We start from the raw sequence: 459,518 nt of genomic DNA, 5'->3' as shown, positions 1-459,518 counted from the left end.
CTAAAGAACCGCCATTGGTCGGGTGCCTTTAGGATGTGGGGTCGTGATGACGTACAGGCAGTACATGGACGCCTAAAACGCATTTCAACGATCAAAGTCACCGGGACGGTGGAAGCATGTGATGTGTGTTTGGTATCGAATGGAATGAGATTATAACTACAGACTTCGGGAATCAGGAAAATTCTGAAGCAAAATTGAAGCTGCAGTAACCTGACCGTCGTTATCGAAAGTAACATGTCTACCCAGGTAGACCACTTCCTACAGCCCATCTCCTCCCAGATTCTACCTCCACCAAAGTAACTCGCTGTCTATTCAACGCGCCCAATTCCCCCTATACAGCCCATCCAGGGCATCGTTCAAGGCGTTCAAGTCATCCCAGTCACCACTCAGTCTCCCATCCGCACTTATACCTTGAACCTTCCCATTCTTCAGATCCTTCTTAGCTTTGAAAATGATTACAGACAAGACGATAACGACGATCACCAAGGCCAGAACGATAGTGAAGCAGCAGCAGACGTCTTCCTCAGAATTCGGCCTTCGCTTCGGCGTCGTGAGTGCAGTGCTGCGTGTATGGGCTGGGGCCTCAGCCGCTGGTGTGTGGGTTGTGCGTTGGACCTCTGCGGTGTTTGACTGTAGCGAGGAGAGAGCGATGTTCGTAGTGTTGGAAGCGTTTATTAAGTGCGATGCGGCTTCGATGTCGTAGTTTGGGTCGCTGGGTGCGGAATGGTGGTGTGATGAATGGTGGACGTCGTGGAAATGGGCAGGCTGTAGAGGGGAGAGGATGTGATCGTGAGTGGTGTGTGTTGGTGGGTCGGAAGCGGTGTTGCAGAAATTGTCTGATGTAGTATGCGACGTGTGATCATGCGTAGAGTAAGAAGGTGGGCAGTCGAATGACTGATCGTATGACGTGAAGGTGTTGTCGTCCGACATGACTGCTTTGAAGTTGAGATTTTTGTGTGAAGGTTGTCTTGAGTTTTGTGAGAAGGTTTTGTAGTCGAGGAATTATGAGTGAGAAAAGAAGTGTTAAAAGTATTGAGATCCTGCCCATAGTGGGTTCTACCATACATTGTAATAGCGAACCACGGTTCTACGGTCATGAGTCGTCCACTTCAAACATCAGCATTACCGCCAACGGGGATTTGAGCAGATTACACCGACCTCACAAAACTTAGGCAGACGCGCAATGACCGCCATCCACTCTGAGGTCGGCACCAGTCATGAATCGACTCCCTTCTGCTAGCAAGAACACTGCGGGTGCTTTGAAGTCATCTGGTACACCAAGCTTCCCAAGCAGTGCGCCAGCCATCCACGTCTTCTCTACATCTGGGTCTGCTGCGAGAAGTTCGTCGGTCATCGCAGTTCGGATATACTGTGGATGCAGTTAGGAACATGTTCAGATGTTGGGGTGCGAATATACTTACACCTGGCGAGAGCGTGTTCACCCGAATACCATATTGGCCCCATTCTTGCGCTAGCGACCGACACATCTGATGTACAGCTGACTTGCTGGCATTGTATGCTGTGCAAGTAAGACCCTAAAGTTGTCATTAGATCAACTGAACGCTTGTGACTGAGATAGATAGTCGTACCCTATTGGCGACCTGACCCGACATACTAGCGATGAGCACGATAGAGCCACCGGTACCCTTGTCCTTCAATATCCTCGCCGCTCTCTTGACCGATATGAACGCGCCGACAACGTTCACTCGTAGCATGCGCTCAAAGTCTGATGCTTCGTAGTCGAGCGCTGGCACTCTTTGTTGGATACCCGCGCATGCGACCATGCCATTCAATGGCGCGCCTTGCACATCAGCCTCGCGTGATATCTCATCGAGAACTTGGGTGACTTCCGCTTCGCTAGTAACGTCACATCTGCGGTATGTCGCCGTAGTGCCGAGTTGTTTAGCAAGCTTGGTCAAGGCTTGCCATTCTGTGTTGCTTGGCTCTGGAAGGATGTCTAGGCAGGCTGCGTGTCCGCCTGCTTCCACGACAGCGAATGCAAGGGTAATTCCGAGTCCGCGACCACCTCCTGTGATGGCGATTGTCTTCCCAGCGAGAGAGAAGAGTGCCGGTGTTTGCGCGGTTGATGTTTGAGTCGTGGATGAGGCAAGAGCGCTAGTGACCGTATTGATGGCTGATGGACTCATTTTGCTTCGTGGGACGTCAGAATCTCCTAAAGATCAAGGACTGGTGTACGAGAGGGTCTGAATGCAAAGTGTTGAAGAGCGACGACGCAAGCAGCTTCCATGTATACCGAAGCTCATGGAATATATAGACGCGCATTTTCTCCACATTCGACATGAAAGCCGCATACGTGGAACTGATTCGTTGGAATTTCATCGTCGCAGATGCAGCGAGGCGCGTATGTGGATGGACGTTGGTGTTGGTAGCTTTGGTGTGGGACCGGACACTGCAGCTTCCGAGTTGATCGAACGAGCAATCTTAACCGCTGCCAAGAGAAACAGCCTCGTTCAAGGTACTGTTTAGCTGCGCATGTGGCTACCGCATCAGGAAGAACGAGGTCAAGAGATGCCGCCGAAATCTCTTGAATCCTAGTATAGTCTTGCTTGGAATGCTCGAACCCAGCAGGTAAAACATACAGGTACCCGTGCTCTTCCCTGAGGCATTTTGCTACTGTCCCGTCGAATAGACACTTCCTACAAGGAATCCGCTACGTCAATCAGGCAACTTCGAAAGAACCATCGATTGCAGCTGTGCGACGGTGCCCTCCCATGCGCATTGCATGCGGAAGCCACCGCCTTAGGCAACTTCCCAACCACCATCGATAAATCATGGTGGGGTCGCCGTTCCCTGCAAGCTCACCACCCGAAACCACCACCCAACATACCCTCTTGGGCAACTTCTGGCAAAACCATCGATCACGGCTGCCCTTTCGTGCCCTTTCCACGCGACGCCTACTGATCCATCCAATGACCGTCCAACGCCGTCGTGCCCTCTGTGCCCCCTCATGCACGCCACCGGAACCCTCAAACTACTCTGTACAGTAACTTCCAGCCCACCCATCGATTCCCTCGGAGCACGTACATATGTATGGTTCTCTTTCAAGACACCGCCGCAGGAAACACGCGTTGTAGCGTCGTACGTCCAGGCGGTGAGGTGGTTCACGAGACTCGATTGAGGCTGAATGACGTCGTTTGCTCCGCGTGCGCATGTCGGGATCAATCGGTGACAAGTGCTCGATAAGCTATGTCCATGTTTGCAACTCCGCCCACCGCTTACACGATATACACAAACTTCCTCTGCCAGCATGATCCCTTTACCCTAGATCTCCTTTTGCCTGTCTCTCCGTGTGTTCTCTTCCTGCGCGTTCAGTCCCTGCATTTCCAGCGTCCAGCTTTCAGCGAGTCGAGTCATGTCTTTCCTCCAGCAAATCCGCAACACGACGCGGCGCTTCCGCCGCACCCAGCTGCACAACATCGAGACGATAAAATCGCAACCGTTGGCCGAACTATCTGGTTCGCTGGGTGATCTAGGCACATTACTCCCGCTCATGACTACCCTCGTCCTGACAAACTCGATATCGCTCCCGTCCACCCTCCTCTTCACCGGCGCAGCAAATGTACTCACAGGCCTCGCCTTCGGTATCCCGCTACCAGTACAACCGATGAAAGCCATAGCCGCAGTAGCAATCGCACGCCAATTCACGCTGGAACAGAATGCAGCTGCGGGACTAGTGGTCGCGGGCCTGGTCGGGGTATTCAGCATCACAGGATTGATTAACTGGGCAAATCGCGTTACGCCCATTCCAGTCGTCAAGGGAATTCAAGTCGGAGCAGGCCTATCGCTATGCCTAAGCACAGGGACAAAACTTCTTTCCTCACTTACCTGGACGGGACCATGGTGGGGCGACAATCTCTTCGTAGCCATCGCAGCAGTTATGCTACTACTATGTACATTTCCCTACCCCCGCGTTCCCTACGCGATGATAATCTTCCTAATCGGCATCTTCCTCTCCTTCGCATCCCCAACCAACGACAAAGTCTCCGTCCCACACGCCGCAATCCCCATCCTGCATCCCTCGGCCAAAGACTTCCTCGAAGCAACAACAACAGCATCGCTCGGCCAACTCCCGCTCACCTTACTCAACTCCGTCATCGCCGCTTCAGCACTATCGTCTGACCTGCTACCTTCGCCTCCTTACCCCGCCGCCCCCACCGTAACAGAACTAGGCATCTCAGTCGCGGCTATCAATCTACTCGGCTGCTGGTTCGGCGCCATGCCCGCATGCCACGGTTCCGGTGGCCTGGCCGGCCAGTTCCGATTCGGTGCTCGCAGCGGGAGCAGTATAATTTTCCTGGGAGCAGTCAAGTTCATGCTTGGGCTTATTGCGTTTTGGAAAGCGGATGCGATTATCAGTACTTTGCATGATATACCGAAGGCGCTGCTGGGTGTGCTGGTTCTGGCTGCGGGCGTGGAACTAGCGAAGGTGGGGGAGAGTATTAATACCGATGCACGCGATTTGAGGGTGCTGGAGAGGGATATGACGTGGGATGGGAAGAGGGTCAAGGAGTTGGATGAGAGGGAGAGGAAGGAGAGGTGGATGGTAATGCTTGTTACGGTGGCTGCGCTGCTGACGTTCAAGAATGATGCGGTGGGGTTCGTGAGCGGGTTGGCGTGGCATTGGGGGTTTGTGGCGGCACGGAGGATTGAGATGGGCAGGGCTGAGGAGCCGGTTTGGAGGAGCGTGGGGAGTGAGAGGGGGGAGAGGGCGGGGTTGTTGGCGCATAGTGAGAGTGATACTGTTGCATAGATGGGGGTAGTTGTCACATCAGAGTCGTGGCTAGATGCCGCTGGTCTTCATAACATGATATACATGGCATTTCAGAAGTCTCACAATCACAAACACTTCTAGTAGAAACCATCAAGTTCAACATTCTAGTCATATCAACGTAATGGTACGCAAGCTGGCAAGCGGACCATTGTTGGATTAGGTGAGGTTGTATGTACATACATGTAAGAAACAAAACATGCTTGATAAGATATGTGCTCAGCGCTTGAGCGTATGAGAAACAGTAGATCTAAGTCTTGAAAAAAAGGTATAAAAGACATCGCACCCAAACATGTACACAACTAATGTGTCGTCATGCAGCGAAAACGCCCATCAAAAACGAGAGTACGAAAAGCAGCAAAGCAGAGTCATAAAAGACGATTAGGCTTTTTCTGATATCTCGGTTGCGTGCTGCGGCGGTGTGGTCGTTCCGGTGATGGAAGCGTACCGCGCAGTCTCGGTGTTCTTCTCGGCGTGTTGCTCGGTGTTGGAGTTGAGGCTGCTGCCGACGTGCGAGGGCTGGTCGAGATGCTGCTCCTTGACGGCGCCGGCGTGGGCACCGACTTCCTTCTTGTTCTTCTTTTCCTTCTTGGGCTTGGGCATGCGGAGGAGGTAGTAGAAGGCGAGGGCGGCGACGATGTTGAAGATGACGTAGACCCAGAGGATACTGTGAGGTAGAGTTAGTAACAGGTTCGAAATGGAAGATGGAATGAAGTGACTTACCCAAAGTTGCGCCAAGCGTCGCCGTAATCGGAAGAGATGCTGCGGAGGAAAACATTGGTGTCCTCGATAGCGCAGAAGTTGCAGTCGGTCATGGCCTCGGGGTTGGTCATCTTACCACCGGCAGATGCTGTCCAGGCCTCGATGTATTGACCGCAGGTTTCGCCTTCGCGAGGGTCAAAGTGGATCAACTCGTTCTGCGCGCACTGCACATTGGCGTTGGCCAGGCCGACAGACAGCAATCCAGACACCATGTACGTGAACGGCGAGACGCGGTACATGAAGATCCAGAAGCGGGGGAAGGTGGAAGGCTGGGCAAGGACACCACAGAAGATCAAGCAGAGAGAGAACATCAAGTTGGCAATGTTGCCACCAGTCTCAGCGGAGTCGATACCAGCGATAACCATATGTGTGAATGTCGACGTGAAGATCAGGAACATCCAGACGAAGAGGAAGAATTGGAAACCACGGTAGGTGACCTTGTCGGTTTGCGCTGCGTTGTTGTACAGGCCAATGGGGTAGTACCAGCAGAAGTAGATGATCACGGCCATGAGCGAGTTCCATGGGAGCTCGACAGCGATGTTGGAGATCATGAAGGCCTTCCAAGAGTAGGTCTTACTGGGGCGCTCGCGGACCTCGTACAGAGCACGCTGAGTGACGAAGTGAGGCATGATCTGTTGGACCAATTGACCGAAGATTGTCAGCAACATGAAGATACCGAACATTTGGTTCTGAAGACCAGTCTGCGTGTTGGGCATCTGGAAGAGGGAAAAACCGATGAAGAGGGCCGAGAGCGTGCAGAGGAAGGTCTTGGAGTAGATGTACGAGGGTGTGCGCCAGTACTGGGTCCAGACACGGGACATGGTCTCACGAAGTTGAACCATGAAGGGTGCGGCGAACTCGCGGTAAGCAGCCTTGTCCTCTCGCTTCTGAGCAGACATGGTGCGTTGAAGAGCCTCGGCTTGGCCACGTTCGGATTTGAGTTCGGCGAGATGGCGCTTGACCTCACGGTACTCGGCGGAGTCGCGCCAGGTCTGGTGCCAGTCGATGTCTGTGTGCGAACCGGGAGCGGCACCAATGACTTCCAACATCCATTCAGCGGGGTTGGCGGCAGGCGGGCAAGGAGGACCACCGTTGCGAACGAAGTAATCGACTAAGACGTGCGAGTTTTCACCGACATCTCCATAGTAGACAGTGCGTCCACCACGGGCCAAGAAGAGAAGACGATCGAAACGTTGGAACAACATGGCACTAGGCTGGTGGATGGTGCAGAGAATAGCCTGACCGTTCTTCTTCAACTTGTCCAAGAGATCGAGAATAGCCCAAGAGGTTTGCGAGTCGAGTCCAGAGGTGGGTTCGTCCAAGAAGAGAAGAAGAGCAGGCTTAGCAGCCAGTTCCACACCGATAGTAAGACGCTTGCGCTGCTCAACGTTGAGACCTTCACCGGGGACACCGACGATGGCATCAGCGTATTCAGTCATCTCCAGAAGCTTGATGACCTCCTCGACGTATTCGACCTTCTCTTGACGAGAGACGTGTGCGGGTTGACGGAGGACGGCGGAGAAGGTGAGGGCTTCACGGACGGTCGAGGTGGAGAGATGGAGATCTTGCTGCTGAGCGTAACCTGAATGCGAAGTTAGTGTGTGTTCCTAATGTTAGCGATAGTATGGAGACATACCTGTCTTGCGCTGGAAAGAGTCATCGCGAGGCTTGCCATCGACCAGCATCTGACCGGTAATGACACCCATAGTAGTACGCGTAGCCAAGCAATCCAGAAGAGTGGTTTTACCAGCACCAGAGACACCCATAAGCGCAGTCAAAGTACCCGGCTTGACCCATCCATCAACGTGGTCGAGAATACGGCGAGGCTCCTTCTTGATAGTGATATCGTAGCAGACGTCCTCCCACTGGAAGATGGCGGTTTGGCGTTCGATGATGGCGATGTCGTCGGAGGTGTTCTGAACAGAGGCATTGCGTGCAGGTTGAGCGGCTTCCAGATCCTCTTCGGACTTGCTCTTGGGCGCAGGGAGCTTGTGGCTACGCTGGAAAACAAGGACTTCGCCCTTGGACTTCTTGGCGGTGATGAATTCAGTACCAGCGAGGTAGACACCCATGAGACCGAACATGAAGACCCACATGATTCCGAAGTTGCGCCACTTGTTCTTTGCGTAGTAGTTGAAGGCCGAGTTGATGTAAGCATCACCACTGACGAAGGGCTGTCCGGGAACAGAGCCGATGGTCCTGCAAGCTTGTTGAACACCAGAAATGTCTTCGTAGCCAGGGCCGAAAGGAATGAACTCGTTGCACTCAAATTGCCTGTTGTGGAACTCGTTGACCATGAGAGCCTCGAAACCGTAACTGACAGGGTTGATGTAGCGGATCCACTTGGACCAGCCCAGCATGTAGCTGGGAGGGATAGCGAAACCAGTGTACATGACGAGACCCAGGATGAGGATGGCAGCGGGTGCGAGAGCCTGGACAAGAGAGCGGGATAGAGAGGCGATGGAACGGAAGAACATGGACATGACGAGCGTCAATGTGAAGGAGATGAGGACGAAGAAGAAGAAGTTGCCGGGCTCTCGTCGGAGGTTGGTCATGAAATACAGGACCAAGTTGAAGGTAATCGAATTGACAATCTTGTATGGCATGTCGGTCAACATACTGGCAAAGGCTTCAGCGGACGGGTGGTACAGGGCGTAACGGGAGTGCTTTTCGACAATGGGACGTTGAGCGTAAAGCGTCAGGATCTCGAGGGCGGAACCGAAAGCGTTCATCAGGATAGCGAAGAAAAGAAGGGCGGATCGAGAGTAGAAACTTGAAGTGGTAGGCTGGAGGTTGTAGAAGACGGACGAGATGACAAGACCCATGATGGAGTTGGCGATGAGTTGCGTGATGGTGATACTGGGGTCAGCCTTCAAGCGAACGAAGCCTCGCCACAAGCAAAGCTTAACCTGCTGCATGTAAGAGAGAGTGTATGGGGACTTCTCGCGCTGACCCTTGGCCTTCTGCAGCTGGCGCGATTCCTTGAAGCGCTGGCCAGCCTCGCCACCAATGGGGTACTTTTGCTCGTAGGCTTCGATCTCTTGCAGGAGAGCTGCTCGCTCTGCGGACTCGGCCCAGCGCTGCGCGAACTCATCCGGAGTGCGTGGGACACGGTTCTCGAAGCCCTCGCGAACAATACGCTCCAAAGGACTGGTCATGGAAGTCAAGAAATCGGCATCGGTCTGACGGTCAGGGCAGAGGAAACCCATGTTGACGAAGAAGGCCTTCGCGTCGGTGGTCTTTCCGAAGAAGATTTGGCGACCCTCGTAGAGCACGAGTACCTTGTCGAAGAGGTCGTAGGCAGCCTGAGGTGCCTGGTAGATGGCGACACAGGCGGTGGTGCCGTTGATCTCAGTCTCCATGCGGAGGGTCTTGCAGAACTCGATGGCGTTGGCGGAATCAAGACCACGGGTGGAGTTGTCCCACGCTTGCAGTGGCGCTCTGCTGAGGGAGGCTTCGGCGATGGTGACACGCTTTCGCTCTCCACCAGAGACACCACGAAGGAAGTCGTTACCGACGCGAGTGTTGACGGTGTGAGAAATTCCATACAGGGCCATGATGACATCGCGCTGGTGCTCGGCGTACTGCTTTACACTGACGCCGCCTGGAATGTTCCTTGGCCGACGAGCTTGAGCAGCAAAGTAAAGAGTCTCTCCAACAGTCATCATGGGGAAATGAACATCAACTTCGGCAGTGTAGATGGCTTCACCGCGGTAGTTCTTGTTCATGAGCTCTGGGCTGACACCCTGGTAGTTGATGTGCGAGCTTGAGTCGACAACGAAACCGTGTGTCTCTCCAGTGATGGTCTTGAGGAAAGTCGAGCAACCAGATCCAGGAGGTCCAAGAACGACCAGCATCTCGCCAGCCTCGACTAGGCCATCACAGTGCTGCAAAATGTCGATCTTGCGGCCCTTGTCGCCCATGATTTTCTTGACAAGCGCAGGTCCATCTAGCCACACGTTACCAACAGTCTTCTGGTAATCGGTGTCGGTTCCGAAACCGTGGACGTTGAGATCGCGGAAAGATACACCAGCCGTTCGTGTAGGGGGCGCGTTCTCGTCATTTAGCTGTAGATTCAGCATAGCCTTGGTCCATGCTCGTGCGTTGAAGTGTTCGCCATGGGGGTCCAGAGCGGAGTTGGGTGCCGCGTTGAAGGGATTTTGGTTTGCTGCAGATTGTTGACTCTGCGAGGTAAGTCTGCGGGCCAATTGGTGAACGGCCTCTTCTCTCCGAGCAGCCTCGGCGATTTCGTCGGCGTCATGTGTGTTGTAAGATCCATCCTTGCGGTCGGTGTGGTTGTTGTGACTTTGTGGCGAGCCCTCGACAGCTGCTATTGTGGATGCATCTGACTCTGCTTGCTCGTTGTCGTTGTAGTGGGAAGGCTGTCTGCCGCCCATCTCTGGTGGTGGAACGCCGCCGGATACAGCCTCGCGGTCCATGTTGGTTGTGAAATTGCCGACTAGACTCATGGTGGGCGAGAGATCGCCACTTGGGGGCAGAGATTAGTCAGGCGAAGGAGAAATGCAAAGAGGGACAGGTATTAAAAAGGTAGTAGAGTTTGTATGGCAAGGACAACAAGGCCAGGCCGGGGGGATGAGGTAGATGATAATAAAGGTAGCAGCAGCTACTGCTAATGAGGACCCAGGCGCCGCCCCAGTAAAGGATTTGGTCCAGCGGGCGGCGGACTGACGGCTTGGCTGGCGAGCACCAGCGCGCCGGATGGCCTGCCTGCCCGTCTCCGGTTCGCTTGCATCGAGTGCGCTAGTGTCACGCCTCGGATACGGCGTGGATACGGTATCCAGAAGGCCCAACAGCCAATCACCACCTGCCTACTACGGCCACGCGATTTCGACTCATTCTACATCCACCACTGTCGTTTCGCGAAGAACGGTCCGAACAAAGTTACGTCCGTCGTCGTCGATCGCCGTTCGGCCATGCGGCTCTGGGTGCTCTTTGGTAACCACAGCAGTGGAACCTGCATCGCCCACGGAGTACTGTACACTGTCCTCTGTATACAGCACCACATCCGAGCTAGTTCGTCCGACCAATGCCCGCGGCTGCCCCTAAGCCTTGGCCAAGCTCACATGCAGCCCATTTGCTCTCTGCGATAAGCGAAAGAGAAAGCGAATCCCCGCCGACCCCTAGAGAAAAAGAAGGTCTTACAGTCGACTGTCTCAGGCAATCGAGGGCTGCATACGCCATCGCGACACTGCACGCAACCGACAGAAACAAACACATCAACACTGTAACCTCATCTTGACGTCGTGCATCTCCGTTTCCCCCTGCGCATGCTTGCATACCGCGCCAATCAAACGCACCCCGGTACGCCCCTCCCAAACGAAAGAGCCCCAGACCCCTCCCTCGCACAAGCACAGCGGACGAAAATCGCAGATCGCGAGATTCAGGGTGAAGGCAGAGTGGATCCAGCCCCCGGAGTGGTTGCGTGGCCATCTGCTCGGTGTTGGCTCTGCATCCGGTTCGACCTGCCGTTTCGTGGTGTTGTGGTGGCTTTTCAAGGTTGCCCGGGTGTTTGTGCTTGCACCATCTTTCTAGCGCGATTCGGCGGCGGATGTAGCGTCTTCCGTGGGACCGGAAGACGTTCAGCCCTACCCTGACACCTGCCATGTGCGCGGCACGGTGATGGTTCAAAAGCCTTCCGGGTCCCGTTGCTTCTCGATAATGATTCTGGAATCTCCACTTGCTGACTGCCGCTGCTTATCGTCGTGCCGCGAAAGAGGGTCTGTGGGGTCGTTGGTCCCCGGGATACGGCGAGGATAGCGGATCTTGGCCTTTCCGCGCCGGGGGCTGATCTGTCGACATATACCTCAAATGCGCGCGCGGTATGTTGTTGGTATGTACTGCTGACTGTGCGCGCTTTTTCGAGCTCGTTATATGCCGTTTAAACGGTGTGCATCTTACGACTGCTTTGTGCCGGTCAGCGTTGGCATGTTACGCCCCGGGTAATATTATGCCACTCACAGTCATCTAGGCAGTCATCAAGCCAGCGATCGAGCTACTGAACTTGCGATAGGTTCAGTCAGTACTTGGCCTCTTATCTGCAGACGTCGGGTATTCCTCAACCATCTGACGATTTCATTCCAGCACGGCGTCAGGCAGTGATTCAACATTGTCAGTGTGGCCAGCCGTTGCCCAACTTATCGCGAATACAACAAGATGGCCAAGAGTGCGACACTGGAGCCTATATAACAGTAGCAACCTTACTCAGGCGTTCATTAATTCCCACCGGTCTCATGCTGTGCAGCCCGTCGAGACCGCTACCGAAGAATTGATATGGCGATATTCTTACCCGAACCGCTGAGTGCATCGAGACAGGCAGCGAATGCAGGATCAACCCGCCGTACATATGTATCCAAGACTACCGGGACGTGAGAAACCTATATATGTCGTAGCATTCAAAGTCGGGGACATGAAGGGGTCCGGCTTACTATTGCGTCTTCCCTCCGCACAGATCCGTCGGTCCGATTGCCAACCCAGATATATCTCTAACGTTGCGGGACGGCCTGGGGTAGTGCTGATGAGCTTATCGAGACAACCGGCGGCACGTCTGAGCAATGGCCATGTCGTTCTTCCCAAGATTCATTATTTCATGATTACTTGAAGGAAATTGAGTGTAGAACACAAAACGTAAATATACACAGTACATGCATCCATAGATCTAAGAAATTCCAACTTACATGCAATCTCCCCAACTTATTTCTAATCTTACAACTTCCCTTTCTCCTTCCCATCCCCCTTCTTCTTCGCCAGCGGCCTCAAAATACACTGCTGAGTCATACTAGCCACACACCTCCCCCCCTCATCCCAAACCCAACCCTCGCCAAAACTCCTGCCCTCCCCCGCAACCTTACACCTCAACTCCCTCAGCAACCACCCCTCATCCAGTTTCAACTCCTCCGTATCCACAAACAGCCTTAAGGAGAAATCCAAACTAGACACCGCACTCGCATCCCCGAACCACATATGATTGAACGACAGGGGTAAGAACGCGATGCCCAGATCCATGAGGAAGGTCAGGGAAGTCATGTTATCGGTAGTGGTGGGAAGTTTTTCTCTGCTGCGGATCCAGTCCGCGGTGCTGCGCTCCGATGGCGCGAGCGTGTCTTGGGTGTGCGGTGCTGAGGCGGCGATGCCGTAGAGGTTCTGGGTGAAGACGCTGTCGGGGACGAGGCGTTGGTCGTAGAAGTGCGAGATTAGATTGAAGCCCCTTTCGTGGGCTTCCTTCAGCTTTTTGGGGACGGTGCCTTTCTCCACTAGCGCGGTGAAGGCCGCCTCCGGTGTAGGACAGTCGCGCCAGTTGGGGTGGGTGTGGGTGTGGGAGTAGGATAGGAGGGATGTGGGCGAACTGATTATGAAATCGGCGGTTGCGAGGAGACATATTCTGCTCTCTTCTTTCTGGCCTTCCTTGGGAGTGGTCGTTTGGCTTACTTCGACTTGGCGCGTTGCAAAGGTGCGGGTTTGGCGTACTACTCGTACGCTGGCGCGGAGGGGTCGGTCGGTGTATGCGGGGCCTAAATAGTTTCCTTGGAGGGAGTAGAGGTTGTAGCCGTCTGGTACTGTGAGACAGGCTGCTTTGCATGCCACCGCGATGGTGTAGCCACCGTAGGCAATGTCTAGTGGATTGCCCATTTTCTGTGGAAAGTTGATCATTTCGAATTCGTTTTCGCCGGTTTGGCGTAGGGCTAGCTGCTCCATGAAGGGCTTTTGTGGGGGATTGGGTTGGTTGGTCATCTTGGTTGGATCGAAAGGCTTGACGTGTGTAGGGTGTGGCGAAAGTGTCAGATTGGTGTTTAAAGGGTTAGCAGGCAACGCTGATCTAGTGCGTTGATTTTAAGATGGCAAATCTCTAATGATAAAGCTTGTGATCGATGTATATATGTTATTGGGGATGTTGCGGCCGTTGCGGCCGTTACGGATGGAAGTCATGCCGCTAGCGTGCTGCACCAATCATCTAACCTCGGCAGGACTTCCCGCTGGTAAGCAGCCCCTCACCCAGATCAAGGTATCGTTGCAAAGTGCTCTCCAGCAGCAGTGACTTGGCGTAGATAGGGAGAAAGTCTTGAATAATATTTTGATCAGTTGATAATATACAACATGCAATTACCCTACATCACCAAATCCTCTTGGCAACCATAGCATACCGACTAACATGCCCAAAGCTTGTCCCTCTCTCCCTCTCCTCCGCCTCCTTCTTCCTACTTTTCTCATCTCTCTCCCTCAACCTCTTCAGCGTCTCAGGGTCGTCATCGTAAATCACCTTCCTCTTCTCCTCATCGACGTCTACAACGCCCCAGCCCCCAATTCTCTTACCCCCAGTCTCAACATTCATCTTTTCCCGTTCCTGCATACCGTGATACCGCTTGCGGCTTACGGATAAGAGCAGCATGCCGAGGACGAGCTTGAAAGCGAGGAAGATGAGGTAGCCGACGAGAAAGACGATGAGCATGGTGGAGCCGGCGATGAGGTCGTCGAGGGTATAGGATAGGGGGTTGTACCAGGCTTGGGAGGGGATGCCAGCGCCGAAAGAGGAGCGGCCTAGGGCTCGGCGGAAGACGTGGTCGATGTGGGCTAGTGCTGCGGTCGTTGTGGGGGAGGAGGTCGGGTCGGAAGAGAGGGATGTTGATGTGGTGTGGAGCGGTGGCGGCATGTGCATGGCGATGAACATGTGATAGGTCTGGATGGCGGCGCGTATGAAAAGACAGGACAGTGGTATGACTGGCAAACCAAGACGTCGTGTCAAGTCCGCATCAGCAAAAGCCTGTGAAGTGTTAGCTAACAAAGTATACTAGGATTAGACGGCTTACATTAGAATAGTAGTCCTTTGCCAGAACGTCAAAGAACTTGCTATACACCTCTGGCTTGTACTGATTGAACTTGGTAATGTACGCATGCTTCAGCCAGTCGACAAACATCTCACTACCCAAGACCAGCAGGAAAGGATTGAGTACCTGTGCGATGTACTTTGGAAAGATGGTGAAGCTCATAGGTATGATACTCGTAGCCTTGAACGCGGTCGCAGAAGACGCATTGGCAGATCCAGTGAACATGGCCGTCCAAGAAGTGTCACTGCTTTGGATACTCAAGCCACCAACTTCAACGACGTTGCGCATTGCAATGATGAGAAGCATGAGCCAGAGCTGGAAGCGCTCTACGATATCTGCGCAGGTGATCTGGAAAAGGTTCTCCTTCTCAAATTTCTTGAACACCGTGCCCTTGATTTCGACGAATTGGTTGGACATCAAGAGCGTCAGTAGTGCGTTGGAATAGGAGTTGACGGCCACGTTCAGCGTTATCACTTGGTAGAACAGCGCGGTAGCATGGGCGACAGTGTATACCAGTGCAAGTGCGAACATTCCAAAAGGACGGAGGACCTTACTTCTGCCGTCGGGATTTCGGTCCAGCGTCTCGCGAGAAAAGAGGCATTCCAGTACATCCTGACCGACGGCTGAGAGCAGGCGATCACAGACCTCGAGGACGTTGTAGATGACGTACAGCTTGATAGCTGACTGTCCACGAATGCCATGATACATGCGACTCGCGTCGAAGCGCATCAAGACGAAGCAGCTGGCAATGACCAGTAGACCTTTCAGTATGTCTGCTTTGTGGCTTGGTTGTAGCGTAGAAGGCGTGGACTTGGTACGGCGGTGACGGAATCGGGAGTTTCGAGGCCGGCGCGCTCTGAGCTCGTTCATGTCTGGGAACTTGAATGTCGTCGACATCTGAGGATTCTGCCTGGCCGTGATATTGGCTGAGGGAACGGTAGAGGATGATGGCTTCCGCGACATGGACGGAGGCACCTCCTCGGCTGGTGTTGGTAATGGTGTAGGGCCATCGGTCTGCTTTCTGCGCTGCCAAAGGCGAGGAAGGCCATCGTAGACAAAAGCCCAGAGATCGCGAAACTCTTTCACAATGACGGAGCCCCACCATTTGACCAAGATGGCAATGGCGAGTAGGAAGCGGAGGGGCAGAATCGTCAAGACGTGCATCCATGCATCCAGACAAGCCAGCGCTCCAAATCCAAGTATGCCCTCGATCTTCAGCGGTATCCTCAGGAAGTTGAGCAACCGCTCGTACTTGATCTCGGATGTTTCGTAGGGAAAGTCTGTCGTCGCGGGTCGATATATGTACAATGGAGAGGGGCGGCTCGCAGAGAGTTCTAGGGAGAGAAAGGTAGGCATCGACATTGGCGGCAGCGGTAGAGCGATTGGCGTTGGGGAAACCTGCTCACGTATCTCGCGCGTCTCCTTGTGTCGATCGTGGCCCTTGGACGCGCCATCTCTGTGGTCCAGACTCAATGGCGGAGGAACATGCCTGCCATGCCGCCGGTCCTCTGTCTCTTGTGTCTGGTTGTGTGTGCGTGATCGCGACCTTGACGTGGTCCTTCGTGGGAGCGAGGGCGTGGTAACGGATCGTGAGGAAAGCACCGGGCGACCGTTGCGCAATTCGGTTGCAGGTGTCTTGATCAGGACGACTTCCTTCTCTCGCGGCCCGTCCCGCCCTCTTGAGCCCTTTTCTCTCCTCGCCTCGCCATTCAGCTCCACCGGCCGCTCCAGCACAACACCCAAGAGCTTGTTGTTACCCTGGCCATCGCCATCTTCCAGCGGTGTGGCGTCCTCCAGCTCGTCTTCGAGAATCGGCGTGGCTGCTCGAACGGGAATGCTCGCAGGTTCACTCGTGAGTTCCTGAATCTGGCGGGGACTGAGCTTGAGGATCTTCTCGTGCTCCGACACGCTGCTCCTCCGCCGCCCGTCTCCAGGCCGCTTGATAGGCCGTATCTTCTCGCTGGTGTCGGAGAGAATGGCCTCTTCGTGCACGCTGGGCCTCCTGCTCGGCGCACTGGAGCTGATTGCGCTATTTGGCTCGGCTTTGGCGCCATTCGTCATGTTCTGCAGCGGTTCCTCGCTTTTGGCTTCATGGGCGCGGCGGCCACTCGGAGGTGCCACATCGTCCGGTTCCGGCGTTGAGGAAGGCGTGGGGAGCTGGCCCGTCGTATGCAATTCACCGTATATCCGTGTTTCTGCCCCGTTCATGGCGTGAGGGGCTGAAGTTGCTGGTTGAGTGCATCGTGTATTGCTCCTCGTGGTGCTGGGCAGTCGCGACGTGTTCGGGTCGAACCGAGGATCGGGAAGCACCAACACTAAACAGACCCCGGCCACCACCAACCTCGTACCCTCAACAACCCATCTAGGTGAAAGTGCTTCCAACGATTTCATTCTGGATTAAAGTCTACAGGAACGATGCGCCACACCTTCAATGGAGGTCTATGATCTAATACTCCACTTAGGCGGCCTGATTGCCTTGGGCTAGATGTTTTCGCCTGCCTGGCCTGTGAAGGTCGATACCAATGACAGCGAGCCATATCATCGCCAGGACAAGAAGACTCGCTGGTCTCGCAGTCCACTGATAATTGGTAGCGACGGTAATTCACAGGTACTCATCGGGTCTTTGTGAAAGCGAGCGGAACAGCAGAGCTTGTCTTCGCATCTATGACACCTTTGACAGAAACCTGCACCAAATATGGAAGCAAGGCGACCTCGACATTCGGAAAAGGGTTCTTTAATCTTCAGTGCTATTAGGTCCTCGTTCACAATTCTACTCGTCGACTGGAGCGACGTGAGCATGACCACCGCGTTAGTTTTAGTCAAGACAACAGAGGGAAACCGACCCTGGAGGCAGTGACGAAGGTCTTCTTGGTGCTCCCATCGTGTCGACCAAGAAGAGCATCAAGAGGGCGAATAAACCTAATTCTCAAAGCCGGATGAGGAGTGCATCAATTCACCCACCGAGTCTACCACATTGCTCGTTGCCGGCCTCAGGGATTTCCTGCAAGACTGACTTCAAAGGAACCAGACAAGAACGTCTGATGCAAACAACCGCATTACGCTTCGCGCCGTTCTGGCCGACCCGGTCACATCCCTCCCTCCCAGATACTTTGAAAGGGTTCTTCGACAATCCGGACATGTTTCGGTATACGAAGATCTCGTCAAGGCCTGCATCCAGATCATCTCAGACAGACCTTCTTCCGCAGGCCTCGACTGTACGTCGTGCAACATATATGCCTGCTTACGCCATCTGCATGCTCGACCCGACCGCAACCAGATCCTAGTATATCACCACACTGCACATCAATATAAAAGAAAGATGGTACAGTTTGGCTACACTCTATGCGACTTCAACGCCGCGAAGTGCGCTATCTGATCGACTCACCTTCTTTCCAGCTTCGAATGACTGCGCATACAGCCGAATCCATGTCCGCATGCGCCGTACTACCCGAACCTCGTATTCCCCACAAGCACGGAAAGCTACATACAGCATCAAGTTTGGTACGCCTAAACTCACTGTGGATATGATATGGCAAGGGTCAGCATGTGTAGCTTATCGTAAGCAGACTTCTGTAGCTATCCACAGGTTCATCCATGTTACTGACACACCACATGGCATCTCGCACAGCAGCCCGTAGTACAACGCTACACTAGACATCAACGACACCAAAACTCTTATCCCCAGGGTCAAGTGAAAGACATGCTTTTGCGAAGCTATACCAAACTCATAGTATGCTGCCTTAAAAAAGCAAAGGCAACCTCCATGGGTGCCCGTCGATCAGCACCCGATCTACGATATCCTTCATGCACGACACCTTCAGCTTCTTCTAGAATCGCCACTGGGGCGTTCGAGGAAGTAGTCTTCCGTCCAATAGTTTCATGGTTGGGAATCGGCAGATCGCCATGGTCGGCACGTGCCGCATAGTTGGCTGATCTTGGGCTAGCTAGGGCTGAGAGCGTGTGGAATGTTGGGGGTTTACCCGATGATGACCCGGGTGGTTGTGGTTATGTGCCTTTCTTCTTCGCCCTCATTCTACCTCCTTCCTGTTCGATCGCCAGAACGAGTGAGATCTAGTGGGACTAGATGTTGATGATGCCTCGACTGGAGGATGTAGACACCTGCATGGAACATACTTCTCTTTTTGTGACGTGCATGAGTGAGGCTGCATTCTGTTCGGTAGAAGCCACATCAAGATAGCTTCAGTGAGATTAGCGAAAGCCGTGTTGTAGTGAACACAAACCCTGTATACGAGCAAGCCAATAGAACTGGCACTATGCCTTCACACTCCGTTCAAAACACGGTGAGTCGCCACCGCCTTCCTTCGCCCCTCATAGACTCACGCTCTTCGCAGCGGAGATGCTGGTAGTATCTGAGTCTACGCGGGTCCATGCAGATCCGACTGCGCTCGCTACACACCACTATCCCAAGTCTACAGTGCGTCCGTTCTCGCATGGAGAATGTTCGAGACCAGAAGCCAGTCGAGTGACTGGCTCAGTAGCAATAGAGCCCCAAGCTGTGAAAAAAAATACCATCTATTCCTTCCCTCATCTTCTGCACACTTATGCCGTAGAACAACCAACGGCACCGTTAGCCTGTTCGAGGGCAGATAAAACAACCATCTCGCACGCTGCCTGAGTCTCGTGGGCTTCGCGCTCGAACTTGAAGTCTTTTCGCTTGGGACTTTTGGGTGTGTAAATTGGTGGGCTGATGAGTTGATCATGGTGGTTGCTGCCTGAGTGTCGGTCTGGGCCTTCGTTCACATCGCATCACTTGTTCCGTCTTCCTCTGCCTACACCACTGCATCTCGGCTGCAAGACGACAATGCCTGCGCAGAACCGAGACGCCACTCCTGCCCTCGATGCATCAAACGCTATCCTTGAAACCATCGCTAGGTTGCTCTTCCTCGTTGTTGTTATTTCCTTCTTTGTATTCGTTGGGTATTTCTGCAGGCCGATACTTTTCCGCTGAATACCATCGATGCGACATGTAGGTAATGTCAATCTCACTCTTACTCTACGACATGAGTTCTAGGGGGTTGGAATCACTTGTAGACTACTTGTTGTGACACAAGAACCCTTGAGTCGTGGACTATGAGGTAAAGCTGCGTATTGTTGGTTCTTGACCTTTTACTTGTCGAGTATGGGTCAGGAAAGGTGGGGATTTGTTGTGTATTAACTGATCTTTTCTTGCTTAAGTCTTCGTCGGTGATGATTCGTTCATCCTACTCTCTCATCGATACAGACAGGCTTAATGAAGAAGATTGCCTGGAGTTCCTGGTGGACCAACCATCTGTGTTCGTGCTTTTGTCTAGGAAACGATCGGCCCCTATGAGTACGTCGTCCTGATTTTGCCACCTATCGTTGGAGTGCGAGCGTGTTCTAGATGTTAGGTGACTGTTACAAGTCTATCAAAGTGGTTGCCCATAGTTGTTTACAGCAAGTTGTTGAAGACCCTTTTGACCTCGATGTATTGCACAAAGTGCGATGCCGTATGCTGGCGGATCGTAGTCGGGACGAGAATAGATCACTCCCTATTCAAGGGGAAGACTAATCACCTGGTATGATAGACTGTAGAAGCCTACGTTAATTCCTTGATCTACATGCTCCACCCCTGTGCAAGCTGCAGAGATCTGTCCAATCTTTCCCTTGCATGGTGTACTCGTGATCACGTTGGCGGTGTGCTCCACTTATAAGAATATGGACAGGGTATGGGCGATCATTCCTTCAATACCGGCCTCGACTCTTTCCTGGCAGTTTTCCGGGGTACATGCAAGCCACAATCATCGATTCTTTTGCCCGTCAATACAGCGATCAGCACGAGTTTTCCCGTGCTAGACCATGCATACTATCGTGGTACAGGAATTCATCTGCAACCCCTCAGAAATCGTGCGTGCTGGGATATCCATAGCTGACGTGCATGAAGTGGAGGTATTGCACCTAAGCGATGTAGGGATGTAAAGACAGTTTTCGTCAGGCTTTTCAGCCACGTTAATGGCGACATAGTCGACTCCCAACTTGGTTCTGCGGAAGGCTTCCAGCATCTTCTCCGCAGCATGAGTCCAGGCATTGCAGGACCACTCTGCGCGGGACGTTATTCAAACGCCACACACTTTTATATGTAGTCTGTGCAAACAGGCTCTGGTCCCGATGGCGCTAAGAATAGGCAAAAGCACTGCTCGCAGGGCGAGCTCAGCTGGAACGTCGAAGATAAGTGCTTCACATCCTGTGGGTGGTCCTCAGATGCATAATAGCGCTAGTACGAGACTGGAGTTTCCGGATGTGATGCATTCGGTAGTCAGCATTGCGGGATGTAGGTCCAGCCAATGAAGGCAACGGGGGACCACCAAGGGGCTCTTGACGCCCGCCTGTTGCAGATTAATGGATCCTTGTGTTAAGCGAGAGTCGCAGAGGAGGTAGCTCATCGTGATCCTGATGTTCGTGGTATTCGAGTTGGTTGTGCCGCTCGAGCGCATTTCTGTAAGGCTGGATCCCAAGACACTGGATAGCAGCGATCGATAGCCGTAACACCACTGACTGGACAGACATTGGACTGCTTCGCGGGTGCGAAACCAGCAACAAGGCCTTGGGAACGGGGAAGCTGTGGGTAGAATACCGTTGCTCGAAGATTGGCTGCCAACGCATAGGGGGCTGCGTCAGGAGTTTGCTGTGCCGCATGCAAGCAGGATGGGCGTTCGAAGGGTTGCCCTGGCATTAAGGTACCGACACGAGGTGTATGCGTCTAGGGAAATGAGCCACAACTGTAGCCGGATCCAAAGGTGATTTGGAGACAGCACTAGGGTGGGCGCACTGCAGCAATAGGTACTGACGAGGCTGAAGAAACCCACCTGGCTGCATGAAGCACGCAGTAGCCGCGTGGTTGTGTCCACATTGCTGCACGTTCGGAGGAAGCGGAAGTCTTCTAGAACGCGACCTCTTTAGCCTGGTGTGGGTGTAGTCAGCCGAAACTTTGTCCCTACGCGCACGCGAACAGACACGTGCAACTGCAGCGGAGTGCATCCGCGAAAGGGTCTGTTGTCTGTGCCCACGGTTGATGAGGTGTCGTGCAACATTATGTCAGTGGGAGGAACTGTTCGGGCCGGAGCGGTGGTGGACAGGGATTTATGCATGTCGACTCAGAAGGTCCCGAGAACAAGAATGCTATGACAATGAGGCCGTGGTGTTCGTCGCGAGGAGTGAGAAGTGAGAGTTAGTCCCGGAGAAGGCGCGAGGGGCTGCCAAGACTATTACGCCTAGGGCATAGAGGAGAGATTTGAAAGTTTATACAATGCGCCGCCGCTCTTCGTCGAGGTCTGCATGTGAGCACTGGCTCCTGCTCTCCCCGCCTGTATTGCTAGGGTGCACATATCTGATCATCTTGGCGACTGTTTGTTCTCTTGGACTTTTCGTCGAGGCTGCGCGAAGGATGCCAAAGCAATTCCGGTTGACGTGGAGTGGACTCGGCGGCTTGAGTACCCGCAGCTGGCTGGAGGCAGAGGTGGTCGCCCGTGGCACGGTTCTACGTTGTTACCTAGTAGAAGAAAGCGGGTCTAGAAAGAAGAAACTAGGAGACGCCAATCGGCGCCGGCTCCGCGAGGGCTCTCTGGGATCTGTCAACGACGATGAAGGCTGTAGACAGGCTAACATCGGCGAGAGGGCCGTTTGCTGCCAGCGTCGACGAGATGGTTGCAGAAGGAAATTGTCACGAACGCCGGACAAATGCATCGCGTGCTATGACTGCGCAGCGTCCCTGTGGTTGAAGATGTGTTTCAGCACGTGTCCGAGCTTAGCTAGGTAGTGCAGATCAGACGGGAGCAGAGCAAGACGACGACGTCCGTCTCGCTCCACCCCGGAAACCTTGGGCTCAGATAGAGTGCCCGTCCCGTGACAGCTCCGCGTGGGAGACGGGTGGACTGCACATGGCAGACGGGGGGATTGTTGCGTGCTGCAGCTGTACCCCAATAAGGCCAGCCCTAAATCTAGACATGCCATGGCGCTCGATTATCGTGCGGCCAGGCGTTGTGGTGTGGCTGGCACGCCATGACTCTAGGGAGCGTCGACGCTTAGCTCTGGGGGGGTTCGGTCGCCTTTGATAGCCACTCGTGTGAAAGCAAGGATGCGACTCAAACGTGTTACCCATGCTAGTTCCTGCCGACGCTAAGGGCCACGCCTGCGAAACGTGCCTCTTCAATCCTGTCGGGCCCTCCTTTCGACGTGCTGCTCACTGCCATCACGAGCCCTCGACCTGTTGCTTCTGTCTTAATAATCCCCGACTACCCGCCCGCCCAAGCCTGCCATCCTGCCCACCGCCGCCCGCAACCACGGCCCCGTCCCCACCCGATCCCCCCGGCCAGCTTTCCCAGTCGCCTGATGCATTACTAGACACGCATTCCCACTCTCCAGGCAGTCTGCCATAGAAGCATCCAATGGGTCAGAGCAACGGCAAGCCCGTCGTCTTTACCGACCAAGGTGCGTGCCATCATCTGGCTGAAGAGAAGGGCGTCGAAGAGCATCCATGGACCACCAAGACTAACACCATCAGTAAACCTCAACCACTTCCGGCTGCTGCGAGTCGTCGGCAAGGGCGCATTCGGCAAGGTGCGCATTGTCGAGCGCAAAGACACGGGTCTCACCTTTGCGCTCAAGTACATACGCAAAGATGAAGGTTCGTCTCCATGCCCCGTGCATCATCCCAGCCCTACTCGAGCTGACGTCGTGTCACAGTCGTACGCTCGGAGAGCGTCCGCAACATCATTCGCGAGCGGCGCATGCTCGAGCACCTGAACCACCCCTTCCTCTGCAACTTGCGCTACAGCTTCCAGGACATCGAATACCTGTACGTCATACCCCCCAGCGATGAGTTAGCACGCGGCTGACAAGGGCAGATATATCGTGGTCGATCTAATGAATGGCGGTGACCTGCGCTTCCACATCTCGCGAAAGACATTCACAGAGGAGGCTGTGCGCTTCTGGATAGCCCAGTTAGGCTGCGCTGTGCGCTACATCCACCAGCAGGGCATCGTACACAGGGATATCAAGCCAGATAACGTGCTGTTGGATTCTGAAGGCCATGTCCATCTGGCAGACTTCGTAAGCTCGGTCCTCATCATGTCCCCAGCTATCACTAACATCCCCAGAACGTCGCTTCCGACTTTGTCCCTACCAAGCCGCTGACGAGCAAGTCCGGCACGCTCGCCTATCTCGCGCCCGAGGTTTACGAAGGCAAAGGATACTCGTGCGAGGTCGACTGGTGGTCACTGGGCGTGCTCTTCTACGAGTGCATCTACAACAAGCGACCCTTCGAGGCTAGCAGCCACGACTCTCTCGCCGCCAAGATCTCCAAGGGAGAGCCCACATACCCCGTTACCAGTCCGCCCGTATCCATGCCCTGTCTGCATGCCATCAGCTCGCTTTTGGAGAAGAACCGGTCAAAGCGCATAGGCGCCATCGGATTCGAGTCCTTTACAGACAACCCCTTCTTCCGTCCCATCGATTTCATCGCGTTAGAGCGCAAAGAGATCCCGCCCGTCTTTATCCCGTCGAGTGACAAGACCAACTTCGATGCCACCTACGACCTGGAGGAGCTGTTGTTGGAAGAAGCACCGCTTGAGGCAAGAGCGCGGAGACAGAAGCCTAGAGAGGCGCTCAAGGACGATGCGACCGAGCAGGAGATCAGGGCTGAAGAGCTGCACAGGATGATTGAGACCCTCTTCGAGCCCTTCAACTACACCACCGCTGGTGACCAACGAACGCCTGCCGCCGTCGCAGTCGTAGATCCTCAAGATTCCGTCGGCGGCTCAAGGACGAGCAATCAAAGCGCACCGGACCAACCTCCCACTCCATCAGTAGATCCCTGGGGTCGCCCAGTTGCGAACAATCCCCAAGACGCAGAACTCCATCCCACACGCTCCGCCGCCACTGGGCGATCGACGCAATCTCCCAACGGCAGCCCTCCCCTTGCCACCAACATACTGAACCAGACCGCCAACACCGGCTCACCCACCTCGCAACGCGGCGAACACGTCGACTACTTCCCCAACGACGGCTCCGAAGTCCCCACTCCCTCCTTCTCCCGCCCGATGAACAACCGCCAGCGAGGCTCGCAACGCAGCATCAGCACCAGCGGAGGCGTACAGGTAGTTCTCAACGAGACCGGTTCTTGGACTGAGATGGCTAACCAAAGTTCCGCCCTCGTACAGAAAGATGCCCAAGCTGAGAAACCCTCCGGAATGCTCGGCTTCCTCAGTCGCAAAAAGGGCCGGGACAGGAGTCCCAAGGCGAAAGAGAGGGGTGTGCTGGGTAAAGAAGGCGCCAGAGTCATCATCAGCAATACTTGAGATGCCTGCTCTTTTTTCCTCACCCTTTTCCGCCTGCCCTGCCCTCTTTCACGTCACGCCCGCACAAAACGCCCTTTCTTCCAACGAGTTCCCTTGCCGTAGATGATGTCTTCCCAGGAGACCTTCCTTTCCGAGGCCGATTTCTTCTTCCTGCGTGGCGTTTTCTGGCGTGTTGTCGTGGGCTTCATACATGCCAACCCCTCTACATCTCCTTCAACGATGACGCCTGAAACATCATGATCATCGCTTCCTCTCCTTATCCGACCGCATCGAAGTTGCATAGTTCCACCACCCTGAGAAAAAAGAGGTGTGCGCGAAACGGGCGTTGTAGGCATTTGTTATTTTTCCATCAAAGAGACCGCGGGGACACATGGGGCAGATGTTGCCCCGTAAGCACAACGAATGAAGAACGAGATTAGGGTATAGATTGAGGAAGGCAAGAGAAGAGAAGGGACAGATGAGGCGTCTACTTTTTTCTCTTCCCGAAGAGAAAGATCGCGCTGTTGTACATGTGAATGTGTGGGTATAGAGATGTCGGGATGCTGAACGCATGGGCTATGGGCAACGCTATGTGCCGCCGCTGCTGTTGCCGCTATAAGATCTTATGAGTGGAGGTTATGCTGGGGATGCATGTTGTATTCGATAATTGTGCGCGGAACGTTAAATACCCATATTCCTACTCTTCATATGCGCTTTCTCTGGATTATGTTATTCGATCGTTGTGTCGGCTAATGGATAAAAGACTGGAACAGATTCTCGTTCTTCTGTAGTCGTTGTTTTGCGTTACTTCTGACTTCGCATTGCGTTGTGGCTATAGAGGCTCGGTAGTAGCGATCACATCCACGATATCATCCACAATGTCTTACTTCGTGAGAAAATGGTAACCTCCATGTTTAGACATTGAAACTGAACCAAGTTGGAATAGACGCGGCAGTAGGAGTATTGTTGCATTCCTTGCCTCATTCTTCCTTGAATTCAGATTCTGCACGCTCTTGCACCTTTCCCTTTCCAATCCGTCTACGACATCACTTGACGTGCCTGTTGTAGTTGTTTTTCCGTCTGAAGATCTTATTCGGTGTTGAGCAGCCGGGGATGGTACACTGATACGTCTCATTGCTGCCGAGGGATTGTCGATGCCCTTTTTCCAGATAATGTTTTGAGTCTGCGGCTATGCTGGGAGGGAAGACGTTGAATAGATGGCGTATATAGCCGAGGTTATGAGTAGGGCTTTGATGGTTTCTACGGCTGAGCTCGTACAGGTCTGGTGGATTTGAGGCAAAACTACGTACTTCAGCTAGCCTGTAGTGTTTAAAAGCTTGATTGCTGTCTTGGCAGGTCAGGCCTGTTGCATACGTCTTGACGCCAAATGTCCTGTTGAGTCTTGATTCAGAGGCGCCGGAGCTGTGAGGATATTTGGTACGCGCGTGTCCATACACTGGCAGTGTAAGGACGCATCTTTCGTGTTTTGATGGCAAGAACAAGTCACAGCATCTGGGAGCTACAACTTAGCGTTATATCGCGCATGGTGTATATTGCACTCCAAACAAACCCCTTGAAAGACCATTTTCGACAATTCTTTAAGTATCTGATTATATAGAAACGTATTAGTGATCGGTGGTCATTGTTGCGCATCATCCCAGTGCTCGCAACATTCACATCTCCAAAGGTTAGCGCAAAATGCGCAACCTAGATCATTGGCCACGGAGTTGTTGCCCTAGCATGCGCAACAACCCCAGCGCTAGTACACACCCAGTCAAGTTTATACCGTAAGGCAAATGCGACGAAAGCAATGTCTTAGTTCTTTTTCATAAACACACCCCGGTGCCCTCCATAGTGTCCTATCAACCGCTGTGTCCTCTTCGTTGATTTCAACGATTCGCTCGTAGGTCACTTGACAGCTTTGACTACTTCCCATTAGCTGAATGACATCACGTCAATACTGGAAAACTTGCCAAATTGTAGTCTGACCCTTGAAGGTGACGTCAACCCTCCCACAGTGTGGGCAACTCGTCTGCATCCACATGCTCTCACGAAACTTGATGCTCATATATCTCTGCTCACCAGGTTTCATGATAGATGTCCAAGGCCGGCGCAAATCTAGATTGCGCCGAGACTGATCTTGAAGCAGGAACTCACCTTCCCATATTTTGGCATGTCCTTCTTCTTTGAACACGTCTTCTAGCACTTCCCATGCTTTCGTTGCCATAACTTCACGGAAGAGCTATCGGATGTCAGCGAACTAGATACCTTAGTGAATACCTAAGGGGGTGTCTCACGTCCAATGAGGAGATCCAGTCGAGAGTGAAGGCAAAGCATTTGTCGAACCCGTCAAACAAGATTACCGGATTTTCCAGGAGTACTTGGGGAGGGATGTTTTGCTGCAACTGTTGGCAATATCTTTTGCGTTGTTCTATCATGGACTCCTGTCGTTCCCGCTTTCGATAGTTTCCAGGGCTTTGGCTTACTTGCACGACAGATAGCTCGTTTCCTGGAGTCGGCGACGCAAAACACCCTGTACCTATACTATTAGCTGCATAGAACCTATACAGGAAGCACTGTTGTGCTGATGATATGACGCACCAAACAGATCAAGGGGTCTTCCCATTCCCTGACCTCCCAGCCGCCTCGCTATCTCTTCTCTTAACCGTAGAGTCGCATATTCCTCCCCTTCTCCATATATGAGCGGCAAGAATACCCCAAAAATGCCAAGCAAACAGTACACCTTATCTTCCTTCAATGTTGTTGTGCGTGCGGCTGCCCAGCTTATACGCTCCATAATGCTGAACTCAGCTAGACTTCGGCCTCGTAGGGCTTTAGGTGCAATGTTAGTAATCTTATAGATTTCCTGCTCCAACGATATCCTGCTGCCTAACAGCTTTCCGTTCTTGGAAAAGAACTCAACGCACGGCGGCGCCAGCAGCTCTTGTAACGTCCAGCCCCGAGTAAACCATCGGCTGCGTCGAAAAGCTTCCGCCCAGGTTATTGGAAAGGCCTTAGCGTCAGTGACCTCCTCTGGTACCACAACATCTGTTAGGTATACGTAACACTTGGATGCACGCTGGTACCAACGGAACATAGAGTTGATAGCTGTACTGAGCTCAACACCAGCAGACTTGTCAATGCAGCAGGTATCGACCCAGAAGTATTGGAGGCCATCCGCTGCTGCTTGCCTACCGCAGAAACGAATCTTTTCGTAGCCACTCTTGTCCTCGCCAGTGCCCTCGACTAGATCATAATATGAGACCTCTTGACCTTCAGTCCATGTGTGCGATAGGATGGCATACTGGGGAACATCTTCATCGCTGAAAAAGACTAGCCTGAAGTCTCCGTTCAACGTGTGTTCCAAGAGGCGCATCACGGCGCCGACTTTGATCGCGATCTAGGCGTAGTTTCAGAGAGAGCTAGGAAGGATAGAGCAGGAGTGCGTATCGCTCGAGCTGCCAGAGTAGGTGGATCAACGAAGTGTGTCGCGCAGCCGGCAGCCTGGTGGTCGCTTGGCACTCAGGATTGTGGATTGATAACTCGCGGTGAGTAGCGAACGAGTCCAAGGGTGCGTCTCCAGCGGGAGGCAATCAAGGGTGTTCTCATAGCCTAGCATTGAGGGTTCAGCGACCTGTTCTACCTAAGAGATTATAGGCCTGGTGGCGCGGTCTCGCAACGTACCTGGCGGGATATGCAACTCATCAGAGCCGTTGATGGTGTGAGCGCGAATGCGATGGTCGTGCTACCGAAAGTTGCGGTCGATTTCGTAGGATCCAGGGCATCGCCGTTGTCGCGCATGCATCAACGACGGGGTGTGTGTGGTGATGGTGCCTACCGCGCAAGGTCTGTTAGGTCTCAGCCTGGCGGCCTTCGTCCTGCGGCCTGCAGCCTAGCGATGCCAATCAGGTCAATCTACATGCTTGCCCTGCCACTTCCGGGCGCAGTTTTCGTCTAACACGTTATTACACTGCGTTCGACCCTAGTTCTTCGAATTCCTTCAAGGGTATGACTTGCGTCAGAATCAGTAATTAGTTTGCGAACATGTTACGACCTCACGGTGCAGCGTCGCTCAGAACAGATCTCGCCGTTCATGTTTCCGACCTGGATAATAAGTCTGCTATTTCCAGAGATGCTGTGCTATGTACCTACATTGCACTGGAAGAGGGTCAGACAAATCTAACATTTGCCAGTCTTCTTTCATCTCGGTATCAGTATACCGGTCCCACTAATCGCATTCCATGTCCAAAGCTCGTTCCTTTCCTTTCCCACCTCCTCCATTCGCTCCCGCCACTCTTGCCACCCTCGCTTCGCAACTCCTCACATGCCTAGTAAAATTGTCCTTGCGCTTCCACTCTTGAGTTGGTGTCTTACAACCAGGCACAGTACACCAAAATCGCTTGTTGGACCGGAACAAATCCGAATGTACTGTGTGCTCGTGGCGTTCTAGGTCTGCTCGTACGCCGAAAGGTCGCACGCAGATGTCGCACACGTAGCGTAGTTTGTGTTGGCGGTTGTAGTGTTTTCTAAAGGATGTGATTAGTATGGGTTCACTGTTATTGCGGTACTGTGGTGAGGCAGAGGAGGTTGGGAAGGAGAATACGTACTTTTGCTGGCCTGGTGTGTTGAACACTTGCCCACAGTCTCTGCAAACCAACTGACTCTCTGAGGGAGTATACGGGGTAACAGGTGATTCTACAGCAAGAGAGGGTGTCGCGATTGCGGAGGAGCCCGACAGTGTAGCTTGGGTGGCTGTGGACGCGAAACTCAGGTCTGTCCTTGCGGAGTCAGGTGTAGATTTGCTCGAAATTAGGGTTGGTGTAGTCTTCGGGCTTTGCACAGGTGATGTTTTGGGTACCAACGCGCGCTGATGTGGGCGCCTTCCTTGTCTTGAGCGATCGATGAGAATGCGGTCCTCGTTGTTGAAGGGTGCAGCTACTGTGTTGTCGATTTCCAAAGGATGCAAATCACGATCTGCTACTCTCCTACGCGGGGCCGCAATGAGAGCAGATGCAGGATTGACTGTAGGAGTGAAATCTACAGCTTGTGGATGTTTGGAGTCGCCGATGACCACATCCGCCGCATTGCTACCGGGGTGGTGGCGAGAACTCTCTGGGTTATCAATCTGCATGGGCATATCGTCGTATGGCTCAGATTGTTCGAAGTCATTGCCTGGCGGTAATACAGCTCCTCGTTCAATATCGGTAGAAATCTCATTGCTGTCCGCTGCTGGCTCTTGCTGATAAATCGCAACGACATGCTCGGATGCGATTCTAGGAAGCGTCTCTTCTTCTATGATAGCCATATCGAAACTAGAGGACACGTGATTGTTGATCTGTCGCACTCCAGTGTCTTGTACAGATGCGTCCCGGGATGAAGTCGCGTTTGATCTGCTCAGTAGTTGGATAAAAGAGGAGTAGAACACAGGATTTGGACCATGCTCGGCATCAGACGGGCTGATAAAAGTTGGTGTCGCGTCTAACTCTACCAGCGGTACCGTCGTCCTATCGTTGGCAAAATAATCTGGCGAATTTCTACCGTCAGGGGGAGGAGAATACAGTTCGGCAGCTAAACACCGACCTTGCCACGATTGTCAGTAAGTATTTTAGAACAACAATCATCCATACACACCTGTCAACTCCGAGGGAGGTCTTTGATAGTAACTAAACACTTCCTGTGGAGTGTCACGCTCCTTCTCTCTTGTAGAGTGAAATCTAGCCGCGGCTGCCAATTCCGAAGTGACCGCTGTACATGAGATCGATTGTGGTGACTCAGAGTGCTCAGATGATTTAGCTTTCGACCTATATGGCGCGGGTATTCTCTGGTATATGACTCCAGCTCCAGAGAATGTCGTGTCAATCCTCGAAGGCGTTTCTGCATCTAAACGCTTGGCCGCCTTCTTTTTTCTTAAGAGCCAACATACTGTCCCGATAGCTACAACGATACCAATAATTAAAAGAGTGATACCAATCAGTAACGAAGGAAGCAAGGCCGCAGATGAGGCTCGAGTGTCATGAGAAGGCGCAGCATGCAACAATGCGGAGCGGACAGCAATGACAACGGGGGCCATATTGACTGCCAAAGGATTAATAGTAACAGCATGGTTATTTCGGGGAGATCAGAAGCACGCGCTGCTATAATTATGGTGTACTGCGGAAGAGTGCAAGGCTAAGTGAGGCACACTCGAGATTGGATCGGGCCAATCATACTTGCAGCTTGCGCCAACTCGAAGGACTCCATTTTGTGCATATGCGAATGCAGATTGCCCTCATGCAATCAGGATTCAGGTCATGCCTCCCAATTTCTATTGGCACATATTATGATAGATGATATATGCACGCCGCCTCTGTGGAAAGTTGCCCTATAGTATAGTTCCGGAGATGCGCAATGCCCATATCTGGTCACACGGAGGGCGATCTGCAAGATGTATGTGTGTATCAGTATGGCTATGATGAGGCATGAGAATGTGATTGATGCAAATTCGAGTCCTCCAACTACACATGGTATGCCTCACCATGCTGGATGTGGACCTTTCCCTGCTCGGCTCGTAGTCTTTGGCGCATGTCGCTCTTTTGACTCTTCATCTTCAACTTCTCGTTAAATTCCCTGTAGCGGTAGTCTTCTCACAACGCTGTACGTGTCGTTTGAAGTTGTCTTTCCGGGCGTACGTCTTTCCCGGAGTTGTGCAGTCAATGTTTGAGCATGTGAACAGCTTCGTGGGAATAATGTTGGCTTCATATCGGTGAACGTTATTTTCGTGTCGTTTGAGGTCCGCTTGGAGGGCAAATCTTGACTTGCATAGTTTGCAAGGGTATCGGCGGTTATGTTTACGGTTCTGATGAACTCTGCCGCACCTTGTATTAGCATAACTCTGATGATTACTCTGGATGTCAAGATTGCGCACCTTCTTAGACCTGATGTTCTAAAGCTAAGATAACAGACAGGACACGGGTAAGAAGAATCGCTACTTGTTTCAGTTGATGTTGAAGGAGACAGCAGAAAGTTCGCGGGGCTTGAAGCGTTAAGCGGTGACGAAACTGTTGAAGCTCGCGAAGAAGGAGCTATGACACCGCTGGGTGTACATGCGTAAGAATCTGACGACAAGACGATGGGAAGAGTGTTGTCGCAGTTACTTGATGATGATGACATAGTTGCAGCAAAATTGATGATTTCAACCGTCCCAAGATCATCCAAGCATCGTCCCTTCCCCTTGAAGAGTGAAGTGCCTTCTGATGCTGTGATGGGTGAGATATCATCTTCTAGAAACTCCGATATGCTAGACTCCATGGTGGGTATCGTATCGTCCGAAGATTCAGCATCGATAGATTGACGCTTCATCAGGGTGCCGAGACCAATTGTTGTGGAGGGCACATGCAGAGTCGGACGGTCTTCGAACCTATTTAAATTTGGGGGAAATGTCGCAATGTGATTTACAGAGGTGAAAGATCTCGTTAAACTTGGAGCAGCGATCGTGCTGCCTTCCATGTTTCGTTCCGATTGTGCCTTGACTGAGGATGCCAAGTGAGAGAATATAACTGGATTGGGCTGGTACTCCACATCCCACGGATCAACACAGACAGCTGTATCGCTCCCTTTTCTCTGATTGGTGGTCGTCTCCGCAATTTCGCGATCTGCGGCTGTTTTTGCGACTGCGCGGGTCCGTTTTCGTCTACCAACGGTAAAGTAATCAGGGATATCTCGGTCATCGGGTGGTGGACAGTACAACTCCGCTGGCGCATATGCTGATCCTAATTCGCTTATAGGCAGAACGCGACACTTGCGACCATTGTGATAGCTAACCGCAGAGCCTTGAGATGATTGTAGATTTTCAGATGAGCCTTCAGTGCTGGACAACTGTGGTTTAGAGTTGGGCGCTACACACGCGGGAGCTACCGTCATGCAAGATTCTCCGCCTACAGCAATGTCAGTTTCCACATAACCTGGTATGAGCACGTATTGTGAGAGCTTACTGGCATAAGACGGGAGCCCGTCCAAGTACGAAGCATCGTCGATTCCCAGAATGCGCTTCGCATCCACCTCGATTGGCTTTCCATCCACTGACGATGTTGTATATGGCGATCCTGCTAGCTCGGACACCCTGCGCCATGATCTTCCTCTTAAAACGATGTGTGATCCGGGAACAGGATCTGGTTTGATGTGCTGGTCGGAGAGAGCGGGTGGTATAGTAGGCGCTGACGCTTTCTTCGAACCTGATAGCTGAATATCTGTTATTCGAGACGCACGCAAGCTCCCATTGTCCGGTTCTTCTCGAATTGGCGTATCAGCTAAATCGTAGGGAATGAAGAGGGGCGTATCAGCTAAATCGTAGGGAATGAAGAGGGGCGATGCCGGCTCCCTCGATGTTCGACGTCTCTGTCTCCACAGTAGGTAGGTGGTGGCCAGGAAAAGAAGCAGACCGATAATAATTCCTATAACGATACCCGCGATTGCGCCACCATTGTGACTATCGACAGTGGCGACGCGTGACTGGAGATGTTTCGGCGCACGATCGATTTTCGGTAGAACCGCCATGATGTGCAGAGGTTGGTGATTGATCCCCTCAGTCAGGACGAATGTGGAATCTCCTCACAGTTGAGCGCTTATAGCAAAGCCAACGGACGCTGGAGGCATAGTGACAGGGATCGATACAGCCAATGTCTGCTAAAGCATCCTGCGACGTGATTGAGGTGATGCGGAGATAGTCTATATGCGGCATGGCACAAGGCTGAGAAGAGCTGGAGGCATACCGATGTCGGGGCTTGTCATTGGACAATCAGCATATCGCCTACTTCAGCCTCGCAGTGGCTGACCTCGTCTTTGAAGCCCTGTATATGCCTCCGATATGCTTCGAAGAAACGGCCAACATTTGTTGTCATGCATCGTGCCTTCCGGTTTCGCACCTGATGGGAGGGGAAACCGCGACTGAATGGGTGACAACAGCCCATGGACTGGCAACAGCATTTTCGGCCGTGTTGGAAGCAGGTGAGCACTACGACAGATGCCGGGTAAATGTCGCTGGGTCGATTCGTGCTGCAGAGGCACCAGACACAGAACACCACTCTGGCACCCGGAAGGCGGGAGATCGATGACTAACACCACTAACTGCTTTTGGCCGAAACTAACCGCATTGTCTCACCTGGGCAAGTCAACATCGCAGGTCGAAGCTGAGGAAGGAACTAATCGTTGGGTATCGAATATGAACGCCGTATTTTCACGCGGCTCTCCATAATGCGAGCGTAAACTCCTACAACCTAACAAGAAAACCAATAAAGTAGCAAGGCATCAGGCTCCTAGTTTTTCACGGCCTCGGTTTCCAAGGGCTGATCTTCCAAAGCCTGAGTTTCCAAGGCCTCTACCTAATGAGGCTTGATGCTAGACCTTGCGAGCCACAAGGCCACGCTCTCCTTTGCGACTTCACTACCCCATACGCCATCGGCTCCTCCTCGTCGCCATTCCTCGCCAGACACGTCTTCGCCGCCACCTCGTGTAGCCTCGCCGAGTAGCACTTCCAGATCGCGCTTCTGGCTGGACAACCAGCGCTTGAAGAAGGCCACGGGGTCCTTGGACATGCTGGTGAAGAAGGCGTGTTTCGCCTTCGACTGTCCGATTGCACCCATCAACAGCACGAGCTGCTCATCAATCTTCTGTATCTCTTGGAGGGTCTGAATGCTATCTGGTCGGCGGAGGATGTCTTGGAACAGCGGCTGCATCGGGTCTTCGAGCGCTACCTGGACGTCGTATACGGTCGGTTCGGAAGGGGTCTTGCCAGAGTCGGCAGCGGGCGAGATGTAGTCCTTGTCCACACGGATCGTGTATTGTAGTTGGATTGGTGGGAGAGTCGTGAGGTGTTGTTTGATGAGTTGGGGCAGGTTCGGGAAGAAGAAGTGGTCCTGGCCACCGAAGAGGGCCTTCAGCCTCGCGTCGCATGCAAATTTGCGCTCGTCATCTTCTTGTTGCAGGTGTTGTGACCTCGCGTATTCCCAGATGCCCATGAGAACACCAGCGCGATCCTCCTCATCTGTGTCGAGCAGCTCGGCGAGAGGTTTGCTCAGTCGAAAGACTTCGGGGTTTTGGTACCGCTGTAGGTTGATCGTGATGTTGATGTTCTCGTCGCCCTTGCGCTCGAACTCGAGTTCGCTGAAGTTGGCCTCCTTCGCAGTGGGGTTCTCGGGTCGCTTCCATTCGATTTGCGTAAAATTGTCGGGTTGTAAGCTCTTGGCGCGGTCGAAATCGATGTTGATGGACGTGAAGTAGTGTGAGAACTGCTTGGGCTTCGCAGCTGGCTTTTTCTCGGCTCCGTCTTCATCCCTAGATGCTAGTCAGTTTTGCTGTACGTGGTAAAATCCGACCGACAGGCGCTCGAACTGGCGCCGGCGCAAGTAAAAGGTCGACATACATAGCATCGGCGTCCTTCTCCTCGTCCTCATCCTCCTCAAGGCCTTCGTCGCCGTCCTCGTCGAGCAGGCGGCCTTGGATCTTCACGCGGTATGTCGCGTTGTTCTCGCCGTCAAAATCGAAAGCGTCTGCGTCGAGGCCGGTGCTCTGCCAAGGCTGGTTCTCGGCGGTGTTTGATATCCATATGCGCATGGTGCCGTAGCGCGATGCGCGCGAATGGTGTTTTGAGTCCATGACATCCAGCTTCTTGCGCATCATGGTCGCATCCAGCGTGCGCTCGACCTCGCGCAATTCCTTGTAGCGGGCTACGGCGTCGCCGATGCACACGTCTTCTACGCCCTCGGGAATGTTCTTATCGGTCGGGTTCTTCGCGATTCGGCGCATCTTCTCGCGGCGTTCAGCTTCGGCGCGTTGCGAAGCCTGCATGTTGGCGTTGTTGTACTGCGGTTGCGCAGCCGGGTGCGGAGCGTGGACGATAGGGCCTGGGTTGCGAAACAAGTGAGCGAGGTCGTTCCTACTAATCATCGTCTTTTACGGAAGGTATGCGCAGGCGGTCGGTGCGATGGGGCGTGTTGGGGAAGCTGTGGTTGGCAATGGGTACTTACCTGGTCGCCGGGATGGCGTAGCTGCATTGTGCTGTTGCGGATAATTATATCCCCGTGCCTGATAGTTCGGTTGCATGGTGCAAAGTGTGCGAAAATGAACGGCAGCGAAGTTCGCGATGAAAGCGCGTCAGTGGAGATGGAAGGTGGATAGGATGGTAACTTCTTCGAGACGCGTCGAGGTTAGGTACGACTACGTGCATGCACGGATACTCTAGCTCCCCCTATAGGCCATGCGGGGCATCACCCCCACCCAGCCCTCGACTGCACAAGCTTTTCCATCTACTTCCAGCCTCATCGACGTCAGAGACCCGCGTGTGATGTAAAATAGCAGCCTTCAAGAGGTGCTTCTCGCTGCTATTGGGCCCCGTCTCATTCACTGCTTCAGCATCCGTCTTGGCACTCGTTGACGCTCGTTCAGTGAAGCGATCTAGTATCCTCCAAGTTTATCTAAGCGTCATTATCGCTGTCCCCTGTTCTCCTTCTTCCTTTCTTTTTCTCCCATCTGCACCTAACAGGCAAGACCAGTCGACACCCAGCACTCTAGTCTTTGGCGTGAGTGAAGAGAAGGAAGCATGGAGGACCAAAAGTCAAAGAAACCTCTCAGAAGAATTACCAACGTGCGTATACCGGATAAACCGTCGTCGACGCTCTGGGACATCACGATCAACGATGGGAGAATTGCTTCGGTAGACAGCCACGTCAAGGACTCGGACGGGCGCAGTGAAGACACGCTAGATGGAGGCAATCGTCTCATAGCGCCATCGCTTTGTCATGCCCACATCCACCTTGACAAGTGCTTCCTCCTGCAGGATCCCAAATTCAGCGACTTACAAATCGAGAGCGGCGACTTCACCGAAGCCATGTCGATGACGGGTGAGGCCAAGTCAAGGTTTGAGGAAGATGATCTCCTGAGGAGGGGCGCGCGTCTCATCGAAGAGAGTATCCAACATGGTGTGACCGCTATGCGGGCGTTTGTAGAAGTGGATGGGGTGGTGCACATGAAATGTTTGGACGCAGGTCTCAAGCTGAAAGAAATGTTCAAGGATCGCTGTGAGGTGCAAATCTGCGCGTTCGCCCAGCTCCCGCTATTCTCTGGTCAAGACGGGGGTGAGGAAGTAAGGAAGCTGATGACTAGTGCTGCCTCGTTGGAGAAGGTGGCTGTGCTCGGAAGCACACCATATGTCGAGGATGATGAACAAAAGTCCAAGGATAACGTGAAATGGATCACGCAGTTAGCACTCAAATATCAGAAGCATCTAGATCTCCACCTTGACTACTTCCTGGAAGAAGACAAGAAGCCACTGGTCTGGGATACCCTGGACATGTTCAAAGAGCTCAAATGGAACGAAAAGGCGGGAGACAGGCAGATTACGCTAGGACATTGCACCAGATTGACGAGATTCCGGAACGACGAGTGGACGCATCTGCGACAAGAAGTAGGCGACCTGCCAATCTCTTTCGTAGGCCTGCCGACCTCCGACCTGTTCATGATGCGAACACCAGAGAATGTGCGCGGGACTCTGCCGGTCGTTGAACTCATCAACGAGTACGGGTTCAATGCTGCCATTGCCGTTAATAACGTGGGCAACGCGTTCACACCGTACGGGAACTGCGATCCTCTGGTAAGACATCTCGCATACATGCTCGTACAGAAATGTCGCTGAAACCGTGACTAGAGCATTGCATCACTAGGTGTCGGTCTTTACCAAGCTGGTACAAAGAAAGACGCTGAACTCCTATATGTAAGCAGCCGTTCAACACCCCGTTTGCTCATGCTAACCATGCAGGAAACCGTATCTACACGGGCAAAGACCGCTATTGGCTGCGATTCGACGTCTCTCGCCCTAAATCCGGGTCAGCCTGCCGACTTTGTGTTGTTCGACCGAATGGACAGTGGCTGGCACTGCAGAAAGAGCGTGGTAGAGGTGGTGTATGATGCCGGCCAAACTCGCCAAACGGTTTTCAGAGGCCGCTTGATTGCATCGAAAGATACACGAACGTAATGTATGAGGTTTCTTTAGTGATGCTGAACGAGTTGGTGACACTGGAAGGGGGTTATTAGGATGCCACGCAAACCGAGGAAAAAACTGAACAGCCTAGAGCCTACATTGGCGCTGGGTCACCGCCTTTGCATGATTTTGGCTTAATGTAGCCTGCAGACCTGTTTAGTTTTTTTCTTGTGTGAGGTGATGCGGCCTCGAACTGAGTGTCTCAAACGTACGTATGAAAACTTTATCCACTCCGCGCTTTTTGGTCTAAGTATATGCCTGTCGCTTTGTATCAGCTGCCTTAAATCGAATCGTTGAGGAGGAGTGCGATATTCCTCCGCAGTCATCGCGACTTCCTTGAGATGCAACAGTCGTCCCAATGGGGCCTAGAAGACCCTGCTTGTGACACATTATGTGCAAACAACCCACGAAGACTCCTACCCGCGCTATACAAACGAGAGATACTGCGTTTCCACCTCCGCGAGACCGAAAAGCGGTGGGCGACACGCGCTCACGTGTTTCATCTTCACTTCACCGGAAGGTGCAATCGCTGCTAACAGACCAGACTCGGCTATTTGAGGACCGAGCGCCTGTACCACGAGGCTCCAGCACCCATCAATTCTGCAAATATCTCGCATCAACGCCGGTATTGAGATTGAACTGAAGGTAGTGACCGTGCTGCCGCCTGGACGAACGTCATGGAAGCTCTCGACAGCGACAACATGCTCAATAATGCGCAGCAATCGCGACACCCAACCGAAATGATCCACTCCGGAACGATCAACGACAGACACGAGCACGTGAGTCGTGGTCATCAACCGACTATCGGGCAGGTCGTTTACATATTCCTGGACAACATCAAGGTGCGTCGTTGCTTTTGCACTTATCTTAGACCCTACACCCTATATAAGAGAAGAACTAAACACCTAGAAGCCTACGTTACTATTAAGCTACTAACTTTATAAGTTTTTATCTTAATGTAGGCTCTAAGGTATTTAGTTTTTCCTTTAAATAGGGTGCATTCCTATTCCTGTAGCATCTGAGACTGACTATCGAAGCTCCGATTCGGTGAACATTCGACTGAGGTCACCAGCATCTTGAGAATCCTTGGTACATTCCGAGCTGGAGAGATGTCGAAGAAAGACACACTCGTTGCGATCAGGAACACGCTCGGAGATCATGCAGACCTCAAGCAAGATCTTCTGAATATCCTGTTTCACAGAGAGGCCGACTGGGGTAAGTTTTGACTATACGAAATGCATGTGAGACATATACTGACGTCGTGCGTCTACCTCCAGGCGTGGGCGACTTCGACTTTGGGTTCCGCCAGCCTCTCGAACAACCCAGCCCTAGCCCTCAATTCCTACAGCCGGCTCATCAGCCTCAGATGCGCTTACCCCGAATCTCTCCACTATGGCACGAGGATGATCATACCTACTATAGCCAGCCTTGGTCTTCTGTCACCAACGGTCCGATGCTCGACCATGCGCAGTCTCCCACCGGCAATCACTTCAATTCGCCAGCAATCTCTTACCAAACCCAACTGTCTCCAGCTCTCTCGCCAAGGAAGGGAAAGACTGCCACCGCTAGCCCATCTGTGCTTGGAGTACCCGTCGCTGTACCCATCGGCCAGCCCATCGACGAGATGCCCCCTCCATCAAAGAAACGCCGTCGTCGTCAAAGCTCAACAATCCAGGCTAAGACGAAGGAGGAACCAAGAGAAGAATATGCCGAGATCGCTGATCGACTCTCAGACCCAACCCAGCCGGAAAAGAAGATCAGAGAGGCAAACACCATGTCGCAAGGAACAGGAGGGCCATACATTCACAGTCTGTGCGGCAAGGGATTTTCCGGCAGGTCAAAGGTCAAGAAACACCACTGGGGTAAGAAGCTTGATGATCTGGAGACAACTAGCGGTTGTTGGGCGAAGAACAACAAGCCAGACGTGAGCTGGAACGAGCATCCGAGCTGCAGAGAGGGCGTGGCACAACGAAAGCCTTCATCGGCCGTTCTGAAACCGAAAACGTTGACCCAAGAAGCCCCATTGGTGCCTTCGATGGTACCTACCTCTGGAGACCGCAACCATTCTCTTGCCGACACTTCGCGGTCCCGCCAAGAGAGGGAGCAGCCTATCGAACACATGAGCTCTTATCATTCTCATCGGCTGCCTACTCGATCAAGTTTCGACGACCTACTCACTGCTGTCAACGTCGCGTCCGAGATCGACGCGCCACGACCCCAAGGACGCATCGACTCTGTGGTCTCTCATCTCGATGCTCAGGCAGCAGCAGCTGAACAGAACAGGCAGTACATCACCAACTGGCAGAACGCTTCAGATGATCGTCGTGAGGAGTCTCTTGCATACGGTCGCCAGTACCCATACACTACACAGGGACTTGGCCTTCGAGGTGTTCACGTGCCAGTACACATGGCTTTGCCGGTTCTTGATGGATCGTACCAGTACCCTCCTCCCTCACGTTCTTTCGCCGATTCACACTGGGATAACGGCAATGAGTTGGAGTTCGATGGTTCGAGGCGACAATATGCGGCTCTCGAATCCCCGTTCTCACCTGGTGCAGATGCGGAATACCGTTAGACCTAGCCAGGGAGCCAGTTTGCGCGCTCTACTGGGACGAAAATGGAGAAGGTCGTATGGAAATTGACTGCAAGCGTCAGCGAATATAAAGCAGAATCCATCGAGTGCAGTGGTGGTTGGAGCTACAGAAGAAGTGTACGACTATAATCAACGAGAATACCCGACTCATGTATGTAACGGTTGTTCGTAGAACAACAGAACATGGCGCGATCTAATCTAATGTCTTCCAACATCATGTTGTATCTGCATGATCAGGGCGTGATGATGAATGACGAGCTGCTTCGTAGAAGGATGCAGATGGCGGTGTCATTGCTGCATGCAGTATACCATCCCGACCTTGCATACACGACATGTGGCGTGGTTCAAGCTTCCGCCTCAACGGGTAAGCTCATCGGCAGGGATACTTCACCCCAGCCGCTCTCCGCGTAAACAACAAGCCATCTCCACGTTCTTCTGCCTGTGAAGGGGGCGCGTTTAGTTTTTTCCGCTATTTTCCGCGAATGGCGACTTTTGCCGGTGCCTTTTACTAGACTAATCCTTGTCAAGTGAGATTGTGTAGTCGCGCTGCTGGGAGCTATGACGACCGAGGCTTCGAGCTTGCGATGGAGCTGGATGCCTCATGATACAACACGAACGAAGGACAACTGCAATTGAGAGCGACAACCTTGTGCGACAGCTGATCGTCACGCTCCATGGCACAGATGTGACTAGTATGCAGCTTCTGTGAGCTTACGCGGGCCGATTTCGTCATAGCCGCGTTCCTGGGGAAATTGACATGGCCTTCCTGCGGGGAAGAAGCGCACGTTCGCTACCCTCGAGCGGCGACCCGCACTTTCCCCAGTACGAGCCCGTTAGCACCATAAACCCGGAGGCTGGAGAAGTGAGAATATGCGGGATGGATCCTAGTCACAGGATCGTGGAACGGTAATTACGCCGGTAGCCTGTTCGTCTATAGCAGTATATAATAACCCTCCGCCCTTCAACCCCGTACGCTTCTCCACACCACATCACATCACCTCCACTTCCCAACTCGATCGAGCTTGGCAAGTCACGATGCGGTTCTCAAGTGCACTCCCCCTCTTTGCTGCGACTGCCTTCGCGCAGTACAGCACCCCGCCGACCAACTCGAGCTCGTCCGGACCTGACAAGGACGGCAAGTACGAGATCTCGTCTGAGGGCATTCGCGGTCACTTCATTCCATATGGCGCGTCCGTCTCTAACTTGTTCGTCATGGGCAAGGACGGTGTTGAGCGCGACATTGTTCTCGGTTTCGACAACGCGACTGCTTATGAGGGCGAGGTTCACCCCCATTTGGGTGGTGTGCCCGGTCGTTACGCCAATCGCATTCGGAACTCTACCTTTTCCATCGATGGCGAGCAGTTCTTCATCGAGCCCAACGAGAACAACAACAACAACACCCTGCACGGTGGACCAGATGGATGGGATTACCGCAACTTTACTGTTGTGGCGCATACCGACGACTCCATCACCTTCTCTATTGTCGATCCCGACGGCAAGGAGGGCTTCCCCGGTGAGGTCGTGAGCTACGTCACCTACACCATGACCCCGAACACCTGGAACATCAAGATTGTGGCACTTGCTACCACCAAGAAGACGCCCATCATGTTGACTTCTCACGTAAGTAAATTACTATTTCGACGCATATTGCAATGCTAATCAAGATAGACCTACTGGAACTTGGACGGATTCGGTAACCCTGAGGATGAGACCATCTTCAACCACACATTCCACATCCCATACTCTGGCCAGCGCATGGATGTAGATGCTATTCTTATCCCCACCGGTACTATTCTTCCCAACGAGCAATACTCTGTCAACGACTTTTGGTCGGCGCCCAAGCAGATTGGTGCCAACCAGACTGCGCCCGAGCTTCTCGGCAACTGCGGAACTAACTGCACCGGTTACGACAACTGCTACCTCGTCAACCGCGACGAAGCTGAGGCTCTCGACTGGCGCAACTCTGGACCTGTCGCTTCTCTGTGGAGCGAGTGGTCTGGCATCAAGCTCGATGTCTACTCTGATCAAGCCGCATACCAGATGTACAGCTGCCCCGGCCAAGATGGTATGTGAAACACGCAAAAATGTCGTAAAACCGCTAACAAAAGTGTCAGGTACTCTGCCTATCAAGTCTACCCAAGGTGCTGAGGGAAGCAGCGGCTACGTCCCCAAGTACGGCTGCGTCGTCATGGAGGTTCAGGACTGGATTGACGCCATCAACCACCCCGAATGGAGGCGCGAGAAGGAGCAGATCTTCGGTCCTTCCAGCGGAGCTTACACGCTCGAGGCCCAGTACGTGTTCTCTACTACTGAGTAGATTGCGAACTGCCGTGACGAAAGAGCGGAGCCTTGGATAAGGTGACATGATACCACGTGCGATAGTATAATTAGACACCTTTTGAGGATGTCGTAATGGTAATCGAGGTTAATTCCTACTTCATGTCGGGTTTTTACTTTGCTTTGTTTGTTGTGATACGCCTTTGAGTCGGTCGCCATGGATTTGCAGTCACCTTGGATTTGTGGTCACCATGGATTTACAGTCACCTTGGAGTTGCGGTCACCGCGGATTCGTTGCCGTCATTGTTGCCTACCCCCCTGTCCATCTCGCCGACTGCTCCTTCCTTGACACCTTTACCCTCACCAAACAACTCGCCATCTTGATAGCGAGAACTTGCTATCCAAAGACAACCCCAAGGGGTCGTCTATACGACTCTAGCTAGCAAGCTGCTCGATCCCATCCCTTCACCTTCACCATGGCTGGCGGTCACAAAAACCGCAGCAAAAACCGCCGCAAAAACAAGAACAAAGGCAACGCCAAAGATGCCATCGAAGAAGGCCCCAAAGCCAGCGATGAGGGTAAGGCAGAAAGCTCACAGCCGCCCGCACCCACTAACCTCAAGTCCCCCATTGACCTCCCCAAGCTCGACACGCCTAACATTACTTCATCCCTGAACTTCGCATTGCGCAACTTTACACCTCAACTGAGCACGACCGACAAAAAGAAAGCGGGCAATGAAATAGGTCCTCAGACACCAGTTGTGAACCCACCTCCACCTCGATCTGGCTTCGATGATTGGACATCGCCAGAGCCTGATGTGCACAACAAGCCCGAGCCCGGTCCCTCCCAATCACGAAAGAGCAAGACGACTCGCGCTTTAGGTATCGCTCGAGCCACTGATGCAGCGAAGAGGCTGCACCGCGTCTTGGGCATAGCACCGCCAGAGCCGTTCGTTATGCCACCTGACATGCCGGAGGGTCTAAAGGAAGAGTTCGAGGCTGGATTGGAAGAGTATGGACTCGATAAAAAGATGCAGAACCTGGGGTTGAATGTGCTGAGTCAGGCGGCAGATATGCAAAAGCCTCTACCGGATAAGCCGCTGTTCCCTTCTCCTCAAGTTGAGGCAGAGGCTTGGGATGAAGGAAAGGGCAAGGGCAAAGGTAAGGAGCCCATGTCTACTTCAATAGCCAAGGGTAAGCAGCCTATGGCACCTATTCAAGCTACCGTCGCCATCCACGCCCCATCAGGAGAAGAGCCTTCGTCAGCTAAGAAGCGTACGCCTCCAGGCGGCGATGAGGTCTCCGGCCCGGCACCCAAAGGTTCCCGTGTAGACGGTACAACCGGCCTACCAACCCTTCCCGAGTCATGTTCATGGGATATCGATTTCCCTGGCTATACCCCCGCGCTCCTCACCATCCTCCTGAACTGGTCCTTCACAGTACAGTCGTTCTACCGGCGCCTCCCAAACCCCAAGGCATTCCGTGCCCATGCCTCATTTCCCTTCCCCGTCACCGCTCCGATCTACAACCACCTCATCTCCGTCGGCTTTTACGACACCAGCGTCGTCCCACACAAGGAGATCCGGTTCTTGGGTCCAGGCGACGTGGCTGAGATTGCCTACGCAGAAGTCGACGTATTCCGTGGCAAGGAGGAACGCGCTGCTTTCGAGGAGCAAGAGCAAAAGCATACGAAGCTCGAGGAAATGAAGAAGAAGCTGAAGCTTGGACGCGGGTACCGTGGGCCGGGAGGAGAGGCGACTCGATCCCAGGACCAGATGCATCTTGCCATCCATGGAGAGGGACGGTGGGCGTATGTCCTGATCAAGGGTCACCCCACCTCGCCTGAGGACATCGCGCCGCCGCATATGATGCTCGCCTGGCACATCTCCGCCGTCACTAACGTGTCGAGTTGCCTGCACACTGTCTTTCCCGAGAAGGATGCTCCCGCACCTGGCAACCAGCCCACGACCCCCACATCTTCTAAGCAGCCACTGGAGCGCTTTGCTTCCCTACAGAATCTCGTAAGCGGAAGCCGTGGCCAGAAGCATCTTCATCGCGAGATCCGCTCAGCCTCGAGCACTTCGGAGCTGCCTCAGGTGGATGCATCGAGCATTGAGCCGCAAGAGGGTGCGCTCACGTTGAAGAGGACGGTCGCCAAGATGGAGAAGGCTGGTAGTATACCGCTTGTTGAGGGCTTCCGGGTTGACGTTGGGCATTTCAAGGGATGGCTTGATGCTGTGGGTAGGGGAACAGGCAAGCTCATCGTTTGGAGGAAGTAGTCTACGACTCTACCATCCGCGCCGGTTACCTAGTATGTGGTATCAATGGCTTGCAGTACGAGTGGGCGAAGGATTGAAGTTGGGTTGGTCGTTCGGAACAGATGCGTCGAGCGAGGACAGTGTGTGAACTTGCTCTCGATTGATACAGCAATCGCTTGAAGCTAGTCATCGTTCTGTCTTGGCGGCTCCGTTCTAACTACACACTATTAGCTAAGACCACCCCAGGTATCGAATTTACTTCTGCCCCAAAGCTGTCGCAAGAGGCGTCGTAATCGTGATGCTTTTGACGCCACCAGATTCAATGATGCAATTTACTTACATTGAAGTGAGGCGCGTCATTGCGACACATGGTGGTCCCTTATCCAATGATTCACATGTTTCCTGAGCCGATACAACACGGCCTCTTCGTCCATCGTAGGCAGGCCACTTTCATCAAGTCGCCTGTTAACGTCTTCTGCGAGTTCCATTCGGACATCTTCGGGAATATCCATCCAGTAGCGGAGTCCTTTTCTGGGAATCTTTTCCATGTTTGCATTGACCGCCTCGCGAAGTACTTTCTGGAAAGTGGGTTAGAACATGTGACAACGCTCCGTGTCACCGAGCGAATGCATGACATTGTACTTACATAAGGGAATGATCTCTGAGCTACCTTCTCCCAGGCTTCGTACTGATCTGCGACTGTTATCGGTCAGCATGGATACGCGTCGTGTGCGCCGAATATGCATACAGCGCTGATAGTGGCGCAGCTCTGGCAGAACCTTTGATACACGCCACTCAATCCCTTCATCATCTACAGGAGGAAGCCCTTCCTTCACTACAGACTCCCTGATTGTTTGAATCAGATACTCCTTCTCTTTTGCGGTGAGCTCGGTCAATGTGGAGCGTGTGAAGTCTTTGCAGACTGCGAGTGAGACACGCTGCGAGAAAGTTAGCACTATGAGCGCGTCGCGATAACTGATTGAGCGAGATATGTACCAGGAAGATTGGCCATTGTTTCTCAGATAGTCCCAGAGTTTCTCTGACGGTACTTCTGCTCATGCGCCGTGGGATATGGGTCCCGGTTGCCCAGAGAAATGCTGTGATCCTCATTGCGCGGGTTATCCAACGCGCAAGGTTGGCCACATCGCACGGGCTAGATCAACTCGGAAATAAGAAGATTCCGGTACCGTGGTATCCGGTCTGCTCGTACTTGGGTCCAAGGCTGTCGTGTGGCGGTATGGTGTTGGAGATGTGGGGAATGCATGGCGGCGTTCCATGTCGCGTTTGACAGAGTGCAGACATCATGACCCTTGCATTAGCCTATTTTCGGACCACGCTAGCATCCTAGCGGCAAAAAACAATCCGATCCACCACACAGCGTCGTCGACTTCGCGCGCAACACATGATGGCCCCCATGCGGCGTCAACTTATCTACGATCCTACAGCTTGGGAGCCTCACCGAGAGCCTCAGCCGCTTATCGCGATTGTTCTATCGAACTTAACACCGTTTCGAGATGCGGCGGTGCCCGCTGCAAGGTACCATGCCGCATGTGTGTGATTGGGGCCAAAAATGCAGGTGGCAGGCAGCATACTTCATGCTCTGTCCTTAGAATCCTTCTTACCTATGTACCCGTTCCAACTTCCCTTTCTCTGTTTCGTTTTTCCTTACTGTCTTTCAACTTTGGCGACTATACTTCCCTGTACTCTCGAGTGCCATGGCTTATGAACCCGTTGGACCCCGGGCAAAAGGTCCACACGTGTCGGTGGAGTATGATGGCGGCCTGAACACCCAATACGATTCCGGGGCGTACAATACCGCCCCGCAGGTTCCCCAGGATAGTGATACGGAATACAGTGTTGATAATACCAAGGGCGTATCGCAGAAATGGCCTTCGGATTTACGGAAGGTTGGGAGGATTACGCCGTTGAAAGCACTGGTCCTGGTTTTCGATGTGATTTTGGCTTCATCGCCTATCATGTTTCTGGGTGAGTAAGATGCCTCTCAAAATGACCGCTCTCACCTGTCTTGGTTTGGACCTGATTCCATCGACTATGTGCTAACATGCTACAGCTCTCGCCCTTATCGCTGCCAGATTGAACGGAAAAGAAGTGTCGGACTACGGTACCAAACTGGAACAAACACTTCTCCTTTCGCCGACAATCTTCCCCCTAATCTTCGCGGCCTTGATGGGAAGGTTCTTCCGACATGTTGGTCTCTTCCTTGCTCAACGTGGCACAACTCTCGGCCGTCTCGAACAGCTGATTGGTTGCCAATCCGTCTTCTCCGCACTCGAACGTCAATTTTGTCTGAGATCCTGGTCTATGCTTGGACTAGCGTCCGTCTTGATTTGGCTCCTTTCGCCAGTGGGTGGACAGTCTGCACTTCGTCTTATTGACCAAGAGATTGGAAACGTCCAGTTTACCAAACAAGTGCGCTACCTCCATCCGACGACGTTTATGGATTCATTAATGGAGACTGGTAGTACCCTTAGTAAGTTCACATATGCCAAGCTCATTTCAGACGTAAACTGGCTCTATACTTAGACTATTCGTAGGTACAGGCCGTAGCTCCTTCACTCCGATCTTCCTCACATCTATACTCAGCAGCACCAGATACCGTACTACACCCATGGACCTATGGGGAAACGTCAAACTCCCGCTCTACCGCACTATCGAGAACACTACGTCTGACGAGTGGAAGTTTGTGCCTAATGGTACAGCCGACAACGTCACATACGCTTCTTTAATCGGTATCCCCATAGCCGGACCTCCCTCTGTCGGCATTAGCTCTTTCAACATCGAAGCTCGCCAATTTGATGTGACCTGTTCAAGCAACAATGCATCACGAGGAGAACCTATAGATTTTGTGTCAAAATATACGTGGCAACTCCAAGTAGTTAATGATACAGCGCCGCCGCCTTGTAAAAAGAACGAGACGTTCTGTGCGCCCCCGGTTTGTGCTAGTTACCCCTGCCCAATCCGGAGTGAATCTCTCGTCGATTTGGATACAGGCAAGTACTCAGTGGCAAATTGTGGGCTTTCGTTCGAGAAATACGAAGTTGGAGTGCGCTGCAATGGGACGGAGTGTGCCGCTTACAAGATGAGGAAGATGTACTTGTATGACGAGGACTACCCAATAGGCTACGATATCGCTTTAAGGAGGCAGTTCATGGCTACCGCACTCCTCGCCATGACGAGCGCGGATAACTTCAATATGCCTGTTGCATTTGCTCGAGGCGCGACGACTATGGAGAAATGGCTGCAGGACCCACTCGACTTCACTGGCGTATTCTTTGGAAATGTCGAACTCTACAAGCTGTCGCCGCAAGTCTTCGGCGATCGTCTGACTATAATGTACAATACATTCTGGCAATCCACATACGCCAGCAGAGCGATCGGCGGAAATTTACCAGCATCCGTGATGGAAACCGGCGCTATGAACTTCACCCAGGCACAACGTGCAGACGCCAATATTACATTCGTCGCGACCGAAGCCAACGTATCGCAGGATACGACGCCAATGTACAAAACAGATTGGAGATGGTTCGCAGCCTTATTGGTATGCTCATTCATACTGCTTGCCGCCGCGTACACCGGACTCGTACTTAAGTACATAACGATCGCACCGGATATCATCGGCTATGCATCCTCGCTGACGCTTTTGAACCCTTATGTTCCTACGCCTACTGGAGGAACTACCTTGACTGGACTGGCGAGAACAGCGTTGATGCGCGACTACCCTGTGCGCATAGGAGATGTCTGCCCGAATGAGGCCGTGGGCGCGATCGCATTTGCAAGAGCCGACAGGAACGTGGGAAAGCTAGACAGGAAACGATTATACATATGAACCTACAAAGTCGTGGAAAAGCGGCGTTGTTGGCACTGTTTAAACATTATAGAAGAACAATAATTTACACCACGTATCATCAATCGCAGCCATGGCTGATCATGCCTCGGAAGGTCGCGCGTCAGATCTCGCAACACACCGCATGCCACCTCATGTGCATCGATGCAACTCACCACAGAATCCTCGATTCAACCAACGATATTCTCGAACGCTATAACGTATCACATATTGTCGCGCCGCGGCTATAATCACCACATGAAGCACACCGAGACAAACGACGCCATACCCACGCGGCTCGCGAAATCCAGGATCATGGCTGCAAGCAGCTGTCACCAGCTGTCAAACCTGCGCTGTAAACATTTTCACTCTTAACAGTAGCTTGTATGGTGTAGTTGTTTGGTCGCGTGGCCCATTCGAAGGTAATGAGGCATTTGGTGTGTCGACTCCAAGACCTGTGGGGTTTCAGGCGCCTGAGGCAGCACTTTGGAACACCAACACCGGCGGGCACTGGCATTGCGACTCCGCCTAGTAATTTTGCGAGAAGCGCTGGAGATCTTAGTGTAGGCGCCGTGGGGGTAGGAGTGCGAATATATATGTAGGAAAGGATGCCTCTGTGAAAAGCTCATCATCAAGCCAACACTCATTCATCTCACGTTCACTTCATTTCATTCTCTTCACTTCACTTCTTCAGCGCTCGGTCGCCCCATTCATTCAATATACCATTAAGATACCCATCGCTTTAGCGCAATTTCGTTCCAAATACTTCAATTTGTCAACATGAAGTTCACCAGCACCCTCGTTGTCCTTAGCGTCGCTGCTCTCAGCAACGCACGTGCCATCTATGTTCGCCAGAACAACGCGCAGACCTTCACCGGCGCCCTCGGTGGTGTCGCTGCTACACCTATCCTCGATTCCGGCATCGCGAACCGTCCCTTCAGTGTCAAGGGTGACACTTTCGTCAACCTCTCGGGTGCTCTCCAGCGCTCTTGCGACCAGCAGTTCAACGGCTGCGCGAACTTGGCCAATGGTGGACAGGGAGACTTCTCCACTCAGGACTGCCAGGCTCAGAAGCGTGAGTTCGATGATGATAGTCTTTTGGAACGATGCTAATCAGGTGGTAGAACAATGCGATGCTGCAGGCGCTGGCAACTAGAATTACCCTCTGAGGCAGCGAACCGGGGTATGCTGGAGGTCCTTCAGCGGTCAGCGAGGGGCTTGATGCTTTGCGACGAGGGGCCGTGCATATACATACTTTTACGATCAGACGCAACGCAATTTATGAGATTCCAATAGAACCTACACATACGCACCTCTTGTGTCGATGATAGTGACTCAGGGTCATGTCTGCACTAGCCCTTTCTCTTTCTCTGCTTCATCTTTCCCCGTAGAATCTCTCTTTGGTAAGTTCTTGAGGCACGGCGCATTGAACAGACGACCGCTCCATGCACCGCGTGCTGTGCCAACTGCTACTACGCACCATAGCAGAATGACGGCTACGGCGAAGATCGTCCCTAAGACTCTGAAAAACAGACTCGGGAAGATGTTGCCAAGCTCCATTGTACTAAGCGCCATGACCCCAAGGGGAAACGTGAAACCCCACCAGCCCATGTTGAACGGAAACGGCCGAGACTTGTAGATGGATGCCAGTGCGAAACAGAGCCATGTCAGCCCAAACGCCCACATGATGAGCGCCAGAAAGACCCCGAAGACGAAGAAGATGTCGCCTGCCATGGGAATATCTGAGAAGAAATCCGTCTCTGGAAAGACCTGTCTGCTGACCGAGCCAAGATAGGTTATGGAATAGCCGCCCATGCCTAGGGGTCCTAGTGGCAAGAAGGATGACACAACAATCTCTCGTGGTGGTAGCTTGTGCAAAGCCAGGCGTGTGTAGTACATGACTAGAACGGTCATCGCTAGTGGTGTGGACATACCCCACATAATGTACGATGCAAGTATTGTACCGAGAGCATGTTGCGGGTTGGTCAAGTGCTCTGCGACTCTGGCGCCGGTACCAGCTGCGACGATGGATGCAGCAATAGGTAGTAGCTGGGCTGCTGTGATGCGATCCAAAGCCTGGCGGTCAGAAGCGGAGATCAGGAGGATGGTAAGCGATATTGTGACTGACACAGCGACTACGGAATCGATCATCCAGCAGACCCAGGCAAAGGTAACGGCCCAGGGCCCCCAATATGGGATGCATATTGAGCACCAAGCTGAGATGAGGGTAGCGAATCCCATCGGAATGGTTCCAAGGAAGAGCGAGTTGACACTGTCCGCGATCATGACGGTCCATATTTCAGGGTATACCACATATCGGAAGACAGAAACAGAGAAGGCGCAGGCGAACAGGATAGTGTTGAGTCCAAAGAAGATCGCCGCAAGCCAGTATAACCAGTCTGCTTTGAACGGTATAGCGACGAGAAGTAGAGAAACTACGCCCGTGCCCATGGTCACGGAGAACCATGACGGCGAAAAGTTCCTCACAATTCTCCGCCAGCCGACCTACGTTTGTTTAGAAGAAACCTTCAAGCCCTGCGTTTGACACGTACATCGTATTTCGTCAACTCCCCAGATGCGACCGTAGTATTGGAACCGGTAGATTGAGCAGCTGACGTCGATGTCGGGCCCTGAGACTTCAGCCGTCGTATGGGAGCCCGCTGGGCCGCAGGCGCAGTCAGAGCAGGATTATCCGACGCGACGCGATCCAGTTCGTAGTCATCCATCTATGCGATGCGCTGTCCGTGTTTGCATAGCAGTCAGGCCGGCTGGAAATGCCATGTTGGATAAGACACCACTTTAGCGATGACGATGCAGTCGCCGCGCCGCCATTGCCCGCTCGCAAATCCCAGAGCCCAGATCCAATCACGTGGGTAGCACGGACCGATCAGTTTCACAACACTGAACCTCGTCGAAAAGGCTGAACCTCACTTCAATCTTCTCCGCAAACTTCCTTTGATCACGTCAGCTTCCAGTCGTCACCCCCGCATCCCCATTCTCTGGTCCCGCAAGCAGCGAGTGCAGGCCTGAACCATACTCAACGATCCTTCGGTCTCGCTTCCGAACATCCGTGTGCCTGCCGCTGGACCCTGATCTTCGACAGGCGCGTTCGCACTTTTGGTCACCAACACCATGCCCGGCTTTTTGGATCTTCCACTTGAACTCCGAAACCATGTATACGAGGTGTTGCTTAACGAAGAGCTGGGTCGTTCTTTTCGTGGGGTTATGGTTGTGTCAGAGCATTACGTGAGGAACGATTTACCGCTTCGGTGTTATCGCGGGCTGCTCCGCGTGTGTCGCCAGACGCATGGAGAGTTTAAGCAAGCAATCCAACACCTGGTCGCTGCGAAACGCTTAAACTACGAATTCGACATTACCTTCTCACATGGTCGGCCGTACTTCTCGTTGAGCTGGGTTCAATTTGCGGCGCTTTCGCCTACCATCAATCAACTTCTTATCAACGTCGACTTGCGCACAAGAGAGCCCCTCCGAGACGGGCCGCGCGAATCTTTTGTTCCTCATGAGCATGAGCTGGCTCATTTGTTGGAGCACTCGCCGACTTGTTTTGCCAAACAGCTCTTCGATTACATTGCTATCTTCCTGAAGACACTTGCGAATCTATTATTCCAAGGCAACCCTCACTTCAGTGTGTTGTACACCGAACGTATGATACTAAATCTGCGTACGCCAACGAAGGTGGTAGCGCTTGGGGGCAACGGCCACAATCCAATCACCCTGTCGCGGCGGCTTCGTGTCGACCAAGCCGAAGCCCGCAAGTTGCATAACACTATGCGCAACACTCTCCAGATTACGTCGAATAACTTCAAGGCATTTGATGCAAACAACTGTGACCGGCTGTTTCCGTTGATACAGATTGGTTCTTTGCGGTTTGCGACGGAAGGGGTGATATGGGGAGAAGGACACAACCTAGTACTTGCGCATGATGATTTTCAGTGGTTGCGGTATTAGACGACTCGCGAGTCCTGAAAGTTCGACACGCTGATGTGACTACATTGAATTAAGAAACTTCAATCGTTATTAGCATGCTTCACTATAATGTCTACATGGAGTTTAGTAGACGTAATCTTGGCTGTCATTGATCACTGACATGCCTACATTAGCTTTGGGATACTTCATTTCTCGCTGTCTATCAGGTACGTAGGCATCTGGCTAGTCCACCACCTCGCTGATCCTCCTAAGTAAGATCGATGTAGTTCTGAGGGCCACCCAGCTGGTCGGCAAGATCATCGACGTCAGATGGCTCTTTGCCCTTTCCTCCCGTCTTCTGCTTCGCCTTCCAGGCCGTCTTCCGTGCTTTCTCTTTCATCTTGTCTTTCATCGCCTTCTCCTTGGCTAGCGCGATCTTCGCAGCTAGGCTGCCCGCCTTCTCGTACAGTGTGCTGATCACGTGCACGACGTCTTGAGCGCGGAGGAGTGGGTCTTTTGTCTCGTCATCTTCAGCACCAGAGACGCGGGCGTTGACGGTTTCGACGAGATATCCGCGTACCAAGCTCGCGGAACCGTGAGTGAAAGAGGAAAGGACGACGAGGAGACCGAGAACCTTGGAGGACATGTCGCTATCCTTGGCGGGCTTCATCGAAACGGGTAGGAGCTATAGATAAGTCAGTATGAGTCTCAGTTCAGTTCGGACAAGGACTTTACTGACCATCTCCCATTTCCAAGCCCAATTCAAGAAGATCGCAATCCCAAGGTTGCGCTTGCTTTCCATACCGTCCGGAGCGGCACCGGCGACTTCCTTCAGGTCCTTTTGAACGTCGGCGTACGGGCGCGTGATCCGGATGGTGTTGTCCAAGACGAAACCTCCTGGACCTTTGCCGAGGCTCATGACGTGCGAGCACCTCTGATAGTCGTTGAGATCCTATTTATTTGGTTAGAGTTTGGTGATTGCGCTTCAATAGACATCACTTACCTTCCACGGCAAGCCGTAACCGTCGACCCACTCATTGGACACCTCTTCTTCACCGTTGTAGAAGATGCAGACCTTGGGTTTGTAGTACTTCATGATCTCGCCCTTTGACGCGGCGACTTGCACTATCTGTCCCGCTTCGCAGGCGCAGATATCGTCAATCGGTTGAGCGCGGATGTCGTAGACGGCGGCGTATTCGATCTTGAAGAACGTGCGAACTTGCTGGAGGACCTTGTCATGTTTATCGAAAGGTCCGAGGGTGAATTCGCTCTTGGTCTTGTCGATGGAAGGGCAGTGAAGAGTTACTTTGTGCGCCATAGTAGCGTTGATGTTGTTGTATACTCAGGGGAGCGCAAGGTGATGGATAGGTCAGGAGACGCGAGATCGTGAGCAGAGATAAAGAGCGAGTAGATGAGCGACGAGAGACTTGTCGCCCTAGAAGATTCTTCAAGTCAAAAGTGAAGGTGAGCGTTTGCATTGTGCGACAGTACGTCACTGCTGCCTTGCGAGCGCTCTTCCACCGCCTCGCCTTCACTGCGCTCAGGGTCCATGAATGTAGCGACTGATCCACTGTTGCCCCCCACAGAAGATTTGTATTGACTATACAATGCCTCTAATCTTGTAAGTTTCCATAAGAAGATTCCGGGTGGCCAAATGGGGATTACGACGGGTTTGAGATACCCAATACGCAATTCCTATGAGATCGCAGCTTGAGAGATGACGACGGGTTTGATATACCCAATACGCAGTGTTGATAGCACCGAGCAAGGATTTTCTTTTTGCTGCTGGGTTCGATTCTAGGTTCTAACATTGATTATTTTGTTTTTGCTGCGTTCGATTCACGAACTCGTTTTGACTCTTTTTGCGCGACTTTACAGGCTGTGATTATACGTCAAAGCGCGAGATGACTTAAGAATATGTTAAAGCAGATGTAAGGAGCTCTCGTAGATATCTACAAGTGATTAAGGTATGTAGACGCCCGGCAATCAATCGCTAAACCCCTCAAACTCGTCCGCCGCCTCTTGGGCTTCCTTCTCTGCGACCTTCTTCCTAACCTGGTCAATCATACCCTTCACCCTCTCTTCCTCTTTCCGCTCATCTTCCGTCAGCGCCGCAACACGGTCATGTTCGCGCTTCGCTGCCTTCTTTTCCCTCCGTGATTCCTTAAGCGCCTTCGCATCCTTCTGCTGCGTCCACGCCGATGCCTTCTTGTCCTCCGTGACATATCGCTTCTTGCCTTCTTTCTTCCCCTCCGCCTTGTTGGCTTCGTACTCGCTCTGCTCGACCTGTCGTTGTGCCTCGCGCGTCTTGTCTTTGTATGCGTATGTACTGAAATCCATGACCACGCCTAGACTGCGGTCTCCGTCCCACTTCTTGAGTTCAGGCATGCTGGGTAGTTTGAGGAGGCCCCAGGCGTTGCCGTGTTCTGCCCAGTCGAGATCGGGGATGCGGAAGATGGAGCTGGCGGTGTGTTTGCTGTAGGCGCGGACCCAGGAGACGAAGCCTCGTTGTGCTTTGTCGAATAATGCTCTATCAGATTTCACTACTTTTCGTATCCGATTGCTCATGGCTGTGGCTTCTTCCGCGGATACTGTGACTTCGGGTGTTGTTAACGGCGATACTGGGGTCTGTCGGACACGGAGGAACTCGATGTAGTCTTCTTCTCGGCCTGGACTGAGGAATGTAACTGCTAAGCCTTTGCGACCTGCGCGACCTGCACGTCCGCAGCGATGGATGAAGGTTTTTGGATCGCTTGGGGCGTCAAGTTGGAGGACCAGGTCGACTGATGGGATATCGAGACCACGGGCAGCGACGTCTGTGGTGAGGAGGATGGATGGTGTGACGCTCTCTACGAATTTTATAAAGTTGCGGTTCCTGACCTTATCCGGGAGTTTGCCGTGCAGGGGCACTATGGTGTATCCTTTCAGAACTTCAGGTAGAATGTGTTGGAAGTAGTCGACTGAGAAACATGTCGCCAAGTACATGATAGACTTTTGCGGCTGCGGATCCAATGACTTTAAGACTTTCTTGATGGCGGGTAGCTTGTGCGATGCTGGTATGGTCAGATATGTCATCTGCAAGCTTGCTGGCGTTTTCTTGTCTTCGATGGCGCCCATTTCTCCTGTCGCACTATTGGGCGCAGCTCGCGCCTTGACCTTGACAGCGATGCGAACGGGATTCCGGAGACCCACGCGGATCAGCTGGTCGACAGCTTCAGAAACACTAGCACTGAAGAGACCGGTTCGGCGTTGCTTGGGTAGTCGAGAGAGAATTCTTTGCAAGTCATCTTTGAAGCCAAGGTCTAGCAGACGATCAGCTTCATCCAGGACCAGAGCATCGAAGGACGATTGTGAGCAATGGACATGTGGTGAGGAAAGGAGTTCAAGGAGTCGTCCTGGTGTGCCGATGAGTACGTTGGTCGATGACTTGAGAAATCTGCTCAGGTCCTGAGCGGGCGTTACTGATCCTCCGAGAAGGAGCTGGGGTATAACCTTCAACGTTCCGACAGGAAAGGTCGGTTTTGGCGGAGCATCGGCGTCTTCCATGTCGGTATCTTCATCTTCGGGATCCAGTAAGGCTGCAGAGGGCGCATGAAATCTGAGAAGCGACGAAAGTACTGTATGTATCTGTGTCGCAAGTTCTCTGGTGGGTGAGATGATAATGGCACCCACGTGATGCTTTTTTATAGGCGCATCCAGTCGCAACAAGCGCTCGACGATGGGAATGAGATAACTAGGAGCTTGTTAGATGCGCATAAAGATTGGCAATGTACGACCTCACGCTAGAGTTTTTCCACTCCCTGTGACAGCCTCGACGACAACATCAGAGTTCTTCATGAACATGGGGATGGCTGCGTGCTGCACAGGCGTGGTCTTTACGAAGCCCATGGAATCCACAGCTTCGAGAATCCATTCTGACAAGGCAGGCGTTAACGCGCTGAACGAACGATCTATCTTAGTTTGGGGCGCCATGATGCACTATGATATCGTGAAGATGTCTGCTGGAGTCGCGACGGCTGTACAGAAAAGTCGCGCGAACTTTGAAAATAAAGTGGAGCACTGCACGGCCACTTCGCGCCACACTGTCGTTCACAGGCAGGTAACCTTGGAAGCTCGAGAGCACGCGGGGTCGTCGTCAGCTGTCACGGCTTCGAGCGCATCTGACGAAAGCTTGATTACTCAGAACATGATGCATCCAGTTCGCGAGCCTGCAATGACACACTGACGCCGTGTCTCCTTTCTCGAACCTGATGGCATCGCCAAGACTGATCCGCCGCCACGCTGATCATAGGCGCATTCGCGAGACCGGATCATACATGCGTAGCCGTGAGACCAAATTTCCCAGGCTCATGCAGCAAGATTACAGCCGTCACGCCCCGACCCATTCCCTGTTCACCCGCCTATAACAAATAAGACGACCGCTGCTGTCGCCTGCACGCACTGTGGCATCTTCTGCCTCCCCAAACGATGCGCGCCGCCCGGACGAATCCGCGGGCCATGAGCCTCTGATCACGCCTGATGCTGACATCAATGTCGAAGCCACCCTAAGTGCCGCCCTCCCACATGTTAGCTGTGACGCGCCAACCCAGCCTCATTACCTTTATTCCCAACCCTCGGATCGCCAGTCCCTGCTGGTAAACATCGCCCTACTCTGTGCCAGGGCCCGCTCCACTCTCTCCGGCGTCATCCGGGCTCCTACCTTTCCTTACTTTCCCACCTGCTGGCGCGTTGCCATGGAGTCTTCACGCCAATACCAGATCCCCAACACGCCGCGTGTGATCTCGCCGTCACCAACGCCCTCGGAGGCGGGCAGTACGAAAGATGGCTATTTCGGCCCCGTGACGCGCTCTTCGACGCGCAAACAACGGGTTACGTCACCCCCGCCTATCGATGAGGACTCAGGATCCGACCCCGACAGCAGGGCTCGAGCAAGGAGCCGGAATGCCAGAAGTCGGAGTCCTATTCTAGATGGAGGCGTGGGACGGCGGAGGATGAGCGGCTTGACAAGTCGTAGGCAGATGAACGGAGGCATGAAGAAGGACCTCGCACTGCCTGGCAACACTTCAAATGGCCACCTGTCACCCGCGCAAGCGAACAAGAACTATTGGAGGGAGATGAGCAGGAGTCCAAGTCCTCTAGGCCTGATTCCGATCCACCAGAAATGGCGGTCATTCGTGAGTATACACATTGTGACTTCGCCAGTTCATCACTGACATCAACAGATTCACCGGCATGAGATTCCTCGCAAAATCCTCCACGTCTCCATCGGCTTCCTAACCATCTTCCTCTACTGCACCGGCACGCAAACGTCGCAAATACACAATGTCCTCCTTACCATGCTGATACCCATTGCCCTCGCCGACGTCATCCGACACCGCTACTGGCAAGTCAACCGCTTCTACATCCGCTGCCTCGGTGCCTTCATGCGCGAGTCAGAGGTCGATGGATACAACGGTGTCATCTCCTACCTTCTGGGCGCATGGATAGTCATGCGCTTTTGCCCAAAAGACATAGCAGTCATGAGCATCCTACTACTGAGTTGGTGCGATACCGCTGCTTCGACTTTCGGCAGGCTCTGGGGCCACCTCACGCCCAGAGTCAGGAAAGGCAAGAGTCTTGCGGGTTCCATCGCGGCGTGTGTGACGGGTGTCATCACAGCTGCTGTATGGTGGGGCTGGCTCGGTCCTCTCTACTCAGAGTACAATCACGGCGAATACGCTTTTGCATTCCAAGGCGCCCTGACGCTGCCTCCCCAGGCACGGGAAACCTTTGCTCTCACCGTGAAGCAAGCTTCCCTTACCGGATACTGGGCGTTGGGCGCCATGTCTCTGGCGTCTGGCATTATCGCCAGTGCCAGTGAAGCGATCGATGTTTTTGGCTGGGACGACAATCTCACCATCCCCGTGCTTTGCGGAGCCGGGCTATGGGGCTTTCTCCGGATCTTCGGGTAATCATAGCCCCCTACATGTACGATTTTACGTTTCATCTTTTCTAGAGTCTTGCTGTTTCCAATCTATATCCCCTTTGGATCAAATGATACCCTAGATACGGGTCCTCGGGGAGTGGCATCGCATCTATCATGGTTACGACGGCGTTCTGGGACGTAATGGGAACTGGGCAGACGGAGATGGACGGGCATTGGGCGAGTAGAGCTGGACATGGATCGGTATACCTATATAAGCAAATAGTGATCTTCCTTGCAGCCTTAGAAGCTACTTTGGTGTGAAGGCGTCGTAGGGCTTATCGAGTTTCAAGCCGAGGTCCAAATTCTCACGTTGCTCATCTACCAAGCACCGAATCCAGCTCTCCCACACGCCTTTAGGGCTGACTATCGGCAAGCACCCGTCCTCAATGCAGAGCAGACGCAAAAGGGAAGGCCTGAATACCCTGAAGGACCCCTGCAAAGCGGTATTCGACTTGGCGCATACCGCCACATGCGACGCGGCCATTGGAGCATGCCGCAGACTTGCTTCTTCATATATAATCACGCTCACGCACGCTCACTAACAAGACTCACGAAGACACTCTGACTCTTGCACATACTCCCATCCAGCCAGTAATCCCCTACCCACGACTGCCAGCGAGCCCCCTGCCGATCGCCCGCAGCTTGCCCCGCCACACCCGCCGTTAAGAGCCCTCCACGTCCTGCGCCCGAACGCGCCTCTGGAATCTCCACCTACCCTCTTTCCGCAACAGAACCGGCGCACACAAAACTTCCCTCACGCAAGAACAACTGCATCCGGATCGCTGTAGAACGTGTGCAATCTCTGCGTCGCAGCTGTTATAACCGTCTCTTCGGCTGCGTTCCCCCACCCGTTCCCGATCACTCTGCGCATATCGAGGGTTCGACTTCGAGCGCCACTTCACATACACATACGCGAAAAGAAGGGTACTATGGCTTCGTCATCTGCGGCAGCGGGGCTGCTGGCTCGTCAACTCAAGCAAATGCAAAACGACAAGAGTATATCGGGCATAAGCTGTGGATTGGTGGACAACAATGTGTTCGAGTGGGAGGTGATGCTGATGATCGACGACGACACAAAGTTCTACGGAGGTACAGACCCAGACATAGTCTTCCCAAGTAGAAGCTCCAGTACTGACACCAGACAGGAGGTTTCTTTCGCGCGCGCCTCACCTTCCCCAGCGAATACCCCCTCCTTCCACCAAAGATGCGCTTCGAGACACCCATCTTCCACCCTAACAGTACGTCTCGTTCCTTGCAAACCCTTCATATCTTGAATCGCATAGCTAACACCTTCCAGTCTACCAAAACGGCGAAGTATGCATCTCGATCCTCCACCCACCCGAAGAAGACAAGTACGGCTACGAATCCGCCGCAGAACGCTGGTCGCCCGTCCAAACACCCGAAACGATTCTTCTGTCAGTCATTTCCATGCTGTCGAGCCCGAACGATGAGAGCCCGGCGAATGTGGAGGCGGCGAGCTTGTGGAGGGATAATACGCCCGAGTTTAAGAAGAGGGTGAGGAAGTGTGTGAGGGATAGCTTGGATTACGAGTGAGGTGGATGATTAGAGGGAGAGGGGGGGGGGGAGGCAAGTGTCTTTTGTGATAGCATAAGCGCGGACGGGTATTTGGGTAGGCGATTATTTGATTGTGTCATGGCTTGCATGGCGGTGTTTTTGACTGTTCTCAGGGAGGCTTGAATGCATTTGATAAGTTCTTTTGTGAGTTCGTTGATGGTATTGGTGTTATCGGATCGTAGTAAGAGTCGGAATCTGTTCTGGTGCTTCATCATAGGCTTTGCCGACTCTGTGATAAGCAAGTGGTTTTCGACTCGGGAATCACATGGAGAGTCATTACTCAACCCGCAGAAGAATCTCAGTAAGTAAATAGGATCTCAAAGCGAATTCACGAGATGAAGCATACGATGTAGCTTGAAAAACAGATTTCTCATTGTATCATACACCCCTCTCTTCCTGCCAGTCGTCTCCAAGTATATCTACAAATAAACTGTCCCACCTAAAGGAGTGGTAGGTAGTGGCAACAAGAACAGTAAACCCCCTTGCACTATATCTCAGCGATGTCTCGTCCGCCACTCATGTACATCCACATCTCCGAGTGATTCACTGCTTCAGCAGCAGGCCTAGCGTGCCGAAGTAGTCCTCAGTCTTGGACGTATCGAATGTCTCTGAGGTTGAGGACAGCTTAAGCAGCAGCAGTGCAAAGCAGACCATCAGCACCAAGAGGCACAATGCAGCACTGAGCCGTGGTGCCGTCCTCAGCGCAAGCAGCTTGGAAGTCCTCTGTTGTTTCGATACCGGCGCCCGCTGTTATACACATTAGCACTCATTCTTCTCACTTCAATAGACCAAATGTTTCAACATACCATTCGCGCAGTTCAAGTTAGCAACACCAAGGACATCAGTCTGGCAGCACAATGGCGTGGCGAGGCCACCGCAGATCTCGCTCTGGCGAGCCTGGACGGAGGTGGCAGTGTACGGGAAACGCTTGGTGACTGCGGCGGCGGAGGTGAGGCTCAGGAGAGCGGTGAGGGTGAAGATGGTGAACTGCATTTTGGTGGGTTGGTGGGTTGATTGTGGTGGTGTGAAGGTGTGAAGGTGTTATAGATGATGAGATGAGAACTGCTGTGATGATGAGTCTGTTCTGGAGGGAGAAGCCTTGTGCTTATATATCTTTGGTGAACGAGATGGCGGAGATGATTCCTTTGCCTATGATGCCCTTCTCTGTCGTGCCCCTTGTGCTGTTCTGTGCTACGCTGCCTACATCCAGCCTCGATCCTACCGATCCCATCCCATGCTCCCACGTCCAAGACCACGACACGTCGATCAACATCCCCAATACCCTCCTCCCCATCTCTTTTTCGTCATTACATCCCACAAACCACCCAATGCTCGCCGACCATCCTAGCCTTCCTCTCACTATTCACTGTTCAAACTCCACTACCCGCTATCAGCCACCACGCCGATCTCCACGAGGCTTAGATACCCAGTGACGATCCCCATCCGCCAAGTACGCCCAATCTACCTCCCCGTGCGCCACGTAGTCTACAAGCAGATACGTCACGCCGTTTTGGGTCAAGGTTTCCTCTCTGTCTGGTCACCTACCCTGCGTTACCGTGCAGAAAAGGCAACGACATGTGTGGGGACCTGATGAACGGCAGGGTAGTGCTTTGGTGTTTAGTGTTTCGCAGGGAGCTAGGGACGAAGCGACATGTAGATCTGATAAGCTCCTGCTTTGGACGTACGCCGAGCATAAGCAATGCTTGTGGGAGAGTTTGGGCCGTCGGCGAGAACTAGAAGAGTAATCTAGGTTCTTGGAAATGTTTGGTAGTGGTTAGGGGTAGTGTTATCGGAGGGTTGTTTGTTTGGTTCTGTCCCGCATGATCGCTGTAGAGAAAACGTGCGGTGGAATGGTAGGTATTGAACGTCTTGTAGAGGTGAATTGGTGGTTGAGGTCATGGCCAGGTGGTGATCTCCTTCGATGCCTTCACAATTTGAAACGGTACCTGCATACTCAGCCCCAGAAACACCCACAACCTGACAGGCAGATTTGGCATGCCTGTCATCGATGTTAGCCACGTTATCTTCCACATCTACCAATCTCTATGACAAGCGAGCAACGATCAACGATCCAGTCACCTCGGCGATCTTCCCCACCCACCAATACCAGCACTACCTAGGTAACACTTCCAATCAACCCATCGATTCCATCGATGTCAATTCCAGAATTCCGTAAAACAATCCCCATCCTTCCGCCCTATCTCTCCATCCTCCGCGTATCCACCGTATCGCGTCACCAGCCCCCACACGCTACCACGGCTTGGCGCGGCTGCAGCGTCGATCATGACGGCAGATAGCTACAAGCCTTCCGCCCTGAGCCTATCTCGCTCGGATGCCCGGGTGCAGTACGTACCGCATGCTATCTTCTGATATCAGGGACCGAAAGAAGGAATTATGGTAGTGTGTTATTTTGAGCCTGTAGGATGCAGGCGTGGAGTACTGGATATGAGAACCGAAGGACGATCACTACCCACACCCGCATGAAAGGGGATATTGGCTCGGCAGTGTAAGACAACGAACAGGGGATGTCAGGAGGAAAGTGGAGGAATGTGGAAATGTCGATTATCTCATCTCATCTCTTCATCTGCCCCAATGGAAAGATAAAAGAAGAAGAAAGCACACGGCCAGCACATGCCCTCTCCTCTTTTCTTCCTTCTCTTACACACGATAATTACCATCTCTCTTTCTACATACATACACATCTTTCCATCTCTCCCACATCATCAAATCGTCAAGGAAATCGGGGTGGTGGGAATAACAAAAAATCAACAACAACGGCGTATTTACATGTAAACATCCTAGGGTATCAGGCGCCAAAACATCCCGCATCCGTAACAAAACCAAAAAAGCCAAATAGATCAAAAAGCGCCAGATTGCTGCCAATCCATAAACGTCGAAGCGAGTGGGTGTGTGTTGTCAATAAAGTTGCTTCCTACTGCAGTCTTATATGTCGTCCCATGGGAAGTCTTGCGGATCGATTCTTGTGCATGTCAAATAGGGCAGTCCGCCTTCTCGTAGGTCGAGCTCGAGGAAGTTGCGCATCAGCGGCTTGACTGCGTCTTTGGCTTTGACCTTGATCTCTTCGATTCTGCGTTCAAAGCGTTTCAGGTTGTCGCGGTTGTAGTGGTCGGGGTTCAGTCGCAGAAAGCGCTTGCACTCGTCGTGGTTCAGGTAACTTGAGCCGGCCTGGCCAAGCAAGCGGAATATGCGGCCGGTGTTGAAGACTGGTGGAGGTGGCAGCGGCGCACCGTCTCTCGAGTTCTGGGGTCGTGGCGATTTGAGGATTGGGGCCGGGGGTGGCGTGGTGTTCTCGGCGAGCCATTGTCGGAATAGCGAGACTGCTATCCAGTCCAGCCAGTTGCTCGATGGACTCACACGCTCGCCGCGACTAGTTGTGAGGGATAGGCGGAAGAGCTTGACTTCAATCTTGGCCTTGAGCTCGTCCATCTCGTCGACTTTGTCTTCTATCAGCTCGATCACGGGCTCAGCGATCTGGCCGCGTAGCTGATTGATGCCTTGTGGCCATTGTCCGACAACGTGCACCATGGCTTCGGCGAAGATGGCTTTACTCCGTGCCATGTAGCCAAGTTTGAGGTAGCTGGGCGGGTATTTCGCGATCTGCTTCCATAACCGGCCTTGAAAACGCAGCAGATGATGGTCTACGCGTGGTCCGATGACGCCAAGCGCGTCGTACATGTCGGCGAGCTGCAGGAGCGATTTGCACTCTACGTAGGCGTTTGCGATGTTGAGAGAGTCGAGCGTGGGAGGGTAGTTGTAGAAGATGCGGAACAGATTGTCGTAGTCGCGGAAGGTGTCGTCGTCGGGGTCGGTCTCGGGAGTGGCTGTCGCGGGCACGTGGAGGGTGGAGAAGTTGGCCATGCTCCGGAAGAAGCCTGACTGCGGTGCGGCAGGCTTGTTGCGCGCAGTAGGGGGTTGCACGGGTGGACTTGGGTCGCCGCCAAACATGGTAGGCTGGTTCTTCTGTACTCTCGTTAGCATGGTCGCCGTCGCGGACGGTAAACAAACACACCTTCTGCACGAGCATGGGCAGGTCGTCATCGCCGCTGCCCCAATCCATCTCGTACCGCCATTTCCGCTTCTGCTCGGGTCGTGATCCTGATGGTATCCTCGACAGGACGGTGCCGTTGCTGGGCCCGGCGTTGGTCACATCACCAGCAGTCGCCCACTCATCGCTCGTGCCAGCCTCGAAGAAGCCCGAGCACTGCGTCAGAATCAACTTGTGCAGCAGATAACGCATTTCCTTCCGCCCATTGCTGATGACGATCTCGACGTCGCCGGTATGCGTGAACACGGGGAACTCATTTTGGGGTGCTAGCGACGAGCCGCCCACATTGGAGCGGTGCTGGCGATGTCTGCGGACGGTGGATGCGCGCGACGAGTGCGATACAACCGACGAGGGACGCCGTATGGGCAGTGAGCGCTCTGCACTCGCCGAGTCTGGGTAGGAAACCATGCGCCGCGACGTCTGCTATCTCGGTGTCTAGGGTTGGTGTTGTGGTGCTCGGGGTGGCCGAAGGAGTGGTTTGCGACAATGATGCGTTCCAACAATATTGCGACGGCTCGCGGATGGCTGGAGGCGGGTGACACTGCGAGGGCGGGGGCAGGTGGCGACAGCAACAGAGCTGCGTGGTGCGGTGGTTGCACGCAGCGGTGCAGCTCGCGGTGCAGGCAGGCTGGTGGTGGGCGGCCGGGTTGTTGATGCTGGTGAGCCCTGGAGAGGCTGGTGCGTAGGCCGTAGACGAGAATGGCCCGCTAACCACCCCACCTCGAATGCGATGGCGCCAAAGGTGGACCTTGGCCCAGAACCGGTTCAGCGCGACAGGGTAGACTCTGCTGCTTTGCAACGCATGTGCAGTCTTGAGAGAATGTTTCAGGAGCCGTGCAGCACCAGACAGCAGTGGCTGTGGCGGTTGTTCACATGGCCGCTATCCAATATGCACCTGGCCTCATGCACCCTGGGACCCAGCTCGAACAGGTTGGAGGCTGTGCGCCAATCGCCGGCCATAACCGGGCCAAGCGCAGAGTCAGCCTCGATGGCGACCAGCTGGGATGTCGCGGCCAAAACAGGGGAGTGCAAGCATCTGACGGTCCGAAGCTTTGAAAGTTGATGCAGGGGGCGAGCAGCGCGGTTTTGTAGACTGCTGCGGCCATAGGATATCTTGACTGCACGTTTTTTGAGTGGTGTCGCGCATCTAGTTTTGGCACCAGTAACACCCAACCACCTGACATCATAGTCTAGATACATGATACATATCGTACAGTACGTCTTCACATCATTAACGACGCTCCGCCTGTATCTTTTCTTGTTCACCCATGAACGGTCGCAGTACCTCTGGTATTGTTACCGTGCCGTCCTGTTCGTTCCAGTGGTTCTCCAGAATGGCTGCGAGGACTCTGGGCACAGCAAGTGCTGTTCCGTTGAGCGTATACGGAAACTCTAGTTTGCCTCCCTTCACGCGCATGCGAGTCTGTAGTCGTCGGCTCTGGTAGTCTGTGCACATGGAGGACGATGTCACCTCGCCCCATCCTTCGTCCTTCTCACGCGATGGGAAGAAGGCTTCGATGTCGATTTTCCGCGTCGCGCTGGCACCGAGGTCGGTTGTGGGCATTTCCAGGATGCGGCAGTGCAGCCCGAGTGCTTCTAGTATCTCCTTTTGGATCGACAGCATCTCGTCAAAGATTGACTCTGAGCTCGGTGCTGTTGGAGTGGTGAAGTGATCTTCTCCCATGTTGTCGGGCGTTGTCCAGGCGAACATCTCGACTTTGGTGAACTCGTGAACACGGTACAAGCCCTTTGTGTCGGCTCCTCTAGCACCAGCTTCAGCACGGTAGCACCTGCTCACGCCGACCGCCTTGAGTGGTAACCCCGCTTCTTCTAGGGTCTGATTGGCCTTCATGCCAGCAAGCGGTATCTCTGCAGTTCCGGCAAGAGCGAGTTGCGGCTTCGCCTTGTCCTTCTCCGACTGCTCGATAGCGTATATCTGTTGCTCCCCATTCTGATCCCGCGGCTGGAATCCGCATGCAGATGCAATGTGCGAGTACACCAAGGATGGAGGTGCGACTGCCTTCCATCCTTTCCTCCTAGCGACACTTAAGGCATACTGCACGAGTGCCTGTTCCAGCATTGCACCGTCTCCGACCAGAAAGTACCAGCCCCAGCCCGAAGTCTGCGCTGAGCCCGAGAAGTCAAGTATCCCCAATTCCTGCCCAATGTCGACGTGCGACTTGCGATTTTGTGATTTCGACGACTCGTTGATGTAGCCGAGTACATCTGCTTCGGTGCCGACGGGCGTGCATGTGCTGCTTAAGTTGGGTAGATCCTGCGCCAGCCCTTCTATTTCTTCCTGAATCTCTGATTCTTGTGCCTCGATAGAGCTCAACTCTGCCTTCAATGCCTTCGCATCGCTGATCAGACCTTCTCTCAAGGCCACCGGCTTGCCGTCGGCGTCCTTGGCGCGCGATGCTGTCCTAGCTAGAGTGGCTCGTATGCGATTGTTGCGCTCTCGTAGGTTGCGACTGCTCTGCTGGAGTGCGAGCCATTGCTCGTGCAGCTCTATGATCCGCCATGAGGATTTGCTATGTGCGGCATAGTTGCGATCTATGCAGTTCTGCTCATATAGTCCTGGGTTCTGTCGGATGTGTTTGATGTCGATGGTGGGTTTCGGTGCGAACGCGGGTCGTGTGTATGCTCGGCGTGGTAGTGAACTTGTCCGGCATGACGTTAATTTGCTGCAGAAGATTTGCCTCTGACGTGTTGCATTGGCGCGGAAAGATGGTCGGACAGCTTTCATGGTTGTAACATGAGAATTGCAGTCGGATCTCTTGCAGTGTCCCGCTTTCGCGCCTTCCTAACTTTTGAGCATCCTTGATCCCTGCACGCAGCCGTCGCGTAAGTCGCGTCACGAAACCTCCCCGCATTCTCTCACTCCGCCTCACACCAGTGTACTATTCGCAGGATGTGTCTGTTGAGGATCAGCCAGACGAGTAGAATGGTAACTCTGTGCGGTAATTCAACAACTCCTGAGGGCAGAATGTTTATTCGCCTGTCCCCTCACCTTGGCCCGCTCACGACCACGGTACCACGGTGACCCTCTAAAGCCCCAGTGAGACACTCGCAAGTACTCGTAATACATCCTCATGTTGGGTCAGGGCTTCAAATAAGAGTGTAAAAGACTGTCTGACAGACCTGTGTAAATCATGAGTTCTCTTGGCCTCTCTCTCCTACAACTTACTCACCATGACTTCCAATCCTGGCAATCGCCCAATTGACCCGGCATGCGACCCTCTGGCCGACCCGGAAGACTCCAACATCTGCTTCGAAAATGGCTCTATTGCTGAAACTGAGAGAAGGCGCAGAACAAGTACGAGTCGGGGCCAAGGACAGTCCGCGACTGTACCATTGCCGCGGCAAGACTTCATTCCATATCCATTACAGGGATTGAAGGCACATGCCACGCAAACTCCAAACCTTCAGTACATGCCATTCTACTGTTGCCCCATCTGCAGAGGGAAGCGTGAGGCGCATGCCCACGTGCGTAAACTTTTCCTAGTCGCCGAGCGACTTATGTGGGAAGAAGGACTGGTGTCGATGAGTGAGAAGCATCGCAACGCATACTTCAACAAGCAGGTCAACGACGAACTCGGCGTTCCAAATCATACTGTCAGTTACCAAGACTATTTCCCTGGTGGGAGGCATAGCCAGACCAACAGATACTATCCTTTCAACAACGAGCACGAGATGGGGTTCGCGTTTAACGTTGTACCCACACATGACAACTTGACGGAAGCTGTGTGGTCATTGTGGATTGGTTCACAGTTGGACATGGAAAGAGGGCTGGCCGAAAACAGAGCAGCAGGTACTCTTCTGCCTGGAGGGAACACAGGAGGATGGACAGGACCAATCAACATGGCATCACATGATTATGCGTCAGCTCAGCCGGACTATCTTTCTGGGCTACCTACGCCGCCGGTATCTTCCATGGAAGAGGCTAGACGCATGAATGCCCTCTTCAACTCACCTCTACCGGTCGCACACCAGAGCCAGTTCACCGCCCACCCGGCAAATTTACTCGGTCACAGCAATCGGATCATCAGCTATAGGAGTTTGCAGGACTTCTACTTCCTTCTCGATAGAATCGAGAGAACATCGTACGTTGCAGAGATGTTCCTCGTAGCATACGCTGCGAGGTTGAAGGCGGATAAATGCATCAACTGCTGGCACAATCAGAACGTCAGACTTGATGGGCTTTGAGCGCGGCGTCTTCATCCTTATCACATATTTGCTTTAAGATACCCACTACCACCTCTACGAGGAAAACGCCGAGCAGCTGCACTGCAGTCTACTCTATTACAAAACTAAAGTTAGTCAAGTCAATAAAAACCTCTGAGCTATTTACTTCTCATACTGTTCAACTTCTTCCTTGTATGCGGTGATGCGGCTTCCGAAGAGGGTGAGATTTGTCACGGCATGACGCCTCTAGTGGCGGTGCACTGTACCCAAACACACAAAACAGCATCCAAGATGACGTGGTCCCGTGGCAGTGATTTAGCATTCCACAAAAATGACCCGGTGGACATGGAATCTGTCGTGTGCCTCTGGCGCAGGGCGATGGGTCCTCGGCTCGCTAATCGCATCTCGGCCTAGAACAAGGGACTGCACCAAGCTTGGTCGTCATCCGCACCTTTTCCCAGGCATTCTCGAGCGGCATGCATCATTGTGCCGCCGCGGCCTTGGATCTTCGTATCTACCCGAGTATAAAACCGCTCTTGCTCTGCCTTCCTGCCGAACGCCCCTCCGCTGCTTTCCTGCATAAGAAGGGACCATCGCTCCTGCTCGCGTGCAACTCTTACCGCCCTGACATCACGCCTCGCACCTCCACCTCCACCTACCTCCGCGTCTGCTGCACCCCACACTCGACTGCCACGATGCACGACCCGTTCCCTTTCGCGCCGCCGGAGAGTCTGGTCAAATATGTTCAGCCCGTCGCCGACTTCCTCAACATGAAGTCGCTGCCGCTGCACTTCCACGAAGTCGCGATAGCCTTCACATTCTACCAGATTATCTTCAGCTACGGCGCCCCCGCCATCTCACGCTTCTTCTTCCCGCGGATATACGCCAACTTCACCGCGCGAACCAAGCTCAACTGGGATGTGCACATCGTGTCATTTGTGCAGAGCACGCTGGTCTGCGGAATGGCGCTATGGGTCATGTGGACGGATAAGGAGCTGAATCAGATGGACTCGACAGAGCGCGTGCATGGATATACTGGAGCGTCTGGCTTGATCCAAGCTATGGCAGGAGGCTACTTCCTGTGGGACTTGGTCATCACGCTGCAGAATGTCAAGGCATTCGGTACCGGCATGCTGTTCCATGCTATCTGTGCCCTCTGCGTATTCTCGCTGGGTTTCGTAAGTAGACCACGGTGCTTTCCAGAGCATACGGGAGCTATTCAGAGTACTGATCGTGTGACAGCGTCCCTTCGTGAACTACTACGCATGCACCTTTATCCTCTACGAACTTTCCTCGCCCTTCCTGAACATCCACTGGTTCTGCGATAAGCTCAACATGACCGGCACCACCATCCAGCTCGTCAACGGCATAATCCTGCTATGTACCTTCTTCTCCTGCCGTATCGTGTGGGGATCCTACAACTCCGTCCGCGTCTTCACCGACGTTTACCACGCCTACGCCGCCGGTGCATACACGCACTCAGACCCAGACGTCGGAAAGCTATCGCAAAACACCACCCTCCACAACGCCGGCTTCAAACACGACATCCTCCGATTCGCCGAAGGCCAAACCGTCCCCCTCTGGCTTATAACCGCCTACCTCGCCTCCAACATCATCCTCAACGGCCTGAACTGGTTCTGGTTCGGCAAGATGATCGAAACGCTACGGAAGCGCTTCGACCCGCCCTTCGGCACAAAGACACAAGGTCCCGAGATTAAGGAGACTACACTGGAGATACCGGATGATGAGAAGGTTCTCGTTGAGGGTATTCACGTCTCTACTCCCGGTGCGGTGGAGCGGGATGCCAAGGATTATATTGAAGTGACTGATCGGGCGGCGGTGTCGCTGGAGAAGAGCAGGGCGGGCACGCATTTGGAGGTTGGGCAGACTGAGGTTAGGAGCCGGAATGCCGGACAGAGAGGGGGGTTGAGAGCTGCGCAGGCGGCGTAAGGGGATGAGGATCAGGAATGAAATCGGTGGATCTGGGGTGTCAGTAAAATGTAAGGCATCATCTACCAAATCTACATGTCACCAGGTTCTTTTACAGCCTGGAAATCAGCTACTATCAGAGCTGTCACCATGTTCTTCACTTGCCTCCCCAAGATCTGTCCACCCCTCCTCCCGCATAGCCTCTTTAGTCTTCTTCATAGCCTCTTTAGTCTTCTTCATCAGCGTAAGCAAGGCTCCAATCTTCCTACCCTTCTCCGCACCCATAGCAATGGATATATCATGCACACGATGGAAACGTTCATCCGCAAGCTTCAGCAGCTGCTTCGCTTGCGCAACTGATCTCCTTGCTGCCACGACTTCAGCATCGGCGTTCACATTGGCGGCGTGGTGATCAGGGTCGGGCAATCCCAAACGTTCTTCCGCAAGCTCCTGCAGCTCCTTCATTTCCGCAACTAATCTCCTTGCTGCCACGACTTCAGCATCGGCGTTCACATTGGCGGCGTGGTGATCAGGGTCGGGCAATCCCAACTCTTTCATCATGGTTTCGATGTTACGGATGAGAACGCCGTTGTCTGTGTAAGGATTAGGTTGGATTAGTAGCGTGTTTTGGCTGTGTTGAAAGACGTAGGTAGCATGGCGATGGTTACTTACATTCGTGTCTGTCTTCATGCGACAGCTGTGGGAGTTTGGATAGGAACCATGCTGCTGTTGAGGAGGGACTGGTTAGCTGGCTCTTTTTTATGGCTACGGTAGCGGTTCTGTAAGAAGGAGGAGGGAAGGTTGCCTACTAGAGATCTGGATGGTTGCGGGGAGTGGAGCTTCTTCGTCGTCGGACATCTTGGTTTGGGTTTATGAAGAGGGCCTTGGGATGGAGACGTGGAAAGTAGTTTGGTGGGTCAAGGTGCAATGGCGGATTGGTAGAAGAGAGACGGATCTGGGAAACTGCGAATAAGAGAGCGTAGTATCATGAATGTATGGACTGCGTGCGGTTTGCTAGACATCCTGTCGGTTCATAGGACAATCGGTAAGTCGACAAACTACAAACCTAATGGACCTCCCATCCTTCGATGTTGTAGCTATACCTTACGCTTGTGACAGCATCCACTCCTATCCTCATAAGGTGTTCTCAACCTTCCTAAGCAACGCCACCAGGCCTTCGTGCTTAGCATCATGGACTGCCTTCTCAAACATCTCTCGTCGTTTTTCTTCCTCTAGATGCTCCCGCGCGCGCTTCAATTGCTCCTCCAGGTCTTTAACGCGAGTTATTGCATGGGGTACACCACCAGCACTTCTCAGTGATTCTATGGCCACAAGGCTATCGTGGACATGGGAGCGAAGGGTGCGGACGTCTGGATATGTGTCAGAATACATAAGATGGTATCTTGTTATAGTAACGTGTAGATTAGTCTGAGTTGGAGCAGAACACTTAGGTGTGAGGAGGTAAAGGGAGGAGAGCTAGGTACATACATGCCTCCCGGTCTTGGGAAGATATCTGGGGAAGCGGCAGAGTGAACCATGAGCCTGTTTCATTGTAATTCGTTAGACCTGCTACTTGCTCCTTGAAGAAGGACGTTGTAGTTGTACTTACTGGTCACATTCGAACGACTGGGTGGGCTTAAGGGCCTTTGATTTGACATAGCCGTCGGCGGATCTTTGGAAGCCCTTTTTCGGTAGGAAGGTCTGAGATGAGTTTGTGTGTGAGTAAGAGAGGATCGGGAGAAGAATAATAAAGATCGTGAGTGAACGAGCACCGCACCGTTAGGATTTATACCAGGAGTGTGCTTGCTATCGACTACATCAATGCCCTAGGACAAATAGCACGCAAACTACAAACCTAGCCAACCCTCTCCATCTACGATTGATGAGCATCGGCCTCATTCGGCACATGATTCCGTACAATTTCCTCGACCGCAACGGTCAACTTCTGTAAGCCGTCATGCATGGCAGCGTCCACCAACGACTCGAACATTCTCTTCTTCATCTTAAACTCGAGCTTCTCCACCGCGCGCTTTCGTTTTTCTCCTTCTTCCATAGCCTCTAACCCTGACTGAGCGAGTTCTATGACTAATTCGTCGCGTTCACGATGTTCAGCTACACGTCTCACGCTCTTGTCAATGGACTTCTTCAGGACGGTCAGGCCTATACAAGTGTCAAAATGTACACGTAAGTGACGGTTGCAGAGAAGGAGCCCGTCTGGGGTGTGGGGTGTACGTACATTCTTCTTTAGGACGTCGTGATTGGGTTTGGAGGAAATCTAGGTATTCCGTCACCGCTTCATGGTATCGAGTTAGCAAGTCGTTGACTTTTTAAGAAGGGGCTTTGGGGGCTTCGTTACAAGAGAACTTATCCCCTTGGGACATGTAGATTTGCGGGCCTGGTGGCTGTTCTTGTTCGGACATGCTGGTCGATTCCTTTGGAGATACTTGAGCGATGCGTTTGGGATGCTGTCTTTCAGGTGTGTATTAGATCGAGTGAAGATGCTGGTACCTAAGTATATGACGCTGGTGTCTGTGGTCGTATATATACTGGTGACATTTATTTGTTAGTACTTGAGGTGCTCGGGAGACAAATACAAACTCGACTTCGGGATGGATCCAATAGACTCTCTTGCTTGCTCCTCACTACGTCAGTCCACCAAGACAAACTGCACGCAGACCGCATCATCAAACCCCAGCCTGTCCACCTGAATCGCCGTCGATCATCCCCTCAATCCTGCTAACCAACTCCACCAATCCCTCATGCTTAGCATCACTGACAGCCTTCTCAACTAGCAGCTTCCACCTCGTCATTCTCTCATACTCCCTCGCCGCATCGACATCGTGTTCCGGGTGTTCACCTTCAAGTCTCTGAAGTTTCTGTAGTACAAATTCGGATATTGTGGTATTTCGTGCTTGTTGCAATGCATTCTCTGCGGCGCTTTCTTTGACGTGGAAGCGGAGGATACGGAGGTCTATAAACGGGTTAGGATGGGTCTATTGGATGGGCGATTGGGGTATGTCCCGATGCAGAGGTAGGTTGAGGGGAAGATAGGGAGAGCATGGGTGAGATGGGAGGGTTACGTACAATCTTCTTTGTCTTCACGGGACTTCTTCTTGAGCTTGTCTAGAAGCCATTGGCCTGCTCAGTTAGAGAGCTTGTAGTTTCATCATAGGGAATAGTTTTGAGTTGAACTTACTAGAGATGGCGGGCTCTTCTGTAGCCTGCGCACTTGTTGGTTGTGCACTTGGTGGCGGCTGTGCCGACATTTTTCGATTTTATGGGTGAGGAGAAATGTGGACGATGGAAGAGGGGATTTATGGAAAGATATAAGTATACATATCCTGACACATCTGCTTGTTGGTGACGAAGACGGTTGGTAGACAAACACAAACTTGATAGATCCATTGCAATTGTACTCTGTAGCCTGTCTTTCCAGCTACATTGATATCATCCGTAGTTGATGTATACCGTAAAAACCAAGGTAGCCGCCTGGGTAAGACTTCCCATCCCTAATCTCACTTTCAAAACACTCCGGGTATATCCTCGCTCGCTCAAGTAACTCCATGTAAGCATTAGACCCGTCTTGTAGCCGCCTCGTCCATCCATCACTTCACTCAACTCGACATAGCGCCAAGCTTCTTCGGAGTGCCCTTCGAGGGCCGCCTCCTCCCCTTTCCCTTTCCTTTTGCACCCTTGCCCTTCATGAGCTTAGCCTCAATGACTTCAGCCCGCTCATAGATGAGCGTGATAGCGTTCAAGACATCGCCTTTCTGCAAAGCGGGATCCTTGTCCTCACCCTGATCTTCTCCAGTGCGAAGAGCGACCGCTTCTTCGAGGACCTCTAGGGCGAGACGAGATTGGCCCTGAGTGAAGCCTGCGAGGATACTAAGGACAGCCAGTGTGGAAGGATCGCACGACTTCGAACTAGACTTGGCGGCGACAGGCTTCATGGATGTAGGCAAGAAGTGTTCGACAGCGACGTCCCAACACCTCTCGATGTGACCCTCGTCTTCGGCAACACGTGCAGAAGTTGAAGTCGTGGAGTTCAAGGCTTCGATGTCGGCCTCGACAGGCTTGTACTCGCGGGTGATACGAAGCTTGTTGCGAGTTGTGGGCTTCTGCTTGTTCAGACTGGTGATGTGCAGGCACTTGTCGTGGTCGCATAGCTCCTACGCTTCAGTCAGTGACGTTCTTTTGATGTGCGAAAAGAACAACGTATACTTACTATCCACTCCAGGCCGTAGCACTCGACGTTCATGTCAACATCGTCGCCTTCCTCGCCGTCGTATAGAACCCATTCAGATGGTGCATCGGGCAACATAGCCTCTGACGCACTAGCCGCTACCAGGACCCGTTGGTCTTCTTGAAGAGTGCTTGGCTCGGTGATGCGTTTTGCTTCCGTAGTGTATATCGCCGCATATTTGATGTCGAGGGCAAGTCGTACACTTGGTAGAACTTGCTCGAGAGTCTGGAACGGTGTGACGAAGAAGTCCTCGACGGTCTTCTTCGTGGAAGGGCAGTATAATTGGACGTTGACCATGGTCGGGAATCGTAGAGGATATTGAATTAGATAACTAATCTTATCGAAGAGGGAGTGTGGAGCAAGAGATCAGAATCGATGAGGATATATAGCCTAGAGGTCAGTGCTCTCTCTAGGCAGGCGCAGTGAGTTTGTGCTTGCTCAATGAATGAGAGAAACCGTCGCTTACGCTCGGCTGACCCTTCTCCAAAGCCAATGATGGCTCGTGCTACTCTCATGGGAGCAGACTTGGGTGGTTTTTCTGCACACTGCCGTCGTAAGGTGTGGGTCTGATAGCCTAATTGAGCAAGATATATGCGGAGAAGTTTGTATATATGGAGGTATAAGATATCAGATTGAGATATGTACTGGCTATCCACGCGTCACTGCGACTTATACACTCTCCACTGTTTGTCAGTCAGTTACTATCGCAACCGCAGGTGACGATATCACGTACCATCACAAACGCCAAACTCGCACCCTCCCATTACACGTGATTGAGAGTCTCAATCTCCAGACCGTCCTTGAACTCCGCCTCAAGCATCCCATCGCCACCTGCAGTGGTCGGGCGACAAACGTATCCTGCGATACTCACGCTCCATCGCTCGTACTCCTCAGCAAGGACCCAGGTGACCTCTCTCAATGGCTGCCTGCTGACCTCCTTGCCAGCCTCATCCTTGATAATCCAGTAAATCCAAAGACTGTTGCCGAGCGCATCGCTCTCCCTTCTCGCCTCAATGGTGGCGCCGGGCATAGTACCGTTCTTGAACTCAGGCATAGGTGTAAGTGACCAGTCAGCCCAAGCATCACAGCCCACAGTCGCCACATACGGCTTTCCGTAGTAGAACTCGATACCAGTCTTGATCCATTTGGTTTGGTTGTCTGGAACACCTGGCTTGGTGACATGCAGCAAGAGGCCGGCTTGGTCGTATTGGCGGAGTTGGTCGGATGGTGGAAGCTCGAACGACAGTTGCGCTCGCTGAAAGTTCTTCAGGGTGAAGCTTGGGAGCTGCTCTGGGTAGGTCGATGCATTGAAGGCGTTGTGCATGGGAGGCTTGCGCCAGATGTCAGTGTTTGGTGGAGCCGAGAGGCTGAAGGGCTTGATGGTTGTGGTAGTCGTATTGGACATGGTGACTGCGGCTGTGGCTGTAGCTGCGAGGAAAGAGAGAATCGAGGACTTCATCTTGGTGATGCATGTTAATCTATGGAATCCTGATTGTATTTATACCTTGGCGCAGTGATGCAAGACAGCTCTACGGGTGTGACGACGGCGATTACTGCTAAAGTACGGTAACGCATGCGATTGGCTGGAAGTCGGAAGTACGGTAGAACGTCGGTATGATACAGCTGGATGAATGTGATGGCGGTGGAGCAATCCATGCTCAAGAGCCCACTCAGGATACCAAAGGAGATTACCCCGAAGCCTCTTCATCCTGGGATGTCGGCATCTTGTGATGCAGACGGGGAAAGCGGGGTACTGTTCCGGGTGAGAACGTGCAAGATTTGACTTCCGATGGGTAGCTATGGTGGTTCGTCTTACACATCAAGCCATACTACGGCAGATCATGCAAGACGTTGTCTAGCGGGTACCGATGTTTACCCGACAAGTGGGAACTGACGGAGGAAGGTGCAGTGCTAGGCGCTTCCCTAATTGGGCGGGGAAATGCGAGATCTGCTTGGCATGAGCATTGAGACTTCAAATACGAAATACGAGACGCGATCGGGCTGCAGTAGTCGGACCTGTGCCTAGCATGGCTAATTCCATCTGAAAGTCTTGTGAATCTTACTCCGACGTGCAATCTGGATTGTGCAGACTCAAAAGCGCCGACAAGTGAAGCAACTACACCGAGCAGATCATCACAGCAGCGGGTATACGTTGTGGGCCATCGGATGTTGTACGAGCACGTTCATTCGCAGGTATATACAATCCAAAATCTCTAAATCTTCTATTTCTTTTGCTCTCCCTCTTTGGGAGGCTCTGGCTTTGGCGTAGGGAGCTTGAACTGCGTGCATGTTAGAGGCTGCATCGAGAGAGTAGGATGCAGGATAGCTTACGTTCTCCGGCTTAAGATCGTCACCAGGACCGACCTGCTCCCAGGCTGATGAACCACCACGGAAGTTTCTGAAAGCCTGTGTCATCTCCAGGGGTTCTACGACAATCCTCTTCTTCTCCTCGTCGTATCGGATCTCAGTGTATCCAGTCATGGGGAAGTCCTTTCGCAGTGGGTGGCCGTCGAAACCGTAGTCGGTCATGATCCGCCTCAGATCCGGGTGTCCAACGAAGAAGACACCAAACAGATCGTAGACCTCACGTTCGTACCAGTTGGCACCATCGTAGAGATCGCACAGACTGGGTACTGGAGTGGCCTCATCCGCGTACGTCTTGACCCTCAGGCGCGAGTTGTGACGGATGCTGAGCATGTTGTAGACGACCTCAAAGCGCTGGTCCTTGGTGGGGTAGTCGACGGCGGTGATATCTGAGATTTGTGTGTACTCTGCGGCGGTGTGGTACTTGAGGAAGGTGAAGGTGGGGATGATGCCGGCGGGCGGGACGTAGATGGTCAACTCATCCTTCCAGACGGAGAATCTTGGGTATGGTCAGATGGAAGTTACTCCCAGGTGTGAATTGACATACTGTTGGACGTATTTGGGCAGACATGACATGATGTACTGGCCATACTTGTGCAGAGCCTCGCCCTTCTCTTTGTAGTGGTCGGCCGGGTTTACGATGGCGCGCTTGAGCGTGACGGTCTCGTCGCGGGGGGCAAACTGCGTTTACATTAGAAACCACGTCTTCGCCATATCATGTGACATGCGCACCCTCATGTTTGGCGTTTCCGATTCGGGACCCGCGACTTCCTTTGCCCGGAGAGCCGTGGAGGCAAAGGTGCGAACTGCATGGCGGGAGGAGCCCGAGGCGCGGACGGCGGCGCCCAATGGCCGGCCTACAGCTAGCCGCATAGCCATTGTGTGCGGTGAGAGGGTGGTGAGGCTACGCGATGTAGCAGGTGAAGGCGACTGCGGGTGGTGATGTCGTCGACGTCGTCGAGTTCGCAGCTCCCACCCGCAAATGCGCGCTTATGTAAGTCGCTAGCGTTAAGCGGAACCTGGTGTGCCATCGCGCAGGTGCAGCCTCTTAACCCCCATCACCTCCTGTGGATCCCTCTTCCAGCGACAGCGACACTCCGGCCGGCGTTTATTTGTACTTCCGCGGTTTCCTTACTGACCTCTCGTCCCGACCCCCCAGGTCTCGTCTCACCCCACGTATCTCTACTTTGAGCGCCACCCGCTCTCAACAACACATCGCAACCACACACACCATGTCTCGACTGCAGCAGGACCAGTTCGTCGACGATGACGAGGAGGAGTGCTGCCCGCTCTGTGTCGAAGAGTTCGACCTCTCGGACAGGAATTTCCGCCCCTGCCCATGCGGCTACCAAGTACGCCTTTGTGCCAAAACTCGGTGAACCACCTCGAGTCCCATGCTGACCCACGTGCCAGATATGTCAGTTTTGCTACAACAACATCAAGACGACCATGAACGGACTGTGTCCCGCCTGCCGCCGCCCCTACGATGACTCCACGATCGAGTGGAAGACCATCTCCCCCGAAGAGTGGGTCCCCTGCACCTTCCATCTCTAAACACATCTGACACTGCCCAGGATGGCACAACACAAGCAGCTCATCGCGCAAAAGGCCAAGAAGAACGCGCAGATACGGCAGAAGGAAGCACAGAAAGCCGAAGCCGACTCTCTCAGCCGCAAGCACCTGTCGGGCCTGCGTGTCGTCCAGAAGAACCTCGTATACGTGACCGGTCTCACGCCGACGATACGCGAAGATGAGCTGCTCAAGACTCTTCGTGGAGACGACTATTTCGGCCAGTACGGCAAGATCCTCAAGATTGTCGTCAGCAAAGCCAAGGAGAACGCGCAGCATCAACAGTCGGTGGGTGTTTATGTAACATTCGCTCGCAAGGAAGATGCAGAGAAGTGCATCAATGCTGTCGACGGTTCTCAAAATGGCGAGAGGACATTAAGGTATGTGAATCCCTATACATGCACACGTGTCATGTAACAAGCTCACGTCTCTTGCAGAGCTCAATTTGGTACTACGAAGTACTGCTCAGCGTATCTCCGTGGCGAGACCTGCAATAACCGCAATTGCATGTTCTTGCACGAACCCGGCGAAGATAACGACAGCTTCACTCGCCAAGATCTCTCCATGATGAACTCAATCCAGACGCAACAACCGTCGCAATCTTCTACGTCTCGAGCCGCGCCCCCCGCCCACCAGGGTCCCGCTGTCGCTGCCGCGATCCCGATGCATCGACAGGATAGTACCGATACGTCGAGCTCGATACACGAAGCACCCGGTCTGCCTGCAACCGCTAGTTGGGGAAGTAAGGCGTTGCTGGAACGCCGAGCCAGCCGATCCACGGTCGCTTCGAACAACGCCAGTCCCATGGTCACGAATGCTGTTCCCGCGCAACCACCTAAGCCATCGAAAGCAGCTGAGCCACCAAAGAAGAAGGGCAAGGACAAGGAAAAAGAAAAAGAAAAGGAGAAAGAGAAGGAAAAGGAGAAGGCTGCACAAGCATCGAAGGCTGCAACCCCGCCGCCTGCTCCGACACCCGCACCCGCTGCCCGACCGCCGAAGCCCCGCGACAATGGTATTCACGATTTACTGAAGGTCATCTGCTCGCCAGACTTCAAGTTCGTGTTCTCAAGCGCCGTTCTATCTGAGGAAGAACTGAAAGCTGTCACCGAGTTTCCTCAACTCCTGGATCCCAATGGCGGTGCTAAGCGTCGTGCCATCAAAGAAAAGAAGGAGAAGGAACTGGCACTGCAGCGCGAGGCTGAAGCGGAAGCTGTTGCTGTAGCAAAGGCAGCGTCCCAGCAAGCCCCAGCTGCTGAGCGTGAAGACAACGAAGCAACGGCTGGCGGCAGCTTGCAGCTAGGCGGAGAGCCCGAAGACGGTCCCGAGACAAGCACCAACCACCTCAATCAACACGCGATTGCACCACCTGGTCAGCAAGGTTTTGGCGGCAGCCTTTTCGGACAGAACACGCCTTTGGCCGAGGACTTCAGCAGCCTGGGACTGAGCAACAGAGGCCTTACACCACAGCAACAGCAGCAGCTGTTGCTCTCCAACTTCAAGTCTGGCACCCAAGCCACGGGCCTACTGAACAACATGCCAAGTGCTCAGCATCCTCAACAGCAGAATGCCTCTAGCCACACCAGGCACACTTCACGCTTTAGCTTCGCCAACGACAGCGCTTCCGCTTCTGCGAATGTGCAGCCTGTCGCAAACCAGAAGCTGATGAGCCAGCAAAACTCGATGATGCCCAAGAATGCCAATCAATTCAACCCCATGTCTCAGCATCAGCAGTTGAGTGGGCAGTTCTTCACCAATGTGCAGGGACCCCCTCCAGGACTCAAGCCTACTGGAACACCCCCAGTCAGCGGGACTGGCATGTTCGGCCAAGGCCACGGTTTCGCTACTGGTGGTCTACCCTACGGGGCTGGCGCAACGGCGAGAAACAACAATGATGCCATGTATCAGGACCTGCTCCGCAGCCGTAACATGGACGGTGGTGCTAGGCTAGCTGATGCTGGAAAGCGTGAGTCAATGTTTCCTTCTTTCCTTAATCAACATCCTTCAACTCCCACACCTGCCCCTGCCCCTGGCCTCCTCAGCTTCCCTTATGGACCTTCGCCTGGAGCTTACCAGGAGTCTGGTTCGCAGAAATCCAAGAAAAAGGGCAAGAAGCATAGGCATGCCAACACTTCCTCCTCTGGGGGTGGCGGTCTTGCCGATGTCCAAGACCCGAGTATCTTGCAGGCGAGGCTGCACCAAGGCGGAATGGCCGGGCAGGGCATGTATGGTCAAGGCCAAGGTGGTTTCTCTTCGCTCTATTCCAACAACAACTACGGCGGCGCTGGACGATGGTAGTCATTTTCATTCTGCACTCGGGTCGGCCTAGCGGCTTGACATTTTGTCTTAGTACTTTACTTCAATGATGGCTGCATGGCGTTTCGGATTTACGGCGAATGCATCGGCACATATTCAGTGCTTCGACACTGGATCGCCTGGCGTTATGATTGGACTGCACGGATTTTGTCAAAGCATATGGCCCCGGCATGTCTTCACGGCACCTATACCTTGTCATTTCTTTTCATTTTCTGTCATGATTTGGTGGATTGCGCTGTCCTGCCGCTGCAAAGGTTGGCTTCTCTCGTCGTCTTCGTCATGGCCATCGCATGTACGTAACTACCCCTCCTGCCGCATCACGTCGGCATGCTTACTTTCTAATAGAGAGATGGCCTGTTCACTGTTTTCTTGCCCACCAAGTGACGAAGATGTTCGAGAGACGACTTTTGCAACATGATGTACCTCACGCTTTTGTCAACCCAGCCTAATCATCGTCTGGCGGCCGCCGTACTTATAGATTCTGACTCCATTTTTGTCGATTCAAACATTAAGATTCTAGTGCTAACGCAGTATTGCAGATGATGGATCTTTGAGTGTAGAAGAACAGGCCTCTATCAACGTCGATGCACTGGTTAACGACAGCGATAATGAGCCAATACGACCCGCTCCAAGCACTCCACTAAGCGGCCAATTCTTCGAGCATCCTCGCCGATCGACTCCTACTATACCGCCTGGCTTCACAGCACCAGCAATTCCCAAAGCAGTCCTTGAAGAGTCACGTTCGCGTGCTGGATCTCGACCAATGTCCCGTACTACATCCTCGACCATCATACCGGCCGTGCCTGTTGTACCTGCCACGCCGCTTCCCAACTCAACTCCTAACAAGAATACCAAGGGCAAGCAGAAGAGTGAGATCATCCAACCTGCGACTCCTGCAGCAGCACCTAGTGCGACCACAGTCTCCAAGCCTTCGCCTGTACCTACGACGCCCTCGAGGACGACGCCCAAGGAAGCAGTTGTCGTTCCCCAGACACCCAAGGAACCCACACCCAGAGAGGCCTCGAAAGCAGCGAAAGAAGAAGTTATGCAGACACCCAAGTCGACCCCAGATGCTAAGAAGTCAATGGCGGAGACGATAAGCAAGGACACGCCAAAGTCGAAGGGTGCTTCTAAGAAGACTCAAGCTGCAGTTCAGACCACCCCAAAGAGAGAGCCACAGAAAGAGACATCGCGCACTCCTGCGGCGACTGCGACACCTCCAGCTTCGACCAAGCGACAGCCTCCTGGCAAGCTCGATATTCAAGCAGCAACTAAACTGCCAGTTGAAGCTGGCTCTCCAGCTCCAACCTCATCTAAAACAGACTCTCAGGCAAAAAGCAGTCGTTCTGTGCCAACGACATCAGCTGGTTCTGTACCTCCAAGTCCCGCCGCAGCGGTGACTGGATCGCCAATCAAGCGCGCGGGTGCTCCGAGGACTTTGCGTGTCGTCGCAACACCAAAGACAGAAGTGCCACCGCCTGTTTCGGCGGCATCACAACCGTCCTTGCCTCAGATCCCAACGGTCGACAAGCTTCGATCTAGGCAAGCGAGTATCGCTTCCGTCAATATACCAGGCACACCGAGCGAAATGATATCGGACACTGCTTCAGTTACTTCGACATCATTTTCCAGGGCCAGCTCACCGCCTCCGATCGGCGGTAAGGTCGGGACTGCGCCTGTTAGGAAGAAGACAAAGTCACAGGCCAAGAAGGATAGGCAAGAGCGGAAGAAGCAGATAGAAGAAGAAATACTGGAAGACAACAAGTCGGATGTTGAGGTAATGCAAGCTCCAATCGTTGGGCGCAAGAAGAAAGCCAAAAAGCCGACAACAAACGCCAAACCTTTTGCCGCTGCCTTCAAGAGTCAGCCAGCCTCGCCTAAGCCGGCTACTGTCGAAGAGGAACAACCTGAAGTGCCGACAGTGGCCTCACGGAGAGTCTCGTCAGCGAAGATCTCGGCAACAGCAACGCCTGAACCGGAGCCCGAGCCCGAACAGCCCAAGGAAAAGCGGGAACATTCAGCTCAGTCGATCATGGCTGACTTGCAGCGCACGGGAGAGCTCCTTGCATCGACCCTTGAGTTCTTCAAGCCGTTGTCTTCGTCACTCGCTCATGCCACCCGCTCTACTCAGAACGGTAATGTGTCTACACCTCCGGATCTGAAGCTGCACTTTTCCCAAGCCGACCTTGAGGCGCTTGCGAAGAAGAAGCCAGTACGTCTGAACAGCCAGGACGCAAAGCTAGACTCCAGGACTCTGATTACACCCAACGGCAAGTTCTTCTGGGGGTTGACTGAAGAGCTCGAGAACAAGGCACTTGAGCTTGAAAAGCATATCGAGGAGCTCAAAGGCCATGCCCGCTTCCACCCTCGTAAGCAAAATGCACACGGTCACAGTATGACTACTTCAGCGCATTCAAATGACGTCCTCCCAGCTATCGCGACTGCACTCAAGGAGGCAGGTAAGAAGCTGAACACCAACGGAGGACAGCAGATGCCGCGACTTGACAACTCTTCTGGACTTCTCGGTTCGACGAACCTTCCCCTGCCACCCGTACAAGGACAGGACGCCTCTATGCCCCAGGTCCCTCCTCCACAACAGCAGCAAACACCCGCAGATGCCGGCGCCTACCTAAATCAATACGTTCTCCCGAAGACGGACAACCCACCGCCAAACCAGCCACGTCCCGAGATGGCGGCTGTTGGTGGCGCACCTGGCGCCGGAACAGCGAACATCTCTGTCAACTCGAACCGACTAGCCAAAGCGGCCAAAGCAGTGGTTGAGGGAGGAGCGGTAGGAAGCACAGAGATAGACGGCATGGGATTGATGGCGGCTGACAGGCTTGGCGGCGTGTTTGTGCAGGGTCTCGAAGCGCTCGTGGGTGCTGGACTTGGCTACCAGTCTTCACAAGAGTTTGGCCTTGACGGCAACGGCAACATCACCTTTGGCAATGGAGGTGGAAGCGGACTAGATATGCAGGGGCTGATGAACGCGATTGAGTCGACAGCTGGGATGGGTGGATATGGCAACACGAGGCGAGGAAGAGGTAGTGTGCTGACTATGGAAGAGGCGGAGCAGGCCATGCATGCGGCGAGGAGAGAGCATGACGTGTTGGAGAAGAAGCTCAACGCGCTGATCAAGAAGAACAAGAAGCTTGCGACTGGCGTAGGAAAGTAGAGGTTGTATGGAGTTGATGGGAATCCCCAATAGGTATAGCATAGGTGGTAGGAGGTTTCGACAGACGATATGCTTAGGAGCTATCACTAAATCCAGGTTGTTATTTTGGTAGCAGGATCGTTAGCATTGTGACATGGTATATGCGCGACGGATTTAGCTTGCTCGTATTCCCTCACAGCTGGCGTGTGAAAAGGGATGAAGTCGACACGCGCCTGACGATGCGCCGACGCCCCGATTCGCCAGGGCGCCTCACCGCCAACGCCAACGTGGGCTGGATTTCCAGGGTCCACCAACTCGTTCCTGAAGGCCAGATTCGCAATTGCACTCACTGCACCTTTCTTCTGATCTTGAGACATTCCGACAATCTCTTGATTCCAGCTTGCTTTTTCACACCCAAAACTACGCCACTATGAGTCTGCAACCGCCTTCCCTCTCCATGAGGCCCAAGTCTCCGTCTGGAGGCTCGACCAAGGCCGTCATTCTGGTAGATACTGCCCACAACACCGACGCCGCCATGTATACTCACCGCACTAGGTCGGAGGCCCTTCTCGCGGCACACGCTTCAGGCCTCTGTCTATGGAACTGCCCAAGGTGCGCGACAACGCGAAATAGAAAGCCCCAGGACATCCCCGCTAACGCTGCTCCAGCCGCTCTTCCCCATCGCCGGCCACCCGATAATCGAGCACTGCTTCCGCGCCATCACAAACGTCCCCGAGATCAAGGAGGTCTTCATCGTCGGCTACTACGAGGAGTCCGTCTTCCAGCAATTCATCAACGCCGTCTCGACCAGCTGGCCGCACCTGAGCGTTAAGTACCTCCGCGAATACCAGGCATTGGGCACGGCGGGCGGTCTCTACCACTTCCGCGACGTCATACTGAAGGGCAGGCCCGAGAAGCTATTCGTGCTCAACGCCGATGTCTGCTCCTCGTTCCCGCTGGTGGAGATGCTCAAGCTGTTCGAGGACAAGGATGCGGAGGCGGTAATGCTGGGTACGCGCGTCGCCAACGACGCCGCCTCCAACTTTGGATGCATTGTCTCGGACGCGCACACGAAGCGCGTGCTCCACTACGTCGAGAAGCCCGAATCGCACATCTCCAACCTCATCAACTGCGGCGTCTACCTCTTCGCGACCGAGTGCATCTTCCCCGCCATCCGCAGCGCCATCAAGCGACGGACCGAGCGCCCACGGCTGCTGTCATACCCCTCCTCCGAGAACCTCGAATCCTCCTTCTACCAAAACGACGACGACGATGACAACAAGGAGAATGCTGTTATCCGATTGGAGCAGGACGTCCTGTCTGACATCGCCGACAGCAGGCAGTTCTTCGTCCTCGAGACCAAGGACTTCTGGCGCCAGATCAAGACCGCTGGTTCCGCCGTGCCAGCGAATGCTCTGTACCTCCTAAAGGCCTTCCAGGCAGGCTCAGAAGAACTCGCCGCCCCCTCCGCAAACATCCTCCCTCCCGTCTACATCCACCCCTCCGCGCAGATCGACCCAACTGCCAAGATCGGCCCCAACGTCTCCATTGGCCCTCGCGTCGTCATTGGCGCTGGTGTCCGCGTCAAGGAGTCCATTGTCCTCGAAGATTCCGAGATCAAGCACGACGCATGCGTCTTGTACACCATCATCGGCTGGCACAGCAAGGTCGGTGCTTGGGCGCGTGTCGAGGGTACTCCTACTCCCGTTACCAGCCACACCACCAGCGTCATCAAGAACGGCGTCAAGGTCCAGAGCATCACCATCCTTGGAAAGGAGTGTGCTGTTGCTGATGAGGTTCGCGTTCAAAACTGTGTTTGCCTGCCTTACAAGGAGCTTAAGAGGGTGAGTCCATTAATATCTGTGTTCTCAGCGTGTGCTAACGTGTTGTACAGGACGTCTCGAACGAGGTCATCATGTAAATGACCACGACTGGTAACAGTGTGTTGCTAGTTGGCAGTGCGTGATGATGCGATACAGGCGCATCTATAGAAATTAATCATGATGCGATGCATGACTGTGGTCACTGGATAGAGCGATATACCACTATACTTGAAATGAAGCCGCGATGATAGCCAGAATGATCTTGCACCTTGTGTTTACACGTGTACAGATGCTTTTCTTTGGGCGCTGCTTTCTGCTGCCATGCATTGTTTGGCAGCAAGCTGATTGACGTGCACCATGCGTGTGGTGGAAGATCTTGATCATGAAGAAACAGCGTGTGTAGTCATCAACTTGATCAATTCCTGCGTGGTAGCATGATCTGGATGCATGTCTACCACTATTGCGTCCCGACTTGAACATGCTCAGGTGCCCTAGAAAACCCGCGTCTAGTCTCGATCAGGCATCGCCATCCGAACATCCAACATCTCGACCTTTCCAATCCAACACACCTTTGTACCAACTCGCCAACCTCATCGAACTTTACACGTAGTGCTCATACAGAATCATACATAGTTGCTAACTTCATCTCAGGACGATTGATTGCGAATTACTAAGATCGCTATCGGGTCTGAGTCAGAGGCAACTCGATCCATCATCAATCTTTGAGTTGACAGAGTGCCTGCAAACCGAGGAAGAGACGGTCATCTGACGGAAGATATAATGTCAGATATGAATAAAGTCTCCTATTCAGCAGGGGATGGACATCTAAATGGCACCACATCCACATCTCCCACAGACCTCAACCCCACTCCCGCCTCCGGCTCCCGCTATGATAAGCCCATCGCCGCAGCCCAAAAAGATGGACTACCCATAATCGACATATCCCCCTTCATGGACCCCTCCTCCTCGCAAGAAGCCCGTTCAACAACCGCCTCCGCCATAAACGCCGCCTGCATAAACTACGGCTTCTTCTACCTAACCGGCCACGGCATCCCCACGACCAAACTCGACGAAATCATCGATTTAGCACGTGAATTCTTTTCTTTACCCCTAGAAGAAAAGAACAAAATCAAGCGCTTCGACGCCGGTAGCCCGGAAGGAGGCGACGGCGCTCGCGGCTACCAGGGGCTCGGCGAAAACGTGACGGGTGGTCTGCAAGATATGCAAGAAGCCATTGACTGGTACCGGGACTGGCCCGCCGACAAAAGAGAACCAGGTGACGGTGGACCAGGCAGCGTCAAGAGCCTTCAAGGTGTCAATCTATGGCCCGAGAAACCCGCACAGCTAAGACCCGTATACGAAGAATACATCTCGCGCGTCAAGAAAGTCGGCGAAGCCCTCGTGCACGCCATGGGCGTAGCACTAGACCTCGGTCCCCCTCAAGCAGGCGCAACACAATCGACGCAAGACGAAGAGATCTTCCTGCGCAACTGCTCCGATTCCTTCTGGGTGATGCGCATGATCGGTTACCCACCCCTCACAACCCCCATCTCGGGCGACGAAAACATCGACCAATTCTCCTGCGGCGCCCACACAGACTATGGTTGCGTGACCCTCCTTCTCACAGACCCCACTCCCTCTTCTTTACAAGTCCTGCTCAAAGACGGCACGACCTGGCTCAACGCGGACCCGCTGCCCGGTGCCTTCGTCGTCAACATCGGGGATATGATTGAGCGGTGGACGAACGGGTTGTGGAAGAGTACTAAACATCGGGTTATTCATAGGGGGGAGAGGTATAGGGTTAGTGTGCCGTTTTTCTATGAGCCGAATTTTGAGGCGTGGGTTGAGCCGTTGGCGGAGTGTGTGGAGAGGACGGGGGGCAAGGGCGGGTATGGGAGGGGGAGGTATGGGGATCATTTGTTGGGGAAGGTTAGTGGGAACTTTTATTATAGTATGAGGACTGATTGGTGAGGGTGTTAGTGAGGCGTGGAGTGTGTCAGTAGCTCTGAGATGGATAGAAGGGTATGCGGTATAGTATCGATTAACTTTGTTGTCAATGTGATTTTTAGATGATCGTTCTGGATGTATTGACGCGGCAGTGACTTAATCGCAGATATAGTGACATTGACATACAGATTCGGCACCTGGGCGAACATGTCATCCCGCGACATGCGAGTGATGTGGTCCCTTTCACTCAGATAGTCTGCTTATCCGGCCTGTCGCAGTGATGTACCCAGTCTGTGCGGACACTGTTTGCTCATCCCAGTTCTCACAGTCACACCAGCAAACGCACTCTCACCCATCACCTCCAGGCAATTGAAACACTGTATCGTAGTATATATACGCAATAATTTACTAATATCTCAATAGAATCTGATGGGCCCGTAGCGTATGTCCTTCGCATGTCTACCCTGTCGTGCAGGGTGTGATCCGTTCACATACAGGCTTCGGTTGAAGCGATCTATTTTTGCTCCGGGTTCGAAACTGCCCGCGGCCATAAAAATTCGCATATTTCTCTTTTTGTTTCGCTACCTCCCTCCCTTTCACTTGTCACACAGCCGTACCGCCTCCACAAGATCAATTAGACCCCTCCAACCATCCAAACAGCGCGCTGTGATATCTTTCGCTATCCTGAACTTGGGGACTATGGCCTAGATCCTCGAATTCGATTAACGTCGCGTTTGGAATCCTCGCCGCCACTTCTTTACCCAACACCTCGTATTTACCTATCTTGGCCTGTACATCTGGTGGGCTCCAAGCTTTACCGATAGCCGTCGTATCTTTCGTCCCTATCAAGAGAAGAGTCTTAGGCTGTACCAGCTCAAACTCATACGCAATGGGTTGAGTCAAGACCATATCCGTCGTCTGCGCCATATTGTACGCAAAGTCGATGTTCTCCGGAAACGTTTGGTAAAGTGAGACTAGCATATTCACCCAGACGTCGTATTCCGGCTTCCAGGTATTGACGTAGTAAGTGGCTTGTTGGTACTTCCGGATTGATGTGTAGTTGGTGGCCAGCTCGTCTTTGTACAAGGCGTCGAGATTGCGCCAGGGTACTCCAAGTGCTTTCCAGTCTTCCAGGCCGATCGGGTTCGTAAGAATGAGATGGGATGTTTGCTCTGGGTACATGAGGGCGAATCGCGTGGCTAACATACCACCCATCGAGTGTCCTAGTACATATGTTGACTCGACGCCTAGGCTTTGCAGCAAGAGATGTGTGTTTCGTGCCAGCTGCTGCAGCGAGAACTGGTAGGCTGACGGTTTGGACGACTTGCAAAAGCCGATTTGATCCGGGATAATGACGCGGTATCCGTTGGCTGAGAGACGACGCGCTGAGTCCTCCCATGTCACGCCGCAGAAGTTCTTGCCGTGGAGAAGCATGATGGTCTTATTCGAGGCATAGCTGGTGTTATGGGGGGACACGTCCATGTAAGCCATTGAGAGATTTGCGCGTTGCGACGCAAACTCAAAGTACTGTACTGGCCATGGGTAAGTGTAGTTCCAGATACTGGGTGGAACTGTAGTCGCGCCAAATACCGTCGCAACGAGTTGCGTGAGAAGTAAAAGCTTTAGCCGCATTTTGAAAGTGACGATAGAAACCCGAGACGATCAGATGTGGTTTCGAGAGAGTGTGATGTGGTAGAACGTGAGGTTTCTATTCAAACTCTTGGATTTCTGACATGCATATGATGTGCAATGACGCCTGCCAATCTATCCTGCGTATCGCGACCCACTCCAAATCTTGTCTCTGTGCATTGCTTCGTATTGCGATTTACTGCATGGTGCGAACGCACTCAAATACATTGACTTATTAGCAGTAGCAGACATGTTGAGTCTCGTTCGTTTTGGCATCTAAATGAGATCGCACCTTCCCGTCTACGCAGTCATAGCCGTTACTGTGTTGAGGGTGCTTTTCTACTTGCCAAGATGAAGAGCGTCCGATTAATCCTCCAATGAGATGAAGGATGCCCAGCGGTACGCATGAAAGATACTTTTGAGTTGTCGTGTCGCGCGGCAATATAGGATTCTGTCAATGACCATAGACACAGCCGTCAGAATCGTGTAGATACATCCGCCGTTTCCCTGAAGCAAGGAAGTAGTCGATTACCGGGAGGATCAAACCTGCCAGGTTGTGCCCAGGTGTGAGGGGAACATGGCGACTAGCACCCAACATGGCTAGCACCAAGCTGCGCGTCTTAAACCCCGGAACCCCATCAAATTTCCAGCTTCCACTCCTCCGCTCCCCAGTTCAAGCCACACCCCGCGAACGGACAGCGAAGACATCCACCCCGACCCCTGCATCGTCTAGCATCCATGATGCCATCGCCACGAGGCCGGCGGGCTACATGCAGTGCCTAAACGGCTAAATTACATCGGACCTGAACCTCGGATGAAGATGCATAGACCACTATCGCGATGCTGCGCTCGGTGTGATCCAACTGCAGGCCAAGCGATACATCGATCTGGAAGGATTCACATCCATTGCGATATCAAATGACAACCAAGGATGCATATCATGTCCTCATGTTGAGGCGAGTGCATTGGCTTCGAATACGAGGAATGTTAGTACGCGTTCGTCGTTCGGTAGTATCGTTGCGGTACCAGTCTCCTGCTTAAGCATTCTGCCACTGCCCCTGCCTAGTGATCGATCTACACCTCGTTTCCTGGGGTTAGTCCGTTCTCGAATGCTTATTTCCAATAGCCTCATGTGGAGGGGAACTGCTTGTGGCTAGCGCCACGGTTGTTCATCTGCAAGCACGACGCCATCCGGGTTACCGGTGCCGTATAAGAGGATCAAGATGAACGACCATGGCTCTCCAGCTGTCGATCAAGTCTCTGCGCCAAGCTGGACATTCAAGATGACAGTCATCACCACCCTCGTTGCCGCCGCAGCGGCTGGTATTGTTGCTGTCTCTCAGGCTTCACCAGTGGGATCAGCACCTGCGGTCGGCGTTTCGAACGCAAAGTCTTCTTTGACACTCGTTTACCAGAACAACCTCAACGGCTCAGACGACAAGAACCACATCGGTGCCATCATCCTCGACCCGGTCCCTCAAGCCAATGCAGCAGCAGCCTGTGTCTCGCTCAACGAGAAGCTCATTTCCAAGGCTACGCTCCAGAAGTACCAGGCTGATTTCAATGATGCTCTCTCGTACCAAGATTATGCCAAATACACAGACGCTGAACGAGGGTACTACATCGACAGCGGCGTGGTCTCAGTCGGCAACCGAGTGAAGTATATGTCTGCTTCACCACACCACAAGCAACTCCCAGTCTTGTGCACACAGTCGGCAAACAACGGTTCAGCAAGCGCCGGGCCTGTAAACGGAAGTTCCATCTCAGTAGCATCTGGTGGAAATACTTTCGTCGGGTACCGCAACCAAAAGTCGTTCAGGTTCCTAGGCATTCCATATGCCGACACGCCTACTCGTTTCAAGTACTCTTCACTCTACTCCAAGAAGGGCCAAACAATCCAGGCCACCGAGTACGGCTCGAACTGCATCCAAGGCGGTGGTGGAAGCGAAGACTGCCTTTTCCTCAACATCCAAACACCATACATTCCCAAAGCGGGATCGAAGAAGCAGCTCCGACCCGTCTTGTTTTGGATCCACGGTGGTGGATTTACCGGAGGAAGTGGCGCTGATCCACTCTCTGATGGTGGAAACCTTGCCAGCAAGGAGGATCTTGTTGTTGTCAACATCAACTACCGTCTTTCCACCCTCGGCTTCCTAGCCATTCCTGGAACAGACATTAAGGGCAATTTCGGTATCGCCGACCAGATTTTGGCACTTGACTGGACCGTTGCAAACATCGCTGCCTTTGGTGGTGACCCAGAGAGGATAACCATCGCTGGAGGATCTGCTGGAGCTGGCTCTGTCCGAACATTATTGGGCTCTCCTAAAGCCATCGGAAAATTCCAAGGTGCAGTTGCTCTATCCAACCTCGGAGGAGGCGTAACGCTTGGTCTAGACGGTGACTATGGGACAACATACTCAACCTACTACACGGTCAATCAGAGCTACACCGTCGCCGGACCTCAGATCTTTGCGGCCGCTGGCTGCAACAGCACTGATATGTCAGCCCAAATCGCTTGTCTCGACAAGGTTCCTGCTGCAGACCTAGTTGGCTTTAACACTGTAGCCCGATACGTCGTCCAAGACGGTACCTACGTCAACACGCCCGAACTCATCATCTCAACTCGCAATGCCAGTACCGCACACATTCCTGTAATCTTCGGTACCGTTCTCGATGACGGCGCTTCGTTCTCCACATACCCCACAAGCCCCATCTCAAACCATTCTCAAGGCCTTCAGGAAGCGCTTGGTATCAACAGCACATGGGCCGAACGCGTCATTCAGTCCGGTCTTTTTCCCTTTACCAGCACCGGTAACCTAACGCTCGACTCTTTTAATGTCTCGCAGCGTATTGCCACCGACAAGACATTCCGCTGTGCCGACCAATCGACCGTCTACTCTGCATCGCGATCAAAAGCCTTCTCAAAGACATACTACTACCAACTCGACCGTTCTATCGACGGCTACGATCCCAACAACCTGGGTGGCCCTGCCAGCGACAACCCCGAGAACCCGTACTTCCGCTTCCACGGCGCAGACTCGCCTTGGTTCTTCGGCGTTCTGAACCGTATCCGCGAACCAGAGGATCTGTGGAGTGTTCAACTCACTACCAGCTACTTCGCTTCCTTTATCAGAATTGGCGACCCGAACCCTAGCTTGAAGTATCTTGATGTCAGAGGGTATTACAAGGTGCTTGAAGGTGTCACGAAGTATGGTCAGTGGATGCAGGTTGATGCAACTAAGAAGTCAGGAGATGAGATTAGGCTGTTGGATTGGCCTAGCAAGAGCGCTGGATATACGGATGTGGAGCAGTGTGATTGGCTGGGATACCCTCTGGATTACTACCTGAACGGGGGGATCTGAGTAGCTGGTACTGCTATGAGCCGTGCCCGTATGTAGTCATGTGTAGGAGAAGCCTTCTTAATGCATGTGTAGCCGTCATCAAACATTCGACCAAGTCCCTATCAATGCAGTACATCCGTGACACCTGTAACGAAAGCAAATGATGATCGCAAAGCTAAAATTATACCCTGCTGTTTGGTAGTGCATACAAGTCTTGTCTTTTGGTCAAATTTCGTTGTCCTCTTGCGGGGTGTATCAGTGAAGGCGCCCGGGCGCTCGCACTCACTCACCGAAGGGAGAGTGGACCGTTGCTGCCTGATCAGGGCTAGTACCCACCAGGCGCTATCATTCCTGTTTACGAATTGCCTTCCTCCAGATTTTTTCGCGTTCAGACTACTCTCTCCGGTGAGATATCTTCATCCACCTACTCTAAGCCGCCATGAGTTATTTCGACGTTCGTGTTCGGGAGTCGCTCTTCCAAAAGATCGACGACGGCAAGCGCAAGAAAACGCCCACCACACCTAAGGAAGCCCGACAAGTAGCAAAGATCGCGGAAGATTGGGTTCCGCCCGGTGTGTTTCCATTCTTCCGCCTTCCACGAGAACTCCGCGATACGATATACAAGTACGCCCTAGGAACGGAGGCCAGAGTATTCCGCGCCGACAGTCTCTTGTTGCTAGCCACTTGCCAGACGTCTCAAAAGTACGGTCTCCGGGTTGTGAATGAACAGAAGGAAATCGATGCGGTGAACGGTGAGGGATCTGAGGAGGAAGAGGATAAAGAAGACACAGACGAGAGGAATAAAGAATGGGGATGGTATGAGGGTGGCTACCTAGGTGAAATGTGGAAAGAATATGAATGGTATGAGGGTCGCTATGATATGTGGTACATGGGTCTTAACTCAGCCGTACCGGAAGGTCTTCCCAACTGGCTTCGCAGCAACAAGCAACTCTGCTCAGAAGCACTCCTGTGCTTTAGCGCTACCCGAACGTTCGTCATAATCGACTACTACGATTACACCAATTACACAAAAGCCCATAGTAACCCTCCCGACATGGCTGGCTTGACCAACTCGCTGGTCATGAATAGGAACGTCATTCGCCACATCGCAATCAGGAGAGAGGTCGACCAGCTTATGGACGACGACCCGAAATTCCTGGTCCTTCTTCAAGGCCTGCAAGTTGAAAACTTGACGATGGATTTGGAATGGAGTCATCGTCTCGACTATGAATCGGATGATGAGGATTCGCTAGAAGATTGTATTGAAGAGTGGGACACTTTGGATGTTGGCTATTGGGAGGGTAGGCTGCAGAAGCTGAAGATTACGATTCCTACAAGGCGCGAATATGGAGACGAGGCTTTCCATACGAAGACCTTTGATCTGGCTGAAAGATTGGCCACTAGACTGTTCGGACCTGGCGCTAAGGTGGTCTGGGGCCCTTACGTATATGACAAGAGGCAGGGCAGTATCGGCCTGTACAAGAGGTATCTGACTGTAGAGAAAGCGGCCTAGGGTGTTAAGCTTGGGCATTTGGTGGTGAGAAGAAGTATATGCGGTGAACGAGAGGGCGTTCGATCGAGAGCGGCCATATGTATTGTACTACCTCTGTGCTTCAAGGCTATGGGATCAAGCATCTGCTCAGTAGGGGTGTCATTATCATCGTGCGTTCGATCAAGTAGTCAAATTCTCATGGTGTCCAGAGTTTTTTCAGTGACTTATCAATCGATCGGAAGTCCATCATAGTAGACCCAGAACACCTTCTGTGAATTCCCAAGTAGCCACTTGAACATCATGCCAGACCCGGGAGGTTGTTGACGTCTCGGCATGTATCACTCCACTCACTTCAACCTCACTGACACCCTCCAGGCTCAGCCACTAACCTAATTCACGCGGGTAGGACCGTTGTCGTCTCATATGGAATCAATCGCTTCGGCGGCCTCTTACATGGTTTGGACGGCGTCCAACACATCTTAATCCTGGATATCCTTGGGCTCGGAAGGATTGCTAGCCTGGCGGCTCGCCTCGGCGCTAGCGAGGAGGAAGTCTTCACCTGAGAGCTGTTCACCAGGGACGATCTTGCCAAAGAAATCGATCGTAGCGAATAACCCCGGGTCTCGGATAAGGTCTTTGGTCATTTCCAAGGTTCTGTAGTACGGACGCCCCAATCTTTCATCTCAAGCAACGTATTTGACATCCTTCTTGAGGTTAACCGCGGCGAACGAAGCTGAAATTTACAATCATGCCACTGTTGCGACTTCCCCAGGCATCTACGTCCTACTTTCCCGTGACGAATACGAGTAGTTAGCGACGTTTGGGAGTATGTCAAGAGTTTTCGGGATAACATTCTAGTGTCTATAGCACACTTAGAAGTTTATCATATGCTTACGTAGGTAGCCATATACACTTACTTCATACTCGTGTACGCCTGGCCACATTCTTTGAACATGATAATTAATACGATCTGTTGCACGTCTTCGTAAGCTTGTCTCTTTTTGCAAACGACTAGACTTTGCTCAACCTGATCACGTTTATGATTCACTTTCACTAAGGTACGGTCTCGCATCAAAGCGCAAAAAATAGTAAATCTTGCAGAGTTTCGAACACGAGGCCGCAGAAAGAGGCAAAAAGAAACTCTTACTAAGCCACTAGAGACACGGATTAAACTCCCTAGACTATAGGGAAACATGCGTAGAACACTAGCCAGACTGTTCGTTGTTTCTTCGTGGAATATAGACGAATTAGTTGGTATATATAGAAGAGTTCAATATCTGCTTAGTATTGACTGATGGTGGGCGCCCCAGAATTGTGGAGTTGTTTACATTTGTGAAGGTGAGCGAGCGCTCGTTTGTACACAGGCCATCCGTGCGGTGTAGTACCGCTGCGCAAATACTGTCCCTACAGCAACAGAACATGAACGTCTGATGAGGGCTTCCAAGCATCCACTTGTAAAGCCTTGCTCGTGATCCTTCGATCTAGCTAAATACGAGAACTTGCGAAGTGGTTCAGTGAAAGGAAACCCCCGAAATGGCGCACATATCTAGGCAGCACCCCGTCACCTCGACCTCTATTGTTGTCCACGGACAGGTATTCGACACTGCCAGGGAGGCGACGTCACTGCGAAATTGGGCGCAGATTTTGAGTTGCGCTCACCTTCACCTTCATCTTCACCGCGACTAGTATCTCGTTAGTGGGTATATATCTTTCTTCTACAACCGCAATACTCTCTTCTCCAATCTCACACATCCCCTGACTACATATACTACATTCGTATCTACATCTACGTCTACATCATGGCTCCCACTACCCCCCTCCCGCCGAACCGCTCGCGCGCCATCAAGGTGGAGCTCTACTGCCCCGAGACCGGTGACAAAGCGGACAACTTCCTCATTACACCGTCAATGACACATGACGACATCATCTTTAACATTGAGCGCACACTTCGTCTTCGTGATCAAGAGATCTGGGCCTGCGACATCAATGGCGAGCTACTCTACAATAGCGACATGAACTCCTTCCACTTCAACAATGTCGCCGATGGAGAGAAGCTGCTGATCGGTACTTACGACTACCACCGTATCAGTCCGGAGCCTGAGCTGGAGGTCGTTCTGTATCTTGATGATACATCAGGCCTACTAAAGAGGTCACTCAGGGTAAGTTTCGAGATTTGTTGAGGAAGGGAATCGATTGGTACTTTCCCATTCGCCCACCTACCCAGAGAACTCAGCGATTACATCTACGGCTACACATCGGCCCACTGCCTACTATCCTTATGACTAAGGGTCTACTCATCCAGGCCACACGCAAGGTCCGATCTTTGGAGGAAGACGATGACGACGATGACGATTTCTGCATTGAAACATACTAACGTACCTGCAGGCACTCGGAAAAGAAGCTCTTCGCAACCACATGAGCAAGCTTCGTCGTTGCGATGCCCCCCTCCGCAAGAACGTTCTCCGCCTCGTCAAGCCATACAGCCGTATCGCGAGCTTAATCAAGGACTTCGATTCGGCGAACGCGAAGACACTGAAGCAGAAGTACAGTGTGTCCGCTTCGAAGCGCGACATCAAGAGCTTCTGGTGGATCAAGGACACGGCGATGAAGTTTGAGCCGGGGGTCCTCGCTCTGATCGCGATCCTCGCTGAAGCAACAGCGGGTAACGACGAGATCGCTTCAGATGCGCTCATCGATGCAAAGAAGGCTCGTCTCGACAACACCCCTTGGGGTTCAAAGGAACTGCAAGAGGAAGACGTTCGCGAAGCCATCAAGGCACTCTATGAGGCTGCGGATGCCCTCGATTCCGTGTGGCCGGAGACCAAAGACAACAAGAAGATCACGGTCAAGGATGCAAAGAAAGAACGCTATGCGAAGGCTAGCGGCAAGGGCAAAGCGGTCAAGCGTGATGCTGATCTGGGTGAAGAGGCCTTTGAGGCTGCGCATCCTGGCACGATGGCTTCGCGCGAGATGGATGGTCTGGCCGGACTTATAGGCAAGAGCAAGTTGCCGGATACGATGGTGTCTGATGACTCCGATGAGGAGCCAGTAGTGAAGCCAGGTAGACTTCGGCGTACTTGAAACGTGCACAACGTTGGGGTGGAGATCAGTGCTAGATACGATGATTGAGGAGGGAGACTGGGCTCGTACAAGTAGGGTAGCTAGGTCTTTCGAGTGGACAAAATGAGTAGTTGGAGAATATAAATGGAAAGCACGAGACACAGGGAGAGAAGTTGATACAATGTATGACGATGATATGAAGATGGCGACCATCATCGTCGTTGCTTGTGAGGTTGTATGCCGCAGATCTTCATCAGATGTACAGTAAGACTTCAATGACTAGCCTGACCATGACCAGGGTCCAGTGTGAGTCAAGGCGCATGCTCTTCTTCATTGTCGTTGTGCTCGATGTGCATGAATCATGATTCACCTTACACTGGTTCTCAGCGAGTAAGCCACCGGTTAGCAGTGCCTCTGTGTTGTTGAGTAGTCGATGGCGGACAATCGCCACAGAATCCATGAGCCGGAAGGAGACGTGGAGGTGGAGGCTTAGGTTCGGACGAACGAACGATTTGTAAGGCGGAGGTGGCGTACTTTCAACATGGCAGTACGCAGTTGCCGTTGAAGCGATCTCGGGTGGAAGCCGCGGGGCACGACTGCCGAGAGCGTGTCTTTTCGTACCGCGTATACGATTACGCTCAGCGACATCTCCTGCAGGCCGCGTCAACAATACTTTCATCTCCATACATGCATCTAGCTCATAGCTTAGCACTATGCACCGTCGCGATTCGTTGTGTAGCGCGAGGCCATAGCACCGCCGCGACGTTATGTGTCGCCCGTTGATCGTCATGGCGGAGTCCGGAGCCTCGGAACAGAACTATTTGCGAAGCTACTCCTCGCTGCGCATGGCGCATACGCTGTAGTGAAGAAAAACACGCTGTTCAGGTAATGTAGAGCAGTTCGGTCGAACAAAACGACCGTACGCAGGCTGCCTAACGGCGCGGACGCGACGCGCTATGGACGGCAATAGTTGCGATCAGGGCCCAACGAAGATGACGACATTGTTTATCGCATAACAACAGGGCAGCGGTAGTTACTTTGCGCCAAACGCTTGTCTCGACATCTCAAACATGGTGAAAGTAACGATCACACACTCAATGCCAGGATGACAGGGTCGTATCAAGGTTCTTTTTCGTACCCTTCGTACCGGCAGCTTGCCGAGTGCCGAAAGCGTATTGTTTCGAAATGAGCGCCAACCACTCACGGGAGATGACGCGCCACAACGGTGCCCGCTGACCAGAGCCTTACCGCAGAAAGGCGGTGTCAGCTAGCGACTGCTGTAAACGAAGATGATCTGTCAAGACCGATGATGGCTGAGGGCCTGATGATTCAGGCGAGCATGCGACAGCACTTTACAAACCAAACACGGACAAAACCTCGACGAGAAGAGATGGGACTAAAAATAAAGTTTGATCGTCAGGGCCTTCAGCCACGACAAGTGGCACGCCTAGTAGCACGCCTATGAGGTCAGATCCTCCTAGCTCTTCCGGGCGTTTGGTGCGTTGGAGCCAGGAGCATAGCCGCCTGTGCAGTGTGGGTCATTCCGCAGCCTCCCGTCAGCATGGAGCGCATCATTTAACATTGCCATGAATCCGCATTTGTTCGCGATTCATTTCGCGTCTTCTCAGCCTTCTCACCCCTCCTTTCTTTACATCCATTCGTTAGGATGAAGTATTCTTCTGTGCTGTCTGCTTCGGCATTGACTAGTCTAGCGACCTGTAAGTGATGCGCCTCCTTGTGTTCCTGCAGGGACCCAGCTGACGCATGACAGCATCTGCGGTTGTTCCTCGGGAAGCTAGAGTCGTACCTCCCAATGGCTTGGATTTATTGAAGCGTGCCTCGCCCCAGGCTCCCAACGGCTACGCGCCAGCCGAAGTCAACTGCCCGTCTACGCGCCCGAGCATTCGATCCGCCGACAAACTCTCCCAGCAAGAGACAGAATGGCTCCAGAAGAGGAGGCCGAACACAATCGATCCTATGCGCGAGTTCCTCGAACGCGTCAACATTGAGGGCTTCGACGTCGGACAATACATCAGCAACCACCGTGACAACACTACCGCCCTACCGAACATCGCGATCTCGTTCTCTGGTGGAGGATACCGGGCTCTGCTGAATGGTGCAGGTGCTCTAGCAGCGTTTGACAGCCGGACGACGAACTCGACGAGTGCAGGACACCTGGGAGGAATCTTGCAGGCATCCACATATGTTTCCGCACTATCAGGAGGAGGCTGGATGATTGGCAGCATCTACGCCAACAACTTTACCTCAGTTGAAGCAATCATTAACAAGGGTGAGGACTCGGCGATTTGGCAATTCCAGAACTCGCTGTTCAAGGGACCTCCCACGAAGGGAATCCAGCTGCTCTCGACTGCGCAGTACTACGACAACTTGGTCAGCACGGTCAAGGACAAGAGTGATTCGCCAGCTGGTGACTTCAATACGTCGATTACCGATGTTTACGGCCGCGGTCTTTCTTTCCAGCTTATCAACGCCAGCGATGGAGCCCCAGGTATGTTTACCCACAGATTCTTGAAGTCCACAAGCTAACCCCAATAGCCTACACCTTCTCTTCCATCCAGGACGACCAAGACTTCTCGTCTGGAAATGCACCAATGCCTATCCTCGTCGCAGACGAGCGTTCGCCAGGAGACTTGATCATCTCTTTGAACGCCACCAACTTCGAGTTCAACCCGTTCGAAATGGGCTCATTCGACCCTACAACGTACGGCTTTGCTCCTCTGAAGTACATCGGTTCCAACTTCAGCGAGGGTGAACTTGCTCAAGACCAGGGCTGTGTTGAGGGATTCGACAACCTGGGCTTCGTCATGGGAACCAGCAGCTCCTTGTTCAACCAGATCTTCCTCACATTGAACACCATCCAGGACGTACCTCAGATCCTAGTAAACTTTGTATCGAACATCCTCAAGGGTATCGGTGAAGATGGTGACGATATCGCCGACTACTCGCCCAACCCTTTCTTCCGCTACCACAACGAGACGAACCCCAGTGCTGACAGGGAACGTCTTACTCTCGTTGACGGTGGTGAAGACGGCCAGAACATTCCCTTCAACCCGGTCATTCAGCCCGTACGCCAGGTCGACGTCGTCTTTGCTATCGACTCCTCTGGCGACACCGTCGAGGAGGACGACCCGTCGCAAAACTGGCCAAACGGTACTTCTCTGGTTGCAACCTACGAGCGTGCAAGCGGCACTCTCATGAACAGGACTTCATTCCCTTACATCCCCGGCCAGGACACTTTCGTTGCCCTGGGTTTCAACAGCCGCCCCGCTTTCTTTGGTTGCAACAGCAGCAACGTCACCGAAGGCGACAACATCCCTCCTCTCGTCGTCTACCTCCCCAACGCCCCCTACGTCTTCTGGTCCAACACCTCCACCTTCAACAAGCTCGACTACAGCATCTCAGAGCGCAACGGCATGATCGAGAACGGCTACGACGTCGTCACCCAAGCAAACTCCACACGTGAGGGTGCTTCAAACTGGCCTACTTGCGTCGGATGCGCTATCCTCTCTAGGAGTCTGGAGCGCAACGGCGAGGCTATCCCACAAGTGTGCCAGCAGTGCTTCACTGACTACTGCTGGAACGGCACCACAGTCGAGACATCGCAGCCATACACTCCCGAGCTGATCGTTGGACAGCTCGCCACTACAAACAACGGCGATGATGACAGCGGTGTAGGAAAGTTCGTGCCCAACGTCCTCGGTCTTGCTCTGGCAGCAGCCGTGTCAGGATACTTGATGATGTGAGATATTTTCTAGTTTGCTTTTGGCGACATAGGGATTGGATTCAGCGCGGGTTGAAATATGATACCACCTCTCTTTTGTAGATAGTAATTGAGTCATTACACGTACACCGAATGTTCCATTGCCATTCACCTATCACACGTGCGACATTACCATGCCATGCATTGCGGCTCTTCGGCGCCGCCCGTCCCTGCATCACCGAGGCGTGCCCCGCCAGTTGCGCGCCCATCAAAAAAAGTTACAACCCCGCCACGCTTCACGCACCCAACGCAGCACTCCCGCAATCACCACACACAATGGCCGCCGTTCCGTCGCTCGCAGGCGCGCCCGTACTCTCTACGCCCGACACGCACATCTTCGAAGACCCCACACCCGCCGTAGACACGTCGAGTCTCCCCAGACTTTCCGATGAGCAGATCACGCTCACTTACGAGATTGAGCGGACGGTTAAGGAGATTCGCGAAGGGAGATGGAAGAGGATTGCGCTGCAGTTCCCGGATCACATGCTCACTGACGCGCCGAGAGTGTATGAGCAGCTGAGTCGGGGGCTGGGTAAGGCGAGGAAGGCGCGGGATGGGGTGCAAGAGGAGAATGGACACACAAATGGGACAACAGGTGTGGAAGCTGTCAGCGCGGGCTTGGAGAAGGTGGCGATCAGTGAGGAGGAGAGCAGACAGGAAAATCTCTTTATACTGGGCGACACATCATACGGCGCGTGCTGCGTAGACGAAGTTGCAGCAGAGCACGTCGATGCGGACGTTGTCGTACATTATGGCCGCTCATGTCTCTCGCCTCCTTCAAGACTACCAGTCGTATACGTCTTTACAGAACGACCACTAGACCTCAACCCCGTGCTCGCAACATTCCAAGAAACATATCGCGAAAAAGACGCAAAGATCATCCTCATGGCCGACATACCATACTCGCACCACATCCCCACACTCCACGCACGCCTCCAAGACGCCGGTTACACACACATCCACGCTACAGAAATCGTACATAATCCCTCGTCGCCGCTCCCAAACCGAACGATACCACCGAACACAACAGAAACAGACGAAGCCCTCCACGACTACGCCCTCTTCCACATCTCCGACCCGCCAGCCTCCCTCCTCCTCACACTCTCCTCGCGCGTCGCCTCAATACACATCTACCCCACAGACACGCCCTCCACCACCCCACCAACCGCTTCTCTAGCCCGCACCCACCAAACCCTCATGCGCCGCTACGCCCTCCTAACCTCCCTCTCCACAACCCCCATCTTCGGCATCTTGATCAACACGCTCTCCGTAAAGAACTACATGCACATCCTCTCGCACGTCCAACGCCAAATCAGCGCCGCGGGCAAGAAATACTATACTTTTGTCGTGGGCAAAGTGAATGCAGCCAAGGTGGCTAATTTCAGCGAGGTCGGGGGGTGGGTCGTGATAGGGTGTTGGGAGAGTAGTTTGATTGAGAGCAGGGAGTTTTGGCGGCCGATGATTACGCCGTGGGAGCTCAAGGTGGCGTTGATGGGGGATGAGGAGAGGGTTTGGACGGGGAGGTGGGAGGGGGACTTTCAGAAGGTTTTGGATGAGGGGGAGGGGGATGTGAAAGAGAAGAGTGGTAGTAATGCGGAGGAGGGAGAGGGACAGGGAGAGGGAGATGCGAATGGCGATTATGATTCTGAAGAGGAATCAGCGCCTCCCGAGTTTGATCTTAGGACTGGACGCTATGTTTCGCATGCGAGACCTATGCGCTCGAGTGGCGCGACGAAAGCCGTGAATGGCAATGCGGCGGCGGCGTCATCTAGTTCGGCGCTGACGAAACGAGCGAATGGCGATATTGCGGCTGTGGGGGGCGTCGCGTCGCCTGGTGCAGAGTACTTGCGCTCGAATAGGACGTGGCAGGGTCTAGGTACGGATTACCGGGATGCGGAAGATGGAGAAGAGGGGGCTAGTGGGAAAAGGGCGGCTAAGATGGAAGAGGGAAGGAGTGGGATTGCGAGGGGGTATGTTGTTGGTGAGCAAGGGAGCAGGCATTGAGTAGACATAGAATGACCGATTCGATGCTGCTCATCTGTCGGCGGTATTACTATCTTAGAACTACGAAAGAGTTTGAAACAACAGAACGTGTCGATGCTTGTGAGATGCCGTCGCGCCCGTGTCCATACTCTTCACTACGTCCTCTTGAAAAGTCTCGACGAGATTCTCCTGCCTTCACATAGTCATTGCTAGATCCCCTTGACCAGCGGTCCTCTCATTGCATTCACATTGCAACTCTCGCCCAAGTAGCCTCCATGTCTTGGACCAGCGTGAGGAAGTCGTCACTCTCCAGGTGGCGGTATACGAACTCGTTGAGCGCTGCTCTGCGTCCCTCGTCAGACTGCATCGCATATGTCGCCAGCTGATCGTTTTCATTCACACTACCAGTAGCACCTGGATTGGGCATGCTCACACCACGATGACCAGCAACAGACGTAGGTGGGGTGTCGAAACCACTATATGACATGTTATGGTGAAGATTCTGTGCAGCATTACCTCGTTCCCCAAGAGGTTGGGGTGTCGGGATGGCACTGAAACTTGACCGATTGAAAGATAACGGGGAGGAGATTGGAGACGATGTCAACGGTGACTGATTCTCGATGCCGCCATGTGGAGATGTCTTTGCGCGTGTAGGAATGTACTGATCTTGGTTCGGTGTGCGAGGAGGCTGTTGCATTGGTTGCTTTCCACGTGGGGTCTTGCTGATGACAGTGGGTTGGGGCAGAGGTGGGAGTTCGATCTCCTTGCTGGTTGCGCTTCGGCTGGAACCAGGTCGATTACTGGCTACGCGTGCTGGTAGAGGAGGAGGTCCCATCGTACCAGTAGAGGGTCGCACACTATCGCTACCAGAGGAACGCGGTGAAGATAATCGTGGGAAAGGAAGCTCGCGTCTGGGTGGTAGTATCTCAGTGCTACCGGGACGATCTGCAGTATCGGGACGGTTTGCACTGCCAGGCCGATTGAAGAGCATAGCAGTATCCGGTCGCTCCGTAGACATATGATGAGATTCTTGAAGGTCCGGCATGTGCTGATCTGGCGTATACGAAGAATCAACATGCGAGCGTCCTAAGATATCCGAGGTTGCAGAGGTAGGACGAGTGAACAATACTGGAGGAGCAAGAGGACCTGAGAATGGTGCCGGCACACCACCCGCTTCTCTAGTGTAACCTGTGGTGGCAGAAACTGGACGGGTGTATGATGCAGTGGGTGGTTCATGATTCAAGGAAGCAGAGAAGTCATAGCTAGTGGACGGTCGACTAGAGATCTCCGCCAGTCGTGAAGGAGGACATGATGGTCCACCCATGGCAGGGCTCATATTAGGCAGCTGAGGGTATGCAACAGCAGTTAACCTTGGCCGGGAAGACGATCCTCCTCGCGCCGGAGATGGTGGCTGAGCCGTAGACCTTGGCTGAGACGGGACTGCCTTTTGGCCGCCCATATAGAGACCGAGATGAAGGAGGTGGCTGAATGCGGTGTCGAAGTCTTTGTCTGACTTGAACCTCATCTGAATGCGCCTGATCTTGTCGTTGGCCACTTGCCATTTGATAGCGAGCAGAGGGCAGCGCACGATGGCGGATATGCGTAGGTGGTCGGGCTGCACCTGCACTCCGCGCTCTTCACTCAGACGCGTAATGTGATTGCCTTCGTTGATCAGTCTCTCGATTTCGATGGTTTGCTGTCATCCAACGGTTAGCTAGCACATCATTTGAAGCGGGTTGGGTAATCAGTCATGCATGCGTCGTACCCGAACCTGCGAGCCTTGACACAGTTTCATGAGCTGAAGACCCGCACGCGCACCATAGCTGTCGATGATCAATGTGAGGTCATTGGTCTCTTTCTGCCAGTTGAACCTCTGCTCGCTGGCGTCGGTGTCCTGTGCTGTTGACAAAGTCTGGAGCGGAAGGGATAGCATGATTGTTAGCAATGCTGTTTGTTAGTCGAGATCAATAATCGTTCATCTGATAGCATATGTGCGATGAGCCGTGTCGTCTTAGAAACACGTCGAGGTCGCGCACTCAGGTGTTGAGGATGTGAGAGATGGTCGAAGGAAGTCGCGACCGCACCGCAGTCACATGATGTGGTCCGTGCGAATCAACGCGAGGGACCTGGTGCAGTCTGGAGTTCTGGTGTTCGCCCATCCATCATCGCGAACGACGCGCGCCGCGCATTCACGAGCAGGTCCACCATTGCGCCTGGCACACAGCTGAATCCACGCATGCGTCGCGACCCGTGCCCGAGCAGTCCCGAGTAAATGCGACAGCCGCACCATGGCCCCAAACAAACCAGAGGAACAATCTGTCGAGCGCACCCAAGAACATGAAGACTTCCTGAATACCTTGGCCGAATACCACGAAAAGCGCGGGTGGGTTTTGTTCTTTGTCTCGCCGCAATGAGCGCATATTGACCCGACGTGTAGCACTGTCCTGGACCGCGAACCCAAGGTCGGGAGCCGGCACATTGACCTGTTGCGACTCTACAAACGCGTTAATGAAGAGGGAGGGTACGATAGGGTTTCAGATACCAAAAACAACAAGCTTGCGTGGCGCAAAATCGCGACTGAGTTCCTGCCCAAGAGCCCCAGCATCACAACCCAGGCCTTTTTGGTGAAGACGGCCTACTACAAGAACCTTGCGTACGTGAATCGTGAAAGACAACTTTGCGCCTACCACTGCTGACGCCTGCTCTAGCGCCTACGAAATATCCACCGTTCACAAGCGCGAACCCCCGCCGCCCGAAATCCTCGAGAACGTGTCTGCAAAGGGCGGAGACCTGCTCAACCGGACCGTCGACAACTTCTTCCCAACCAGTAATAGAGAGGCTGAACGATTAAGGGGAGAGGAAGACTCCGATTCCGAAGACGACGTCGAGAAGACACCGAAAGACGACAAGATGGACGTGGACGAGCCCGGTAGTCTTGGGCGGTCGACAAGGTCCCTCCGCCATGCGCCGCCGCAGCGAGTGCTCTTCCAGCCCGAGTCTTCAACCCGACAGACGCGCCAATCGACAGGCCATCTGACTTCGTCGCAAGCCAACGGCTACGGTACCAGCGGAGCAGCCATGACGATCGCGAACTACGAGCCACGGACCGCCGTACCAGCCACCATGAAGCCCGTCGTTACCCCGTCCAACTCCCTCGATACCTACATACAGTCGCGCAAGAAGTACATCCTCAACAAGAAGAACAGGCCGGTGCCGCTCAAGGGCATGATGTTGCCCGGAACCGGCTTCTCAGGGCCCAGCATATACATCCGCGCTTTGAACGCGCTGCGGTCAAAGGAGCCTGAGGAGGAGGCATACGCACTGCACCACCTGGTCAAGATCTCGCACGAGCGAGGAGACAAGTACCGTTTCGATCAGTTCCCGGGGCTCGCAGATGCACTCATCGCCAAGGTCATTGACGTGTCCACACTGTTCTTCGATGTGAACTGGGACATCTCATACGTCGAGGAGGACTTTACTCAGCCGCAGACCCTGAACGGACTGACGGGCACCCGCGACCTGTTGCAGCGCATCAAATCTCTCCGCCCACTCGACATGCACGACAACCTCCTACCCGAACAATCTGCAAAGGCCCTCACCATGATCAACGAGGCTGCGCTCATCATCCGGAACATGGTCATGCTGAAAGAGAACGCCATCTTCGCGGCCTCTGTACCATCCATCCAAGACATGATCGTTATCGCACTCAACCTGCCCCGCCACTCCACCATCGTGGAGCTACAGCATTACGCCCTAGAGATTGCCGAGCAGCTGACAAAGTACTGGATACTGGACTCGCAAAGCCCGCTGTATCGCTCTTTGCTCGCCCAAGTGGATTCCGACGACCGTGGCCGCATTATCACATCGCTGAGAGCACTCGCCCGGATAGCAATGAACCTGGAGGCTACAAACAAGCTCTCTGACGTGCCAGTCAAGACCCTCAAGTCAATCTGCGACTGGCTGCTAGTAGAAGACGAGGATCTGCGCATAGCATGCCTGGACTTCCTCTACCTCTTCACTGGTTTCCCCGACAACGTGGAGACACTTGTACACGAAGTTGACATTGAGGGAGTGGCAAAGCAACTGGTACGTTTGCTACAGTACGGTGCAATTGCATACGAAGAACGAAGGAGTGCCGCCAAGACGGCAAAGACCTCTGCACCCCCAGAAAATGCGCCTAAGCTCTCGTCTGCAATCATAGACCATCTCGTGACGCTTGATGAGCCAGAGCGTAGCTCGCAATGGCTCAAGACGTGTTTCGAAGAGGATGCTACTGGCGAGATTACTCAGATCCAGCTCTGGTCGGCCTACAACGCAGCCTTCTCAGAACACATGACGAATAATCCGGCTTCTTTCAAGGCGCTGATGCCAGCTAAGGACTTCATCACGAATGTATCGACGACGTTCGGTGGCGCCTCCGCTCAGGTGTTGACCGTGGGTGGGCAGCCCAAGTATACCATAAGAGGCATACGGCCACGATCCGTACCAGTCGACCCAAGCACCAAGAGGCCATACATGCGCTGCTGCTGGCATCCACCGAGCCTCCTGAATGGCCATGCCGACTCGAAACATTCGACCGCCAATATCGAGTGCGGCGAGTTCGCTTCCGGAGCACGCTCCATGTGGGAACACGTTGTCAGTGTCCATCTCCAAGTTCCTCGCGATCAGGAAACCGGACAGTGGCTGCTTGAGCCAAAGCTGGACATCAAGGACATTGTCAATATCGAGAACGGCGACACCCCAGAAGCGACGAAATACTACTGTCATTGGGGCGGCTGCACTCGATTCTCGCCTGACGGCACGGAATCCGCGTTCGAGGCCGGACAGCATGTCAAGACACATTTGCCTGATACGAGTATCAAGCAGGCCATCCACGCGAAACACAACCGCACGCCTTCAGAGTCACGGCCCTTGACTTCTTCCGCACAAGCACGGCATGAGAACTTCCAGCCCCAATTTGGACAACCGGTCGGGTTGGGTAGCTTGGGTATGGGTGGGCGACATCAGAGTTCATCGACCAGCTCTGCAAGCAGATACGGCGGTCGAGATGATGCAGCAGGGGCGCAATCAGCACCCAACTTCCGCTACTACAACACGGCAACCGACGATACGAACGATGCCGCCGGCCTCCCCCTGTCCTCCGTTCTCGTCCTTCGTAACCTTGCCCGGCAGCTCAACAAGATCCCGCCCCCAACCACTGTCACCGACATTACCTCGCCATCCTCCCCGGCTCACAAGCGGACATTTAGCGCCAGTGAAGGAAGCCCCGAAGCCGCCAGACGAGCCACAGCCGGCGGCAAGAAGCCCCGTCTCAGCGACGCAGCGGCGGAACAAAGACGAGAGAACGAAGAAAAGGAGGAAGAAGAAGCCAAGAACGCTGGATGGGTTCCCCGCATCTTTGCTCCGCTGCGGGACCAGATCGCCTTCACAGCGAGCCATAATCTTACTCTCCGGAACTATGTCGGCGGTCTACTCAAGGCAATCGCTGAAGGTGGTGGTTAGATGTAGTAGTATGTGTTTGTAAAGCCCTTGCTGCGTGGCGTTGGTGAGGTTGCAAAAGGCTGTTTCCGCTTTCTTCTGTATGAGCGATACGGTATTGTTTGGAGTTTACTACATTTGTACGCGAGGGTGTGTACGCTTAGATATCTGGGTAGTTTCATGATACCGCTTCGACTGATGAGTCGAGTGTTGGTATGATTATTACACCGTCGCTTCAACAGGGTCCTCGTTGTCTTCAAATTCTTCGACTATCCACTGTCAGTATGTTGCATTTTATCTTAACACATCCTAGGGTGTAGTGCACTTTACAACTGCAGCAACCGTTTACGTGTCGAAGGGCAAACTTGTTTAAATCGAAGTCTTTTCAATGGAGGTGTATTTTAACGACATGCTCCTTCCAATTCGCCGGAACGCCTTCTCCATCCATCAAGCCATGCATATATGTATCCCCGACGAGTGTATAGTGACCTCTAGTCTCATCTTCAGTTGCCCGGAGGCAGAACGGTACGCGTCCTCCCAACAAAATAGCAACGGAGTCACCAGGCAGCATCTCCGGTGGGCCTACACCCATATAACCATCCGTCGTGATAAAGAACCTCCGATCAAAGCCCGACGTAAACCACGACTCATAGAAAAAGCGATCGTCGCTAAGATCGTCGCCATGTAGGCTTCCCGCGGCATCAGGATTCATCGCTCGAGCTTGACACCACGTCTGCAAGTTCCGTCCCAAGCGCGTGACATTGGCATTGCCGAATCTCTGTGATTTGTTTCCTCGCGAAGAGTCATTGGACGAAGCCGCGTGGTTCGACGGAAGCGGTTCCCAGCAGTCGGTCGTTAAGACACGCCAGAGCGCTTCTTCCAACGACTGATCTCCCAAAGCGCGGAAGACGTTTTCCTTCTCGGCCTCGATCATGCGATAGCATACCTCAAGAGTGTCGATAATGTTTTTCCATGTAAGTCGCTCCGTATGTAATAAGTGTGAGACTTGTGAGATCTTCTGGCGTGGCTCGAATGCGTCTACCGTGAGGATATCCTTCCTTCTCTCGATGTAGGCTGCCGTTCCGCCCGCCGCTGAATACAATGCTGAGCGATGTAGCTTGAGTTGGGCGACTGCGTACTGTGTTGGTGTTTTCGGGCTGATTTCCACGACCCAAGATGGTATGCCTGATACGCCGGCCATGGTTCTACCCATCAATGCATCCAACGACCGGGTACCGCGTATATCCCTGATGGTCGCTTGAATGAAGACTTCTTTGGGGGAGAGACTGTAGTCAGGTATTATGGGCGATGTACCTTGCCAGTCTGTTACGAGGCCTAGTACACCGAACACATTATCTCTGATATTCGTCGCTTCGTGCAGGTGTACTAGACGCATAACCTGACTCAGACACAATCGTTTGCCTCGTTGTCTGAGCCTCTGGAGGGCTACCGCGCCGGTGTGCACGGCGAATGATAATTGACTCCAAGCCAACCTGCCGTTCGTCGGCAACGATAAGCTAAGGCTTCTGCAACAGCCTTTCGAGTGTCTGGTTATTGACTGAACTGCCTCTATGAGCGTAGTCCATGGCATCGTGTTGTTACAATAAACCACCGTGGCCCGTCGAGCAAGCACGGTCTCTTGTACAACCCAGATTCGATACCACCATGGATTGGAAATCCATGTCTTCGTAGCTCGCATTACTGCCGACCAACTCTCCTTGCGAAGCAGCCGCCCATTCTCTACAGTGAAGAAGGGGATTTCGCCTACGTGCTTGTCCATGCCACAGATTCGTATGTAAACAAAGAAGCCAAGTACGTCCTCTGCCTCCTTTTGCTCTTCTCTTCCTCCATGTAGGAACTTGCTCTGCTTGAAGTAGGCATCCACGAATTCGACGTCTCTTTCATCTCCAGTCCAGTCGACCGTGACCGGTCGTTTGAAGGGCGCCCGCGCGCTACATCCGTAGCCGAGCCATATGAACGTTTCTTCCGCCAAACTGTATATTTCGCCCATAAGCTGTACTTGTTCAGAACGCTCGTTGAGGTCCGACTGGTTGATGCAGGCTGCATCTGCGTAGATGATCAAGACCTCATCCGTTCTCCGCAATCGTTGCAGCCCATTACGCAGGTTCTGCGTTATCTCCAGCGGCTCGCCATCGATCCTGATGGGTAACGTTATCGTTGGGTCGCCCCAAACATACGAGATCGCGTAGAATTGTGGGTTGTCGTTCAGCGAGGCAGTCTCGAGGTGGCATTCGATATCATCATTCCAGGCCCCTGGGTGAACATGGAGTAAACGTATTTCTTTCCGGGACGCGTCAAGCTGGGAATACATGCTGGGGCGCTGAATTTGCTAGCAGTTTGCGACGGCTCGCGTTCGGTGCATGGCTCAACATCGTTACCTGGAGAGGCTGCTGAACTTCGCGGGTTACGCGTCGCATTTCTCTCATTTATTTCCCCCTATAATTGACGTCAACGGTGGCACGGACTGTTTGCTCCTTCCTGATGTTGTTGGCTGTGATGGTATCTGGATATCCGATAAGCTGGGAGCAGAGAAGCGAGCCAATCACCCGAGTGACCTCGTGGGGCTGTGCTGGACGTGTATAGGTCGTGAATTTGGGGGCGGAAACTCATTTTAATCATTCGAGCCAACAGAACCGACGCAATAGTGGAACAAGGAATATAATTTCATAACCATCATAAGCATCATCGTTATATAGCCGCGTGGCCAAAATCATCATGTGATCTTCTTTCATACATCTTTCCTCTTTGGCTCAATCATCAGACAAAACAGGCGAGTGCCAAAGGATAACACCAAGGAAAAGGTCATCATCGTAATATATGAGAGCAATTTCGTGAGCGCGAAAATGAAGAAGCCAACCCAGGATCAAGGGAAAGGTAGTTGCCGATCCGAAAAGCAATAAGAGGAATAGGTTTTTCGCTAAAAACGCTTCAATGCCGTCGCTATGCAGCCCCGCTGGGGAGGAAGAGCAAGATCAGGGTAAGGAAAATGGGCGTGGGTATGGTGGTCGTTACATAGCCCAGCTCGTTTCGATGGGGTAGGAACAAGGCGTCCGGGCCTGATAAGATATCACCGCAGTACTGGATAAGGATAAGCTCGTAGCAAGGCCGTAAGGGATGCAGAGTCGTAGGAATCGTGGTATCGCTGAGCTCGAGCTCTTCAAGTCTTTTGGTTCGATGCGGTCGTCGTAAGGTTTTGGTTTCGTTGTTGCTTGGTGTGGGTCCCGTCGAGGGAAGCGAAGTCTATCGATATCTTACACCCTGTATCCCGCCTCTTGGAGACATCCTGAGCATCTCTCGTAAGCACGGACATATCCGCGACCGCAGTAGCATGCCGAGGTAGTTGATGGCGCAACAGAAGCCTTGCTGGGTCGTCGTCCTCCTGCCGCGGCTGCCTGTGCAGCATCGAGACCACAGTCGGAGCTCCTTGGGCTGGTGCCGCCACTGGTGGTACTGGAGCTGTCGTAGTCGTTGGATGAGGAAGTATTGCGTCGACCCGCTCCTATGGGTGTTGGCAGTCCTTGTGCGCCCTGGCCGGGCCGTTGTCCTGGGTACATTCCATCGTTTACCGAGAAGTTGCGGCAGATCATGTAGGCTCGGGTGGCGGCGGCATTCTTGGCTAGCTCTTCGCTTTCGTATTCAACATCCGTGGAGTACTCTCGGTTGTTTACTCTGACTGTTGATCCGTAACCGTAGCGGGTTCGGTAGGTTTGGAAAAGTGGGTCAGGCCAGTGGCGCCTTTGGCAAAGACCTATATCCGAGGGTCAGCAACCAGTACACACACACATTGAATCTGCTATCGTGCTGCAAAGTCTTGGACATGGTCTTCCACCCCGTTGTGTGGATCCCCTACACTAGACAGGGCTATCACCCGTGAGTCTTGCACCAATTGCCATGTCGTCAAGACCTCATCTGGCTCAACTAGATCCGGCTATGTGGTACCAACTGTCTAAAAAGAAAAGGAACAGCTCTAGCACTAACCTGTCAGGTACATAACGTAGAACATGTTGGAGGTGATCGAAAAGGATTATTGACGTGTAATGGAGCGATTGGAACGACTGATGGCGCTTCGATGGTGAGCTGTCAGTCTGAGGGCAAGACTACTGCTGCGGAGTATTGCTGAACTGGCAAGCGTTCGTTGGTGGCGACGATAGTAGGCCGAGAAGGTACCCGTGGCAGTGGTTGTACGACAGTAAATGCTTTTAGGGTGTGGGTGACAGTTGCCAATAAAGCATTGACAGCTGTACAAAAGAGATGAAAAGCGTTGATGTATGAAGAGCAAGGTAGAGGGAGCGGCTTGCAGTCAGTCGGACGGGGATGGGGGAAGCATATGTGCCTACTGTGGGATGGAGGAATATATTGCAGCAGGCGAGTGTAGCATGTATCCAAGCGCGTCTCGCCCACCAGTAAAAACGGAGGGGCAATTGGGCTTGTGGAAATGGATAATCTGCGGGTCTTGTTGCGGCTCTGAATGAGGGAGACCCATAGTATGTGCTGGCGAGAAGGTAGCCAACGGTAGAGGTTCCAGAATTTTAGCTAGTAAGAGACTCAAACCTCAAAAGGTACAGCCTGACCGGTTCGCTCTTGCCACCGTGCTGCACGCAGTAGCGCAGTGAAAAAACGGCTGGCGATCGGACACAATTGCTGTAACCCGTTTTCCCAAGGCTGGACATGTCTCGATCGGCATTGTGCAGGTTTAGACGCCTAGGATGGGCGCATAAACAACGAGGTGGCAGACGTGCATCCTAACAGCACTCTTTGCTCGTATCTCCCGGATGCACTGGGCCCACTAATGCAATATGCAAAGTGAGGGGAGAACGCAAATACGTCAGACTCTGCACCCTTTGTCAAGTGTACCGATACCCTGAAATCTTGGCAACAGAATGCGTGATATCGGCGTATGGTTTGGGAGGCAGGGTCTGAAAGGAATCAGAGACCAGACCAGACGTGCAGCAGAAAAAATGGGACTGCTAATCGGCTAGGGTACCAACCGCCAGAGTCGCGACTGGAGAGGAGTTGGACACGATTGTGTGACTGCAAGACAATGCAAAGCATAGTGGCTCGAAGCGAGAACGCGTCACAACAGGCATAGCATGGAGCTACCCGACAGCCCCAGGGGCGAGCGAGACGAGTTGATTGATGCGTTCGAGGGTTCGAGGAGATACCTGGGGTTGGTGTTACCAGAAAGCATCAAGCGTCACTGCCAACGCATACATGCAGAAAGCACGGTCCTCTGAATATCGCTACTGGGAAACGCGCCTGCAGCTCGAATAGGGAAAGGGTCAACGGCTGTTAGCTGTAAGCCGTGTGCATGCAGGCATAAATTGGCATTGCGGAGACTGTCTGATGGCGCTCAAGCACGTTCGCGAGACGTAGTGGAGTACGGTTTGACAGGCGATGATTGACGAGGAGAGGACAGTTGGAGGGGCCAGGCGTTCTCGCGCACGCGATCCCGGTCAATCGAGAGAGACAGAGATGAAGAGTTCACAGACCCTGGGATCCCCATGTTCAAGGCTGATGGTAGGGCATCAAGCAGTCCCCACTTTGCCGAAGTCAAGACATTGAAGATAGCAGAATGCCAAGCTCAGCACGAACGGGTCTGGAGCTTTGGGAGGAAATTTTCGAATCGACACAAAGGGATCATGCGTCGGGCGGCTGCAGAGCGTACTCGACAATTGACCTGCCGCGAAGTGGATAGCAGCAGTACAAAGGTTGAGGGTGCACAGAGCAAGTCGTCGTGGAGCGGAAGCAAAATTCGGACGATTCGATAGGCCGGCGCGGTTCACGACAGGCAGCGGTGCATGGCTAGGTCCCAGGTCCCAGTAAGGACCGCTTCTGTCTGGCGCCGATCCAAGATGGTGGTTGATACATGGAGCGGGACGATGGCGCTTGTGAATAGCGGCAACGAAGCGCAAGGAACAGCCACTGATATATTGGACAAAGAATAGCGTTTGAAGTCCAGACGAGCGCGTCCAAGGCCAGCAGAATCAGCGCGGAGATGAGTGAACGAGCTTCAGAACTATGTCGCACGCGCGGGAGATCTGTGGATGACGCGAGCGCGCCAGCACGGCCACCCGCCCCAAGCTGCAAAACAGGCGGTGAAGAAGCCAGCGCTGTCAACCATGCGCCCCTCTTTCTGCGCATCAATTCTTGACACTACGCATTAGCAAAGAAGACTGTTCTTTGACCTACTCGACTGCGTGAGAGGGCGGCCATTTGGACCGCAGAGTTGTCGGCCCTGTAGGCGTCCTGTCGTGGACATGTCGTCTTCGAATCGGCCTGATTCCATCAATAGGCTACTGAAGACCCACATGTTCGAGCGCTTTTCCAACCAAGAGCACCCTCACCCTCCTGTTCAGCCTCGCGCGGTGAGAGGTGGTGCTGCAGCCGGGTGTGGTGCAGGGTAATCAATCTAGAGGGGCCGGGTTTCGCGTCCATTACCGATGCTCGATGAGGGACACAACGCACCGTCCCGACCCTCCGATTCTCGACATTGCAGATTGCAGCCCCTCAGGGTCCATTCACCCTTACACAACTCGAGGATGCGGTAAAGGCTCTGGCCAGCTCTTTCCACGCTCCATGTGTGACGTCTAACAGCATACCTTGACTGCCATCCTTCACCGGCATCGGATAGCGGTGTCTGTCGTCTACTGTCAGTAGCATCAGTTACCCCACGATTCAAACCGACATTCCCTCTCTAGTGACACGTTTCAGACTATCGAGACAGGCATGGACTGCGCATCGAGAATGTACGCCTTGCCGTCTCGTAGTAGACAGGCTACGTAATTGCTGTCAGCTCACAAACAGACCACCCGTCGTACAGCCGCCGTACGCGGGGTCAACGGCCAGACTACGGCATCCGCAAAAAGCAAATGTAATTAGACCGTAGATGGAGTATGTACGACGTCTTGAACAATACGCTGTGCAAAGCGTAGGGGAACCGACGTTGACGTTGACGTTTCGAATGGCTCTCCGCCTACTCCGGAGTCCGACAGAATACCTAGATATACCAACTTGACAGCCTCACACATAATATACACACATTCATACAACGAGCTGAATCATACAAACCACTACTACAGCTACTTCCAAATCACCAGAACCGACAACCGTCAAGATGCCTAAGATCGTCCGCCTCACTATGTTCAAGATCCCCGACCAGGACATGGTCAAAGAAGCCATCCAGATGTACAACACCCTCGCCCAAGACGCGAAAAAGGTACGTCGAAGCCCTCTCTTGACTCGCCAACATTCCTTCCAAGTCCTCCCATTCCCGTTCCAGATCTCCATACATACCCGCTTTCTCAGCCGAGTTACGGCCAGCACATAACCATTGAACGTGCAGTCCATACCGCCCGCCCCCTGCACGACGGACCATCTCGTCACGTCGGGACCCCAGATTTATTCTAGTCGCCCTCGGGCTATTTCCATCTTGCTCCCTCGATAAGAAAAGAGCGGATAATGGCGTCAACCCTCCTCTTCGCGCGCGCGGAGCAATGTCCCTGGCGGGTAATCGCTGGAAATATTGCCGCGGCTAGGAGAAATGGGGTGGGGGTGACGAGGCTGCAGCGAGCGGGCGACACGAGCGAGCGCGCGGAATCAACTCCGAGTCGCGACGCACATATCGGCCGCCTTGGATCCATTGAAGCCTCACGATGGACAGACTGACGCTAGAGATATACCGACAGCCTCCGCACCGACTGACTTTTGAGGCTATCGTCGTCCGCCGTTTGTTGTTTGTTGCTGCTTATCGAGAGGATGCATGCTAACGTCATTGTGTTTTTGTGCAGGACGGCAAGACGTACATCCAGCTTGCACAAGCCAATGCCACCTATGACGACCCGCGCAGCCAGGGCTACACGATGCTGGCGCGTTGCATATTCGAGTCTAAGGAGGATATGGACTACTACGACAACCAGGATGAGGCACATGCTAAGATCAAGGCGCACTTTAAGCCGAAGGTCAACTCGCCGCCGCTCGTCCTCTACTCGGATATGGCATAGAGGGGCTGGCATGTGGGGTGTTGAGCGCTGTAGTGGAATACGTGGAATCGAAAGAGTAACACATGGCAAACTTTGTTTGCTGTTGTGATGATGCTAGAAATGACGAAAGATAGCGCATATGCCTACGCAAGTCTCCACGACAATATCAGCCGAGTAGAGAAAAGAAGAGTCTTTCTCGGTCAGACACACATATTGACAGAGCAAAGAACGTGATAACTAGGATGGATGGCATCAGACCTAGCTGCAGTCTCATTACTCGGCCCTTCTTTGTCTGGTTCAACATCTTTGTCTAAGACAACTACGTTGGTTTACGTGCAAACCGAACAGTAAGAATTTGAGCTCTTCTATCGTCTCGCCCGAAACTTCGGGTCAAGATAACTGCCTGACTTCCGGGCAAAGTGCACAGTCTGAAATCTTGACTTCAGATAGTCTTTGATGAAGATCATCTACTGCCACGCACAAAACATGTCAACCACGAGTGAAACACCTGCTGAGGCTGCTCACCAAGCATAGAAACAAAGCCATGACCACAAAGAATATTTTATGTCGACTTACAATGACCAAAGCCAGGATACAATGTCACAATCAAATTGATTCCGCTTCTTTGACCAGAAGAAAGAGACAACATCTTTACTGTCCAACAAAAGATACCTGTGTATGGTGGTTATCTCCGGCTACTCATAAGAGTGGAATTGGACTCAACCCAATCCCTACTTACTTAGGTAGCAAACCTGAACGACCTCATGGGCATGCAATAGTCTTCGACATAAACTCCAATACTAAACTCACGAGCACGTCAACATCAACAAAACCAGAAAACCTTTCCAATTCTCCCTTACCTTCTAAGCAGGTGCCCGCTGAAATTTCAGCACAGGAACCATGTCACCAAAAAAGGGTCAAGCACCATCCTTACCGGGCCTACCAACGTATGACTCCTCCGCCTCCTCCTCCAGTAGCTCAGAGCCAGAACCAGAAGACTATAAACCAAAGGTCAAGCAAGAAGCAGCCGTAACCCAACAAGTAGCCGCAACCCAAGACGCAGAGCCAGTCCAAAAGGCTGAGTCAACCCAAGAAGCAGCCGCAGCGCCAGGAGTCGTGGGATACACCTGGCCACCGCCGGGCTCACCCACAGAGAAAGATGAAGACGAACCCGAACCCGAACTCGATCCACTTTCAGATGATATAGATTGGGATAACGACGAAGAGGCACTCGGAAACGATGGAAACGAGGATGAGAATGAAGGAGAACCGCAGACCAGCGGCGTCGTTGCCCCTGACACCATCATCATCCAGTCAAACCCCGTAGACCGCATTTTCAGAACGCCATCCTCGACGGGCACCGTATATTCGTTTAGATCAGAACGGGCTGGAATAGACGCAGTAGTAGTAGTAGACTCAGCAGCGTCCTCGCCGCTCGGCCCAAAAAGTCCCACTCCGCCTCCTCCGTCCCCAGGTCCACCTGCGAACAAGCCGAAGGAGAAAGGTATGCCAGCGGGTATTGCTCCGAGAGCAGGACACACAAATGCGGAAACGGGCATGGAGGATGACGCGCCGGATGCTGTAGTAGCCCGCGCAGTAGCCGCAGCAAAGAAACGAAAACGCGAGGAGGAAGAGAAGAATAAGCGCAAGGCTCCGCCAAGGAAGAAAGTACGCGTGGTGTCACCGGAGGAGGAGGATGACGACGAGTTATCGGATGCGCCGTCGAATCCCGAACCTCCTTCGCCAGTTGCGGCTGTAGTTGAGAAGGGGAAGAAGGGGAGGAAGACCAACAACAGCAAGAAGGAAAGCACAAAGCCGAAACCGAGCAAAGCGCCTCCCAAAAAACCGACAAAGAACACCTCGAAACCGAAAGGCGCCAAGGCAAAGAAGGGTGAGGGTATAGAGAAAGTGAAGTGTGGTGGAAGAACGACCAAGGGCGAGCCGTGTAAGAATGAGAAGAATGTGAAGGAGGGAGATGAATATAATTGTGGCAAGCATAAGTCTGATAAGTGAGGGAAGGTAGGTGATCGCAACGATAATCAACGTGTAATTGTACGCAATCTTCAAATGGAACGCTTTGTTTTCAGGTTTTGTTTTTCATACCTGCAGTACAGTACGTGCACACATGATCTCCATCTCCATCTCCATCTTCATTTCCATCTTCGAACCTCCTCTTCTCTTGTTCCGCTATGCCGAAGCACATGTATAACCCATCCATATCCCATCGCTAAACCCAAGACCACAGCATCCCATCGATGCCAAGCCAACCCAGACGCTTTTCGTATCGTGAACGCAGCCTCTCGTGCTCGAGTTGAGAGGAGAGAGGAGTAGACACAGACGCCTCCGTGGAAAATGCACTCTATATGCCGGAGTGTATGCAGAAATATACAAGAAAGATACACGTTATTAAAAAAAAAAGTGTGTAGAGAAGATTTGCGTCGACGTGTCGTTCGACCGGGTATCTCGTGGGTGCGTTTACATGATAATCGAAGGAGCTAGAACGTGTTAGTCACTGAAATCTACATCGTAATGTGTGAAGGGAAACTTACTGTCAACGTTCTGCTTGATAGACTTGTGCGGCAGAACCGAACCACCATTAACGTAAACCTCATCACCAATCGTAACATCATCACCAAGCACAGTCACGTTCTCAAGACGCGCCCACTTGCCCACGGTGCTGTTCCAGCCGACAATCGAGCTCTTGACCCAAGCGTGGTCCTTGACGCGGCTGTTCTTGAGCAGCACACAGCGCTGGAGACGCACACCGTCGCCGATGACAACATTGGGGCCGATGGTCACGTTGGGGCCAATACGGCAGTTCTTTCCTATCTTGGCAGACTCGTCAATGAGCACGTTGCCGCCGTAGACATAGGGTTCCGAAGCGGGGGTCAGCAGCTTGGAGTTCTTGCGCGCGAGCGAAGAGAGGTAGAGGCATGTTCCCGAGAGGAAGTCCTTGGGCTGACCGACGTCCATCCAGAAGCCCTCGAGGTCGAAGGAGTGGAGCAGGCCGTCCTTGACAATTGCGGGGAAAGTCTCTTGCTCGATAGATGTAGGGCGCAGCTCGATGCGCTTGAGCACACTCGTGTTCATGATGTAGATACCGGCGTTGATGCGGTTGCCGACGAACTCGACGGGCTTCTCGACGAATCGGTCGATCTTGGAGGCGTGGCCGGGCTTGTGGACTACGACACCGTATTTGGAGGGCTCTTCGACCTTGGTAACGACGATGGTGCCTTCGTCGCCGTGTTGCTTGTGGAACTCGGCGAGCTGCTTGAAGGGGTAGTCGCAGGTGACGTCGGCGTTGAGGACGAAGAAGGGCGAGTCGTCCTTGCCCAGGACGTTCTCGGCGAGCTTGAGGGGGCCGGCGGTGCCGAGGGGCTCGGTCTCGACGGAGAATGTGATGGTCACGTTGTATTGCTTCTCGTACTGCACAGCCGGTTATTTGTGTGCTCCCGTTTGCGGAGGGGTGGGTATACTCACTGTCTTGAGCGCCTCGGCCATGATCTCGGGGCGGTAGTTGACGGCGAGGACAACATCTGTGACGCCAGCAGCGGCGAGGGCCTCGATCTGATGCTGGATCATGGGCTTGTTTGCGAACTCGACGAGCGGCTTGGGGTAGGTGAGGGTCTGCAATTGGCGTTAGCATTGCCGTTGCTTTTGGCATCGCGGGGCTCTCGAGCGAGGGCTGCGCGGGGAGGAGGGCTTACGAGAGGCCTCAGACGGGTACCGAACCCTCCGACGAGAATGATGGCTGCATTGGCTGTTAGCTACGTATAGCAGAGTCGCAATTGGCCAGGCGTACCTTTCATATTGGCGGTGTTGTAGTTGTGTAGAGGCGCAGGTACTAGGAACTTGTCGCAGGGAGGAACGGAAGAAAACAGTCAAGTCTTCAACACAGCACAAGCAGACAGTAATTGCCGGGTATAGAAGAAGAAGAGAGTCGCACGGTCGAGTGAAAGCGCAGGGCAAAGAGCAAGGGAGCTTGTTGGTGATGAGGCCAGCTGTAGGTTATATGCGTCGAAGCACCCGCGTCCACAATTAGCGGAGCTAATGCTTTCCCTGGAAATGTTCTAGCTCACACCGGCGCCGGTTCCCCTTTCTTTCACCCACCACATGCGCAACCCCCGAGTCCCGCTACGCCTCGTTAAACCAACTCCCTAACCGCTATCGTGATCGTGGCCTGGCCAGATGGGCCCTGTTCCTGATCGCTCGCCCTATCCGCTTCTAATTCGGGCTGTAGCTTCGTGTTGTGACTGCTAATAGGCTGAGTTCGTATTCCATCACGAGGGAACAATCAGCTCGTCTCATTTCTGCTCGTTGGGTACGTGACGCTGGTCATCGCTCTGTTCTCCCTTTTCCAAAGCGAATTGCACCACGTGCTCGTGAAGCTGTGAATTGGGCGGCGTGGTCATCTCAGAATCTTCTGATCACGCCTCGGTCCCCACGTCGGGACCCTGAAAGCTATCCGCGCCCCTGGTACCGCCAACATGTGGCTAGCTGTGGCTGACCGAGAACACTACCAAGCCTTTGACAAACGCCAATGTATCTGTCACGTCGCTCATGGTGCACCTGATCATTCATCAATGCACGACGTTTTGGATCTCTGCAGATCCATGGTACCTCCACTCGGCCCCTCACAGCCACATTCACGATGTTCGCTCCCGCTTCAATCAGCGTTTATGCGACGCGCGTCGTGTGTTGGTGGCGAGATTGCCACGATCATGCGTCCAATGCGCTTACGCAGTCTTGAATACGGGTAGATAAAATAGAACTGCGCTTCTGCCATTATTTTGATCTAGTCTCCACGATGCTCTTCGGTTGCCAGCGGGACTCCCCTCGGTCATTGCAAACCATGGACATGGCATGCCGGGACCAGACCATTTCTTCTCCGCAATGCATTGGCTGAACGCTGGTTCTGAATCATGTAATGTACAAACTCCCCGTACAAACGCCCAAAACACGTACTATACACAACTTCGTAACCCATCTCACATCCTACAGACTCGTACATTATCTCAACTCCTCTTCCGAAAGCTCATCGACCTCAACGCATCCCCCACACTACTCCCCCGCTTAAACATGCCCGGTCTCCTCCCGGGCCCATCCGTAGGACTCCGCTCAGGCGACAAACGCTGCCCTTGATTCCGCGGGCTCCCCGTCTTCGACGGCGTCTTAACCAGCCCCTCACCAAACACAAACTCCTTTGCGAAAATCCAATTCCCACGTTCATACCTCCACAGATCCAAACCCACGGCACGACCTTCCTGGTTTCTTTCACTCAGCTCCTGGCGTATCGTCGCGAACGCGCTGTCTACTTTCGTCTCCTCGTCGACTTTATTCATGACGGTCCAATGGGGCCGGAATCCACCTGCGTCTTGCTCGCTGAGGAACTCAGACCATTGGCTTTGTAGATCGGCGTGAACGTTCTTCATCTTTGTGTAGCCTGAGTCGACGTTGATGCCAACGCCTTTGCGCATCCGAAAGGGCTTGCCGGTTGAGACATCGAAGGGTTGGATGCTTCCCGATACCTGTGCCAGCCCTTGTTCTAGCGCTTCCATGTGCGAATGTGGGAGTGCATGGAAGAGCGTGAGATGCGCGCCTGTGCGGTTGAGGTGTTTAGGGAAGTACTGGTTTCGCATATCGTCCATGGGTTTGGCTAGGGAATCTGTGAGTTTGAGCGTGAGGACGTAGACTTGCTCATCTTGACTCGCGGTGTTCGGTCTATGTTCTTCGCGGGTATGATGCCCTGAGGGTCGAGTTTCTTCCACGACGTATGGCTCATTTTGAGCCTGCTTAGGACTGGTCTTGCCTTCCTTCTTGGTTGACCAGCCGCGGAAACTCGTTTTGGCACGGATTCCTGCGCCGGGCCGTTGGGGTTTCTTGGTCTGCTCTTTTTGCTGTGCTTGCGTTGCTTCAAAGGATGCGCGTAGATCTGGGTCTGAACAGGCTCGGGCTTGGATTTGAGGCTGCCGAACCCCGCCGTTGGGTGTGCTCACTGCGGCTGCGTAGGTCACTGCCATTGTGCTGAATCGTGGTGATGCTGCTGATGTGATCCCGTTAGACGGTGATGATGACAAAGATTGACCCAGCTGCCTGAGTACAGCAATCCTCATCGAAAATGGGAACGTGGCTGGTGATGTGAGTACTTTCACGACCTGCCCCTTGAAATGTTGTACGGAACTTCGGAAGATCACATACGTCACTCGACGGCCACTAGCGATGCGCCCGCGCTATGTGGAGATGCCTCGAGCTATCACGTTTAGGTTTATAGGACGGGAGTACCCCAAACCTCGTGATTTGAGGTGGAGATGCATTGAGTCGTAGGCTTCGAAGTATTGAACCGCAATATGATTAAGTATATGTAGCTGGCCAGAGTGTTCAACCGCCGCAATGTATGCTTGCTCGTATTCTGAGACCCACAGTTCTCGCTTCTACAGCGACCAGCTGCCTGCAGCCTATGTGGAACTGTCCACGGGTATCAAAGACTCCCGAACTCCACGGCCTAAAACATGGTATCTGAGCAACATAGGTCCCTAGATCAGCGTCTGCTGGTGGTGCGCCATCTTCCAATCGCCTGACACGCCCTCTGAAGCACCTTCCAGCACCCATGCGCTTGAGCAAATGGCCCTGAACGTCTCGCTGTCCCTTGTCGCCTCTACGCGGTAGTAGATCAGCGCGCTGTCCTTGCCCAGTATAACGACTTCATCGTGGCTGAGTTTGTATGACTTCCAGGGCTTGAAGTCGGGGCCTTGAAGCATGTTGTGGACTGTTGGGGACGATAGGGAGGTCAGGATGAGGTCGCTCGGGAAGATCATGACGGGATTGCTGGAGAGAAGCGGGACGAGTTCGGCGCCGGAACTGCATAGCGCTGCCCAGGCTTTGTGTTCGAGCGAGCATATCGCAGCGGTCAAGGACGGGTTCGTGAGCTTTGGCATCGTCATAGTGATTTCGAATGTCGCGATGACTGAAATTGGTATCGGGTGATGTGTTCGCGGTTCCTAAGTCACTGTGGTGTTGCAATAGTGAGCCGGCCAAGATGATGGCGCCACGTTCAAGGCAGAGCCTACCCCGCGACGCCATTGTGACATCACATTTCTTATTGTCGATGCTTGCCTGGGCGGCGTTTTCGATACTTACCGTCGGTATTGTCGTCGAGATGATGCGACGTTATTCGAAACAGTGTCGTAGCTATGCGTTGTCGCATCTCAAAATTGATTTGGTCTACCAGCCAAAAGCGCGCCTTCACAAAGAGGAAGGTCGCGCGCCACGGGACCTACGCGATGGCCGCGCAACAGCCTTGCCTGGTCGAAATCTTCTCTACGCGATTTCAAGCTTGCTAGACGATGCTCGCCACTTGAAAGCCAGGAAGGTGAATCGCTCGGCGGACCCATGCCGGGTATGCGGGGTGCTGCGAGTAAGCGGGTCCGTAATCGCAACGTCGTATCGCGCATCCATACTTCGGTGTCCCATGCCGGCCTCTGCCCATGCGATAGGTGAAGACTCGGGATGCAGAGTTTGATCAAGATTTGGATGGCGAGTGTCATGGACTGTCTTCGGCCGTGGAGGCGCCGGTTAGGACCGCAGAGGCAAGGGCGCAGCTGCCTTGGTGGCGTCTACGTCACATGTCGGGCGCATGCTGGTCCAGGCTCCAGGCGATAACGGGCGGTGGGCCAGCGGGGAACCTGCGCGGTGTAGCAGTGAAGGGCGGCCGCGACGGTGATGGAGCACAGTGAGGAGGTAATAGACAATGGACTGGGTGCCGTCGTGAAGAGACAAGCCGAGTGATGGCAAACAGCGAGGTCAAGTACTGGCCCGTTGCCTGCGGTGTGTGGAAGCAGCCGGAATGTTCCCGTGCAGCTGCTGATTGGCGCACGGGCTCTCGCCGCATCATTACTCACTCACTGCCTCAGCCTGCCTGCATATAAACCAGCCTCTCCCCTCTCTTCCTCCTTCTCACACCACTCTCACACTCCTGCAGCCCACTCATAAGCTGTTCTACTCCACCAACACCACATCCACACCGAGACACAGCACACCGCAAACATGCAGATCTTCGTAAAGACCCGTAAGTAGTCACCGCCACCGCCATGCCTCTGCGCCTCAGCTGCTAACACTCTCACAGTCACCGGCAAGACTATCACGCTCGAAGTCGAGAGCTCCGACACCATCGACAATGTCAAGAGCAAGATCCAGGACAAGGAGGGCATTCCCCCGGACCAACAGCGCTTGATCTTCGCCGGCAAGCAGCTTGAGGATGGTCGCACCTTGTCCGACTACAACATCCAGAAGGAATCGACCCTGCATCTCGTCCTCCGCCTCCGTGGAGGTATGCAGATCTTCGTCAAGACCCGTAAGTTGCCACGTCGCTGTCCATGACCCAACACCCTTACTAACTCTCTCCAGTCACCGGCAAGACCATCACCCTTGAGGTTGAGTCCTCCGACACCATCGACAACGTCAAGTCGAAGATCCAAGACAAGGAGGGCATCCCTCCGGATCAACAACGCCTCATCTTCGCCGGAAAGCAACTCGAGGATGGCCGCACCCTGTCCGACTACAACATTCAGAAGGAGTCCACCCTGCATCTCGTCCTGCGCCTGCGCGGTGGTATGCAAATCTTCGTCAAGACCCTGACCGGAAAGACCATCACCCTTGAGGTGGAATCCAGCGACACCATTGACAACGTCAAGTCGAAGATTCAGGACAAGGAGGGTATCCCTCCGGATCAGCAGCGTCTTATCTTCGCCGGTAAGCAGCTGGAAGACGGCCGTACTCTCTCCGATTACAACATCCAAAAGGAGTCCACGCTTCACTTGGTGCTTCGTCTCCGTGGTGGTATGCAGATCTTCGTCAAGACTCTTACTGGAAAGACCATCACATTGGAAGTCGAGTCCAGCGATACGATTGACAACGTAAAGTCCAAGATTCAGGACAAGGAGGGTATTCCTCCTGACCAACAGCGTCTCATCTTCGCTGGTAAGCAGTTGGAAGACGGCCGGACGCTCTCAGACTACAACATCCAGAAGGAGTCTACTCTCCACTTGGTGCTTCGTCTGCGTGGCGGACAGTAGGTGGTTGATGATTGACGGTTCACGATGATATCTGGGACAGGGCGTTCATGGGATGATCTGCCTGCGGGAGATCTGGTCTTATTCATAGTTTACACGACGGCTGTTAAAGCCTGAACAATGCATTAAGCATGCCTACGGGCGCTGAGAGTTTCTCAATACTTGTCTTATGTGATTCCCTTGTAGTTTTTCGTTTTTGCGACACACATCCATTTGCCATCAATGTAGCTGTCGCTGTCGTTGTCGCCATCTTGGTACTCAGCAGCACCAACGGCTTCATTGCGACGCCGAGAACATGCGCTGCTGCCACGACGCTCATGTACCGCGGCTTCTTTCCGTTGACCCCACTTCTGACGCCATACACCAACATTATTTCCGCTAACTCCATGAACTGCAGTGGCACGTCGCACCAAATCCACATCCTCAAAGAGGAGAGAGTACCTTAGGACCCATTTTACAGCTCCTAAAGTCTAATCTGACTAAACCTGCGGTCTTTCCAGCTACTTCCGCCACCATCTCCGCGACAACCACCAACATATAGCTATCGCCCCGCCGTGCAGAACAACAGCTTCAGAGCTACACACTACGAACGATACGCTCCTCGAAAACAAAAGCGATTGTTACAATGGCAGACCAGAAGATGCAATACGTCAAGTACGAATACCTCCATTGCTGGGCCAAGGACCAGCCACGGGAATAACAACGCTGACTGGAGTACAGCTTGGGCAAGTCCGGCCTCAAGGTATCAAAAGTCATCCTGGGTGCCATGAGCTTCGGTAGTTCGAAGTGGCAGCCGTGGGTCCTGGACGAGGCTGAGAGCTTGCCGCTTCTCGAGCATGCGTACAAGAGCGGCATCAACACCTGGGATACTGTAAGTCAACACAATCGGTGGCCTCATACCACCAGGACGCCGACAAATCTGTGAAACATGCAGGAGTAACACGCGACAGGCCGATATCTACTCCCACGGCCATTCGGAGAAGATCATCGCAAAGGCGTTGAAGCAATACAACATCCCGCGCAACAAAGTCGTCCTCCTCTCCAAATGCTACTTCGGCGTCGTCGAGGAAGACCCCAGCCTGGGCATCGCCAGCGTATCCACCAACGACGGCGAGATGGTCAACCAAGTCGGCCTCAGCCGCAAGCACATTTTCGACGCGGTCGAGAAGAGCGTCGAACGCCTCGGCACCTACATCGACGTGCTTCAGATTCATCGGTTGGATCGCGGTACGCCCCGGGAAGAGATCATGAAAGCGCTCAACGACGTGATCGAACGCGGATGGGTTCGTTACATAGGTGCCAGTTCCATGGCAGCGTGGGAGTTCCAGACGCTCCAAAACATCGCCGACCGTAACGGTTGGCACAAGTTCATATCCATGCAGAACTACTACAACCTCATCTACCGTGAGGAGGAGCGCGAGATGATTCCATACTGTCAGGACACCGGGGTCGGCCTTATCCCGTGGAGCCCAATTGCTAGAGGCGCGCTCACTCGTCCTTGGAGCGACCGCACCTCCAAGCGCGCTGAGACGGACAAGTTCCTTGAGATGCTTGTGCACGGGCGGGAAGACGCTATCGACAAGAAGATCATCGAGCGGGTAGAAGAGGTTGCGAAGAAGAACAATGTTAGCATGGCGTGTATAGCGACCGCGTGGACGATTAAGAAGGGTGTTTGCCCCATTATTGGGTTGAGCTCCAAGGAGAGGATCGATGAGACTGTACGCAACAGCAACTTCAAGCTCAGTGATGAGGATGCGAAGTATCTGGAGGAGGTTTATGTGCCGAAGGCCAGGCAAGGCTTTTAGATGATGGTGTTAGATATCGCGGTTTGAGAGAAACGCCATCTAGGCACCATCAAAGGGTCTATCTGGTTCATCCCTTCAAGGAAAGAAATAGACACCTAAAAGTCTACAATGCCTTACGAATTCGTCGTCGTTTATTGTTGCATCAAGGTAGCCTGCGGAGCGCCTCCTAAGATTCTCCTTTGCACGCGGTGACTTTGCAGGGCGTGAGAGTCGCGTTTGAGTATGAGCAGCGATGTCTCTGCCAACGTTACTGCTACCCACAGCCTGATCGGCAGCTTTCACTCACTCATACTCTACTCAACAACCTCAGTTACAAACTACGCAGCATCAACAAAAACGAGCATCTCCATCTCCACGTCCATCTCCGACACACCGCCCCTCCAGACCCTCGTTCAACGACGCAAAAAGCAGTTCCAATTCCCCCGTTCAACGACACCAAAAGCAACCCCAATTTCCCCAAAAATTCCCCAACACCTTTTCAACTTCATCCCCATCGGCATTACAAATCCCATACCTCACTGCCCTCACCTGACCTACTCGCCCTACCTACCTACCACACCGCGTTCGCGCCACTAGTTCACCACTGGCCTCCCACTACACACTTACCAATCACCTCCCACCGCCAACTCATCTCGAGACGAGCCCCTCGGAAAACCGTTGAGACCAATGTATGTACATCCGGAGTGCGTACATGATACATTACCTTGCATGCGCCACCACGCCGGTCTGGCGGGCGTCGTTTGTACAACGCATCAGTACCTAGGTACGTTGCTTTTTTTCTCAAGCTGGGCTATAGGGCTAGCCCCACAGGTGGCGAGGTTTCTAGCTGCTTCTAGCGGGAGGATGGTGTCTGGTAGATGGAAGAATGGGAAATTGGGGGTCGGGGGTGTTTGTGGTAGCTGGGTACCTAGGCACGAGGAAGTATGGTATGGGCGGGTAGAAAAGGCGCAGGGAAATCTCCCTTCTAGAATCTTAGATGGTCCAACTATGTGAAGAAAGGAGTAGCGAGGTGATCAAGCTCAAGATAGTGTACCAAGATCCGTGCATGAAACGTTGAGATGTAGCTAACCACATCACATCAGTACAAGTCCTCGTAATCCCAACGTCGAACTTATTCCCGTACGTTCTAACGCATCCAAGACGAATCGGCTACGAAACCCGGACCTCAGACTCTCAAACGTGTGTACTTCGAACCCAGCCAAAAAAATGAGATCACCATGCGTTCCCTTTCCGGTGAATGTGGGAACCCGCCTTTACACACTTACACAACGCCACACACACTCTAACCCCGCAGTAAGATGGTAACTAAGCAGAAATCTAGCCCACGGAGGTCTAAACTCTACTTTACACACATGATGATCGCAAGCATACGCCTGTTTCTATACTACCACACGCTTACACGCTGTACAGCGAGAAGACAGGCTCATCCCGTCCTCTAAACTCTCGCCTAAGCACGCTCATGACCCGTTGTCGCGACGGATCGGCTAGTCAGCGGGCGTGATCGTGATCGACAAGGAAGGGGCCGGGTAGATCATTCCAGTCTCCTACCCATTGCTTAGCTAGAAATTAACAAACCTGTTCGAGCCTGTTGCAAACGTTTTGAAAAGAGAGGGCGATGGCGCGCAGAACGGGTAGTGTCGGAAGCGAGGGGCGGGAAAGGCGGTGTGGTGCAGCAGTCTCTTTTTTCCCGCGAGCGAGACCTAGCCGGAGTTTTGCCGGAGATGTAGTCTGGCGTTTTCATGGGCTGCATTGAACGTGAAACACAAGTTGCAGTAGACAGGAGGGTTCCTGTAGTTCTGACTGTTTTGGGTAAGTGGGGTGGCGAGGGGTTGGCGATGTAATGCAGGCACGGAGATTGGGGGTTGGTTTTGTTAAAGTCTTTTGCCGTTGCGGTGTAGAAGTGGCTGGGGAGTCGGTGCGATTGAGTCACAGCATCCATGCTCAGAAAACTTCACGTACGAGTCACGATGTAGAGCAGTGTAGATGTAAAGGCAATAGTGATAATACCGATATTGATAATTCCCATGTTTTGATTTTGCTATAGCCTAGCAAAATACCCCCGATAAAGACAATGATGGATAGATACATACTCTGTTTTCAGTAGTTAAAAAAGAAATCCGCCTCACTCACAGCTTTCGGCACACAGGTGCCAAAAGGGCCGGAGGAGTATGTTCGAAGCCTCAAGGAAAGAAAGAAAGCCTGCTCGCTCGCTATGCCAGTAACACAATCGTCAAGAAGATGAAAAGGTGACTTTGTTCTGCTTGCTGAGAGGTTGGTAACATGGACGTCAACAACACAGGAGTGTTGGAGTGCGACACCATACCAGGGACCCCTCCAACAATGTTGCAAGGAACAACAAAAAAGGAAACAGGAAAAAATAAACAGTTCAAAGAACACACAGGACCAGCGGTCCGCGGCTCTGCCTCGCTTGCTCGTGTTGTAAAATCAAGTAGTCGTGATCGTTGTCGTAGATCATACGTGCAGCCGTCTCCGTTCAGAAGGTCAATAAAAGTCGTATGAATTCATTTGGTGTGGTGAAAGAATATTGGTTTCCGGTGTCGCCGGGTAGTGAGCGTGATGTAGTTGGGAAGTTTAGGATGAGCCAGAAGCTGCTTGTAATCGTGAGATCGCGGGCTAACTTGGCATCCATAGGACACCGGGGAATCGCAGGAAATGCAGGACAGGTCGTTCATCATTTTAGGTCGGGTCGTCAGCCGTTATGCGTGCAAACATCGGACACATGAGTCGTGGGTCGTTCTATGTATATGGGTTGTGCCGTGAAAGCAGGCTGCTGAGAGGGTTGTCGGTGGATGAGTCGCGCGTAAACAATTGGTCGTGAAGAGTATGTGCAGCCTGGTGATTAGATTATGGTAGGGCTTAGTTGGCCCTGATGACAAGCTTCGAGAGGAACTTGTTCGACAATGAGTCGAAGTCGGTACGGTCGAACTTGCAGTCACTTCTTGAACGGAGGTACGTTTCTGTAGTGTTCGTTAGTGTGTGTAGACAGTAGCAAGGACATCAGACTTACCATATTTAGTGACGTGCGCGCGGACCTCGGTCATGGCATCGCAGACCGCAGGGTTGGAGGCAAGGAGGTGGTGGTGTTTCCTCGAATCCCACTCGGTGAAGGAAGGAAGCTTCTGGGAGATGGCCGAGAAGAGACCAACAATGACACCAACAGGGGTGCCCTCCATCTCACCGCAGAACTTGTTGACGGCACCGACGTCGGGAACGCGGTAGTTGCAGTCGAACTGGATCAACTCCCAGACAGCGAGGAGGATGGCAGCGAGCATGAAGATGGTGGGCCAGTTCTTCAACTTGTCGCCACTGTAGACCGACTGGTAGAGCGAAGAGAGCTCCTCAAGAACATCCTTCTGAAGCTCACGCCACATGTCGGCAAGAGCACACTTGACCTGGAAGTTGATCATGACAGGTGCGATGGTCTTGCCAGAGAACTTGGACTGTTGGTCCTCGACCTTACCAGGTGTGTTGTCCTCATCACCGAGACCCTCGATCATGGTGACGTGGAGAGTCAGGTTGTAGGCAAGGACAAGCTTGAGCGCCTTGCGGATGACGGGAAGCTTCTCGCGAGTGTAGAAGCGGTAGGCAGTCTTCAACAACTCGGTGACGAAGTAGGTACCCTCAAAGTACTCATCAACAAACTGCTCGAAACCACCGTCGATGTGGCGGTCAAGGTAGTCAGAGAGCATAGCGCGGGAGATGCCCTCCATACCGGCGGACAGCTTGGCGGTGTTGATCTCGAAGTGGAGACCGTTGAGGGTCTCGTGCCAGTCAACGCCGAAGCACTTCTCATCACGGACGTAGACGTCGCGGGCCATGATGGGGAGGTAGTGGCCGTAGCCGTGGGTAACGTAGATCAGACGCTCCGATGTCGAGAAGCCCTTGATGTTGCCGATGGAGAAACCAAGGCTGACGTGACGCTCGTAGTCGGCCTTCCAGTCCTTCATGAAGTAGGCAATATCCTTGATGTCGATACGCGTGCACGGGACCTGCCAGAGACGCGCGTGGGATGGCTGGCAACCAGCGCACGGGTCGCCCTTGTCACAAGTCTTCTTGAGGAACTTACACCTCAGGCATGCACGAAGCTTGCGGATCTCGTGAGCCTGCTGTCGCTGATCGGGCCTAAGAGGTCCCCTTCTCCTGCCAACGCGCTTCTCGCCCGTGGCGTCCTTCTTAGTGGTGTGGGCGGGTGTCTTCTTGACGATGGTCTTGGCAGGCTTCGATCCTGTCGCGGTCGCGGTCGCGGGTGATTTCCTGCGACGAGCCGGCGGTGAGCTGACGGCTGACGAGGTTGGCGACGCGGTATTCGACGAGGATTGTTTTATGACAATGGGCTCGACGCGTGCCATGGGCGGGCTGACGGACTGGGTAGGCGAGATGTAGCTGGCGAAGTCGTGATCGCTCATCGGGAGCCCGTGGGTGTGATTACAGCTGTCAGAGTGGGAGTGGCTATGGGAGTGGCTATGGGAGTGCACAAGCTCCAAGTTGTTCTCTGATTGAGGAGAGTGCATGGGGAACTGTATCTCCTCGAAACTGCTGAAGGAATGGGCTGACGGTGGCACGTCGGAGTGGTTGGAGTTTGACGAATTCGAGCCGGTGCGGATGTGGAGTGACTGGGCTGGGTTGAAGATGATGGCAGAGCTATCCGAGTAGTCGTACGAGTTGCGGTGACCGTGGCCGAGGCCGACGTCGACCCAGCCGTTGTCGCTGCTGGAGAGCGAACGGATCTCCATCCAGTTCTCACCAGGTGAGCCAGTGCCAACGCTGGGATTTGAGTGAGCGGTGTATTCGGCGGGCGCGCTGCCGAGGTGAGTGAACTCTTGCTGGAAGTCGTTCATCGTTTGCATTGTAAAAGGCGCAGTAGTCAGGGTGGGTAGCCCGTCCATGCTAGTCGTGGTCATGAAGTTCATCGGCGCCATGGACATGGAGTTCATCATGTGCGGGTTGATGCCGAACTCGACAGGCGACGTCTGCAGAGGCCCTCCGTATGTGCTGAATTCTGTGCCCATTCCCATTGAGCCCTGCCCGTAGCTATCTTGCCCAAAGCCATCCGTGTTGATGTTCATCCAAGTGGCCAACATGGGGTTCATCGGTTGCATGGCCGCGGGAAAGCCGAGACCCATGTGGAGAGGTGCCATGCTCGTCGTGCTCGGGTGCGAGTTGTGCGCGGTAGACGCGGCCGCGTTGTTAATGCGGCGCTGCTGGTGTGGGTGCTGATGCTGGTGATGCGAGTGCTGCTGCTGCTGCTGCTGCTGGCTGGCATCGTGGTGCTGCTGTTGTTGTGTCATACTGCCGGGTGAAATTGGCAGCGGCCACGTCTGGGAGAAGTTGTAGGTTTGTCTGTTCGGGTCGAAGGAAGGGTCAAAGGCACCGTCCACGCCGTAAATGGCCCCGTCAAAGTCGATGTGTTGGTTCTCCATGTTTGCACGGAGAGTGAAAATGGGGTTCGAGTGTTCTCAGCCTCTTCGAGCTGATAGTAAGCGGTGAAGGTAAGCGGGCGGGCGATGGGCCGACCAGAGTGTAGGAGGATGATGCCAAGACGCGTACACCGCTTTTTGTATGCAAGTCCCAGCCCCACACACCAATGGCTCGTCTAGTCCTACACTTGGTTAGGATAGCGCCAGAAGCGCTGCAGCGGACCGCGCGATTCGCAATCGAGGTCAAAGAAAACCCTGACCAGCGCCGACGTGCACGAGGGTTCCTAGACGGGCGCGTTGGGTGGTGTGCGGGTAGCGAGAGGGTGCTCAACTATCGTGGAGAGGCGCCTCTAGTGAGCAGATCGTTGAGCGACGACAGAACCGAATTGTGTTCGCCCGCCGAGACGCTCCACAGGTGTCCTTAGCCAGCTCCGCCTCTCGGTCTGGCTGTCGTCTGGCTAACTGAACCCACGCAAGCTGACGCCTCACCCTGCAGCAGCCAGTGAGACGGCGATGCAGGCCAGTGTGTCGCAATATCGCTCTTCTCTCGGATCAGCTGTCGCCTATCGAGCACAATGACCCCTCCTGCGATAGTGCCGATAAGCGTTAGGCTCGGGGTCCGGTAGGTAGCATCAGGGTGTGGAGGGGAGCGTTGGGGATGCCGCAACAAGCAAAGACAGCCTATACTCGACGCTGTGGGCTATATCCACCCCTCATGCCCGTGCTGGATCGTCCACCTTCACCTCTCGAACGAGCTGTTCAACATGCAACCAGGCGAACCGGCCTGCGCTACTGGCGCCCGTCGGTGGATCTAAGAATATAGACTGCGACAAATGGTGGGCAAAGTCGCGGATACTACCATGGACCAGGGCTGTCCGTATTTGCCTCACTGGCATGGCCCGGCCTGCGACTCTATAACGGCACTTCGCCGTCGACGTCCAGACTCACCGACACGTCCGAGGAGGCCTCGCAACTTGTCCCGCCGTCATCATACATTCCAGCGTCCTCGGCCATCCGCAGCATGAGCGCCATACCTGCCTCCACGCGCGGTGCCCACTCGCCGGCGGTTCCTCGCGTTGGCAAGCGCTCATCGTTACCCTGGCATGCCGAGCGCCTTCTGCGTAACATCGCTTCCGATCGTACTACTGAGCGCCGTGTCTTGCATCCGGATTCTCGTCCATGGCAGCCGTTTCAAGTATTGTGCATCCTGTCATGCTTTGCCCGCATATCGCCGTTTGAGCAGCGACAGCTTGACAGGATAGCGCCCCTGGTCTTACTGGTGGGCGTATTACATTGGTATCACTCTTGCTGTGGCATGCCGAGATTCGTCATAGTGCTCGTGACCATCTCTGCCATCTGTTTCGTTTTACTTTCGTTTGAAGTATACTGTAGTTGAATGCTTCCCAAGTCTTAGAGATGCTTCCACGTTTTCGGCAAGATCTGCGTGGTTCTGCAGTGTCGCACCCACAATTTAACAGGTCAGTAGCCACGCAAGCCACCATCATCCGAAGTCATGGGGAGTGGATAGCGTTGTGCTACTGTACGGCCTTGCTGACGTTTCTTTGTCCAACATTCTCAGGGCGTACCATAGGCGAGGCGGCCGCATGTTGGGTCTCCGTATGACGCGAGCAACGTTGTCTTCCTATTGACTGGGTTTGACTTGCGACTTGTGCAGAGTACGAAAGGGAAAGGCGACAGGTTGGGGAACATCCCCGCACTCGATAGGAGAGTGACCGGTTGATCTCTTTAGCTTTGACAGTTGAGGAGATTGGATGAGGCATTTGGGTACTTTGTGGGATGCATTCTTCCCGTCTGGTGAGTATGAAGTAGCACTAGAGGTGGTGACGGGTGTAAGACCACGCAAGTAGCGCCATGCAGTAGAAACAAGTGGAATGAGAGCAGGGGTTGAGAGAATTGGTGGTGAGCACAAGGAGAAGTGGCGATGTAATAACAGAAAGGCAGCGATTGCGACAAAGTTTTGATCCGTTTGTGATGTGAAGGAAGTCGCGGTGTGCTGGAGCGCTCTTTCCGTACACGCGGCAGCCAGAGTTTGGTCCACCCGATAGAAGAATGTCACGGTCTGTCGGCCATGACAACACCATTCAAGCTTTCATTCGACAAAACTTTGCTGACTAGGTCATGCAAAGTTCTCACCCTGTGTAAGGGGCAGTAATTGCGCATCTGAACTATAGTCCAGAAAATCCAGTGATGTCAGCTCAGCATGAGCCCAGGGCCAAACGACTGGTCTACATCGACACAGCGCGAACGGTCTTATCCAGGCTTAGTTCATCTGTTGTAGATACGTTTGTGCTGCCTGTCACTAAACCATGTCCCACTGGTATCACTGACGGCACTGTGTAGCGACCTTTGCTTGGGTTGCATTGTTACCTTGGCCAAGACGGATATCTACATATAGCCAGATGCATACCAAGAGCTTGCGATCAAGATATGATCCTGAACGCGGACTAGCAAACTAAAGTTCAGGCGTGCACTGCGAGGTGGTCGATGCGACTTGTTTCCCGTTTGAGAAAGTCAAAACCATAGCGGAAGGAGATCTGGTGATACGTTTATATCGATATGATCCATTCCATCCTTCTCAGTTGTTCGTGTTCACTACTTGGCCAGCTTACTGGCTTTGCAGATGCCGAGACTTGTTGCGTATAAACGATGTGGCGGCAATATAGCACACCTTATACATACCGAACCCTGAACCGCAGCGAGACGAAACTCTACAACTCAGGCTATTATTGATGCAATGACGCCTACTCAAGAGCCGTAGATGGCGGAGTACGGGAAGTTGGATATGTGGATCCGCAGCCGGCCTTCGGCTCCACGCGCATCTCCCGTACCTCGTGTAACCCGCAGAGAGAGTGAAGCAGTATATCTGAGACTCTCGTGGGGCATGTCAATTGTCACTTCCATTCTGGCGAGATAGAAGGCGCGACTTAGTCAAGTGTTGTGATTGCCAGATTCGCCTTCAACACCACTCAATCATCACGAACGAGCATACTTCACAACACTCCAAAAGACCTCAACCATGGCACACATCGGCGCGCTGCCCAAGATCCACCGCTACATCACGGCCCATGATGATAAAGGCAAAGCCGTCTTCAGCAAAGCCTTCAACGAGGAAAGCAAGATGAAAGCCAACGACGACGGCATCGCCTTCGCCCTCAGCTTCACCACCAAAGGCTTCCCCGTCGATATGAACGACGACCAAGATCTCGATGTATACGGCAATTATCTCAAGGACGCCCCAGGCCTCGTCGTCTCCGGTGGCACAGTCCTCCGTCATGTCGACATCCCCCCGGACACAGCGTGCACGATGCACCGGACTGTGAGCTTGGACTACGGTTGCGTACTCGAAGGCGAGGTCGAATGTCTACTAGACAGCGGCGAGAAGCGGTTGATGAAGCGGGGTGACGTTGCGATTCAGCGTGGAACGATGCATCAGTGGATCAACCACAGCAAGACCGACTGGACGCGCATGTTGTTTGTTCTGCAGGAGTCGAAGCCGCTGAAGCTTGCGGGCGAGGCGATCGGCGAGGAACTTGCTGGGATGGCTGGGGTGCGTTCTTCGGATTGAGTTGTGTGTCGATGGAGAACAAGATGGGATGTTCTCTATCGATAGCAGATGTCGCCAAGCCAGCTAGCACTCAATCTGATCACTCCCCACGTGCTCCACTCTTTCTTTCCTGTACCTGAGTAGCATTTGCAACAAACGAAGAGCAGTCATTAACTCACGTAATGTTGGCCACACTATGCGAGCGTGTACCGTGATACCCATACCATATCTGGACGCTGCACCTGCACTCGAACAATACTAAGCAACCCTTGCTAAAAGTCATCATACGCGCCAGCCACTCACGGATGCCCAGTCGTGTACCGCTCAATATTGAGACGCCGCGAAGTGCACGTACAAAAGATGGCTCTTCCACTACGTTCCTCAGCTCCTGATTCCCGCTTAGAGGAGATTATTCCCGGATCAGAACGAATTGAAGAGCTTTCAGACGAGGAGCTGGACAGCGACTACGAGGATATGGGAACCGCTACCATGGAAGAGCAAGCGAACATTGCTTACCTGGAGAGTATAAGAATACCAATCAGGGACTCACTCGTGACGGACACATCGGAAGCGGATGAAGAAACGTCCAAGGTCATATTACCTTTCTTGGAAGGCAATCCCAACAATTTCCCACTCAACGCTTCTGGCATGCCGAGCTTGCAGCGCCGAAAGCACGCCTACTTCTTAGAAGGACAACTTGATGACTGGCCGGCACGCGCTGCCGCGTTGGATGCTGCGCGACCATGGATCATATACTGGTCTCTGCAAGGCCTGACCGCACTGGGGTCTGATATATCCGACTACAACAGAACGTAGGTCTTTCCAATTTGAACATCCCTTTGCAGACAATTTCCAATACATGACTTCAGCCGCACATGTTCTGATAGCACATAGAACACCACACACCGCCTCCCTGGCACAACATCCGGATGGAGGATTTGGAGGTGGCTACGGACAGTACGCTCATCTTGCCTGTACATACGCTTCAGTACTGTCGCTGGCCACAGTCGGCGGGAAAGAATCATATGAGACAATCAATCGCAAGACTCTATGGCACTTCTTGGGCCGAATGAAGCAAGCAGACGGAGGCTTCACCATGTGTGCAGGCGGCGAAGAAGACATTCGCGGTGCCTATTGCGCCCTAGTCGTACTATCCCTCCTTAACCTGCCTCTCGAGCTACCACCCGATGCACCCGTACGAAAACAGGGCTTCACCACCTTCACAGACGGCCTGGGTAACTGGATCTCCAAGTGTCAGTCCTGGGATGGCGGCATCTCCGCAGCTCCAGGCAACGAAGCTCACGGAGCCTACGCATTTTGTGGACTAGGCAGTCTCGCCATCCTCGGCCCACCAAAAGAAACGCTTCACAAGTACCTGGACGTCAACATGCTGATCTACTGGCTATCGTCGCGCCAATGCACACCAGAAGGTGGATACAACGGCCGCACAAACAAGCTCGTCGACGGCTGCTATTCCCACTGGATCGGCGGCTGTTGGTCTATTACCGAAGCTGCAACCACGACAGGACTATGGAACCGCGGCGCACTTGGCAGGTACATCCTAGCCGCGTGTCAAGAGAACAAGGGTGGACTGCGAGATAAGCCTGGCAAAGGCGCAGACGCATACCACACTTGCTACAATCTGGCTGGGCTGAGTGCGGTGCAGCACAAATACGCCTATGATGAGAATGTAAACAAGACTCTTGGTACGGGTACCTTTGGCGCACCTTTCCATTGGAAGATGGAGGGTCGTTATGACGGTGAGGACAAGATGTGGGATGAGGGTGATGCAGTGAGGGCGGTACATCCTGTATTTGTCATTCCCTTTATGTCGGTATATGAGACAAGGAAGTACTTTGAGGAGAAGGAGGGGTTTTGAGCATGTCAGTCCAAATACATATGATAACTCCCAAACGCTGTAAAACCGAAACCTCTATCAAAGCAGTCACAACCATGACCGCCGTGATAATCCTGTAACATATAAACGCCTCTGTCAACCCCTCAAACTTGATTCTAGTGCTCATTCATCTTCCTCCCACCCACCTCCTCCAAGATCTTCAACTGTCCCACCCCGATATCATAAATAAGCCCATGAAGCGATAGTCCACGCTCCACAACCGCTCTCTTAATAGCCGGATGCTGTTTCAGCACCTCAATCGACTGTTGAACATTCAGCTCAGCAACACGCGCCGCCCTCGCATCATCGTTGGGAAGGCCTTCCAACTCGACTTTGTGTTTACGGCGGAGTCTGTCGGTGTTGTTAGTACGGTCGGTAGCTTTCCAATTCCAGGATACTGATCCTGCGAACACGCGTTCGCCCCACCAGATCTCCTCCCCACATTTTCTCAGAAGGCGAAGTAATTGACAAAAAGTGGACTCACTCTCGAACAGGCCCCAACCACTTATTCAAAACGCTACCCAAATCGTCGTCTCGCAAAGCCGCATTCGCCCCTCCACATTTGGTGTGCCCGCAGACAACTACTTTGTTGACTTTCAAATGCACAACCGCATATTCCACTACACTCGCCGCTGATAGATCATCCGCATGCACCGTATTCGCTATATTGCGGTGCACAAAGATCTCGCCTGGCTTGCAGTGGCATACAGTGGTTTCGGGTATGCGACTGTCTGCGCAACCGATCCAGAGGATGTCGGGAGCTTGACCTTGGGCGAGGAGTGTGAAGGCGTTGGGGTCGAGGGCTGTTGTGTCGGTGCGATAGGTTGCGTTCCCGGTGAGGAGGTGCGCGAGGGGTTCTGCGTCGGGATGGTTAGTAAAGTGGTGTGAGGTGTGCAGGATGGGATCCTTGTGCGGAGCATCTGGGGTGATGCGACCGGGGTGTGGATCAGTCAGGGGATGTATAAAGTCTGTGGTAGCCCCCTGGATTGCGACATCTTTTAACATTTTTTACGTATTCGTCTTTTGCGCCGGATAGCCCAGGGCTTGCAGCCTGATCGAAGGAAGAGTACGTACCGATGTAAGTCGCCATCTTTGAGTCGGATAAACGGCTGGTAAGTCTATACCTATATCTCTGTATGCCCAGCACCAAGTGTATGACAAGCCTTGGCCGGACAACCCACGGCAAGGTTATATAACAAGTATGTAAGAGAAGGGACTTGAATAAGGGATGTGAACCAAGGTAGGCTTCAATGACCGCAGCCGTCGCATACCCTCTTCTCCGGCTGACTGAAGTCGCACACGAGCGCCGCGTGCGCAAACGCTCTCACAACATGCGCCGCTATTTCTCTACACCCCTCTCTTTCGTCATCTAGCTGACCTATCATTGCGGTAATTGTAACCGTCGATGCCATGCAAACGCGCTGTAATGGGCGCGGAGAACATGTGGAGAAGGAAAGCGGTATCTGGGTAGCGAACCGTACATTGCACCCAGCTTTACCTAGACTCGACCAGAAACCTTCGCGGAACTATGTACGCCAACCAATAGAAGCCAACCTGCCCCAAGACAAAGACTGTACCGATCAGAATTTGTGCAACTGCCGCTACACCACCCAACGTGCCGAGAAAACGCCTCTGTGCTGTGAAGCACTTTGAAGCAAATTCAGCCGGCTTGGTCGTACTCAGCACCATTGATTCTTCACTTGAATCTTATCCGCGTCGCAACTTGGGGCTACTGTCGGTTCCTCGGCGCTTCGCCTAAGCTTGTTGGTCGTGTGTGAGAGCCCCGATTAGTTGGGAGGTGTCTTAGATTTCAGTCTTGAGGGCAGGAAAGCATGACTGTGGGATGGGCAGGCAGCGGCGGCTTTAGCGTCAGCGTGTCACAAGAACTCAAAATCACACCTCCAAAGAACGCGAAATCGCCATGTACTGTAATAACGGATGTTAAGTGTGTCAAAGGAATTAGGATAACGTGAACTCACTTGCTTTGTGTCACCACCGACCCTACAGGTATACCCTGTACTTCAGTCTGTGATATGCCATGGAAAAGCGTGATGTGCACTCCAGGGCACATTCCTAGAAATGAATAGAGGGATGCACATAGGAAGCAGCGCGAACAGGTATGAAGATAAGACAAGAACAATGAATTTCACACTTCCAATTTACCCTACAATTCCAACAGAACTCAAAACGCAGAACAAATGGGATAATCATCGTCTCGAAGAAAGCCAATACGCCACCTTCCCAAGCCCACGCTTCTCACTCATACCCGTGATAGCGTCAACATGTGCCAGGGTCGACGTGGGCATTTCACAGCACCCAGCGCTCGCCGAACTAGCACTCTGGTGACTACGTCGCTGCTCGCGCTTCGGCGCCTCAACCTTCTGATACGTCCTCTCCATCGCTCCGTACGGTTTCCCATAGTTGCGGAAGCGCATCTGGAAGGCGATAAGGACCACCGGTAGGACACTGATGAGCTCACCCAGGCCCGCCCACTGTGGCGTGATCCTCACGTTGGCCTGGAGCTTGACGAATGCGCCGGCAGCAAGGATGATGGCGAAGAAATTGTAGAATGCTGACCAACTGAAGTTCCAGCAGATACGTCGGTATGCCGCATGCGATATGTCAAGTAGGATGAGAACGTCATGTAGTCGAGTCGTTATAAGGACGACATCAGCGGCGGACTTTGCAACGTCGGAACCATCATTGAGGTGCACGCCTACGTCGGCTTGTTTGAGCGCTGCAGAGTCGTTCGTTCCGTCACCCAGGAACATGACGATGGATTTCCTGCGCGAGTCCTGGAGATCACGGATGTACTGCATCTTTCCTTCGGGTGTGCATCGAGCCTTGGTATTCGCTTCGTCGATGTATAGGGTTGTCGCCACGTCGCTGACAGCCCCGTCGTTGTCGCCACTGAGCATGTGTACGTTTATTCCTCGAGCGTGGAGTTCTTTAATTACCATTATTGCTTCAGGCCGGGGTTGATCCAGAAGTTCGAAGCTCATGCGAAGGTCGCCGCCGTATGTGAAGTAGCATGCTGTGTTCTTTCCTTGTCCGATGACGTTGATATGCAGCCATTCTGCGTTACCTGCGCGAATCTCCACCCCAGTTTTCGCACAATTGCCTTGGACGCCTTTACCAGGAATACTGGTGATGTTGTTGACCTGAAGAGGTTCGAAGTTCTTGTGGGCGAGTATGTCTCGTTCCAGATACTGGGTGATCGCGATGGATACAGGGTGCTTGATGTCCTTCACAAGGCCTAGTAACAGCCCCTTCATGAGTGTGTGGTCCGTGTTGCGATGCATAGGGAGACCAATGATCTCAAGTCTTCCTGTGGTAATGGTACCGGTCTTGTCGAAGATGACATCGGTGACGTTGCGTGCGATCTCGAGCTTCTGGGGGTCCCGAAAGATGATGCCATGGCGTGCGGCCACACCACCTGCGATCAAAACGACCATGGGTACGGCAAGACCGATGGCGCATGGACATGAGACGATGAGAGTGGCGATGGCATAGGTAATGGCAGTGAGTACCGCGCTCCTGCTGATACGTCAGTACGCTGACCTGGACCTGCCTCCGCGGAGTAGAGCCTGGCGGATACATACTGGAAAATAGTTAGCTAGAGAATGTTGAATGTACGCGGGGCGGATACCGTACCCTCCAGGATTTTGTGTTGTGATATCGCTCGACAAATAGCCAGATAAGAAAGACCGTGAGCCCGATGGAAGCCATCGCAGGGACGAACCAACCAGCGACCCGATCAGCGAGTGCTTGTGCTCGCGGCTTCGTCAGTTCAGCGTCTTCGACCAGGGCGGCAATTTGCTGGACCGAGTTCTCGTGAGGCAGCTTGGTTAGGCTTACGATGAGCTGACCGTCTCCATTGTTGGTGCCTGCGAAGACTTCCGAGTCGAGTCCCTTCGCGTTCGGCTTGAACTCACCCGTCATCATTGATTCGTCGACGTCGGAGCCTCCGTATACGACTACGCCGTCTGTCACGATTCTGGTGTGCGGTGGTGTGCAGAAGTAGTCACCGTACTGTAGTAGTCTGCTGTCGATTTTTCTCGTGATTGCGTTGGCCCACGACGTCGTTGTCTGCTGCACAAGGATTGCCTGGTCGACTTGGAGCGATCTGAAGGATACGGACTTCGCAGCTGCAAGAAAGAATCAGAATGTGCCCTGGAGACTACATCGGTAGTAAAACACAAAATAAAAATATCTAAAGGCGATGTAGGCTCGTAGGTGACAAGATATCCTTTCACTTACCTCGATAACGGGCGTATTCATTGATGAAGCGGCCCAGCAAGAGAAGCGAGACCAACAGCGTAGACGTCTCGAAGAACGATCCAGTTTCTAGTGGCCTACCATCAAGTTGGTACTTGTAGGATACGATGCTGAAAACGTACGCCATCGTGGTACCTATGGAAGTATGTAGTCAGCAAACGTATTTTGAGGACAAGTTTGAAGCTGGCGTACTGAATGTCACCAAGAAGTCCATCTCTAATACGTGAGAATGATAGAGAGATCTCAAAGCGCTCGGGACAAATTGGTAGAAGGCGATTAGCTGTACGAGGGTTGCCAGAGCCAGTGAGATGTGGGCGAAAGTGGGGTTCTCGTGGTTAAGTGGGGCCCATGCGAAGATGAGGACGGGGACAGTGAGAGCCAGTGTGGGAAGAAACCATTTCAAGGCTCTTCTGGTCTGCTTGGCTCCAAGATCAAGCCCTGGATCTGCCACTAGAGGTGCTAGGGTTAGATCGGGATCGTATTTGAGGTAGTGTTCGTAGATGTCTCGGGCGCCGATGACGTTCGCGTCGTAATATATCTTGGTCGGTGGTATACGTAGCTTCGATGTTTTGCGAGGGCTGTCCTCGGCAGCGGAATCTCCGTTGACATCGGCTGTATTCTTCTGCGTTGCGCCCTTGCGCCCACTCAACAAGCCGAAAGGACGCCATGGTGCTCGTTCGGGGACCTCGACACGTGTGACGCCGCGTGGTTGGACGGCATGCTGCAAACGCCTGGGATCGGTAATGATGAACTCTAAAACCTGACCAGAAACTGCCACCTGCTTCTCGAATTTGTATCCAGTCCTCGTTTCTAGTAGCTTGATAATCCTGTCAACGGACAGCCGATTGGTATCCAACTCGAGCTCGACCCGAGCTAAGACAGTGTTCACTTGAAAGTTCCTAACGGCAGGAATGCGGCCAACCGCCCGCGAAAGCCCTGATTCGCAGCATCCGCACTTGAGACCATCGATTCGGAGAACGACTCGCTCAAAATTTGAAGGGCCGAGCTCAACGTCCTCGTGTTCGCCCAAGATCGCGATATCACCTAGATGCTTTAGCGAAGAGTCCTCACTTGGGCGGGGAGACCCCGAGCAGCAAATACCCATGGCGTGAGATTGGGTATGTGTGCTCTCCAAGGCTGGGACTTCTGTCTCGTCATGCGCATCGCCGTGTGCATGTACCGTTGCCGTCGTAGGGGGTGTGTGAGGTCGACTGGTTGAGCAGCAGCTGGAAATCGCGCCAAATGGACGGTGATGTGGCTCCTTTGGGTGATGGACTGAGTCTGGCGCTGGAAGCTTCGTCTCCTCCACTGCCTCAGAATACTGAGAGCCAGTATATTCCGGTGCTCGCGGCGGGTTTGGAACAGGCTGTGGCTCGACTGTAGGCAGTTTCGGAGAGCTTCGGTCAACCGTAAATGGAAGACCCAGAATATGAGCGCGTGGAATGCCGTTCTCGGTGGGCTTCATAGACATGGCCATGATGAGTTGCTGTAATAGTGATGGATGCTTCTGGTGTTGCTACTGATGTCGGTGAAGCTGATAATGCTGATGATTCTGATGATATTGATGCGTCCGGGAGCTCCACCAGGATGGGAGATAACAAGACATCCGGTCACGTAGATGTAGTAGGCGCAAGTCCTGTTGAGGGTAGCAACGAGCTACGGTCAAGTAGGCAGAACCTTACACTGCGAAGGAGCGTGTCTCCAGGCCCGCCTCATATAAAAGCCACTCTGAAGGTAGGCATTGTCTTGTATCCTGTACAAGTGTAAAGCCGCACTGAATACCTCCAGGGTATGGTTTTGTGGGTACAGCTCGGAAGTACGAGCCTACTCGATCAATGACCATAGATATGGGCTGGTTATCAAGCTGTCCCAGATCCATACTGACAGCTGTAACACGCCTTTCACAAAGCATACAGGTGCGACTGAGGAAGTATGCTGGTCAGGGAAGGGCGACAGTCTCCTGTGTTACGCGCGGTAGTAACGTCCATAGTGTCCGGGTACCAACCTCGACAGCTATGGCGGATGTGAGTCTGTAGTACATGTCCCATATATTAGGTTTAGCATGGGAAGTGCCATTTCATGAAGCCACCTCATGCAAGGAAAGATCTGAACATCCCAGAGCCTACGTTGACGTTAGATCACCTGCTTTGCGTGTTTCTACCTTGAAGTGGGCTGCAGATCTGTTCCTCTTCTTCCTTGTACGAGGTGCAGCGTAGGATTGGCCTTGCGATGCATCTTGAGGTGACTTTGGTCGAGCGTGATGTAGATGCGACCTTCCAGGGTTAGGCTCGAGGCTAGGTCGCCAAACACGTGATAGCGCGCTTTTGGACGATTGCGTCATCACGGTCAGCCTTCACTGAAGCATTCCAAGCAGGCCGCCGCAACGCAGTACACTCGCGAATCGCGGTATCTGCACGCAATCTACTCTCTGCTTATTGCAGCCATGATGGTTGCTGTTGCGCTGTGTAGCTCTCAACCGCAAGCGTCACAATCGAATCCCCACACTTTGCGCCAACTCTACCGGTGACAGCAGACATGGCAGGCGCGCGAGGAAAGTCGCATAAGGCGGCGGAGTCGGCTACTCCAAGACGCTCAACGCGGAGGGCTAAGAAGGAACAGGAGGATGCAGGCGTACCCGCCGTCTTCCAGGAAATGCTGCGCGAAGAGCAGGCCATGAGCACAGACGAACCGCCGCTCAAGAAGAGAAAAACGGCGCCTCTACGACGACAACCAAGCCCGGAACACCATGTTGAACCCGTACGACAACGGCGACCGCTGACCGATGTTCCGAAGTCGCCACTACCCGTACCGTCCCAAGCCGAAGATGCTGCATCACAATCCCAGATGCCGTCGCACACGCGATCGCCGCCCATCGCTCCAGCCCATTCCGTCACTGACGAGGAACCGCGTACGAACGAGCGAGTGCGCCAGACTATCATCGACTCGGACGAGTCAGATGACAGCGATATGGAGTGGGAAGATGCGCTTGCCGACGGCGACGATACCGATGACCCCGACGAAGCCATTGAGGCTGCACCCAAGATTGGCGACATCAACATCACCATGGGAGCCAAAAAGACAGAGGAGACTGGGACAAGGAGGAAGGTGCGTCGGCGGGCCATAACCTCGGTGGACAAGAAGCGACGTTTGGATATCCACAAGATGCACATTCTCTGTCTGCTCTACCACGTCCATCGCAGAAATGCCTGGTGCAACGATAGGAGGGTACAAAGCACGCTACGTAAAATTGTGCCCTCCAAGACCCTATCCAATCTGGTACCCAATCCCGACTTGTCGCAGTACTCGGCCTCGAAGCAATTTATAGATGGGTTGAACGAGCTAAAGGTACTATGGTCAAAGCGGTTCAGAATCACGGCTCAAGGCATGTACAAGCCTAGATGGGCTGAAGCTGAAGCCGCCATCCGACCCTTCTCAGACTTTGACGACCTTGATGACCCTATGGACAAGGATGAATTCCGCACCGCAGCGCATACTCTACAAGGGTCTCAGGACGTCGGAACGCAACTGTTTTGCGCTCTTCTTCGTGGCATCGGTATTGAGGTTAGGCTTGTCTGCTCGCTACAGCCATTACCTTTTGCTTCTGCAGCCGAGCGTGCCACCCCGCAGAAGACCAGCGCTCAGAAAAATACGATAGTTGTCGATCCGTACAACAAGCCGGCAGAGCCGAGTCCAACGAAACCCAAGTCACAGGGCCCGCGTAACAAGAAATTATCGAGACTCGAGCGTGTGATGGGGGAGCGACATGCTGTTCTGAACAAGACAGGTGTAACACCCAAGAAACAGAAAGCCTATCACACGCCGTATCCAGTGTATTGGGTGGAGGTACTCAACCCTTCTTACCAGAAGTGGATACCAATCGATACACACTCTACATTTACCGTCAACTCGCCTGAGAAACTAGAGCCACCACTTAACTTTGCTCAGAACATTCTCTCCTACGCGATAGCGTTCGACGAAGACTATACTGCCAAAGATGTCACCCAAAGATACGCGAAAGCGTACAATGCCAAGACGCGGAAATACCGTGTTGAAATCACCCCTGATGGCGATAGATGGTGGAAACGGGCGATGCAATTCTTCCAGCGTGGAACCACCCTCGACAGAGACCAGATGGAAGACGCTACTTTGGCTCGCAAAGAAGCTGCCGAAGGTATTCCAAAGAACGTGCAAGACTTCAGAGGCCACCCAGTTTACGTTCTTGAGCGCCATCTCAGGCATAACGAAGTGATACATCCCTTGAACCAGGTCGGCAAGGTCAACTGCGGCAGTGCTATGAACCCAAAGATGGAACCCATCTACCGTCGTACAAATGTTCATCTAGTCCGGACAGCCGACAAGTGGTATCGTATGGGACGGGACGTCAAAGTCGGCGAGCAGCCACTCAAACGCGCCAAGCCCAAGAAAGGGAGAAGGTCTTCAATTGGAGCAGACATGGATATTGATGAACAAGTTGACGAGGTTGGTGCGGGGCTCTTTGCAGAGTTCCAGACCGAGCTCTACATCCCTCCTCCCGTTGTCCGTGGGCGCGTTCCACGCAATGCCTATGGTAATCTTGACCTCTATGTCCCGTCCATGTGTCCGCCCGGCGGTACACATATCCGACACAAGCTCGCCTCGAAAGCAGCGCGAATCGTTGGAGTAGACTATGCAGATGCTGTTACTGGCTTTTCTTTCAAGGGCCGCCATGGTACTGCGATCGTTCAGGGTGTCGTGGTCGCACAAGAGTACGCAGATGCTGTCCAGGCAGTCATTGATGGAATGGAGCACCAACAAGAAGAAGCTGAAGCCGAAGCGCGAAGGGTTGAGTCTCTGCGCTTATGGAGGCGCTTCTTCCTTGGTCTTCGCATTGCACAGCGTGTCAACGCTATCGAGATTGATGGTGAAAAGGGCCCAGCCATTGATGTGCAAGATGAGATTAGTAAAGAGGACAGAGAGTTAGCGGCACAGGAGATGGCCGGAGGCTTCTTCCCTGATGAGGGAGACGTTGCCAAACCCTCAATGGGTGGCTATCAACCACACGAGCAAAATCACGGAGATGGCGGGTTCCTGCCCGAGGATGACAACGAAGATGACGGCGATGAAGGTGGCGGCTTTGTCCCAGAAAAACCCGACCGTCCAGCGCCTATCAGTCTAAACCGACATCAAAGTTTTGAAAGCTCCATCCTGGATGCGCAACCACTGCTCCCTCGGCGTAGGAGTAGCTATGGTCAAATCTACTCTTCCGAGGATGAAGAAGAAGGAGGAGGCTTTGTTCGTGACGGCTCCTCAGACGAAGCAGGCCCCTCCACTTCTACCAAAGACGCCAATGATGGGCCTTCGCAGCTTGACGGAACTGCAGAAACCGCCAGAGGGTTCGTACCAGAAGCAGAACCCACCAACGACGCGCAATTGGAAAAGACCGAAGAGCCCCCACCCCCGGAGCAGTCCGATGACCTCGAACCCAAACCCAATACCGACACCGAAATGCCCTCTCCACCCTCATCATCCCCCTCAGAAACCGGCTCCCTTCTGATGGAAGACCCCGAAGACGAAGACGCTGATCCCGACTGGCTGGTCGATGCTACGTAGTCACCATTATGTCAATCGCTTCGGCGAAGGATTAGATTGAAACCGTCTAATATCAATTAATTTCCAGTACAACACTACACTAAATGAATGTGACGTGCCTGTGCATCACCTTGCACAGCTTTTGACACGTCGGACAGGGCAGCTATCCGATGTATACCGCATCGCGTGTTCAGGTACCTTGATGGTCTGGTGGAACGGTGTTGCGGTGTGATGGAATGGATTGGGGAAGCGGATGTCGGAGTTGGTGCTACGGGGATTGACGCCGTGGCCAATTACTTCTCTTACACCGTGAAGAAGATTTCATGGTCACAACAGACAATGTAGAAAGATGGATGACCTTGAATAATGGCACATCAGCGAAACTGACATGATCAGAGCCTCAAGATAGTGGTCATCTTGTCAACTCGTGTATTCATACAGACATAACATAACACTACACCACCCAAATCTCTACCCTCCTAAGCCTTCGGCTTGACTCCCTTGTGAATAGCCGCAATCCCCATAGTCAGATCCTCCCACCCCTTGCCTGGCACTAAAAACCCCGCATCCCTGATCATATTGCTGAACTCCTCCTGACTCGGGAACCTCGCTATACTCTCCACAAGATACTGATAGCTTTCCCTGTCCCCAGCGACCACCTGCCCTATCAGAGGTATGGCACCAAAACTCCAGCGCTGGTACACGGCATCGAAGACGGGGTTGTTCACTTTGCTGAACTCCAGACACGCGAATACGCCGCCGGGCTTCAAAACACGGAAAGCTTCTTTCAGCGCGATTTCTTTGTGTGTGAAGTTGCGGATGCCAAAGGCGACGGTGTAGAGGTCTACGCTTGCATCCGGGATCATATCCAATTTCTCTGCATTCGCTTCCACGAAATCCAGTCGCGGAGACCGCGCATACGGTGTTTGCAACGATCGCTTCCGGCCTTCAGCTAGCATGTCGGGGTTTATGTCTGCGACGACGACGCGGGTGTGGGGATCGTGGTTTATGGTAGAGGCGTGGTCGAGCATGCGGAAGGCGATGTCGCCGGTGCCGCCTGCGATGTCGAGGATGGACATGCCTTGTTGGGCGGTAGAGGGAGAGATGAGGGGATTGAGGCCCGGGTTTAGGTTTCGCACGAAGTGGTCTTTCCAGAGGCGGTGGATGCCGAGGGACATGAAGTCGTTCATGGAGTCGTAGGAGGAGGCTACGGAGGAGAATACTGCGCCGACTGTAGGTATTACCCGTTAGTATTGGGCGTGTATCGGGAGATGGGATGCAATTGACATACCCCTCTGCTCCTTCAACGCTTCAGATATCGTCTCGAACCCAAAATGCGTCGTTTGCTGGCCGCTGCCGCCATTCTGCGGCGACTTCGGTGGCGGCGTGCTCTGCTGCGCTTGTCGGATGGAGCACGAGAAACATCTGTACGGCTCCCTAGCCACCCTGCTCTTCTTGCCGCCCAGCAATTGCCGTCCTATCTTCTGTCGGCTCGCCTGCATGTTTGCGCTGGTCGTGGTTGTTGTTCGACAAGGCTTGGCGGGCGACTTTCTCGAATTCATGCGCCATGACACGCGCATCTAGCCCCAGCCAGCCGTACCAACCGGAAGTTTGCTAGCGCCCGCCCGCCATTGTTTGGCCGCGGTTGAGTCGACTACGCCGACGCTTGCCGCCTACCCCAGGCGCATGCTTCCCCAGAAGTTATTGATATACCGCTGTCCCCCGCCCGCGCTTTAGTTTTGAGGATGTAGAGTTGCCAATCATGTCGTTCCGGTATACTTCGCGGATATTACGGTTACAGAGGCTTTCAGGCCTGCAGGGCGGGCTTCATGGGTCGAGGAAGGTTGTCGGCACGCCGTTGCAGTCATATAGGGGTGTTGCTTCGACGCCTACGGCTGAGAGGTGAGTTTTTGTGTATGGATTTCGTCGGGATGGGAGACTGACATTGTGCTCAGGGTGTTGTTTCCTGGTGCGCTGAACAGCGAGTTCACGAATACTATGGAGTTTATGCAACCAGCTCAGGCCCCGGCTATATCCACGTACCGTGTCATGAACCAGTATGGAGAGATCATAGACAAGGAGATTGGAGTAGAGACCTCAGATGAGGAAGCTCTGTCGTTATACAAGAACATGGTTAAGCGTCAGTGAGGCTGTTACCCAGTGTGAATATCCCATTGACAGGCTACAGTGAGCATAATGGATCTATTGATGTTTGAAGCGCAACGGCAAGGAAGACTATCCTTCTACATGGTACGTCAAACACCAAGCACCTCTCAACTTCATACTAACAGAACCAGGTCTCCGCCGGCGAAGAAGGCATAGCCATCGGCTCCGCGAGCGCCCTCTCCCCCGCCGACGTAATCTTCTGCCAATACCGCGAATCAGGCGTCTACCTCCAACGCGGCTTCACCCTCTCCTCCTTCATGAACCAGCTCTTCGCCAACGCAAAAGACAACGGTCTAGGCCGCAACATGCCCGTCCACTACGGCAGCAAGGAGCTCAACATCCACACCATCAGTTCAACACTCGCAACGCAAATCCCCCACGCAGCAGGCGCCGCCTACGCCCTCAAAATGCAGAATGTGCAGAATCCTGAGACAGAGCCACGCGTAGCGGTGTGTTACTTCGGTGAGGGTGCAGCCAGCGAAGGAGACTTCCATGCCGCCCTTAACATCGCTGCGACCAGACAAGTTCCCTGCATCTTCATCTGCCGCAACAACGGATACGCCATCTCCACGCCAACCTCAGACCAATACAGGGGCGACGGCATCGCCTCCCGCGGCGCAGGCTACGGCATCGCCACCCTCCGCGTAGACGGCAACGACATCTTCGCCGTTCGGCGCGCCACAGCCGAAGCACGGCGTCTCGCTCTCCACGACGGTGGGCGCCCCGTCTTGATAGAAATGATGGCATACCGCGTAGGCCATCACAGCACCTCGGACGACTCCTTCGCGTACCGCCAACGCGTCGAAGTCGAAGACTGGAAGCGCCGCGATAACCCCATCACACGGCTTAGGAAGTGGCTTGAAGGACGCGAACTCTGGGACGATGCCCAAGAGAAGGAGTTGAGGAGTGCGACGAGGAAAGAGGTGTTGAGCGCGTTTGAACAGGCGGAGAAGGAGAAGAAACCTAGTATCCGGAATGCGTTTGAGGGGGTTTGGGAGGAGTTGACGGCTGAGCAGAGGGAGCATGTGCGGGAGTTGAAGGATGTGCTTGTGAGATATCCGAAGGAGTATGATCTTGATGGGTTTGAGGGTGGACTGAAGGGGCTGGATGATTTGTTGGAGGGGAAGAAGGTCAAGTAGAGAGTACCTCTGCTTACATGCATCACTACTGCGTCGCCCAGGAACTTGGAGTCAAGTACAAAATGAGCGGAGTGATAACATATTCATTCATACTGCAGACGATCCAATCAAGACGTCTGCGCTACCCTGATAACCCGTATCCATACCCATACCATCCATGCCTATCCGTTCCCATTCCAGAAACTCCGCGCCCGCCGAGCATCAAACACTGATGACAATCATAGATAAAGATCCACTCCTTACATGAGAGTTAGATGTCCTTCCCGGCCGTTTGCAAAAAAGAAACAAACACCCATTTGTTTAACGCCGGGTCCATCCATTCCGCCATGGTACTCAATCTGATAAGTGAGAAAAGAACGAAAAGCTGGAAATGCGCAACAACGTATGTAAAACGCTAAAGGGATGATAGAAAGATATCCCAGACTCCATGCCCCGGAAACGCCATTGAAAAGGATGGTAATAGAGATCAAGAAGTGCAAAAAGCTTGACGTGTTTGTTTTGAAAGTTAACTGCTCAGCGGAAGTACGATCCACGCTTCCCGCCGCTGCCTGTGCTGGTGCCGCCTCGCGCTTCCTCGAGACTGCGTCGGGAGCCCCCGGCACCAATCTCGCTCATCTGGAAGAGCAGAGGTTCGTCGTCGTCGACATTCGTCGCAGCGCGGCTGTTAAAGTTGTAGCGACTTTGACGCTCAGTCGAGCTCGTACCGCCAGTGCTGAGGCTGGTAGAAGAGCTATGCGAGAAGAATCCGCCTCGACCACGTGCACCGGCCTGGGTGCCGCGTTTGGCCATGTTGGAAGTGGACGACGGCCGGGGCAAGTCGTCGCGAGAATCGTTATCAGCAGTCTGGCTATCGCGATTGCCACTAGCTAGTAGCTCCGTTTGCGCGAATAGTCCACTAGACGTAAGACCTGCGCTGGTCAGACGATGCAGATCGTTAGCGCGATCAACCTCCTCCGATGGTAGACTGGCCGATCGGACGCCGAACACGTCGGGCTCGTCGTCAGGTAGTGTTCTATTTTGCTGCGAGACGGAACTTGATCGGCGGGTGTAGTGCCACGGCCGTGGTGAAGTTGGAATGGCAATGGCGTTCATGTTTTGATCCTCGCTCTCGCTCTGCTCTTCGACGTTGACTACATCGTGCTCGCGCGTCCTTCGACCAGGCCGGCTTCGACTGCGTGTAGGTTGGTCGTATTCAGCGATGCTATTCGCGCTGAGACGAGACGGGATGGCTGGTGTATGCGGAGTATGGGGTGAGATTGGCTTGCCAGGTGAAGACGCTGTCGATACTGACGTGCCGGCAATCATCGCGGGGACACTCGATAGATGGCGGCTGGAGGATGATGGTGTGCGATGAAGCATGGTGGAAGAAGAAACCGATTCAGCAAGGCCTGTATGTGACTCACGCATCCGCTGATACTTGGACAGCTGAGCAGTAGTCTTGTGCATGGTGGCTGCCTTTGCGGATTGGTCGCTCCGAGTGAAGCTCTTCAGATCCTTCTTCGATTCAAGAAGCTTCAGGAAGTCGGAGATGTTCTCATCGTCTGTCTTCACTTCGCCTGAACTGCCGCCTGTTCCCTCATTCATGGTGTCAGACCCGCGTTGCGCTGATGACGAGAGGCTTCCTTTCCCACTACTGAGGTTGTCATCCTCTGTTTTGCTGCCGCCGCCTGTGGAAAACTTGCTCCTCCTATGACCGAAGCTACTGCTGTAGCGACTGATGGGCGCAGGCTTTGGCGAACTTGATGCAGAAGAAGTGATGACATTGTCGTTGGGTAATGAAGGTGTCCGAAGCGCCGTTTGAGGGAGGGCAGTCAGTGACGTTCGGTTACGCGGTTGAGTGAGTGGGTTGGGGGTAGCGGTTCGACCAAGGGAGCTGCCGGGCCTTCCTACTGAGCTGGTAGGAGATGGGGGCACACCGAGGGCTGGCGAGGATGAGAGTGAGCCAGCCTTGAAGGGCTGGAAAGAGACTGAGGTTCGTCGCTGGTATGACGGCGTATCCACAGAGCGTAGGGATGACTTGGAGCCTTGGGCGGTGCGATGGTTGGGTGGCAGCTTCTGTGGTGGTGACTCCATGGGTGATGATGACGGCATATCCCGTGCTGCGCGAAGAGCTGAGATGGGGCTTGTTCCTGTTGGCGGACCAACTTGGTGGAACGTTGAAAGGCTGCCGTATGCTTGTCCAACATCGGGGCTCTCTTGCGCATTCATCTTGTTTACAGGAAGTGATCCAGGTAGTTGGCGTGTCTTTTGCTCGAAATAAGTGTCGTCCAGGCCCTGGAACTGCGAACTCAGAAGAGACTCTGAGTCTTCTACGCTGAACTCGCAGTTGGTGCGGTACTCGACTGTCACACTCAGAGGGCCTACAGGCGAGTTGGTGGGCTCGATGTCGTTTATGTCTGTGATCCTTTCGTTTGGGTCGGTTGGGTAGAGCGGCAGATTCAGGGTGTCGACGTTGGGGCTCTTGAAATCCCCATTCGAAACGCGGTAGTTGAGCTTCAGTGAAGGTGAATTTGCGGGTTGCTTGGCGAGCACCTTGTTGTATCTGAACGCAGGCATGAAGCGCAGGTAAGCGAACAGCGACCGGAAAGTGACGACGGCCTTCTTGTACACGTTGGGAAGCGGTTCGCTCAGCTCTGAAGGCTGCACCAAGCTCTTGTCTCCAACGTGTACCCTCCAACGCTCGAGCACAACCTGTGTAGATTTGCCAGTGCGGCCTGACGATCGGGAGGTCGCATCTGCAGAGCTGAGAGCCGCAGCGACATCCCACTTCTTTCCATCATCATCGTGTATGACAAGCGACTGGTTGTGGCCGAGGCCTTGTATGTCCAGGTAGATGTCGATGCATAGTGAGGGATGCTGGCCGTTTACGGCATCCATGAGTTTCCATTCCGTGAGTTGGCGTTGGAGCACATCGCTATCGGGGAGGACGACATTGAACTATGGCTTGTCAGTGGGAATGTGGAGTTGCGGGATAGGCAGTACATACCCATTTGTTGTGCTTCATCTTGCCATCCTTGTTGTATGCTGGGGGCAGTGTTACGCGAGAAGATACGATGGCGAGGGCTGATTTGGTGAAGAAGTTCTGGTGGGAGTGAGTATGCGTCCAGCCACAGATGGGAGGAGAAGATAAGTACCTGGATGACTTGGTTGACCTTGTGGTATTGCCCCCTCGACTCGGAGGCGGGCTCTCCCCTCGACATCATCTCGCCTTCCGACTCTTCAGCACCGCGGTCGCTGTAGGGCGGCGTAGTCGAGTATGCCGTCATGTCCTGGCTGTTATGCCGCTGGTTGTTGGTTCGTGTGGGGTTGGTCTGGAGGTTGCTGGCAGGCGAGGCTGTCCGCGGCGAGGGGCGCGAGTATGGGTGCATGGCGGCGGCCTCCTGCAGGTACGGGCGGGAAGAGAGCGTGTCGTGACTGGCAGCGAGGGACTCGGGCGAGTGAAGTAGGACGGTTATGGTTGCGGCGGAAACAGGCGAGGGTGAATGCGCGTAGCCATCACGAGTGCAGCCAGGGTCAGGTTCGCGTAGGAGCCGTCAGATATGTCTCTCAGAAGACTTGGGCACGCGGGGGATGGTTCAACAGGCGGGTAGGGCTCAGGCAGCAGCCATGATATGCAGGGTGCTGGCGCTGTGTTGAATGCGTGCCTGGGGCAATGAGCGGAGTTAAGCTGAGCACCCGGCTGGAAGGTAGAAGGGCGCAGTGAGGGTGGCTGCAGCTGTTGGGACGACAACTGCTACGGCGGAGTCCTGGACAGAGGCAGGCAATCAGGCAGGGCAGGCGGATGGCGGATGGCGTATGAAGAGTCAGAGAGGGTTGGGACGCATGCGCCGGGAGTCAGTCACGCGGCCGTGGTGGAATGACGAGGGCGGAAGATAGCTAAGCTCGCGCACGAGATAAACGACGCAGCAGCCGCGCAGTAGTCGGGCGGGCAAGATAAAGCTATCGGGAGCTGCAGGGAGCTAGCAGCAGGTGCTCAATGAGGGAATCTATCTGACTTGGGCCAAATCCGGGGAAGATGGAGGTGTGCAGTGTCCAAGCCGTGACTGGCGTGACTCGTTGTGGAAGCTTCGGCGGGCTCAGGGAGCTGGGACCACTCCTCCGACATCGAGACCGCGGCCACGCCATCATCCACCACCACCATCGTGGCCTGCGCATGCGCATTCACCCTCGCCCTCCAGTCGACGTGGACGGCTATCCTGGCACAGATTGCCTCATTGGTTAGCGAGCCCGGCTATGCACCACCGTTCGACGCCTCGCTTGCCTTTTCACAGCCTCTGGCCTCTGACCGGTCATACAAGATCTGCTTTATCGTCTGTGCTACCGCGTTGCCGGTGAGACGCGCTGTGCCGATTTCATCATGTCATGGCCGGCGAGCCAGGAACAGGCACCTCATCTATCGCACACAAGGTTTAGCTTGCATGTCAATGTCTGCGCAGAACGTCCATCTGCGCAGACTCGTATCTTCGCTGCCTACGACCCATGTCGAACAGACGTGTCGATGCATGCAAGAGCACCTCCTGTGGCTGTTCAGCTGCATATGCACTGCAAAGCATCATCACTTGCTTTTGATATCCACGGCCTGGCCTTGGCGTGTCCTTCGAAGGCACCCATGAACGCGTGGCTATCAAGACGTGCTATCACCTCATGCTCGATGATGTGATTGACGCCGTGTCTTCGGACCTTCTTCGTAGCTCCCTTGTCGTGAACTCATCGCTAGGTCCAAGTAGCTTCCAGAGGCTAGCTCCCGCCCTGCAGCGGTTCACGTTTCTTTTACAATCAAGTCTCGCCCTCGAAGCGCATCCAAAGTCTAAGAGACCCTTCCAGTGACTACAAGCGCCAACTTGAAGTCTGTCATATAGGGCAGGTCGACCGCCAGTCAGTGTGGAGTAACCGTGCATGGTATATAGTATAGTCGTGCTCGCGCCTTCATCGCGCGCAACACTGAACCACTCCACAGCTCTGCGTCCTCGTCGACATGTCATAGCCGAGGTCGGACATCTCATGACTTGGATGCCATAGTCACAAACCACTGTAGTCACTCTAGGAGCTTACGTTGCAAGCAATGTCGACCTCCGAGAACAGCTTGTGGAGAGGAGGGCGCACGCCATTGGCTGGAACCCCATGGCTTCGAGATGGCCATCCCACAACGCGCCCGCAGTGCACCTCCGAAAGGTATTCGCGACTGCCGCTTATAACTCACCCCTCTATCGCGCCTGCCGGAAGCTTGAGGAAGTACAGCAGTCTCATTCTGACTCATCTCACTCTCGCGACTCAGCGACTCCCTTACAATCAATCGCCTCGGTAGTTTCGTCATAGATACCTAGCACCTCAACCCACTCCCATTTCGCGCCCCGCCACTTGCGCCTTCCACAACCAACACAAACGCGCACATTGCCCAGCAAGCTTGTCGCAATCCATCTTCGACTTTTGCCACATCGCACCTCCTGTAGGCTCAATCTAACCACCAGCAATCGCTTTCGGACGACTTGCCACCTTGCCCCTTCCTCGTCCCCCGCGCATTCCCACCCGCATACCGATACACGTACACGTCTCACATCCACCAACGACTACACCTGCCACACACCCCGCCGACCAGTCGCGTTCGGTCCCCCCACCCGGAGTCGTCCTCAGCTTTACAGCCAGCGCCTTTAAACACGCTTTGACCCCCTGAGGTTGAGGCCAGGTGCTACTCGTAAAAGCTTCGGATCACTCCTTCCTCCTACCGGCACATGAGCGGCTATCTCTGGAAATACTACCTCGAAGATGATGTCGACAACTTTCGACATGTCCTCGCAACCCCCACGCATACGCACCGATCCGCAACACAGAAAAGCTTCACTGGCTGGCAGGGCGGAGGGTTTGCCACTGCAGTGAACGGAAGTCCGAGTAGCTACAATGCATCGCCAATAACGAGTGCCAAGGGCCGCAAGATGGGCATGGGCGCGGCTGCGAACCTGAGTCGATTCGACATCAACAGTCGCGATGCTGCAGGAATGACTATCCTGCACCATTCAGCCTCGTCCACCGCCGAAAGCGCCGTGGACTTCGCGCAAGCACTGTTAGAACATCCCTGGACCGATGTATACATACAAGATGCAGAGAACGGCTGGACTGCGCTCCACAGGGCCTTTTACTTTGGCAACATTGCCATTGCGCGTCTCATTTTGAACCGCGATGCGCAGGACATCCTCGGCCAAGGGTCTAGCGGGTTCAATCAGCACGCGCGGGGTCTGGTCAAGATCAAAGACAAGGAAGGATACGGTCCTCTGGATTTATTCTCCATGACTATCAAGGACCGGACTTTGCGACCCGAAGAAGCGCCTGCTTTCGATTCTGATTCAGACGATGAGATGGCTCACGGCGACAGTGGCGATGTGGATGACGAGATGCGCAAGAAGCTGATTGCACCGCCCGTACTTCTCGAGGGAGATGAAGTGTATACCTTTGGCAGCAACAAGAACGTCACACTTGGTTTTGGTGATGAAGATGACCGTCAGTATCCGGAACGCATCACTCTGCGCAGACCAGATCACCTCCTTCAGCGTTTCTATAGGGAGCATCGCGAGCGCCAAAATCAGTATTGGGCTGCGACAGGCGCGCCAATGCAGGATTCTGGGCTCCTCCAAGCGCGCAGTACTGTAGATCTTCCAACTCATATCCGGAATACTCCAATAGTCATCCAAGACGTACGAATGTCGAAACTGCACACCGCCGTCTTGACCACTGACCCAGTTTCCAATCTGTACATGTGTGGCCACGGTCCAGGTGGTCGCTTAGGCACGGGTAATGAAACGACGAGATATCAGTTCACCTGCATTGAAAGCGGTGGACTAGGTCAGAAGAAGGTTGCTGCTGTCGCGTTGGGGCAGAACCACACTTTGGCCATCACCGAAGAAGGCGAGATTTACTCCTGGGGTAACAATGCGTACGGACAGTTAGGGTACGCGCTGCCGAAGCCCGCCGTAAAAGACGACGACCCGATATCGACTATTCCCCGCCAGATCTTTGGACCTTTGAAGCGAGACATTGTTACTGGTATCTCCGCATCCCGGATACACTCAGTAGTTCATACTGCGACCTCGTTGTACACCTTTGGCAAGAACGAGGGCCAACTCGGGATTGTCGATTCAGACGCGCGGTCGCTTGAAATGCAGGTCGTTCCCAGGAAAATTGCGGCAGCATTATTCTCCAGTCCAATCCACTCGGTTTCGGCTATCGACGGGGCCACAGTGTGTTTGTTGGAGAGTCGCGAAGTCTGGGTATTTGCCAATTACGGCTATGCGAAACTCAGCTTTCCCTTGGACGGGTTCACCAGTAACTTCCTCAAGGAGAGCTGGTTGACTACGAAGTATGACACTGCACCAAACAGGATCAGCAAGATCACATCAGGTGGTGACACCATTTGTGCGCTATCTACTTCTGGTGAGGTCTTCACAGTTGCAGTCAGTCGACGTTCAGAGGGTGCCCAGGACGCTGGCACATCGACCACCAATCCGAAACAAATTAGAGGAGCACTTTCTGCACCGTTCCGCATCTGGTCGTCGAAGAAGAGCCATATGGCAGCAAGAGATGTCGACGTCGATCAAGACGGTTCCATCATTCTGACTACTGAAGTCGGTAGTGTCTGGAGACGTACAAAACGCGCGACGATTAAGAATGCAAGCATCACCGCCGCTGTAGAATCCAAGCCAAAGGACTACAAGTTCCAGCGTGTCTCGGGCTTGACCCGGGTCATTGCTGTCCGTGCCTCCGCATTTGGTGCGTATGCCGCGATCCGCAAGGATTGCGACGTCACCAGAAACCAGATAGGTGTGGATGAGGCCGGGCTTTGGGACGACCTTGCACCTTTGCTCTCTTTCCACGAATTGACAAACTATGAGGAGACGTCAGATGATGAAGAGCCGACACCAAGATTCTGGACTCGAGCTTCAGAAGCGCAAGGTCTCCGCAAGCGTGTCTTAAAATCAAAGGACCTGGAAGCGGAGATGACTGACATTTTGCGAGGCTCGTCGATGACACAAGATCGGACATACAACATGGAAGTCGGATCGACCCTTTCCGATGTCCGGATACCTGTTCACGAGTTCATCTTGACTGGGCGCAGCCGTATACTGCGAGATGCTCTGCTCGACTTTCGTGTCAAGGGCGTCGAACACGTGGTGCCTGATTTACTCACTGTCCGCGCAGAGGGCGGCAAAGTCCTGGTACTCTTCCAGGGTCTCGATTTCCTCACCATCTTCAATCTGGTCCTCTACGCTTACACCGACTCCGTGGTAGACTTCTGGAACGTTACTCGGCACTATCCTTCCTTGGCGCACAGGTATCGCTCTGTACGAACAGAACTGATGAGGGTCGCTTCTCGTCTCGAAATGCGACAGCTCGAGCCTGCTGTCCGTCAAATGGTTAAACCACGGAGATCGTTGCATATGGATATGGAGCTCGCCATCAAGGAGCAGTCCTTCTTCGAGAGCGGTGACGTCATCGTTGACCTTGCTGATGGCGAGATGCTACTGCATTCCGATGTAATTTGCCAACGTTGCCCTTTCTTCGAAGGCTTGTTCAGAGGACGTGCCGGTGGTCAGTGGCTCGCGGGAAGGCGGACGGAAGAGTCTTCACTCATCCACATCGATTTGACGCATGTTGAGACGCGTCTCTTTGAGCTCATCGTTCGCCACCTCTACACCGACGCTGGCGAGGAGATTTTTGAGGACGTCACGAGTGAGGATCTGAATGACTTGTTAGCGCTCGACGAGCTGCTCGATCATGTTATGGACGTCATGTCTGTGGCCAATGAATTGATGTTGGACCGTCTGTCACAGATCTGTCAAAGACTGATAGGTCGCTATGGTATGTATTTACGTTTGGTCTTCTTGTACACTCACTAATTGGATGCCAGTCAATGCTCGAAACGTCTGCTCTCTCTTGTCAGCAGTTGCACCAAGCTCAGTTGCCGAGTTCAAGGACGCAGCCCTTGAGTATGTGTGCTTGAGTTTGGAAGCAGTCATGCAGAATGGCTCACTCGACGAATTGGACGAGGACTTGCTGTTGGAGCTTAACCAGGTTGCCCATGAAAACCAGCTCGCTTACCTACCCTTTGCAAGAAGTGGACGAGCTGAGGCTCTTCTCTTTGACCGTTATCCCGAGCTTGCCGAAAGGATAGAGCGAGGCAAGCGCGCCAAGGTCGATGCGATAGTATTGTCGAATAAGTATGCGGATGGTGACAATCTCTCGTCCTCCTTCAGAGCTCAGAGTCTGGAAGAAGTGGCAGCTTCCCCGCTTCGCCAGCGCAACCGAAGAAGAGTATCGAAAGAAGCTAAGAGTCCAGTGCTTTCGCCAGCACTGAAGGGTCAAGCTTTCACTCAGGACCTTATGTTTGAGATGTCAGATGGGGAGGGCGATGAAGATGTGCCGAGGAAGATCAAGCCTCCGCGGTTCACAGAGCAGATTGGGGAGGAGAAGGCGGTGGAGACGCCAGTCGGATCTCCTGAGACACCCTGGGGCACGATTTCACGACCATCACCACATACGTTTGATAAAGGAGGAGACATACCACTGAAGTCTGTCAGTCCTCTTCCTCCGCCAGCTGTCAAGGAGACCAGACTACCTGGCCAGCCATGGGGTACTACACCGCTTGCAGGTCCTAAGCTAGATCTCAAGGACATCATGGCTCAAGACTCCTCGGCTACGCCATCGAACTTGTCGCTCGGTCTTTCACGAGGCGAGAGCGAGCGAGTCGCGAAGGCTGCCAGTGCCAGACTCTCGCAGAAGGAACGTAAAAAGCTTCAACAAGCACAGCAACTCGGCACACCTATCGCAAAGCCAGAGCCGGTCCCACCGTCTGTATCTCCTTGGACAGCAGCCGCACATCGGAAACCGAGTAACAGTCCTGTTGTGGCCCCAGTGGTAGCGCCGTCGCCGCCATCGAAGCCATCGCCTCAGCCTTCTCGCGCATCAAGCACCCCTCAGCTTACCATGCGACAGACCGTTGCAAAGAAGGGCGCTGGATCAAAGCAAAAGGACAAGCGAGCCGCTTCGCAGAGCCAAGATGCAAACGGTGCTGGGTCACCCTCTCAACCCCGTCCCGCTGCTTCTGAAAGAGGAATGTCCGTCTCCACCGACCCCATCCCAACACCTCGATCAGTCCGCCACATCCCCCTCCCACAACACTCCTCAACCTCGCCCAGCCAACATCTCAGCATGATGGAGATTCTCTCCTTGCAAGAAGCAGAAAAGACATCAATCCGCGACGCAGCAGCCAAGCGCAGTTTACAAGAGATCCAACAAGAGCAAGAATTCCAACAATGGTGGGACCAAGAGAGCAGACGTGTTATTGAAGAAGAGGAACAGACTAAGAAACTCGTCGATAAACTCTCAAAAGGTGCGGGGCGTGGACGGGGTAAGGGTCGTGGTGGTCGAGGTGGCAAGGCGAAGGAGAAGGATAAGAAGGACGGCGGTGATGATGCTGGTGGTGTGAAAGGGAAGGGCGATGGTAGTGCTGGGCCAGCTGCGAAGGATAATGCGCCACCAAAGGCGGGTCCGAAACAGGATGCTGGTGGTCGCGCACGTGGTCACGATAATGCGGCTAGAGGCGGCCGTGGTAAAATCGGTCGCGGCGGTCGAGGTGGTGCACGCGGTGGACGTTCACAAGGGCCACCGAGAGATGGCACCGCTCCATCTGCAACGCAAGCACAGGCTTCTGTTCCGCGGACGTGAGGATGAGTGTTGTCATTGTATATAGCATCTAGCATCTCGATAAATCTGTATATTTACATCACACCATTCAAAGCCGTTTTAGCATTTCGGGAGAGCCTGACCCATGGCCATTATGAGATCAAAGTTTCAAACTCAGCTGCGCTGTTCGCGGCCTCAGGTGGCCCCTCCACGCCCAATCTAGGAAAAAAACTGAACACTCTGGAGTCTACGTTGACGTTAGGTCACCTACTTTGCAGGTTCTTGTCTTGACGTAGTCTGCAGACCTGTTCGGGGTTTTTCTTGTATAAGATGCCTCTTTCCTCATGACACTCTGTTCAATCGCGTTTTGGTTATGTGCCATGGTGTAGAGAGTGAGGAGATGGACGAGAAGTTGGCTTTTTTCGGACAGCAAGCAGGCAGGTGATCAGAGCATCGGTCTTGGATCTGCTGGTTTTGTAAAATGTGAAGTTGGCGCGGAAGTCTTTCTCATGAGCGGCTTTGGCAATGGTTTTGAAAGCACAGGAAGGCAGGGGCCATTGCAAGGCTGCGCACAACTTTGGAAAGATGAAATTTGTGAATGTAGTTGAGGAGTGAGGGAGGTAGCGATATTGAAGATGCTTATATAGGCTACCGGACTAGGATCGAATTTGCCTGAGCAGCGCAGACATGTATTCTTGTTATGCTACTTTTTATATTGGAAAAAGACAGCAGACAGCTTCTCGCGTATGCAGATTGCAATCATTCTTTTGGAGAAACCCGACAGCAGACTATCAGTGATACCTGAGGTGTTTTGTCGAGCGAGAAGTGATTGGCTGCCTCACGCCGATCTAGAGTAGAAATTGAGAGAAGAGAGGCAGACGGGCCTCATACGAGCGGTCGAAGTGTATTTTCGTTTTTGGGGTTCGTAAAAAGAGGAAACAAGGAGACAGATATGTATAACACCCGACAAGAGTTTCTCAGACCATCAATGAAGAGTATGTCCTTTTTGGAAGTCGTAGAAGAGATGTCGGGAGGAGAACTCCACAGAGCCATAGGACTGGTGACCGGTGGGTTTGGTGTGCGCGGGAAGCAGAACTCTCTCCATGGAGTGCCAGAGTATCGTTTTTGGAAAAGAACATAGTATACTGGGGAAGTAGGATGCAGGAAGAAGGACAGTGTGAGGGGGCACTTTTGTACTCTCAACATCGCGTTTGCCCGGTCAACGTTCTGGTGTCGGGACACAAATCAGGTCCACATGTGGTCTTCATATTCGGTTTTTGGAAAGGCACCGGAGATTTTGGAAAGAAATATTGTGTGTCGGGAAATAGAAGGCAGGAAGCGATGTGAAAGAGAGGAATTTTATACCCCCAATATCGCAGTTGTCTGGACAGCGTTCTGATATTGCGACACAAACCAGATTTACATGAAGTTGTCGTCTTTGGTTTTTGAAACACACCAGGCACACAAATTCCATCGCTCTGGTTGCCTTTTGGAAATCTCACACTCATGAAAGTTCTACCTTGTCTCCAGAAGATGTCCAGTGATGTGTTCGGACTGCGATTCACGTTACGGCTCCAGAATGCGCATCTCGCATCAGCAAACCCAGGATGATATTGTGGTTTCGAAGCAACATTTCCCTTCCCATGGAATCCTCTTTCTCGCGCTTTTGAGTATGATGACAAGGTCGAGCGTTGCTTCACATACGCCTGTTGGAAGTTTGTTTTGGAAAGTCGGAAGAGCGCACAGCATGAGAAGAGTTCCTCGCGTTTTTGAAATTTGCAGTAGGAAAGATAGGAAGTAAGGAAGGAAGCTTGAGAGTCGTAGCTGAGATCTATGTACTCGGACAAGCTAGCTAGGACGGTCTGCACATGTGCTTACCACATGCATTAGTACCACCAGCTCAGACAAATTCACGATCACCAAGCGTGGAGAGATACGAGTCGTCATATTCTGCCACCTCCATGTTTCGTCCATCACTATCAATTTTCACTTCAACACTCTTATTTCGAAAAGTCCGGAGGCAATTTTCATGTCTCAGAACCAGAGCAACGCATTCCTACAACAAAAGCTCAAGCTCCAAATCCATGTGTTCGATCGCAGGACTTTGATTGGTACCACGAAAATTCAGCATCAATACTGAAACGAACAAACCACAAAATAACATAATCAATGCATTAAACCCATTTTCCAGACTCAAAAACCTATTATACACATGATCGAAGTGAAGACGCTTTTCCTCCCAATTCTAATCAATACCCCAACATGCATGCTTCATTCGCGAAAAGTCGATTCAGTTACCGCTCCAACCTCAATACGCCATGAGGTCTGGATTAATTATACCAGTCAACTGTTCATGCTCGAGCAGATCACGCAAGTTTCCTGATCGGAGTTTTCGTATATATCGGTCCTACCGAGTAGTAACCATGACGTTGCGGTAGTAGCTCGTGCTGAGGTCGATCGAGTGCTTGAGCCATAGGTCCTCGGTGAGAGGAAGCTTCAGGATAGCGTTGCGGTTGGATTGCTGTGTGACTGTTAGTACGACTCCCCCATGGCCAGAAAGAAGAACTTGACTTACCTGAGTCTTTGAAATGAGGTTGGCAACGGTACCCGCAATCTCCATGAGCGCAACACGCTCTTCCAGACCACATGTACCTAGCCTATCGCGTCCGGCAATTTCCAGAGCGCGTTGTAGCTTGGTAAGAAGCTCTTTGACACGATTGTCTAGCTCCTCGTCGACGCGGTAGTTTGAGCGTTGGCCGGTCAGGTCGATCAACTCAATGTAGTCGAAGTAGATCTGACCACCTTGGGCCCAGCCTTGCAGGGCTTCCTTCGGGCGATCAGGTGGCGACGTGGACTCAAAGCCGCCCATGAGCTCACGAAGGGCATCGTAGTCGCGAGAGACGATAGCTTCAGGGCCGACCTTTCGACAGAGCACTTCATGTGCCTCTTCAAGCTCGTCGGCCTTGATGAGATGGGTCGCCTCGCGTAAGGCATCGCCACCTGACTTCGCTTGTAGTGCTGCGGCAGCGTGAAGCCATGTTGCAGGTACCTGGAGATCGATTGTGAGGTACTTGTACGTGGCATCGCCTTCCTCCAAGGTATAGGAGCTTGAGAACTGGTTGACGAGCGAGCGAATGTAGTGCTCCCGCGTCGCTGGAGAAGAAAGATGTGTGTATACCCAGATCGCAGTGGTCCAGTGCTCTGGTGTATGTAGCGAAGCCGCGTATGTGAGAGTGATCTTATCACCCAACTCGACAAGTGGATTCGCTGCCTGCACATCTTCTGCAGCGCCAGGTGCGGACCATGACTGCAGTGAACGGCGGAAATTGTCATCCTCTTCGTCTTGACCGCGAGCGGTAGGCATAGCGACCTTGCGCTCATCAGCCTCAGCATCATCTTCTTGCCTAGACTTGAAGAGCTGGAAGAGCTGGAATGAAAGACGGGCGTTGAAGGGATTGCCGGACACATTCTCGGGAGCGAGAACGTCCTCGACATTTGCAGGAAGACTCATCTTCTCTGCTGCATAGAGCTTGAGGATGCCCCAGAGCAGGTCCTCTCGGTGCTCAGCATCCGGATCTTTCCAGCCCATGTCGGCGTTGTCTTGAATGAACCAGGGAACTGGTTTGACGTCTTCGTTACCGTCTCTAACGGCGTCCGCAAACTGCGCGACAGCCATCTCGATAGGTTCGTCAATCATTGTACCGTACCACAGACGAAGACCAAAGGCGCGTCGCCAGTCAAGGGCAAACCGGCTCGAGACATTAAAGTTAGAAGCACGGTTCTCTTTGCCAGATCCCGCTTTGCCTTCGGACTTGCTGCAATTGCCGGCTAGAAGCTCGTAGAGGGCACGGTGAGCGTCCTCCATCTCAGAGAGCATGTCCAAACGGCGCCACTCTTCGATCTGAGCTACCATGCTCTGGCGCATCGTTTCATCACCACCAATCTGCGAGACCATCGTGGCTAACCGGAGGTCGAGTCCATCCAGCAATGTATGGCAAGCTTCGGCAACGTTGTTGCAGCTGAGGTGGGCGATCGCGCGCTCTTCAGGCGAGGCAGCTTGCTGGGCATGCTTCTGCGCATCTTCCCAGACGAGCAGTTTCCAGAAATCAGACAACTTCTCCTTCCGGTAGATGTTGACATTCTCCTCTGGCACGTCGGCAGGAATATTGTCGGCATCGTCGAACAGAAGCGAGAGTAGCTGCCAAGCCTGTTGTTCATGAACACCAGCTGGCGTGTCGAGCGCGACGGCCTTTGCCATGCTGGAGAACTCGACTGGGGCGGGATCAGTCACGAGTCTTGCTGAAGGTACGCCTTGGTTTCTGGAGATCTTCGTGTACTGTTTCTGAAGCGACAGAGTTTCGGGGGCGCACTGCAATGATCAGTAACAACATCATAGATATATGCATAGACCCAAACTTACATCAGTAAAGGTAGGCATCTTGACGAAGCGCATATCTTTTGTAGCATCGACGAGCGGGTCTTGAGCGGTTGCGAAGACACCACCTTCGAGGTGCGAGGGACCCTTGTTGCCGTAGATCAGGACGTTGGTTTCGCTGAAGTGGGGTTTGCTGCAACCGTGGAATTCTTTGTCGGCATCGGCAAGTTCGTCGAGATCGGAGGCGGTTTTGGGTCGCTTGGAATAGGGTAACTAGAGACAAGAGTTTCAGCAATCTTGCCCCATATCAATTTGTGACTACATACACGGGCGGACGTAAGGTCCTAGCGTCAATCTATGAAGGAGAACCACGTAGGAAACCCGCCACAGATTACGCCCCATGAATACAAACGCCAGTAGGAAGGGGAGTGCAAACCTCAATACCATGTCCACCACGCTTGGGAAGCTGTTGCTTCTCGGTCTCACCGAAGAGAGAATCCATTAAATCCATGGCAGTAGTCATCTGTCGCGCACCAAAAGACTGCGATAGTTTCGTAGGCTGCGCTTCGTGTTCTCGTAGTACGTTGCCCTGGCTTTCGCGGAGAGCAAATCGATCCTGCTTCTTTGGGCTGATGGTGCGCTGGAGTTGGTTTGCCCAATCGTCATCGAATACCGGTTGCGCCTTTGTAGGTGTGCCTGCTCCGGGCTTCATGAGCTGGCTGGGCTTCAAGATCGACTTTGGCTTCAAAGTGCTCTTGAACGGGTCTTCCTTAGCGGTGTCTTGCTCCGTGGTTCGAACTGGTCCTGACACAGAGTCCGCCATGCTCTGGTCGCGTGCCAATTCCGATTCGCTCTCTTCAGAGTAGTCAGCATCGTGCTGCCCATCAAGCGAACCCACGGAGCGCTGCCCTAAAAAAGACTCGCCATGGGTGTCCTCCATATCTTCGTCATCCACATACGCCGTCTCATCGCCGAAGCCACCAGGCACGCTAGTACGGCTGCTGCGCATTCCCTTCTTGAAGTCAAATGTGTCGTCAGGGCTAGACTGCGACTGTGGGCTCATGAAGGAGTCGTCTTGGGGCGTACTGGTCATCTGGCTCGAGCGGTGCTGCTGCTCAGCGGGAGTGTCAGGGACGTCGCTGAGATCGCTTGACGCATCTTCGTCCTCGCCTTCGTCTTCACTGTAGTCGTCGTAGTCTAGACCGTAAGACGAAAAGTGGGGAACAGAGAAGGTCCATTCGCCAGTGGACTGGTTGTACTTGATGAAAGTAGTGCCAGCCACTCGCTTGAGACGCTCAAGATGCTTGACATCCTTCTTGCCAGCCCTGTTACGAGGCCAAGAGTTACCAAGGACGATCTCAGAAGGCTGGTTCAGGGCGCTACCTAGCGGTGGCTTTGGCAGGCAGGTGCAGCTCTCTCCGTACACGGTAGCGTTACGAGCATTGAGCTGTACAATGTCACCGAACAGTCTGTCGAGATCGACTTCGGACAGATCAACAGGCTTGCCGTGATTGAACTTGATCTGACCAATGTTGTGACGACCGACAATGAAGTCGGGTACGCTCTTGAGGTCCTGCTTGCTCATCCTCCTCAGCTGATCCAGCGAGGGGCTTGACCAGTACTCGCCTGGCTTGGGGTCCTGACCCGGTTGAACGTTGATGGATGCAGAGGACTTGGGGGTAAGGACGTGCTCCTCTGAAACGCGGGCGAGTTCCGTTCCATTAACTTGCTGCATTGCTGGGCGAGAAGGTTCGCCGTTGGTGTCCTTGTTGGACCGGGGGGAAGCATCTTCCTCGTCTTGCCTGACGACCAGCGCAGTCTCTCCGTTAGCACCACCGTTCGGGCTCTCACCACCAGCAAAGCTGACGCGCTTCTGTGAAGGCTCGTCAAACAGTGGAGCCCGGTTGGCGATTGAACGGTTGATGTTGAGTCGCTTGAGACTGCCGTTACCGAAGTTGCGTCCCGTGTTGGAGAAGGCACCTGGTGCCAGTATGCTGTTTGTCTCGGGTGTGAAGCTGTTCCGGAGGTTGCTCGTGGAAAGGCTCTTACCCAGTGATCGAGACAAACTGCCGCTCGCAAACAGGCTGCCTCCGAGTTGGCCACCGTTCTGGCTCGCACCACCAACTGGAGTGCCGTACGTGGAGTATGAGAATCCATAACCGCCCCTCTTGTTCTGGGGTGTAAGAAGACGTGTCGAAGCAGCCGGGTTGAGCTTGTGCTGAGGGAGTATGGCGTTCTTCTTGTTCTTCTGACTGCTCGACAAGGGGGTGGCGATTGGGCCAGGGCTCTGTGTTGGGGTAGCAAGGCCAGCGAAGAGGGCGTCGTTGCCGTAGGGGTTGGTGTTCATCGACGTGTTCAAAAGAGAGCTTCCCGAAGCCCCGAACAAGCTGTTGCTGAGGCTCGGCTGCTCCTGTTGCTGATTCTGGTTCGAGAAGAGTGAGCCACCAAGACCCTGTTGTTGGTTGTTCTGCTGTCCCATTCCACCGCCAAAGAGACCACCTCCAGTGTTTTGGTTCGATGTAGAGCCGCCAAATAAGCCGCCAGGCTTTTGTTGGTTGTTGTTCTGACCACCACCAAAGAGACCACCTCCTGTGTTCTGCTGAGTGTTGTTATTATTCCCAAGGCCGCCGAACAAGCCTCCACCAGATGATCCAGTGTTAGCATTGTTGCCGCCGAATAGAGAACTGCCGCCAGTAGCAGGCTTCTGCCCGAACAAACCACCTCCAGTGTTGTTGGTGTTGTTGTTAGCAGCAGCACCGCCGAACAAGCCGCCAGAAGCTGGCTGACTCTGGTTGGCTTGACCGAAGAGGCCGCCGCCGCCCGTGTTACCAGTGCTTGCACCGCCGAAAAGGCCACCGGGCTTTTGCTGGTTGTTGTTGTTTTGACCGAAGCCACCACCGCCACCGCCGAAGAGACCTCCAGAGGTGTTGTTCTGAGCAGGAGCCTGGTTGTTTTGTCCAAAGCCTCCACCCGTGCTGTTGCCGAAGAGCCCTCCGCCGGTGTTTGTGGCGGTGTTGTTGGCTCCGAACGCGGGGGTAGACGAGGCCTGGTTGTTGGATTGGCCAAAGAGACCACCGCCGGTGGTGTTCGATTGACCAAACGCGCCACCAGTGTTCGTGGCACCACCTCCGAAAGGTGTTGAGGTGGTGTTGGTCGCGGCACCGCCTCCGAAGAGACCGCCGCCAGTCGCAGGCTTGTTCTGACCAAACAGACCCCCACCAGTGTTTGTGGATGCACCGAAACCGCCGCCTCCAGAACCAAACCCACCTGTAGTGTTGTTTGTCGCAGGAGCGCCACCTCCGAAGAGGCCACCAGTGGTTCCAGTTGTGGTGTTGTTGTTTGAGCCGAATAGTCCACCAGTGGCAGGCTTGTTCTGACCGAAAAGACCACCGCTTGAAGTGTTGTTGTTTGCTCCGAACGCAGAACCGGTGCTCTGACCGAATGCTGATGTGGTACCGGTGTTGGTGTTGCCGCCGCCGAACAAGCTGCCGCCAGTGTTGGCCGCTGCACCGAAGCCGCCGGTAGAAGCGGTGGTGTTGTTGTTGCTACCAAATCCGCCGAAACCAGTGCTCTGTCCGAACGCTCCAGCTTGGCCATTTTGGTTGCCATAGCGCCTGCCCTGGTTGTAGTCGGCTACTCGTAGCTCCTCGAGGGAGTAGTTGGTGTACGGTTGCTGGAAGGTGATGGTTTGGTACTGCGACTGCGCGTTGCCTGTGCCATCCTTCTCCTGGAATGCCTGGAACGGAGTACTGGCGGTACCGTTGTTTGGAGGTGGGGCGTTGCCTGCACCAAAACCGCCAGTAGTGCTGGAACCAAAACCGCCCGTTGTGGTGTTCGCGTTGGTGGATCCGAAGCCGCTGCTGGTGTTGCCGCCTCCGAACAGACCTCCGCTAGTTGTTGTTGAAGCGCCGAAGCCCGTCGCCGGCTTGGCCTGGCCAAAGAGACCACCTCCAGTGTTTGTGTTGCTGGCGCCGAAAGCTGAGGTGGTGTTGTTCGACGCTCCGAAGCCGCCGCCGCCGCCGCCGAACGCGCTGCCACCTGAAGCACCTCCACCGCCAAAGAGACCGCCACCTGTTGTCGAACTGCCGAAGGGTTGCGAACCGAAAGTGGTTTTGGGTGCTGTGTTAGCGCCGAAGCCTCCTGTAGGGAAAGTTAGTCTTTGGTCCGGGTCGTGAAAAATGGATCCGCGTGAAGGTCGAGGCTATCGCGATGGAGCACCAGAACACGTAGCGTTGTTGGCGACCCTGTAGCACTTCAAATAGCGACCTCGCAAAACGCGGAGTGATCCAAATAGCGACGCGATAGTGAAGCGCAACCGGTCCACGTACCTGAGCCGCCGAAAGGCGAGCTCGAGCTGGCGTTGTTGCCGCCACCGAACATTGTACTGCCCGTGTTGTTTGCGCCGCCGCCGAATATGCTCGTCCCGGTGTTCGCGTTTGAGCCGAAGCCTGAGGCGGAGGGCAAGTTAGACACGGTTCGTCGAGGAGGCCGTGGCGATGTCGCAGGGCGCATCGAAGCGGTCGCGCGTAAAGGGATCCAAGAATTCAAGCAAGACTTTGTACATACCGGTCGATGTGTTGTTGGTTGAGCCAAATCCACCAAAGCCAGTGGACTGCTGGTTGTTGTTGTTGGAGCCAAAGCCCCCGAAACCACCGCCGAAGGACATTTTGAGCGTGTCCGACGGGTTGCGCGTGTGCTGGTGTCTACTTGACTAGCAATGCGCTGTAGGGTCGTGAGGTTGTGGGGTGGTTGATAGAATCGAGGCGCTGCAGCTCTTAGAGAGGCAGGTGTTGATGAGAGCTTCGCGGAAAACGCGCCAAGGAATGGGCGGACGAGAACAAGGCGCGGTGGGGGTTTGTTGCGAGGAGCAAAAGAGTAAAGAGTGGAATTAGTAAGAAGATCAGGCGCGGCACTGATTAAGTAGTGAAATGGCCGTCATGGAAGGGAAAGAGCGACGGGCGCGAGAGTTTGGAGGGACAAGCAAAGGTGAGGTTGCACTTAGGAGGAAGGCACGTCAAAATTGCGCTAACCCGTCACCGGGCGTCACGTGTGCCTCTCCTAAACACGATTGCCAGCAAAAGACTCTTCGATACGATTGCAGCCGCTGCACGCATGACAAAGCGAGGCAGCGATTGACGAATAATACGACACGCTTTCTGGGCGCGACTTGTGCCAAAAGATGCCTGATGGATACCTGTTGCTACCTACGGCTGCCTGGTGACTGAAGACAGCCTTGGCAACAAATCCTCGCGCAACCGGACTCACATCGCAAGGAAGAGACCGGTCTAGCCAGAGATGGATGACTGTGATTCTGGCTGGGACGAAGGTGTGCCAGACAAAGGACTTGTTTTTGCGCCTGGTGAGACGTTATGCTCCCTTACTTCACGCCCTCTTCTCAGCCGCTTTACTGCGTCATTCCAAGTGCAGGGTTGGTCGATAAGGCAGGCGTCTTTCAGATCATGTGAAGATTGAAGGTCCGATAGGCAGTCAAATGTGGGTAGCTTACATGCAATGCATATTGCTTGCGCTCTAACTGCCTCGGTGGTTCGATCAGCTGCATGGAGATTCGTGGCAGTAATCGGGCGGTCTTGTCTGTTCATCGAACAGATCAAAAGGAGGAAGATACTGCGATTGCTTTGGGGACTGAGAATGAATGAACAGGCACTAAATTCGATATTGTACCAGAATATACATCATAATGGCATGCCCGGGGACTCTGTCAGCCCTACACGACCTTGGAACATCAATTCCCCACTGCAGGCCAAATCGCGCTAGAGCTGCAGCTAAGCTCGCACGCCCGACGCGCTTCGCGTCCCAAACAACTGCGCATCTTCGTTCACATCGAGAATCTCCAAACAGAGAGGAGGATTGTCGCAACCCCACGAAATAACTTTACAGCCGTCGTGAACGCTCGCAGTTTTGCTTGGGCCTATATCTCGCCTAACAGACCGCGCGCGCAAGTCCACCACCACATCGCGCACCCCACCAATCCCACAACACACATCCTCAACCACCACCACCGCCTCAAGATACTCCATGGCGACATCCTCCAACCCCCTCGGCCCCGGCCCTCGCTACGGCCTAAACCGCACCGCACCACCCCAACAACCCACGCAACCGCAACCCACCTTCAGCAGCACACCGGCCTTCCCCCCCAACCCCAAAAACGCCCAACGCCTCGAATCCGAGCGCCTAGAACGCGAGCGCGCCGCGCGCGAAACCGCCCAACGCATGGAAGCCTCCGGCGCCGCCTCCCTCGCGGAACTCACAGAAGAGCAACGAGAAGAAATCGGCGAAGCCTTCAACCTCTTCGACCTCGACAAGGACGGCTACATCGATTATCACGAGCTCAAAGTGGCGATGAAAGCACTCGGGTTTGACTTGCCCAAGCAGGAGATTCTGGGTATTTTGCAACAGTATGGAACGCAGGGGGGTCAGCAGGGTGGGAAGCAGAGTTCGAGACAACAGCAACAGCAGCAGTATGCGGCGCCTGGAAGACAGTTGCTGAGCTTTCAGGCGTTCCAGACGCTCATGGCGCAGAGGATTTTGAGTCGTGATCCGAGAGATGAGATTCTTAGGGCTTTTGAGCTATTTGACGAGGGCGGGAAGGGGACGATTACCCTACAGGATCTTACGCGTGTTGCGAGGGAACTGGGAGAGGCGCTCTCGCATGATGAGCTGGTGGCTATGATTGAAGAGTTCGACATGGACAACGATAACGCGATTTCGAGGGAGGAGTTTATCCAGATCTGCATGGGGACCTGAGGGCGAGGGCGAAGGAATTACTGTTACTTTAGTTTGCAAGGCGTTTCCGGCGTTGCTGTCATGACTGCGAGAAAGGATGTCATGCGAGTCAATTTCAATCTTGCTTTATTTGCGCCGAGAAACTATTTACAGCTCAGCTCTTCAAAGTAATTGCACGCCGAAATCAAAATTCAAACACACGGAAAATGCATAGTACAAATCTCCCAGCTCTTCCTCTACTGGCCGGGCGAGACAAGAAGACCCTTCTTGGCGGAATCGTGTGCCCATCCACCTGCCAGCGCCTGTCCACCGTTCTTCAATCCGTAGTCCTGCATCCTGGCCTCAAGCTCTGGCCTGAAATGCCTGATCAGACCCTGCAGCGGCCATGCGAAGGCCTCGCCCAACGCGCAGATGGTGTGACCCTCGACCTGCTTGGTCAACTCCTGGAGCATGTCGATCTCACGCTCACGGCCCTGGCCCTTGGAGAAGCGGTCCATGATCTGATGAGTCCACTTTGATCCCTCACGGCATGGTGTGCACTGACCGCAGGACTCGTGGTGGTAGAACTTGGCAAGACGGGTGATGGCGCGGACGATATCTGTGGACTGGTCCATGACGATGACAGCGGCGGTACCGAAACCAGACTGCGAGTCCTTAAGCGCGTCAAAGTCCATCAGTTGGTCGTCGCAGATGTGCTTGGGCAGAACGGGGGTCGAAGAACCACCAGGAATGATGGCCTTCAGGTTGTCCCAGCCACCACGGACACCACCGCAGTGCTTGTCGATGAGCTCACGGAGAGGGATAGACATCTCCTCCTCTACTGTGCAAGGGTGGTTGACGTGACCGGAGATGGCGAATAGCTTGGTACCCTGGTTGCGCTCACGACCGAAGCCGGCGAACCAGCTGCCTCCTCGTCGGCAGATTGTGGGTGCGACAGCGATAGTCTCGACGTTGGCGACAGTGGAAGGGCATCCAAAAAGACCGACAGCAGCGGGGAACGGAGGCTTCAAGCGAGGCTTTCCGGGCTTGCCCTCTAGCGACTCGATCAGGGAGGTCTCCTCACCACAGACGTAGGCGCCCATTCCTCGGTGGATGTAGACATCAAAGTCGTATCCGGAACCGCAGGCGTTCTTGCCGATAAGACCGGCTTGGTATGCCTCCTGGATGGCGCGCTGGAGTACGGTGGCTTCGTGGTAGAATTCTCCTCGGATGTAGATGTAGGCTGCGGTGGCGTTCATGGCACGGCCAGCGACGAGGCAGCCCTCGATGAGCTTGTGGGGGTCCTTGCGCATAATCTCGCGGTCCTTGCAGGTTCCGGGCTCACCCTCATCGGCATTGACGACCAGGTAGCGGGGCTTGCTGTCCTTGTCCCAGTCCTTGAAGTTCATGAATGACTGCAACCATTAGCAGAGGTCGCGGTAACAGATCGACGTTGCCTACCCATTTCAGACCAGAGGGGAAACCAGCACCACCTCGGCCACGGAGACCAGAAGCCTTGATCTCAGAGATGATCTATACCCGTCAGCCTTGATTCGTATGCCGTGTACGATTGCCTCTACACACCCATTCGTGACCCTTGAGAAGGATCTCCTTCGTCTTGTGCCAATCACCGTACTTCTGCGCGCTCTTCAAGTCCGCGCCGTGGTGTCCGTACAAGTTCTGGAAGATCCTGTCCTGGTCCTTCAAGCCGCCGTATGTCCTTTTTGGTGGCGCATCCTGGACCGTCGCGAGCGTCCTCTTCTGTGTGCGGTTCTGGGGGGCTGCGGCCGAAAGGCGAGTAGCTGCCGAAGCCGCGGGCAGCGTTCGGTGGGCGGCCGCGCTGAGCGCCGATGAGGCAGGTGCGTGTCGTGCGAGCATCGTGACTGCTGTATGTGTGTTGTCTCGCGCAATTGATGCTCGGGGGTCCAGCAAGCGTTGGGTCTGGCGATGCGAGTGGTGGCGGTCGTGAAGTTCGATCCGGATGACCTACCGTTTTCTTGGCGTCTTTGATTGGCCCGAGCCAACATCGTTGACATCAATCCGCCAGGAAGGTCCGACTCGACCGCACCATCATCATCATCGTCACGGACCATCGACGAGATGCCGCAAGAATGCAATTACGCCCTTTTCGTCCAGAATTGCTCGCAACACGACTCTGAGCTTGTAGAATGTCCGCGGTTCTGAGCCATGCCACCACATAACAACGCTCTTCAGATATACCTGTTGTCATCACACATCATTGTCCTCTTATCCTGTTCATGTCGAGCAGTAAAGGATTTGTATCGTCGGAGCTTTCGTCAAGTATTCGACGTTAGTTACAGGTACCCGTCTAAAATGTTGTGAGACATCTTCACGAAGGACGGCACACGCCTTTGGGACGAGCTAATGTTAGTCTCGTTGATCGCAGGTCATTGAACATGTAGATTGTCGTGTGGTATGTCTGATAGCTACGAGCTGTTTTGCTAGAGGCCCAGAGTTTATCGCGTGGCATCTTATCAACACCCATCATTTCTCTTGTCTAACCCTCGTGGTAGTGGATCCATGGTGGATTTCAAGGTACTTATCACCTCCCACGTGGCTACTGGCTTCCGTCTTCGCTGGCAGCAGAGCTCTTGAAGTTCCATATAATCCTCGTCTCTCATTGCACGACTCCTCTTCCCTCCCCTATATCGATCCAACCGACCTTTCCTTTCACCCTTCCTTATCATCATCGTCATCATCCAATCCAGTGATAAGTCCCCCTTTGTTTGCCATTCATGATTCTGGGTCTCAAATAGGCCCTACAATCCCCAGCTCCCCAAACCCCCTGTATTTTCCCCGCGTATGTCAAATTGTTCGGACGGTAAGGTAAGATAGCACCCAGACGGATACATCATGGTCAAACCAGGCTACATCGCTGCGGCAACCCCCGGCCGGGAGAATGCAATGGTCTCCGACGGCAAACGAATGCGAATCCTTTGGCACGATGGCGATGGCAATGGCGACTCCAACAAGGCCTTCGTTATGCGGTCGAAGACTACAGTCCGCGGCCATCCGACCTGGAAGATGTACATGGGGAAGGTACCACGTCCCATCATCTATGGCAGAAAGGAGCCTCCAAGGTACGTATACCTCGACGATAAAGCCTGCTACGCAGTCTACAACTCCCAAACATATACCGCGAAGGAGCTCAGCACATTCTGGCCCTACGATTTTGACAACTTGGGCAACATCAAAGCCAGCAGGCCAAATCGTGGCCGGCCAGCATATCTCGAAAATTCTACCACTGTATTTGCCAGGGGTCCACTTCGTCGCTCCAAACTAGCAGAATATGAGTTCTGTGGTCGCCCAGCTTCATCAGGGCAACAGACCCCTGACTGGCGCGTGAAGAGAGCAGCAGAGGAAGCGCAGGCGAAGAGAATTGAGGCTAGTACCCAGATTTCGCTCAGCGGTACCATGCCGGCTATGCAAAAGCCCAGACCCTACGTTCCTGGTCCTATCGACGGTAACATCAAGCCACTGAGCATCACCGACAGGGCTATCCAGGGCTCACCGTACTCCGACATCCCGGCAGCAGCCATGCGGAAGCGACCCAGACCTGTTCCCGGTGATATGGCTGCAGTGTATGCAAGTTTCACTTCTAATCGGAACGCTGAGGCCACCGCGGCGAGCGCTGTACCAGAGTCGAAGAGGGTCAAGGTCAAACAAGAGGCAGACATTCAGAATGAGTTGTTGGTGATGACAGAGAAGCTGGTCAGTTCTGAATGAGGTGAGTGGTGCAAAAGCGGTCCTAGAAAAAGTTTATGTTTGTTGGCTACTTTGGGTGGGCGTTGACAGGATGGTCTGGCGTTCATTGACGTCTGAGGGACGAGCGGGTCAAGCTACCGTAGAAAAGCACCCGAGATAGTGAGCCAGCTTTCGGCTCAAACCTTTTGGCACCAACAAGAATCCATCTGCCCACCTGGCATGTCTCACTCAAGATGCGCGGCCATGAGCTTTGTAGAAAGCCAGGATGTTTCAGTGGCAGCGAGTCAGGTCTCGCTCGAACAACAACTTCACTGAGACAAGCCCGGAATAGCATATGTCTCTAAGCCACGCTGTTTGTGCTGTGAGTTGTTATGGGAAGACAGCGAGGGCCCAATGTTCGCCGGCATACTTAGATCATTTACTCTCTCAAAGCTGAGTTCTTGTTGCATGATACAGCTCCTGCCTAACATCTCTGACTCAGCACCTCTCCATTTCTACCGACTCGCACAACTCCGACAGGTAAGCGATCTTCACGATTTTTGGGTGCTTTACTGGGAAATGTGACCCTTTCGGGCGCCAAAAGCAACGCGTTCACTATCTGATATCTTGACTGACATCCTTCCAGTCTCGTTACTCGCCACCTACTTTGGCTCCAAATGATGTCTCTCGGTGCGGGTCCTCACATGGCGACCCCCAAACCACCCGAAACATTGGAAAAGCTACTCGAAGCTACTTCCAAAACAGCCCGAGTTCACCATTACACCGAGCCTTTGGGACTCCGACAGCCCTCTGTAGTCGCCAAAGGCGGAACCAAACGAGGTCGGCCCAGATACGAGGGCATAGCTGGCGACCTCAACAAAGCGACTAAAGAGATTGTGGATCAAATCTCTGACACGTACCTCTCTGGGGAAGAACTATGTGAGGCAATACGTTCGCAACCTACCTTTCTCGATGCGAACGTGGAGCCACTCATGGAAAAGTACGGTCCCTTGTTATGGAACCACGATAGTGGCTTCAAGCCACGCGCCAACGACATCGACGAACTGAACCAGGACTATGTTCGACCCGATTACCTCTTGTACGAGGATGATCAAGATCGCAACAAGTCAGTATTACTACAGAGCGTCTGAGAGCTACCTAACTAATTTCTCACAGCATCAAAACGCTCGTGTCTTGCTGGATCATTCAGCGTGCATGCGTGAAAATACGGCAGCGTCCTTCCCAAGAGACTAAACACTCGGATCAAGCGTCTGAGTCTACGGAAGCCCCCAAAGTCTCCACAGAACCCGGTCGCACGTGGACAGCTCTCATACTCTCTCGGTTAACTCTAATATGGTTATGTATCGTATGGTCAGTCCGAAAACCCTTCTTTGTGGCATTCTTTCTTATGACATGCGGTTTGTTGTTGATTTTGGACAAGGCAACGCGAGATCAGTCTCCTGGAACTGGAGAGGTCAGGATGTTAACTTACCAGGCTTTTGGGTTCGATCAGTCCTTTTGCGCCTTTTTCATGTCTATCATCGTGGGTTATATACGGGTCTGGAATTTGTGAATTTGCTTCTTCGCTGGAAAATGGGCAGTAGATGGCATGATAGAAGCAAGCAGATGTTCTCAATCCATTCTTTCTACCCAATCAAAGCAACGCCACACTTTGACAGATGTACGAACTTATTCTCGGGCCGGTCTACACCAAGGATCGGAAGATACGACCCCTGCATCGGAGCCTCAAGTGTCGGAAAGTCGGTTAAGGCGACGCCACAGACGCAGTCCGGCTCCTAGTCTCCTAATCTCTTTCCGGCTCCGGTGGCGTACGCCACCTACATGTAAGATTGAACGGGGCGGTACGTTGCCGAAATAAAGGAGTCGCTGGTTATCGCTGGGCAGGATCAGCAATGCGGCGCGGTTGGCTGTATGGCTGAATGGAGTTAGCGGCGGTGTTTGTGTATCAGCCACCAAGTGATCAGAAGTGCGTGCACACTACCACGTCAGGGACCTAACGCCAAGTAGGATTCCAAAAACTTCACCGGTAGCCGTGCTCATAACTTCCTCATATTTTCCATGACTCGTCAACGTGTGATTCGGACGCCTACCTGCATGCACACATGCCATGCAGTCGGCTCGACTAGCCAAAAGCCCCCAGTCAGCCTATGGGCGTTGTCACAGCCACCCGTTGAATCGAGCTGCAGACTTTCCATTTTCTTCCCCAGGGGGTTCGGCCTTGTGGAGACTGTTGCCTACGCTGCGTAGGGTCATCGACAACGTCGGCCTGGGCATTTCTCTATTCCCGAGAGCAGACGGGCTCATTGAGAGTGAGGTTTCTTGCTGTGACGCAATCTCTGAAACATTAGTGTGGCCAAGCTTTGGTTCCTCGCATTTCCCACGAAAGACGTATGATTTCCTTCAAGGTATGGCTGACTTACAGCCTGTGGGATCCCGAACGCACAGCCCGCGGCAACGGCTTTGCTACACCCGTCTGATAAGGCAGTGGGTGATCAGCAATGATTCGCTGGGGAACGAACACCGCTTCTCCCGTTAGAGAACAACAGGGAATCTGGGGTGGGTAGGAAGTAATCTCCGCTCCGCTCGAAATCCGCAAGGGACGCTCTCAGACCAGATCTTGGCCTGCTGCCTAACGTACTTAGACGTCTTGCAGCTCAACATTATTTCAGCCAATAGGTTAACTTTGTGTAGAGCTATGAAGGTCCTTCGTCGCCGATCGTGGAAGCAATCTGGCACAAGACGACGTTCCCCGAAATTGCATCCTCAGAGTAGGAACTGCGGGTGTCATCCGAGCTTCTCTACTGGTAGAATCACGGTAGCTGCTCTGGCATAGCGTACCTTGATTTATAGAAACGACCAGGGAAATGACTCATAGTATGCGAGAAGTATATTCTTCGCCAGGTATGAATCCTTCCGGCGATTCGGCGAAATAGTCCTGCGCTTGGCTGCCGAAATCATCATCTTTCTGGGTACAAAATACACTCTGGTGGGTAGAAGTTGCTGTCTTGTCATAACTAAAGCATTAGGATGCCCTCTCTGCATACCACCTGGGGATTCTCGCAGCACGGCACTGGAGAATAACCTCGTCCTTGTTCGGTAGCCTCTGCATCGCGCTTACTGTGTTCATCACATCGAAGCAATCACTTTCAGACGCTATCAACGCCCTGTAGTCTCCACGACTTCGATTCTACTTCGAAGGTGCGCACAATATCCCCTATATGCATTCTGAGAAGGAAGACATCGACTAACTAACAGTAACAGAACTCACTGATCCTGGGGTTATGCCAACAGATGATGATTCCCTGAGCTTGATGGAGGAATGCACCAAGGGGGGAATACACGCTGTTGTATATCTGTCACGCCTTGGGCTACTCAATCTAGCAAAGGATCCTAGGAAGTGCGGCAAGCCAGACTTCAAATCAGTACCCGAAGTTCAACGGTTCTGGGATTCAACGAAGCCTATTGTCGAGTCTATTGCGACGCAATACAAGACAAGAAACGCCATACGCGATGCTCTTCGAGATCGACGCATTTGTCTGGAGGAAATCTCAAGAGATTGCGTAGAACAATTCGGCCATCAGGTCTGGAACAATGGTGTTAAAAGACCTTTCGTCACACGTGTCGATACCCCTAGCAGAGTCAGCAAGAAGTTCAAAGTCAACGATACCTTCAGAGTCCGGGAGTCTTCGAAAGTCAAGACTCGTACCAAGATTGCAGAGAGCACGTATCCAAGGCATCTGATCTACGAAAATCGAAGTGATCAACGCAAGTAAGTCAGTCCGCCAACAAAATTGTTTTCAAGCGCGAGGTACTAAGTTCACTCGACATAGAATACGATTGCAAGTCTCTGCGTGGATCGTCCAGCGCGCCTGTCGAAAAGTCGAAGCCGGTGGAAAGAACAAAGCTTACAAAGCACGCGTGAAAGCGTCAACGAGACCTTCAAGCTTCGTGGCAGCAGTCCGCGTGAATCGCGATGAGCTTCTTCGCAGCCCTACGTTATCATCCAGTGATGATATTGATGAATTGAGCCCTGAGTACGAGGCTGGCGCTTCAAGGAAAACCAGACGCGCAGAGAAAGTCAATACTGTTTCCCGACGTCAGCTGCAATCATCGGGAGCATCTCAGAATCCAGTTCGAACTCCAGAACGATCCACTACCCAACGTGTAGCTGTTGTGGCATCTCCAAGGAAGCCCTGGAGTGCCAAAACCACAAGAACGGTCAAGAGGAAGCCGCAGCGAAGCGAGCTGGTAGGGATAAAGAACGCAGCCGCACGGACTGTACGAAGCAACGCGAAGAAGGCGCCAACGATAATACAACCAGCATCGAGCTCACGCCGTACGAAACAACCTCGCACAACCCTCCGTCCTGTAACGCCAGCGATAGTCGACGATCAAGTCAGGAATGAGAATGCTGTTCAAAGTCTAGGCTCGATGGCAAACCAGCCGCTTCTGGATCGCGGAGAGCTGGGAATCCAGCTACTTGTTCTTCTCGAATCACAGAACGCTGGACGTAATGAGATCGCACACATGCAGAACACTATGGAGCGCATCAAAAGTATAGCTGTGCAATATTCCGAGGAGCTAAGAAATGCGCTGAACGATGAGTACGAAAAGTGTAAAGTGGCTCTGGACAGATGGTTAGCATGTATGAGAACACTCGTCGAGTTCCGTAAGAAAACCGGACTTTCGGGCGATGGACCCAGCATATTATCCGGCTTCGAAACCCTTCCACTGGAGAAAAGGAAAGGACAAAGACCGTACTTGGAGATGTGCCGAGATGTTCGTACATGGGTGAGGGATGGTATGACGATCTTCGTGTTCTGCAAAGAGGTGGGTTCCATACTCTTAAAGATGGCTAGCTTTGCTCCTTTGAGTATGAGGTTAGATGATCTTCTTAAAGTTCTGATACCTTTCACGGCAGGTCTGATGAGATGCTTCCTGTCTAGGCCGCCCAACTCTTGATATCCACGAGGTTAGTCAACACACCGTTTCGGTTTGTATTGGTGGTATGTTGCGGCGGCTCGGTTCAGAGGGCTATAGAGGATTGGTAATATGTGTGTCGATACTGTTCTGTAAGATTATTACTACACCACACTTCGTACCTTGAAGCAATGTTTGTAACCGCCCGTGACAACACCTGCAGTATTGACAATCTTTGGATATCGCCAACCGTCCAACGACTGCTTTACTTCGCTTGAACCGATGTTCAGCTGTTCCAGAATCTCCATGACGGCAGCATACAAAACATCGAGGTTGCCGTCTTCGACCTTGACGGCGATTCCTATAGCACCGTGATTCATCCCAGCCAGATCAGCGTCGGGTGAAGCACGAACTGCTACTGCATAACAGGCATCTGCTCCGATCTTGCCAACGACTTGTCCGTTATAAGGCGTCATGAGCGCTGTATCGAAGCGACCTTCGCCAGCAACCAGTCCGGGGTAGCTGGCCATGCACTTGTGGATCCGAGCTAGATGATGTGTTCTCTGATCGAGTGTCTTTTTCGAGGGACCATCGGAAAGGTCAGCGGCATCTGCAAGCCTTGCAAACATGAGCGCGAGGTTCGGAAGAGGCATCGCCGGCGTAGGGAGGTTGCATCCGTCGACAGTCCATAGCACTTCCTTCTTCGTGAGTCCGCTTATATCCTCAACAGCTCGGTACACGCGCTGCTGCATGGGATGCTCATGTAAAAAGTAGTCGTGAGTTGTCACACCCAGACACACCGCACCTGCTACCATACCGACGTGTTTTCCGGAGCAATTGTTGTAGATAGCAGTCGGTGTAAAATCTTCTTGGATCCACGCGCGATTGACAGCAGCGTTCTGAGCGGGGTGTCCACCACATGTGAGAACCTTCTCTTTCTCTCCCGTCTTCTCCAGCATCGCTTGTGCTCGTTCGATATGTCGAGGTTCACTACTATGCGAAGCGCACATGAGCGCTACATCTGCGTCATCGTAATCGAATCTCTCCGCAGCTCCAGTTTCCAAGATCGCAAGGGTCTGGATTGGCTTCGTTGACGATCGCGCAAGGGTCATCCTTTGGTAGTCGCCAATTGTGTAGAGTAGTTTGCCAGAGGCATCAACAATGGCTGCGTGTACGTTGTGTCTGTTCTCGACAATGCCACCTCGGTAGCTGATGACTACGTCATTCTTAGGGAAGCTATCCGATCCATCCTTGATAACAGCGCTCTGCGTCAAGAGTGTCGTTGCATGTTGTGGGTTCGCATTTGTATCCTCCGTGGCATGTACCATGACTTGGCTGAGTCTGCTATATTCTGTGGAAATCGACTGGGACGAGAGCGGCGAAGATCCGAGATACTATGCTGATGGCTTCGTTTGTTCTAGAGTTTGGGAGGAGAACTGAGTTAAGGTTGAAGCCTAATTGTTGAAGACATAAATGGAGCGCGACGAAATATTGTTAGTGTAGAACGCTGTCGCGTCCGGCGTACACCTGCCTTTCAATGTCTAGCGCGAGTGTCTTCATTACCTAACCGATGTCCGATTGAGTATGTCATTGCGTATGTAGGGCTAAGGAGGCAGCGCATTTTCATGGGAATAGACTGCTGAGATGCGCCCTACACGTGGCCGATAAGGCGCGCGATAAGGGTCCGAATGAGCCTGCGAATGGTGAACGGGCTATGGTGGTGTCGCGAAGATTTTGCGCTTGTTGTCGCTGAGCAAACCACGAAGATTTATCGGACAGTACCTGACGCTCTCTACTCAATAGTTGCAGGCGACTGACGATGAGGGTTGGGATGGAACCAAAAGTGGTGAGACTGGGCCTCGGGAAGGCGCGCAACACGCTAAGACACTAGCGTGTTTGACCCTAGGAGGCTACGGGCTTGCTTTTCGAACGCGTGAACGCGTGAACGCGTAGAAAGTAGCCTCCTTGACGCTTCACACGTGTGACCAGGTGGAGTTGTTACGACAATACTGACGATGCCGCCGAACAAACTATGCTTACTTTGATACACCTTCCAGCTGCCGCGACAACGGCAAGCCTGATCGTCAATAGGTTTTTTAGCCTGTGTAGTCGCGATCATGGATTGTGCAGAACTCGAAGGCATGTTCGAAGTAGAAGAAAGTCTTGATAAATTGTTCGCTGAAAGTATATACATCTAGTTGAAGAGAAGGGAATTTTTGAGCTCCTGCGCAGCAAGAACTGGTGACGTCACCGTCTATACGCTGAAGCTTACAGCGGGAGTCTTCCAGTTCACGAACTCTGGGCCGATCTTCTTGAGGTCGGTTACACCAATGTTCGCCGCGTCATTAATGAGCTCGTACTTGAGCATCTCTGTCGCCCTTGCGACACCCTCAGCGCCGTAGATGTTGGCGTACATGAAGGGCCTTCCGAGACCGACAGCCTTTACACCGAGGGAGAGGAGCTTGAGAACATCGGTTCCGTAGCGGATACCTCCGTCAGCGTAGACCTCGATCTGTTGGAAGATCTCAGGGTCCTCGTTGTAGATCTCTAGGGCGACTTCAAGGGAGGAGGGCGAAGTGTCGGTTTGACGGCCGCCGTGGTTGGAGAGGAAGATGGCCTTTACGCCCTGCTTGACGGCTTCGCGAGCGTCTTCAACAGTCTGGATACCCTTGGGAATGATAGGCAGGGAGGTCATGTTGGACAGCTGCTGGTACAGATCCCAAGTCAAGAGACTCAGGTTGACGTCGGCAGAACCGACACCGTAGCGGGCAGCACGGTGCCTGACACCATCACCGGGAGAGTCGACAGTCAGGACAATAGCCTTCGCACCAAGATCCTCGATCCTCTTGAAGAGGACCTGGGTGTCGTTCATGTCACCGTCAAGGTAGACTTGTTGGAACAAGACCTGCTCTGAGCCGTTGGGGCGAGCAGCGTAGATGTCTTCCAAGCTCTTGGACGAGTAGAGCGAGGTCATGTAGAGGATGTCGCCTTCGCCGGCACCCTTGACGAGCCCAAGCTCACCATCCTCGTTGGCATATCCACCGCGTGCACATGGGGAGATGAAGAAGGGCGCTGAAAAGTTGTGGCCGAGAATAGTCGTGGGCATGGAGGCTTGGATGTTGGTGATGTCGCGGAGGACGCGAGGCCTCAATCGGTAGCGGGAGAAGACTTCGAGGTTGTTGCGGTATGACCATTCGCCAGCCGCTCCGTTGCGGTAGTATGTGTAGGCGGAGGTGTTCATGTGCTGGCGGCCGACCCATTGGAAGTCTGGCAGACCGACCAAAGACTTGAGAGGAGGTAGGGTGTCATTAGCGACGAATCCAGCCAACTGGTCGTCGATACCAGTATCGGGTTCGTTGAGGAAAGGACGTGCTGCCAGAGCGCAAGTAGCGAAAGCAAGGAGTGAGTAACGCATCTTGAGCGAGTACTGTTGGGGTATCTAAGAGCAGGAAAGATCGACTTTGGGTGAAAGATGGGATGAGTGGAAGATCCCAAGACTCTTATACCCCCTCAGTCAAGCCTGGGAGACATGGGACAGGCAGTGCTGTGCCTACTCGGCATGCAAGTCACTCTGGGCACAAGATCTTGCATGTCATCTAACCCTTGCCTGCACACCATCTGTGCCAAACTGGACTTGACATGGCGCTACTTGCCAACTTGGGTTTCGAAACCATTTGCGTCATCGGAGAAGGGCCGCGAAGTCCCTTCATCTGATAAACAATCCTGTCAAAACGTCTAAAGTGGAGCACCACTACGTCCCGCTGTGTCGCCAAGCGCTCCAGAGGCGGTCGCGACTGGGTTGTTGTTTAGCATGAATTGGACGCACAGGGCACAGAAAGCTGCATCGGACCGATGTGGTTCATGTCAGGATTGTCAGTCCAGGCACGCGGGTGACCCACAGCGGAATTTCACATCAATCGGTGCCGTCGCGGTAGCTTGATTGGTCAGTAGATTGATAATGGCTGCACAGTTCCTGAAATTGAGGTACCGGAACCAGCTCGAAACGTGGAAGGTGGCTTCGGTCACTGCCGTGGGATTCCCAGGTTGCTCGGCACATTGCCGGACCTGGAACGTCACTTATCCCACGAGCTAGGCTGAAACGCCTTCCAACTTCTCAGCTTGGTGACAAAGCAAGCAGCGCCTTGATTCCGCTGCTTCACTAAGCCTTACATCGGTCACCGATGGCGATATAACGACGGGCTATGCTCTGGTCGATTAATGATGAATACATGATGCAACCAACGTCGTTATCCCCCCATCAGGATTACGACAATACTGAGTTATTACAACTTGTTGCTTCCTGACGAACTTCACATGAAAAATATTGAGATCAAAATGAGATGATCCATCAATACGGCATCGTAACGATGATCAAGATCATGTGTCATGTGTGCTCTGGTCGGGCGTTGTGGCAAGGCGGCTAATTGCTGTCCTTGGCCCGAGGTCGCAACATCGATCGTACACACATGCTGCATCGGGCCATGTGCATACCGGACTTCCTGAAAAAATGCTCGTTATCTCAGGAAATTAGCTCCTCTCTGCGATTGATGTTGTACCTACGGTGCTACCGCATCGGATCGCCGCTCCGAAGCTACGCCTGTACTTCAGTGGGCTGTAATGCAGGTCTTTCAATGTCGGCACAGTCACACGTCCCCTTAACCGCCTACTGCAAGAACTTTTTTCTCGCGCGAACAAACTTATGTGGATTATACATGATACTGAGGAACGATGAAGGAGTGAACAGTGGCCCAGATAATTTACAGTCTGAATACGCTAGTGGGTTAGCGCGTAACGGCCAAGGCTCTCGTCCACCGGGCCACGGGTTCTTGCTCACATCTGGTCTCTATCCACCGACGGCGGACATCCCAGTCAACGCTGTATATCGATTTTACTCCACATATCTAGCTGGAAGAACGGGTGTCAGCACCATCCGCCAGGGAGACGAGCGAGTTCGAACACGCCCAGATTTGATTTCCGCCTCCCTTGGCTCGTTCCCTGCAAAGCATCGCGTTCGATGCCTATCAACAGGACGTCAGCCTTGGCTTGACCGATGAGACTGTCTCTTCTGAGTCTGCGAAATTAGGGGGCTCTGTGAAGGCAGAGCTTTTGTGTAAAACCCGTCTGTGAAACGATGCCTCCTCTTGGCGTAGTGACAGCCGCTTCGGGAACCGAGAGAGGATCAGAGATCATGCGAGACTCCAGTGATGCAGCAGGCTCAGGTGTTTAACACTGTTGAGCCTGGAGAGCTCGCGAGAGCAACATGAACTGGTTGCGTGGTTCCAAGAGGTGCGGGGAAATCGTGCCGCAGGCGCGGGGTTGCAATGCCAAACTGTCAACACTTTCTTCTTTCTTCACTCACAGACACGAGCACCAACAAGGGAAGCCTTCCATCATGGTAAGCAGCTTACGCGTTGCGGCCTGTCACGCGTCACCTGTCTTTCTCAATGCACGCAAAACAACAGATAAAGCTTTATCCTTCATCAGACAAGCGGCATCTAACAAGGCCAACCTCGTGGTCTTTCCGGAAACCTACATCTCTGCTTTTCCTATCTGGAGCTCGCTAAGACCCCCTACTGAAAACCACACCCTGTTCCAGCGTATGGTACAAGAATCTATCTATGCTGATGGCGATGAAATGGAGGCGTTGCGCGAAGCGGCTCGGTCAAACAACATCCTAGTGAGCATCGGCTTCAGCGAAAGGTCACGACACAGCAACGGCTGCCTGTACAATTCGAACATCTTCATTGGAACCGAAGGCGAAGTCCTAGTTCACCATCGAAAGCTGGTCCCGACTTTCTTCGAAAAGCTCACATGGAGTAGCGGTGACGGCTATGGGCTGCGTGTTGCTAACACGCAGTACGGGCGTATCGGCGCGTTAATCTGTGGCGAAAACACTAATGCACTTGCAAGGTACTCTTTGATCGCGCAAGCAGAGCAAATTCATATATCAACTTGGCCGACGATATGGCCGACAAGAACTTCACGTCACACAGCACAAATCGCCGAGCAGACCACCGACGATAGCAATGAACAGTCGAGTCCAAGCGCTGCGCGTGGAACAAACTACGACAATTTAGCCGCAAACAAGACCCGTGCTGCAGCGCATTGCTTTGAAGCAAAATGTTTCGGTGTGGCGTGCTCAGGCCATCTTGGTGAACATGCTATCAAGACGGTCATCGAGGGTGCAAGTCAAGCGGATGTGGTAGCCGAGACTCTACACGCTATGCCTCGAGCTGCAACCTTCTTCCTGGATCCTACCGGCGCGCCGTTGCCTAGCTTCACCTACAAAGGTGCGGAGAAAGAACATGTATCCGCATTGCAAGATCAAGAAGACATACTGTATGCCGACATGAATCTTGACGACTGTATCGAGGGCAAACAATATCACGATGTAGTTGGTGGATATCAGCGACCCGACGTGTTTGACCTCAAGGTCGACCGATCCAGAAAAGAACCGGTGCGCTTTATTTGAATACTACGGATGTCACCTACCAGTCGTATGTTACTTTAGCCTGCTGTCTCGGAATGCGCCGAACCGACTCACAGTGCGCTCCTCGATCGCGTGCACATCTTGTGCACAGGCCGGCGGCACTACTTTGACACGCCACAACACTTTTGCTCATCACCTTGGTAGCCAGCAAGCTCATCATGGCGCAATTGAATTACAGAAACCTTCTGTCTACAGCCGCCGCAGCGGCCCGTCAATTTTGGATTTCTTGACCCAAACGTACGGGCCCGAGCTGACTGTCAGCAAACTCTTGCGGGGTGAGAGTTCTCACCAAATCCTTGGGCGTGGGTTTCGATTCAGATGGCTGCAGATCGAGCAGGGGTCGCGGGTTGTCGCAATCAAAAGCTTAATATTCGGTCGGTCGTAGCTCGGGGACTCTAGAACCACATCACATCGCACTGCAGCACGGCCTAGGATGAATGTTCAGACACACAACTTACTCGCATCTCTTACGAAAAACATACGATTTGCACAGGTCGCTTGACGTCCATATACCAAACATTCTTCCTTGTTGTTGCGAAGTGCTTTCAAGTTGAATGCTTACTACTCGTTCCGGTGTCCTGGCATTAGGGTATTTGAATCAGTTCGATCTATGATCAGCGGCAGGTCTGAGCGCATTGCCGATTTCGCGAAGGAAGCGCGCATCTTCACCCTCAAACTCGAAGCTCAGCAGATCTCCTCACAGCAACCAGCTATGTTGGCCAAGTAAAGCGCCACGTCCGCAGATTCTTGATACGCCATGATTAATCCACAGCTTTACAGTCGCAGTGCTTCAAGACCAGGACGGAAGCATGTATGCAGGTTGCGGCGTTAAGCCATTGGAGTGTCAGCAGGCCGCATTCAACTCATTTTGAACATTACTGATCAAGCCGAACAGCATCTTACGCTGCGCGCCCCAGGGCTAGTCAGATGCACATGAAGCAGGTAGCAGATTTTGCGAGAGAAAGATCCCCTTGTTCGTTGCGCAACTAACGTAGCATCTCAAAACTCTCGCACTCCTCTCGATCCATCCCGAAAGACGGTGTTGACCGCTCCTTTCCCTCTGTATCCTTCTTCCCATCTCCGATGTCTCTCTAGCCGAACAAATCCCCAAATGCAGAGCCGTCATCAGAGTCCGCGTCGATATCGATACCCTCCTCTCCGTCCTTCTTGTCGTCTCCTTCTTCTCCAGTTGTCTTTCCATCGTCCTTGATATCAGAAGCGTCACCGCGACCGGTTGGTGTGGCCGTGGTCGCGGTGAGGATGATGTCCTTGACGTTCTTGTCGTCGAAAGCCTTGCTGAAGAGCGTGGTCCAGATAGGCTCGACGTCCTCGATGCCAGCGGCTTTGAGTAGTGCTTGCAGCTTCTCGGGGGTGATGGGGATGCCTTCGTCGGCGAGGATCAAGGCGGCGTAAGAGACGGCTTGTTCGGCCTTGTTGGTGGTGGTAGACATTGAGATGACGCGGTAGCTTGTGGGTCGATGAGTGGTGTTGAGAGAAAAATTTGACAACCGTAGCAACTTCTTGTGACCTTTGGATCGTCTTGTTGCTCTTGTCGGAGAAGCGAAGTCTTTGTGTTGGTGTTGAACAGGGTCTCTCGTCCAGGTAGTAGATTCGTTATGCAACGTTGGACGGGACGAGTCACTTTATATGTGCGTGCGGAGGAACACCAGCTCCTGTGAGTCTTAGAATGCGCTTGTCATTCTAAGACTATATTGGATTGCGATCCATGTATGCGATCATAACGCGCACTCTGCGATGACGACCTATTATCTGAACAGCCGACCGCTCACGGTACCGCAGCTTCAGACGAGCTCAGATGCGCTCTCGACGGAGGGTTATTATTGGTGCGCGAAGACTACGCCTCGAACATTAAAGGTACTGTTTCGACGTCGGAGTCAGCAAAAGGGCGCAGCGCCACCCAAAACAGCGGTTCGCCTCGTTGCTCTTCTGAGTCACGGCCAACATCACCACACAAAGCCACTCAAGCAAATCCTGAAAACAGAGTAAAGAGACGTACCGTTTCACTAAATAGGATATGATGGTTCCGTAGCTCACAGTCATAAGGCGATTTATGACTACATCCCCAGATGGACCCAGAGGCAGAAGGCTTTTGAAAGCGAGCTTGCCATCAGCGCCAGCACCGGAAAAAACGCATGCGCACAGCTTCTTAAATTCTAAATGTGTAGACCCTTCTGTTATGAGCGGTAATTTGTCAGTTCCAGCTATTGCCTGCCTGGGTACATTCCAGTCAACATTACAACTAAACAGCTAGGTACGGCATCCTGACTTACACGGGCGCCGGTACGCAGGTGCGTTTGCTGCATCATAGAGCCCTGACACGATGTCACTCTCTCCAGGGTCTTCAAGCCTTGGAATAAGAGATCAACCTCCATCATCTGACAATTCGTTGCCCCGAGTGCTGGCCAGTGGAAGTGAAAGAGCCGTGAGGGATACGACGCAGTCACTTCTGGGAGGCGCGAGCATACTAGCGGGGCCAGGAGGATACAATGTGCTATCCCCTTTTGCAAGCATCTTTGAAATGATTGCTAGTGGTATGGTGATGAGTAATGGTGGGTCAACGTGACTGCCGTTTGCATGTCTTGGCATTGTTGTTGTTGTTCACGAAATCTCTTCGCCAGTCTCTCACTTAATCACCCACACGACACAATTCCCGAAAATCTCTCGTCTTTCTCAAACCCGCTTCGAATTCCCACAATGGCCTTCCCACGTCTACAGAAGTTGGTCGACAATGCAGCTGCACAGCTCGACGAAGAGCTGCTAGCTGGACTGCCGTTCACGGTCAAACCTCCATCTCCAAGGCGACTTCTGAAGCTGATCGTGGATCACGCTACCGATCTGAACGTAAGCTTGTGTGATCTACCTGAACTCACGACATGCTAACGACTACAACTAGTTCCACGCCTGGGAATATCAACATTGCGCAGCTGCGGAGATGTTCTTTGGAGATTACACTGAGGCGCTTGTTGCCGGCGGTCACCTCAAGCTCGACCATAGGCCTGCTTCAGCTACTGGAGCTACGCCATCAATGGCTCCTACGCCAATAGCTTCTCCTCATCAAACGATAGCTGTCACTCAGCGAGAAGCTTCTCGCGAAGCTCTAGTACTTCACTTACGGCGAAGAAAGGCTTCACGCAGGAAAATATGGGAAGCTTTTCAAGCCCTTGGACCTTTGGGAAATGCAAAGCTCAAGCTTTGCTATAGCTTCTTCCGAAGCGCACGTGGTTGTGTTCGAGGTAAGTCCTTCTAGATAGTCATTTCCGTATCATGTGTTAACACACGATAGGACATATGTGCGACCTTTCGCACATCCACCCTACCGAGCTTCAATTCGCCGCCATGGGGCGATACAACCCAGCTTTAACTTCCTATCTGAAGCGAGTTTGTGAAATTCGGCCTCCGGAGTACACTAGCTGCTTCCCAAGCTACGTAGAGTGTGCCCGATATATTCCGGGGTACGAGACCCCAATGCGGCGTCCCAGTCAGGCTCGACACCTTTGAGCTGATCGAGCTGATCCGCGACATGAATGAAGAACAGCTTTCCTTCTTCTTGGAAACGGATGAGCGAGCTGCGCCTCTGGTCACGAAGCTCCTCGACATCAAGGACAAGGATCAGGCCGAGTTCGCGAGCTTACAGCGAACACATGCCGCATTTCTCAAGCGGTATCAGGAAGCTCAAGCTGAGTTTTTGTTCGAGCTCCACGAGACAGTTCTTCAGCTTGAGAAGAACCGAGCTCTGCATCCCCAGGTCGAGCAGCTAACTCTTGAGCTGGAGTTGGAGAGGGAGGCAAAGCTTAGATTCAAGGAAGCTGCCGAGGGGCATGTGGAGCTTTCGGCAAGTCGACGTGCTGCGCTTAGTAGCGCGTGTGCGCAAGAGAGGTAAGTCTCTGTCGTATCGTACTTGACACTTGTACTTACTTCGTCTTACAGAATGCGCGGCGAGCTCCAGGCCAAGCTTGGCCTTTCGATCGAGGCTGCCGCCATCTCCCAGGCTGCGCAAGAAGTCGCTGCAGGTCACCGACGACCTTACTTCTGGCAGGGCTTCCTCCGCGGAGCCAAGTGGGATAACAAGCTGCAACCGCTTCGGCGGCTTGTTGGAGAACCAAGCTCAGCTGCTTCTGCCACGACCTCTCGGCTTCCCGCGCCACTCTCCGACAAGCTTACACGTGCCGAAGCTTTCCACGAAGCTGTGGTCCTGCTCTCCTCCCCCCTTCGGAAGACATCAAGCTTAAACTACGGGAGCGAGCTGCTCAGCTTTGGGAGCTTGTGCGCAAGACCGACGGCAAAGCTGCGAACTTGCCAGGTCGCTTCAAGGACAACAACAAGGCGGGAATGCCATATCGGCTAGCTGCACCTGCCGAGCTCAAGACAGAGCATCCTTCCAAGGTGTACTTCGACCACTTCTGGTCTCACGCTGTAAGTTTCTCCCCTACATAACATGATGAATTCCGCTCACACTCTCAGTCCAAACAAGCTACTTCTCTTCACGTCTGCAGCTGTAGCTCTGGTGTCTTCCTCGGCTCGGTCATTGCAGCTAATGACTGTGTTTTCTCTTGCGTCCATAGCTAAATCAGTATCATGATGAGTATCCTACTTTTGTGCTTGTAACGTGATACGTCTTTCAACATGACAGCTCATGCCTACTGCGCAGACACTGTTTCCATATCCCAACGAATTGCTTGCCGCGATAGTATTGAGGCCCATCGCGGCTTTCTTATGACTGGGCGCCCGGATCGATGGACCATCTCCTGCAGCACTCGAGGTTGGTGCCGCCCAGTCCAAATGATCACTGCAATTGCTGCGCCCGGGCGGGTTCTGGTGACCCCGAGCTAGCGTGGACTATCCCAACAGGGCGCGTGCACGTCCTTTACCCCGATTGGGTTTGCGGGCATATCGACCAACGCTGGACCTTCAGCACCTTCACTCTTTCTTCCATCCTTCCGCACCCAGACTCCCAACGATGGTAGAAATATACGAGCGCCCTGGGCCCCCAGCCCCTCCAGCTGAGGACGAAGACTGGCCCCATGGAGACGGCATTCCCGATGACGATGTCAGATCCGCCATAGCCGCCATCACGCACGCCAGACAGTTCTGGGATAGGTATGAAGACCCCACTAGCAGGAAAGCCAAGCAGAGAGAGAAATTCTATACCTTACTAGACGGTCACATCGCGCGACTCGAGGATGTTTGGGAAGCTGTAGCTTCATACGACGCGGGAAATTTCTCTTACACGTCGCGAGGCTCAACAATGGACACCATACTGCGGGATCCCAAAACCCGTAACTTGTGGGAAGGGCTAATTGCCGAGCAAGAGGCAAAAGACGAGAACGATGACACTATGAAACCGCTCCATAAGCTGGAGCAGAAGCTTCGTCGGATTGCACTGACTGGCATCCACGTGGGCAACCTCACCAAGAAGCACACCAAGACTGAGAAGGCAGCTGGAGGACCTGACATTCGAAAGCCCGTGTACGCTTCATGGTCCAAGGATCAGAAGCCGCTATATCGGACGTACACGGGGATGCTAGTTCGCCAGCCAGACATAGTATGGCTGCCGAACGCGACAGTCTTTGCAGCTGAGAAGGAAGCCAAGATTCGATGGCGCGATGTCAGGGTGAGCTCTCCGACTTTCCTCTCTACGTCAATCTTCCAAATTGTGCTAAACGCTTTTTGTAATAGGGCGTATTGACCCTGTACAAGACAAAGTAGCTGAACAAGACGGAGTTTGAATGGTTCTTATTGAACCATGCAGTTAGAGACATCGCTATCGGATACAGGAAGCAGCTTTTGCCGGAACACGACACCGCAGCTACCAACCAGTCCTGGAGTATCTGGCAGGATCGGGTCGACGCCAGTGAGCTTTGGGCAGCTAAGCTGGCGTCTTTACGGAAGCTTACCCCCAAAGCAAACAGCGCTACGGTCGCATACGCAGCGGCATATTTGGAGCACTACCGAGAGCATGAGCCTAATCTGAAGACCATGCGCGACTGCGAAGTTGACAAGTTCATAGTCCAGTTCTTGGATGCAAGAGTACTGCGACCGGAAGCTGGTACGGACGATGATTTGAAGCTCAAGCCATACAAGTCTCCTAGGGATGTCGGTATCTTTGCGTCCAACTAGGATGACGAGGGGAAAGGATGTTGTGCTTTGGATCCCAGGAGCGAATCTACTACAACACCTCGATCCTCCCCATGGCCGGATTTACAGAGGTTGCCGCGCTCGCGAACATGAGGTCCAGGCAGATTACTTTGCGTGCTCAGTCGCGTCGGCCTCGTTCTGCGCAGTTCTGCGCAGCTCTACGCGGATAACCCAGAGGGCTACATCGCCTTAGAACAACCTAGAATTCTTTGCTTTGTGTGAGTGTAGACTCCCGAGCACCTCTTCAGATTCGTTGCTGCATGGCGTGGTGTTCCGGTCGGAGGCCACCTGGGCACGCGCGGCCTATAGAAAGGTGGCGGGGTCAAAGCTCACAGTACGCGTATCGCGTATCCGGCGTATTGAGGTGCGTTACCGCAAGCTTCACTCGGCATCATCTATAAAACAACTGCTGCAAGACCCACCATTATGCTTTCAATCTACCCGAGCCGTTACCATGGCCAAGACTACTGCTTACAGTATGGCATTGCTGCACTTATACACAGGTGCAGCTGCCCTCGGCGCAAGCCTGCCCCCGTCGTATCAAAGCAATCACGACCTTGCAGCCAGGAACAACAACCAACAAGCTGTTCTCAACACCTCGCTACACATTCCGAAGCTTCCAAAGCCAGAAAAAATTGATATCGTCGAACTACCTTTACCTCCAGTTTCTCCAAGCCAAGACCCTGGCGCATGTCCTAATCAAACCGGGTGCATCGCGAGAGAGCTTACCGAGAAGTTTCAAGCGGGAGACTTCACTCCGGACGGCCGGAACGTCATCGTCACAGTGACCTTTGTTGGAGCTCCCGCGGCTCCAGACCCGGCGAGCATCTACGATGGAGTCCAGCTAATCCTGATCAAGACTGATAGCTCAAACTTCAGCAATGGCGATGCGTGGAAGTGCCTAACGTGTGGGGTACTGGCTGAGAACGCAAGAGAACTGGATCCACAACGAGACTATCCTCATGTCTTCAGAAGCGGCGACAAAGCAATCTGGGGCCACAACATCCTTGACTGCAACGGGAAGCAGTTGGCTAGCGATGAATGTACGCCTGACAATGTTCACATCTATCCGATTCACTGGTCGGACGGCAGTCCGCGTGAGCTGCGTATGCACCCCGATGACGTCCATATTGGTTGGAGTTCGTTCACCAACGATGCTGGGCAGTATTCCTACTTCGGGCGTCTGGAGTTCAATGCGAGACCCTCAGGGTCGGGCCCTGGTGCGCCTCGCTATGACCTGGTCGATGTCGACCTCCTCGTGGATCCAGAACGCCGAGCTTTCATAACGGCTGATGGCGAAGAGTTGAAGCTTCACCCCGACTCAATCACAATTGGCGAACTGCGGGGTTTCAGTGGTTCCGGCGACGAGATACTCTACATTGGTGCGCCGACCGAGTCGACAAATATCGATCTGTATGCGGTTCACATCGAGACTGGGATTGTTCGCCGCCTGACCAGTCACCCTGATTACGCTGATCCTATTGCTTTCTCTGCCGATAACCAGTGGTTCGTCACTCAGGATACGCGTGCTAGCAAGCGCCAGATTTGGATGTCGGGTATGCGAGGTATTCCGCCTCTTATCGACATCGTTGCCGTTGCTGTAGCCGCATCTACACGCAACAATGGCCCACGTCGCTTCTTCCAACCAATCTTAATAGATCGTTATGGGGATCGTGAGTCGTACTACGGGCAGCAGGTCAACGGAGAAGGCGATGGTAGCGAAGGAGGCTTTGACGATCCGAACTGGAACGGCCGAGCGGACCCGGCTTTCTCTTTGGACAGCACGCGTATTGTGTACTGGCAGGCCATTGTGACTTCGCCAGCCTGTGGTGGCATCAATCCGCTGCAGTGTCCAGCTTCCACTGCCCCAGGTGGGCGTGAGTATCGTGTCATGCTCGCCCAAATGACCGATCGCAAGCCTACGCGTGCAGCCACAGTTTACAAGGTGCCTGGTCGCATACCGTGGGCGACGCCGTTCCCACCAGGAGCCAAGATTCCTTCGCAACCTACACTGAAGCCAGGCAACTATACACTCCATGGAAGCATCTCTGGCTTTGCGAAAGTGGAGCTCATCGGAGACACGGCACATCCACAAGGAGACTCCATCAAGCGTGTCGCTGCCAACTACACCAACTTCTGCAATGATGGCGAGCACATCATCAACGGCTGGGAGGACGTTGAGCTGACGGTTTCGACTCCGAATGTGTGGGACCAGAAGCTTGATTGGTACTCTGACATCTCGCAGACGGGATCTGCGACTGGAAGCAAGAAGACTAGCCCGGATGGGTTTCATTTGAGGATCGATGTGATGAAGAACATACTCGAAGCAAACGGAACGTTGACCACGACGATCGACGGCGTGGAGTATCACCAGCCGGCCAACGGTACCTAGAAAGGATATAATTAGCTACCTAGATATAGCTGAATTGATGGGCGGTTTCGCGTCAGTTAATCCTCCCGAGTCGCGTGTTGATTGCGTGCGTATTGAAGTCGCATAGTTGCTTGATCACCGCCATTCGGTTACTCCTATGATTGGTGTGGTCTGATCTGTGACAAATGGACGTATGAGTGGCGTGGGGAAGCATGATAGGGTGGCGAAAGTGTGATTGTCCCCGGCGGAGCTGCTTTTTGCCAACACGCGGAAAAAGCATACCAGGGCCACAGGCGTGTCGTACAGCGTTCTTCATCAATCGACTGATATCTGCAGATGGGAGAGTCTGTCACGCATGTCGTGTGTCGCATGTAGCATGTTGAGCTGTTTGGCGTGACGGTGACGTACCTAGCGGCCGGACAATTTGCCCTTGCTTAGGCTCAGGCACGTGGCCCTCTTGGCGGCGGGTACCCGCATCTTTCGCCTGCCACCACCGAGGCTTGAGTATCCGCAAGTCGCACGTTTGTGACTTGCAACCTTTCTCAGCGATCAGTTTTTGGACCCCAACGATGGCGCGATATCTCGTGGATGCTTTGTAAGAGCGCACACCCGTCGATTACCGACGCCACCCAGTATGGCGCAACCCAGTATAACCACATAGCGTCACTCCTATGGCCAGCACGTATGCTCGGTGAAGCCGTCTTGTCCTGGCACCTGCTTCCCCTGGAATGCCCAGATGGAAATCACCGCTTCACGATAGCGTCCGGCCAGCCAGCTTTAAACTTTGCCCCAAAGGGCTTGCTTTTCAGGGCCAGTTAATCTATCTTATCTAGTGCTGCACATCACCCAGGGCAGGTCCTCTCATTGCCCATGCATCTCTGGATCTACTTGATCCTCCCGGGCAGGTGCATCTGGAGTTTCAGCGGAGACAGGACGAAAGCAGAAGGAGATCAAGTTAGCGCCCGGCGTAATTCGCGAAGTCGGCCAATCAGCGGCAGGCGACACCATGGCACCTCCGACACGTTTATGCTAGAGTATCACCTGCCGACCATTAGGAGAAGGTCGATCGTTACACCAAAATGGAAGGAATGTATAAAAACAACGTTGTTTCACGACATACTGTAGAGCATCGGCAACTTCATTCTAACGTTCCCCATATTCTTCACCCCAAGCAGACTCAAGATGAAGTACGCTCTTGCCGCAGCTCTGATACTCCAGAGCACCACCGTACTCGGTAGCCTTCTGCCTGTTCATTTCAACGCACCTTCTCCAGCACACTTTCTCGACATCGTCAACAATGGCACATACGATCTTGGCTGCAGACCCAAGGCGGTGCCATCGAAAGAAGGCCATTTCGAGCTCCACGCCCTGCTGACCGAGGACCAAATCGCGTATCTGTCCAAAGAGTACGAGAACCATGCAGAGATCAGCCTACACCGTCGTGACCTCAGCAAGAGGGCTGCTACCGCACCGATCGGCACTGGCGACCGTTGGTCGGGCGGTTCAGTCACACCGTCTGGTCTTGGCACCAAGGCTACGGGATCGACCATGAGCAGCATCATGAATCCCACCGAGATCAACTCTGCCATCAAGGGACTCGTCAACGGATACGGTATCAGCACCGTCACTCTGCCATACAAGACCTTCAATGGCGCTACGCAAACCGCCGGATACGTTGGCGCCGGCACAGACAAGTCCAAGTACCGCCTCTATCTCTCCGCTGGAATGCACGCACGCGAACGCGGAGGCCCTGATCAGCTCATCTACTGGATCTCAGATCTCCTCGCCGCGAACAAGGCTGGAAGCGGTCTGAAGTACGGTAGCAAAACATACACCAATGCTCAAGTCAAGAGCGTCCTTGCCGCCGGTATCGTCTTCTTCCCACTCGTCAACCCAGACGGTGTCGCATACGACCAGTCTTCAGGATCACTATGGCGCAAGAACCGCAACACGCGGTCCGGCACTAGCGGTGCCTCCGTCGGTGTAGACATCAACCGCAACTTTGACTTCCTCTGGAACTTCAAGAAGTACTTTGACCCCTCCACATCCCCTGCTTCCACCTCGCCAAGCTCAGAGGCATTTTACGGTTCAGCTGCGGCATCGGAGCCCGAGACCAAGAACCACGTCAGTGTCTACGACTCATTCCCGAAGATCAGGTGGTTCATGGACATCCACTCCGCTACTGGCGACATCCTGTACAACTGGGGCGATGATGAGCTCCAGAGCACTAGCACCACCATGAACTTCCTCAACAGCGCGTATGATGGAAAGAGAGGTCGTCTTGGCGACTCCACGTACAAGGAGTACATTCCCTCGGCTGATGCGACAAACATCAAGAACGTTGCTGCTAAGACGGCGGCTGCGATGCGAGCAGTTGGTGGCCGTGACTACACATCCATGCAGTCTGTCGGCCTCTACGCCACCTCTGGTGCTTCGGACGACTACGCTGCTAGCCGTACATACGCCAAGTCTGGCGCGAACAAGATCCACGGCTTCACCATGGAGTTTGGATACAGCACCAACTTCTACCCCACTCTGCCCGAGTTCAACACCAACATCCTTGACACCAACGCCGGTTTCATGGACTGGGCGCTTGCCGCGATCGCCGCCGGCCTTGACTAATTGATTTGCTTGAGTACGCAACGACATATTGGTTGCAATAGGGGTGTCACGGCGTTGAAGAAATGTGTAATGCGGAGTTGTAGTAGCATGGGCGGCTCAGAGGAAGTGTTCCTAGAGCGAACGGCGTTGACGAGGATACGAGGATTGATGACAGATGATGATTCTTTTCGACGGCCGTTGTAGCACGTGTAATATTTCTATATTATTCTAAACCACCTGTCCACTTCCCATGATACAAAACGATAAGGCGAGATGATCGCACTACCCCAACTTGAAACCACCTCTACAACCACGCTGGAATAATCCCTCGGGATCGACGTCTCCACTAACACCTTTCAAGAATCTTAAATTCTCCTCCCCATAGCTCTCGAATGGCTTTTGCCACGCCGCGCAGTAGTTTAGATAGCGATACCGATGACTCGTCCCATGCTCAGTGGCAAAAGCATCAATCTGCTCGATCGCTTCTCTAGTGATAGCCCTCACTACCTCATCATGCTGTTCCAACGCCCAGTTCACTGTGAATTGTACATTCACAAGCGGATCATCAGATCCTTCGTCAAGGCCCAGCGGGTTCGCATCGCCCTTCCGCGCCCAAGAAGGCAGACATGGCTGAAGGACAAGCGTCCAGTTCATGCCCTTGATACCATGCTCCTTGATCTTCGGTATCGCATCACGATATGCTTTATGCGCCGCCTCCAGCGTCAGCCTATCGTTCTTGATCGTCGTAGTAGCGAACTCTTGTCGTCGTCCCGGCGGGTTCAAAACACTGAGTTCATCTGTCGCACCAACTAGACTGCGAATCTTGAACGTACTCCACACACGCCCAATCTTATGGAACCCAGAGCTACGCCAACATACAGGCCAGCCCCTTTCTTTCGTGTCTGGCGCGGTGTGAACGAGGTGCACAGAGATTGCCTGGATGCCAACGGATTGGAGGTATGTGAAGCATGCCAGAGGGCCCGCGGCGTAGGGGTCGAAGCGTTGGTCTAGCTCACCGGCCAGTGTTTTCGAGACGGTGTCATGGAATGCTGTGAGCACAGCAGGGGCTTTCCATGGGAGGAGATAAATGAAGCCGCTCCAGACTTCCTTTGCAGCGAAACTACGGACCGTGAAGCTTGTCACGACGCCGACGTTGTTCCCTCCGCCCTTGAGTGCACGCCAAAGATCAGGTTTATCGTACTCCGAGGCAGTTACGATCTTTCCATCTGCTAAAACGACCTCGTATTCAAGGACGTTGCTGCACACGAACCCGTATTGCGGCGAGAAGAACGAGAGGCCTCCACCGAGCGTGAGCCCAGACACGCCAACAGCAGAATTTCTCCCACCAGCAACTGCGAGACCCTCTTTCTCGAGTTCTGAGTACACATCTATCCACTTGCAGCCAGCGCTAATGACAACACTTCGCCCATCTTCAGCAGGAACGACTTGTTTAAAGAGTGACAAGTCGATGAGAACCCCACCTTTAATGCTCGACGCACCGGCAACAGCAGAATGACCGCCCCCTCGAACAGCAAAGATCGATTCCACCTCTTCTCCGGTTTCTTTTGCTCGCTCAACCCTCAAATCGAACTCGCGTTTCAGAATCTTGACCGCTTGCGCTAGTTCCCACACATTGCGGGGTCGCACAACACATGCGGGCGGCACCTCACACGCTTTCTGGTCCCAATACGCATTCATCGACTCTTTGAATTCCGTTGCCTTGTCGGGCGTGATGACAATGTGGGGAATGGCTGCGACGAGCTTGGCTTTTAGTTGTCGTCCGGATGCTGTCAGGCCATCGTCGAGTCTGAGACGGCCAGGTTTCTCGGCTTCTGCATCGCGTTCTATTTGGGATGTGCGGACACTGAGTCGTTTTCTGATGTACACGGTTGCGAGAAGGATGGCTATGCATGAGTAGGATAGCCATGATAGCGCCATCTTTGAATTGAGTTGGGGAGGCTGGCGCCTAAACTGCGGGCGGATGGGCCAATGCAACTGAGTGTTGTCAAACTGTCGACGGCAAGCCTGGAGACAGCATGAATGATGGCTTCTTGGAAGGACCAGAATATACAATGGTTGAGGTAAGTTATATGGGCGTCACTGGCGTGGAGATACGCGACGTGATCTGGTTTCACACATGGATGACATAATCACTTGGCGTCAGCGGGCCTGATCGGTGATGACGAAATGCGTCGCGCAATCTACTACATACGTACAGTCCTCCTCTCACAATTGCATCATGCTTGGGACGCTGCATGCGTCAACCTTCAAATTACAATCAAGTCATAGCAAGCGTACATGTCGGCGTCTAATGCGACCCGAAAGCTGTCATCGCCTGGTGGCACTTCCAATCAACAGCTATTCTTCGTCTCGCTAGCTTGTGATGACAAAAGGCTGCGTGACACGAAGCTGACCCAGCTTGTGTGTCTATCGATCTTCCTGACCACACGAATGACTTTGGACAAGCGTTTCGGTGTGTGGTATCAAGGCGCTCGACAATGCGCAGACAATACAACGTCTAGACCGTAGCGGCCCTGGAAACTACTGCATCATTCTGCGTGGATTCCTTATGCGAGTGACTTCCGGTGCCGATGTAGCGGTCGGCACAGCTTTGACGTATGGCAGCTCGTAAATGTGCTATGCAGGGATCTTCGAATGATGAGTATGGGAACTCGAAGGTTCTTCCGCGCGCGAGAAGATAGTCAACCATTCATATTTCGATATCGGGATACCACTTCTTTACCCACTGGTCAAGAACCTTGGGTCCCACAGGCTTGGTCAGGAACTCGTCTGCGCCAGCATCGTCTGCGGCCTTGCGATCGTTTGAAGAATCCTGACCAGTGACGATGAACAAAACACTCCGTTCATACCCATGCTGCTTCTCCAATCGCCGTATCTGTCGTGTTGCATCGATACCGTCGCATACCGGCATCTGGAGATCCATGAGGATAAGTCCGACTGGTTGGACAGGCAGATTTTGTCGTAGCAGTGGGTCGTACTTGGGTATAAGAGCTTCGGAAAAGATGTTGACTGCCTGCTGGCCATCCTTCGCACTTCGAAATGGGATGCCGCGACGACTGCAGTACATCTCCAATAGACGAAGATTGACAGCATTGTCATCAACAAGGAGTGTCAGGGGTTTGCTCGATGTTGAGGTCTCCTTCGTGGAAGCCGGAGGCTTAATTTCAATGCGCAAGGTCCGTACCGACTGGACTAATTCATTCTGAAGCTTGTCGGGGAATATTGAACCTCGCTCAGATGGGAGCTGTGGGCGCTCGTTCGAGTCGAGTGTAGAAGCTTGACTGGGTGGCTCGATAACGATGCCACCGGTCGCACGCGACTCCTTCTCCAGAGCAGAGGCGCGGAATTCGGCCGAGATTGCATCCGCGTGCTTCAACGCTTGTTCAAATGTTTCCGACAAAAAGGGACCTTGAACGTATACAACATTACCCTGCCGTCGCACACGTTCAGTATGGAAGTCGAGAAAGCATGCGCATTCTGGAACAAGACATATCGCGACCTGGTCAGCATCGATGTTCGACGTGTGTCGGTAGAGCTCCGCTAGATTGGGTGTGTAGTCGACAACTACAAAAGCACCCTTAGGTGTGTTGGACGCTGTCCAACCGGCGCTTGAAAGATACTGTGTGAAGTAGTCGCCGAGAGACGACGTTGCTGACTTGGACGTGAGATGATGGAAGGTTTGTGGAAGCTCACTGAATCTATCCTTCACTGTACGGGACGCAGGGAATGAGCTTGCGCAGACGGGCTCGTTGAACGTCGCTCTGATGTGCGAGCCTGCACCGTAGGGTGAAGTGACCATCTTAATCTCACCACCCAACAGTGTCGCCGCTTTACTCGCCAGCGTCAAACCAAGAGCAGACTCAGTACCGCTAAGATCGATCTGTTCGTGTACGTCAAACACGCGGTCGTAATTCCCTTTGGGTGTTTTACGCCCACTGTGTTCGACGTCAACGACGAGAGACTGGCAGCCCTCCTCCATTGATATAGTCACTGCTACCATACCGCCAGCAGCATTTTGAGCGGCGTTGACCATAAGCGGCTGGATACAGTCCAAAAACACCCGCTTGTCGATAGCAAGCAGATCGCAACTCGGCGGTAGATGGTGTTGTATTACGATAGATGGCCGCGTAGAAAGATCGTCCGATAGTCCTAGCAGGGTTTCCTTCAGCAACGCATCTTCAATCTCAGAGACGGTATGCATGGTGAGAACGCGTTCTGCCTGTGCAATATCTGCCCACTGATTCAACTTGATGAGATTATTCACCGTTGAGATCAGCTCTCTTGCAGAAGTCTTGATGGTCTTAATGTAGGTGTATGGGTCCAGCTGTTCAATGTCCGGGCTGGCAGTGGGTGATGAGGCGGCTGTTGAAGGGACCACGTTTCGAGCTTTTAGCTCTTCAGTGAGAAGCTCGACAGAACCAAGAATACCATGTATAGGAGTTCGAAGCTGATGCGTAATGCCGCGAAGAAACGTTTCCTTTGCGCTGAGCGCCTCCTGGAGTGCGCGGCCTTGCCAATATCGACATAGTATTGTCTAAAGGCCACGAAGTGTCAGCAAAATCCCCCAAAACCAGCCTAGTATTGCTTACCGCACACATATGCACAAACCAAGAATCTATGTCGTCAAAGACCATCTTGAGGTCGTTACTGGCTACTACAAGAAACATCGCTGCACGCTGACTGGTGCACTGTGCCGCGATAGCCCGTACAGGCCGAGGCGCAGTCATGTCCAAATGATTGAGGTTCTCGATGGCGTAGTCGAAATCTGCGAAAGTCAGCATATGTCACATTCGCATCTATCATAATGACTCACAAGCTGTATCTTCCCAAAGACCTTGCTCCAGCTCTGACGTGCGGAATCTCGTACCACCAGCGAAGGTTATGTGGCTGTCCGTGGTCTGATGAATGCTCACCTGCGTATTAAGATAGACATCCTCGAGCATCCTAGGGATCACTTCCTCCATATTGTGGTGGTTGTCGCATTGCTGCTGAGCTTGAGAGAGCAGTTCCAGCATCCGCCTACGTTCCTTCTGACGGCGAGCTCTTGCACTGTGCACTATATCCGTGACAATCCAGTCAGCAAGCCTGGCAAGAGCCTGCTGTACTGATGGCGAGAGAGGCTCTTGCGGGGAATTAGAAGCGACACAAAGGGAGCCGAAAGCCACGTGCTCCCCGAATTCAGTATCAAATCTCAATGGTACACCGGCATACGCGCGCAAGCCACCCTGCTCAACATGCGGTGACTTCTCGAAGCGCCAATCTTCCGCCATATTCTGCAGCGCAAAGACAGTCTGTAGTTGTCAGTAGTGGTCTGGTGATAAAGAGGAGTGCCGACTTACGCCTGGTGGTTGGTTGATGGTGTGCGCGCAGGTACTCTCGCGACGTGGTAATATCGCGAGAGGAAGGTTCACTGTGACCATCCGAGTATAAGTGCTGTGGTTGAGAAGGCCGGCAATGACAAACTCCCACCCTACTGTCTCATGCGCAAGATGAACCTTTTCCTGTAGGCGAGACATCAACTCTACATCTTCAAGCGCTCCGCGAGTATAGTAGTATAGCAATGTCAGCCTCAGCCTCTCATTCCGGGTCAAGACTGGGAAGAGATAGCGATCCGAAGAGCACTGAGGTGGACATAGTGTTTTGGCAGGTTTTGGTGCTGGTGTCCAGATGTCGCCATCGCTGGGATACACCGACGTGACTTGTTCCGCAGTCCATGGCTCAAGGGGTTTGTCGGCATTCTCAAGATCAAGTATTGGCGCGGTGGTGGTCGGGCGCTCGGACGATGCCGGCGCAGCATGCCTCGATGCGAGGACGGCCGCATCTGCCTTCGGGAAGAAGGCAACGCGCTGGCCGCCCATGAGATGCATCGAGATATCTGTATGTTGGATTACTGCCCAGCATTGAAAGCAGAGGTCGCGCAGAGTGTTTTGCAGAGGTGTGATACACTGCGGGAGCTAAGGCTGTCAGAGGGGCGCGCCGGGTGTAACGTTCCAGACTGGTCCAGATGCTCGATCGTGAGGATTGTGGCGACCGCGAAGGATTAGAACTGCGGCGACGATCGCGACAGCGGATAATATCTCGAAGAAGCACTGGTATCGCGAGGATGGGTTGTTTGCATCTGTTTGTCGTGTTCAGCTCGGAAAACTGCTAGTCGCAATGTATCCCGGCCTGGCGCCTTCCTCCGGGCCGAAGCAATCGGTCGATGAGATGCCTTAGCTGCATTTTCAGAATCCATTGTCATACTGTTTGCTCAGCACACAAGCAGACGCCCTTGGACTGTCGTTGCTTGGAAACGCGCTGCGATCGGTTGAGCATAGTCGAAGTGGCAAAGCTCGTGAAGAAAGAATGGGAGGCGGGGCGACAGCGCTTCCGACGCGTCCCATTGGCTGCGATCTGGCCCACTAATTTCCCAAACCTCACGTCCTCCGGCAGATGTCTACTTCATTTCTTCACAACGCCGCGCCTCGTCTTTTCACCTTCAAACTGCCGTTTTGAGGAGCCAAGATGTCACTTCTCAATCGCCAGGGCCTCTTCATCATGGGGGGCTAGCTGACTGTAGCGTAATGAACATTGCGGCCGAAATGTCGAGCACGGATGTCGGACGCCATCCGCGACAACCCTCTAGAGCCAGATGTCAGCTTCCGGTCATGTCAACCTCCAGTAACGGCCTCCATGTACCCATGAAAGGCTCTATAAGCCTTGGACGGACTCCGTAAGTCAGCCTTCGTCTGCTCTGACATGGCCAGCTATTCATCCTGTACACGGCGCCTCAAGATTGGCAACATGGTAGGGAAAAGGTAGTATGTGCGGCCGTCGCCGCCTGTTCTCTGTATCCTCTATCAACCGCTTCATGACGTTCTCATAGCCGTTGTCCAGGGGCCAATGTCCCCAGTATCGGCGACTACCTGACCTTACACATGGTCGCTATGTTGGGGAGCAGAAGCAGGTCTTTGCTTTCACTTTCACTTCAACTTCATTGCGCACATACCACCACCATGCACTCGTCGGTCGCTATGCCCGCTCTTATTGTTGAGCCTGAAACAATAGGCTCCCACTCAACCACTGCGACCTCTTACAGCTCATCGCAACTTGCAACTCCGCCTAGATTCACGCAAATACCCCGCCCCTCGTTTCTCCTTCCCTCGTCGCCGAATACTACACGCGAAAGGCTCATTACAGGAACAACTTGCAGCTCATCTCAGCGACTTTTCCACAACTCTCCGCCTCCGAAGCGCTACCATGTCGTCTCAACTGAACGACTCGTCTCGCAGTACGGATCCCGCCTCTGCCCAGCCAGATGCAACAAACTGTTCCAAGCCTGGCTTCATTCCGAAACCGCTTCGCGTAAGGAAGAGATTCTACGACCCCAGTCTGACTGCCGGAATGCGCTCACCCGACGCAGACATGACAACAGTCTTTTCTGATGTGGAGGCCACAAAAGGTGGTGTATTGACCGAGGAAGACGAAAACCTCCGCGCGGAAGCCATCAAATTGCTGGCCGCCAAGCTTTCCAGATTCAGGAAGCTCAGCCCTCCTCACGCCGCGATCATGCAACGTCAGCCTGAGGTCTTTGCGGAGCAATGGGAGTCTGCCATTTGGGGCCGATCAATGCAAAGCTCCGACAGGAAGCAGTATGATGACGAAGTCAGATCAACCTTGCGACTCCTCACCAAGTGCGACAAGAAGTGGTCTGAGGCTTGGCCAGTCGATGATGGAAGTTATTGGACAGGTGAAGAATGGTTCGTTTGGGAGATGGACAGATTGAACTACGACATACTGGAGAACGAGAGCATCGCATCTGGATCGCATTCTGAGGACACTCCAGCCAGCCTCCGCTATGTATGTTCTCAATCCGACTCCGCTACCGAAGCCACCGAGACCATACTCAATGCGGACAACCACCAAGAAGGCCTCTCACCAGAGGCGCAGCTGCGCAAAGACAACCGTCGAGGCTTCCGAAGCCATATCCGAGGCATCTGCGAGTTGCTGAGATCCGCGAATCATACAGCTAACCTTGACGTCGTCGCGCTTGCATCATCTTGGGAGTCCGAAATTTGGACCTCGTCGCTCGAGCACGATGACTGCAACACTTCATATAACGAGGATATAGATGGGGCACTGGAAGACTTGGATGACTGGAGAACGTACTGGGATTCGTCTGGAGGCGACCCCGAAGGCAGTCGAACCGGTCGGCAGCTCTTCCTCGACTACGTTCAACAGCTTCAGATGCACGACGTTTTGTCTGATGGACAGACTGAATCGCCGACAGGAATCAAAGCATCGGCGGAGCCCTCCGATCCTCACGAAGATAGTGAAGATGCTTGCTCTTCCATTGAGACCGACGATAGTGATGGTGGCGTCGACGTCGGCTCAGACGACGAGTCTGAGGATGACCAAACTGAAACGCAGTACGTTCCTGACAACACCGCTGAAGACCACGGCCTTGACTCAAATACTGCCGACGAGCTCTGGGATCTTGCTGGGGGTAACGAAGAGCTATCAGATGATTCTGCGGACGACGCTGATGATAACGAACTATGTGATAAGCCTGACGAGAGCGACGATGAGGATGAAAGTGAAAACACCATAGATGGTGTCAGCTTTCACCCTAGCTCCCCTGTCGCAGCATCTCCGGTAGCATCGGCTTTCGCTTTCACCTTCGAGCCTTCTCAAAGCAGCGTCGCTGTACCTATCATCCCATCCGGCTTCGACCCGAGAAATTGGACTGGAGCATTCGATTTCACGGCACCCCTAGGCGGCGACATGGCCGTCAATGGGTCTCTTTCGGCTGGTGATGATGTCGCCAGTCAGACTTCAGAGGTTCAAGACCTCAAAAACCCTGAGCAGATTGAGGAGGTTGCCGCCGACGATAGCTTGGAGCCTGCCACCTCTTCCCCCGTTGACGACGACGTATTCGCCAGGGTCAATCAAGAGCACGCAGTGCAGGAGGCCCCCGTGGCCGCTCCAAAGGAGCATGAGACGAAAAGGCCACAAAAGGCCGTCTCAGTAGACTGCTCTGGTAGGATCAGAGAGCTGACTGCCGCCATCAATGCATGCGAGGCCGAATGGCTGAACGCAAATGCAGGCAATTGCGCTCCTTCCGCTTTCGTCGAGCTCGCCGGTAATCTCGATAGCATTGGTGCCAAGATCACCAACAAGGGTGATTTCTCTTCCCCGTCGGCATTGAGCAAGATTGAGGCGCTGTTCGCCAAATGGCAAGCTTTTGTCAAGACCATGACAGCCTTCATTGGCATCAAAGAGTACTTCAATCCCGACAACGATTTCCGCATCAATCGACTCGTCAACCTATATCGCTCAGATGTCGAAATGATCCCAGCGTACGAAACCTTCAGTCGCTTGCCGGGCGCTCAAGAGTACTGGCTGGGTGAGGCAAACAAGCGACGAGAGAGCAGAGATGATAATCTGAAGAGCATCAACAATGAGATTGCAAAGATGTTTGGTCTTCGCCAAGCCTACCGCCACGAGCTTGAGACACTGAACAGGCAAGTCGACAACGAGGCGTTCAAGGAGTTTGGCAAGATGACTCTTAACATGGTTGACGAACGCATCTTGGAGGTGAACGAGGCTTTGGGCCTGCAAGACTTGTAGATACCTTCCGAAGTCCCCAATTCAACATCTAGATATACCAGCATAGTAATCAAGTCTCAAACCACTCCAACTCATCCTCTTTCCCAAACACCGCTCTATAAACCCTATCTCCATCCTCCTTGACCACCTCCTCTGTATGTATACTATGCAGACTATACTCCCTTTCATCAAGACTACTTCCATCTGTCCCATCTTTTGCAGACCCAAAGATGCGAATGTGAATGTATCCGTTGTCTAAAGCGGGCAGTTTGACTTTGCCGAAGAGATGCAGACCGTATGCTGTTACGGCTACGCGGACGGATTCGAGGTCGTCGGCGGTGAAGGATGCAAGGTCGCTGTCGGAGAGGTGCGAGACGGCGCGGAAGTATTCAGGTTCGTGCTCTAGAGGGTTGTTAGAGGGCTGAGGGGAGTCGATGGGACAGGGTGGGTTTACTGTCATGGTCGCGGCGGAGTTTTATGAGTTCGCTTTTCACAGTGTCGAGGATGGAGGTGAATGCCTCGAGGGACGCTTGCTGGGGCGCGTGCGATGCGCTCAGGTCGACGGTGTCTTCTGTTGCCATTGTGGATGCTGTGAAATTTGGTTATACACAATCAGAGCTATGCGTTAATAGGTGCGAAGTGTCAGCAAGTGATCTGGTGTACGGCAACTCTATATGCTGGCTATAGATTGTGCCATGTGCCATGTGCCATGACGTGGACCGATCAAGGATGAGATGTTGGATGAGGCGTGTCGCGTCTCAGCGAGTGGGCACCGAGCGCGCCTAGCCTGAAAAACCGGGCAGTTGAGGGTGGAAACTTGGTCTCACGGCTTGCAAAGCTTGGGAAGCACCGAAAGCTCGGGCATGGCTGGAGAGCATACTGAGAGACTAGGTTTCGACTGAGCGTGAGACGTGTAGACTTCACAGCGTGTGTTGAGTGCTAAACAGACGATAGCTTGAGGACCCTTGGACCCTGGAGAGCTTCGATGACTAAGCACACACTAGCGCACCTCCGCAACTTCCCCGCTCTGTTCATCTGCAATCTGGGACGTACCACCATCCGACGCAATCATGCATCAATAAAGATCCGTCCACCAGTCCGTCCCTCGACAGCTCAACGATCTTACCACCGGTTCAAGATCGAAAGACGGCAACGTGGAAATAATACGTGGGGTGCGGCAATGGTTCGAGGAATCAGAGTCATATCTACTCTGCACGTGCTTCCACGCGTGCAAGCGAACGATTATCACGGCTTACAACAGAGAAGAACTAATTCTGTACAGCTTGTTACCCTTTCCTTCGGGAAAATGCTAGCTTTCCGCGAACTGAAGTCGAATCGGGTGATGATGTTGTGTGCTTACCTATCTAGGCATACAGCTGCATGAGAACCAATGACTTTGGCGTCTAGGGCGTGTACTTGCGCCCTTCGCAAGACACCCATAAGCCTCTCAGTAGCTGCCTCCGCTCTCAAGTCCAAAGGAACTGGATCAAAATGTCTACGACTACCATCACAGAAGACCGCATTGAACTAACGAGTTACACTGCCACTTTACAACCACCGTCAAGCAAATCGTTACCCGGTCCCTCCAACTCAACATCGTTGAGTCACATCCATGATGACACACCAGACAACGCAGCCTACTCCGTCACCGCAGTACCAGACGGCGGATACGGATGGATAGTAGTCGCAGGCTCCTCAACGACGAGTTTCTGTAACAACGCCATCATCAACTGCTGGGGCGTTTTGCAAGCCGCATTACTCGATTCAACGCTGAAAGACGTCCCTCCATCCACACTCTCCTACGTCGGATCTCTGGGACTCGCAGGCGGTGCTTTGTACGGACTAGGAGCTGTCCGTCTCATGAGATTGATAGGCGGCCGGAAAACAATCCTCCTCGGCGTCTTCCTCATGGGCTTGGGGTTGATCGGAGCAAGCTTCTGCACGTCCAATCTCCCCGGTCTGTTCGGCACGTACAGCGTCATTGGCGGCATTGGTATGTCGCTCAACTGGACGGTCTGCAACACTGTTCCCGTGCAGTACTTTAGCGCTCGTCTCGGTCTGGCAAACGGTCTTATCAAGTTGGGCGGCGGAGTAGGCGGCTGCGTCATGGCCGTTGCATTGAACGCCCTGTACGAAAAAGTCGGGATCGAGTGGACTTTCCGCATACAGGGCCTACTTACCTGGGCTATCGGTCTTCCGGCTGCGTGGATGGTAAAGGATCGTGTGCCGCTTAGGAACATACCTTTTGTCGATCTCTCCATGTTCCGGTCTCTTACCTTCATTGTTACGTTCGTTGCAAGTGCCATTGGTGTCTTTGCGCTGTTCGTCCCGCCGTACTATCTACCACTATTCGCGCAGTCGATTGGTCTCAGTTCTAGTACTGGTGCTGCGCTCGTCGCTGCATTCAACGCCTGTAATGCCATCGGCCGTTTCATTGCAGGTCCTCTATGCGATAAGTTCGGCCCACTCAACACCTTCGTCATCGTCATGGTTATCAATGCCGCAAGCATGCTTGCGATCTGGCCAGTTTCGAATACCCTCGGTCCACTCGTCCTCTTCGCAATCCTAAATGGTGTTGCAAACGGCGCGTACTTTACCACCCAGCCAACAGTCGTCGCTGGTATCTTTGGCCCCGGACGAGCTGCCGTAGCTATGAGTATGTCAGTCACTGGCTGGAGCGTGGGGTATCTGATGGGCGCACCAATCGCTGGTTATTTGTTAGAGGCCGCTGGTGGTAGACGAGACGCCGCATCGGGTCAGAACATTGATGTTTATCGCCCTGCCATCTTCTATGCTGGTGGGACGGCGACTGTGTCTGCATTGTGCGTTCTTATTGCGCGGCTCACGGTGACGGGGAAATTGCGCAAAAAGGTCTGAGTGCCATGTACTGGGTGAACGGAAGAGTAGCGATAACTCGTTGCAGATGTGAATGATCAATCTTGCAGATAGACCTTACCTATAGAATTTGATGGAATCTATGTCGTCCTGCAAGGTACCCTCACATACGCAATGACCGTATGCACATCCCCCACGTCCATCCTCTCTCTCTCCTCTCTACTCACAAAATCCTTCAATTCGATCTCCTCTCGTCCCTTCTCTTCGAACCCCAGTCTCTCATACAACTCCCTCGCCTTATTTTCCTCCCCTGTCTCCAGATAAACAACCACACTCCTCTGATCAGCCATATCAAGTACGTGCCGTATAAGCCGCGCAGCCAAACCCTGTCCGCGATGCCCTGGATGCGTCGCCAAATTTTCAAGGAGGAAATGCGGAGCGCCTTGTACTACACGTTCGCGTAGAACACGAACTCGCATTGTGAATTCCGCGATGAGAGCGGTGTTGCAAGATGCGGGGAGAGAGTTGAGGTATATCTCTTCATCAAACGCTTCTCTTTCTTTTCTCTCTTCCTTTTCGTGCACTGTCTCCCCTAATTTTCCTCTGTTCTTGCTTTCCAACTTTTCTCCTTTGGAAGGGGGAGGAGGAACTGTCCACTGCGCGACACTGACGACATTCTCACTTTCCTCCTCACGCGCAACCATAAACAGCATACGTTTCTCTGCTATCTGCTGCGCGATTCGAGGTGTCATCGCATTGGCCAAGTCGTGTGATTCCACGTTGCCGAATTGGAGGCGCGAGAAGGGGGATTGCCATGATAGTGCGAAGAGGGAGGATATCGCCGAAGCGTCGGAGGGGAGCGCGTTCGAGATTGTGTAGGAAAGAGGCATTGTAACAGAATGTTGTTGGGTGTGGATATTGATGTTGAGATGGGGTTTCGTGGGTGAGGTAATGGATGGATAGATGTTCGGCGTGCCAAGATATTGGTCGGTGCTCGGAGTAGGAGCGGAGTTCGATGTTTGACGAGATGAGTGAGGCACTCCATCTAAGGAAAAAAACCGAACACCTAAGAGCCTACATTAAGTTAAAAGCTTGCGAAGTTAGTAGCCTAACGGCGACGTAGGCTCCTAGGTGTTCAGTTTTTCCCTTTCATGAGGTGGAGGCAGGAACGACCTCGAGAAGACAGGATGTGACGATGAACGGAAGTCAGGAGCCGCATACGTTAGGGTATTTTGCAGAACTTGAATGAATCGTATTTAAACACCTACACCCCCTCAACTCAACAATCTAAACGCACCAACGACCCAGTCCTACACCTCAGACCAAGCCGTCCAAAAAAAGAACGGGACAAAAAAAGTTCAAATTCTCAAGAAACTGAAAGCATTCATTACATCATTCAATCATACCACAACCCAAGCCCACCCACCCTATAGTCTTCAAAGTCGAAGAAAGTAAGAGAGAAAAAAGATGAGCCGGCACCGCCTACGAAGCAGCTAAAGAAAACCGGAAGCTCGTGGTATAGATAAAACATGTCTTTCAGAGTATAACACGCGCAGCAGCACGAGATCACGCTCGTCTGTTGTGGGGAAGAACAAACGCACGTAGAACAGAACCAGCTGATTTCCTCCAACCAGCTCTGAATCCCGCCAAATGTGTGTTAGGGTAGGATGATGCGATAGTGCCGTTCGTTCGGTCGGTAGAAGAGAGAAGAGCAAAAAGAGGTATTTGTGAAACCAGCCTCCCTCCACATACAGACACAAACCCAAATTTCGCCGGGGCAAGAAGGGTATGTTTGCCCCTAGGATATATCATGGAACGGGAAGAGAGAGTAAAAGAGCAAGCGGTGTATGCCGAGCACGCCGTGGAAGAACGCCTGAATCAATGCCCCAAATAGTGTAGTAGCGCCCCGTGATGCCGAAAAGCAGTGTAATAACAGAATTTACCGTTGGCAGAAGAGTTCAATCTCGCCGAGGCCGCCGCCGGGGTTGAGATTGCTTTGCTGCTCTTTCCAGTTCTCAAACGCCTCTTGTACGTCGTCGTCGCATTGAATGCTGACGTACGTGTTGTCGCTGTCCAGGTACTTTAGCTTGACTTGGCCGGAGCCAAGTGAGACGGATGTCGATCGCTGGAGCTTGGCATCGATGCGATCTTTGAGCGACTGGTAGCTGATGTTGGTGCTGACGACCAGAACCATCGAGCTTCCGGCCGATGGGCAGTGCACCTTGACTTTAAGTTGTGTCGGTATGCTTGAGTCTTGGCCAAGCGGTGGCGACATGTTTCGTGAATCCATAGACGCTGGCGTTAAAGTGCCCTGGCTTCGCTCAAACGATGATGCGGGCGTCATTGTACGTATTGGGTAGTTCGGATCGCGGCGCATGGCATTGTTGTGGTACTCGTTGTTCGCGTTGGCCAACTCCGCGGCGGTTCGTTGCTGTATCAAGCGGTCTCTTTGGATCGCTGGTGACTGGGTTGCAGCGCGTGGCGGTGGGTTGTTGGGCGAGTTACTGTTACTTCGGTTGACAATCGCGGCATTGTAGGCGTAGTGGGTGGGGAAAGGTGGCACATCTGGTACTGGCTGTGACGGCGGCGCTCTTCGTGTTTGTCCTTGGAGATGTGAGTTGATGTCAGGGCTACTAGCTGCCCGCAATCTACCTTGCTGTGAAAGAGTGGAATTGGCCGGAAGTGACGGGCGTTGCATCGCACGGCCTTGGGGATGTTGAACATTTTCGCCCCTGGATCCGTGGCGCGACTGAGCAGGAGCAGTGTGCCGGTTGTTCTCATCGTGCGAATATCCGTTTGGCGGAGCTTGACGAGGGAAGGGGAATGTGCCGTTCGACGACGAGCTTGTGCGGGCATTGGAGTGTGTTGACATGGGAGTTTGCATTGGTGTTTCTGCCGTAGGTGAGAAGTAGGATTCATTGTTGGAGGCATTCTGTATCTGCTGGGTGCGCAGGGTTAGTGCTGGCTGACCGTTGTAGCCCATAGGAAAACGTGGAGGCGGTACCCTTGAGTCTCCATCTGGAGGGCCGCTTTCACCAGTCGTTGACCGCGAACGCAACGAGGGCGTGGAACTGTTTTGTCTGTAGGGATAGCCTGTGACGGGGTCAATGTCCTCGTCGCCGTCTTCATCGTCGTCTTCTTGGTAGGGGTTTTCGAGCACTTGGTCGCGCATGTACGCGAACTGGGTATCTGATGGCTTGGAGGCTGTGGTGCTGGCACTGGTGCGCGCCTGGTCCTTCCACACACGGCGCTGGGTATCGACCTGCATGGCCCACTTTTTCATGGTTTCCTCGGAGGTGAATTTGATGATGAAGTTTTCGATTCCAGGGTCTCCCTTCCAGAAGATCTGACATGTGTAGGAGCCTGAATGGTCAGCGGGTATGAAGTAAGTGGAGGATGTCAAGCGTACCTGGCTTCTGTAGGGAGATGGTCTCTGTGACGTTTTGCATGAAGATGCGGCCTTTGAGCTGTAGCTTGGGCTTTCCGTCTTTGGTGACCAGGGTACGGGTTGACATTTTGTTCTTTGGCTTGTTGACGTTGATCTCTTTGCAGCAGAGGAGTATCATTTCGAAGAGGTAAATCTTGTACTGTGGAGAATTAGTGATGCACGGAGGTTTGATCGGTGGGTGTGCCTACCTCGCGCTCTTCGTTCTTGGAAGTCATGCTCTCGCCCTTCAGCACCGTGTACTGGCCGTGTAGAAGCAGGTCTCCAAAGCCTTCAATTCGGTGGCCCTTCCAGTCCTCTACAAGCGTCTTGAGCTCCTCAACCGCCTCGACGCGTTCTTCCCGAGCAATCGCGTCGTTGGTTCCTGCGAGTACGGAGGAGGCTGCTTCGATGCCCTTGGAAATGTCTTCGCGTCGTCCTTCGTCGAGGTCGCCCTTGTCGCGGAGTTGCTGCAGTGTGTTAGAAATGGGATTCTGGGCTAGGTTTTGGAGATCATACCTGAAGTAGGAGGGGGTATTTGGTGAGTCGTTGGAAGGGCTTCAGTAGGAAAGATGCGAGGAGTGTCGGCGATTCCACCATCTGTCGCATCTCTGGCGGCCCTCCCGTCTCCTTCAGCTTGTCAAATTCGCGCATGGCAATTTGCTCGCACTTCTTCTGGTTCGCGATGTACGGCTCGTAGACCTTGAAGGCATCCTTGTACAGCACGAAAAGGTTGCCCCAATTTTGCTCGTCCGGGTGCTGTGCATTGGTCTGCTCGACGCGGATGAGGAAGCGGCGCTGGAAGTCGAGGAGGGCGTTGAGGTTGAGGAAGATGTCGTGGACCTGGTCGCCGCTGATGACGCCCTTCTCTTCGACCAGCTTCTTGAACTCCTGCAGCAGCTCCAGATGCTGGACGTAGGTGCGCTCCGTCTTGACCAGCTCGTCGATAATGTGCTCGCGCTGAGTGCGCTTGGTGACGACGCCGCCGACATTCTCGAGGGTCTCGGCAACGCCAGCGATCTTGCCCTGGGCGACCAGCTCGTCGAGCACTTTGTTGACCACGTTGGTGACCTGGGGATCTGTTAGCGCGGGCCTACCCCACAGTCTCGTCGTGCGGGCTCACCTTCACAAAACCAGTTGTGTCGTCACCGTACAGGTCGCCGAGGATGAAGCAGCTCTCCTGGGGGATGCCCAGCTCGGCGACGCAGCTCTGGATGAACTTGTAGCAGGCCATCTTCTCGTTCTTCTTGAGGCTCTTCTCGTCCTGCTTGGAGCTGGGGATGCTCAGCAGCGTGCGGGGCCCCAGGGCGTTGTACAGCTCCATCAGCGGGTAGCCGCGGCGGAAGGTGCGCCAGAGCAGCGTGACGGGGTCGGCATCGTCGTCGGCCTTGCCCTCCTCCTCGGCGATCCAGCGGTCGAAGCCCGGGATGAAGCGCAGGCGCATCTGCAGCGTCAGGCAGCGCTGGAACAGCGAGGTGTCCTTGTCGGCCCGCTTGTTGAGGACATTGTCGCTGGCTTCGACGGGCCCGCCATTGACGGGCGTGGAGGACGTGGGAAAGGCGGGCGGGGGGTGGAAGAGGGTGCTGCTGCTGGTGGCCTGGGTGCTCTGCGTGTCGCGCGCGCTGCTGTGCGAGTAGCTCGAGTAGGTGCTCTGGAAGCTCTGGTGCGACATGAGGGCAGGCGGCCCGGTCGAGGTCATCCGGGCGTGTGCAGTGTGCTGTGAGGGCGACTTGGGGGGTGGATGGGAGACGGCAAAGGTGGTATGGGCTCTCACCAGACCCGAGTGAAACGATAGTCCGCCCTCCATGCTGCTTTCATCGATCTCCTTGCGCTCGCGCTAGCACCTAGGCGGTCAGGGTCGCTGCTGCTAACTGAACAGGGCGGCGATGTGGAGCGTGCGGCGACAGGAGCAAAATCACCGCCGGCCTGCATTCGGGTCGCGATAATCTCTTCTTGCTGTAGATGGGCGATAATCGTGCAATCTCGCAGGACGTCTCGCATGAGGTGTCGGGCGGCGCACGCCTAAAGGGGTTCACGGCTCGTCGTTTCACCCGCCCTGTAGGCGTTGCAGCCGGCACGTGACTGCGACTACAAAACTCAATACACGCCCGTCACTGGCATCTGCTGGCCGTCCCAGGCTGGCAGCTGGCTGGCCGTTGGGCGCTGCTTGTGCCAGCGACGCTGTTTGCAGCACGGCTCGGTGACACCCCACAGCCATGCGGCGCGTCGCCGTTCCACTCATTTCCTGTGCCAGTCCTTTGATCACGACCGAGTCTGCGATATATGACAGCTGACTCACAGCGGCGCCTCGCTCATGACTTGCGATGACTTGCCAGGTTAGCAATGTGAATGCACGCGCGTGCCTATCACATCATCTCCAGCATCTGCCGCCTGCCGTTCGTCATGTCGGCACAGGCGCTGCCTTGGGCCGCGATCGCCCCTCTGCCTGCCCGTCGCGGACCCATTTCTCCAGCCTTGCTAGCCCCAAGTACACCACGCGGCTCATGCGAGTATTGCTAGAGAGCGGCAGTCGAGCGGTGTGAGAAAGCAATTCCCATTCTTTGGCCATGAGGTTGCCGGGAAGGCCATGGGAGGCCGGATACGCGCCCGTTCTCACATGCCGTCCGACGGGCACACAGTATTGGTCCACCTCAGGCGAACGCGAGAGCAGGTGATGTTCCCGATCGGCGCTTGAACGCCCGCAGCTACCTGGGCGATATAATAAAACCTTCAAGACAGCCGTCGGATATCCACGTGAAGTTGTCACATCTGTCAGGCATCCTCAAACAGTCTTGACTCCCCGCGTCCCAACAGTAAAATTCAAACAGGCGATTGCGCAACCGTTGACTAATCGCTGCTTCACGTAGACGGCACACCTTCACATGAAAGCAACGACATCGGGGAATTGTTGCATTTCTTCTAGCCCGCATCCTTCAACTTCTAGTGCATCAGACCGTTAAGCGGGCATCTAGCGTCCCTCTCCTGGTGTGTCTCAGATGCAGCGACTTGGCCGCACGAGTAGTAGTCCGCATGCCCTAGGCAGCTCGGCTAGCGGCAGATCTGGAGTGAATGGGCGCGGGTGCACGGGCGTGTGTCGCGGGAAGCCATGACATGCTGCACCTGGGCATCTCGAGGCTCTGCGCAAGTGGGAGAGCCATCGCGAAGTTGACATTTCCATCCTTGACTTGACCTCACCCCGCCGTGATAACCCGAACGCGCATCGCACCCCGTACCTCGCCACCCGTCGCTTTCCGCATCGCCAGTACCCTGATTACCAAGAGCGCCAGGCAGCACCAGCCCGACACCCTGCCAGCGCATGTTGAGACAGCATAACACAATCCTCTCGCCGCCGTCCAGCGCGCTGCAAACGGCCGCAGCATCACTTTTCAGCTAGCGACCTTTGTCTCCACTCACCCACATCCTCGCGTGCACCACCATGGCAGGCCCTCTAGGCAACCCCAACGCCCAATTTTCTGGCCCGCCCTACATGCATCCTTTCCGCCCCGCCTCTGCCATGAGCGCAAACCGCTTCGACGAAGGCTACTCCGAGGACACGAGGAGCCAGAATGAGGGCGACATGGCTATGCGCAGCGACGTGCGCTTGACCGACGCCGAGATGGACGCCGACTCGCCGTTTGCCCTGCCCGACTGGGTCATGAACCTGAGCGAGAACGAACGCAGTGGTGAGTAGCCGTTATAACGACCAGCACATATGCGCTGACGTTTCGTATAGAATTCGCATACGCTATCCTGCGCTCGCTGCGGACCTCTTCGATAGCCGGCATCGTCGAGAAGCTCAACCCACTCCTCCATCTCGACCCTGTCATGTACCTCCCGCCCGAGATCACCTTCCAGATCCTCTCATATCTCAACCCCGAGACGCTATTACGCGCGTCAACACTATCCCGCTCGTGGAGAGAACGCGTGCTCGACAGCCCCTTATGGAAATTGCTTTTCAGGCTAGAAGGCTGGAACTCCAACTTCCCACAGGTGCGCGCATACGAGGAGGCGCAAAGACAGAAGCGCGCAGAGTTCAAGGAGAAGGAGCGGAAGACGCGACACAGAGCCGCCGAAGACACCGATTACGGCAAACCATCCCACAAGAAGCGCGTGCGAGAACGGCAGTTGTTTGGTGACGGGGCCGCGTCGGAGAATGGCTCACAAAACATATCAGAGCCAATGGCCGTTAGTGGTTCTGCGGGCAATGCCTGGGGCGAACAACACGGTGCTGTAGAGGTTGATGACAGTCCATCTGTCAGGTCTGAGGATAAGATGGAGGGCATCTCCTTCCACGGTGCATCGCCGACAGCCTCGCCTACCGATGTGGCACGCCGAGAAAGAAGACAAGGCGCGGTCACCGAAGAAGCGTCACAGGCGAGCACCTCCGCGGAGACCAGCGGGCCTCCGATACACCCCTCGCTCTTGCTCCCCGGCCCAGAAGCAAGGATCAACTGGCAATATCTCTACAAGCAAAAGAGAAGGCTAGAAGAGAACTGGAGCACTGGGCGTTATTCCAACTTCCAGCTACCACACCCAAATCATCCCGAGGAAGCTCATACCGAGTGCGTGTATACCATACAGTATTCTGGGAAGTTCCTGGTGAGCGGCAGCAGGGATAAGAGCATCAGGGTCTGGAACCTAGACACTCAGCGCCTTGTACACCCGCCACTCGTCGGCCACGCAGCGTCCGTGCTGTGCTTACAGTTCGACGAGCGCCCCGAACAAGACATTGTAGTCTCTGGTGGTAGCGACTGTAGAGTGATTCTGTGGAAGTTTTCCACTGGACGCATCATCAAGGAAATCGAAAAAGCGCATTCTGAGTCGGTCCTGAATCTCAGGTTCGACGATCGCTACCTGGTTACTTGCTCGAAAGACAAGACGATCAAAGTATGGAATCGCAAAGAGATGCTGCCAACCGACGATACCTACCCTTCATCGACCATGAAGTCGGGCGCTCGCTTCCCCTCTTACATTATCAATATGCAGGAACACGTCGAGAGCCAACACCTCCACTTCAAGCCTCTCCTTCCGTACAGCCTGATCATGACTTTGGAAGGACATGGCGCTGCAGTCAATGCCATACAGATCCTCGATGGTCAGATCGTCTCGGCATCTGGAGATAGGAGTGTCAAGTGCTGGGACGTTCGCACTGGCGCATGCACTAGAACATTCTCAGGGCATACCAAGGGCATCGCATGTGTCCAATTCGACGGACGACGCATCGTTAGTGGCAGCTCGGACGAAAGTGTACGCATCTTCGACCGTGCAACGGGGGCTGAAGTGGCCTGCTTGAACGGCCACAGTAATCTTGTGCGCACTGTGCAAGCTCAATTCGGCGACCTTCCTGGCAACGAAGAAGAGCTCGAAGCCGAAGCGCGGTCGATTGATCAGAACTACTTCGCAGCACAGGCCAGTGGCCAGCTCACTGGTCAGAACCTCAGCAGAGAACAGCGACGCGCTCGTAACGCCGGTTCTCGTGACCCATCGAAGGTTTTCGCCTACGGGGCCAAACTACCACCCGGTGGCGGTGGCAGCAAGTGGGCGCGCATCGTCTCCGGTTCATATGACGAGACAGTCATCATCTGGAAGCGAGGACCCGACGGAGCATGGGAGAAGTCGCAAACCCTCCTCCAAAACGATGCCGTCCGAGCAGCCGGTGGCCGCCCTCGAAGACCCGTCAACCACGCAGCCAACGCAAACCACCCTGCCCAACTCCCGAACCAGCAAGCAAACCCCCAGACCGCCGCACAACAAAACAACTTCCAAGCCCTCGCGCAGCAAGCCCAGGCTCAAGCCCAAGCAGCCCAAACCCTCGCCCAACAAGCCCACGCCCTCCACGCAGCATCCCAAGCAATGCATGGCCCTGCCGCCGCCGCCGCCGCCAACGCACCCGCAAACACAGCAGCCACCGCCAACCCAGCTCCCGCAGCGAACAACCCACCTGCCGCAAACGCTGCACCCGCACAACAAGGTGCTGCAGGCCCTGCGAACGCTGCACCACACCACCACCATCACCATCATCACCACCAGCCTCATCCCCTCGCCGCACCTCTCACCAACAACGGCACCAACTCGCGCGTCTTCAAACTGCAGTTCGATGCCAGGAGGATTATCTGTTGTAGTCAGGATCCGACGATTGTGGGGTGGGATTTTGCGAATGGGGATAGGGATATTATGCTTGCTAGTCAGTTTTTTGGGGACTCTTATTAGATGTGAGAGGGTTTTGGTGGTTTCTGGGTGATGGTTGATGGGGATTATTTGTATGATGATTTATGTATATAGGGGCATGTTTGCATCGCATTGGGTGGTGGATTCGGTTTTTGGTGGGTGTGTTTTGTAGCGCCCCTTGACAGGTTAATGATATATCAGATCAACTATACTTGTTCAATTGCCGAAAGTTCTGACGGTACAGTGAGGGTATCTGATTAATCTAAATTGTGTCATCGACTTCCAATCCAGCGACTTCTTCCATGTCCAGCTAATCTTGTACCCGCACAGGTGACATACATGATGCACGGCTGGCTACGCTGTGCCCGGAGCCAACGATCACTAAAGCCCGTGCATGAGACGAGCGTCTCTGATTGCCGCTGTGTGAGTCGAAACACCATGCGGTAGCTGTACCTTTTGCATGCTTCACCGAAATCAGCCTGGATAGTCGATTGCGTCCACGAGTTCCCAAATCACTGCCCCCGCTCTTTCATCCCCTTTCCTAGAGCGCAAGCCGATTTCTGATATATATCATTGGGTGAGATGAAGTTACTGCGTTAGACAAGGCGAGAATATTGGAGGAACTTGATTGATGTATCGTAACAATGCCCAGACGACCTTGTCGATTCGAACGAGCTAGAAATAGGTGTCCTGCGTAGCTCTGATAATCGCGATTTCTCACATGCAAGAATACCTTTGTTTATGAGATAACATGTATTATGGGAACTGTGAGTACCTCACTGCTCCCTCTGCGTCATTGCAGTACTCACAGAGTACCTACGTACTGGCGGAGAAAATCGCTATCCACTAGACAAGATCGAAATACTGAGCCGCGATGCCGGCGTTTTGAAGCGCCTCTACACTAGTTTGGATCATTGGAACCCTGTTCTCTCCCAGATCACGAACTAAAAAGCCGGGATTGATGAGTAGTTTATCCAGTCTAGGGTCTTCGTATTGTACTTGTTTTGTGAGCTCATTCCAGTAGGCAAACCGATACCCCAACTCGTTCGCATCATATCGATTGACTGCCTGTAGGTGTTCCGGTAGGGGTCCTAACAGGACCTCGCCAGTATTGACCCCTGACATGTATGACTGGCCAACAAATTGATAGGTTTTCGCCTCTGTTTGGCGAAGTACGACGGTAGATTCGCAGCCCAGAAGTACGCAGACTTTATCACCCGGTCTGGCGGATACTGGAGCGATGCCAACAGAACCTTTTGTGGTGAGGAAAAATGACCGGTGGCGACACATCTTTCGGACCCTGTTTTGATATGTGGCCCAATCATCTGCAAAATCCTGAGTCCCGAGTGCGGAGGGTTCTGTCGTTAATCTAGACTTGAATGTTTGCAGGACCGACTTGAAGTCTGGGAAGCCTTTGCGATTCGGGACCATGACATGGCAGAAAATACCACAGCAAAGCGCATCACACGCAGCAGACAACCAAGATGTCTCTGTGATGGCGAAGGTAGCCGAGTTGGATAGGAACAATTCCCAGAGAACCATCAGCATGGTCAGAAAATCAGAGTCCGCGGTGCCGAAATGCATGGATCTTACGTCGTGTATTGTCGCCGCAGCCAAACCAGCAACGCTCAAGATCCCATCTCTTTTGCTACTGGTGATCGATCTGAGATAAGCGTTCGCGTTGCTTTCCAATATTGAAATTGGCGCCGTTATCTGACCAACCGTCCAATCTGGAACCCATGTTGGCATTTGAAGGGACGCATCTTGCAGCTCACACTGCAACAGTATGGACAAACGGTTCCAGTTTTTGATGTAATTCAGGGTGACATCTTGGTAGACAAGACCTACACTCCGAGTATAGTCTGGGATTATGCCGATGCTCTGATGATTCGGGTGGAGTAAGCTGAGTATGCCATAAATTCTGTCACGGGGATCCGTGCATTTGACTTGGTAGATCTCCCTTCGCAAAGAATGGAGAGAATACTTTTGGCGATCGCAGACTCTATACACCAATTGCAAACGTGGATTAAGTGCAATTGCCCATTGATTGCTTCCCCCATGCGTTTCAAAGCGAGTTTTAAGAAAGAAGATGGTATTGCTAAACAAGTACCAAGGCATGACGAGTTTGCCACAAAGGATGATTGCCTGGGTTGCCAGTCCGATCTCTTGTCGAACCCAGAGACGTTCGAACCACTGTCGATTCAAGAGACGATAGAGACCCTCGAATTCCATCCCTCGACCCCAGTCAAGGTGTAGTTGGTCTTCCAAGCTATGAGGTGAATTGGTGACTGCGCTCGTTTCCTTGAACAAATGATTGTGCCAATCCACTTCTATGCTGGAACCAATGGCATGGATCATGTTGAAGGCATGGAGAAAATCGTCTTCTTCAGGCCCAAGCCAGACAATAACTTGATGTGCTGCTCGGTAGATATCGCTCATCAAAGTGACTTGATAACTTCGTTCCTTCACATCGCTCTGATCTATGCAAACTGCATCTACCCACAATGTTCGGGACTCGTTCGCGTCTCTGAGATGCTGTAACGCTGTCGCTAAGTTTTGCGTCACTGAAATGGTGTGTTTTCGGGAAGGACCGACAAGAAGGGAAACCGGGTTAGCCGACGAGCCCCACACGTAAGAGAGCGCCTCGTAGTTGGGAGTGCCATCCAAAAGCACTTGCTTCAGCTCCACATGAAGGTCATCTGAAAAGTCACCAGGACTGAGTCTCAGGAGCCTGACATGTTTGCCTTCTTGAGGAGGCGGAAGAGCTGGATATCGGTATGGAGGCATGGCAGTTCGAAAGCGAAAGGGTTGAGGCTTCGGCAGAATTTGTTCGAGATGGAGGATGCGAGATTATCAAGCCTGTGGCCAAGGAATCGAACGACGCCACGGAGTTCAGTTGATGGAATGTACGATATGACAATTTAGTGGTCTTAACGAGCTTGAGTATTTTCATGTAGCGGAGGCGGCGGTAGTGGTGAAGGACGAAACGGATCAGATGCCGTGGGCACTGTGGGTTTGACGTTATCTTGAAGCGGTTGATGATGAGTGAGATCGGATGAAATCACGGAACATGCTTCGCGCCCCAACTTAAGTCCTGCAGAGGTATGCCAGTGGCTGCATCGATAAGCACCGGCGATCGCTGTGTTCCATGTCAGCACTCTATGCTGTGAGCGAATGATAGGGAGAGCTCATGCATGGAACGTTGGTGTTGTGTTTGATTGGCGCTATGCTTGTGAAAACGCCATGAGGTGGCGCTGTAGCTCTCACCGGAAATCCATGGGTCCAATGACGGTCGCAGTCGTATATCTACGCCCGATCGAGACGAATATGCGATATCTGTAGTCATTCATGAGACCATATGCACGAGGACGAGATGTTGATCGTGAACAAGGCGCCCGGGCACATAGACAGAAGCCTTGCCAGGCCTCGGTTCGACAAAATTCGATCATCCCAGAGGCAGCCTCCGACCGAAGTACCATGCCGCGATACAGCAATCATAGCCCTTCATGGCAAGTTGCGACCTTTTAAATCAGATCACTAAGTACCCAACGTACTCGTAATGGCAAAACTGACGGCGATGCGTGAGCAAATCCTACACCACCGTCAATAATCAATATACCCGGAGACGTGTAGGGCACTGTTGAAACAGCCCCTCTTCTTGGCATAGTTTTCAGGATACTTGAGCGCAACGTCTCACATATATGGCAAGCAATGGAGTGTCGTGGTGCCCAGGTGGTCTTGAGGTTGAGAATGTCCGTGACGCGTCGAGATGCGCGTCATCGGAAATTGGCCTGAATGCCAAGCTCGATCGGCAGCGCTAATCATCCCTGCTCATCGCGCCGGATGCTCGAGCAGCGGAAGCCGCGCCCCATCTTCAGCTGACAGCACTCAAGATGGACCCAGTCTACATGTCTCGTTTGCCCTGCACCGGTTTGACCTTACATTCACTATAACATTACGTACTATCCTTATCGACTCCTTCGAAATGCGCATCTAGCGAACGCCCATCATTCCAGCACATCTACGAGAGCGAAGCCCACCATGGTCGTTAGATCGGCTTCAGGAACTCTGGGCGGGGTGCCCATGAAGCATGTTTCTCTCGTGACAGTAAGCCAATCTTCGTCGCACTCGTTGTATACGCAGAAGCTCATCCATGCACAGCTTATATTTCAAAACTCTGCCCTCATCCTGGTACGATTGCCCTCCACCGCGAACCACTACACCAACGCGATCGAACAGCACACAGAACATGCGGATACTGTGGAGAAGCAAGCGGGGAGTGACAGTGGCTGACGCGACCCCAGGTTATGCATTACTCCAGGATAATGCCTCTGACTGGAGAGCAACGATACCACGCAAGCACAAGCGTCTTCTTGAATGAGGTCATTAAGCTCGCTATCAGCTTGACTATGGTACGGCGCTTACCAAGAGGAATGAACTGCTGTCAAGCTCACGACCGTCCTAGGCATTACACGAGATGTCAGGCAACCTTCCTTCGAACACGACGATCCCCACACTCTTCCGTACCCTGACGACCGCGATCTTTACGAACGAAAGCTGGAAGCTTGCGATACCCGCCGTACTATACACGATACAAAACTCTCTCCAATATATCGCTGTCAGTAACCTGGACGCCGCGACGTTCCAGGTGACGTACCAGCTCAAGATTCTGACGACGGCTATCTTCAGTGTGTTGATGTTGGGCAGAACACTCTCGGCGCGCAAGTGGCTCTCGCTGTTGCTTCTTATCATCGGTGTATCCATCATACAAGTACCGCAAGCGACTGCGCCGTCACCACCACAAGCATCTGGTGCAAAGCCATGGACTAAGACGCTGGAGCAGCTGCACGACCTTGGTGAGAATGTCGCAGGGCGGCTAGGGAAACGGTCTGGGTCATATGAGGGCATACACGCGGATCGCGCAGCCCAGATACCCCACATGAATTACCGAGTCGGGCTTATGGCTGTCCTGATCTCTTGCGCGCTTTCAGGCTTGGCTGGGGTTACCTTCGAGAAGATCTTGAAGGACTCCACGAGCGCTAAGCAAACACCACTCTGGGTTCGCAACTGCCAGCTCTGTTTCTGGTCGCTCTTTCCGTCGTTGTTTCTTGGTGTGATATGGAAGGATGGAGAGCTCATAGCGAAGACTGGGTTCTTTGTCGGCTACAATTGGGTGGTGTGGACGGCTATCGGCCTTCAGGCAGCTGGTGGCATTGTGGTTGCGCTCGTCATCAACTATGCCGATAACATCGCCAAGAATTTCGCGACATCGATTTCGATCTTGGTTAGTTGCATTGCAAGCGTTTACTTCTTTGACTTCAGGGTGACTCGATCAGTAAGTCTCTAATGACATAGCAAGGCTGAGATGCTGACCATCGGCAGTTCTTCCTTGGCACATGCGTCGTGTTGTTCGCGACCTATCTTTACACCAAGCCTGAGCGGGGCTCGCAATCGCTGCCAGTCAAGATTGCCGACTTCGAAAAGACTACTGTGGATCGCGCCCCCGATACCAAGAAGCCACGGAGGTCATCAGTGTATGAAGGCGCTCCCAAAGCAACACCGGATTCACCCTCAGTAGAACGGCATTCTCATAAGCGAGACGCTTGAGTGATAGTAATATAGGGACCATTGATTCAAACGCGGATGAGTTGCACGCATAACTGACAGAGATCTATGCGCTCACTACTTTCCTTGATCGAAGTTTGCCGTCGAGTGACTCCGCCAAATCCGGATGTGGCACGTCAGGCTGCGACTTCCTCCATCGTCACTTCCCTCTCATCTCAACTCTCACTCAACGCCCCACTTTAGATTCTGAACTTGTTCCGCCACGCCTCACTGTCAAAGAACCTCTGATCAAGCTACGTAGCAGTCATGGACGACGACCACTATCCACATGACGGCTATGAGCAGTTCGGCGTTCCACGCCGCACGTCGCAGTACGACATGCTTCGGCCTCAGTTCAAGCAGCCGGGAAGACTAGTCGCACCTCGGGATCGCTATCGCGCCACTCAATATGACGACCCCCAGTATGACGTGGTTGAGGACGATAGTATGTACGACCGAGGCCAGCAACTCGATTCATTCGGTAAGTGGTCCCCTCGCTTCCACAACTTCTTCGCTCACACTTGCAGATGACAGAGTGCTTCGACAACCATATCCTGGCTTTCAGCGGCAAGCGGCACAAGGCAAGAAGAGATTGTCAATTGCACCAGGTCCTTCCACGTTCTTTAGTAATGCGGCGCCTACTCAATCGCAGCCGTCTTACCAGATTCGTGACCAGGATATGTATGATGAAGAAGGTACTTTAGCCTGGACTGCAGAGAGGCCCCTGCTGACTGAGAAGCAGAGTACCATGCGCGTCCTGAGCAGGCCATGCGAGGTCAAATGAGTGAGTCGAAAGCACCTCTGTCTACCATGGGTGGCTGTGGCCATGCTGATCACCGTCCAGGTCGCTTTGCCTACAATGCCGCTCCGCTTCAAGAGTCCAGTTCCGACATGCCGCTCGGCCCGTCTTCAAGTCCAGCACTCAGGGCAAGTCAGCGGCGTGCCGAGCAAGTCACTGATTTCGGACCTCAACACGGCTCACAGGCCCCACCGTTCGAAGGCGACGGCCATGTTGTTGCTGAAGAGTACCGGCAACAACATGAGCGCTCCCATGGAAAGGCTGCACTGCCCGGTTTTCGACCACATGCTAGCCAGCAACCCGCATCCGCCGCACAGCACAGAGGCGACCTCAATCCTCCGCATCATCAAAAAGCTCACCCAGAGCCGCAGACGTACCCAGAAGATGTGTCTAGCGCTGCTCCTATGTGCCAGGGTATCCGCCCGGTCCCTGTCACTACCCTACCAGATCGTCTGCGAACGGTGTTTCCTTACCCGACCTTCAACGCCGTACAGTCCAAGTGTTTCGACCGGGTTTTCAGGACCGATGACAACTTCGTGCTTGCATCCCCTACTGGAAGTGGCAAGACCGTCATTCTCGAGCTCGCTGTCTGTCGAGCTGTTGCCACGAACGCGACCGGCCAGTACAAAGTGGTTTATCAAGCACCGACAAAGGCTTTGTGTGCAGAACGCCAACGTGACTGGGAAGCCAAGTTCAACAGGTTGGGTCTCAAATGCGCCGAGTTGACCGGCGACAGTGACCTTGGGGATCTACGCAACGTACAGAGCGCCAACATCATCATAACAACACCCGAGAAGTGGGACAGCATGACCAGGAAGTGGAAGGACCACGAGAAGCTAATGAGACTCATCAGGGTTTTCCTTATCGATGAGGTGCATATACTCAAGGAAGACCGTGGTGCCACGCTTGAGACGGTCGTGTCGCGGATGAAGTCTATCGGCACGGATGTGCGCTTTGTGGCTTTATCAGCGACAGTGCCCAACTTCCATGACATCGCGGCATGGTTAGGAAAGAACTCGTCGGAACCAGATATCCCAGCCGCCAATGAGAAGTTTGGTGAAGAGTTCCGCCCAGTCAAACTACGCAAGCACGTTCGAGGCTTTGCGTACAACTCCAGCAACGAGTTCGGCTTTGAAAAAGTGCTCGATGCCAAGATTCCTGAGGTCATTGCTTCTCACTCCCAGCGTAAGCCTCTCATGGTCTTTTGTGCAACCCGAAACTCCACAGTCAGTACGGCGAAGCTGATAGCAAACTGGTGGGTCTCGGCATCAGACCGAGATCGCATGTGGAAGCCTCCGTCTAAGCCACCCCTGCTGCTGAACAAGGAGCTTCGAGACGCCGTATCTTCCGGTGTAGCCTTTCATCACGCCGGACTTGATCTCGATGATCGAACCAAGATCGAAAAAGGTTTCATCGCTGGCGAGATCAGTGTCATCTGCTGCACATCCACGCTCGCCGTCGGAGTTAACCTACCCTGCCATCTCGTCATCATCAAGAATACCATGGCCTGGGGTGCGGAAGGAATGCAGGAGTACTCGGACCTGGAGATGATGCAGATGCTGGGTCGCGCGGGACGACCTCAGTACGATGACTCAGCTGTAGCAGTGATTATGACCAGGCAGGCGAAAGTCCGACGGTACGAAATGCTGGTCACAGGCCAGGATCTTATAGAGAGCAAACTCCATCTCAATCTGGTAGATCACATGAACGCCGAGATTGGACTTGGAACTATTAGCGACCTAGAGTCAGCTCGGAAATGGCTAAGAGGTACATTTCTTTACGTTCGACTCCAGCAGAATCCCAGTTACTACAAATTGGACGGCGCTCGAAGTGGTCAAAGCATCGAGGAGCAAGTTGACGACATATGCTTCCGCGACATCACACTCTTGCGCGAGACCAATCTTGTGTCAGGGCAAGGGTACTTCCGATGCACCGAGTTTGGCCATGCTATGGCACGATACTACGTACATTTCGAGACTATGAAAGTCTTCATGGAACTCGGGCTGAAGTCGACTCCCTCGGAGATTGTAAGTCACCCAACCTTGACGCTACTTGGAGGTTCTTGTTGACATTCATACACAGCTCTCTGCCATCGCTCAAGCTGTTGAGTACTCTACAATACGCTTTCGTCAAGGTGAAAAGGCATTCTACAAGCTACTCAATAAGTCCGCTTCAATCCGCTGGGCTATTCCCGTGAACCTTGATCTACCATCGCAGAAGGTATCTCTCATCGTACAATCCGTTCTTGGGTCTGCCGATATCTCCTGGGAAGGCGAGGCCGGCAAGCATCGTTCTCAATATACGACAGAGACACAGATCATCTTCAAGAATATTGGCAGTCTGATTCGATGCATCATCGACTGTCAGATCGCCCTAGGTGACTCCATCAGTATCCACAGTGCTCTCATGCTCGAGAGAAGTTTAGGCGCCAGAATCTGGGACGATAGCCCTCTCCAAATGAAGCAAATTGGAAGCATCGGCAACGTCGCTGTCAGAAAGCTCGTCAATGCTGGGCTAAAGTCCATGGAAGATCTTGAAGGATGCGAGCCTTATCGGATCGAGGCACTCGTTGGTCGGAATCCTCCATTTGGCCTCGACGTGCTAGAGAAAGTCCGATCGTTCCCGAAGCTTCGCGTCTCACTGCAAGCCCAGCCTTCGACAGCAAGTCTGCGATCTTTCTTTGAAGTGCATGTTCTAATGGCTATTCAGGCAATCAAAACCCATGATGGGGTCAAAATCCAGATCAAAGCAGACATTGGCTTCATCAACGAGCAGCCGCCCCAGCGCTTCAACAACAAACTCATATACGTGTGCCTTCTGGTGGACACTTCCGATGGCCGTAAGGTGCATTTTGCTCGCATCAGGTAGGCCATTACGATCTCGGTATGGCGCTGTACTAACTTTTGTCGCAGTGGCCCAAAGCTTGGGTCTGGCCAAAGCCTCACATTCCCAGCGCTCTTGACAAACCCCGACCAGTCAATCAACTGCTACGTCATGTGTGATGGCATAGGCATGTATTTCGGCTCGATTATGAGAGCGAAGACTGACTGTTACAAGCTGGCAGTATGCGTGCCGCCGCCGTGAAGCCCCAGGTCGCTGTCTCTATGTTTCCAACCCCAAAGCGTCTGGAAACGGAGCGGCCGACATCACATCAGTCTAATATGTCAAAACGACGCACGGATATTGCAAGACCAAGCCGAAAGGTGTCCGCCACCAGCGATGACTATGGAGATGGTGATGTGGATGATGATGCTCTTGTCAACGCTTCCTTCCGTGATCTTGACTTTGATCACATCGAGAACTACGCCGACCCTATCGATTCCATCACACGGAAGAATACTGCGAAGAACAAAGTGACCAAGAACAAGAATGATGGAAAGAGCAAACGACCGATTGCTGCTGCTGAACACAACGATCCGGAGCCAGTGCAGCTAGCCAATGGCAAATGGGCCTGTCATCACTCGTGCAAAGATCGAGAGGCATGCAAGCACCAGTGTTGCAAGACTGGTATGGACAAACCATCGAAGAAGAAAGGTGTCGCCAAGCGTGTACCATCGGGCGAAGATCGACCTGAGCCGACGCAGCAACCACCGCCGCCGAAAGGCACAGAGAAGCAAACCAAGCTTCAGCTCACAGCATCTAAGAGAAAGATCTCTGCCCCAATTGACGAGCTCGATCTCACGCAACAAGAAAAGAAGCAGAAAGCCGACTATGGCACCAACGGACCTAGGGACTACCGTGGCCTGCATCAGCTGCACAGAACTATCCAGGGCAAAGAGCTACCTTCCTCTCTCCATTCCGTCATGTACAAGAAGCCAGCTTATTGCTACTCCCAAGGTGGCGAGCATAGCCTTGACTTTATGGGCCCTTCTGCTGCTGGGCCACATTCGGCTTCTAGCGATTACGGTGAATTTCAGTTTGATGAGCCATCAGCCGACTTTGATCATCCTCAGCATCGGTCTGCGCAACGAAACCCACTTGGTGACACAAAAGAGCCGGAAGATGATATGGACTACGAGCTTGCAGCTCCTGTAGCCTCTCACGAATCTGACGCCTTTGACGATGACGACTCTGTCCTTCAAGAGGCTTTCATCGGGCTTGCAGATTCTCAAAATCTTCAAGAGATTCGTGGAAGCGACACTAATCCCATGCAGCCCTTCGAAAACGCCATCAACGATGACTACATGGGTTACGGAGAAGGTGACAAGCAGATGGACTCTAGTTTGATCGGTTCCGAAGATCACGTTCCGCAAAAGCCGGAGTTCAGTCATCCCGGTTATCCTCGCAAAGCACAAATCAAGTCCTCTCGATCGCCTTTCTTTGACAGCGAAGACAGTGCCGAACTTGAGATTGCAAACGTCATACCCGCAAATGTATCCACGTCGTCAAACATGCAACAACGGACGGCTACGCCACGCGAGCTGCATGTAGCCGGCGACCAACAAGACGCGTGTGTGGACGAGGAGGTAGCAGGCATGTTGAACGTGTTCGGCGATGAGCCGGCCGTTTTCTCACTGGTTGAGGAGAAGCCGGTACCTGAAGCTTTCAAGGGCCTGGAACCGTGGCTGTTCCAAGAGTTCGGCGACATCGTGGAACTTGTTGATGACTAGAGGTGCTACATCTGAAGTCACTGCGGTGCGATGAGTAGGCAATGTGGACATGTGTGGGTTGGCGAAAATATGGCGAGATCTAGGCACTAGCAATGGCCTCGTCTCTTCAACTCGCTTTGTTCCTTGTCTGTTGATTCATACTGTGAGGTTGTCTTCCGTTCTACGAAAAGATGTTAAGCCGGAAGTACTCATAACCCTAGCAACGCTCAAGATGTTCAACTTAAACAGTGTACGCAACACGCACTCTAGTCACACCTAGAGTCAACCGGCGAGTTGGCGAGGCTGACCAAGGCAGCAACAGCATCGAGCTCTTTCGCCTCCATCTCCCTAACCTCCTCCTCTTTGACAACAGCCTCCATCTCGACATCTGGCAGATGCGACAGAAACCACCGCCACTCCTCCAGCCCATCCGCATACTCAGACTCAGCCTCAATGCCCCTCTTCACCAAACTCTCCTTCATCACCTTATACCTCTCCATCATCCCAAACGTAATCACCGGCACAAACACATCCCCCGACCTCCCCAAAACACACTCATTCAACCTCGCCCTGAACGCCGGAAACATACGATTGAACTTCGACGCAAACGCATTCCCCTCGCGCTCCACCCTCGGCTCCAAATCCTCTCCACCCCTCCCCTTGATCACCCTCCCCACAAACGTCTTATTAAACGCGTCCCTCACCTGCCTACTCCCCGGAAGCATGATCCCGCGCTTCCGCGCCTCGACGATGGAGAGCTGGAAGTAGAGCTCGAACCACAGTTCCTCGGCTTCGTACCAGAGACTGACGGAGCGGGCTTTCAGGCCGGCGCGCCCGTAGATTTGGTTGCGCCAGGCGTTTATCTGGGAGATGTGGTGGGGGTTATGCCAGTCGATATGGGAGTGCGGGATCTTGCGGAAGTGTAGTTCGGTTGTTTTGCGCGGGGTTGTGTTGCTGTCGCAGAGCATGAGGAGGAGGGATTCGTCTTTGACGCCGATAGTGGCCTTTTTGCGGGGGCCGCGGGGGATGAGCGTGGATTTTGAGCCGGGTGTGTTGCGACTGGTAGTTGTAGGCTTTTCGGTAGTGATTTGGGTGCATTTTACTGATGTTTTGAGCTTCTTGGCTGGTGATGTGAGGGCTGGGTTGGTCTGCTCATCCGCGCATCGTTTGCGCTTCCATGTGGTGATGGAAATGACGGAGGGCTGTGACTGGGGCTCGAGCTCCATTGTCGGGGTTGGGGTATGAATCGAGAGGTGAATTTTGGAAGCGCCTCTGACCCCTTTGCGCAAGGTAGGCATCTTGCTTGCTGTGTGAGCTGACAGGCGAAAGCACCAAATCCAATGTGAAAATCGAATACCCTGCAGTCTACCTTCGCGTCGAAACGTGAGTTAGGGAGTTGTTGACGCGATGTACACTTCTGGGTTGTTTACTTCCTGTGGGTTGTATTGATATGGTCGGAGCGGTGGTGTTTTGTGTGGTTTGGATGGTTGTGTAGAAGAGCCAGGGAAGTCTGAATGAGAGACAAGATGCAACATAGAGCCAAGCTTGCAAGATTGCGCGACGGCGAGTGGTGACTGGAAGAGTTTTCGAGAAAAGTGCGGAGGTGAAACAGAGTGGGAGCGCGCGCAGTGTACGCGTCGTTGTTTACACTCGTCGATGACGCCGCGCGACCACAAACACTGGCTATTGTCGTCTCGATTCGGAAAAGGTGAACGTGAACAATAACAAGATCACGAGACTCCAAAGTCTGGATCAATGATATCTGACTGAGAGATCACAGATCATGGATGATACTCGTGGTGACTGCGCGCTTTTGACTGACGTCACCGCAGCAGTGGAAAGACTCTCACTCTCACTTTCAGGAAACAAACAGGCGGAATGCGATTCTTCTTGACTCGGGCCTCGGGCCGTGTGCGAAGGTTTTGGCTCATAGCCCGATGCACAGGACGGAGGCCACTTGTAAAACACGTTCTTGACAGTAGCCCATTATACGACATGCTGATAGTGATAATCGGGGAAAAGTTTCCAACCTAAAAAGCCAGTCCAGGCGTGCTACGTGGATGCAGTGCTTCTTCACTCCCTTGCTCATTCGTTCGCAGGACTCGCATGTAAGGTTCTGCTCGCATCGTATGGCCGCCATCTGCGGTCTCGATATCAAGACCAACTGACGTTATCTCAACGTTGTGGTGTTCAGAACGACGACGAAGAGCATTGAAGGCTGGAGCGCAGCCAATAATGACTGCCATCGAAGTCTCAATGACGGTCCACATTTGCAACCACTTTGGGTCCGGTATCTTTGGTAGACCGTCTTTGACGCTAACTTGGACTACACGAAGCGTGGCGAAGACCTAGCAATAGTAGTGTCAGTATATTCATTGGAATGCGGGAAATGCTTCGTTGAGTACATACGATGCAAATCCAGCCACTTCCGAACAAGATGAAGATGCCGAGCTTTTGGGCCCTAGGTAGCCGAAGGTTCCACGTCATGCGAAACGGAAGGAACATTACTACATTTGTCAGTACAATTCTTTGATCGATGGGACTGGCATACGAACCTGCAAGGTCACCAGCGACATCTACTGCGTACGCAAACCATAGGCTAAACTGTGCGCGTTTCTGCTCATCCGGTTTCGCGCACATACCGTAGTTGTACTTCGCCTTTTGGTCGTCGCAGACGAAGATGGTTGTCATAGCACTTCCCACATAAGACTGTTCGATTGTTAGTAATGAGCGCTAAAGAATGGTCATGCGTCGCATTTACCAAAACACAAAAGGCCAAAATCGCCCACCACATGATGTTATACTTTGGCGAGGCTTTGTTCAACAAAAGTCGGTATAGGGCTAACAGTGATAGCTTTACTGCTGTCAGGGACGAATAGTACAGCAATTGACCAGCCGTCAGCCATCGATAGACCATTCCTGCATCATGAACTCAAGACAGTCAGCATGCCGCTTTGTCTGCGTGTGGAAAGATGGTTGTACTCACGGAGCCCTGGATACAACGGCGCCTCGCCTCTCTGAACACGCTCGGCTCGATAAAGCGGGTCGTTCTCCTTGAAGAACATGACGAGCATTGCGACATAGAACAGATAAGATAGACAGCAAAAGAAGTCTTGCAGCTCGAATGTTCTCCGCTTGGATAATCGAATGGCAATGCGCGCGACGAAGACCAAAGACGTTAGAGTCAGCATAGCGGTGTTGATGCCTTCCAGTTCGCGTCTGCTCATGGTCGCTGGAGGTGCATTCTTGTCCCAAGTGACATCTGCAAGCTGTTGGGACGTCATGGTATCTGGTCTGGGTATATCGGAAGTGTGTTGTTGAACATCCGACGCGGTGAAGCGTTCCAGTACTGTATGCCGTCAGGTATTTGGGGGCCCAGGTGTGAGGCGATCGATGAAGTAGTGAGAATTCTACATCAATAGCACCAGCATGAACGTACGGATACATCAGATCAAGTATTTGACATCTGACCGCTTGCGAAGCGGAGCCATACGATTAGATTCCCGTAAGCGCCTGGTTACCTTGATAAGATTGATCTGCCGTACAGGGTACTTTGCGACGTGGGTCTGTATTACTGCATATCTCACGAAGACCGGTATTGCACAACACGGTTGCGGAGACACATTGTGCACTGCCATCGTGCGACCAGTCTAACAAAAGCTATAGAGCTCATGGTTGCCTCATCGGTAACATTCGATAGCGCACCACTTTGAAAGTCCCTCATCGAGGCACTTGAGGATGTCGTTCAGCGGGGCCTTGGGGTACCTGCAGTATCGTTCACAGTCTGGTGGGGGCGATGTTAGGTACCGAGAGTGAGGTTCTCATTTCCAGGGTCGTCCCGCCTCTGCCGCTCGGCCGGCACAGCCATCCCCGTTCCGAGCATCCTTCTGCTATTAGAGCGCATCACTGTTCGATTTTGGTTCATCTCCTTCTCGAAATCAATGTTGTTGTGACCTTGAAAGTGCTATAGGCTGCTTGTTCGTGTAAACTTCATAGCGGCGACGGATTGCGCGACGCGACTTCTCCCAAACCACACTAGGCCATATTAGGGATAGCCGATAGCCTGCCCCAGGTGCCCATTCCGTGCAGGATACGGCAAGGCTTCGCTCACAACATCGCCACAATCCCGCAGGATCCAACCGTCTTCTTGCAGGAGGCTTAGCATTACGCCAATCATCGGACACGTACCTCAAATTAGATGCTTACAACCAAGCGAGGTGCAGAAGGATGCGGCGCACTGGTATGCTGTTAAAGAGGCCCCCAAGTGAGAGAGCCCCGGGCCCCCAGACCTCGACGCGCCCTTGGGACCCAAACGCGCAGGCTATTGCTCATGAACGCGCTGCCAAGTGACCCAACTCGCAGAATTGATTGCAGCTATCAGCAGCGATGAAGGTCACATGTCTTGTTTCCATTGCAGCTCTTGCAGCTGGTGTGGGAGCACAAACCAGCGGCGCTGCTTTTGAGCCGCAAGACTTCAACATCACTGCGGCTCTCGAAAACCTCGGCGTTGACGTCTCGGCTCTGCCAGAACCTGCGAATGCACTCAATGCCCGTGTCTCGGATGCGCAATGCTCACATGCTGTAAGTATTGTCACAATATCACGAAGTTGGGGTTGCGCAAGCTGACAGACTCTAGTGTACCGCGTTGGCGATACTCTTCGGCACCGACAAGGTCTTGGCTGAAGGAGCAGCCACGTACAGTAACTTCACCGGAGGATACTGGTCTGCTCAACAAGGCTTAGTACGACCTTCTTGTGTGTTCAAACCCACGAAGACAATCGAGGTCTCAACATTGGTGCTTGCGGCTAGGTTGTACCAATGCCCCTTCGCCGTTAAAGGCGGTGGCCATGCTGCGTGGGCCGGTGCATCTAGTATCGAAGATGGAATCACAGTATCGCTTGAAAACTTCAAGCAGGCTGTTGTTGCCTCCGATAAGCAGACGGTCGACATTGGTCCTGGACTCCGATGGATAGATGTCTACAATGCTGTCGAGAAAGACGGTCTGAGTGTCGCAGGAGGACGTGTAAGTCTACGCATCTGCGCCAACTTCATGGTCTCGTTACTGATCGCAGAACTAGATGGCTCCCGTTGGCGTGCCTGGTCTTATCCTCGGAGGCGGCATATCTCACTTCGCGAGCAAGCGCGGTTGGGCTTGTGATAACGTGGCGAGTTTCGAAATAGTCACGGCTTCGGGTATTGCGATCAACGTCAGCGCGACCTCTTATCCTGACCTATACTGGGCACTGAGAGGAGGCGGCAACAATTTCGGGATTGTTACAAACTTCAAGCTTGATGCCTTCCCTCTTGGCCAGATGTGGGGAGGCCAGAGGGTGTACCTCGAAGATGCATACCCCGCGGTTCTTGATGCGATCCATCAGTTCACAGTCTCTGGTTCCGTCAAGGATGAAGATGCCGCCCAGATTGTGGTAAGTGCGCTGATTTCACTCCCTACGCGCGGATAGCTGATGTGTCTAGACTTTCGCCAGCGCACCTGGAATCGGCAAGGTCGCTTTCGCCAACCTTCATTATGCAAAACCTATCGCGAACGCGCCTGTATTCTCCGGCTGGAGCAATATTACCGCCATCGACGACACGACTGACCTTCGCCCAATGTCCGGCATGGCCGATCTCCTCGATCAGGGCGCTCCCGCTCCCGGTGCTTTCCAGACGTGGTGGGGCATCAGTCTGAAGATGGATAGACAACTGCTCAATTTCATCGTCGATACGTTCTACACGCAAGAAGCCACGGTCGCCGACGTCGAGAAGATCCTACTCATCATGGCCATCCAGCCCATCACGGAAAGCGCGACCAAAGCCATGCAAAAGAACGGTGGAAATGCTCTAGGCATCGACCCAGCAAACGGCCCATACTTCGTACTCAACTTCAACGCCGCCTGGAACAACAAAGATGACGAGCCCAAGTTTCACAGTGTGATTGCCAACGTCATCAAACTTGTGAAAGCGGAAGCGAAGCGGAGGAACCTGGACAACGACTTTGTGTATCTGAACTACGCATCCGAATACCAAGACCCCATCGGCAGCTACGGAGCGAAGAACAAGCAAAGGCTGATGATGATATCCAAGAAGTACGATCCGAAACAGGTCTTCCAATACCTGCAACCGGGTGGCTTCAAGCTTGTCGAAGGCGCGCCGGACCCGAATACTCCGTACGTACCAGTTGCCATTGATCATGAGCTCTAAAACGAGTCGTTATTGACGCGTGGTAGTGGCTCTTAGTTGTCTTGCACTGCGCAGACGATGGACGGGGAAACCAAGCGGTAGCTGCCTCTACGGGTGAAGTGTGGGTGGAAGAACTGTAACAAACAAATATCTGAGCACTTAGAGCTTTGCCTTATCGTTTCTTCGCGTTCAAAACGTATGCGAATCAATCCGTCTTCGAACTGACGATTGGTGTGCAATGCAGTGAAAGTACAATCTGTCACGTGACCATCACATTCACGCTAGATCGCCGGGAAATTCGACTGGTACAGCTGGCTTTCAGATCCGGGCTGAGCATTCGATTCACGAGTGAGTGCTATTAAACGGCCTCTGTTAGCGATATGCAGCTTGTGGAACCTCCAAGTGTTCTACCTTCCTGACAGCCTACCTGCCAAGGCGCGTGACCAGATCAGGACTAGCGTCCATTTCCAGCGGCATCATCAACACCAGCACCTGGGCAGTCTCGATAAGCCGTCATTCTACCGATAGCTGCGTCAACGCTGGAATCGCGAATATGGCCCTTACGTTCCGTAAAATCATCCTCTTCGCACTCTTCATTACTATTTTACTCCACGAGCCCACATTCAAGCTATTCGTCAGCCTGCTCGTCAACGCACACATTTTCTCGCGCATCACTCTCGACACCATATGCACCCTGGTCGATGCGCACTTCCCCACGGTCGCATCTGTCACCACCGCAATGTTTCACGATCTACGAGCGTTCGTGTCGCAGCGGTATGAGTGGGTGATGTCAGGACTTGCGTCACTGGGACATGATGGGCTGGTACATCTGGCGAGCTGGACGGTTATTTGGCTGACGGAGAGCCCGCGATGGCTGTGTGAGATGAATGAGTTTATTGTTGCTACTGGGGAGGGGGCGTTGTGGAGACTACAGGGCAATAATGGGCAGGTGACGGAGGAGTGGTTACTCGCGACGGAGGCAGTAGTGGACTTTTGCGCGGGAGTACGGTCTGAACGCTAAACAGGTTCGGACAAGGTTTTCTTCGCTTCGTCGGCTTTATATATTTGAGAACGAGGAGCGCAAAGTGAGAACTTAGAATTGAACTGATAGGCTATCCATTGACTATGATATTGTAGAACAGGATAAGACATTATGCTATTCTGTGGACGTGAGGTTGAAGGAAAGGTGCTGGGTACGATACGTGCAGAGATTTCATGAGCTTGAACAAGTGCGCAAATGATAACATGGCTCGAGAAAGCTGAAGCGCGGATTGCAACGCTAATCCTGCACAGAAAAGAAACTCAATCGACGTCGCCCCAGAAAGTCGGCGGGATATCTGGAAAAGGTAAAGGGAATCCTGTAGGAGACGAATCAAATGGATTGGCGTCGGCCATTCTTGAGAGCCCCTTCTTCCGAGTCGTCCCTCTTGCGCTTAGCATTCGTGACTATTGTACCAGGCTGATCGGTCTCCGTGTGATGTTGCGCAGGCGTACGAGCGTTGATACCATCTGAAGTAGCCCGGTCTGTTTGGGCCTGGGTAGGCGTAGGTGGAGGGGGCGGGAGTGGATTCGTGAGAGGTTGTTGAGTGGGTCGTGCTGCAGGCCTCGCTTCGCGCTGCTCAGGTTCCAGACTCCAATCAATTGCTGAGTTCAGAGCCGCCAGCCGATCGAATCCTCCAGCCATAGAGCGCGGGCCAGAGGGTGGATTGGACGCCGAGGCAGTGGCTTGAGATTGCGCATGCGGCGCAGCTGGCGATGCTGAATTTGCCACTGTCGAACGAGACCGTGTGCGTTTGTTTTGGCGAGGGAATGGGCCGTATGGCTGAGTCTCTTCGAACGTTCGGGCCAAAGTCGAGACTCCCATGACATCTCGCTCGGTCCTCCGAAGTACACCTTCCTCAACATCGGTGATGTGAGCATTTCCTATTGGTCGGTCGTTCATCGATGGTCGGAAGCTGACGCTATGGCCAATATCCATGGCCGATAACTCATACCAGGATACCCTGGATGTAATGCGCAGAAGTGGAAGACCGGCCGAATTATGTGGTGCTGGCCGACCTTCGAGATGAATCAAGAGATACCGTATGTCTTTTCCCATGTTGTCAATCTTTTCTTGGAGCTTGCCGTTACAGCTGGTAATCCTGAAGCCAGTTCGAAACTCTCCCTCCACGCCAGTGACCACAACTCTGCTGGTCTTCGAGCTATGCAGACCTCCAGGTGTGGGTGCGGTCTTTCCATCTCCCAGGTAAGCGTCTGGATCGCCGGTTGGAGCTGATTCATGGATCTCCCAGATTTCCCCGACCGTAACACGGGCGGCATCGGCGAGTTTCGTCTTTTGGTCTTCTCCCTCGTACACTACTTGCAAGCCTGTCGCCCGCTTCCTAGTCTTAGTGTTTTCGTAGAGAGGAAGATTGCTCTGACGAGCAGCCTTTCTGATCTTGTATAGAGGATGAGAAGGATCGTCTTCGAGAGTTGATGTCTGGCTCTCTCCAGCACGGTCTCGAATCTGCTCGGCAGAGTTGTCCTCGTCGGAATCCCAAATGCCATCGTCCAAGTCAACAGCAGCTGAATTTGCTGGTGTGCTAGCAGTAGTTGCAAGATCGACCCGAGAATTCCTGTTGTGCCGACTCGCAGTTGTAGTATCAAGTTGAGAATTTGACATGCGCGACGCCGACGATCGTTCGTGACGTTCCGAACCGCGAAGACGTACATCATCATGCTCGGTGGACGGCAGGGCCTCTTCAGGGTCTGGATCATAGTAAGAAATGTCTGCCTCTTCTTGGCGCTGGGAGGCGGTCGGTTGACCCCATTGCTCATACGTTGTGCGCGAACGGTCTTGGTCGTTGTTCGGTCCGTTTCGAAGGTTACGTGGGGTAGCTGACCTCGATCGAGTTCTATAAGGCTCCGGGGACCAGTGATCGCTCATCGCCCATCGGTTTTGTCGCTGGGGGCGTTCTCCGCCATTCCCCGATGATTTGTGGCCTGACTCTATTATGTTGTCAGATCTGACGCCATGTAAAACAGAAAAGCCCTTCCCTACCTTTCCCATGACGTTTCTTCGTCATGATTTTGTCGCTTGAATAAAAGCGTTAGGCCCCTTTACTTCCTCAGCTCCGCGTTGTCTTGTGTACCAGTTGAGATGTCAAAGGCTTTGTGTGTGTGTGTGTGTGTGTGTGCGTTTCCGGGGCGCCGGTCGAGAAGCTTGGGTAACGGAAAATAGAATATTGATACGTTTTGCTAGTACATATGTTCCCATCGGCTTATTAATGATGTCAGAGCGCAGGCGGCGAATGACAGCCGTGGCTGCTCACTCATCAGCCATTTCAGAAAACAAGTCACTTGCGCGCGCGGGTGTGAGTTTCACCCTGATGTAGTGAAAGGTCACATCCCTCTAGGTACTACCTCCCTCGAACCGAAGTGAAAGATTGTCTATCTCAAACGTCTCCTCTACCGAGTGCCGAGCGAGATCCACCAGACAGTATATCATTTTGTCGTGATAGCATAGCGAAGATGACAGACTACCAGTAACCCATTCGTTAGTGCTTTACAATGTGGTGGACAAGGATGAGCATTACCTTTATAGATATAGAACAATCAGCTTTGTCTTTGAAACGCTATGGAAGCTTGGACTGAATTGCTTGTAAAGCTTGCCCTCCTCTTGCTTTCCTTTGTCTTCCACAACACGCATGTGAAAAGAATCAACAAGTCTACATTTCACATAGATTCTATGCGCATCATGTATCGATCCACGAGAAGGAAAAGCATCTCTCACTTCCTGAAGACGTCTAGAGCTAGACGACAGCCTCGAGATTATGTTGACAAGGGAATGCGAGAAGATGAACACCAATCTCAGGTCAGACTAAGCTCAACCGCAGTCCGCCGGGACGCTGAGCGGAGGCTCGATGCCATCATCTCAAGCCGCCAACCAGCTAATTCTCACAGCCCTGAGGAGTCTGGGCTTAGCTCACATGCAAAACAAGCGAAGCTTTTCGAAACATCAGCCAAGGAAGCAATACACGCCGCCACTACACTTGATAATGCGCCTCCTTCCAAAGAAGGTAAAGAAACCCCCACCACCACGACCAAAGGTGGTCCTAGTACCTGTCAGTGCCGGCTTGCTGGTTGTTTACGTTGTTTTCCTGGTGATGAGCACGGCATTCATTGTGGCGCATCCTCTTGCGAGGATTGCGCAGATCGTGGTCCAGGATTTGACGAATGGCATGTCTGCCAAACGGGTTCTGACAAAGATCTCTTCACGGACGGCGACGCTATCCTATCGCGAACTTATGACGGCCAGAAAAACGTCTTGTCCCTGGTTCTCTCGCGAAGAGTGTTCGAAGCCATGCGTAATTCTGTGATTGAGGGCCGCCGGTACCGAAAGACGAAGAGAGAAATCGACGCAGACCTGGATAAGATCAATAATGACGCGCAACCAGCTTGGAACGAGTATACCGCTGCCATTAACGACCTCAAGGCGGCGAAATGGAACTCGCGTTTCAGGTCCGCATCTCGAATGCTTGCAGAACGACGTAGTCTAAAAGAGGCAAAAGGAAGAGTTAGACGCGCGCAACTAGCGTATCGAAGTTTTAAGACGCGTGAACTACAGCTGAAGGGCAGGCTGCAGGATGCGGAGCAGAGATGGTTCGCTATCCTGAAAGATATGGACTATTACCAAGCCATGTTTCTGGAGCATGCTGGGTCGTTACCGCAGGATAAGGACAAAGGCTGGCCATTGAAAGCCTACAAGTATCATCACAGGATTCGGTCTCGACACTATGGGGACGGTGATGTCTATGACGGGGAGGATACCGACACTGATAGCTCTATTGAGGAAGCCACGACGCGCGTAGGCGACAACGAAACTCCAGAGCAGGCTCAACGATCGTACAATAAAGAACTAATTGATATCAAAGAAGATTGGGTGCAACACCTTGCAGGTCTAGAGGCGAAACTCCAGTCTGCGAGGCAGCAGCATGACTATGCCCGAGGCACGCACGGACCCTTGTTGGATTTCTACTGCCAAGATAACCCCGATCGCGATCCAGAGGAACTGAAGGATGAGTATGGCCCGAAATTTGTGCAGCTTACGCGAAAATATGTGACGATGATACGAGATGCAGAGGACGCATTAGATAACGGAAACGCGGCGGCGAGAGCAGCTGGAATCGATCCATATGCGGAAAATGCGTACGACTTGCGTGGCGATGAGAAGTACCTAGAGAGATTGGTTGCGGAAGACGCCGAAAAATGTATAGCAAATGTCGACCGCAGAAAGATCTCTCGATGGCTAGATAGCTTCCGAAGATACCAGCCATGGCCAGTGTTGAAGCTGGACTCCGACGGTAGGTTCGGATCAGAGACTAGTTCCATAGCATCTGCATCATCGACTGGAAGCTCAGATTCAGCGGGAAGCCAACTATGTGATAGGGTAGGCTCGAGACCACCTCAACGCAGCCGCAAGAGGAACAAGTTCGTGGTAGGCGACGTAAATCTGGATAGCATCAGCGTGTTCAATGATGATGACTACATACGGCGGCATATCGATAGTTGGGCGACAGAGAAGCGGGTTGGGCATCTGTGATCTAGTCAAGCAGCGATTAGGCCTTTTTTTTCCGGGTCTGGACGGTTGGGTGGACGTCGCATGATGCATCGAAACCCGAAATCACAAAACTTATAGTCAGTCGAGTGGCCTCCTAAGCAACATTGTCGATACTGCCGTGATTGCTCGCGAATGGCTGAACAGGAATTGGACAAATCTCGCTGGAAGCTGAAGGGAGAGCGGCTCTACTTGAAGGTTGGCGAACAAGGAGCAGCGGAAGTGGAAGTCGAGTCCGGCGAGGCGTAGGCTTGGTTCTGGGCCATCCGACATGATACTGAGCGATGCTGTTCATGTCGTCTTTTTGTGATGTTGATAGAATAAAGAGGTTGTGGTGGGAGGACGCGCCCCAAAGGAATGATGACGGCATCGAGCTAAAACCTTCGTCCGTGCTTTCGGCTAGCGCTGGGATCCTGAGTTCGGCACACGTTCCAAGCCTCACACCACATCTCAACACTTCAGCCTTGCACTCAGCCTGACGCTACTTCACAACCCAGATCGGTATCGGAGTCGTAGTTATGCACTCAGGGGATGTGTTTACCGCTCAATCTGCCAGCTGTGTTGCATACCCCGAGCTGACCTCGCATTGTCACAGCGTCAAGTGTCGCGTCAAGGCCCGAGTTGGCCAGCAGTTTGTATCTCCTTATGGTTTACTGGAAAAAGTGTCAGCCTACGTAGTTGTGCATCCCCGGACGTCACAACAGATTTATTGAAAGAGGTTGGTCCTCTCAAGTAACGTACGCGCGATTGGACGGTCGCCCTTATGTCCGGCGCAAGGGAATTTATCGTTATCCAAACACCAGGTGTGGCTTCGCGACGCGATTGGCTGTGCGCGTCGAAATTACGGTGAGATCGCATCCCTGCAAAATCGCAGGACGCTCGCAGCATCGCTCGTAGGGCTGTGTGCTAGGGCTGACATAGAAACCTGACAATTGTTGGTGATACTGTTTCATCCGGGAGCTACGTCTGCCGTTTTTCCCTATTGAGACATCGGCTCGACGAGCGCGCAGCCATTACCGCTACTCCTGTCGACTCATTGTGAGCCTTGCTGAACGTTACAGCACCTATGCAGGCACTGTGCGCGCGTTAGTCAGCGTCGTTTCCAGCACCATGGACGCAATGAGACATGCCCGGCGGCTCGGAACCGAGATACCTGATGCATGTCCCATGCTCGCGGGGGAAAGTTGCCTATCAATGGAGAGTCGGCACACACCTCGGGCGCGCAGAGATACACAAACACCCACTGAAATCATTCTAGCCCGAACCCATCCTCGCGTGGATCCTAGTACGGCATCAATCTGTTCTCGAACCTCGCTGGTGTTGCGCCCGTGTCCATTGCCCTTCCTGTAAACTGGACCGGGATGCAGAATGACCCATAGGTGTAGGTATACAGCTCCAAAATTATCATCCCATGAGCTGAACACGCAGATGGAACGTTTCACATGTCTGGGTGCTACTCCTGTCAGTCTGCAAAGAAACGCTTGATCAGACCATCGCGAACGCCGCACGGTGATGGTACCAAGATGTGAGAGGCGTCATAGCACCACCACCATATGCAGGCAGATTCGGCGAACAAGTTGCTCACCTCCAAACCATCACCAGATGACCGTTTACTGGTAATATGACAAGACAAGAAGTCGGTCAGGCTTCCACCCGTAGTCAGCTAGAATAGGCTAGCCGGCCGCCCCCAGGCTAATCTAGTTGCGCGCATTGGCCGTCTGAGCCGTTTCCAGAGAACGAGAGCCTCCCTACTGCGTCGCGTCCCAACCCAACACTCTAACTCGTCGTCAGTCCCTGTCTGCAGCTGAAGACGCAAGCCAGTGCAGCTGCAGCCGATCGCCGTTGTATCTGCGTCTCCGCTTGATGACGGCCGCGAGCATGGGTTCGGAAGCTCCGCGGCAAGCTGATTCGCAGCGGCATGGCGAGCGGGGGCCCTGCGGCAGCGCCGAGCAACGCCTCGTGTCTGACTGACCCACTTCTTTTCTTACAGGCTCTCGAAATACCACACCATACATGGCAGCTGTATGAAGCTTCGTTGGGGGCTGAGAATTTCATCGTCATCCCAAATCATTTATTAACGACTGAGCCCCCAATGGACGCCGTACGCCCCAAGAAGCATAGCCAGCCCCTGAGCATTTGGGCCGCGGCACAGAATTGACAATGGCATCGAATGGTACTCACAACGACTTCATCAACATCACCACTCCACACTCTAGGGCGCCCAGCATGGTTCAAGAGACGCCTGCTCCTGCCCCACGGCCACGCTTGCCGGTCAGAAAACAAGCTCCTCAGAGGAACATCTACGAGTTCTGGAACAAATTTACGACCAAACACCCCGGTAAGATCTTTACAATCTTACCCGACAATCTGTATGCGAAACGTGCCGCCGCACATGCGCCGAGAGGTTCCATACCTGGGGTCAATGCGCTTGCATCCTACGAGGAGGCCAAGGAAGCCTGCACCAGAAAGGTCGCAAAGATCGTCAAAGAATGCCGACGACTGAACCAAAAGTATCGAGATCCACATTTCGATATAGAGGCCGACTTCAAACGGTCGCAGCTTATTCCAGACACTCCCGCCGACTGCTTGACTGGGCTCAATGAAGAGAACGCCGACTTCCATCCTTTGTCGGTTAAGAGAGTCGAGGTATGTATTACCACCACACTATCGTCGCATGCCTAACTCGTCACAGGACATCTTCGATGAACCACGATTTTTCATCGAAGGCGCCACCGCGAACGATGTACGACAGGGCAACGACGGTGACTGCTGGTTCATGTCGGCACTAGCGACGATCTCGAACAAGGAAGAATTGATACAGCGGGTGTGCGTTGCGCGCGATGAGCAGGTCGGCGTGTACGGATTTGTCTTCCACAGAGGTAAAGACATGACTATATAGTCGGGTAGCTCACAGGCTGACTTATCTCAGATGGCGAATGGATATCCGAGGTCATCGACGACAAGCTATATCTCATCAAGGAGGACTTTGACGAAGCAAAACTTGAGCGCTCCCACTGGTTGGAACTTCAGAACCGGAAAAGCCCCGAAGATGAATACCGGACTGTTATGCAAACCGGTTCTAGGGCCCTGTACTTCGCGCAATGCAGCGATCCCAATGAAACATGGCTGCCACTGCTGGAAAAGGCTTTTGCCAAAGCACACGGCGACTACAGTGCCATTAATGGCGGCTTTGTAGGCGAAGGTATCGAGGACCTGACTGGAGGTGTCACGTCGGAAATCTTTGCAACCGACATCTTGGATAAGGACAAGTTCTGGCGCGAAGAGCTCATGAACGTCAATAAGACGTTTCTCTTCGGATGTGGCCAGATGGGCGGTATCTACGGCGCTCGCAAAGGTATCCAGGAGAAACATGCATACTCCGTCATGGAAGCTCGCGAGATCGATGGCCAGCGTCTGCTGAAGCTTCGGAACCCCTGGGGCCGCACCGAGTGGACCGGTCGCTGGAGCGACGGTTCAGAAGAATGGACTCCAGAATGGATGAAGAAGCTCGACCACAAATTCGGGGACGACGGTGTCTTCTGGATCTCGTACAAGGACCTTCTGCGTACCTACCAGCATTTCGACCGTACACGACTGTTCGGTCCGGAATGGACGGTTTCCCAGCAGTGGACAAGTGTCAACGTTCCGTGGAGCGTCGACTACCTTGACACCAAATTCAAGATTCATCTCGCGAAAGGCGGCCCCGTAGTCATCGTGCTTAGCCAGCTCGATGATCGCTACTACCAGGGTCTGGAAGGTCAGTATGAGTTCAACCTACAGTTCCGGCTCCACAAAGACGACGAAGAAGAGTACATCGTTCGCAGCAACGGTACATACTACATGACGCGCTCTGTCTCTACCGAGCTGGATCTTGAGCCTGGTAATTACACCGTCCTGCTCAAGATCAAAGCAACCAGAATTCCCGACAATCCGACACCTGATGAAGTCATTCGGATGACCTGTACCAAACGGCGCGAGAAACTGCTATCGATCGGGCTGTCTTACGACCTTGCGCATGCCAAAGGACATTTCCGGGAGCAAGAAGAAGACAAGGCCAAACGTCACAAAGAGGAGAGAGTTGAGCGAAAGAAGGCCGAGATGAAGCAAGCTCATCAACGCCGTAAGAGATTACGCCAAAAGGCTCAGCTGCGTGACCTGAAGAAAGTTGCGAAAGAGACGCGCAAACTCAATCGATCTGGCGACATGGCAGAAGTCGAGAGGAAGCTCGAAAGCCTGTCTGGTCTTGGAATAAATGTCGAGGAAGATAACCGCACTTCCGGCGACGAAGACACTAAGCCTGTTCACCAAGCAGTCTCCAGGCACCATCGTGCATCGAGCCTTGACCCACTCCGTGAGCGCTCGGCTAGTCCAGGTGGCGGTTTTGGTGGCCGGAGCGGATACAACAAAGGTCGTGATGGCTACAATGCATCGCTTCCCGGAGCATTGCAGGGTCGTGGCGGCTACAACCGCGACAGCAATGGCTCTGCGATCCCTGAAGCTGCAATCCTTCAAGGACGTGGTGGATACCACCACAGTCCCCAACCTTCTCCTGCGACCCATAGTCAAGGCTTTCAAGGGCGCGGAGGCTACAATCAAAATATGCCTGGAGAGCTCCAGGGTAGAGGAGGGTACAACCAGAATATGCCTGGTGAGTTGCAGGGCAGAGGGGGGTACAACCAGAACATGCCAGGAGAACTCCAGGGACGCGGAGGTTACAATCAAAACATGCCTGGAGAGCTTCAGGGTCGCGGTGGCTACAACACCGACTTTCCTGGCGCATACCAAGGTCGCGACGGATACAACGATGGCCAGATGACGGATTCGCCTATTCCTACGCCATTGCCAACGCCTATGCCCACGCCGCTGACTGATGAGTTTCGCCCTGGAACGCCCGGCCAAAGGACATACAGTCCGCGTCCTGAGCACCGACCATCAACTGGCGTTCGCCGGGCTACACTCACCCCCATCCCGGGTATCCGACCTGGTATCCAAGTCACTCGCGGACGAAGTGCTAGCGAGTACTCCCACCGGGCTCAGCACGGCATGCACTCGCCTGACGATATGTCCGACGACTCCTGGGATTCTGATCTCGATGGCCCCTGCTCGCTCGACTCAGATCTCTCCGACGATGAAGACAACATTCCGCGCATGTTCTCTGAACGCCAGCGCTACATCTGCTACAACAACACGCGCTACCCGTACGTCGAAGAGGAAGATGAATTCGAGCGCGACCCCTGGAACGCTGTGTGCGTCGTCGGTCTCCGCGTCTTCAGCAGAGACAACACCGATGTCACCATCGAAGTGCGAAATAGCGAGGGCGAGACCAAGAAGAAGTCCGATGGCGACGATGCAAGTGTAGCAAGCATGGGTGCGAGCAGACGCAAGGAAAAGGAACTCGATGTTGATGATAGTGCGGCAGATGCGACGAGTCCGATGCGCAAGAGGAATACTGGTCTGGATGATGCGCTTGATTCTAAATTGAATCGGGCCGATGAAGCGGAGCTCGTGAGCCAAATTGGCACGGCGCCGGCAGGCGTGGAGAGGAGTCGCCAGGGGACATTGAGCTGAGCGAAATGAGAGCGTGTTGTCGGGGTTCGATCAAGATGAGAACGTACTATGTGGAGTTCGGCTGCTTTCAGATTGATAACGCTTTGGCTAGACTTTCGTTGTGTTTTTGTCGATGATGGGCATGGTCTTTAGAAGTTACGTGGCGTTAAATGGCGCAGCAATTCAATCCGCAGCGTTTGGCTGCAAATATATATGCTCTTCATGTTTCCCATTTACCTATCATGATACACCCAACTCGCGCGTGCATAACAGATGCCATGCGCGTGATTTCTCGATGGATTCGTGGCACGAGTGAAAGGGGTCGGTGATGTCATAGCGCGAGGCTTAGCAACATCCGCCGCAGCCTCACTGTGGCCTTCGCGCTTTCCTCGTCCGCGACCAATCTTCACACCATCCAACAATGCACCCTCCGTCGACTCTTACCTCTAGATATCTCTTGTTGGCTGGCAACATCTCACTACCGGTTCTCTTTGTGTCGTCATAGACCCAGGATGCCTTCGTCAGCGTTCGCGATACCTTTCCCTTCAGCAGATGAACCACTTTCCGACGTTATTGTCGTTTCGTGGGCTTAGCTTTGAGAGCCGCCTTGGGCGGCTACGCATGCCCTGCCCACCATGTATGGATAGAGTCAGAGCTGCTGTAGGTGTATTGCTGTGCCTCATGCGCGGCATTTGGTGGGGTCGAAATTGCCCCTCATTGCTGTGCAGAGGCATCACCGCCCTTTCTTCTCCGTTTTCCTACTCTACATGTTACCATGAAGTTCTGTAAAAGATGTGCTCAACTCGAGATCACCCCCGAAAGCTTTTTTGCACTCGCAGATGGTGAGAAGCCATGTCACCGACACAAATGCGGCGTTTCGCTGAAGCCGCTGGAATGCGACATATGTCACATCACTGCGGAATTATTGGAAGCGACTGTTCTTCGCGGAACGTCTCGCAACGCTACTGACGATGATCTCAGAATCTGTATTAGCGGATCTTATACGGAGGTGGAGACACATACTGGGTTAAGAATACAGCCCCGGATTGCGCTGGATTTTGATGACCTGGATTTGGTTGGTGGGATCCTACCGGCTGCAGATAACACTACGAAATACCCGTACTTCAGTCGCCTGCTTTCCCAAACCCCTTCGTTCCTGGACTACGATCTAATTCGACATTGGATCGCACGCTGCGAAACCCAACACCCCCATTGTCGACAGCGATCAGCATTGGAGAACGATGTCTCGAACGAGGGGCTTCTCGTCATTGACGTCTTACACAAATGTCTTGTTCCCGCGCCCGAGACCTGCCGCTACATAGCTCTCAGTTATGTGTGGGGAAATGCTACTCAAGTGCAACTCAGGAAAGACAATCTCCTTGAGCTTTCACGAGAAGATAGTCTATCTGATGCACGCATTCCTGCCACGATCCGCGATGCCGTGACATTGGTCGAGAGGTTGGGCGAAAGGTACCTCTGGGTAGATGCTCTTTGTATCGTATCCGATGATGCTGCTACAAGGCAAGCAGCGATCTCCAACATGGACAACATCTATTCCGGGTCCATACTTACCGTCGTTGCGGGTACCTGCAATAGCGCCGACGACGCGCTCAGAGGCGTGAGCACCAAACGCCACTGTAAACAGATTACCCGCGAGATCTCCCCGGAGGTGACGCTTCTAGCGTATTTCGACGTTGAGTACTTCTTTAGAAAGACAACGTATTGTAAGCGAGCGTGGACGTATGTGAGCCTGCAGCGATAGACACCGGAGACCAGCTCACGCAAATAGATTCCAAGAGTTCCAGCTGGCACCTCGTCTACTGATCTTCGCGCCCAATGATCAGGTCTACTTTCTCTGCGACGAGGCTAGTTACACCGAAGACGGTCCGGAAGAATATGAGCCACGATACGCGTCGGATAGGCTGCGCGTATCTAAGGAAAAGACCGAATTTACCTTCTCTCTCAAACGACGTTTACGTGGCCACCTTCCCCATACTAATTACCGATGGGCATTGTCAAAATATTCTCGACTCAAAATCACGAAGAACGAAGACATCTTGGATGCTCTGTCAGGTGTGTTAAAGAGAATTGGCGTTGGAGAATGCTTTCAGGGCCTGCCCATTGATTACTTCGACCATGCCCTTTTTTGGCAGGGCTCTAAGCTAAAGCGACGTCAGGAATTTCCCAGCTGGACCTGGGCTGGTTGGAGTGGTGGTTTGACTTACGTCAGCGAAGAACTTGATTATGTACATCTATATGGGGACGCAAAGTCATATCCGGACGATGAGCATCGAGAATGGTTGCACAAGGCCTCGGAGATGGAGCTTATGCAACTATACCTAAAGCATGCAACCTGGATAGTCTATTACGTCTGGGACAACCAAAACACTGGACATGAACCTCGATGGCTTCGTGGCGGAAGGCCTACTGATGGTGTCAGTTCCGCTACTGAGGCACACGAGGCTAGATTTCCAGGACTGCCATGCAACACCCTTCCCTCCAAGTCATATCGTCATTCCTTCGATCAGACACCGCTCGTGATTCGCACAAAGTTGACATTACTTCATTTCTGGACAGTTTCGGCTTACTACGAGGTTCGCCACAATACACTGGGCACGGGAGGCGAAATGTTGGACTCAGAGAGCAATCCAGTCGGAAGTTGCGATTTCGACCGTAAGCCCGATTTAGAAGACGTGGAGACACCTCGGTCATGTCACGAGTTCATCGTTATTTACGAAGAGGGAGATCTGAGCTACGAACGGTGGAGGAGCAGCTCTTACATTCCTTCCAAGAAGTACAGAGTCATTATGATTGAGTGGAACGGGGACATCGCCGAGAGGATTGGATCTGGCTATCTCCAGCGAGAAGGCGTGTTCAAGTCGTGTCGCAGGCCGATGGAGTGGAAGGAGATTTTACTTGGATGAGCTACTTTCTGTCGCTGTTATGCGAAGTCATGAGGTCAATCAAACGTTACGTGCCCACACCCTCTCACGTCGTCGCCAAGACCCGAAGTACTGTGAACACATCGCCGCCCACAATACTTATGTTGGACATGGTCTTACTACTAGACTAGTTCATGACAAGGTTACAAGATGACACCATCATGTACAGCACGAAACCTCTCACAAAGATTAAAACCGACTTTACTGGGGCTATCAGGAATGCAAATCACAGCAGGCTATTCTTATTTAAAGGAGTGACTGGTATTCTTTCTAAATGAGTGACTAACTAGAGGAACCGTGTAAGGCCAACAGTTGAAGTAGCGCGGAAATCAGAACGCAAGACAGGGGTCGAGACGGACGAAGGAAAACGGGTATGGTATGGGCAGGGAAAGGGGGGTGGGGCGGTAAGAGATCGCAAAGGACAAGACGAACAAAGTGTGGGCAGGAGGGGGCGGGGAGCGAATGAGGTGGTGGATGCGCGAACGTAGGAAAAAGGGATGTGTGAAAGAGCGACTGATCAATTCAGACCAGCTCCCGAAGGAGAGATGGAAGAAAGGAATTAATCTTACCAACAGCGCTGTGATTTGGGCGCCACTTGGTAAATCCACATGGTTAGATGTAGAACATCTTCTCGTCGAGCTGTTCCAGCCAGGGGTTGTCGCGTCCGAACGGTTGACTAACTTCGTTGTTGCCACTTGGGTTGTCACTGAAGAGATACTCGCGCATCACCTTGACCATCTCTTTGCCGTTTTCCTCGACCTCTTTGTCGCCTCTGTGCAGTCGGCGCAACATGCTGGGCACGAGGTCAAGTCGATTAGTAACGGCAAACCGGAAGTAGTTGAAGGTATGGAGTGCGAGCTTTCGGGCGTAGTACAACGGAAGTGCGATTGCGACGCGCTTGTCGAGCTGGAAAGTAGTGTTCAAATTGTACGTCTGTAACTTGTTAGCGAAGATAGTAGAGTCATATCCGAGAACTTACCAGCCGTGCTAGGTCTGCCATGCTTAGATCGAGAGAAGGCAAAGTTCCTGTTGCGGGCTGAACAAAGTACCGGAACTGGCGGCCTTTATTGGAAGCTTTAAGCTCGCTGGTAGTAAAGATTTCCTTCTCGTCGTCGGCCATACTGGGTTCCATTCGGGGATCGTAAGGAGAGTTTCGACATTTGTTGGCCACTACGTAGGTGAAGCTCACTCTTGTACTGAACACGGCAGTCAGGGCTTTGGAGATGGTGTCCTTCTCTTTGTCGATAGTTGTCTTCTCCAGGTGACCGATACTGTCACGGTAGAATATGACGGACGGAACGGCGTCGGCATGGTATTTCTTACAAGCCTGAAGCCTCTCGGTTACCATAACGTCGAGATCAAGGATTTGGGCTTCCATCGTGCGCTTCAGATGTTTACCACGCCATTCAGCTGAGCTATATGTCGGCTGCAAACGCACCGAGCCCGGAAAGTTTGTCAACCGCTCGTCGATGGAAGCTACCACAGCTGCAACCGAAGGACAGTGCTCGGCACATCCGGGGCCGGGGTGCGATATATGTGCTCCGATGATCAATGGATTTGAGACGCCGCTGGTGTCACTCAGAACGTCGGCCGTGAAAAGCGGCTGACCGTGCATGACCGTAAGAGTCTGAAGGACCTTTTGTGGAAAATAGTTGACTTTGCCCTCATTGGCTCGCATCGACTGGTCAAGGTTCTTCTCTGTCATGCAAAACGTAACAGCGCCGATCTTTCGGTTGCCGAACTTCTGTAAGTCTGCGCGGATGTTGCGAAGCTCTGATACAGACCGTCCTGTACTATCGATAATCGCGAGGATGGTATTTGGCCTTGCCTGGTAGAGAGCTTGCAGCTCAGCTGAACCCCCAAAGTCTGGTAAGAGTAGTAATGGCTTCGTGTCCGCAACGGAGGCGGTGGGAAGGTTAAACTCCGGATCGATCGTGATGAGTTCTGAATCGTTGTGCTGCGCTTTAAGATTATTGACTATGTCATTCACAACAATTGAGGGATTCCGTTGGACTCCCTTGGCTTCGACGAAAATAATGCCAAGTCTCAGGCTGATGGTTTGACTGGAGACGGAGGATGTGAGACGCCTTGGAGGAATCGGCTTTGTCTTCGTGCTTTTCCTCGATCCTTTTGGGGTGAGCGCTTCGAACTCTCCAATTGGAATTTGCTAGATGAAGAGTCAGCTGAACTTCTCAATTTCCTCGAACTATCTTCTGTACTCACTCCCATGTCGTCGTACTTGAGCAAGCCGGCGAGAGGCTCAACGATACTGTTAGCCACTTCCTTTGCACGCCGCTCGTGGTCGTCATCCGATTCGTAAGCCTTACGCGCGTGCTTCATAAGAGCTTTCGTCAATGCTCGGTGAGTGATCATTTGATCGCCGCTTGTGAGTAGAGTTTCGAGGGGTACCCAGGTGTTTCTAGCAATCTCGGCAAGTGGAAGCGAGGGGTACTCCAAGCTTCTCTTAAGGATCCCTGGTGTGGAATTAGTTCATCGCGCTTCGTGAAAGATTGGACGAATCGGAGTGACTTACTGGTAGCAAAGTACTTGTGGACGCTAAATCTCTCGTTCTCGATCTGAAAATCCGGAACGGCGCCTGCTAGCTTAACGTTTTGAATGACGAAAGGGTGCTTGTTACCGCTATCGTTCGTATCCATAGACGACTGTGAGACGTTCGCACTTTGAGATGGGACAATAGTGCTATTTCGAGGTGATGGGCGCGACAAATTTCCGCTCGAAAGGTCTTGTCCAGTTGCAGTACCTGTTGCGGTGCTTCCAGTACCCGATGTTGTAATGAGTGGCAGGTCGTGGTTACGGGTAACGTGAAGACCAACCAGCATGGATCGGACAGTCGAAAGGTTGATGTGTTCAGGACCAGTAAGAACGCTAGGTCCCAAAACACCTAGCACCAGGTCGGAAAGGCGGATGCCATCCCCTAAGCCTGGTACGAGATCGAATTCAAGATGTAGAGCCGGCTGTACGGGATCGATCTTAACGTTGGATCGAAATAGAACCTTCATGAAATTGGCCTCTTTGATGACGAGTGCATCTTGCGACTTCAAAGACGAGAATGACGACCAATCTGAAGAAACGGATGCATCTGTCTCAAAATCTGGCCTGAGCGGCGAATTGGGGTCCTCGGCGCAGTTATCAAACAGTATCTGCTTACAGTTACTCAAGAATCCTTTCGGAGGAATTGAGCGAATGGTGACATCTCGGATGAGCAGCTTGAGCATCTTCCAGTACTTGTCGGTCATGGCTTTGGTCGTGGCCTCGGTCTTGACGGAAAACACCTCGCGAGCCTGTACATCGCAATACACAGCCTCAGCAATCTTTTCGTTTCTGACTCGCTTTTCGACCGTGGGGACGAGAATTTCCTTCCGGTCGCTTATCTCTCGAAGCTTCCGCTCGGTTCCCTGTTCCATGTCGATGTCCAAAACGAGGATGTGATCGATCAGTCCTTCTTCCGCCGCATTCTTGAATCCAGTTTCGGCTAGTCTAAGCGAATAATTGTTCTCAAGCTCAACAAGCTCTTTCTTGATGAAGCTTTCGATGGCATGTTTCCTCAGCCTTTTGCTAAAGATAGGGCGATGATCGCTGTCTGTATTGACGTTGGCATCGGCGAGACTGGTCACTTTGATCGGGATGATGTGGATGCTGGGCAGAATTTTGAAGGAGTAGCTTACGCGACATAAGGCGGTGTTGCTGGGCGGTTCCACGGAAGGTTCAACTGTCGATAGCCAACTTTTGATGTTAGTCTCCTGGTCGAGTTCGTCGGAAACTCCATCTAGTTGACTTGAAGCTAGATTAGTCTTTCTCGGGCGTTTCCTCAGGGCGAGGGGAGTTGGATCGGATGAACTAGCCATATTTGTAAGGTACAAAGATGAGAGTGTGCTCTGGTGTGGTCAGTCAAGAATGGCAATGATATTCGAGCTTTTTATGCTGTGAGAGAGTCCAGTGTCATGTTTGCTGCCAACGGTCATCTAGTCATCCGTCCATACTGTGTTAGCTTGTCAGGCCCAATCCGTGTTGCGGTTTTCTACCGCAAATACCTGTAGATGACATGCTATCTATCCATCCTCTGCATCGCGCTTGACGAGCGGTTTGCTGTAGGGCATGATGGCATGTCCAACGTCCAGCGGCCTGATTGGATCGAAGTTGAGGCACATGGACTGGAGGATAACACGGAAAATCATTGAAGGCCTCGAACAAGGGGACAGTAGTAATACGATGACAATGATGCTTAGGTGCTCTTGGCTGAAGAGAAGATGTGTCGTTTGAAGATTACGTGCTTCGGGAATATGCCGAGTGCGATCTTCTTACTGTGTGGCCAGAGCTCTTCTCGGACTGAAGATTGATGGATTTCCAGTGGTGTTGGATTGTTGGTCTTCGTCGTCGGCCACATAGAGGGCGGTAATGCGCAATTTGTGACGGTACGGTCTTCGAGGTACCATCGAATGCATCTGCGTAGTCTGTTCACGGGCAAAGTATCGCAGGATACGTTGGCTGGTTGGCGTGCGACGGTGGAGTGTAGAGGCGTAGAATCAGGGATGATGAAGCACATGATGACGTCATCTTACGTAATCCACGTCGCCCACTGCCTACCGAGCTAGCCCTCTCATTCAACAAGCTGATCCTTTCATGTCGCATTCGCGAAGATCGTCGGGTATTCAATGCCGCAAGAGATGGATGATGCACGAGATCGTGACGATGCAACGGTTCTACTGTAGCCAGGTACCTGTCGATTCATTTTACAACTCGACATTTGGGCCCTACGATATTGCATCATACCAGTCTATCTGCAACACACACGGTACATAAGAAAGACCATATCAGGGGACTAATACGAGTGACAGTATATGAAGAGTCTCGCACTTTCCAAATGACGTTTCATTGTGCGCTCGTACCATGCGCCGCTACTCAGGTACATCATCCCGCGATCTACGACTCAGCTTCTCCCATTTCTGCGACATAGCTACTGAGCGCAGCGTCACCATCTTGACCCCCCGCTTCGCTCTCTTCATCCGTGTGATGTGCGCCTCAATATCCTTCGCAATGTCATTCAGCGCCTTCTTCGTTTTCTTCTCCATTGGGGACGGTGACTTCGCAACGGCGTCTTCCTCCTCTTCTATCAATATCTCCTCACTCTTCCCTAATTTCTGCTTCTTACCCTTCTTCTTAGTACTGATACGTATCCTCTCCGCAGCTACTGCCATTTCGGCATCCTCAACACGGCACAGTCCCAACTTGCCCAACACCTCCGCCTCAACCTCCGCGCCGTACGCCTTGCGAAACTGGTCATCTAGCATGCGCTTCACAGCTACAGGTTCGACCTGCATCATCTTGCAAGTCGGGAACACCGCCAGTTCAAGCTGCTGTGCCATCGAACGGAGAAGTACATCGTCGACCTCATCGCGATCAATGATGGGCAGCTCACCGCGGAGCTTGCCGATGACGGCGTGTTTCTCGTCATCGTTGAGATTGGCAGCTTGATATTGCTCAAATGTGTATTCAGTGATGCTAGGTTCGCGTTTCGCGACTGTAGTGGTATTGGGTGGCAAAAAGGAAGGCGGGTGTGCCGGCGTGCCGATCCTTATGTCATTCACTCCTCTCAGACGCCCCACGACAACTCTGGGTTCGCTTTTCTTGTCGCGTTTAGGCATACCTTGATGAGTATAGTGCAACGTACGGAGTTGAGTTGAATAGGCGTTTCTGCTGACGAATGTGATGTAGTAAAGCAACCAAAAGCTTTTGTAGCCAGAAGGTGCTTTGCACATGACCTACTGGCTCTGTCATTCACTTCCATGTTGATCTTACCGGAGCGAGACTGTGCTTTTCGATGCTCTCGCATCAGTAATTTGTACTACGCGCACTTATGTCGCCCGCCGTATGAGGACACTGATAGCGAATACCTGACGAAAGATGAGAACGATTTGACAAGAGTGAAAACGCGATGCATTTGATGATGGTAAATATTTCATTAATGGTTTTCTTATATCATTCACATCGAATCATGCACCCCGTGCCTCTGGATCGCTCCAAGCTCATAGCATGAACAGTCCCGCAAGGACACCAAAGACACTGACGCCAACGGCGCCTTGACCAAGACGTGCAGCTGCGTTCTCAGTCTGCTGAGGCGGTGCACCAGTCGTGGGTGAAGTGCCGTTGCTGGTACCGTTACCAGCTCCGGGAGTGTCCTCTCTTTGGCCGTCGACCTCCTCGATACGTCCATCGAGCTCGATCTTTACTGGTGTCTGGCTCAAGATGTATGAGGTGAGTACCTCGTCTTGAGTGTCCAGGGTAATGAAATCAGTGGAAGGCTCGAAGAAGTTGTCACCACCTCCAGCGATGAAGTCAAGAGTGACCATCTGGTAGGTAGTGTCGTTGTTGAGAGGCTCGTCGCCGATGGTGACAGAGACAAGCTTGGAATTGTTGGCGTTCTCGGGGTTATATTCGACCTTGATGCCAGTGCTGACCTGGAAGAACGAGGTGACTTCCCTGCCATTGCCGACGTTGACACCAGTGACGATACCCTCCAACGACTCCCAGAGAGTCTTGCCGTCAATCTCGACTTGAACAATGGCGTTGCCGAAGGGGAACGAGGTCAATACTTCGCCGCGGGTGATGTCACCCTGGTCAATGGTGGCACGGATACCACCAGCGTTGATGAGAGCAAAGTCGACGTCATCGGTGTTGTTCTTGCGGTAGGCGAGCATAGCATCAGCCATGAAGTCACCGAGCAGACACTCTTGTTGTTGGCAGGTCGTCTGGTCGAGCTCTACTTCGCTGGTACCAAGCACCTCAGCAGCGAACTCCTCGAAGGGAATGCGCCACTCCTCAATCTGCTCTTGAAGGTCCTCATCCTGTTCAGTAGTGTTGGTGAGGTGAATCGGGGCGCCATGATAAGCGAGAATCTTGCCCTGAGGATCGTATGTGACATCGATGTAGCCGAGGTACTCGCCCCAGCGGTAGGCAGTAACAATGAAGACCTCATCGCCATCTTGGTTCTCAACAATGGTTGGGTATTTGCCCTCGGCATCTTCCATGTCACCGAGGAGGGTGTGGCTGTGGCCGCCCATGATGAGCTGGAGACCAGTGGTAGCCTTGGCCAGCTCCTGGTCTTTGTCGTAGCCAATGTGAGTGAGAGCAGCAATCCTGGTGATGTTGGTAGTGGCCTTGATCTCATCGATGGCACCTTGGACGGCCTCAACGGTGTTAGAGAAGACGGTGGTAACATCGGCGTTGCTGAGACTGCCAGTCTCCTCTGCAGTGACACCGATCAGCGCCAAGCCGTGCTCCTCGAAGATGGTGTATGGCTTGACAGTCTTGTTGACGTTCTCGTCTTCGGAATGCACGTTCGCGCTGACGATGGGGAATGTGAGGTTGACCAGGAATTCTCCGAGCGCCGCATCACCGCCATCAAACTCGTGGTTGCCGAGAGTCATGGCATCAAATCCGAGCTGGTTCAGAGTCTCCGCAATCTTCTCGCCGCCGTAGTAGCCGTAGAACAGAGTGCCCTGGAACTCATCACCGGCGTTTAAGAAAAGACTGTCCTCGTAGTTGGGGCGTTGCTCCTCGATGACGGTCTTCACACGCGCGTAACCACCATAGCAGCCGCGCTCGGGCCTGGTACAGTCGGTTCCTGAGGAGCTGAACTCATCAAGGTGGGCATGCACGTCGTTGATGTGGAAGAATGCTGAATCACGTGAGCAGAAGCAATGTTGGAATCAACACATGCTGACTTACAGATGTTGTAGTTTCCGTCCGCATCAATGCCTCGCTTCACCATACGTTTGCTGTACAGCGCGTCTTCTGCTTGAGCGATCGCCGCCAGCGCCGAGACGGCGATAAGGGACGCGCTAGATCGAGTGGCGAACTTCATCTTCACTCCGACTGGGCTTGGTGGAGTTGGTGAGAAGAGGCACGAGCACGACAGTAAGCCTCCTTTCTGGCAGCCTGTCACTATTTGTACCACGCAAACAAAGCGGACGCCGCCGCCTCAGTAGCTGCAGTCACGGCATTTCAGCCTTGGCAACCTTGGCGGTGGCCGTGCTTAATTCTCGGCAACTGCCTCTTGAGGTTTGGCGCCTTGCTGTGCCTGATAACAATTCACCAATGAGCAACACACGTGCGGCGTGGGCTTACAGGACGCAGGAACGTTGCACGGAGACCTGGAACTCGGCGTTGCCTGCTGCATGATTTCGATGACATTGCCGTCAACACGTGGGCTTGGGATGTGAAATAACTAATGGAGCTGGCGCCTAGAGGAGGAAATACAGTCCTCTGGGAGCCGAGCTATCCATAGTCGAGTTCATACTAACGGGAAAACGGGCGGACCGATGACGGTGATGATGATACCGGTAACGGGCCAGATGTGGCATGCCAACTCCGAAATCCCCAAGACCTGGATCCTGGAAGCCCCGGACTTCAGAACAGGTTCGTTCGTACGTAGAGGAAGATGAACATGTATAGTACATTGCGCTACGACAAAAAGACGAATATGTAGTAAGCAAACAAGAACGGTATACAAAATGTGAAAATCGCCCAAACGCAATCCTCCAACATCAAAGCCAACAAAACCGTTATCACACCTGTGCGAGCCTGCCGCACCTCCTCCAAGACGCTCGCGTCCCACTGCATCGGTTTCCAAGTCGTAAAAGCGTTCGCGATAAATGCGGGGTCCCACCACTCGCCCCGCCCTGTCGAAAAGGACGCCCCGGCTTTATTACATGCTAGTGATCGTCAGCGTAAACCCACTTATCTTACCGGACCTCCATCAATCTTCCCATCATCTCATTCCATCTCTTGCATAGCGCTCCTTTCTCGTCCGTAACCAAAGCCTTGATAGTGGTCGTTAGCAAAGAAGAAGAACCGCTTTAGAAGTCTCTTACCTCCAATAGACCCGTCTCTTAGATCACCAAATCGGCACCCTGAAGACATTTCAGGTGCTCGTTCGCAAACTTCTCTAACCGTGACTCAACCCCCTTGGTCGGCCATCGCAAAGGCTTCTTGTACGCCTTGACACCCTTCGCCGGGATAGCCGCATCTTCGAACGGCTCCTTGAACGACCCGAAAACCAGCACCGGTGTTGCCAAAGCCCGATTACCGCACCACAACTTGCCAGCCTTGCCGATGTTGCTCAGATCCTGCATCATGCCAACGTCATCCGCGGTGATGACATTGGAGGCCTGCAAGGCGATCCTGAAGTCTGCGTTGCCGTAGTCAAGCTGACCCAGCGCTGGTCGCTCGCTGCGAGCCAACGCTTCTTGGCGGCGGCGCGCCTCGTACCGCTGGACGCTGGCGTAGCGGTTGAGGAAGCGTCGCTTGATGGTCAGAGCGCCACTGTCGGAGCCTTCAAAGAGTTGAGTTGCACCTCTGCCTGGCGAGGGTGGCTGAGAGTGGAAAAGGCCCGTCGGTGGCTCCCAGGAAAAGGACGCTGTGGACCCATCAACCGCAGTAGCGGACTGCTTGACGGTCTCTTCTACGTCGTAGAAGCGTGGCGCGATGGGTCCCTCAACGTAGCAAACGTGCTTCTTGACGATCTGGGAGTTGGGCTTGCGCATGGCCGACTTCAGTACGGTCTTGGCCTTGCGTGATGCCTGTGCATCTGGCTTCTTTGCGGACCTCTTCGTGTTTGCACGGCTGACTCTGCGCTTCGACAACGAAACTGGAGCCAAGTTCCGCTTCGGGAGCGACTTGGCAACAGTGGTTGGCTTGTTCGGAGTCTTGCGCAGAGCTGCCACCGGAGCGACCGGCTTGCGTGGCTTTGACGCCGTGGCGTCGCGAGTCGATGATGATGTTGACGTTGTCTTCGAAGTAGTCATCTGTCGTTTCGTAGTCTTCTCAGAGACAACAACAGATTTTGGCTTGACAACAGGCAGCCGTGAAGCTGGAGCCTTCGCCGAATGTGGCCTTTCGACAAAAGCTAAAACTGAAAGCTGTTAGTCGTGAAGACAATTCGAAAATATCAAACTTACCTCCTTCACTGGCGTCCTGTGTCAGATGAGACTCAGTCGTCACCGCAGTCCTTGATCGCACGCGCTCTAGACCAACCGAATCACCGGTGTAGTCAGGGCAGCGAGACAGTCCAACGAACCAGTCCCGGTTGGTGCGTAGCCCCATACCGAGCCGCTTCATACTGACCATCTTCCGTCCGAAGAGGTTCATGGCGGAAGTCTGCTGCTCGGGGCTGACGGAGTCATCGAAGCTGTTGTCGTTGAACATGAGCGAAGTGTTGTCCATGTCGTCGTCCGCGGGCTCATCGATCTCCGACGCCGGCTCTTCAAACTCCATCGTAGGCTTCTCGGCCTCCTCATATATCTCTTCCTCATCATCCTCCGCCTCCGTAGTGGTCTCGGCAGCGAGTACCGTAATCTTACGCTGAATAACCACACTCGTCATCCTCGCCCAAAGCCTCGATTGCCTCCGTACACTAGCCTCTTTCACCGCCGTAATCGTAGGCCTCGGGATACGCGTCTTACCAATCTTGCTATCCGCATTCTGCTTATAGTCAGCTCGAGCTCTAGCAAGTATCTTGGGTACCCTTGGCGCCGAAGCGGTAGTAATTGTCCTTGACGCCAACACACGAGGTGCTGGCTTAATTTGCTTCGCCGCCACCGGAGTAGCAGCTAGCCTTGTCCTTGAAGAAGTTGGTCGATGGAGCCGCTGGTACAGCGGCCTGACCGGGTTGGCAGTGACATTAGTGTTGACTGCGGCGCGGCGCATGTCGGGGACGCGGCGGGCAGGAGAGAGCGCATTCACGACTTTCTGGGTAGTGGCAATTTGCATTGTGACTAGTCTGTGACGATGTGAGTGTCTGGATATGAGCGAAGGTGCATAAGGTAGGAGGCTTACTCGAATGTGTGGATGTGGTGAGGAGGCAGAAGTCGGTTGGGATCAAAATATTATATGTGTGGGTTGCGGGCGCCGACCCGCGAGTTTCCTATGGCAACGAGAAAATTCTCTCTATCTCGACAGAGATGGGATGGAAATTAGTGTTGGAAGTAGAAGCCATTATCTGCATCTCGATTTGCGACGACATAGTCGACATGCACTGCGTTCTGAAGTCGCGTCTACGACTCAGACTCGCTAGAGCATCAGATCGCAACCCCCGATGCGCTGAAAGCTTATCGACACTCAATCTAGACTCAAAGACGTCGTCCCGTGAACAGATTCAAGCCAGCGTAGACTCGTCAGGGCGAGCGATAGTTAATACGTCCCACACTCAAGCTTAAGATACACTGATGACACCAACGAATATCATGTAGATTCATTCAGGTTAACTGCGCTCATTCATCATGAATTACAGCTAATTGGCAGTAAGAACAACCTTCCCACCACTTAAGCCCTCCGCCTTCGCCTCGACTACAATCTCTCCACTAGCGCCGGCCTCACTCCTCACAATAGCCAGCGCCATTCCACCGAACGCCTTCCTCTTCGTCTCCGGGAACGGGCTCATGTCTGTCGGATCACCATTATCAGTAGCAACGACAACACCTGGGCCAGACGAGACTTCAAAGCTAATCTCATCATCCGCCATCGGAACCAAGATACCGTTCTCGTCATGCACGGAGACAGTGATGAAAGAAAGGTCGTAGCCGTCACCAGTGATTGTCGTACGATCAGCAGTCACGTTCAGCGACGCAGCGGAACCTGCTGTGAACTGAGATGCGGTAGCCCATTCGTTGCCGTCCTTGTATGCGACGACGCTGATGTTGCCGGGACGGTACTTCACACCATCCCAGCGGAGTCTGTAGTCGTACTTGCTCCTCGATTGACGGCCAGCTGAGATACCGTTGACGAAGAGTTCTGCCTCGTCACCAGAAGTGTGGACATGTACGGGTGTGACCTCGCCGATGCGATCTTCGGGCCACGTCCAATGGGGGAGGATGTGGGCCATGGGCAAATCTGGTCTCCAGCGTGCTTGATAGAGGTAGAAGCGATCTTTCTTGAAGCCAGCTAGGTCGATGATGCCGAAGTAGGAACTGCGACTTGAGTTGTCGTATGGGGTGGGTTCACCGATGTAGTCAAATCCAGTCCAGACGAATTCACCGGCGACATATGGATGCCTGTCTTGCTGTTCGAAGACTTTATCGGGTGAAGCGGCCCATTCAGGTGCGTAGAGATCGTATGAAGACACAATGCTGTTCTCTGGGTCTCCGCCTTCTCCAGGTCCGCCGCCTACGATAGCACTCTTGTTTGCGGTGATGGGGAAGAGGTATTTTCCGCGAGTGCTGAGTGCCGATGCAGATTCGGTGCTCCAGATCATCTTCTCGGGGAATTCTTGTTTGAAACTGGGGAAGGTGCTCACCCAGGAGTCTCCTTTGCCTTCACCTTGGTAGTTCAAACCGATGATGTCGATAACGGCTGCTATTCCAGTAGTGGCATTAGCGTTGTTCATACCGATGGTCACCTGGCGAGTAGGATCTTCTTCGTGAGCTATATCTTGGAGTGTTCTGCAAGTCTCGGTACCAGTAGAGTTCCTTTGTTCAGGAAGCTCGTTGCCAACACTCCATGAGATAATAGAGGGGTGGTTGCGATCACGGCGAATGAACGATCGGAGGTCGGGCTCGTGCCATTCTTGGAAGATACGATGGAAGTCATTCTCCACTTTGGGAAAGTTCCAGGTATCGAAGATCTCGTCCATGACCATGAGACCGTATCGATCGGCGAGATCAAGGAACTCGGGGGCAGGCGGGTTGTGAGACGTGCGAAGAGCGTTATTGCCCATCTCTTGTAGGATTTCGATCTGACGTTCCGCAGCCCTGGTGTTGAAAGCTGCTCCAAGAGCGCCCAGGTCATGGTGGTTGCAAGATCCCTGAACGTAGATACGCTCACCGTTGATAAGGATACCTTGATTTGGGTCGTACGTGACCGAGCGAACACCAAATACAGTTTCATAGGTGTCCATAGCCTCTCCGCCGACTGATACGGTGGAGATAGCGACGTACTCGTTAGGCTTTTGGCTAGGTGGTGGCCCCCAAAGCTTTGGGTTTGGAACTGTGACCGAGCCATGTACTGCTTGTTTGGAATGGCCTGCAACGTCCGCGTTCGCTGCAGCAAATTTTGCGACAGCTTCACCAGTAGCTTGTTTCGTTGTTGCGTCGCGCTCGAAGACTTCGGTGACAACTTCAACATGTTGACTGCTGTTACCCTTGTTCTCCAGATCAAGGACCATCTCGACAGTAGCTTCCGCCTCCGAGACGCTAGGAGTAGTGACGTAGGTTCCCCAATGTCCGACATGCACTGGGTTGACAGTGACAAGCCAAACATTACGGTAAATACCAGCGCCCGGGTACCAACGCGATGAGTCGAGCTTGTTGTCCAGGCGAATAGCGAGTGTGTTCTCTCCAGCCTTTGCGTAAGGGGTAAGATCCAGACGGAAAGAGTTGTAGCCGTATGGCCATCCACCAACGAGGTGACCGTTCAGCCATACCGCAGCATACGACATAGCTCCATCGACATCCAGAAAGACAGATTTGCCAGATTGGAGGACTTCGGCATCCATGGAGAGCGTGCGGCGGTACCATCCGATTCCATTGATCGGCAAACGACCAAGACCTCCCTCAACGCCCGGAGCGTCGAATGTACCGGAGATAGCCCAGTCATGGGGCAGCGAGACAGCTTCCCACGCGGCATCGTCGAAGCTCGACTGAACATAGCTGACATTGGCGCCGGGAGCGGCACCAGATGGTCTCTCGTACTTTTCTCCAGTGATGAAGTCGTTCGCGCAAGGTAGCATCCACGGCTTCAAGCCCTCATAACTCAGGCCATCTGGATCCGAGGTGAAACGCTCAAATCGCCAGTCTGCGTTTAGCGAAGTGCGTTGACGGCCTGATGTTGTAGATCGTGGCTTAGACACCACATGAGCGGCTGCGGAGTCGAAGCAGATTGAGAATAAGAAGCCGAGGAGTAGGATGCTGTACGAGTTGTACAGCGCTCGCAAGGAACCCGTCATCCTGGTGGGTGGTGATATGTTGGGGAATATACCAACTTCAGAACTAGCTCATCTGATGGTTGATGGCACCGATGCTGTCACTAAGGATGAGCGATAAGTGTGAACGACGCAGACGGTAGATACACAGCTACTTTGTACCCGAGCAGAACCATACGATACGATAGAGCACACTACGGGTCATTTCCCTCCGTCCCATGCACACACTCCGTCATAAACGGAAGAAACATAATGGTCGGCCCGTCTGGGCAGTACATAAACCGCTGCCCGTAGAACGTTTTTCGCAGGACATTAGCCTACAGAGGTACTTCCCCGCCATGCAGCGTGCGGGGTGGCTGTCTCGGCGATACTTGGCCGTCGGCTTAAACTGTCTTTGCACAGAACGGATCCACTTGCCATGGTGAAGCTTCCGGATAAGTTGTGGAGGATGAAGATCACGGAGGTTCCGTGGTGAGCTTCGGTGGTAGTGACGTCGCGAGCTAGACCGGATAAGGTCATCGGTCCGCTTGCTATCTCCGCACGGTTCCGCAAGCGGGGTCAGCGAGCTGCTTCACGCTGGGGGGTCGTGGGAGCGATGATATGAGTTGAAGTCTAAGGTATATAGCCGTGATTTTCAAATCGGTTGGTGACTGTGCAAAAGATAAAGAGACAAGTGAGACGCCGACATAGTACCCGAACTTAACGAGAAAAGGAAGGACTCATCGCATCATTGGACAGTACCGAAAGGAAATTGTGAACAGCACTGCGAGAGAGGAAATCAACGGCGCATCTCCGAAACACCACCGTTAGGAGACTTCGACTCCTCAATCCGGTCCTTATAGTCGTTGTGGCCGGTGTAAGGCTCTGCGACCATAGGTGCCGCAGGTCCGCCCACGGCAGCATACCTCTTGCGCCTGCGGAAGAAGCTGTGTCACGATAAGTCAGTCTTTGAGACGGTGCAAGAGCTTTCGTGAAAGGTCAGACTTACATAACAGCTCCGATGATGGCTATCAGAATAGGCAAAACTAGGCCAACGCAAACACCAATGATGATCTTGTTACTGACACCTCCGGTCGAGCCATTGACGATATCGTGTACATGGTCGCTTCCATCTTTGCCGTCTTCGTCGGGCGGAGCGACGTACGGAGTTGGTTTGCCGGACACAGCTCTAATAGTCTTTGCCTGCGTGCCGAATGCGACGGTCTCTTCTACGGTATCAGATGCTTCGGCTGGCCATGTCGCTTCAACTCCTGGTGCTACTGATGTTGTGATGAAGGACATGAACGTTTTGCTCGTAGTGATTTGCGCTGAGTTGGGGCAGTTGGCAGGCCCTGTGATGTTGCAGCTAACACCGCTTCTGGTGATCTCCGTACTTATTACAGTCTCAGTGAGATCTTCGCGTCTCTCTGGAGCGGGTGTAATGGTGGGTAGTGCCGACGTTGGTTTGCCTGCAATGCCGCATACCTCCGCCAACGTGGTCGTGAAGATGGCGGTAGATGCTTCGGCCACCGGTCCCCATGTCTTGGTCTCGTTGAACCATTCGACAGCGACTGATGCGCCAGCGATCGCGCCTACAGCGAAGTTATATTCTTGAATGACTTTCAACTTGCAGTCCTCGTCGTCTGCAGCGTACGTAACATTGGTGTTGAACTCGGCTATGTTTGCGTAGATGGCGACTTCGATACCAGCTTCGACTTGTGGACTCAACTTATCAACCAGGCTCAAACCTGGTGGTGGCTCTGGCATCACAACCTCGAGCCCACAGTGAGCACCGATACGGAGGGCTGCTTGCATAGTAATGCTTGCGCTTTCGAGGGTGACAGGCAGAAATTCGAACTGTCCCCCGTTGCTGCACATGGTCAGTCATTTGGACACTTGTTGAATATGTAGTCGTAGAGGAGACTTACACTGTCATGTCGGCAACCTCATTTCCAAATAAGGGTAGATCTATCGCGACACCATCGTCCAGCTTGACATGAAAGCCACTGCTAATGTCGATAGCACCTTCCACAGCCAAGATAAGATCAATACTAAGCACCGCACCGAGCATCAGGTTCGGCCCTATCTTCATACCGACAGGAGTTTGTGTAGCAAAAAGAGTGATTTCATATGTCGCTCCAGCATTGAGAACGGTTCCAATCTCTAGGTAAAGCTCCATACCATCGAATTGTAAGTGTAGGTTGGCTGCGTCGATGGTCGGAACATTCAGGTCGAATGCAAGATCGAAGGTTGGCCACTGAAAGTCTGACCTGTCAATGCCGTCGCTGATGGTGAGGTTGTCCAAGACGTGTTCTACCGCATCGCCTAGTTGCTCTTCGAATCTGTTAGTGAAGTTTTGCACAGCGGTGCTGACTGAGTTGATGGTGTTGTTGAGGAGCTCGCCAGCGTCGAACTCGGCGTCGATAGTGAGCTCAGCAGAGGCAACTCCCTTGACGTAGCATTTCCGGCAGGTGACTTCTATACCAGCTTCGACTGTCGTGGTCCCATTCTCGTGCTCCTGTAGCGGATTTGGCTCGAGTGCCCTGTACGAATGATTAACGCCCGCCGACATAACGAGTACTATAGATGTGTACTCACACGGATAGCAAAGTAGCACCACTCCAGCTTCTCGCTATGTTCATGGGTTCAGCCTTGAAGGAATCTCGCTTCTCTAGACTGGCTAGAGCTAGGCCGCGCTTTACGGCATGGTATGTATCCTCGACAGAGTGGCCTGGAGCATTGCGGACCTGTACGGAGGAGTCGAGTGGAGTGACGGCGGCATGAGCCCAAGTGAAGGCAAAGGACAGAAGAAGATTGCGAAGTAGCGCCATTGTGTCCGCAGAAATAGATGCAAAATCGAAGCGAACTTTTGCGTCTGAAATGATCCGAGAAGAATAGCAAAAGCCAGAGACTTGCTACATCTCGAAAGAGACCAAACCTACTCACTTATACACCACCCTCCCTCACCCCACCACAGTACATCCGGGTATGTACCGCCCAACGGCACGAGGCTTTGCGGCGTAGCACAACCGGGGGCCGAATATGCGGGATGCAACCGAAAATGCTTCAGTACACTGCTTCGCCACCAGCACCATACCAGAACCGGCGATACTGTAAGGAAGAGCATCCTTCGGACTTACATCGACTAGGCTCTGGTACATCTGCCACGGTAATCGTGACCTACTTTGTACTTTGTGTGTGTCTCCCGGTAATAAGACATGCAGGCTACGATACATTTCCCGGTAAATTGGGGGAGAACTGTGAGTGGAAGGGATGGTGGACGGGGTATTATTGGAGTACTGAGGGGAGTAAAGAGAAGGCAGATCCAAAGCCAAGGATCGAGTACAAGAAGTGTATGCATCTCGCCGTTGTGGTAAGACTGGGGATGTGCTCAGACTGCTCACTCAACCTCAGCCTTGCGGCCTTGACCTCGCAGATACGATCAAGCAGTGCCGGTATGCGGAAATGTCTCGGCCCCATCACGATGGCCCCCATGGAGAGACCGAACTCGTGGGGAGATAAGCAAGGCTGGCGCAGATAGTATCCGTATACTATTTATGGGCATACACATCCACGGAGTCGAAATATCTAAGCCTTCCAAAAGATATAGGCTGAGCGACTTACCACACCTACCCCGCAGCAAGTAGCTGAATGGCGTTGCTGTGATGGTTGTTGTTCCCCTGGCAAGCGATGCAGCGTTTTGCGGCGCAGTAGATGCATGGCACATATTTTCAGAACACTGCAGCGAGTGAGTGACCCCGCAGTGTTTCGAGTTAAAAGCCATGCAGAATCGCAGCCTTCACTGGGTTGTCGTGTGTGCATCTCTCATGCTTGAAGACTGCAGCGTGCAGGGACGCGCGAATCAGAGGCGGAAGCTGGCTTTAGCCGTATCTTCCAGAATGATGATCTCTAGGTGCTTTGTCGTTGGATGTAGTGCTACATGACAGTACCTAGGTACGCTGTTCTCCGATGGCGAGGGGTAGGTACTGCGCAAGGGGTGTGGAAGTACTTTGCTGTTGCTGCCTTTAGGCACATGCATTGATGCGCTGGATAGTAGGAGGTCATCGGCGTGGCCCATGGGCTTGCAAGGCCATGATGACGGGCAAGACGAAAGAAGATGACAGCAGAGAGTATGCAGACGTTTGGGAGTTGCAGAATGGGCGGAGCGCAGCTTCCCCAGACCCGCGTGGGCACGCGTGAACCCGTCCATTGACGCTAGCCCCATTCCTTCAGGGTCCCTTGGCGCCCGAACGTCACCCATGGCAAGTCGCGTATGAAGGTTGCCAGACGATCGCGCAGCCGCCTCGAAGACACACTCAGCACTCAGCAAGCCCGAGGAGGAAGCATTACACACCCCGTATTGACGCGACCGCACATACTTCGACAAAAGCCTTCTCAACCCCAACAAGACACCTGGAACGAAGACCGGGCGCCCCCGATAACCCGCAACAATGTCGCAAGCCTACGAGCGCGAACAACAAAACAATTCCCGCCTCGATGAACTCGCCTCGAAAGTATCTGCGCTGCGGGGCGTGACAATAGATATCTACGATAATGCACGCGATCAGCATGTTATTGACAGCACTGTACGTTCTCTACTACTCATTTACCTCTAACTCTCCGCCACGACTCCTCTTCCCTTCATGTCCCACCTTCCTCCCACTCCGTAATCAACACATAAGAACACAACTAACATCTCATTCTATAGAGCGACACCTTCTCCTCCTTCGGCACATCACTCAAAGGCTCCGCCACGCGCCTCACACGCATGGCTTCATCGGGGAACAAGGTCGCGATTTTGAAGTTGGCGGGCATAATAATAGGGACGGTGGTGGTGTTGTATTGGATTTGGCATTTGATCTTTTGAGAAAGACGGGTTTCGTGGATATTGGTTACATGGGAACATTTATTTAGGAGAGTCGGGGCGCGACATTGAGGAAAACGGCAGAAGAGGAAATGAGGTCTGGCAGGCGACCACAATTGGGATACTGATATGGGTCCTGGGATAGGGTAACAGGAATGATGTGTTACGGGCGGAAACGGCAGGGGCCATATGCATATCTGGCGTTTTGGGGGCATGTCTATTGTGGTTTCGCTTCAGCGGTCTATGAACATCATACTATGTACATTACACTCCGTCCAAAGCCACAGCTTGTTTCACGCTTTGAAGGATACGAATTAAAGTACGAGTAGCGTGCAAACACCGATCCAACACACCACTTCTATTCCCAAACATTGGAGAAGAGATCATCGCTACCACCACCAAATCCTCCTGCAGGCTTACTTTGAGTGGTCGTGGTGTGAGTTGTGGTAGTCGTCTGCGTGGTCGTAGTGGGTGCGGCACTGCTCCAGCCACCAAAGTCATCGTCCTGCGTTACTTGTGGTGCGCCCCAGCCGGGAGTTGTAGGCTGAGCGTGCGATGCCGTGGATGGAGCTGCGGGTTGGCTCGGGGCAGAAGAACCCCAGACGTCGTTGCTACCCCAGGCGTCCATGTTCGAGAATCCTGAGTAGTTTACAGTCGCAGGGGCAGGGGCAGCCTTGGGAGCGGGTGCTGATGCTGGTGAAGACAGGTTGAATGCTGAGCTCGTTTGTGGCGATGAGAGTGGTGGGGAAGTGACCCTTGGTGCAGGCGCTGGTGCAGAGGGCATAGACAGGTCCAGAAGATCGTTCATGCCGCTTGCTGCAGGAGCTGCAGGCTTGGATGGGCCGGGGGAGGAGAAAGCGCTGAAGTCAGCCATACCACCTGACGGACTCATTGTGCGGCTTTGCGATTGAGTCTGGGGAGCAGGCTTGGAATCAAAGAAGTTGCCGCCACCACCAAACATGTTGGAGGAAGATGTTAAAGGCGGTGACTTTGCGCTGGAGAAGCTGTCGAGGCCGGAGAAAGGTGAGGGTTTAGCTACCGGAGCAGGGTTGAAAGACAGACTGCTAAAGGCATCGTTCATGCCACCAAAGGCCGACTGTTGGGGCGACTGCTGTCCTTGGGGCGACGCCAGTCCACCGAATGAGTCTTGGCGTGCATGCTGCTGGGGCTGGGGTGGTGCGGCAGGCTTGGAAGCGTATAGCGATAAGATGGACTGCTTGAGATCTGGTCTCGACGGCGCCGCTGCAGCAGGACCTGTGCTAGATGGACGAGATGGTGCCGCAGAAGATGATCCGCCGAGAAAGTCCAATCCCAACAATGAATCGCCTGCCTTGTTCTGTTTCGGTGGGGCTGTCTCTGCCTTGGGAGGCCCTCTGGCTGCGATCGGGGGTCCGGTGCTCGGTCGCTGAGGAACGGGGTCGTCGCCGAAAAGGTCGATGGTTGGCGGCGGCTGTGCTTGTCGCGGGGGAGGGGGAGGCTGGCTGGAGCTCTGAGCTAGGCGTTGCGATGCGGAGCGTTCTATTTGGACCTTCTCCTGAACCTTCTTCAATGGCTATACTTTGTTAGTTGCTATCCCGTGCAGCTATCCTGGCCCACTCACAATATCGTCATCGTCCGCCTCCAAAGTCGAGGGATCGGGCATAGGCCCTTCCATGACCCATCGCTTCGACTCGTACTTTGTGCGGATGAAGTTCTCAATCTTCGCCTCGGACGGCACATGGCCAGGCGCCAATTTCGACTCCCAGTACTTGTTTGCTCGCGCATTGCCCCATTTCAGCACGCTCTGGAGTTGCTCGTCGGTCCAGGTGTCGAGGTCGACTGACTTTACTTTGCTGATATGTGTTCCCATGCCACGGTGGATTCCCGAGCACCGGATGCAGATGAAGACGCCCAAGTTCCAGCTGGCCCATCGTGGGTCTGCAGTAGCTGTCAGCAAAGGCGCATTATACTTAAATCCTGCATAACTCACGCTTGTTCCTCTTGCAGTCGGAGCATGTCTTGTTGCCCTCGAGCTTCACCAAGTTCTTGAGCGTGGCGCGATTCTGTTCCGCCCGATCAGCGGCAGGGTTGGGCCGTCGCGACATTGTGGGGTAGATGCCGTATGCGGAGTTCGTGTTGGGGGTGCCGAGTCGTATTTCAACGCGTGTGTCTAAGAGAGAGCAATAGTGATTCGCGAGGGCACGTGTCGGTCGAGGGTGGAAGTGGGTGAGTGGGGTTAGGTTGTCTCATTCGTGCCTGAAGCGTTTGGTTTCTCACCAATGACGCTCGTCTTGGCACTCGATACCGCCATCTCACATGTCAGGGGTTTGGTTTGGGCTGCAAGTCGTTCGAAGTGTTGGAAAAGCAAGATAGATAATTGTCTCTATGTGATGTCGTATATGTATGACAAGGACAACCCTGCTTGGACTGAACGCATCGCTGCTTGGAAACGCCTCCCCGGGTATCACAATGGTGTAATGCTACAATATAGTACATGCGCTGACCACCGAAAAGCCTGTTATATGCAATGCAGTTATAGAAATCAAGCGGGACGGAACCTCCAGTCGTCCCAGTCTTCGTCGTCGGACTCGCTCTCGCCATCTTCTTCGACGGCTTGAGGCGCTGGCGCAACGCTCTCTGCCTCGACTGGTGCTCCAGACTTGGATCGCAATGCTTCCCTCTGTTCCCGTAACCGCTTCACCCTCTCTTCAAGGCCTTCCATCTCCTCGAATTCGTCTTCAAGCGCCCGCGCAGCATCCTCTTTCTCGCCCTCCATCTCCTCGTCCCTCCTTGCGCGTTGTGCACTCTGGTCTTCTCGTGCTTGTGCGGCGATCTGGGCGGCTGTCATGGGCGCGGCCTCGATGACAGCGCCCGAGTAGGCGGATCTCGTGGGCGGTGGTGGCATGGGCTTCTCGGCGTTCATCTCGTTCAAGAAGGCATCGAGCTCTGCTTGGGCTGTGGGATCGAGTTGGGGCTCAGGCGCCTTGGGTGCCTCTGGAGGCTGGGTATCTGGTGTTGACGCGCTTTTCTGGTCTGCTGCGGGCGCGGCTTCCTCTCCATCCTTTGCAGCTCCAGCATCGAAGAAGCCCGCTGGTACACCAGCCTCTTCCTCTGTTCGCGTGCGTTTCCTCTCCTCGACGGTCTCATCTGTAGCCTTGCGCTTTTTCGACGCGGGTGCCGTCGCAGGAGCTGCCGATTGCTTTTGGGGCTTTTGCGCCTGCTGCCGTGCTGCGCGCTGTTGTCGCAAAAGAGCTCGTGCGTCGGCCATGATGATGCAGGTGGTTCTTGCTCTTTTGGAAATATGGGTCGTCGTGTATGTGCCTATAGTCTGCGATGCCACCGGTGTTCTTGTTGAGACTGGCTGGCCCTGCTCCCAGTAGCTCTGACGCCAGCCGCGCAAAGGGTCCACAGCTCGCTAGTGGCCAGGATTACGGCAGCCAAGGCGTCGGCAAAACGCTGTGTCAAAGCTCCACCTCCTCACTGACACCACTCAGTCCGACACCACACGACACATTGCGACTCCCTCTGGCAACCCGCACCCGCCCACTGCTGTCTTCTAGTGCGCTCACGACCCAGCGCATGCATTGAGCTTCCATCCTTCGCGGCTGACATCTCTTTTGCGCCCACACACCGCGCGGCACCGGCTCCGCATTCGGCAGGTACGCGCAAGAGGCAGTTGCGACTCATAACCGGCAGTCGCACAACGCATCGCGCCTTCTGTCTGTGCAGTTGGGCAGGAGCGCTCGCTCGCGCTCGTTTACTAGTTAGAGGCGGCTCCATACTTGGTGTCCGTCTGTCCGCAGTGCGACGCGCGTAAGGCAGGATTGGGGCTTCCGTAGAGACTTTTTGAATCTTGTTCCGCAATAGCATAAGCTGCACTCGTGGTATCGTCTATATTGAGCCCATCACCCGTGTCCGACACCATGGCCGGTAAGCAGACACCATCTACGCGCATCCGTCGCATCAAGCCACTGAGTCGCGCCCCTCATGGCACCCGCACCACCACGCGCACGCCCATCCCCAACCCTCACACTGATGCTGATATTGCCACCGCAGACGAGATCCGCCGCTCCGGGCGCGCCAACAAAGGCCACCACACCAAGAACGCCGATTCCCTCGACGAGCCCTCCCCCGCTCCCAAGGCCAAGGCGCCACCAGTTCCGGAGAAGAAGGGACAGGCGCAAAGCAAGAAGGGACAGGCAAAGGCACAGTCACAGCGCGCGCAGTCGACGCAGTCCTCCCAGCAAGATGAGGAAGAGGAGGACGCCATCATCCGCTGTGTCTGCGGCGACCAGCGCGACATCCGCGGACGCCAGATGATTTGCTGCGACAGCTGCGAAGCCTGGCAACACAACAAGTGCCTGGGCCTCCCCGAGGGCGACTTCTGGGAGGGCAAGAACTACTACTGCGAGCAATGCAAGCCCGAAGACCACACCGAGCTGCTCGCTGCCATGGCGCGTGGAGAGAGACCGTGGGCGCGCAAGAAGGGCTCCAAGCCCAAGCCCCGCCCCAGCGACGTCAAGCAGGAGGCCGTCTCCGAGAAGGCCAGCACGCCTCAGCAGTCGGCCACGCCCTCACAGACCGCTCAGGCCCCGGCTGAGGCTCCTACGCCGACGCCTGCTCCCATCACTGCGCCTACACCAGAGGCCTCCAACGGACATGCAGAGTCAAAGGTATGTCATTGTACACTAAACAAATTGTCGCACGCTCACACCTGTAAACAGGAGACGAGTCAGCCACAATCGCCACTTGGTGAGAAGCGTCGCCATGAGCCTGCCACTGAAAAGGCCAACGCGAGCAAGAAGCGCAGAAAGTCCAGCCACCACGAGAGCAAGCCTACCCCCCAGTCAGCCCCAGTCGGCGACATCGACTCGCTCCCGCAAAACCAAAAGGCTGTGGCAGAGAAGCTTCGGGACACACTCGCACCGTTGATCAGCACCGCCTCGGAGACCAGGGGTTTCCGCATACCGGATGGGCAGACTGCCAAATCCCTCGCCACCAAGTACACTCTCGAAATGAGCCATGCCGCTTTCAACCTCTACGGCGAACCTACTGGATCGTCTTCGCCATATTTCACCAAGATTCGTACCATCATGTTCAACGTCAAGAAGAACACAGTGCTCGTGGATCGCCTCCTTTCTGGAAGCTTGAAAGCTGATGATCTGGTCAGTATGGAGGCTGAAGAGATGGCGAGCGAGGACAAGCAACGTGAATACGCAGCCATGCGCGAAGCGGCCGAGAAGCAGATGATCCTGACCGAGGAGGCCGGACCGCGACTACGCAAGACTCACAAGGGCGAGGAGATTGTCGGCGAAGACAACTTCGAGAACGATCATGACGACTTTAAGCAGCCCACACTCCGCGAACGAGAGAGCATCACCGAGGACACTGCGATGCAGTCACCATCCGGACCACGCCCTCCAGAGAGTCCCGCAGGTGCATCACGAAGACCTACAGAGATTGACACCGCCCAGTCCGAGCACGCACGACGAGCATCGGCCAACTTCGACATCAACTCTGTCTTCGACAAAGTTCGATCGCCACAGCATGATCAGCAGGCCTTCCTACAGCGCCGCCAAAGCTCAATGCACATGCAAGACAAGCCTCCGGCTGCAGTTGATGACGCCGACGTCGACCGTTTGCTCAAAGACGAAGACAATGATGTTGAGATGTCAGGATACTCCTCGGACCCGACTGTTTGCTGGCAGGGCTCCATCAACATGCAGTCAATGGAGCCTTTCGATGCGGTCGCTAGATTCGTCGCTGGTGGTGACTTCGGTCAGATCGTGCCATGGGAGAAGCTGCTGACCAACACTGTGGCGATCCAAGGTCGCATCGAAAGCGCAAAGGGAAACGACTACATCCAGAACATTGGTCACACCGAGAGCCATGAAGTTTCCATCCTGGCCGTCAGCCCTGTTACAACGGATGGACGCACCATCCTGGACCATCTGTATGAGTACTTCCACTCACGCGGCAGATGGGGCGTGGTACCTGTCGAAGATAACGACATCCTGCGCGATCTCTACGTCATCCCTATCGAGGAGGGCGGCAGCAACCTCCCTCCTTTCATCGACATGCTCGAGTACTGCACTATCGAGACCCCTCGCAAGGAACATATGTTGATCCTAGCCATGGTCGCCAAGCTTCCCGAGATCAAGCCTCAGCTTCCACCTACCCAACATTTCGAGCGATACCCAGAACAAGAGATCGCAACTGGTCAAGTGGCTCCGCCTGTTCTCAACAACGGCCCCTCGCCACTGAACAATCCTCACGCACCTCAGTTCTCGCCTGTCAGTGCTGCCTACCCATCAGCCCAATACGGCAACCCGTTCGCCGCACCGCCTGCAAACATGGTCCCAGTCCAACAACCCACGCCACCCGTCAACGGCCCGCCGCATCACCAGATCCCCAAGGCACTTGAGATTCTCGGTCCATATATCGATGCGCCAGTCATTGTTACGATCTTGGGATCTAGTTTGTCCCAAAACTCTGTAGTCTCAGAACTGCAGATGATCAACCTGAGACACATCGTCGAAACGGTACCGGAAGCACGCGACAACATCACAGTGCTTACGAACCACCTCCGCTCAAAGACCGAGTCGAATGGCCAACAGCAGGTACAGCCATCTGGGGCCCCGTAGGTAAGGGTATCAGGAGCGCTGGCCTCTTTGCGCATTCACAAGCGCTAAATTCGAGAGGAGGAGTGGGGTTTTCAGGTTCGGTGTTTTGAGGCGCTTGGATGGATGTACAGGGATTCTTGTAGCAAGGCAGGGCGAGGCCGGGATGCGCAAGTGTGGGCGGCGCTCTCTATCTCTTGTATTTGATACCCACATGTGGTGTACCCTGTTTGTCCCATGCGATGAGGCGGAGACGGTATCTGCCATCCATTTACCTCATTGCTTACGTGTACGCTCATTGCTTCTTTCTGTTCCAAAATACACATACTGTTTCGTTCAAAATGTTGCCTGCTCGCACTGCTTTGTGTAACCTGGCTAGCTGATGGTGGTAGTGCATGCTATGCGGTGTCAGGCCTCCAGCTAAGCCTTTTCTCCCCAGGTGATCTCTTGAGGCCATGCGGTAAGCGAGATTGACAGTTCGCTGTAATCCACGGTTTTCTGGCCTTTTCCACTTTTCTTACTATATGTAGTAATGCAACAACCCCTCCTTCGTCTACCCTTGTCCAACTCATACTCTCATCGGTGACGAACCTTAGTCCTCGCCCCGTTTACCGGCATATCTGCAGGTAGACTCCCACACACACAGGCATCATACCTACCTGGGTACACAGGAATGCGCAAATCACCCCTCTTTGTGACCATGACGCGGCATGCAGAAGGGTGGATAAGGTGCATTTCCGCATCCCCGATGTCTTCTCATGCAACTGCAATCTACACTCTTCTCTCAACCTACTCGATACAGTGCGTTGAGCTTCTTGGCACCGGAATGGCGCATATGCGGGTTGTGTCCATGCCACATCCATAGATCCATACCTTTGCTTCAACTTACTGCTTCCGGCATATTGAGTGTTGGCACGGGGTGTAACGTGTGATGCAACGGAGGTGCGCGCATGTATGCTGTGTGACTGTTGCTTTGACTAGGTAGATTGATGCCTGAATATGCCGGCTGTGCATAGCTCGCAGGAGGACCTACGATCAACACTTTACTTGGAAGTTACTGTATGCAGTTGAATTGGCGGGGTAGGGCGGGAAGGACAGACGCTGTGTGACTGTTGCGTGACAATTGGCGTGGACGAACTGCAGGACCTACGATCAACACTTCACTTGGAATTACTGTGTTGAGTAGAATTGGCGGGGTAATGACGATGGCACATGTTGTGTTGGTGACATCCTGCGGTGTTCCGTGCCCAGGTGGTGTGGAACGCAGGCATCGACACGCGGCTTCAACATTACTCGAAATAGTGTGTTGAATGTGTTGAGGAAGTACAAAAACTGTTGAAAACGTGGTGTCACACTCTGGGAATCAACGGTCAACTGATAACTTACTAGATACAGTAGTTTCTCATCTGCAGCTTCTTGGTCGGGAGCGGGCAAGGTGATACTAGGAGGGCACAGCAGATGAGAGGACTTGTCGTACTCATGCATGCACGCCGACCTGGGCATGCATAGTGTCACGCCGTAATCGATGGCAAGCCCTAAACTTTCCTAACGAAGTATCTTCGCAGCTGCCGCTCGCTGATCTGAGGTGGACCGGGGAGTACAGGGAGGTACGATCGACCATAAACAACGACGTGCGTGAGCTCTATAATCGATGGCCAGCCAGGAACTTGCTAGAAGAGGTAGCTTCACACCTGCAGCTCGTTGGTTCAGAAAACCCTATGGTGAGACCAATGCTTCACAGCAGGAGTACAGAAGAGAGCCAACCTAATCCCGAGGTCTCGGGTCGTCACCTCGTGGCCCTTACTTCACTCGCGGCCACCGTGATCCACAGCTCCCTCGCAAACCTGCCTATCCGAGATCCCCAGCCCTGCCTGGCGGCCGTCATTGGCTCCACAGGGCCAGTGCCCTTCCTGTGGGTGGAATCGACAGTTTTTTGCAAACCTTCCCAACGGGGTCGCCAGCCCTGCCTGACACTTGCGATTGGCCCTGTAGGGCCAGTAGCGGCTCCACATTGCCCTTTCTGCCAAGACTGCCGTGATCTACGACCGCTCGCGCGAATTACCGCATGCGGTGCCTATCCCTGCTGACGCCGTTACGATTGGTTCCACAGGGCTGGGAGCCCCGCAGTGCCCTTCCTGCCGCGATCGATGGTCTTTGAGTTGTTGCCTAACGGGGAAAGCCGTCCTAGGGCCAGGATTGCGATTGGCTCGCAAGCGTCTCGCCGGTGTCCCACGCACGGGAGAGTGACCGGCAGGCGTATGTTGACATGTGCGATGCCAACGCAGCACCATACAGTTTACGCATCGTACTTTGCACTTCGCATGCAGGGAAGCGGATCAAGACGCAAATAGTGGAAGATCAATGTCGCATCTAGACTCTCTCAGCGCCGCTCGACCCTGAAGGGCTCAGCTCGAGTGCCTGCGGATCCATGTATCCACGTATCCACGTATCCATCCTCTTGGAGATGTCTAGGGAAGGCCTCATCATTTGCGCAAGAGTCGGGAGCAACACGACCTCGGGATGAACCGAATCAGACTTCCAGCACATGACAGAAACAGAATGAGAAAGAGAATAAGAACGAGACCGAGACTCATGGCCCTCGCGTCGTCGTCATGAGCCGTTATCCTAACCTACACTACACCGACTAGCACCCCCATACGCACTGCTCGAGCAGAACCCCCCAACGCGAACGCGAGACTATCATCAACAGCTCCTCCAACAACTACCGCATGCAGTCATTTCGCACAAGAAACAACGCAGCTAAAGCAAAACCACCGACCGCGAACAACCGCACACACCGATGTTGCGCGGCACCTTCCCTTAGCGTAGTCCTCATGTAATCAGTAATCGGAGCCAAAGCGAAAGCGAGCCTGGGCACGGTTCTTTGTAAGATACCCGCTCCTACCCACACGAGACTGTGAACAAACCAACGCACTGGTACGCTACTCCTTCCTTTATCTCAACTCTGGATACGAAGATGTGGTTTTTGGTGGAACGGAATGCGAATGCGGTGCTGTGATCGATGGATTACTTGTTTGGGGAGGTTTAGAGGTTAGGCACAGTAGGTTAAGGTGTGGAGAATGAGGCTATGGCGTGGGATTTCGGATGATTACTTATTTTTCTTGGAGGTAACGTGTCGGTGGATACAGGGGTAGCCCACAGCGAAGGATGCGAATCCGATGCTGGAATCGATGGTTGAGCGTGGAATTACTATAGTTGGGCAGTTGGAAAGCCAAGATTAGTGATAGAGAGTTATTGTCCCTGCGGCGATCGAGGGATCATGGATGTAAGGTTGATATCGCCAAGGAAGGTTTGGGTATGAGTACGGTGGAGACGTGGGAAGGATCCGAAAGCGAGAACTCTGATTGGAACCGTGACTCCGAATGAGAATGAGAAACAGAACGAGAGACTGTGATCGATAGGATTCAAGACAACCTTCCCATCGCGGTAAGCAGTGATGCCGTAGAACGCGAGAACGAGAACACTAAGACCGACTCACGAAAGCGAGATACATCTCGTAAACACGAGCATGGGCCAAGACCAAGTAACGCCGTGAATACATGCAACCTCCACTCAGGTCCCACCTGCATCTCATCTCATCTCATCTCACCCGATCTCTGCCGTCCCCACTCACTCCACCCAGCCCGGCACCAAGACCGACACTTCTGATGGATAAATTGACGGTATCGACGTTGCCAGTCCCAAGTAACACGCTCTCATGAAAAAAGCGAAAGTACTGAGTGATAGTGTATCTTGAAACTCAAAAGCGAACATCCAAATAACTTTGTCGGACAATTTTGCAAGTCTTCCATTGAACTACAAACATACTAACGATCAAATAACCATCGTGCCACCACCAGCACCAAAAACAACATCGACATCAACCCGAGGCTCAGAAATGTATATAGAACAACCGTTACCTACTCTGCATCAGTAACTCGTCAGGGTGAACTGTTCATTGTCCTTTTCATCACCGCCTCGCTCACACCCAGACCGAAAAGAATCCGATGAAGAGTGCTTTCGAAGAAAGTATCCTCCATCGAACTCTTTCATATCCCGTCAAGTATTGAAGACGACTAAACCACCAGTAGGGGTTATGTCGCATTCAACGCTTTTTCGGGACTACTCTTGTAGAGGGGACAAGGGGTAGGAAGAGCCAAACATCAATTCATACATCTCTCACGAGGAGGATGTTTGGGTCTGGGGTGATGGGAAGAGTAGATGGAGGAAGGAGAAGGGGAGGTGGAGGGGATTATATACGTGTTGCAGGATGTGCGTGGGCGTGGGTGAGCATGTGGGGATGAGACTTACGCGGACGTATGATGAAGAGGGGGATTGTAAAGCGTACCAGTGGTACAGCGACTACAGAACCAAACTCTGAGAAACCTCAATATGCAAGTCTTATCTTGATAACATCGATGTAAGTTGAAGTTCAGCGTATGTATTACGTGCATGGGTATCTACTCTTTCAGATAACTCTTCAAGCCCTCTTTCCCCACATTCATCGCTCGCTCAATCTCCGCTTCTTCTTCGCGTAACCTGCCTTTCCCGTAGGCCAGATCGCGCTCTTGCTTTCTCTTCTCCTCACGAACGCGTCGCTCACGGTCTGCGAGCGCTTTCTCGCGTCGTTCGCGCTCGGCCCACTTCTTCGCGCGTTCTGCTTCTTCTTCGGCGGAGTAGACGAGGCCCTCGGGTGCAGGTGGTAGGGTGGAGATGTATGTGTTGATGAGGCCTTCGCGTGTTGATGGTGGGAGGGATATGTAGCAGAGATCGCTTAGTACGGCGGAGGGTAGGGTATCGATGGTTGTTGAGCGGTTGAGGAGAGCGAGAGGCTGAGCCCGTAGGAGCGCTGACAGATCGGATTTCAGGTCGGACGATCGCATGGCCAGACGCTTGATGTGGTCGCGGTATAGCTTCTCCTTGTCTTTGTCTGGGAGCTTGGTATCCTTGAGCTCAGGTTCTTTCTTGTATTTCCGGCGAAACTCTGGCCAGTAGAGCTTGGGTGTTGCATGTTTGTCGAGGAAGGCCAAGTACGGTATCCGTGGGTCTCGTTTCGCTTGCCGGGCTTTCTCTTCCTTAAGAAACTGGGCTTTGTCACGCGACCATTCGTTGAAGCATTCTTTGCGCGCTGCCATATTCGGTAGAGCCTTGTAACGGTCGTCGTCAAATAACACACCGTCCTCTATAATCTTGTCCCAGGGTGCGAATGGGCTGACTTTCATGTCTTCGAGGAGCTCCTTGAACAGCGCTTTGCAGTCTTCTTCGGACAAAGCAGGCTCCTCCTCGTCGATTTGATCGTCGTAGCCCTGGTCCATCTCCATCTCCTCCATTTGTGCCAGTTGCCATGCAAGATCGTCATCTTCTTCGGGTTGTGGGTCTCCAGATGGCTCTTCGGTGCGCTGTCGTTTCTGTGCATGCCCTGACGCCTCGCCCTCATCGTCCGTGACTTCGACCTCTTCATACTCCTCATCGTTCTCCATACCCTCCTCGCCGTCCACTTCGACTATTTCCACCTCCTCTTCCGCTTCTGCGAGCTCCGCCTCGATCTCGGCCATAGCATCGTTCTCCTCTTCCACGTCGCTTGGCTCGCCCCGTTCCCTACGTTCCTTCTTTTCGCGCTCCTTCCGATCGAACTCGATAACGGCAGTCATGACATTTGGCGGGAACTTCCAGAAACTTTCATTCGTGTCCTTGTTCCACACAAAACGTCGTCCGAACTTTGTCTTGACCAGAACCCATGGCGCGCAGTTTGGTATGTCCTGGCGATGCTTTGGCCTATCATCGCGGTCTCTTCTTCGGTCGTTGAAGCTGTTCTGCCCTCCGCGCATCCCTCCACGATGCCCACCTCTTGCTTGTTGGTGCGCCCCGCCATGTTTGGGGAATTGCTTCGGCGCGCTCGCGAAGATGAAGTCGTTGATTGAAGGCTGAGGCTGAGAGGCAGTTTGCGCTGTCTGACTATCGTGGCCAAGGCCGTAATTCGAAGGCGCGTTGTAGGGTGCGGGTGCAGGTGGCGGCGTTGGATTGTGGTATTGCGGGATCTCTGCAACAGGTCGCGTATATGTCGATTTATTTAATTCGGCGTTGTAGTAGTATGAGTGACCTGTAATGTTAATGGAAGCATATGACGCAAGTAGGAGCTATAGCTACCTGAGGGCGCCTTGTGCTCTGTCCAGCCTGGGGGAAGCGGTGCAGCTGGTGCAGGCGGTCGCACTGGTATGTCCGACATGGTTGTGTCGTGTTGCATCTAGGAATTGAAGCTATTCAACTCTTGCGAAAAGACTTGGGGATGGGAAAGTTGGTGTTGCAGCGCGCGCTCCAAAAAGTGGTCGGCGCCAAGCAGCCTGAATCGCCGACGCGCTGCGTAGGAGCTTGTGCCTGGAGCTTCCATCAACACCAGCCCACGCCCCGACTTCCCCGCCGCCCTCTCCCTCGCCCACTGCTGTCTACACCCCCAATACCACCCAGACCGCCAGAGTAGACCGCCATCATGTCACGGAGATACGACTCCAGGGTACGATATACCCGCACCCACAGCCAGGACACTGCTAACGGTGCATAGACGACCATCTTCTCCCCCGAAGGTCGCCTCTACCAAGTCGAATATGCCCTCGAAGCCATCTCGCACGCCGGAACAGCGCTAGGCATCTTGGCCCAGGATGGCATCGTGCTCGCCGCAGAGAGGAAGGTCACCAGCAAGTTGTTGGAGCAAGACACATCAGCCGAGAAGCTGTACATCTTGAACGAGTGCGTGGACCGTCAACATCATTCTACCGTGACTAATGCCCTTTCAGTAACATGATCTGCGCTGTAGCAGGAATGACCGCCGACGCCAACATCCTCATCAACTACGCCCGTCAAAACGCCCAACGCTACCTCCTCACCTACAACGAAGACATTCCGTGCGAGCAGCTTGTCCGCCGCTTATGCGATCTCAAGCAGGGTTACACGCAGCACGGAGGTCTCCGACCGTTCGGTGTATCATTCATCTACGCAGGATGGGACCCCCAGCGCCAGTTCCAGCTCTACCAGAGTAACCCCAGTGGCAACTACGGCGGCTGGAAGGCGACCAGTGTCGGCGCGAACAATGCCTCTGCGCAGAGCTTGTTGAAGCAAGACTACAAGGAGGAGTGCGATTTGAAGGAGGCATGCGGTCTCGCAGTCAAGGTGCTCAGCAAGACCATGGACTCGACTAAGCTGAGCAGCGAGAAGAGTACGTTCATCATCTCACTACTATTCCGGGAGAGTACTGACAATGCATAGTTGAATTTGCGACAGTAGGAAGGACAAAGGAGGGCAAGATCTACCACCACCTGTGGGGAGCGGACGAGATCGATGCTCTGCTGAAGGAGCACGGCCTGGCCAAGGCTGAGGACACCGAGATGTCCGAGACATGAGCAACACGACCAATGCACGATATGAACAGGCGCAACGGAACGGCCTCTGCATGATAGACGAGGCTTGTAGTATACCATATCAGGTGAGAGCTATGTGGCATCTCGTAGCGAATCTCACTTCATCATGACCCGTTTGCTGTCTAGACCCGACGTAGTTTCTCTCTCGCTGACACGTGCATCCAATGGAAGCCTCCAGCGCTGTACGGGGCAGTCGCATGTGACGGCATCGTAGCTGCCTCTTCTGTTGTTTCCTTGACACCTTCCCCACGCACGACATGAACTCGAGAACTTCAATTCCTCCGCCATGCGTCTCCCTCACCTCACATCATCCAGTCCCGTCCCAATTTTATTGCGCTACCATTAGCTCCATTACCAGCTGCATCGCCTATCGCACTCTGTGAGCATCAAGATGCCTACACCCATCCTACGGCCCACCTCCAAGTCCCCAAGCGGTGCCGCGCCGTCGACATCCTTCCTACGCCTGCTCCTCGACGAAATCAGGTCACAAGATGGCCCTACAAAGGATACGCCCCGACCGCCCCGACCAACACTCAGGAGCCTACAGATCCCACTTTCGCGCTTCATAGCTCAGCCAGATGCCACTGGGGAGGATATCGACCCCTCCAAGTCGCCACTTCTCTTCTGCGACTCTGATATATCGTCCATGCCTTCACCTGCTGAGCCTCCGACTTCGGCAGTCACTTCAGCTTCAACTGAGACGACGGTTCCGAGCTCAGCGCTGACGGACTCAACTGTGCCTTCAGATCAGAGTTCCTGGGCCGCGTGTCGTACGTACATCCAAATTTTTGACCATACCCAGGCGCTGACATTGCGAAGCACGCAAGCGAGGGAGAAGCCAAGAGACAGCCCGGCGACAACATCAGACCAAAAAGCTGCGGAGCGACTCACCAAAACGAACCCTGGCGCCTACAATACCTCGGTCAAGAACACCTGAACGAAACGACACGCGAAGGTCTACGTCAGGGTCCCCTGAACCCCCTGAGACACCCAGCTACCTAAGACCACTACACTTGATGGATACGAGCGACGACCTCCGGCACGACATCTCCATATACAAGAACCCCCATGGCGACGACTGGAAGAGGAACGCGCTTTGCAGACACTGCTTCCAGCGCCGCGGCACCTTCAACAGAATCATGACGCATGGCTACGAGGCGTGCGGTCGTGAGGAATGTTTAGATAGCCACTACTGGGAACCTACTCCTGGGCCTTATTACTAGGATTTTCGCGCTGGACGCGGCAGGTATAACGAGATTGGATCAAATGAACGGTTTTCCTTGCTATGCCACTTCTTGTGCGTGACTTTACTACATTTCGTATTGCACTCTGCAAGAACATTGTTCAAAAATACATTTTTCAGGTTGAGGTATACATTGTCTAATGCCGTAGCAACTTATCAACTTCCAAGAGCATGTACGCGGCAGCCTGCAACCCAAATCCCACCCGTCCCCAGCTTCGCCGCACCCACCATGAAATCCCACCCGCCCATCACCCTCCCAACTTCCCAACTATCTAGTTTTGAGGCTCAGATATTTTCAGTTTCGGACTTGTGGATTCCCTTCTTGGAGAGATTCCTGTCCATCTGTCGTTATCATCACCGCCTCCGATGAACTGTCGGCCTGTTGAGTTCGAGTCCATCAAGGACACTTATCCAGAACCACGCATTCTAATCAAGTAAGAAAGGGGCTTTGAGTAGTGTGTTTCTTGGTGGCTGTGGCTGCTCAGGCATATGGGGGTTTGACAGAAGGAAGATTTTTTTTTCGGTGTTCTGCCACCGAATGATAGGATATCTCCATTTGACAGGAAGACAGTTTTGCGCATGGAGTAAAGGTGAAGGCGAGGATGCCAGGGCTTTTTATATTCCTGAACGCTGGGTGTGGGGCGGTACGACCATGGTATGAACGCTCAAATGCATCGTATTTGTAATATGGACCGTGGTAATCTATCATGGTTGCAATCCACTCCTTCAATTGGTATTGCGATGGCGCAAGCGACGACCCAGTCAAATGGTCCGCCATATACAGCATTTACATCTACATACTGCGCAGTCCCAATGGGCTATGTCATACTCATTTTGAAGACTGATTACGGGCCGAAATCTTAGCATCCAATCCATATTCATTATGCTCACCTTCTTGTTGCATCCCGAGGTCGCCTTGGCGGCGGCGGCCATACGTACCGCATGCGTCATCGTCGCCTTCAGGAGCGATAAACCAACCAACAGAATCGTCAGTCACGAACACACAACATCTGCAGACCCCGAATTAGCAGCAAAGGCAAAGGCAAAGGCAAAGGCAAAGGCAAAGGCAAAGGCAAAGGCAAGGGCTTGTATTCACGTCACCATATCACAACATCACAAAGAGGAGGAAGAAAGTTGCCATTTCGCGCTCTCGCACTAATCTGAAACATGCAAGAAATGTTGCCCAAGCAGAGTCACACAGTGAAGAGACACCGTCAATGCATCCGAAGACACTCTGGGCTCACGCTGGCAAAGGGCTGTTTGATCTTCCCGACCCAGATGACCACGTATGCTATGGAAGAGCATCGTAGCGGAGATATCCTATTTCAGGCCCCGAAAGCCCGAGTACCCGAAGGTCCAAGGACCCCGAAGGCCAAGGAGCGGGTGGTATCCCTCAGTAGCCCTCAATAACCCTCGGGAGCCCTCATGTTAGCATGTCACCGTGCACTGTGCAAGGAAAGGAAAGGAAAGGGCGAAAACGAATGCAAGTGGGATGAAAGAGAAAAGGTGGTGTTGGGGGCGAGGACGGGGTTTTGTAGGGGGCCATGGGACGCCGGGCTTCTTGCCAGTGTTCAGATGCGCTTGCTATGGCACTGAGGGTGGCTGCTCGTTTAGATGGCATGGGGGCTCTCCAGATGGCAAGTGGCACGCGTTGGGGAAGAAGGGCGTGATGGTTCGTGGCAGGAGTGGTACACGATCAAGGCACGATTTGGGGTATGAGGAAGGGGAGTATGGGAGTATGGCAGGAATAGGGCTGCATCATGGAGTTTGATTGTCACGATCCACGGTTTGGAAAGGCGTGAGTTGCTAGCTATGATACACATTCTAGATTTCACGCATTCTTGTGGAAGACGCCGTTTTGGAGATATTGTCCAGCTAACATTCTGCTTGTATGATTACATGCTGTGGAGTGTCTTAGATTGTGCATCGCTGTGTACATCTCAACAGCGCATCACTCGAACGAGCATCAAGTATTCCATTGAACAAGAGTGATCACAATTACGGCCTGTAAACTCAGTGCACATCATGCATGTTAGTAGGAAATAGGACGAGGAGAATCGTCTAACAAGACTTGCATGGATAGACACTGCTCTATCTGCTTGATGTCATGGATGCACAACCGCCTCATGCCCAGGTGGGCTGCGAGCATTGAACTTCTTAGGTACAGCTAGGAACCGCGAGATCCCCCTCAAAACTCCGACTTGTGATAGTGTATCATTAACGTGACGTATGGATGTAGTTTTAATTCGCATAGTTCCGATTCGAATAACCCGAGCAGATCATCACCGCCGCATCGCTCAACTCGTCATCTCCAGCTTTCCATTCAATGCAGGCATGTTCTGTCCTAGAACCGATCAATGAGAAGAGCCACTGTGAGGCGAATTGAATCACTGACCAAGCTCTGATGGCTTACCTGATATCGATGAGGCGGACTACTACACATGTATCGAATGCGCAACGCCCTTCCACCACATCGGCATCCACGACAAATACAGAGAGACATGCATCAGCCATTCCATCGGCGGCGTACTCGGGTATTATTTGCGCGCTCAAGGCGCTACCTAGAAACGTCTGGAAGAAGGGCTTCATGCTTTCTTTTTCCTTACCAACGCCCGTCATCTCCCCTAGTGCATTTCCCACGTGGTGCCGTTATTGCGGCACCTGGGTAGTCCGAATATGTATGTCAGAAGCTTACATCTGATGTCATCTCTACACTGAAAACACCACACCTAGATAAGCAGATAGATTGTTACAAAGCGCATATGTTGCGTTCTGCTTTCAAAGCCAGAACGAGATGCCTCGTGGTCTCGGGGTTTGGAGTTAGTGGCGATCGTGGTGGGCAGGTGCGCCCTTGCGAGCCAGTTGCACAACAACTCCAACACGATCGATGGCTGCAACGGACTACAACACGGAGATACGATATGTTACCTTCTGCGAATGTTTGGAATGGGCAACGTGAGGTTGAAAGACGTTATCACATAGCAGTTTCCAGGGACCAGGGCAAATGCTTTTCCGAACGGATGGTTTTGCTAATTACGGCCCGCTAGTCTTTGCCATCGGCAGGTCTTGCGCCGATCGCGGCAATTCAAGGGCGAAGACATGAATCGCACCGTCGGAAGCACTGTCGGAAGTACCGTCGGAAGGCCGCTCACGAAAGACGACGGTGTTGTATCTCCAGGTCGATGTGTGCGTCTGCCATGGGACTCATCGTCGGCACTTGCGCGTTAAATCCGCATTACATACCAGCATGCTGATCAACATGTTCATGTCAGAACCCTAGCAGATGTCTTAGCCGGATGACGCACATACGCACCCCAGCAATCTAGACAGACTGGCGCCGTTATGGCAGGAAGACGCCACCCCACTCTGCGCACGAGTGGCTCCAGAGCCTTTGGGCCGATCGCCGCGGCGCGGTTTGAAAGCTTAGTCGAAGCGCGATGTCTGCTTGTAGTATACAGTATCCCTTCTTGCCGCGGTTTTCCCACTTCATTCCTTCGCCTGTTGGACCTGCATCGCGTCGCATAACCAGGGTTTGTCATCAGGGGTTCTTTGAAAACCTTAGCGAGTTATATCCGAGCGGCAACTAGTCGTTTCCAGAGTGGAGCAGTTTCTGAAAGATTGGCGTGCTGTTGGTGATTTTGGTACTCGTCGGACCTTGCGTTCCATTCTAGCACCCAGAGCGACCGCGAGACTCATCAGAATGGAGTCGAAAGAAAGAACGAGCTTTGGCTCGGCACGCGAACAACATGAAGACAGCGCGTCAAGCGAGTACGAGAAGAGAGGAGTATCTGCTGCCGACATCAACGAAGAGAAAGATGTTGCACACGGCGGAGCTACGCAGTCCCAAACGAAGGAGCTGAATGACGCAACAGCTGAAAGAGGCCGTAGCCAAAGCAGACGTTCGCAAGACGGCAGGAGTCTGAAGACCGTCAGATCGCATCACTCGAGAGCTGGAGGAGATGGCTACACATGCCTCGACGCAGAAGCCAACGCCAAAGGCCCAAGCAACTCTCGACCCGGCCCTGTAACAGAGCAACCGTACCTTGTGACTTGGGATGGTGACGCCGACCCAGAGAATCCACGGAGCATGGGCAAACTACGAAGATGGCTCATCGTGTTGATATGCGCCAGTAGTTCACTATGCGTGTACGTCATCAACTCCATATACGAACCGTTGCACGCGCACAAACTAACGATTGCTAAATGTAGGACATGCACCTCATCGCTATATACGTCGACGTATAGTCAGCTGGAGCCTGAGTTTGGGGCCTCGCGCTTAGTGTGCACGCTTGGTCTATCTATGTTTGTTGCGGGACTCGGCGCAGGACCGATGATTCTAAGTCCGCTCTCGGAGGTGCGTACAGCTGCCGGGAATTAACGGCACTTCGCCGTACCCGTGATCGACTAACATGATCCAGTTTTATGGTCGAAGGCCAATCTATATCTGCTCGTTCACATTCTTCCTCATCTGGATGATACCATGCGCCGTGGCACAGAACATCCAGACAATGCTGGTTGCGCGCTTCTTGGACGGCCTAGCTGGCTCAGCCTTCCTCAGTGTTGCTGGAGGGACAGTCGGTGACATGTTCGGGAAACACGTCAGTACATTCGATGCTCGCTAGTCGTCTATATCTGACGTAAGTGTAGGAGCTATCTGCACCTATGATGGTCTACACAGCCAGCCCGTTCGTTGGGCCAGAGGTAGGCCCTCTGATAGGAGGCTTCATCGTGGAAAATACTACATGGAGATGGTAAGTGCTTATTCCAGGCCCACTATCCCCACCTTGCGACACTGCACCTGCGGCTGCGATGGCGTTGGCCGAGCTGGCAGCATCTACCCCTGATGCTCGTATCGAGCGTGCTGTCGATCAGCTCCTGCGGAGAAATCGGTGATTTGTTAACATGCATCCAGGTGTTTCTATGTTCTCATCATCTGGTCTGGAGTTCAGGTAAGGTTGTGCTGCACACCATGTGTACTAGAGACTAATGCTAGTCTCGCAGCTTTGCCTAATCGTTCTTTTCGTGCCTGAGACGTACCACCCCGTTTTGCTCCGTCGAAAGGCGATTCGACTGCGAAAAGAAACCGGCAACCCAGAGTGGATAGCGCCAATTGAGAAGATGGACAGATCTATCGCCAAAACCGTGCTGTGGTCATGCATCCGCCCGTTTCAACTTCTTTTCTTCGAGCCTATGGTGGGTCTCCGCGCTTAGTGAAGCCGTGATTGGTGGACTGACTGTTGTGATCTAGTGCTTGAGTCTTTGCATCTTGTCGGCCATTCTGCTGGGTATCCTGTACCTCTTCTTTGGCGCCTTTCCTCTCGTATTCGGCAACAACCATGGCTTCAGCATCTCGCAGGTTGGACTCGCATTCTTGGGTCTGTTGGTTGGCATGCTCGCGGGTGTCTCCACGGACCCTCTCTGGAGAAGGATATACGGCAGGCTCGTGCAGCAACGCGAGGAGCAAGGAGGCGAGCCCGGAGGTTCGGAACCTGAGTTTCGGCTCCCTTCGACTATTGTTGGGGCCTGGGTCGTCCCTGTCGCACTCTTTGGTAAGCCGCTGCATGGCCTCGCCTCGAACAAGCTTCTAATCACACGTATGCAGGGTTTGGGTGGACGACATACTCCTCAGTAAGTTTAGAATTCTACTGGCATGGAAGATTCCATGGCTAACATCCCGGCTTCCGCAGGTTCACTGGATAGGTACGACATCATCGTGCATATTGTCCAGTCGCAATAACAACTGACCATGACACTGCAGTTCCAATTATCTTTTCAGCAGTATTTGGCCTTGGGTAGGTTTTCTTCTTTTAGACGCTCCAGGTGTCGTCGATGAACAGCTCACTGACCGTGTTCCGTGACGTAGTGTCATCTGGGTCTATTCAGGGGTCTTTACATTCTTGGTGGAAGCTGTAAGTCCCACCACGCACCGAAGTCGGACCAGGCTCTTGGGTACAGAGATAGTGACCTCGCCGAACAGTACCCTGTCTACGCTGCATCGGCTCTCGCGGCCAACAGCTTCGCGCGGTCGTACTTTGCTGCGGCTTTCCCGTAAGCTAGCACCAACGTTGGGGCAGACTTCATTACTAATTAACGACATAGACTATTTGGTGTTCAGATGTACAACAGTAAGTCCCTAGGACGGCACACCATGATGAAAGAGCGGTCACTGATTTGGAAAAGATCTCGGCTACCAGTGGGCAACTACTCTACTTGCGTTCCTTGCGCTGGCCATGGCACCGTAAGAGACCCAAGAGAATGGTCGTGGGAACCACTAACGTATATTGTTGCAGATTTCCAATCTTGTTCTTTCGATATGGCAAGCGGCTCAGGGGAGGCAGTCGATATGCATCAGCATAGTGGGCATGGAAGCGACGCGAGGGCATGTGGCAGACTTGACTGGAAGAGGACTAATAATAGCGAGTGACACGGCAGTTTGATGCGAAAGAATTTTATTGAATCAAGGAATTTGCGCCCACACGTGAGACCACATGAAGCAGGCTGGCCGGGCCCTTGTGCGACGGAACATGAGCGCCACGAGGGCGGCCACGCCAGCTCGAGGGACAACGGATGCACAAGAGACGAAAGCGGCTGCGGATGGTACCGTTGCCGGGGGCGGTGCACCGGCGTGCGAGGAAACGTGGTCGGCAGGCCAGAGACACGGTGAGGGAGACAGTGAGGGCACACAGCGCTCGCGAAGCGTAGCGAGTGATGGTAGTTGGTGATACGAGCGCGCCCATAGGCTGGGGATACGCCAGTGAGAACCAACGCCAAGGCCTCGCATCCCACACTGCATGCATGCCTCATAGCCGAGTTTGAGGCACTTTGGGCATGCCGGCTGCTTGCTTTTTGGGGATGCGCTGTGTGGCATGAGGTGTCGCGGTGGGAATTGCGAGTGACTGGGCAGGGCCGTCTGCAGCAGGGTGCCCAATCTGCAAAGATGGACTGACCGCGATCCACCTATGTATTGACGACGATCATGTGGCAGACAGCAGCCCCAGAGTGGCTGAAGGGCTAGCGACGTCAAATAGTGAAGCAGAAGTGCGTGACTGCGGGCTAGCGGCCGGCCAAGCAAGCGGCTTACCGGTCGACAGGGACCGAGGCAGCTGCGTGGGCTGCACCTTCCAGCAAACCTCGAACAGCCAATTGCGGGGAATCGCATCTGCGCGCATCTTGCAGCGAGCTCCAATATACCGCACACGACCAGCGCCCGACGCCGCGAGCCCACTCTCAACTGCACACAGCGCTGCAAGTGCCCTGGCCGCTCGTCAAGCCCAGCAGCGCCTCCATCGCCTCGACCGCGCGCTCCGTCGCGACTCGTAGCCGGCCTCCCCAGACGATCATCTCCCATCGCCCATCGCCATCGACATCGCTATCGCCCATCGCACCTGCCCCAGCGCTGACCGTGACTGCACGCGCTGTATCACCCCACTGCCCTATCGTGTCGCGCCTTCCGCGCTCGACGCGACGCCGCACCCGTGACTGCCACGCTGCTGCTCTCACCTCCCGCGGGCTCGCTGAACGAACCCCGGCACCGCTCGTAGAACCACACTCGACTCCCAGCAGCATGGGCAGCGCGTCTCGGTAGCATTTCGCTATCAAACATGGTTCTGTGTGCTCCTGGAATGCTCCCTCGATTACATGGACCCCGGCCCCGTACCACAATAGCTCTGTCCCATACCTGTCCGCCGGATTGAGAGCCCTTCACTCTCTGGGTCCCCTGCATAGCTCGTCATTGGACCTGTCAGAGTGCCACGGCAGCGCCCGTTCAAGCAGCCAGCGCACGCGTGATCGCACTCTAAAACACGCAGCTGGAACGCCTCCAGCCGTGCACCCCAGACACATTGGCTGAACCGTTTTGCTGGGAACACCCCAAGATCACCATTGACGGCTACACGCAGCACTAGGCTCTCTCCCCAGCGCCTCCGTCCACCGCAGCGACCGTCCGTGCTTGGCCGAGTGCCTGCGCCAGTAGAGGGGATATCATGACCACCCCAGACGCCCAAGATGCCTCTCCTTCGCCCGAGTACAGGAGCGACCTGGACGACGACATGGCTGCTGAACAGACTACAGACCGCCAGTCTGGCGACGGCGATTCCAGCCAGAAGCCTACCAATGGAAAGCCCAATGCAAAAGACCCTCTAAGACCGCGGAGGAAGAAGGCGCGGAGAGCGTGCTTTGCCTGCCAGCGAGCCCATCTGACATGTGGTGAGTACTGATTGTGAGTCATTGCATCCAATGGCGGGACTGACACCTTCCAGGCGACGAGAGGCCGTGCAATCGCTGTATCAAGCGCGGCCTCCAAGATCACTGCATGGACGGCGTGCGCAAAAAGGCCAAGTATCTCCACGATGCGCCAGATGGAGCGCTCATGCCTGGTGTGGGCGGTCACTACCCGTACATGAACGGTAACCGACCAACACCAATACCGAGTCACGACACACAACCAGTCTCAGTCTCTCCACAAAGCAACATGTACAATCAAGCCCAGCCCGCGGCATTCTACCCGCCCAATTCGATACCAGGGCAAATGCCTGTGGCTCAAGACGGTCACGCCTTCAGCAATCAGCAGTCGCCAATATCACCTCCGTTCAACCAGACACACCACGGCCCAGTACAAAACGCACCAAACCCCATGTCACAAAACCAGCAGGGCCAATTGCAGCAGTTTGGACCTTTGTTCGACCCAAGTGATCCCGCACTGTTCAATTTCGACATCTCGAGCCTCAATTTCGGAAACCATTACGGAGCCCTGGAATTTGGCATGCTTGGCCACATGTCATCAGGCGCAGTGGACACACCTCACGACAACGCGATGATGAACATGAACGGCGCTGTGAACATGTACAACGCACAGATGCCCTCAACTTACGCGGACCAGAACAACGCGGCAACCGCTATGGCATACAATGCGAACGGACTTCCAGCAGGCGAATGGCAAGACGCACATTCGCGGCAAGGGAGCATGCACGTTCACACGCCAAATACCGCTGGCCACGATCACCATAGTCTTCGAAACGACAGCCTCAGTGGTCCTCACGCATTCGTTATTGGCCAAGGGCCTGCGAGCCACACAGCAAGCCCAGCCTCTACGGATGCATCTACTTTCGAGGGTGACAACCCGCTGGCGACTGCAGCGTTCTTCGCCAACACAAATCGACCGCATGCGCAGCGTTCTCCGGCTGTTAGTCGATCACAACACGAAAGCAGACCTTCGACCACAGCGCTTCAGCCGATACACTCGAATGGTGTTCGCAAGCGTCAACGCGATACCAAGAGCATCTACCAAGGGGTTACCAAGCCATACGATTATGTTAAGGGCTACCACAGGCTTTATCAGCTGATCGACAAGAACTACTCGAGGCCTTGGGTCGCCAAGGCACAACAGTATCTGCAAAACTACCGACCTGTATTGCTACAAGTGCGGGAAGAGCTGAACAGAGACGACTTGATTCATCAAGAAATGGGTCTCCAGCGTCAGGTCATGACACTGCAAGATCACTTTGCGGAAGTCGGTACACCGTTCTTGATCTGTCGTCGCTCAGGCGAAATCGTCGGCATCAACAAGGAGTTTACCATTCTCACGGGCTGGAAAGACCAAGTTCTCCTCGGCCACGAGCCGAACCTCAACGTCAACACGGGCACGAACCGCGACACAAGCGAAAGCGAAACGGGCTCAACCCAAAACACCACACCCAACCTCACCGCGCAAGACTCCGAGACCACACCAAGCGTCAACATCATCGAACTCATGGACCCCAAATCCGCCCTTGAGTTCCTCCAGCACTTCTCCGAACTGTGTTACCAGGACCCTCACGGCTACGCTTCTCAGCGCGTCAACATGCTCAGATACCAGACCAAGGCAGACATGGATCGCATCCAGGAAATGAAGAATGCGAATGCTGGTGCTGATGTCAAGGTCGATCCGCTTGTCAAGGTGGAAGGCGAAAGTGCCATGCAACGGCTCGGTGCGAAGAATGGTATGGTTGACTGTATGATCTGGTGGCATATCAAGCGCGATATGTTTGATATGCCGGTGCTTGTTTGTATGAGTGTAAGTTCAACCTTGAAGTTATGTATGGGTCAAGTGCTAATGATTGTGTAGGTCATGCCTGTCCTTGACAAAGGGCTGCAATGAGCGAGATGGATTCGAAGATGAATCCTGGCCTCCGCTCGAACAACTCAATCCAAGCAGCTCTCGCTGCTTGGGTCGGGTTGTAGGGAACGCAGCTCTTGTTGCATTCCTCAACGACGGATTGCCTCAATACGGACGATGGACTTTGGATTGATATACGATCATGTCATGGCGGCAGTAAAAAAGTGCTTTTATGGTTTTGGTTTGCTGGGACAATTGGCGCATATGCATGGATACCAGAGTCGTCTCACGAGACGTGCGCATCATGGAAGGTAGTGCTTGGTATGCTACTTCTTGTTATGTGTTTCAGGTGTTCGAGGGCGTACTTTAAGGCGTAAACGGAGTAGACGAGCTGCCACCAAAGGCGCGATACCAATGCTTTCCACGGCTAGAACAACAGTATGATAATAATGTTTCGTTCCATTCACAACATCCCTCGTTATGCGCATCGTGAGACCTTCTCCCCTCTCCATCCCCCTCCATCACCTCTTAACTTATCATCTGCGCAATCCCCACCCCATCCTTCTGCCCCTCCAGATTCCAATTCACCTTAACATCCTCCCCTCCCCTCAACCACTCATCCCTCTTCCAAACCTCATACCCCTCCCTCGCCAAACTCCTCTGCGCAACCCGAATATCCTCCCTAATATCCTCCACCAACGCCTCCTTACTCACATAATCATATTCCGGCCGTATAAACCCCAATATCATCAGACTAAGCTGCGCGCCATAAAAGTCCTTCTCGAAGCTGTGCAAGATGTGGATTTCGATGCTGCGCTGGCTGTTCTTGTAGTACGGGTTGTAGCCGATGGAGAGGACGGTGGGGTAGATTGTGGAGGGCGTAGGCGTTTCTGAGGAGTATTCGAGGTCGAGGACGGCGTGGGAGGAGGATTGCGAGGGGATGGAGGTGTCGGATGTGGCGCTGGGGACGCTGGTAGAGGAGGTGGAGTGGGCGATTGTGGAGGTGTCGAGCGTGCACCAGCCGTAGTAGATGCCGGATTCGAGGGCGTCGTGGCCGCCTATGCTCAGGCCGGAGAGGGGAATGTTGGCCGTGGGGATGCCTAGCTGGTGACGTTAGCTTAGGATGAAGTTTGGGAGGGTTGAGGGCTTTGTACCTCTTTGCTTCCGCGTCCGAAGCCTTTTACTACGGGGCCTCGGAGCTTTATTGGGAAGGGTGGTTGTGGTGTTTCGGGGCCGGCGATGGGGTCGCGGGGTTTGTCTGGTCGGACCATGGTGTTCGTTGTGTTCGTAGGGTCGATGTAGGTTAGAATTGGAGTACAGAGGTCAGGAAGTGAATATCTGGAGGAGAGGGAGTGTTGAGCGCGGTACTTCGAGCACTTTCTGGTCGGGATGATGGAGGTCCGATCGGAACATTGGTGGGGCTCATGTCAGATAGCAAGCGTCACCGTTGTCGGCTTAGTCAGCGTCGTGGTACCTTGCATCGTCACTTCCGACGTGGACATGTAAACGGCAACTACATTAGCTTGTTTAGTAACACACGATATGACTCGCAGATATCTGTCTCCTATAACCATTCGTAATTTGACTGCTGCCTGCTCCAGATCCCGCTACTTGTTGCCTAACGCGCGCAACATGGCATCTGCTTCGACGGCATCGCGCCTCTACCATGACAAACCTGCGTTTATCTACGGTACTGCTTGGAAGAAAGATCAAACAAAGAGGCTAGTCAAGGAAGCTCTCGCTCAAGGCTTTCGTCGCGTCGATACAGCTGCGCAACCAAGGCATTACCAGGAACCTTTGGTCGGTGAAGCGCTTCGTGAGGCGTTTGCTGAGGGTACACTTGAACGCAAACAGCTATATGTAGGTTCAACGGAGACCGATTGTAGTTGATGCTTATGCGTCACAGTTACAAACAAAGTATACCACGCCTGCTGGCCAAGATCTGACCAACATGCCCTACGATCCTGAGGCGCCGTTGGACACCCAGATACACACATCCGTCGCGTCCTCGCTGAAGAATCTGCGATACAACGACTCAGATAATGTCTCATACGTTGACTGTCTACTTCTGCACTCTCCACTGCCTACCATTGACCAAACAATTCAAGCGTGGAAACTACTAGAGTCTTATGTGCCCGAAAAGATCCGCTCCCTCGGCATCTCCAACGTTACTCTTCCCATTATCCAAGCCATCTTCGAGAACGCCACGATAAAGCCGGCCGTTGTCCAAAACCGTTTCTACCCTCAGACACGCTACGATGGATCGTTACGCGCCTTCTGCCGCGAACACAACATTATGTACCAGTCCTTCTGGACTCTGACCGGAAACCCTTCTCTTATCAGATCCGAGCCGGTCGCTGCGTTGGCTCAAGCTGTTGGTGTCGGACTGCCCGTCGCGCTTTACGCTCTTGTCATGGATCAAGGAGTCGTTGTGTTGAATGGGACTACTTCAAGTGATCATATGCGGGCGGATCTGGAGGGTGTTGAGAAGGTGCTTGACTGGGCGCTGTCGCAACCTGACAAGTTCAAGGCTATTAGCGAGGCCTTCAAGTCACTGCTCGCATCGTAGGAAGTATTGTCACGAATTGGAGCGCACTGTACGTGCAATGTCTGTCATCCAAGAGCAAAGTTATCTCGAGTCGTTACACGTATGTCGCGCAGTACTCGGCCTCGACAAGGCGGTCTGAGCAATTAGATTGACCGCTCTATATGGTGCTCAACAAAAGGCATCCAATCTCCTCCTCCGATTCGCTCTGGAGAGTTGTCGCGGAAGGGTCACGTGCCTCAAGCCTTAGTTGCCTAGACGATGCAAACAGCTGCCAGCTCGGTACGCACTGACCCCCCTTGACGACTTTTGTCAAACAAACGGTCGTTGAGCTTTCGTCCACCTTTGCCGCACACCAGAACCTCTGACTACTGACAATTGCCGTGACGAAGGAGATCGGGCCTACTAAACAAGCAGAACAACTCTACTCGACAAGCATAGAAAGTATGCTCAGCCTATCGATTCCACGGCGCAATGCCGATGATGATCCCAGTCATGCATACATTTTCTCCATTGTGGAGAAATTGAAGCGGCTGGTATCATCATGAATTTGAACCTAACGATGTGAACTAGTACCAAAGCTCTAGAAGCAAAAATGGCAGCCACCGAGCCACGCAACGAGGCGGAACTTCGAATGTACCCGAAAGGAGTCCACTACCAGTCGTAAGACACAAGTCGTCACATCCACAAGGAAGGGAACTAACATACAACAGGTTCTTGAGACTCGTATGTGACGACGCCAGCCCAGGCTGGTGCTCAGAGCTCACCTCGAAAATGGTGCACCAGCTACCTCGGGAACTCCGCGATATCATCTACACGTACATCCTCGAGAGCCGGTGTATCAACCGTCAGCATCAAGTGCTCATGGTCAACAACCCTACGGACTGGAATCTTGCAGAGTTCACCAGTAACCCCAAGCACCTCGGTATCAGGAGATGTACCATCAAAGGCGTTGAGATTCCCCATTTCGCAGTGTACGAACACGTCGACGAGACCTACCGAATCGAGTTAGCAGAGACTTTATACCGCACCAAACTGCTTCGGGTGGCAGTGATGCACGAGCTCAAGTCTACACTGAACTACGACGTCCTCATCACTAGTTGCGACCCGAAGGAGCATATACGCCGCATCCAAATCGAGCTTAAATTCGACTGTGGCACCAAGACTCAAGCTCAATACGCCAAGCAGCTTGAACCCTTGTGGTACCTTCGTCATCTCAAACACCTCAAGGGAATGAAGGTGGGATTCATCGTCCACTTCATATACGATGACGTTCTCCCGCTTCTGGAGGAAGCTACAGCACCATTGGTTCAGCATTTGGCATCAGAAGGTGCGAAAGTGGGTTGGTACAGGAAGGGAAGGGGTAACGATGCGCCAAGCAAAGTTGAACATGGCGCCGCATAATGCAGCAGGGAACCTATGATTCACCTTTCCGCGTCAAAGTAGGAAGGAATTGAACACCGTAGAGCCTACATCAGCTTCAGCTCACCTACTTTGCATGTTTTAAATCTTGATGTAGTCTACAAAACTGTGTAGGGCTTTGCCTATATCAGGTATTTCTTAGCATGAATGCGGCACTTGATCGATAGCTACAAGGCAACCGGTCGTGTATTCAGACCCCTCCGCCCCACCCCAACACAACATACACTATCAGACCCAATACTGCATCCCATCCCAAAGCTTTCACTGCGTATCCGCCGTTTACTAAAGATCCCACGACGCTGCCAGGCGTGAGGTCCTTTCTCATCATCGCCGCATTTGCAACCGCAAATCCACCAGACACGGTAATACATTTAACAACATCTGCGTCCCTCAAGCTCATGGCCGAAAAGTGAGGAAGTAACAAAACGGCGCGAGTTACGAGAAGTAGACCGCTGAAGACTGAATTGGATCGTAGAGCTGGAAGTGCGAGTAGAGCCGCGTTGAGAAGAATGTTCGGGATTTGCAGTGTTGCTATAGGCTTGCGACGTTTGGGCGTAGCATCGGTTTTAGGTGCTCCTTTTGCGACTGCAATATCCGGAGATGAAACATGGAGTTGGATCAGGAATAGCGAAACTGTAAAGGAAATGGGTAGGATCTGGCCTAGCAGGATATATGTGCGCACCATCGACGTGTCGTATCTGCGCGTTCTCGCTATGTATACGTTAGTACCCTCTCACGCGTGTGTATCGAGAATTACCTACCCTTTTGCGCCATATAGATATTCCAAAACCACGTCGCCAGAATCGCTGCCTGCGTCCACACCGCGTTCGGCGCATCTTTGACCAGATCCTGCGCAAAATCTTGGAACAAGGTCGATTCTAACATCCATCTCTTCACCTTCCCCACGCTGACATTACTGAAGCTCCTGCTCTCATTTCCGCTCCATTCCAGGTAGTGCATGATCAGGAACATGAGCATGTGGTAGGACAACGTCGCGAAGCTAATCGAAGCGAGGAACGCGTAGATCTTGATGTGGCGCGCTCGCGCTGCCTTTGCTGCATTGAGCTTCTCATCTTTTGACGGGCTGGAACTGTTGAATATGGCCGAGTACTGAGAGTAGAGCGAGTAGCTGAGCTTGATGGTTGCGTAAAGTGCCGCGACGATGTAGGAGAGGAAGATGGTGGTGCCGATGTAGCTGTTTGGTGGTGTGGCGTAATACATCAGCGCGTCGTGCCCAGGGATCTCCATCTTGCGTGTTTATGCTGGCGAGGTATTATTATTGAAGGAACAACATCTGAGCGCTTAATGAGCGACGTATATATCATCGCGGCCAGACGCGAGGTTTCAAAAGTGTGCGATGATGCCTGACGTCATGACACAATTGGTGTCTGAGAAATCGGGCGACGCGACACTTCGGCGTCTTTCTCCTCCGTCAACCCACACGCGCGACATCACGAATTGCTGTTGCAGGCGTTCATCTTCGCGCGCTGTCCAGGAATCATTGCTTCAGCTATTTCTCGCGTTGCTTGATGGTCGCGCCGGGCCGCCCCCCGAATCTAGGATGCCTGACTACCTAGTTCAGGTAGCCATGGAGGCTACAACGCAGCACAAACTAACAACTCAACGACGTTACGCGGCATGTAGCCATCAGAGTGTGGGATGTGACTCATTCTGCAAGCTTTGAAAATCTCGAATGGTCGAATAAAACAAGTCCTAACTGTAAGGTACTTACCAGAAGAGAAGGGCTCGTCAATGGGAACAGCTTCAAACGTGTTACGGGGCTCTCAACACCATGATCCGGACCCTTTTGATGGTACGACCCCCGCAGTTTGTGACTCATGAGCTCGAAGTTTGGCACGACCATTGGGGGCCTATCATACCTCAGCGGTAGGAACTTCCCCACCCAAGGTTGTAACAGGCAGCAGCCGGCCGGTCAAGTATATCAGGAGTGTGCGCGCTGTTTCTTGAGAGACCACAACAACTTTACCTTTCAACTCATCAAACCTCGAACAAGAACAGCAATGATGCGCCACGTGTGCGGTTGTTACATCTCCCATCCCGGAACGCGGGAGCGAACATACCTCCCCCAGATCAAGGGCGACGCCCACACGACGATTATCTCCACGGCCGCCCGCACAACCTTGATGCAGACCTTCGTGAACCGGACCAACGAGTCATTGGATGAGATCCGATATGCCTTTCCGCTGTTCGATGGCGTCAGCGTTGTCGAGTTCTTCTGCCAGATCGGCGAGCGTACTATCTACGGCCTAGTCAAGGAGAAGAACGAAGCCAAGAAGACCTACGAAAAGGCCAAGGAGAGAGGCGAGGCCGCAGCGCTGCTTGAACAACTAGATGAGGCGGCGGATGTCTTCTCAACTGCTATCAGCAACATTCCAGGAGGCGCATCTGTGTATGTGTCCATCAAATACATCCAAGAGCTCAAGCACGATGCCGAAGTCGATGGAATTCGTCTTACCATACCTGCTTCCATCTCGCCCCGTTATGGATCCTATCCCGGAAAGCTCCAAGAGACATCAGCCGAGATTGATTCGAAGGGCATCTCCATTACCGTGGATGTCAAGATGGCAGACGGTATTCCTATCAAGAAGGTCATCTCGCCATCACATCCCATCGAAGTGACGCTTGGGTCGCTCTCAACAAGTACCATCGATGAGGACGCCTTGCTCTCGCAAGGTTCAGCCACGCTTTCCCTAGGTACCACAGGCCTAGACAAGGACTTCGTGTTACAGGTGGTTGCAAAAGACGTCGGCGTACCTCAGGCGATCCTAGAGACACACCCGACGCTCCCCAACCAGCGAGCATTGATGACCACGCTAGTACCAAAGTTCAATCTCAAGTCGCAAAAGCCCGAGATCATCTTCATCGCGGATCGATCGGGTAGCATGGGTGATCAGATCCCCACGCTGGTGTCGGCACTCAAAGTCTTCCTGAAGTCGATCCCTATCGGCTGCATGTTCAACATCTGCTCATTCGGCAGCAGCCACTCGTTTCTTTGGAAACAGAGTCAGTTGTATGGCCAAGATACACTGGAGGAGGCTATTCGACATGTAGAAGCGTTCGGGGCCGATTTTGGCGGGACTGAGACACTCTATGCGGTCAAGGCCTGTTTCGAAGCTCGTAACAACGAACTTCCTACCGAGCTCATGCTACTTACCGATGGCGACATCTGGGCTCAAGACCAGCTGTTCGATTACATCTCCAAGAACACGAAGAATGGCAACGTCCGTGTCTTCCCCATAGGCATAGGCGGAGGTGTGTCTAGTGCGCTCATTGAAGGCGTCGCGAGGGCCGGAAGAGGCTTCGCTCAGATGGTCGCAAATAACGAAAAGCTCGACAGCAAGATTGTTCGCATGCTGAAGGGTGCACTCACCCCTCATATCCAGGATTACCGTCTCGAAGTCAAATACGAAGATGACAGCGTGGAGTCTGTTGCCGACAGCATTCGTATCAACCTCAAGCTTGATAACGACAGCAGCGATGCAAAGCAAACAAGAGCCCCGGACGCCGACGCGAAGCCCATCTCACTCTACAATCCCGATCTAGAAGAGCAGCATCCCAAGGACGGCGAGTCAAAGGACATCTTCGCTGGTCTACCGGAGTTAAAGCGCCCAACGCTTTTGCAGACACCCCACGAGATACCAGCGCTCTTTCCGTTCAACCGTACCTGTGTCTATCTCCTCATGTCTCCAGAGTCATCACACCTGCAACCAAAGAGTGTTGTTCTCAAGGGCACCTCACCCCAAGGCCCGTTGGAGCTAGAGATTCCAGTAGAAGTACGCAAAGAGGCCGACGAGATGATTCACCAGCTTGCTGCCCGCAAAGCAACACAGGAGCTCGAAGAGGGTCATGGATGGCTATCCGAGGCTACCTTTGGCGATACTGACGTCATGCTAAAAAAACCCGGCTCTCATTATCTGTTGCTTCAGAGACGAGAGGCTGTTCGTCTTGGAGTCGAGTTCCAGGTCAGCGGCAAGTACTGTTCCTTCGTAGCCGTAGAGTCTAACGAGACCGAAATCGCCGAAAAACGCCAAAAAGCTCTGGAATCGATACTCAAACGGAGTGATCTAGCGGATGACGATGACTGGGAGGTCCTGGAGCATGGCCAAGCATGCAGATCACCGGTTACCACTTCGTATGGTGGCGATACACGATTTGCCAGTGGACCTGCATCTGCGTCGGCGAGGTCTGGATCCTTCGCTATGTTCCGTGGAGGCTACGGCGCCGGTCCCTTTGGCCGTACTGGCGGCGGGCGAGGCGGGCGAGGCGGCGGAGGCGGACAAGGCGGGCACTTCCAAGCCAGAAACATGGCTGCTGGCTCTGCACTATTTGGTATGAATAACGCAGTGGACGATTCCGACTCTGACGAAGACATGGGCTTTGGATGTTTCGAGAAAGCCAGTGCAGCACCCATGGCTCATCCTGGCCAACCGTCAGCGCCGCGCACTTTATCTTCCGCGCAAGTGTTAGAATCAAGGGGTCGGTTTGGTTCGTCGAAACGGTCGAGTCGGTCCGCCATGGGTCCCTCCTTCTCTCCGCCACAAAGGCAGAACGTACAGGAAGAGACTGGCACCCTCCTCCAGCGCCTCATCGCACGGCAGTCCTTTGAAGGGTCATGGGAAGCCATCGACAAGCTTCCGTTCGATGAGATGAAGCTCGACTGTGACGCCGCTAGCTCATCTAACGCTCAGCTCAACGAGCCAAACTCCGAGCAGCTTCTGGCTACTGCGATCGTAGTCCTGTTTCTGGAGAAGCAGATGCGGGACGAGGAGGAGACCTGGGAATTGGTCGTTGAAAAGGCGCGCGCTTGGCTTGGAAGCCAAGTGGCGGAGGAGGTGCTCGCCCGGGTATGGCAGCTGGCTGAGGGTGTTGTTGGAAAGGATTGAGTAGACACCCAGGACCCTAGTTTGACGTCAGATCACCTCACATGCATGCTTCTAGCTTGGGATAGGCTGTAAATCTGTTTAGCGTTCCCTTTGTATGGGTTCTGTGCGTGTCTGAGGTCACAAGAGAATGGCTGAATGCCTATCGGTACCGCCTACGTAGAAGTCATATCCTCACACAGCGTATGACATACTCGATAATGAAATATGCATAGTTTTGAGCATTTAATCACATTTTCAGTTATATTGATGCATATGGACTAAGCCCGGATATCAGCTTCGGTAGCAGTCGGCACTAGAGCCAAGCAAAGCTTTTGAAATTTCGTTAGCCAACTCTTTTGGATACAGCATCACGGGGATAAGATTGTTCAGCGTATCCGTTGCTTGAGTAACTCAGAACTAGTCGTACCGATATATTGTATTGTAAGAATGCATCACTGCTACGACTCATCCTTCGAAGCTTCCGTCATCCGCGCCAGAGTTTGCGAAACCTCACCCATTTGCGGCGCTCCAACGCCACTAGCTACCGGGTGTGTTATAACAGAGGTAGCCTGATATCTTCAAACGCTGGAATGTGCCGCGAATTCACGTCCGTGTTCCTGTACTTGTACGGCTCGGGAGCGCTAGCCATAAACGTGCTTGCCTGGAATCTGCTGAGCCTCAGATTCTTTCGCATTTGCAGTACCAGTGCTTGGATTGATTCTGCCGAGACAGGTTCGGAGACGATTGATCATGGTATGTCTAGTACTCTAGATGCTGATGATCGGCTATGCTTTGATTTATGGCGTCGTTTGGCGAGCTTTCAAGTACTTGTACGGTTGGAACAGCGCCGGGTGTCGATCGGTGTTTTAGTGGAAACCCAATATGAGGAGTTCAGAGGCTTCCGGAACTCTGGTGAGACGAAGGTTGTTGATACAAAGGTCGTTGAAACGCTGCTCGTGGGGAAGGCTTGGGAAGCGGAACAGACGCAGGGTCAGGTTCATCTGCGAGTACAGACTCTTTCCATACCGTGCATCGCGCAAGCGATGAGACGACCAGCAAGCTCGCTTCCATCTCTGTGATCGCCAATTGTGAAGCCTTGAACTTGTCCACGATGAGCTCTGGTTCGATCCACGCACTGCTCCCCTCAAAATCAACGTACCAGCTTTTCATTACAGGATCGTACTTTGGTTTCATCTCGTGGCACACCCCATCCATGAAGCCAGCCAATAATTCAGAGACGTGATTGGTCATTGTCCGCTTAGTGACAAGAAGATAACCGTATGAAGAGTTGTTGCCGACAGTAGAAGTTTCCGTGGCAGGCTGCATGTCCTCGATACTCATACCGCCAAAGAAATCACAATCCCGCCAAAGTGGGTTTCTCTCCATATTCCCTTGATGATAATTAAAAATATGGCCTGTAGTCGACAAATAGCTTATATGATAATAGCTTTCGTCAGTTGTGGCATGTTTGAGGTTAGCCACCAGAAACTCTCCCTTCCTTATCCAATCTTCTGTAGATTTCACCCTCGCAACAACACAGTGGGAACGAGGAGGCGAGCCATTTTTATACCTTAAAATCGATAGTAGGGCATGTAAGGTATTCCTGTTTAGCACCTTCTGCTCGCTCTCCCGAAAAGGATCATAGTTGAAGGACATTGTGAGCTTCAACCGGGAGCTTTGCAAACTAGAGTCAGTGAGACCACTGCTCAGCACTATATGCGACCACGTGATTGGCCTGCTCCGACTTTTATTACGTGGTTGAAACGATGTGACGAGTTCATGCATACTTGAGAGAAGTGCCTGTGCCTGTGGAAGAAGATCATCATCTGTCGTCGACAAGGACAGTAACTTCCGCCGCAGCCGAATCCTCGGGTCATCGTTGGAAATCATTCCTGTAACGGGTACAGATCGTGTTTCTGGCACTGAATTGCAAAGTTGGAATACTGGGGCAATTTTTGTTGGCCAGGGCTTCTTTTTGGGAGGCCATCCGTTCCGGCAAGCCGTACCGAGGGAGAGCGCTATCCAATTTGGGTCAGAATCTGGTAGCTGGAAAGTGATGGGCTGGTTTGAAATTCCTCTGCGAACCCAAGCTCTGATACAAGTCATCAGAAGCGTGATACCAAGCTGTATGACTGTAGCGGACCAATGCAGCGCTCTTAACCCAACAAACTGGCAAACGAATCCAACGAAGCAAAGGATCACAGCAACAATGACCATCGACTTCTGAGCTATGGTACTTGACTTTCCTGTCCGATCCGTAGACAATCTCAAGACACTGTCCCGGCGACTCATAGGTGAGTCGTATGAGCTAGACTCAGAGGAGCCGCCTTGTGTGCCGGACTCAGAGGAATCGTCTTGCATACCAGCCGTTCGGTTGTGCTGATCATCATTTTCGATTGTTTCGTCTGGATCATATCTTGAAGTGCGGATCTTCTTGTCTTCAGCATGGTTCAAGATGACGTATGCTTTGAAGGGCTGATCACCGATGTTTTGTTGCACTTGCAATCGGAATATATTTTCCACCACATAACCGACCGTTGGTGTGAACACCTGCTCGACAGTCGTTGCCTCGATAATGTACGAGCATAGTGCTATGCTCACCACGAGTAAGCATGTTCCTAGCAAGAAAGTCGGATATGCGTAGTCTTGAACGGGATTTGAACCCTTCGGTTGTCTCCAGTGATAGGTCATGATTGCCGGTATTGCCATCGCAACGAGTTGCAGAGCCACTCCAATCATTACCAAAGCCCATAGCTCTCCACTCCTTGGAAACGTATTGTGTACGTTAAGTATTAGGTTCGGCGGCTGGTTGGCGAGCTTTCTGACAAGACGCTGTGCAATGTCAACCATAGTGTCCTTTTCGGCGATCATGAGATCGGTTATGCTCCTTCCCATGTAAGTCTTTCCATCCAAATGATGCGGTTTTTGACTCCATGCATCTTTTTCAGCATTTGATCCAGTGCGCTCGGTGAGCAAATCAATCTCAATGCGTTCTGCAAGCTCGTCCAACCGTGCCTCCGCTTCCGCAATTCTCGCATTCTTCATAGCGATGTCCTCGTGCAATCTAGTGAGATCCTTCAGAGTCCCTGTTTGGCTTGGAATCGACGAAGCCGACCGGAAGATACTCTCAAACTTTCCTGCCAAAGCTTTGAACCTCCTTGAACGGCCAGCTTGGGCAGGGCTGAGAACCCCTACATTGTAGGCTTCACTGAGATCGCCCATTCGAGTGTCGCTTAGGGCTTCAAGCTGTGTTCCATCCTGGCTTGAGGCCATCTTGGCCGACTTGCTCTTATAGGCTACCATTTCAAGGATCGTAGCATGACCTGGTTGGCGAACGATTCCTTCCTCGGTCCAGAGTTCGGAAGTGGCATCTGATGTCGAAGACAGTAGCTCTAGCTCTGCTGTCGCTAGCTTTTCTCGTGCGCTTTTGACCTATGTTAGTAAGAGCACTAGCCTAAGATGAATCTCACTTACCGTCCAATTATGGCTTTCAGAACTCTGACGTTTGAAACTCGGACTGCGGAAACTACCGTGGTGATGATTCCCAGTGGGCCGACAGCGAGCAGGATATGATCAGCCCATCCGAGCGACATGCTGAGAAATTGTTTCGTGACCTGTTCTCCGAATAGCGTCAGGAGAGGTGCCAGATCACTGCCGAGATTGTTGATGAACTCTTCACCAGCGAAACCGGAGGAGAGAGTGGGTGTGGTATCGATAGGCATTGCGGTAGGCGTGCCGCTGGCGGTCGAGGTAGTCGCGGTCGGCGCCATGACCTCGACAACAGCGAAGGAGGAAGTGACGAAGGACAGCCGAAGTATGAGAGAGCCACGCTGGTGCCTCTTTCCGCAGCCAGGTAAAAAGCGGCTGGGCTATTATGCAAAGCGGAAATGCCGCAAGGCTGAGCACGAGAATCCCAGCAACGACGCTGGCGAGGCGGTTTGACTGACAGCGACGCGCCTGAGAGTCCTGGGCTACTACACCCTCAGTTGGCGTTGCCTCAATTGTAACCTGGGAGTCTTCCGGTATTGTCTTGGGGATGTTAGGGGAGCATCGATTGAGAGCAGGCAGGACGAAAGAGAGTTGCAGGGCTCAGGCTAAGAGTTCATTAATGTCAGCTATAGCTGAAGCGAAGGTGCATGAGACAGGTTGGCATCTCAACGAATAAGACGTCAAGCCACGTCTGACAGCAGGCGCTTATCGCTGCGCTGCGGTGAGGAAGGGGCGGACGGGGCGGACGTCCAATTTGGACCAACCTCGGGATGTGTCATCTTTCAAAAGCCAATAGAGTATGCAGATACACCAGGGGCCTGTCTTCTTTGGTATACGACGTGAGTGTGATTACTTGGGGTTGTGATTCGGTTAGCAGGGGCCTGTCAGCGGGGTCTCAATCATCGCAGCTTTGCATGTCATCGTCTTGAAGATGATTGATTCAATAGTCTATAGTCTTCTTGATCGCATCGTAGACCCCTGTCAAAGTCAGTAAAATAGAGCAAGCACATGTCGTAACATCGCAACTTACTAGTAACATCGGGAATGACGAACTGCTCAAACATGAGCCCAGTATGTGTCGCCCACCCAGTCACCCTCTTGACGGGCGCCTCTAATCTAAGGAAAGCCTTCTCCTGAATTGTAGCAGCGACCTCAGCGCCAACACCAGCATTCATCATACTCTCGTGTACTACAATCGCCCGTCCAGTCTTCTTCACGCTTTCTAGAACCGTCTCTCGGTCCCAGGGGTATATCGTCCGCAGATCTATCAGCTCCACACTGCATCCAAAGTCCTTCTCTGCTGCTGCTATCGCGGCTGAACATGTGTATAGTGGTGTGCCGTATGAGACGATCGTGACGTCCTTGCCTGTCTTGAGGACTTCAGCCTTGTCGAGCGGGAGGTAGAACGCATCGACGGGTACGTGCTCGACAGCAGCGCGGTATAATATCTTGGGCTCCATGAATATGACGGGGTCTTGACAGCGTATCGCGGAGAGGAGGAGGCCTTTGGCCTGGACGGGTGAGCGGGGTATTACGACACGTAGACCGGGCGTGTGGGTGAAGAGGGCTTCTGGGGACTGTGTGTGGTATCTAGTGACGTGTCAGTCGATTTCAAGAGGGAGCACTGCTGGAGTCATACAGTGCGCCATGTCCAACACTGCCTGATGGCATGCGGATGACTAGTCCTCCACAGTTTACGCCAGTGCTCCCCGACCGGTATCTGTACTTGGCCGCTTCATTGTGTATTTGGTCGAAGGCGGGGAAGACGTAATCGGCGAATTGGACTTCTGCTACTGGCTTCATGCCCTCTGCAGCGGCTCCAATAGCAAATCCCACCAGGCCCTGCTCGCTCAAGGGAGTGTTGAAGACGCGTTCGGTGCCAAAGTCCCCAGCCAAGTTCATGGTACACCGGAAGACACCGCCAAATTGTACGTCTTCTCCAAACACCATGACGCGTTCGTCTGTTTGCAATGCATATCGCAGGGCTTCGTTGACGGCGGTGTAGAGGTTTATGCGCTTCGTCTGACCCTTCTGTATATCTGCAGGGAACTCGGGGTTCGCAAGGGAGGATTTGGCGGTGTGGTGGAGAATGGGCGTTGCATCGTACTCTACTGTGCCATTGAGGCGTGCGCCAGGTGCTGCCGAGGAGTACTGTTTGCGTTGAAGGTGGTGTTGACAGCGGGGCCGGAGTGGTGCTTGCGGGCGAAGCAGATAGCGCGACAATGCGCGGATGGATGGTGTTCTAGCAGCCATGTCTATGGAATTGAGAGCAACGAGTTTCCCCAGAACCCCAGAAAAGGTACATGCAATAAAGTCATGCTGGGCACAAACATGTGAGCCGACGGTTGTGCGGGTGTATGCCGCGGCTACCAGCGGCTCTCCAGGTTTCAAACGTTGCGGAGTTTAGCGGGCAAGCGCCGAGAGAGGAAGGTGCGAGCACGTGATGTAGCTGCGAGTAACGTGACTCGAAGCTTGCCAAGGCTGGAGGCGCTGCATAATGACGATTGACGCCAGAATGGTTCGCACGGCAGGTGGAGACTAGCGCGTCCAAACTTCGATGGTTTGCGACAAATTCCCTAAATCACTGTGCGATTGTGATACAGAGGGCTTGCGATTGTCTATGATTTGGGTATACTGCAGAGTATGGCACAGACGGCTACGATCGCAGGAAGGCGGCACCGTGTTGGACTTGGCGCCTAGTCTTGAGCCTGGGGAAAGCAATACAGGCTAGCGGGAAGAAGCCTCGCCCCGGGGTCAACTTTGTGTCCGGCCCCTTGTACCGAAGACGCGTACACATGCTGTGATCAGAGGCAGATGCTATTGCGTGGTAGAAGGACAGGCTGCTGTTAATTACGCCGGGTGTATACAACGGGCTGAGGTCTGACACAATAAGACTGCACGCGCCTTTGTCGCCTTTGGGAGGCTGCATCATACGTCTAGATCCCGGCCGTGCGCAGACCCACCAAACCGCTGCTTCCGCATCATTATTTGCGCGCCCACCACAAACCTTGGAATCCACCTCTCTCGCCAGTCCATCTCCCCGACTCGGACACTCTTCATCTTCCCGCACTGAGGTGCTTCCCATGGCAATGAGCGCCCCTCGACCTCGCGCAGCTGCCAATGGCTCCATGCGGACTGCTCGCCTCGCCTTCATCGGCCTCTTCCACGCCTTCGCGCCCATGGTGACCGCGTTGCCCATGCCCTTTGGCGACGCGACCTTCAAGACCGCTGGGGAGGAGGTCCCAACGGACAACGATGGAGAGCGCTGGCTTCTCCTGGGTATCGCCGTCGCGCTTGTCTTGGCCGGTGGTGTGTTTGCGGGTCTGACCATTGCGTGAGTACATCGCGGTCCCGCCATCGTGTCACAACGCGCTAACAGCGACTTTCCAGCTTGATGGGCCAAGACGAAATCTATCTCCAAGTCCTTGCTTCATCCGGCGAGAAGCACGAGCGCAAGAACGCGGCCAAGGTGCTGAAGCTGCTCGAGCGAGGCAAGCACTGGGTTCTGGTAACGCTACTCCTGAGTAACGTCATTACCAACGAAACCCTTCCTATAGTCCTGGACAGGTCCCTCGGCGGAGGATGGCCTGCCGTTGTCAGCTCCACGGTCCTCATTGGTATGCGCACCCTCTCTCTCACCTACTCTGTTTACGTCTAACACGCCTCAGTCATCTTCGGTGAAGTCGTCCCTCAGTCAATCTGTGTGCGCTATGGTCTGCCAATCGGCGCCATCATGGCACCCATCGTCCTCGGCCTCATGTATATCATGGGCATCGTCGCCTGGCCGACTGCCAAACTCCTCGATTACCTCCTCGGAGAAGACCACGGTACCGTTTACAAGAAGGGTGGCTTGAAGACACTTGTCAGCCTGCACCAGTCGCTCGGACTCGAGCACGAGCGCCTGAACGAAGATGAAGTCACAATCATCACCGCTGTGCTGGACCTCAAGGCCAAGGCTGTCGGCAACATCATGACGCCCATGAAGGACGTCTTTACCATGTCGTCCGATACCATCTTGGACGAGAAGATGATGGACAACATCCTTTCCGCTGGCTATTCCCGTATTCCCATCCACACCCCCGAGAATGAGAACAACTTCGTCGGTATGCTTCTGGTCAAGATGCTCATTACGTACGACCCCGAGGATGCTCTACGCGTACGCGACTTTGCTTTGGCCACCCTACCCGAGACACGCCCGGAAACGAGCTGTCTTGACATTCTCAACTTCTTCCAGGAGGGCAAGTCGCATATGGTGCTAGTCTCTGAATTCCCTGCTGAGGCACGCGGCGCCGTCGGTGTTGTTACTCTGGAGGACGTCATCGAAGAATTGATCGGAGAGTAAGTCGTGCATCCTCGAAAAATACTCTGGCGCCTACATTGTCGCCGGATCTTCCAACCAAGTTTGTACTAATGAGACCAGGGAAATTATCGACGAGTCCGACGTATTCATCGACGTGCACAAAGCAATCCGACGCATGGCCCCCGCCCCTCGCGCCCGCGTTCCTCGAGGCAAAGTCGTGACCGATATTCCCCGCAAACCTTCCGAGGCACAAGCTGTAGACTCCGAAACAGACGCGGAGCAGAATGGCAAGCCGGCGCCACGCAAGACCTCTCTACCTGAGATGCCTGAAGGCCACCCGAAGCCCTCTTTCCTCCTTCGTCGCCGTAGCAGCGGTAGCAAGGGAGCCGGTTCACCTCTTCGCAGCGACGATCCGACCGTGATGCAGCACCTGAAGCATCTCGGCCCTTCGAATGTCGCCACTAGGCCCAAGCAGACTCGCATCAACACTGTCAAGATCAAGCCTGGCCAGACAGCTTTGACCCCTGACATTCCCAAGACGATACCGGAAGACTCCCAGGCTCCAACCGAGGCAACTCCTACTGAGGGTGTAATAACTCAAGATTCTCATGCGCCTGAGGGTGGCATTGGTGAGGGCTTGCTAGCATCGGCAGGTCGCGAAGCCAGCGACGGCGTACACAGCGTAGCGGTGGGATATGGCACCATGGCTCCTAGTGGCGACCGCATGTCGTGGAGATCTGGCCGATCAGGTATGAGGGAACACGATGACGAACCTACGTCTCCGAAGGGTGGTGCGAACGAAGACGACGAAAACACCCATCTCTTGGTCGACAACCGCAACGAGGACGGCGAGACGAACAGGTCACGGGCACGCTCGGTCAGCACCATTGCCTCTCTGCGCTCGATGCGCTCGCGCTCGCGCAGTCCCTTGAAAAAGCGACACACTGCTCGAAGCGGTAGCATCTCTGAGAACGTTGTCGATGTCAATGGCATCAAGAAGATCGTCTTGGAGACTACCAGTTCCAGCGACTCGGAGGAGAAAGCGAACGGCAGCCAAGTCGATGGTCAGGATGGAGAGAAGCACTCTGAAGCCGAGTCTTCGCATGCCGGCGGCAAAGGCGCAAGCAAAAAGAAGAGGAAGAAGCGAGGTAAGAAGAAGAAGGGTGGTGCTGGCGACAGCCACGAATCACAACCTCTGCTCGGAGACAGGTAACCTCATTACCCGTTTTGAGCATGTTGTTAATCCCGGTTTCTACAGAGGTCATGAGCGAAATCGGTGCGAATGCGAGTGCGAAGTTTCTCAGTCATTTCGAGTCTGGCAAAATTAATTGGCATGCATTGGCGTCTTCTCCTTCTTCTCCTTCGATGTTCAACGGGAAAATGGATGAGAATAATGGGCATTGTTAAGGACTGGTATCTTTCAGAGAAGTGTATTATAAAAAGCTGTGTCGTTTCTTGGACGATAGGTGTCGTCTGTGGGCTTGAAATATATATCTTGTAAGCTCGTGTACCCTGTCGTTTCTTTGATTACGCGACATGACATATCAAAGTTGTCTTGGCATCCTCAACAATGATCGTAACATTACGTCCCAACGCGAGATCTGCCTCTTACCACCAGTCTAGTCCGACCAGGGATCATAATTCCTATCCCCACAATCCCCCGCTACATCCGACCACGTCAACACGTCTTCATCATCCTCAAGGCACCCACACCACCCCGGTCTCGAAGCCGACGGACGGAACCCCCTCGAACTAATCCCCTTCTTGACACTAGTCTTCTTGCTTTTGCCGCCGTAGTACTCCTTCCTCTTCCTCTGCCCCCACATTCTCAACTTATTCGGCTGCTCAATACACCACAACACTACCTCCCTAGCCGCACACGCATGTTCAACAGAATCATGGCCTACTTTGTCACCACCCTGGATTTTGATGTCGAGCAGTTGGCTGGCTAGGTCTTTGAGTCCCCATCGTCTCTTCACACCCTTTCCCACGGCTTCGGCGGCTAGGATTGCTGAATCGACGATGCGGTCGTGTCGGATGCCCAGGGCTAACAGGTCATGCTGCAATGCATGGCCGACAAGAACAGTGTTACTATTGACATACTTGAACAGCTCCTCCCGTGCTTCGGCTGATCCTCTCAGCGCTTTCCCCTTCAACACCGCAGTCGCCATAGCCTGTCTTGTGATCCCGCTGTACTTCGTTCGCCAGTCTGTGACAGATTCGGTTGGCTGAACGAGCGTATCGATGAGTATCTCGTTGGTGAGGTAGTCGATTACTGAGATGCGGGCTAGAGTAGACGCGTTGTTCGGGTTTATGCCAACCATCTCACAGTCGATGGCTATGGCTGCGCGCTTCGGGCTGGTTTGATAAGGGATAGGTAGTGTGGTTCCGAATTTGTATTCGTTGGCTGTCAGAACTGGACGCGCGTGGCAGTGTAGGATGAGCGCGGTAAGTGCTGCGGGTTGTTTGCTGTCTGGGATGACTGTCCAATCAGGGATGGGGTGTGTCCTGGGAGTTTGCGGTTTTGTGGTGGTGGCTTTTGGTTGGGGAGCTTCTGGCTGGGGAACTTTTGGCTGGGAAGCTTTTGGCTGGGAAGCTTTTGGCTGGGGAACTTTTGGGTTCGAAGCTTTTGGATTGGGGACTTGTGGTTTCGGAACTTGTGGTCTGGCAACTTGTGGTTTGGAAGCTTTTGATCGTGGTGTGGTTCTCTGTTGAGTACGCTCCTTGATGAATGTAATCTGTTTGGATGGTCGCGGCGTGGAAGACACATCTTGGGCATTCGACCACGAAGGTATCCTTATATGACATGAAGACTCAGGGTCTGTCGCGAGAGTAGTCCAAGCCATTGTCGTTGCTTTCCCGACACGAGAGACTGCGAACTCGGCGTTCTTCGTAGAAATTGTGCCCGGAGCATCGATCACCTGCAGAGTAGAAGTGCTGTCACTCGCAGTGGTAGGTACCGCATGCTTAGACCTAGAGTGATCTGATAAGGCTATGGCACTGGCGAATGCTTTTGTACAAGAAGTACATGCGAATGCTGATGAAGCAGGTTTGGAGCTCTTCTTTGGTGCCATTGGAGTGATGTTTTCGCATCAACGATAACAACGTGGAAGTTTACCCCGTAGTTTTGCTTTCAAGGAGGAACAAAGGTTATCGTGAGTATAAATGATAGCGGCGGAACGGGCTGCTGGTGATACCTCCCAGGCTTCCATGCTGTGTAACAACGGAGGGCAACGCAGCCTACCCCGCCCACTCAGTGTTCGCCACGTCGGTCCATCGTTCATGCGCCTGGTACTCATTGCAGCGATCAGACGTTTGCATGGTAGTAGATAAGCCGTTTTCTGCTTGTGTGTATGATCCTAGTGAATTCGCTGGGAAGCACAGGAATTCTAGTGAGAGCCTGAGGTAGCATTGCCTCATGGCGCTTTCGCGGGACTAAGTTGACTTGCTTTGAAGCTTCGGTGCGATCACTAACGAAGAGTATGGGTATCAGCATCGAAGCAAAGTTCGATCAGCGTGCATCCTTCGTGCGGGTGGGAAGGCGCGTTGCGACTGTCGGTGGCGCCATTCCAGAAGAGGAAAGGTCTCACAGCGGATACGGGTTACGACCGAACTTGGGAGCAACTTCTCAGTGCAGTGAACAGTCCGAACTTCGAACCACATCGTCAACGTCGTTCTAGAGCCACGGCAGCTCCAATGACAATAATTTCGCTCAGCCAAGTTAGGACAGTAGGTGATGATCGATAAGAGAACGTTGCACGTCGCAGCTCGCGTCGTCATCTCCAAGCCCCGCGTAAGGCGAGCAATTGCGCAAGGCGCCCAGCGGCATGGCCACTCAAGCACCAGCCTTACCATCGCGAGGTACCGCCGGCATTATTCCAACAACTGCTTGGTAATTAGGGAAGATTTTCGTCAATCAACAAGGATCGCGTGGGTGTCCTGAAGCTTGCGTTGATGCTTATCAAGCTCTATATAGTGTCGCAGCCCCCCGCGAATATCGTGCTACACTACGAGCTCGTAGAACGCAAAAATGTTCTCCGCCGCCTCTTCGTTGCTATCCTTGTTATTAGCATACTTTGTCTATATAACAACTTACAGAGTCTTCTTCCACCCGCTACGCAACGTTCCCGGTCCCTTCTTTGCACGATTCAGTAAGCTATGGCTTGCATGGCACGTCCGAAAAGGACAAGCACACGTCCACTTCCCCAAGTTGCACGCGCATTATGGACCGATTGTGCGCATAGCACCCGACCAAGTCCTAGTGTGTGACGAAAACGCCATCAAAACCGTCTATGGAGCAGCGACGTCGTTCACGAAAGGGGATTGGTACCGCATAGCTGGCGCACCTGACAAAAGCCGGAAACCTGCTGAGGAGGTTCTCGATATGTTGACGGAAACCAACATGGAGAAGTATCGCAGACAAAGAAGAGCCATTGGACCAGCTTACAGCATTGCGGGACTAGAAAGACATGAGGAGCTGCTTGATAGCTACGTCAGTCAGTTTGTTGGCAGGCTGAAAGAGTTTGGAGGAAAACAGTTGGATCTCGCGGAGTGGACTCATATCTTCGCCTTGGAGTCCATGAGCCAGTTTACTTTAGGCAAGAGACCAGGATACACAGAGAAGGGCAGTGACGAAGGGAACGCAGATGCCAGTGATGCGTTATGGGAGTGCTTTACCGTTATTGGTATCTTCCCAGGCTTCGTAAAGCTGATGCATGCGATACCGAAAGTCGGCATGTTGCTCGTCCTACCAGCTAGCTTATTCCTGGGTGTTAGACTACCGAAGGTCTGGCCCGTCTTCAGCTTTTCTGCTCCAAACATCATGCAAAGATTGAAAGCATTGGAAAGCACGAGGGATGTCAAGTTTCCAGGGGACCGTCCGGGCCTCTTTCATGATCAAGGCACAGATGTGGAGACATCAGAGCAACAAGGGGACGGCATTGAAGAGACAGACATGCTGGCTACTTTGATGCGCCTTCATCACGACAAAGAGGCGCGTTTCCCTCCTTCATGGGTTCTCTCAATCGCACTTACCAATTTCGGCGCCGGACACGATACACTCATGTTTACACTTTCTTCGGTCATGTACCATATGTTCAAGTCGCCAGCCATCCTCGCCCGCTTACGCAAAGAGATGGAGAGCCAGGGTGTCACAAAGCATACCAAGTACTCCGAAATGATTCAGAAGGTACCGCTGTTCCTGGCCGTCATGAAAGAGAGTATGAGGATTTGGCCAACGCTGGGATGGTACATTCCTCGCCTCGTACCTGCCTCAGGAACTACATTATGCGATACCTATCTTCCACCTGGTACTACAGTCGGGACTAACCTCTGGGCCTCACACTTTGACCCCAAGGTGTTCGCAAATCCCCATGATTTTGACCCAGATAGATGGCTATCCGGTGGCAGCGAGGAAAAGATGAGGGAGATTGGTAGAATGGACAGTATGTGGATGGGTTTCGGGGGCGGAAGTAGGAGCTGTCCTGGACAGCATCTAGCGAGGTTCTTCGTTGTCAAGACATTGGCTCGATTGGCCATGGAATGTGACATTGAGCTGGACGGCGAGCCAGAGATTGGAGGTTGGTTCCAGTGTACGATGAAGGGTGTCGGGATGAGTGTTAAGGCGAGAAAGCTGTAATGATAGGTTTGCTGATCAATCGCGTAGTACATGTGGGTGATTATCAATCTGATGCCGAGACCAGGGCGATTGTTGTCTTCCCTCTCTCACTTTGCGGTGTTTACTCATCCTTATTCCGCTGCGTTCCGGGGCACTACCACCCTATGCGGCAAGACTGGCCAAGTTGGTCCGAAGCTTATATCAAAGTCATGAATGCTTTCTCAAACCCCCCATGTATTCTGCGTAGATTGAATAGCATGCTTGCAACCCCTTGCCTATATATGCGGCTCACAGCGATGCGCGATCTCCCCAGATCTCGCTTCGCTAGCGGCGGGAGTGCCTTGCGCTAGATTCCACCAAGCTGGCTGGATGCAAACGTCATGACTTTGGACGTTGCGAGATCGTCGCGTGGACGTCACAGCTGTCATAGCTCCAGATTTCTTTTCGTAGAGCTTAGGTAAATCGCTCAATCTAGCCCTGGTCCTTTCAATCTTCTGTCTTTGAACATCTACAACCTCAATCCATCCCTCACCCTCACACAGACCTGACTTCATACACAATGGCCAGCAGGACCTTCACACCAATGCTCCGCCAAGCGGTCCGCGTCTCGCAGCGGAATGGCATGGCGGCACCTTGCCGTCGCTTCTTGAACACTGAGTCTGCGCCCAGCCTCTACTCAGCAAAGGCGCACGTAGTCGGCGCACGCACAGGGTATGATAATCGATGCTATTGAACGCACAAGGACGTGTGCTGACAACCCTTCAGACACGTAGATGGCGAGAACCTAAAGGTCGACCTAACAATGGCCAAAGCCCTCGGCGGCCCCGGCGACGCCGGAAAGACCAACCCCGAAGAACTCTTCGCAGCCGGCTACGGTGCATGCTGTACGTCTCCATCCCCTCCCCATCCCATACCAGGACTCCAAAACGCACCCAACTAACCCCACTAGTCCAATCCGCCATGAACGCCGTCGCCCCCTCTCTTGGCGTCAAGATGCCCTCCACCCCCGAAGACTCGATCGTCGAATCCACCGTCGAACTCGTCGGAAGCATGAAAGACCTAGACATGGGCCTGCGCGTCCAGCTGCTCGTCAAGGTACGCGGGCTGGCGAAGGAGGATCTGGAGAAGGTTGTGTACAAGGCGAGGCAGGTTTGCCCGTATAGTCGGGCGACGAAGGATAATGTTTATACGACTGTTAGGTGTGAGACTATGTAGGGAACTCATAGATTCCAGGAGTTCTATACAGGCTATGTCGATGTTGAGAAGATGTAATGAATGAATAAATGCATTACGGAAGTATACTAAAGTCGAGTTTCCTGCGAGCTCTCCACAATAGCAGCCAACACCCCCTCAGCCACATCTTCCCCATCCTCCGCTTCAGTAACCCACGCCACCCGACCACTCCGTGGACTGCGTACTTCTAGTTCCATCTTCATTTGTTGGACAACGCAGATCACGTCTCCTTCTTTCACCACGTCACCCTCATCAACTAACACTTCTACCAGTTTTCCTGGGAAGGGAATGCTTATGTGCGAAGGATCAGATGCATTCCCGCGTCTATGATGCGACGTCGCTGCTGATGCGCTAGCGGAGGTGGAGGAGAGGGTTATGGTGTAGGGTGTTGTTTGGGGCGTGGTAGATGAAGCTGTCGAGGGCGTGGTAAAGAGGAGTTCTGCGCTCAGAGACGTGGGGAAGTCGTTGCGCAAGACGCGGGTTAGTTCGAGATGGTGGGGTGGTGGTTTCTCATCGGTCTTCATGGTGGGGGTAGAGATCGAAATGGACCAAGCGTCGCCTTTTCGGAAGAGGGTATTGGCTGTCGAGACCGAGGCTGTCGAAGAAGATGGCGCAATGTGTGTGAGGGTATTTGGGCTGGCTGAAGAGATATTCTGGCTTGATTGAAGGAGCTCGGTTTGTTTGCTTTCTAGCCATTGGGTGTCGCATTGTCCGTTTAAAAAGTCTGGGTGTGCGACTATGGCTTTCAACATGTCGATGTTTGTCTTTACTCCTGCGATCTGTGTATCAACCAACGCTCGCTGGGCTTTACGAACGGCGTCTTTCCAAGATGAAGCTGCTACAATGACCTTTGCGATCAGACTGTCGAAATCTGCGGATACCACGGCGGGTCGGCCGCTGATGAGATGTGTGTCAACCCTAATACCGTTACCCGAAGGGAACTGGAAAGAGGTGATCTTGCCAATTGACAATGACCAGTCACTCTGAACATTTTCCGCTGTGATACGCAGTTGGATTGAATGCGCTGGAGGAGGCACTTCTGGATCTCGTTCGGCTGTTGGTAGACCGCAGTCATTCAGAGATGCACCTTGGGAGAGTAGTAGCTGTGCCTTGACGATATCAGTCATAGAGATGGACTCCGTGATTGTGTGCTCGACTTGTAAGCGAGGGTTGACCTCCAAAAAGTAGTACTTTTCTGTTGATGGGTTCATGAGGAACTCAAAGGTGCCGAGGGAGAAGTATTGTATCTATGCATATATTAGTAAGACGGAACCGAGATCAGCATTCATGCCTACATGTTTCGCCATTGTCAGAGCGTTTTCGATGACTTTTGCGATCAATCCTCTGTTAGACACGACACTGGGTGCTAGCTCAACGATCTTTTGATATCGTCTCTGGATGCTGCATTCGCGTTCCCAGAGGTGCGTTACGTTTCCGGTACCGTCCCCAATGATCTGTACTTCGATATGCCGGAAGCCATCGACTGCAGCCTTCTCTGCAAAGACTTGCTTGGATGGGCTTTCTTCGACTGCTCTTTTCACTAAAGAAGCAAGCTGGTCTTGGCTGCGAATGAGACGTATTCCGCGGCCACCGCCTCCATCTACTGCTTTTACCATGATTGGAAAGCCGACATCAGATGCGAAGCGCTGGACGTCTTCGACTTTGTTAGTCGGTTTCTGGAGTGCTGGAGATACTGGGACGTCGCCTATTTTATGTGTCAGTAATCTCGCGACTCTAATGCGCCTTTTGTCTTACATTGTTGGGCAAGCTCTCTCGCCTTGAGTTTATCTCCAGTATTACTCAAGATACCCCACCCAGGGCCAACAACTACTGCGTCGGTTTCTTCCCAGATTCTCTTCGAGAATTCTTCTGACTCTGACAGAAAGCCGTATCCTGGATGTACCGCATCGATTTGGTGCTTTTTGACGATGTCGACAAGATCATCAATACTCATGAAGGATGAAGCTGATGATAGTTTAATCGCATGGCTTGCTCGAACGGCATGCGAGTCGTCGCCTGATACGTAGATTGCAAACGTCTCAATGTCAAGTTCTCGAGCTGAAGAGATGATTCGTGTTGCTATCTCTCCCCTACCGACAGTTAATCACGCTTTCCAGAATACTACTTGGCTACTAACCTATTCGCGATGAGAAGTCGCTTGATGGGTCTTTGTGGAGGCCGCGTCATATTGGAGTCCAGCCAGCAGTATGGATCGGTCAAGCAGTACATTCGTGGATATACCTGGGTACCTCACTATACCATCAGTGGAATGACTCGAGTGGACGAGTTGTTGGATCAGGTAGGCGGGATCACGTTATCCGTCGTCAAGGAGGCTTTATGGGAGCTGGAATGCGATTTGGGTCGAATGTTAAAGCGAGATGCTTGTTGAACATCTGATTCAACCACAATGACATGGTCGCGTTCTGGCGGAGTGCGATGGAGGAGGGCAAGCGCGGGGAGCTTTGAGATGCCTCGGTTCCCCAGCTCTACCCCAACCTTCCACCACGACCATCCCATCTTGGTCCGAATCATCGAGATGTGACTATTTCGTTGTCGCTCCATCACTGGAGCTCGAAAACAACCTTAATTACACTTCATCAACAGTCATGGCTGGTGACGAGCCCGGACCAAAGCCCTCGCCCAAAGACGCGTCGACGTCATCCGAAACCGCCAAAGACCGACTCGCGCAGGTCAGCTCCCACATCGCGCCCAACACACCAAAGCGACGACGACGGAAAGTAGCAGACTTAGATCTGCCTGCTGATTACTCAGACATCCTTGGGCAGATCGCGACTCTGCGCAAAAGTGCCGCGACGCCCGACAAGAACAATAGGGGCTACGTGAGGCAGAAGCAGGCAGGAAAGCTATGGGTGCGCGAAAGGGTCGAGCAGCTGCTTGATCCGGGGAGCTTCCAGGAGGTGGGCAGCGTGAGTGGGACAGTGAAGTGGAAGCAATTGGGGCCGGTGAAAGAAGAGCCCGGAGACTACGTGCCTTCGAACAACGTGCAGGGTATGTACTATGGACGGCATTGGGGAGATGTACTGACGGCGGGTAGGCTTCGGACGACTACGAGGTCGAAAGATTGTCTTCACGGCCGATGACTTCTCCATACGCGCTGGACACGCTGATGGCGCGCTTATGGAGAAGACCGTTAGTTCGATTCATTGCATCGATCCGTGCTGGTACTGACGACTGCAGATATATATGGAGAAGCTCGCAATCGCGTTGAAGCTTCCCATCGTCAAACTCGTCGATGGCTCATCCGGCGGCGGCTCCGTCACGACCATTCGCTCCACAGGCTTCTCCTACGTCCCTCCGCTACCCTCCTTCGCACAAGTCGTACAACAGCTCAACATGGGAATACCGAATCTGGGCACGGTTTGTGGACCGGCGATTGGTCTAGGAGCAGCTCGTGTGGTGGCCTGCCACTTCTCGGTCATGGCTGCAGATATCGGATCTTTGTTCAACGCCGGTCCCAGTGTTGTGAAGAGCGCGACATTCGAGGAGGGTCTTTCCTTTACAGATCTTGGTGGGCCCGCAATGCATTGCACCAATGGCACAATCGATAACCTCGCACCGGACGAGGCAGGCTGCTTTGAACAGATACGCATGGTTTTGAGCTACCTGCCCGACTGCGGTACGAAGCTGCCTCCAGCAATCGACTGCTCTGATCCAATCGACCGAATGTCAGAAAACCTCCGATCAATCATACCGCGTTCCAAGAACCGCATGTACAACCCGCGGGCCATCATCACCGAAGTTGTCGACCAAGGCTCGTTCTTCGAGATTGGAGCCCTTTGGGGTACTACGGCCATAGTAGGCCTTGCGCGTTTCGCAGGCAAACCGGTCGGCATAGTCTCTCTCAACTGCGAGCAGAATGCTGGCGCACTTGATGCATTGGGTTCGCAGAAGATTACACGCATGCTAAAGTTCCTTGACGTATTCAACCTCCCGCTCGTCCAATTCGTCGACGTCCCAGGCTACGCGATAGGAACCGTTGCAGAGCGCACTGCAACGATGCGGCACGGTGTCACTCTCGCTACGACCTATTACAGCACAACCATGCCCATCTTCAACGTCATCGTGCGACGCGTCTACGGCGTAGCAGGAGGCATCATGCTGGACTGCCGTGACCCACGCATGCGCGTCGCTTGGCCGTCCGGCGTGTGGGGCTCCTTACCACTCGAGGGTGGCATTGAAGTTGGACATTCGTTTGAACTCAAGGAGATTGAGAGGAAAGAAGGAAGAGAAGCGCGAGACAGGCGTTATACAGAGTTGGAGAACGAGTACAAACGACTGATGAACCCAGTTCGGACTGCTAATGCGTTCGGCATCGAGGAGATTATCGATCCGGCATATACACGGCGAGTCTGTTGTGAGTGGACAGATCACATGTATGAAAGCTTACTGCCAGAGCGCATTTTGGAGAGGATCGCGGGAAAGTTGCAGCCTTCCTTCGCTTAGAGTTGGATATCGCGTTCGTGTCCGAAAGAGCTCTCGTGAATACATACGATCTGAACTTTATCCTCCAACACAGTCATTCATTCACCGGTCACCTACACTGCGTCGGTGCAACGGCCGGTCAGAGGCAGCGCCGAGTTTACGATACGTTCACATCATCTGGAGTAGTCCGTCAGACACCATCGCTTACTTACACCGCATCGCTTACCATAAGACATACCGCGCACGGCCCACTGTTGTCCATCTTCCGCAATCGGCTCAATATGTCCTGCTTGTATATCCAATGCCATGGAGCCGAACGCTCGTCCTCCGGATGCGGTGCCGTGCTGACCATTCTGGAACAGGCTGGCCGTCAGATTGGTATCGCTAATCAAGTTCCTACTGGGTACTTTACCCCTCTTGGCATGCCCTCGGATTGAGGAAACTTACATCGAGTATGAGATGTCATCGTGTATCATGCGCATGTCGTTTGGCTCCGACTTACAGATTTCTTTGTCGCATAACGCCGAACACACATTACGCAGATGCGTGTGTGTTTCATGCCCACAGTCATACGAACAGCGACACAAAAGCGAATCTGCGTGGCGTACTACTCTATCCGCGTACCAAAACTTTAAGGACGATCCTTGATTCGTTACTGGACCTCGTATATGACCACCAACATCGCCCGGGTGCGGGGCAAAGGTCAATGCACCCCTACCCCAGCACAACTCTACCACAGCCCTTCCAGTTTCGCTTTCTCACCTGCATGCAGTTTGATGATACGAGCCATGATGCGCCGCACAAATCTGGGGTATATAGAACTAACGGGCATGTCCGCACGCCCCGGACGCCCATCACTGCTAGCCTCCACCGCTTCGTTTATCTGTCTAGTGATATTCCCTCGACTTCTGCCGAAGCTGCAGTCTGAAGTGTGATACCAAAGATGGCGCCCGTTGGCGCTGCGGCGGCTGCGAGGCAGGCGGAACCGATATTGACACGCATTGTTGAACAGGACCAGATACCATGGTACAGAAAGCGGAATTTGAGGAGGCTGTATGCACTCTTGCTGCCGACGTGTATTGGGATTGAGATGACTTCTGGATTTGATTCGCAGATGATCAACGCAGTGCAAATTGCGCCAACATGGCGGCTCTGTAAGTCGAGGTTTCACCTATAGAATGCCCTTGCTGACAACGTAGACTTCAACAACCCACAAGGAGCGCTTCTCGGTATCATGTCTTCAGCATACAACCTTGGCGCGATATGCGCTCTTCCACTGGTGCCGTACGTGAACGATAGATTTGGCCGACGATGGGCAATCTTCTTAGGCTCTTGGATCATGGTCGTGGGATCTGTAGTACAAGCCTTCTCCATTAGCGGTATGACTGAACGTTCAATCGTCAGATGAAGTTTACACTAACACGTTGTAGCTGGCATGTACGTCGGCGCGCGCTTCATCCTCGGTTTCGGCATACCCTTCTGCATCATCGCAGGTTCATCACTAATGGGCGAGCTTGCATATCCAAAGGAACGACCTATTATGACATCTCTCTTCAACGCACTCTGGTTCGTAGGCTCGCTCATAGCAGCAGGAGTCTCATATGGCACCCAAAGCCTGAAAGACGACTGGGCCTGGCGCATACCTTCGCTACTCCAAGCCGGCCCATCACTACTCCAAATCGTCTTCATCTTGTACTCGCCTCATCCCCACTGCTTCCAAGATCTCACCAAGCTAACCTGCCCAGCATGATCCCCGAATCCCCACGCTTCCTCATCTCCAAAGACCGCCGCGAAGAAGCCTACGCCACACTAATAACCTACCACGCCGAAGGCGCCACAACCTCCCCATTTGCCGCAGCAGAAATGGCCCAAATCGAACACACGATCCGCATCGAACTCGAACATTCAAAACGCTCCTGGCGCGAAATGATCGCCGTCCCCGGTCTACGCAAGCGCGTGATAATCGGTTCTTTCCTCGGCCTCTTCACACAGTGGTCTGGAAACACTTTACTCAGCTACTACCTCAACCAGCTCCTCAACATGATCGGGTACGACGACCCTGGCTTTGTAGGCAAAGTGAATGTTGGGCTCAATAGCTGGAATCTGGTGAATGCGGTGTGTATCTCGCTATTGGTGAGGCGGTTTCCGCGCAGGAAAATGTATCTCATCTGCGCGAGTAGCCTCTTGTGTTGCTATGTCGCATGGACGGTGGCGATGCAGCGGTATACGGCTACGAAGAGGATTGAACCTGCGAGGCTGACGATTGCGATTATCTTTTTGTATCAGATGTGTTATAATATTGGGTATAATGCGTTGACCTACAGTGAGTTGGTGCGAGGGTATTTGATGGGGAAAAGGATGCTAATGGACCCGCAGCTTTTTTGGTCGAGTTGTTTCCATTTGCGCAGCGCACAAAGGGGATTACTATCTTTCAGTTCTTCAGTCGGACGGCGGTTTTTACAACGACGATACTTAATCCTATTGGGTTGAAACATGTTCAGGGGAAGTGGCTGATTATGTATTGCGCTTGGCTGGGGTTTGAGATTGTCTTCATCGTAGGTTCTTAATCTCTCCTACCCAGTCCGTATCTCTTATTCGAGTCCATGCGCTAATGCATTCGCAAAGTACTTCATGTTCCCCGAAACCTACGGCCGTACCCTGGAAGAACTCGCGTTCCTCTTCGAAGACCACGCTCTTGCTGATGAGGCGACGACGCATGTCGAGAAGCAGATGGAGTGGGCTGAGAGGCGATGGAGCCGGATTGATGAGCGCATGAGTTGGGAGATGGATGTTGTAGTGCCGAGGAAGGCGCCTGATCGTCAAGGAGAAGGAGGTGTTGATGCAGGGACGCTGGACACGAGAGAAACAGTTCAACGGCATCAGTATCGGAGGCGGAACAGCAGCTGGGAGGATCTCAGGCAGCGGGAGTAGCTATAATGGTACATCTTGTTTGCACTTCAACGTTATGCACACTTCGCCTGGCGACATATTCCCTAACTTCTTGCGATGCTATGTGATAGTCTAGTAAGTGAACCTGGTTCAAATGAGTCAAACCAAAGCCGGATCGTCTCAACCACTTCTACACCCTGCTTGGATCTGTCATTCGCAGCGTTATTAGGACATACTTGATCAATACTGCTGAAACGCCAGGGTTGGATAGGAAAGTTATCGAAGATACTGATACCACTATCAAACAATGCAAAGGCATGCCAGTCCATATGTATTCGAGTATTACTGTGGTAGTGCATGGTTAATGTTCCCATCCACCCAGGTAAAATTCTTCCACTCAACTTGATTCGGCGGGGTCGGCCAACAAACCTACCCCTCATCAGCCAGCCCCACATCACACTTAAACACCCACACATCAAATTTCTCAACCAACGTTTCTAACCAACAACTGCAGCGTGCAAGGTCAAACGCAGTCATTATATTCGATATAATTTCCAAATTGCCATCGGTTTTGTAGTGTACGTCTTCACAGATTCCCACTTCCAGCTTGCCCCCGCTAATCACCATATAGGTAGCGGTTATCACTCCGGATTCTGATCTCAAAATCAGTGTCTTCCGGCAACCCCGGTTCGATTCCGGGCAAGACCTTCCTTTTGCCAATCTCTGCGTCGTTTGGAGTGTTAGGTGATGCGTAGGAAGAAGCTGGGTGCTATTTGGGGCGTTGGTGATTTTTGTTGCGGACGGGAAGAACGGCGGCGAGGTGGATGCGGCGCTGTTGCTGGATGATGGCGTGATGTTTGCGGAGAACTTTAATGATAGGAAAGAGATGGGTTGGTAAGTGTTATAGTACGTGGGAAAGTGTTTGGGAATAGTTGTCGTTGATGCATGTTTTCGCTGTGGAAGCTTCTCTTTTTACATCACTACAATGTTGTAGGCCGTATCCTAAAAGAAACACCATAGCTCGAGGTCGTTGACCACCGCGAAACAAGAGTACACAGCAGTCTCATCTACAGGCGCAGACTCTTCTTTGTCGAGAGAATACAAGAGATCTGCTTGCACAGGGCTTGGCTTCCCTTTGCACAGCTTGCTTCTACACTCAGCAGTATAGTTCGCATGTAAATTATCGCAACTTATGCTTCACTGCAAAATCTGCGGTCTGGTAAATATGCGAAAGTTTCTTGCCCTGCACTGCTAAGATGAATTCGATTGAAATCCAATGCAACCACCCTACGGCGCCTTAACGCCCTTCCCACTACTCCCACAAATATCCATCCACCTCTCCGTCGCCTCCTGTATAACATCCATCTGCATATCAATCAACTTCGCCAGCGGCGTCGATGGCGCGTTCTTTCTCAAAACCTCGTTGCCCGGTTCCAGCAATAGCTTATTCACATTCAGCTTAACAGCACCAGATCGTATGCACCGTTGCATGACCTCAGGCGGGAAATCATTGGTACCGTGTAACGCGACCAAGACGCGCTTGTTGATTTGCTTGTCGATCGCTTCGAGGCGGTCGTAGTGTAGTTGACCTTCTTTCGGTCCAGCTGGGCCGTAGTCGCCGTGAACGTTGCCGATTGAAGGCGCGAGGATATCAACGCCTGCAGCGATGAAGTTGTCGACGTCTTCGGGGGATGTGAAGAGCGCTGGTAAAGTCAGTATTTACTCTTCAACTCCGAACCATAAGAATTGGGTATGGCATACCTTCAAGATCCCCCGTATCAGCAATACCATCCTCTCCACCGTTTATCCGTCCGCTCTCTGCTTCTACTGCGATACCCTTGTCCTGGCATTCTTTGGTCAATATCCTCGTCTTCTCTAGATTCTCAGCCTCGTCATAATGTGACATATCCACCATGACTGAATCGACAGGGAGTGCCGCGATGATTTCCCGAATGTGCTCGACATCCTGCGCGTGGTCGATGTGTAGGGAGAGAGGTACTGTCGCGGTCTTCACGGCGTGCGCTGCGGCATGCGCGAGGAGGGGTAGTTGTTTGAGGGTCGACGGGAAGAGTTGGATAATGAGGGGCGATTTTCTTGACTCGGCTGCGCGAACGAGAGCTGTGAGTTGCTCCACATTATAGCTGGTCTGAGATTAGCAACGCGGTTGGTATGTGTGAAAGGTTCCGTACGCAATTGCGGCCATGACGCCGTAGTTGCCTGCGGCAGCGGCATTGAGTATGGCGAGCGTACGATTATCTTTGCTGACTGGCATGATGGCTATAGAACGATGTATATTGGCGATGTCTTTGATGTTCTATCGTATCGTTATGTAGTGTTGGGAGAATTCGAGCGCATTCAATTCACCATGTCGGAACCGTCTCGGAACTGAAGCTATTATCATGTCCCCGCGGCTTATTGATTCGGGAAAGCCGCGGAGTTTGAGAACTATCATTGGTGCTCGTCGCGAGCAGTCTGGATGGCCTTGACGGAGTTGCGAGCGAGACGGCGGGCACGATGGAACCGCCCGACGGGCCTTAGCCGATGTGCCTCGTTACGAGGCACAAACGTCCCAGAGAGGCGATCGGCCCTCCAAGATGTACCCCGCTTCTACTCCATCTCTGCAGGGAATTGCACGACGGCGAACATACACCTCCGTGTGGGGTCTGTGGGGAAGGCGAACCTGAATAAGAGCCTGCTCCGCTACAACCTCCGACTTCTGCCTCGCAACGTGACACTCCGATCTTGTCATGCTTTCCTGATCTTGGCCCGGACACGAGTCATGCGACCACCTCATCGGAACCAGGTCTGCATCGCAGTGGAGTCAAGGCAAGTGCGGCTGAACATGCGGCTGAAAGTCTGTTTTCTTGCGGTCCGACATATGCCGCATTGCCGCATTGCCGCGATGACGAAATTGACATCCACTCATGGAGGAAGATCGGACTTGACTTGCATTCGGCACGATAATGGAAGGTTATGATTCGGCTCGCCAATAGCTGGTAAGATCCGTGAGTAATGTCTTAGGTGGAAATTTGGTGATGTCAAGTGTTTGCTCAAGAAGATGCAAGATAGCGGTTTGTTTGACAGGGTTCTGAACGCATAGACCAGCTAGAGACTGTAAGCTTTGTTTTGGATGGTACGTGAGTGAAGGAGCTTACCAGCATAGATAGACTTGAAGTTGACCATGGCGCTCGCGATATCTCTACCTTGATGCGTTATGGCGATGCCGCAGATCATGTCTACACTTTCGTCCAAAGTGCGCTGTCGAATTCTGAACTCGTCCACACCTCCCATCGATGGCTGATTGATGAGAACGATGATTCGCGCAAAGTGAAAGGTCTGCATGGCAGCGGCGTACGAAGGAGGATGGATCCAGATGGGTGTGAACAGAGCGCCAGGGCCAGGTGGAGGGCCGCGATGGATGGGTTGAAAGGACATCGGGAGCGCCGCATGCCAGTCCTCTAGCGCTTGTAAGAGCTTTCCAGCTTGCTCGATGCGCGTGTTCAGGTCGTACTTCTTCTCATTTGCTGCAAAGTCCACACATCTTCCGCATATGTACACGATCCGTAACGCAAGTTCATCCGGGCTGAGATCCATCAAACGCTTGGTAGGCCGCCAGATAGTGAGAACCCTTCGTCCTTCGCGGAACGCAACCCAAGTATCTTGACGTATCCATTGCCACCAGGCGGCTCTCCGGAGCGGATCTGGGGACTCTCCGTTGTTATTCTGGCTCCGTTGTATCCAGAATATGCCACGAAGATGTCTTTCCCAGGCTCCATTGCTGTACTGGCCTTCAGAGTCCCACATCTCATATGTACTGATGAGGATGGAGGTTGATATGATTTCCCTAGATTTATTGTAGGACGGGTAGAAGAGATTCTTCGATAGGTAGTGCAGAGTCTCATAGTAATACTGCGTCGCCACCTGAATCAACGGACTATGAAGTTGTCTGGTCCTGCCATCTTCAGAGCCTGGTTCCGGATCATGTATGTTAAGCCGACGAAGCTGTGGCTCGTTCAGAAGTGCCATGTGCCGCGCCGACACGGCGAGCAAAGACTTCAAAAGGCCAACATTGTGGACGGCTAGAGAAGGAACAGTGTATGTAAACTGCTTGGAAGGGTCGTTCAAGTCCAAAATGGGACCAATGACATTGACGTAGTGTTGGAAGAGCACAAGCTCGTCGTCCGACATGGGTATGACATCGATACAGTTCCACGGCTCGTGTCCCGATGGATCGGCATCTTCCGTTCGTTCATATGAAAGCGGGTGTCGATCAGAGCTTGCTGCGTCGGTTGCTGGACTTTGCTGTCTGGACAAGTTGTTCCTGTCTAGGTCCACATTGAGATTGTACTTGTCGATATTGTTGATGGCATCTTCAGCAAGCAGGTCGTAATAAGCTAGAGGTGCGGAGTTGGGAGAAGGTAACGAGTTGATGACAGTCGATGGCGATTCAAACAGGAGCTCGGGAGAAGCATTCCAAAGCTGAGGATCAATCTCAGGTGGGATCGCTCTTCTGGCAGGCGCCGGTGATGTAGTGGCAATAGAAGAGGCATCCTGAGCCGGCGACGTGTCAGACTGTACAGAGCCGGATGCATTGCTTGCAGCACCTCCAGGTGGGTCATTAGGTGATGGCCATAAGCACTCTCTGTCGGATTTGCTGCATGTTGCGCATCGCGGTCTTAGCTCGTCACATTTCACCCTCCTTCGTCTACAGGTTAGGCTGTCTGTGTTAGCTAGTGATCAACTGTATACTTTGCACGCTGCCGCTGATCGGGCTAGCGAGCTTCACCATGGGGTGAGACAAGATAACAAGTGCTGAGGGAACAGCTTACCATCCAGTTGTCGTACGTAAGCCCTGCAAGAGAAGCGTCGAGTCAGTATAGCTCTCACATGCAGTGGAGATAGGCAAACTTACTCGCGCTCGTGAGGGACGGGGTTTGCGCGGCTTGGGATTGCCTGTTGACGATGCTTGCATCACGAATGATGTTGCGCATGCTGGTGGAACTTCGCTTGGCCTCGAGGATCCGCTTCGGCGGTTAGGCCTGCCGTGGGGAACGAGTCTCTGACCAACGGGACAGGCTTCAGACTAGTCCAGGATGACACAGCGCATGCGGAGCCCAGTTGTTGATATCTCGCGAACCTAGGAAAGGCGATCAGACGGTGGTTGGGAAACTGTGGCAATTTCGCAAAAGGCCCGCGTCGGATACAGTTCTAGGACCCCGCGCCAGTCCAAAGCACTGTCCACCACCGGCAGAAGTTGGGAGGCCTGATGGCCATGATACAGTTCTGAAGTCTGTTTGTGAGAAGTGAAGAAGTTGCGTTTATGCAGAAAGGAGGTATTTCGATGATAGCGACGGGTTGTGTACAATGCCAGGACGTGCTTAGTCAGTCGTGGTTGTGCGCGTTCCGGGTTCTTTCCGTTTGAGGCGGATCGCTACATCCTTCACTGTCAGCACCACCACATCATCAGCATCAACACCAACATCTGCACCAACATCGACACACATCACTTCGCATTTCCTGTGGGGCCGAGAATTGGAAGAAAATGCGTTGAATTGACTCTAGATATATCCCAGCCAGCCGGCAGTTAAGAACTCCACCCAATGCATATGGCGCGACGAAGAAGCAACCAAAACCTCTACCAGGCGCCGACAATGCCCGCAACAGGAATATCAATACCCGTAGTGTAACTGGCACTGTCTGAGAGCAGGTACACATACGCGCCGCCAAGTTCGCGGGGGTCGGCCAACCTAGGCATGCCGCCATAGTACTGCATCTTCAAGTTCCAGTCGGGCGCCCGCTCAACGTAGTAAGTCATCTGCGTGCGCACGAAACCCGGGGATATCGAGTTGACGCGGATGCCGTGCTTCGCCCATTCCATCGCGAGTGTGTGTGCCATATTGCGGACTGCGCCCTTGGTTCCTCCATATGGCGCTGATGGCGCTGCCCTGTTTGGCCGGTAGGACGTCATGGATGCTGTGAAGACGATGGACCCCTTGATACCGAGCTCGATGAACTTCTTCGCGGCTGCCGTTGCGCAGAAGTATGCGCCAAAGACGTTGAGGTTGAAAAGCTGCTCGAGCTGCGGGCGGTCGAAGTTGAGTGCGGGCTGGTGCTTGGTCATTCCGGCGTTGGCGATCATACCGTCAATGCGGCCCGATTGTGCCACGATTTCGTCAATGGCTTTGATGACGCTCTCCTCAGAGGTGACATCGCAGTGCAGGTAGTGTACGCGCTTGGGGTTTGCCTGTTGAAGTGCCTGGAACTCCTCGCCGGGCTCGAAGAGGTCCAAAGAGTAGATCTCGGCGGCTTCGTTTGCGAGGCATACTGTCGCGAGACCAAGTCCAATGCCTAAAACGTCAGCATCCATCCGCAATCTAGATCCGACATGCACCGACCTCTGTTTGCACCGGTAATAGCGACTACTTTGCCCTTCAAGGTTATCTTCCAGTCAAAGTCTTCCTTCGGCTCAGTCGTAAGGTAGACGGGATTTGGGACACTTTGCTCGACTTGACCGCTGGCGGCCTGACCAGCAGGTGCTGTCTGGTCAGATTGCGGTGTGATGGCAGAGGGAGACATTTCCGATTGGTCTACAAGGGTACGCTGCGAAGGTTTGGGGATATTTGGGAGGGCAGGTCTCGCGAGAGAATGGAAAATCGAGTTACCACCATCACTTCGCTGGCACCCCGCATGTTTAAGTACATCGCATTTAGGTACCCCACAAAGGCATGTGGCAACCGAGTGCTGTTGATCGGTACCAGACACACCCCACGGGTGAGAGCGCCGCGAACCAGGTCCACAAGGCCGGGGTGTTGTTGAGACTCGGCTCAAACCATCTTCGGAGGCGCGATGGCCTCGTGGCGAGCATACGCGCCGACGCGACAAACACGTGAGCTTCCGACCTTTTGCCTTCGCTTAGTGGCACAAAGCTCGCCTCGAGCCACATAGCCGGGCGCGCAGCGAGTTCATGCATGGAACATGTTCTGTCGTGTTCCACAACCAATCGTAACCGTCAAGTTATCGGTGCAGGCGGGTCTGTAGCGGGCCTGTAGCGGGCTTTCGGCTCCTAGTATGCGACCTGGGCACCTGGGGTAGGGAAAAGGCCCGAACACAATCTGGGGAGGTCCAAGCTGTTTTGAGCCAACATCATCAAAACCTGTGGAGGTGAGGTATCTTCCTCCTATAAAGCTACACGGGTGTCGCACCCATCTGGAGATATCCGCAACGGTTACCGCAACACTGCAAGTTGGTTCCTTCCACTGCAGCTTCGTTCCTGTCACAACGCTGTCGCACCTGTCAAACCGCAAATCAGGACACCATGTCGTCGACACGCCACTCTCAGGATCCAGTCGACTTCAAAGAGATGGACAGCACTAAACATGTCGAGGTCACCGAAGATTTCACATGGACGAAGGATGAAGAAGCGAAGTTGGTCCGCAAGATCGACCTGTTTCTGCTCCCGACAATCTGGCTGATGTACCTGCTATCGTACATGGATCGCACGAAGTAAGTTGTATTTCAAGTGACGTAGTAGCGACAGCTAACAAGATCTAGCATCGGAAATGCGAAAATCGCCGGTATGGCTGATGACCTTTCGCTCAGCTCTGAGCAATACTCCATTGCATTGGTTGTATTCTTCGTTACCTACGTCGTCTTCGAGCCGCCTTCGAACATGCTCTTGGTTCGCCTCAAGCCATCCGTCTACCTGCCTGCCATCATGATCATCTGGGGAGCCCTGACATGCTGCATGGCCGTCATCCACGATTTCAAGCACCTTGTCGCACTTCGAATTCTCGTTGGTGTCTTCGAAGCCGGTTTCGCCCCGGGTATTCTTCTGATCATCTCATCCTGGTACAAAAAAGACGAGCAGTCGAAGCGCTTCGGTGTATACATGTCTGCGGCTATTCTCAGTGGCGCATTTGGTGGTCTTCTCGCAGGTGCCATCACTGGCGGCATGGAGGGTACTGGTGGTCTTCGCGGGTAAGGAACAAGCCCCGAACATTGAGAAAACCTCATGACTGACTGAGTAATAGATGGCGATGGCTCTTTATCATCGAGGGAGCTGCGACCATTGTCTGGGCGATGTGCGCATACTTCATCCTGCTGGACTTCCCCGCCAACACCAAGCGACTCACCGACCGCGAGCGCGCTATCGCCATCGCCCGCCTCAAGGAGGGTGGTGTCCAAACACATACCGAAGGTGATGAAAGAATGGGCAAGGGAAAATCCTTCCGTCTTGCTATCTGCGACTGGAGGACCATTTCCTTCATCCTTGGCTACATGGTAAGTCAGAACGTGCGAATCATAAAACCTTCGACTAACAGACGTCAGGTCATCGTCGGCTCCTCCACCCTTTCGTACTTCTATCCAACGCTCATGACGGGTCTCGGATACACCGACACAGTCACCGCGCAATACATGACCGTCCCCATCTACGCCGTCGCCTTCGTCTGCACTGCAGTCACAACCTACTACGCCGACGCCATCTCCAACCACCGTGGTCTCGTCATCGCAGGCTGGCTCGGTTTCGCACTCATAACCTCGATCTGCGTACTGTTCGTCTACGAATTCAAGGCACGATATGCGCTGCTTGTTCTCATGGCCGCTGGACTCTGGTCCTCCAACGCTGTATCGCTATCTTTTGCTAGTGCGACCTTCGGATCCATGCAGCCGGAAGTTAGGGCTATTGCGATCGCGCTTGTCAACGCGATGGGCAACCTTGCGCAGATCTACGGCGCATACCTCTTCCCTGCTGACGACAAGCCAAAGTACCTCATGGGCTTCGGCGTCATCTCTGGTATGCTGGGTCTTGGTATCGTGGTATACATCTCCCTTCACATTGCTTTGAGGAGGAAGGAGGGGATCACGGCATTCTTTTGAGATATCTCAGAATAGCTCTTGACAGGTGGCTGGATGTCACCAATCATGCTTGTCAACATGTATATATTATGACAGCGTTCAAATTTCATGACGATGATCACAAAGATGATCACAAGAACAACCGCTTTTGTGCAGGTGATGAGTGACAAAACTGACACGTCTCCACCTCATATCAACAACGTACTGTGACTTTCTAATTCCACAATCCAGAACATCGCGGTCACGGTATACCTGTAATATAAAGACAAGTCTAACCTCCCAGCACCATGACATCTACTGCGATACAATCTCCCATACTGCCTGCTACATACCACAAGACACCTACAAGCAAATTTCGGTGACCCAAAGTCAACTCGACGAACCCACATCTTTCGCAGCACAAACCACACGCTATGGGCCTTTTCAATTTCTTCAAAGGCAGCAAACCCCCACCCCCACTCTATCACCACGGCGAGCCCGGCAAAAACGCATGGTTGTCACCCATACCAGGTCCCAGGGATCCCGGAGGTATGGATCGTAGGAATGTAGACGCACGAGTAGCAGGGGAGGCGCGTGTAAAGGAATTTTATGAGAGGAATTCAAAAGGGCTGCCTCAGTTTAGAAGGCGCAGTGACACTCATGATATACCGTCTGAGGTACGGCCTTCTCGCGGACCTTCTCGCAGACCGCAAGAACAGCTGGATGAGTTGATGCGTATGGGTGTCGGTGGACCTTTGCACCGTAGAGACGACGGGCTCTTTGAAATACCTGATCACCTTCCTCCTTTGGACTTTTCAAAGCGGAAGAGAGATAAGCGTCGCGCGCGATTTGCGGAAATGATGGGGACGGGACGTCGCGACCCAGCTATTCAAGACCATAGTTTTGGGCGATGGGACAATGGTCTAGGAGGGGGACCAAGACCTAACGCTGGGTTTCCGGACCTTAGGGATGTGGGCCGTGGAGGCCCACCTGTTCCTGATCATAGTTTTGGGCGATGGGACAATGGTAGAGGGGGAGGAGGAGGAGGTCAAGAGGGTGGGCGTGGCCCGCGTTGGCCTGCTGGAGGTGGTAAGGCTTCTGCTTGGAACATGCATGATTGAGAGGAGATTGATGGGGTTGTCGTCGGGACATCGAGCAGCAATGGAGATTTTGGAGATATGGGCGGTAGGTGTACTAGAAACTACTGAAATAGTATGACAAACGCATCTTTACGCCCATTTATTCAGTACAGTCAATGTTTTCTATCTGCTCCTCTGACCACTTTCATTTGAACGAGGTCTAAGGCATAGGCTGTATGTTCAAGGTGTGCGGCTCGGTGCGCAACGTCTGTGTAGCATCACTCAATTAACTCGTGATTAATAGATAAGCATTGTCACGGCGATCGAATGTTGATGGCGTCTGTAACATTTAGTCCAGCCGACGAGCGCAGCAGTGTACGTGGCGTCACTTCACGCCTCATCAACAGCACATGAACCTTCTTCACAATCATAAGTCCTAGCTGCTTCGTATAAAACATCTCTCTCTTGTGGTTAGTGCAACTTCCTACAATACTTTCTTCTGCATCGATCTACACCAAAACAGCTACCGAGGTACTTAGCAACAACTCCGGCTTGACACTGACGTCAAAAACCAATACCTACTTCCTCCAAACATGGACCCCTTCTTCATTAGGCGCCGCGGCAAACCTGGGAATTCTTCCGGGAGGTATCCTTTCGGGGGTTATCCTTTCGGAAAGGCACAAGGCAAAAGTCATCTCTTCCCCACCGATGAAGAGAAAGCGGAGACAGCCCAGGCTTGGATGAAAGAGAGAACTAGATTACTCGCAAGGCACAATGAGCACAGGAAAGATCATGGTCTTGAGCCAATGCCAGCCGACCGGGCACAACGTTTCGTCCAGCCGCCGAGCGAGTTAGAAGCGTATATCTTCAGTCGATATCGGTCCAACAATGGGTTCAACAGCCCTCTTAACGGCCGTTTCAGCAAAAGAGACCGATTCTCAGCGCAAGCGGAATACTACGAGTTGCTGACGGAAGCCTATGGTGATGCCGAAGAGTGGGAGAAAGTCTACGCTGATCAGTGGGCCAAGCTCTTCAAACCGCCTCGCCTCCATGGAGTGGGCGAACGCCGCAATATGGGGGGAATGTTTGATGATGTTGATGACGATGACGACGACGATTATTATGGCAATGTAGAACGTGGAATGCCTCAAGGGATAGGCGAGCCAGTGGATGGAGCTGGAGGTTTTGGAGGTGGGGCTGGTATGCGTGTACCTGGTGGTATGGGCCCTGACATTCCCGGTGTGGGCTTTGGCGTTGGCTTCGGCGGTGCCAAGAGGCGTGGGCGTCGATAGGAGGATCTGCAGTATTCACGGCGGAAAAAAGCCATTTTTCCAGTAATAATGGTGTATGGACCTACTTCTAGTCTAGGCAGTAACTTTGTACACTCATTTGTTCCACATCTTCTTCCACATAATATCGCAAGTGCTCTCAAACCGTTGTTAATGTCCGCGTCGCAATTGTATTCCTGCTCATGACCTGACAGGAAAAATACCAGTGGCAGAAGCATATATTGGAACTATTAATAGCCTTCGCTGCTCATTAATTATGCGAATGTTTGTCAAACTTTACTCTCATCTTCTAGCTTCCAGTAATGGAATGCTTGCGCGTCAATCTGGCCATGACATCCATTCATACACAGTTGTATGAACTTGGTGCTCTATCATTGAAGCATGCAATTGGAGCGCCAGCAACCACTTCACATATACTGGTGATAAAAGAAATCGTTCTCCTCTGCTTTTAAACCATTAAACCACCTCTCACAGGCTCTGCGCTCATTGTAAATAGCTTAAAAATCATATACCATATCTTACAGTATTACATTCATCGAATATCATGTTCTCGGGCTCATATGCCGAGAAACGCCAATGGGTCCGTCGAAAAGGTGAAGCCTTCGGATTGAACTCGAAAGGCGAAGCTGCGTACTACACGAAAGAAGTCAAAGGAAAGGAGACAAGATCGACTAGCGGATATTCTGTGAAGGTCGCGAAAGATCGCAGGTCGGGAACCCATAAGTCATCAGGCCGCGTATCGAGTCAACTCGCACCATTACCAGAAGCACCTGAACCGCCATCTGCTGTTCGTCCTCCAAACAAGAGTACGACCAATTCCAGTCGTAGTACCTCTAGAAGAGACTACGATGCGCCACCTGCACAAAGGATGCCAAGTGCAGGTCGCAGCAGTCGCAGCTCTTACGCTACCAGCGAGGTCAATGCTACCCAAGAACATATCCCGGAAGCACAGCCTGCCCTTTATTCACGGACAGCGCCCAGTGTGGCATCAAGCAGGATCTCGATTGCTCAGTCACGGGTTGATGAGGAGTATGCACACAAAGCCGCTGAGCATGATCGTAGCGTAGCCGGTAGCAGCAAGAGTCGTCATAGCCATCGCGAGCGCAACACCCCTTCCCAAACCCGTACTTCCACACGCGAGCGCAGCGGACATTCAACCAGTCGACCAGGTCGTGCACACAGTGCCTCGAGTCGCTTCTACGATGATGTCGAGTACGACACGAGATCCCACAGAGGGCGAGCCCCAAGCGAAGTCAGTAGTCGACACTCCAGCTCTCGTCACCGCTCAGAGCATCGTGACGGAAGCCGCGCTCCATCCGCATATGAAGATGAGCAGCACGACAGGGACGGGGAGTACGATCCTGAGGATGACGGAATTTACAACAGCGAGGGAATTGGACCAGAAGATTCTGCCTCTTCTGTGGGTGCGGCGCGCGTGGAGAGAACACGCCCGTATGCGCAGAGCATGATCGATCGAGAAGTCGAAAAGGACCTAGTGTACATGCCTGGTAAGGCCAGACTATACAAAAAGATAGATAGACATGCTAGTTATAGAACGGAATTTGTCGTTCCAGCGTGGATGAGCGGAGAAAGAGTACCGGGCAGTGCTGGATCAACGATCTAGGCGGTGGATCAATGAAGCGGTGTGGCAAATTTGTATATTAGAGAACTCTAAAACATATTACATCGACTCGGGTGTTACCACACAAACCTTAGAAGTCCAGCGCTTTAACACTCGCGATGGTGAATGCGGAAATTGCGAAAAAGAAACCTGCAACACCGAATGCGCCCTGTATGTCGTGTTTTACCACTGACCACACAAGCCCGAAGACGACGCTTGCCAAAGTACCAAGTAGGGCTAGACCGAAGAGCTTTAGCTCGTCAACACCGGTAACGACGTCAAGACCCCAGCCGATACTGTAAGTGTCAGTGTCTTACTATCCCTGGAGAGAAAGGCGATACTTACCTACTACCGCGCATTGGGCAAGGTTCGAGTTTGTCGTTCTTACGTTTCGGTATGCTTGGAAGTAGAACCGGGAATGAGGGGCTCTCATCCGGATGCAGGAAGAAGTGCATCAACAGATTCGGACCGATTGGAGGGACATTATCCGCTGGCATAGGAGAGTAGTCATACTCGAAGTTTTGAGCGGCGGGCGGTATATCGTTAATCTCGTGAATATCTACTAGCTGATGATGATACAGGCGAAACTTGTGAACAATGTTAGCGAAGGTTATGTGGCGCCTTGAGGAGTACATGAAGAGCTTGCCTTTACAAAGCGCAAAGCTGTTGGTTTCTTGAACGACAACAGCTTCTTGTATGGCTCCTTGGACTGTGCGTAGCCATGCTTCAGAGCTCTAAAGAAGTCGATATCTGTTTTGAACTGACATGACTGCAGCGCAAACATACGTGTAGCGTAGCGACTCCAAGGAATGCACCAGTGAATGAAGTGGTGTTTATGGTTACTCGTTGGGGTTTGTATGTCGCATGGCCTTTCACCGACACCATCACCCTTCCTATTGACCGGTTCATGCCGTGGAAGTTGGCTTTTCGACGTTGGCCATGGAATGAATGAGCGTAGAAGGCCATGAAACGAGAATGTTGTTCCTTTTCGCTGCGATTGCTGTGAGGCTGCTTGTTGATAGATTTGACGAACAGATAGCAGTCTTAGCTGTCGTATCATATCGATGACAGCTCCCTGAGAAAGCTCTGTATAGTCATCGGTGATGATCTTCCCACAAGACTTCCAATTATTAGCCATATGCATGCGACCACGATATGTAGCTGGCAGAACTTACACATCCAAACTTGATTGTCATGGTGCGCGGCGCAGAGAAGAATTTGTCGCTTGTACTTTGGATTTCTTCTACCTTCGAAGATGGAATGTGGCTAGGCTCACATACGTTCTTCAGGGAAGCCGGTGCAAATGATTTTGTGAAATTCCAGAAGGCTCTGCTTGAGCATAGGAATGTCTCGAAAGCCTCGACTTGACCCCGATTTTCTGTCGAATTTGTCCAAGGATTCATGGATGATGAATAGCTACTGTCACCAAAAATGAGTGGGTAGGAATGCCACAGGGGCACTTCTTCTGTCCATGACGCAATAATCTTACATGATAGACGTGATAGTCTATGCCGAGCTCCTTTTATCCCGACGCGTTGGGAAGCCGAGAGCATATGTTGTTCGGCTTCTCTCGCAAGATCATCAAGGAAAACACCCAAGAGCTTGCGTAGTGGTATCACATCCTTTCTAAACGAGAGTCTTTGACTCGCTGTGGGTGGGTGTATGTTTCGTACTAAGATCTCGGCCAACTCTTCCTCATAGTTGTGCGTATGCTGTGCGAAGTTTCTTATGTTTTCCTTCAGTGTCTCGTATGCGGTCCCTTTGAAGACAAATTCCCGGATCTTGGAGAATGCGGGCATGAGGGCTGGATTTGTTTCGCCCAAATCGATTGGTTGGAGTCGCTGCAGCGAGCCAGAAGCGTTATTCTCGTCAGTTAGATACGCACTAGGGACCGCAATAGCATGAGTGTGGAAATGTTTGTAAATCGCAGATGAAAGATACCGCAAGCGCTGTCGTAGAAATGCGCAAGCGTGGTGTTGCAGGGTGGAGTCAGCCTCGGCGCGCAAATCCCTCTCGAACGCCCCTAGGAAGAATTGGACATTCTTTACTTTCATCTCATTCGCGCTCGATGTCGGAGAGCGGACAAGATTTGGCCAACTCAACTCTGGATCTTCAAGTAGCACCTTTAGTACCTCTGCAATAGTATCTTGCCCTTCTGATGCGATGGACGAAGTACGTCCGCTTGGTGCGATTGAGGTAGAAAAGGTGCTCTCGTCATCATCCGAGCTATCATTCAAGCCTGAGATGTTTTCGAAGATGTCGGGGATATCGAAAGTCTTTTTGTATCTCTGATGTTGGGGGCAGACATATCCTACTAAGACCGTTTTGGTTTGGACGCCGTGGCCTCGCTGGCCATGCGCTGCACAGGGGTCTATCGCATGCTTGTAGTATAAGCAGCGACAACGCATGTATCTTTCCAAGATTTGATAGCACATTCGAGGTCGCGCATAAGAAGGCTTTTGACGTGGTGTGGTTATGGAACGCAGCCTGGCTGCGGGGTAAGTTGAAGTGTAAGCAGCAGCCTGCCTGACGAGATTGGTCGCTTCCTGAGGATATCTGGCTTTAACCCGATGCGTCATATCATGCTTTCTCCATCTGTTTCCTCGTGCCATAGCCTCATAGGTAGACCTGTTCATACTATGAATACTTTCGCATTCATTCTGACCAGCCTCTGCACGTTTCGTGATCAAAGAATGTGCAATCACATGTATACACTTACAAAGTCACCACGCCGGTACCTGCGCTCATAGCGGGACTCGCCACAGCGAAGCAGAATTTCGTGTGTGCCCGAATTGAGTTCGTGCTCATTGCCCATGCCAATCATGTACCGTGATTCACATCTCTCTTCCGTCACCCGTGAGCCTTCGTAGAGTCACGGTTATGTCGACGTAGTCAACTTCACTTAGTGACACTGTGAACGCAGTCATACGATTGCATGACCTGATTATCTTCAAGAATGACCATTCACATGAGGCTCATTCAAATATGCGGCCAGATACCCTACCTTATCCATCATTTGCCATCATACTATTTCGCTTGAAAAACTAATCTGGATATATTCCTTGATGCACAAGCTCACACTCAAGTAGACATGGGCCGTCCTGCGATACAGCTACACCCAAAAGCGCAAGCCTGGACCCGTACCAAAGGAAACGGTGCGGAAACTAAGAAATTCGAGGTCGAGAAGCGGAAAGACGTGCACAACGTTCCTGGGAAAGACAGACCGTCAAGTTACAAAGTAACAAGTCGCGGACCGCATCATCCTCTGCCTGAAACGCAGGTCCCGATTGCAAGGGCGCCTCCACCTGTAGTACACTTATCTAGCACAAGTCTAGCAAGCGCGGCACCAATTCATAGTCGAGAGAGGCCCTATGTTCGAGGTCTACCCGAGGTCTCTGTCGTATCTTACAACGCATATCCTCGAAGCAACATCAGTGAGGCCCCAAGCCATGCACCGGCAAGACCAAATCTTGCAACTTCGTCGCATACCCCGAGCGTCGCTCATAGTACTCATAATACCCACGCTGTGAGCGTAGTCAGCGATCTTAGGAGTCATGCGAGCACCAACAGCGTCGCTCAACCTAGCTTACCTGGAGAATCCCATCCACCTTCTCTGAGAGATATCCCAATACCATCCTCAAATACGATTAGCTCTCGTACTCACAGCGCTGTGAGCACTGCCCCGAGGACGGCTTCCGAGGACTATCTGTCTTCGCCCGTGTCAAGAAACAGCTCTCGCGCACCGAGAGCTACATCCGCCGCTCCGAGTCACGTACCCGAGATTTACCCGTCTTTACCCCCCTCACGAGATAGCTCTTGCGTCGCTCAAAGCAGGGTACCCGAAAGCACGACGTCTGTGTCTGAGTCAAGACTTCTAACGTATCGCGCCCCAAGCGTTGTGACCGTCACATCAAGTACGATATCGGACCAGCACCCGCTTTTTCCTGCGTCAACTGCTTCAAGCGTGATACACAATTTGCAGCCGTCGCGTTCTCCGAGTGTCGCTAGTGTTGCCAGAAATACGGTATTGGAGGACCGTTGTGTGTTAGCCGCACCTGTATCTGGGAGTCCTGGTATCGCACCTAGTAGCGTCAGCGTCAAAAAAGAGTCGTCAGAATACCTGCAAGAGAGCCACTCGCGGGATCCCTCGCGAGCACCGTCCTTGCAGCCCCTATCTTCACGAGCGCCATCTTCGCGAGCTCCATCTTCGCGAACGTCTAGCGTAGCACCAAGCATTCGAAGCGAACATGTCAGCAGCACTGTCAGTGCCGCTCTACTCCGCGCCAATGAAGAGTACGCCAAATCTGTAATCAGCTGCGGTTCAAGCGAAGTGGAAAGCAGTGTGCGAAGCCGCAGGCCAAGTGTCGTCTATCGCGATACACGTCACACACGCTCTAAACGCTTTATCTACAATATAAATGTTTATACGTTCTATTATCTAGCGTTTATCTAATATTCTACATCTTTTTTAGTATTATTATTTAAGCCTATATATTTTTCTATATCTTTACCTACACGTTATATAAAGTAAGTATAGTATTTATTTTATTCTAGCGTTTAACGTTACTACTAAAGTAGTTCTAATATATAAGTAGCTACTTTTTATAAGTAAGCTAGTATACTAAATATTCTATTCTTATTAATAGCTTATATACTATTATTTACTTATTTTAAATAAAGGTTTAGGCTATTAGTATAAGGCCTAAAATATTAGTATAACTTATAAAGAATATAGTAGTATTACTTACTTAATAAAGTATTTAAGAAGTAGCTATATATTCTTAAACTATGTAACTCTTTAGTATATATACTTATATAAAGAAGATACTAAAGAGCTTATAAGATTACTAAATACTTAAGAGCTTATTTTTTAGTTAGAAAAGTAATAGTAATAATATTAGAGAGAATAAAAGTAGTAATAGTAATAGTAGAGTTATTTAGGTTCTATATAAAAGTAATAAAAAACTAAAAGAGTATAAAGTATACTATATTATATATAAGAAGAGAAAGAAAAGTTATAAAGATAAAGCTTTTATATTCTTCTTTAACTTACATGTATATAAAAATCTTAAAATCTAGTTATTCTATCTTATAGTACTGCAATAACTTATTAATAATAAGCTACTTATAACTCTTGTAATATATATAAGATACATAATAACTAAATCCGCCTATTAAATATAGAAGGGATAAGAAAGAGGTCGTCCATCGCGACGAAAATCATGCCGACCTAGTCCCCGAACGAGCCCCAAGTAACGCTGCAAGTACTAGGAGTACTCGCAAATCGGGTCGCAGTGAGCGAGATATGAGCATCGCGTCTACAGCCAGAAGTCATGCGCGCGAGCAAGACTACGAGCCGAGAATCCAAAGCCAGTCGATCTCGAAGCGAGCCTCGAGTATCAAACCTAGTCGGAGTGAGCGAGGCGGCAGCACCGCGTCGAAAGCCAGAAGTTATGTCGATGTTAATGAACATGAGTCCAGTAGCGAACGCGAGCCAACTTCGAGACGAGCGTCGAGTAAAGCAAGCAGTTCTAAGAGTAGTCGAAAAGCATCTCGTGATGACCGTGGTCGCAGTACTACATCTCGCACTGGAAGTGCTCAGCATGAACCAGCGGAGGTGACAGTAACTTACGATGAGCACGAAGACGCTAGGTCTGAAAGTCTACCTTACTCCGAACGTAGCAAGTCTGCATCAACGCGTCGCAGCAGCTCGGTATCGAGCGTCGAAACCGTCCGACCACTTGCAGGCAAACACAACGCGCTGGTAGTGTACAATGACAACGCCCTTCATACCGCCAAAGCTTCGAAAGATGCTACGCGTCTCCGGTCATCCAGGCGCAAGAAGAAGCCCGACATCGATGTTCGTTCGTATGTTGGCAGCGATGATGTGACTGTAGTTCTCCCGGACCCTTCGGAGGTTGGCGAGGCGGGGCGCGCATCTGGATCGCAAGATCAGCAGAAACAGCAGCAGTATCTTGAGGAGTACCAAAAGTGTCAGCGGCAAGAGCAACAACATCAGCAGCGGTATCAACAACGGCAACCGAACTCGCAGCCGTACCCCCAGCCGTACTCGCAGTCTGAACCGCATACGTATCCTTTCCAGTACCCACAACAACAGCAGGCGCATTACCCTACTTGGGGCACACCAGGGGGATATCCGCAATATACAAACTATCAATATCCAAATCAGCAATACCCAAACCCGCGATATACACATCCACCGCCCACCGCTCAATCATACTATCCAACTGCGGATGCAAGTTATTCGCCGCCGTACGTGACACCTACGCCTCAATACGAAACGGGGTATGAGAAATTGGGCGAAGAACTTGCGCAAGGTCGGAAAAGCGGTCGTTTGCCCAAGGCCCGGGATAAGCGACGTGAGAAAGTGGAGCGGCCTAAGAGGACAACTCGCATGGAGGAAGAAGATGAAGAGTCAGCGCTTGTATACGAAGAGGGTGACGGTGGCAAGTTCCCTGGGAAATGGTTTGATCGAAAGGCCTGATAGTATCGGGGGTGGGATGGTCGGAGGCTGGAGGTGGCGTATGGCTCGGCGTTGCGCAGTTTCGCAGAGCAGAGATTGGAATTGAGAAACGGGAGCTAGATTGCTCGGGGAGGTAGAAGGTGTAGATGATGCAGATACCGTAGCGGGTAGACTCATCGATGTGTACGTTACACAAGACTGAGGTATGAGTCACTTGCACTGCTTCTCGTTAGATGTAGGATGAATATACTCTTGCCATCACGCAAAGTTGACTTTCGAGTATGGTTCGCCTGGTGATGTCAGTATGTATCGTAGTGCCGTGGAATGTATGCTGGCCTGCTCATCGTCTCGCGTTTGACCAACGTCGATATATATGTGACCTAGCGTTGCAGTGAAAGAGATGGACTCATGGGTGACGTGGAAACTGTCACTCACATAACTGCTGGCCTCAATGTGACATATGCGAAACTGCCGTGGGCGTTCTGACTGTGAACCTTACGAAGAAAGCATGTCGCGTGGGTTATCGATACTGTCAATGACATACAAACCAGATGCCAGCTTTTTCAATGGACGATGTCACATACAGTCCGCGAGGAGAGTAGTACTCGTCCCCCCGTACCTATAAATGCCTCTCCCGCATGCCTCACTCTTTCTTCATAACAACTCACAAAGCCTCGACTTCGATACCCAGCATTCATCGAAACTATTCGCATCATTTGGCACACCTGGATCAACCTGATCATCACACAACTCACAAACCATCCAACCAATACACATCTCCAGGCCACATAAAAAAGATGGTCTTTCCACCGTCGGTGGCAAAGGCAGTGCTTGGCGTAGTCTCAGTCAGAAAAGCCCCGGACGGAAAATCACAAACCGTTCTTCGGAAGACGAAGGTAGCGGAGGGAGGCTCGTCTCCTCAAGCCAAGAAGAAGACCGATGAGAACCAGCAACACAAGAGAGAAGCCGAAAAGAAACAGAGACTCAAAGAAAAGTATGCCAAGGCAAAACTCAAGTACGAACGCAATATGAACAAGGATGGCTTGACGTATCTTGCGTTTAGAACCGGGGGGGAGAAGCCGGATTTTTCCAAGGGCGAGAGGCCGGCTGTAAGGCGCTGACCAGACGGAGACAGGCGTGGAGAAGAGGTTCGAGTGCCGGCACTCTTTCTTCCTTGATGTTTCGATGGACGATCATACGTTTGAATTGTTGTTTGCGGAATATGGTTCAAGTTCGGAGGCGTTTGGCGTACGGTGGATCGCGCTGGTGTTCATTATATCAAGGATATCGTCGGTGGATAGGATGTCACGAAGGACTGTGATTGTGAGTAGTTAATTTGAAGATTACTGCATATTCACCGTTTGGGTCGTGGTCCATATAGTGCCACTGCGCTTCGCCGGGCCAAAGTACTCCTTTTCCACTCGTCGACGATCCTAAACAGCAGCTCTTTCTACCGACGTCAGCTTCGACATCCCACAAGTGCGTCTTCTGTGCATCATCGAATTCCTGTGTCCATAGTGTCAACAGCATGGGCTTCTTCAAACGACTCTTCGGGGGAAGTAGGACGCCGCCTCCCATTCACTTCGGTAAGGTATTCAGAATAGCCTACTAGTTCACCACTAAATAAGCAGGTTCATATTCTGCATACGGTGGATACGGTGGATACCCTGCATATGGAGGGTATCCTACATATGGAGGATATCCTGGATACGAAGAACCAAGACGCAGAAGTAACGCGTACGCTGACGGTTACGATTCTGATGAGAGCCATGGCGGTTATCGATATGGTGGTGCTCGGCGACGATACCGCAATGGATCAGGAAGACGTGGTAAGTGACATTTCCGTGAGCTGTTTCTGCGTCCAGTGTTGAATCAGTACTTCCTCTTCCATTACCCCGACAGTCACATGCCTCAGTATAAGGTCGTTGTGGCTGTTTCTTTCTTCATGTACCCAACGCATTCTCACCAAGCACCATGGTACGAACGAAGAAGTACTGGGTACGCAAGCATATCCCATCAATCTGGGAAGGATGGAGCAACAGTCGGCGAGCTCATCAAATAGACCAAAGAGCGAGACACTCTAGGCCGCCCGAGGAGATGATGGGAACGCCAAATCGTACAATCTGCCATGTAGTAAGCAGAACCGATAGGAAAGAGCTGACCATGAGACAGACAACCCAGCTGGCGGTCCGCCAGGCTTCGTACCCGTTGGCAATAATAAAAATAGGGGCAACAATGGTAATGTTCCTGCGCCGCAGCGTGCTCCTAACGCACCGAACCAAGCACCACCAGCTCGAGGTCCGGGAGTGGAGGGCCAGGGTCAGGGTCAGGGCAATCCTCAACCGCCGCCGCCGCCGCCCCAGCAGCAGCAACAGCCACCCGAGTTCCACCAAATGCCCGCTATGAACAACACCCGTGGCCCACAACCCGCAGAGGCGGATCCTCATCTGCAGCAAGGAGGGCAGTCCGAGTATGGTGAGCGGCCACGAGGGCAGGGCCGAAGCGAGTATGCTGACGCTGAACCCGCTGTTCCTGATGGCGGGCGGGGCGGAGGTGCGCCTGACAATGGACCGCCTCAGCACCCGTGGATGCCAGAGACGCGGTTCTATAACCAGCAGCAGACGCGGAGGAGAAGATAATGATGATGACGCAAGATGGAATGAAGGGGATAGGTGATGAGTGGAAGGCGCGCTGAGCGCTCATGCTGGTATGATTAGCTATCCTTGTAGTATGCATCTCAGTATGCCTCTTCGAAATTATCGTAGTATTCCATGAAGAAGTGCCCAACGCGTGGCGTGAGGACAGTGACAAGTCGAGTGGAGAGTGAGAGTGAAAGAAGGTTGGTGCGGCGGCCACATGGGGAAGGTCTGGCCGCAGGCTTATCGATTAGGCCGCGCCCATCTCCAAAATTTCCACCAGCACTCCGACACCAACAACACCGCCAAACAACGCCCACGATGCCGAAACGAAAGCGCGAGACGACTGCCGCCTCCGGCAACCTTCCTCCTCCCGTCATAATGAACCCCGCGAAACAAGCCAAGTACTGCCAGAAGCGCCTCGAAGATGCGCAAAAACCGCTGCTCCAAGCTCTGCGCCATGCTTCACAGCTCGAGCGCCAGAAGTACAGTCGCAGAAAGAAGTATGCGACCAAGAAGGGACAAAAGGAGGCAGTCTTTCGATTGAACGCCGAGTACAATGTCCTCAAGGCGCTCAACTTGGAGCAGCTGGGCGACCAGCATTTGCGCAAAACTTTGTCACGGGTCAAAAGCTTGAAGGATGCGGAGCCACTACAGGAATACATCTCCGGCATCAGAGAAGGCAGCAAGGATACCAGCACACTGAATGTCACCGCGAGAATGTTCAAAGTCGTACAAGTGAAGAAGGCCGTGGATCAGGTCATCGAGGACCTGAAGGGCATACTTGGGGTCGACAAAGCCAAGGACAACGAAAAGGTGGAGGAGATCGTTAAGGAATACACGACAGAGGAGATGAAGAAGCACAAGGAAGAAAAGATGGCGAGGAAGGCGCAAAGGGTGAAGGCTGCTGACAAGAACGACGTGGAGATGAAGGACGCGAGCGACGAGGCAGACGACCCGTACATGGCCTTCAGCGCGCGGATAGCTGAGCCGTCCTCGGGGGAAGAAGACGACGAGGGCTCGGTGTCCGGCGATGAGCGACCGCCTAGTATCGCAGACAGCGAGAGCGAACACGACCCTGACGCCGATCTGGAAGCTGCCAGCGAGGACGAAGCGGAGGAAGTCGCACAACCAGACGACACTAGCGACGACGAAGAAGAGAACAGCGACACCGTAGCCATCTCGCGATCAGTAGCCCCTGCCTCCGACGAGTCCGCCGATTCAGATTCAGACTCTTCCTCCTCCGAAGCCACCGTTCCCACCAAAAAGACCAAAACCAAAGCCGCCCTCGAAAAGCCCACCTCCTCCGCCTTCCTCCCCGCCCTCAGCCACGCCGCCTACTTCTCCGGCTCCGAATCCGAAGCCTCAGACCTAGACGCAGACAACGCACCGCGCAAGAACCGCCGCGGCCAACGCGCGCGCCAAAAGATCGCCGAAGCGAAATTCGGCGCCAAAGCCAAACATCTCGAGAAGCAACAGCAGAACGTCAAATTCGATCCCAAACGCGGTGCCGTTGCCGGTGACGACAAGCGACAAAGAAGGGGCAAGCCGCTGGGCGGTCGGGGTGTGCAGCAAAGTGGAAGCAATGCGGAGCCGTTGGGCAGGAAGGATGATAAGAAGGATAGGAAGATGGGGCTGGGTGTTAAGAGGGATGATAAGGGTGAGTTGCATCCTAGTTGGCAGGCAGCGAAGTTGGCGAAGGAGAGCAAGAAGTTAAAGATTGATCTTGGGGGTAAGGGGCCTGCCGCAGGGAAGAAGGTGGTTTTTGATTAGATTAGATACCCCAGAAAAGTTTGCGCGGGTGGGTTGTTAATGAGTGGGCTGTTTCGTGCATGATATGTCGTAAGGGTGCTTGAGATCTTGTTCGTGTGCAATGGGTGTCTAGCAGAGGTATCATTCAGCGTCACTATGAAGATGTCAGAATTTTCAATGAAGAGAAGGACGAGAAGCTGAGTCTTTACGCATTGCTCGGCACGAACTAGTTATGCTACGGTATACGTCTGCCTAAGCCATACCATCGTTTTCAACCCTCAATCCTACGACCAATCATCGAACCCTGCATGTCAACTTTTTACTCATCGATGCTCAACCGCAAAGAACGACCGGATACCACGTCTCCACATCACCGACACAACTGTGGGCAGTAGTCCTGACAAGTACCGCGATACCGTCCATGGCGACCGTCCTCAACCAGATACCTCTTCATCCTGTTGAGGCATTCGTGGCGGCAGTAAAGGGTTCTGCAGTGATGGTTCTACGGCAATGTTAGTCAGTGCCAGGAGGAGAGGGCGGTGGGGGAGTAGGTGAGTGGGACCCACTCTGAAGCAATCATCGCGCATCCTCTTACATTTTGTGCAGGGAAGGTCGGTCTTGTTGGCGAGGTCCTGGTATTTGTTAGCATGATGGTATTGGGATGTAAGGGGTGGGTGAGGGGCTAACGGCGTCGATGTTGTCTTCGTTGGTGTCTTGTTCGTCGGTGTCTTCATCGGCGTCCTCGTCGCGAGACGAAACGGTTCGAGCGACACACTGGGGCGCAGCTCCACCGATACAGGTCTCGGTGGCTTCGCAGACCTTTGTGTTAACCCATTTGCGGCCATAGCAGCGTTGGATGATGTGTCGCTTGATCGGATCGAGGTAGGCGCACTGCTGAGTGCCTTCAAGACAGACCTGTTGTCTGGATGAAATCTCGTTGGCGGCGACAGCAGGTGTCTCGTCCTTGTCAGCGATCTCACCGTTTATGGTCGCGATGGTACAGTGAGGTGAAGGGTTTGCAATACAGATGACCCCGGCGTTGCAGATTTCGTGGTCGACCCAGTTGTGGTTGATGCAGCGCTTGATGGAGTGGCGGCCGAGGAGGATGATAGAGAGGATGGAGCACTTCTCGTCGCCGTTGCGACAGTCTCCGCTCACGGCAGATCCGGTGAGATCGTCGGAGAGGCCAGTGATAGCGGCGCCTGAGGCGATCTCGACGAAGCCTATGAGAGCAAGGAGGAAGATGGCGAGGAGCTTCATGATGAGCCGGTGGTGTGTAGGGGTAGGAAAATGATCAAGAAAGTAGTGTAAGGGACGATCAGAATAGATTGTTGAGGAGAATATATTTGAGAAAGTTGGCGATATACCAAGTTACTGGCTATAGGTATAGGAAGAATCTGCACTGAAGTTGGCCCAACAAAATCGAGGTGAAGGCGACGAGACACGTCACAATGTCGCGCGCTTTTCTCTAAACTTGCTCATGGCTGCCGTCTCGTATTTAATCTGTCACCGTGGGAGAGGGTATTGAAAACTGCTCAGCAAGGCCCGCCCTTGGTGGCTGTGGAATGCTGCGTGATGTTCATCCATTCCGCCCTCGCGCTGAGTTTGTACCGTAAATCGATGAAGCATCTCTCAAAGTTGCAATGTCGATTTCCAGACCATTGTTCAGATTCTATATGCGTCCGACCAGCGCGTCGAGTCGTTTTGAGGTGGTTTGATGTCGCTTTGGGACAATGGCGTGGTTGTCGTCGCGTGGTCACGTGGTTGAGATGGCGCGTGTTGATCGGCCATGCCGCAATTGGCCGCGGCCCTCTTTTCCATCTCATGCTGTGTTGGCACCCCGCTCAAGGGATAGACTGAACATCCACTTAAAGCAGTCAACGTACGAATCTACATCGCCAGTGAATTTTTCGAAAGTACATTCAAACACTCACGTCGACTGTGTTAGACGAGATCGATTTCTCACTGTTTGAGGTGCCCGCAACTGCCCGCACCACATCCATCGAAGACATGTCGCAACCTCCGGTATGGGGGCGCGGTTATCCCACGGGAGCTGAAGAGCTCGCAGGGCTTGTGGGGGTTGCTCGAGAGCGAGAGTGGCCATTGGCTAGGATCGACGGATGCCGCAACGGGCATGACTTCGTGAAAGAGCAACGTGGACGAGAAGATGTGCCCTTTCCATTCTCCAAACATCCCATTGGGCATGGCGATCCCTTCGTGAAGGTCGACTCGTTGGAGGTCTTGAGACGGGCGATTTCCAGCAACAATAAGGATGCTGCGACGTTGTACTTCCCGGGCCAGGTCCATGTCACAGAGTCAGTCCTCTAGCCTGTAGCGCTACCAGCGCTGCAAACATTCCAATAAGCTGACGAGGTGCCTGCTACAGCCAAACGATTAAGATTATCACCGATGCTCCATTGGAGTTCCGAGAAAAGGTCTGCAATATCTATTGCGGAGATCCATCGCGCCAAAAGGCGCTAGAAATCACAGACGAAACGGTTGCTGCCATGATCGAAGCGTTGCCGAACTTAGAACACGTGCGCATAGATGGTGCACCACAACTTACCGACCGCACGCTTTCAGCATTGCTGCGTTGCGATAAAATACGGGCGATAACCCTAACCACAACCCGCGATCAGCCAAACACGTTGGAGAAAGAGATGCTGGAGGATGGTCGATGGCCACGAGAGCTGAAGTTCCTCGAGCTTAGCGGCCAGCAGCTGCCTGGGGATATTATCGACTACTTCGAGTATTGGACTAGCGAGAAGAGGAGTGCAACACCTGGAGCGAGCCTAGAGATTGTCTACAACTTCGGACCATACTACATTTTCTGGCGTGACGGGTTCCCACGGTGCATCCGAGACTACGATTTCCAGAAATGGGGGGCATGGGATCCTGATTTCGATTAGATGTAGTGGCTCCGCGCGTATAGGACGGACGTATCCGGCCGTATTTAACATCAACTCGAGAGGATTTTCATTATGCGTAGCTGGCTTTCGTGAGATTGTTTCGTACCATACCGCTCAACGTCATCTCGGCCGGGTGGCGCAGTACAACGCGTCCGCGTCAATAAATGCCCCTGAACTGCGCCTCAAAATTATCGCTCAAGTGGGGCTGTCAGAGCCTAGCTCATCGGGAGGGAACATCCGCGTGCCAAGTAAAGCTTAAAGAAGCTTGACATCCTGCGTAAAGATGGTGAACGCCTCATCCAAATCGCTGCATTTGTTGGAGTTTGACATGCCAGTGGTTGAATGTGGTCGAATGGAAGCGAACGTGATTGCAGTAGCCTCTTGCTGCAGGCTATCGTGGCTGCTTTTTGCCGAATCCGGACAGCGGCACCGCCTCACCGCCTCACCGAGATTGCGCCACGTTTCAAAGGTCCGGCCGTTCGCATTTGTTACGCATCGTGGGCCATCTCGAACAGATCTAGCTGCAGATGTAGTGGACCGATTGATGCGTAAGAGGGGTATAAGCAGATCATTGAATAAATACCTCACCCCACCTGCGTCCACATTACCAGACCTCATTACAACCTTCAGCCACATCTCTCTACCTACCTTACATACGCAATATACTCACCATGGGTTTCCTCAGCGAATTGATCTCCGACTTCACTAGCTCTGGCAAGCAAGACCAACAGCAACAGCAGCAGTCAGGCTATGGCCAATACCCACCCCAACAACAACAGCAGGGCTACTCACAGTACCCTCCCCCACAGCACTCTCAGCAACCACCACCAGTCTCACCACCATGGTATGCCGAGTGGGATCAACGCGAAAACCGGTGGATCTTCGTGAACCAGCAGAACGGCGAGCGAACTTACCAATACCCCGGACCCGGCTACGCGCAACAACAGGGCAACTACGGCGCTCCCCCACCACAAGGTGGATATGGTTACGGCCAGGATGGCTACAGTAACCAGGGCGCATACCAACAAAGCGCGTATGATCCGACTCGCAGCGGTCAGCAGCAAGAAGAGAAGAGCGGCGGTAATGGCTGGAAGTACGCCGCAGCCGGTGTCGCAGGTGTTGCAGGCGGTGCACTACTGATGCACGAGAGCGACAAGATCGGTACGTACCCCTCCACTCACCCAACTTACCCACATCATCTCTAACCCCCCTCACAGAAGACGGCTGGGACAGCGCCAAAGCCAACGTATCCAACGGCGTCGACGAATTCGGCAACGACGTCAGCAACTTCCCCGAAAACGCCGCGGGCTGGACCGGCGAGCAAGTCGGACGCGCCGAGAACTTTGGCGACGACGTGGAGCAGAAGTGGGACAACGGCGTCCAGGACGTGGAAGACTTCCCGGAGAACGCAGCGGAATGGACGGGCGAGAAGGTGCAGGCTGTGGAAGATATACCAGAGGATATCGAGAACAAGTGGGATAACATGACGGAGGGTGTGGAGCAGTTTGGTGATAATATGGAGAATGCGTATGATGAGGGGAGGGACGAGCAGAGGTATGATGATGAATACTGAGATGGATGAAGTATGGAAGGAATGATAGGAAAGGAATGCAAAGCTAATCAATAAGAGGTCCAATGTTGATCGACAAATTGGACCGTGTTCGTTGCAATGCACATTGTTGTAAGGTCAACCCCAAGGCAGAATTCTCCAATCCGACACATAGACTGTACGAAGTAAAAGCGACTGTAGAGCCGAGTACAAGAGCAAGGAAAAGAACAAATCAATCTTTCATTGTCGAAGTAACCGTTCGTGGCGTTGGTAGCGAACTCGGGTCCAGGCACCATTGGCAAAGGCGCAACGTCGCAACTTGTGCCCGGCGTAGTCGCTATGACGACGTCAGGATCTGCATAGACTCCGCTCCAATACACTGCAGCATCAATCGTGTCCGCACGAATGATATTTGCGAATTATTCCTTCATAGCATGCGCTGCACAGGCTTGGCGGTGGGGTTGAGGTCGTAGAAGTCGGACGTGGGATGCCTGACGGAGGCGCAGTCGTGCGATCAAGCATGTCTTACTCGGGTCCCGTTCCGGCGTACAGGTGGAGTAACGCGGTGAAAGCTACCCCGCCCGGCTTTATCGTGGTTGTATATAGTAGTCGTGGGCTGCAAGCCTTGCGCTTCATATCGCAATCATCCTTCCACTCCGACCTCTACCCTTTCCAGGTTATCTATCACATCTCCATCTCAACGCTACTGTATACGATACAGCCATGAGTTCATCGATTCTCTCCAAGGCCTTGCAAGCCACATCCCTCCTGGCATCGACAACCCTGGTCGCTCTCTCGATTACAACGGTTGCTCTCGTCACCCACTACAGCGAGTCGATGGACGCAAGCTATCCAGAAGGCAGTTACACATATTACGGACCCGTCGGCTCACCTGCACGAAGGGAGTACTGGGAGGAGTATGACGCCGGAAACAGAGACTTCAACAAAGTCTACATGCAATATGTGACGAGCAACGACATCTGGGTCTTGGTGAGCGGTTGTGTTGGGTTGGTTGCCGGAGTCGTGGGATGGCTGACGGTGGCGTTCATGATGATGAAGGAGAAGGTATGCCTAACTACCTCCAACCTCTAGAGGCCCTGCTGACAACTGCTCCAGAACCCCAAGACCGCTGGCTCACGCTTCCCATGGGTACTAGCCTGCTCGATCTTCTTCGGTCTCGCCGCATTCGCCATGTCACTCACCTCCACAATCATCACCTTCGAGACCAAGAAACGTCTGGAACGCGAGGCATGCGTACCCAGCGCTGCATACTCATACTACAACCCGTATTTCGACTGCACGCGCGAACTCGCTGCTTGCAGTATATTCGAGATGCTTTCTAGTGGGTATGATGATCACAGTCAACAGATTTGCAGTGAAGCGCAGGCGAGCAGGAGGATGTTGATTCCCACTTTGGTCTGCGCGGTGGTGCTTGTCAGCACGTGGATTGCGCAGGCTATTGTGAGCAAGAAGGGAGCGGATGCTGAGGCCGACAGGAGGGTACAGGACTTGCAGGAGCAGGAGGAGGCGGAGTAGGAGAGCTGGAGACGGCGTATGAACGTATGGGATTTGGGAACAGCAAGAAGACATGGGTTTTCGTGTTGGAACGCGAATGAATGTGAGATCTCGGAGTAAACGATAGATCGCTCGTAGGTAAATAGAATGATATCAATGACACGATACTCTGCCAGCCTTTGGGATGTCGCACGTTGAGGCAGGAATGACTACCTGCCGAAAGATCGGTTTTCGGCAACGCGACGGAAGCTGCTGCCGCTGCTTGGCGCCCCACTCAAAGCCCATTCGTAATTGGCTCAACACCGGGGCAAGCGCCAGAGAGGGGCTCACCGCGAACGCGCATCGGAAGGATGCGCGATCAACACCACTCCGTCGAATCGAGGATAAAACCGAAATGAATAACGCATCGACTCGTTTGAAGTTACAGGACCTTTTGTATGGGATGACCCACTTGCAGCATCCCACCTTCCCCGTGTGGACTCGGGTCGGGGGTATTGAGAGCTCTAACCTTTGACATGGGTAAATGTACAGCTGTGGCACAGGTACCTAAGGACGTGCCGAGCAAAAGGTTCTGGTCTCTTAATGCCGTGAACGAGACACTATCTTCTCACCATGACAGCGTAGATCACGAAACCCACGAGAATGTTGTCAGTCAGGTACACGTTCCTTGTTGGGCTCATCGGCTCCCTTTCTACACCCGCAGCAGCGGCAGTGAGCATTCGACAGACGTCCCCAGTGTCAACTACCTACGATTATATTGTGGTGGGTGGAGGACTCAGCGGATTAGTAGTCGCCAATCGCTTGACTGAAGATGCAGATGGTAAGCACAACGCCTCTCAGCAGTATGGTCTACATCACTGACAGCATCAAGTCTCTGTTCTGGTCATTGAGAATGGCGCCATCGATAACAGACCTACGACAAGCGTGCCTTACTTTGCCAACATCAACGCCGAGAACTATTATCCCATCACTTCTGCTCCAGAACCTTTCATGAAGAACAAGACTTGGATGGTGCATGTAGGCAATGTTGTTGGCGGTGGCTCAGTAGTCAACGGGATGCAGTGGGATAGAGGTTCCGATGCAGACTACGATGCATGGGAGCAGCTAGGAAATCCGGGATGGGGCCATGACGGTCTCGCGAAGTACTTCAAAAAGTCTACTCATTTTGATGGCCCTTCGGAGGCAGTCCGCCAGCACTTCAACATGACCTTCGATGCCAACGCGTACGTGCTCATGTCGATTTCAACTGTACGGTAACTAACCACGAATAGATACGGTGACGGTCCAGTCAAAGTATCCATACCCAACTACCAATACGAAGACTACGTCGACATCATGGGATCGTTCGTATCCAGAACCGACATCCCTCACTCACCCGAAGGTCTCACTAGACCCATCGGAACGTTCTGGACGCCGAATTCCATTGACAATTCCACCAAGCAGCGGAGCCATGCTCGCAGAGCCTACTACGATCCAGTTCAAACAAGAAGCAACTTGCATCTTATGACCAATACCCACGTCGATGAGATCTTGTTCAAAAACAGCACTACGCTCGTAGCAAGCGGCGTCAAGTATACATCGAACGCCGAATCCTTGAAGGCATCTGTCTTTGCGAAGAAAGAAGTCATACTTGCAGCCGGAGGCGTGTTTACACCGCATCTGCTCATGCTGTCAGGCATCGGTCCAAAGGATGAACTGTCTGCTGCTGGGATTGCTGTGAAGAAAGACCTTCCGGCTGTTGGCTCGAACTTCCAGGATCATCAAGCCTTGTACATGCGCTTCAACCTCTCGAACCAGTCCATTCCCAATCCCGACATGCTTGTCACAATACCTGATCCAGTCTTCAACGCCACAGCTGCCGAGTTGTACGAAGCTAACCGTACGGGTCCATGGACCTTTGGACGCGGCAATGCCGCACTCTTTCTCGCATTCAAGGATTTCTCGGACAAGTACGCCGACATAACCGCCCTCATCTCTGAGCAAGATGCCACCACCTACCTACCACAACGCTATTCGAAGATCGATACCTTGCTGAAGGGATTCATGGCACAGCGCAAGATTCTCATCGAGCATTACCTTTCCGACGATGCGGCTACAGGTGAATACCCGATCCAACCCTGGGGTCGGGCAACTACCGCAGTGCAGAAACCTCTCTCGCGCGGTATGCTGACCCTTAACACCACGCACCCATCTGCAAATCCGATCGTTGTCCGGAACGCATTCCAGAACCCAGTCGATAAATTAGTACTTGGCGAGCTCGTGCGCTGGAACAGAAAGCATTGGACCACCGCACCCCTGCTGCAGCGCTATGCGCCTGTCGAAACCGTGCCGGGCGCACAATATCAGACCGACGACGAGATCTTTGACGCGAGCATCAAGGCTGCTGCTTTAGATCCGACGTATGCGCATTCGAGCGGCGCATGTGCGCTGATGCCAGAAGAGTTGGGTGGATGTGTGGATCCGCAGTTGAGAGTCTATGGTGTAGAAGGATTGAGGGTGGTGGACGCGAGTATTCTTCCGTTGATACCAGCGGCGCACTTGCAGGCAACGATGTATGCTGTTGCGGAGAAGGCTGCGGATATCATCAAAGGAGTCTGATCAAGATGGCCCTAGAAGAACAAGGGAGTGAGGATCAACGCCGGAGCTCTAAGTCTTGCTTTCACCGATGCGCTGCGACGTGTAGAGATTAATGCAAGTTCGACGGTTTTCGAAGACAAATTCGTCGCACTCGAGATCTGGCAAGTAGGATATGAAGAATGAGATGCCCTGACCATTTATGTTAGCGGACGAATGTCCAAGGTTGCTCTTGAACAAGCTTCCTCGCGCCCTAGGCATCCTTAGTAATAGCCATCCAAGAGGGATATACCGCTAACTGTATGTGGTATAGTGCGATGCAAACTTAGAGTGAAAATGTTTCCGACCCTCTGGTTTCCCCCGCACCACCAATCCGCTACGAGCAAAATGACGTGCTCCGTGGCAAGTTGTGCGAAATGCGCCAGAACTGTAATGATCGCTGACTCGCCTGCGAATTATGGGTAACGTGCTCGTGCTCAGTCGAGAAGTAAGCTTCGCCATGAAAAGCTTCCATGCGCCAGCTCTGAGATTCAGCTCTTACATCGCATCGCATTACCGCGGTAGACCTCGCTCCAACTATGACGACCACCGACCCCGAGAAAGATCCTCATGATGTCGCGGCGGCATCGCCCGAATCCCTGGACCGGATGCCATCTCATCTCGTCAACGAAGATCGCCTTCGACGCTCCCTCAGTGCCCGGCAGGTACAGATGATAGCCATCGGAGGCACGATCGGTACTGGACTCTTTCTCGGAACTGGTAAAGCTCTTGCAACTGGCGGACCAGCTTCGCTACTCATCTGCTACTCGATCGTCGGCTTCATCGTCTTCTGCACCATGCTATCTCTTGGCGAAATGGCTGCCTTTGTCCCTGTCGCCGGCTCCTTCTGCACATTCGCCGGTCGCTACGTGGACGATGCGTTTGGCTTTGCGCTGACTTGGAACTACTGGTTCAACGATGCTGTCAGTACGGCGGCAGATCTGGTCGCTTTGCAGCTGTTGATCCAATACTGGAGCGATAGTGTTCCATGGTATGCTGTTGGCATAGCCGTATGGGTGCTTATCGTGTTGGCGAATATCATCAACGTCAAGGCTTACGGCGAGCTGGAGTATTGGCTTAGTCTTCTAAAGGTGGTGACCATCGTCATCTTCGTTATCCTGAGCATCGCAGTCAATGCTGGTGCCAACACCGACCATGGATATATTGGAGGCAAGTTCTGGACTGCTGGAGATGCGCCATTCGTGGGTGGTATTGGAGGCTTCGCATCCGTTTTCGTGACTGCATCGTTCGCCTACGGTGGAACTGAGTCTATCGCAATCACGGCCGGAGAGACGCGCGATCCAGCTCGCGTGCTTCCAAAGGTCGTGAAGAACGTCTTTTGGCGCATCTTGCTCTTTTACATCCTTACGGCTATCATGATTGGATTCAACATACCGTACGATTATCCCGGTCTCTCGACGAAGTCATCGCGCACATCGCCGTTCACCATCGCATTCCAAATGGCCGGATCTAAAGCGGCTGGATCATTCGTCAACGCAGTAGTCCTCACCAGTGTCATATCTGCAGGCAACCACGCCCTCTACGCCGGCTCCCGCCTGCTCTACACACTCGGAGCGAATGGACATGCGCCTAAGGTCTTCACAAAGCTGACGCGATACCAAGTTCCGTGGATCGCCGTTTTGACGACGAGCTTGATATCCATTATACTTTTCTCCCTTTCTTTCGTCGGATCGGGCCAGCTATGGACATGGCTGCAGAACATCGTAGGTGTTTCGAACCAACTGAGTTGGATATGCATCGGCATCTCTTCGCTGCGTTTCCGCGCAGGTCTCAAAGCCCAAGGAAAGGAACACCTGCTACCCTTCCGAAACTGGATGTACCCTTGGGGCCCTTACATCTGCGTTTTCCTAAACATCTTTATTGTGCTAGTTCAGGGATGGTCGTCATTCAGCCCTAAGTTTGCCGCCGTGGATTTCGTTAGCTTCTACCTGGAGCTACCTATCTTCCTATTGATGATTGTCGGCTGGAAACTTCTGAAGAAGACCAAGTTTAGGAAAGCGAGCGAAATGGATCTTGAGACCGATGTCTATACCAAAGAAGATATGGAGCCGGTTGATAAGGGATGGAAAGGAAGGAGCAAGAGAATTGGCACCTGGTTTTGCTTTTGAGAACCCACCTTGCGCGCCAGTATTATATTGGACCTGGCGTCTTGGCTATGCAATACATACATACGAAGAAGCATTCCTATCTGCCCAAACTCCTGAGGATGCACCCAAAGGCGTTCTCTGTATCTCATGTTCATGCGCTAACAAGACGAGTGCTAGCGAACGTATTCTGACTGAGTATCCCTCCTACATACGGACGCACCGCTGCGTTACAGGCAGGTGCACTACCAACTCGATAAAATGTGGAGGAGCGTGCGAGTAAGGTTTCATATGTTATCGAAAGCTTCTTACAGTGTATGCCTCGGCTGGCGCGTAGCCAGCAAACTGAAGGATATTCCAGTATCCGCAGCGATTCGGGGGCCGAAGGGATGAGCTCAGGGACACGGGCTGTACCTGCATCAGCTCGACATTGAAATGTCCAAGTGTCGCAAGGCATCGCTGCGCAATTTCACAGAGGGACGACTGCCCTGCAGCCCTATACCGACCGGCGAGTTTTGACCGCGCATTGAGATCTCTATCGCAACGAATTCCAGATCGCTGCATGCAGGATCCAGGTTTAGGAGGCTCCCAGCCCAGCCACGACTGAACGCCTGCTTGGCGGGCGCCAACCATGCCACGACTGGACTAAGTCGCACTTTATCCGCCTCTCAAACCCCCGGCCCAACGCTGCCCGTGCTCAAAGGCTACGCCCCGCATATCCCCTAAACCTCAATCGTGTTTCTGCGCCTCGTGCACCCACTCACAGCCGTCGAACACGACCAGGATGTCGTGATAGTCGGGCGTACTTGAAATGACACGATGGTTGGGGTCCAAAAGACAAAACCCACTTTGCGACGAGGTCGCGGACCTTGAGAGCGTCTCTGTCGCTCTTCTTCCACCGACGTGAGCAGTGCATGTCCTGGGTGCTCTGTGCCATACGACCCTCTCCATATATCGCCATGTTTTCTTTCCTCTTGCGAATGGTATCTATCAATGTCGCTGCTGCGGCACTGATACATGCCCCAATGCCTGCACCAACAGCTCCTGCAATGCTCCCAAGGCAAGGTCCTGCAAATGGCATCGTGGTTATGGGATACGAGCTCATCGGCACGCAAGATAATAAGCCAGTCTGTAAGTGCACTGGCATGCATGCTCGATCTCGAGATGCGCTTATCTGACCTGGAAATAGGGTCGATCAAGACTTTCCCTCAATCCGACGGCTACCTCTTTACAACAGGCAGCCTGTATCAATCGTGCAAAGCGTCATCCGCTTTCGAAGTTGATGGAATTACCACGACTTCTCCTTTACCGAAGACAGGTTGTGAGGCATGGACAAGCTGCTCACATACAACGGTGTACGGGTCTGGAGGTGTAACTAGTACCTGGTAAGTTGAGCTGTATGTATTGCGCGTAGACTCCGCCATGTTAACCAGCTGAACAGCGACGGAGACTATGGGCTTTGCTACTCGGACATTATGTTCACCACCTTTGGCGCTTCCGACGCGTACACGCGTATTTACTGCGATTGGACAGGCAGCCATCCGTTGATGTCGACGACACTCTACCAAGCGCTTCCGGCCAATGGTACGTGACATTGCGCAAATGCTATATTTGACTTATTACTAATGTGTTGTAGTGGACTCAACGTCAGTCGCGTCCCAACAGGCAGCCTCCAGTATACCTGCATCGAATAGCAACCCGTCCATCTCGGCACCTACCCCGTCCCCAACGTCGAGCCCGGCCGGCGAGCAGGATCAACCCGCTGGCGGTAGCAGTCGTTTAAACAACACATCCGTGATCGCTGGAAGCGTCGTCGGGGGGCTTGCGGTCATCGCATTCGCCGGTGTCGCCATCTTATACATCCTCAAGCGCTCCAAGCGCCACTCCGCTGGTACTTCTGTCCCATCGAGCGACGGTGATTCTATCAATCCGTATGGCACGCCGGAGATGACCAGGAACGGATATCCTGATGCGCAAGCGTATACGCACACGGCGACAAAATACGGACACACCATAAATGGAGGCGAACTTGATGGGCAGCATGGCACCGCCGAATTGGGTGGCGTCTTGGTCCACGAAGTAGAGGGCCGTCGATGAAGATGGAAAGCAGGGAGAAGCGCAGAATAGGCCACAAAAGTGGCCAAGGGGGCAGCGGTGTAGTATTGTATGCAACTGCCTTGGCAGTAATGCATCGTCTGGTCGGCTGACGTACCGCTGCTAGCTGTCAACCCAAACCATAGGGGTAAGACGTTCAGCCAATGCCTCGAGACGAAGTGGCCCCATGGCGATGAATGACAGCGCACCCACCGATCACACGAAGCATGCAACCCTTACTTTGAGTCTATGTTCGACAGTCAGCAAGGCAGCATCTGCGCAGTGCCACTAAAACTGGCCCTACTGACCCCGAGTCAGCGCCCTGAAGTGGCAGTGCTGCTGCGCTTATGTAGGCCTCGATCTGGTCCCCGCAAATCAAAGCGGTGCTGACATGATCCGGCAATTTAGCCGCTCCATAGGCCAGCCTGCTCACCACATCAACACCAACAAATGTAGATGCTGCGCATACAGCTGACATGAATCAGATTCTGTCAAGTTGCTGTGGTTCTTTTCGTACATGCGCTACACGATAGGGGGCTGTAGTCCTTCATTTCCTGCAATGGTTCCCATCGACGTATATCTCACAGTATGATAGGGTACAGCCACGGACATACGTCTCTACCGAGGTCTGGCCGAACGCAGGTCTTTGAGACTGTGGGTAGTCGGTGATGCTAGCATTCAATACGAAGTAATTCTAGGGGCTTAATTTCTTCGAGACTGTGGGATCCTCTCATACTTGGACTTCGCTTTCTTTTCTTCATCGCGAACGCCCATTTCTGCCTCCTTCGACATTCACAGCGCCAACACCAAGATGCCTTGTTCCAGCCTATCTCATCGCATACTCTTCATAAGCTCCATCCTACTCTTGATCGCATCCATTGGCACCCTCGGTCTCACTGGTCACGCGAAATGGCTTTTGGTTCAATACTTCCCCGCTGACGCTTGGTACATCTGGAGAGGAACAGATGGAACATATGACGAGCAGCAGACGACTCAGCAGTGGATAGCTGTGGACTACAACGAAACATATGATAGACTAGCCGTTACGAGAGCGGTGTTGGGCGTCGTGGCAAGTGTACTGAGTATCTGGATCATGCGGGCGAAGCCCAGAGCTGTAATGGAAGAAGATACACAGGTACTATCCTTCGTGGTGGCTGTATCTTCATCAGGGCTTACAACGCATCCAGAACTCGCAACATCCCTTCAGAGGCAATACTGTTTATAACACGACTGTGGTACTCGCAGTTACGTCGTTCGCCAGTACACTTGCATCCGCGATTTGGTCCTCGATCCTGCATTACCAATCATCCAAGCGTTGCCAGATACCGGCAGTGTTGACGAAGTACAACAACGAGTTCACGTGCACGCGTGAGCTAGCGACCTGCGTCATGTTACCTGTCATACGGAAAACGGATGATGCGGCAAGGAGCATGGCTTGTGTGGAGACTGTAAGACTAAATCAAGAAAACGGATTGGAAGACCGGATGCTGACGGTTGCGATGCATAGAAAACTGTTCGGTGGCTGCTAGTCCCCATGCTCGTATTGGGTTTGGCATTAGTGGTGGGATATGCTGTGCAGATCTGGTACCTGAGAAGACGAGCAGCTCTCGAGCGGAGAGCTGAGGATAAGGTTGTTGTGCTGGAAAAAGCTGACTAGCTAGCCAAGGTGTGATGATATCAGCTGGCTCAAGACATTGCTATGCAACGTTTCCAGCAAACATCTTGCTTAGTATAAACTACATCGTGGATCCCAAGCAGAATCATCTTCAGTATGGATCTCACTCAACTTCCCACTGAGGTCTTCGAGATGAGCCTTGCGATGTTGCCCATCAAGGATCTGCTGCGCTGCGAGCGCGTCTCAAAGGCTTGGTGTGACCTGATCAGGGACGGACAAAACACCTCAGAGACTTTATTCCGATACAGCAAGTCTACAAAAAAGCAAAAGAGACCAAGCAAAAGAAAGCGCTTCATAGAGAGGACGTGGAACACACATCGTGCTAACCATCCCACCAAGACGGAAGCACTCGCCAACTGCATCGTGCATCCTCTCCTGAGTCGGTTCATCGGGCTACCAAGATTCTGCTCCATCGCCTCTTTCGACAGCCCCAATCTTCCTTATGTCGACCGCTGGAGCCTTCTTGGTACTGTGAACAGCCGGAACAGATGGCCCAATCCTACCGCATCATGGCGAACGATGTTCATGACCTGGCCTCCGCTCACAGAGATCAAGTTTCACGTTAGCTACAGACTACACGACGGCCGACCGTACCAGCGAGAAACCAAAATCAATAAGATTTATGAACCTGAAGGTATCACCCTGAATCATTTCTTCTACGCGCTTTCAAGTTCTGCAAAGCGGAAGCCCTGCCCCCCTAGTAAGTCGATGATGGCATGGACTCGCGAGTGGCCAGAGTACTGGGTTACAACCATGTACAGAGGTGTGACATTTCAAATTATTCCTGCTATTGGTATGGAAGTTGACGAGCTGGAGAGCACTGAAGGAGAGGCATGATTGCTGTGGACGATGGATGCATTGAGGGCTTATCATCTGCCATTCTGTGGGTACAATCATAACATACAAAGAGTCTGTATTACAATTATTGCGTGAAATAAGATCTACGACTAGATCATGCCATCTGCCCCCTCACTGCACCAGGTAGCGCCAAGCTCGAATGGGTGTCCGCCATGAAAGCCGCCGGGTTGGCTTCGATCATGCTAACATGGAAGCCCTCGCCCGAATCCTTTCCTTCAACCATTACACCAGTCGTAAATGGGCCCTTGATACAGCCTGCGCTGTTCCTAACTGTCTCGCTTCCTTCTACCAGCTCCGGGTTGGGGAATGAGATTCTAGGTGGTCCACTAGCACCGCGCGCGGCCTCGTGGATGTGCGTCGCCGTAGTCGCGGGGGAGTCGAATTCGCCTTGGAAGTTGTGCAGCGTGATGTTGTAGCAGATCATGTTGGAGGCGCTGTTGATGCCAAAGTTGAAGGTGCCGGATGCGCCGGCGAGACCACCGGTTGGTTCGGTGCCGTTGACGACCTCCTCCGGGACAGCATGAACGAAGTGCGTTGAGGAGAAAGCGAACAGTTGCTGAGCATCGATAGCGTTGGCTGCGACAGCGTCTTTACCGGTCAGGTCGATGTTGATCTGTAGCTGCATGTGACCATTGCCAATGTCGAGAGGTGATGCTGCGACTGGAGCGGCGGTTGCGCTCAGCGCCAGGCTTGCAATGGTGACGAATGCGGCGGTATACATTATGATATAATGAGATGTAGAAAAACGTGTATGGTAAAAAGGTGTGCGGTAAATGTCTTGTCAAAAGAACGTGTTGAAGAGAAGCGAAAGAAGCGAAGGGATGAATGAGTGTGGTTGAAGAAGGACTGGTCAACAGCGAATTATTCCTACGGAGCCTCACATTGCGCTACTTCCATCTGGTTATATACTCACTCAATGTGGTGATACAGCGTACGTGGATGCCTTAGTACCAAGGCTTGGTTTTGGCCTGGAACTTTGTTGTGCCGATATTTGAGGCATCTTTGTAACGCGTGCTGAGTTTCGCGCACCTTGGCCAACACCAACAGCCGACTCGGCGCCTTGGAAGCATCAGGCCTCAAAGCATGCTGTATACACTTAGCTCAAATGAATGATCGAGTTACGAAGTGTACATCCCGAATTAGCATGAGCATGGGTGAGAAAGTTGATGAGCTCAAGGTACGCATGGCTAATTCGTCGCGGGTCTTTGTCCGCCAAGAGCGCAAAACATACGATGAGGCTGTCTTGGACAAAAGCGAAGCGCATCCTGACTGGTTCAGATGTCTATTCTCGTAGCAATCTTCTCGCCATCTGTTACTCGTGATCTGCTGTTGCTCGGATTCCATGACGTCCGGAAGGTAGGGCACGCTTGAAAGGCCGTTCGAGTAGGTTATTATCTGTACGGCTTCGTGAACAGCATGCCGAGAATAGGTCGGCTATCGCAACGCTACCGATAGGAGCAAATTGTCTGACATGCTGTTTTTTGTCAAGCTGTTCATGGTCTTTAAGGGCTGCCCAGATGAGATTGGTTCTTCGAGACACGGGCGCGTGCTGTTGAAGACGAGAGGATTAGAGGACACGGCGACGCTGCAGCAGCCTCGAAGCCAGACAGCGGTCTAGGGCTCATTAAAGGACTTAATTGACATACATTTCGAAGATGGTGTTCTGACTGTGCGTACTGGTGGTGATTGGAGTGTGGATGGACTGGGAGCAGTCATGACGCCACTGGTGGTCATAGCTCCTCCCGCGATTGGCTCGAGCCACTGATGAGGAGACCTCTGACCGTCTCGTCGCATTTCAATGCTCGCGCATCGCGAATACACGCCCTCAGCATCTGAGCGTCGTTTCAAAGACAGAAGGCTCCGGCTTCTTCGATCGTATGTCTTCCCGGCGCGATTGTACGCCCGCGAAGGGGTTCGGTGAATGACGGTCGGTTTCAGCCACTATCCGACTCCAGTTTCATGATTCTCTTGGATCTGGACTTCTCTACTTCTCGCCATATTCAGCTATTAATTTGTGTCCTTCACGATACTTCACTACGTTGCACAACAACCTCCCCCCGCGCAGAGATTACGCAAAGATAAGAGAGGGAAGGGATGTGAGACTTTTCGACGCGGGTGTCAACATCAAAAGGAACATTGCTTGACTGGTCATTAGGTCTTGTTGATGTTCATTAAGTACGTATTAATACACTATATAAGGTGAAGTAGTTATTGGTATCATATAGCAGTCATCCTCTCACGCCCAACTAAATTCCAGCACCCGCACCCGGGAACTTGGCAAGCAAAGACTTGTCGTACTTGGCAAGATCAGGGCAGCCAAGCTTCGCAAGGATAGGATTCAGGGCATCGGTCAACTTCTGCACAGCAAGCAGAACATTACCGAGAAGGCCCTTCAAGATATCCGGGCTGGCGGAGTTGACAGCCTGGAATGCGAAGCACATGAGATTGTTGTCTTCGAGCAGGGTCTCGGCATTGAAGACACCACCGGTGAGGTCGGCGATGTTGACACCGGTGAAGGTGTTGGGTTCGCCAGTATTGCCACCGACGACGGCCATGTAGGGAAGAGCTTGGAGTGCGCCTACAGCGTCGAGGGTGAAGGCTGCGATTCCGTAGTCATCACCGATGGCGCGGCGGTACCACTGCGGTGGGTGTTAGTAGATTTCGACCGCTGGTGATGCCTCCAGAGCAAACTTACGTTCTCAGGAATCTTCTCCTGACCACGAGCCCACTTGAAGCTGCCTTTCTGTCCTGTGACGCCTTCAAACGACTTGAGGGTTTCTCCGTCGAGATAACCCGATGGGTACTCTGCAGAGTGGTTCGAGAAGAAGTGGAAGGTGAACAGGTAGGTCGCGGTGTTGATGGCGTAGTGGGTCAAAGGCCCAGCCCAGTAGTGTCCGTTGGTGGCGACGGAGTTATTGTATCTTGAGCCACGGAAAGGATGCATGACAGTGAGGTCGTAGCCGTTGGGACCGATAGGCATGGCCATTAGTTCCTCGAACTGAGGGAGGTTGAGGGATACTGGGTTGCCGTTCTTGTACAGATCCTCTCGTGTGGGAGAGCAATCAGCCTCGAAACGGTTGTGTGTCCCGCTCATACCCTGCGGCTTTCCGACGAGACCAAGTCCCGTGGTAAGTCCACCAAGCAGACCCCCGCTGGGCGGGCCACCGATGGAAGACGAGACAATGTCGCCGCCCATAACCGTAGCGAGGACTGACAGGAAAGCGGAGAGCTCGAGACCCATACCGAAAACTACGGCGCTGTGAGCAATCTGGGTGACGATCTAGTGACAACATGCGTACCTTCGTTCGATGCAGTAGTCAGCTGCGTGACGGATGCGATTCCATTGCGGGGGAGATAGCCATGGTTCGCCATGACGTTCAGACCTGGGCAAGGTCCGCGAAGATCATTCTTGCCTGGTGCAATCTGTAGGTGGACGTGTTAGAAATTGATGCAAGAACAAGTCTTCCATCCCAAGAGTCCACCTACATAACGGTGTTCACCCGTGGTGCTGATGCGTTGAGCATCCGCATCGAAACCCGGTGGTAGGATGCTAGCACCAAGTTGTCGCTTGGCCAAGTTGGCCGGCATCTCCTCGACCGCTCTGGTAATCTTTGCCGCCAGCTCTGTGATCTCTGCGAGCCCCTCATCGCTGAGATCAGCAGGGAGGTTGTTGAGGAGGTTGGCAGGGAAGGCAAGAACTGCCGATGAAAGGAGCGTAGCGCATAGAATGGATGCCTTCATGCTTGCGACTGAAACTATACAAAGACTAAGGAGCGTATGTATCGGTGACGGGTGAAAAGCAATTTGGCAGTTGAAGGTCTATTATATGCGAACAGTCTGAGGTGTTCACGGCGAATGACATGAACGCCACCAATCAACCATGGCGAATTTCGTAGCGGAAGTTTAATTCAGGAGTGGTGTGCCTGATCATCGTGCTGAGATCATGTACGTCGCTGATGAGATGGCAAACCTTCTGCGCGAGCGTAGAACAATGACTCTGTTCTACAAATGAACGACCGACAGAAGGGCCGAAGTTAGGAAAAGAGAGTGGTGGTGCAGCCTTGGATATGCGCCTGACGTGCTAGAGACATCGACTAAGATATCGACTAATGTCGGTCGGCTCATCACGTCATCTTCGATTGGTCGGTAGATGATTCCGATGCCATCGGTCGCAAGGGCGACAAGGCCCCTGATGCGCGCATAGTGCGAGTCGGGATCCGGGGACGCTAGGCGTTGTCATGGTGGTGGGCGTGCAGTGGCGCTACCTGGGAACCTGCCGCAGCGTGGAGGCGGGCCTGTAGATCAGATGCCGCTAGCCGGAAGGGAGCGGAGCCAGGAACCGGGCAAAGATGAATGAGAAGACTCCGACGAGAGTCGGTCTTCAGGGTCCTGTCGCCTCTCATTACTCATGTTCTGGATGCTCGAAGAAAGTAATGCGATGGCTAGGATAATTAACAAAACCCGTCAGTAGTCATAGAGAACGGATTCAGGGTGATGCCGATTCGCGGCCGAGAAGGGTGAGCAAACGTCTTCGTTATGGCATTATTCGTGATTATCAATTACCCAATAGCTCCATCACAACCTCCGTATGTCTTCTATGTGCGTCTGAATATGGTCTGCCAGGGGCCAATCGTCACCGTGTAGGTGCGCCCGTGACATGGACTCTGGCAATGACTCGGGTGTTGCAGCCGAAACCCTTCCAGTCTTCTCGTCAACAATGAGATCGTCCAACTCAATGTAACCCTCCTTGGGGCCACGCTCCAGGTCGTCGTCTTTGAATAATGAATCTGTGCTCGTGTTCTCCAATGTACGTGATGTGTTCTTGTTCAATCGTCTTGCACTTTGATTCGCAAGTGTGCTTGCGTTGTTGGAAGGGTTGGAAGGAGTGCTTCCAGTTCCAGTAGATTTTGATTTGTTGCTTCGGTTGGTTGAGTTGTGGTAATGTGAGATGGCCGTGTTGACCGCTTGCTTGAAGAAGACACGGAGTACCGGGATGGACGTGGCAACAACAGTCATGGCCGTGTCTGCTGTTGACCAAATGACGGAGTTATACGCCTGGTCTACTTTGGTTAGCTCGTTTCAGATAGAGAGCTTCAATAGCTTACAGGAAAGATCCTGGGTCTGGAGCTGTTCGACGTATCTGGCTCGGAGAATAGATGTGACTCCCGCCAAGATACCCAGACTCATGGCAACACCAACTCCGATCTTCTCCGCGGTGCGCATCTGTAGATTCCAGAGGACCTTCCAAGGCAACAATGCTAGAGAAATATCCATAATGGCAGCCCATATAGCCTGGAATCTTCCGTATATTACGGAAGGCTCCTTGTCGATACATGTGCCGGGAAGGATATCAACAAAGGTCTTCGTTATTGGCTTGCACAGTACCCAGGGGAGGACAGCAACTGGTATCGCGAATAAGGCAAGGGTAGCGATAGCGAACCAAACGTAGGCCTTAAGCCATCCGTCAGTTAACCGAAGCAAGGTGAGCCCGAACGAGATCTTGCTAAGGATGATGCCCGTGATAGAAAAGGTGAGCGCGGATGCGCCATAGTAAGTGATACGTTCGAAGTGGCTGAAGTCAACTAGCCAGAAGGTCAGAGATAGGTTGAATAAAGTCTTCTTTGCGAAGTCTTACTGTCGAGCGCATGCTTTCCAAAACCGAGGTTGATGCTGAGTTGGTTCAAGATGAGTTGACCAAGGAGCATAAACTGTGGTATATCAGCGATCCATGATTCAGTTCGACCTTTCGCCTTACTTACCCAGCTGATAATGAGTACAATGTCGTCAAACCAGAACTTCTTCTGGGAACGACGGATCCAACAGCGAACAACCAAAAAGGCGAAAGAGACTCCACCAAGTGACCATGTCGAGACGGCCATCAACATCGAGTGCGACTCACTCGGGTCACTGCGCCAGTTATCGAATTGGGTGGACATCTTGATCGCGCTCGCGGGGGACCGAGGAGTCGGATACGATGGGAACGTCCAGTCGGTATAGGTATATCAACGTCCCACGGAGTTCCATCCAAAAACGGCTGCGTTCCTCCGGGATGAGGGTACAATCTATAGGTAAGGATGCTCCGCGGATGTCGAAATGTAAGGCACAAACTATACGATAGGCTAGTGCCTGAGACTCTTCCGCATGCCAGGGTGCGGCGAAGATCTCACCGAGCTCGATCGCAGAAGCTATCGCGATATCGAGTTTGTCAGGTATGCAATTCACTGGAAGTTTTATGCCTATTTGTCCAAGACCATCTCAAAGATGTGGGTATTCGCTGGTCAAACCTCGTCTCGGTGTGAACGTTTCTGGTACGTGCTTTGGGCTTGTCTGACTCGGGCCTGAAGCAAGAGCCGGTAAGCATCACGTCGGCGTGCACCCTCGTCATTTTCCAGATATGTGGCCAATCGCGGTTTTTGCACTTCGCATTGGCTTGAGTGGACGACGGCCCGAGAGCGGAGATCCCTCCCACTTCGCCGCTTGGTACGCGCGCTAACAAAGGGCCCGTCTGTCCCGGCAGTCATACCATCGCGGTTTTCAGGTCATGAGCGGGACTTGTGTAGATTGATGCCAGGGTGCATTCGATTGTAGTCGCAAATCTTGTTCCCTAGCAAGAGTGGGTCGGCTTCCATTGTCGCACTAGGGCCAGCGCGCGGATAGACTGATGCTCGGTCATCACCCTTTATTCTGATAAAGTTCAATGAATGCCGAGTGCGCAATCGACAGCCGCGGTTTTGGACGATCTGGAACATGCCGCGCTCGGACTTATCTTGGGGATGCTGGTAAACCTATGACCACGAAGGCAACGGGAGGAGGTTGGACCCAGCAACATCGCACCTTAGTCTGATGGGTATGCGCTGCGCAAACGTTGGCAGGGGTTGCGGTAGGTAAGTCAAACGCCCCCAATGCAGCGACGTAGGGATCTCGCAGGTACTCCAAACGTAGTCGCATGGCAGCAACATGCTGTGGCAACATTGCGCAACGAAGTTGCGGCCAACTGTTCATAAAGATGTTCATCCATAGGGTGACTGTTTCCGCCCACATGAGATAGTGTTTGTGGTTTAGTGAGTGAGATGCCAACGGCAGATCAGCCACTTCAACGTACCTAGTAGGCTGCGCGTGTGTCTGCACCTCTTTCACAAATGGCAGCAATGTGCCTGTCGTCACCATGATTGCTACCCAAGACCCCGCATTCATCGTTAGCAACGAGCCAATCGATACAAGAGTGTGACGCATCGTGATCTGGACTGGTGATGTTGGTTTTGGTGTAAGTTCAAAGACGAGGCGAACAGCCTTGTACAGCTAACTGTCGCTTGCCTTACCGCAAGTGGACTTACTACTAGACAAGTCGACCGAGCACCTCTGGTTCGTCGCTCCTAGTCGTTACGAACACTGCCGACGAATTGGACATCGCTCTGAAGCGGATGTACGGGTGTTGGGTAGTTTACACTACAAGTCGATATAGTAATGGTTCATTTTCACGATGCAGGGCGTGAAAACGCCCTAACGGTATCCTGTAGTGCATCAGCAGCGATTTGCAGCCTTTGTAAACTCTGTTATCAGCGCTGTGTTTTCGGTCCACACAGCCGCAGTTGGCCTGAATGAACATTCGTACGAGTCACATGTGTGCTAAGAAGCAGCTGTTCGTGACCAGGTCGTCGCGGTTGCAAAGGAAGTGGCGCGCTTGAATTACCCGCCGGGCGTAGGCAAGAGAGTTCAGGATGCTTGCATGCGCCCTATGCGCTGACCGCGTTCGTCGATTTCTCATGGAGGATGGCGTATTCTCCATGTCTAAGTTTCGGGATCTAAACCTTTCTCTGTAGGCCAACCAGCAACTAGGCAGCTGGAATCGGAGACAAAGTTTGCGGAGCAGATCGGCCAGCCTAGCTAGTTCGGGTTCGCACTTGCCATCGACTAAATCAACACCATCTCCCCTCCTAAATTCTCTCTACGTCAACTTCATGTTTTGTGTAGTGTAGGGCATCTGCGCTAGGGCCCAAACTTATGCGTTGCAGCCCACCATCCAGGTACCAGAGAGCCGGCACTTCGAGGCGATTTCGATCGAGGCATTCACCTCGGAGTTTTGGCCTTCGCAGCGATGACCTGCACGTATGCATAAGGTTCGACATCTTATCGCGTAGATCGAACTCGAAAGAGCAAGACATGTGAGGAGCTTCGATGCTCACACGCAGTGACGCGTATGCCCCATAGGTACAACCAGATAGGCTTCTGAATTTAGCACAAAGACAGGCGACGCGTTTTGACTATTGGGGTCGATGAAGTGTTGTCCTGAAAACAACGTTGAGGCTTGGAGGGAGTTGGCTCGAGCAGTCGGGATTGGTGGGGAAGGTGTGGCCAGCAAGTGATCACTGTCTGACTATTGAGGGGCCTGGGACAAGCAAATGCCGTCGAGGTGCATTCTCAAGGTATGCATTTCATCAAAGCAGAGAACGCGCGGTTGTCGAGCGCCGGGCGCGAAGTTGAGAGTTCGATAGAATTGATGAGAGACGCGTCTTGCCCTCGGAAGATGATTCCGAAGATGCGCACGTGCCCATCCACGTGATGCTCTCCGCATCTTGGCAGGGAAGAGGGACCCGAGAGGCGACGTCATAACCGACTGCAACTGCTCTCTATCTACGAAGGATTCATTGACGATATAACCCTAGAGCTCAATCAGGATGTACAACCGACCACGCCCGCCTGTGGAGCAATGCGCGCATGCGGGGTACCTTGAAAAGCGGTGCACCAACGGCTGAGACGCATAAGAAGTAAAGAGACCACGACTCACCCAGCTACATCAAAACTTCTCAACATGTTGGGAACCGAGTTATTGTCTCTGCTGGTACTTGCGCCATGCGCAATAGCACAAGACGTCGATTATTCGCAGTTCGTGAATCCATTCATCGGGACTGAAGGCGCGATACCTGGCTACGCATGCAAGATGCCCGGAAATATACATCAGGCTCACTTCTAACTGATACCAGACGGTGGCGGTGATGTATTCGTGGGTGGCGCAGTACCCTTTGGCATGGTTAAACTGGGCATCGACACGTATGAAGAGCCCATCAACCAGAGTGCGCTCAACGGCGGATACACACCTCAAGGCCATGTGACGGGCATCAGCTTGATGCACCAGTCAGGAACCGGCGGAGGATCGAAATATGGATACCCTTCACAGATGCCGCTGACGAGCATTGATGGCGATGTCAATTTACTGGACAATCGGACTTACTGGCAGGATCGAGTAGGGTCATCAAGTGTGACGCATAGGCAGCTTCTGACAAGCCTCTAGGTTGGCGAAGACGTCGCACAAGTTGGCTATTTCCGTACCGAGCTTGAATCTGGTGTCAAGATAGAGCTTGCGGCCTCTCGACACGCAGGATTATACCATTACACATACGCGTCTTCGTCCGAGAAGCACGTTCTGGTTGACCTGTCGCACTACCTACCCCATCTGACACGCTCATGGGATTCTCAATTCTACACAGGCGGCGAGATTGAGATTCAACCGAACAACAGCACATATACTGGCTACACATCCATAGCAGGTGGGTGGAACGTTGGTGTAAGGAATATCGCTGTACGAACTGCATGTGAGACATGTACTGACTTCGTACACCTACGTTTAGGCACCAGTCACCGTGTACGTGTGCGGCGAATTCGATAGCCTGCCTGACGAGGCACGTGCTTTCAAGGGGAAGAACACATTCCCTGTCAGTCGACACTTCCGGTCGTTCAATAATGGCACAACACCTCGGCCTACGTATACTGGATCAACAACCCGGTCGGGGCCCATGAACGACCGCGTTGGAGCAGTATTCAGTTGGACCAATGTCACCGAGATCAAATCGCGAGTAGGCATCTCCTTCATGTCTGTTGACAAGGCATGTTCGTACAAGAACGCCGAGCTGTCCTGGTGGTCAATTGAGGATACCGCGCAAGCGACGCGTGACGAATGGAACCGCGATGTCTTTTCCAAGATTCGCGTTGACACATCGGAGTCGGCAAACAAGACCAGGCTGGCGTTGCTATACTCCAGCTTGTATTTCATGCACCTTATACCCAGCGAGCGTGTAGGCGAGAACCCGCTATGGGAATCGGATGAGCCATATTGGGATGGTAAGTCCTGGCTGTACGAAATGCATGTGAGACATATACTGACTTCGTACCTCTACCTCTAAAGACTTTTACACTATGTGAGTGTGAAGGTGCCATCGCGTTGAAAGCAGACGTCACACTAACCGCTATCAGGTGGGATCTATTCCGAAACCAGGTCTCGCTCTGGCACCTCATCCAGCCAAGCTACTATGAGTCCATGATTCGGTCTCTGATCGACATGTTCAAGCAAGAGGGCTACCTTCCCGATGGCCGATCTGGCAATTACAACGGTCTGGTCCAGGGAGGATCCAACGCCGACAACGTCCTGGCAGATGCCTACGTCAAGGGCTTGACGGGTATGATCAACTGGACGGAAGGCTATGCAGCAGTCAAGAAGGATGCCGATGTCTTACCTTTCTTCGACGAGAACCCAGTCGATCCACATGGGTCGCTGAAGGAAGGCCGTGGCGCGCTGAAAGACTGGATAGAGCTTGGCTATGTCTCGGCTGATCGCAGCACGCGTGCAGTCTCAAAGACAGTAGAGTACTCACTCAATGATTTTGCTGTCAGCCAGATCGCAGCTGGTGAAGCGCCTGGCGATCGTGACCTCTACCTCCGTCGGTCCGCAGGTTGGCAGATGAGTTGGGATCCTGAGTCTGCGAGTCGTAACTTTTCCGGTTTCGTTATGCCGCGATACGCGAACGGCACTTTCCACAAGACCTACGACATTACTGACTGCGGCGATTGTAACTGGGAAGATGAGAGCTACGAAGGCACTGCTTTTGGTGAGTCGCTGCCTGTCTGCATGCAATCCTCTTCTACTTGTACACTAACAACAGGGTAGAGTATTCCTTCGTTGTTCCCCACGACATCTCGCGCGTCATCACACTAATGGGAGGCCCTTCGCACTTCGAGGACCGCCTCGACTACGTATTTCAACCAAACACGTCTGGCGTCGACCTCGGCGTGAACGGACTTGGTATCACCACCATCAACAACGTCGCCAACGAACCCGACTTTGAAACACCCTACCTCTACAACTACCTCAACAAGCAGTGGAAGAGCGTAGAGCGAAGCCGACAGCTTGCTAATGACTTCTACTTCAACACAACCAATGGTATACCCGGAAACAGCGATGCAGGAGCCCTGAATTGCTGGCTCATATGGCAGATGCTGGGATTGTATCCTATAGTCACCACGCCCGTATATCTTCTGGAAAGTCCTTGGTTCTCCGACATCAACATTACTGTCAATCATGACAAGACGTTGAGGATCAGGGCCGAGGGGCTGGATGACGGAGACGGCAGGCAGGGGTACTACGTCCAGGGCGTGAGCATTAACGGGGAGGAGTGGGGGAGGAACTGGTTCGAGCATGAAGACGCGGGTGGTATCATGACTGAGGGGGGCGAGATCGTCTTCAGGCTTGGAGAGCAACAGACTGTGTGGGAGTCAGGCGATGTGCCGCCTAGTCCTGGACATCAGGTTGTTGATGTTGGTGAGGGCGCACAGTTCGCTTAAGATGATGCAACATAGCACTGCGCCAACCCGCGTCGTGACGGTATAAATGGTGGTAGGCAATTGCGTTAGGAGAGACTATCAATACATGTTCGTGATATCAACCTCCGTCAAAGGTCAAACCCCCCGCCAAGACACCCGACACATCTGACACACTCCGCACACCCTCCGATCACGTGAACCACTCTGAAACACCTCCTGCGACAGCGCAACGACACCCATCCGCCACGGCATTGACCCCGCTGATAGGCCAGAACACTTCACCCAGAGGGACGCGTCACCAGCAGACCGCACAATAGTACAAGCCCAGTGCAAGTCAACCAACAGCATGAATCATGCACGATATATCCGCACTCATTATAGGTACCTCGCCTCCGACACCCGGCGCCTGAATTCGCAGGCGACAAGGCGATCACACAGCGACAGCCTCAGCGCCACGGAGAGCATGACACGGTGCACTGGAAGCGTACTGCGGGGTGCACATCGCGGGTGCCTGAGGAAAAGGCATAAGAAGGCTGTCTCGCCCATTGTGTTGAGAGGCCATCAAGCAACATCTTCTTCGCACTACAAACAACCCACTTCTATTCCATTCTTTCTTTGCGTCTGTGACTGCAAAAGCTGACCTGGTGTCATTCGTTCAAGCGTACTATACATAATCTCCCTCCCGATTATATTTCGATACCTAAAACCATCAATATGCGTTTCTCCATCGCTACTCTTCTCACCTGTAAGCGACCACCATTTTACACCTGCCATGCACAGGCACTCAAAGACGTCATATACTAACACCCCCCAGTGGCCGCCGTCTCCATGGCCCAAGTCACGCCCAACAACGCAGGCGCCAAGAACGTCGGCGCGGGCGACGGTTCGCAGTTCATCACCGGCGGCTGCGTCTCGGATGCCGACTGCAGCTCCGCCTGCTGCAGTCAGGTCGCCGCGACCGGCGACGGTGTCTGCTCTGCTGAGGCGGCTAGCCAGCAGAACGGAAAGACGGGTTGTGGATTCACGGACCCGAATGCGGATGCGGTGATTGCGGCGGCGCAGGACCAGGTTGCGCAGCAGGGATTCAAGAGGGTTGTTCGTAGCGAGTAGTGTGTTGCTTCGAAGAGGATGGTGTCGCGTCAATGATAAGATGGTTTGACGGTGGCTGTGTGTTGTGCTCTGGTTGTGATGTTCCTTCTACAACGTGAATCAAGCTCAGCTAGTTCATGCGCATTTTAAAATTCGCTCCAGATCGAATCATGTCTTCGACGTGGAGCGGATTCTAAAATGCGCATGAACCAGTTGATCTGTGATGATAACCTCAATGAGCATATCCGCTTCCCGCTCCAAAAGCCGCCCACAGCCGAGCCACCCAAAGCGCCAATATCAACTCCCGACATGTCTGGTCTAGATCATGCCTCAGTTCAATCGTGGGCATCTTGCCTCCAGGCCCCATCTTCAACACCTCTGTCGCAACGACATGGCCTTCGCTGTCTTTCCACTGGCTAGGTTCCAGCTCGTTCTTCCTCTGCTTCAGTGCCTTTGTGAATCCTCCTGGCTTCCCACACGTCATAATCTCATTCGGTCGACTGCCCTGCGTGGGCATATGCACTACATGCCATCGGCGCAGGCCGAAGCGCAATTGCAAAGCGCCGGGTAGTGTGCTCCCTGCTTTGCCTTGGATGTAGTATTCGTTGATGAGGAAGGGTGGGTCGTGGGCTTCGTATAGCACGCTGCTGCTGTCGAAGGCGACGGTTGGTGCGCCGGATTGGAGAAACGTGATCTCTTCGGCTTTCAGCCTCCGTATCCGTAATTTGTTGATTCGCGCATCGAGGAGGGAGGAGAGTTGGTAGGCGGGCGCGTTGGGTGTGTGGATGAAAGTGCCGTAGATGGTGAAGGTCGTGGCCTTCTCGTCGACGGTGGCGTATGCGGGAGGTAACTCGGGCGGAGGCGATGCTGGTACGATTGTGGGTGTTGGCTCTGGGTCGACAGCAGGTTGTTCGGCAACGGCGGGTTCGGAAGGAGGTTGTGGTACTGTGGTGGGCGGAGGCGCGACGACGGCTTCTTCGTATGAGGGTATTGGCGCGTTGATGTTCGGGCGAGACATGGCTGCGATAACCAGGAAAAGCACGCAAGCAGTTGCTCAGTCTGGCTGGCAGTGCTCAAAGAATTGCACAAGATGAGATTTCAGAGGCTGTGTTTCGCCAAGCATGCTGTCGTATTGAGTGATTGATGATGTGAACACGGCAAGCCCGGCGTGACGTACTTCATCCACAACCTCGGCTTCTTCCGCCTGCCAAGACCCCACACCTGCAGTCTCTCCCCACGTCACACCACGAGTCCCATGGCAGTCGCGTGTGGAACCTAGACGCATCCGAGCCAGAATACTCGAAACGCAGCACCCCACCATCATGTTGGCGGCTCTTTGCACTTGTGCATCTTTGTCCAACAAGCCAAGTCGATCATGCGAATCTCGTGGCCCTTCTCCTGCAACTCAAGCAAGAGTGGTTTTGCTAGATCAAGGAACTCAGCGCCGCGCTTACTATCAGCAGGAAAAATCGATAGAGAGACAGTTACGCCGAGACTGGCTGAGCTCAAGATCTTTCTTAAATCTCCAATAGTCTCCTCCATATCTGACTCAATCCTCCAACTATTGTCAAAACGCATGACGAAGGTGATGCGGCCGGCGATGTTTTTGGGGAGTACACTTGCATCGATGTTCGACCACCACGGAAGCTTTGCGATGATATGGTGGATAGACAACGGCTGTGCGCACATGTACTTCTGAATGATGAACGTCGTTCTCCAATGGAATCTTTCGAGGATCTCATCAGCTAGTGGGTGGGTGGTTGATATCATGGGGTATGGACAGCCGACTGGTGGAGTAGGTATAATACCGTCCGATGCTCCTGTGTGGATGGAGAAGCCAGTGTTGTCTGTTGCTAACTTGATAGTGTAAGTGTTCTCCCTCGGGAGTAGATGGTCGTATACCATGTCCCTAACCTCCCGTGGTAGCTCCCCTGTTGGCAGCGATCCGAACATTCTGTCGAGGAGACTGGGGTGTACGAGCTTGGCGTATTCTCTGAGGACATCCGCGAGCGTCTGGTGGATGTACAGTTCCTTCGGTTCAACCTCGGAACGCTTCCGAAGCTCTGCATTGATACGACGCTCTGCCAAACCGAGCTTCAATGTAGCTGTGTCCTTGCTGGTCGGGTCGGCGAGAGACGGTGGACCGCTTTGAGATTTTGGATCAAGTCGTTTCTCGATGTCCTCGAGAGTCGAAAGCTGCTTTTCTTTCCATGATTTCAGCTCTTGCAGCGTAGAGTCAAATCGTTCCTTCTCAGCTCTCAGTCTCTCCGCAATGACATGTAGACTGCCATCCTGGACGTTAGCTAAGGTTATTTACGTTACGACAGAAAGCCTTGACTGACCTGAAAGCTCGAAGACGGTAGTGCTCATACTCCGTCGAGGCAGGCGAAGAGCGTTCGAAGACATCTACGAAGCCGAATCGGTCACTAGTGGTATGGGTTGTAGACATCGCGAACACCTGAGTAATATATTGGGTGGTTTGTTTTGATGTTACGCAAAACACCAAAGGACCCAGGTATGGGTTATGACACTCAGCTAGCCGAAAAACTAGACCCAAAGAGGCAAATTTGGAAGGCTCCGGTGCCAGTACACCAAAGAACGCGTCAACAAAGATTGAGTGACTTGTTTTTCACATTTCTTTACCTAGGTACACACTACCGTGAGTACGTGATTAACGCTCACTTTAATTGAGATACTCCAATCTTCCATACGAACCAAGGTTGAGAACTAGACGCCAATCCTATCCTCCGCATTTCATACGACCCACACGCAAAAGAATGCCCCCGAATAAGAAGTACCGCCACCCCGAGAGCTCAACAGATAACGAGCCTTGCGATTGACGTAATTTGAACCGGCAAAGCCACTACTTTCGCGTCCTGGACGAAGCAGCGCTTGTCACAAGCGGTGATTACACTTCGTATTGCATTCGGCAAAAAGTAAAGCCACTATCTGAGCAGGGGTATACATCTTCTTTGTAGTTATTCACTTATTAGGATTTAGCAGTGTATACGCAGCAAATGCAACACGCATCATAGCCCTTCCTGGTATCGTGTTCACATCATCTGACCCTCCGCCCTCATCTCCGTCTTCTCCCCAGCATCCAGATTACGTCCCGAAGGGTACATCTGATGCGGAGATCGCCTCATATACTCGCGGACTTTCACCTATTGAATCTGATTAGTGCCATACACTCTTATACAAGACTCAGGTTGACGACATACCTTACGGAACTGCCGGCGATTAGTCCACGTATCGGTGAACGTGGCGCTTCCCTCCCCCGCCGTCCATGTCCACCCGCTAATTTTATCGTCCAAGTGAATCTGGTGGCCTCGAGCCTTCAATGCCATCAGGCTCGGGAATATAGTCTCCATGATGATATGAACGTTCTCGTTATGAACAGCGGCATCGATCTCGGTCCCAACATTCGAGACTGATAGTCGTTCGGTAGTAGCTAACATGGCTTGGCGTATAGTTGGGTCGGTGGGAAGTAGACACTCATATCCTCTACGCGTAGGACCAATTTGGGAATGCCAGTACATCTCTTTGCTAGGGAAGATCACTTGGATACGTGCTCGGGTATTGGTGAGTTGCTGTAGTAGGTCGAAGCGCTGACGGAGTAGAATTCTACGCTCTTTAACCTGGTAAATGTCCTCGGGCATGTAGATGCTGATTGTGGAGAGCCAGCGTTTTGGTACGATATCTTGCTTCCACGCATCTTGGTTGAGAACCCTGCTTATTAGCGCGTCGTGTTGGATATTGAATTGGCCACGTCGGTAACGAAGTTGTAAGATCTCTAAAGCTGACTCTTTGCCGACGATGGATGGATCGATGTAGTAAGGATCTTGGCCTCGATCGACGACACTTGCTGCCATGTTGGTCCGGTGGAAAAATGTAGAGCGTGGTTTGTTGGTCGTCTTCAGTACGTATCCACTACCCTCCAACCAGATGTCAAACGACGGGTTCTCGAGATCCATCAGCTCGGCGTAGACCATGTCACGCAGCTCTCGCGGTAGGTGATCTTGCGCGGCCTGTAGTATTGGTGGGGATTCTAGACGGGAGCATTCAACAGCGGTGTAATACAGACGATCCTTAGCTCGTCGCAGTTGCGCCCTTAGTCTTACACGCCGGGCTCCGTGTCCCTTAGAGCACCTAGGCATGCAGTAAAGGTAAAATTGTCGACGGTACTTTGAAGCGGTTCAATTTTCTTAGCGGCTCTGCGTGTTCATCAGCGTGCGGTCTATTTTCATTTGGTGATAAGACTCACTAGTATCCATCTGCACGCAGCTCCACAAGCGTCGAGACCTTGCGTGTCTTCGTATAAACCATAGTTAACTGCGATTTTGGTGTAACTTAGGCGAGATTAACGTATTCGCGCGTTGAAGTTAGCCGTTACAAAACTAAGAGCGGGCCCTGTGTGTAGATCGGCGTTTATATAATTTTTAGAAATTACACTAGAGTATATAAAGCTTATAGACTTCTAAATAAGTTAAATTTATAAGAAAATAAGCTTTTTACTTACTTATAGTAATAATTAGCTAAAGTAATAGTTTTAAGTTAAAAAGCCTAAGTAAAAGCTATAAATAAAAATTTTATTAAATAGCTAAAAAATATTTTTAATAAGTACTATATAACTTTATAAGCTTTTATAAGTATAAAAATAACTAAAGTTATAAAGTATAGTTATAGTAGTAAAAGAAGCTTTTAAATATATTTAAAAATCTTATTTAAAGCTTTTTTTCTACTTTTTACTTATACTATATTACTTAAAATACTAAGTAAGTACTATTTTTTCTTACTACTACTTTTACTAACTTAATAGTTTTAAAATATTTTTATTAAATAACTTATACTACTTTATTATTTACTATTTTAAAGCTTAAACTCTTTACTATTTTATAATAACTAAATATTAAGTATATAAAGCTTTAAATTTATAAAAAAAATTATAAGCTATATAGCTATTTTACTTTTATACTAACTAGTAACTAAGTAAACTTTTTTTTAATTATTAAAAGTAATCTTAAAGTTTAGTTTATTAGTAGTATTATTATAGTAATAGCTAAAAAAAAACTTACTTTAATAATTATAGTAATAAAATATAATATTTTTAAAAAAACTATAAAAGTTAATTATTAAATAATAGAGTTAGTTAAATACTAGATACATAATATTAGACTATAATTAGGTATATTATTCTAAAAAAACTAAAGATAAATTACTACTAAGCTATAATAGCAATTCTAAGGTATTTATAGCTAATACTAAGTTAGCTTAAACTCTTTAAGGCTAGAATCTAATATTATCTTCTCTCTTAAAGTAAATTACTTTTAATCTACTTTTAAGGTTATTTAATAGGCTAGATAAGGTAACTATAGCTTATAATAAGCTATTTTAGCTTATAATAGCCTATTCTAAGCTAGCGTAGGTATATTATATTTATAGAAAAGTAGAAATTTATTATAAAAAGTAGTAGTTCTAGAAAATTACGTATAGACGCGCGTATAAGGCTACTATCTATACTAGTAAAGCTAGCGTAGGCCTATATACTCTAGGTATTTCTAGCTAGTTAGATTTCTCTTTTTTATTTTCTACTCTTTAATTACTCTATAATAGTAAGTATTAGCTCTTTTTACTTATTATTTTTAGAATTTTAAAAAAGTCTAAAGTAATCTATTATAGCTTATTTTAAAGTATAATAAAGTAGTTTAGCTTAAATTAAGAGTTTCTAGCGTAAATTATACTAAATTACTACTAACTAGCCTCTAGTACTTTAACTAAAACTATTAATACGCACTTTATACTAATTTACTCTTTTTTTACTTATATTTACTTTTTATACTTTATATTACTCTATTTTAAGCCTTAATAGCTTTTTTTATCTTAACTTAACTATAGTTAGTAATAATTAGATTACTATAAGTTACTTCTACGTACTTAGGCTTCTTAAGATTAGTTATGCGCTATATACTAGTTGCTTATAGTTATAAAAGCTTAATAAGCTTTATATATTTAACTACTATAGCTATACTTTTCTAGTTCTTAAGACTAAGAAAGAGTATACTATCTTTACTAGTATAATTAAGAAGGTTACTAGCGTACTATCTAGAGATACTATTACTTAAACTATTTTATATAGCTAGTATTAGGCTATAAATAAGTAGTACTTTGCTATAAGTACTTATTTTACTCTCTTCTAGCTACTATTACTCTTTATTAGCCTCTATAAAGCTAATATATAGTAAATAGCTTTAGAATAGATAGTTTTAGTCTATTTTAGCCTATTTTAGGCCTTTTTGCGCTAATACTAACTATTATAGTCTTTAGAGAATCTTATTAACTTAGAAACTATATATAAAATTATCTACTAATTATTAGTTAACTAAAAGCTTATTAGTAAAAAGTCTATTATTCTATGTTCTTAAGCTTCTAATAATACTTTAACACCTACTTTACTAGCTATAGAAAACTTTAAGCGTAGTAACTTACACTACTTAAAAATAGACTTAGTAGAAGAGTATAAAAGCGTTTATAATAATATTATTAAGTAAGTTTTAATCTATATTAGTCTATTTTAGCCTAATCTAGTGTTTTATAAGCTTTTCTATTCTTTCTAGAGTTAGTAAGGCCTTTATAGAGCTTAAAAGAGCTAAGTTAGCCTATAATAGTTTATTCTAGACTATTTTAACTAACTTTAGTAGTAACTACTTCTCTAATTAGAAGTACTTATAATTTTATTTTAGCGTACTTTATAGCTATACTACTACTAAGTCTAGCGTATACTCTAATAATAAAACTAAGGCTAAGACTATAGTTACTAGCTTTACTAATAGTACTTTCTATATATTTAAGAAGAGAGCTAATAAAGTTACTAGTACGCTTAATGCTAGATTACTATTTAAGTAATTAGTAAGTTCTAAAATACTTTTTTCTAGGCTTTTATAGCTCTAATTAGCTTTTTATAAGTTACTAGTAGCTACTTTACCTCTATTTACTTTTTTTTAGCCTTTTATAGTCTATTTTAGTCTATACTAACTTTTTTTATAGTATTCTACTTTAAAGTCTACTAAATAGGCTATTATTTCTATAGTTAAAAATCTATAGAATGCTATTTAAAAACTTTAAGTAGAGCTTACTTTCTAGCTAAAGAGTAATAAAGCTACTACTAAAAAGAGCTAGCTTAAGAAGTAGATTAAAAGTAAAGAAGATAAAATTAAGCGTTTTAGAGCTAGTATTCTCTAAGTTACTCTTAGATAACCTCTAATAGTCTCTTATAGCTTATTTTAGTCTATTCTAGAGTAATATAAGCTCTTCTAGTATATTTAGATAGAGTTTAATAAAGTTTATATAGAATTAGTTTAGACTAAGTAGTACTAGCCTACTTTAGACTATTATAAACTATTATAGTATAGTTAGAAGCTCTTAAGTAATATCTAGGTTAGAATTTCTCTATAAATATAAAAGTTCTTTATAGTAGTTAAGGTTATTTATCTATATAAATTTGCCTAAAGTGTAATATTTTATTTTTTAAAACTAATTATAAGGTCTAAAGAACTAATAACTTTACGCTAGAAAGAGTTAGAGTAAAATAGCCTATACTAGGCTTTTTTAGACTATTAGAGGCTATTCTAGTCTAAGATACTATTAAATACTCTAAAAAACTCTATATAAAGAAAAAAGGTAAAAGTATACTCTAGTTTATACTAGAATAGCTTATTATAGCTTAACTTAACTTATTCTCTTTTTTTATAAAGCTACTTATAGTATTATTTCTTAGGCTAGACCTTTAAAGATTTTCTACACTATTATATTCTTTTCTTATTCTAGAACTTTTATAGCGTATTAGCTAAGATATTTAGATCTAGTTTCTATAAGTTTTCTTTCTTTAGGTATCTAATCTATTTAATTAAGTACTTTTATTAGTTATTTTTATTACGCTGTTTTTTAATAATACATTCTACTTTATATATATTATTACTAAATTTTCTTAAAGTATTTTACTTAGGCGCTTTAAAGTATAGAATAGTATCTTTTAAGTTAAAAGACTCTAAAAGTAATATATAAAACACTAAATAGATACTATTAAGTTCTAGAAGGTTAACCTAGAAGGCTAAAAGGCTAATTTAGTCTATAATCTTTCTAAGTCTAAAAAACTTCTAATCTAGCTTTTTCTTTAAGTAAGTACTTTTAATATATTAGTTAGAGACTAAGACTTAGTTTTCTACCTTAAAGAGTATTAGCGTATAGTACTTATTAGCGTACTCTTTCTAGTAAGTATTTACTACTTTAATTTTTTTATAGTACTTTTACTATAGTTTAATTACTTATTTAGTAAGGCTAGCTTTTATAAAGCTTTCTCTTTTACTAAGAGCTAAATTAGGCTAATTTACTCTATAAGAGTATCTTTTATAGTAGACCTAAAAAGAAGTAACTCTAGTAGTAGAGTAGATACTATTATTATATATAAACTCTTTAATAGATATTTAGCGCGCTTAATTATTTTATTCTAAAGAGTAATAGTAGTAAAGGTACTACTCTAAAGTCTAGTTTTACCTTTTAGTCTAGCTATTAGTCTAAAGATAAAAAGTAGAAGTAAGAACTTTTTTAGTATTAAGGTAGTAAAAAAAAGAATTCTAATACTTAGAGTTTATTAAAGAGCCTTAATTTAAGATAATACGCTTTAGTACGCTGTAAAGTTAAATAACTTTACGTATTTAAGCCTATACTAGATTAGTACTATTCTAATTAGCTTATACTAGTACGTAATAAGCTATTTTAGTTAATCTATTTATAATAACTAGTATAGCGTTGTACTTTATACTAGAAACTATACTAGGTAGTAGTTCTATAATAAAGTTTATTATTACCTTTTTTTAAGAGTAATTAAGTATTAAAAGAGGCTATAGTAAGCTATAAGGTCTATACTTTATAAGAGTAGACTTTCTATATATAAAGTAATTCTTATAGTATTACTCTATATCTTTATATATACTCTTTTAAAAGTAGTACTTTTATAGCTTCTTTAAAGTATATTTTACTCTAAAGTAGCTTACTAAAGAGTTATTATAATATTCTTAGAGAGCTTATAACTTCTTTTTAGTAGTTACTAGTATTCTTACTATATAATAGCACGTTTTAGCTTTATCTAAGCTAGACTAGTTAGCTTTAGACTTAGACTTGTCTAAAGTATCTAAAGAGGCGTAATCTATCTTATTACGCTTCTCTAGAGTCTAGAGCTCTAGTATAGTATATCTACTAGCCTAGTTAAAGCTCTCTAAACTCTTAGTAAAGTCTTATTATTTTTTAGTATACTTAGTAAAGCGCGTTTATACTATAGCTACTAAAAGAGAGATCTTATTACTATTAGTTATAAAATCTTTTATAGGCTAAATAAAAGCTTTATTATACTTCTAGGTAAGTTTCTAGACTTCTACTATATAGTTAGAGTAGTAAGAAAGTCTATTTATAAAGTTAGTAGACTCTACCTTATAGTAGATATTAAAATTAAATCTAGATAGTATAATATAAAATCTAATCTATTAATAGTTAAGAGTTTTAGTTTTTATAAACTATTTTAAGTTCTAATAGTTAGTCTAGAGGTTAAAGTATATACTCTTTAGATATTAGCGCTAATACTCTAGGCTCTTAACTATTATAAGTAGCTCTTAGTTATATATATTATAATTATACTCTACTATAATAAGCTTACGTAAAAAGAAGTTAACTAGGCGCTATTAGTATTCTCTAGCTCTATTTAGTATATATTAGCTTAATATACTTATAATTACGCTACTTAAGGTATTTACTTTAGCTTTAGTCTTTCTATCTTACTTAAAGTAAGTTAAGATAGAAATACTTAGAAAAGAGTCTTTTAGCTTCTAAAAGGCCTCTTTAGCTTTTTTATTAAAGTTAAGAACTTAACTTTTCTCTCTCTACTAGGCGTAGCTACTCTTAGCTACTTCTAGTCTCTTCTAGGTTAGTTTAGTTAATAGTAGAGTAAGTTAAAAGAATTTAGTAATAAACTACCTATAGTAGTTTATAAAGCTAATAAATACCTAAATCTTATATACTATACGTAGTTTAGGCTATTTTTAGATTATTTTAATCTTATTCTTATTAATTTATATTCTCTTAGAAGAAACTACGTACTTAAGGTACTTAGTGTACTAGGTATACTACTTATACTTTAAAAGCTTTAAAAATAGCTTTATATTACGTAATTTATATAAGACTTTCTTAATATAGCTTTTATACTTTTCTTTAGTATTAGAAAAAATAAGAATATTATCTAAGTATATAATATAGGTTATATTAATTAATTCTATAAGAACTTAATAGATATAGGCCTAGAACTACGTAAAAGTATTTATAAGGCTAAAAGGTATTATAGTATACTTAAAACTACTATATTTTATATAGAAAGTAGTTTTCTACTTATTACTCTTCTTAATATATACTTTATAGTAAGCTTTTTTTATATTAAGTTTAGTATAGAATTTAGCGCTAGCTAATCTTTCTAAAAACTCTATAATAAGTAGTAAGAGGTACTAATTCTTAATAGTAACTTTATTAAGGCTTCTATAGTTAACGTATAAGTATATACTACTATTTTTCTTTTTAGTAAAAAGTATAGGCGCCTTTACTAGAGACTTACTATACTTAATCTACTTTTATACTAAGTACTTATCTAAATACTTATATAAAAGCTCTAACTTTATCTTAGAGAAGTTATATAATAGCTAATAAAGTACTATAGTTCTAAGTAGTAAGTTAATAGCTAAGTCTTATAAACTATAGTTAGTAAGAATTCTTAAGTTATCTTCTAACCTAAAGTACGTAAACTTAGTATATTATAGAGATAAACTACTTTTTTTAGCTTCTTTTAGACTAGACTAAAGTATTAAGGTAATAAAATAGCTATATATATCTACTATAGAATTACGTATAGTCTTCTTAAACTTCTTAGTCTTTTCTAGCATAATTTTTTTATAAATAGTTTTATCTTTAAACTTAGTACTTTAAAAAAGTAGCTTTTATATAGAGTAGCTAATCTTTAGATAATACGCGTTTATCTAGAGTAGATCTAAGTATACTTAATACTTATAGACTTCTATAATAATATATAGAATATTCTAGATCTCTTATTTTTTATAAAAATTTACTACTTTTATAGTTACTATAGTAGTACTATAAATTTTTAATTCTTTACTATTTACTTTATCTACTAATAGCTTAAGTAGAAAGTAAACTAGTAAGCTTTACTCTATAGTAAGTAACGCTAAAATAAGGTTTAACTAGAAACTTCTATTTACTAAAGCCTTAATAGACTCTAATTAGCTAAGTAATATCTTTACTATTAGTAGCTTTACTAGCTTTAAGTAAAGTATATTATAAAGAAGTTCTAAGTCTTAAGATACTATAGTAGTAAAACTAGTAATATAATAATAGGCTAAATAGCTATTAGACTTAAGAGTTAGTACGCTAGAGAAAGCTAGGTCTAAACAGCGTTTAGATAAGAACAACAACTAAATATACATAATATAATTAACTACATTAAGTACCTATTCTAATAGAGATACTTCTAATCTCTCTACTATATATAGTAACTAACTAAAACTTAACCTATTTAGTCTTCTACTTTAGAAAGGCTACGCGCTACCTTTAAGTACGTATTTTACCTACTAAAGGCTTGTTAAAACAATAGTTTAACTAGGCTTTAGAAGAGATATAATTATTACGTAATATAATAGAATAAGTAATAGGTAAGTATATAAAATAGAGAATAAGATAATATATAAAATAGTATACCTAAAAGACGCGTAAAAGCAAACTATAAGCTATAGAAATCTAATAGTATAGACACCTAAGAAGTAGGCGCACTAAAAGACCTCTAATAATATAAATAATTAGATAATAATAACTACTACTTAGGCTAATAGATAATATAGCTATAGTAGCGCTGCGCTAAGTAATACAAAGAGCTAGATAAGAGGTTTAGACTAGGCTAATTACCTCTTAGATAGCTATATAAATAGAAAATAATATAATAGAAAGTATATAGCTATATTATTCTACTAAGAATAAATAATAAGACCTAAGAAAGGTTAGAAGAGCTAATATAGTAGATCTTAATTCTAGTATAGCTAGAAAGAAAGAGGCTAAATAATAAGATAGTAGAGAAAAGCTATTATAGTATATAAAAAAGGTAGTAATAGCTCTTCTAGTAAAGAATACCTAACTTTGTTAGTAAGCAAATAGTTAAATCTAATTAATAGTACTTATACGTTTAATATTTATACTAGCTATTATACTATTTATAATACTTATATACTACCTTATATAAATAAGTAAGAGTTAATCTAATAAGGCTAAGATTAATAAATAATCTAAGTTAGTTGCTAAAGCCCCTTTAAAAGCCTAGTTTACTAAATAACTATCTTTACCTCTTTAAACTAAGCCTATAAAACCTAAAGCAACACCTACGTTATTCTAGAAGAATATTAAGATACTAGATATTCTAGAGTCTTTAGGCACTACTAGCTAGTAGCTTTAGGCATAACCTCTAGTATAACTCTAAAATAATAATATAGCAAAGCTTCTTTAGATAATAGCTTAGTCTCTCTAGTAGCTAGGTAATTACTCTCTAGTCTATTTTACCTAGCTTTCTTTGTACCTATTAGAGATAGTTCTAGTATTTAATAGAACTAATATTACTATATTCTTTAAGCGTTTTAAGAACATGTTAAAGTACTATAAGTTTATAGATAAGATAAAGATTAATTACCTTTTAGCGCACTATAAACCTAAGTAGAGAGTAATTATCTAAGCCTTAAATAAATATTCTAACGCTCTAGTTACTAAATTCTAGAAGAAGTTTAGAGAGGCTCTTAGAAAGCTCTTTTGTACTAATAATAAAGACTAACAGAAAGCTTAGACTAAGTACTTTAAGCACTAGCTTCTCTAGTACTAAGTAAGGTCTAATCTAAATATTAAGAAGTACCTATAGAAGTTTTAGATTCGCAGTAAGCGCTATATTAAAGTATTAACTATTAATAAAAATTACTAAAGTTTCTACCTAGTTAAGAGACTACTCTTTAGGTATACTATAAAAATACTTAATAAGTTTAGTTTAAAGACTAACAACCTAAAGGCATTTAACTACACTAAGATTAGTAACTACCTTACTACCTATCTAGAGGTAGAGAAAGAAGCTTATATGCTTAACTCTTCTAAAGTAGTTAAAGAGATTATTCTAGAAGTTAAATTTAACCTAGCGTAGCTAATAGCCTATTAGTAACCTTAGTAACTAGTACTAACTCTCTAAGATAACTACACGCAGGCTTTCTAGCTACCTAAGCTTAATGTTCTACTCTAAGATAAGCTACTTAGGCTCTATACCTTCTAGTCTTCTCTAGAAAAAGCACCTACTAATACAAAAGTAGATAACTTAGTTAATAAGATGCTTAACCTAAAAATTAATTATACTAGCCTAGAGATAGAACTATAGAAGATCTAGTAGACCTACTATAAAACTAAACTTATAAATAACTCTAATATATATAGCAAAGTAGACTATTAAGCTAATAAACGCGTAAACTACCTAAGAGCGTACCTACTCTAAGGCTAGAGGTAATTCTAGCTAAATAACTAGTATTAACCTTAGTAGTAGTAGTAATATAGTAGTTACTAATAGAATACTAGTTAGACTTTCTATAACAATTTCTAAGGCTTTTAGAATCTAGAAACTAGATATAATTAAGGTACTGCAAATAGATAGGCTTTTAGAGCAACTATAAATTATTAGGTATATAATAAGAGTAATTATTATAAGTAGAACTACCTAACTCTTTAAGCGTATATAGATAAGAGCTAGCTTTATATAGATAAATAGAATATACTTTAGTAGAGTACGCTAGAGAACCTCTAGAGTTGTATTAATAATCTAGGCTAGAGACTATAGGCTAAGAGTATTTTAGCTAAGATTAAGCAATAATTTCTAAAGAAGAATATTAACTCTCTTATAGTTAACGCCTAGTTTAGTAACCTAAAGGCTCTAATTAGTATAGAGAACAACGCTATTTTAGTTTAGCTTATACTAGACTCTACTAGAAGCCTCTAAGTAGATAATATAGAATAATTCTAGAAGCTTTTAAGTATCTTTACTAAAGATAAATTAGACTACTACCTATGTCTAGCAAATCTAAATTAATGTAATAACACTATTACAGCTACAACTATTTCTAGAGTATTCTTAGAACCTAAGAAGATAGTATCTTATAATTCTTCTAAAGTTTAGAAGAAGATAATACTATAAAGACCTAGTAATAATTATATCTCTTATCTCTAAGGTTATAAGAATAGAATAGAATACTCTTTAAGCTATTAGGCGCTAAATAAGAAGAGAGTTATCTAATTTAGCAAAGAAGATAATCTTATATAACTAGATAATAAAGTATCTAGAACACTATAAGAATAATTAGAACTAAATCTTAAGATAACTAATAAGCAACTAAAAAAGTGTAAGATTATTAATAAGCTTAAGCCTAATACACAGGCTATAATCTATAGTATTCTAGGTACTTTAATCTCTCTTTAGATTAGTACTCTTCTTAGTAATATACCTAAAGTCTATAAGACGCTATTTAACTCTAACTATATAAATAAAAAGCTAGATAAGTTTAAAGTTAATGTTATTAAAACGTTAAGGTAATAGGCTAGATAAGAAAAGCTTTAAGAAGAGAAAGAAGAATAAGAGTTTAATAAGCTTTTAGATACTGTAGTTAATATAATTACTCTTAGTACTCTTTCTAACTATGTACTAGTAAAAGTAGAAGCTAGTAAAGTAGTTAACTACTATAGCCTAAAGGTAGAACACTAGACTAACTAGAAGATTAGCTATATACAACAGCACATTATTATAGATTAAGGCTAAGAGTATAACTCTAAAGACGTAGATTATAACTACCTAAGAGATAATTAAGCGTATAACTAACTAATAGGTATTAAGCACTTATATTAAGACTACCTAAAGGTCTCTATTAATATTAGAGAGAACTCTTTTCTCTACTTTTTAGACTTAGGCGCTAAGCTAAACACTATTAAAAGAGAAGTAGCTAAGAGAACTATATTACTAATTATATTACTACTAGGTAGTATAAAGGCTGCTTAGATAGTTACTATAAATAGAAGTATAGTAAGCTTTATAAGTATTATCTAAAGTGTCTCTATTATTATAGAGTAGATTAAAGTCTAAACAAACTTCTTTATTATAGAATTCTACACTAATCTAATTATTCTAGGTAACTCTTTTCTAATAGATACTTAGGCGCGTATTAAGTATATAACTAATAGATTAACGTACTATTATATCTTTAGTATAGATAGCTAAGCTAATACAAGATTTATATATACTAGAAGTAATAAGCTTATAGCTTCTAGTCTTTATACTAGACCTACGTTAAGAAAAAGTATAGAAGTATAGTAGCTAGCGCTATACTCTAGTATGTAACTAAAGAGCTAGTAGGTAGCGTAGCGTGCGCGCATATAGAGGTAGTAGATATAATAATAAAGAAAGTTAGAGATAGTAGACTAAATAGTAGTTAGATATCTATATAATCTATTAGTAAATAGGTCTTATAAAAGAAGCGCAAAGCTTCTAGAAAAGATCTAATAGCGTACTTATTAAGATTAAATAGTAAGTTAATAGGCCTTAGGCCTAATAGAAGTCTACTAATAAGAGATAATAAAGGCCTATATATTTTTAAGATAGAAGACGTTAAAGAGCTATTAGTCTAACTTCTAAGTAATATTATAGAGAGTATTAGTAATAAAGACACTATAAAACAAAGTAAGGCATTCTTCTAGGTAAAGAACCTAGCTAAGGTAGATAAAGGCCTTGCACTAAAAGTTAATATAGTTATAGTATTACGTAAACCTACGCGCCTACCTACTAAGTATATAGTAAGTTAGCTAAATAACGCTTAGATTAACAAAGCTTATAAGCATAAAAGTATTAAGATTAAATCTATTAATAACTCTAGCTAACTAACGCAACCTATTAAGAGGTAGTTAGACTAAAAGAAAAGAGCAGCAGTAAAGTAAGTACCTAATACTAATAGCTAATTAGCTCTATTTACTAAGTATTTTAAGCTATAATACGCTATATTTCTCTAAAGTACTTAAATAACATCTAAACGCATTTTAGAGATAAAAATCTTATTAGAGTTATTATTAGTAGAGAAAGATATGCTCTTAGAGGTTTTCTACTAATAAGAAGTAGCACTAGCCTAGAACTTTAAAGAATTTAGAAGAGTTAGTAAAGACATTATCTCTCTAGTTATTATTAATATAGTACTATATTAAGCCTAGAGAGCTAACTAGTTCTCTATTCTAAGAAAGCTTTAGTAGGTTATAATTAATATAATTTAGAACTATATTAATAGAGGTATCTTAGAGTTATGCAAGAGCTAGTATTATAACCTATAGTTTTTAGTTACTAAAAAAAACAAAAGGTATTACCTAATTAATAACGCTTAAAAACTTAATAGAGTTATAATTCGCAACGCTAACCTACTACCTAATTCTAATAAGTTTTTAGAAGAATTTATAAAATGCGTTATTATAAGTCTATTAGACTTCTTCTTAGAGTATAACTAAGTAGAACTATATAAGAACTTAAGAGATATAATAGCTTTTTTAACACTATTAGAACTTATATAATAGTGTATACTTCTAATAGGTATAATAAACTCTCTAGTAAAGTTTATACGTATTATAATAAAGATTTATAGAGACTATATCTCTAATAGATATATACTATACCTTAATAACGTATATATTAAGAGGCTAAAGAAGCGCTATAGTAACTATAAAGTAGAACTAAATATAAGGTAGTTTATTGCTAAATACCTTTTAAATATTAATAAAGTACTTATAGATATTAAGTATATAGGCGTAATAATATTAGGCTATAAGTCTAACTTCTACTACTTCTCTATAATTATTATTAGCTATTAAATTAATAAATATAGCTACTACTCTAATAAGAAGAAGATTAATAAGATTACGCGTTAGCTAGATTATTACAACACTAAGAAAGTCTAAATATTTCTTAGAATCTGCGTTTACTATAGAGTATAGGTACTAAGTTTTACTATTATTATAGCTTCTTTATTTAAGCTTCTCTATAAGAATACACTATTTAAATAGAGCCTAGAGTAAAAGTAGGTAATAGAATATCTTAAGGCAGCTCTAACAACTACTCTAGCGCTAGTTTCTATTAATTATACTAAGCCTATTTAAAAGATTATTCTTATAGTTAATAGTAGTAAGAAGAGTTAGAGTATAGTTATTATATAGCTTAACCTAAATAGCTATTATTACTCTATACGCTTTAAGAGTAGAGTTTAGTTTACTACTAAGAGAAATTAGAATTTAAGTAAGTATAAATGTAAGGCTCTTCTACTTACTCTAAAGAAGTTTTAGTTCTATATCTATAAAGTAAACTTCTAAGTTAAGATAGATATAAAGACGCTTATTATATAACTCTAATAAAGTGTAATAGATCTCTCTAAAGCTCTAATTACTTAGTAGCTTACACTTCTTAATATATAGAAGTTTAATATTATCTATATAGCTAGTAAAAAGAATGTTATAGCTAATACTCTTTTAAGAATACCTAAGCTAAATAGCTAGAAGCTATCTAATAAATCTAAGAAAAATATAGAAGACTTTATTAATACGTACCTAAATATAGTTTAGCTTATTTTTAGTAAAGCTCTAGCGCACGCGTATAGAATATACTAGGTAGATCTTTCTTTTAATAATTAACTACTAGTAGATAGCTATAGTAATAAGTTATAAGTAATTACAGATTAGCTTCTATTCTATAGAAAGCCTAAGTATATATCTACTACTAAGTTTTATAAGTTTAAGAAGAAGGCGCTCTAAATAACTATTAGAGAATAATATCTCTTTATAATTCTCTTAGAAAGCTAGCCTCTATAAAGAGTAGTTAACTTAATAGATAAGTAGTATAAGATTATTAGATCTCTTTATAATAAGTCTAGCTACTAAGGTAAGAAAAGTATCTAGTGTAAGGTATAGGCGCGCTACTATTAGAAAGAATAGTATAATTAAGTTAAACACTATATATAGTTCTACTCTAAGTACTAATTATATATATTAGTAATAGTTTAAGAAAAGCTTTAGTCTATAGAGCTACTAATAATACTATTTATATAGATTACTATTAACGTTGTTTATATGCTGCCTAGCTGCAATAGCAAGAAGTTTCTTATTATTACCTAAAACTACCTTTTGTAATAGATAGAAGCTAAGGCTTTAGCTAAAAATAACTTAAAGAGCGTTTAGAAGTTTCTACTATATAATATCTTTTATTAATAAAGTATTCTACTTAAAATATTAGCTAATAGAGGCTCTAAGAACAAAAGCCTTATTAAAAAACTTTAGAAGTAATAGAGAATTAATAGAGTTATTTTAAGTACCTACTACTCTTAGAGGTAAGAACTTATTAAGTAAGAGTACGCGCCTATTATAGCTACTCTAAAGAAGCTTTCTAGTAACTAAGTAGATAACTTACCTAATATTCTATAGGCTAACTACACTACTATTAAGTAATCTATAAACAAGACACTAGCGTACTTAGTCTTAGACTAGTAGTATATCTTACCTATTAAGCTATCTATTCTAACTTAGTAGACGCTTCTATAGAATAACGTTTAGAATATACTTATCTTTCTTATAATATAAGCCTACTAGTTTAACTATAGAGATAAATAATTTAAGAAGTCTATTAACTACACTATACGTCTTAGGTATAAGAACAAAAACTATTTTAACTAGTTAAGAGTTCTTTAGCTAAGTAAGCTTTCTCTAGATAATCTTATTCTATTAAGAGACTCTTTCTACAAAAATAACTAATCTATACTTACTAAGTTTCTACCTAAGTAGAAGAGGCTATTTTGCATTAGTAGCGTTAATAAGAAAGGTTAGTATTAGTTAGAAGAGCTTAATAGTACCTCTTTCTAAAGTTATACGCTAGAAAACTACCTAAAGGCCTTTTACTAGCGCATAGTAGTAGATCTTACTAAGATTAATAGGCTAAACTAAGCTATAACTATATTCTCTACTAATAAAACTAATAATATAGATTAAGAAGTAAGTAGTAATAATAATAATAAGACGCCTAAATAGCTTACATATAGCTAAGACATTCTAGATACTCTAAAGTTAACTAAAGTTTAAAGAAGCCTATAGTTAAGAGCTTAACTAGATAATCTATTAGTTAATATAAAAAAGAAACAAGATATAGAATAAGTATTATCTAGACCTTAGTAATTATTAGTAGTTATTCTAATAAAGAAGCTAGATTTTAACTAGAATAAGTATTAGGTATATATATTATAGGTATAGTTTTAAGTAGTTTTAGATATATATATATTAAATACTATAACTAAGCTCTAAACTACGTTTATAAATATATACAAAGAATAGCTACTACTATTTTAGTCTATAACTAAGCAACGTACCTACTTCTTACTCTTCTTCTTCTTCTTACTAGAGGTTTTCTAGACTAATAAGCCTTTAGACTTAGATAAAGTAAGAAATTTATTACTCTTATTATTATTAATATCTATAGCCTTAGTAGAAAGCGTAGTAGGCTTATAAGTACAAAAAGTGCGTATAGAGGTAGGTAGTAGTACTAGTTTCTTTATCTTCTTAGTAGAAGTAGACTTTATAGTACTCTTAGAAGAAACGCGCTTACGCTTAGAAGATAGTAGAGCTAGAAAACTCTTTAGAGTAGCTATAGCCTTCTCTAGCTAAGTAAGCCTTAGCTTATAATTCTTTTTAGAGATACTCTTACTATAGTTACTAATATCTAAGTTCTAGAACTTCTTAGTAGAATTATAGTTACTATTACTAACTAGCTTCTTAGAAGTACGTAGAGCCTAAACTATAGAACTCTTCTTATATAACTAAAGTACGCTTAAGCTATTAGAGCTATTAAGAGAGAAGAAAGGCTAAAATAATTAATAAGAGAAGTAGAATGCTATAAGAGGCTTATTAAGATCTACTAGCTTAGTAAATATAACCTTCTTACTAAAGAAGTTAGGCTAACCTAAGAACAAGTTAGCTATTATACTAATACTAAGAAAGTAGATATCTAAGAGATAGTTAGAAACTTATAAGTAAAAGAGCACTAAGGTTCTACGCTCTTTGCGTAGTAATTAGTATAAGTTCTCTATAGCATTAGAAAGCTATTTAATATAACTAAGTAATATAACTTAAACAAAAGCTTTAAACTATATTTATAATAGCTATATATTTTATTATATCTACTAAGCTCTTTATTCTTACCTAAAGCTAACTTATACTTAATTACGCTAATAAGATAATAGTATATAAGTATAGTAATAAGAGGCTTAAAGATAATTTACTTATAGTTTATACTAAGAGAGAAGAACTTATAGAAGAATAAATAGTTCTTAGATACGTCTAGAGGCACTAAATTAATTTTACGTTTAATCTAAGGTTCTTTACCTTAAGTTAGAAAGTAGGCTACTATAAGAACTAGTCTAGCTAGAGTCTTTAAAGTGTTAAAGTTAATAATATATCTATAGAAGTCTTTAATCTAGTTAATAGTAAAGTCTATGTATAATATATACATTACTATAAAGAAATATAATATTAGTAGAATATCTTTTAGAAAGTAATAAAAGAAGATAGTAGACTTACTCTAGCTAATAATAGTATTAGAGGTAGAAATACGCTTTAGTAGCTTATGTAACTCTACTATCTAATTACTAAGAGCTTTAGGCACTAGACGCTTTTTTATAGGTAACTTAGAAAGAACTTTAAACTTAGAAGAGCTAGAGCTCTTAATAGAGAGGCTAAATTTCTTAATATTAGATAGAGTTTTATAGTAGTTAGGTAGTATAGTAGAGCGTAAAGTATTCTTATCTATAATACTCTAAAGCGCCTAAGAGGCGCTTAGCGCGTAATTAAGGTTAAAATCTATTTACGTAATATCTAAGAATATCTTAATATTAATCTACTCTTAAAAGCTAAGAAGAAATCTCTTATTATTAGAGGTAGAGAAGTTAAAGTTATTAAAAGGCTACGCGTCTAGCTTATTAAACTTATTAGTACTTATAGGTATAGACTACGTAGTAATAGTAGCTAAATAGTTCTTAGCTATAAGCTTAATAGTTATCTTATTAGTAGAGGTTAGCTTAGTAGTAGCAGCCTCTAGCGTAGTAATAGTAAATACTTACTTAGGTGTAGCGCGTAGAAAGGCTTATAGAGTAGTAAAGTAGGCGTTATTAAAGCTAAAGAAGATAATAGACGTGCTCTTAATAAGAAGCTACTTAATAGTCTTATCTTTAAGTATAGTATTAATAGAGCTAAAAGCTATAGTAAGAATATATGTAGAATAAGAGTAGTAGTAGTAAAGTAAAGAGTAAGAAGAGATAGAAGAGCGTATAAAAGAGTATAAGGTAGTTAAAGTGTAAAAAGAGTAGAAAGTAGTAATAAAGATATTATAGAAGAATTTACTTAATATATTTACTACCTAAAGAGCTATTAAGCCTATAGTAATAAACTTACTTTTCTTACAAGAGCTACTACGCAATACTAGATTATAACACTAGAATTTTAAAGCTAGCTAGTATATAATAATACTCTTAGAATATATTAGTAATGTAAGAAGAATATTATAATACCTTAATATAGAATACAATATATTTAGAGTAGTTAGAGATTTAACTAAAGGCTGCTTAGCTAGAGCTATAGTAAAACTCTAACTAGATATCTTAAGTAGGCGCTTAAATTAGTATTTGCTAATAAGAAAAGGCTCTTAGATAAGCTAGAAAATAGCTTTAAGAATCTTAGAAATAGATCTTAACTTTATAGAAGAATTATTTTAGTTTAGAAAGATATTAGAAGATCTTCTACATAATTATAAAGGTTACTAAGACTATTACTATTAGTACTTCTAGATTATAGCTTAGAATCTAGTATTATTATAATAACTACTAGAAACCTAAAGATATTATAAAAGAAAGATTATATCTAAATAATATTTAAGACCTAAAACTAAAGAAGAAGAGACTTTCTTTCTTTTAAGTATAGAAGAGAAGTAATATAGGTTTAGCTATTACAATATTATAGGCGTAAGAATATAAGGTAATAAGAGAAAACTTAGAAGTATATTATAATTTTATTTACTATAACTATAGAGTAGAATAGATAGACCTAAGAGTTAATTAGAGAAAAAAGAGACTAGAGAACTACCTATGTATAGAAGAGCTAGTAGAGCTAGAAGTTATAGAATTAGTAGAAGTTAAAAGAGAAACAGGCTTAGCAGTTCTAGTAGAAGTAGTAATAAAAGTAGTAATAGTAGAAGCCTTAGACTTAATAATATTATTACTAATAGTATTAGCCTTATTAGTAATAGCCTCTTTAGGCGTAGGCTACTTATAAGATTAACTATAACCTCTACCTAGAATCTAGACAGAAGAAGAAGTAGTATAGAAAGCGTAATAATAAAGTTTTCTAGTTAGCGTAATAGGCTTAAGAATACTAGTAGCTAAACTACTATTAGGTCTAATAGAAAGCGCAGCGTCTAAAGTAGGCTAGCTAGTAGATAGATTAGACTTCTTAGGTTAGCTCTAACTCTTAGAGATAGTTAACCTAGACTTATTATTACTCTTACTAAGAATTTTTAAGCGTAGTAATAATAACTAAATATAAAGCGCGCTAGTAGAAGTAGAAGTAGTCTTAGTATTAAAAGTCTTCTTAGGCAAATTATAGCTAAGATTCTTTAGACTTAGTTAGAAAACTAAGTTATAACTAGCGTTAATATTACTTAAATAGTATCTATACTAAGTAGCTATACTATTACTAGCCTAGGTAAATAAAGCCTTATTACTCTCTTTAGATGTAGTAGTTAGCTTCTTACTAGCCTTAAGATAAGTAAGAATACTTTTAGAGAAACTAGCAATTATATTAGAGGTAACTATAGACTTAGTAGCTATAGTAGACTTAAGGCTACGCCTTACTACTTAGGTCTCTAGAAGAATATATTAGTAAAGATACTAGAAATAAGAAAGTAAGTATCTAAAGAATAGTTAGTAACTTACTATAAAAAGAGTAGACCTAATAATTACTATACTTTAAGTAATTAGTATAAACTCTACTCTTTATTAGCTAGCTATTAATATAGACCTAGATACACTAGCTAAATATCTTTCTATAATTTAATAACGCACACTAACTATAAATAATAATCTTAATAAAAGAATTCTTAACTAAAGAATTAATTACACTAACTAACTTAGCGCTAAAGTAATAAGATAGTATAAGCGCCTCTATATTAGAGTTAAATAGCTAGCGCGCAGACTTATTATCTAACTAAAAGAATTTACTAATAGTTATCTCTAGATTAGCTAAGTAGAAGTTACTATAAGCGTTAACCTATATATTAGACTAATAGCTTTTCTAATTAGTAGCTAGAATAGATAAAGAAGACTTAAGTATATATTCTACACTTTATAAAGTATATAAGTAATTCTACATATCTATAGTAAAGCTAAGAGTAATAATATAGGCTTTCTAGTTAGTTACTAATAAAGTAGAAGATATTAGAATAATATTTAGTTAAAAGGCTCTAGAGAAGAGAAAAGACTTACGCTAGGTAATATACTAGTTATAACTAGAGTTAGAAGTTTTGTACTTATATAACTTTACTATATATATACTATACCTACTCTCTTTAATAGCCTTAGTTAGAGTAAAGATAAGAAGACGCAGAGACTTACTCTAGTTCTTCTACTTCTTAGAAAGGTAAGACGTAAGCGTTTAAAAGGCTTTTATTAGAGACTTAAGAGCTAACTTAAGCTAAGAATAGCTAGTAGAGTTAATATTATAGATAGAAAAGAGTAGTAAAGTAGTATTAAGTACGTTAGTTATAATAGTATTAGTTTAGCTAACACTAGCGCTAGTCTTAGCTTTAATTAAGAGCGTAGTCTTAGGTAAAGTAGGTAAAGTAGGTTTAGCTAATAGCTATTTAGACGTATGTAAAAGTTAGAATAATAGCGTAGTATTATTACTAGTACTCTTAGTTATAAGCTAAGTAGTAATAGTAGTAGAATTATCTATAGCCTTAGGCTTAATAGTTATCTTATTAGTAAGAGTTAGCTTAAAAAGAGTAAGCGCGTACGTAGTAATAGTAGTAGCTTACTTAGCTATAGTAGGCTTAAAAGCAAGTATAGTAGTAGAAGTAGTAAAGCTATTATTAGCCTTAGATATAATAGCTAGCTTAGTAGTAAGCTTCTAAGTAAAGAAGGTAGATATAGTAATTAGTAAGGTATTTATAGTAGCTAACTTACCTTTAAAGTGCGCAAGTAAAGCTATAGTAGAAAAAGAAAGTTAAAGTAGAGTAGAGTAGAAGAAGAGAAGAAGATAGAGAGAGAATAGTAGAAAGCTATACGCGCAAAGGTAAAGTTAAGAGTAGTAATTACTATACGTAAGAAGAAAAAGTTATAATATTATTATTTTAATAGCCTAGTTACTAAGCGCTAAAAAGCTCTTAGATAAAAAAGTAAGGTAACTAGCGTATAGATTCTAATAGTAGTATAGTACGTATAAACCTTCTAAAATATCTCTATAAATACACTAGTAATATACTAGAGATAATAGAATATCTATTAAAGAAAAGACTAATATTATAGAGAGTTAAGCGCTAAATAGGTAGGCGCTATAGAAAAGCAAAGATTAAACCTAAGAAAGATATAGATCTAAGCCTAAAAGATTATTAGCTACTAATATTAAAAGTAATTAAGATAAAATTTAGAATATACTAGAGAAATAGAAAAAGAGGCTATAGGCTAGTAGAAGAAATTAAATTAAAATAAGAAGAGTAATAGAGAGAGATATACTAAGATAGAAATAGTCTAAAGAGATTTTATATTTAGATTTCTAGGTAGAAGTTTAGCGTATAGTATATTTAGATTAAGTAGATAGAATCTAGTAATATAATAAGTAGAAGAGAATGTCTAAGAGCTATTCTCTCTTTTATACTTAAAAAGAAGAAGAGGCCTTTTTCTTAAGTATAGAAGAAATATAGTAGTAAAACTAGTAACATAATAATAGGCTAAATAGCTATTAGACTTAAGAGTTAGTACGCTAGAGAAAGCTAGGTCTAAACAGCGTTTAGACAAGAATAATAACTAGATATATATAATACAATTAACTACATTAAGTATCTATTCTAATAGAGATACTTCTAATCTCTCTACTATAATACTAAGTCTAGAGTAATATAGATAGCTAAGAAAGACTCTAGCTTTTCTACTTACTACTTTTTCTTAATTCTTAACTAGATAAGTCTTTAAAATTTTTTTTAGACTTTAGATAGTCTCTTTAGAAGTATTTAGTTTTGTTATACCTTTAATAAGTTATATTAGAGTTTTTTAAACTATTTTAGTCTAATTTAGCTAGTTATAAGTTAAATTTTACTAAACTAGCTTTTTTAGCTTTTTTCTAAGTCTAAGAAAGCTCTAAAAAAGAGTTCTAGATCTAATAGCTATAAAATCTATTCTTATAAGCTAGATACTTAAAAAGCGTAGTAGTATACTTTATCTTACTTTAATAGTAGTAAGCTAAAATATTAAGCTTAAAAACTATATTATAGTCTTTTAAGTCTTAAAGTAAGAGTTCTTTTTAAATATTAGAAAGAAGAGTACTTATAAAGTCTATATAGCGCTACTCTTTAGTATAGTTATCTAGTTTACTTTAAAGTGTATTAAGGTAGGCTAAAAGAAAGTTAGAATTCTAATCTAGCCTCTATTTAGCTTATTTAAGCTTATTATAAGCTATAAGATATTATAATAACTTAAAACTAAGTATATTAAGTATAACTATCTTAAGTTTTTTCTAAGTAAGTGTTTAAGATACCTTAAGTTTTATATAGTTCTAGAAGTAGGCGTTTTAAGTAGAGTAAGTAGTTTTATCTAAAAATTTTATAGTAAAGTCTACTTTTTAGATATCTATAAGAAAAGTAGAGAGCGCTTCTCTAAAAATAGCCTTATAATTATATACTTAGTAGTTATACTATAAGTAGTTACGCGTAGTAAATATTTCTAGATTTTTAGAGTATAAAGCTTCTAAGTTTAACTAGAGCTTACCTCTTAAAGCTAAAATATAGTAGATAATATTCTTTTTAAAGGCTAAGTAGTTACTTATAAGTATCTTACGCTTTAATTCTCTAAGATAAGCTACGTCTTAATAAGTACGCTCTAATTATTCTTACTTATATAACTTTTTAAGTTTATAAGTTAAAGTAGTTTATTTATCTTTACTTTTAGTAGTAATAGCTTATAAAAGCTTAGTTAGCTCTAAAATAGACTCTAATAGTATATTACTATTTTTAATAATTAAGACTAAGTTAGTAATACTTAAAGAGGCTCTTAATAAGTCTATAAGTTTCTTAGTAAGTAGTATTACTACTTTTAAGAATATAGAAGCTAATTTCTTTTAGTTATTATCTATTACGCGTAAGAATAGTATAGCTTACTTACTACTATATTATATTACGCTAAAGAGACCTACTTTAAAGCTTATTATATCTAAATAGCGTATATAAAAGTATTATAAAGTAAAGTAATTTAAATATTAAATAATAGAGTTAGTTAAATACTAGATATATAATATTAGACTATAATTAGATATATTATTCTAAAAAGACTAGAGATAAATTACTACTAAGCTATAATAGCAATTCTAAGGTATTTATTATTAGGTCCTAGCTCTAAAAGGCCTAGGCTAACTTAGTATTAGCTATAAATACCTTAGAATTGCTATTATAGCTTAGTAGTAATTTGTCTCTAGTCTTTTTAGAATAATATACCTAATTATAGTCTAATATTGTGTATCTAGTATTTAACTAACTCTATTATTTAATATTTAAATCGCTCTACTCTATAATACTCTTATACACGCTATTTAGATATAATAAGCTCTAAAGTAGGTTTCTCTAGCGTAACACAACGCAGTAGTAAGTAAGCTACACTATTCTTACGCGCAATAGACAATAACTAGAAGAAATTAGCTTCTACATCTCTAGAGGTAGTAATACTACCTACTAAGAAACTTATAAACCTATTAGAAGCCTCTTTAGGCGTTGCTAACCTAGCCTTAATTATTAGAGATAGTAACGCGCTATTAGAGCCTATTTTAGAGCTAACTAGGCTCTTATAAGCTACTACTACTAAAAGCAAAGATAAATAGGCTACCTTAACCTATAAACTTAAGAAGTTACGTAAGTAAGAATAATTAGAGCGCACTTATTAAGACGTAGTCTATCTTAGAGAATTAAAGCGTAAGGTACTTATAGGCAACTACTTAGCTCTTAAAGAGAACGTTACCTACTACGTCTTAGCTCTAAGAAGTAAGCTCTAGTTAAACTTAGAAGCTCTACACTCTAAGAACCTAGAGATGTTTACTACACGCAACTACTTGTAGTATAACTACTAGGTGCGTAATTATAAGGCTATTTTTAGAGAAGCGCTCTCTACCTTCTCTATAGGTACCTAGAAGGTAGACTTTACTATAAAGTTTCTAGACAAAACTACTTACTCTACTTAGAACGCCTACTTCTAGAACTATATAAGACTTAAGGCGTCTTAGACACCTACCTAGAAGAAACTTAAAATAGTTATGCTTAATACGCTTAGTTCTAAGTTATTATAACATCTTATAGCTTATAATAGACTTAAACAGGCTAAATAGAGGCTAAATTAGAATTCTAACTCTCTTTTAGCCTACCTTAATACGCTTTAGAGTAAACTAGGTAACTACACTAAAGAGTAGCGCTGTATAGACTTTATAAGCGCTCTTCTTTCTAATATTTAGAAAGAACTCTTACTTTAAGACCTAGAAGACTATAATATAGTCTCTAAGCTTAATATATTAGCTTACTACTATTAGAGTAAGATAAAGCGCACTACTACGCTTTTTAAGCATCTAGCTTATAAGAATAGATTCTATAGCTATTAGGCCTAGAACTCTTTTTTAGGGCCTTCTTAGACCTAGAAAAAGACTAAGAAGGCTAGTTTAGTAAAATCTAACTTATAACTAGCTAAATTAGACTAAAATAGTCTAAAAGACTCTAATATAACCTATTAGAGGTGTAATAAGACTAGACACTTCTAAAGAGACTATCTAAAGTCTAAGAGAAACTCTAAGAGCTTATCTAGTTAGAGATTAGAAAAAGATAGTAGGTAGAGAAGCTAGAGTTCTTCTTAGCTGCCTATGTTGCCTTAGACCTAGCGTTCTAGAACTTAGAACTTCTTTATAACGCGCTTTACTCTAAGCTAGCAAAGCTACTAATAGTAAAGATATTACTTAGCTAATTAGAGCCTATTAAGACTCTAGTAGATAGAGGTTTCTAGTTAAACTTTATTTTAGCGTTGCTTACTACAAAGTAAAGCTTACTAGTTTACTCTCTACCTAAGCTATTAGTAGATAGAGTAAATAGCAAAGAATTAAAAATTTATAGCACTACTATAGTAACTATAAAGGTAGTAGATTCTTATAGAAAATAAGAAACCTAGAATATTCTATGTATTATCGCAGAAGTCTATAAGTATTAGGTATACTTAAGTCTACTTTAGATAAACGCGTATTACCTAAAGATTAGCTACTCTACATAAAGGCTACTCTTTTAGAGCACTAAGTCTAAGAAAAGAACTATCTATAGAAAGATTACGCTAGAAGAGGCTAAGAAGTTTAAGAAGACTATGCGCAATTCTATAGTAGATATATATAGCTATCTTATTACCTTAACACTCTAGTCTAGCCTAGAAGAGGCTAAAGAAAGTAGTTTACCTCTATAATATACTAAGTTTACGTACCTTAGGTTAGAAGATAACTTAAGAGTTTTTACTAACTATAGTCTATAAGACTTAGCTATTAACCTACTACCTAGAACTATAGTACTCTACTAGCTATTATATAACTTCTCTAAGATAGAGTTAGAGCTCTTACGTAAGTATTTAGACAAATACTTAGCGCAAGAGTAGATTAGGTATAGTAAGTTCTTAGTAAAGGTGCCTATACTCTTTACTAAGAAGAAAGATAGTAGTATACGCCTATACGTTAACTATAGAGGCCTTAATAAAGTTACTATTAAGAATTAGCACCTTTTACTACTTATTACAAAGTCTCTAGAAAGATTAGCTAGCGCTAAATTCTATACTAAACTTAATATAAAAGAAGCTTACTATAGAGTACGTATTAAGAAGAGTAATAAGTAGAAAACTACTTTCTATATAAGATATAGTAGTTTTAAGTATACTATAATGCTTTTTAGCCTTACAAACGCTTCTATATAGTTCTAGGCTTATATCTATTAAGTTCTTATAGAATTAATTAATATAACCTGTATTATATACTTAGATAATATTCTTATCTTCTCTAATACTAAAGAGAAGTATAAGAGCTATGTTAAAGAAGTTTTGCGTAGATTATGTAATATAAAACTATTTTTAAAGCTTCTAAAGTGCAAGTAGTATACCTAGCGCACTAAGTACCTTAGGTACGTAGTTTTCTCTAAGAGAATATAAATTAATAAGAATAGAATTAAGATAATCTAAGAATAGTCTAAACTACATATAGTGCGTAAGATTTAGATATTTATTAGCTTTATAAACTACTATAGGTAGTTTATTACTAGATTCTTCTAACTTACTCTACTATTAACTAAACTAACCTAGAAGAGGCTAAAAGCGGCTAAGAGTAGCTGCGCCTAGTAAAGAGAGAAGAGTTAGGTTCTTAACTTTAATAAGAAAGCTAAAGAGGCCTTCTAGAAGCTAAAAGACTCTTTTCTAAGTATTTCTATCTTAACTTACTTTAAGCAAGATAGAAAGACTAAGGCTAAGGTAGACGTCTTAGGTAGCGTAATTATAGGCATATTAAGCTAATATATGCTAAATAGAGCTAGAGAGTACTAATAGCGCCTAGTTAACTTCTTTTTGCGTAAGCTTATTATAGTAGAGTATAATTATAATACGTATAACTAGAAGCTGCTTATAATAGTTAAGAGCCTAGAGTATTAGCGCTAATATCTAGAGAGTGTACACTTTAACCTCTAGACTAACTATTAGAACCTAAAATAGTTTATAGAGACTAAGACTCTTAACTATTAATAGATTAAGTCTTATATTATACTATCTAGGTTTAATTTTAACATCTACTATAAGGTAAAGTCTACTAACTCTATAGATAGGCCTTCTTACTACTCTAACTACATAGTAGAAGCCTAGAAACCTACCTAGAAGTATAATAAAGCTTTTGTCTAGCCTATAAGAGATTTTATAACTAATAGTAATAGAACTTCTATTTTAGTAGCTGTAGTGCAAACGCGCTCTACTAAGCGTACTAAGAAATAATAAGACTTTACTAAGAGTTTAGAGAGCTTTAACTAGGCTAGTAGATACACTATACTAGAGCTCTAGACTCTAGAGAAGCGTAATAAGATAGATTACGTCTCTTTAGGTACTTTAGATAAGTCTAAGTCTAAAGTTAACTAGTCTAGTCTAGATAAGGCTAAAATACGCTATTATATAGTAAGAATGCTAGTAACTACTAAAGAGAAGTTGCAAGCTCTCTAAGAATATTATAATAACTCTCTAGTAGGCTACTTTAGAGTAAAGCGTACTCTAGAGAAGCTATAGAGGCGCTACTTTTAGAAGAGTATACGTAAGAATATAGAGTAATACTATAAGAATTACCTTATATACAGAAAGTCTACTTCTATAAGGTATAGGCCTTATAGCCTGCTATAGTCTCTTCTAATACTTAACTACTCTTAGAAGAAGGTAATAATAGACTTTATTATAGAACTACTACCTAGTATAGTTTCTAGCATAAAGTATAACGCTATACTAGTTATTATAGATAGATTAACTAAAATAGCCTATTACGTACTAGCATAGGCTAATTAGAATAGTACTAACTTAGTATAGGCCTAGATACGCAAAGTTATCTAGCTTTATAGCGTACTAAAGCGTATTATCTTAGATTAAGGCTCTTTAATAAACTCTAAGTATTAGAATTCTTTTCTTTACTACCTTAATACTAGAAGAGTTCTTATCTCTACTTTCTATTCTTAGACTAATAGCTAGACTAAAAGATAGAACTAGACCTTAGAGTAGTATCTTTGCTACTATTACTCTCTAGAATAGAATAATTAGGCGCGCTAGATATCTATTAGAGAGTTTACGTATAATAATAGTATCTACTCTACTACTAGAATTACTCTCTTCTAGGTCTACTACAGAAGGTACTCTTGTAGAGTAGATTAGCCTAATTTAGCTCTTAGTAAGAAAGAAAGCTCTATAGAGGCTAGCCTTACTAAATAAGTAATTAAACTATAGTAGAAGTACTATAGAAAGATTAAGGTAGTAAATACTTACTAGAAAGAGTACGCTAATAAGCACTGCGCGCTAATACTCTTTAAGGTAGAAGACTAAGTTCTAGTCTCTAACTAATACATTAGAAGTACTTACCTAAAGAAAAAGCTAGATTAGAAGTTTCTTAGACCTAGAAAGATTATAGACTAGATTAGCCTCTTAGCCTTCTAGGTTAACCTTCTAGAACTTAATAGTGTCTATCTAGTGTTCTATATATTACTTTTAGAGCCTTTTAACCTAAAAGGTACTATTCTATACTCTAAGGCGCCTAAATAGAATACTTTAAGAGAATTTAGTAATAATATATATAAAGTAGAATGTATTATTAAAAGACAGCGTAATAAGAATAACTAATAGAAGTACCTAATTAAATAGGTTAAGTACCTAGAGAAAGAAAACTTATAGAAACTAGGTCTAAATATCTTAGCTAATACGCTGTAGAAGTTTTAGAATAAGAAAGATATCTAGTAGCGTAGAAAGTCTTTAAAGGTATAGCCTATAAAGTAACGCTATAGATAGCTTTATAAAGAGAGAGAATAAGTTACGTTAAGCTATAATAGACTATTCTAGTGTAAACTAGAGTATACCTTTATCTTTTTTCTCTATATAGAGTTTTTTAGAGTGTTTAATAGTGCCTTAGGCTAGAATAGCTTGCAACTATCTAACTCTAACTTACTTTCTAGCGTAAGAATTAATAGTTTTTTAGGCCTTATAATTAGTTTTAAAGAACTTAAATATTACACTTTAGGTAAATTTATATAGATAAGTAACTTTAATTATAGATATAGACCTTTTTGTATTTATAAGAATAGATCTACCTATAGGTATTAATCTAGACTAGACTAAGCTGTAATAGCTTATATAAAGCTAAAAGAGGCTAGTTTTAGTTAATACCTCTTAACTCTAGTTAATTCTACGTAAACTCTATTAAACTCTACCTAAATATACTAGAAGAGCCTATACTACTCTAGAATAGGCTAAAATAGACTATAAGAGACTATTAGAAGTTATCTAAGAGTAACTTAGAGAACACTAGCTCTAAGACGCTTAATCTTATCTTTCTTACTCTTAATCTACTTCTTAAGCTAGCTCTTCTTAGTAGTAGCCTTATTACTCTTTAGCTAGAAAGTAAGCTCTACCTAAAGTTCTTAAATAGCGTTCTATAGATCTTTAACTATAGAAATAATAGCCTACTTAGTAGGCTTTAAGGCAGAACGCTATAAGAAGAGTTAGTATAGACTAAAATAGGCTATAAAAGGCTAAAAGAGAGTAAATAGAGGTAAAGTAGCTACTAGTAATCTATAAAGAGCTAATTAGAGCTGTAAGAGCCTAGAAGAGAGTATTTTAGAACTTACTAATTACTTAAATAGTAATCTAGCGTTAAGCGCACTAGTAATCTTATTAGCTCTCTTCTTAAATACGCAGAGAGTACTATTAGTAAAGCTAGTAACTATAGCCTTAGCCTTAGTCTTATTATTAGAACACGCGCTAGATTTAGTAGTAGTATAGCTATAGAGTATACTAGAATAAAATTACAAGTGCTTCTAATTAGAGAAGTAGTTACTACTAAAGTTAGTTAAAAGAGTCTAGAATAGGCTATTATAAACTAATCTAGCTCTTTTAAATTCTATAAAGGCTCTACTAACTCTAGAAAAGATAGAAAGACTTATAAGACGCTAGATTAGGCTAAAATAAGCTAAAATAGGTTAAAACTTACTTAATAATATTATTACAGACGCTCTTATACTTCTCTACTAAGTCTATCTTTAGATAGCGCAAGTTACTACGCTTAAAGTTCTTTATAGCTAGTAGAGTAGGCGTTAAGATATTATTAGAGGCTTAAGAACGTAGAATAATAGGCCTTTTACTAATAAGCTTCTAGTTAGATAATAATTAGTAGATAATCTTAAATATAGCTTCTAAGTTAATAAAATTCTCTAGAGGCTATATTAGTTAGTATTAGCGCAAAAGAGCCTAAAATAGGCTAAAATAAACTAAAACTACCTATTCTAGAGCTATTTACTATATATTAGCTTTATAGAGGCTAATAGAGAGTAATAGTAGCTAGAAGAGAGTAAAATAGGTACTTATAGTAAAGCACTACTTATTTATAGCCTAACACTAGCTATATAGAATAGTTTAGGTAACAGCATCTCTAGATAGTGCGCTAGTAACTTTTCTAATTATACTAGTAAAGACAGCGCGCTCTTTCTTAGTTTTAAGAACTAGAAAAGTATAGCTATAGTAGTTAAACGTATAAGGCTTATTAAGCTTCTATAACTATAGGCAACTAGTATATAGCGTATAACTAATCTTAAGAAGCCTAGGCACGTAGAAGTAGCTTATAGTAATCTAATTATTACTAACTATAGTTAAGTTAAGGCAAGAGAGGCTATTAAGGCTTAAAATAGAGTAATATAGAGTGTAAGAGGTAGATATAAGTAGAAAGAGGGCAAATTAGTACAAAGTGCGCGTTAATAGTCTTAGTTAGAGTACTAGAAGCTAGTTAGTAGTAATTTAGTATAATTTACGCTAGAAACCTCTAATTTAGACTAAACTACTCTATTATACTCTAAAATAGACTATAATAAGTTACTTTAGACCTTCTTAGAATTCTAGAAATAATAGGTAAAAAGAGCTAATACTTACTATTATAGAGTAATTAGAAGGTAGAAAATAAAAAAGAGAAATCTAACTAGCTAGAAATACCTAGAGCGTATAGGCCTACACTAGCTCTACTAGCGTAGGTAGTAGCCTTACACACGCGTCTATACGTAATTTTCTAGAACTACTACTTTTTATAATAGATTCCTACCTTTCTATAGATATAATATACTTACGCTAGCTTAGAATAGGCTATTATAGGCTAAAATAGCCTATTATAGGCTATAGTCGCCTTATCTAGCCTATTAAATAACCTTAGAAGTAGATTAAAGGCAATCTACTCTAAAAGAGAGAATAATGTTAGGTTTTAGCTCTAAAGAGTCTAGGCTAACTTAGCATTAGCTATAAATACCTTAGAATTGCTATTATAGCTTAGTAGCGATTTATCTCTAGTCTTTTTAGAATAATACACCTAATTATAGTCTAATATTATATATCTAGTATTTAACTAACTCTATTGTTTAATATTTATAGCTAATGCTAAGTTAGCCTAGACTCTTTAGAGCTAGAACCTAATATTAATAGTATAAATACTACTTTAGTAGTACTTTATTTTAAGTAATAAAAAAAAAGCTATTTTTATACTTATATATAAGCTAAACTTACTAGTTAAAAAAAGTATAAATAAAGTAGTATTTATAAAGTTTTTATTTAGTAATAAAAATATTATATAAATAGTCTTAGTACTATAATATATTAGTATTAAGTATTAGTATAAAAAGTTAAAGAAAGATATTAGTATTATAAAGTAAAGCTTACTATTAAACTAAGTATAAGTTATTATAGTTAATAAAAATTAAAGATAAATAAGTTTTAATTTATAATTTTTAGTACTAAAGTACTAGCTAAAATATAACCTTAGCGTTTATATATACGTAGAAGGTAGAGGCAATAAATATTCTATAATGTAGACAGACTACAAAGTAGATAAATGAATAAGCGATCTCTATCTAATATGCGCTAAACACTAGACCTTATACAAGAGAACTAAACAGGTTGCCGACTACACTAAGACAAAACCATGCAAAATAGGTAACCTAACACGGATGTAGGCTCTAGAGTGTCTAGCCTTTCCTAGACTGACGTGACAAGAAAGAAGAACGCTAATGAATGTGGTCATAATTAGACGAGTTGAGGTACATCCCGATACAAAAGTCACAGTAACACCGTCGTCGTAAGCACTACCAGAACTCCAAAACAACATACCACCTGATCACACTGCCTACCAAGAAAGCCCAGCTCCCTGCCATTGCCGCTATAGCTGCATGTACCTTGCCCCGTTCCTCGTTCTCCCCACCCTGAAAGAGAAAGAAACCAGCCATCATGAAACCGAGCCCACCAAGCGCATTGAGTATGGCACTCTGCCAGTCCGAGTGGAAGAACCTGGGCTTGTACCAGCGCTCTTGTTCGGAAAACGCCAACATAGCGTTCGCGACCAGGAACAGCGCGCCGTGTACAACCTGGGGCCCGAAAACGATGTATTCAAAGAGAGGGTCTTCTTCCGGAACAATGCCGGGAAAGTCGACGATGCCAGCGAACATGAAGATGATGCCCCCAAAGAGAACGATGAGACCAGCCTGGAAGGCCAAGTTGGTGGCCGACAACTCCCAAACCTTCTCCCATGACGGTATCCACTTGAACTCCGGTGTGCCAAGCAGCGCTGGCCGGTACCTCACTTTCTCAGGCTCCAACTTTGATGTTTCAAGTGTACCGCGGTCCGCATTCAGAGCACTGAAGGTGTCGAAGATGCCTGCGACAAAGAAGAAGATCGATCCGATCAATATCGTACTAGGAACGGCGACAGTCTCTTCGGTTTCGAACTCGGTGGAGGGATTGATGCGAGGTAGTAGATCGAAGGTGGCGTTGATGACGAGGTCGATGGAACCAATGAGGAAGATGATCGCTACGAGGTAGATGGGGTCGCGGTAAGGAAAGACGGTGAACATAGATTTTAGCCGCACTTTGAAGGAGCTGTTGTTGTCCCATTCCATGACCGAAGTGGTGTCGAGATAGCGGTCGTCGATGTATGCTTGGCTGTTATCGGCGTTGCGTTCGACATCGAAGAAGGTAGGCTGTGAAGTACGCTCGGAGTGGCATTTCTCGCGGTGTTCAATGTGGTCGACATGAACGAAGGATTGGAGCTTCTCGGACGAAGCGGGGCGTGGTTGAAGATCGATTGATAAGGTCTCCGATATGCTATGTGGACGAGGGGTCATGCTCATCCGCGCCTGGCGGATGTACGAAGCACGGATCGTTGCTGAGGCATTCATGTCGAGCCAAGACAGCGGTAAGGACAGTATTAGAGATTAGAAGTTATCGGTACTTGTACTAGGAAATTGAACGAAGGACACAATTCGACACGGTAGGCTTATAGAAAAGAAAGCATCCTCAATAGGCCCTTATGAGAACCCATACCCAGCGCAATCAAACGTTAGTTGGGTGTTGCTGTGTTGATCGCGCGCTCAGACGCCCAAGCCCAAGACTTCACATGTCTGACCCACGAGCTTCGTCATGCTTTTGGCCAACAAGCATCGAGTATTGATGCTGTCAAGCTCAACCAAGCTTTGTGAAGTGGTGCTTGTTTCCCACTTGTTTTTGAAGTGGGTCGAACAGTACGTGGCGCCGTCCCGGATGGAGGAGTGCCGCCACCTGTGTGTGGCAGTGAACTGTTCGGAGTGAGAGATGTTGGTTTCAGTATTTGCATCGTATGAGACATCGGCCCAAAATAGGGGCGACTAGACGAAAAGGGCCCGGATCGCCGGCAGGCGCCGCTCGGACCGATCATCTTCAGGCACTAGTGCAGTGTGCGCTTCATCCTGGAGGTCGATCTGGAAAGATAGTGGGTTGAAACATTCTTGCCAACTCAAGGCCACGCAAGCAGAAGGAAGGCAAGCGCTTATGAAATGGTGATGTTCAAGAGCGGCACTATCGTGGTTGCTGGTGGCTCATTGTGGTACTCAAACACTGGCCTCTGAAACCAAATCGCTGCGCCGTCTTCGAGGTAGAGTTTGTCCCTGTCGCATCGATAGGCCTGTCGGGGGCATTGAGTACATCAACGCTGTCGCGCACGAAGATGCATGCCGGCGGATGCCGTAGAAGATCCGCGCAGTGACCGTCTCTGGATTATCAATGCACTCTGGTCCTGAGTAATGCAAGGGGTGGGCATACATTGTGCTGGCGGGGTTCTCCTCCTGCGTCGGGATCGCCTGGTGTTGTCACTGTTGATGAAGCTGCCGTTCAGACGAGTGGGTGAGAGCGAAGGCGGTGCTGACATCATCCGCTAGGCTGGGTCGAGGAGCGGCCCTCCCAGCCTTCCAAGGTTTTGGCGGCTTCCGCGACCCAACACAACAACGCTCTTCGCGAACGACTTCTGGCCCAGCTTCTACCTTATCGATTCATCAGCACGCTTCAAGCGCTCTGTGCTTGATCGACATCACTATAGTATTTGTCACATGAGCGGTCCGCTTACTGTTATTTTCTATAATCTCGATCGCCCTCAGTTTCGAGCGCATCACCTGCTCAGTAGTGGACCGAATACAAGAATAGGCACCTTATCTACTTCAAACCCGGAATTGCAAGATAAGACAGCTTCAAGCGCCTGGTCACATTGTCGGTACCTGGGATGCACGCTTGGCCTTGGGGTGGGTTTCCGGGGTCTGCACGAAGACCTAAGAAAAGACGCGCCACGTTACGCGAACCCAAGACAACCGCACCCACCTCAGCCTACATAGCCGGAACCGTCGTCTTCACCGTTTGAGGAAGTCCGGTGTGGCATTCTACTTCAGAGACAAGGCTACAGCGACAAGGCTACGAGGCAAACTAATGACTACTAGTTGATGGAGTGCACAGAAGCCTTGCAAACCATGTACGATTTCACCCGCGTTGAGCCCCAGCGATCCGCTGCTGCTGCGTAGACCGCGGCAAACATCTTCCTGCCAGCGATGATCATCCAAGGGACATGTTTCGCGATTTGGTCACTTCGTACCGTTCACCCGTGTTCATGCGCGTCTACGTTGAGGGCGCGGGAGGATGGCCCCGCGCCCCAACGCGCATACCCGCCGGAAGGAACGTAGCGCATGTCAGCCGCGCCATCCCTCAGCAACATCTACAAATCATCGCAAGCGCCTATACACCCCAAGATTAGATGCATGACGCAGCGTTACCGAGTCGCCTATGCGCTTACCAGTACATCGCAGGACGCTAATCCTAGGGAAGAGGCAGAGGGGCTCTGAACAACGAACCAGAGACGCCAAGGTCCTATTTACCCAGGACAAAAGTGTAGCAGCTTGAGATGAACTGCCGAACTGAACGTCAAGGTAAGCAGTACCAAGCAAGTGTTGTAGCGATATTCTAGGATCGATCGCCTCGTGTACTGTTTTTGGCCCGCACCCTGGACAACTCGAAGCACACGCAAGGCTCTGCTTCACCCATAATTCGCCTTACCAGCTACAGCCTTTCTGCTTCATGACCTGCTCTTTCGTCATGCTTAGGGTGATATGGGGTAAGAAGGTCTGACCATTTCACTATTTCCTTATCGTTTCCTTCTGGGTCAGTTTCCTTGACGTTGTCCATTTTTTCTCTTATGTCGAATATGAAGTTACCGAGTGGATATTTCTCGCCCCGAAGTACATCAGCCAGCCCCGTCGACCGAGCAAATACCATCAGGGCTGCATCATGGGCCATTCTTATCATCACGATGATGGTTTTCGGAGCACGGCAGATAATGAAGGTTGTTGTCTTTCGGAGAATGGCGCTCGATGATCTCTTGATATTTGTCGCTTTTGTAAGTTGCACCACATATCTCTCGACCTTTGCTAATGCATGCAGTCCTTTGCCATCAGTCTTTCAATCATAGCCCTTGTCCTGTCGTTCGAAGGTCTCGGCACTGTTGGTCCGTTGACCCCCGAGCAAAACATCTTCCTCATGAAAGGGTACTATTCGTCTGAGATTGTTTACATTGTAGCCATTGGCTTCGCGAAGTTGTCAATCTTGGTAATATTCTACAATGTCGTCGTAACGCAACGCATCATCCGCCGGGCTGTGGTAGCTTTCAGTGCGGTAGTGTCAGTTTGGACGGCGGCGTCGCTTGTCGCAATTGCGTTTCAGTGCCAGCTGCCTCGACCTTGGCAGATTGTAGGCCCGAGATGCTTCAACTCGGTATGTAACATAGGATCTAACCAAGCACGATCTGAAAGCTGACCTGAATAGCGCATCTTTTGGATCGTTTATTGTATTCTCGACATTTCCACCGAAGTCGCAATCATTATGCTTTCCATACACCTCGTAGCATACCTTCAGGTACGGCTCTCAAGGAAATTCGCAGTCATTGCATGCTTTGCGCCGCGCATGCTGGTGCTGATTCTGGCAATTGTTCGCCTCGTTTTGCTATTCCCGGCTACGCTCCATGGCAACCCTCAATACCGACTCTGGTTGCCGGCGATCGTATCGCAAGCCCATGTATGCCTTAGCATCGCAACTGCCAGCATTCCATACATGGTGCCCTTCTTTAAAGGTATGGATGGTGACTTACGAAGGACTCACTCGACGAAGAGTCGCCTCCACCTTATCGATGAAGAGACAGGGCGCTCAAGGTCCTCGCTGTGGTTTCGCCGACACAATAAGACCAAGGCTCTTGAACTCTGGAACCCGACTGCAGATGCCATTGTCCCATACAATCGCGTGCCGCAGCTCTCGCCTTATATTCCCGCTCCGAGACCTTTATCGCCTTTATCGCCTCCTCGGCCGCAGACGCCGCTCGGCAAGCAGGCTAGCGTTCGCGGTTTGAACATATATATCCCATGTCGAGATCCTCGGCGGCAACGAAGCTTAGATTGGGCGAGCCCACGCACAGAAAGCTCGGGCGTGCTTTCGCCATCGTGCGCATCACCACAAGCCTTGCTTCCGCAGTCATTCATCCCTTCCAGGAAGGCACCCAGCCCACCAACAAAGATCTACAGTCCCAGACCAACTTCCTCAAGCTCATGCTACTCCAGTCGCACCCCAACACCGGCTTTGACTACACCATATGCGGAACGTTTTTCGCTATTCCCGGCTCAAAGCTCCTCCTCCGTCTCACCGCAGCCACAGTATGGCCCATCTCGGGTGCCACCAATTCGAGCAATGCGATCACAAACGATATCCACGAGCGTAAGGTCTCCTGGTCCGTCAGTCACGAAGAGTCCTTCCGGTCCAGGGGCACTCATAACACGGTCGTCCAGCCGTGCGCAACCTCGGAAGTTCAGTACCACAACGCATCTTCAGACACCACCGTTGATGACCACATATGAGGGGACTGGAATCAGACCCGGTTCGATACAAGACCTAACATCCCCCATGGGTGCAGCAATCAATGGCTGGTTCAGCAGTGCCAAGACAGACTATCCTTCGCCATCGTCACCCATGGAGGCCCCACCGAATTGGCAACCCAAGACCGATGAATATGAGCTTTCACCAATGCGCTCAGTTGCTCACCCAAGATCGCCACCTCCAAGTCATATGCGCTCACATGCTCGTGCAGACATACCGCACGATGCGCCGCCGCTTCGTTCGCCTCACGACACCCTACTTCACACTCGTGCTTCCAGATCGCAAACAATTCCTGCTGTACGCGATGTGCGGCATAGTCCGAGGATCGTGCATTGTGACCCCTTCTAGCTGTATATCCTTCAGTTTCTGTATCATTTTGTCCTTCGTCTTGCATCTGGATGGCGTTAAGAGGGTTTCTTCCAACAATTTGTCGCATTGAACGATACGATGATTGTATCACGAACTGTATAACATGTATTTGTACTTTCCTCTTACGGGTCTGTCTCTAGACCACAAGGTTTTGGCGGTTCTCTTCTGGCGTTCATGGAGTCGGAAGGATATGATGTTGATTGCCTCGGCATTCTCACGGCGCGTCCTTGCAGCTATTTCAACAAGCTATTTCACGAAGATTCGAGTCAAACGCTTTCACAGTAATGTGCGTAAAAGAAGGCACCTTTCCCACACGACGAGTGAGTGAGTTGCGTCGTGCAATCTCGCCGCTTGGCCACTTTCACAACAATGATCGGTGAACACTACGCTTGTGACCCATTATAAAAACTCCCAAACTTCACCCTTATCGACAATCACACCAATCATTACTTTCAATCAACTCGGTCAAACTCTGATGTCTGCGGCATACAGCAAAACGACTGCCGACGTATTCCGTCTTTGGAAGGTCGACAGCTTCACGGATTCCTCTGGACGGACATCATGTGCCAAGGATGAACGAGAGCACTTCCGACTTCGCTGTCTTGCACTTAAAAAGGTTGTGTCAACCCTAAGGCAAGATTGTCAGTCCAAGCAGGCGAAAGAAGTGGAACTCGAAGACTTCATCGCCCGGAAGCTTGAATACACGGACAACCCAGACAATGCTGCGCATGCTGCCTTGTACCAGAAGCGCCTGTTAGTCCACCAATCTACAGCTCAAGCTACTAAAGAAAGACTGGCACGCGTTGAAGCAGAGCTGGATTTCGTTCTGGAGCACAATAGCGAAGCGAGGGTCTTTTGCGAACTTATCTCCGAGAAGTTGCCCACAGAACTTGTAGACCTAGTTTACGCTTTTGTCGAACCCTACCCCAAGGAACTTGAAGTCGACTATGACGTCGAACACAAAGAGCCTTTGGGAGACGAATCCAGCAACCAAGAAGTCGTGGAACGAGTATACACCTCTAAGTCTCTGAACGGAGAGTTCAATGGAAAAGATTGCAAAACGCCCTGGTATCTAGACACCAACATCGTGAGCCCTGAGTTTGCCGAGGAGAAGATGAAGGCCTTCCATCGCGAGACGGTTTTCTCCATCGACCGCATAGTACATCTTACGCGCTTCCTCAACCAGAACCGTTGGAGGGGATACGAGCACCTGGTCCCAAAAGAATTCGTGCGCAACATACATCTCAAGATACCGTTAGATATGTGCCACGAGGAATGGATGGGCCCGGAAGACTCGGAATCTGAGGAAGAAAGCCAAGCATATCTGGACTCAATCCCAGGCTCTGCGGATGAAGATTTAGAATATGAAGCGTACGACTCAGTACTTGAGGAAAATCCAGAGCTGTCGTCTCTATGGCGACTTGTCGCTGGAGATACTCTCTTGAACGAGCTCGCGCCGCTACAGACCCTCACACAGAGAGGTGTTCGAATTACTATAGACGTCCGGCCCAGCATGAGGACTTGGTCCTTACTTCTGCCGAAACATATCATGGAGGCATGGAGGGACTCTTCCCACGAGGGCCCATTCAAATATGAAGGGGGCGACGAAGCAGAAAATGAGTGGGAAAACACAGAAGACTTTGAACTCATTGGACGTCTTCTGCTGCTGGTGCTGATGGAGAAGTTGCTGCCGTTTTTCCAGGATCTGGTCAAGAAGGGACAAGTCGTAACGATTTTGGATAGCCGAGAGAAGTGGTCTTGGGTCATGAGCAGGGACAGCATGAGCGTGGATGACTTGCTTGAATGTAGGCAGGCCTTTTGGGCTCAGAAGCCACAAGGCGTTTTCGGGGGCGAGGCGTTGGAGTTCCGTATACCGGCTCTTGAGGACGTTGGAGACGTATAAGTCTTTGACGGTCAGTATGCTTGACCAGGTCATGCGCTCCGTATGGATATAGTGCTCTATCAATTCATGGTTTGCCGTCTACGTCAGTATGAGAACGAAGCTTCACAGACTCCAGGAGGTGATGTAGACGTCTGGGTCATCTCTAATGCCATCTATGAACTCATGCTTTGCCGTCTACATCAGTGTTAAAATGAAGCTTCACGCACTCTGGGAGGTAATGTAGACGTCTGGGTGATTTCCATTGTCCTATTGAAGTAGCCGTAGAAGTGTTCGCTACCTCCCTTAACCAGAGTGCATGTACACATGATTCCAATTCATTGATTCATCTATTTGATCATGTCAGTATCAATCATACAAACTGCATCCATCTTACTAACATGAAGCCACTTCTGCACACCTTCCAAACAGCCTTTCGTCGTAAAGTCCAGCGTGTTCTCAGTAAAGCTCGCGCATCGACCCGACACTGTCTTGTAATCCTCAAGCTTCAGACGTAGTCTCCAGCCCTTACTTTTAAGATTTTGGAGGATTGGCAGCAGGATATTAAGCAGATAGTTCCTATGCCTCACGTCGTATTCTACAGCGACTGTGAGGATGCGACTCTTGCTATTCATCGGCAGCAAAGTAGTGAGGAAATCAAAGCGCCGCTTGAGAACCATTTTTTTGGGGGGTTTATGGCACATCAAAAGCTCGGTGATTGGCGGCGAAGCTCTTGTATACGGGGTGTCGAAGCCGAATTCATACCCTGCCTCCTCCATCTTTTTGAAGTGGCGCTCGTTGATGTCAAGCGAGATCTTTGAGACTAGCTTGTTTAGATCGAGCTGTAATCCAGACGTGTCTGAAGCGAGAAACAGGGCTATGTTCTCTTCTTCACTCGGAAGTTCAAATGTAAATTGCGTCGTGCGATAGAAGCGCGCAACGAACTCCGGGTAGATCTCATCGCCTAAGCCTCTGTGATGAGCGAGCTCAAAGCGTTTTCCATCCTCAGGATCTTCGAAAAATACACCGCCAGCTTCGGCTTTTCTGACTATGACGTGACTTGGCATGATTTCACCGTATATCGCGTCGCGAAGCTCCGTTGGAAGCATGTCGCTCAGCTCCATGCTCATGCCAATGTAGGCGATGCTTGAAGACTCGTGCGGCATTGCGCTTGTGTCTTGTTCGCGCTGCCTGATTTGCGGAATCTCTGCTTTACTAGTCTCTTCCTTGATGACTTCTGGCTTGCTAGTGCCGAAGCGTTTGTCTAGGGTAGTCCAAAACATCTTTTCTCGATGCGACTTTTCGTGCAACTCAGCGCTTCGCAGCTCAGTAATCTTGCACTGCATTTGCAGATCTTTGATGTTGGCCATGATGTTGGTTATGTAGATATGGAAGTACAGTAGCACTTTGTAGTTGTGTTCTTGCGTCTTAGTCGAGCGAATGTAGATACTTGTAGTTCGCGGATGTGTTTTGGTACTAGCGTCAAGGTCTTCGATACTGTCTGATGATGAAGATGTCTAAGTAGAAAAGCCTGGGATGCAGCCATTATATACGATTCCCACCTCTGACTCACATCCGAACGCACGGGGAATAGCTAAAGTATGTGTCATGTCTTGCTGCACCTGTAACTCGGACCTGAGCGCCGATGCGATACCTTGGTAAAGTCCATTCTATCCACTTCCCCGGTGGTACTGCGCTGACGCAGAGCGAGTAACGATCCAATCAAGCCATCCCAGATACGTCGCATCGGCACTGGAGGTAACCAAAATATGCGTCATGTCTTGCTGCACACATACCATTACATCATGGGGAGTAGAGACTTTCCAAGGCAGTGTACACGTCTGGCTCCAAGAACTTTTGATGTGATGTGACACAAATTGTTCTGCTTTGCTGCATACACACTGTTGTAAGATGACAAATGGATAGTCTCCGACTGGACGTAGACATCTAGCTCAAAAGCGGATGCGGGTGGTGCGCCGACCAACCACAGTGACTGTACTTCTAATGACACCAAATTTTCACGTAAAAGGGCTGTGTTCGCAGGACATGCATCGCGACCACATGGTACTGCGATAACCCATACCATGACCCACAGACGACATCCGCATCACATGATGGTGACGGGAATTGCGACTTGGGGTCGCGGGATATATTCGGCTCATACCAGCGCGTCACGCCCCGCCCCGTCTTAGCCCACAGACCTCTCCCCACCTAATACTCCCTCTTCACATGCCACAACTCCCACGGCGCCTCCCAACCCAACAGAATCCCAATCGCCTCTTTGTACTCCTCGCTCTTAACCGCCTCCTCAAAATACTGCATGCCCTCCCACCCCCTCGCCACAAAAAAGCACTTCGCCTTCTCCTTTTTCACATCCTTGTGTTCCAGCTCCTCCATCACCCATCCATACGTCAAACCTCCACTCCCTTTCAAAGCTTTCGCACACATGTCGTTGAACTTGTTGAAATCCTTCTCAATCTTATTCCTGAACGACTCGTTGATCTTGCTGGCAGGGAAGTATATTTGCACGAATTCGACTAGGGGAGAGGACATTGGGCCGCCGTTGTCGAAGGCGGATTGGCCGTCTTGGAAAGTGACGTGGAACATCTTGTCCGGGTTTCCGAGGGTCTTGATGACGGTCTCGCGGTACGTGTTTGCTTCCGCCGAGGACTCGGCTTTGGGGTCGTGCCATTCCGATGTCAGTTGTAAGTTGCGCTTGTCCTGGGTTTGGGTTCCTAGGACGTAGTTTTCGGGGGCTTTGGCGCCTTTGAGGGCTTTGACGGCGGCGTGGGCTGCTGCGTCGGCTTCCGAGGCGGAGGGTGCGCGGAAGTGGATTATTTGTGTTACTGTCATATTGAGTGGCCGCGGAGTGAGTTGAAAAAGCTATGAGGTGAGTTGCTCGTGATGAAGATGTATATGTTCACGATACTTTAGTATGGAGTCGTTGCGCATGAGGTCGGACGTGTAACCCGCGAGCTTTGTAATCTGGAGCTACCAACCACCGACACCGATGTCCGCATGTTTGGCTTCGGCGTTACGTGTCATGAACCAGGTTTCAGGCGTGCGTTCAGCCACGGCGTGCCGCAAAGTGCACGTTAAGGCGCCGTGTGGATACGTGGTTGGCATGTTACTGGATGTCAATAGCTCTGGAAATGCAAGCATGCGGGGTAGCAATGCGCCTCGGCACCCCAACACTCACGCTTCATTGCGGCATGACAGGAATCGAATCTGAAGATACCTAGGCATGTTGGGTAGAGGTGTGCGCTGATATCCCACAAGTAATGGATCTATCTTGCTACGCAAAGACCAAAGCATTGGAGCGGTCAGCGATGACGATCTGAGGCACGGGTGCCAAGCAGCGCTATTCCACATATGGTAGCGCACCCTGGTGACATCATCATACCCGGGAAGAGCGGCACTGTTTGGAGGGCCCAGCCCACGAGCGGCGAGGATAGTAATACATTATACGAGAATCGTGTATCTAATCTTATTCGTAGCTTCGCAGAAGCTGCATCTATATATGTAAAAATAGCAACCCCAACTCCTGCAAATGCTAGACTCGCTTGCTTGTAAAACACGGCAACAAAAGAAATGCGTTTTGATGTGCTGAGGGAAGTGAGGCGGATAATATGTTGGAAGAAGAAAAAGGTGATCAGCGATGGGTGCGAGAGGGCCGGTGATATGAGCAGCCTCTCCTAGAAGCTGAACAGCCCCGACCTTCTCTTGCCCAACGGGTAAACGATAAGCGCAGCAAGGAACAAGCCTACTGTGATACCAATAGCGATCTGGATGACAGAGAAACCGACATCTAGAGCGATGGAGTTGATGCTTGTGCTACCGCCAATGTCGGCACTGCTGATTGTCGTAGCGTTGCCAGTCTGGTTGCGCACGATCTGGTCGGCCGAGGTCAGACCCGACACGAGAGAGCCTTGGACACTGAGTCCAGATGGGACTTGGACGAAGATAGCTGGCAACATGGCGGCTGCGGCAAGACCATAGCCGATCTTGCGTGTGTGTGGTGTGAAGTCGCTGACTGAGCTAGCTCGTGATGTGTGGCCGCTGCTGGTGTGGGTTGGGTCATAAGCCGATCGCTCGACCTTTTGAGTACGGAGCGTGAGCGGACCGTGGTTCTTCTTCTGCCACATCTTGCGCACCTTCACGAAGTGGGGTCGCAGCTTGTTCTCCCAGGTGTCATGACCCCAGTTCTCGATGTGACGACCGAAGCGAGCATGGGCGTTGGCGGCGATACCGATAGCCAGTGCTCCGAGCGTGTTGCTGACCTGCGCGTTGCTCTTGAAGTACTTTGAGCTGTGGAAGTTGACAACCCAGCCGATGAAAGCGATGACAGTCATGGAGGGCATCTGCTTGTACTTGGCTTGATTGACGATTTGCAGGCAGATGGCGAATCCAGGAACAAAGAGATAATAGAAGGTGGTCGACATGGGTTCGTGGCATGTGGTGCGCGAGGTGGCATTGTGGTCCATCATGCCATATAGTACGGTGCCGATGGTGATACCGAAACCAAGGAAGAGGGAGTAGATGATAGCGTAGACCATGCGCACAGATCCAGCGACGATGTGCTTGCTTTGGAGCTCCAGCGATGCGCAAAGCACCATGAAACCGGGTAGGATGAGGGCAATACTAGACTGAGCCATGGCACTGAAGCAGAAGATCTCTTTCCCGTCATGTCGGATGGACCCAAGGGCGCGCGCCGCAAAGCTGGTGATAACCGATGCTCCAATCTCGAAGACGTTGCTGATAAGGTCGTTTCCGGGTGCAACGACGAGTTGGAGCCATCCGATGAGGCAACCCAAGAGGAAGCAGAAGGGTAAGTCGACAAACCGAGCCTGGAACGCGAAGGGCCCTACAGTCGCGGATGCCAAACCGTACATCGGTACGCGAAGCCATTTGTTGAACTTGTCTTTGCGCCCCATGATAGCGTCAAGTCGAGGTGTGGCTTCTTCGACGCCAATCCTGTCGTGTACCACGTCCTTGTAGATCTCATGGACGTCGTGCAGTTTACCGAGATCGACACCTTGACTAGTTCGAACGAGCTTGACCTCACTGGTGTGAACTGAGGAGTCATCGAACGCGACGATCATGCAACCTGGCATGTATAGGAACTGTGCTTCGATCTCCAAGACACGAGCCGACATGTTCAGGTACTCCTCCAGTCGATGAGTGGGGGCTCCGTACATCATGAGCGCTTTGCACAGCTTGCGGAGATAGTTCTGACGCGCGAGTGTACCAGCGAGATGAATCTTGATCTTGATCTCCTCTTCCTTCCTCTTGTTCTTCTTGAATGGGAGTATGGACTCGTCTGACTTGGATCGCTTGCCCATGCCAGGGCGCGCCGCGGTCTTCTTGTATTGCTGATCATACTCCTGACCTAATTCTTGTTGTGCAGGCGCCGCAAAGCTGTGCGCCGACGATCCGACCAAGTGCGAGATGGAAGTTGCGGACTGGTTGTTGGAGTGACTCCTGAACCAGGGACGTCCTCCACGTGGGGTGGAATATCCGGAAGCGGGTGGTGAGGGGTTGGGAGAGTTCGCAGCAGTCGAAGCTCCGCTGAAAGTGCCGGTGCTGAGGGTTCGGTGATGGATGGGTTTGCGTGATGACGAAGATGACGAAGGTGGTGCCGCGTTACTAGACATCTTCATTAGGGTACCCAATACTCCTGTCCGGTACTTGGTAGGACGAACGACGTGTTCGTCCTCAACCTCCATAGCATCCGGTGTCACCTGGCCTGACCGTAATGGAGCTTCGGTATGGTAAAGATCCTCGGCGCTCAATGCGGGCTGTCCATTAGCAGCGCGTATGGTGTGCTGACGAAGGAGCATAGATGCACGCTTCATGAACTGCGGGTCTTCGTCATCGTCATCAGTAGTTTCGCCGACTGATTCGTATTGCTTGGACAGGTTCTGGAGTTCGACTGGTGGAGAAGCCAGCTCCTTGGAGTTTCGCCGGGATACTGGAGCAGAGTAAGTGCCCACTGACTTCGACAATCTTGCCGCACGTCGTTGAGCAGCGAGTCCAGATCTCTCCTTGAGCTCTTGGTGCACTGAAGGCGTCGCTGCCGCATTCTGGTCGTCGAATGGATTTGGTTGGTCGTTGAGGTAGAACTCCGGGGGCGGAGTCCGAGGGCCTGGCTTCCGAATGGCTGGTCGGGGTTTCTGTACATCTTTTGGAGCAGTGATAGGTTCCTGGATAACCTCTTCTGGTAGATGTTCGTTTCCAAGAGCTAAGCGTAGCGAGGCACGGATCTTCTGGAGATCATCATGTGATACATCATTCCGCACGAGAGGGGTGTTTTGCCCGGCAGAGCCAGTGTCCTCAGGTGACTGTGTTGCTCGTACAGCGGGGTGTTCTGCTTGCCAACCAACACGTTTCCTGCCGGGAGTGGTAGACATCTGGTCCTCGAGTTCGAAAGTGGCCTGACGAGAGGGACCGGCGTCTTGAGAGGGATTCATGATGATATTGTGTTGTTTGGGCACTATCGTGGGCTAGTTGGGCGCTTCAGGAGTAGCCAGTGCGCTCGCAATAATGACCAATGCGCCGGATTCCGCGACTCGGTGCATACAACGTTCGCGTGGTGAGTGCTGACTGTGCGCTAATCAGGCGGCGGTACTCAATAGGCGAGTTGATATCCGGTCCCGTTCATGCGCCTGCAGGTGGATCTATCGAGTATCGTGAGTTCCAAGGTACAAACAGGGTATGACTGGTTGTTGTGGCCTGTGTGTGGATGATGCCTAGAAATCGAATAATAATATCGTAATGACAGGAAATCAGGTACGAATGAAGTGTTGATTTGAGTCAAAGGCTGGGATCGCGATGGAAGGCGAGTACTCCTAATGTTGCGTGGGATTGATAAGAGCCTCTAGTGCAATGGTGTGTGTCGCGTAGTCCCGAACGGGTCTGTAAGGGTTCTCAAACTCTGTAGTGGCGTGCCGACCCAATTTTCCTAGTCGAAACACAGCGGCCAGAAGGTTCGGTGTCGGGTTCGTCAGCTCGACAGCGTGAGGGTGGAGCGGAAAGTGCAGGGGACGTGGAACGTCGGGAGCGCCAAAATCGCGACAGGCACCAGAAATCGTAGCCCAAACTTCCAGAACCTTGATCGCTGCAGCGGTTGTGGCTGCACCGGCGTTAAATATATTTTAGGGAACCCGCGAAGGCCGATGCAAAAGAGCCGCAAGCGTGCCGAAGATATCAGAGTATAAAGGCGCCTGCATTCGCCGCGTGCAGAGTTTTTAGGGAACCGTCAGGAGGCGGCGTACGACGACTTTGAAGCAACATGATGGCAGCAGGATTGCACAATGTTTGATGAAGCTCTTGGACTGACGACAGTGGACAAAGCGCGGACACCGCTACAGCCAAGATTTGCAGTCACCCATACCCAGGACGGATGTCGGCGCAGCAAGAAAAGTGGACATCGTGGTGCCAAAGCTTGGGACATTCTGGTTGAGGGAAACCGAGATAAGGAGACAGTGGGTATAACTGGGTCGTCCAAGCCTCTCAGTGCGCGTCGGCCCAATCGTCGCAAACCTAGGGGCATCGTGGGAATGAGCTTGGAGTGCTATGATAGCATGGGTGGAGCAATGGCTCCTAGGCGATGATCGAGAATTAACCAGCGCCTAGGTTCATCACACGGTTGAGTCATGGCAGCGGAGGCGCACTGAAAAGGAATGCGTTCAACACGATAGCGATGGATAGATTACCTAGGTCGTCGCATGGTGTTGGACTTGGGTGTGGCCGCGTTGGTGGCGAACGAGCGCAAACTTGCGGCTCAAATTCTCTGAAAGGCCGGTAAAGCTTATTTCGCGAGCCCGGGAGTCCCTGCGCATCTCACGGTCCCAACAACAATGCGCCGCGAGAGAAGTCGGAGCGCATGTTTCGGTGTCGCTCGCATCGTCACATGCTAGGGCGTTTGGGTGTGACGGACACGACGATACGCCATGATCATGACGTCGCGCGCGGGTGGTGCGTTCTAATTCTGTTAGGATCTCACCACCTGCCACCACTACGACTTATCTCCACTCTCCACAAGGTTCGCGACCTCCAGGTGTCGATAGCGTGGGCCACGTCGTCCCAACACTTCTTTTGTGTATCGCAATGTCTTCGTCACCATCTTCGTAAGACGCACTCGCTATAGCAACGGTTGCTTGTCTACTGGCGGGCTCAGGCGCGCGCCAGAGTTATGATCATCATGGGAGACGCGTGCTCTTCCTTACGTCATACCTAGGTACCTAGGTACCTCACGATCCACCAGCCCTGCAGGAAGCATTGTTGCGGCTCCAAGACCCTTTGCTCCACTATCACGGCTATCATTACTCAGCGCATCACGTGCACGAGTGCCGGTCCGGGCGGTCCCACGATGTCCCGGTGCCGATTACCATCCATGGATGTGGGGCAGTCGACTCGTTCCCCGCACCTGCCAGCTGCAGCTCAGCCGACACTCTGCGAGATGGCATGGAGAAGTTTGGAGGCGGGGATGTGACAGCCCCACCATAACGGCCATGTCATCTGAGTTTCTTAAAGGATGACATGTGGTTGAGATATACTTCTTCATCATCTGTATGCAGTAGACCAAATCTGTCACAATGCCGAAGATTAATCACGTATGTTCCTCCGTGATGGCTTGCATGTGCATGTCGCTAACACCGATAGGTCGTCATCGTAGGAGCTGGCCCTTCGGGGCTCTTGCTTGGAATTCTTCTAGCGAAGAACCTCAGCATCAAAGTTACCATCCTCGATGCGGACACCAAGATCAACGACAACCCGCGGGCTGCTCACTATGCGCCTTCAGCGGTCTACGACTTCCATCGCGCAGGCATCATAGACGATGTACGTGCCGTCGGGCTGCACCCTAGAGGTGTATGCTGGCGCTTGCAGGATGGAACCCTTCTAGGTGGCATGGGCCGCGAGCCAGAAGACTCAAAATACGCAATGGTTGTGCTACCGCTCGATCAATTAGGCCCCCTACTTGTGAAGCATTTTGAAAGCTATCCGAACACCGAGATCAAGTGGGGCCACAAATTGACCGGTGTGGAGCAAGACGGCAACAGCGCGACCGCGGTCGTCGAGACAAGTAATGGCGAGAAGAAGAAGATTTCAGGCGATTATCTAGTTGGTGCTGATGGTGCATCAAGTGGTGTTCGCACAGCATTGTTCGGAAAGGAATATCCCGGAGAGACGTTGAAGGCGCAAATTGTTGCTACCAATGTCTACCTACCCTTCGACGAGAATTTTGACTGGTGGGATTCAAACTTCATCGTCCACCCCACAGATTGGTACATGGCCGCAAAGATCACCAACGACGGCCTCTGGCGAGTGACATACGGCGACTCTGAAGGCCTCTCAAAAGAAGAGCTCGTAAAACGCCAACCCCTCCGCTACGAGCAAATCCTGCCCGGTCACCCCAAGCCCCATGAGTACAAGCTCAAGAGCATGAGCCCCTATAAGCTCCAACAAAGATGCGCGCCCAGCTTCCGCGTAGGGCGAATTGTACTAGTCGCCGACGCAGCGCATCTGTGCAATCCATTGTATGTATACCAGTCTATGATGAGCGGACTCGACTAACACGACATCAGCGGCGGCATGGGCCTAACAGGCGGTTTCGCCGACGTCGGCTCCCTCTACGACTGCTTCACCGGCATCCACCTCGACGAACTCGACGACTCCATCCTCGACAAGTACTCTGAAATCCGCATCAAGATCTGGCGCGAAATGATCGACCCCATGTCCCGCGAAAACTTCCACCGCCTCTGGGACCCCGAGCACGAGGAGAAGAGGAAGGAGTTCTTCAAGATGTGTGAGAGGGCGAGTGATGATCCGGTGTGGGGGAAGAGCGTTGCGGAGACTATACATCAGGTTCGACATGATTTCACGCAGTACTTTAAGAGTAAGCAGAACGTGAGTGGGAAGGCCATGGGGGAGCTGGCCACGGCGAATGGGGTGTTGGCGGAGAATAGCGCGGCGGCGTAGTCGTGGGAGGAACGAGACGTTTTCGGGATATAGACTTTAGTAGGCATGTTGCGGATTACCGTGCAATCATGGTGTTGCAAGTATCATTACGAAATAGCACATATAGAAAGCTAATTAAAGCTTCTATGGTAAGCGAACAAGCTAGAAGTAGACCAAGAAGAAGTGAATATTGAACGGCTGTCGCCGCCAAATGCTTATTCCACGCAACCCCCCACCGCAGCCTACAAGCCCTCCTCAAACACCCTCCGTGACCCCGCTATACCCTCCACACAGGTACAAATCGCGTCCTTCCGACCAGACTCACCACACTTCCCACAAGCCGCCCTCCACTGCGCCTCCACAACATCTTCCGGAAACTCATGCAAGATCGAGAAACGCACATTATGCGCAAACGGCACAGGCCATTTAGGAATCGGCAACGTGTGCATGTGGCACCCGCCCACCGCTCCAGGCAGATCAGGGAATCTTTCGTGGCGCAGCAGACTCCACATGCGGGTTTCCTTGATGTAGTGTTCCGGGTCGACGACGTTCCTCATGAAGCAGTGGGCGCAGTCCATGTTGAAGCGGAGAAGAATGGAGATGTTGTCATGGAGGGAGAATTTCCAGGTATACCAGTTGAGAATTTCGCGAGTTCCGTCTATGCTTACTATGCTTGATCTTCTGACTCTGTCTGTAGACATGTGAACAGTCATTTTGCGCAGGCGATTTCGGTTGACAGGACTGCACTCGTCGTAGAAGTCCTTGAATATCCTCTCATAATCCTTGTCGAGCCAGCGACTATTTCCTTGCGGTATTAAAGAGAAGGAGATGTCATTCAAGCTCAACAAAAGCCCGCGTGTTTCAGCGCGTGTCTGATGGCAGACTAAGCGAAGAGGGTTGCAATCACCGGGTTTGAAGATAACGCCATCGTGGCCCTCGGCTGGTCGCTCACTGTACTGGAAAGGCTGGAGACTCGGCGACCATCGGAAATGCCCGGGGCCATTTCGGGTGGGTTCTGAAGTCGCAACAAGGCCATCTTCGTATGTCAAGGCGTATGTGTGGATGATGTCTCGGATCTCTCGAGGTAGTTTGAGATAGTGGCATACGCCGCTGGGGTCTGGGTTATCGGCTGGGTGGCTTCGGAATCGCAGAGGCTGCTCGTGTCTTGAAGTCATAGTTGTGGTGTGCGTTCGTTGGGTGGGTAGTTGAGACTGGTGGAGCAGTCTTGTGTGATTATAAGTATAGTGAAGTTCAGGCTATAGCGTTCACACGCCGAGATCTTCGAGATTTGACGATTTGGCGATCATTCACAGTAGCGGTGATTTCGGGAGTGGCGACAGTCAAGGCTCCTACGCTTCTTGGTAGGCCGATTACTCCTCTCGAGAGATAAAAACCCGTCTGACCGCTTCGGTTCTACCAGCGCGCATTCCCAACCTCCGACTCTTGACCATCACCATGGGCGGTTACATCTCCTCATTATCATCGCTAGCAAGTAATTCGCCCTCGCCAGAACCAACGGGCCCTTCACAGCTTCTTGATCTACCAGGAGAGCTGCGCATGATGATATATGAATACGCTCTCTACTACGAAGATGGGCTGTTAATTGTACCTTTGACACGACTTTTTACAAGCGCCATCATACTCCGCCCAAGAAATGCCGCTGATGGCTGCATCGAAAACCCCCTCAAATTCATCTGTCGCCAAGTCAGCGCAGAGACGCAAGAGCTCCCTTTGAAACTCAACATAGTCCACGTCGATGACAACGCTCAGCGACTAATGTATCACCAAAAAATAATGTGTCGCTTCGTCAGGGGTCTGGACTATGACGTGTATCGCCTTGGACACATTCGAAGACTGTCCATTCAGGTTCCATACCACAGCAAGTTGGACGGTATGCCATCGGTCAGGGTTTACTGGCCGTGCCAAAATAGGTTTCAGCTTTCCCTGAATGCATGGGTGGCGTACAGCAGAAGCCATCCGTTGTGTGAGGTTCAGTGGGCGTACGACCTACGATCAAGTGAGGCGCATCGGCAAGGGTTAGTGTTGATGTGGATGGTAGCTGTGGAAATCGTCATCACTGGCGAATCTCTTCTTACGCTATCTGAGAGAGAGAAAGCGTTTTGGATACCAAGCGCTCAGACCTTCTTGGGAGATTGTCGAGACGAACACACCGGTGCAGTCGCATTACCGACCAACTTTCGAATACTTATCAATGCGCCGTTTCTCGAGGACCATGTCTTGGCGAGATTACGACAACAAGGGGAAACAAGTTCATTGACTGATCTCCAAGTTCAGAGGATGGTGGAACATGTCAAAATAGTCTATGAGCAGGGAATTCGGGGACGCGAAACAGCAGCGATGCGCGAAGCAAAAGACTGACTGTTCGGTAGAGAGTTCTAAGAGCGCGATCAATATATTAGTAGGAGGTGCCATAGCTTCAAAGGGCCCGGAGCGGATGGTCAACAGATATAGATAAGAAGGGCGCTGCGCTCGGATTGAATCACCGTTGACACAACCGCCATATCATCAATTCAACCAATCTTTGTCTGCTCTCATGAGGATTGACCGTCGTGATGGTCTCAGAGTCATGAGAGCTGCGACGGCGTAGAGAGATTCGCGTTACTCATACACTTCATGCATACAACCGCCCCGGGATAGGCATCTCAACCGGGAAGCTCGTAAAACAGCAATGGCCGATCAGCTCCTCCCCATCCTCGCCGGCTCTCCCATGTGTGACAGCACCCCACTGTACCGGTAAAAGACTGGCGTTGACATCTTCCGGTGGCGCATGACAGGCTGCGCTAATAGCAGCAGAACAGCTACTAGCCAGAGGTATACCAGCTGGATACCAGAGCCTGCTGATGACGAGACCGCCGGCTGCGATGGTGAAACCAACGACCGTGGTCAGGATGATAGCGACGGGGGAATAGCCACATGTTGAGACTTCGCTAGCGGCTTTGCGCGTGTGCATGCCTGTGATGGAGATTTGTACTTTGAATATGCTTTGTGACGCGAGCCAGTGGAAGAGACCTGACATGATGGTCATGGGAATAGCGTAGCGGAAGGGTACGTTGAGCCAGTACGAGTCGCGTTGGAAGCCAGTGGGCGATGTAACGCGGAGTGATTTCCGTGTTTTGACGTAGCTTGCCCACTCTGCTGCGACGAACATGTTTGTGTAAAGAGCATTTAGCGCGATGTACAAGTATGAGAGGACTAGTTGAGGTGTATTCGCCAAAAGCACGCCCGGAATCAGTGATGTGCTGAAGTCCAGGAGATTGTTGCCGTTGACTGTCGCAAACCCTGTCTTCCACAGCTTTACAGGGTCTTTGGGCATGCCTTCCAAGGAAAGTGCTATGCAGAGTCCACCGAGCCCAGCAATGATGGTGTATCTGCAGAGGTGAGTGGATGACCGCGAAGGGCTTGGACACGACTTACGCAGAGTACGTCTGCCACCATCGCATGGTGCTCGGAGCTCTAGCCCACCTCCTTCTTCTCATCTTGAATCTCGCGGGCTCAGTGTCGAGTGCCACCTTCGGAATGCTAGCGTATTCGTTCCAGTTCCATCGCAGACCGACGTCTCGTTTGGTGTGCAGGCAACGACCGTAGGTTTCGGGATCCGGATCTTCGAGAAATGCCGCGATCGCATCTCCTATGGTTACAAGCGCGCCATGATCCCAGTACAGAAAAAGCAACAGTATCATACAAACCGCTTTGACAAGGTTGGCCACAATAACTGCTGCGGCGATGGTAAAGCTGAATTGCAGCTTGCAAAACTCTTCGACTTGTTCGATAGTGCAGTATGCCACGGGAACTTCGAATGGCTGCCACGCTGATCGATTGCTTGGGATTGCGGTCTCATCGCCAGCATCGCCTGTGTCAAGTCTAGTCAATACACCATCTTCGCAGGTGGCGAACACTGGGCTTACTCACACTTTTCTGGAGGATGAGGAAGACAGCGCCACCCGTTGGACGGATAAATAGATGGCGTACTTATGAACGGGAGATGTTGGTTTGGAGCTTCGGTAACATATGTATCGTTCTTGCGGTCCTCTTCTATCGTCTCTGGTGTTCTGGGAACCCATTCGAAAAAGCCGTTCCGATAACGTCGACCGACCCAGGCAGTAGCGTTCCGCAGAACCGTTGGGCTTGCTTGGATCAAGTACAAATTCCCAACTGCTGAGACATACTGGGTACCGTATGTTTCAAGACATTCGGATGTGCTGACGTTCCTGTATTTGGGCATCGAGCTGCCGTTCCTCAACGCGACCGCATCAGAGGGGTCGAATCTATATTGGCCCCTAATTGTTGAGGAGATCACTTCTGTTGCGTTCGTGCTGATATCCAGAAAGCCCGAGGTGTCGTAAACGTCTTGCGTAGACATCACCCAGTCAGGCGTCGTCGGTATGACAGCATACTCATTTGCCTGCAGGTTTGTGAAGACAACGGAGTTGAACAACAAATGTAGCGGTACAGACGAGAGAAACAACAAAATCCACAACACAGAGCGATCCCTTCCAACATGCCATAGGTTGCGGAGATTAGGAACGCCGATGTGCAGCCAATTTCGCCGTGCGTGCGCACGTCCCAGCTCTTCTCGATTCGGCGCAGCAAGAATCTGTTGGCAGTAGTTCGAGCTGCACAGCAATAAGGTACTGAGTATATTCACGACCAGGTGGATGTAGACGTTCACTTCTCTAACAGTAGAGCAGCTGCCTTGAAATAATGTCCCGACGCCATTCGTATGCTCGTAATCGGGGTTCTTCCAGACCCATATTGTGACCGCGAGGTTCATGCTAAACACCAATATGGCGCAGGTAGCCGAAGCGAGCGCACCCATGCGCCATCCTGTAAAGAAGCGCTTCTTTGTAGGGACGGGATAGCCAGGCTCCGGAGTTCTTGCTAGTAGGAGAAAGTCGTCATCGTGGTATGCTTTGTCGTTGACCAGCTCGTAGGTAGGAGGCTTCGAGTTCGATATATCCGATTCGCCTTCGATTGTAGAGTTCTCGTACTGCTTGGCATCCGTGGATGCGGCCCTATTGCCATCTTGTCAGCCTGTACTACTCGTTGTCACACAAAGTGGACTCGTACCTTGGGGACCTTCCTGCCCTGCGTGCACATCCGGTCGGATCTTCTTGACCTTGCAGCTGATTGTACATGCTGTCTAAGCGCCGTACGACCGTCGCGTGTAGCCCCAGAAGCGAAGGGTCTCAGAAAGCATGGGGAGTGCGGCATCTTGTTGGGGGCCGACACAGCCTCACCATATCTTGATTCTCAACGGTGACGTTCAAGGGCTTGAGCCAGCGTCTGGATGACATTGTTGGTGGCGTGAGCTGCATATGCATGTAGAAGCGTTGTGGACTTGGCGTCACAATACATGACTACACCAGGGTGCCTGAAGGCTTTTGGGACGCGTTTGACGCGTGATTGTGCACCGGATGCGCGAACATTACGCGTGAGTAACCTCTCATGTCGAGGGCGTTGAAACTGGCTTGCGTAAACGGCATAAGATCTGTCGGAGTGGTCCTCTTCCCATTGAGTGCGCAAGCATGGCTAATTCGGTTTGTGATAGTGATGGCGGCTGAAGGACGTCAGCAAGAAGCGTGTAGCGAGGGTGCGGCGTAGCTTTGAGGCGTATGACGTCATCTCCAGACGGGCTCGCACACTATTTTGAGAACGTTTATGCGCTTCATCGCTGTCGCGAAGAAAGCTCAGAAAGGCATTAATAGCGTTTCTGCTAGACAAGAGGGCTGCGATGTAAGAGCAGATGGAAAGCGTATGCGGGAGTAGGAAGCAGTTGGCGGAAAGATAGGAAGCCGCATGTCTCGGCATTGGCGCCTGGGCGTTGGCCCCAAAACTTCACTTTTTTCCTTCCAACCCTGTTGTCAGCATAATCGCACCTACAAATCGAAAGTCATCGCAGCATCATATGGAGCCATATGTCTACAAAAGCTTTGCCGACGGTACTGCTTCATCGCCTACACATATACGGGTGCTTCACCTTCTACCAGGCAACAAGGGCGACGATATACTCTGCAGTCTGCGCCACATAGCAATCAACCAGCGTTTCCCATATGAAGCGCTGTCATACACATGGGGTTCGCCAGATCGATGCCATCGTGTGGGGTGCGACGGCTTCTATCTTCGCATCACTAGCACCCTGCAGGAAGCCCTCCGAGTCATGCGCTATCCAGACAAGAAACGTACGCTTTGGATTGACCAGCTTTGTATCAATCAAGAAGATATCCAGGAGCGAAACAGTCAGGTAACCATCATGCACCTGGTGTACAAGCATGCAGTGAGGACTATCATCTTCCTGGGCTCAGTGGAGGGACCTGAACAACCCGATACAGCTTTGAGCACCCGAAAACTCCATTTGGAATTACTAAAATCTTCTGACTCAAAAATTGGCAAGACCATGAAAGAATGTCAGGTCCTGTTCGCCCATCCCTGGTTTCGAAGGGTTTGGATATTGCAAGAGATCAGTATGTCCAACAAGCCGAAGACGATTGTCTACTACAAGGGCAATAAGATGTCATGGAGGAAGATATCCATAGCTGCCAGCTGGTTTGGTCAATATTCTCCGGGGCAGAAGTTCCGCTATGTCCAGTTTCCACCATCCGTCCGCCAACATGAGATGATTGTAACAACTTGGACAGCTATGGACGCCTCAGGCCCCTCGTCTTTCCAATGTCTGCAACGATATGGAGGTCTCAGAAACAGATACAACGAGTGGTTTTACACTCTTTTCTTCTTGTGGTTGGAGCCGCGGCTTACTGAGGTTCTTCACGACAGCCGCTTCTGTCTGGCAACTGATCCTCGTGACAAGATCTATTCATTACTCAACTTGCCGAGTCCAGCTATTGCACAAGCAGAGTCTGCGTGGCTGTTAGAAGTCGACTATAAACTTCCCGTGGCAGAAGTCTACCTAAGAGCAGCGCGCTATAGCATCGAGACCGAACGCTCCTTTGAGATCCTTTGCTACAAGGACGCAACACCGAATATCCCCGATCTGCCTTCTTGGGTACCTGACTGGACCGCTCAACGACTTTTTCCCATGCAGCGCATATCCAACCCCTTACACTACAGATCTCAATTCCACAGTAACATATGGCCCGACAGGTCGTGGACGCCGCCACTCCGAAGAACTAGTAATCAGTCTCCAGTAGCCTCTTTCAGTGCTGATGGAAAGAACATCACATTAAGAGCCTACAAGCTAGACACGATCATAACGACTAGCTCTATCTGGGACGGCACGCTATATAAACCTGACAATACGCGCTTCGAGGAGTGGGCGTCTCTGTACACTGGTGGATCAGCTTCAGAGATCACCACTTTACCTTTTCGGCGCGAACGATGGCCCAAAGGTGTGCGAATACACCCACACACGATCGGTGATTTCTGGATAAGAGTCGGACGTCACCCGCGACTGAAATCGACAGATATCATGGAGCCATTCTCAACGAATCATTTCGCGCAAGAGAGATGGAGAAATAGCCCTTACCATCGTCACCGCCGAGCTCGGGCGCTTGTATTCTCCAGACAGGGAAATACGGCATTGTTATGGTCTAAGGACTGGCTTGCAACGACACTCCCGTACGCGTCAATCGGTAGACGTCTCGCAGCCACACAGACTGGATATTTCTTGCTCGTACCACCGGATACAGAGCAGGGCGATGCGGTCTACTTCTTCGAAGGTGGCGGAAGTGTAGGATACGTGCTTAGATCGAACGACAGAAGGCCTGATTTCCGGTTCATCGGAGCTGCCTATGTGCATGGTTTCTACGGTATCAAGAATTGTTGGCAGGGCATGGAACAAGAGACTGTGGTGTTGAAATGAAGAGTCTGAGGAGACTCCCTGTGCCTTCATACAACCGGCGAAACGATGTAGAGACTCAAAGTAGGGCTGGTATCATTAACACCTGCAGATCTTATGAACAGATTCATTGACGAACGACCTGAGATGAATGATGACTATTGAAAATCATTCTAGCTACGTCTACATGCTATCACTCCCATTGGATTTAACAACACTTTCATGGAACGAGCTGTAGCGAAACGACGCATTGTCGCGTAGGCCCGCGCACTGGTCCATTTTGTCGTAATGCAAATTTAGCTGAATACGAGGCCAGGCTGTCGATACCCTGAGTTGTTTAAAGTAGCGCAGTATCCATCCGAGGGCGTATAAATTCTCCGAACATGCAGGGCTGGCCCGCCGGGCTTGATGAGCTCGGATGTAACATGACGAAGCCTCACACTCATCTTTGCGTTCTGATATCGATGGACATGCTCATCAAGTTTGCGAAAGGAGTTCTTCAAACCTCATTTTTGGGAAGCTTGCTTGTTCCAAGGACAATGCCCCATCAAAGAACCACAACATCATTCAAGGTTACATTAATCCATCTGCATTCCAGTAGCCGTCTATCTAAACCAAGCTCCTCTTAACCCTACTAACAGCACTAGCACTCGGCGTACTAGTCGGCGGCAACGGCTCAAATTCCTCAGTATGAGTAGCCTCCGCGGTACCATTCGTGCTGTAGTCGTCCGTAACAACCTGACTGCCATCCGCGATAACAACATGATCCAACACGCGCTTAAAATGCTCAAGACTAGCCACAGGCTGGTAATACGGCACCTCATGACCCGCCTCATAGATCCTAGTAAACGAGAAGTTACCATACTCGCGCACCTCACCATACTCAACGCCATCAACAAGGAAGGGAGTGTAGCCCGCAGCGCGGAAAGCTTCAGAGTCTGTGTAGTTGACAGCGAGGGAGACGGCTTCGCCGCCGAACCAGTTGCAGATGTAGTCTGCGTCGCCGTAGAGGAGGGCGACGCGCACGCCGTAGCTGAGGATCTCCTCGAGGTCTTCGAGGAAGTTGGGGAAGACGAAGTCGCCGGTGGTGGAGAAGCCGTAGGAGACGTTGGGCGCGTTTGTGCTCGTGTAGTTGATTTTTACGCCGATGGCTTCTTGTGTGGAAGCCATGTTGAGGAAGTCTTCGAAGTAGTCCGGGGGCGTGGGGTCGTCGTAGGGGTGGCGGATGTCGTAGACGCCGCGGCCGCCGAAGGCGTAGTAGGGCTCTTCGACGAGGGACCGGCAGAGGTTAGTGGCTTGCGCGCAGGTGAGGTAGCCGGCTTCGGTGGTGCGGTCGGATTGCTTGCAGTATTCGATTTGGTCGTGGCAGCCTTCGGGCATGTAGTAGGCGTTCTTCATGAAGGTGTAGACGGTGTCGTTGACGGCCTTGATGCCGTAGGTGTTGTTGACGGCAAATTCGGGGTAGTAGGGCGCCTGGATCTGCTCGTCGATTATACCGTTAATGACACCGAGAGTGTCCATCTCGACTTCGACACCGGCACATGAGCCGTTCTTGATCTTCTGGTTCTGTTGGTAGAAGTAGTTGTAGAAGCCTGGGCCGTAGTGACCACCGTAACTGGGGACATTGTCAGCATTGCGATCATCTCTGGACAATCACATGACCTACCTCTCAGTCCAGAGGTTGAAGGTGAAGTTGGTGATATCGGGGTCGAGCTGTGGGCTCAGCTCCAAGAAAGCCTGGAGAATGTGCCATGCACCAATGGCTGCAGCATCGGTGGTGTTTGCAGTGTCTGGGTCGACGAGCGAGTAGCGGCCATCCTCATCTGTCTCGGTGGTTTCGTAGGAAAAGCCGACACCCACGGGCTGTGAAAGGTACAGCATGTTGCTGCGCTCATTCCACGAGTAAGGGTTTAGCTGTGTCTTCAAGTCCTCGGTAACGTTGCAAGGGCCATGTTCCTGGAACAGACCAATGAGAGAGTCACTTCCGGGTCCTCCGTTCAACCACAAGGTCTGACAATATGATTAGTACACGTTGCAGTAACGCTTCACGAACACAGCACTTACCAATGGCTTCTCAGAAGGGTTCTCGCGAGCCTCAAAGAACCAGAAGAACATGTTCGTCGTCGGGTTGAGGCTGATGTAACCAGCATAGTCGTCGACACCCTCAGTGGTCTCGCACACACCCGCCTTGCCAGGCTGCTTGTACGTGATCTTAGCACCAGCAGCAGAAGTAATGGTCGTGACGCCGGTAGGGTCAGCGGGCACTTGGCGTTCCTTGATGAACGGCGCGCGAGCGTTGGCTAGCGAAGCAGCGGCCAGAACGGCGGCGAGTTGAGCGAAGCGCGCCATGGTGGGAAGCTTGACGGGAAGAAGAGCAACCAAGACTTCAGCGAATGCTTGCCTAGCAAAGTCGTGTCTTCCACCTCTTTATATACACGGCCTTACTACGAAGCCAAGCGGCATTGCGTGCACCGGCTCACCTAGCTACGCATGCCTCTCGCGTATTTCAGCGCTGGATCAACGTCAGACTACATGGTCGTATGCTGCGAGCCGCGGGTTAGGGCACAGGAAAGTAGTCTAGATCAGGCAACTGCGGACGTTCTGTGCAATTATTGGCCGGATAACGTGTCTCTGAAGATCCTCCGGCTATGTGCTGGGAGCAGTGCTCAGGAAGTTCGGCTAGGATGTACCGGCACGTCCCTGGCGGGGTGATAGAGCTGTTTCACCTGCACGACCATCAATAATCATTGTGCCGTCTTCTTGCACTCTTTTCTTCAAGTTGCAAATACACCCATGATGCTCGCACACCTAGTTCCTGTGGTGCTTTGCGACAATATCGCGTTGACGTTGAAGCCTCGTATCCACAAGCCCCAAAGCTTGCTGCAGCGCGCATATGAGCTTCTTACCCAAAGAAGAAGCTCGCTATGCACAGCGGCGGAACAAGGCCCTTTGCCAAGGCTTGTCTTGCTTGTTACCGGGGCGGGCAAAGCTTATCGACGTCATGATTTCGGCGTGATATTGGACGGGAGGCTGGCACTGAGTTTGATGAGCCGTTTGCTGTCGATGGTGTGTGGAGGTGGAGGGAGGGGAAGAGGCCGGGAGATGCCCCGCCACATGCCGCAGCCCAGCCCTGTGCTGACTCCGACCGAGCGGTAGGCCTTAATTGTGGCTTTGGCGACTGAGGCGATTACTTGGAGCTGTAGGCTTTTTCCTCCATCAGGAAGTCACATCGCATGGCTTGTTGCATTAGGAACTCGAGATGGCCAAGGCTTAGTTTAGATGGGTGAGTAGTGTCTGGTTGCACAGACCAGTAGCAAGTGGCTGGGTGGGGACAATCGCAGTCAGCAAGTAGATCGCATACGGGCAACACGGCACGGTATCTCGGTGTCTTGTTGAATCAGGCTTCAAGCGGATGAGTATACAGGCGGGTACACGCGGGCATAACAGCAATTGTTCGCGTCTTCAGAGGTATTGGGTTGGAATGAGCAATGTTGTTGGTGGCATTTACTGATGCTCTAATCTCCGGACATTGAGAGGTTTATGTGTGAAACGCACACACCGAGGTTACTCCTACCCAGTGTACGATAGCCCATCCGCATCTTCCGGGCTGAATCACGCTGTAATCCCAGCACTCGTCACACTCCTCCGTCTCGCCTCCTCCACATCACCACCGAAATACCTCGCAATCTCCACGTCCAATTCCCTACCCATCAGCTTAGGCATCTCCTTCGCTTGCTTGACCGGATTGATGCCCTCATGGTGCGCGCTCGCAAAGATGACATCCAACTCTTCCAGACTGCGACCCTTGGGCTCGGGGAAGAAGAAGTAGACGCTAGGGATGAGGCAGGCGTTGAAGACCGCGAACATGGTGTAGGTGTTGTATTGCAAATTCGCGAACGCTGGGGGCGTGATCATAACGATGACGAAGTTGGAGATCCAGTTCGAACAAGTAGACAGTGCGTTTGCTTGGATGCGGATGCGGAGGTTGGTGATTTCGGCAGGGTAGAGCCAGGTCATTCCTAGCCAGCCGATCGCGAAAAACGTGTTGAAGGCGAACATGAATACCACAGCCGTGATGCCATACTTCGGCTCTAGGACCGGGGCACCAAATTCGTTCTCGGTAGCTGTCGACACCATGCCGCTCATGATGGCCATGCTAGCCATCATGCCGAACGCACCGAATAACATGAGTTTACGACGGCCAGCTCGTTCGATCAAAGGGATCGCGGCTAGTCCGGCGAAGAAGTACTCAGTACCGTTGCAGGCGGACAGGAGCCGGGACATGTCTGGGCCGAACCCGAGTGAGTTCTCGAAGACGTAGGTTGCGTAGTAGGTCTGAGTGAAAGCAAGGTCAGTTTGTGGTTTACCACAGCGATTTCTGAAGGTATACGCACGATAAGGTTGATACCGCTGATCTGTTGGAAGAACTGCGATGCGACTCCCAATAGTGTGCGCCGAAGGTTCTGACTGGGACCGTTGTGCAGAAGCTCCTTCATCTTGAATGGGCCATCCCTACTTTGCGCTTCCAGCGCGTCTTTGATGTTCGTGAGCTCCGTGTCAACTTCTTCCGAGTCCGCAGATGTACCAGCGAGGCGAGCAAGTAGGTGTCGGGCTTCAGTGTAACGGCCACGCATCACGAGCCATCTAGGCGAGTCGGGCAGGAAGCAAAGACCGATCCTAAGATGATGTTAGCGGGATGCCGTGAATGAGCAAGAGGTATACATACATGACGAGGATAGTGAAGAAAGACTGGAAGATGATGGGGAACCTCCAGCGTACGGAGCTATAGCTCTCACCCGATGGGAGAAAGTAGAAGCCGTAAGTCACCCAGTACGATATCATAATACCTGCGACAATGACTGCTCCGGATGTGATGATCAAGCGTCCACGCTTCTCCGGTTTCGCGCATTCAGATTGCCAGGTCGGGATCGCTGGGAAGGCTGTTAGCGAGTGACGACGTGTGCGGGTCGATGTACTACTGACTTGCTGTGACCATGCCATTGCCGATGCCACCCACCACACGACCGATTGACAGTAGGGCATAACCGTCAACTCCACCACCACGAGCACCTCCTGCGGCCACTTGAAGAACAGTTCCAACAATCATGATGAAGCTGCCCCAGAAGCTACTGCTTTTCCTTCCCCAGACCTCACCGTAGAACAGGATGAGAACAGCGCCGAGGAAACATCCGATCTGATACACCGCAACGCATGCGGATAAGATACTGGGGCTGCCTGTACACATGCTCGGATCAGGAACAGTGTTGGTCGGTGCATCGAGCCAGCAGAGGTTGTTCTGACGTTCGCGAGGTGTCATAAGAGGGAAGTGGCGTTGGAAATCTAGATGGTGGACAGTGAGTGTACGCCAGATATGCGATTTGTAAAACGCGATGCGTACCATCGAGAGTGAGAACGCCGGATAGAACTCCTTGGTCATAACCGAACATGAGAAATGCCAGACAAGAGCACCATGCTATGGCGGTGTTCAACGCTGTCCCTTGGAGGAGACCAGCACCGGGAACGTGCCATTCTGGTAGGTTGCCGAGCTTGGAAAAGATACCCAGAACGCCGGAAGGTTGCGATGCTCCTTTTTGTTGTTCGATGGCGTCTTGAGATGACGACGAGTTCCCATAGTTGATGTTATCGATGCGCGTGTCCGGAGAATGTTCCGAGCGCTTCTCGTCTATCTTTTCGGAACCCATTTTGAGATCGAGACGGTCGCAAAAGACGTAGCCAACGAATAGTGCAAACATCTGCTGGTCAGCGTCATCTTATACTTCTGCGCTTCCGCACACTCGGCTATCCTGCCGGTAGACAGACGCAATTAGGTTGCAGCCAACTCATCCGTGCGCCATCACCTGCAACCCCAGAGTCTTAGCCATAGCATTTATGGGGTAATTTGTGGCTGGTACAAAGCCCATAGGCGACGTAGTCCAAGACTTTGTCAAGTCGGAACGACCTCTTCGGGCAACCCGTCCAGGTGCTGAGGCTTTTCCGATGCACTAAGTAGGGCCAAGAGGCCAGACAAGCAGCGGAGCGGAGCCTTGACCTTGGCGAGCATCCTCATCTCGGCGTTCGGGTCAAGAATACGGGAGAAGCTGTGAACAGAGATGAGTATTGCCGCGTAGTCGGGGACATGGAGTAAGAAAAGGTGGAGGAAGCGAGAGTGAGAAGTTGTTTGTTGTGTGGCAGACGTGCTGTTCGTGTCTGCTTTGAATCGTATATAACGCCGAACCATGCTGACTGTATAGTACATAGGCGTGCAAGCATGCGGCTTGCTTCATGCCTGTCGATGGCTCCAGATGGTAGTCCTTGCTGCCGGGGCTTCCATCTGTGGTGCGCGGCTTCCCTCTATTCATCCTGACTTCCATAACAGCCCAGATCTAATATTCATCGTGATCGACCAATGTTCCCATTGCGCCCGCTCATTTCGTGGTGAAGAGTTCGTTCTATTTCTTGCCGCGTTTCGCTTCGAGGAAAAGTACTTGTTTCCGCACTGTGCGTTGTCAGCCATGTTCCTGCATCTAGCCTGCCTCGTGAAGATCGCGGGTCTTTCGATGGCCCCGACATTGTATCCAATCTAGCATGGCTCCGTGTATGAGGCAAGCGCCGGTCGAGGAAGGAGGGAGGAAGGAGCGATGGCGTCGTACCGATGGGATCGTATTTGAGCATGCTCAGCGGTTGATGCGCACGTGGTCTTTGCATTGTCCGGTAGTAGCCCGTCATGGCCATCGAGATCAGGCGCACCATAATGGTACGGGACTTTGCTGTGAAGTGTCGTCGTCAGCGCATGTACGCAGAGTTGTGAGCCGTGAGAGGGTGCCTTGTGAATCGGCGGGGGCCTTGTGTTGGCTTCTGGGGACCTGAGGTTGGAGTAAAGCAAGAGCGCATACCTTTCTTCGCCATTGCGACAGGCGGAGATGTGTGGTGCCGACGTCAACGGTGGTGATGTCGCTGCGTGACGATTTGCAGATGCGGATCTTGAACCGGAGGTTCTGCGGCGCCAAGCCAATCAGCCAATCAGCGTCGATTGAGGTCTTCGCACCACCTAGAGTTCAGCTGTGCCCGTCAAACCTCTTCGTTCCAACCATCACGGCCATGATTTTGTTCGCGCCTCTCACCTTTGACCTCGCCATGTCCGGGTCTCGCCCAGAACAATGCTGCTCTACCTTGCATCATCCGAGTCCTGACTGACGCTTACATAAGTGCACGCTACACGTACCCCTCGCGTTCCCTTCAGAACTCTTCTTCTTCTTCGCGACTCTTCCAACTTTGGCTGTCATTAGTGTCCTTTCGATCGTTCTACCATTTCCATTGTTATTTCCAGATTGGAAGCCCATGTGTACTATTGTCATCCCATTTCTTTTGCGACACGTCTCCATCACCAAATTCGGCGATGACGACGTCATATGCAAACCGTCATCGACACGACTGGCGTATGTCACTCACTCCGAATTCGAACGCGGGGCGATGTTGAGAAACATATGGATTGATATACCTAGAAATGTTGGAGCAGAGCAACCTGCAGACCCACGCGACATGCCGTTCCATGTAGCGGGCGAGCGGAACAGCTCTGCGTCCATGCATATACGCAACCTGCCTTCCGAATCTGCGTAACGGGCGCAGCAAGTATACTTGATGACACCATTCTAGATCCGACCCCTCGAGTTCTGGAAGACAGGGCATGCACTTTGGTTTCTTCTCGGCTCCAGTTTCGGGACACTACTATCGCCCTGAGGCAGTAGGTCCTTTTCTGTGGAGTCGTTGTACTGGTTGGAAAAAGCGGCGTTCGAAGATCGCGTGTCCCCTTGGAACACCAGGACCAACGTCGAGCCGATACCAACGTCGAGCCGATACCAACGATGAGCTCAGAAAGCACTCGCAAAAAGGAGCCATGGAGCGACAGACCTGGATGTCAGCAGCTTTCCAAAGACATCCATAGCCTGGAATGGATGCTTGACGAACCCCATGTCGATTGTCCATACTCGGCGCGCCGGCGTTGGCAGCAAAAAGAGCGTGGGAAAGCAAGGCGTGCAACAGGCCCGTGCTGCCGTCGCCTTGCGTGTTCGAATCGCTGACCTTACACAAGGCAAAGTGAAGCCAAAAAATTCGCAAAAAAATGTTAGCTACTCTTTGATTAAGCGTGTCATCCTTAGTGCAGGGGCCATGCTAATCTTCTCTGTATCGTTTCAAATGACCAAATGCCCGAAGGCGAAGAGAAGCCCAATTATGGTGGTTATATGCCCAAGGTCGAGCGGTGAGGGCGTTTGTTTGCGTCGAGCGGGTACCCGGGCTTGTGCGCAGCAACAAGGCAGCAGGCGGCGTGTGGCATGCGCCAAGCGCCGACAGGGAGCCGGGAGGAGAGGAAAGGAGTTCCGAGATGGTTAGTCAAGGTTGAGTCGATGTTAGCATGGCCTGCAGATGGAGTGTTGAGCGTACCTTTGGTGCGGCGCTTCCTGCGACCCCAGCCTCGCATCACGACGATGGAGCGTCAAAGCGGCGTCTGAAGTCAAGGCGATACCCTTGAAACGCTTGATAGTTGGCTTTTGATGTCGTCGCATCGTTCGGAAGCTGCTTTGGCTATCTGGTCAGCTATGAACGAAATCCGCGGAGTTGAGGTTGACGATCAACCAACGATGACGCATTCCGGCAATCAGTTAGCCAAAAGAGGAGAAGGCTGACATGAAAGAAGGAGATGAGAAGAGACGGATGTAGCAGCTTGCTGATGAGGCTTAAGCGTATCTGCGACAATGTTATCTGTACGCGAATGGGAAGAGCAGGGCAGACGATGACATTCAGCACTATGGCGTTGGGTGTCTTGCGAAGAGTAGACTAGAGCTTGTCGCATGAATAACCTGGACAAGGCAGACCGCCCGCGGTTAGCATGCTGCTGTCTTGAGAGGAACGAGGTACTTACCGTCGAATCCAAGAAGAGCACATCCACGTATGCGACACCAAGCGGTTAGCATGATGCTGACTTGATGGATCAGAGGTACTCACCGTCACGCCGCTGGATACGAGTGAGGAAGCTGGAAGAGCACATTGCGCGCATACGACACCGTGCGGTTAGCATAATGCTGGATCAAAGGAGTTGAGGTACTTACCTTCAAAGTAGCCGTCAAGACTGGAGGTCCGCCGCAATGTCGAAGAAGGCCAGAAAACACGCATCGCATTAGCAAAGTCCATATCTTTGGGCATTTGGTCGATTCGAACGACACTCACCGGATGCGTGGCGCCGCCGCCGACACCAGAAGCTACCAAATTCGATCAAGTACCCACTACTTCATGTGAAGTGTGGGAAATGTACGGACGACACAAAACATCAGTTCAATGAATTGGAAAAGATGCTTAACACACGCCCGGTCATCGAGCTGTTGGTCTACACAGGACAAGAGCCCTGAATAGCAGCTCGAAATGCGACTTACTTGCTCTTGGAAGCCGCTCAGTGAGAGGCCACTATGAGGAAGTGGTCTCACTACCTCAGAGGCTGATGCGACTTCCTGAAACCAACATTGGGACTGCGATCGATGAAAGAAAGAGATGGGGACATGAGAACACGCCGGTAGAGTCTGGAAACTTCGGGTCAGCTGGCCAATATGAACAACACTCACAAAATTGCTTGGCCGTTGCGGACAACGACGTTCGAGAAGGCTACCAGATTTGGTTGGCGATCGGGCGGAGATGCCGTGAGTGGAGAATGCGAGATGGTCAGGCGATGTGACCAGGAGGACGTGCCAGGCGAGAAGGCGGTGCCAGGCGAGGAGGCGTATATTTTGATGATCAGCAATGTGCCTCACCACCGAGCATTTGGTCAAGGTACTTACTGCGATGAAGCAACCAAGACCGAAGCCTGCCGGAACGCGGACTGGAACGCCTGGCGCTTAAGTCAGTGAAGGAGTCGATCTTCAGACACTTGTTCAATCTGAACGACACTCACATGATAGCATTCGCCGTTTCGAATGAATGGGCTCGAGAAAGCTGACCATCGTCAACACCAGTCGAGAAGGCGTGCTTGCAGAACATCAGTATAAGCCACAGCCATCGAGCATTTGGTCGGAAGTACTCACAGCGATGCGACTGTCGCTCGAAAGCCGCTGCGGCGTCGAAGATCATGCGTTTGAAGTTAGCCACCGTCTTAAACCTTCAGGCATCTAGTCAAGTCGACCGACACTCACAGATTGCTGTCGCCGCTGCCGGAGACAAGGCTCGAGATAGCTTCCATTGGATCAAGGGCTGGGGAAAGAGATAAGACTCAGATCTCGGCGGCGCGGACTGGAGATGCTACTATGAGGAAGTAGTCTCGGAAGATCCTCGCGCCACCTTGAGACGCGCAGAGCTAGCATTGGCACAAACGAGAGGAGATGTGAAAGAGTCAGTTGTGGTCTTGTACGAAGGGGGGTGAAGAAGGGAGTACTTACTGGAAGCCAAGATACGCTGCCATGTCGACATCAAAGGCGGAAGCATCACGTCACGCAAGCAAAAGGGACCGAATAGATATCAAACAAGTATAAATCTGTGAAGAGTTAGCGATTGGAACCAGTAAGAGAAGCGAGGAGGAAGGACTTACTATATCTACCGCGACACCAAGGAGGGTTTCCTTCGACACTTCTCATCCTTGACTCCACCGACTCATCCATGCCGGCGCGAATCCTGACCTATGTAATCTCGCCAAAGCCCTAAGAGAAGGAGCGGAGCTCGTCCTCGGCGACGTAGCCGGAGAGACCACCGATGAAGACGGTGGTGTTGTTGGGGTCAGTGAACTAGTTCCATCGGCTGGCGTACAAGCATGGAAACCCAGATCCATCATTCCGCAAGTCGTCATCAACATCCCCATATCCCGTCCGTTTGACCGAAGGGTCAGTGGAAGAGTGAATGAAGCAAAAGGACCGCAGCCGTGGCGAAGATTGATCTAGCATAGGCCCTGGACTGTATGTGCCCTCGAAGTTGTCGCTGCGGTAGCAGGATGACTTCGAGAACACATACAGTCCAGGGTCTATGCTTTGTCCAGGACAGAGCTGTTGGCGGTCATCCCATGGGGCGTCATCGGGGAATGGGCAGACGCTGAGACTCGGGAAGGAGGCGCTTCAAGCGTGAGCCACTGAACGGGATAGGCGGACCAGTGGGTCTGAAGTATGCGTTGCGATGCGACGGCCTCCGGCGGTGATGTTCTCGTAGCCTGCGGGCTTGATGTCCCATTGCGTCATGCGACGTTCGCGCTTCTGGATGTTTGTGAAGCTGGTGAGGTCGGGTGTAGCCTCGCGCGGCTTGTTGAAGGGCGGGGACTCCTCCTTTGCCTCCAGACGGCTTGGAGTGTTCTGGCATCTTGATAATGTTACTGAGCGACCTGCGGTCGAAGAGCCCGAACCCGGAATCGACAGTAGAGCTGACGCATCCTATCACGTCCGCCGCCGAAGCCTCCATCGCGTCCTCCCCGAAAGAGGCGATTGGGTAGTGGTAACAGTCATGTCCATATCATCTCAAGCCATGACACACCAGTTACCAGTATCATCCATATCCGTCTCAAATCAGACCAACTCCTTGTGCATCTCAAGGACCTGAGCCTTGGTGCCAGACAGCGCCATAGCAGCGAACAGATCCTCCTCGAAGCCCGCCTGAGGGCCCACACCGCTGACTTCTCTTTGCGCTTGTTGACGAGTAGCACGAAAGGGCGTGATAGATAGCGCAGAAGCTAGCGAATCCGTCTGGTAGTGTCCAGTAGATTGGCTTCGGTACCTGGCCTCCCTGTCGCCGCGCATCCTGAGGACGGGCCGCTCCGAGACGGGCTTCTGGCGAGGTTTCGAAAGTTTGCGACCAACGACGACACGCGCGAGGATCGGGTTGGAGAGCTTGCGCTTAGCGGCATCCTCGTCACCGCCGCCGCCCTAATCCGGAGTGGTATTCCTCTCTGAAAGAGGCGTGCGCTTGTTGACGAGTAGCAGATCCGGAGTGGTGTTCATCCCCGAAAGAGGCGATAAGTACTTAAACTCTTCAGCTGATTCAGTATGGTAAACTCCGTTCGCAGAAGCTGGAAGCAGCGGTGATGGAGAGGAGAAGTCGTGGCACTCTGGGCACGGGCTACGAGCATACAGCAATAGCGAGGTGGCAGTCTCAGATGGAGACCGCCATCCGGGCATGAAGTATTCCAGGGCGTCACAGGATACTGCGATGTATGGGCTTCGTCTGTCGACGATATGCTCGTACTACTGGTTGGTTCCTCTCCGAAAGAGGCGATCGCTTGTTGACGAGTACGATGGAGAGGCGAAAGACCGACACATGGAGACCGCCATCCGGGCATGAAGTGTTCTAGGGCGTCACAGGATACTGCGATGTGTGGGCTTCGTCTGTCGACGATATGCTCGTACTACTGGTTGGGTGAAGAGATATCGGCGGCTTCTGAACTGTCGCCCCAAGACAAGCGCCAACCCTAGGATGGGGAAGGCGGCTTACAGCTCGGGATATGAAATATTCAACATACTCGAAGGCGACGGACGCTGAGATGGTTGCCGATCTTGCCGAACATCAGAGCAGATCTTGACGTGGTTGCCGTTGGCACGAGCCGTCGGAGGAGATGAAGTATGCGTTGCGATGCCATCGCGTTGGTGTCGTGAAGCACAAAGTACTCCTTGCCGATGAGGGTGGCCAGAGGAAGAGCTGAAACCAAGTGCTAGCAACTATGCGTTGGCTCATCTCCGCCATCTTGGTATGCAGATTCACTCTCGTGATGCCCAGGAATGTCTGTGGGGTACCGTATCGATCCTCAAGACTCTGTTCTTGGACGTGAAGGACAGGAGTACGTGATCGTGCGGGATGTATTTCGAACTTGTCGTCGTTGAGCATGGGGCGTGAAATCTGTTGATGTTGTGGCGCAACGTTGTAGGCATTTGGGCGAGAGGTCTGCCGGAGATGTTTGCGGAAGACCAAGCGCAACGAATTCCACGTACTCGATGAACAGGTCGATGTTGTAGTTGTTGAAGAGATGCTCTGCATTTGCCGCCAACTTCAAGATCCAAACGTTTGTCTTGTGCGACATAAGAAGAGGTGTGAGTTCTTCTCTGCTCACGACGGGCGCCGACCCTATGTCAGGGAAGGCGACCTACCGCCGCAAATGTCTATCGCATCGTTAGTATAATGATTCATTATGGAAGGGACAATCCAATTTGTAACGTACCAAGAGTTGACGGGGCTTGACATCCAGTGCAACAGTCGGATTTGAGCTCGATCTCGAAGACAGATAAAGCAACATTTGGGAGGAGGATCTGGGGCGCTGGGCATCTTGACTGCCGACGCTACGTCGTTGTTCTCGGAGGTGGATGGCGCATCGCCCCCGAACAGAGATGCAGATGTTCCGGACATCGTGAGGCAAGGTATCTCAAGGTATGGCTGCCACGCTTCGCGACGGTGACACTGACCCTGGGCAGAACGTACTGCTCTTCGACTCCTCGCGATTCTGGATTCTGATTCGGGAGATGGGATGTCTCGATGGTGCGTAGGAGGTAGAAGCGGACTTGCTGCATTAGACCTCTCCTCGCCGTGATCACCGAATACTCCTGGGCCGTCCGAAGACGGGCGTCAACCCCACGGTGGGGAAGACGACTTACCATGAACGCCAACCCTATCGGTAGAGAAGGCGGCTTACCATGGGCACCAACCCATCACTAGGGAAGGCGACTTGTCGCTGTCGAATCGTCCTCCTCGAAGCCGGCCTGTGGGCCAGCATCGTCCTCCTCAAAGTCCTCTCCTTGAACGTACTCATGTACCATGGTAATGACCTTCTGGAACACATCCGTCAACAACGATGAGAACAACGCTGCCCTCACTCTGGATCGTTTCTTGGTTCATATCGGCCATGTAAGGAGGCGATGTGTGAGCGTAGTATATGCATGGAAGAGCCAAGGAGGTAAGGAGGTTGAAGCGAAACCAAGGCGTAGACGCGACGTCAGGAACGCCCTTCTGCGGGACCTCGACGGTGATAGACGCTTCCGGCAGCGCAGCAGAGGTAGTAATGGCGTAGCAACTTGACGATGCAGAGCTTGAAGTTGACTCAAGCGTGACGGTCATGAAGATCGTCTCAGTCACGATGACGACTGGTCGGCAAACTCGTGCACCTTGGAGCCGGTCTCCAAATCCAACAAAGAGCAGAAGAGGAAAGATCAGCTTGTTGGGTCTCGACGAGCTCTCGAATCTGCTCCTCCTCGATGTATGTGGGGATGTTGACGATGCTCAGCTTGTTTGGGCTGTCCCTGACAAAACAGGTCATGCCAACAAGCGATGTAAGGGTGCGCTTGTTGACGAGTAGCAGAAAAGCTTGTGTCCCAAGACCCAACAAGCTCTCGAATCTGCTCCTCCTCGATGTATGTGGGGATGTTGACGATGCTCAGCTTGTTTGGGCTGTCCTTGACAACGGACGAAACCTCATCGCCAGGCGGGTATGCGTTCTCATCGGCGGTGGGAGTGATGTAGTCTTTGAGTCGGCGGATGGACCGACCCGATCCCACAGCACACAGGTCATGCCAACAAGCGACGCGAGGATGCGCTTGTTGACGAGTAGCAGAAAAGCTTGCGTCTTGTACGTGTTGGGCCTTCCCGAGCCGACAGGTTGTAGATGGAGCAGATGTTATCGAGACCACCACAAGCAACGTCGGCAAGCATTTCCTGTGGACGAGTTAGTATGGGTTTCAAGTATGATGCAAGAAGCTACTCACCGGCCTTGTACTCCACTTGCCAATGGGTCGCTGCTTGTACCAGCGAGTATGTCCTGGCAGAAGCGAAAGGCGGGAAGTTCGTGTACCTTCCATCTTCTAATGAAGAACGCTGCAACGCTTGCAAAAGTAGGAAAGATAGCGACGTCGAATTGCGATTGCAGATGACCTTGGAAGTTTGATAAGGCTGGCGTTCGAGGCGGTTTCTCAGACGGCGTCGATTTCGCTCGCTCGAGGCGGTGGTATCACGGCGACACCAGCAAGTGGTGTTGACGTCTTGCTGGCGACTGGAGCTCACTTGGCTACCCTCTCGTCGTGGGAGAGGGCATTGCCCGGGAGGCGGGTGCGACGCGGCGCGGACCCGGAGTCAGATTTTGCCTCCCATGCCCTGGGTGGATGGCAAGGCTTGTCGGGGTGCTGGTATCTGGCAAGCGTTAGTCAATGAAGACGAATTGATTGAAGGGGAAAGATGATACTCACTTCGTCTGGCGCCAGCTCGCCTCTTCGTTGTAGCTTGTTTTTGCTCAGTGTCCCAGTGACACATCTTGCTTGCTTCCAAGTACTGCTTGAACTTTCAGGGGCGGAAGGCGTTCTCGGCGAGGAATTAATTTGACCACTCGCGGCGCGGTCGCCTAAACAAACGAAGACACCAGCAGGCAATGACCTTTCCTGCTGGGACTGCCCTGTTCAGCCATCTCCCTCAGACTAGGTGAGATGTTTCCAGGAAGCGCGGCGGGGACGCACAGAGACAGATTCACTTCCCACACTGAGACACGTTAGCAACAACCAAAGGGGAGAGAGGTACTTACATCACTTTCTATACTGATACACGTTAGCAAGAGGCAAAGGTTGAGGACGACGTACATGCGATAGGCTATCGAAGCCTTGGGGTCGGATACGATTGCTGCCCATGATGGGCGTATGGATCGTCTGTCTCGACCACATGGCATCTCGAGATGCTGCCGTATAAGTGAGAGACAGCCTGAATACATGTCAGTAAGTGCATGTCGCCGGTAAGGGTAGGTAGATACTTAGCGTCGGAGAGACGCTGATGAAAGGTATACTGCTCGCTGATGTGCTGGCCAGCGCGTAAGGCGGCATGGATGGCGAGCTCGGAGGAGGGGAGGAAGGAAAGAATAGAGAAGATGGTGAGGATGCTTAGGAAAGCGGAATGATAGGAAGAAGGTTCAATGCGGTCAAGCACGAGTACTGGAGCTCAGTTAGCCGACCTTCTCCGAAGAGAAGGGCGTTACCAGGAGGCGGCGACGGGGAGCCAGAGTCAGATTTTTGCCATCCCACCCTGCAACACTAGTTAGTCAACGACGGGGGAGGGGGGATGCGTACGTGTAGAGAATGCCTTGTCATGTTGTACAGCGGTGGCATCCGAGATGGTACTTGTTCTCTTAGGCGAAGGCGAGAGAAGCGAAAGAGGGAGGTATCGGAAGGACAACGGAAGTCAATCGAGCCTTGCGCGCGCAAGCCTTGTCGAGCTTCTTGGGAAAGCAAAAGGCCGGTTGTGGATGGCGTCTCGGTTCGTGGTGTTGAGTTCGACCAAAGGCGATGGCAATACCCTGGAGGTAGTCAGCCAAAGTGCTCACCTCGATTAGGTATTCGGGGTACTTGGTAGAGATATGGGGAAGGTTTGAGGGGACATGCACTGGTCTTGTTAGTCAATGAGCTCGATGAAGGAAGGGAATGAACTTAGAAGTGGACCAAGAGTTGTCGCAATGGCCGTGAGGGGTCGGCATGTATGAGCTCGACAACCAGCGCGTCGCTGTTGCAATGCGGAATGCAGCAAGTCGGAGCAGTCGATCGTGTACTCGTAATTGGCCGCCATTGTCTGAGGTACGGTCAGTAAGGAGGGGGATGACAAACCTTGATGAAGGAGGGTGGAGGAGAAAGGGAGATGGAGGTGGGAGAGCAAGCTCCACTAGACGAAGGTCAGTCAAGGAAGTAATTATGTAAGGCAGAAGAGGTAACATACCAATGAGTGGACATAGTCGTTTTGTGAGTAAGGATTGCGGGGTAGCGATGCTGGGTGGACTGATGAAGGTACTGCTGGCGACGACAGCAAGTGTCGTAATCGAGGCGCTGCGACTACAAGTTGAATATTAGCAGGTCGGGGCGACGCCGCGCTGATGGCGACATCGTAATGTTAGAGGAGGAGAGGAGATACCTGAGGATGTGGTCATAGCTGGCGACGGCAATATGTGCCAGGAAGTGACCCAGCGACTACAAGTTGCGGATTAGCATGACGAGGGCGACGCCGTATCAATGACGGCGTCGCAATGTTAGAGGAGGAGAGGGCATACTTGTAGAGGTGGTTGAAGCTGGCTCTTGGAGCGGGGTACTAGACCAGACGCGCGACAGCAGCGCCGGCGAGGGCATCGTCAGCAAAGCTCAAGACAAGGAGGGGAAGATACTGATGGAAGGGTTATACTTGTTCCCATGCAAGGCATGGGCGACCGACTCCAGGCGAGGCAAGAGGTGGCGGGGAAAGCCAAAGTCAGCGCTACTGCTATCAAAATCAGCGGGCTGTCAGAAAAGCAGTGGGGGGATACCTTGAGGCAATTGCCAAGTAGAGTAGAGGTGTTGGAAGAGGAAAGGAAGCTTCGAGGAGCAGAAGAAGGGCGATTGCGAGGCAATTTTGGGTGGTGGTTGTGGGAGTAGGAGAGAGGGAGTGAGTGAGACAAAAAGCTTTAATTTATGCTAAGGCAGCTACCTGAGAGAGCGGCGGTGACGGCGAGTTGTTCAATAGTATCAATATCACCGCGAGCAATGAGACAGGGGTGGGCAGACGGCGGCAGCTTGATGCATCTGCCACTGAGACACTGCAACACCAAGAGAAGAGCTGGGAGGACGACAATGATGATCTAGATAGTTCTATAGTATTGCATCCTCCTCGCGAGGCTTTGAAGTCCTATCCTACCATGATGTGTTGGTGATCCTGACCTTACTTTGCCTTTGACGCTAGTGATAATCTCCGCGGACCCCTTCAACACCATCACCACTGCCAAGCCTGCACCGACTTGAGATGGCCCGGAAACTAACAGAAGCTTGATCACAAGCTGATCAAAGGAGGACGAATCCCCTGAAGCTGCCGCATGCATCGGCAAGAGGCTCAGCAACTCTGCCAGAACAGGGGGGGCGTCGAGGCAGCTGTGAGGTCAGGGATTGCAGTCGGCGGCGACGACCTTACCTCAGTCGAGGACGACGAGCATGCGAAGAGAAATCCGTCGAGGGCAGGAGCAGCCTAGTCTCGGCTTACTTGTGAGTATATGACCAAGTGTTGTGACTTACATCGCCTAGGGCGGGCACCAAAACGCGTCTTCCGACATCCACCATGGCAGACTCATCCACCAGCACCACATCGCAACCAGCCCGATGAGCTCGACGAAAGACCCCCCTCCACCACTGCCTTCGTGGCATAGAAGTGGCGACGGGATCGGCGACGGCGACGGCGGAGATATTGGGCGGAGCACGAACAAGTCCGATCGAATACAACCCAAGGGCAGCACGAGGGCGCGCAGATACTGTATGGGATGGAGCTTCCAGTCGGCACAAACTTGCCTCTGGAATACGAAAGGCTTGACCTCTCCTCGCGTCTCGATTCCGCAAGACTTCTTCGACGGCGGCACGATCATGTCCGATGATCCTCTGCACATCGGGGCTAGACGAGCCACACGACAACCATCACCTCCTCGAGCATCGGCGCGCCAACATGAACGGCCTCTCCTCTCTTCTCATCGAACAGCGCTACTCATCGGCAAAGGCACAACAGGGGCTCTGCTGGCAACGAACAAACGACTCGACTAAGGGCGGGAACGGTGCCGACAGGACAACCCCAACCAACAACGACGTCGCAAGCTTCCAGCTTACTGAGCTCCTGGGAGATCCACGGGGAGAGACCGATACTTGCAAGGCCTGCATGACGGCGATGGCCGTGAATGAAGTCTTCGGCGACCTACCTCTCGCAGCGCGACTCCGCCGAACTTGCGCCATCACCCTGAGCATACCCCGCAAACCTTTCCCACGTCGAACCTGCACAGCGCTCCCGCGATGGCAGACGCCTCGTTCACAGCACGCACCGGTGCCGAATCCTCAACGACATGGCGCCGATACTTGAGGTGAGCGACGAAGACCAGTACACCAGAGGCGCAGCCAGGATACGGAGGCGACGCGGCCATGCGAAGGCTTCATACCATGCACACAAAGGTAAGCAAGCCCCAGAGGGAACTCCTTGGCTGGGCGAGGCATCGACCGACCGAGCTACGGTCCGACCATGCATGCGGAGGCATCCTTCTTCCCGTGACGAGCCTTCCGAACATCATCAGCCGGATGGCCAGCAGTCTCCAAGACCTACAGGAACTTAGGCTAATCTCCTGATCATAGTGCCCAGAGCTGCGCCGTACAGCTTTATCCGCCGGTACCAAGCCTCCCAGCATCCGCCCGCCTTTCGCACCTGCGCGCCAAGAACCCCGCGAAGGAATATAAAGGACACGCAGGAGGTTGAACGATACAAGCAGCGGTGCAAGACACCGGGCTCATGAGGACCGCCGACGCTGGACGCTGGAGCACATGGCCGTACCGGCGGGGAATTCCACAAGTCAACTTGCTTGCGCGGCAGCAACTCCGCCGGCCCTTTTGCCAGCTGCATGGCCTAGGCGAAGCAGCGACAATTTGCACCTCCGCGTCCCCAGCCTCAGTCGCCTTCTTCTACCGCGGACCGCGTCGTCGCAGGACGTCTGCTCACGGCCACATGCATCGAATTGAGCGATTCCGCACAAGCAGCATCAACGTGGAACATGGCTGAAAGATCTGCATACGACAAGGAGTACGCGAGAGCCATTGCCTCAGGGCGAAGGCGAGGCGCAGCATCAAGCTCTCCACAAGCTTCTTCAGCGACACGGACATGACGCGACGGCCGATAGTCATGCTCG

General features: G+C 51.3%; 142 protein-coding genes across 142 annotated transcripts; 68 read left to right on the top strand and 74 right to left on the bottom strand.

Moving 5' to 3' along the window:
• Positions 1-1,168: 1,168 nt before the first annotated feature.
• Positions 1,169-2,147, bottom strand: J4E92_007459 (uncharacterized protein; the record flags this gene model as incomplete). Its single annotated transcript, XM_051498822.1, has 3 exons — positions 1,169-1,369; positions 1,422-1,535; positions 1,590-2,147. The coding sequence occupies 3 exons, from the start codon at positions 2,145-2,147 to the stop codon at positions 1,169-1,171; spliced, it is 873 nt and encodes a 290-aa protein (XP_051351096.1).
• Positions 2,148-3,373: 1,226 nt separating this feature from the next.
• J4E92_007458 (uncharacterized protein) lies at positions 3,374-4,771 on the top strand (the record flags this gene model as incomplete). The annotated part of the gene is made up of 1 exon (XM_051498821.1): positions 3,374-4,771. The coding sequence occupies one exon, from the start codon at positions 3,374-3,376 to the stop codon at positions 4,769-4,771; it is 1,398 nt and encodes a 465-aa protein (XP_051351095.1).
• Positions 4,772-5,170: 399 nt separating this feature from the next.
• Positions 5,171-10,020, bottom strand: J4E92_007457 (uncharacterized protein; the record flags this gene model as incomplete). Its single annotated transcript, XM_051498820.1, has 3 exons — positions 5,171-5,456; positions 5,513-7,133; positions 7,188-10,020. 3 exons carry the CDS (start codon positions 10,018-10,020, stop codon positions 5,171-5,173), a joined length of 4,740 nt encoding a protein of 1,579 aa, XP_051351094.1.
• Positions 10,021-12,274: 2,254 nt separating this feature from the next.
• J4E92_007456 (uncharacterized protein) lies at positions 12,275-13,264 on the bottom strand (the record flags this gene model as incomplete). Its single annotated transcript, XM_051498819.1, has 1 exon — positions 12,275-13,264. The coding sequence occupies one exon, from the start codon at positions 13,262-13,264 to the stop codon at positions 12,275-12,277; it is 990 nt and encodes a 329-aa protein (XP_051351093.1).
• Positions 13,265-13,679: 415 nt separating this feature from the next.
• J4E92_007455 (uncharacterized protein) lies at positions 13,680-16,599 on the bottom strand (the record flags this gene model as incomplete). The annotated part of the gene is made up of 2 exons (XM_051498818.1): positions 13,680-14,327; positions 14,374-16,599. The coding sequence occupies 2 exons, from the start codon at positions 16,597-16,599 to the stop codon at positions 13,680-13,682; spliced, it is 2,874 nt and encodes a 957-aa protein (XP_051351092.1).
• A 6,215-nt stretch (positions 16,600-22,814) lies between these two features.
• On the top strand, positions 22,815-24,725 carry J4E92_007454 (uncharacterized protein; the record flags this gene model as incomplete). The annotated part of the gene is made up of 5 exons (XM_051498817.1): positions 22,815-22,857; positions 22,931-23,053; positions 23,113-23,224; positions 23,274-23,478; positions 23,526-24,725. 5 exons carry the CDS (start codon positions 22,815-22,817, stop codon positions 24,723-24,725), a joined length of 1,683 nt encoding a protein of 560 aa, XP_051351091.1.
• Positions 24,726-28,932: 4,207 nt separating this feature from the next.
• Positions 28,933-30,009, bottom strand: J4E92_007453 (uncharacterized protein; the record flags this gene model as incomplete). The annotated part of the gene is made up of 1 exon (XM_051498816.1): positions 28,933-30,009. One exon carries the CDS (start codon positions 30,007-30,009, stop codon positions 28,933-28,935), a length of 1,077 nt encoding a protein of 358 aa, XP_051351090.1.
• Positions 30,010-34,060: 4,051 nt separating this feature from the next.
• Positions 34,061-35,525, bottom strand: J4E92_007452 (uncharacterized protein; the record flags this gene model as incomplete). Its single annotated transcript, XM_051498815.1, has 2 exons — positions 34,061-35,012; positions 35,101-35,525. 2 exons carry the CDS (start codon positions 35,523-35,525, stop codon positions 34,061-34,063), a joined length of 1,377 nt encoding a protein of 458 aa, XP_051351089.1.
• A 751-nt stretch (positions 35,526-36,276) lies between these two features.
• On the top strand, positions 36,277-37,707 carry J4E92_007451 (uncharacterized protein; the record flags this gene model as incomplete). The annotated part of the gene is made up of 3 exons (XM_051498814.1): positions 36,277-37,326; positions 37,381-37,446; positions 37,492-37,707. The coding sequence occupies 3 exons, from the start codon at positions 36,277-36,279 to the stop codon at positions 37,705-37,707; spliced, it is 1,332 nt and encodes a 443-aa protein (XP_051351088.1).
• Positions 37,708-38,414: 707 nt separating this feature from the next.
• Positions 38,415-40,288, top strand: J4E92_007450 (uncharacterized protein; the record flags this gene model as incomplete). The annotated part of the gene is made up of 3 exons (XM_051498813.1): positions 38,415-38,555; positions 38,751-38,928; positions 38,991-40,288. The coding sequence occupies 3 exons, from the start codon at positions 38,415-38,417 to the stop codon at positions 40,286-40,288; spliced, it is 1,617 nt and encodes a 538-aa protein (XP_051351087.1).
• Positions 40,289-41,341: 1,053 nt separating this feature from the next.
• On the top strand, positions 41,342-42,623 carry J4E92_007449 (uncharacterized protein; the record flags this gene model as incomplete). The annotated part of the gene is made up of 3 exons (XM_051498812.1): positions 41,342-41,926; positions 41,975-42,371; positions 42,421-42,623. 3 exons carry the CDS (start codon positions 41,342-41,344, stop codon positions 42,621-42,623), a joined length of 1,185 nt encoding a protein of 394 aa, XP_051351086.1.
• A 436-nt stretch (positions 42,624-43,059) lies between these two features.
• On the top strand, positions 43,060-44,862 carry J4E92_007448 (uncharacterized protein; the record flags this gene model as incomplete). The annotated part of the gene is made up of 1 exon (XM_051498811.1): positions 43,060-44,862. The coding sequence occupies one exon, from the start codon at positions 43,060-43,062 to the stop codon at positions 44,860-44,862; it is 1,803 nt and encodes a 600-aa protein (XP_051351085.1).
• Positions 44,863-47,941: 3,079 nt separating this feature from the next.
• On the top strand, positions 47,942-48,688 carry J4E92_007447 (uncharacterized protein; the record flags this gene model as incomplete). Its single annotated transcript, XM_051498810.1, has 1 exon — positions 47,942-48,688. One exon carries the CDS (start codon positions 47,942-47,944, stop codon positions 48,686-48,688), a length of 747 nt encoding a protein of 248 aa, XP_051351084.1.
• A 777-nt stretch (positions 48,689-49,465) lies between these two features.
• J4E92_007446 (uncharacterized protein) lies at positions 49,466-49,841 on the top strand (the record flags this gene model as incomplete). The annotated part of the gene is made up of 2 exons (XM_051498809.1): positions 49,466-49,760; positions 49,810-49,841. 2 exons carry the CDS (start codon positions 49,466-49,468, stop codon positions 49,839-49,841), a joined length of 327 nt encoding a protein of 108 aa, XP_051351083.1.
• A 185-nt stretch (positions 49,842-50,026) lies between these two features.
• On the bottom strand, positions 50,027-51,411 carry J4E92_007445 (uncharacterized protein; the record flags this gene model as incomplete). The annotated part of the gene is made up of 2 exons (XM_051498808.1): positions 50,027-51,190; positions 51,238-51,411. 2 exons carry the CDS (start codon positions 51,409-51,411, stop codon positions 50,027-50,029), a joined length of 1,338 nt encoding a protein of 445 aa, XP_051351082.1.
• Positions 51,412-51,817: 406 nt separating this feature from the next.
• Positions 51,818-52,654, top strand: J4E92_007444 (uncharacterized protein; the record flags this gene model as incomplete). The annotated part of the gene is made up of 1 exon (XM_051498807.1): positions 51,818-52,654. One exon carries the CDS (start codon positions 51,818-51,820, stop codon positions 52,652-52,654), a length of 837 nt encoding a protein of 278 aa, XP_051351081.1.
• Positions 52,655-52,880: 226 nt separating this feature from the next.
• J4E92_007443 (uncharacterized protein) lies at positions 52,881-53,930 on the bottom strand (the record flags this gene model as incomplete). Its single annotated transcript, XM_051498806.1, has 3 exons — positions 52,881-53,297; positions 53,352-53,564; positions 53,616-53,930. 3 exons carry the CDS (start codon positions 53,928-53,930, stop codon positions 52,881-52,883), a joined length of 945 nt encoding a protein of 314 aa, XP_051351080.1.
• Positions 53,931-54,598: 668 nt separating this feature from the next.
• SPB4 (ATP-dependent rRNA helicase spb4) lies at positions 54,599-56,584 on the bottom strand (the record flags this gene model as incomplete). Its single annotated transcript, XM_051498805.1, has 2 exons — positions 54,599-56,345; positions 56,394-56,584. The coding sequence occupies 2 exons, from the start codon at positions 56,582-56,584 to the stop codon at positions 54,599-54,601; spliced, it is 1,938 nt and encodes a 645-aa protein (XP_051351079.1).
• A 761-nt stretch (positions 56,585-57,345) lies between these two features.
• J4E92_007441 (uncharacterized protein) lies at positions 57,346-58,563 on the top strand (the record flags this gene model as incomplete). The annotated part of the gene is made up of 2 exons (XM_051498804.1): positions 57,346-57,786; positions 57,835-58,563. 2 exons carry the CDS (start codon positions 57,346-57,348, stop codon positions 58,561-58,563), a joined length of 1,170 nt encoding a protein of 389 aa, XP_051351078.1.
• A 943-nt stretch (positions 58,564-59,506) lies between these two features.
• Positions 59,507-60,131, top strand: UBC15 (Ubiquitin-conjugating enzyme E2 15; the record flags this gene model as incomplete). Its single annotated transcript, XM_051498803.1, has 3 exons — positions 59,507-59,666; positions 59,723-59,815; positions 59,875-60,131. 3 exons carry the CDS (start codon positions 59,507-59,509, stop codon positions 60,129-60,131), a joined length of 510 nt encoding a protein of 169 aa, XP_051351077.1.
• Positions 60,132-60,777: 646 nt separating this feature from the next.
• Positions 60,778-61,145, bottom strand: J4E92_007439 (uncharacterized protein; the record flags this gene model as incomplete). The annotated part of the gene is made up of 2 exons (XM_051498802.1): positions 60,778-60,899; positions 60,959-61,145. The coding sequence occupies 2 exons, from the start codon at positions 61,143-61,145 to the stop codon at positions 60,778-60,780; spliced, it is 309 nt and encodes a 102-aa protein (XP_051351076.1).
• A 1,950-nt stretch (positions 61,146-63,095) lies between these two features.
• Positions 63,096-64,626, bottom strand: J4E92_007438 (uncharacterized protein; the record flags this gene model as incomplete). Its single annotated transcript, XM_051498801.1, has 2 exons — positions 63,096-64,133; positions 64,183-64,626. 2 exons carry the CDS (start codon positions 64,624-64,626, stop codon positions 63,096-63,098), a joined length of 1,482 nt encoding a protein of 493 aa, XP_051351075.1.
• An 823-nt stretch (positions 64,627-65,449) lies between these two features.
• Positions 65,450-66,964, bottom strand: J4E92_007437 (uncharacterized protein; the record flags this gene model as incomplete). The annotated part of the gene is made up of 1 exon (XM_051498800.1): positions 65,450-66,964. One exon carries the CDS (start codon positions 66,962-66,964, stop codon positions 65,450-65,452), a length of 1,515 nt encoding a protein of 504 aa, XP_051351074.1.
• Positions 66,965-69,098: 2,134 nt separating this feature from the next.
• J4E92_007436 (uncharacterized protein) lies at positions 69,099-70,353 on the top strand (the record flags this gene model as incomplete). Its single annotated transcript, XM_051498799.1, has 2 exons — positions 69,099-69,581; positions 69,646-70,353. 2 exons carry the CDS (start codon positions 69,099-69,101, stop codon positions 70,351-70,353), a joined length of 1,191 nt encoding a protein of 396 aa, XP_051351073.1.
• A 105-nt stretch (positions 70,354-70,458) lies between these two features.
• J4E92_007435 (uncharacterized protein) lies at positions 70,459-71,190 on the bottom strand (the record flags this gene model as incomplete). The annotated part of the gene is made up of 2 exons (XM_051498798.1): positions 70,459-70,925; positions 71,142-71,190. The coding sequence occupies 2 exons, from the start codon at positions 71,188-71,190 to the stop codon at positions 70,459-70,461; spliced, it is 516 nt and encodes a 171-aa protein (XP_051351072.1).
• A 1,015-nt stretch (positions 71,191-72,205) lies between these two features.
• Positions 72,206-73,598, bottom strand: J4E92_007434 (uncharacterized protein; the record flags this gene model as incomplete). The annotated part of the gene is made up of 4 exons (XM_051498797.1): positions 72,206-72,492; positions 73,190-73,303; positions 73,417-73,470; positions 73,529-73,598. The coding sequence occupies 4 exons, from the start codon at positions 73,596-73,598 to the stop codon at positions 72,206-72,208; spliced, it is 525 nt and encodes a 174-aa protein (XP_051351071.1).
• Positions 73,599-73,946: 348 nt separating this feature from the next.
• Positions 73,947-74,872, bottom strand: J4E92_007433 (uncharacterized protein; the record flags this gene model as incomplete). The annotated part of the gene is made up of 2 exons (XM_051498796.1): positions 73,947-74,501; positions 74,558-74,872. The coding sequence occupies 2 exons, from the start codon at positions 74,870-74,872 to the stop codon at positions 73,947-73,949; spliced, it is 870 nt and encodes a 289-aa protein (XP_051351070.1).
• Positions 74,873-75,338: 466 nt separating this feature from the next.
• J4E92_007432 (uncharacterized protein) lies at positions 75,339-75,980 on the bottom strand (the record flags this gene model as incomplete). The annotated part of the gene is made up of 1 exon (XM_051498795.1): positions 75,339-75,980. One exon carries the CDS (start codon positions 75,978-75,980, stop codon positions 75,339-75,341), a length of 642 nt encoding a protein of 213 aa, XP_051351069.1.
• Positions 75,981-76,797: 817 nt separating this feature from the next.
• NUO31 (NADH-ubiquinone oxidoreductase 30.4 kDa subunit, mitochondrial) lies at positions 76,798-77,818 on the bottom strand (the record flags this gene model as incomplete). The annotated part of the gene is made up of 4 exons (XM_051498794.1): positions 76,798-76,854; positions 76,907-77,438; positions 77,487-77,620; positions 77,672-77,818. The coding sequence occupies 4 exons, from the start codon at positions 77,816-77,818 to the stop codon at positions 76,798-76,800; spliced, it is 870 nt and encodes a 289-aa protein (XP_051351068.1).
• Positions 77,819-78,171: 353 nt separating this feature from the next.
• Positions 78,172-83,996, top strand: J4E92_007430 (uncharacterized protein; the record flags this gene model as incomplete). Its single annotated transcript, XM_051498793.1, has 5 exons — positions 78,172-78,291; positions 78,353-78,465; positions 78,514-78,888; positions 78,946-80,471; positions 81,361-83,996. 5 exons carry the CDS (start codon positions 78,172-78,174, stop codon positions 83,994-83,996), a joined length of 4,770 nt encoding a protein of 1,589 aa, XP_051351067.1.
• Positions 83,997-84,405: 409 nt separating this feature from the next.
• Positions 84,406-85,896, top strand: J4E92_007429 (uncharacterized protein; the record flags this gene model as incomplete). The annotated part of the gene is made up of 4 exons (XM_051498792.1): positions 84,406-84,480; positions 84,531-84,587; positions 84,644-85,819; positions 85,870-85,896. The coding sequence occupies 4 exons, from the start codon at positions 84,406-84,408 to the stop codon at positions 85,894-85,896; spliced, it is 1,335 nt and encodes a 444-aa protein (XP_051351066.1).
• Positions 85,897-86,155: 259 nt separating this feature from the next.
• On the top strand, positions 86,156-87,769 carry J4E92_007428 (uncharacterized protein; the record flags this gene model as incomplete). Its single annotated transcript, XM_051498791.1, has 2 exons — positions 86,156-86,159; positions 86,655-87,769. 2 exons carry the CDS (start codon positions 86,156-86,158, stop codon positions 87,767-87,769), a joined length of 1,119 nt encoding a protein of 372 aa, XP_051351065.1.
• Positions 87,770-88,375: 606 nt separating this feature from the next.
• J4E92_007427 (uncharacterized protein) lies at positions 88,376-89,236 on the bottom strand (the record flags this gene model as incomplete). The annotated part of the gene is made up of 1 exon (XM_051498790.1): positions 88,376-89,236. The coding sequence occupies one exon, from the start codon at positions 89,234-89,236 to the stop codon at positions 88,376-88,378; it is 861 nt and encodes a 286-aa protein (XP_051351064.1).
• A 1,421-nt stretch (positions 89,237-90,657) lies between these two features.
• J4E92_007426 (uncharacterized protein) lies at positions 90,658-92,736 on the top strand (the record flags this gene model as incomplete). The annotated part of the gene is made up of 1 exon (XM_051498789.1): positions 90,658-92,736. The coding sequence occupies one exon, from the start codon at positions 90,658-90,660 to the stop codon at positions 92,734-92,736; it is 2,079 nt and encodes a 692-aa protein (XP_051351063.1).
• A 418-nt stretch (positions 92,737-93,154) lies between these two features.
• J4E92_007425 (uncharacterized protein) lies at positions 93,155-94,228 on the top strand (the record flags this gene model as incomplete). The annotated part of the gene is made up of 1 exon (XM_051498788.1): positions 93,155-94,228. The coding sequence occupies one exon, from the start codon at positions 93,155-93,157 to the stop codon at positions 94,226-94,228; it is 1,074 nt and encodes a 357-aa protein (XP_051351062.1).
• Positions 94,229-94,686: 458 nt separating this feature from the next.
• J4E92_007424 (uncharacterized protein) lies at positions 94,687-95,129 on the bottom strand (the record flags this gene model as incomplete). The annotated part of the gene is made up of 2 exons (XM_051498787.1): positions 94,687-94,861; positions 95,125-95,129. 2 exons carry the CDS (start codon positions 95,127-95,129, stop codon positions 94,687-94,689), a joined length of 180 nt encoding a protein of 59 aa, XP_051351061.1.
• An 877-nt stretch (positions 95,130-96,006) lies between these two features.
• J4E92_007423 (uncharacterized protein) lies at positions 96,007-97,288 on the top strand (the record flags this gene model as incomplete). Its single annotated transcript, XM_051498786.1, has 2 exons — positions 96,007-96,366; positions 96,593-97,288. 2 exons carry the CDS (start codon positions 96,007-96,009, stop codon positions 97,286-97,288), a joined length of 1,056 nt encoding a protein of 351 aa, XP_051351060.1.
• A 1,645-nt stretch (positions 97,289-98,933) lies between these two features.
• On the top strand, positions 98,934-101,031 carry J4E92_007422 (uncharacterized protein; the record flags this gene model as incomplete). The annotated part of the gene is made up of 3 exons (XM_051498785.1): positions 98,934-98,985; positions 99,039-99,776; positions 99,824-101,031. The coding sequence occupies 3 exons, from the start codon at positions 98,934-98,936 to the stop codon at positions 101,029-101,031; spliced, it is 1,998 nt and encodes a 665-aa protein (XP_051351059.1).
• A 293-nt stretch (positions 101,032-101,324) lies between these two features.
• J4E92_007421 (uncharacterized protein) lies at positions 101,325-103,052 on the top strand (the record flags this gene model as incomplete). The annotated part of the gene is made up of 1 exon (XM_051498784.1): positions 101,325-103,052. One exon carries the CDS (start codon positions 101,325-101,327, stop codon positions 103,050-103,052), a length of 1,728 nt encoding a protein of 575 aa, XP_051351058.1.
• Positions 103,053-103,275: 223 nt separating this feature from the next.
• J4E92_007420 (uncharacterized protein) lies at positions 103,276-104,964 on the bottom strand (the record flags this gene model as incomplete). The annotated part of the gene is made up of 3 exons (XM_051498783.1): positions 103,276-103,375; positions 104,468-104,727; positions 104,797-104,964. The coding sequence occupies 3 exons, from the start codon at positions 104,962-104,964 to the stop codon at positions 103,276-103,278; spliced, it is 528 nt and encodes a 175-aa protein (XP_051351057.1).
• Positions 104,965-110,222: 5,258 nt separating this feature from the next.
• Positions 110,223-110,841, bottom strand: J4E92_007419 (uncharacterized protein; the record flags this gene model as incomplete). The annotated part of the gene is made up of 1 exon (XM_051498782.1): positions 110,223-110,841. A coding segment is annotated over one exon (619 nt), but the record flags the coding sequence as incomplete, so codon positions are not given.
• A 940-nt stretch (positions 110,842-111,781) lies between these two features.
• On the bottom strand, positions 111,782-112,533 carry J4E92_007418 (uncharacterized protein; the record flags this gene model as incomplete). The annotated part of the gene is made up of 2 exons (XM_051498781.1): positions 111,782-112,278; positions 112,509-112,533. The coding sequence occupies 2 exons, from the start codon at positions 112,531-112,533 to the stop codon at positions 111,782-111,784; spliced, it is 522 nt and encodes a 173-aa protein (XP_051351055.1).
• Positions 112,534-115,644: 3,111 nt separating this feature from the next.
• J4E92_007417 (uncharacterized protein) lies at positions 115,645-116,530 on the top strand (the record flags this gene model as incomplete). The annotated part of the gene is made up of 2 exons (XM_051498780.1): positions 115,645-115,746; positions 116,318-116,530. The coding sequence occupies 2 exons, from the start codon at positions 115,645-115,647 to the stop codon at positions 116,528-116,530; spliced, it is 315 nt and encodes a 104-aa protein (XP_051351054.1).
• An 879-nt stretch (positions 116,531-117,409) lies between these two features.
• J4E92_007416 (uncharacterized protein) lies at positions 117,410-118,522 on the top strand (the record flags this gene model as incomplete). The annotated part of the gene is made up of 1 exon (XM_051498779.1): positions 117,410-118,522. One exon carries the CDS (start codon positions 117,410-117,412, stop codon positions 118,520-118,522), a length of 1,113 nt encoding a protein of 370 aa, XP_051351053.1.
• A 462-nt stretch (positions 118,523-118,984) lies between these two features.
• On the bottom strand, positions 118,985-120,318 carry MPG1 (mannose-1-phosphate guanyltransferase; the record flags this gene model as incomplete). The annotated part of the gene is made up of 5 exons (XM_051498778.1): positions 118,985-119,004; positions 119,059-119,935; positions 119,990-120,136; positions 120,217-120,260; positions 120,312-120,318. 5 exons carry the CDS (start codon positions 120,316-120,318, stop codon positions 118,985-118,987), a joined length of 1,095 nt encoding a protein of 364 aa, XP_051351052.1.
• A 1,206-nt stretch (positions 120,319-121,524) lies between these two features.
• On the bottom strand, positions 121,525-122,529 carry J4E92_007414 (uncharacterized protein; the record flags this gene model as incomplete). The annotated part of the gene is made up of 1 exon (XM_051498777.1): positions 121,525-122,529. The coding sequence occupies one exon, from the start codon at positions 122,527-122,529 to the stop codon at positions 121,525-121,527; it is 1,005 nt and encodes a 334-aa protein (XP_051351051.1).
• A 513-nt stretch (positions 122,530-123,042) lies between these two features.
• Positions 123,043-123,444, bottom strand: J4E92_007413 (uncharacterized protein; the record flags this gene model as incomplete). The annotated part of the gene is made up of 1 exon (XM_051498776.1): positions 123,043-123,444. The coding sequence occupies one exon, from the start codon at positions 123,442-123,444 to the stop codon at positions 123,043-123,045; it is 402 nt and encodes a 133-aa protein (XP_051351050.1).
• Positions 123,445-130,259: 6,815 nt separating this feature from the next.
• On the bottom strand, positions 130,260-132,541 carry J4E92_007412 (uncharacterized protein; the record flags this gene model as incomplete). The annotated part of the gene is made up of 2 exons (XM_051498775.1): positions 130,260-130,360; positions 130,411-132,541. The coding sequence occupies 2 exons, from the start codon at positions 132,539-132,541 to the stop codon at positions 130,260-130,262; spliced, it is 2,232 nt and encodes a 743-aa protein (XP_051351049.1).
• A 3,316-nt stretch (positions 132,542-135,857) lies between these two features.
• On the top strand, positions 135,858-136,406 carry J4E92_007411 (uncharacterized protein; the record flags this gene model as incomplete). The annotated part of the gene is made up of 1 exon (XM_051498774.1): positions 135,858-136,406. One exon carries the CDS (start codon positions 135,858-135,860, stop codon positions 136,404-136,406), a length of 549 nt encoding a protein of 182 aa, XP_051351048.1.
• A 339-nt stretch (positions 136,407-136,745) lies between these two features.
• On the top strand, positions 136,746-138,264 carry J4E92_007410 (uncharacterized protein; the record flags this gene model as incomplete). The annotated part of the gene is made up of 2 exons (XM_051498773.1): positions 136,746-137,197; positions 137,280-138,264. The coding sequence occupies 2 exons, from the start codon at positions 136,746-136,748 to the stop codon at positions 138,262-138,264; spliced, it is 1,437 nt and encodes a 478-aa protein (XP_051351047.1).
• A 1,993-nt stretch (positions 138,265-140,257) lies between these two features.
• J4E92_007409 (uncharacterized protein) lies at positions 140,258-143,665 on the bottom strand (the record flags this gene model as incomplete). The annotated part of the gene is made up of 6 exons (XM_051498772.1): positions 140,258-140,355; positions 140,633-141,819; positions 142,025-142,430; positions 142,543-142,695; positions 142,753-143,604; positions 143,662-143,665. The coding sequence occupies 6 exons, from the start codon at positions 143,663-143,665 to the stop codon at positions 140,258-140,260; spliced, it is 2,700 nt and encodes an 899-aa protein (XP_051351046.1).
• Positions 143,666-145,095: 1,430 nt separating this feature from the next.
• On the top strand, positions 145,096-148,149 carry J4E92_007408 (uncharacterized protein; the record flags this gene model as incomplete). Its single annotated transcript, XM_051498771.1, has 1 exon — positions 145,096-148,149. The coding sequence occupies one exon, from the start codon at positions 145,096-145,098 to the stop codon at positions 148,147-148,149; it is 3,054 nt and encodes a 1,017-aa protein (XP_051351045.1).
• Positions 148,150-148,607: 458 nt separating this feature from the next.
• Positions 148,608-149,630, bottom strand: J4E92_007407 (uncharacterized protein; the record flags this gene model as incomplete). Its single annotated transcript, XM_051498770.1, has 2 exons — positions 148,608-149,359; positions 149,420-149,630. 2 exons carry the CDS (start codon positions 149,628-149,630, stop codon positions 148,608-148,610), a joined length of 963 nt encoding a protein of 320 aa, XP_051351044.1.
• A 260-nt stretch (positions 149,631-149,890) lies between these two features.
• On the top strand, positions 149,891-151,433 carry J4E92_007406 (uncharacterized protein; the record flags this gene model as incomplete). Its single annotated transcript, XM_051498769.1, has 4 exons — positions 149,891-150,030; positions 150,084-150,268; positions 150,317-150,378; positions 150,426-151,433. 4 exons carry the CDS (start codon positions 149,891-149,893, stop codon positions 151,431-151,433), a joined length of 1,395 nt encoding a protein of 464 aa, XP_051351043.1.
• Positions 151,434-151,946: 513 nt separating this feature from the next.
• Positions 151,947-154,801, bottom strand: ATG13 (autophagy protein 13; the record flags this gene model as incomplete). Its single annotated transcript, XM_051498768.1, has 3 exons — positions 151,947-154,370; positions 154,420-154,515; positions 154,568-154,801. The coding sequence occupies 3 exons, from the start codon at positions 154,799-154,801 to the stop codon at positions 151,947-151,949; spliced, it is 2,754 nt and encodes a 917-aa protein (XP_051351042.1).
• A 2,361-nt stretch (positions 154,802-157,162) lies between these two features.
• On the top strand, positions 157,163-162,146 carry J4E92_007404 (uncharacterized protein; the record flags this gene model as incomplete). Its single annotated transcript, XM_051498767.1, has 2 exons — positions 157,163-160,280; positions 160,330-162,146. 2 exons carry the CDS (start codon positions 157,163-157,165, stop codon positions 162,144-162,146), a joined length of 4,935 nt encoding a protein of 1,644 aa, XP_051351041.1.
• A 2,365-nt stretch (positions 162,147-164,511) lies between these two features.
• On the bottom strand, positions 164,512-170,991 carry J4E92_007403 (uncharacterized protein; the record flags this gene model as incomplete). The annotated part of the gene is made up of 5 exons (XM_051498766.1): positions 164,512-164,625; positions 164,680-166,473; positions 166,525-166,752; positions 166,916-170,619; positions 170,808-170,991. 5 exons carry the CDS (start codon positions 170,989-170,991, stop codon positions 164,512-164,514), a joined length of 6,024 nt encoding a protein of 2,007 aa, XP_051351040.1.
• Positions 170,992-172,515: 1,524 nt separating this feature from the next.
• Positions 172,516-173,244, top strand: J4E92_007402 (uncharacterized protein; the record flags this gene model as incomplete). The annotated part of the gene is made up of 1 exon (XM_051498765.1): positions 172,516-173,244. One exon carries the CDS (start codon positions 172,516-172,518, stop codon positions 173,242-173,244), a length of 729 nt encoding a protein of 242 aa, XP_051351039.1.
• A 215-nt stretch (positions 173,245-173,459) lies between these two features.
• NUO51 (NADH-ubiquinone oxidoreductase 51 kDa subunit, mitochondrial precursor) lies at positions 173,460-175,080 on the bottom strand (the record flags this gene model as incomplete). Its single annotated transcript, XM_051498764.1, has 3 exons — positions 173,460-174,617; positions 174,664-174,735; positions 174,787-175,080. The coding sequence occupies 3 exons, from the start codon at positions 175,078-175,080 to the stop codon at positions 173,460-173,462; spliced, it is 1,524 nt and encodes a 507-aa protein (XP_051351038.1).
• A 996-nt stretch (positions 175,081-176,076) lies between these two features.
• On the top strand, positions 176,077-176,949 carry J4E92_007400 (uncharacterized protein; the record flags this gene model as incomplete). The annotated part of the gene is made up of 1 exon (XM_051498763.1): positions 176,077-176,949. The coding sequence occupies one exon, from the start codon at positions 176,077-176,079 to the stop codon at positions 176,947-176,949; it is 873 nt and encodes a 290-aa protein (XP_051351037.1).
• Positions 176,950-177,611: 662 nt separating this feature from the next.
• On the top strand, positions 177,612-178,058 carry J4E92_007399 (uncharacterized protein; the record flags this gene model as incomplete). Its single annotated transcript, XM_051498762.1, has 1 exon — positions 177,612-178,058. The coding sequence occupies one exon, from the start codon at positions 177,612-177,614 to the stop codon at positions 178,056-178,058; it is 447 nt and encodes a 148-aa protein (XP_051351036.1).
• A 3,954-nt stretch (positions 178,059-182,012) lies between these two features.
• Positions 182,013-183,176, bottom strand: J4E92_007398 (uncharacterized protein; the record flags this gene model as incomplete). Its single annotated transcript, XM_051498761.1, has 1 exon — positions 182,013-183,176. The coding sequence occupies one exon, from the start codon at positions 183,174-183,176 to the stop codon at positions 182,013-182,015; it is 1,164 nt and encodes a 387-aa protein (XP_051351035.1).
• A 926-nt stretch (positions 183,177-184,102) lies between these two features.
• On the bottom strand, positions 184,103-185,263 carry J4E92_007397 (uncharacterized protein; the record flags this gene model as incomplete). The annotated part of the gene is made up of 1 exon (XM_051498760.1): positions 184,103-185,263. The coding sequence occupies one exon, from the start codon at positions 185,261-185,263 to the stop codon at positions 184,103-184,105; it is 1,161 nt and encodes a 386-aa protein (XP_051351034.1).
• Positions 185,264-187,240: 1,977 nt separating this feature from the next.
• J4E92_007396 (uncharacterized protein) lies at positions 187,241-188,320 on the top strand (the record flags this gene model as incomplete). Its single annotated transcript, XM_051498759.1, has 1 exon — positions 187,241-188,320. The coding sequence occupies one exon, from the start codon at positions 187,241-187,243 to the stop codon at positions 188,318-188,320; it is 1,080 nt and encodes a 359-aa protein (XP_051351033.1).
• A 1,109-nt stretch (positions 188,321-189,429) lies between these two features.
• On the bottom strand, positions 189,430-190,399 carry J4E92_007395 (uncharacterized protein; the record flags this gene model as incomplete). Its single annotated transcript, XM_051498758.1, has 2 exons — positions 189,430-189,805; positions 190,356-190,399. The coding sequence occupies 2 exons, from the start codon at positions 190,397-190,399 to the stop codon at positions 189,430-189,432; spliced, it is 420 nt and encodes a 139-aa protein (XP_051351032.1).
• Positions 190,400-191,053: 654 nt separating this feature from the next.
• J4E92_007394 (uncharacterized protein) lies at positions 191,054-192,793 on the top strand (the record flags this gene model as incomplete). Its single annotated transcript, XM_051498757.1, has 4 exons — positions 191,054-191,200; positions 191,790-192,235; positions 192,287-192,415; positions 192,532-192,793. The coding sequence occupies 4 exons, from the start codon at positions 191,054-191,056 to the stop codon at positions 192,791-192,793; spliced, it is 984 nt and encodes a 327-aa protein (XP_051351031.1).
• A 523-nt stretch (positions 192,794-193,316) lies between these two features.
• Positions 193,317-194,476, top strand: J4E92_007393 (uncharacterized protein; the record flags this gene model as incomplete). The annotated part of the gene is made up of 3 exons (XM_051498756.1): positions 193,317-193,970; positions 194,036-194,061; positions 194,134-194,476. The coding sequence occupies 3 exons, from the start codon at positions 193,317-193,319 to the stop codon at positions 194,474-194,476; spliced, it is 1,023 nt and encodes a 340-aa protein (XP_051351030.1).
• Positions 194,477-194,948: 472 nt separating this feature from the next.
• J4E92_007392 (uncharacterized protein) lies at positions 194,949-196,886 on the top strand (the record flags this gene model as incomplete). Its single annotated transcript, XM_051498755.1, has 1 exon — positions 194,949-196,886. The coding sequence occupies one exon, from the start codon at positions 194,949-194,951 to the stop codon at positions 196,884-196,886; it is 1,938 nt and encodes a 645-aa protein (XP_051351029.1).
• A 1,161-nt stretch (positions 196,887-198,047) lies between these two features.
• J4E92_007391 (uncharacterized protein) lies at positions 198,048-199,487 on the top strand (the record flags this gene model as incomplete). Its single annotated transcript, XM_051498754.1, has 1 exon — positions 198,048-199,487. One exon carries the CDS (start codon positions 198,048-198,050, stop codon positions 199,485-199,487), a length of 1,440 nt encoding a protein of 479 aa, XP_051351028.1.
• Positions 199,488-199,748: 261 nt separating this feature from the next.
• Positions 199,749-201,404, bottom strand: J4E92_007390 (uncharacterized protein; the record flags this gene model as incomplete). The annotated part of the gene is made up of 1 exon (XM_051498753.1): positions 199,749-201,404. The coding sequence occupies one exon, from the start codon at positions 201,402-201,404 to the stop codon at positions 199,749-199,751; it is 1,656 nt and encodes a 551-aa protein (XP_051351027.1).
• Positions 201,405-202,176: 772 nt separating this feature from the next.
• Positions 202,177-205,345, bottom strand: J4E92_007389 (uncharacterized protein; the record flags this gene model as incomplete). The annotated part of the gene is made up of 4 exons (XM_051498752.1): positions 202,177-203,982; positions 204,077-204,252; positions 204,301-204,778; positions 204,827-205,345. 4 exons carry the CDS (start codon positions 205,343-205,345, stop codon positions 202,177-202,179), a joined length of 2,979 nt encoding a protein of 992 aa, XP_051351026.1.
• Positions 205,346-206,726: 1,381 nt separating this feature from the next.
• Positions 206,727-209,096, top strand: J4E92_007388 (uncharacterized protein; the record flags this gene model as incomplete). Its single annotated transcript, XM_051498751.1, has 1 exon — positions 206,727-209,096. The coding sequence occupies one exon, from the start codon at positions 206,727-206,729 to the stop codon at positions 209,094-209,096; it is 2,370 nt and encodes a 789-aa protein (XP_051351025.1).
• A 49-nt stretch (positions 209,097-209,145) lies between these two features.
• On the bottom strand, positions 209,146-209,656 carry J4E92_007387 (uncharacterized protein; the record flags this gene model as incomplete). Its single annotated transcript, XM_051498750.1, has 2 exons — positions 209,146-209,477; positions 209,530-209,656. The coding sequence occupies 2 exons, from the start codon at positions 209,654-209,656 to the stop codon at positions 209,146-209,148; spliced, it is 459 nt and encodes a 152-aa protein (XP_051351024.1).
• Positions 209,657-210,566: 910 nt separating this feature from the next.
• Positions 210,567-211,952, top strand: J4E92_007386 (uncharacterized protein; the record flags this gene model as incomplete). The annotated part of the gene is made up of 1 exon (XM_051498749.1): positions 210,567-211,952. The coding sequence occupies one exon, from the start codon at positions 210,567-210,569 to the stop codon at positions 211,950-211,952; it is 1,386 nt and encodes a 461-aa protein (XP_051351023.1).
• A 1,897-nt stretch (positions 211,953-213,849) lies between these two features.
• On the bottom strand, positions 213,850-217,006 carry J4E92_007385 (uncharacterized protein; the record flags this gene model as incomplete). Its single annotated transcript, XM_051498748.1, has 5 exons — positions 213,850-215,273; positions 215,320-215,497; positions 215,547-215,804; positions 215,854-216,405; positions 216,458-217,006. The coding sequence occupies 5 exons, from the start codon at positions 217,004-217,006 to the stop codon at positions 213,850-213,852; spliced, it is 2,961 nt and encodes a 986-aa protein (XP_051351022.1).
• A 1,764-nt stretch (positions 217,007-218,770) lies between these two features.
• J4E92_007384 (uncharacterized protein) lies at positions 218,771-221,544 on the top strand (the record flags this gene model as incomplete). Its single annotated transcript, XM_051498747.1, has 2 exons — positions 218,771-219,017; positions 219,068-221,544. 2 exons carry the CDS (start codon positions 218,771-218,773, stop codon positions 221,542-221,544), a joined length of 2,724 nt encoding a protein of 907 aa, XP_051351021.1.
• Positions 221,545-225,979: 4,435 nt separating this feature from the next.
• J4E92_007383 (uncharacterized protein) lies at positions 225,980-227,109 on the top strand (the record flags this gene model as incomplete). Its single annotated transcript, XM_051498746.1, has 2 exons — positions 225,980-226,786; positions 226,885-227,109. 2 exons carry the CDS (start codon positions 225,980-225,982, stop codon positions 227,107-227,109), a joined length of 1,032 nt encoding a protein of 343 aa, XP_051351020.1.
• A 264-nt stretch (positions 227,110-227,373) lies between these two features.
• On the top strand, positions 227,374-232,515 carry J4E92_007382 (uncharacterized protein; the record flags this gene model as incomplete). The annotated part of the gene is made up of 7 exons (XM_051498745.1): positions 227,374-227,587; positions 227,634-227,801; positions 227,849-227,890; positions 227,951-229,932; positions 229,988-230,769; positions 230,818-230,919; positions 230,970-232,515. The coding sequence occupies 7 exons, from the start codon at positions 227,374-227,376 to the stop codon at positions 232,513-232,515; spliced, it is 4,836 nt and encodes a 1,611-aa protein (XP_051351019.1).
• Positions 232,516-232,760: 245 nt separating this feature from the next.
• Positions 232,761-233,720, bottom strand: J4E92_007381 (uncharacterized protein; the record flags this gene model as incomplete). Its single annotated transcript, XM_051498744.1, has 2 exons — positions 232,761-232,882; positions 233,207-233,720. The coding sequence occupies 2 exons, from the start codon at positions 233,718-233,720 to the stop codon at positions 232,761-232,763; spliced, it is 636 nt and encodes a 211-aa protein (XP_051351018.1).
• An 804-nt stretch (positions 233,721-234,524) lies between these two features.
• J4E92_007380 (uncharacterized protein) lies at positions 234,525-235,778 on the bottom strand (the record flags this gene model as incomplete). Its single annotated transcript, XM_051498743.1, has 5 exons — positions 234,525-234,842; positions 234,904-235,001; positions 235,050-235,203; positions 235,256-235,425; positions 235,481-235,778. 5 exons carry the CDS (start codon positions 235,776-235,778, stop codon positions 234,525-234,527), a joined length of 1,038 nt encoding a protein of 345 aa, XP_051351017.1.
• Positions 235,779-236,880: 1,102 nt separating this feature from the next.
• On the top strand, positions 236,881-238,695 carry J4E92_007379 (uncharacterized protein; the record flags this gene model as incomplete). Its single annotated transcript, XM_051498742.1, has 4 exons — positions 236,881-237,075; positions 237,131-237,517; positions 237,573-237,920; positions 237,970-238,695. 4 exons carry the CDS (start codon positions 236,881-236,883, stop codon positions 238,693-238,695), a joined length of 1,656 nt encoding a protein of 551 aa, XP_051351016.1.
• Positions 238,696-240,046: 1,351 nt separating this feature from the next.
• J4E92_007378 (uncharacterized protein) lies at positions 240,047-241,389 on the bottom strand (the record flags this gene model as incomplete). Its single annotated transcript, XM_051498741.1, has 2 exons — positions 240,047-241,256; positions 241,385-241,389. The coding sequence occupies 2 exons, from the start codon at positions 241,387-241,389 to the stop codon at positions 240,047-240,049; spliced, it is 1,215 nt and encodes a 404-aa protein (XP_051351015.1).
• Positions 241,390-246,430: 5,041 nt separating this feature from the next.
• J4E92_007377 (uncharacterized protein) lies at positions 246,431-249,838 on the top strand (the record flags this gene model as incomplete). The annotated part of the gene is made up of 4 exons (XM_051498740.1): positions 246,431-246,916; positions 246,963-247,149; positions 247,200-248,918; positions 248,961-249,838. The coding sequence occupies 4 exons, from the start codon at positions 246,431-246,433 to the stop codon at positions 249,836-249,838; spliced, it is 3,270 nt and encodes a 1,089-aa protein (XP_051351014.1).
• A 3,533-nt stretch (positions 249,839-253,371) lies between these two features.
• J4E92_007376 (uncharacterized protein) lies at positions 253,372-256,625 on the bottom strand (the record flags this gene model as incomplete). The annotated part of the gene is made up of 4 exons (XM_051498739.1): positions 253,372-253,692; positions 253,739-254,926; positions 254,983-255,233; positions 255,293-256,625. The coding sequence occupies 4 exons, from the start codon at positions 256,623-256,625 to the stop codon at positions 253,372-253,374; spliced, it is 3,093 nt and encodes a 1,030-aa protein (XP_051351013.1).
• A 1,050-nt stretch (positions 256,626-257,675) lies between these two features.
• J4E92_007375 (uncharacterized protein) lies at positions 257,676-258,565 on the bottom strand (the record flags this gene model as incomplete). Its single annotated transcript, XM_051498738.1, has 2 exons — positions 257,676-258,404; positions 258,560-258,565. The coding sequence occupies 2 exons, from the start codon at positions 258,563-258,565 to the stop codon at positions 257,676-257,678; spliced, it is 735 nt and encodes a 244-aa protein (XP_051351012.1).
• Positions 258,566-258,803: 238 nt separating this feature from the next.
• On the bottom strand, positions 258,804-260,548 carry J4E92_007374 (uncharacterized protein; the record flags this gene model as incomplete). Its single annotated transcript, XM_051498737.1, has 2 exons — positions 258,804-260,455; positions 260,506-260,548. The coding sequence occupies 2 exons, from the start codon at positions 260,546-260,548 to the stop codon at positions 258,804-258,806; spliced, it is 1,695 nt and encodes a 564-aa protein (XP_051351011.1).
• A 1,120-nt stretch (positions 260,549-261,668) lies between these two features.
• Positions 261,669-263,547, bottom strand: J4E92_007373 (uncharacterized protein; the record flags this gene model as incomplete). The annotated part of the gene is made up of 2 exons (XM_051498736.1): positions 261,669-262,690; positions 262,737-263,547. The coding sequence occupies 2 exons, from the start codon at positions 263,545-263,547 to the stop codon at positions 261,669-261,671; spliced, it is 1,833 nt and encodes a 610-aa protein (XP_051351010.1).
• Positions 263,548-264,067: 520 nt separating this feature from the next.
• Positions 264,068-266,716, bottom strand: J4E92_007372 (uncharacterized protein; the record flags this gene model as incomplete). Its single annotated transcript, XM_051498735.1, has 1 exon — positions 264,068-266,716. One exon carries the CDS (start codon positions 266,714-266,716, stop codon positions 264,068-264,070), a length of 2,649 nt encoding a protein of 882 aa, XP_051351009.1.
• A 754-nt stretch (positions 266,717-267,470) lies between these two features.
• Positions 267,471-269,502, bottom strand: J4E92_007371 (uncharacterized protein; the record flags this gene model as incomplete). Its single annotated transcript, XM_051498734.1, has 4 exons — positions 267,471-267,618; positions 267,681-268,541; positions 268,600-269,214; positions 269,270-269,502. 4 exons carry the CDS (start codon positions 269,500-269,502, stop codon positions 267,471-267,473), a joined length of 1,857 nt encoding a protein of 618 aa, XP_051351008.1.
• Positions 269,503-271,122: 1,620 nt separating this feature from the next.
• J4E92_007370 (uncharacterized protein) lies at positions 271,123-271,538 on the top strand (the record flags this gene model as incomplete). Its single annotated transcript, XM_051498733.1, has 2 exons — positions 271,123-271,257; positions 271,380-271,538. 2 exons carry the CDS (start codon positions 271,123-271,125, stop codon positions 271,536-271,538), a joined length of 294 nt encoding a protein of 97 aa, XP_051351007.1.
• Positions 271,539-271,893: 355 nt separating this feature from the next.
• On the bottom strand, positions 271,894-273,619 carry J4E92_007369 (uncharacterized protein; the record flags this gene model as incomplete). Its single annotated transcript, XM_051498732.1, has 3 exons — positions 271,894-273,087; positions 273,136-273,452; positions 273,505-273,619. The coding sequence occupies 3 exons, from the start codon at positions 273,617-273,619 to the stop codon at positions 271,894-271,896; spliced, it is 1,626 nt and encodes a 541-aa protein (XP_051351006.1).
• Positions 273,620-274,056: 437 nt separating this feature from the next.
• On the bottom strand, positions 274,057-274,782 carry J4E92_007368 (uncharacterized protein; the record flags this gene model as incomplete). Its single annotated transcript, XM_051498731.1, has 1 exon — positions 274,057-274,782. One exon carries the CDS (start codon positions 274,780-274,782, stop codon positions 274,057-274,059), a length of 726 nt encoding a protein of 241 aa, XP_051351005.1.
• A 655-nt stretch (positions 274,783-275,437) lies between these two features.
• On the top strand, positions 275,438-278,158 carry J4E92_007367 (uncharacterized protein; the record flags this gene model as incomplete). The annotated part of the gene is made up of 2 exons (XM_051498730.1): positions 275,438-276,187; positions 276,239-278,158. The coding sequence occupies 2 exons, from the start codon at positions 275,438-275,440 to the stop codon at positions 278,156-278,158; spliced, it is 2,670 nt and encodes an 889-aa protein (XP_051351004.1).
• A 4,436-nt stretch (positions 278,159-282,594) lies between these two features.
• J4E92_007366 (uncharacterized protein) lies at positions 282,595-284,360 on the bottom strand (the record flags this gene model as incomplete). The annotated part of the gene is made up of 2 exons (XM_051498729.1): positions 282,595-284,234; positions 284,282-284,360. 2 exons carry the CDS (start codon positions 284,358-284,360, stop codon positions 282,595-282,597), a joined length of 1,719 nt encoding a protein of 572 aa, XP_051351003.1.
• Positions 284,361-284,621: 261 nt separating this feature from the next.
• Positions 284,622-285,528, top strand: J4E92_007365 (uncharacterized protein; the record flags this gene model as incomplete). Its single annotated transcript, XM_051498728.1, has 4 exons — positions 284,622-284,645; positions 284,694-284,878; positions 284,926-285,344; positions 285,395-285,528. The coding sequence occupies 4 exons, from the start codon at positions 284,622-284,624 to the stop codon at positions 285,526-285,528; spliced, it is 762 nt and encodes a 253-aa protein (XP_051351002.1).
• Positions 285,529-290,489: 4,961 nt separating this feature from the next.
• On the top strand, positions 290,490-291,411 carry J4E92_007364 (uncharacterized protein; the record flags this gene model as incomplete). Its single annotated transcript, XM_051498727.1, has 2 exons — positions 290,490-290,903; positions 291,286-291,411. 2 exons carry the CDS (start codon positions 290,490-290,492, stop codon positions 291,409-291,411), a joined length of 540 nt encoding a protein of 179 aa, XP_051351001.1.
• A 3,360-nt stretch (positions 291,412-294,771) lies between these two features.
• On the top strand, positions 294,772-296,924 carry J4E92_007363 (uncharacterized protein; the record flags this gene model as incomplete). Its single annotated transcript, XM_051498726.1, has 3 exons — positions 294,772-294,994; positions 295,048-296,840; positions 296,892-296,924. 3 exons carry the CDS (start codon positions 294,772-294,774, stop codon positions 296,922-296,924), a joined length of 2,049 nt encoding a protein of 682 aa, XP_051351000.1.
• Positions 296,925-297,410: 486 nt separating this feature from the next.
• J4E92_007362 (uncharacterized protein) lies at positions 297,411-298,153 on the bottom strand (the record flags this gene model as incomplete). Its single annotated transcript, XM_051498725.1, has 2 exons — positions 297,411-297,986; positions 298,037-298,153. 2 exons carry the CDS (start codon positions 298,151-298,153, stop codon positions 297,411-297,413), a joined length of 693 nt encoding a protein of 230 aa, XP_051350999.1.
• Positions 298,154-298,514: 361 nt separating this feature from the next.
• On the top strand, positions 298,515-299,451 carry J4E92_007361 (uncharacterized protein; the record flags this gene model as incomplete). The annotated part of the gene is made up of 2 exons (XM_051498724.1): positions 298,515-298,742; positions 298,789-299,451. 2 exons carry the CDS (start codon positions 298,515-298,517, stop codon positions 299,449-299,451), a joined length of 891 nt encoding a protein of 296 aa, XP_051350998.1.
• A 571-nt stretch (positions 299,452-300,022) lies between these two features.
• J4E92_007360 (uncharacterized protein) lies at positions 300,023-300,831 on the top strand (the record flags this gene model as incomplete). Its single annotated transcript, XM_051498723.1, has 2 exons — positions 300,023-300,090; positions 300,141-300,831. The coding sequence occupies 2 exons, from the start codon at positions 300,023-300,025 to the stop codon at positions 300,829-300,831; spliced, it is 759 nt and encodes a 252-aa protein (XP_051350997.1).
• Positions 300,832-300,930: 99 nt separating this feature from the next.
• J4E92_007359 (uncharacterized protein) lies at positions 300,931-302,097 on the bottom strand (the record flags this gene model as incomplete). Its single annotated transcript, XM_051498722.1, has 4 exons — positions 300,931-300,971; positions 301,532-301,560; positions 301,611-301,685; positions 301,733-302,097. 4 exons carry the CDS (start codon positions 302,095-302,097, stop codon positions 300,931-300,933), a joined length of 510 nt encoding a protein of 169 aa, XP_051350996.1.
• Positions 302,098-302,873: 776 nt separating this feature from the next.
• Positions 302,874-305,753, top strand: J4E92_007358 (uncharacterized protein; the record flags this gene model as incomplete). Its single annotated transcript, XM_051498721.1, has 2 exons — positions 302,874-302,882; positions 302,940-305,753. The coding sequence occupies 2 exons, from the start codon at positions 302,874-302,876 to the stop codon at positions 305,751-305,753; spliced, it is 2,823 nt and encodes a 940-aa protein (XP_051350995.1).
• A 1,643-nt stretch (positions 305,754-307,396) lies between these two features.
• On the bottom strand, positions 307,397-309,454 carry J4E92_007357 (uncharacterized protein; the record flags this gene model as incomplete). The annotated part of the gene is made up of 4 exons (XM_051498720.1): positions 307,397-307,416; positions 307,739-307,750; positions 308,096-309,156; positions 309,207-309,454. The coding sequence occupies 4 exons, from the start codon at positions 309,452-309,454 to the stop codon at positions 307,397-307,399; spliced, it is 1,341 nt and encodes a 446-aa protein (XP_051350994.1).
• Positions 309,455-310,161: 707 nt separating this feature from the next.
• J4E92_007356 (uncharacterized protein) lies at positions 310,162-311,474 on the bottom strand (the record flags this gene model as incomplete). The annotated part of the gene is made up of 3 exons (XM_051498719.1): positions 310,162-310,199; positions 310,252-310,811; positions 310,861-311,474. The coding sequence occupies 3 exons, from the start codon at positions 311,472-311,474 to the stop codon at positions 310,162-310,164; spliced, it is 1,212 nt and encodes a 403-aa protein (XP_051350993.1).
• Positions 311,475-312,304: 830 nt separating this feature from the next.
• Positions 312,305-314,734, top strand: J4E92_007355 (uncharacterized protein; the record flags this gene model as incomplete). Its single annotated transcript, XM_051498718.1, has 4 exons — positions 312,305-312,555; positions 312,612-312,838; positions 312,890-313,559; positions 313,642-314,734. 4 exons carry the CDS (start codon positions 312,305-312,307, stop codon positions 314,732-314,734), a joined length of 2,241 nt encoding a protein of 746 aa, XP_051350992.1.
• Positions 314,735-315,140: 406 nt separating this feature from the next.
• On the bottom strand, positions 315,141-315,845 carry J4E92_007354 (uncharacterized protein; the record flags this gene model as incomplete). Its single annotated transcript, XM_051498717.1, has 1 exon — positions 315,141-315,845. One exon carries the CDS (start codon positions 315,843-315,845, stop codon positions 315,141-315,143), a length of 705 nt encoding a protein of 234 aa, XP_051350991.1.
• Positions 315,846-317,551: 1,706 nt separating this feature from the next.
• On the top strand, positions 317,552-319,159 carry J4E92_007353 (uncharacterized protein; the record flags this gene model as incomplete). The annotated part of the gene is made up of 2 exons (XM_051498716.1): positions 317,552-317,571; positions 317,620-319,159. The coding sequence occupies 2 exons, from the start codon at positions 317,552-317,554 to the stop codon at positions 319,157-319,159; spliced, it is 1,560 nt and encodes a 519-aa protein (XP_051350990.1).
• Positions 319,160-319,697: 538 nt separating this feature from the next.
• On the top strand, positions 319,698-320,353 carry J4E92_007352 (uncharacterized protein; the record flags this gene model as incomplete). Its single annotated transcript, XM_051498715.1, has 3 exons — positions 319,698-319,849; positions 319,904-320,022; positions 320,088-320,353. The coding sequence occupies 3 exons, from the start codon at positions 319,698-319,700 to the stop codon at positions 320,351-320,353; spliced, it is 537 nt and encodes a 178-aa protein (XP_051350989.1).
• An 86-nt stretch (positions 320,354-320,439) lies between these two features.
• J4E92_007351 (uncharacterized protein) lies at positions 320,440-322,325 on the bottom strand (the record flags this gene model as incomplete). Its single annotated transcript, XM_051498714.1, has 3 exons — positions 320,440-321,618; positions 321,667-322,076; positions 322,127-322,325. 3 exons carry the CDS (start codon positions 322,323-322,325, stop codon positions 320,440-320,442), a joined length of 1,788 nt encoding a protein of 595 aa, XP_051350988.1.
• A 652-nt stretch (positions 322,326-322,977) lies between these two features.
• Positions 322,978-324,835, top strand: J4E92_007350 (uncharacterized protein; the record flags this gene model as incomplete). Its single annotated transcript, XM_051498713.1, has 3 exons — positions 322,978-323,380; positions 323,427-323,521; positions 323,570-324,835. The coding sequence occupies 3 exons, from the start codon at positions 322,978-322,980 to the stop codon at positions 324,833-324,835; spliced, it is 1,764 nt and encodes a 587-aa protein (XP_051350987.1).
• A 922-nt stretch (positions 324,836-325,757) lies between these two features.
• J4E92_007349 (uncharacterized protein) lies at positions 325,758-327,745 on the top strand (the record flags this gene model as incomplete). The annotated part of the gene is made up of 6 exons (XM_051498712.1): positions 325,758-325,968; positions 326,014-326,193; positions 326,245-326,506; positions 326,560-327,137; positions 327,191-327,369; positions 327,440-327,745. 6 exons carry the CDS (start codon positions 325,758-325,760, stop codon positions 327,743-327,745), a joined length of 1,716 nt encoding a protein of 571 aa, XP_051350986.1.
• Positions 327,746-328,990: 1,245 nt separating this feature from the next.
• Positions 328,991-329,975, bottom strand: J4E92_007348 (uncharacterized protein; the record flags this gene model as incomplete). Its single annotated transcript, XM_051498711.1, has 3 exons — positions 328,991-329,406; positions 329,465-329,844; positions 329,893-329,975. 3 exons carry the CDS (start codon positions 329,973-329,975, stop codon positions 328,991-328,993), a joined length of 879 nt encoding a protein of 292 aa, XP_051350985.1.
• An 833-nt stretch (positions 329,976-330,808) lies between these two features.
• Positions 330,809-332,694, bottom strand: J4E92_007347 (uncharacterized protein; the record flags this gene model as incomplete). The annotated part of the gene is made up of 3 exons (XM_051498710.1): positions 330,809-332,357; positions 332,549-332,555; positions 332,616-332,694. 3 exons carry the CDS (start codon positions 332,692-332,694, stop codon positions 330,809-330,811), a joined length of 1,635 nt encoding a protein of 544 aa, XP_051350984.1.
• A 644-nt stretch (positions 332,695-333,338) lies between these two features.
• J4E92_007346 (uncharacterized protein) lies at positions 333,339-334,279 on the bottom strand (the record flags this gene model as incomplete). Its single annotated transcript, XM_051498709.1, has 2 exons — positions 333,339-334,051; positions 334,099-334,279. The coding sequence occupies 2 exons, from the start codon at positions 334,277-334,279 to the stop codon at positions 333,339-333,341; spliced, it is 894 nt and encodes a 297-aa protein (XP_051350983.1).
• A 739-nt stretch (positions 334,280-335,018) lies between these two features.
• J4E92_007345 (uncharacterized protein) lies at positions 335,019-336,580 on the top strand (the record flags this gene model as incomplete). The annotated part of the gene is made up of 4 exons (XM_051498708.1): positions 335,019-335,206; positions 335,255-335,680; positions 335,734-335,983; positions 336,032-336,580. The coding sequence occupies 4 exons, from the start codon at positions 335,019-335,021 to the stop codon at positions 336,578-336,580; spliced, it is 1,413 nt and encodes a 470-aa protein (XP_051350982.1).
• A 4,038-nt stretch (positions 336,581-340,618) lies between these two features.
• J4E92_007344 (uncharacterized protein) lies at positions 340,619-340,886 on the bottom strand (the record flags this gene model as incomplete). Its single annotated transcript, XM_051498707.1, has 2 exons — positions 340,619-340,823; positions 340,873-340,886. The coding sequence occupies 2 exons, from the start codon at positions 340,884-340,886 to the stop codon at positions 340,619-340,621; spliced, it is 219 nt and encodes a 72-aa protein (XP_051350981.1).
• A 6,922-nt stretch (positions 340,887-347,808) lies between these two features.
• On the top strand, positions 347,809-348,132 carry J4E92_007343 (uncharacterized protein; the record flags this gene model as incomplete). The annotated part of the gene is made up of 1 exon (XM_051498706.1): positions 347,809-348,132. One exon carries the CDS (start codon positions 347,809-347,811, stop codon positions 348,130-348,132), a length of 324 nt encoding a protein of 107 aa, XP_051350980.1.
• A 1,007-nt stretch (positions 348,133-349,139) lies between these two features.
• On the top strand, positions 349,140-349,650 carry J4E92_007342 (uncharacterized protein; the record flags this gene model as incomplete). The annotated part of the gene is made up of 3 exons (XM_051498705.1): positions 349,140-349,144; positions 349,193-349,198; positions 349,239-349,650. The coding sequence occupies 3 exons, from the start codon at positions 349,140-349,142 to the stop codon at positions 349,648-349,650; spliced, it is 423 nt and encodes a 140-aa protein (XP_051350979.1).
• A 318-nt stretch (positions 349,651-349,968) lies between these two features.
• Positions 349,969-351,420, top strand: J4E92_007341 (uncharacterized protein; the record flags this gene model as incomplete). The annotated part of the gene is made up of 1 exon (XM_051498704.1): positions 349,969-351,420. The coding sequence occupies one exon, from the start codon at positions 349,969-349,971 to the stop codon at positions 351,418-351,420; it is 1,452 nt and encodes a 483-aa protein (XP_051350978.1).
• A 349-nt stretch (positions 351,421-351,769) lies between these two features.
• Positions 351,770-352,659, bottom strand: J4E92_007340 (uncharacterized protein; the record flags this gene model as incomplete). Its single annotated transcript, XM_051498703.1, has 3 exons — positions 351,770-351,901; positions 351,966-352,031; positions 352,087-352,659. 3 exons carry the CDS (start codon positions 352,657-352,659, stop codon positions 351,770-351,772), a joined length of 771 nt encoding a protein of 256 aa, XP_051350977.1.
• Positions 352,660-354,979: 2,320 nt separating this feature from the next.
• J4E92_007339 (uncharacterized protein) lies at positions 354,980-355,881 on the top strand (the record flags this gene model as incomplete). The annotated part of the gene is made up of 2 exons (XM_051498702.1): positions 354,980-355,469; positions 355,526-355,881. 2 exons carry the CDS (start codon positions 354,980-354,982, stop codon positions 355,879-355,881), a joined length of 846 nt encoding a protein of 281 aa, XP_051350976.1.
• A 699-nt stretch (positions 355,882-356,580) lies between these two features.
• J4E92_007338 (uncharacterized protein) lies at positions 356,581-357,393 on the top strand (the record flags this gene model as incomplete). The annotated part of the gene is made up of 2 exons (XM_051498701.1): positions 356,581-356,847; positions 356,974-357,393. The coding sequence occupies 2 exons, from the start codon at positions 356,581-356,583 to the stop codon at positions 357,391-357,393; spliced, it is 687 nt and encodes a 228-aa protein (XP_051350975.1).
• Positions 357,394-358,014: 621 nt separating this feature from the next.
• On the top strand, positions 358,015-359,970 carry J4E92_007337 (uncharacterized protein; the record flags this gene model as incomplete). Its single annotated transcript, XM_051498700.1, has 3 exons — positions 358,015-358,192; positions 358,244-358,595; positions 358,644-359,970. The coding sequence occupies 3 exons, from the start codon at positions 358,015-358,017 to the stop codon at positions 359,968-359,970; spliced, it is 1,857 nt and encodes a 618-aa protein (XP_051350974.1).
• A 554-nt stretch (positions 359,971-360,524) lies between these two features.
• Positions 360,525-362,114, top strand: J4E92_007336 (uncharacterized protein; the record flags this gene model as incomplete). Its single annotated transcript, XM_051498699.1, has 1 exon — positions 360,525-362,114. One exon carries the CDS (start codon positions 360,525-360,527, stop codon positions 362,112-362,114), a length of 1,590 nt encoding a protein of 529 aa, XP_051350973.1.
• Positions 362,115-363,565: 1,451 nt separating this feature from the next.
• On the top strand, positions 363,566-364,187 carry J4E92_007335 (uncharacterized protein; the record flags this gene model as incomplete). Its single annotated transcript, XM_051498698.1, has 2 exons — positions 363,566-363,674; positions 363,727-364,187. The coding sequence occupies 2 exons, from the start codon at positions 363,566-363,568 to the stop codon at positions 364,185-364,187; spliced, it is 570 nt and encodes a 189-aa protein (XP_051350972.1).
• Positions 364,188-366,811: 2,624 nt separating this feature from the next.
• On the bottom strand, positions 366,812-367,438 carry J4E92_007334 (uncharacterized protein; the record flags this gene model as incomplete). The annotated part of the gene is made up of 1 exon (XM_051498697.1): positions 366,812-367,438. The coding sequence occupies one exon, from the start codon at positions 367,436-367,438 to the stop codon at positions 366,812-366,814; it is 627 nt and encodes a 208-aa protein (XP_051350971.1).
• Positions 367,439-368,963: 1,525 nt separating this feature from the next.
• On the bottom strand, positions 368,964-370,458 carry J4E92_007333 (uncharacterized protein; the record flags this gene model as incomplete). The annotated part of the gene is made up of 4 exons (XM_051498696.1): positions 368,964-369,356; positions 369,413-369,966; positions 370,017-370,140; positions 370,204-370,458. 4 exons carry the CDS (start codon positions 370,456-370,458, stop codon positions 368,964-368,966), a joined length of 1,326 nt encoding a protein of 441 aa, XP_051350970.1.
• Positions 370,459-371,292: 834 nt separating this feature from the next.
• Positions 371,293-372,653, bottom strand: J4E92_007332 (uncharacterized protein; the record flags this gene model as incomplete). The annotated part of the gene is made up of 4 exons (XM_051498695.1): positions 371,293-371,777; positions 371,823-372,299; positions 372,353-372,425; positions 372,477-372,653. The coding sequence occupies 4 exons, from the start codon at positions 372,651-372,653 to the stop codon at positions 371,293-371,295; spliced, it is 1,212 nt and encodes a 403-aa protein (XP_051350969.1).
• Positions 372,654-375,526: 2,873 nt separating this feature from the next.
• J4E92_007331 (uncharacterized protein) lies at positions 375,527-378,330 on the top strand (the record flags this gene model as incomplete). The annotated part of the gene is made up of 6 exons (XM_051498694.1): positions 375,527-375,650; positions 375,699-375,958; positions 376,007-376,279; positions 376,344-376,833; positions 376,923-377,597; positions 377,657-378,330. The coding sequence occupies 6 exons, from the start codon at positions 375,527-375,529 to the stop codon at positions 378,328-378,330; spliced, it is 2,496 nt and encodes an 831-aa protein (XP_051350968.1).
• A 693-nt stretch (positions 378,331-379,023) lies between these two features.
• Positions 379,024-379,419, top strand: J4E92_007330 (uncharacterized protein; the record flags this gene model as incomplete). The annotated part of the gene is made up of 2 exons (XM_051498693.1): positions 379,024-379,054; positions 379,124-379,419. 2 exons carry the CDS (start codon positions 379,024-379,026, stop codon positions 379,417-379,419), a joined length of 327 nt encoding a protein of 108 aa, XP_051350967.1.
• A 211-nt stretch (positions 379,420-379,630) lies between these two features.
• J4E92_007329 (uncharacterized protein) lies at positions 379,631-380,416 on the bottom strand (the record flags this gene model as incomplete). The annotated part of the gene is made up of 1 exon (XM_051498692.1): positions 379,631-380,416. One exon carries the CDS (start codon positions 380,414-380,416, stop codon positions 379,631-379,633), a length of 786 nt encoding a protein of 261 aa, XP_051350966.1.
• A 302-nt stretch (positions 380,417-380,718) lies between these two features.
• J4E92_007328 (uncharacterized protein) lies at positions 380,719-383,390 on the bottom strand (the record flags this gene model as incomplete). Its single annotated transcript, XM_051498691.1, has 2 exons — positions 380,719-381,690; positions 382,620-383,390. 2 exons carry the CDS (start codon positions 383,388-383,390, stop codon positions 380,719-380,721), a joined length of 1,743 nt encoding a protein of 580 aa, XP_051350965.1.
• Positions 383,391-414,733: 31,343 nt separating this feature from the next.
• On the bottom strand, positions 414,734-415,822 carry J4E92_007327 (uncharacterized protein; the record flags this gene model as incomplete). The annotated part of the gene is made up of 1 exon (XM_051498690.1): positions 414,734-415,822. One exon carries the CDS (start codon positions 415,820-415,822, stop codon positions 414,734-414,736), a length of 1,089 nt encoding a protein of 362 aa, XP_051350964.1.
• Positions 415,823-420,702: 4,880 nt separating this feature from the next.
• On the top strand, positions 420,703-422,130 carry J4E92_007326 (uncharacterized protein; the record flags this gene model as incomplete). The annotated part of the gene is made up of 1 exon (XM_051498689.1): positions 420,703-422,130. One exon carries the CDS (start codon positions 420,703-420,705, stop codon positions 422,128-422,130), a length of 1,428 nt encoding a protein of 475 aa, XP_051350963.1.
• A 326-nt stretch (positions 422,131-422,456) lies between these two features.
• Positions 422,457-423,913, bottom strand: J4E92_007325 (uncharacterized protein; the record flags this gene model as incomplete). Its single annotated transcript, XM_051498688.1, has 2 exons — positions 422,457-423,603; positions 423,909-423,913. The coding sequence occupies 2 exons, from the start codon at positions 423,911-423,913 to the stop codon at positions 422,457-422,459; spliced, it is 1,152 nt and encodes a 383-aa protein (XP_051350962.1).
• Positions 423,914-424,317: 404 nt separating this feature from the next.
• On the bottom strand, positions 424,318-424,959 carry J4E92_007324 (uncharacterized protein; the record flags this gene model as incomplete). The annotated part of the gene is made up of 1 exon (XM_051498687.1): positions 424,318-424,959. The coding sequence occupies one exon, from the start codon at positions 424,957-424,959 to the stop codon at positions 424,318-424,320; it is 642 nt and encodes a 213-aa protein (XP_051350961.1).
• Positions 424,960-425,801: 842 nt separating this feature from the next.
• On the bottom strand, positions 425,802-428,576 carry J4E92_007323 (uncharacterized protein; the record flags this gene model as incomplete). Its single annotated transcript, XM_051498686.1, has 1 exon — positions 425,802-428,576. One exon carries the CDS (start codon positions 428,574-428,576, stop codon positions 425,802-425,804), a length of 2,775 nt encoding a protein of 924 aa, XP_051350960.1.
• Positions 428,577-430,703: 2,127 nt separating this feature from the next.
• On the top strand, positions 430,704-432,087 carry J4E92_007322 (uncharacterized protein; the record flags this gene model as incomplete). Its single annotated transcript, XM_051498685.1, has 3 exons — positions 430,704-430,721; positions 430,771-431,645; positions 431,694-432,087. The coding sequence occupies 3 exons, from the start codon at positions 430,704-430,706 to the stop codon at positions 432,085-432,087; spliced, it is 1,287 nt and encodes a 428-aa protein (XP_051350959.1).
• Positions 432,088-434,698: 2,611 nt separating this feature from the next.
• J4E92_007321 (uncharacterized protein) lies at positions 434,699-435,527 on the bottom strand (the record flags this gene model as incomplete). The annotated part of the gene is made up of 2 exons (XM_051498684.1): positions 434,699-435,485; positions 435,520-435,527. The coding sequence occupies 2 exons, from the start codon at positions 435,525-435,527 to the stop codon at positions 434,699-434,701; spliced, it is 795 nt and encodes a 264-aa protein (XP_051350958.1).
• Positions 435,528-440,488: 4,961 nt separating this feature from the next.
• On the bottom strand, positions 440,489-442,228 carry J4E92_007320 (uncharacterized protein; the record flags this gene model as incomplete). The annotated part of the gene is made up of 3 exons (XM_051498683.1): positions 440,489-441,494; positions 441,546-441,889; positions 441,944-442,228. 3 exons carry the CDS (start codon positions 442,226-442,228, stop codon positions 440,489-440,491), a joined length of 1,635 nt encoding a protein of 544 aa, XP_051350957.1.
• A 1,263-nt stretch (positions 442,229-443,491) lies between these two features.
• J4E92_007319 (uncharacterized protein) lies at positions 443,492-445,196 on the bottom strand (the record flags this gene model as incomplete). Its single annotated transcript, XM_051498682.1, has 4 exons — positions 443,492-444,214; positions 444,274-444,556; positions 444,606-444,810; positions 444,863-445,196. The coding sequence occupies 4 exons, from the start codon at positions 445,194-445,196 to the stop codon at positions 443,492-443,494; spliced, it is 1,545 nt and encodes a 514-aa protein (XP_051350956.1).
• Positions 445,197-450,963: 5,767 nt separating this feature from the next.
• J4E92_007318 (uncharacterized protein) lies at positions 450,964-452,005 on the bottom strand (the record flags this gene model as incomplete). The annotated part of the gene is made up of 3 exons (XM_051498681.1): positions 450,964-451,201; positions 451,415-451,761; positions 452,000-452,005. 3 exons carry the CDS (start codon positions 452,003-452,005, stop codon positions 450,964-450,966), a joined length of 591 nt encoding a protein of 196 aa, XP_051350955.1.
• Between the last annotated feature and the right edge of the window lie 7,513 nt (positions 452,006-459,518).

The sequence above is a fragment of the Alternaria infectoria genome, assembly GCF_024043175.1.
Source record: "Alternaria infectoria strain BMP 0036 chromosome Unknown scaffold_12, whole genome shotgun sequence".
Lineage (NCBI taxonomy): Eukaryota > Fungi > Ascomycota > Dothideomycetes > Pleosporales > Pleosporaceae > Alternaria > Alternaria infectoria.
Note: the sequence above shows the minus strand (reverse complement) of the source record. Positions and strands in the feature narration are given on the sequence as shown.